The 576716-nt window shown below is 43.1% G+C and overlaps 2 protein-coding genes and 1 long non-coding RNA gene across 24 annotated transcripts in view; 1 reads left to right on the forward strand and 2 right to left on the reverse strand.

Moving 5' to 3' along the window:
* Positions 1-5662: 5662 nt before the first annotated feature.
* On the reverse strand, positions 5663-483185 carry LOC125455166 (1-phosphatidylinositol 4,5-bisphosphate phosphodiesterase beta-4). Of its 20 annotated transcripts, XM_059648334.1 has the most exons (43): positions 482068-482273; positions 474325-474374; positions 359478-359537; positions 335315-335381; positions 275734-275882; positions 219733-219830; positions 204186-204266; positions 201797-201856; positions 197739-197882; positions 189295-189374; positions 187425-187478; positions 186792-186873; positions 181601-181701; positions 176324-176381; positions 172879-172987; positions 167714-167924; positions 164315-164408; positions 160473-160552; positions 160276-160360; positions 159714-159804; positions 157471-157566; positions 157342-157362; positions 154323-154426; positions 151946-151981; positions 144653-144794; positions 139072-139156; positions 130964-131088; positions 128815-128866; positions 122150-122252; positions 119878-120042; positions 117440-117644; positions 114597-114685; positions 111460-111610; positions 102976-103028; positions 100278-100343; positions 77627-77742; positions 67488-67563; positions 63272-63447; positions 50677-50778; positions 49767-49824; positions 47448-47534; positions 44178-44214; positions 5663-8307 (listed from the first exon to the last, which is right to left on the reverse strand). In XM_059648334.1, the coding sequence occupies exons 6-43, from the start codon at positions 219814-219816 to the stop codon at positions 8219-8221; spliced, it is 3648 nt and encodes a 1215-aa protein (XP_059504317.1). In that variant the 5' UTR covers positions 219817-219830; positions 275734-275882; positions 335315-335381; positions 359478-359537; positions 474325-474374; positions 482068-482273; the 3' UTR covers positions 5663-8218. The 20 variants fall into 20 exon arrangements, with proteins under 20 accessions (XP_059504317.1, XP_059504318.1, XP_048392807.1 ...); XM_059648335.1 differs by lacking the exons at positions 275734-275882; positions 482068-482273 and adding an exon at positions 482280-482969; XM_048536850.1 differs by lacking the exon at positions 359478-359537.
* Positions 20452-165034, forward strand: LOC125455167 (uncharacterized). Of its 2 annotated transcripts, XR_007248170.2 has the most exons (5): positions 20452-20563; positions 61351-61478; positions 106262-106327; positions 131194-131269; positions 163055-165034. It is a non-coding gene; the product is annotated as an uncharacterized LOC125455167 (long non-coding RNA). The 2 variants fall into 2 exon arrangements; XR_009446119.1 differs by lacking the exon at positions 106262-106327 and having other exon boundaries at positions 131194-131272.
* A 76907-nt stretch (positions 483186-560092) lies between the features above and the next one.
* LOC125454822 (1-phosphatidylinositol 4,5-bisphosphate phosphodiesterase beta-1) overlaps positions 560093-576716 on the reverse strand; it is a 690999-nt gene continuing 674375 nt past the window's right edge. Inside the window, exon 32 of one of the 2 annotated variants that reach the window (XM_059648337.1) lies at positions 560093-562558. In XM_059648337.1, coding sequence (XP_059504320.1) covers positions 562328-562558 — 231 coding nt within the window. In that variant the 3' untranslated portion in view covers positions 560093-562327. The remainder of the gene's footprint in view (positions 562559-576716) is intronic. The other variant, XM_059648338.1, reaches the window with a different exon arrangement.

Consider the following 576716-nt stretch of genomic DNA (forward strand, 5'->3'; position numbering starts at 1 on the left):
GGTAATATTGTTATAGTGTAGATGGAAGCTGAAAGTTACAACAAGTCACTGACAAGTAAATGGGCACACATGGATTCCCATGTAAACAAATGTAACAAATGACTTTGACCTAAAAAAAATAGAATCAAATATTTTCAAAACAGTGAATGACTAGAAACAGTTGAGGTCCAAAACAGACGCGTTTCCAGGTACAAAATGCAGGAAATGGTCATGGACAGGTACAGAAACTGCTAATGGAACTTGAGCTTTCATAATTAGAGAGCAAAAATACAAAAAAAGTTGAAGTCAGGCTTCAGCTGTACAAGTCCTGGTGACATCACTTAATTTTTGCAACCACAATCTCTGTTTGTGTAATGTGGTACTTCATGATGGCTGAGAATACATTTTAATTTCAGAATCACTGATTGAGTGTAAATACCACAAGTTGCCATAGTGGAAATTGAAACCATTCTTCCCACATGACTTTATCACAATCCTCTAGTGACATTACTATTGCACTATCGACTCCCCATTAAAGTACAGGAACTTGTACAATATTTTAGTGATCATCACCATGACTTGATCATTAATTGTGCTAAAACACATCTAGTTCACTAATCTTCTTTTGTAAAGAAATCTTCTGAACTTACCTGATCTAGCCTAGATATGATTCTAAACCCACACACATCAGGCAGAAACCTTAAGTATCCTCTGAAATAGCCCTAACAAGCCATTCAATTTAGGGGTAATTTGAGATGGGCAACAAGTTCAGGTCTTGCAAGTGACACCATTGTCCAATGATAGGATATTAAAAAAATCCCTACCCCAACAAGAAAGGTTGAAAACTGCTGACAACCCAATGAAAGTAGCATATAACTGTATAACCACTGTGAACAAAGGCTTATAGCCAACGGCACTGCACAAGATGGTGACAGAGTAGATGAAATTCTGTTTTATTGAAACAGATTTCATGAATTTGACTTGGTTTTCTGTACAAGCTGAAATCCAATGGCTCTCACATATAATGCATGGGATTAAGTCATTACATCACAGGAGCCCTGGTCTGAAGTTTGACATAGACATGGCTGATATCCATCTCCAGGAAGTCTGGGACATTAAGACTCACATGAATTGAGTGACTTCTTGTGCTCATGCATTTTATACCTCCCAATATCTGCAGGGAAACCAGCCTTTTACAAGAATGCCTTGACTGACAGCTAAAAAGGACTCAGGGCCACACACACTTCAGGTACTCACCTGTAAAGCCACAGTCCCTAATGGAATCGGCTGTACACCCTCCAAACTGATGAAAGCCCAGCCTCTTGGTGACACATCTTTGTTGACCGCAGACAACACAAACCTCAGCCTGGTAACTATCCTGAGTCCCACGATTTGACCTTCCAAGGAAAATCTGGCCAAGCTCGAGGAGGTCATTCTGGGGAAGATGTGGACCTTCAGTCCCTAATGAATGGAAAAGGTTTCCATGACTACCCAAGTCAGACTGTCATCCACACAATGAGCCCCTACCCTGAGAGAGCCATGCCTGATGGCATCGCTACCTTCCACATTACATTTGCTGAAGCCACTGGATGGATTGTTAACCTCAACGTTGACCTACAAATGCATCACCTGATAAACAGACACATAGTGGGTCATTTACTCTGTATAGTTTTATGTTAACTTTTGTAATTAGGACTTGTTCTGGATTTTGATTCTGTGTATCTGTCAATGTTTTCAGCCATTGTGGCAGTGAAATTGACAGGGACATGTGCAGGAATGTATAGAAATTCAAAAATTGCTGTCAATGATTTTATACTCCATGGGGTCTGATGAAGAGGTTCTCTCAGCGTGAAATCCTAAATAAGCAGCAAATACATCAAAATTGTCACTTCTTCCCAATGACAGATCAATTCCATACAGGTATTTTAGAAGGTTTTAAATATGATTTGTCGTATTTTAACTTACATCTTAATCCAAGTACAGTAATTTATTTTGCTACCTGAAAAATTAGAAGTGAATGATTCAACATTTTTAACCCCTTGCTTTGCCACCTGTGAGAATACTTCCAGGTGACTTCACTGCTGAATGTCCTGAGACCCCTTTGACTCAGCTTTAAGTATTTTAGCAGATTTAAGCATCCTTCTGAAATGGGGTAATTCAAGCGACAGAGATCACTTAAATTTACCAAGCAGCTTTCTTTGAGCTCAGTGGTGAACATCTCAGCTCACAAAATGTAGTCTTTTAAGTGGGCAGATGCCCTGAATTCATTAGGATTTGTTGTGCTGTATTACAATAACCCACTTACTTTAAACTTCTATGCAAGTCCAACCTTAACAATATTTTGTTGGATTAAAAACATCTCAAGGCACAGGTTGTGGCTAACAAAGACAACATTTTAATACTGATGCTCATATTAATTAGAAATGTAAAATGAACACGATTGCATATGTTGTGACAGATTGTTGGATTAGTGCCATTAACAGAGGCATTGGTTGAAAGTTCCACAAGAAAAATATCAAAATGGATATAAATAACTGCTAATTAATTAAATCTGCCTCCATCAACACAGTGGGAGTTATCATTAACCAAAATTTAACATAAAACAATGCAGCAGCTTAAAAGAACAGGTTAAAGGCTGAGAATTGTGCAGAGCAGAACTCACCTCCTGACATCCCAAAACCTGACCACCGTCTACAAGGCCTGGAATACTCCCCACTTGTCTGGATGAGTGCAGCTCCAACAACACTCAAGAAATTCAACCATTCAGAACCAAGCAGCCCACTTTACCGACACCCCATCCACCACCTTCAACATTAATGCTCTCCACTGCAGTCAATGCAGTGTGTACCAAGTATCTGATGTATTTCAGCAATTCACCAAGCCTCCTCATGACCTCCACCACTTAGAAGGATAATGTCAGCAGAATGCATGGAGACACCACCATCTACAGGTTCACCTCCAAGTCACAAACCATCTTTACTAGAATGACATCACCATTCTTTCAGTGGCTAAAATCCTGAAACTCCTTCCCTAACAGTACAATGGGTGTGCCAACACTGTTAGCATGTGGTTGGACTTCGATGATGGCCATTGTTGACTTGGAGCAACCTCAAAATGCCAGCTTAGGATCCAAACCATGATTTAGACATATAGGCTATAAGCTTTAGAATTCTGTGAGTGTTTCTGTGCCTTTAACTCTCTTCCTTTCTTTCAGATGCTGTTTAAAATGAATCTCTTTGACTAATTAAGTTTTTAGCCAACTTTCCCAACATCTCTTGATTTGCTGCCAGGTCTAATCTTGCTTTATAATACTCCTGAGAAGTGCCTTGGATGCTTCAACATCTTGAGGTGGTGATATAAACATAAGTTGTTGTTCAGGGCATAAATACTGTGGACATATTAGGGGGAGAAATTGGAAGGGAGAGAACGAAGGTATAACTGCCAGTTTGAGACAGGTAGCACACATTCGGAGCTACAGGGCCAGCTTCACCCTGCAAACTGAGGAATGCTCACTCTTCCACTTAACCAGTTTGAATGAATTCGCTTTTGATAGCCATTGATCGCACTTTCCATTCTATCTTATGCAGCATTATCATATTCCAGTTGAGAGTACAATTCGTCTTTTAGTTTAAAGGAGCGTAAAATATGAACTTGGGTGGCCCAGTGCTTACAAATGATAAAAGCACCTTAAACTTTTAACCTAGTATTGACTCAAAGAAACACATCAATAATTGGAGTGCTGATTTGTTTTCCTCATTTTGGTCAGGAAAACTTTTTCAAAATTCTTTTAGGGTACGTGGGTATCGCTGGCTGGGCCAGCATGTTAGTACCCATCCCTAATTGCCCTTGAGGAGGTGGTAGCAAACTGGCTTGTTGAACTGTGGTGTAGGTAGACCCACAATGTTGTTGGGGAGGAAGTTCCAGGGTTTTGACCCAGCAGCAGTGAAGGATTGGCGATATATTTCCAAGTCCAGATGGTGTGTGGCTTGGATGGGAACCTGTAGGGGGTGGTGTTCCCATGTATCTGCTGCCCTTGTCTTTCTAGATGGAAATGGTTGTTAGCTTGAAAGGTGCACTCTAAGGGGCCTGAGTGAATTTCTGCAGTGTATCTTGTTAACGGTACACACTGCAGCTACTCAACATTGGTGGAGGGAGTGGACATTTGTGGATATGCAGGCAGTCAAGCAGGCTATATTGTCCAGGATGGTGTCAAGCTTCTTAAGTCTGGTTGGAGCTGCATTCATCTAGACAAGCAGGGTGCATTCCGATTTGTATCTCAACCCCTCCAAGGATGTTGACAGTGGGGGATGCAGTGATGGGGGTAATGCCATTGAATGTCAAGGGGCAATGGTTAGACTCTTTCTTGTTGGAACTGATCATTGCCTGGAACTTATTTGGCATGAATGGTACTTGCCACTTGTCAGCCCAAACCTGGATATTGACCATGTCTTGCTGCATTTGGACATGGACTGGTTCTGTATCTGAGAAGTTGGGAATTATGCTGAACACCGTGAATCATTGGTAAACATCCCTACTTCTGACCTGTGATGAAAATGGTAGGGCCAAGGACGCTACCCCAAGGAACTCTTAGCCTGATTAGGCAGCATTGAATACTTTACAATGGTGTTCCAAACATCTGGCATTTAAATCAGTGAAGTTGGTTACTTTGCCACTTAAAAAATGGATGAAGTATTATTACAGAGACGGCACAATTGACCTGTCACTCATTTTCCATAGAGATTTATAACATTTCACAAAATTATCCTCAGAAAAGTTGAGTCCAACCCTCATTTCTTTCACGGATTAAGTTGTTCAGATACAAAACATGGTATTTCCTAATTTCAAGGGGTGGTGTTTAAGATATAGGAACAGAAGTAGAGCATTTGGCCCGCAGTCTCTATTTCACCATTCAGTGAGATCAAAGTTCAACTGATAATCCTCAACTCCACTTACCTGCCTTTTCGTCATAATTCTTAATTCTCATACTGATTAAAAAATCTATCACAGCGCTGAATATATTTAATGATCAACTTCAACAACCCTCTCATGTGAAGAATTCCACAGAATCACCAGTCTCAGAGAAGAAATTCCTCCTCATCTCTGCCTTAAATGGATGACCCCTTACTTTGAGATTATGGCCTTGGTCCTAGTGTCTCCCATAAGGGGAAATAACCTCTTCACATTTATGCTGTGAAGCCCCTTAAGAATCTCATATGTTTCGATGAACTTGCCTCTCATTCTTCTAAATTCCAATGAGTACAGACCCAAACAATTCAAACTCTTCTCATAAGATAAACCCTCCATATCTGGGCTCAACTGCGTGAATCTTCTTTGGATTTCCTCAAATGCCCTTATATCTTTCACACAAACAGAAAGTGCTAGAGAACCTCAGCGTCTGTGGAGGGGGAAGCGGGCTCTGTTCTGATAAAGGGTCACTGGACTTGAAAAATTAACTCTGCTTCTCTCTCTACAGTTATGACCAGACCTGCTGAGCCTCTCCAGCTCTTCCTGTTTGTGTTTCAGATTTTCCAGCATCCCATAATTCTTTGTTTATTTTCCAGAATGTCTTTCCTTCGAAAATGGGACCAAAACTTTCAAAGTATTCTTGACGCTTTGGCTGCTGAGAAATTATTTTTGTTGCGAGCAGTGTCACAGTGACTTTAATAACACTTGAATCATTAAGTCGCTTCTCAACTTTTATCATTTATTTATAATGGAGTACAGAAACTATAAAATCGTATTAAAGAATTCTGGGAACAGCAATTAAGAGTTCATGATTTTCTACTTTGTAATTGACAGATAATATAAATATAAAACACCTTCACCAAATCTCTTTTCTCTCTATATATATATTTAAACAAAACCAATACATGTTAGTGATACCTGTAAAACAGCCTGCTTTTTCAGCAAACCTACATAGCTAATTATATATAAGCAGTAGGACAGTTACCTGATATAAAACATAACAGCCATTTAAAGACAGTGTCTACCAGCAAACAGAATGGAATTTGTGTACTTTTTTTTAAAAACTATATACCCGAGAATTTAGATAATTCAAATTGTTTCGACATTGCACATCATTTCTTTGTGAAAGCAGCAAGTCCCAGTAACCCACCTGCATCAGTTAGGTATACCAGTGGCACATTAAAAGGACTGTTACAGTAGTACACAATACATTTTAGGAATACCACCTTACATATACAATACCATAATTGCTATGTTGTGAAAGCTTTCTGTTTTAAGTGGGTTAAAAATGGCTTGCTGGAGAAGAGTCCCTCAAAATGGCTGATAACACCAAATTGCATTCTCAGAAACAAATATATTCTTAGCAAGTCTGCAAGTATTACACGATCACACAGCCCTTAAGATAATTGATATGCCTTTAAACACATTTTGGTCTTAAATTGGTCTTAAATGATGTTATAGAATTAAATACATATTTACATACAGTATTTCATCATGGTATATTTCAACATTTCTGCTCTGGCAGACATATGTTCAATTACCTTCTCTTGTGTAATGCTACAAATGCTTTTGGGGAGTTTGTTTGGGTCACAGATGCATGTTATCATCTGGCAAGAACATTTCACATACTTCGTACACACAGATTTGAACCATCCCCCAAGGCCTGAAATAAAATGGTGCACTATTAGCTACATTGAGCTGCAGAAAATCTTTGTTTTGTTTTATGCAGCTTTATTTAAGATGTCCTTTTAGTTTATCGGGTGAAGGCATATTGCCATATAAGATGCAGAATTGCTCAGGACTCTGTGTTGATTTGGACAATATTTTGGTTGCCCATCTTCAAATTTTATTCTAGCAAGAACCAAATGTTTAAAGTAAAACAAATTGGTGAACATCTGCACTTCACTGATGAGTATTTTTGTTTTGTACGTGCTGGTTGGACTACAAGAGTCTTTGCTACAGTAGCTCCAAACCTCAGCAAACATTGTTGAATACTTTGTTATCTGTATTTGATTAGAAAAAGATGTCCCACTTTCTGGCACCAGTGTAATAAAACTTTTTTGTTCACATTATGTGCTTAGAATATTAAATAAATTCCCTGATTCAACATTTGTCATCTGATTTATTTTCTTGTTTTATGATAAAGTACATTAACTTGGTCGGAATCCACTTTGTCTTATAGTGTTCACATATTGCAAAATAAGAAATGCAATGGCTGTGTATGAGTTTTACACATATTCTTTTAAAAACTTGTGTCTATCAACATTCTCAACAAGAATTTTCCCTTACCAACACCCCTGATAAAGATCCATATTTGCATCCTGGACAGTTCCAGGTGCTGGATACAGTGAATTACTTTCAGATTGATTCCTTGGTATCAACTTTGGGAACGCTATCAATGTACATGTCAGCTTCATCCCTTTGTGGACAAAGCTATCAGTATTTCAGGCAGTCTAATATTGAATGGCAGCACGCCAATAACTCCAAGGGAGTAAAAACATGCAGCAGTCCATTGTAAACTAAAAGCTAGTTACTTGTGCAAGACCATGCAAAGAGCTCAACATTTACATGAATGGTTGAAACAATTCACTGATTCGAAATTACCACGTTTAATTTGCTGTGGAAACCCACTTTTGTGATCAATTCTGGTCATTGGGTTAGATGGATCATCAAGACTGGGTTCGGTTGTCCACTTATGAGAAGCAAGATTGAATAGTTGTAACTGTAATTCGTCCCTGGAAAGCTCCAAATTGGAGTGAGATTGCAGGATCACATTCTTGTGACATGACAGGGCTCTGGTAGATCAATCCACACATTTAGGATTCTGAACATTTTTTGGCAATGTATGCAGACCTAATGTAAGATATGTAGATTTCTTGGCAAGCAATAAAATGTGTTCTAGCTAATTTAATATGTTCTTACTGTCTATGACATTTATAATTTTGTGACTTCATCCCCCAACTTTGCTGGAATAGCCATTTTCCAACCTACGGATTTTAATGAAACAAAATGAAATCTTAACCCTACCAGCATTTCTCTGCGGTTTTCCTTTACCAGAAGACGGTGATGCAAATAAAATTATTTGGACACATGTTAAGTAGAATCAACGACCTTTAAAGTGCTTGTGACAACAAAGCCATTGACATTGATGTACGCAGATCCTTTTGATACAGAAAGTTGCTGGCTACAGTAGACTCGTGAGGTAAGAAGAGATGATAAAATTGCTGTTAGTATTGGTAGTTTGGACATTACTATTCCTCGTATGTCATTGGTCTCAATCAGTTTCAGGGGAATTCAGACCACTGTTGCTGGTCTGCGAGCCATCTCGGCTTCCAGCTTCACCATCTGCCGCATCTCTTTTGCCTGGGGAAAGAAAACAGCGTTATTCTAATATACAGCTTTAGAATAGTTGACAAAGAATGAATGTGCTCAGAACCTGTATTGCATGTTTGGATACAGCAACGTCATTACAAGATGCTGTCTGTCCACCAAAGGAGTTTTCTCCCCTCCCTTTTCAAAATTAGGATTAAGCATATAAATCAGTCAGATGCTCAAAATTTGGAAGTTTCATTTGGACAAACGTAATTAGCTGCAGAGGTAGATTAAAGCAATGTAGTAAAGCTTGTAAAATAAACTGCTCCAACCAATTACCATTCAAAAAATTTTTCATTACTACCAATAATTATTATCAGCAAACAGGGGATACCTGATTTACAAATGTCTGATTCATGAACACCCATTGCTTATGAATGCGATCTCATACATTATGAAAAGCTGCTTTCCATTGCTCTGCATTGTGCTTCAAACTGCATACAAATTGACTTACGAATGGAGTCCAGAACGGAACTCATTTGCAACCCAGTGACTCCTTGGAATTACGATCCAGGTGAGGGCTCTTGTGGCACAGTGGTAGTGTCTCCACTCAGGAAGCCTGGGTTCGAGTCTCACCTACTCTAGATGTGTGTAATAACATCTCTGAGCAGGTTGATTAGGAAACATCTAAAATCAGGATGGCTTTGATTGAAATGCAAACGTCACACTTGAAATTGTTGTAAAGTTCATCAGGAAAATTTAAAGAGGAAAATTACAGCCAAAGTATTGAATGACTGCAAATGTTTAAAAAGCATTCTTATTATATACAAGTTTCATGACATAACACTTGAAGCAATTTAAGGATAATCAGGAAGTAAGTGGTAATGTCATTGGACTAGCATTCCAGGATAATGCATCATGATGATGGTGAAGCCTACCTAAATCAACTAATAAACTGGAATAAAGAAGAGATGGCTGACTAGTCATTTACCCACTTCCAAGTATTGGAAAATTCCATCTGGTTCACTAGGGAAGGAAATCTACTCTCCTTACCTGACCTATGCATGAATCCTGTCCAATAGCAATGTGGTCCAGAGGTTTACAAGAATGATCCTGGAAATAAAGGGCTTATCATATCAGGAGCGGTTGAAGACACTGGGTCTGTACTCGATGCAGTCTAGATGGATGAGGGGTTTTCTCATTGAAACTTACACGCTCACATGCTCTCACAATCTGTGGTCACTCAGGTCGTACTGAAACAGTGCAACTAACTGCATCCATGTGCTATCAACTAATGAAACTATTCAGGCTGCAGACATGAGATGCTCGTGCATTTTCTGAATTTTTCTTGTTCATAATCTGTTTGCATTGAAGTTGTGCAACCAATCTGACATTTTACAGAGGCTTGCAAACATATTTTCGTCATCTGACAGAAATGGAAAAGGCCTGGATACAGTGGACGGGGAGAAGATGTTTCCACCAGTAGGAGAGACTAGGACCTGGGGACACAGCCTCGGAGTGGAGAATTGATCCATTAGAACTGAGATGAGGAGGAATTTCTTCAGTCAGAGCGTACTGAATCTGAAGAACTCAATGACAAGAGGGCCATAGAGGCCAGGTCATTGAGTGTATTTAAGACAGAGATAGATAGTTGATCTACTTGATCAATAAGTGGATCAAAGGTTACAGGGAGAAGACAGAAGAGAGAAGCTGAGAAATATATGAACCTTCATTCAATAGTGGAGCAGCCTCAATGGGTGCAATGCCCTAAGTCAGCTCCTGTATCTTGTGCTCTTATGTAAATGTCTCTTCTTCTGAAGAGTTTGCGACGAATCTTTCCCCACCGAATACAGGTAAGCCTGTAGATTAGTTTTACGAGATGGGCTGGGGGTGAAAAAATCTCCCACGGAAGATTTGCACATAATCCAAATTCTACTCAAGTTGCCTTGCTGATGGTGCTAGGGTGCGATGGCAATGTTGAAAAAGGCAAGATGTTCATGAGTGATAGTAGGAACTGCAGATGCTGGAGAATCTGAGATAACAAGGTGTGGAGCTGGATGAACACAGCAGGCCAAGCAGCATCAGAGGAGCAGGAAGGCAGACGTTTCAGATCTGGACCCTTCTTCAGAAAATTGGGACAAGACACAAAACGTCAGCTTTCCTGCTTCTCTAATGCTGCTTAGCCTGCTGTGCCTCATCCAGATCTACACCTTGTTATCCCTGATGTTAGTGTTGTCTCTCCAGACATCAATACACCCTCTTCCTTCAATCATTCTCAACCAGTGACTGCTTACGGATCAGAAAGCACACCAGGCCAGGCTATTTATGATACACAATAGTTATGGTGTCTGCAACTGAAACAAAGGCACTTCATTAATCCAATAGATTCTTCCACACACTTGCACAATCTCAGGTGGTATTGAAATAGTGCACCAAACTGTGCACATTCGTAATTGTGCTTATTAATAATCTGCCTGCATTGAGGTTGTGCATCCAATCTGACATCTTACAAAAAGTTTGCCAATACATTTCATCAGCTGACAGAAATTGGAGATTACCCAGGAATAGGAGTAGGCCATTCAGCCCCTCCATCCTATTGTACCATTTAATGAGATGATGCCTAACTCCATATATCTGCTTTTCATTCATTCCCCTTATTTCTATTGCTTGACAAAAAAAATCTATCTCAGATTTAAAATTACCAACCTATTAAGCATCTCTTGCTTTTTGTGCAAAAGAGTTCCAAACATCCATCACCCGAACACCACTCCTGAATGGTCTGGCCCGAATTCTCAGATTATGCCCCTTATTTCTAGAATCCCCAGCAAGTGGAAATAGATTATCATTATCTACCTTGTCTTTTCTTGTTAATAGCTTGGAGACTTTGATCAGATAATTCCCTAACCTTCTAAAATCTAGAGAAAACAGGCCTGGTTTATACAATCTCTCCCCAAATCTTAACACTTTTAAGTCCAGGTATTTTTCTTACAAATATGAATCATGAGTTACTCGGAAGATCTAAGAAATTGCAGCTGGGGATACACTTTTCAGGGCTTGACGACAAGGAAAATAATGGTGTACAAATTGCCAAACTAAATTAAGGTCTTCAGTATGAAGTTTTGCTGAGTGACCATTGTTCTTGTTAAGTACAGGAACCTGGTCACTGTTTTCTGTTAAGAGACAGGTAAATAGGGGAATTTATGCAGTTTGATTAGATCATTAAGACCAGAAGAAATAGGTACATGAATATGTCATTTGGTCTCTCAAACCTACTCCTCCATTCAATAGGATCGTGGCTGATCCAACATTCCTCACGTCCACTTTCCTGCTCTTTTCCCATAACTCTTGATTCCCTGGCTGATTAAGAATCTACCTATTCCAGCCATTACCGGGGATCATCTTAGCGAACCTTCTCTAAGCTGCCAGCGATGAACTGAAATCTTTCCTCCCATTAGGAGACCATAACTGCTCACAATATTTCAGATGTGGTCTCACCGGCACCTTGCACAGTTGCAGTAAAACTTCCCCACTCTTATGCTCCAACCGTCTTGAAATAAGGGCTAACATTCCAATAGCCTTTCTGGTCGCCTGTGTGCTTGTTTTCTGTGTTTCATGTACAAGTACTCCCAAGCCCATTTCTGTTGCAGCATTCTGCAGTTTTTCTCCATTTAAATAATACTGTTCTTCTGTTCTCTCCTTCAAAGTGAAGAAAATCGCATCTTCCCACATTATGCTCCATTTGCCAACTTCTTCCCCACTCATTTAATCTATCAATATCTCTTTGGAAATTCTTTGTACGCCTCTCACAGCTTACCTTACCACTTATTTTTGTGTTGTCTGCCAAATCTGGCCGCAATGCGCTCACTCACTTCCTCCAAGTCATTAACGTGGCCCCAGCACTGATCCCTGTGGAGACCCACTGGTCCTGGGTCACCAACCTGATAAAGAATCCTTTATCCCTACTTGCTGATTCTTGCCCATGTGCAATTCTCTATCAATGCCCATGACAATCCAGGGAGCTGTGGGGCTTGCGAATCTCTGCAATTTCACAATTGGGACATGACAGTATGGTGCATGGCTTGGAGGGAAACTTGCTGGTCGGAATGTTCTAATTGTCTGCTACCCTTGCTCTTTTAGGCCAAAGCATTTGTTGGTTTGGAAGGTGCTTTCAAGGAGGCTTGGCAAGTCGCTGCAGTGTGTTGTATTTACACTGCATGCTGCTGCCACTATTGTTTTAAAGTGAATGGCAGAAGCTCTCCCCAGGTGGAACACTTTTATTAACTTATAATAAAACGACATAATTCCCCTGTCAATTCCAGTCTCTGCTCAAGCATGTTATGTTCTCTGTAGGACATAAATTAATGGTGTGTATATCTGTGTGTGTGTGTGTTGTATGAAGGACAATGCAAAAGAAAAGCATCAAATTCACAGACCTTTTTAAACACAACAAATATATTCCCAGATAACAAGGTGTAGAGCTGGATGAACGCAGCAGGCCAAGCAGCTCCAGAGGAGTAGGACGGCTGACGTTTCAGGCCTAGACCCTTCTACAGAAATGAAGAAGGGTCTAGGCCCAAAACGTCAGCCTTCCTGCTCCTCTGATGCTGCTTGGCCTGCTGTGTTCATTCAGCTCCACACCTTGTTATCTCAGATTCTCCAGCATCTGCAGTTCCTACTATCTCTGAAACTATATTCAAACATCAACATGATTAAATAAAGAATGGCTCACAATACGTTTTAGGCTTCAACTTGTCATTTGGGGACGTAGGCAGAGTCGCAGATTGTCTTTACTGAGGCAACTACTCAATTTTAATTTTCATTAAACCCATTGTTTCGTTCAGAGGGTGGGAGCTTGAAAATATTTAATTTTGAGATCTGTTACAGATAACAACCAGCTGTGTGTCTCCAATTAGAGTTTAAAAAATGCAGTAACTCACTGACGTCCCTTCAAGAGCAGCTTCAAGTAACTTATTGTTGTCTGTAACTTAGTGGTTGTGTATGACTTAGTTATTGCATGTGCACCTTGTATTTAAGACAGTTTACATTTAATGGCTCCATATGAAGTGTTGTTATAATCCCAGCTGATGGTTCTACTGGACATGTCAGACATGTTAGAGCCCCAGAATGAAATCTGGCTTGTTAGATCAGAGGAGCAAATTATTGAAGATGCCGGAATCTGGACCGAAAACTAAAAGTGCCAGAGATTGCAGCGGGCCAGGCAGCATCCATAGGGAAGAAAGCAGGTTAACGTTTCGAGCCTCTGGATGTGAAATGTTAGCCTGCTCTCTCTCAATGGATGCTGCATGACTCATTGTGATCTCCAGCAATTTTTACTTTCAGTCTTAATAGATCATATGTTTTCTTTTCAGTTGTGGTGGTGATCAGTGAGTGAAACTTAGTCACAGACGCTGCAGGAATTCTTTGATAATAGAAGTGTATGACACAAAAGATGAAAACTATTAAAAACAAACCAAACTATTTAGATACAGAAGTTAGAAAGATCTTAAAACACTCCGCAAACACAGTAACATCCTATTTCTTGACGCTATCCAGTACAGAGACATAAATTTATAACCCCTCATATCAAATCTTCAAGTGCAACTTAACAAATTTTTGCCATTCCTTCCAGCTATTGTGTAACAGAATACTGACCCACCAGTCTCTAGACAGTCAGTAAGCCAAGGATCAAAGATAGAGTGTTTAAAGATTTTCAAACTTGAAGTGTGATGATTTCCATCACCTAGGAGCCAAAAGATGACCAGATGATGTAATTTGTTGCACGTCTGTGGAACTTACTACTGGCAGCTCGTGGCTGGAGTTGAATGCTCCTTTCTCTAACAGAGTCCAAAGGCCCTGATGGTTAAAAGTGGTGGAGGATGAACCCCTTTGAGTTTCAACAACAGGAGGCACTGGTCTTAACACAAAGTTGTACAGTTAACATAAGATAGTTATATTGGACAATTAGCATTATTAAAATGGCTATCGGAAGCCAAAGTCTAATGCCATTTGAATCTCGAACTGGACTCCCAGAGCCTCCATCCAAGACTATAGGACATAATCAGATTAGGTAAAATCTAACAATAACCCCTTCCAAACCATTATGTTTCACACCACAACATGGTGGGAGGCTGTGACTAACCCTAAAATATTTAGATGAATTTAACATTGATTGGTGAAATTGATGCAAATCAGGGCCAGAGAAAGAAAAGCTGAGTATATCATGAAAATAAAAACAGAAAACAGTGTCGAACAGCAAGGCAACGAATACATAGCCAAATTAAACTTGACACTTAGTGATGTCATGGAGACATTTGAGAAGTTTGAACAAAAGTTGTTCTATCAGCCTTTCATTTGCGTTCTTAAACTTCTGTTTTCTGATGTTCAGCTATTTCCTAACAGGCACTAACAATGAAAAGACCATCAGCCAGATCCTCTGTTGGGCAGTAAACCAATAATTATATTTCTTTAGCAGCTGGGACCTCAGTGGAGAAGACAACATTTTTGATGGAGTGAACATCCACCGCCAAACATAACTACCAGATCTACTAGTCTAAATTTCAAGGGTTCAGGCAGGAGTTGGATGAGCCTAATGACAATTGTGTAACAAGACTGAAGAATGTAGCCAGGAACCACAGGTTTAGGGATGTGGATGAAAGGCTTAAAGATCAACTAATATGGGGCCATCACACCCCAAGAAAGCTAATTGGAAAGCATAATCTCACGATATTCAAGACGTAGAATTTACCATTGCACACCAAGCTATGAGCAGACAGTTGAACTAGCCAAACCACAAAGCTTCAGTTAAGCCGAGAGAAATGCAGCAGGGTTGATGCAGTGAAACCTTAACAAAAGAATGTACACCAAACTGGAAGGAAAACAGGCAGAAACCATGGATGACCATGTGAGTTAACAGACAGAAGGAAATGTCCTGCACATGGATCAATCTGCAGAGCAGTTGGGAAGTTCTATCACTGGCAAAGGATGTGCAGAAGGAAGGTGGAAAGCGATAGGGGAGTCACCGAAGTTGGAGACAAAAGGCAAATAGGAATAGGAGACGAAACTGAAATGTCCATAACCTGGGTGCGAGTGAGTTTCAGAAAATGATAAAACTCATGAAACCAAACAACCACGTGAAACATCTTGATGTGAAAGTTCAGAGAGAAAGTAAATTCTCCCAACCATTCAGGTCTGGAAGAGGCTGAGAAATGAACCCACAGCCATAAATCTGAAGGTGAAGATTGATACTGGAATCTAAGAAACATCACATCCATCCTCCACCTGCCCAACCCAAGGCCAACATTGAAGATCTTCACTGAACATCTGGAAGTTGCCATGATCACACCATAAGGGAGCATGAGTTTCGACAGCCAGAAGCAATCTGAATCGGGGGACATACAAAGGAAAAGAGGTTAACTGTACATTCTACCTCAACAAACCAGGCCAAGGCGTTGAGCAAGTGAGAAATGCTGTGGATGATCTCAGTAAACAATGAGGTGAAAGAGGTTGTACTGAGGGCTGAAGACATTGAACCTATTAAAAAGCATCCTTTGAAGAGATGCAAAGATGATTCAGTGCCAATGCATCCAGATACTTTGATGAGACGGTTTGAAGATCCCACGTTTCACATCTCTTTATACCCAACAACAACATCGATGATCCACGTCCCCTATAAAGAATGGGAAGGAAAGCTCGAAAAAGAGCAAAGAGAAGCAGAGTGACAGAACTCACAGTTTGGATAATTTCCATCGTAGTGTAAAAGAGACCATACATACATTTAAGAGTCTTCTTGGATCTGAATCATGTCATAAAATAGGATTGCGACCCCATATTGACATTGGAAGAGATCACACTGGTACTGACAAAGGTGAAAGTTTGCAGTAAGCTCAGTACGAAAAACAGCTACAGCGATGTGAAAGTATAGGTGTCAACTGTCGACAATATTCAACACACCCATCGGACAGTCCAAAATTCCTGAGTCTACCTTTTGGCTTTAAAGTGAGCTAGAATATGCTCCACAAAAACCTAGTGAGATATACGTGGGAATGAAAAGGAGCAGCCAGGAAAACAGATGACATCCAGGGATACGATGAAGGGAGAAAAGATCATGAGAACCTGTAGTGAGGCAGGAAAGCTAGATCAAGTTAAACACAGATAGATATATTGTGAATGTGACGGAAGAATGCCAGTTCCAGAACAGTACAGAAGCAAGCCAGGTTCTGAAAGATTTCTGGTCTTTTTTAGTTTCAAGATCCAGGACAGAAGAGAGAGTTTCACAGTTCCTTGCCTTGACCCTATACATGGGCATTCATAGCCCATAAAACACAGCAAATGTGCGGGAGCTGATGTCGGCAGAAGTGAAGCCCCAATGGTCAGAGACACATAACAAGAGTTTCAATGGACTAAAAACAGAAATATCCTCTCAGGCAACATTGACAAAGAGAAACCTGTCACTCTGCAAGAAGATGCCTCTTCAAAAAGACTGGAAGTAGCACTGGCCTGAGAGGGAAAGTCATCAGCATTTGCATGCAAGATTCTAACACCAGTTGAAAGCAGATGTGCCGTTAAAGAAAGAGCACCTTGAGCAGCCGTACACGAATGTGAGAAGTTCAATGCATATCTAAAATAAAGTTGCTATAGTCTTATCAGACTACTGGGCTGCTGTCTCGTGAGAGAGATATGACTGGTGGTGATTTGGCCTCGGGTCACCACAGCTGAGGTGAGAGGGAAGGTTGAGAAGGAGGGACCATTGTGGAAACTTCAGCCAGTAATGGGAATTTATTCTGCACTATAGGTGGCGTTCCTCCTAATACATATCCATGAGCTACTGGAGGAAGCTCATAGTGGACAGTGATCAACAATCAGTGGCGTAGCTCTAAATGAAAAATACATGTAATGTACCATACTACAGGGTTTATTCTTAAAGTTTCAGAGTTATGCTTTCGCCCTGAAATGCAAGCCAGGAAGTGAAATGGTGCTACCAGTTACCCTGTCTCAGTTATCATCACAAGAGAAACACAGGATCTTGGGTACAAAGGCTCATCACCCAGTGACTCTGGCAGCACTGAAACTGAGTCAGATTAGACATTACATTGACAAAGGTGAAAAATTACGGATGGTTGTATTGTTACGCTGGAAGTACCTAATGGGTTCTTTAATATCTGATCAAAATGACTACAAGAAAACACATGCACTCCGACATATAGCTAATTCATTGGGTTAAAATACTTAGTACGTAAATGAATGAATAATTGGGAACACAGCCCAGGCCATCATGCAAGCAAACGTTCCATCTGTTGACTCCAGCTACATGTCTCAATGCCTCAGAAATGCAGCCAACATTATCAAAGTGCCCTCCCACCCCGGTCATAGTCTCTTCCAATCTCTTCCGTCAGGCAGCAGATACAAAAGCTTAAACACATGTATCAATGGGTTCAAGAACAGCTTCTTCTCCGCTGTTATCAGGTTTCTGAATGGACATTTCGAATTTCAAATTTAATGCTGATCCTGCTTTTTGTGCACTTACTTTTGCAACTTTGTATTCCTCGCTCTGTTCAATCACCCTGCGACCTTTGTATGGTTTGATCTGCCTGTACTACATGCAAAACTTTTCACTGTACTTCGGTACATGTGACAATAATAGATAAAATCAAACCGACTGTTGATTTATACTATTGGTATGTATTCAGATGGTTAGGTTAAACTACTGATATATATTTTAAAGAAGTGAGTCTCACACTGTCTTTTGGCACATCAGGGACTTTGGTGACAGTGGCTTTTGGGGTTCATGTCATATTCCATGGCATAGGTCTTGCAAACTTCACATTGATAGTGAAATTCCAATGAATGGGGCAAAGTCCCTGATGTTAACGCTATTCTGAATCTAATGTTTGTGCTGTGTCACTATTTTGTTCTGCATTCGGTAATTTTCCAGGCATTCCATTGTGCAGAAAACAAGTTGAAAAATACTTCCACGTGGCTCTGCGTTAATTGCACAATATTCCATCTCCCACCCTGCCAAGGTTATGCAGTTATCTCCCATTCAAAACAGGCCTTTTATTTTGCACTAAGTTTGTCATTTTCCACATGTCTTCAACTGCTCATTGTCATGTCTGATTAATCCTTAACAATTAACCTTTAATAGTCTGCTTTGGTGATATCATTGCTCAGCCCAACGCTACAATAATCACTCAGCAACTGATGTGGAGTGTCCTGCAGAGATCCAGCAAACAAAGCCAGGTTTATCAGAAACAATATCTCGTGGAAGATGGTGTTCTGCTGGTCAAATGCAGAACAATCACGTCCAAAACAAGGAAGGACAATTTTCTCCAGCAGATACATCAGGAAACAGAGGTGCGAACTCAGAGCCAGATCAGCAGAGTGTTGGATAGGCAAATACAAAGACATTGAGAATATGGTCTATATGCAATGTATACCAGAAATATGGGAACCTACAGTGGAAACTGTTGATGATAGCAACCGAAGCACTACACAGTTCATGACAAACTGTGAAAGCTGACTTATTCATACACAATCAAGAACAGTAAGTCGTAGATTGTGCAGTTTAGGCCTATATTCTCTTGAGTTTCGAAGAATAGGAGGAGGTCTAACTGAGGTATATAAGATGCTGAAAGGGATCGGCAGAGTTAACACAGAATGAAAGTTTCCCCTTGTGAGACAATCTAGACTGAGAGGTCGTAGTTTTAGAATAAGGGGTCTAAACCAGAGAAGGAATTTATCTCTCATGGGATTGTGAATCTGAAGATGACATGGCACTGAATAAATTTAGGGAGGAGACAGACAAATTTTAAGTTGGTAAAAGTTAGAGGGTCATGGGGTACAGGCAGGAAAATGGAGTTGAGGTTGAGATGAGATCAGCCACGATCATATAGAATGTTGGAGAATGCTCAAACGGCTGAATTGCCTTATTCCTGTTCCTAGTTCTTATAGTCAGAATACTACTCAAAGGTACCTTTAGACCTGAAAGTGAACGGTTAGACAGGTCTAACAGTCAGTTCAGCAGTACAAGTTCTGTTTGTGAGCAAGGGGTTTCTGAAAGAATACTGTGTAACAATGACATCCAGAGAATTTAAGGAGTTCACCAAACAGTTTGAATTCAATATCACTGCCTCATCCCCAACACCCTGGGTAACACTTGCTGGCTGTCAAAAGAACTTCTGCAAAATGTTGATGGATAGAGGAAGATCCAAACTTTGTCTACTGGCACTCTGATCCACACCTCCCAAAGGCTGACATGAAATATACCTGCAGAGCTGTTGAATGGAAGAAAATACAACAGTATTCGGCTAAGCAAAATGCATTCTCCACGTAACTTACTGAAGCACTCAGAGGAGGTCAGCACTTCAACAAACCTGCATTGGCTGTCTCCTTCCTGTTTTTTTTAAAAAAATCCCACTTAGCCACAATTTCCTCATAGCTTCTCCTACTCATTCTACTTTTCACAAGATAAATTTCTGCCCAAACTTCCAGCTTAATTTGCTTTCTCGTGTAGTTATATTCTCTGCTTCCGGAATTCTTTAACTGGCAAATGACCTTGCAATGCCAATTTTCCAGAACCCTGTGCAAAAAAACCTTTTAAGTCTTATTGGTTTAAGTCCTGTGATATACAATCAGCAATATTTTCGGAATTCAGTTTCTGGATTAGTCTGAGTTAACCTTGCAGCCATTTTCATACAGGTGGCCAAACTACAGCAATTAGGTTGAAAAAGTAGCTTTAAATAACTCCTTGATGCTAATTCCTGGCTGGAGATTCAAGTATGTGGGGACATATTCAGCATGCGTGCAATGATTTTAGAGCAAAATGCCATCGTCCACAGCAACAGGAGCCATTTCCATGTAGAGTTGTAATCTCTGTCACTTCTGCCTTACCTTAAACCTTTGCTCCTTAGGTCCCTGAAAACAAGATAGTGCCATTTCAAGCTGCTCCACCTCAGACAGATTTCAGTGTAAAAAATATCTTCCACTATCCATCTAAGCAGCAATAATTACATTTGCAACCATCACATAACTAAGTTTGTATCTAGGTCAGAAAATTTTTTGTAAAAATGTGAAATGGCATATCAAACGAGTATACAAATAAATTACATAATAAGCCATTTGAACAGATTACATAAAAAGATAATGATGTGGATTAGATCTATTGGGTGCTCAAATTATTCCTATTTCCATTATGCTATGATTCATTTTACCCATTTCCTTCCTGAGAATCATTTGAAAATATTCCTGTTACCATGGCATAGTTGAATTATTCTGAGAACGAGGTACCAGACAACAGCGACTATGTTTTAAGGTACGTCTTTTAAATGTGAAAAATGATCCAATCGTACAAATCGTGCTAATGTTGTTCGTGCTATCGGTCGGGATTCCAACAGATCAGAAAATTCTTTTAATATCTTCTGTGTTTTATAATTTAACACACAGTTTATTATTAATGGTAAGCATTCCATTATTTGCATCTGGTGTTGCAATGTGGTGTCTTTCTTCAATGCAGCTTGGAAACTGAGACTCCAGTGCTTCCTGTTGTTAACACAATGGTTGAGGAACCCAAGTGTGGTGCCACTGGAAAAAGGGCTGCAGGCCTGAGTCCTTTGTGCTGTTGAGGTTTTCATCTTGACCAAGAATTCTGTGGGGGACTGTTGAACAGTGGACAGTCCCAGCAGGGAAGGGATGAGGACAATTCGACAAAGGCTTACGTGGGTTCAAGCAACAAAGGGATACAGCGCAGGGGAATTTTTAATGCTTTATTTGAATGAAAGGCCAAATTTGCCTTTGTAAGGAGGGATGGAAATAGCTGCCAGCATTGCATCTGTAGTGATGTAAATCAAGAGGGCTCGACACATCTTTCTGCATGCATATGTCTGCAAATGTCACTGTGAATGTGTCCATTCTCAACAAGCTGCTTTACAAATGCACTGTAATCGAAAATGCAAACCAATGAAGTAAATCTATGCAGTCAACTTTCCAAATGATGTCAGCATGCTGAGAACAACTGCTGAGACAGTTTGAGATGAAACTTCCATGAGGGCTTTCCCATTCTTCTCTTATAAATTCAGTGGAAACCCCTAGTGAGATAAATCAACGGATGTTTCTCTAGGATTTCTGCTGATCTGTTGCCAAATTGTAGAGGAAGATCAAGCAAGGCTATATAACACTAAGTTTCCCTATGTGAGCCCTTCCCTTGCTGGCAATTTATTTTATCTTCATCACACACAAACACTGGTTCCTTATTTAAACAGCGCACCATAAGGAGAGAACTGAATCAGGTTGTGTTGCAGGAATCAATGCACACTGCTTATAAATCGCAGAGGTAATAATCTGAGAGCAATAATAAATTGCTTTGGTGTACAGTATTTAAAAATATGTACGATTTCGGTGAATTTTAATCCATGCTAATCTGCTTGCAAGACTGCAATATAATTAACCCTGCAAAACAAAAGCAGTAAGACAATGCTCTCACATGCACTGTGAAGGGTAGCAGCAGCTCCTGATTTTAAGAAGTGCTCTGTTTTTGTTAAAAGTGATAGATTTTGCCAATGGTCAAAAATGCTGATTCTGACGTGTCAGAGTAAGGTGCTATCTGGTTGACTGCCAGAGGTAAATGTATAAACTGGCTTATAACTGACTGTTCGTGATTTGTAGATACCAAGTGGGTGAACAGCAGGGCGACTTAATGAGCTGATGACTGTGTAGAAGGGAGGGAGTGGGTGGTAGCATCCAAATGTATAATTGCAATGTCTAATTTTCATCTTTATAATGGAAAGCAATCACCACCCCCTTTGGGCTTAACTTGCTTTTATTTGCATGTATAACAATTCCTGCCCTTCCAAATAACTCACTGTATGTGATGCGCTGTGGCACATTTTTAAGAAACGTGATAACAGCACTGTATAACTGAGTGATGTTCATCACTGCTCATTAAGGCCCATTAAGTCCATGTTCAGCCACAGTTAAGTAGGCTTAGGTGGGCATGGCTCATGTCTCTGACCCATTTTATCTAAACTGGGGAGGCAATGGTCCAGTGGAATTATCACTGGAACGTTAATCCAGAGACCCAGGTAATGTTCTGGGGACCTCGGTTTGAATCCCACCATGGCAGATGAATTTGATAAGAACCTGGAATTAAGAGTCCAATGATGACCATGAAATCATCTGTCCATTTTTGGAAAATAGCCATCTGGTTCACTAATGTCCTTTGGGGAAGGAAACTGCCTTCCTTTCCCGGTCTGGCTTACGTGTGACTCCTGACGCATGGCCACGTGGTTGACTCTTGACTGCCCTCTGGGGATGGGCAATAAATGCTGGCCCGGCCAGAGATGCCCTCATCCCATGAGTGAATAAAACAAAAAATCATCTCAGTGCCCTAATTTGTGAGAGCAGAAGCAGTGAGATCCTCCACAGTCAGATTCTATAGTGCAACATGCCAGTGATAAAAGGCTGGCTGCTTCCTGAAGCTGAAGGAAGTGGGTAATAAAAATTGGGATGTGGGAGAGGGCACTTTCATCTCACTGCCGTGAGGTGGGTGCAAAGGTACCAAAAGCCCTTTCCCTCTTCTTTAGAACCCAATCAGTAATAAATATATAGCACAGCACTTTCAGCATACCTCCATTCCAAGTGATGGCATCTCCATGCCCATTCACCATCTTCATTACAGAATCAATGAACACAGAAACAACATTAAGCTGTGAAAAAGCTTTCAAATAAATAATAAGTAAATTGAATAAATAAATTAACTTTCTACTTCTTCAATTTAAAAAAAAAATTATTGGCCTATAAAAGTATCAACCATCCAGTCCCTCTGGGGCTTCAAAATCACGGTCACAAAAACATAGAAAATAGGATCAGATGTAGGCCATTCAGCCCTTCGAGCTTGCAGTGTCATTCAATCATCCAACTCCTGTTTCTGCATCTCCCCATATCCTTTGATCCCTTTAGCCCCAAGAACTATATCTAACTTCTTGAAAAGATTCATTGTTTTGGCCTCAACTGCTTTCTGTGGCAGAGAATTCCACAGGCTTCCCACTCTTTGGGTGAAGATATTTCTCCGCATCCCAAGTCATAAATGGCTTACCCCCTTTCCTTAGACATTGACCCCTGGTTCTGAACTCCCTGGTCAATGGGAACATCCTTCCTGCGTTCACCTGTGTTGGAATTTTAGAGGTTTCTACGACATTCCCCCTCATTCTTGTGAACACGAGTGAATATAATTCTAATTGACTGAGTCTCGCTTCATACCTGGCCCATCAGGTATCTCAAGAATCAGACTGGTAAACTCTTGGTGCACACCCTTCACAGACAGAATATCCTTCCTCGGGTAAAGAGACGAGAAGTGAACATAATACTTCAGGTGTGGTCTCCCCAATGCCCTCTACAATTGCAGCATAACATTGCGGCTCCTGTACTCAGACCCTCTCGCTCTGAAAGCCAACGTATTTGCCTCCTTCATTGCCTGCTGCCCCTGCATGTTTACTATCAATGACTGGTGCACAAGGACACCCAGGTCTCATTGCACCTCCCTCTTGCCTAATCTATCGCAATCAGATAACAATCTGCCTTCTCGTTTTTAACCTCACATTTATCCACATTATGTCTCATCTGCCATAAACTTGGCCACTCATTCAGGTTGTCTAAATCACAAAGAAGCATCTCTGCAGCCTCCTCACAGTTCACCCTCCCTCCCAGCTTTGTGTCATGTGCAAATGTTTAGTTCCCTCATCAATATCATTAAAATATCTTGCAAATAGTTGGGGTTCAAACACTGATCCGGCAGTACCCAACTAATCAAAGGCCGCTCCTTGGAAAAAGAGATAGTAGGAACTGCCGATGCCGGAGTCAGAGATAACACAGTGTGGAGCTGGAGGAATACTGTGGGCCAGGCTCCATCAGAATAGCTGGAAAATTGAGTTTTTCTCAGAAAAAAAGAGATAACACAGGGTCCCGACCCGAAACATTAATTTTCCTGCTCCTCCTTTCCTGTGCTCCTCCAGCTCCACTGTGTTATATTTGGAAAGTGACCTTTTTTCCCTGCTCTTTTTCCTTGAAAAGCTGCTCCGACTCCCTGAAAATGTCAGGGGACTAGTGGCCTATTGTCTGCTATGGAATTGACCAGATCAGGACTGCAGAGTCTGGGCTCACAGCTTGCACCAGCCTGCACCCTCTGGTGAAAACTAGGGGTTCCGGGAGTGGGGTCAGGAATTGCAGAATTGGGTCCAGGCCATCTTTTTGATGCCTTTGTGGAGTTTTCCTGACTCATTGGAAATCTTGCCCAAGGGTCTGGGCTGGGTGCACGGCTGTTTAAAACCTGTAACCTTCATCAACGACGTCACTGTCAAAGTCTTGTCAATTTCACTCTTGTTACCACCCTCCTGCCCAACTTTAGAAGCGTTCTGAGAAAAATAAGCTTAAGATGCCTATTCATTGAAGTGATTTACTTTCCATTATGGTATTCACCCAAAGGTGCCTACAAGTCCAGTCTCCCAAAGGAATAAATGTTGTCCTTGCAGCAGCGAAGGGTACTTGAGCCATGTTTGAAGCTCTCCACATGCTCAGGTAATGGAGGATGCCGAACAGAGATAACCTCAGCTTTCACTCTCTGTCGAGGCAGCACTACGGCCATTGATTTCAGGTCACTGACGCTGAACGCAGGATCAGAGGGGAGTGTCACAATGGACGGAACTGGTTCTGAAGCTCTCATTCTTGTTTTATAATCTCCCCATGGCATCGACACCTGCCCCCCACCCCAAAAAACACCCCACCACTTCACTATTTTCAATGAGGTCCTGGAAGTCTGGCTTAACGAAGGTGTTCAAAGCCGAACCTCATGCATCTACTGATGTAGTGGAAATCAAAGCGTCAGGAGATCCCTAAGATTTAAACCGGAGAATGTTGGAAAGTCTCTGCCTGCATTCCCAAATGAGGGAAAAGACAAAAATTGGATGAGAGTCCTGCAAAAAGCAATGTTCAGAAAATCTGTCTACCGCCGCTTCAAAAATACACAATAGCCTTGTCTCCATCACTTTCTAAACCAGAGGGTTCAAAGCTCACAGATCCTGTAAAAGTAAATAGCCTCCCCTCATCCCTGTCCTAAATAGGGTGATCCATAATTTTAAAACAGTGTCTGCTATTTCTGGATTGACCCACAAGAAAAAACATCCTTTCCATGCCTACCTAGTAATTCAGGATATTATAGACTTTAATCACGTCATCCTCACTTTCCAAATGTCAGTGAAAACTAGTCCAAATTGTTCTTGTGAGAGAACCTGCTCATTCCAGGTATCAATCTAGTAAACCATTTTCGGTGTACTCATATTCTTCCTTAAATAAGGACAGGAAAACTGCACAAAGTAATCGAGATGTCCAATGTCCTGTATAACAGATGCTTAACAGACTCTCTTCATACTCAACTCCTCTCATATTAAAGGATACCAAACCATTAGCCTTTCTCGACAACTACTTTAACAGTTTCCTTACATAGGAGTATAGGATGAAACTGCAGCATTAGGCCACTAGACCCCACCATTCTCCTGCTCTTACACGAAATATGGAATGAAATCATAGCTGATCTGGTCTCAACCCCACATTCACACCCCTCCAATCCCCCAAGTAATTCTCCACTCCATCCTCTATCAAAAACTTAACTCAGTGTTGAATAAATTCTCAACTGCCTTCAAGGAAAAAATAATTCCATAGACTAACAACACTCAAGAGAAAAAAATTACACCTGGACCACATTTTAAAAGGGAGACTACATATTTGTAACTGTGTCTCCTTGTTTGAGTCTCCGCTAAAGAGGAAGGATCCTCCTTGTATACAACTCAACATTGATCCTTCAGGATCTTTTATGTTTCAATATGACCAGCTGTCATCCGTCAAAATACCAATGTCAAGGGCCAACAGCTTGGCTTTGAAAGTCACTACTGCATTAAACATTTATACTCTGCCACTGACTTATGCCAAAATCAGTAGTTAGTGTCAGATGTGGATCGGTTGGCAACACTTTTGTCAGAAGATTCTGGATTAAAGCCAGACTTGAGTGCAGAAATTAAGGGTGATACCTCACTGATATACAGAAGGGGCATTGTTGAAGGTAACGTCCTTTGAATGAAATGTTAAATGCAAAGTCCCTTCTGCTTGTTTGGATTGGTGTCAAAAAGTCCGAATTTCGCAATAAGAGCAGGAGAATAAATTCCTGATGTCCTGGGCAGGGCTTAACCCTGATTACATGGTCATCAACATTCCTAAAAGTTGGTGGAATCTGGATGTTAGGTTGTGATACTAAAGCAACCAAACCAGATACAAAAGAAGGACAATCAACCCGGTGAAGAGAATTCCTTTTCAAGACATTTCTCATTTTCCTTGTGGAAACAAGAAATCTGCACGTTAATTCTTTACCAGGTGGATGGCTCTCCAGGAATGCTGCCCAGTTTATCATGTAACACGCACATCATTCACTGAGCTGCCAAATTTATGCTTCTTTTCTGCTGCCTCCACTCACTCCTCCTTAACTATGCAGGGTGCCTCACTGCTGTTCTCTCCTGGTATTCATTTACAGCATTGTCAGGGTGATGTGAAAAAGCATTAGTTCTTGCAAATGGTGCTGTTCCATTCTAAGTTCAACGATACAATGGAAATGCTGTTTGCATGGGTAAGCTCACTGTTTGCTGCTAGTCTATATTACCATGTAAAGAGTCACTGAGAAAGAGCCTAATACTGAATGGCAACAGGGTAGAATGAAAGGAAATTTTGCATTTATTTAGCATTTATCATGGCCACCAGATGTCACAAAGTGTGTTACAGCCAATGAATTACTTTTTGAAGGGTAGTCACATTTGCAATTAGCTCAGCAACAGTGTGGGTTCAATTCCTGCATTGATTGGGGTTACCATGAATCAGGTTACTTTCTCTTGCCTGAGGTGTGCTGATCCTCAGGATAAACCACCGGGAGTTGTCTGTCTCACTAATGACAAAGCTGCCAACTAATCCTGATAGGACTATGTGGCAACTTTACCTTTACTGTTGCAATGTAGGGAATGCATGAGAGGTGGTTCAAGGTTTTGTTAAGAGATTTAAGGTGCATCCTTCTCCCTGTATCATGTGTGGGTCCTGAGGCCGGGCCTTTCCTGAAATCCTCTGGTGCCTAATATTGACATTGCTATACCCTGTAAAATTCTTCCAGGTCCATCACATCGATATCATCAGACAGGTTCCTGGTAAATAACTGTGCGCTGTCCTCTATCTCTCGGTCAATTTTCACTGTGACCACATCCTGTGGCGACATAACCGTTCATTACTTGATTCACTGATCACCAAGATCTGTATTTCTGTACTTTACTCCAATTGCAGATCTGACGTTGGGGATTGGACAACTTGAGGTAGGGATAAGCATCCTAAGGGGCAAATTCAAACGTTTTACTCAAGCCATTGAGACAGAGAGAATGTGTAAGAGAAGGTTACTAAGAGTTTGAACGACAACATAAATGTGAGTGTATCAGAGAAAATAGGAATTGCAGATGCTGGAGAATCTGAGATAACAAGGTGCGAAGCTGGATGAACACAGCAGGCCAAGCAGCATCTTAGCAGCACAAAAGCTGACGTTTCGGGCCTAGACCCTTCATCAGAAAATTCTGAAGAAAGGTCTAGGCCCGAAACATCAGCTTCCCTGCTCCTCTGATGCTGCTTGGCCTGCTGTGTTCATCCAGCTCCGCACTTTGTTATCTTAAATGTGAGTGTACCCTGACAGTGGAAATGAACAGTACACAAACAAGATGCTCTGTAGACAGTAGGGGTGCACCCATGGTCCTGGTCCTCTTTCTTTCCTAAAGACCTATTCACAAATTGGGCATGAAGATGAGGAAAAGCCAGGGGAAATACAACTTGCTCTAAACCCTACTTTGTTAAGAATTTCACCAAGATGAGTTCAGAGTGAGCATCGTCAGAGATGAAGCTGGTGCCAGCTATATTCAATTCCTTGACTTGTCTCTTCTCCCTTTCCCTGGTGACTGGGTCTGAGCCTGTCTCTTTTAAGCTCCACTTCTTCAGTGAAAATGCAAACGACAGCTCTGCTGTTGTGTAATGTTTAAAAAATTAGTCATTTTTTCTTGCTTTGACATTGATTTTCCTTTTGTTCAGTTAGCGATATATGTTTTCTTCAAAACTTAAATTGCAAACCAAAGCCCAGACAGATTGTTGATGGGTTTATTGCTGAAGGGAAATGACAGAAGTCCAAACCCTTCTCTCAAAGGGTGAACAGAAGGGGTTATTTTTGCTTCAATAGAAATATGAGGCATTAGAAATGCTCTGCACGTTTGTTGGTATCTGCAGAGAGAGGGACAAAGGGCGGTGACTCTTCGTCAAGCACTAGTGCAAGTGGTAGCCCTGACATATTGACTGTCTTTCTGTCTCCATAGATACTGCCTGGCCGACTGTGTATTTCCAACATTTTCGTTTGTAATTCAGATTTCAGATCAGCAGTATTGTATTATCCTTTTATACGTAAGCGTGGTTAGATTCAACACAAAATTAGAAAATATTCATCAATGAAAAATGTGATTTTTCTGTTGAGAAAGCCCACTTGTGTAGATAGAGAGAGCACAGTATTGCAGCCGAATTAGGTGATGTTAATTATTGAATACATTTGCCATTTTTAAATATGAAAGTAAACGAGGAGTCACAGTACCCATGGAATGCCACTGTTAGTTCAAGATAGTCTCATTTGTACGTGTTGCTGTGTTAATACTGCAGAGGGCCTGATTTAAGGAAGCAGTGCTATCTGCATAATATGAACGACCAGGTGGTGTGCAATTGTCTGACTGAGCTGCAGTTGTAATATGCATCACAAGGGAGCCTGAACTTTGCTCTGGTTTCATAAAAAGAAGCACTGGGTACAAAAGCCCGAGAAGTGCTGTAGAACCTTTACAAAACTGTTCAACACCACAGTGGCAATGGTTCCCAATTCTGTAGATCTGAAAAACTGAAGGGATAAGGTTTAAGTTTGGAGGGGGTTGGGATGTAGAAGGGCCCAGCTCAGAAGCAGAAGAAGCATCAAGGTCCATGATAGTATCAGAGATAATGGGAACTGCAGATGCTGGAGAATTCCAAGATAATAAAATGTGAGGCTGGATGAACACAGCAGGCCAAGCAGCATCTCAGGAGCACAAAAGCTGACGTTTCGGGCCTGGACCCTTCATCAGAGAGGGGGATGGGGAGAGGGAACTGGAATAAATAGGGAGAGAGGGGGAGGCGGACTGAAGATGGAGAGTAAAGAAGATAGGTGGAGAGAGTATAGGTGGGGAGGTAGGGAGGGGATATGTCAGTCCAGGGAAGACGGACAGGTCAAGGAGGTGGGATGAGGTTAGTAGGTAGATGGGGGTGCGGCTTGGGGTGGGAGGAAGGGATGGGTGAGAGGAAGAACAGGTTAGGGAGGCAGAGACAGGTTGGACTGGTTAGGGGATGCAGTGGGTGGGGGGGAAGAGCTGGGCTGGTTGTGTGGTGCAGTGGGGGGAGGGGACGAACTGGGCTGGTTTAGGGATGCAGTAGGGGAAGGGGAGATTTTGAAACTGGTGAAGTCCACATTGATACCATTAGGCTGCAGGGTTCCCAGACGGAATATGAGTTGCTGTTCCTGCAACCTTCGGGTGGCATCATTGTGGCAGTGCAGGAGGCCCATGATGGACATGTCATCTAGAGAATGGGAGGGGGAGTGGAAATGGTTTGCGACTGGGAGGTGCAGTTGTTTGTTGCGAACTGAGCGGAGGTGTTCTGCAAAGCGGTCTCCAAGCCTCCGCTTGGTTTCCCCAATGCTGTGTTCATCCAGCCTCACATTTTATTAAGGTCCATGATATCTCTTCCCGGCTCTGATTAATTAAGCTGAAAGATTTTAAACTTCATTACCCGAACGTTCCAAGTTTTAGAATCTGCATGGAGGGCTGTGATCTGGCTGAGTCTGGGGTGTGCTGTGTGCAATTTTGATCTCTTCAGTTGAAAAAAAACATGATTATGTGAGAAACTTCATTACCCGAACGTTCCAAGTTTTAGAATCTGCATGGAGGGCTGTGATCTGGCTGAGTCTGGGGTGTGCTGTGTGCAATTTTGATCTCTTCAGTTGAAAAAAAACATGATTATGTGAGAAACCGTTCAGAGATAGTTCATTTGCTTCATTCCCCGTGTGAAGGGTTTGTGTGCAATGAGCAAAGACTGGACAGGCCAGGCCAATGGAATTTAGAAGAATGAGAGGTTATTGTATTCAAATAGATGAGATCCAGACAGGGAGCTGCAAGTGTGGACAGTGACAAGATGTTTTCTCTTGTGGGGGACATTGGAACAATAGGACACAGATTAAAAATCAGAGGTTTTTTTAAAAATGTCACTCCGCCCACCACCCCCACAGCCAGCATCTCCAGGGGAGACAGTAGCTCCCAGCCCTCTCGAGTATTCACCACCCCTCCAGAACTCCCCCCTTACTGAGGATGAACGGTCCGTCCTCAGTAGAGGGCTCACCTTTGTCCCCTTCCACCCAAACATCGACAAATATTACTCACGTTTGGACACTGAACAGTTTTTCTGCCGCCTTTGCCTTCGCGCTTACTTCTTTAATCGTGAGCCTAACCCTCCCACTACTGACCCCTTCTCCCACCTCCAACCCTGCTCCTGACACCATCCCAAGGCTTCCTACCCTTTCTCGACCTCTTCATCTCCAACTGCTGTCGTGACAGCGATCGTCTCAACCTCTCCACCCCCTCTCACTCACTCCAACCTCTCCCCCGCAGAACGTGCAGCCCTCCGCTCCAATCCCAACCGCACCATCAAACCAGCGGACAAGGGAGGCGCAGTTGTAGTATGGCGCACTGACCTTCACATTGCCGAGCTCAGGCGCCACCTATCTGACACGTCCTCCCACTGCCCCCTTGATCATGACCCCATTCCTGACCACCAAAACAACTTCTCCCAAACCATCCACTACCTCATCACTTCAGGTAACCTCCCACCCACAGCCTCAGACCTCATTGTTCCCCAATCCTGCACCGCCCATTTCTGTCTCCTTCCCAAGATCCACAAACCTGACTACTCTGGTCGACACATTTAGGATCTCGATTGGCGCAGGCTTGGAGGGCCGAAGGGCCTGTTCCTGTGCTGTAATTTTCTTTGTTCTTTTCACCCATTGTCTCCGCCTGCTCCTGACCCACCACACTCATCTCCACTTATCTCGACTCTATTTTTTCCCCCTTGGTCCAGGAGCTACCCACCTACGTCTGTGACACCACCCATGCCCTCCACCTCCTCCAAAACTTCTGATTCCCTGGTTCCCAATACCTCATCTTTACCATGGGCGTCCAGTCCCTATACACCTGCATTCCCCATGCAGATGGCCTAAAGGCTCTCTGCTTCTTCCTGTACCGCAGGCCCTACCAGTCCCCCTCCATTGACACCCTCATCCGCCTAGCTGAACTCGTCCTCCCTTAACAACTTATCCTTCAATTCTTCCTACTTCCTGCAGACAATGGGGGTGGCCATGGGTACCCGCATGGACCCAAACTAGGCCTGCCTCTTTGTAGGTTACGTGAAACAATCTCTCGTCCAAAGCTACACTGGCCCTAAACCCCACCTCATCCTCCGTTACATTGATGACTGTATCGGTGCTGCCTCGTGCTCCCACGAGGAGCTCGAACAGTTCATCCACTTTACTAACACTTTCCATCCCAACCTTAAGTTGACCTGGACCATCTCTGATACCTCTCTCTCTTTCCTGGACCCCTCTGTCTCCATCTCTGGCATCCACCTGGAAACCGATATCCATTTCAAGCCTACCGACTCCCACAGCTACCGAGAATACACCTCCTCTCACCCACCTTCCTGCAAAAAGACCATCCCCTATTCCCAATTCCTTTGCCTCTGCCACATCCTTCCAAGATGAGGCATTCTACTCCCGGACATCCCAGACGTCTTTGTTTTTCAAGGACCGCAACTTCTCCTCCACAGTGGTTGAAAACACCCTCGACCGTGTCTCTCGCATTTCCCGCAACTCATGCCTCACAACTTCTCCCCGCAACAACCAAAACAGAATCCCCCTCAACCTCATGTGCCACGTCCAGACACAACGCATCATCCTCTGACACTTCCGCCATCTACAGTCCGACCCCACCACCAAAGACATTTTTCCCTCCCCATCCTTATCTGCCTTCCGGAGAGATCACTCCCTCCGTGATTCCCTTGTCCGCTCCACATGCCCCACCACCCCTGGCACTTTTCCCTGCAACCGAAGCACCTGCCCCTACACCTCCCCTCTCGCCCCCATCCCAGGCCCCAAGAAGACCTTCCACATCAAACAGATGTTCACCTGCACATCTGCTAATGTGGTATACTGTATCCGCTGTTCCCGTTGTGGCCTCCTCTACATTGGGGAAAGCAAACGGAGGCTTGGGGACCGCATTGCGGAACACCTACGCTCAGTTTGCAACAAACAACTACACCTCCCAGTCGCGAACCATTTCAATGCCCTCTTCCACTCCTTGGACGACATGTCCATCCTGAGCCTCCTGCACTGCCACAATGACGCCACCCGAAACATGCAGGAACACCATCTCATATTTCGCTTGGGAACCCTGCCGCCCAAGGCTATCAATGTGGACTTCACAACATTCAAAATCTCCCCTCCCCCAACCGCAAGCCAGCACCAGCCCAGCTCGTCCCCGCCTCCCTAACCCTTCCTCCCACCTCAAGCCCCACCCCCATCGCCTACCCACTAACCTTATCCCACTTCCTTGACCTGTCTGTCCTCCCTGGACCAACCTATCCCCTCCCTCCCTCCCCACCTACACTCACCTTTACTGGCTTCATCCCCGCCTCTTTAACTTGTCTGTCTCCTCTCCACCTATCTTCTCCTCTATCCATCTTCTATCCGCCTCCCCCTCTCTCCCTGTTTATTTCAGAATCCCCTTCCCCTCCCCCATTTCTGAAGAAGGGTCGAGGCCCGAAACGTCAGCTTTCCTGCTCCTCTGATGCTGCTTGGCCTGCTGTATTCATCCAGCTCTACACCTTGTTATCTCAGATTCTCCAACATTGGCGACTACCTCTTAAAAATCAGAGGTGTCCCTTTCTAAACAGAGATGAGGAGAGTTGTCCTTTCCCTTTAGAAGATGGTTATGTGTGTGAAATTCTCTTTCCCAAAGATTAGCGGAGGCTGTGTTATTGAATTTATTCAAGGCTTAGTTAGGTAGGCTTTTGATAGACGAGGGAGTTAAGGGGGTTATGGGCCAGATCATCCATGATCTTACAGAATAGCACAGCAGGCTTGAAGGGCTGAATGGTCTTATATATTCCTCAGTCCTGTGTTCCTCTGACTGATGATGAAAAGTTGGAGTGTGTTATATTTTCTTAGCCTGGAAGAAAAATGTGGTGATTCATTACAGATTTTTAATTTTTCCACTCATTTTTACGAATAAAGGGCTGAAATGCACCTTGGTTCAGGTTAAGGCAAACTCTCTTTTTATAGTTTCATTGCAAACAAAAGAAGAAAGATTTTGATGTGAAGATCACTTGAAAGAAAAGGATGTTAGAAACAGCACAAGGTGCCTGCTGGAAACTACGCAGCAATTTTAAAAAATATTATCAAAAACTAAGAAACCAAACCAATATTGAAATCCCGATGACTATGATGAAAGTGCTGTTGATAATTATGGTACCATGGCAACTGTGATTCGATTAAATTGTTCAAAATAAATGAGAAATACAATCCTTCTTTCACTGTGTGCGAATAAAAGAACGCTGCAGAAATGTTGGTGTGCATTGAATTTCTGATGCAGTTCAAAGTGAAAGACAGCTGTATGTCAAAATTAACTTTGATGGTTAGCCCAAAGTGTGCTGAATTTGCAAGCTAGCATGATGAGAGGAACTGCAATGAACAGTCCTGCATAAAATGAAAGTATGTTAAACAGTGACATATTTTGCTGGTGTATCGTTACTGATTTCTTATGCAAGTTTAAAAGTGCCAAAGCCTTCCTGTGAGTCAGCACTGACTATTCACCTGCGATGGCTTGCCATTTCTGTCCTAGGAGATAAAGTTGGTCAGATTTTGTATGTATGACTGGGCATTGAGACAAAGCCTGGGGTTTAAAACCATCTTAAGGGACTCCAGGTTGCTGGGAATAAGGACACGCATGAAACAGGATGCCACACTCAATGAGAGTAGGAACTGCAGATGCCGGAGAATCTGAGATAACAAGGTGTACAGCTGGATGAACACAGCAGGCCAAGCAGCATCAGTGGAGTGGGAAAGCTGAATTTCTGAAGAAGGGTTCAGGCCCGAAACGTCAGCCTTCCTGCCCCTCTGATGCTGCTTGGCCTGCTGCGTTCATCTAGCTCTACACCTTGTTATGCCACAATCAATGGCTCCCTTTCACTGCAATTCAGGGGTTTGTGTGCAGCAGACTCAGCCATCACCGAGAGGAAACAACAGTCAGGAACAAGAGACACTGATAAAAATCACCAACATTTTGGTCTTCCTCGTACTCAGCTGCATCAAGAATTTTCTTCAGAAGCTTTGGAATGGCCTCTTTCTCAGCTCAATTGTTTTATGCATGAGGTAATAGCGGATCAAAGAAATGGGACTCGAAGTGGGAATTAAGTTAGCAAGAAGGCCATTTTGTTGAGAGTCTGTTTCGTAAGTGTACTGTGTGCAGCTCATGAAGATTGTTAATGCTTTGGGTGGGTGGGTGGGATTCCTTTGGAAAGGGATAGAGTGGGGGATGGTTGTATGCCTTTTATTACCAGCCAAGTTGGCTCAGTAGAGGATGCCTTCTGTCTCTTCATCCTGATCTATCCCTGGGCTTTAAGAGGGCGTCCTCTAATTTCACCCTTATGTCTCTGTGGCTCAGTACATCTTTCACATTCAAGAGCAGTTCCACAACAAAGCACCAGGTGATCTGCCCAACATCTGAGACGTTGCTTCTGCAGGCACAGAGGTGAAACTCACTCAAAGACAGGGAACCAGTGAGAAACCTGCATCATTCTTCAGGGGTGTGTGGGAGCAAATGGGATGAAATGCCTGTCAGGTCAGCATCCTGCCTTCTCGGGATTGAGCAACCTGCAAGGAACGAAATTCTGAACCCGCTTGCCCTGGGTCAGCTGCTGGTCTTTGCAGGAACCCTCCATCCACCCAGAAATGGTGGCTGCTACCAGTAAAGTGCCGGGGTGGGGGGGGGTCCCAGAACTGCTCTCGGGGACCCAGGCCACGGATGCTGGAGATGGGGTCATGGGTGAAGCTCTCTGCTCATTTTTGAGCCCCTGGGTTAGATACTAAGTGCCTGTTAGGTTTTCCTGTGGCCGTCTGGAGAAATGGGACACTCATGGTGCTGGCTTGCAATCTCACCAATTAAATTCCAGTGGATCACTGATAATTGGAATCGACTGGCACAATTGATGAGCTTAAATGTCTGCTAGCCTGTGAGTGGGCAAGTCCACCCCATGGGCCTGCTCATAACTATCCCCAACTTCATCACAAGAGGCTTTCTCATCGCAGGAGACTGACCATGGGGTGTCTCCTGGCGTGAAGCTGGCTCTGCTGCTGTGTTTCCTACAGCGATGGGCTGCACTGAATCCCGGCCCTACTCCTCAACTAATAGTGCAACGGTGGTTGCGCAAACTAAGCTGTATCTACACTGAGGCTAATAGCTGTGTCAGAGATGGTAAGAAGCCAGGTCCTAGGTCGGGAAAGTCAAATCTCTGAGGCCGCTAACAGATCCTACTTTATTGAATCCTGCTGTTGCGGTAGGTGTTCCCTTAAAAGCCAGTCACGTTGACATTGGGGAGACTAAGGGCAGATTGGGTGACCATTTTGCAGAACACCTCCACTCCATCCGCAAGCCTGGCCCTGAGCTTCTGCTGCCATGTCAATTTGATTCTTTGCCGTGCTCTCACACTGACATTTCTGTCCTCAGCCGACTGCATCCCTCCAGCGTTGCTCAAAGCGAGCTTTATGAGTAGCATTCATTTATGAATAACAGGAAAGAAATTGAGTACTTAGAGGCGTGGTGTAAAGGGAACAATTTGCCCATCGATGTCAGCAAAATGAAGGAGCTGGTCATTGACTTCAGGACGCGGAGTGGTGAGCACGCCTGTGCCTGTGTCAATGGTGCTGAGGTAGAGCTGGTTGAGAGCATCAAGTTCCTGGGAGCGTTGATCACCAATGATCTGTCCTGGTCCACCCATGCTGATGTGGCAGTTGAGAAAGCACAACAGCATCTCTCTTTCCTCACGATGCTAAGGAAATTTGGCATGTCCGTAGAGACGCCTTCCAATATTTATAGATATGCCGTAGAAAGCATCTTATTATGGTGTGGTTCGGCAACGCAAGACTCTGCTAAGTGAGAGAGACAGTTTACTTCAGGGGACAAAGCTTGGGGTGGGAACCACGGGAATGGCCCTACACAGAGGCATGGTCGAAGCAAGGTCAGGTCCAGTGATGTAGAAAGTGTGGCTCGGCATGGTGGTCTTGAACAAGCACAAGGACCGTATGAAAGCTTCAAATTTGCAAGCGGTGCCCGGCTCTCGACAGCCTCTCTGAACGTTCTGCAAACTGTGGGTTCTCCCTCTCTGCCAACTGCTGATGATACCTGGGAATTTGAGATGGACACGGTGGACGTTGCCGCCTCGATGCCTTTGCAGCCTGAAGAACAGAATGAATTTCTTCCGCGATGCATCAGGTGCAAGAGGCGAGCTGCTGCATGCCACACCCTGCCCGTATCTGAGGCAGAGTTGGAGGATCCTGACCCAGGGCTAAAATGCTCCCGAAGGAGTTTCAAGAGAAAACACAAGAACTGGCCAATGTCCTCAAACTCAGAGGGGTAGGGATGTAGTGTTTGTAATGAGGTCAGCCAGGTGGATCTCATAGAATACAAGTTCACTGATGGGACCAGGTTAACAGCCTCAATCAGGGAGCGCCGGCTGACAGATATAAACAGGAGTGTTAGGCATCCTCTTCACTCTGAGAGCTGGTTCTGAGGGAGCTGGGTCAGTGTCAGGGACTTTCCATGTGTAAATGAAGGGTGACTTGGTGATGGGATACCGGTCTATTTGGAGTTATTTTAACCACCGCACCATCTTTGTGGAGACAAAGTCCTGACCACACAGTGAGGATACACTCCCCCCATCACCTTGTTGAATGTGACAGATTTTGAATTGATCTAGCAACTCCAGACTGGGCATCCATAAGGCACTGTCGGCCATCAGCAGCAGCAGAACTGTGCACTAGCACAACCTGCAACCTCATGGCCTGGCATATCTCTATTTTACTGTGACCATCAAGCCAGCGGATCAACTCCTGTCAAAGAGAGCCTGCAGGAGCGCATGTCAGCGGTAGAACCAGTCATATCTAAAAATGAGGTGTAATCCTGCTCAAGCTACAACATGGGGCTACTTGCGTTTTCAGCAGTAAGTGATTACTGGGGCTCAGTGATACCACAACCAACGATCAAAGCTCTGCAGCCCTGTGCACATTTAATTGTGAATGGTGGTGGACAATGAAACAATTCAATAATACCCAGCCAGCATCACCCTCATCCCCTGGATGAATGAAAATCTCGACTCAGGTAAAGAGGGAATCAAACAAAGACACACAGCACAAATAAACACATCAATTAAAATAAACTCCGACAGTGAAATGAAATTCATCTTACTGCTCTGAATATTCCCTGAACTTATTTTAAGAGACAAGCAATGCGACACCGATTGAAATCTGTTGACAATACGTGCTGCCTCATTTGCAAATCCCTCTAGTGCACCTTTGGCACCGACATGATGCAGCAAGGGCCTGGACCAGTCCTGTCTTTTTTAGCTTCAAACTAGTCCGACATGAAGTGGTTACCTTCCACATCAAATAGTTCACTCAGTAAACAGTTTAAATAGCCACACTGGTGTGAATATTTAACAGGGTGATTCCAAGTCCTTCTAAATGTGTATCGACAAAATAGATGAACAAAAGCCTTTTACCAAACCTCTTCTGCTGTAAAGTTTCAGAAAGCATCTACTTGTTTCAAAGGTTATGTTTTCCAGTATCATTCCCTGATCTGAATAAAGTGGATTTTCTTTTGGAGTGCTCTCGGGAACAAAGGAGCAGAAGACTGGCCATTTGGTCCATCGAGCCTGCCCCAACATTCAACCAGATCATGGCTGATTGTATACCTCTGTGCCATTTTCCCAAACAGAGCCTATAACCTTTCGAACCTTTAATATCTAGAAATGTGCCAATCTCTGCCTGGAATATACTCAATGACAGCTCTCTGAGGCAAAGGGTTCCAAAGATTTACCAGCCTCTGTGTGAGAAAATTTCTTCCTCATCTCAATCCTAAATGGCCTGCCTCTTATTCTAAGACTATGTTCTCTGGTTCTGGAACCAACCCCGACCCAAACCCTCCCCCAAGCAGGGGAAGCATCCATCTTCCCCACCCAAGCAGGAGACATAGCCTTCCTGCATCTGCTTGTTGAGCACTGCAAGAATTCTATCTGTTTCAATGCATTCACTCCTTATTTTTCTAAACTGGAAAACTCTTCTAGCTTCATAGGGCAATCCTGTCACCCCAGTTTTCAGCTCACAGTCTCTTCTCTAAACAATATAGCTTTTGTGTCTGGTGGTGGTAAAAGGAGACCAAATCTAGATGCCTTTATGAGCGCCTCCTTAAGGCTGACCAGAACAAATGCAAGAAACACCCTGAAGCCAAAAATAGCAGTTTCAAAGTGACAGAAGAAATCCTAGATGCTGTGCTGAGGGTTGGAGCTGAAATATTCATGTACTTAATAAAAGGAACAAGGTAATGAAGTCCTGCAAGTTAATAAATTAGATGCAAGTTTTTTTTTCGAAGCTTTTTAGGAAACATTTCTAAGCAAACATTCATTTTCAAGAAATTACATGTGATACATTTATCTTTCCTCTCAGTAGACAACAGAACTGAAGACAAACGAAAACTTTCATAGAATATCAGAGAAGTGAAGGTGCTATTTCTCAAAAGTAGCCAATATCTTTATTGAATATTTTACAACAAAATTATTAACTGCAAACCAACACAGAATTGTTTTGCACAATGCGTCTGTTACAACTGCATATCTCTGAATTAATGCTGCCTTATGCTCACTTCACCCAACTGTGTACTTCCTTGGGGTCCATATAACAGGCAGGGCATTGACTTTCAAGTGTAGTTTCTTTCTCCCTGATCTCTTGTAAGTACTGACTGAAGCTAGATTCTAGTTCAATGAGCGTCTCCCCCGTCCTCTGATATTTGACCCTGTTTGAGGAATCTCGACAGACAAGGCCAGCAGACAATTTAATTATGTAATTGTTGTCTGAATTTCTCTAGCACTTTCACTTTCTATTTCAGATCTCTAGCATCCGAAATACTTTGATTTTGCTATCATCTAATAGACTGCCATGACCCCTTTCTATATGAATCTAATGACCTGTCTGATTTACAGTGGTGGATGATGATCCACTATTGGGTCATAACAAGAAGGGGCACTTTGCTGTTTATTTATCTGTGCATGGGGTGTGGCCAAACACAGTCGGGCAGAGGTGCAGCCCTTGAGGAGCAGCATACAAGGCAGGTCAACCTGGAGTAATGGGAGATGTGTACTCAGCGTTGGCATTCCATGAGAAAGTAAACAGTTGTGACGAGAGAATGGAGGGGTTCCTCTGTGACGTGCTTGGGAGAAAAAAAATGTGCATTTTAAAACAGTTCCCATTTGAGCAATTCCCAGACTGCTGTTTAGCTAATTTGAATTGTTCTGAATTTCCACCCTACCTGGAGGTACAGCTAGCTGAGGGGCTGCGGTAGTGAGTGTCATCTCAAGTGTCAAGACCGAATGCTGTCGGTTGAGCCAACACCAAGATAGCTGAAGCTGGCCTAAACCCAATTGCACAAAATGGAAGATAATAAAATGTGAGGCTGGATGAACACAGCAGGCCAAGCAGCATCTCAGGAGCACAAAAGCTGACGTTTCGGGCCTAGACCCTTCATCAGAGAGGGGGATGGGGAGAGGGAACTGGAATAAATAGGGAGAGAGGGGGAGGCGGACCGAAGATGGAGAGTAAAGAAGATAGGTGGAGAGAGTGTAGGTGGGGAGGTAGGGAGGGGATAGGTCAGTCCAGGGAAGACGGACAGGTCAAGGAGGTGGGATGAGGTTAGTAGGTAGCTGGGGGTGCGGCTTGGGGTGGGAGGAAGGGATGGGTGAGAGGAAGAACCGGTTAGGGAGGCAGAGACAGGTTGGACTGGTTTTGGGATGCAGTGGGTGGGGGGGAAGAGCTGGGCTGGTTGTGTGGTGCAGTGGGGGGAGGGGACGAACTGGGCTGGTTTAGGGATGCAGTAGGGGAAGGGGAGATTTTGAAACTGGTGAAGTCCACATTGATACCATATGGCTGCAGGGTTCCCAGGCGGAATATGAGTTGCTGTTCCTGCAACCTTCGGGTGGCATCATTGTGGCACTGCAGGAGGCCCATGATGGACATGTCATCTAGGGAATGGGAGGGGGAGTGGAAATGGTTTGCGACTGGGAGGTGCAGTTGTTTGTTGCGAACTGAGCGGAGGTGTTCTGCAAAGCGGTCCCCGAGCCTCCGCTTGGTTTCCCCAATGTAGAGGAAGCCGCACTGGGTACAGTGGATGCAGTATACCACATTGGCAGATGTGCAGGTGAACCTCTGCTTAATGTGGAATGTCATCTTGGGGCCTGGGATGGGGGTGAGGGAGGAGGTGTGGGGACAAGTGTACCATTTCCTGCGGTTGCAGGGGGAAGGTGCCGGGTGTGGTGGGGTTGGAGGGCAGTGTGGAGCGAACAAGGGAGTCACGGAGAGAGTGGTCTCTCCGGAAAGATGACAGGGGAGGGGATGGAAAAATGTCTTGGGTGGTGGGGTCGGATTGTAAATGGCGGAAGTGTCGGAGGATAATGCGTTGTATCCGGAGGTTGGTAGGGTGGTGTGTGAGAACGAGGGGGATCCTCTTGGGGCGGTTGTGGCGGGGGTGGGGTGTGAGGGATGTGTTGCGGGAAATGCGGGAGACGCGGTCAAGGGCGTTCTCGATCACTGAGGGGGGAAAGTTGCGGTCCTTAAAGAACTTGGACATCTGGGATGTGCGGGAGTGGAATGTCTTATCGTGGGAGCAGATGCGGCGGAGGCGGAGGAATTGGGAATAGGGGATGGAATTTTTGCAGGAGGGTGGGTGGGAGGAGGTGTATTCTAGGTAGCTGTGGGAGTCGGTGTCACTGTCAATGTGGACTTCACCAGTTTCAAAATCTCCCCTTCCCCTACTGCATCCCTAAACCAGCCCAGTTCGTCCCCTCCCCCCACTGCACCACACAACCAGCCCAGCTCTTCCCCCCCACCCACTGCATCCCAAAACCAGTCCAACCTGTCTCTGCCTCCCTAACCTGTTCTTCCTCTCACCCATCCCTTCCTCCCACCCCAAGCTGCACCCCCAGCTACCTACTAACCTCATCCCACCTCCTTGACCTGTCCGTCTTCCCTGGACTGACCTATCCCCTCCCTACCTCCCCACCTACACTCTCTCCACCTATCTTCTTTACTCTCCATCTTCGGTCCGCCTCCCCCTCTCTCCCTATTTATTCCAGTTCCCTCTCCCCATCCCCCTCTCTGATGAAGGGTCTAGGCCCGAAACGTCAGCTTTTGTGCTCCTGAGATGCTGCTGGGCCTGCTGTGTTCATCCAGCCTCACATTTTATTATCTTGGATTCTCCAGCATCTGCAGCTCCCATTATCTCTGCACAAAATGGAACCTGGCTGTTTGACACTGCACCATTTTTAATTTCCCATCCACTTGGAAAGTATTGCCTCGATTTTTCACTCCAAACCAAGCGACACTGAGATGAGGACACAACAGTCTGGAAAGACTTTGGGCTATTATTCTGAAAACTTCAGTGTAAGAAAGAGTGGTATTCGAAATCAGCTGCAGTTAATTCACTTAGGAACAAAGGAACAGGAGTCGGCCATTCAGCTCCTTGAGCCTGTTCCACCATTCAATGAGATCATGGTTGATCTGTGGCCTAACTCCATATACCTGCCCTTATGCCATATCCCTTAACATCTTTGCTTAACAAAAATGTGTCTATCTTAAGATTTAAAACTAACAACTGATCTAGCTAACAGTGAGTGGTTTTATCTGTAATGGGTTTCATATGACACTATAGATCTCAGCTGGCAAACTGAACTTGAATAATCTCTTCTACATTAGCAAGGAATTATAAAGCTGCTTATAAAGGGGATGCTAACAACGTCACTGTAAAACTGCAAATAGTAAATTATCCCTGATCATAACCTGTACATCTATATGTACTTTATACTTGCCATGTTGAAAAGGGCTGGATTTGCCATGCTGCCCCTGACACTCCCCGACCTGAGCGATCAGTCAGTGCCTGAGTTACTCACAATCCTGTTGGTTATGAACCCTCTCCCTTCCATTATCTGATGCTGGCATTGGTGCTAGTTGCTCTGAGCGATGTGGTGCTTCCTATCACAGGAGGGGGTCCCACCTTCGGTGTTGATGGGTGGATGGCATCGGCGCCAGACAGAAGTGACGGGTGTTCCTGGCACTGCAGGTGTTCCTGACCGAGAACAATCCCAGACCTAGAGTCTGGGGTATTGCCAGGGGTCAGGGTGGGCAGCCCTTTGGGGAGAGGTAGGGGAAGTGACTCAAGAGGCCAGGGGAAAAAGATAAAGTGAGGCATTTGACCTCAGGGGGAATGGGCCCTTCAAAAGTATACAAGTTGTCCACATAAGAGGTCTCCTACACCATTTGCCAGGCACCACTCAGCAGAGATGAAGATACCTCCTTCCTTCCTCAGTGGTGGTGTGATGAGGCCCTTAACTGGTCATTCAGTGACTACTTCGAGGTCTTGATAGCCCCAAGGGCATGTAGGCTATGGAATCACAGAATGCCTATGATGTGAAAGTAGGCCATTTGGCCCATTGAGCAATGTCCCTCCGAACAGCATCCCACCCAGACTTGCCACATCTCCCCCATCCCCGTAACCCTGAATTTCCCACGGCTAACCCACTGTACATCCCTGGATGCTACGGGCAATTTACTAAGGCCAGTCCACTCTAACCTTCACTTCTTTGGACTGTGGGAGGAAACCAGAGCACCTAAAGGAAACCCTCACAAACATGGGAAGAACATGCAAACTCTACACACACAGGTGCCTGAGGGTGGAATTGAACCCGGCTCCCTGGCGCTGTGCGGCAGCAGTGCTAACCGCTGAGCCACCGTGCCACCCCCACCCCCTCTGACATTTCAGACAGGTTTGGAGTTTGCCTGGTCGGGTGGGGAGTGGGGTGGAGGGGGTTGGTGTCCAGTGAGCTGCCCAGTGGGTTTTATAAACTCTCCTTGCTTACAAACCCACCAGCAATGGGGTCATGGGGAGTGTTTGTGTGGAGGGATTGTCACGTCTGTACTGACCTGTTTGTGATATGCCATGTTACAATGATAATGATGTGTCTATATGCTTGTTTAGTTAAAAACGAAGGCCAAGCACTCTGATGAAACATGTTGCAAATACAGCTCCATTCCTCTCACCTCCTGCATTCACTCCCCAAAATCTAACTTCGGCACGCCATCTTCCATTCTTACCATCCAAGGCTCATGTAAACACAACCAGCTGATCTGTGATCCTTACCCATTTGTGGCTATCTTTAATTACTTTCGGACTCTGCCCCAGATGAAGCTGGAGTCATTGCTAGCATCTCAAGGCTGGGAAAGTAAAGCTCCACAATGCATTCGATGCACTAAAAGTTTCAGTTTTCACATCAAAGAATGTAACAACTAATATAATCACTGTAACCTCATTATTATTTGGATATGAAGTACTATCAAAATAGAACAACAGATTTGATTGTTGGTTGGTAATTAAGAACAGTCCTACCTTGAATGGCAGACCCTGCATGACATGATTTCAGCAGCTGTTTGTACAAAAATAATAGTCAGTGATTACAAACGAAAAATGTAAATAAAATGAAATGCCAGTGCTTATCAAAACATTTTTTCAAAAATGTGCTTTACATCTGAATTCTAATGGACGAGGGGAAAATTAAACAACAAATTCAACATGATATTTTGGATTATTGCATTTTCTCATTGAATGATCACTAGTGCGAACAACAAAATAACATAAAATGTCTGTTAATTCATGCACATTTTTCAGAAGGGACTGTGAATTGGGGATTGCAGCACAATGAATGGAAGAATGCAGGCAAGCAAACAGAAATTACAGAGATAGAGCGAAAGAAGAGATGCTAAAAATATTTGAATCAGCTGGTGTGCACAAATGAGTTACGCTGATGACTATTAAGCAACATACCTCCACTTAACAATTAGATTGCAGTAGGAAGGCACATACAGCCCACCACCAAGCTGACTGAAGGCATAAGAGATTGCACCTTCAAAACATCTTCAGCAGAAAATGCTCCTCAGGTTTTGTTGAAGGTACTCAAAAAGATTTGAAAAGGTTCACACCATACAAAGAGCAGTGCTGACGGAGAATTTTGGCTTGCAAATGTTACAAAAAGTACAGGAAAAAATGCAAAGCTTTCTGACAATCTATCAACATTTTTGATTATTGTAAATTATGGAGTTGGAAAGAATGTAATGCATTCCTTAAAACTTCCAAACTCATTTCCCCCAAACACCTCCCCACTTCCGTCAGTGAACCCTTCAGACAAATTTATGCATGGTTGTTACCAATTCTGTTTTGGCAAGATACCTTGGGCAAGAGGTGGCATTGATTATTACGGAGTCAAGGGCTGGGGGGTGAAGTGAGGCTATAGGCATTTGAGGCACTCAGTGTCAAAACAAAAATTGGTGATGAATGCAGAACAGGGGTTTATAAAGGGCATGGGGCAGGGTTTTGGTTGTTGTCTGAGTTGGCATTACATCGGCTTGGTGGCTATAATGGGCAATGGTGTTGGGTGGTAAGTATGAACTGGGATGGACGACTTTATGACACCATGGCAGCAGGTGGGAGACATGACTTGGCATGGATAGGGGCACGTAAAATGGGCGGGCGAGGGCTTCTGTGGCGATGGCTAGACGGTCTAATATTTAACAAAATAATTGGAACGGAGTCCTGGAGAACCAAAGTAGGTCTGGACTCAACAGTCCCCGCGGCCACCTCTAATATGCCTCCGGAGGCAGCAGGAATGACCACACCCTGTCCTCAACCCAAATGAAAAGCACACTGTAAGGGGCGCAGTTTCCTGAGGTGAGTGCAATAAGTCAGAAAATCTCTTAACTCGACTTAAGTGCCTCAAAAGTGAAAATCTGGCCCATACTGAGGCAAAGATATGATTTAACATCATCCATGTCTGGACTACAATGAGATCAGTTAACTCAGGCCAGATTGGGAGTGGCATATTTCTGCCCTGTTCAATTCAACTTGGAAGTCTTGTGCAGTGGGTAGTGTCCCTGCCTCTGAGCCAGGTTCAAGTCCCTTTTCAAGACTCAATGACCAAGAAAGGTGAACTCATAACATGGCCAAATTATCAACCTGAAAAGGTTTCCAATGCAATGCTGGGAGATGAGGAGTAATTTCTGGTTAGAGTTCAATGTTCTTTCCACCATGAGCTACAGTTCTAAACTACAATGTGAGTGTAAAAATGCATGTTGCACAGCAACACAGACACCCTTAGTGTCCTCTAACACATCCCCACCAGTTAACTAATGGTTGTCTTCTTGAGGTGATCCATCAAACTAGCCACGAGCCAGATTTTACAATCTTGTCAATATGAATGAGCATTCACTTTAAGGCCGGACGTCAGTTAAGCAGTTAAAGACATCTTATCTTTATGGCCGAGAGAAACTCTAGCAAGTAAAACTTACTGCAGAATAAGCTGCAAACTCAATCAGAGAAACTGATGTCTTCAAGTTGGGAGATTAGACAGTCTACTCATTGCAGTCAAATTGGTCAAAAATGCCATCCCATTGAAACCAATGGGTTCTACCACAGATTACTGCTGAGGTGAGAATGGGAATGTGGTTATGCATGCCTGTGAGAGATGAGTGGCATTACAAAACCATTCAGCAAAGCTCTAAGCTTCTCAGTTGTGCCCTGCCAGTGGAAAACGTTTTCAATTCAGAATGATGAATACCATTATGTAATTACTGAAGCAATTCCTTCCTTGGACCAATGAGGTTAATTATCTAAAGATGATTTTTGAAAATAACTATTAATATCATGACAATTTTCTTAAGGCACAGGCTACAAAATAAGAACTCCTAAGTGTGTTTGACTAAAAGTCTTACATTTTGAACATGGCTAACCTATTCAAGTTATTACTTGAATTTTGAAGTTCTGTACAAAGTGAAATGTTAAAATCCATTTTAAAATTAAGATATTATTCACCCTTGAATCTAATATCTACTTTGTGAATAGCTGGGAGTTTATATTTGGTTTTTCAGGAAGAATTTGAATCGTGCCAACTAGCATTACACTCATTCTTTTTAATGCCAATCCGAGTGGCTGATGCTTGATAGACAGTTTTCAAAAGAAGACAAATTATTTAGCTGCTAATTGTAAAGATTAATAGAATTGTTCGGGAATATTATATTGGTTACCCAAGCTGGTCTGTACTCAAGACAGTTTCTTTTACAGGCAGTAGCTATTAGAATTTAATGTCACGTCAGCCTTAAATGATAATTTGCACTGATTCACTATACAGTGCTAGGGACAACATCACGCTTCAGAATTCATGCTGTGCTCATGCGGCGAATCTTTTGTTCTGTGCATCAAAGAATAAAGGACTCAAATGGTTCAATACATGGGTTCTACAATTAACCAGTAATTAAATCACAATCCTATTCCTTGTATTTGTTCAGGTTTTGTGTTTTTTTACAGAGGAACAAGCGTAAAAAAGACTTGTGGAATAAAATAAAATGCTTTGCGCAGCAATTCCCCTTGTCTGATGCTCTGCATGTTAGCCCGGCATGTGTGATATTTTCATCAGTGAACAACTCATCGTTGTAGACTCTTTAAGCATCAGTAACTGTGATAAAGATGCCTTTCAGTTCATTAAGTCCTCGACTGTAACAAAAGGGAAACCTTGAGGACTAGTTAAGAAAGTAAATAATCCTTTTGCTTTCCACCTCATCAACACAGTGCAACCTAATGTCATATACACGTAATGTCTGGAACTATTACCTGATCATTCTGTCTCTCCAAGCCTTCCAGCTGTTCAAGCTGAGCTTTCTTTAATTGATCCATTTCCTTGGATTGCTTCATTGCAAGCTATGAAACAAAAGCAAACATTGCAGTTACACTGCACAAGCAGTGCAAATTTTTATTGCAGGAATAGTATTTTGCCGACATCTATAAACAGTTTCTTCACATTTACTGCACAAACGTCGTGTACTGGAATGCCCAAAATTGGCAATGGTGTCACATTCATGGTTGAATTTCCGAAAAAAAATTGTGAACAGGAAAAACAAAACACGTATCCCATTATGTAAAAAATAACTAGCAATGATATCTGTAATTAATACATAAGTTTTACATAATCAATACTTCACCACAAAATTAAATAAGAATAATTTTTAATAAAACAAAACTGAGCTTATTATGATAATTCTGATCCTGCTGATTACCTAAAGCAACAACTTGATTAAAACAACAAGTTCCAAAATCTTGAATGACACAAGATAGGCATGATTTCCAGGGACTGTGTTGAATTAAAAGCAGAAATTGTTTTCATAGTGCTGTATGCCACATTGGGCCCAACTAATATTTCTTCCTCTTCAGATCCCAGGATCATAAGAACAGGAGGAGGCCATTCAGCCCCCCAGAGCCTGGTCTGCCGTTCAATGAGATCATGACTGATCCTGTGACTGAACCAACTTTGCACCATATCCCTTGATACCTTGACTGGCAGTAACCTAGTGAACTTATTACTAACAATAGGTCAAACATCAACTGACGCTTGCAGAAAAAACTGCTACCAATTTTTGTGTGACGAAGTGGTTCTCAATTTCATTCGTTAAGAAACAGAAATGCTGAAGAAGCTTGGCAGATCTGGCTGCCTCTGTGGAAGGAGAAAGGGGTGACGTTTTGAATCCAACATGACTTCTCCAGAGCAGATCTGAAGAAGGGTCATACAGGTCTCAAACTCTTAATGCTTTCTTTCTCCATGGATGCTGTCAGATCAGCTAAACTTCTCCAGAACTTTTGTTTCAGATCTCCATGTGATTTTATTACTCACTGCTGAAAGTCTGGCCTGAAGCTTTTGGCTCAAACTGCTGTGTTCTAGACTTGCCTCCAAGTGAAGGTAGTTTCTCTCAATCTACTCCATCTGTCCCCAGCATTCACAAGTTCACTTGTATTTGTTCCAACCTAGTTTGCTGTGTTCAGTGTTCATGGTGCTAAGTCAGATAGGTCAATTGCCTTTCTGAGCACCTCTGTTCTTTGGAAATTACGAACCAGTCAATGCTGTAATCTGCACCATTCTTTGTTCTTCCTCTTTGGGATTCTACAATATTCCAACGAAACTCAAGACAAACTGGAGCAATATCCTCCCGCATCAAAAACTAACAACAACTCTTATTTCTGTAATACTTCAAATCCAGTAATATGCCCTAAAATTGCTTCATAAGGGATTTATTACACAACTGGTGACCTTGAGTTGCGTAAGGATATTTTAGGACAGGTGGCAAATGCCTGGTGAAAGAGGTGCATTTTAAGGAGTAACGGAAAGGAGGATGGAGATCATGAGGTTTAGAGAGAGAACCCTGGTGCCTAGACAACTGGATGGTTGGCTGCCACAGAAAATTGGGATGTGTGGGATACCAGGAATAGAAGACTGCAGGGTTTTTCTTTAAATTTATTAATTCATGGGACATAAGGACTGCTCGTCAGTCACAGCACAGTGGTAGTGCCACTACGTCTAGAGACCAGGGTTCAATACTCCACCTTCTGATCCAGGCATGTGAAATGACATATCTGACTAGGTTGATTAGAAAGTATCTATATCATCCATTCCTTAAGTGCCATTGAGACAGTGAGCTGCTATCTTGAAACCATGCAGTCCATCTTGCAGAAATCTTGCAGTCCATTTGATCAAGGTAGCTATGTGGAGTTTCAGAGTTTTGATCCAGCAATAATGATGAACTGGGCAATATACATCCAAGCCAGGATGGTGTATCACTGGTAAGATATGACAAGAAATCAGCCCGGGCCTCATGATGGAAATCCCTCCAAAAAACCCAATACAACTCGCACTTAACCAAAAACAGACATGCAAATCAGGGGCTTTGATCAGATCATTAGCTTTGTGTGGCGAATCTGAGAGTGGACCTTCCAAGTTTTTCCAACATTTTCAGTTACCGTAGTGTATAGGGAAGCTCAGGACCAAGGACTGGTTAAGTTAGTCCACTTCCTCCAATGAGTCACATAAAAATTACTGCTGAATTATTGCTTTACCACAGAATCAGCTAGATTAAATATGTGCAGAAATATGTTGTGACATACCCTCTTCCTTTCCTCTAGGAATTTTTTAGTGTTGCTGCTGTTCAGCTCCCGGACTCGCCTGGAAATAGAAAACATTAAAACATTTGCCATAACCTCTGTCATTTCTGAAACATAGCATGGAAATACATTCGGTTTCTGATCAGTTGTCTCAACAGCATCATCTAGGCTGTAATATATTTAAAATAAAACATCTTCTGAATTAAATTTCATTAAATTGTCTCATCAATATCAACTGTAGAATTCAAGAAACAAAATGCAAATCTGAAAGCTCTCCTCAGAAGTAAATTAACAATGACAAAAGATAATCAAAAAGAGCAAATTTTTAAAAAATGTCTTGGGTAAGAAAGTAAAATGCAGTTAATATTCTGGCTGCAGATTCTCGACAGATGTAAGTGGTGTTACCATTTAAGGGCTTGAACAAAGGGAGGAGAATTCTATATTTAAGCACTGCTGGACTCAGAGGCAGTGCAGGCCAGTGGATATGGGACAATGAGTGAACAGATTTGATTCAAGTCAGAACAGAGCATAGGCAGCAGAGTTTCAGTTGGACATTGATGGAGGGTGTGAGACTGGTCAGGAAAGCACTGGGTTTATCAACTCTAGAGATAACAAAGTATTGTACAACAAGATATTCTGGAAGACGCACTGTAATAGATGGTACTGTACTGTGAAGCATCATTAATTTTGGAATCTCACAATATGCTCACATGCACGATTAAATGTTAAATAACAATGACCAGAATTAATGTATTCCTATAAATGTGAAAGTACACAGAATGAAATTTTGTTAATTCAAGAACTGTGTAAGGACAGATGAAAGGACACCATCCTGAAAAAGGCTGATCATTTCACATTTCGAAAAATGAGGACTTTTTTTTTACTGATTTTGTTTACGAGGAGGCTGACTTGCCTTTCCCTTTCAGCTTTGTTTTTGATGCTTTTATCCTGGCTTATGGCTTTACTGTTCTCCATGGAGCTCTTCGCCTGGTTAGCTCGCATCTCCTTGCTCAGTCTGCAGCACGAACACAAAAAGACAAATCAATGACATCCAACGTACAAGGCACTGTCTCCTCTACACCAGGGACTCCAAACCCAGAATACACAGCTGCTCTGAACACCTCTCCTCAGCCTGCAAGCGTGGCCGCTGAGATTTCACTCGCTTTCCATTTATATTTTCTAGGAACAGGAGGAGGCCATTCAGTCCCTTGTGCCCGTTCCTGCCACTCAACAGGATCATGGCTGATCTGAGGCCTAACTCTATTTTTTGTTTAAATTGTCACTGGCTAGGCCACATTTGTTGCCCATCCCTAATTGCCCAGAGGGCAGTTTAGAGCCAATTACATTGCTGTGGGTCTGGAGTCACATGGTGGTCAGACCGGGTAAGGATGGCAGTTTCCTTCCCTAGAGAGCAGCATGAGTAAACCGGATGGGTTTTCACAACAATTGACAATGGATTTATAGTCATTATTAGACACTTAACTCCAGGTATTTATTGAATTCAAATTCCAATACCTGCCGTGGCGGGATTTGAACCCAGGTCCCCAGAACATGAGCTGGGTTTCTGGATGAACAGTCCAGAAATAATGCCACTAGGCCAGCGCCTCAAGGCCAAATCCCTTGATACCTTTGCTTAATAAAATTATGTCTATCTCAGATTTAAATTTCACAACTGGACTAGCATCAAATGCATCTATGAGGAAGAAAGTTCCAAACCTCCAATACACTTTACATGTAGAAGTGCTTTCTATTATCTCTCCTCAATGGTCTGGCCCTAATTCTGAAACTATACCCTTGGTTCCAGAATCCCCAACAAGTGGAAACAGCTTGTCTTTATCTACCCGCCTTTCCCTGTTAACACCTGAAATTCTGGACTAAATCACCCTTTAGCCTTCTAAATTCTGAAAAAATCTGCCCCCTTCTCACACTTTCCACTGAGGCTGAATGAAAGCTCAATAGCAAATTCAGGCAATTCACAACTTCCTTTTATCACTGTCCATAACAGAAACATTAAAAAAGGTGCAGAATAGGCCATTTGGCCCTTCAATATGATCATTCAATACAATCAGGGCTCAGTACCTTGTTCCTCATATCTTTTGATCCCTTCAGGCTAACAGCTGTATCTCACTCCTTGAGAACATTCAGTGTTTTAGTCTCAACTGCTTTCTGTGGCAGAGAATTCCAGAGATTCACCAATTTCTGGATGAAGAAACTTCTCTTCATCTCAGTCCTAAATGGCCCACTGCATATTGTCAGACTGTGACCCCTGATTCTAGATTCCTTGGTCATTGAGAACCTCCATCCTGTATTTACCCTGTCTAGTCCTGTTCAACTGTTATAGGCTTCTATGATGTCCCTCATCATTCTTCTAAATTCCAGTGAATACAGTCAGAAGCATTGCAGTTGCTCGTCATCCAACAATCCTGCCATCCCAAGAATCTGTGTAGCAAACCTTTGTTGCAATCCCTCCATAGCTAGAATATCCTTTTGCAGATAAAACAGACCAAAATGGTCCACAATTTGGTGTATTTTCACCAAGATGCTGCATAATTGTAGCAAGATATCCTTGCATATTCACTGGGAGAAATTAAAGGCCACTGCAAAATAGACACATTGAAACAAATCTATGAATTAAAACTGGTTGTATCAAAAAATACTCACCTGAGTCCTTTGCAACAGAGACTGGGAATCAACGTGCTCTTAGCTGAGCTGGCATCAGTGCCATCTCTCCTGTCTGCCCTAGCTAAAGAGAACCTATGGTTGGCATCTTGCCCATGTGCAGGTCTGAGCTACACACAATGTGCTGGCGTCAGGGTCTGAGTTACAAGTGTGGAATTCAGTGACCGTGCTGTGTCACCATTAACACTTCCATGTTGGGACTGACCTACTTCCTGGACTGGTTCCACCTCTCCAGTCTCTGAATGGAGGAGGGGACAAGGGAAAGATGATCAGGGGGCATGGATGGTCACGGAGGAGGAGGCGGCAGTGCAGTAAGGACGAGGTCGATCCAACTGATTGGACACGTTGTGACACACCTCCGCAGCCATCATACCCTGAGTGGGCCTTGAACCCGGAGACCTTCTTGCCTACAGGTAGGCACACTGCCACTGCACCTCAAGACCTCTGCAAAAGACAACAGCAGTCTTTCCCTTGAGCCTTCCTCCATTCAGACACTCGAGAGTGTCCAGGGTGCAGATCGAAGGGATGTAAAGAGGAGGATTAGGGATGATATAAAACTTAAATACCAATAAAAAAGAAGCATGTTGCTGAAGTATTACTGCCAACCCCACAATTAATCAAAGTCATGTATAATTTCCAGTTGCTGGTGTAATACCAGATAAGTAACAAGTTTGTGCCAGCTGATTGGCTGATTGAATCAAACAGTATGTTCCTTTGGTCATTGATATTAAGAGTACAGACCATGCTCAACCAGCCCATGCCTGCAAAATCCTAAAACAGAACTCGAACTATCACACATAATTCTCTGGTTGGGCTGCACATGCTGAACCGTCTTGAGGGTGCTAACAACTTCAGTCAACTTTGGAACACAGTACATTTCCATTTGCTGGGAGTGCTGTGCTTTCATACACCTGGGCTTGTTCTCTCCAAAAAGAAGGAATAATATGAAGTGTTGCATCCTTTCTGAAGTACCAGGGAGTTTAGGGAGCTCATTCTGTCCCATTGCTTCTTCATGGTGATGCTTCACCAATCAAAGTTGATTTGAGAACCAATCATCACCGTTTTATCCAGCAGTATAAATTATTGTGATTGCTTGATTTGGCATTCTAGCGCGTATCCTGATGAGTGCAAGGGAATAAGCTTCAGCAACATGTCCCTCTTCGCAGCAATATTCACAATGACTTTGCACTTTCTCCTTAATATCCAGTAACACTCTTAGTGAGCTGGAGGAATTCTGTTACATGAAAGATGATTTACGAGTATATCCTTCTGATGCTGCCAATGTCTTTAAAGACAATCCTATCAAATAGAAAACCAATTTAATTATTATGAAGCCCACTGTCTATCTCATTAGAAGAAGTCTCAAGGAGACATGAAAACTAATAGAATTTCCGAACTCCATCCAATCTCAACTTATGATGCTTCATCACACCTACTTGTGTGAGGACAGAGCACAGTGGACAAGGCAACGATAGGTTCTGTAACTTTCTAGCCAGATTCATAGATTAAACACACAAATACACTTTCTGTTGTGCTTGTGCTAGCGATATGTAATTCTTTTTTCAAAATTAAAATGGTATCCTCAACGTGATATGAATTACACCATTCTTAAATATAGAATTTTGTTTTTGTTTTAAGAGGGAAATGAAAATTCTTACTTATCCCTTATCTGTTGACAAATCTTATACATGGTTTATACACAGTGATGGTATTGGAACTATATTCTTTTAGTGCATGTGACATTCGATATCAAAATTTGCATCACTCTTTACCGATTCAATGCTTGTCTCAAGGCCTTTTCAGGCAATACAACCATGAAATGTCACTTATATTTAAAATGCACATGTCTACTCTAAATTACCCTGTGAAGTTCTTAGTACTCTGCAGATACATAACTAACACTTCTGTAGCTGCACATTTAACACAATGCTCCTCAAATGTATGCATCTCACTGCCACTCTCAAATTGCATAAATCATGGAGAAAAACTTAGCAGTAGAAACTGCCTTTTCTTCAAAAGAAAGTATTTAATTAATCCAAAATTATTTGAAATATTACACGGAATACATTTAAGAGACCAAAATGCCATCTAATTTTAGAATATCACTACCTCTTGGTCCCCTGAGACTTGAATTGTGCTTTAATAAGCTAAGTAGAGAACAATGCAGCTTTGGGTAAGCACAAATCTTAATTCTAGCACTCTAATGGTCAATTTTATATTGCCAAAATCTGATAGCATTTTCACCATGGACGTCCAGTCCCTATACACCTGTATTCCGCATGCAGATGGCCTCAAGGCCCTCCGCTTTTTCCTGTCCCGCAGGCCCGACCAGTCCCCCTCCACCGACACCCTCATCCGCCTAGCCGAACTCATCCTCACCCTCAACAACTTCTCTTTCGATTCCTCCCACTTCCTACAGACAAAGGGGGTGGCCATGGGCACCCGCATGGGCCCCAGCTATGCCTGCCTCTTTGTAGGTTACGTGGAACAGTCCCTCTTCCGCACCTGCACAGGCCCCAAACCCCACCTCTTCCTCCGTTACATTGATGACTGTATCGGCGCCGTCTCTTGCTCCCCAGAGGAGCTCAAACAGTTCATCCACTTCACCAACACCTTCCACCCCAACCTTCAGTTCACCTGGGCCATCTCCAGCACATCCCTCACCTTCCTGGACCTCTCAGTCTCCATCTCAGGCAACCAGCTTGTAACTGATGTCCATTTCAAGCCCAGCGACTCCCACAGCTACCTAGAATACACCTCCTCCCACCCACCCTCCTGCAAAAATTCCATCCCCTATTCCCAATTCCTCCGCCTCTGCTGCATCTGCTCCCACGATGAGGCATTCCACTCCCGCATATCCCAGATGTCCAAGTTCTTCAAGGACCGCAACTTTCCCCCCTCAGTGATCGAGAACGCCCTTGACCGCGTCTCCCGCATTTCCCGCAACACATCCCTCACACCCCGCCCCCGCCACAACCGCCCAAAAAGGACCCCCCTCGTTCTCACACACCATCCCACCAACTTACGGATACAACGCATCATCCTCTGACACTTCCGCAATCTACAATCCAACCCCACCACCTAAGACATTTTCCATCCCCACCCTTGTCTGCTTTCTGGAGAGACCACTCTCTCCGTGACTCCCTTGTTCTCTCCACACTGCCCTCCAACCCCACCACACCCGGCACCTTCCCCTGCAACCGCAGGAAATGCTACACTTGCTCCCACACCTCCTCCCTCACCCCTATCCCAGGCCTCAAGATGACTTTCCATATTAAGCAGAGGTTCACCTGCACATCTGCCAATGTGATATACTGCATCCACTGTACCCGGTGTGGCTTCCTCTACATTGGGGAAACCAAGCGGAGGCTTGGGGACTGCTTTGCAGAACACCTCCGCTCGGTTCGCAATAAGCAACTGCACCTCCCAGTTGCAAACCATTTCCACTCCCCCTCCCATTCTTTAGATGACATGTCCATCATGGGCCTCCTGCAGTGCCACAATGATGCCACCCGAAGGTTGCAGGAACAGCAACTCATATTCCGCTTGGGAACCCTGCAGCCCAATGGTATCAATGTGGACTTCACCAGCTTCAAAATCTCCCCTTCCCCCAGCGCATCCCAAAAGCAGACCAGTTCGTCCCCTCCCCCCACTGCACCACACAACCAGCCCAGCTCTTCCCCTCCATCCACTGCATCCCAAAACCAGTCCAACCTGTCTCTGCCTCCCTAACCTGTTCTTCCTCTCACCCATCCCTTCCTCCCACCCCAAGCCACACCTCCATCTCCTACCTACTAACCTCATCCCACCTCCTTGACCTGTCCGTCTTCCCTGGACTGACCTATCCCCTCCCTACCTCCCCACCTATACTCTCCTCTCCACCTATCTTCTTTTCTCTCCATCTTCGGTGCGCCTCCCCCTCTCTCCCTATTTATTCCAGTTCCCTCACCCCATCCCCCTCTCTGATGAAGGGTCTAGGCCCGAAACGTCAGCTTTTGTGCTCCTGAGATGCTGCTGGGCCTGCTGTGTTCATCCAGCCTCACATTTTATTATCTCTGATAGCATGTTCTGTTACTTCACGTTGAAAAGCTGGTTTGTATGACATTGGGTTTATGGTGCCTTGTGAAGATGGATTAAGGCACAGTAATCATCAACATTGCTTGGTCAATTATAAGAGGCTCTATTTTAAAAAAAATGAGATCTCGTATCCTAGCAGCACCAAAATAAAGCATATTCAACAACAAAGGTATCAATATTCAGAATTTTAAGTGCTCCTTAACAAATACATACAACCTGACTGTTCCTGCATGTAAATCCAAGTTCACCACCTCTGATTAAAATAAGTTCATAACACAGATCAAAGACACTTTTGTTTAATTGGGCAGATAATGATACCTTTTCTTCTGTCGTGAATATTACAATTCTGGTGAGATTAATGCACTGAAACATCTTTTTAGAAAAAGCATAGGCTTACTGTGGGTGCGAACAGCTGGTTAGAACCTTGCATCACTTGTATCTTAATTGTCACATTTCTGAAAATGCACTGACTATAAATTTAAAAAGAAACAAAAATGTGTCTAGAACAGTTTATTTTGGTCAAGTTTCAGAAGAATCTATCAGTAATTTAAAGAAAAATTATTTTTCAAAATGATTCTATTCAGTCTAATTGAATGTTTCTGTAGGGATTCTTGTCAATAGTGACTTAATTACAAAGACCTCCAATTTTGGTTAATTTAGACTGCAATCAATTAATATTCCTGCGATTGAAGGTAGAATATCTAACGCTTTTTGTGCTATTTACACTGATTTTGTTTGAGGTTTAACTCCACACTCGCAAAATTATGACAACTTTTGAAACTAAATCCTGTAATTAGTGACTCAACAGCAGAGGGATTTTTAAAAATTTACTCATGGGAAGTGGGTGGCTCAGGCTGGCCAGCAATTATTCTCCATCCCTAGCTGCCTTGAACTAAGCGGCTTGCCAGGCCATTTCAGAGGGCTGTTGAGAGTCAATTACATTGATTTGATTTGTCTTATTGTTGTCACATGGACTGATATACAGTGATAAGTATTGTTTTGCATGCTATTCTGGTAGATCATACCATACATAAGTACACCAGGGTGATAGAACAGAATGCAGAATATAGAATTACAGCTATATGGAAGGTTGAAAGAGAGCTCAGTTTTAATATTTGAGGGGTCCGTTCAAAAGTCTGATACCAGCAGGGAGGAAGCTGTTCTTGAATCTTTTTGTACATTCGATCATGGCTGATATATTTCTCAACCTTATTCTACTGCCTTCTCCCCATAACCCTTGATCCCCTTACTAATCAAGAACATCTATCTCTTAAATGCAGTTGAAGACTTGGTCTCATACAGTCCTTTGTGGTAATGTGTTCCACAGATTAACCCCTCTCTGGCTGAAGAAATTCCTTCTCATCTCATTCTAAAGGATCGTCCATTCACTCTGAGGTTATGCTCTTGGGTCATGAATATCTTCTACACGTGGAAACATCTTGGCTTCACATCCACTCTATTTAGGCCACTCAGTATTCTGTAAGATTCCCTTCATCCTTCTAAATTCCACTGAGTACAGACCCAGAGTCCTCAACCACTCCTCATATGATGACACCTTTATCCCCAGGTTCACTCTTGTTAAACTTTTCCAAATCACCTCCAATGCCAGCACATTCTTCATTAGATATGGGACATCCACAATATTGTCTCCACTAGTTAAAATGCTTCCAAGTTTCATATCCTCCACAAATTTGGAAATTAGGCAAGTTGAATTTGTTCTCTTTAGAGTTTATGACAACAAAACAAACAGGGGTATGTAACACCTGGCTGCTGCTCAACCATCAAAGCCCACATCTCAAGACCAAGGAGAAACAAAGAACCCATAACTATCCATCAGTCTCTATGCATAGCACCATGATCAACAACAGCAAGGCTGAAGAATGTGACAACTTAAACATACAATGGCCAGTGCATAAATAAATGCTGAGTACTTACAACAGAGTGTTTTCAAGATTATAAACACAAATTGATATTCCAGGAGCACATGCATCAAACACTCGAGCATTGCACTCTAATTAGCAATGCAATTTATTTTTTTAAGATTGGATTACCTACAGTGTGGAAACAGGCTCTTCGGCCCAACAAGTCCACACTGCCCCTTGAAGCATCCCACCCAGATCCATCCCCCTATAACCCACACACCTCTGAACACTATGGGCAATTTAGCATGACCAATCCACCTAGCCTGCACAGCTTTGGACTGTGGGAGGAAACTGGAGCACCCAGAGGAAACCCACGTAGATACAGGGAGAATGTGCAAACTCCGCACAGACAGTCACCTGAGGGTGGAATCGAACCCAGGTCCCTGGCGCTGTGAGGCTGCAGGACTAACCACTGAGCCACTGTGCTGCCCTAATTTCAATGCTTTGATTATATAACAGGCTTCCGAACATTTATTATCTATTATTCTGATTGTACCAAAACTGTTGAAACTCAAAAAAACTAATTTTAAAGCACTATCACTTTTATAGCCTTGCAACTGAACAAACAAATTTTACAACTGCTTGCTCAAGCAGCTAGTTACGCCTTTATCTCTCTCCTCCCCAACCACAACATCTTCATCTTCAAGCTTTCTCTTGTTTGTACAACTCCCAAACGCTCTGTGCATGTAAATTAATATCATTTCTTGAAAGTTTGGATTTTATAACAGTGGCACATATGAGTTTACTTATTTTTGTTTATGCATTGGTTGAATAATGAAATTGGTTGGACTTTCCAGAGCCATATGTGTTAAGTTAGTATCTGCCTCCTGCAGTGTAATTGGAAGTTTGTTTAAAGTGTGGAATTTTGCCACAGAAAGGACAAAACTAGCTTGTTTTAAGGCTTAGCATATTTAAGGATTGAATTCAGCTTAGAAAAACCTAGAGATGGTTAAGTTCTTTTAGCAGTTTGTACAAGACTCAATTGGGGTCAACTGCAGGAAAAGTTTCTCTATGAAAAAGGGGATTGTTCAGAACAGTTAGGAATAAGTTACCTCAGTGAAGGGGTTTGGTTTGTGAGTTCCAGACCAAGAGAATTGAGTTATAAACCTGCATTTGTTCTTCAAAACTGAGCAAATCGAAGATCTCAGTTGTGAAAATATTCCCGCAAAACTGAACAGAAAAGGACATTTCTCTGGCTTTTGAGTACTGTAAAGTGATGGGGTTGGAAAGTAGCCAGGATTTTGTATTGCTGCATGTTTTGAAATCTTTCCAACGGTGTTTGGCTTAGATAGCTTGGTCTGGTATTTTTTTAAACATTCCTTTGTGCAATAAAATTCTGTTTTATTGTTGAAAACAAATCTGCAGTCTGGAATGTTTATGGTTCAGGGAAAGATCACCTGATTTGATTGCAAAAGAAAACTATCAAGCCAGATTTCATTATGGGAACTGACTTGTCCAATAGTAACAACATCTTGGATCACAAAACTGAGCACAGATTGATCTCCAATCCCTATGCTCTTTGCCTCTTCAGCATATTTGAACCCATATTTGATTCCTGGATCATTGGGATGTGTGTATGTATGGTAGCACTTCCCTTCCTATTCTAATATTTGCTAACCTTCCTCTTCATAGAGAAGGCAATGGCATAGTGGTATTATTGCTGATCTATTAAGCCAGAAACACAGCTAATGTCCTAGAGACTCAGATTCATACCTCGCCACGGCAGATGGTGGAGGGTGAATTCAATTTAAAGAAAATCTGCAATTAAGACTCTGCTGATGACCACAAAAGCATTGTCGAGTTTTGGAAAAAAAGCCCCATCTTGTTCACTAATGTCCTTCAGGGAAAGAAATCTGCCATCATCACCTGGTCTGGTTTATTTGTGCCTCCAGACATATAGCGATGTGGTTGACTCTCAATTAACCACTGAAATGGCGTATCAAGCAATTCAGTTGTAACAATTGTGACAAAGTCTCTTCAAGGCCAACTAGGGATTGCCAATAAATGTTGGCCACCCAGCGAAGCCCACATTCCACGAAAGAATAAAAAAAAGATGAATTTCAACGTCACTGGATTAATTCCAGACAGTAGGAACTCAATAGGGAGTGCAATTTCTCCGAAATGTGGCCTTTGGATGTGTGATTAAATGAGTGCTTTTGGGTGCTAAAACTGATGCAAAAAGATTTAAAGACTTAAAGAGAAACAAGGGTGGGCAGGTGGTGCTTTTAACATAATGGGATTACCATATTAAAAACTGAAAGAACTACGGATGCTGGAAAGCAGAAACAAAAACAGAAGTTTCCGAAAAAGCTCAGCATGTCTGGCAGCAACAGTGGTGAGAAATCAAAGTTAACGTTTTGGATCCAGTGACTCTTCCTCAGAACTGGTAGTAGCTAGGAAGAAGTTGCTTTTTATGCAGAAGATAGGGTATGGGGAGGGTGTAGGGGGTAAATGATAGGTGGAGGAAGAGCCCAAAGAGAGAGAAGAACAGTTGGACAAACAAGAAGAATGGATAACAATCAGCCTGGGAGAATGAGTAGCTTCTAATGGGGACTATTAATGGCTAAGGATGGGTTGTGTGTCATAGCAGACCATGTGACAACAAGGCCTGGTGTGTGGGGATTGGGAAAAGGTGTATCAAGCCCTGAACTTGGTACTGAGTCCAGAAGGCTACAGAATTCTCAAGCGGAAAATGACATGTTGTCCTTTTAACTTGAGCTGAACTTCACTGGAGCACTTCAGCAAGCCTGCAACAGAGATTTTGGCCAGGAATACCATGTTGTTCCACCCATCACTACTTTGGAACATCCCTACTTGCTAACTGACTGCTGTTTTCAGCTGCACAAGGGCAACTGTACTTTAATAACTTGGTGACTAAGAGCTGACCTTTTTGTTTTATTCATTCATAGGACGTGGGCATCGCTAGCTGGACCAGCATTTGATGCCCATCCCTAATTGTCCTGAAAGAGGCGGTGAGCGGCCTACTTGAACGCTGCAGTCCTTGGGAGAAAGGGGCACCCCCAGCGTTTTTTGGGAGGTAAGTTCCAGGATTTTGACTCAGTGACAGTGGAGGAATGGTGATATACTCAGGATGGCGCAAGCCTTGAGGAGAAGCTCGCTGTCAGGGAGTGAGTTTTAGTATGAAGTTTGATCGAGCAACAGTGAAAGAACAGCAATGTAGTCTGAAGTCAGGAAGGTGAGTGGCTTGAAGAGCGAATATGGAGTAGAATAGGTAAAGTGCATATTTAAGTGTTACTTAAATGCAATGAGGATTTCTGCCTTTACCATGATATTCAAGACAGTGAGGTTCATATCCCCAACACACCCGGATGTGAGTATTTCTTCTCAACTCCCCACAGAATAGGAGAAATATGCTTCATTCATTTAACCTTATTTAACAATTTGCGGAAAAGTAAATCTTACGATATATAACATGAGCATTATGGAAATTCCTACATTCGGCATACAACAATGGTAATCTCTAAATATGAGATGGACAAACAAAATTCAGAAAGGATTTTGCAACAAAAGATTCTTTGGGTAAACAGAAGTTCAAGTGAGATGTGTGACATTGCTAATCATCTGTTTACCAAAGTTGGAAGGAGTTGGCCCTTCATAACTAATTGGATTTCGACTTCAATATCAACTCCAGTCTGCTCTCTCCTCTTCTTGACTAACTCTGCAGTGTAGAGGAGAAAACACTCTTTGCCCACCACCAAAAAATCATCCAGAATTGTCAACAAACAGATTACAACAGAGGAAAACCAGTGATAATGGGAACTGCAGATGCTGGAGAATCCAAGATAATGAAATGTGAGGCTGGATGAACACAGCAGGCCCAGCTGATGAAGGGTCTAGGCCCGAAACGTCAGCTTTTGTGCTCCAGAGGAAAACCAGCCTTGTTTTAAATAACCCATCACCAAATCATCCAGTTAATAAATTAAAGCAAACAAGTTAGGGTAGGTGCAACAGTAACAAAAGTAAATGAAGTGTAGGAGGGGAGGGACAGCGCTCAATTAAACTGGAGTTGAAGGGGGAAATAAGGCACTCCAACACCCAAGGTGTTCAAAATAGCACCGATACCAGGTAACTCCTTGCGACCTCCCTGCGGCAGATCTTATTCTAACATTTCTTATAACTATTCTGCACTTTTAAACCTAAATTCGAAGTCCGTAAAAATGATTAATAATGTTCTTTTCAAAGAATGTTGACCTTGCTAATGTTCATCTTGCTTCGCACACCTCCTGTGCAGTGTAACTGGAATACTTCACTCTGTCTCAATGCCCTAGGTGCTCGCGACTACAATAAATCAAACCAAATTTAAATGACTCAAGGGCGTTGGTGCACACTGTGTACTCCCTTGCCACAGACCTTTGGGGGTCAGGTGTAGCTATGAAAGAGGGGCAGGAAAATCTAGTCCTCCTTCTTTTTTATTTGGAATTCTTATCGCACAAAAGTGAATGGCCTTTCTCCCAGCACCAAACTACCTGTGGCATTCTTTGCCTGTGAAGTACTACCAGTAAATCATCTGTGTTATTCAATTGATTAATTACCATGCAAAGATGAGGGGAATGCAAACCATCAAAGCAGAGGGAGAAGTAGGGAGAGAGGAAGGGGAGCTAAATCAAAATGGGATTGGAAGGGGAGATAAAGCTCTCCTCCTGTTGCGGTGCCCACCTCTCTTAACAAGCATTTATAGTTCTAGTGAATACCACACACTCTGTCTCCAAGGACACCTGCGTGCAAACACAGCCGCAGAAGAGGGGATGTCAGGAACTTTGACCTAATTAAAGAAAACCTTCCTTAATAGCAAACATTTGCTTTACACACCTGTCATGAATAAGTTTCAGGTGCTGACTTTGTTGTTCATGCATACTGATGAGCAGTTTCTTCAACAAATCGCACTGCTGGCTCAAATGAAGATCCTTCAGCTCCTGCTCTTCTGCGCAATGTACATTTATCATTTCTGACCATTCCTTAGTTTGCTGGGTAACAATCTCCTTCACCTGTCAAAAGAAAAAATAATGCACATCACACATGACCTGCAATTGAATTTATTGATGGTTGTGCCAGTTAATATGAATACCTGAATTCAAACTACACAGTTTTATCTTGATGTTGGAGATATTTATTCCAGAATTGAAGAATATTAGCAGGGCTATAAATGGACTGAAGTTTGTTTTTAACTTGTTGTTTCATATGAAGATTTCAATAAACAAAGTTTCTGGTGCAAATTATTATCACTGTGGTTGCTCTCAACTAATGAGATTGAAACATTGCGCATAAGCAGAAATTTCAAACTGTACAGCATGTTCTGACAATACCATGACTTTAAGAGGCGCATTTTGTCTGTTTTTTATGAAGAGATCTTGAGACAGAGGTACCAAGCCAATAGTGTAGACAGCTTGGGAGGCCTTATGCCTTCTTTTAAAAGTTTGTAACATTAGAAGCAGCATGAATGGGTGGAGTCAGGTTCCCACAGAACCAGGGTTTTTGTTTAGCTTTCAGTAATTGTTGGGGATTTGAAGCTGCCATACATCTCTCCCTGTTACAGCAAAACAGTTGAGTTCACACTCGCACTTTGCCAGAATTTTCCCTTGATGTTCTTTGCTCCTGGACTGTAGAAACATTGCATGTGAGGCAATCTATTTTACTGAAGTTGCCTTTGCCAAGGGTGTGTTTATGGGATGTTAAAATATTGGAACAATTTTTGTTTAGTAGTTAAATAATCTATTATTCTGTTAAGTTTTTCATTAGAGTTAAAGTTAGATCAATCATTATTTCTTTTGTCTTTTTTTCAACTGTGGATTAGGAATAAAGTGATATTTTTGCTCAAAACCGAGTAGTGTAACTAATTGAATTACAGTTGCCTTTAAATAGGAAAAAGTTAGGGTCTTTGCTATCTCCTTCATATATTTGAAGGAGGTTTTGGTCTGGTCCATAACAATGTGTTAGTACATCTTGTTATCATAAAATAAAGTTTCCAAAAACATTTGAAAAGCCATTTACTGTGTTTGGTGGGATGCTACTAGTCTCCGAATATATCAGGAACCATCCTACAGAATTTCATGCTTCAGTGTGCAATCTCTCAATTTACAACTGTGATAAAGCAGATGCACACTTTGAAAATTTCTAATTTTCTGACATGCTGCTCCTCCCAGTGGGAGAATTATTCTAATACTAGCCACGTTTGTATCCCATGTCTCACAATTAGTGGCCGTGTGCCATCTAGATTCCATGCATTGAAATTTCCTTCTGAAAGCTCATGGCATCTCAAAGAGCAAAGAACAATACAGAACAGCAACAGACCCTCTGCCCTTCAAGCCTGCGCCGACACATTTTGCCCTTCCATTCTAAGACTGTCTTAACTTACAGAATCCATATCCCTCTACTCCCTTCCTAGTCATGTGTTCATTCAGGCGCTTCCTGAGTGCTCCTTTCGTGTCTGCATCCACCACCTCCACCCCTTGTGTGAAAAAACTTGCCTCCACTTCTCTTCCCTCTTTGCAACATCCCTTAGAACCTACCTCTTTGACTGACCATTAGGTCAACAGGCCTAATGTCTCCTCATTTAACTCGGTGTCAGTTTGTCTTTGCTAATGCTCTTGTGAAGCATTTTGTCATTCTTGTGATGAATTACTACGTTAAAGGGGCCGTACTAAAGTTGTTGTTAACTACCAAGATCAGACATTTTGTAATGGGTGTACCAAATTTTGACCAGCGAACTGTTCAGTATTGGAGTATGGGGCTGCCTGTTTGATTCACTTTTCTGACAGAATGTTTTGTGTGTTGATGTAGACAAGGACTGGAGATTACTAAATGGACAGAGTGGTGCTGATCAGTGTCATAGCAGAACAGGGTAAATGCTGAAAGGATGTTTCCCCTCATGGGAGAGTCTAGGACCAGAGGGCATTGTCTCAGAATAAATGCGTGCCAATTTAAAAATGAAATGAGGAGGAATTCCTTCTCTTTGAGGGTCATATGTCTTTGGAACTCCTTGACACTGCCAGCTGTGGGGGTAGAATCCTTCTGCGCATTTAAGGGTGAGATAGACAGATTCTTGATCAATAAGGAAAGCAAAGATTATGAGGAAAACACAGGCAAGTGGGCATGAGGAATGTCGGATCTGCCATGAACCTACTGAATGCTGGAACAGGCTCGAGGGGCCGAACAGCCTACTCCTGTGGACATTTTGTGTCCAGTTATCTTCCTTCAGAAAAAAAAGACAAAATGAAGCAACTTGCACTAACATAGCACCTTGTTATGCTTCACGGAAAAGCCCTGCAGCACTTATGTTGAATGGATTAAATTTTGTAGTTAATATTTTGCAGGTAAACATGTAATTGGATTATTTCTAATTTCATTGTAAAATAAGCAAGATACAATAGCAATAGTACATCCATATGATTTGATGCCATATCTCCCTTTACCAGCAGTCCTACCCATTGGCACAAAGAAAGTGCTTTCACCATGCCAGAAACTGACGTTACGCTTTTGTGACTTCCCCATCCTCTTTTCAGCGATGCAAATAGCTAAAACTTGTTCAAGCCCCTGGAAATTTCTGCATACAATTACTGCAGATAACTATCAGAAGGAGCATCAAATGTAAGGAATTCAACTCTTGAAATACCTTGAATGTATTTCAAACACATCCCTTCCATTCGTGACAGTTCTGAATGCAGTGTTCTGATCTCTAACAAACAAACTTTGTGGTGCATTACCAATCTCAACTGCTTTCTGGAAGGACACGAAGTATAATCTAGAGTTTGCAAATTTCCAGTATTTGCAGTATTTTGCTTTGATTTGAGTGTTTAATTCATTGCCACTTCTCTTACAGGTAAGCCCACCTTGAAGATGTTTTTCTCCTCTCTCTGACAAGATTTCCATTTTAATCTTTCAGCTTCTTCACCTTTATTGCTTTCTACTCTCCCTCCTAGTGTTTGATAAAGTGCTTGCCGAGACGGGGAGGAGTCACATCAGACTCGAAACATTAACTCGATTTCTCTCTCCACAAATGCTGTCAGACCTGCTGAATTTCTTCAATGATTTCTGTTTTTATTTCAGATTTCCAGCATCTGCGGCATTTTGCTTTTATTAGTGTTCGCATGTTGCTGTTTTGTGGTATTAACATCTTGGTATGAAGTTCTTTTGTCTGCCATTCAAGCCACATATTTTCTATTGGAGGCATGGCTGCAGGAGGCCTGGGTTCCGGTCCTCCTAGTGTAGAGATGTGCAATAACATCTCTAAATATGTTGGTTAGAAAATATCCACCTAAAGTCGCATTTACAAGCATATTAAGCCAATAAGTCTTTCAAAAATGATAAGTTTCGCCTTCAGGGAAGAAACAAATGGCAAAGGGAGAAAAACATTCCCAGTTAGCAACAAGTCGTGTTAAATGAATTTGAAAGAAATTATGATTGAATCTCATTCATCTTGTCCATAAATAAGTTTATGATAGTATCAAGAAGACAGCTTTATTTGATGGGTCAAAACAAGCACTTATTGGTAAACTATTGTGATATCATGTTAACTAATGCTTGAATAGCTTATCTTCCTGTCACTAATTTACGTTCCAAGAGACCTTGTTCATTTTAAATACTGCACGAAGTCTTAGCATGCAAATTCATTTGTGGAGCGATCCCTTGTGGTTGCTAATTCAGAAAAATATTGGCTCTCCTTATTTGAACGCTAGTGGAAATAACGGGGAAACTTTCAATGTACAGAATAAGCTCTAGATAGAAATCTTTACTAAACGTAAAACAACAAGGCAAAATAGTGTGTTTGTTGAAGATCTGATTGAGAAATAAGTGCTGGAGAAACTCCACAGGTCAGGCAGCATCTGTGGGGAGAGGAAGAGAGTTAACGTTTTGAGTTTTACCTTTCTTCAGAACTTAGAGTGAACACAGACTTATTTCTGAGTTACTGCCGATATACCTATTCTTGCTCTGTACAAATTCAGTCTAAACAACATTGCTGGTCATTCTACTACATCATGTAGAACAGAATTTAGTTACACAGAAAGGTTAAAACTCAACATCCCAATACCTTTAGCTTGTGATCTGAAGATATTGCTTCTATTTTGACCTCCGTTTCTTTCTTCAAGTCAACACAATTATTTTCTCTGGAAAATAAGAGAAATCAAGTGAACAAGAATAATTTTTCTAACCTCCTTCTCCCAGTCGCTGATCAACAATATACCGGTTTGTCTCAAGTGTGCAGACAGCAAATGTATTCACTTTTTCCCAAATGTTTACTATGTCCAGATAAGGGAGGTTTTTAACCTTAACAATTCTGCATTGGGAATCGTGGCATCACATCCCAGTTCTTGTCACCAAGGACAAGACCAAATGGAGTTCTGGAGCTAACTCTGTGCTCTTAAGTATGATGCTTGGACAGTGCATGTGCTATTATGGCATGCTGCTCACACACTGACGGTGTGTTTGAATATCATTGTGATTTGAGCTTCTCAGATTCCAGATGAGTGTACTGAGATCAAACATATCAGGGGAGAGTGGTTGGAGAGTCGTTTGCATCAGACAAATTCTTCCCAAACATTTCCCCATTGTGACCTAGTTTTGTAATTCAAACTTTATGAGGCCCCAGAGTGAAAGATGCATTGTAGAGGCGAGAGACTTAGATAATGTGGGAGGGGTGTTGAACGTTGGGGATGGTGAAGTTTGTATCTCCAAATCTCAAAGCTACAGTTAGAAAGCTGTTGATTTGGACTGAACTCTTGCGTTCTCCAAAAAGTGGTGCACTGTCACCTCCATCCAGGCATTGATCACCCGTTCTATTTTATCAGCAGTTACACTGAGCACATGGAAGACTGCCTTTAGGTTTAAGATCCTTGAAAAGAAAACTCAACAGGCTCATATTGCTGTTTCTTCCCTTTCTTTGTTGCTCTAGTTTATTTTGGGGTGTAAGATTTCTGCCAGGAGCAGGATTTCCTAAACTGGGGTAGTAAACACCAATCCCTTCCCCAACCCTCATGGGGTCAGGAAATAATTTCGGATCATGATTTCAGGGGCAGCTGAGGAACTTGGACCAATCTGTGCAAATCCTTGTGTTTTTCTCGTGGTTATATGGGGTCTCATGGATATCTCTGGTTGCTTTGGTAAAAAAGAGCCTTTGAACCAAAATGGATGGCTTTCCTTTTGGAGGATCCTCGGCTTTTCGTCAATTATGCTCATGCCCCCATGATCAACTCCTTTACTCCCTCATCTCACTCCCCAACTGATGCCTCCAAACCCCCTCCTCCATGTGCAACATTAATGCAGGAGCAAAAGCAAATGTCTAAGTTGTGCAGTGTTATGGCGAGGCCCCCACTTCCCCACCAGGGTAAGGTTCGGCTCCAGATAGGACAGTCCAAACAGAGGTGAACTAGCTCCCTTCTGTATTCCCTACACCCACAGTAGGTCGCAACAGGGTTAATTCATAAATGGATCCCCCTCTCATGAGAACATTTTACTCCCAGATTCACATATAATCTATGTCTTAAAAGGAGTTGATTTAAACAGGCTTTCTTGAGTTAGCATTGTGGGAGTTAATTCATTACTAGTTGCGAAAATTAGTAACACTGCACATGTCCACACCGACTAGAAATAACAGTCAAAATGGATGACCTTTCTTAAAAAAAAATACAAATTAATCTCTGAATAGTTCGCAAAGAGCTGATGGTGAGTGGTTTGCAGTGGGGATTACCATTAGTACTACTGTTGGTAATTGAACAGTCAACTTTTGCTTTTGGTTTTATTGACTGCATGAAGTTCCTTTGCTCAGGTTCCTTTTGTTTTAACTCTTGTCCTCACGTATTCTTCCAAGGGAAAAATCACATAATGTAGTCACACTCTGCGGCCATCCTTCTCTAAAGGACATTCATGAACCAGGTGGGTGTTTATGACAATCGACATTAGTTACATTAAGCTAAACTAACTGTGACCATGTAATCACAGTCGATTAGCAACTGACAGAATGAACAAACTTAAAATCAAACTGCAACATCTAATAAGCATAGAGGTCTTGCGGCACAGCGGTTGTCTCTTTCTATCTGGATTGGAAGGTTTGGGTTAAAATTGTTCCTGCCCCAGAGGTGTGTCATGTCTGATTCGAAATCACACTGAAATGGTTGAGGGTGTGCTGCTGGAAGTAACTGCTTTGAAATGAACATCATACGTGTCTTTCGAGTGGTGAACACTGGGGCAATATTATCATGCATAAGAGAAGTCAGATTACATGTCACTACTTACTCACATAGCACTCTCTTCAGCACACACGAGGCCAATTAGCCTGAGGTCTCTGTTTCAACTAAGATGGACCACTGCATCTACCCTATACACTACAGGGTCAACTACTGTCTTACCGAGTCTGAGAGGAAATCTTCAATCTACCCAAAAAATTATGGATAAACCTCAAAGCTGGTCAACACTTCTCACTGTCTATGAAGATGTGTTGATATCCAAGTAGATCATATTTCTCAGCCTAATTATATATGACACATGATATGGTAAGAATTTGATACGCTTGTGAGTGTGTGTGTATCTCAGACAGATAGAGAGATGGGGGTCTGCAATCAGTTTGACCAAATTTTCTGGACAAAAATGGGACCAGAGTTTCCTTTTCCTTGATAAATGAAAGACAACAAATTAGGTGGATAGGTCAACATAACAGCCAATTTGCAGGATTTCCGCAGTAGAAATAAGTGATCACAGATTGTTGATCATACACTGTTGGTCGAGGGATGCGTTAGCACCCTTAAGCAAAAAATAGTTAGCGATGGTGTTTTGAGCTCAGACAAGGCCATGAAAGGAGAGGCCATCAGGCAGCCAATATTAGGTCACAGCTGCCCAGCAAGCTCCCCTTGCACTAGACTGAGCGAAGTCAGCAATCGACAGGAATGTGGAGTCCTGTTTTATCCCAGTCCAGAAAAAAAAAGAAACATCTGACTCACCGCTACGTGTGAGGGTGAAGCTACTGAGTGAAACTTCTGCATCCCTTGACTTTATTTGTAAGGGGACCTTTCAACAAATGTTAGACTCCAAATTAACAGGGGCGCTTGGGAGACCAAGAATGGGTACTGCATATTTAGTAGCGATATTGACTACAGGTATCCTAAGAGGAAAACATAGGAACAGGAGTAGGCCATTCAACCCTATGAACCTGTTCTACCATTTAATAAGATCATGGCTGATCTGAGGCCTAACTCCCTCTGTCTGCCTTGGGCCCATATCCCTTGATACCCTTGCTTAAAAAAAGTTGTCTATTTCAGATTTAAATTTAAAAATTTGAACAAGAGGCATCTATATCGCCACCATCTTTCACGCGTGTCCAAATGCTATCTGACATCGCACCTGAATGGTCAGGAGATCTCCTAATCCTCAGACTATGCCCCCAGGTTCCAGAATCTTCAGCCAGTGGAAATAGTTGATCTTTATCTATCCATCTTTCCCTGTTAATATCCTGAAGGCCTTGATTAGATTATTGCTTAACTTTCAAAACTCTGGAGAATAAAGGTCAAACCTGCATTCGCTCTCCTCACACCTCAAGTCCAGGAATATTTTTTGTAAACCTGCACTGAAATCCCTGCAGGTCCATATCATCATTTCTAAGGTGTGGTGCCCAGATCTACTCTCAGTACTCTAAGTAGAGGTCAAACTCAGGTTTTGTATAACTGCATCATAACATCGGCATCCCTATAATGCAGCCCTTTAGAAATGGAGACCAGTATTCCATTAGACTTCTTGACTATTTTCTATACCTGTCCGTGGCATTTTAATAATGCTATGCACCTGAACTCCCAAATCCAATTGGATATCCACTTTATTTAACTTTGTGCCTTCTTTTTTGGCCAGAAATAGCTAACGTCACAGTTGCCGACATTAAAATCCATTTGCCAGAACCTCGTCCATTCACCAAATCTATCAGCATCCTGTTGCAATTTTATGCTGTCGTCAACACTGTCTAAATGCCGCCCAATTTTGTGTCATCAGCAAATTTGGGTATTTGACTTTTTACACTATCATCCAAGTCGTGAATGAACATAATGAATGATTAAGGACAGAACACAGACCCCTGCGGGATACCACCAGTCATGTCCTGCCTATTTAATTACTTACTTATTATTCCAACTCCGTTTCCTGCCACTGAACCAATTTTTTATCCATGTCAGTACTTTTCCCTCAATTCCGTGAACTTCCAACTTGGCTAACAGTCTCTTGTGAGATTTTATTGGAAGTTTTCTGGTCTATAAAAACATCCATTGATATCTGTTCATTATCTTTATCACCTCTTCAAAAAATCCTATGAGGTTTGTAAGTCATAAACTACCCTTCATGAATCCATGCTGACTCTTCCCGATTAACTGAAATGTTTCAAGGCGATCAGTTAGCCCATCCTGGATTAGAGACAACCATTTCCCCACCAGAGGGGTCAGTCTAACTGGTCTGTAATTCCCTGATTTCCTTCTGTCACCCTTCTTAAAGAGTGGAGTGACATGCACAATTTTCCAATCTGGAGGTACATCTCCTGAATGCAGGGATCTCTGAGTGATTATGGTTAGCACATTGACAATGTGCTCTCTTACCTCCTTTTACACTGTGGATGGAAACCATCGGGTCCTGGGCATTTGTCACGCTTCAGTTTCATTAAGTTCCACATTATTGATGATTTACTTCAGCTAATTTTATATAGACCCTGTCCTGATCCTCTGTTAATTTCCTCGGGATTTCCACAAGCTAGCCTCCTGTTTTGTTATGAACACTAAAGCAAAAATATTGTTCGGCATGTCTGCCATTTTCCTATGGTCATTGACAATATCCCCACCGTCAGCTTTCAGTGACAGGTGTTAGTGCTCCTAAGCAGCTGTTTTTCCTTTATATAACTATAAGATCTCTTCTGATTGTGTTTTATGTTCTTTGTTAAGCTTCCTTTCATAATCCTTTTCAGCCATGCTCATAAGCTGCTTTATGGCTCTTTGCTGGTCTTTGTGTTTGTCCCATTCTTTGGGATCTGTACTGTTCTTTGAGATTTTATAAATCCTTTCTTTTTATGTTGTCCCTTACCTCCATGGCTGTCCTTTTCATGAAGTGGAGCTTTTCCTTCTCATGGTACAAACCGTTTCTGATTATGATTATAAATGTTTCTTTGAACACTGTTCACTTTACTCAGTTGCTTTATCTATTAGCAGAGCTTCCTAGTTTATTTTGGACAGTCCCTGCCTCATCCCATTAAAATCTACTTTATTAAATCCACAATTCTAGTATCAAATCTTTGCTTATCTCTTACAAATGCTACATGAAACTCAATCATGTTGTGATCACAATTTGACAAATGTTCATGAACAGCTGGGTCACTGATCAAATCAGGCTCATTATTCATTGGTGGATCCATTATTGCTTGCTCCCTTGTTCCATTTCGATATATTGCCATTGGAAATGATTCCAGACACACCGAGAAATTCACAACCTTTTGGCGGATGCTTGTCTGTCTCTCCCAGTGTATGTTAAGATTGAAATATTCTTTTAATATTACTCTGTTTTTGCTATATAGTTGCCTCATTTTGGTAGTTAAACAATCGAGCACTTCTGTGCTGCTATTAATCGGTCTATATATGACTGGTATGGTATTGTACCTGTTTCACACAGGAAAAATGGGCATAAAAGTATCTTCGAATAGTGCCATTAGATCTTTATTACCACTTGAGGGGCCGTTGGATTCAATATCTCACTCCAAAGATAGCAGCTCTGATAATCCCCACAAACTGAAGTGAAAGCACATTACATGCTGAAGTCAAGAAATAGAATCTGAACCCACAATATTACAAGACACAGAGGAAAGAGACAACTCATGGAGTCAATGCAAATCCTTGTTAATTTAAACAGCATTAATTAATTCCAGTAAACTGCTACCAGAAATTGTTGCACCTTTTTGTTCCAGAAACAGATTTACAACGTGTAGATGTTTGGAATTTTACTGGGAGCATAATTACCACCCAACTTCTTCCAACTCCAACCCTAGACGCAATTGTATCTATGAAACAGTCAGTTAAGGCTTCTGAAAACTGTGCGAGTTGACATTATATATTTTTCGATAGCACTATGCCATGAACAAGGGCATCCTGGAATGCCAATGCAAAAGAGGCTGAGGAGTTTTATGTTGTGCATACAGTTTAAAGTAAGTAAGTTTAAAAATGCTAATTTAAGAATTTAATATGGAAGCCAGAGTATGCCTAATTATGAACATTTTGTGAAATCTGGTTTGCGTTGCCATGAGATTTGTGGCACGGGTTTCGATCCTTCACAAGGCTATCCTCAGGTAGTTTGTGGCTTGTCCCCTCACTGATGAGTGACCCCTACTTGTCTCTAGTCGATTCTTCGCTCTTTTACTTACATTTATGTAGGTGGTACTGCTCTCTGTAGGCACATCTCTCACCAGTACAGAAAACCCCCCCCCAAAAAACACAAAGAACTGCTGATGCCGGAAATCAGAAAGAAAAACAGAAAATGCTTGAAAAAACTCAGCAGGTTTGGCAAGATCTGTGGAGAGAAAGCCGAGTTAATGTTTTGGAGACAGAGATCCTTCTTTAGAACAGAATATTCCATCTTTCCTTCACAGACACCCGTACATGACTGCTGACGCCACAGTTATATCATGAGCTAAATCACCATCTAATTAACATATCTGCAGAGCTGTTGCATATTTTGACTGCATGGTCCATCAGGTTTGTGAGAATGCCTGCCAAGTTCAAAGAGTAATCACACAGTTTGAAGCACTCACGTCCGGCTCGTTTCTCAACTTCTGTTGGGCAAGTAAAACTAGGGATCCAACACAACTGATGTTACTAAATACTCGAGATTGCAGACTGGCACGCAACAAGAATAGTTTGCATTTGGACACAGCATTCAATGTAGAAACATGTCCCAAGGCAAGATACAGAGGTGCTGTGCTCTCACTCTGAGAGGTGGATGACGATGAGTCCGAGCCCACAGTCTCGAGGCTTCAGCACAACAATCTAGGTTGATACTCTCAACAACAATCATTCAGCTCACTAATACGATCATTCTACTCTGAGAGAACGGCTGGGAAAACCTTTGTTCAACTTGGCAGAATAATGAGCTTTAGGCTGAGCATTAAGCCAGGGCCTGCCCTGTACAGCACCCCCACTGGTGAGTTCCCAAGGTTGTGGGTTGACAGTTCCCCACCAGAGAATTGGGCACAAAGCTCTAAGATTGGCACTCAAAAAGTGAAATATTGAGAGGGTTCTGCATTGGTGCCAGAGCTATCATGAATCACGGGGCCCCTTTTTACTCTCTCAGCTGGATATTAAAAAAAAGTGGTAGCACTGTTTCAAAGAAGCAGAGATGTGTCAGAACATGAGAACATTAAGAACTAGGAGCAGGAGTAGGCCATCTGGCCCTTCGAGCCTGCCCCGCCATTTAATAAGATCATGGTTGATCGTCTTGAGACTCAGCTCCACTTACCCGCCCACTCACCATAACCCTTAATTACCTTACTGTTCAAAAAATTATCTTGCCTTGCCCTAAAAACATTGTGAGGTAGCTTCAACCGCTTCACTGGGCAGGGAATTCCACAGATTCACAACCCTTTGGCTGAAGAAGTTTCTCCTGACCTCAGTCCTACACCTGCTTCCCTTTATTTTGAGGCGATGCCCTCGCGTCCTAGTTTCACCTGCTAGTGGAAACAACCTCCCTGCCTCCACCTTATCTATTCCCTTCATAATCTTACATGTTTCTATAAGATCTCCCCTCATTCTTCTGCATTCCAATAAGTATAAGCCCAATCTACTCAGTCTCTCCTCATAATCCAACCCTCTCAACTGTGGAATCAACCAAGTGAATCTCCTCTGCAGCCCCTCCAGTGCTAGTATATCTCTTCTCAAGTAAGAAGACCAAAACTGCACACAGTACTCCAGGTGTGGCCTCACCAGGACCCTATGCAGCTGCAGCATAGCCTCCCTGTTTTTAAACTACATCCCTTGAGCAATGGCAGACAAAATTCCATTTGCCTTTTTAATCATCTGTTGCACCTGCAATCCCACCTTCAGCACGTTATGTGTGTTCTCCTTGGTGTCCCTGTCAAACATACGATGAACTTTACTCATGTCAAACACATCCCTGCCCTGCTGGAAGGTGCATTTCAAGACAGCAGGGAATCTTAAACTTAGCCACTGGACAGGGATAATCTGAGGGGTGTCGTAATTTGGATGACAGGAAGGGCTACTGGAAAGGTGATAAATTGTATCTGGACCCCATTCGTCAGGTAAAGGGGCAGTTTTTGAAGTTTTTTTTCTGCATTCCGCCGAAAATGGCACAAAGTGGTTAAGCCTGAAGTTCAAGCTTAAGTAGTGACGTACAAATTAGATATACTGCTTGTACATTCAGATTGGCAAACTATATCATACCAGGGGCTTGGGTAGGTAAAACCCCGCAGTGGTGGTTGAGATGTTACAACCTCAGAATCCCACCCAATTATAAATCCGCAAGCTGGCTGACTTTCTCAATCTTATTACTAGAACCTTTGTTTCTGTAAATTTGCATTTGTACATATGAATTCTGCCCTGCTGAAGCATACGGCCAAATTCTTGGGCCTAAAATATCCTTTTCTCTTGCCCTTTCCAAGGGTTTATGTTGAGATTTTCCCAAGGGCTACAAATTTTCCTGGAGGGGAGGGCCATTTATGTGATTTGCAGGGTACCTTTTTCCATTCCCACTAATTCCTTTATTAGATGTTTACCTCTGGAGTGTTTGGACATGCACAGAGACAGAATTAGAAGAATTCATCAATATTCTCAATAATCATCATTGCTCCATTGAACTTAAAAATCACAACACACAAGGAAAACATTAATTACCGGAAACCAAAGTATTTAAACCGACACAAGATGGCGGACATGAGTTGCAACAACTTTTTTAAACAAGTAAATGATGCCATTTTATTCACAAAAAGCCATCACTAAAAACATGCTTTCTGTAACAAAGCCACAGCTCCACAAGTAATTCATAGTATGTGCGAGGTTTCGAGATGTGATAACCCACAAATGTAATTTTATATGAAATAAAACAATACAATTATAGTGTTCATCAAAACAGCATCTACTACAGTTTTCCTCCACACAGTACCTTTTGAATTCCTCAGCCTTAAATTGGAGATTCCACATTCATTTGCTCGGAACTTAATGCCTCAATTTTCTTGTTTGGAAAGATTTAGGACTGCTCTCCACTCCTTTGCAGACCCACTCCTCCTTTGGAACCCCTCACTCGGCTTCACAGAGACCCTCCCACTTTTGTTGGGTTTCTCCCACTTCTTGCCCTCACTGCCCCTCTTGGCAGCCTCTTACTCATATCTGCAGTCTCTTGCCCCACCTTTGCATCCCCTCAACTCCATTTAAGCCCCTCATTAACCTTTTTTGCATTCCCTATCCAAATTTCACATCTTCAACCATGCCCTTTTCAGACCCTCCTCCCCCTTCTTAAAGCCTCTTTCTCCTTGCTAATGCAGTCCCTCTCTCCTGCTTTTTAAAGTCCGTCACCTCATTTGAGGCTGAGATTTTTCCTCCTCACAACCACTCTACAGGCCAGTTGCCTCACTGCCCAAAGACTAGCCTTGCAGCCACAGTAGCTTGGTGGAATTAAGTTCAATGAACAAAGTATGGATTCTTAAGCTATTTCTAGCAATGGTCACCCTGACCACGATCATCGATTGTTCTAAAAATCTACCTGGTTCTCTAATATCCTTGAAGAAAGGAACTCAGTATTCCTTACCTAGTCTTGTTTATTAGTGACTCCAGACTCATGGCAATGTGATTGATTCTTAACTGACCTCTAGCAGGCCACTAAATTCAAAGGCTATTAAGGATGGGCCGACAGTGCAAGCCTTGCTCACGTCCCATGCAGGGATTGCAATAAAAAAAGAGGTGGAATAGATTGATAACTGAATAAGAGTGCAGCTCTAGGCTCGGTTGGCATGGCCTAATTTTCTTCCTCGTTATATGCTCTGCTGTCCAAAAGATAAAACAAACACACATCTCAGAATACAACTTAATCGTGGAGTAATTTGTCCTCTGTTCTGAGGGTTCATTGCTTCATCATCCCTTGCAAACATGAAAATGCTTCCTCTTGGTATCCACCAGACAATACATTGCAGTTGCTAAGAAATCAGGAGGTACCTACCCCTTCTTTTTGATTGCTTTTTCTAAAATCTTCTCTTGAGTTAACTTTTCCTTGTCGTGTTGTGCCACCATTTTATCCACTTGCATGCAATGCGATTTCTGAGTGACACCATGTTCCTGGAACAAAAATTAGTCATCAGCAGCAGTGTTTGACAGAGTTGTGGTAGATTTGTTTTACAAAACAATCTTCGGAGCCTCAAGGTACAGGCCATTGATGTTTACTGAGCCAGCACAGGGAGAGTGTACTCGAGAAAAGATTCTATGATATCACTCTAATGCAGTGAGGATTCATCAGATATTGATACATTCTAATTTCAGTAGGTGGTAAATTATTCAAATTCTGAAATAGTCTGTCGAACACAAGCACCTCATTTTTCACATAGTCCAAAAGTGCCAGGTGCCTGTTACCTCTGGCCTCACCACTCGGTATCTTCCCAGGTGCTATCCTATCTCCTCTCTAAAGCCTGTGCCTTCATTCCCATCCTCGATTGAACTCTTTGTCATTCTTGATGTGGTAAGGAGTCATCCTTACATTCCATAATGCTGGTTTAGCCACATTGTCGTTTCCCAGAAACTCTGCTGAACCAGAGTGTGTTTATGCACTTTAACGAACATTTTTTAAAACAAGATTACTTCCCAAACTTGAATAAATGTAAACAAATCTTACAAGATTGATAGGCTGACCACCTTTGGGCCTTTACATTTCCTTTTTCCTTTTCCTTTCATGGGATGTGGGTGTTGTTGGCAAGGCCATTATTGGTTGCCAACTTTAGGGATGTCAGATTTGGTACAGTGTATTCCTGAATGCTCCATCACATGGCTCCACCAGATTGAACCACTGCATTGTCAAATCCTTGCCCTTGGTCTAAACTGAACTGCCTTTCCACAGCCAGTTGGAAAATGAAATGGATCTCTGTTAATTATGTCAACTGTGACTGATAATAAAAGGTTTGGCAATGCTGCATGGGGAAACTAGGGATTTCATTCCTTTTTTAAAGCAGTTCTGGCAAATTGGAATAATATGAGCAGAGCAGGCACGGGGCCTAATCATCAAAAGAAACTCTGAAGGGAATCTCAGAAAAAAGACACTAAAACAAAAGAGACAATACAGTGAGGAGCTGGGAGAACACAGAAGGCCAGGCAGCAGCAGAGAAGCAGGAAAGCTGATGTTTCTTCTCCTCATTAAAAAAAGAAATTGTTGTGGAGCTAAGCTCCTCCTAACCCACATTCATGCCAATTGTAAACCCTCTCCAGCTCCATTATGGACCTTACCGCTGATCCATTTCAGCAAGACATGTGGTCAGGTATGACGGTCCATAAACTGATCACAAGAAATACAAACAGGAAGTGCCATCCTGCCCATTGAGCCTGCCATTCCGTACAATCCTCCCAATTTTGGGCTTCAGCTCCACTTTTCCATCTATTTCCCACGTCCCCTGATTCCCGAAGAAACAAAAAGTCTGTCACAGTCTGTAATATACTCAATGATTGAGCTCTCTGGTGTAGAGAATTCCACAGGTTTGTGACCCTTTGAGTGAAGTAACTATTCCTCATCTCACTCCAAAATGGCTGACCCCTTATCCTGCAACTCTGAGCTCACACTGTAGATTCCATAGGCAGTGGAAACAATCTCTCAGTACTCCCTTCAGAATCTGGTTCATTTCTAAGAGGTTCTCATTTTGCCAAACTCTGGAGAATAATGGCCAAATTTTCTTGGTCTCTCAAAATAGACCAACGCCCTCAAACCAGAGACCCGCTTAGCAAACCTTCACCTTACCCCCTCCAATGAAAATACATGCTTCCTTAAATAAGGAGACAGAAAGTACATACGATATTTGAGTCATGCAAATGACAAACTTGCATCTAAATAACACTGATCAGGTCTGAGGCCAACTGTACAATGCGTTCCTTGTATAGTGCCCTCATTAGGCTTGTAAACTGGTGAAGAATGAAAAATTACACCTGAACTTGTTGTTCACTTGAGAAGGTTAATGTTAAAACATTTATATGTTCCTACCTTGACACATACACTAATTTTAAATTGTTTAGATTAATACAATTTCGATGGAAAAATCAGTCAATGACTACCTCAAAAGAACTACAGCCAAAACAAGACTTTAATTAAATAATTTCAACATCAATTTGCATGAATTAATTTTAATTCCAACGAGCTCTGGATGTAAAATGACAGAAATAACTGGCCACAGTAACAGGTTTGTTGGTATAAAAATACAAACTTACACAGCATTGAACAATGGATATGTTTAAATTCCACAAATCTCAGCAAACTATCTCACATGTCTATTTTAAAAGCTTGACTTGTTTTAAATAAACAAAAACTGCTGTAAATTGAAGTAATAAGCGTTCAAACATGGATACTTTGGCAATAAGTTATTACTGAGTTGAGGCCCATCACAGTACACAGATGTAAAGGATCCCCAATCTAGTCTTTGTTGCATGAAATGCAGGGAGGTGTTTTTGAACTTGTGCAAAACACGTGCTAGGCTTCAACTGGAGTAATGTACACAATTGTGGGTGCCAGATTATAGGAAATATGTGAATACATTGGAGAGAGTGGAGAGTTAAGGGCAGCACGGTGGCTCAGTGGTTAGCACTGCAACCTCACAGCACCAGGGACCCAGGTTCGATTCCAACCTTGGGTAACTATCTGTGTAGAGTTTGCACATTCTCCCTGTGTCTGCATGGGTTTCCTCCGGGTGCTCCAGTTTCTTCCCACAGTCCAAAGATGTGCAGGCTAGGTGGATTGGCCATGCTAAATTGCCTGTGGTGTTCAGGAGTGTGTGGGCTATGGGAGGGATGGGTCTGGGTAGGATGCTCCAAGGAGCTGTGTGGACTTGTTGGGCCAAAGGGCCTGTTTCCACACTGTAGGGAATCTAATCTATAAAAAAGACATACAAGAATGGTTTTCAGGAATGAGAAACCACAATTATGAGGATAGCTTGAAGGAATTGGGACTGTTTTCCTTGGACAGGAGACCTGATGAAGCTTTTTCAAAATTGAGAATGGACTGGTTTGAGTATATAGAGAGAAGCTGCTCCTGCTCAAACTGTGTAAGGAAAAAGAATGAGGGGGCATAGATTTCAAGTGGTATGCAAACAGTTCAAGTTTTCCATGAGACAAAAAAAACCTGAACGTAGAGCAAGAGTCCGGAATCCATTGCCTGGAAATGTGGTGCAGTCAAGTTCAATTGAGGCTGTGAGAGGGCATGAGACGATAATGCGAATAGACATGGTGAGCAGACATGGAGAAAAGGCAGAAGGCATGCATGAGGTAACTGAACCAATATAGGCCCAAAGGGCCGAATAGTCTCCTTCTCTGCTGTAACAGCTCTATGATTCTGTGATAATGGGGCATGTTCATCCAAATGTCATTTGGCAATACACACACTGGTGATAAAAATCATCTCAAAAAACCAACAGCAATTACAACAATTTACATTTCTGTAATAATCTGAACAAAGTAGAGCTGACAGCATGGTGGCTCGGTGGTCAGCACTGCTGCTTTATAGCGACCTGGGTTTGATTCCAACTTCAGGCAACTGTTTGTGTGGAGTTTGCAAGTTCTCCTGGTGTCTGCGTGGGTTTCCTTCGGGTGCTCCGGTTTCCTCCCACAATCCAAAGATGTACAGGATAGGTGGATTGGCCACACTAAATTGTTCATTCTGAGCAGGTTAGATGGATTAGCCATGGGGAATGCAGGGTTACAGGGATGGGACGGGGTGTGTGCCTGAGTGGGATGCCCTTCACAGGGTTGGTGTGGACTTGCTGGGCCGAATGGCCTGTTCGCATATTGTAAGGATTCTATGAAAATTGGATACCGATCCACATAAGGAGGTAATAAGATTGAGCAGTTGGAGGGGAAGGTGTTAAGGAGCAGTTAAAAGAGACTAGCTGTGGGGAGGAAATTCTAGAACTTGGGATCACAGCTACTCATTTTGAAGCGCTGACTACCTCCCATTAAAAAGTAGATAGGAAATGCACATTGAGCCCATCAACCGTTCACTCTATGAACGAGAGGCTGTCAGAAAGTGGGTCATCCAGGTGCTTTCAACAGCGGAGGACAAACGTTGGATACTCCTTGTTAAGTCTCGCTGACATGAACAAAAGATATAGACTACACACAGTTTCGTTGATGAAGGATGGCTCCAAAGCTTCTCTCATCAGATTTTTAGCTGCAGCATCAGTACCAAAAGCCAAGAACACAGCAGCAAAGAAAATGAATGTGAACGTATTTGATACATGGGAAGTTTCAGTACAATTTGGTATATGTAAATGTCAGCACAGTTAATATTTTGTAAAAGGTATGGATGATGATGGAGTATGAGTGGTTCTCTTGTGGGATCTGGGCATTCTGGCTGGGCTAGCATTTACTGTCCTTCCCTAACTACCATTGAGAAGATGATGGTGAGTTTATGTCTTGAACTGAAAGAAGAGACAAGGAAACTTTTTTTCACCCAAAAAGGGTGATAAACCTGTGGAATTCACTCCCACAAAAGGCTGTGGAAGCTGTGACAGAGTATATTCAGGAAAGAGATTGATAGATTTTTGTATATTAGAAGACATCAAGGGTGTGGAGAGAAAGCAGGAACACAGAGTTGAAGTAGAGGATCAGCCATGATAATAGTAAATAGCCGTGCAAACTCAAAATGCCTAATCTTGCTCCTAGTTTCTAGCAGGGATTTTGTAAAGGACTAACTTACCAATTAAAAGTCATAACCTACAGCAAAATAGAAATGGGAAAATAGCCTGGCTACCTTTAGGCTTGAAATGGTTTTGTTTGACAGAGTAAATCACAGCTCCTCACTTCCAAAGATCCGACGGTCTCTACCAAATATTTCACACCTCCTCAACCTGCTTAGCTTCCTGATCGTCAATCACCAGCATGGCTTTGTCATCAATAATTGGTGACTAATTCACAGACCAATCGGCTACTTGCTGCCTGCCAGTGCTCTGTTTGTACACATTCCTTGGCTCCAGTTCATCTGCAAAGTAGGGTTTTGTGACTGCTTGAGCAAGCAGCTGTGTAAACAACACTTACACTGAGTGTCAGGGAATGTTTCCTCTAAGCTGCGCATAGGGTCCACACAGTGTACCAATACCATTTGCAGCATTGACGTCCAGTGCCAGAAGTTGGTCCCGCACACGGACCTTACAGTCCACACAGAAGGAATACAAAATACATGCCGGAGAAAGGTAACAGTCCATGGTAAGCACAGACGGTGTATATAGTGGGAACTGTAATTTTTTTCAGAAAGAAGTGGAGCTTGGTGTAAGGAATCTAGAAGCAATCTACAATAAGCACCAATAACTGATGTGCATGTGAATCAGTTCACTTAAAGCATGGCTACCCAAGTGGAGGTCAAGACCCCAGGTGTGAGCGTGAGCTGAAATTTTAGAGTTGTGAGCGCTGAGGCAGCCATGGAACACTGTGTCATAACAAGCTGTACCTCCATTCTAGTGCCTCTCCCTCTCACAATGGGGGAACTGAGTGAAAAGGAGCAGGAGTAGGCCATTCAGCCCTTTGAGCCTGCTCCACCACTCACTGCGATCATGGCTGTTCATCCAATTCAACAGCCTGTACTTTCCTTTCTCCTGTATCCATGGGTCCAACTCCTTCCTGAAATCACACAAAGTTTTGGCTGAGACTGCTTTCAGTTGTAGTGAATTCCACGGGCTGACTAATCTGTGGGTGATGAAATTCAGTCATGACAATGTTTGAGCCTTGAAACAAAAACATGTGCACAGCCATTTAAGTGCTGCTGGGTGAAACAGAACAATAGAGTAACAAAACCATACATAAAAAGCAAAATGATGGGGGTGGAGATGGGATGAGTTAACTGCCTGAGATTGGTAGCATGGTTGCTCGGTGGTTAGCACTGCTGCCTCACAGTACCAGGAACCCAGGTTCAATTCCACCCTCAGGCGACTGTCTGTGTGGGTTTCCTCCGGGTGTCCAGCTTTCTCCCACAGTCCAAAGATGCGCAGGGTAAGTAGACTGGCCATGCTAAATTGTCAGTAGTGTTCAGGGATGTGCAGGCTGAGTGGATTAGCCGTGGGAAATGCAGGGTTACAGGGACAGGGTAAGGGAGTGGGTCTGGATTTGATTCTCTTCAGAGGGTTGGTGTGGACATGATGGGTTGAATGGACTGATTCTATGATCATTGAAAGAGTGAAAACTCTCCACTGCAAAGATGAGGTGCTACTGCTTGAGACTGTTCCCTCACTTTTGCTTCCTTCTCATGGAACATCTTGGCTCTGCTCTGCTGGGCATTTCCTGGTTTTATTTCAGATTCCCAGCAGTTGCAATGTCTTGTGTCCCTAAGTCTAGGCCAACATCCAACAGAAGATTGCCAGGATGTCTGTATCTGTCAAATCCTCTGTGCACTTAGAACTTCTAAACTGATTGAGTTGGTAGAGAAATTTTATTTCTCTTTATCAAAGAGATATGGAATGAAGTCAGTGTGTGGGATTGAATAAATATAAATATAAATCTATACAATTCTAACAGGATGAATAAATGTCCTCATTATCAGGGAGTCCAGACTCAGGGGTCACTGTCAACTTTTCTAACCAACCTGTTCAGAGATACTATTACGCAGCTCTGGAGAAGATGGGACTCGAACCCACACCTCCTAGTCCGTGAGTAGGGATACTACCACTGTGCCACGAGAGGGCTCAGGAGTCACAATCTAAGGATAAGGGGTAAATTATTTAGTGAGCCTATTGTCAGCCAATGGCTGAAGCCAAAACATTGCATGTATTCAGGGAGGAGTTAGATATCATTTTTACGGCAAAAGAAATCAAAGGATAACGGGACAAAACATGCCCCAGGGTCCTGAGTTGGATGATCAGCCATGGTCATATTGACTGGTGAAGCAGGCCTACTTCTAATCTTAGAAGCACAAGCAAAATAACAGAAATAAAACTATTAGAGAAAATAATCCTAATTCAAATAGCGTATACAATCCCTACTGTTAAAAGTGAAGAGAGTGGAATTATTGGGAAATATTGGCTTTTCTTCCAATGTATTTTAGTTGCATAGACGTATTGAAATTCAGATCACCAATAAGACTGCATTCATGAGCAAGCTACCAAACTGCATAACGGAAAAGTTCCTTACACGCAGAGTACTGAGATAATGTTTGAAAACAGTTAAAAATCCATGATAAAGCTTGATTTGGCTGCTAGGATCCCATCAAAGCAAAGATTCAATTATATTCAGCAAACAACAGGGATACCAGTTAGCCAGAATACCAACAATGACTAGCAGCAGAGTTCATTGTGTGAGTTCAGACTATTAGGTTGAGATAATGTTACTTCTTTTGTATCCTTTTAACTGGGAGGGCTAGATGAGTAGACTTTGGATTTCCTTTCTAAACAACAACAATAACGTGTTCATTTAGCACCATAAATGTCATGACAGTTGCTTCTCATAAGTTTTATCAGTTAAAACTTAAGGCCGAGCCACAAAAGGAGACGTTAGAAAAGAAAACCAAAAATCCGGTCAGACAGCCGGATTGAGGGAGCATCTTAAGGAGAGGCCGAGAGGGAGACAGTTTTAGGATGGGAATTCCATATGCCAAAGCCTTGACTGCTGATACACAACTCCTAATGGTACAGCATTAAAATGTGACAATCTCACTGTGTTACAGAGCAAGAGGAGATGAGAGAGGTAGGATGGAGTGAAGGTCATGCAGGGATTTGAAAAAAGAAATCTTGAATTGAGGTACTACTCAAATGGGAGTCAAGGTCATTCAGTGAACTCAGGCATATGGGGTGTGAGTGATAATGGGAACTGCAGATGCTGGAGAATCCAAGATAACAAAGTGTGAAGCTGGATGAACACAGCAGGCCAAGCAGCATCTCAGGAGCACAAAAGCTGACGTTTCGGGCCTAGACCCTTCATGGGGTGATGGGTCTCGGCATGTGTTTCTCATGTGCTAAATAAAACAGAATGTTTGTCCATGTGTGAGAACTGGGAGGATAGGTAGGCACTGTGATGGCTGCTCTTTTATTCTAAAATAAAAGTAAAACAAATAATTGCCGATGCTGAAGATCTGATACAAAACCAGATACTGCTGGAGAAACTCAGCAGGTCTGGCAGCAGGTATTGAAAGAAAACAGAGTTACCATTTCAGGTCCAGAGTTCTGAAAAAAGGGTCACTGGAACTGAAAGGGCATGTGACAGCTGTACAAGATATCGGGGAAGCCACATTTGAACTACTGCATGCAATTCTGCAATATGATGGACGTTATTAAACAAGGAAGGATGCAAAAAAGATTTACAAAAATGTTCCTGAGACTGGAGGGTTTGAATTATAAGGAGAGGCAGGACTGGCTGCCACTCTTTTCCCCTGGAGAGTAAGAGGCTGAGGGGCGACCTTATAGAGGTTTATAAAACAGTGAGGGGCATGGATCGGGTTCATAGTCAAGGTTTTTTTTTCCAGGCGATGGGTGCCCAAACCAGGCAGCATAGGTTTAAGGTCAGAGGAGCAAGATTTAAAAGGGCCTGAGGGACAACTTTTTTCACACAGAGGGTGGTGCGTGTATGAAATGAGCTGCTAAAGGAAGTGGTGGAGGCTGGTACAATTACAACTTCTAAAAGACAATTGGGCAAGTACATGGATAGGAAAGCTTTTGAGGATATGAGCCAAACACAAGCCAATGGGACGAGTTCATCATAGGAAACACAGTCGACATGGGCAAGGTGGGCTGAAGGGCCTGTTTCCATGCTGTATAATTCTATGATTCTATTTTCTCTCTACAGACGCATCCAGACCTGCTGAGTTTCTCCAGCAATTTCAATTTTTTTGTTCTGTTTTTCTTTTCTGCCATGATTTCTATGGTACATGTCAGCCAGCATAGCTCAGAGCCAGCAAAATTAATTTTTACCAAGATTATTGGGTTTGAATCACAGGGCCTGGCTGATAACCAGAGGATGACAAATTCCTAGAATCTACTGCCTTAATGTGGATACACAGCAATAACTGTTTGGTATGAAATCTGCTCATTGAAACCAAACCTTAATCAAAGCATTGTTAAAAGTCTTATTAACACTGACACTGATGCGCTACAGGAACGCTCCTGTTTAGATGATTCCAGTCTGTAGTAACTGAAAGTTGCAAGGTGTAATTACAACAAACACACAAGATTTACTGCAGCAACTCAGCAACACCTTCCAAACCTGTGACATTTCCCACTTAGAAGGGGAAGGGAATAGTATCATAATGATCATAGAATCCCTACAGTGTGGACATTAGACCTTCGACCTAACATGTCCATACTGACCCTCACAGCATCCCAGCCAGACTCGTTCCTCTATAACCCACCTAGGCTACACATCCCTGAACACTACAGACAATTTAGTGCTGTCAATCCACCTAGGCTATACATCTGGACTGTGGGAGGAAATCCAGAGGAAGCCCACGCAGACACAGGGAGAACGTGCAAACACCACACAAATAGTTGCCTGAGGGTGGATGTGAACCCAGGTCCTTGGCACTGGAAGACAGCAGTGCTAACCACTGAGTCACCGAGCCACCCCAAATTGCTAGAGATCCTTATTGGCTTGGTCACTATCCTTTCAGCCTTGCCTGGTTAAAAAAATCCTGGACCACACTAATAGCACTGTCTGAGTGTCTTACCACCACTTCGGTGGCAGAGATTCAATGAGCTGACACCAGCATCTCAAGAACAAGTACTGATGGGCAACAAGTCGATGTCCTGAATGCATGAACAAAACATATTTTCAACTCTCATGACAACAGAGCTTTCTGGAACAGGCGACTAGTTGCAATATGAATGAAATTATGTTCTCATTTTCAACCCATTACCCAATTCTAAACAATAAAACAAGAAGCTGTTGCAAACTGTTGCATCAATGTCCTTTGTGCTGATTGCATTGAGGCTTCATTTTATTTGTCTTTTGCCAACTATTTTACACCTACTTTTTCAATTGGTAGCTCTCTAATATCTTTGCATTCTGGATGTTGAGGAAGGAAGTCAGGCTGCTTAGGGTAGGAGCAAATTACTGCAGATGCTGGAGTCTGGACTGAATCAAAAACTGCTGGAGATCACAGCAGGTCAGGTAGCATCCATGGGGAGACAGCAAGCTAACATTTCGAGTCTAGATGAAGAGTCATCAAAGTTGACATGAAGTGCAGAGGCGGCATGTATGCAATAGTGGGATGCGGGGGGAAGGTGGTGGAGTGCTAGTGGAGAAAGGATGTTGATAGGTCATATTAAGTGATTGGACTGCTCGGGGGATTGGTGTCAGTGCATGCCTGTTTAAATTGCAGGATATGCAGGTTCCAAACCCATTCCTCCTTTTGCCAGAAAGGTAGTGTCTACAGAGACTTCGGAAGGCTTGTCTGTATGTTATGTTACAAGCTGCAAACAGCTTTAGGATTAGGCTTTAGCAGAGTCGGAATCATCTTTAAATAAGAACCTGGGCACAGAGTTTCAGTTCCAATTTCTGAAAAACGTATTTTTGTGCTGGGAATTCATGCGTAGTATTTGATTCAGGCAGAAGGAAATTTGAACTCAGTGGGGCCATTTGAACCTGGCGCTGATTAGACCTCATTTTGGCTATCATAAGGATCTAAACCTACAATATATGTATCACAAGCTGATGAAGCAGACATAAATATGTTTGGAGGGTGGATTTGATCTGTAAATTGTTACAATCTGTATATTCTTAAATGCCCTGCTCTTTAAACTTACAAGAATAGCTGGTTGTTTTTGACTGGCTTTTGATTTGGTGGGCCAAAGGACCTTTTTCTGTGCTATAGGCCTCTGTGGAGGATGCAGTTGTCACACAGCTAAAACAAATCTTACTGGACTGCTTTAATCAACAGGCCATCTGCTGTAGGTTAGAAAATGTTCCTATATAATGCTTCTATGAAAGGCCATAGATGTTATTATGTGCAAGATGTTTATATAAATTCAATGTTGTAGGAAGTGTCTAACTGTTTCGTCTGAATAAGAGAAAAGAATTAGGACTAAATTGATACTTCCCATACGGTATAACTGGGTTTGGAATAAATTACACCTTTTGTGCTAGTCCTTGGCAGTCTGGCCCAGCTCTCTTTCTAACAACATCCATATATGCCTTTCTCAGGAAAACAGTGCCATCACCTGGTGTTGGCTCCTGCTACATTGTGAGAACAGTGCATACGAGTTAGAAATACAAGTAGGCCAGTCACTGTGTTGACTCTGCTCCACGTTTCAATGAAATCATGCTTGTCTGACAATCCTCAACTCCAGTTTTCTGCCTTTTCCCCATAAAGCCTTGCTTCCCTTAAAAATCTGTCTCAGCCTTGAATACACTTAATATCCTAGCCTCAACAACTCTTTGACTTCCTCAGATACATTGCTATCTAAAAGAAGGAATTCCTCCCAGCATTAACATCAGTCCGAACTTTTACTTTGAGGTTCCGCTTATGAGATTCTCCCATACTACATGTTCTGAACAATCACTGACCTATAGAGTCAAATAAAGTCCTGTCTCATGGTTTTGTGGAACTAATCACCAAGGTATTTAGAGCTGGAACAGATGACATCTCTACTCCAGCACCCCAGCTGTCAATATGCACCATGATCAGCAGCTGCCAGTGGTGCTTCAAAAAAAACTCTTGGAGCTCCTGTTCAGATGACAATGGACCTATTGTACTGTACTGCAGTATTTGCAAATACCTCCTTCTACACCCTGCTATAGATATCCTTCACCTAAACAATAATATGCTGCACATAATCAAATACAGCCCTGGTACCTTCCCTAAAAATAAACTGTCACAGGTAGACAGAGTGGTTAAGAAGTTATTTAGCACACTTGGCTTCACTGCTGAGACCTTTGAGTTTTGGAGTTGGGACATCAGGTTGAGAATGTACAGGACCTCGGTGAGTCCTCTTCTGGAATACCGTGTCCAGTTTTGGACAACCTAGTATAGGTTGGATATTATTAACCTGGAGAAAGTTCAAAAAGACTGGGAATGGAGGGTTTCTGGGGAAGTTCTCAGGAACGGTCACCGGACCTGAAACAGTAACTCTTTTTTCCTTCACAGATGCTGCCAGACCTTTTCCAGCAACTTTTTTTTTTGTTACTGAGAATGGAGCATTTGAGTTATAGGGAGAGCCAGAATAGGCTGGGACGTTCTTCACCGGAGCAGGGGAGGTTGAGGGGTGATCTTTTCAAGGTTTTATAAAATCACAAGGGGAGTTCAAAACCAAAGGGCATATTTTCAAGGTGAGGCGAACAAGATTTAAGGAGGACCTGAGGGGCAACTATTTTATACAAAGAATGGTTGGTGTGTGGAACGAACTGCTAGTCAAAGTGGTGGATGCAGAGACAGTTACAACATTTGAAAGACACTTGGATAAGTGCATGAATAGGAAAGGTGTGATGGGATATGGGCCAAGCACACACAGTTGGGACTAGTTTGTTTGGGAACAACGTGCACATGGACTGGTTGGACCGAAGGGATTGTTTCTATGTTGTGTGACTCTATGATTCTAAATGCTCCTACTTTTTATCCTTGTGTATAAAGGATATGGGTGCTACTGGTAAACTATTGCCGATCTGCCAGTGCCCTTGAGCTGAGCAGCTCTCTTGGCCATTTCAAGGCCCAGTTAAGCATCATCGACATTGCTGTGGGTATGGAGTCACCTGCAAGCCAGACCGAGCAAGGGCAGTAGAATTCCTTCACTGAAGAGCATTGGTTAACCAGATGGGTTTTTAATGACTGGTTAAAAGGTCAGCATTTGACTCACTTTTAATTTTAAACTTCTTCCAGATGAGAGTGACAGTGTCGAGATTTCGGAGTCCTGTCATCTGTTAAAACTTTCTTCTGGCTAATCGGGGCTATTTTGTCTTCAAAAAGTAAGCATGCAGGTCTGTGACATCCAGCAATACATATTTGGCTGTATTTAACACATAGTCATTGTGCTACATTATGCATGATACTCTCGCATGCCACATTAAATTACAATGCTCCCTTCCAAGCATGACAATTGTAAATCTTTCATTGAGTAATTCTTCCAAGGAATGTCCACATTGCCAGTGAGGGCCATTTGTCATCCAGTCCCAAATGTCCTCGAGATGAGTGGCTCATTAGATTGTTTTAGAAGGCAGTTAAGCATCAAATCCATTGCTGCTGGCCTGGAGTCACTTATAGGCCAGACTGGGTGTCCTTATGGATAGAGGATTGGCTGACTGGCAGAAGGCAGAGGGTGGAGAGAATGGGTTTCAGAATGGCAGCCAGTGAGGAGTAGAGTTCTGTAGGGGACGGTGTTGGGACCAAACTATTCATGTTACACATTAATGATCTAGACAACAGAACTGAGAGCATTGTTAGGTTTATATATGATAGATGGAGGTACAGGTAGTGTTGAGGAGGCGGGGAGGCTGCAGAAGGACTTGTACCAGCTAGGAGAGTAGTGAAAGAAGCGGCAGATGGAATACAATGTGGGAAAGATGTGAGGTTAAGAGCTTTGGTCAGAAGAATAGATGCCTAGACTGTTTTCTAAATGGGAAGAGGCTTTGTGCATCCGAAGGACAAGAGGTCTTAGGAATCTCAGGGTTCAGGATTCTCTTAAGATTAACATGCAGGTTCAGTTGGGCCATTAGGAAGACAAATGCAATGTGAGCATTCATTTCAAGGGGCCTGGAGCCGAGATGTACTGCTGAAGCTGCAGACGACTCCAGTTGGACTGCATTTGGAATATTCTGAGCAGTTTTGGGCCCCAAACCTACAGCAGGATGAGTTGACATTGGAAGAGGTCCAGAGGAGGCTTATAAGAATGATTCATGAAATGAAGGGCTTGTAACACGAGGAGCAGTTGTGGATTCTGGGTCTGTACTTGATGGGTTTTAGAAGAATGAAGGGGTATCTCACTGAAACTTTCAGAATACAGAGAGGCCTGGATAGTGTGGACGTGGAGAAGATTTTTCCACTAGTAGGACAGACTAGGACCCAAGGGCACAATCCTTTTGGCCAATCCTTTTGAACTGAGACAAGGAGGAATTTTTTCAGCTAGAAGGTGGTGAATCTGTGGAACTCATTGCCTCAGAGGGCTGTGGAGGTCAAATCATGAGTGTCTTTAAGAGAATAATAGCTAGGTTCTTAACTGGTAAAGAGATCAAGGATTATAGGGAGAAGGCAGGGGAATGGAGTTGAGAAACAAATCAGTCATGATCATATTGCAGAGCATACTCGATGGGCTAAAAGGCTTTATTCTGCTCCTATATCTTACAGTCTTATGGGTAAGGACGGCATATTTCCTAAATGTTATCAGTGAACCAGTTGGGCACTTAGGGCACATGACAAAATTGGTTATGAAAACCATTGATGAGATTAGCTCCATAAGACAGACTTACTAACCTAAGTCCTGGCACCGTTAGGCTGGGTTTCTGCATAGCTAGTCCACTGACATTGCCACTACAGTACTGTCTCCCTGTCTAAGGAACTGATCAATATAAATGATGGGGCAGCTTGAACACTGTAACCGAGTGGACACTTCTTTCTAATGGCAAGATGCACCTCAGTGGTGTTTGTATTTACACTTAGTGCCCTGACCACCTCCTCTTGTTGCTCTGTACAGCTCTCCACTGGGGGCCTGGGTTGCTCCCCCTTCCACTGTATGGCTTCGTCCAGTAGTCTGTCTGTGACTGCTCCAAGGATGTCTGTGCTGTCTCTCTTCCTGTGACCTGACAAGGCATTTCTTGAAAAACAAGTTGGGTCAGTTCGCCAAAAGGCAATGCTGGACCATTCTGCATTACTCAATCTCCAAAGCTGTGGATGGACAGTTATTGAATACATTCACGGCTCTGACTGATTGGCCTTTGGAATCTCAATGTATTTGGAGATCAGCAGAGTTAAGTGAAACTAAAGTTAAGATTGATGAAGATCTTAGTATGTAGCACAGGAGGCCTATTCTTGCTTTTACTCCTCATGTTATCTTCATTACCCTCAAGAAACGTAAAGGTGAGATATGACCCAGCACTAGTGGAACTTACATTTACATAGCCCATTTCAAAACCATAGTGTTTTACAACCAATAAAGTACTTCATTGTGAGAGGATTTGAAGACTGTAATGAGGATGTTCTGCTGCAAATGTACAGGGCCTTGGAGAGGCCACATCTGGAATATTGTGTGCAGTTTTGGCCTCTTATCTGAGGAAGGATGTTCTGGCTATGGCAGGGAGTGCAAAAATTTGCCAGGCAGAGGGACTGGATCAGTTAGGACTGTATTATTTGGAGTTCAGAGAAATGACAGGAGAATTGCATAAAAAGCTGTAAAATTCAAACAGGACTATACAGGGGAAAGACAGAGAGGATATTCCCAATAATCGGCGAGTCCCAAACCAAGGGTCACATCAAAGGATATGGGGTAGGCCATTTAGGACTGAGATAAAGAGAATTTTTGTCACCCAGAGAGTGGTGAGCCTGTGGAATTCACCGCCGCAGAAAGCAGTTGAGGCCAAAACATTGAATGTTTTCAAGAAGGAGTTAGATATCGTTCTTAGAGCTAAAGGGGTCAAAGGATTGGTTGTCCGGCAGAAAGCAGAGGGTGGGGTTAAAGGGTCTTTCTCAGGATGGCAGCTGGTTACAAGTGGTATTCCACAAGGGTCAGTGTTGGGACCACAACTTTTCACTTTGTACATTAATGATCTAGATGAAGGAACTGAGAGCACTCTAGCTAAGTCTGCAGATGATACAAAGACAGGTGGAGGGACAGGTAGTATTGAGGAGGTGGGGAGGCTGCAGAAGGATTTGGACAGGTTAGGAGAATGGGCAAAGAAGTGGCAGATGGAGTACAATGTGGGAAAGTGTGAGATCATGCACTTTGGTGAGAAGAATTGAAACATGGATTATTTTCTAAATAGGGAGAAAATTCAGAACAAGTACAAAGAGACTTGGGAGTTCTAGTCCAGATTGTCTCAAGGTAAACTTGTAGGTTGAGTCAGTAGTTAGGAAGGCAAGTGCAACTTTGGCATTTATTTTGAGATGACTTGAATATAAAAGCAGGGATGTACTTTTGAGGTTCTAAAAGACTCTGGTCAGGCCACATTTGGAGCATTGTGTGCAGCATTGGGCACCATATCTCAGGAAACATGTACTGGCCCTGGAGCAGGTTGAGAGGAGGTTCACAAGAATGGTCCCAGGAATGAAAAGCTTAATATATATGAAACGTTTGAAGACTGTGGGTCTATACTCGATTGAGTTTAGAAGGATGAGGGGGGGATCTAATCGAAACTTACAGAATACTGAATGGCCTGGGCAGAGTGGATGTTGGGAAGATGTTTCCATTGAAAGGAAAGACTAGGTACTGAGGGTACAGCCTTAGAGTAAAGAGAAGGCCTTTTAGAACAGAGATAAGGAACTTCTTCAGCCAGAGAGTGGTGAATCTATGGAATTCACTGCCACAGAAGGCTGTGGAGGCCGGGTCATTGCGTATATTTCCGAAAAAGATAGATAGGTTCTTGATTGTCAAGGGGATCAAGGTTGATGAGAAAATAATGATACTTTGGTTTGTGGGACCTAGTTGGGTACAAATTGGCATTTGTGTTACGGGGAGAAAGCAGGAGAATGGGTTGAGGAACCTATTAGCCACACTGAACGGCAGAGCAGACTCGATGGGCTGAATGGCCTAATTTCTGCTCCTATGTCTTATGGTCTTAAAACAGGAACAGGGGATTGAGTTAGATGATCAGCCATGTTCATATTGAATTTATCCTGCCCCTGTTTCCTCCGGTTTCTATATACATTTGAACGCACTTCAAATTACACCTAACTCATCATCATTTTTGCAATGTAGGAAACATAAATGCCAATTTGTACCACAAACCAATCTATCCCTATTTTCTCATCAACCTGTTCAGAGCTGTTCTGACACACCTGTGGAAGAGCAAAGGTTTAGAACTCAGACCTCCTGGCCCAGAGGTGGGGACTTTACCACTGTGCCAAATGGGCCCCAAACCAATACGTAACTATTTTCTAATCAACCTGTTCAGAGATGATATTACACGCCGCTGGAGCGGGTGGGATTAAACTGAGGCCTCCTGGTTGTCAAAGTAGAATCATTACCACTATGCCACAAGAGCCTCCTAAAAAAATCCAATATGTATTAGGGACCCGATCATCTGCTTCAGCTGTTGTTGAAGGATGAATCTTGGTCAAGGCACCAGGAGAATCCACTCTTCATTGGTGAAGCAGTGTCGTTGGAGATTTCACGTCTGCACTACATAACAAATGGTGCTATTGTCTAACACAACACCTGAATCACATCAACTCTGACAGTGCAGCACTGGCATTTGCACATCAATTAGCACTGCCTTCTCAAATCTCTGGAGTGAGACTTGAACTTTCCAACTAAGAAACGCAATGGGTCTACCCACTAAGCAACAGAAGAAGCTACAAGTTTACATGAGGAGGGAATAGTTAAAACAGCAAAGCGACAAACACGTTGATCCATTTATAGTCATCAGTACAAGTCAGTGACTTTGGTATTTTATGGCTTAGAATTTGCTCGCCTGGTGAAGAACACGCATCCATAAATTAATTTTGTTATTCACCATAAATAAAGACATAACCTGTTGAAATGAAGTTAAGTCCCAATCATAACCTTTTGAAATTCTCAACCATTTCTACTGTCCCGAAATTCGGAAAGTTTTCCAGATATTCAGGGTCGCGTAGGAACAGCAAATATTGGGTGAGTACATGTCTGTAAAGTAATCTGTCCAGCTTTTCTTCCATTCAAATAAGACTGAGGGAAAACTCACCCTGTACGTGGAAAACTTAAAGGGCATTCTGAAGAAGGGTCCTGACCCGAAAAGTCAACTTTCCTGCTCTTCTGATGCTGCCTGGCCTGCTGTGTTCCTCCAACACCACACTGTGTTATCTCTGACTCCAGCATCAGCAGTTCTTACTATCTCTGAGGGCATTCAATAGTCATTTAACCAAAGGTAACCAAATGGACTTAGCACAATACAGAGTGCTCTCTCAATAAAGAGAAACAACTGATGGTGGTTCGACGAGGTCATCTATGTGTGCAGCTAGAAATGGCAAACAGGGAACTCGGGGAAATGAAGACTGATGTCTTGAAAGCAGTTCACATTACAGAAAAAGAGGCACTAAAGGTCTTAAAATACATAAAGGTGGAAAAATCTCCAGTATCTGATCATGTGTATCCCAAGATGTTGTAGGAAGTTACAGAAGAAATTGTAGGACCCCTATCAGAGATATTTGTATTATCTACAGCCATGTGCCAGGTGCCAGAGGACTGGAGGGTGGCTAAAGTCGTGTCTGTATTTAAGAACGGCTGTAAGGAGAAGCTTGGGAGCTACAGACTGGTGAGTCTAACATCAGTGGTGGATAAACTGTTGGAGAGGTTTCTGAGAGATAAGATTTACATGCATTTGGAGAGGCAAGGACTGATCTGGAATAGTCATCATCGCTTTATGCATGGGGAATCGTGTCTCACTAACATGATTGTGCTTTTTGAGAATGTAAAGAAAAACACTGATGAGGTCAGAGCACTAGATGTTGTGTACGTCGACTTTAATAAAGCCTTTGACAAAGTTCCACATGGTAGACTGATCAGTAAAGATTTTCACATGGGATTCAGGGAGAGTTTGCCAAATAGATACAAAATTGGCTCTATGGCAGGAGACAGAGTGTGTTGGTGGAGGGTTGTTTTTTGGGCTCAAGACCTGTGACCAGCGGTGTTCCAGATGGATTGGTGCTGGGTTCACTGTTGTTTGTAATTTATATAAATGAGTTGGATGAGAATTCAGGAGGCATGCTTAGTAAGTTTGCAGGTGACACCAAAGTTGGTGATATAGCGACAGTGAAGAAGGTTATCTAAGAGTACAATGGGATCTTGGTCAATTGGGCCATCAAGTGGAGATGCAGGTAGACAGGGTGGTTAAGGAGGTGCTTAGTGCATTTGCCTTTGTGGTTCAGACTATTTAGGAGAAGAGTTGGGACGTTATTTTGAGGTTGTAAAGGATGTTGGTGAGGCCTCTTCTGGATTACTGTGTACAGTTCTGGTCGCCTTGCTATAGGAAGGATATTATTTCACGAGAGAGTGTTCAGAAAAAATATTTACCAGGATGTAGCCGGGACTGGAGGGTGTGAGTTATAGCGAGAGGCTGGATAGACTGGGACTTTTCTCACAAGACCCTAGGAGGTTGAGGGGTGATCTTATAGAGGTTTGTAAAATCATGAGGGGCATAGATAATGTGAAAGTAAAGGTCTTTTCTCAAGGGTGGGAGAGATCAAAACTTGGGGGCATATTTTTAAGGTGAGAGGAGGAAGACTTAAAGGGACCTGAGAGGCAACATTTTCACACAGAAAGTGGTTTGGATGTGGAATGAACAGCTAGAGGAAGTGCTGGTGCAGGTATAGCTACAACATTTACGAGACATTTAGTTCGGTACATGTATAGGAAATGCTCAGAGGAAAAAGGGCCAAATGCAGACAAGTGGGAGCAGTATAGTTTGGGAAATTTGGTCAGCATAGACGAGTTGGAGTGAAGCATCTGTTTCCATACTGTACGACTCGATAACTTGAGGGTCACCACACCTCAGGCGAGGGGAGTAGGTGAATAACCTTGGAGATTGCAGAAACTGAGCCCATGCTGTTGGCATCACTCTGCATCTCAAACCAGTCGTACAGCTAACTGACCCATTGTGTAGCTAAAAAGTAATCAGTCATCGAGAAAAGGCAAAAATACAGATTCTCCTCTCTAATGGTGAGAGACTCGGAAGTGCTAAACTTCCAAGGTGCCTGACGTCGTTGATTTATGAGTCACTGAATGTTAATGTGCAGGTGCAGACAAGCAATTCAGAAGGCAAGTAGTCTGTTAGCCTCTGTCCTGAGAGGATTTGAATGTAAGAATAGAGATATCTCATTATAATCCATCTAAAGCCTTGGTGAGGTGACACCTGAAGACTGGCTTGCAGTTTTAGTTTTGTGTGCCTCCTCCTTGTAACTCACAATCCCTCTTAGGTATGAGTTATCAGGGCAACATTTCATTTGTTTCCCTGTCCAAAGTCATTTATGCATCTTGTGACTAGCTGGGGCCACAACACTGATTACTGTGACGCATCATGATTTATCATCTGCTGCTTGGAAAAAAGACCTCTTTATTCCCAATCTCTGTATCTGGACTGTCAAACAATTCTCAGTCCACACTGCTGCATTACCCTCAAACCTATTTGCTTTAATTTTTTTCACTATCCTCTTATGTGGGACCTTGTCAAAACTGTTTTTGAAATTGAAACACACACCTGCTGCTTCTCCCTTATCTACTGTCCTAGTGACACCCCAGAAAAACTCCAGTAGATTAGTTAAGCATGATTTCCCTTTCATAAGCCTGTGCTGACTTTTCTAAACCCAATAACTTTTCAAGTGCTCCATTGTCACATATTCTGTAATAGACTGGCAAATTTCCCCAGGACTGACGTCAGGCTACCTAGTCTGTTTTACACTGTTTGCTCTCCTTTCTTTGAATAGTGGTGTTTTAATTGCCTCCCTCCGATCGGTAAGAACTGCACCAGAGTCTATTGCAAGATGACCACCAATACATTAAAAAATGCTGGGGCATTTTCTTTAGTAATCTCGTGCACAGATTATAAGGACCTGGGGACATGGAAGCCTTTAACACATTACTTTCTAATTAATTTCAATTAAAGTTTCTTTAAGATTGCAAACTTTCTAACTTTTAACCTTATTAAAGAGGATAAGTTTTGATGTTAGTGAAAGGCAGAGCAGGACTGAAGGGACGGAGGGCCGACTTCTGTCGTTTTCTCTCTGTTGTTACATCCAACACATCTGCCATGAAACAAAGAGCAACCAAGTGACTCATGGGATGAGGGGATTGTTTCATGAAGAGGGTTTGGTCAGTCTAGACCCTTACGCCTTGGAGTTTAGGAAAATGAGAGGTTAACATGGATGATAGTATAATTTTAGGGTTTGCAGGGTAGTTTCATCTTAGTAGGACAATAGGTTCACGCAGCATTGTGGGCCGAAGGGCCTGTACTGTGCTGTACTGTTTGATGCTCTATGTTCTGACTCATTGGGTTATGCAACATTATTAAGAGGGTTCACAAGGTGGACTTTAACAGGTTGCTCTAGAACATTGGTCACAGTCTCACCATAAGGGTGTCAATCATTTATGACTGAGCTGAGGGGAAATTTCTTTATTCAGAGGGCTGTGGCTCTTTGGAAATCCCTACCACGGAGAGCTTGGACACTCAGCCAGTCAGTATGTGACAGACAGGGATCGACAAAGTCTTGCATTTAGAATTAATTCAGGGGCATGGGGATAAACCAGAAAGGTGGCATGGGCGTAGAAGATCAGCCATGATCTTGTTAACTGGTAGAGCAGGTTTGAGAGGCCAAATGGTCTACTTCAGCTCCTTTTCATGTTCTTATAATCTGCCATTGCTGCACATATGATCTTTGCCCTTCACTTCATTAGTAATGAGCAGAGGTAAGTGCAATGCAGGTCAGATGATAAACCAGAAGTTGAACATTAAAAATAGGTACTTTGTTAGTCTTTGAGCACACAGGCATGGTGGCTCGGTGATCAGCACTGCTACCTCACAGCGCCAGGGACCTGGGTTCAATTCCGCCCCCGGGCAACTGTCTGTGTGGAGTTTGCACATTCTCCCTGTGTCTGCGTGGGTTTGCTCTGGTAGCATCCCACTGTCCAAGGATGTTAGTTGGATTGGCCATGTTAAATTGCCTTGTAGTGTCCAAGGGATGTGCAGGTTAGGTGGACTAGCCATGAGGGTTTCCGGCGATAGGCTGGTTGGCTGGAACTGGGTAGGATGCTTGTTCGAGGGTTAGTGCAGGCTTGATGGGCCAAATGGCCTTGTTCCCCACTGTATGGATTCTATGATGCTATTAGAGGTATTAATAGCCTGCTCAATGTGATTAATTTTGAGTCTTGTTACTCCTTACAAAGGTAAATTTATTCAATTGAGACAATTTCACCATGTGCATCGTGCATCTTGTGCTTTTACTTTTAGGCAATTACATGATTGTTTCACACATTGTATTTTTCAGAACAGGTTCACCTCATTTGTTTCATAAAATCAATTCTTAATCATGCTGAGGATTTGCATTCTCATTATGGAACAGTTAAACTAAACATGAACTATTGCCGGCCTTGACGGGTTACATTATAAGGAGTTAATACACAAATTGGGGTTGTATTCCTTCCAAAGTCAAACATTAAGTATGCGTTATGGTCTAAGTTTTCAACAGATTAAGAGGAGGTAGGCTAGATACAGAGTGCCTGTTTCTGATGCTTAGGAATCAAATACCAGGGAACAGAGTCTAAAAATCATAACTAGATCTTTCAGGAGCAAAATTAGGAAACATTTCGCGCACAAGGGATGGGAGAACTTTGGACCCAATTTCAAAAAGAAGGTAATTATGCTACATTGTTAATTTTGCACCGAATACTGACAAATGTCACTTCTGAAAACAGCTATGGAACAAAGACAGGTAAATGGAGATCAGCCACAGACCGGCAGTGATTCCTTTGAAGTGAGGGTTAGAACAGGTCTGAAGGCCAAATGGCCTCCTCCTGTTCCTAGAAGTGTGACAAGCACATACATACCTTAGCATGCTTTTTCTTTAATGCACTCAGTTCTTTTTGCTGCTTCTTCAACAATTTTAGGTAGGCCTATAATATCAAACAATAAAATGATTTTAATTGTTTGCAAGAAAAGACCATAATTGCAATGGGAGTTCAGAAAATGCCCTGCTTTGTTTTAAAGAGGCCAAATCAATTAGCCCATTGCATCACTGTAACACAGCCCTCTTTCGTACCTTTCCCTTTATTTTCTGGTCCTTATTTCCATTTTAGTTATTACTTGCAAAAAGTTAACAGAATGGGATATATTTTGAGCAACACATATATGAGAATTTTATGTTTCACTGACCTGAAGGACATTGCCTGTCTAATTGTTCTGATATGTTTTTAACTTGCTGTGACATTACAATGAGCAATGTCACAGTTAAATAGCTGATAAAATGTCATGACTTGCTTCATCACTTTAAGACTGATCTGAAGCCAATAAATCAAACACTGGGGATATAACTCCACCTGTACATGCAAAGGCTTGGATCTTATGGGGAGTTTTGATGGCGAAGTGTCAAACATTTGCTGTCACTAACCCTCTAAAACTCACTGCAATCAGCATTCATGTGACTAAACATTTAAGTCCTGAGTTTGCAGTTAGTCATTTATCCCCTTGCCTTGCGTTACACTGTGTGCTACATCCCCATCTCTCCAGAGCTGGCAATGAATGAGACAAGTGATGTTGTTGCTGCTGCTCATGCATTGGTGTTAGAAAATTGATACAGAAGTTAAAATTGTGTTCAATGAATTGTTAGTGGAATTTTAACAGCAAACTGAGTAATAACTAATGTTGAAGAACAGATCTGGCTCTGGGGAAAAAAAAATGTTGTGTGCGGAGTATTGTTGAATGTCCCCATCGTGATTAGTTACTGAATTTTTAGAAGTTACTTTTAAAAAGAGTCTAAATATTTCACCTTTGCCTAATTTCAGTGTACTCTGGTCTTTATTTCACTGTGTAAAATGTTTAACATGTCATTTGATTGTAAATAGTTTTAGTTTCCTGCTAAGTTGCCTGTGAAAATTCTTCAGTTGCATGGTGGGGGAGGTCAGGTTTTTGCCACAGAGATTGAGAGGTCTCCCTGCATTTTTGTTCAAAGCCTCTGCAAGTACCCAAGCTTCACCTCTGGTAGCAAAATTCCAAGCCAAAATTATATTCATGTTATTTCTAGTTGTCTTTAAGAAAAAAGTCTATTCCTCCCCTCTTCCTTATTCCCTGCACTTTTCTTGGTCCTAAATTAAAATTCCACTGTTCTTATTCAAATTTAACTTGATTTCCTGAAACCTCTTTTAAAAAATAAATTTAACGATTTTCTTTTAAAGTTTGCACATTTCCTTTGCCCCATCACCCTTTAATGGACAAACTTTTTACTGGCTGAAACGTGGCTTTTAAGGTCAAGTTTCTGAGGACATTGGCTTGGCTTTGTCCTAAATGTGACAAAGTAAACCTATGGCATAAAATTGAAAAATGCTTAATGTTAATGCTCAGAGACTGCAGTGGTCAAAATACACAAGTATGGAAAGTGGATGTGAGGGAGAGGGGAATAATGAGCTCTGTTGATAGACTAAGATGAGAAAGCATGGGATACACTGCTAGCATGGACAAGTTGGACTGAATGGTCCATTTCTTGTACGCGGTTATTTCTTTCTAATTTTTGGATTGTCCTTGGCAGTGGGCAATTTTCTACTCCATAATGGAAACAACTATTTTCTCCAGATCCTTACAACTTAATCAGTGAGAAGAAGGTTCCATTATTTTTGAATTAACTTAACAGGACGTTACATTGAATAAAACATGTTTTGAAAACTGCTGAAAACTCTAACATGGGAATTAAATAAAGAATAGCAGAGACCAGTAAAGGAATTGCAAAACATTATGCTCACGGGTGATGTCAGGAAATGAGTAAAAAAATAGGCTTAGGCTCTAGACATAGCGCGATGGTTGAACTGTGACATTTTTTATAGTCTACTATGAAATGTGGACATTGCTGGCTATGGTAACATGTATTATCCACCTTCTGTTTCCCTGAAGAAGGAAGAGGTGAGTTGTATTCTTAAACTGTTGCAGTCCATGTGGTGTAGGGACACCTACAGCACTCTTAGGAAGAGGGTTCCAGGATGTTGAGCCAGGAAGAATTTTGAAGGAAGGGCGATGTATTTCCAAGTCAAGAGGGTGAGTGGTTTGGCGGGGAACTTTCAGGTAGTGGTGTTCCCATATTTCTACTGTCCTTCTAGATGTTTGAAGATGAGAGCTTGGGAGGTGCTGCTGAAGGTGACCTGCTCTGCTTCAAAACAAAAACCTAACTGGCTATAAAGCAGCCGAAGGATATGCAAGGCATTATAAAGAAAAAAAAACTTACTGCCATTGCTTCAGCATTCCTGAGCCAAAATTTCCTCTTAATAGTACTACAAGTATATCTACAGCACATGGACTGCAGTGGTTCAAGAAGACAGCTCACTATCGCCCTAAGTTCAATTAGGAATTGCTGGCCCTGCCATTGATATCCATATCTCAGGAAGGACTAATGAGTAATATGTAATAATGAGTAATAAAGTATAAATAATATAATAAATATCAACAATAATAAAATAAATAATAAACTAATAAAATAGTAATGAGTAATCATGAGTAGTAAAGTAACTTCAATGAGCCTTTTAAAATGTTACACAAAATTACCTTCATCTGCTTCAAGTCCTCAATATTCACCTGAGGCACCAGTGTTATATCTGCTAAAAAAAAAGTTCCAGCTATGATTATTCAGCATCACTAAACTCATTCCCAGTTACCTTAAGCATATTAATAGTCCAATAAAACTACTTCATTGTGATATACAAGACATGCTCATAATATTAAAACACTGCAAATACTGCTGTACACAATGAGAAATAAAGGGACAACTTAAACACTTAAAGCCCTGCTACCTAGAGTGAAACGGTAAGATGTTGTGAAGGTTCTAGCTAAATATTTGATAAGTAAAAGGTATTAAGGGATATGGGACAAAGGCAGGTATATGGAGTTAGGCCACATATCGACTGTGACCTCATTGAAGGCTCAGGGTTTGGAATGACCTACTCCTGTGCCAATGATCAATGTTCCTGTGCAAGTGACTTCGGTTTGCACCAAGCAGCATAACTGGAAATAAAAATCTGTATTTGCATATTGCCTTTCACAGCCACAAAGTGCTTTACAGCTAATTAGATACCAAGAACGACATTATTGTAAAGTTGGAAAATGTGGGAGCCAGTTTGCATGGAGTGTGGTCTTGCAAACAACAAGGAATTAATGGCCATACAAATTATTTTTAAGTCAGACACTAGATTTAACTTTCGGCAACTATACAGAAATGATTAGGGATGGGGAAGTGGGAATATCTATGTTTTAGTCATCACTAAAAAGAAAGAAATGCTTGGATTAATACAGTGGCTTTTTTGAGAATGTGACTTCCCATTTCACAACCAATTAGGAATGCTCATTTCCTGCTCAGGTTACACAACCAATTAGGAATGCTCATTTCCTGCTCAGGTTACTAACCTTCTCAACCTCTGCCCACACCTTTGATCTGTTAACCCCCAGGTTAAACACCAGCAGTAAGTTGTCTCTTGCTCGAATGACAGAGTGGCCCAATGGTCCAGTCGGACTATGGTGGCTTTACCTTTCACTCATACGCAAATTAACTCAAATATCAAAACAAAACTATATTAATGCATGATAATAAAGGATTTCTGGGCCATGGTAGATATGTATCAATGTCACAGCCTGTGGAATATGACAATTTCTGCATTGCTGGGTCCATGCAACTGGCAACGTACAAAGCCATATTGATACTTAGAAATCATCACAGAATCCCTACAATGTGGAAGCAGGCCATTCAGCCCATCAAGTCCACACCGTCCCTCTGCACAGCATCCCACACAGACACCCCCTACCGCCAAACCCTATCCCTGTAGCCCTATATTACCTTCGGCTCATCCACCTAGCTTACACATCCCTGGGCACTATGGGCAACTTAGTATGGCGAGTCCACCTAACCTGCATATCCTTGTCCTCTGGGGCAAAACCGGAGCACCCAGAGAAAACACACACAATCACTAGGAGAATATACAAACCCCACACAGTCACCCGAGGGTGGGATCAAACCTGGGTTCCTGGTGCTGTGAGGCAGCAGTGGGATCAAACCTGGGTTCCTGGTGCTGTGAGGCAGCAGTGGGATCAAACCTGGGTTCCTGGTGCTATGAGACAGCAGTGGGATCAAACCTGGGTTCCTGGTGCTGTGAGACAGCAGTGGGATCAAACCTGGGTTCCTGGTGCTGTGAGACAGCAGTGGGATCAAACCTGGGTTCCTGGTGCTATGAGACAGCAGTGGGATCAAACCTGGGTTCCTGGTGCTATGAGACAGCAGTGGGATCAAACCTGGGTTCCTGGTGCTATGAGACAGCAGTGGGATCAAACCTGGGTTCCTGGTGCTGTGAGACAGCAGTGGGATCAAACCTGGGTTCCTGGTGCTGTGAGACAGCAGTGGGATCAAACCTGGGTTCCTGGTGCTATGAGGCAGCAGTGGGATCAAACCTGGGTTCCTGGTGCTATGAGACAGCAGTGGGATCAAACCTGGGTTCCTGGTGCTATGAGACAGCAGTGGGATCAAACCTGGGTTCCTGGTGCTATGAGACAGCAGTGGGATCAAACCTGGGTTCCTGGTGCTGTGAGACAGCAGTGGGATCAAACCTGGGTTCCTGGTGCTGTGAGACAGCAGTGGGATCAAACCTGGGTTCCTGGTGCTATGAGACAGCAGTGGGATCAAACCTGGGTTCCTGGTGCTATGAGACAGCAGTGGGATCAAACCTGGGTTCCTGGTGCTATGAGACAGCAGTGGGATCAAACCTGGGTTCCTGGTGCTATGAGACAGCAGTGGGATCAAACCTGGGTTCCTGGTGCTATGAGGCAGCAGTGGGATCAAACCTGGGTTCCTGGTGCTATGAGACAGCAGTGATAACCACTGAGCCATGTGATAATCATTAGGGAGATAAACAATTTGAAGACTTCACAAAAGCAAATTTAGGCCTCAGAGGTTTATAATTGGCGACAGTAGATATGTACTTGTAGTAGAGTGCTAATTTATTACCTATTCCTTTTTCCACTGCGGGTGTCACTGGCTCGCTCAATGTTTATCGCACAACCTGACTCACCACTGAACAGATTGTTCAACAACATTGTTCTGGGTCTTCATAACAGTCCTGCAGTTTATTAATGAAACAAGCATCTGAGCCACAAACATGCTTGAAAAACTCTTTATTTTTATTTTTACTCCACTGTTAAAATACAGACAAAATAAAAGAAACCAAGACAACAAAGTGTGTGGCTGGATGAACACAGCAGGCCAAGCAGCATCTCAGGAGCACAAAAGCTAACGTTTCGGGCCTATTGTGCTCCTGAGATGCTGCTTGGCCTGCTGTGTTCATCCAGCCCCACACTTTGTTATCTTGGATTCTCCAGCATCTGCAGTTCCCATTATCTCTGATAAAAGAAACCAATTAGCTTAACTACAAAAGAGATTGTCAAACGCTCCATGGAATATGACGATTCCTGCATTTTTTGTCCCATGAAAATGACACTTGAGCACTTTGGAGGGTCACAATTTTAAAACAGAGATCTTGATAAAATCTGCGTAAAATTTCTATCCGATGTTTATGAGCAACACCACCACTAGGTGGAGTATTGCAGCTTGTGAGTAGCGACTGAATGAATATGCTGCGCTGGTGGTCAGTTGTGAGTTAACACAACCTCATCTCTTGGTGTCAATAAAGTGCCGAAAGACAAGTTCTGAAATCAATGCTTAAAAGCATCTCTGAGAATGAATCGCAGTGAATTGGCAGCCAGGCATCAAGACAAAACAGGGTCACCGGTTGCATGGTACTGAAAGGTCATTTATAAAGAATTGCAATATTTTCCGTCTTAAACTTTGCAGGAACCACCTGAATGATAAGTGTGAGAACTGTCGTAAATCGACTGGGAGGAAGCTAAATATAATCAGGTGAGTAAAATTAAGTGAACAAAAGATGCTGGAGATCTGAAACAAAAACTGAAATTGCTGGAGAAACCAAGCAGCGTTGGTAGCAAGCTGTGGAGAGATAGCAGAGTCAAGGTTTTGGGTTCAAGTGAGGTCTGACAGTTGTGTAACCCCAACCTGTCAAGTGACTGTGTAGGGCCGTAATGTTACAGCACAGCTCTGCGTGTACAGATGAGTCGTGAGGTCATTTCTTGGAGTGGGAATGAACACCCTGTTCACGAAACTGACAGAATGTTTGTCACCAGAATGTATATTAAGCGGTTTTAATGGGCCTCAGTAGAAGTAAGATTTTGTGAAGCCAACCTAGTTCTCTGTCCAAATTCCCATAGTCGTTCTTCAGATATAAGACATGGTAACTGGACCGCTGAAAAACGAGGCTGGAGAGCAAAGAAACGGCGGAGGAATGGAATTGGTTCTTTGCATCGGTTTTCATGGTGCAAAGTACCAGTAGCATACTAGAACTTCAACACAGTAAGGGGGCAAAAAAGAGAGGGTACTGGGGAAAGTGGAAAATGGAGAAATCGCCTGGCCCAGATGGACTGTGCCCCTGAGTTCTGAAGGAGATAGCTGAGGTGATTGTGGAAGCATTGATGGTGAATCTTTCAGGAATCACTGGAGTTGGGAAAAATCGGAGGGGGGGGTAAAATGGCTAATTTAGTACACATGTTTAAGAAGAGAGGGAGGTAAAAGACTGGAAACGATAGGCTGGTTAGCCTGACCTTGGTCATCGGTACAATTTTAGAGTTCATCATTAAGGATGAAATTGGGGAGTCCTTGAAAATGTACAGTAAAACATGGCTTCACCAAGGGGTCCTCATGCCTGACAAACGTGTCAGAATTCTTTGAGTAGGTAACAAACAGATTAGACAAAGGATAGCCAGTGAATGTATTTGGATTTCCAGAAGGCCTTTGACAAAATGTTACACAGGAAGCTACTAAATAAATAAGAGCCAATGGTGTTAGGGTCAAGGAACTGGCATGTGTGGAGGATTGGCTAACTGGCCAAAGACGGACAGTGGGAACAAAGAGGTCTCTTTCAAGATAGCAGCCAGTGACTAGTGGAGTTCTACATGTGTCAGTGTTCGGGCTTAGCTATTTACGTTATACAATAACAATCTGGATGAAGGAACTGAGGGCATTGTTGCTCAGTTTGCAGATAGCACAAAGATAGGTGGAGAGACAGACAGTGTTGAGGAAGGGGGGAGACTGCAGAAGGACTCATCTAGGTAGGGGAGTGGGCGGAGAACTGGCAGATGGAATACAATCTGGGAAAGTGTGAGGTTATGCACTTTGGAAGGAAGAGTAGAGGCACAGACTATTTTCTAAACAGGGAAAGGCTTTAGAAATCTCAAACACAAAGCGTCTTCGGAGTCCTACTTCAGGACTGCCTTAAGACTAACATGCAAATTTAGCTGGCAGTAAGGAAGGCAAATGCAACATTAGCATTCATTTCAAAAGGGCTAGAATACAAGAGCAGAGATGTACTGCTGAAGTTGTATAAGGCTCATTTAGGAAATTGTGAGCAGTTTTGGGCCCAAAATGTAAGAAAGGATGTGCTGGCTTTGGAGTGGGTCCAGAAGAGGTTTACAAGAATGATCCTGGGTATGAAGGGCTTGTCATGTGAAGAGTAGCTGAGGACTCTGGGCCTGTACTTGATAGACTTTAGAAGGATGAAGGGGGACATGATTGAAACTTTCATGGAGCTGTTTCAGAGACCTACATGTGAATTTTTACACCTATATTCATTAATTAACAAATTCATTCAGTTTGTTGAAGTCTTTGATAAGCCAAACTGCTTGTCCTTCTTGCAAAAGATCAAAATGCAAGGATAACCTGAGGGTACGTTTTGTTCTTTCACGAGATGTGGTCCACATCAGCATTTGGGGGAACCATTTTTAATTACCCTGGGCTTGTTCAGCCGTTTCACAATACATTTACCGCATTTCTGTAGGTCTGGAGTTATTAGATTCCTACAGTGTGGGAACAGGCCCTTCGGCCCAACAGGTCCACACCGCTCCTTGAAGCATCCCACCCAGACCCATCCCCTGTAACCCACACACCCCTGAACACTACAGGCAATTTAGCTTGGCCAATCCACCTAACGTGCACATCTTTGGACTGTGGGAGGAAACTGGAGCACCCGGAGGAAACCCGCGCAGACATGGGGAGAATGTGCAAACTCCACACAGGCAGTCACCCGAGGCTGGAATCGAACCTGGGTCCCTGGCGCTGTGAGGCTGCAGTGCTAACCACTGAGCCACCGTGCCACTTCAAATTACACATAGGCCAAGCCAGGTAAGGACAGTAGATTTACTTCCATCAATTAAGTCCAGGAAGCAGGTGGGTTTTAACACAAACACAACAACAACAGGTAGTGTTATAGTCACCACTGATGAGACAAGCTTTCAATTCTGGATTTTATTAATGAATTGACTTCAAAGGCCATGAGGTGACATGGTCGGATTTGAACCTGCATCTAATAGGTGTAAGCCTGGATGTGGGGAACTACCAGGCTACTGCATGATCACAGATTACCATCATTCCTGACTCAAACTACCAGCAGCTGAGATTCCGTTGCACCAAGTAGTGAAATCCACTAATGGGTACTGCTGCACAGTGTCTGGGGTGTCCACTCGTGGTTCTTTAATTATCATTTACTGTAATTACAACGTTGGTATGAGTATGGCACCAGGAACAGCTTTCAGCCAACTATGAGTGAGCAGTATGACATACTCCGCTGGTCCGTTTGCACTACTCTGTGTTCAGCAAGGGACAATACCACAGATGACAGACTGCCAGTTAAGTTTGTGATCAAAACGATACGATTCTGAAACAACACTGTTGCCTTGATGCGTGCATATACTAGCATTGTGTATGACTCGATGAGAAAGTCCATTGTAGTTCACTGGGCTGATCCCAGATATGGAGGGACTATCATATGAGGAGAGTTTGAATAAGTTAGGTCTGGATTTCAGATAAATGAGAGGACATCTTTTTGGTATGTGTAAGATTCACAGGGGGCTTGACAGGGTAGGTGCAGAGAAGACGTTTGCACTTGTTGGAGAATCTAGAACCAGAGGGGTAATCTCAGAATTAGGGGTTGCATATTTTAGACAGAGATGAGGAAGAATTTCTTCTCTCAGAGGGCAGTGAATCTGTGAGATTCTTCATTGCAGAGTACTGTTGAAGCTGGATGGTTGAGGCTACGCAAAGCTGAGATTTTTAATCAGTCAGGGAAACAAGGCTAATGGGGAAAAGGCAGGAAAGTGGAGTTGAGGATTATCAGATCAGCCACAATCTCAGTGAATGGTGGAGCAGGTTTGATGGATTAAATGGTCTACACTTCTACTCCTACACCTTATGGTTTTATATAATAATTGTGCAACACATTAAATCTTCTTTATGAGCCACGTAGTGGGTTATCTCAGTTGACTAGGTTGTAGTGTAGAATAAAGCCAACAGCATGGGTTCAATCCTTGTATTGGCTGTGGTAGTTCCTGGAGGACCTACGTCCTCACCTTTATTCCAAGTAAGTGGAGTGTATTTAATGAATTGGAGTAATACCAGGAGCTATCCATCGTCCTTTATGGATGATGGCTCTTTCCCTCACCCTTGTCATCTGGTCCAAATATTAACTTACAACTTCGTACTCAACTTTAGCATTGTGAAAATGGTGAGGTAAGGAGATTAAACCCAGAAAAACCCATTGGCATCTTTCACCTTTACTCTAATTTATTAAACAGTATAACGGTGGTGAGGGCTGAATGAGGCAGTTCAAGGGCCATTAAGACTATAAAATGTAGGAGCAGAAGTAGGCTGTTCAACCTATCAAGTCTATTCTGCCTTTCAATGAGATCATGCCTCATTTGATACCCTCAACTTCACTGTCCAGCATTTTTCCCTAACTCTTGATTTCCTCATAGATTCAAAATCTGTCTATCTCACCCTTGAATATACTTAATGGCCCAGCTTCAAGAGTTTTATGTGGTAAAGAATTCCATTGAATCTCTACCTTTTGAGAGAAAAAAATACTTAAATGTGCAATCTCTCATTCTGAAATTATTACCTCTGGTCCTAGATTCTCCCACAGTGGGAAACACTCTTTACACACTTCCCTCGTCAAGTACTCTTATGAACAGTGTCAATAAGGTCATCTCTCAGTTTTCCGTATTCCAGTGAGTACAGGCTGAACCTAGTCAGTCTCACCTCATAGGACAGTTCCTCCATAACCAGTAACAGCCTAGTGAGCCCTCTTTGGACTGCTTCTGATGCCAATTTATTATTGGGGGATCAGTTATCCCCTAATAACCCACTGTTAGGTAAGGGGCCCAAACCTGTCTACAGTATTCTGACTATGGGAGAGGCTGAAAAGGCTGGGGCTGTTTTCCCTGGAGTGCCAGAGGTTGAAGGGTGACCTTATTAGAGTTTTATAAAATATGAGGGTCATGGATATGGTAAATAACCAGGGTAGGGGAGTCCAAAACTAGAGGGCATTGATTTAAAGTGAGAGGGGCAAGATTTAAAAGGGACCCAAGGAGCAACATTTTCAAGAGAGGGTGGTGCGTGTCTGGAATAAGCTGCCAGAGGAAGTGATGGAGGCTGGTACAATTACAACATTTAAAAGATGTCTGCCTGAGTGCACGAATAGGAAGGGTTTAGAGGGCCAAATACTGGCAAAATGGGACTGGATTAATTTCAGATGTCTGGTCGGCGTGAACGAGTTGGACCGAAGCATCTATTTCCGTGACGGATGACTCTATGGCTAGAGCCCTATATAGTTAAGGGGAGGGTGGATCACCTGATGCTTCCACATACCCCTCCCTTCATAAAACTGGAGACAGATCAGAGGGTGGTCAGATAGTAATCCCCATTCCCCACCTTCCACAACCGCCTTCAAACTGTTTGCCAGGAATCTTAAAATCTAGCCTAACATGGAAATGTTTCCTGAGCTCAACATCAGAGAGAATGTTTTTTGCCCAAGATACCACTCAGTATCTGCAAACTCAAAACAATTTGAGGCTTCCAAACCAATAAGACTAACCCATAGACAACAACCACTGGTTAAAGAAAAATACAATATCATTCTGGATTCTCACCTTTCTTCGCATCGTTTGCAGTGCCTTGTCCAGATGTTGAGTTCTGTCTCAGTTCTGAGCTGCTCTGTGGTGTGACACTTGCTTTCACTGGATTAGATTTCCCTTTCTTATCGTTTTTGGAGGTGTCATTTGGCACATCTGCTATATCGCTCTTGAAGTACAAAGCAAACAAATTGCCATGTGTGAAAAAACAAATCCACCAACTGATGTTCTACATTAAAAATCTCACTCAAACTGACTACCTTAGAAACTGGGACAGAGCTACATAAATTGTAACTCTGCAGGAAATACTCTCAAGCCATAAACCAGTTGTTAAAATTCAGAAATACTGATGTCGCTACTTCCTTATATGTGTAATTTCATTTTTATGATCTCACAGATCATAGCTGGGCATTACAGACACGAACAGCATGTAATCTTCTCCCCGCCTAGTGCTGGAAGTTACAGGTCACCAGAGCTTAAAGGGGTAGAAAGGTCTTCATTTTGGCAGAATGGACTTCCATGAATTAATGCCATTGTTGAGCCTTCCTATTTCCACGTCCATAAAATCACCTGAATCCGATAGTCTCAACTCATCAGTTGTTGAAATTCTCACCTGTGCCTCAGTTAACTTGAGGTCCTATTATTCGGTTATGCAGTCTGGGCAGGACCCCTACATTCAACATTACTTTGCGCAAATGTCACAAATGTGCATCAAGTCCTGACCATCCTTCAACCCAAGTTGGATAAGCAACACTGAGTCTCAGCTAAACAAAGTCCTGCTCTTAAATTTCTCATTGTTGTTTTCAAATCACTTCCTGGTCTCACTTCTCTCTATCTCTGTAATGCCCTACAGCCCCACAATTCTCTGAAGGTGTCAGTACTCATCTCATTCTGTCCTCTTAGGTATCCAGATTGGTCTCTGGTTGCCTGTACCTTAAGCTCTGGAATTCCCTCCTAAAACCTTTCCACCTCTCTTCCCTCCTGAAAGACGTTTCTTCAATCCAACTTCTGTGACCAAACATTATATCTCCTTAAGTAGCTCAATTTCATATTTTCTTTTATATCACTCCTATGGGCTACCTTGGGATATTTGATTATATTGAAGTGTTACAGAAATATGTTATTGCTTTCATAATTCCTCTTGTCACCAATGCATCCAGCAACCCTCTGAATATTTCCATTAATTCTTATCGGTTGTTCTTTTACTTATGAATGTTAAAAGATGTAATCAGCAAGGGAATCAAGGTTTATGTGGATAAGGTAGGAAAGTGGAACTGAGGATTATCAGATCAGCCATGATCTCACTCAGGGACAGAGCAGACTTGATGGACTGAATGGCCGACATCCGCTCCTAGGTTTTAGGATCCAATGGAATGGTAGACATGCTAGCTAACAGTTAACTGCATCTTTGCTTTTGATAGGTTAGTACATAGTCATGCATATGGTGTAGCACGGTTAGAGATTAATGACATTTGCAACTATTATTCTGCTAATGAATTACAACTCAGCCACCAACAGCTGCTTCGTAATTCCTGCAGACACACATTTAAGAATGTGCCTGAACTGGAAGCAAAATAAAGGGATGGTAAATAGAAACTGCTGATTTAGATCAATTGATTTAGGTCTGAAATAATGGTTTGTTTCCTGCAATAATCTTTTTCTTTAATTATGATTTACGATTTATGAATTATGATTTCTGTCGCAGGGAACAACCCTGCAGTAACTTAATCAAGAGTTTGGCATGTGAAAGTTGTTTGCTGTTTGATGTTATCACATTTCAGCCGAATGGAAATATTCCGACCAGCATTCAGCACCTAATCGCATCTATCCAAGGCTGAATCTTCACAGTCGCCCCGAAGATATACTTACAATGTGAACAGGGAGCAAAATGAGAAAATTTTGCTCAAGAGCATCGCCGCAACATGATGCTGACTCCAAGCAATCTTGCCAGAGGTTGGGGTCTGGTTGTATAATAGATTGTTAATTAGTTTCAGCTGAGGGTATACCTGGTCGTACCACTGGGATCCTGCTGATGACCAACCGGCCTGAACACCTCTGTGCTGAGGTTTAAGTTCAGCAGTTGCTTGGACATGATCTCCCAGAAATAGACCTGAGGTCCAGAGAGTTCTTCTTTAAAATTCCGAGCTGCGGCTGCACAAGAGTTCTGGCCTCCAGTCAATACTGAGGAAGGGCTACCTCTCCACACCCATGACCTGCCTGCGACATTTCTTTATTTAGAAACTTCACTGACTCTTCAGAAGCCAATTCCATCTTCAGGTGTCTTTGTGTTTCCCCATCTATCCTGGCAGCACCATCTCTCCTGGTGATTCTGCCAACCTTCCATCACTCCAGGCCCTCTGGTTGGTCCTGTTTGTCCCCTGGTCTGCGAGCTACCTTTAATTGGATGGAATTTCTTAACTGGCCATCTCCAGAAATGTCTTCATCTCCAATGTCCCCACTCGACCACAACCATGCTCCCAACCTGGAAACCCCGCTTGCCTTGGAGTCTGGATGATCTCGATGGTTAAAATCTGATCATTAACCTCCCTTTCACACACATCAAGGACATATTTGTGAATTAAAAACTTGGTTGAATCCACCAGGGATTAAATTTACCATACTGTGTGATCCAAACAGTGCACCAAAGAAAGAATGAAAAATGTGGGCGATTGAAGTTCTTTCAATTTTGAAGCTCGTCAGCTCCTAGGCTTGAAAATAATCTAGCTTCAATTGGAAATCTTAATCGAACAGTGACAAATTATAAAAATGTCTGGATCAAATAATTCTTTGACTCGTTGTACTGACAACCTGCATTATGCATCAACTTAAAATGCAGTGAAACCTCCAACATCTGCATAGCTACAGCACACTGGAAAATAATGTTAGATATTAAAGGAGGCAGAACGAAGGAAGGATCCATTCTTAATAGTTCTTCATTATTAGAAAGATTGCACTCAGAAGCCACGTTTTGACCTCACATACCTCAGCGGATATTTGTATCTGTTGTCTAGCATTAATGAGGGAAAATAAACCATTTGCAACTACTTACTATTTGCAGTGATAAAAGTGCAATTTTTGCGAACTTATTCAGAAGAAATTTATTCAACAATTTGCTATTCAGTGTGAAGTAAGTATTAAAGTATTTTTTAACGTACAGTTTCAATTCCCATTGCCCTCATTTGGTCAGCTCTCTTTTCCGTTACTGACAGAAACTTCTTTGGATCTGATAAAGCGTCAACGATATCTGGCAGAGGAAGAGAAAAGCTTTAAAGAAGGTCTAAAAGAAATATCAGTGAATGCTATAATTTTCAAGGCAAGGATTATGGCAAAAATACACACAAGGTCAGCTGGAATCCAGAGATCAAGATTAGCTCAATACCTCTAATGCTTTACATAAACCAAAAGAACTGCAGATGTTGTAAATCAGGAATAGAAACAAAGTTGCTGGAAAAGCTCAGCTGGTCTGGCAGCATCCGTGCAGGAAAAAACAGAGCTAACGTTTCGTGTCCTCTGAGGAAGGGTCACTGGACCTGAAACGTTAATTCTGTTTTTTCCTTCACAGATGCTGCCAGGCCTGCTGAGCTTTTCCAGCAACTTTGTTTTTGTTCCTCTTAATGCTTTAGTTTGCTGTTTGTAGAGCAGATTAAAATATTGCTAATTAAAAATAATTAAAATAATAAAAGCATTAAAATATTAAAATAATTAATAAATAATAGAATAATAATTAAAAATAAGACATTAAAAATAATGCTAGTAGGTATTCATCGGTCTTATACATGCTTGTGTGAAAGTTGAGCTTTTCAGGCCAAACTTTTAGGAATTGACTTTTATGTAAGTAATACTTTTAAAGGGCAGTAATCCATGCCGGGATTTTGGCACTGCCGATAATGTCACTAGTTACTGGCTGTGGTCCTGAATTCAGTAGGGATTAGGCTGCCCCAGACGAGATGCTAAAATAACAAAGTGTAGAGCTGGATGAACACAGCAGGCCAAGCAGCATCCCAGGAGCACAAAAGCTGATGTTTCGGGCCTCGACCCTTCATCAGAGAGGGGGATGGGGTGAGGGTTCTGAAATAAATAGGGAGAGAGGGGGAGGCGGACCAAAGATGGAGAGAAAAGAAGATAGGTGGAGAGGAGAGTATGGGTGGGGAGGTAGGGAGGGGATAGGTCAGTCTGGGGAGGGCAGACAGGTCAAGGGGGCGAGATGAGGTTAGTAGGTAGGAAATGGAGGTGCGGCTTGAGGTGGGAGGAGGGGATAGGTGAGAGGAAGAACAGGTTAGGCAGGCTGGGACGAGCTGGACTGCTTTTGGGATGCAGTGGCGGGGAGGGGAGATTTTGAAGCTGGTGAAATCCACATTGATACCATTCTTGGCCTGCTGTGTTCATCCAGCTCCACACTTTGTTATCTTGGATTCTCTAGCATCTGCAGTTCCCATTACCTCTACTTACTGGTGATCTGATGTTTAAATGAAAAAAGACTTAAGACCTGGTAAACTGTTCCAACAAGCCTTAGTCCGAAAACTAAAACATGGTATGTGAGAAGAGCACTTTGCCCTTCAAAAGTCCTAAAAGTCGGGGTTGACTATTACATAAGATTGATGGTTACTTGAGCATGTACTATATGTCTTAATGAAGAACAGGAAGGCATAGATGTTTCAGTACTTAGAAAAGAAATTTTGAACTGGAATTCTGTTAAAAGTAGGAGATTAAATTCACCAGAGGGGTTTAAAGTTCAGAAGGAATTTAAGATTTGGGTGTCAGGTTGGGAAGCTTATGTGAGTCACAGTACAGAGTGGGATTAAAGTTAGATAGAATAGGGACCAGGAATTTTGAATAAGTTGATTTGATTTATTGTAGTCACATGTACCTTAGTACAGTGAAAAGTTTTGTTTTGCAAACGGTACGGGCAGATCATAGCAAACGAGGACATAACAATCATAGTGTGCTGAAACAGAGCAAGGCTTACAAGATTATAGCTGCACAGGAGGCACATGAAGCAAGATCAACATCAGCGAAGTGAACGTTATTTGAAGTTAGAGGGGTCAAATCAACAGTCTAATAAAGGCAGGTAAGAACCTATTCTTAAACCTGTTGGTGCGTGTCTTCAAGCTTCTGTATCTTCTGCCTGATGGAAGTGTTGATGGAAAGGAAAGAATAGGAGACAAGCTAGCCTGTTGAACACTAGAATGGCCAAGCCTGGAGGGAACTGAGGCGAAATTGCAGGGTTTCAGCAGTAACTGAGATGAGGTGGAGACAGAAATGATGAATGTTTCTGCAAGTGGAAACAATCAATCTTTGCGATGGATGAACTGAAACCCTAGGCCTTCTCAAACACAACAGGAAATGGAAAATCTGACCTAGAGGCTTCCAAAATTTGTACATGTCACAGAAAATAGGAATGTTATTCAAACCTAAACAAGTTTGAAAATAAACAGCAACAGCATGTAAAATGGTTCAATAGCAAAGGTGACATTCATTTGATATCCATGGAGCATGGGTCCCAGATTCAGTTTCCCCATCCCTGATTATAGCCAGACTATCAGTGCGGATGCCACCATTAATATTAATCAAGTCACTGTCCAACAACCCTCTGAAAAATGAACACACGTTTACTAGTGTGGAGCCCAGCTGCATTACACCCATGGACAGACAGCATGCTGAGAGCCGGGTCCAAACTCAATGATGGGCACTGAGACAATGTGTGGAAGGCCACTCTTAGAGCTCTCAGGAGAGACTGAGTGGACCATCAAAAAGGAAATGTAAATATAACAGTCAAAATTGCTAAAATTACATGATAGAAGCTTCTCATTTGTAAATTATTTCCACGACACATGTACTCAAATGATTTACTTCTGCCACTATCACAGTTGTTATGTACAATGTACAACAGTACAATGTTGCTTTACATTTCAAATGTCATTTTTCACTCAGTGGGCAACCTTCCAAACCATTCCCGTAAGATGATGTATACTGATAGGTAAGAACCTGATGATCTCACCTCCAAATCCATCAGGGACATAGGTTTTGAGTACAATATTACAAAAGACAGTGGGCAACGATAAGGGCTTATTGCCTTCATTTCTGAGGGATATGTGCCGACAGCCAGCTTGCAGACCATCCAAAGGTAGGATTCTCTGGCCAATCAGCTTGTTGTTATCATCATAAACTGCTATTCTCAACACTGCGAGGTCTGGCAGAATGACCTGGAAAATGAAGCAAATTTTGATTTTGTTCTCACTGCTGAGACACAATCAGTTTTATAACCTGAAAGAAAATGATATTATGCAATTACGCTGCATGCTGATGCAACTGAGCCTGTGCATTGTGAGTCATGACTGAAACCGTTAATGCTCTTTCTGAACAGAGCAGATTTTGTGCCAGAAGTTTTATCTTCTTAAGTAAAACTTGTTAACTATTTATTGGGTCTCTGCGGGCACAATGGAATAATTTAATCCTCGTCTTATCTTATCTTCAGTAAGGCGTTTGATAAGGTTCCCCATGGCAGGCCGATGGAGAAAGTGAAGTCACATGGGGCCCAGGGTGTGCTAGCTAGATGGATAAAAAACTGGCTGGGCAACAGGAGACAGAGGGTAGTAGTAGAAGGGAGTTTCTCAAATTGGAGACCTGTAACCAGTGGTGTTCCACAGGGATCTGTGCTGGGACCACTGTTGTTTGTGATATATGTAAATGATCTGGAGGAAGGTGTAGGTGGTCTGATCAGCAAGTTTGCTGATGACACGAAGATTGATGGAGTAGCTGATAGTGAAGGGGACTGTCAGAAATTACAGCAGAATATAGATAGACTGGAGAGTTGGGCAGATAAATGGCAGACGGAGTTCAATCCGGGCAAATGCGAGGTGATGCATTTTGGACGATCAAATTCAAGGGCAAACTAGACAGTAAACGGAAAAGTCCTAGGGAAAATTGATGAACAGAGAGATCTGGGTGTTCAGGTCCATTGTTGCCTGAAGGTGACAACGCAGGTCAATAGGGTGGCCAAAAAGGCATATGGCATGCTTTCGTTCATTGGGCGGGGTATTGAGTACAAGAGTTGGCATGTCATGTTGCAGTTGTATAGGACTTTGGTTCGGCCACATTTGGAGTACTGTGTTCGGTTCTGGTCACCACATTACCAAAAAGATGTGGATGCTTTGGAGAGGGTGCAGAGCAGGTTCACCAGGATGTTGCCTGGTATGGAGGGTGCTAGCTATGAAGAGAGGTTGAATAGATTAGGATTATTTTCATTAGAAAGACGGAGATTGAGGGGTACGTGATTGAGGTCTACAAAATCATGATGGGTATAGACAGGGTGGATAGCAAAAAGCGTTTTCCCAGAGTGGGGGACTCAATTACTAGGGGTCATGAGTTCAAAGTGAGAGGAGGAAAGTTTAAGGGAGATATGCATGGAAAGTTCTTTACACAGAGGGTGATGGGCTCCTGGAACGCGTTGCCAGCGGAGGTGGCAGATGCAGACACGTTGGCGTCTTTTAAGATATATTTGGGCAGGTACATGGATGGGCATGGAGCAAATGGACACAGACCGTTAGAAAATAGATGACAGGTTAGACAGTGGAACTTGATCGGCGCAGACTTGGAGGGCCGAAGGGCCTGTTCCTGTGCTGTAGGTTTCTTTGTTTCTTTGTTTCTTCAACTTCCCACGTGGTGTTGAGAACCCCCAATCCATTCAAAGCAGTTCACTTTCTTTTCCGAACTGACTCCACAAAGCTAATAGTTTTATGGAGTTGTCTTAATTTGGATGGTGACTGGAAGGGAAGGGTTGAACTCAATTTAGCGGTGACCCACAGTCTTTCTCCATTGTCCACACCAATTTCTGGCTCCATGTTCCTGCAAGACTCTCTTTGATCAGACCCCCGACAGTTATCAGGCTAAGCTTACCTGGGGGTCTACACTCTGTCCAGCACTCTACTAAAATGGCAATCAGCATCCTATTTAAATCACAGAACCACACTCACCCAACACCAACACCCCCACTACCCCCACCCCACCTCTCTCCCACACTCAATCATCCTCAAGGAGGTTGACATTACCGTGGGGATAGGCAGCTTAGAGTTCAGCCACTGGTAGCTCGATGCTACCATATGTTTGCACAGGACGTCTCAGAACTGACTCTGCTAATCTAGCAAAATCATGATTCAGGCTCATGAACTGTACAAGCCTCTGCCTCCTACATTGAATGACACAGCAGCTCTTGCTCTCTCCTAACTCTATTAACCCACCCCTCCCCCCCAACAAGTTAGAATAAAGCATGACTCAATGGGTTTCAAAATGAGATCAACCGGACTGTTGTTCCGTGGGCTGCATAACTTCCTTGTGTGCAGCGTGATTCTGTGGTTTACCATTGAGCAGGCAAATATTCCAATCCGAATTCTGTACTTCAGACATAGAACTGATTGAAGCACTGGATCTCCAACTCACCTTTCGAAACACAAACGGTTCCTCATTATATACTGGGTTCAAGCCATTGTTCATCACCATTCGTGTTCGGAACTCCTTTCGAATGGTGTCAGTTGGTAGACCATACATATCTACTTCTACGTATGTGCCAATTTTCTTATCTGACAGAAATTGGCCCGATATTACCTAGAAAAGAGAAAGGCATTTATTGTAATTTTTGCATAACAAATGCAAATATTTTATCATGTAAGCATGTCTTTTAAGTGTTCACAGAATGTGAGCATTGTAAGTGTTGATAGTCCATCCCTTAATAAACTGTTGTTGAGTCACCTTCTGGAACTATTATGCGTGAATGTCTCTCATAGTGGTTATTGATACAATGTAGTGGCTTGCTAGACTATTTCAAAGGGCTGTAACTAGTTAACCATGTTGCTGTGGCTGGAGTCACAAGCAGGCCAGGCCAAGAGGGGATGGCAAATTTCCTTCCCTAAAAGTTATCAGCAAACCAGATGAGCTTTTACAATCCAATATTCTACGATCATTTACAGATTATGAGAATTTGTAAATGAGACGTTTGGATAATTTCTGGGTTATAAAGAATTTACCATGTGGCTTCTTGGCATTCAAAAGACAAAGGATTGTTTACAAAAAGGGACATTGGCATATATGGATGACTGCCAATAGTTCGTCGCTGGGGCACACGGAGTTCTGTGGATTGATAGCATCAATTCCTCACTTTTCCTACTCTAATACTCAGCAGTATTAAATCAGCATCTACTGTGATCATCTTAGGTAAGAGGCAGGCTTCTTCTGCTCCAGTTCTCTGTCTAAAGGTTTGACTCATGACCTCTACGATGGCTAGGACAAAAAAGCAGATCCCAAATCCACTCCATCTGGAATAGGAATTGACTCCATGTTGTTCACATCAGTCTGATCCACACCAGGCATCCTGCCAATTGGATGTGGAACCAATGTGTTTTTGAATTTAATACAGGCTTAATAACTGTCTTGATGTATTAACCGTATCTATGGGGCAAAACTACACTGCTTTGTAAATAAAAAGTTCTTCCCTTAAACTATGCTGGGAATGAATGACCAGAACTAGTTCTCAACTGTCTTGGTATCCATTGGAGTAGTTTTGTATTATTGATAATTGTATTGCTGTAACATTGCTTGTTTAACCACAATCCCCCATATCTAACAGGATTTGTTCACAGTGGAATGAAATTGATGTGCCCAAAAGGTAATAAAGATGGGCAATTATCTGAGTTTTCACAGGAATCTAGTTACGGGGTGGAATATAGATGATCTGCACCTGCAGCTGGTGAAAACAGTTAGTCTGTGCTATCCCTTGAGGGTACCTGTGATGTAGTACTAATGTCCCTTCCCCTGAGCCAGGAGGCCCAGGTTCAAGTCCCACCTGCTACAGAAGTGTGTAAACAAACCTCAGTACAGGTTGACTGGAACACACACAGACTACTTCCCAATAGACAGCAAGAATTAGGGACAAAGTTGAAAACTCAAATGTCTTCATTCAGTTTCACCATCACTTCTTGTGATGTAACTCTAACACAGCTCAATGCTATAACAATTCGGAGACAGAAACAGAACGAAAGGTATTGTTTGTCTTGGTAGTAATCAAGAGAACATTGAGGTATAAAAGACTTTGTTGACTTAATTGCTTTTTGTTAAGAATATATCATACCTTGTATCGTAAATTCTGCTTAGTTCATAAATACCGGTTGTTTGTACTTTGTTAGAATGCCTTGGTTTGAGATTTTTATGTTTCAAAACAGTAAAAGTCACAAGGTTGAAGTCAGGAGCTTTGCTGTCAGGCCAGTGATGAAGAGCTACACTTTACACAGTCAATGATTTAATCCAGGCCACAGTTCTCACTACAGTTTTTCACAATGGTTGGCGCACTTTCTTGGTAGGTTTTGCATGTCTTAAATAAATGGGAGGGTCAATGTTAATCATAATTTTGTCCATCTCATGGAGCATGATGGTGTTGCAGCCAATGGCAGGCGAACAACGTAAGACATTTCCTCAGATTTCCTGACATCAATTTCCATAAACAAATAAACCATTCTGTGACAGAAACTGAGTGAGTAGGTCTTTCCTCTCATTTGCAGTTTTGTGCGCCTTTGCTGTGGATAGTGTACTATTCCATTTCCAACGTGATGACGACAACAAGGCTGCACAAGCTAATTATCATGACTCTGAACTGCTTTTAGGTACAGTAAAATCTAATTTGATGTGAAATAAAGTTAAGTTACTTTATTTGACTTCTTACCTGGACAGAACAGGTCGCTGCAATAACACCGTCCACTGGAGTCTCGGAGAATGGGTCAAATGTCCGATCAGGGCGACGCATAAAGTCAGGCTTAAGTAGAAAACTAACAGGGGTAACAGGAATTCCAAACAAATTAGCATTACAATGCAATTTATTCAAATTTCTAATACGAAGCACAATTTTCTTAAAAATTTAACAGTTTCTGACAAATCTGTACATAAATATCATTAGAAACGATCTGCAAGAGGTTCTTAAAACCATGAGGGGAATAGGTAAGGCGAACAGCGAAATATTTTCCCCAAGGTGGGGGAATTCAAAAGGGTTCAGGAAAGATTTACCAGGATGATGGCAGGGCTGGAGGATTTGTGTTATAGGGAGAGGGTGGACAGGCACGGACTTTTTTCACTGCAGCATACGAGGTTCAGGCATGGCCTTTAAAGAGGTTTATAAAATCATGAGGGATATAGATAAAGTGAATAGCAAAGGTCTTTTCCCTAAGATGGATCAATTCAAAACTCAGGGACATATTTTTGAGGTGAGCGGAGAAATATTTTAAAAAGGGCACGAAGGGCAACTCCTTTTACACAGTGTGGTTCACATGCGGAATGAATTGCCAGAGTAAGTGGTAGATGCAAGGAAAGTGACAATGTTTAAAAGACATTCAGATAAATACATGAATAGGAAAAGTGTGGAGGGTTATCGACTAAATGTAGGTGGGTAGGACTAGTTTAGTTTGGAACATGGTTGGCACAGATTGGTTGGACTGGTTTCGATGTTGTATGACTCCATGATGGAGCTCAGAGAAGGTTCACTAGGATGATCCATGGCATGGAGGGAGTGTCTTATGAGCAAAAGATCAACAGGTTGGGACTCTACCTCACTGGAGTTTAGAAGAATGAGAGGTGATCTCACCGGAGCATTTAGGATTCTTAACGGGCCTGACTGGGTAAATGCTGAGAAGATGTTTCCCCTCATCGGAGAGTTTAGGATCGGAGGGCATAGTCTCAGAGCAAACGGGTACCAATTTAAGACTGAGATGAGGAGGAATTGCTTCTTTCCGAGAATTGTGAATATTTGGAATTGTGGGGCCAGACTCCCGTGTATGTTTAAGGCTGAGATAGATAGATTCTCAATCGGTAGGGGAAATCAAGGCTTACAGGGAAAGGCAGGAAAGTGGCTATGGGGAATGCTGGATCGGCCACGATCCTACTGAATGGTGGAGCCAGCTCAATGGATGGAACTGCCTACTCCCATGTGTAACTTTTATAGTCTTATAGTCTTAAAACTACTGAAAGCCAAAACAACAAAAGCAAGCGTGTTGTAATTACAACTTTGTCAGTGAACTTAGATGTGTACAGATTAGGAATCTTATTTGAGCCTGCCATGGATGTCCAATAACAGGAATGTGCACTGGATAGGAATGTGCAGAACAGCCTAAGTGAACCACATCTCTGCCATGGGCAAATCCTTTGCCTGAATCATAAGGCTACAGCCAACTTTCTGAAATATTTGGAAGTATCCAAAGAAAGACAATCAAACATTTTATGAACTTCTGACATCGCCCTAGGTTCAGTGGTGTCAACTATGTCCTCGATCTGTTTCAGCAAGTTAACGTAGGAGCTGATTCACACAGCAACTTGAATGTGATGTCATGAGGTGCTTCTCAGGAGAATTATAAAACAAAACATGACCTTGAGCCATGGAAGGAAAGGTTGGTCAAAAGCTTGGCAAAGAGGTGGAATTTATGTAATGTCTGAAAGGAAGAAAGCAAGGGAGTGAGGCAGAAGGATGTAGGAATATAGACGGAAATGTAAGGACTTAGATCCCTGGAAGTTCAAGACATGGTCACCCATATTGGAACGAATAAAATTAGGAATGGTCAAGAGGCCCAAATTTGAGGAGAACAGATATCTGAGATGAAGGATGTGTGGGAGATTACAGACATAAGAACGGTTAAGAAGCACTGAAAATAAGGTAGTAAAGTCAATATGTTGTTTCGTTGAGAGCCACCGTAAGTTGGCAAGCACAGGGGATGTTCATAAGGAAAACAGAACCTGGTGTGAACTAAGACACCAAGATAACAAAGTGTGGAACTGGATGAACACAGCAGGCCAAGCAGCACCTCAGGAGCACAAAGGCTGATGTTTCGGGCCTAGACGTCAGCCTTTGTGCTCCTGAGATGCTGCTGGGCCTGCTGTGTTCATCCAGCTCCACACTTTGTTATCTTGGATTCTACAGCATCTGCAGTTCCCATTATCAGTGAACTAAGACACGACCAGTTTTAGCTGTTTTCAAGCTCATGAGGGTGGAGAATAAGGGACGAGTCAGGAGAACACTGTGATTATAAATCGAGAACAATTTCAGCAGCAGAGGAGCTGAGACAGTGCAGAAGTCAGGCAATGTCAAGGAGGTGAAAATCCATCCTTTTAGTAAGGCTCTAATATGAGTTTGGTGTTCATATAGAAATCAGATGTAACACTGAAATTGAGAACAGGCTGGATTAGTCTCAGACTGTTGCGAGCGAGGGGGATGGAGTTGGTAGCTAGGGAACGGAATTTACAGCATGGATTGAAAACGACGGCTACGGTTTTCCCGAAATTTCATTGGTGGAAATTTCTGTCATCTAGTACTGGATGTTGGATAAGCTGTATGTTAATCTAGGAACAGTGGAGGAGTAGAAGTTGATGGTGAGGGGGAGATGAGTGTTGTTAGATTCACAATGATTTGCACAGATTCGTTCAATACCCTAACTCAGGCATGCTATAATCATACTCCAGGCAAAATAGTCATGTTTTTAAAATGAGCATTTTTCAATCTCTGTGAAGGAGGGCTGAATGAATACTTAATAAGATGAGACTTTCTATGGCTCATTGACCTGCTCTTACAGAACATGTTATGTATTAGTTTCATCAACAATTGTCGTCTTTGCATGCTCTCGAATCTTCAAATTGCTTGGCTTGAGATACAGCCTAACTCCCCTCTGTTGTACTCAATCCTTCTCACAGCCGTCAGTTGTTACATTGCTCCCAGCTTCCACAATTCATTCTAATTCCTGTTTTTACAGCTTGGCTCTAGCATCAGCTTTCAATTAAGCTGAATATTCCCGAGAGCTGCAGCCAAAAGCCGAACTTGGCAATGATCCTGGCTGAGTTCAAAGGAGTGAGAGTTGTCAAGTAGCAACGCATGTGAATAATTGCTCCGACATTGAATGATCATTGCCTTCAGGCAATTAGTTCGTGCATCCATGTTGAAATTTAATTCAGATGTCGCCAGCCTTGTTGTCCTTTTAGCTTAATCTCTTGATAGCTTGCTAGCTTTCACTCAACAGAAGCACTTTTAACCTACATTGTACCAAGATGCACCCATCACAACAGAGATTTCAAGATTCTCTGGAAAGTAGCACACATGAGCCTGCATTTATAATGGCTGGAGATCCAGCATTGCTTGGGTGTGGAGCTGGGTGGCATTCCTGCCAGTCCATCTCGATTTTGACACAAGGGCTTGGATTTCGCAGTCAGCAGTGAAGAGGCAGCAATTGCCTCTCACCTTGAAGAAAGCCACCCGCACAGATCGAGTGACCTCCCTGATGTGGCTTTCACCATTCCCAATTTTTGCTGGATTCTTAGGACAGGTTGTGGGGCCCTTCAATAGATTGCATCGGGAATGCATTATCATGCACTGACCGTAGGTTTTACAGAGGATCAAATAAAGTTTGGGACACAAGGCCGCAGCTAAAATATTTTAAACTTGTTCAAGAAAAATTCCATGCTAAAATTTTCTGGAATGTTTGATAATCCACAAATTAGTTTTCCAGGTCTTTCCTGCGCTTTCATTCTCATTCCTTGCCCTCCCTCCAAGACCAACGATGCTGTATCCCTTGTCCTCACTTTCCATCCCAGCACTGGCCACCTTCACAAGATCATTCTCCACCATTTCCCTCATCCCCAGTGTGATGCCACCATTGATCTTATCTCGCCCTCTCCTCCTGTGAGTATTCTGAAGAGATCCCCGCGATACATTGGTCCGTACCTTCATCAGCCTCGACTCCACATCCATCTCATACCCCCGTTCAAAATTGCACCTTCCCATGCAATTGCTGAAGGTATAACACTTCACCTCCTCCTTCCTCACCATCCAAGGCTTCAAACACTTCTTCCAGTTGAAGTAATAATTTACATTGTATTTTCTTTAATCTGGTCTACTTCATCTGGCTCACAATCGGAGATCAAATGCAGACTGAGTGACTGCTTGACAGAATACCCCAAGTGAGTCTGCAAGCATGACCCTGCCTTTTCTGTCACTTGCCACATCAACAAAAAAACCATTCTGGTCTCATGCTCACATTGCTGCCCACAGCCTGTGGCAGTTCTGCAGGGAAGTCCAACGCAAGCTGGAGAAAGGCACATCATTCACAGCCTCTGGACTCGACACAGTTCAATAATAACAGGCCATGAACTGTGCCTGCCCCCACTGACCCTGTTCTCTGATGCCCCTATTGTCTCTATCCTGTTTTTTGAATTACTTTCAATCAGTGCTTACTTTTGTTCTGCCATTGACACCCCCATTCTGCATCTAAGCCCTGTCTTCTCTACAATGATTACCACCTATTTGAACAAAAGACAATGACACCTTTGATCTAATGTCTCCCTTAGCTTTTCCCTGATCTTTGACACTTTTCATGGGGGTTTGTATTCCATGAGGCTGAGCTCGCTTTTTGTGCTACTGTCTCAAAGTCACCTCATTCGTTCTTGCCAGTGCCAGGATGTCCTAGAATCCCTGGCACTATCTATGAACACCAACCATGCATCCAATCATGTGTTGGCAGTCAGAAGTTGCCCCTCATCCTGTATATAGTGGGACATCAACCACAAACCAACACTTTTTGTGGCTGACATTTTACTGCACATAGTCTATAAATTTGTACATTTATCTCAACGTTTACCAAACTACAAATCTTACCTGTCCACATCCCATCTTACAACCCTTCCTAGATCACTGCTGCTTCTTCCCCAATGCCCACAGTATCCCAACTTCTTTTCATTGTTCAATTTGGGACCAGCACATAAAGTTCGGTCTTCAAATATTTTAACATGGTCAATTTTATTCAGCAATAGCACAAGTTAATGGACAATAAACAGAAATAAGATGCATTTGACTCTTAGAAACAAAATATTTGCTTGTCGTGCACCAATAATTTTACATTCAATCAACGACTCGCATCAACTGTGAGTGGGTATCAATTAATTCCTTTCAGGCTCATGGAGCCCTGCACTGCTGCACTCTATCATGCTGAAGGTGATGTTCTGCTTGCCTTCAACATCCTCCTCCTCCTCCTTGGAAGATAGCTCCTGCTCCCCTAGCTCACCAGCCTCCATCACCTTGCATCTTTGCCTGCTCCAGTGGTGCAGAGGACATCGTGTTAGGCTTATGTGGGACACTGTCCAGGCAGATCTGCAGGGCCTGCCCCAGACTGATCCAAGAAAATTCACCTTCAGCAGTGTTATCATCTGCTCAACCATGGCCCCAGTCACAAAATGGTTGACAATGCATTTACACTTGTCCTCCCTCATGTAAGTCAGTGGCCATAGTTGCAGATGGTAGCTCTTGTCTCCCAGTAGCTAGTCTTGGAAGACATCTGGATCCTCAAACTCAGCACGAACATGAGAGTTCTCAAGGATGCAGACATCCTGGTATCTCCCTGGGTACCTGGCACAGGTCTCTAAGATGCGGTACTGCTGATCACAGATGACCTGCACGTTGACAGAATGGAACCTGATGAACTGAGCTGTATTATCACATAGCCCTTTGAGCGTGATGTACGCACAGTCTATCATGCCCTGCATTGGGGAATGGCAGCTTGGGCTGCAGCATTGACTTTGCCAGTGGGCAACAAGCTAAAGCAGTGCGCTTTGGCACAAACTGCATTGGTAACAGCTTTGATACATCTGATCACCAACTGGGAGATCTCACAGTGATACTCAAGAAGCTAGATTCTATTCAGGAAAAACGCAGCCCACTTGATTGGCACCACACCCATGAGCATCCACTCCCTCCACCACTGATGTTCAGTAGCTGCAGTGTGCATTATCTACAAGACACACTGCAAAAATTCACCAAAGATCCTTTGAGTGTATCTTCTAAACCCACGACAACTTCCACCCAAAAGGATAAGGGAAGCAGATACATGGAAACACCACCACCTGCAAATTCCCCAAGCCACTCACTATCCTGACCTGGAAATATATCATCGTTCCTTTACTACTGTTAGACCAAATTCCTGGAACTCCCTCCCTATTGGCATTATGGATCAACCCACAACACAGCAGAACACCACCTTCTCGAGGGCAAGTAAGAATGGGAAATAAATGCTGGCCCGGCCAACAACTTGCACATCCCACGAGCAAATAAAATAAAGTAACAAAGTCTCTTCTCACTTAAATGGCCAACATCAGCATCTGAGGGATTGAATTAAGGAGGCTAAAGAATCATTTAATTTAAGAATCTATTTACTTGAATAAAGTTTTAGTCACTTGATTATACTTAATAGATTATTTAAATACAAACACAAATACTGTGAAAAATACATTCAGTGCTGATACTTGAACATATTTCAGTTCAACTGAAACATAACATTCGCTTGTTAACAGGGGAATCCTATTACTCACCCACATGATCCATTGTACTCAAATTTCCCCTGATTTAATTGCATGGCCAAATCTGTCATACAACATAAAACATTGCAGAATTAGATTAGGCAGGACAGATATCAAAATGTTGATGTTCAAGGAGAATTAACAGGTTCTTTTTAAAAGAATAACTGTTACATCGATATTTTAAGTTTTAACTCAATATTAACAGCGAAAAGAACAAACAGACTTTTAAAATCTTTGCATGCTGCTTATTTTATGTAGGCTTTAATCAGCTTATTTAAAGAGGGCAACTGTTTCCAATAAAGTGATGGGGAAAGATATAATGAGGTGTGATGGTGGACTGGAAAAATACATGGCACATTTAAAACCTGGAACTAAATTTCAAAGCCAACTACAACCAAAAGCTTACATCTTTTTCCATAACATACCATGAGGGAAGGTGATGAGGGGCATAGACAGTGCTGGAATGTTTCCCCTTGGTGGAGAGATCATTGACCAGGGGGCACAGATTTAAGGTGAGAGCCAGGAGGTTTACAGGCGATGTAAGAAAAAGATTTTTTACCCAGAGAGAGATGGGAATCTAGGACTCACTTCCCATAAACATGGTAGAACCAGCAACCCATACAACATTGAAGAAATACTTAGACGGGCACTTGGGATGCCAAGGCACACAAGGTTCTGTGCCAAGTGTTGGTAAATGGAATTATAGAATAGTTAGGTGGCTGTGTTTGATCAGTGCAAACTCGATGGGTTATGTGGCTTACTTCTGTGCTGCAGACCTCGATGACTCTGTATGAAATAAGTAAATATATTAGCAAGGAGCTGACCAGAGGAAATGGTGTGCAATTGGCACACTTTGGGGAAAAACTGGCCCTTGGCAGAGGCCAGGTAAGCAGTAAGAGGACTGATTGTCCACTTTATCTTTTGAACAAGCTAGAATGGAAGGAAAAGAAGTTCAACACAGGTTCTTCCTGCCAGTGCTGTAGCACTGTTCAAAGACAAAGTCACTGCCTTAACCTCTTGCTCCATCTTGCATTCATTTGGAGTCATTCTGTACTGGCCTCTACCAGAACTGGATATTATAGGTCCAGGCGTCTGCAATGTAGGGCATGGAGGAATATCCCCCACCTCTCATGTGCAGTCATAACTTCATTTTGGATTTACATGCCACATATTGAACAAAGAAATAGATTATCCATGAGATCATTGACAGTGCACCACAGAAAATCTTAAGCACCCTGCTTTAACGTTTATACTTAATTGGAATCAGGCTACATCTTGTCAGTTTCATTGTTGGGAACTCTTGGCAGTGAGCAGAGACCCATGACACTATTGGCAAGGCAACAGCAGAGGTGAAGCCTCCTGAGGCATCAGCGATGTCACTGCTGTACCGAGAGTGGGGGATACTTGAGGCAGGGAACAACTTGCAGAGATCTTGCAGAAGTCCCGGAGCCGTGCTTGAGACCCCAATTTGAACAGAAGATGAACTCTTATTTCAGTAATTTCTTTTTACTCTTTCTGCAATTCAAAAAGTCACCAGACTGTAGCGACAAAAACACTTTTCACTGTATGTTCCTAGATATATGTGACAGTAAAATCATTCCTTCGTTCAATCATTGTTGGGATTTACAATTTACCCATTACATAACACAGGAGCAAACCATTGTAAAGCAAAAATCAATTAGTTCTGAGGTTTATTGCCAAAATAAAACATGCTGTAATTTAAATTACGTTCAGTTCTTCTGAAATATTGGGATTTGCATTGGCTTGGTTGGAAGATTCCCAGGCAGAAATCATCAAAATGTTACACGTGCAACTGCTGTGGTGCAGCAATGTGGTCCATTTCATTTTCACAACTGTGTCCTTTGTCACACAAACGAGGGATTATAAACAAAGCTTGCCCACGTACAGATTTTAATCAAAATTCTGTTGGTGGTGGGCAAACTAGTGACCCGCTTTAAATTAATCCCGTGACTTTCAATCTACACAACACCGTGACTTCACTGTGCATTTTTCATGGCTTTTTCGTTACACAGGCAATTTTGTGCTGGGCCATATGTCTGCCGATGGAGATGCCACTGGCAAATGACTGAGCCTCATTGAAGGGGCATCTGTTTGGCAGTTGCTTCTTGATTCTTGCACAGCGAGTCTAAGCAGTCCCTACCTGGGGTCTGGAAGTTCAGTGAGACCATCTGGCAGCCAGCGTTCCAGAAGATTTGAGGCATGTAATTACTGGAATCCACTCGGCCTCCCTTGGGGTAGATACGACTCATTTGTCGTTTGTTATAACTATGAAGCTCATTAAGGAAAATGAACCAGAAACAGCTGCAACGGCATGTATGTACACATTTACAATTCAACACTGTCATTATTCTTTATTCCCTTACTTTGCAGATCCCATTTTGCAGAAGGAAGAAGAGAGATGATTCAATAATTACATAAATATCATGTTTAGAGGATCAAGCTAACGGTTGTGAGTCTGACATTCTATATGATATTTTCGTTATTTTTATTTTGATAGAAGGCTTCTAACAATCATACAGAGAAAGTGATGGTTTTAGCAGGTATGTCATTCCGGTAATTCTTCGCTCAATAGCTGCAATTCTGAAAAATGCAACTAGGAGTGAAAGAACTTTAAGCGAATTAGATTTTCCCATTGCAACTTGTGCAAAAGCTGAAGTTAGGTTCTGGAGGGCACTTCTCATCCGAGAGAAAAAAAACTGAATCATTACACCCAGTAAGTTGAAGTGCATTGCTAAACTCCTACATTCATCGATGAATAAAAACTTCCAAACAAAATAAATTTTGGAAATATTTTCAAAATATGCCAACTCTTTCTACAGGTAGTGTCTCACTCAAATTCCAGACTCTCTTCCACGATCCAAAGTGCAGCTGATTATAGAATCGCAGGATCCCTACAGTGCAGGAAGAGGCCACTTGGACTATCAAGTCTGCACCAACACTTTGAACAGCATCCCAGCCAGACCCATGGACCCACCGCCATCTCCAGAACACCGCATAGGGGTTTCTAACCCTGGCTAACTCACTTAGCCATGATGTTGCACGTGCCTTTTTTGATGCAGTTATGTCTGTTACACAAAAACAATTCAATGCTGAATGAGACAATTTAAAATGGGGCTACATTCTGCTATATCTAGCTTGAAACGTGTGGGGCTGGATTTTGCTGCTAAAGCAACGATGAAACTATCGCACTCAGTTACTTACGCACAAATTAGATACAGTAACTTTTGGAGCTAGAGATAGTGACATGTAACATGGAGGTTGATTTTTGCTCCTCAGAAAAGCAGCAAGAAAAAAGCATCTGGCTGACTGGGTCCTGACTTGATGAGATTACTGGACCCTAGCTAACACAAATGCAAAATATTAAGCATGAATGCCCTTTTAACGGTGTGGTGTTAATTCTTAACTTATTCCCAGAACCTCTCTGGCATAGGAAATTAAACACGTGAAGTCTCATTCCTTCAGATTTTAATTATTGTTGGAGGTTTTTTGATTGCTTCTTTTATCGTTCATTTTATCTCAGTCCAAACTTTCTTTCCCTTCCTCTATTTTGTTATCTGAACCTAGCTTGAAATTGAATTTGCAATTCTTAATAGTTTGGACAGTGTGCAGTGCATTACTGAATCCTTAACTGGAAAGTTTAATGTAATACACAGTTGCTTCCTGGGCAAAGCTTCATGTAATGTCATGGAGGTTTACAGCATAGAAACAGGCCCTTTGGCCCAACTTGTCCATGCTGTCCAGTTTTTACAATTAAACTAGTCCTATTTGCCTGCATTTACTTCTTAACCCTCCATACTTATCCCATCCCTGTACCTGTCCAAATGTTTCTTAAATTGTACTCGCCTCCACCACTAACTCTGGCAGCCCATTCCAGATACGCGCCACACTCTGTGTCAAAGAACTGCCCCTCTGGGCTCTTTTGTATCTCTCCCTTCTCACCTTAAAGCTATGCCCTCCAGTTTTAAACTCCTTTACCATGGGGAAAAGCTGTCAGCTAAGCCTCTCAAGATTTATAGACCTCTATAAAGGTCGCCCCTCAGTCTCCTATGCTCCAGGGAAGCAAGTCCTAGCCTGTCCAATCTCTCCTTAAAGTTTCCTTAAAAAAAAGTATAAGTCTGTGGGCAAGTGAAAGTTTAAGAATTAGCTGCTTTGGACCGTTCACTGTTTACAGAAAACAAAAGGCCCTTAATCTCAGATTTGTATCAACACCGATGAGAATCCAAGTTTTAAAGTAATACCCTTCCATTATTCCACGTTATCAATTAAACGACATGAGAATACCATCTATACATCGATAATTACATATCTGAAAATTAAATTTTAGTTCTGCATTGCTATGTTTTATACATTAGGTATCAATTTTGTTTTATCAATCAGAAACAAAATCTGAAAGAGGAGAAAAAGGATAAACTCATGAATGTAAATTAATTGATTTTTTTTGTGTTCAGGGCTTTTATTGCCACCAGCACATTTGTATTCACTTTCCTCTTGCTACAGCTCATCTTCTGCAGTGGTTGAAAATTACACTATTCGTTCAATTGGCTACAGTTTTTTTAAAAAATCACTCATTATAAATGGCATACGTGTTTGCTTAATGTGAATCTGAGATGTGAACAACATCAACATATTATTGACAAAAATCTGCAAGGCATGAGTCAGGCGTGGAATACTCAGATGGAATACTCCCCACTTGCATGAATGAGTGCAGGTCCAAAAATATTCAAGAAGTCCAACACCATCCAGAATAAAACAGCCCCCGCTTGATTGGCAGTACATCCACAAATTTCCACTCCCTCCACCACCAATGCTCAGTTGCAGCAGCGCGTGCAATCTACATCAACCACAATTCCTTCCATCAGCATCTTCCAAACCCACGATCTCCCCACTTGGAAGGGCAAGGTAGTGTACACTTGGGATTACCACCAATTTCAATTTTTCTTCTGAGCTACACACCATCCTGACTTGGACCTGTATTTCCGTTCCTTCAATGTCACTGGATCAAAATCCGGAAACCACTCTCTGACAACACTATGAGTCCACCTGCATCACATGGACTGGTTCGGGATAGTTAGGGATTGGAAATAAATGCTGGCCTGGCCATTTCTTAAAACTTGAACAAATAAGTGGTGCCTTTCAGAACCACCTGAAGCAATTTACAACCAATTAAGTACATTTTGTTTTGCAGTCACTGTCCTACGGAGGAAACATGGTAGTCAATTTGAATATGGCAAGAATCCATGAACAGCAATTAAATTATGAACAGGTAGTTTGTTTTGCCATGTCGATTGAGGGATTAGTAACGGCCAGGACATTATGGTTGACTTCTGAGATCTTCCTCAAACTAGCAGCACATCCACCTGTGAGGGTAGATAGGAACGTTGGTTGAACTTCTTTCAGTCAATCTGTGGAATCCTTTACTGCTGAGGGTTGCCAAGGCTATATCAGTAAAAATCTCCTTGAATTTTTTCGAGCAGTAAGGGAATCAGGAGTTATGGGGCAATGACAGGAAAGTGGAGTTGAGGATCTCACTGAATAGCAGAGCAGACTCAATGGGCTGAATAGTCTACTTCTGCTCTCGTGTCTTATTAACATTGCATTAGAGATACTGCACCTTCAACTGTGCTGCAGCCCTTAAGTTCTGCAGTCGCAGGCTTAAATTTTCTGATCAAGTCATGGGAGTTGGACGTGAACTCAGCACCTTCGAATTCAGAGGTGAGAGTCCTATCAATGGAACCATAGCTGACAAAGTCACAGATTTCGAAGTTTACAGCCACATCTTCAGGCTCCACCACAAACTTCACATGGGAGAGCAATTCCTATCTGCCTCTTAAACTGCCCTCTAAATTTCAGGCTCTCCGTATTCTACAATAGAGGTCCTTTTGCCTCTGTTACACAGCCGCTGATGCGAAACTTAGAAAATCCTCCCGTTTATTGCAAAGGGATCAAATTCAGATGTGGTGTTTGGACTCTTCAGTTGTACAAACCTTTGGTGCGACCACATCTCTAGTAACACAGTAGTTTTGGCCTCTGAACCTCATGCATGTCCCATCGGCCTTAAATCACAGGGCAGAGAAGAGATTCACCAGAACGATACCAGATCTTAAAGGATTAAACTAATGAGCATGAGTTGCACAATTCACCCTCTTGAACTGAGGATATTTACTGGTGCTCTAAATCATTTTTTTCAGGGCCAGATACGTCACTTGGGAGTTTTGCATTAGCAAAGGAGATTCAGTGTAAAGTCATGACAGGGTCAGGCAACATGATGTCCCAACTCCTATACTCAAAGGACTGAGCAATGAAGGCAAGCATACCAAGTGCCTTTTTAACCACCCTATCACATACAGGCAGGGTGGTTAAACGTTTGGCACACTTTCCTTCATTGCTCAGTCCTTTCAGTGCAGGAGTTGGGACGTTATGTTGAGGTTGTACAGGACATTGGTGAGGCCTCTTCTGGAATACTGTGCCCAGTTCTGTTTGCCAATTTATGGGAACGGTATTATTAAGCTGGAGAGGGTTCAGAAGAGATTTACCAGGATGTTGCCAGGTATGGAAGGTTTGAATTATTAAGAAAGGCTGGATAGATTGGTACTTTATTTTCACTGGAGTGTATGAAGTTGAGAGGTGACCTAATAGAAGTTTATAAAATAATGAGGGGTACAGATAAAGTTAATGGCTGTTGTCTTTTCCCTCGGATGGGAGATTTCAAGATTAGAGAACACATGTTTAAGGTCATAGGGTAGAAATTTAAAAAAGACATGAGAGACAATTTTTTTTTACACAGAGGGTATGGAATAAACTCCCAGAGAAAGTGGTAGATGTGGGTACAATTACAATGTTTACAAGACATTTGGATAAGTACACCAATAGGAAAGGTTTGGAGGTATATGGGTCAGGAGCAGGCAGCTGGGACTAAGTTAATTTGGGATTATGTTTGGCATGGACTGGACCGAAGAGTCTGTTTCGGTGCTGTATGATTCTATGTCAATGCTTAGACTTGTGAGTTCTGATGGTCCTGGGCTGAACAGGGCTGAAGAGTTCGCTCAGCCATAGATTTTCCTTCCATCAATAATCTGGACAGCTATAATTTTCGTAGGAAGTGTAAAAAGTGTGTAAGCGATAAGGCATGTATATTTATTTATTTATTAAAGCTTGGATTTTGAACTAGAGGCATGTGGGTTTTGGTCTGTGTGTATAAGGGGATTCAATTATAAACTGAGCAGGATACTTTTCTAAAGCCAGCGTGATGGAGAGACCTGCTAGGGTTATAATGGGAATGTTTTTGCTTTGGGATAGTCTTATGAATGGACAGAATAAACACTGAGGTCTGCTTTTTACTTAGAAGAATTAGAATTTTTTTTGCTTTGGTAAAGAACCCATACCTGGGAAAACGTATGTTCGTCAGTTTACAGAACTCCTGGTTGAAATTAGATGTATGAAAAGATTTCTCGTAGCAAAAGGAGTTAGTTCAGAGAAGTTATGAAATAGATTACCTCAGTGTATGGATTTTAGTTTACAAGTTCCAGACCAGAAGTGCTTGGTTAGAATCTCAAAAATCTTGTTTGAAGGTGAGGAAAACTAAGTTTGGTTGTGTGATTAATCAAGGAAGAGGCCATGAAACTCCCAAGATCAGGAATTGAAAGCAACAGGTGAGCGCTATAGATAACAAGGTGTAGAGCTGGATGAACACAGCAGGCCAAGCAGCATCAGAGGAGCAAGAAAGCTGACGTTTCGGGCCTAGACCCTTCTTCAGGAGGCCCGAAACATCAGCCTTCCTGCTCCTCTGATGCTGCTTGTCCTGCTGTGTTCATCCAGCTCTACACCTTGTTACCTCAGATTCTCCAGCATCTGCAGTTCCTACTATCTCAGGTGAACTCTACACCTTGGATTAACACAGTGAACCTTCCCTGGACTGCATCCAATGCCAGCATATCTTTTCTTCGATAAAGGGACCAAAATTTTTCACAATTTTCTCGGTCTGGTCTACCTAGTCCCTGTACAGTTCCAGCTAGACCCCTCTATTTTTATACCCTATTCACTTTTAAATAAAGGCCAATATTTCATCTGCCTCCTGCAAAGTGGTCTTTCGCCCCATTAGTTTCCTCAGTACTTTTTTTAATCTCATGATTGTTGTTGTTTTTATTTTATCCCCACTTTGCTCCTTGATTATTTAGTATTTTTGGAATGTTAACAGCGAACATTTCTTGGTTCCCCAGTATTATTTCCCTAGCTTCATTCTCTAAGGGCCTATATTCACTTTGGCCTGCCTCTGCCTTATTAAATATTTAAATAAGTTCTTACTGTCCATGTTTTGTTACTTGCCAGTGTACACACAAAGTTTATCTTCTCCCTCAAATAGATTTTTTTCGACATCTTCTGTTAGGTTTTAAAACTTTCGCAATCATGCCGTTATCTTTGGCACATTTTATATTTTCTTTCAATTTGATACTATCCTTAATTGTTCTTTGGGAAACATGGTTGGTTTATTTCTATCCTGCATTCTTTGTCCCTGACAGGGACATAGTTTTGTTGTAAATCGTGAATTATTTTCTTAAATGCCTGCCATGGTTCATCAACCCTTCTCTTCTGCCAAATCCTTTCCTACTCCATTCCGGCCAACTCTGTCCTCATTCCTTTTTAATTACACTCACTTAAGTTGTTTCCAACCCAGGTTCCTCACTCCCAAACTGAATGCTAAATTCTACCAGGTTATGATTACTGTTTCCTTGGGATCTTTGACTCTGAAATTATTTAGTAAAACCTGTCTCAATATACTTCTCAGATCCAAAATAACTTGTTACCCTTTTCAATCCACAATATACTATTCTTGGAACTGTTGAATACATTTTAGAAGTTCTTCCTTGCGGCTCTCTCTCCAAATTTGATTTCTGCAATCTGCATGAAGATTAAAAGCATGAATGATTAATGTACAGCTTTCCTGGCACAGCATCACTGTCTCCTGATTTATTTGCTGTCAGACAGTACAGTTACTGTTAGTGAGCCAATAGACTACTGTCACTAGTGTCTTTCTCCCACTGACATTTCTTACTTCTACCCACACGTATTCTACGTTTTCAGATCCAAAATCATTTGTTGCTGTCTTACTTATTCAAGCTGATATTCACGAAGATCGCTCCAAACACCCTGTCCAAACTGCCTTTAATTTGTTCTGAATTTGACATACATTTAACAGCAGGTAGTTTTGTCATTTTTTCCCAACTTTGACTGTGTATGCTGGTTTTTTTTTCAAAAAGGTTGGTACACTGTTCCTTCCTTTACCACTTTGGTTATTGTCAACCTAGAATGCTGCGTCAGCCTATGTTCTCCCATTCTGAATGTCTACCCATCCACCCTCCTTTAATTTAAAGCCCTCTCTACACGCTTATTCTACTTGCCAGGACAGTGGTCCCAGGATGATTCTAGTGAAGCCAGTCCCATTGGTGCCAATGACCCATGATCTGAAACCCCATTATTCCACATCAATCTTTGAGCCAGTGTATTAAGACTCACTGAATCTTCTTTAGATCTACATCTGAAGACCGACATGCTGACTGTTTATCAAACCATGACAAAGGGCCATGAGTTTTAGTGATGAGTAGGGCATGATGGCAGATCCTGAGTTTAAGTGAGCCAGAATAATGATCAAAACGCATGCTGTTGGTGTTAATCTGATCCAGAGACTCAATGCTAATTCAACTGAGCTAATGGGCCCTGATATGAGGTTGAAATGGTGACTGTGACAATACCTCTGGTTGGTTAATGTTTCACTCGCACATTTCAATCTCTTTAAGATTCACATCCTCCCAAAACCACAAAAAGTACTTAACCACGAGGATGGGAACACAACTTGATTCAAGATGTCTCTCAATGCACCAATGATGTTATCCAGCGGATATATAGCATGGCCACTTTCTGCCTTCTTCCTTTGTACTCCATCAAATGAAAAAAAAATCACAGTATGGGGAATTGTAAGAGCGTCGCACAGTTGACCTCTTCCAGTGTTAATATCATGCTCCATTAAACCAATGCTTTCATCCACTGAATATTTCATGTGGGAATGTCATTGAAGCTGTTCTCATCCTTTAGATACCATTAAATCAGCTGTAGCAATTACTGTAGTCACTGCAAAGCAGACAGGCAGAGTCAAAACATGAGCTCAGTATGCAGTGTTTGTCGCTGAGCTACTCAGGCAGCTTTGCTGCATCTGTTCAAGATGTGCTGCCTCATTCATACCACCACAAAGGATACTTGACGAACTCTATTGCATGGGTTTTCAGGTACCCGAGTCCGACTGATTCATTGAACGAAGACATGTTGTAGTGAATATTCCGCTCTGCAGAAATATGGATTCACAAAGCTAGGTTAGGAAGCAGATATGCCTGAGGCAGTGAGTACAGGAATGGCTATTTCTTCAAACATGTTTGGTAGTGGTGTTATTGCTGAGGGTCACGCAGTTTCTGCATTTTTCCTCTGACGTTTGGACACTGAATACTTGCAGTGAACCACTGAGTCAGAATTCCCGCTGCTGGATATGGCAGCATGAGCATAATGGCTGTCCTAATTTCGAATGCACTGCCCGTGTAACATTACTTTGCTTAAAAACTTAACCACAAAAGCAATTAGACACAGGAGTTTTGGGGGCTACAGTTGTCCTCTGCGTACCAGTGCAGGTGATAAATATTCCTGAAACAATGTGTATTTAGAAAACGTTTATCTGCGACCTATGTTGCGATGAAAGCGAACGATTACATGGCAGCAGATGTAATAGCAATTTGTTCGCATTGCACAGAAAACAGCAAATGCAAGGGCACTTGTACTGCAGTGGCACTGCCCCTACCTCCAGGCTAGGAGGCCTGGGTTCAAGTCCCACCTGCTCCAGAGGTGTGCGATAACATCTTTGAACAGGCTGATTAAAACATTGACTGTAACTGAAGTCTACTAGGCAGCAAAATGCTGCAGAGATGTTGCGAAAGGATCGAGGAAAAAAAATACACTCTAGACAAAGAAAGGGGTTTATTGCTCCTAATGGACAATGGATGCATTTTCAACATGCCCCGTTCATAGAATTGTTTCCTCCCTACAGTGTGGAAACAGACTATTTGACCCAATAGTCCACACTGTCTCTCCGAACAGCATCCCTCCTGGAACCATCCCCTACCTTTTTCCCTGTATTCCCAGGCTAACTCACCTAACCGACACATCCTTGGACACTATGGGGAATTTAGCATGGCCAATTTACTGGGCATATCTTTGGACTGTGGCGGGGGGGAAACAGCAGCACCCAGCAGAAACCCAGGCAGACATGGGGAGAATGTGCAAACTCCACACAGACAGTCACCTGAGAGTGGAATCAAACCCAGGTCCCTGGCGCTGTGAGGCAGCAGTGCTAATCACTGAGCCAATGTGTCACACAAGTGGTATCTTGTCTCTTCTTACTTACCAGATGCATGTTTAGGGATCACTTAAAAAGTAAAGCGGTGCAATGCTTTTCATAACAGCATTATAAGAAATGAAGGAGAAGCAGGTTCATTAAAAACCAGTGAAGATGGAAGAGCTGAAAATGTTGGAATAAATGAAAAGTCTAATACTGAGATGCTTGCATAATGCGACATGGAGAAAGCAAAGTGTTATCATTGTTGCCATCAAGTGGTGAGCAGACTTCAGTTACATTTAGTAATTATAAATGAGACTATTACAATATTTAAAATATCTGATAATGGATATCCAGGAGTGGTCATAAGCCTCCTTTATTAAGCAACGTTTTTTGTCACTTTTAACCTTGATATCAAAATGTTTTCCACTGCAACATTACACATTGTATTATTTGCTTTATGGTTGCCTTGCTCTCTTGCCTTTGTCTTCTGTATTTAGTGTATCACATCATGCCAAATTTAATTCCCTGCTCCCAAAAGACAACACTTCCTGCAGCACAGTGCCCTCAGTACTGCAGAGAAGAGTGGGCCTTGATTTTTACACTCTGCACGAGAGGAAGGTTAGCGTAGGGCTTATATAATTACTGGTAGGGCCGTGGTAAGACGGGACAGACAGGACAAAATAATGGAGGCTTTGAAGGCTCTGTGGTCCACACTGAGGGCTAGTACTTGAGAGTTTTTAGGGTTAGTATCTGTCTAAAATTTAGTGTTTTGTTAATTATTTGTTAAATATTACTCTTTAGGCTAAGAGAAACTTTATTAGGCCTTAAAACAGGGGTAGAGCAACTCTTTCAGAGCAGCTGCAGCTGCTTAGTAAAGTGGCTGGTTAAAACTGGCTTTAGGGTTCCTGTGGTAGCATCCCTGCCTCTCAGCCAGGAGACCCAGGTTCAAGTGTTGCCTCTTCCAGAAGTGTGTAATAATAACTTGGAACAGGCTGATTCTATAAAAGTATGCATAAAACTGGCTTTCTAAAGCTTGAATTCAGTGTTCTCGGAAGCACAAAAAGAAGACCTCTTCATTGAGAGCTTGGCTGCACTGAAAATTGTTTTGGCACCACAGAGTGCAAAATGGAGGCTTGGCGAAGAGGGAAAGGAAGGGTTCCTTTCTTCAATCTTTTTCCGCCTCCAAGAATTAGTTCTGACATTGGCACGGAAGAAGAAGTTGATCAGTGACGAACCAGTAAATGTTTCCACTTGCCCTAATTGTAATAAATAGCTTTTCCAAGCTATGGTATGGCAGGTCAGCTCAGCCAACTGGAACATACAACTGGCAGCAAGCAGAAAGTTATAGATGCTCCATGTGTTATCTTAAGGAAGCTGCACAAGATTTGAGCCCTGGTTATAAGGAGTCAAGCAATGTGAGACAGAGAGCTGTGTAGCTCATGCATTCAAGGTCACTTGAATCCTCTTGGTCACACTGCCTGTTAGGAACGTACAGGCAGACAGGGATTGGATATTTGCCAGGATGTTTAAGAGAGGCAAGCAGTGCTGGAGTGCTGAGTCAGCCTTGTGTGCTGAGTGATCCATTTTGGACACAGGTGGGGTGATCCTTCTCCTGGTACTGGCCAAGCCTATAGCACCACGGCCAATTCAGCTATACAGGGAGGAGAGGAAGATGACTGGTACAGGAGTAGTGACAAGGGAGTCTATTGTTAGGTCATCTCAGAGGGAAGGGGCTGTCTCATGAGTCAGGCAGAGAGGCAGAGAGACCTGCTCTGCCACTTCCACAGATGGGCCCTGTATCTAGCACTGATAAGGCATCCATAAAGATTGGATGTGAGTTTACTCGTTGAGCTGGAAGGTTAGTTTTCAGACGTTTCGTCACCATTCCAGGTAATATCATCAGTGAGCCTCTGACGAAGCGCTGGTGTTATGTCCCGCTTTCTATTTATCTGGTTAGGTTTCCTTGGGTTGGTGATGTCATTTCCTGCATCGGTGATGTCATTTCCTGTTCTTTTTCTCAGAGGATGGTAGATTGGCTCCAAATCAATGTGTTTGTTGATGGAGTTCCGGTTGGAATGCCATGCTTCTAGGAATTCTCGTGTGTGTCTCTGTTTGGCTTGTCCTAGGATGGATGTGTTGTCCCAATCAAAGTGGTGTCCTTCCTCACCTGTATTTACGGATACTAGTGATAGTGGGACATGTCGTTTTGTGGCTAGTTGATGTTCATGTGTTCTGGTGGCTAGCTTTCCACCAGGATACGTGAACATCAACTAGCCACAAAACGACATGACCCGCTATCACTCGTATCCTTACATACAGATGAGGAAGGACACCACTTTGATTGGGATAACACATCCATCCTAGGACAAGCCAAACAGAGACACGCACGAGAATTCCTAGAAGCATGGCATTCCAACCGGAACGCCATCAACAAACACATTGATTTGGAGCCAATCTACCATCCTCAGAAAAAGAACAGGAAATGACATCACTGATGCAGGAAATGACATCACCAACCCAAGGAAACCTAAACATATAAATAGAAAGTGGGACATAACACCAGCGCTTCGTCGGAGGCTCACTAATGATGTTACCTGGAATGGTGACAAAACGTCTGAAAACTAACCTTCCAGCTCAGCGAGTAAACTCACATCCAGAACCTCAACCTGAGCTACAAATCTTCTCAAAACTCGCTATCCATAAAGGCACCTGAATTGAAGAGTAAGGGAGGAGGTGGTCACTGGAAGTCCCCAGTTAGAACTGACAGCCAATCAGATGCACTTGGCAATGGCAGAGACAATGAAAAGGACCCCAGAAATCCGGAATTACACTGGGCCTTGGGATGAGGTACACAATATTCGTGGAAAAGACATCTTGGGTTGGGGGTTGGGTGGTGTTTACCGAGAGAGGGAGCGAAAAGAGAGTTGGACACCGGTAAACTGCCAGCACAGGTGGACCTGTCGTCATGGTACAGACCTGACTGTAACTGAGTTAATCACAACAGCGACAGGCAGTGGGAACTGAACCCTTCAAGAGGATTGTGGGGCTGGAGGAGACGACACAGATAGAGAGCCCATGAGCCCATAGGGGCATTTAAAAACAGGGATCTATAATCCACGTGATCCAAACGCACCTGTATTTCAGGGTTTTCAAGAGGGAGACTGACATAGCTTTTCAGGCTAAAGGGCTCAGAGATACAGGGAGAGAGCGGGAACAGGGGTCTGAGTTGGATCGAACAAAAACAGACACCGTTGGAGAAAGTCCATGAATGGGCTTGAAAATGTTACAGTTGTGTTTTCTCTCCGTGGATGCTGCATGGCCTACTGAGTCTCTCCAGCAGTTTCTGCTTTTGCTTGTTTCAGCATATTCAGCTCTTTATTTCATATTATTGAGTTGGAAGATCAGCCGTGGTCATATTGAATGCTGCAGCAGGTTTGATGGGCCGAATGGCTCATTCCCATTCCTATTATCCCCATTTCTGTGTAAATTCTCAGAACATTACAACTTTGACACTGCTTACCAACATTTCTCCTTCCACAGGGCAGCTGTGGTGCATGCAATTTATATTAATTTAATGTTACATCAGAGCCTTTTTGCATTTGTAAGAGATATTACAATCCACATTCAAGAGGATTAAACTTTATTTCTGGGCGCTCCCTGCCAATAAATTACCAGCAAGTGCGGGAAAAGAAATAGCCACAGATGCTGAGTGGCTAGCACTGTTGCTTCACAGCACCAGGGACACGGGTTCAATTTCAAACTCAGGCAGTCATCTGTGTGGAGTTTGCACATTCTCCCTGTGTCTGCAGGGATTTCCACCTACAGTCCAAAGGTGTGCAGATTAGATGGCTTGGCCATGCTAAATTGCCCCATAGTGTCCACAAATGTATAGGCTAAGTGGGATAGCCATCAGAAATGCAGGTGTCGGGGATGGGGTAGGGGGTGGAACCTTCTTCAGAGGGTCGGTGTGGATTTGATGGGCTGAATGGTCTGCTTCCTCACTGTAGGCATTCATTGATTCACACATTTCCTTTGGGTAAGATCAGCAAATTTCCTTCCCTAGTCTGGCCAAAGTGTAACTCCAGATCTACAGCAATGTGGCTGACTCTTAACTGCCCTCTGAAATGGCCCTCGTAAGCCACTCAATTCAAGGGCAAATTATGATGGGCAATAAATACTAGCCTTGACAGCGATGCCCACATCCTGTGAAAGAATTAAAAGAGAAAGATAGCTCTTTGGACACACACTGGCTGGAAAAGCCCAAGTTGAGATTTCTGTAATGTTCATTTTGTTTCTATTGGAGGTTGGCATGTTCTATTTAGTATTCTAATTGCTGGCATGAAGTCACATCATTTTATTAGTGAATGAAACGATTGCTATTCTTGTAACCATGTAAAATTCTGCAGACAAAACATACATCAATGCTTGTTCAGAACTTTAATGAAGTTTATATACCTTCTGCTACCTGAAATCCTTGAAATTTCACAGGTTGGGCATAGTTCACCATAGCAGAGAGGTAAGGATGGATATTGGTGGTAGCCCCAACATATGTATAAGACGATACCCAAGCTTGCTCATCTTCAACAGTTATTGTCCCCTGTAAAAATGAAGAGAACATTTTGAACATCAGTTTGTGTTAGAATTCTATTCTGTTTCAGTGAACATAAGAAATAATCTTTCTCCAATGTATGAGCTTACACATTAATAATTGAGGATGGCCAAACAGGATGGTTATGCCACAGGATAAATTAACTGTCGGTGGAAATTTCTGCTAATTGTGGGAATTTGAGGAGGCAGTTGAAATTAAACCTTTTCTTTTGGGTGTTAGAACCATTTTGAAAGCTTTGATGTTTATATTTTCCCCGAAATGTGTACAAGAAACACGCTGTGCATGAAGTGGCACGGCGGCTCAGTGGTTAGCACTGCTCCCTCACGGCTCCAGGGACCTGGGTCTGATTCCAGCCTCGGGTGACTTTCTGTGTGGAGTTTGCACATGCTCCCTGTGTCTGTGTGGGGTTCCTCCCACAGTAAACAGATGTGCAAGCTGGGTAGATTGGCCAGGGGAAATGGAGGAATAGGGTAGGTAGGTAGGTGGGTGGAGTGCTCTTCAGAGGGTTGGAGTGGACTCGATGGGCTGAGTGGCCTGCTTCACACTCTGTAGGGATTCTATGGTTCATAAATTTCCCCTCCCACCCTGGTTATGGATGTGAGATTGCTCGCTGAGCTGGAAGGTTAGTTTTCAGACGTTTCGTCACCATTCTAGGTAACATCATCGGTGAGCCTCCGACGAAGCGCTGGTGTTATGTCCCTGGTTGTTCCTTCTTCAAACTGGCAGAAGATACAAAAGTTTGAAAACATGTATGAACAGCTTCTTCCAACTGTTATGAGGCTTATGAATGGTTCTCATATGTTGCAGTTGATGTCTCTCTGCACCTTCTCTGTAGCTGTAACACTATATTCTGCATTCTCTTCTATTACGCTGATGTACTTATGTCAGGTATGATTTGTCTGGTTAGCATGCCATATAATATTTTTCGTTGTATCTCGGTATGTGACAATAATAAGTTAATTAAAAAAATCTCCAGTGTCTCCCTTTAGAGGAAACATTTTCTCAGAATCTACATTGCCAAGTTACCTCAGGATCTCCTAGGTTTCAATGTGATTATCTCTTATTCTCCTGCACTCCAATTAATACTGGCCCAACCTGTCCAAAATTTCTTCTTAAGTTAACCCCTTTCGTATGTAACTGAAAAGACACAGCTGCAAGGTAAGGTCTGCAGCAAGTCGTGAATGAAAAACATATCTTACCTCATCCTCACCAATCCGCTTACTAAAGGAGCATCTGTTCATGACAGTACAGCTAAGAGTCACCGTCTCACAGAACTTTGTACAGAGTAAATCTGTTCTCACATCGAGGATACCCCCCATTATACTGTGTGTGGAGCTACCACTATGCTAAATGAGGTACATTTCAAACAGATCTGGCAACTCAAGACTGGATGTCCGTGAGGTGCTGTGGTCCAATAACAGCAGCAGAATTATCATTAAATGCAATCTGCTACCTTGTGGTCTGGCATATTCCCCACTTGCCCACGCCCATCAAGCCAGTGGTCGACCCTGGTTCGGTGAAGAGTACAGGAGGACATGCCAGGAACAGCACCAGATGACATATCTCAAAAAAAAGGCGTTAGTCTAGTGAAGCTAATAAATAGGATGATTAGTGTGCCAAACAGCAAAAGCAACAAGTTTTTGACAGAGTTAAGCAATTTTGCAATGAACAGTTCAGATTGAAGCTCTGCAGTCCAGCCACATCCATTTGTACTTGGCAGTAAACATTAAGTAACTCATTAGAGGAGGAGGCTTCACAAATATCCCTGTCCTTAAATAATGGGGAAAGGTGGCACATCAATGCAGGAGACTGAGCAGTTCACAACAATCTTTAGCCAGATGCCAACTAGCTGATTCATCTCCTCCTCCAGAGATTCACAGCATCCCTGATACCATTCTTCACTCGATGTGATTCAACTCCATGCAATGTCAAGAAATGGTTGGGAATACCGGATACAGAATTGAGGGAAATCTCTCCACTGTTTTCAGTCATACCTAGTACAAAAGAAAAGACTTGTGATTATTGGAGATCAGTCAGATTAGCTTCACGTCATCTCCACAGGAGTTCTTCAGGGTAATGTCCTTGACCCAACCATCCTTAGCTGTTTCATCAAAGACTTTTCCTCCACCATAAGATCAGAAGTGGGGATATTCACTGATGATTACACAATGTTAGCACCATTCACAACTCCTCAGATATTGAAACACTTCATGTCCAAATGCAACAACATCCCAACAATATCCAGGTTTAGGCTGACAACTGGTAAGTAACATTGATCCCACACATATGCCAAGCAATGATCATCTCCAAAAGAGAGAATCTAACCATCATCCCTTGATATTCAATGGGGTTACCATCACTGAATCCCCCACTATCAACGTGTTGGGACTTAACGAAAGCCCAAGTTTTGGATTCCCAAATAATAACAGTGGCTACAAGAGCAGGTCAAAGACTAGGCATCCTGCAGTGAATATCTCTAATCCTATCTCCCCAAAAGCCTGTCCATCATCTGCAAGGCACGAGTCAGGAATGTGTTGGAATACTCGCCATTTGCCTGTGCAGCTACAATGATACTCAAGGAGCTTGATATCATCCAAGACAAACTAGCCCACTTAACTGACAGCACAGTGAAAAATATCCACTTCCTCCACCACCAATATAAAGTAGCAGCAGTGTACGCTAGCTATAAGAAGTTCTTCACTAGCTCACCAATTGTCTTTTGGCACTACATTCCATTGCGACTACTGTCTAGAAGGACAAGGGCAGTAGATACATGGGGATAGCACCAACTATCCATTGGGATAGCATGTCCAAGCCATACACCATCTTGACAAAGAAATACATCATCGCTCCTTCAGTGTTACTGGGTCAAAATCCTGGAATTGCCTCCCGAATGGCTTCGCAGTTATACCAACACTACAATGGACTGCAGCAGTTCAAGAAGGCAGCTCACCATCACCTCCTCAAGGGTAACTAGGGACGGGCAATAAATGCTGATCAGCCAATGATATCTGCATGCCCTGAATGAATGAATAAAAAAAAACATATTCAAAGGTAGACACCCTCCATGTAATGGGAACAACATGTTGGATATACAAGAAATGGCTGGGCAGAAAGCAGTAGGCCCACAATAGAGGAAAATTAAGCCCTAGATCTTAACAAGCAATAGCGGCAGATGCATAACACCATCCCTCTGACAGGGTTTGGAAAATACGTTTCTTGTTCTACTCTTTTTGGAGATGGGATGTGAATACCACATGTGCTGTTCATTGCTAATTATGATGGAATCTGAATGGGTTACTAGGCCATTTCTGAAGGCCGTTAAGAACCAACCACATTGCTTTGGGATTGAAGTCAGATGTAGGTCCAACTGGGTAAGGTTGGCAGATTTCCTGCTCTAGAAAGCTATCAGCAAAGCTGCTGGGTTTTCACAACAATCCAGGTCATAGGATCATAGAGATGTACAGCATGGAAACAGACCCTTCAGTTCGACTGATCCACACCATCCAGGCATCCTGAACTGCTCTAGTCCCATATGCCAGCATTTGGCCCATATTCTTCTCAACCCTTCCTATTGACATACACATTCAGATGTCTTTTAAATGCTGTAATTGTACCAGCCTCCACCACTTCCTCTGGCAGTGCATTCCACACACAAACCAGCCTCTGCGTGAAAAAGTTGCCCCTGAGGTCCCTTTTAAAATCTTTTCCCTCTCATCTCAAACCTATGCCCTCTAGTTTTGGATTCCCCCCACCCCAGGGAAATGACTGCCTATTTACCCTATTCATGCCTCTCAGGATTTTATAAACATCTATAACATCACCCCTCAGCCTCTGAGGCTCAGTCTAGCCCCAGTCTATTCAGCCTTTCCCCACAACTCAAACCCTGCAACCCTAACACTTCAACCGTGGTGACATCCTAGTAAATCTTTTCTGAACCCTTTCAAGTTTCACAACATCCTTCCTATAGCATAGAAACAGGAATTGCATGGAGTATTCCAAAAGTGGCCTAACCAATGTCCTGTACAGACCTCCCAACTCCTTTAATCAATGCACTGACCACTAAAGGCAAGCATACCAAATGCCTTCTTCACTATCCTGTCTACTTGCACCTCCATTTTCAAGCAACTATGAGCCTGTATTCCAAGATCCCTTTGTTTGGCAACACTCCTTCCCATTAATATATAAACCCTGCTCTTTTTTGCCTTTCCAAACTGCAGCACCTCACATTTATCTAAATGAAATTGCATCTGCCACTCCTCAGCCCATTGGCCCATCTGATCAAGATCCCGTTGTTCTGTGAGGTAACCCTCGTCGCTGTCCACTACATTCCAATTTTGGTGGCATCTGCAAACTTACTAACTATACCTCCTATGTTCAAATCCAAATCATGTATATAAATAACAAAAAGCAGTGGACCCAGCACCAATCCTTGTGGCACACCGCAGGTCACAGGTCTCCAGTCTGAAAAGCCACTCTCCACGTCCACCCTCTGCCTTCGACCTTTCAGCCTGTTCTGAATCCAAATGGCTAGTTCACCCTGTACTCTGTGTGATTTAACCTTGCCCACCAGTCTACCATGAGGAACCCGGTCAAATGCCTTACTGAAGTCTATGGATCACGCCCACCAGTCTGTCCTCGTCAATCCTCCTTGTAACTTCTTCAAGAGTACTCAAGAGTCATTTCACTATCATTGTTATTGAGAGCAGCATTTTATTCTAGATTTATTAATCAGTTGCATTTTAATTATCTCAGTTGCAGTATACCAAGGTGAGCTTGTTGGCAGGGTAAAAGGCATTTAAGCCAGCAACTGCCTACCTTTCCCCCAATTTAAGCAAGTCTGAGGCGGTCATGTCCACTTCAGAACTTCCTCCCATCACCTCTGGTGTTCACCCAATGGTGGCTGCAGGACATGTTAGCGGGAAGTTCAAAGTAGACTCTGCCCAGCTTACCTGTGGGTTTCTGTGGAACAGGAGTACCCAATCGAGGGGTTTGGCATCAGGACTCAAGATAGACAGGAGGGTGTGGAGAATAGCGCCAAGAGAAAGTAATGAAGGGAAGAAGTCGTGCTTTCCAACTCAGCAAGTTGAAATCTACAACCACTGATCAATGGGATAACCACGGCTCTATTCAAATGGGGTATTTCTGTCATTTCAGTTTCTCATGATGAATAAACTTCGTCACTGGATTGCAAGTTATGCTTTCTCTCATTTTATGCTTCATGCCAATTTTTGGGCACCTGTTCTGCTCCAACAGAACTTGCTGAGGATTCAGATCTCCCCAGATGTTGTTAGACCTGCTGGATTTCGCCAGCAATTTCTGTTTTTGTTTCAGATTCCCAGCACCTTCAGATCTTTGTTCTTCACTTCCTGAGACTTGCTCCCTTTCTATTTGTAACCTCCAGATGGACAATCTCAGCTTCTCATGGGCATTTATGAGGAAGGGACACCGGATCCAAAACATTAATCCTGACTCTTTCTTCACAGATGCTGCCAGGCCTGCTGGGCTTTTCCAGCAACTTTGTTTTTGTTCCTGATTTACAGCATCCACAGATCTTTTAGATTATTTTTCAATTAGGCAGTGGATCCAGTGATGTCCACATCCCATGAATGAATACACAAAAATAACAGTTGACATTAAACATACTATTTATAACTATTTTATTCATGCTTATTATTCTTTTGAAGATTTGCCTCACGTCCCCACTCAATTCTTCCTTCTCCAACAGACCAAGTTTCGCTCCATATGTCTCTCCACATAATTTAGAAGCCTACGTTTTGGGTGCTTTGACCTTCTGTGCAACATTTCCATATGAAACTGTGGATGTCAGTTTGGAGAATAAGTGTAAGTTATCAGGTGGGAGCCAGCTCACCTAATCCTATCATTCACTGCCCTGCAAAGAAGTATATCAACTGCCTGAAATCTGTTGGCATGCTCTTTGAAGAAAGTGCTTCCCATCTCTCTCGATTTGAGACAGAGATATCCACCCACACAGTGAGTTATAGAGAAGAGGAGAGAGTGAGAGACAGAGGGAGAAAGCCAGAGTGAAAATGACAGAGTGAGTGAAAGAGGGATAAGAATATTCATCGAAGGTCCTTGTGTATCCCTGAAGGGTTAGTGACGCAAGTATATTGGTGCAAGGCTTGAAAGGGTCATCATCCTTTTGGCAAGCAATGGTGCATAGATTGTCACGTAAATACCAATAAAAATATACAACAAGAAGGAACATTAGACAGATGCGTGCATCAAACAGAAGTCTTAGAGTTCAATTTGAGGACACAGGGCATATGGGCGATGACATCTTGTTAGACTAAAGAGAACCATATGTACCTCAGATGTCATGTCTCAGAATGTGTACCAGAAAGATCTGTTCCAGCTTATTTAAGTTTAGGTTCCAACAACTCTACAAGGGATCGCAACAGTTTAAGCAGCTTAGAAGCAGCAAAGCCAAACACAGCAGGTCAAGCAGCATCAGAGGAGCAAGGAAGTCGACATTTTGGGTTGAGATCCTGGAGTCCTGATGAAAGGTCCTGTCCTGAAACGTCGATTTCCCTGCTCCTGTGATGTTGCCTGACCTGCTGTGTTCCTCCAGCTCCACACTGTATTGACTGTGACTCCCAGCATCTGCAGTTCTTGATATTTTCTAAGGTATATATTTGAAATTGGACAGGCAATCCTGAACGCATTCAACAAATGTTCATTTACACTTGGCATGCTTTGAAAACAAAAATTTTCAACACCTTGAATAAAAAAGGCCTTCTATCTGCAATTAGATGGTACAATCTTCAGGGTCCGGCAACTGAAAATTCAATTTGACTTTGTTGGCATTTTTCATAGCAAACTGATGTTGACTGATTATACTTCTTGTAAACAGAACTTAGCAGATGTGATGTGTCCATAGACAACTTCACTTTTCCTGCAAATGGCCGTCTGTAAAATGTGTAATTTGTGGAGATAAGCGGATGATATCTTGGCAGTGCAATGGTATTGATAAGGCAGACAAGGCAGAATTGAAAGAGTGTAAATGGTTAATCTGCAATTATATCCTTCCACTTCTGAAAAACAAATTATGACAGTGAACCTGATTTATTGAACAAAGCGCTAAACTTTCTCAAAACAAATGATTAAGCAGAGCCTACCTTTTTGCTATTGTCCTGTTCAGCATCTTCGATTACCTACAAGAGAAAACAGTAGCTGTTTTTCATTCATCCTCTCCTAATGAATAGTTACACATGCATAATTGATTTAGAATGCTCCTAATTCATGACCATTTCTTGACTTCAGCTCTGAAAGGCGAGTGCAGTGAAATTGCAACTGAGAGCAGTTTGGATGTTATAAGGAGTATGGGGTAAAAATGTCAAATAAAATATTTTTAAAAAATCAATATTCTGAGAGGAATAGAATTTAGAAAACCACAGTCAACCCAAATTCGAAGTACAAGTACAACGGGAATAAGTTTTTTTAAAAACTAACTCCTGGTTGTATGTGTAAAACTAAAATCTTGACTTGAACAAAATATTCCATAAAATGTTCATTTACTTTTAAGATTATTCCCATTTTCCTTTTTGATTGATTTTTCTGTTGATTTACAATCTGCTTTTTTGTTCATTATATTGACCTGTAACTGCTGTTAATATTGGGTACTCTGACGAGGGGAGAACATCAGTTTTTGTACATGACAACATGACAATGGCAATACTGCCTCCTCAAAGTCCATGAAAATCAGTGTTAACTCTCTTCAGAGACAAAATTTATCAGTGCACTTTCATTTTAAGCAAATTGGTTAATGAGTCTCTAAAATTGTGTGGGCCCTATCGTGACCTAACGCCGCACTGTTTGAAAGGCCGTGGTGTAAAACCAAGTTCTCTTGCTGGGGGATGGAGCCGTTTCTGGCAACAATTCCATGCCCTATCTGTGTGCGAATACTTCCCAAGATGCTTGGATCACAATATTAAGACGAACAGTAATGGCAGTGAAAGCTCCCAAATCCCATACTTGGTGTTCAAAATTCATCGAAAGCAACACTGTCTTGAAATAAATGGGATGTATCTGTATGCATGTTAATCTGGTGGTAATCTGTCTCCCACATATATTGTTCACAAGACTGCACATGACACAAGTGCAGACCAGCCTCTCCCAGGTGGAAACTAGTACTTATGTACGAGCCCCAGTATTTCCCTAATTACTATCAGTTGCCTTAATCACATCAGACCACGCACATATACACAATCAACTGACACAGCAGAGTCACAGATTCACAGAATTGGTACAGAATTGGCAGAGGAAGGCCACTCAGCCCATTGAGTCTGTATCAATTTTATTCCCTGGTGGCAATCTCCTGCCTCTTCCCATATCCTGCACACTGTTTCTATCTGAATAATCACCCAATGCCCGTTTGCTGTCTCATCTGAAACTAGAATTTGCAACACCAGCAGCAATGATCAGCTGATATGGGTGAAGGGGTTAGGAGCTGAAGTTGGGGAGAAGATCTTATAAAATCCTTCCATTTTGCCTTGCGTCTAGATTGGGCTGGATGTACCTCTGATCACCTGAAGGCTTCTCAAGGCTGTTGCAAAACTCTCTGGGTGTCACACCAGCAAAGAAAGATGGGCAACTATATGATGTCTTTCATGACTTCAAAGCGGTGTCCAGTCAATGAAGTACATTTCTGAAGAGTGTCCACTATTGTGGTGTTAATGGCCATAATACCATCGTACAATGATGTTAAACTTCACCCAAGGTTTGGAATAAGTTATTTGTTTGCACAGTACATGGCTGGGTAGGCTGGAACCTTTTCACTGGAGTTTAGGAGGTTGACAGGCAACCTTACTTAAGTTTATAAAATAGTGAGGAGTGTGCATAGGGTTAATGGTAGTTGTCTTTTCGCTAGGATGGGGGATTTGAAGACTGGAGGCATACTTTTAAGGTGAGAGGAGACAGGTTTAAAAAAGACACGAGGGGCAGTTTGTTTTTTAATACAGAGGGTGGTTTGCACGTGGAATGAACTTTCTGAGGAAGTGGTTGATGTAGGCACAGTTACAACGTTTAAAAGATATTTGGATAAGTACATGAACGGAAAAGGCTTGGAGGGATACGGGTCAGGAACTAGTTTAGTTTGGGATTATGTTTGGCACGGCCTGGTTGGAATGAAGGGTCTGTTTCTGTGCTGTATGACTCTATGGCTCTGTGTCAATCAGTTTGGACCAGTGCAGCATTGAAATCTGACCGGTTCTCATAAATACCGGAACAGCAAAGACCTCAATTTTTCCTGTAACATACCGTTTAACAGTTTACATACAATCACCCCAAGAGCCGTATTAAAGTAATTGATCAGAGAGTTAACAACTGCACTCACATACAATATTGGGATGATTTATACAGGAAAGTCAAATAAGATATGCCAGTAGAAATTAATTCTCTGTGGCTTTCAATAATATGAAAATATTAGAAGTTACAGTAAAAGAGACAATAAAACATTCAATGTTAAACATTCAAACCCAGAAATACAACACACACCTTTTTCACGCTATTTATATGAGCCTCCTTCTCTTGATTAATGTCATCGACAGAAAGTTGGTTATCGAATTTCAGCTCAGGATGAGCTTCCTCGTTTTGGTCAACTACACACGGAACAAACACCATTATTATCCATTTCAAATAAAGTGCAACAGGGTTGTAAGACTAGTAAAGGTGAAAGTAGTTTTAATTTATAACACACCACATCCATAAGAAAACTCAAGGGATTATAATGCCACGGTACAGATGACAAGAATGTTTGTGGTATCCATCAAGTTGCATGTTGCTTTTCCCCAGCCATTTTTAAATAGTGGCCTGGACTGTCTTGGTGAAAATCTTACCACTTCAACACCTTCATAAGTAAATGACTGCTGACCACTTTGCCTACTGGTGACCAAACGTCTTAGTATTAGTAAAATCAGGAACTGTGTAAAGGGATTACTAGAACTGACAGACTAGGGAGTATATTTTCCTCCAATCAAATAACAGAGGGAGGAACAGCCATGACCATATTGAATGGCAGAGCAGTTTTAGGGCCGCAAGGCCTACTCCTAATTTTCCATGTAAATCCCGTTTCCTATGTGGAATTTTCAATCAGTAACATTTCCCCAGGGACTCAGTTTTCAAAGCTCATGATGCCTGATATTACAATTCTGTTGTAAGGGCCAAACAAAAGTCTGGCTGCTCAGTATCCCAGTGATAACAAAGGCTTAATTCTTCCGTGGAATGCCAAAATCTCATCAAAACTTCAGTCTGATTTGAATTGGAGGGAAGTCCAAACTTCATTCAGGACCAAAAATGGAATAATCATTGCTATGATGGAGAAGTGCAAGGCCAAATTTAGTGAGTGGAGGGTAGCCAATTGTAAAAGGCAGGCAACTTACCAGATAAATGTGAAGTTGCCCATGGTCCCAGAGGGCTGCTCTCTCTTGAGAGAGATAAGACTGGTGGTGCATTTTTAATCTGAGGGTCTCCACAGCTCAGGTGAGGTTGAGAAGACAGAATCTTCAGGGTAACCTCAGCTGGTGTGGGGTCTGAACACTATCTCAGAAACCAGCCATCAACTAGCACACCCACTTAGAGGTGTGCAGTGTCAATCACCTGGAAGAGCTAGAAGAGGCAACTCAATTGCAAAATAAATAGCACAAAGGGAAGGCACAGAAAGGATTACTGTAAAGTAACAGCGACAGAAATCCTCAAAGCAGCTCTGCCCACAGTTGCTGGTGACTTTAAATCTTTTCATTTCTTTCCTCGCTAGGTCCGTAGAATCCCTACAGTGTGGAAGCAGGCCACTCAGCCCATCGAATCCACAACGGCCCTCCAATGAGCATCCCACCCTGACCCACTCCATCCATGTAGCCCTGTGTTTCCCATGGCTAATCTACCTAGCTTACACATCCCTGGATACTGTAAGTAATTTAGCACAGCCAATCCACCTAACCCGCACATCTTTGGACTGCTGGAGGAAACTGGAGCTCCAGGAGGAAATCCACACAGACACGGGGAGAATGTGCAAACTCCGCAGGGACTGGCAACTGAGGGTGGAATGAACTTGGGTACCAAATGCTGTGTGTCAGCGGTGCTAACCACTGAGCCACTGTCCTGCACGCTCTTATCAAAAGTTGTCAAAGAAACAGATAAATCATATCCGATGTATCTTCTTTTACATTGATCAACTTAACAGGCCTATCCATCAAAGCCACTTGCATAAAGTAATGAAAGTCAACAAAATCACACTGAATGCAATCATCAGCCAGAATGTAGCTCACTGTGTAAGGAGATGGGAGTTGATGCTGAGCAACTCGCAAGCTGTAAAGGTTGTTGAGGCAGTAAAGAGCACTAAGACATTTTCTTTGAGCTGTTCCTCAATCGTTGATACAGGTTTACAATATACACGGTGAATAGCTGATTTTAGGGTGTGTTATAAAATAGTTACTGTATAGCGCAGAGTTTTAAGATTGAAAGCACCCAAGAAAAAGGCAAAGTGCGGCTACACCAGCAAAATTCGTTGGAGTAGTCTGAACCAATGAGTGAAATTAAACTATTTCTACAAGCATGCAAGTTTTATTTGCCTGTCAAAAGGCTCAGACACCAGCAGTTCTTAAAGAAGTGCATGTTCTCATAAAATGTCGTGTGCATGACTATTTCTCATTCCAACACCTTCTGACATGCCCAGGATTGCTGCAGGTGTTCAGGACTGACAGGCTGTGGTTAATTGAGTGTCATATTATTCAAGTTACTTGAGTTTTTAAAGCAGTTGGTGATTCACTCTTTCTTTTTACCTAAACACATCGTTAATCACAGTGATAGCATCAATATGAAACAGTTGGTTCTATTTCATTTGTATCAAAGAAAAATTATGAATAAATAGGTCTCTCAATTTGGCTGCTCAGTCCAATTACATTGGACCGTAAGTTCTGCTCACACACTGTAGTTTGATACACCAACATCTTTAAATAAAAGTGATTTCAGAAAGGATGGATAATTTTAGTTCTTTATCCATATATTAGAGTTTTGTGCACACATACATATACAGAAAAGTCGGCCTAAATTCTCAATAGGATCCACCACAAGAGTGCTGCATCTCATTTAAGAGTGAAATGGTGCAGTCAGATGACTAAATTAGATTAAGTCAAAGTGTTATGGAGAAAACAAGCCAGAGACAGGGTTTAGAGGTTTAAACAAATTAAGCCGATGTTAAAATGTCAAATAAACATCAAAATTCGGTCCAGTTTTTGTTCTGACCTATTATGTAATTGACGTTGCTTTACATTACTTGATTACGTGAGATTACTTTTGGGAAGATTTCCTTCCTCTGACAGAACTGGCGACATGCTTTCTCCATTAGTCACTGAAATGACTTGCGTGAATTTCAGACTTGAGAAAACTGAGAGAGTTTAAGTGCTCCAAAATGTGTCACTTCCAAAAGATTACTACGGTACCTCCAACACTATTCGAAGATAGGAATAAACCAGTTTTTTATCAGACCCAATTATTTATCCACAGCTACTTTTCTTACCAGAATTCGGAGATAGGTCAGCTAGAAATGTAGGACAAGAAAAAAAATACAACCATTCAAACTAATTGCTGTCATGGACAATAAGTTAAAAAAAAATCAATGCCAACATTTTTAATCACATTTAAATACCATTTTCTGTTTCTTCCTCATTTTCATCTTCAAGCATAGTAGCTGGACTGGTTGCTTCCCCTCCTTCCATTAACCTTCTAAAAGTTTCAAGTTGCTCTAAAAGTAAAATTGATTTATTAAATATTAGACAAGTAGTTAACCGACAGAATTCATCTTTCATTTTTTTTACACTACAGAGGCCTCCTGCAATGTTATGCTAACGGGGGTGGTTATGCTGGAGGTGGGATATCTTTGCTGAATTTCCAAGCTGCAGTTGAGTTTAATTCACACCACTCTCCTGTGCTGCTGTTTGAATTTTCCTAACATTAAAAGAAGTGTGTTGATCAACTTTTTGAAATTGGTTGAAGTCTCAGAGATTTTTGTGTGTGTTTCAGTCAGATCACTCAATTAAAAAAAAAACAAGAGTGAAGATGAAACTGGATTAAATATTAAACTGGAACTCCCTCTCTAATGGTATTGCTGGTCTACCTAAATCACATGGACCACAGTGGCTCAAGAAGGCAGCTCTCCACCACCGTCTCAAGGCCAACCTGGCATGGACAATAAATTGTTATGGAGTCAGTGATGCCCATGTTTCACAAGTAAATATAAACAAAGAAACTAAAACAGAGATTGCTGGAAAAGCTCAGCAGATCTGGCAGCACCTGTGGAGAGAAATTCAACTAAGAAACTGTTCTAAGGGTCACTTGAACTGAAACATGGACTCTGATTTCTCTCCATAGATGCCGCCAGGCTGGCTGAGCTTTTCCAGCAATTTCTGTTTTTGTTTCCGATTTCTAGCACTCACAGTCATTTTGTTTTATTTTTATAAAATGATAAGGCAGATTAAAAGCACAACATAAGATATGCAGCAAAACTGTGACAAAAATTTCTGAAGAAGAGTCTAAGCCTGAAAGGTCAGCCTTCCTGCTCTTATGATACTACTTGGCCTGCTGTGTTCGTCCAGCTCCACACCTTGTTATCTAAGCAAAACTGTGATTAGTTTTGAATTCCATTTGTTAACTGAATTCAGAGTCTGATCTTGCAGGCAGTTTAAGTGTTACATCAGAAGATACATTTGCCTTTGTGTGTGATGCATTTCCTTCCTCACTCCATAGCTAATATATCAAATAGTGGAACTGTAATTTCCTGCTTTTGATTTGATTCATTATTGTCACGTGTACGTAAGAACAGTGAAAAGTTTTGTTTTGCATGCAGTAAAGGCAGATCATGCCAAAGATGATGGAATGTAGCATCACCCAACTATAACCAAGCACACTGTTACAACAACAGGTTCATTTTGCCTCCAACATCACTTGCGCGGTTGGCTGGTCTGTCTTTTATTGCCTGTTGTAGAGCTTGAACCTGGGTCAGCAGAAGATTATCTAGGTCTCTAGATTAACAGTGCAACAATGATAGCACTGGGTCCGGACCTCCCCAGTATATCACTGGAGAAAAAGAAGTTGAGAAGTGACCTTATAGAGGTTTATAAAATAATTAGGGGTACGGATAGGATGAATGACAGGTGTATCGTCCCTATCGTGGGATTTTTCAAGACTAGGGGGACACATTTTTAAAGCGAGAGGAGAAATATTTAAGAAAAGACACAAGGCGCAACTTTTTTTTTAAACACGGAGTGGTTCATGTGTGGAATGAACTCCGAAAGGAAGTGGTGGATGCGGGAACAAGTTAAAACATTTAAAAAACATTTGGATAAGCACATGAATAGAATATGTTTGGAGGGATATGAGCCAAATGCAAGCAGGCAGGACTAACTTAGTTTGGGATTATGCTCGGTGTGGACTGGTTGGAAGGAAGACTCTGTTGCTGTGCCTACAGCTCTATGGCCCAGGAATGAAAGTCAAGGCATAAGTGATCATATATTTCAGTTAAAGTTCATAGACCTACAAAATACAAATTAATTCAATGAGATCTACTACTTCAGACGTATTCATCTATTGTTCCATTTTATCTTACAAGTTGTAAACTCAAGACAACTGGATTCTGCGGGTGTGGAGCTGGATGAACACAGCAGGCCAAGCAGCATCTCAGGAGCACAAAAGCTTTTGTGTTCCTGAGATGCTGCTTGGCCTGCTGTGTTCACCCAGCCTCACACTTTATTATCTTGGATTCTCCAGCATCTGCAGTTCCCGTTATCCCTGAATTCTGCAGGTATTCACCAATACCGACACCTGTTCCAAGCCCCTCTTGTTCAATCATCTAGGGTTAAGAGTTTTTCAGATATTACTCATTACCAAACTTACTTGACTCTACTTCAGGTTTTAATCTTTTATTTTTGATAAGTATTTTCCTTTTCAGATCATTGGGAGATGGCAGAGGTCGGCCAGCTTCAAGCTGTAAAGCAATAGAAAGGCATTGAGTTTATATAGTGCATTTCTCCGCCACAGGATATCCTAAAGTAATGCAGGAAACACAGCTAATTTGGGCTTAGCAAGCTCTCACAAATAGTAATGTGATAATCATCCTTTCTTTTTCGATTGCCGGGACACTGGGGTGGGACTCCCTGCTCTTCATCCAAAACTTCTGAGAAGACAGCTCTTTCGAAAGCCAGCACCCCTGACAGTGCGGCCCACCCTCAGTGTTACGCAGCAGTGTCAGCGCTATTGATTTGTAATGTGCTCAGGTCGCAGAGTTGGGGCTTGAACCAACAATGCTCGCACTTCGGAGTCAAGAGTTACCAGTCACACAACCACAGCAGACATGATGGATGGGTTCACTGCACTGCCTGTCCATCACGGCGCTGTGTAATAAGTCTAATTTCCAGTGGCTCGTAACATTATACGCGCATAAAAATGGTAATCATACTACGTGGAGTTCATGGGCCTGCTTCAGTAAAAGCTCTCCAAAGATTTCTTCACAGTACTTGGCCATCTTGTACTGCTGGGGTTTACTGTAAAATAGGAATAATTTATCACAGTCACATGATTGTGGCTTCGAGTTCAAAAAACACAACTGCATTAACAGCAGGAGCCTATGTTGTTGAGCTTCATATAAAATCTTACCTGCAGTGATTTTCAAAGGACAGGATAACAGGATAATCAGAAGTCACAAATGCAGTTTCTTTGATGGCTTGAATTACATCCTACCAACAAAACAACATTTTCATTACACATTTTAAACAAAGCTGGTATAATCTCTGGCTTGTCAGAAGTCACAATGTCCAAAGCTTCCAGAGTTTTGGTGTGAGAGAGGAATCGCTGTCATTATTGTCAATCAGCCTGTAATAATTACACTGTAATCATCGATAACTTGGTGTGAAAGCCAGAAGATACTCTCAGGATAAATGATTAATTAATTGATCAACATATCTGCAGCCAATAAATCTTTAAGGAATAGGGTTCAGAGGCCACAATCAAAATCAAAAATAGGAGTCTGGAACCTGTATGACATCTTCATTTGACGATATTGTCTAAACCCACCCAGGAGGGAATTCGGAGAGCAGGCACATGGCAAAACTATCATCTGCAATTCACCCTCTAGCTCACACACCACCCTCTTCAGAAAAGCACCCTGCTGATCCCTTAGAGTTCCTGGGGCAAAAACTGGGAAATCCAACAGTTACATTACAAGCACAGATTACACAAATGAAGATTGCATTCCCTGGAATTCAGAAAGTCAAAGAGTGACTTCACTGATGTTTTCAAGACATTAAGAGGAAAAATCTGGAAGTTTGGAAATAAAGGATGAAGGGGCAATTAAACAGTTTGGACACCTTCAGTAAAAGGTGCTGCCTGGATAATCTGCCTGAGAGGGTGGTGGAGAACGTTCAGAAGAGATTTACCGGGATGCTGCCAAGTATGGAAGGTTCAATTACTAACTGTTCAATTACTAACTGTAAAACTGAGATTAACACTAAAGCAGTCAAAGAACTATTAAACTTAGATGGATATACAGGCGCTCCCCTAATTATGAACTACTGACATTTGAATGCTCATACTTATGAACAAGATCCTGTAATAATAATCCTGGGGAAAAGACACCTACCCTTAACCCTATCTATACATGTCATGACTTTACAAGCCACTATCTTTCAAGTCACTTCCTATACTTCAGCAGAAAAAAGTCCCAGCCTATCCAGCCTTTGTTTAGAACTCAAACCTTCCGTGCCCGGAAACTTCCTGGTAAATCTCTTCTGAACCGTCTCCAGCTTGATAATATGCTTCCTACAATAGGGCAACCAGAACAGGACACAGTAGTCCAGAAGAGGTCTGCAAGGTAGTAGATCAGCCATGATCTCAGTGAATGATGGAACAGGCTTGAGAAACTAACTGGCCTCCTCCTGTTCCTATAACTCCCTAACAGTATGTGGGCATATCAACACTAGATGGTTTAAGCAGGTGGGTCACTATCATCTCCTAACCACAATAAATGTGGGCATTAGAGATGGCTACATTGCATGATCCAACAATAAAAAGTGAGCTTGTAATTACGAAGGTTTTTTCTTTTGTTGCAGTTAACAATATCATCTGTTGTCCTTTGTAAGGTTAACACCAAGCAAACATTTCCAGACAATTCCTCATGGTAGACATGTGTTAAAGCCAGAACACACAAGTCTAAATTGAGGAGCAAGTGCCTTAGGAGACATCTGAGTGTTTTTTTCCTCCCAGAGGGTGGTAGATATATAGAACATGCTCTCTGAGAGAGTGGTGGAGAACGTTCAGAACAGATTTACCGGGATGCTGCCGAGTATGGAAGGTTTGGCTTATAAAGAAAGGGCTTTTGTCGCTGGAGCATAGAAGATTGAGAGGTGGCCTGGCAGAAGTTTATAAAATCATGAGGGATATAGATAGAGTCAATGACAGCTGTCTTTTCCCTAGCATGCGGTATTTCATGACGAGCAGCACATTTTTAAAATGAGAGGAGAGAGACTTAAAAATAGCTGAAGGGAAAACTTTTTACACAGAGGGTTGTTCGCCTGTGGAATGAACTTCCTGAGGAAGTGGTGGATGTGGGCACAGTTACAGTGTTTAAAAGACATTTGGAAAAGTACATGAATAGGAAAGGTTTGGAGGGACATGGGCCAGGAGCAGGCAGGTGAGACTACATTAGTTTGGGAGAGAGATAATGGGAACTGCAGATGCTGGAGATTCCAAGATAATAAAGTGTGAAACTGGATGAACACAGCAGGCCAAGCAGCATCTCAGGAGCACAAAAGCTGACGTTTCGGGCCTAGACCCTTCATTAGTTTGGGATTGTGTTTGGAATGGACTGGTTGGACCCAAGTAACTGTTTCTGTGCTGTATGACTCTGCGACCAATCACTTTGCAAAACTGGAATGCAACATTTAGAAAGTCACGCTGTTTTCTGTGGACGCAAATCTAAGCAGTTGAATTTAAGCATTATTCATTTAAGAAATTATCCTGTCATTGTACGGTTTTCCCATTTATCTAAAGTTTGAACAGTTACTGACACAATTTGATTCATAATTAAATGGGAAATCCAGAACAAAACATTCCCGTGGTAAAGTCATAAATTTGTTATGCTCAGTTGTGAGTTATATTATTCTTCACTGAAGCAAGTGCATTTTTCCCTTACAGGCATTTATTTTTGATGCTTCATTTTGATGTTCTCTTCTTGATTTCAGAGAACCAACTTTAAAAAAGAAGACTTCCATTTGTCCAGCATAACAGGGTAGATGCAGGAAGAATACTCCTCAGGACAGGGGCCACGGCCTACGGATATGGGGTATTGCATTTGGGACTGGGATGAGGAAGACTTTCTTCTCCCAAAAAGTGCTGAGCCTATGGAGTTGCTACCACAGAAAGGAGTTGAGGCCAAACACTACGATTTCAAGGAGTTGGATATAGCATTTGAGGCCAAAAGGATCAAAGGGGATCAGGCTATTGAGTTGGATGATCAGCCATGATCACATCGAATGGCATAGCAGGCTTGAAGGGCTGAATGGCCTACTTTTATTTTTTATTTCATGATCTCATTATGTTTCAATTGCAACGATGAGGTACCATTGAAGCATGATCACTGTTGGAACATAAAACATGCAGCAACTAATTTTTGCACAGAATGATTCCTCAAAGAGTGACAAAACAAATGAAAAAGATTTTTTTTAAAAATTTGTTGTTGGGATGAGGGCATCACGAGCTAGGGTTGCATATATTGCCCATCCCTAAATACCCAGAGGTTAGTTAAAAGTTAACTGCATTGCTGTGGGTCTGGAGTCACATGTAGGCCAGTCCAGATAAGAATGGCTGATTCCTTCCCTAAAGGACATTAGTGAACCAGATAGGTTTTTCGTGACAACCGATGATGGGTTCATGGTCTTCATTAGACTTTTCATTCCAGATTTTCTTTCAGTGAAGTTGAATTTTGTCATCTGGCATGGTGGCATTTGAACCCAGGTCCCCAGAACATCACCCAGGTCTCTAGATAAACAGTCCAATGATCACTAAGCCATGGCCTCCTCATGTTGGTTGAGGGATGACCTGATCTCAGCTGAGACAGTGCAGCAATCCCCAAGTAGTGCATCAGAGGGATACAGGCCAAGCGCAAGCAAGTGAGACCGGTTTAGTTTGGGATTATGGCAGGCATGGGTTGGATGGGCCGAAGAGTCTGTTTCTGTGCTGTGTGACTTGAGGAGTGTCAGTCTCATTTATATGCTCAAGATACTGGAACCAAGATTTTGACCTGCATCTGAAATAGCCGATCACCACACTTTTCAACATGTGAACATTTATTGAAATAGCCAGGGTTAACTTTCTGACTCCCTGTGGGCAGGGCTTGTTGGCAAGTCTGCACAGCTGGAAAGTTGACACTCAGAACCCAACTCATGATACTGTAGAAAATCAACACATTGTTCAGTCAAGATTATTCCAAGCAGCAACTTTACCTTAAAAAGAATATCTGTGCACATGGCCTTTCCATGTGTTATTATTGGTTCCTGGTCCTCTCCTTTTCCATCCCAACAATCTAACTCTACACATCTGGTTAAACAAAGGAAAGAAGCTATAATGACATGAAGTTCACTGAACAGCTCTTAAGAAACAACATATGTAATGTTCATTCATAATAAATGTATTTCTGTTCTGAATAAATGCTACCAGAGACACTGCAGAACCGTCACTGCAATTTGTGTCTCAGTTCACCATCAACATATTAATCGGTTAGAATTACATCTTGATAGTATTTATTAAATGTGGGCGAAGAGAACCCCCTGCTAATTATTAATGTACAACCTGCACCTGAATGCACAAAATAGTCTTGATAATAAAACTAAAAATTAATGAGTAAAGGTCAATTTCTGGTTCCCTTAAACCTGACACAGCAATCATTATCCACTGAACAATGTTTTGGCATCTGTTTTACCCCATTCTTCAATTTGCATTTTTTCGGCTTAAAATAGACTAACAAACACGTCGCAATGGAGCAGAAATGAATTTGATAGGAATATGCTAACTTCACGAATTGCAGAGGGCAATTTCAGCTGTGCGTGATCCCAACTGAGTTATCGCAAAAATTTGTGACCAAAGACTGCAATTGAAAAGAGGTTTTATTAAGTAAAATTATTAACAAAAAGCAGTGTAAACTGAAGACAGATTGCCATTTGCTATGGGAGACAATATCTGTTTGTCTAGCTTATGGAAAGCCAAAATTGCACTAATTTTGCATTTATATTGACCACAAACACAAACTGCAATAATTCTTAAAAATACCCTGCCACAATATAGTGCTGGAATGCTCGTGATTCATCTGATGAACATCAAGCAGAGAACCAAAGCCATATCCATTAATCATAATCCTTATCCTTCAAATTTATAGATTTTATCCACAAAACTCTTCTGTTGCAGATTCCTTGCCATGCACATCAAAAGTCCTTGCCCTTAAGCTATGCTACTATTCCCTCAGTGTTTTGTGAATGCATAATTTACAAGGCACAACAGCTGTAGTTCTTTCAAGGGCAATATTTTTCAGGCTGCCATCCATTCAGTGATCAGCACTGATAGGCAAGGTGATTTAGCAGTTTCAGAACATCTGCTAAAATACAATTCACAGCAGCGCCTTCAGTCTGTGGTTCAGTCCACGAGGAATTCCGAAAAAAAAACATGCTCAGAGGGTCAACACGGCTGTACCGTACAGAAAGTGCAGCAGCTAGAGTTCAGCATTGCTGCTTGTGCTGCTGGTGAAACGGTGAGGTTACAGACTCCGACAATACAAACATGTGATACGTGGTCAGCGCATGTCACCATTGTTTGTGGTACGGTCACGTTAAGTGTAATAAGGGAAAAAAACAGCACAATTGCATTGGCTGGATATTTCCAGGTTACTACAACATGAACGTGGATGTAGAAATTATGTAAAAACAGACTGAAAATATTGTCAGCAAACCTTCCAGATATATTAAATATTGTAGTGTTTAAAATGAATAAGGCAAAATTACCACAGTCTTGGCCTGCTCTCTCAGTAAAGAGAGAGACGACTGGTGGTGGGTTATTCTGGGGGTCACCACAGCTCAGGTGAGGGGAGAGGTTGAGGATAGTCCTTCATGGTAACCTCAGCTGGAGCAGGGAGTGAACTCATGCGGTTGGCATCATGCTGCATCACAAACCTGCTGTCCAGCTCACTGACCCCAATCAACACAGCAAAAGCAGATTTAAGTGTTTTACACTTCAGGCACAGCTGACTATACTTCTATTTATTCTGACAAATGAATAACCTTTGAAAAGGTTTGGCTTCTCTCAAACTAGGCCATGCATATAAAGGGAGTTGATCCAACTTATTGCAGAAAGTTAACAGTTTCTCTCGATTTTAAGTTGGATATGGCTTTGGTTCTCTGCTTGATGTTGGTCACATCAGTTATGAAAATTCCAGATCTACAGTAGTGGTAGGGTAGTTTTAAGGGTTGTTATAGTTTGTGCTCATGGTCAATATAAATGCAAAATTATTGCAATTTCAGCTTTCCTTAAATTAGACAAACAAGTATGACCTCCCATAGCAAATGGCAATTTGTCTTAAATGTTCACCGTATTTATGAACAATTTTAATTTTAAGTTGATGGAGAACAAAACAAGAGTAGGTGCAGCAAGTGACTTTTCAGTTACTTGTCTAAACTAAAACAGTTTCTTGTCTTCTCGTCACTTTGAATGAAATGTGAGGGAAATGGCTCAGACCCACTGAGACTGTTGTGGTAGGAGACAAGACGGCTGAGGGGAAATATGGTTGAAAATTCTGTGTTAATACAATATAGACAGGCTCAGTCAGAGCAAATCAGGTTGATAGGAGAGACCACAGTCAAGAGGGTGCAAGCAGAGTTGAGGGAGCGAAATAGAGCAAACATTACAAAGAATGGTCACTGTTTGAAAAATAGCTACCAGGTTGGCTTTAAAACAGGGAGAATAATGAGAGTTGAAAATGCAAGTGCCTGAAGAAAACTAAAGAACCACAGACTAAGCAACAGACTGTCGACATGGAATGTTGATTCCGGGTGTTTGTTTAAACTGCTGATTCTCTTGTAGCTTTTCACTTTCCCTTTCCTACCTCTTTTATTGTTCACTGGCTTCATCCTTATCTTTTACTCTTTCTTCCCTTTCTGTCCCCACCCTGGGGTTCTCTGATGAATGCCCATCCTTGTTCCAGAGGAGTGCCAAGAGAGGTGATGGGGGAGGGGAAAGGGGAGATGAAGTGCAGAATTCTTCAAACTGGAACAGGAACGCAGTCACCCTCTGGGAAGATCAACCAGATAGGCCTACAGCAGCAGATGTTCCAAGTCATTGTGAGCTGCTTTTTGGCATCGCCAACGCCCAGGATACGAGATCTTTTCTGGGGAGAGGGGCTGAGGAGGTGGCAGTGGGGAAGAGTTACAGGGGGTTTGCTGGGAGGGATTGATGGGGATGCTGAGCTCCACAACACCATTTTCACGAGGCAGAAGCATAAACCCAGCACAGAAAAAAAGCCCCAAAGACCTGTGGCATGGTGGAAATCTGAAAGAAAAACAGAAGTTGCTGGAAAAGCTCAGCAGGTTTGGCAGCATCTGTAAAGAAAAAGCAGGGTTAACGTTTCAGGTCCAGTGACCCTTCCTCAGAACTCAGTATCTGGCTTCACCTCCCTGCACAGATTAAACAAATCTAATCTGTGTCCAAAACTCAACAGGACTCTTAGGGGGCAATGGGACAAGGTGGGAGAGTGATGAATGAAAAATTAGACACAGAAGTCACATCATGTCTTTCTTCATCTGTACCTCAAGAACTGATATAGACTGACCGTAATCTTTTCTAAGTATTTTGAGACAAACCTGCAGCCTGACAAAAGGACTTGTCTGTACATCTCGACAGAGGATTTCCCTCCAAACTGCCTGCCTGTGAGATACGTATTGTGTGAAGAACTGATAAAGTAATGGGACAGGGGGTGATCCATCTCTTGGTACAGGTCCAAGCGGTCAAGGAAGACTGGTGCATTTTCATCAGACATCAGGTACCTGCAGAACCCATCGCATGACATACTCGCTGGAAAACAAAATTGGTCAGTTTAATTCAAATTAGAACAGTTGATGGAGAAATCTGTGTCAATGCAATGTTATGCGCTGATACTGCATTTCTAATTAGGTCTGTGCGACCAACCAGAACTGATTAAAGTGCGACATTTGGGCTCTCTATTGAAAATCTAATCCTCACCTTAACAAAAATAACCAATGATATCCGTGTTGCGCAGAAGCTTATTCCTCTGCATTCTGACAAGAATGTGTTGCATTGACAAGGGCGATCCCACGCACCTCAATGCGAAAAGGTACACACTCTATTCTTATTGGAGCAATAAGGTTTAAAACTTTGGTCATGTAAGTGCCACTTGTGATGCTTTCATGTGCAGTTCTTCAATTCTTGAGAAGTGATTGACTATTCACCGATATCAGTAATTTGACACTATCCAGCATGGGAAGATTGAATTTGGAGTGATTTATACCAAGGCTATTCACTTCCTGCTGTTCTTTAAATTCCAAGTTGGGGAACCATTGACTGGTTCCCTCTATGCCCTTCATAGTCTTGTAAAGCTCAATCAGGTCCTTCCCTCGGCTTCTCAGTTCTGAGGGAAACAACCCCAGCATATCTACTCTCTCTTCCTAGTCAAATTGCTCCAGCCCAATGTGACAATGTGGTAGAGCAAAACTCAAAACTGCAGATGTTGAAGATCTGAAACAAAAACAGAAATGGCTGTAGGAGCTCAGCAGGTCTGGCAGCTTCTGTAGAGAGGGAAGCACAGTTAATGTTTCGAGTCTGGTGACCCTTCTTCCTACAGTCATACAGCACAGAAACAGAGCCTTCAGTCCAAGCCGAACATAATGCCAAACTAAACTAGTCCTACCTGCCTGCTAATCTCCTGTGCAATCTCTCAAATCCAATCCCAACTTTCCTACAGTGTGGTGACTAGAGCTGCACATTGTACCCCAGCTGTGGCCGAACCAATGTCCTACATAGCTCCACCTGCCAGCTCTTGTTCATTGTAAAGACTAGTATCCTACATGACTTTGTAACCAGCTGTCCTGTTTCCTTCAAGGATCTATGTGAACGGATACCAAGATCCCACTAACTCTCAATGCTACTCAGGGTCTTAACATTCACGAATTCTTGCCTTGTTACTTCCCACTTGTCACTTCCTTGTCACTTCTCACTTTTCAAGATTAAATTCTATTTTCCTTTCCGGCCACCCAGCCAGCCAGGTCTATATCTTCCTTCGTACAAAGCTTTCATCCTCACTATTTACCACATATAAATTTTTGTGTCTTCTGTGAACTAACTGATTTAACCTCCAATATTCTCACCTGAATCATGAATGTGCACATCAGACAGCAAGGGATCCAGCAACAAATCCTGCATTACACTACTGGTGACAGGCATCCAGCCACAAAAACAATCTTCAACCTGCACTCTGCCTCTGGCTACTAAGCCAATTTTGCACCCAATTTGCCAAACTCCCCAGATCTTAAGGGATAAAAGGTCTGTGATTCTGTGGAACATGCACTGAGTATAAATACGAAAGGGGTGATTCAGTTAGTTTTAATTGTATATCTCCCACAAAAAGAAGATAATGTTTAGTCAGTAGTACTTGTAGTCATTTGTTACAGTAAATGTTTTACATCATGAAATCTTGTCATGTCATTCATTCAGCTATAATCTGTCTCAGCAGTTAATCTAAGGCTACTTCATGCAGGCAGCTGGATGATCGCAATACAAATGAAGCCTGGTTGTTATAGAAGACCGGGCTTCAAGAAGAAAATGATAAGTAGTTTTGACCTTTTCCCAGTATCACTATCACTGTTCAGCTCAGTTAAAATCCACCAGCAATGCAATCTCACACAACCTTACTTTCCTTGCTAGCTGAACCCAACTGTCCAAAACACTTCTGAGTATAGCCTAATATTTCAGGTGTCGTAATGCATGAATCCCAAAAAAGGTTAAAATGCACCTACAGTACTTGGCCAATCTAATATACAGTCCTCGAGTCATACAGCACAGAAACACGCCCTACAGTTCACACTTAGCATAATCCCAAACTAATTTAGTCCCACCCACCTACACTTGGCCCATATCCTTCCAAACATTTCATATCCAAATATCTTTTAAATATTGTAACTGTACCTGCATCCACCACTTGCTCTCAAAGCTTATTCCACACATGGACCACCCTCTGTAAAAAAGATTCCCCCCCTCCGTCTTTTTAGAAACTTCCTCTTCTCACCTTAAAAATATGCCCCCAGTCTTCCCAATCCTAGGGAAAAGACACCTTATGAGTACGCCCCCATGATTTTATAAATCTCTATACGGTCACCCCTCAACGTCCTATGCTCCAGCCTATCCAGCCTCTCCTTGAAGAGAACTGAATACCAAAATGGGGAGATTATGCTCAGTTACGACAGGGAATTCGTGAAGCTACATCTGAGGTGCAGTATGGAGTGTTCACCTTCTTATTTAAGGAAAGTTATAATTGAAAGTAGTTCAGAGAAGGTACACCAAACTATTACCAGTAATTGCCAGGTTGTCTTATGAGAAAAGGTTGGTCAATCCAGGCTTGTCTTCACAAAAGGTTAGATGAGTAAGTGATGACCTGATTGAAGATATAAGAACCTAAGGGGTCCTGAAAGGATGCATGTGAAAGGGTACTTCCTCTTCTGGGGGAATATAAAATGGGGATATCTGTTTAAAAATAAGGGGTCACCCAGTTTAGACTGAGATGGGCAGAGTTTTCTTTTCCTTAGGGAAGATTGTATGTCTTTGGAACAGTCTCCTTGCAACAGCAGGTTCTTGATAAGTAGAGAGGTGAAAGAGTTTCAGCAATAGGTGGAAATATGGAGTATCAGCCATGTTCTTACTGAATATTGGAGCAAGCTCAAAGGCTGAATAGCCAACTTCTGCTCCTCATTTGTCTGTTTGTATATTCTCCACTATATGTTCGCACATCATCAGCTGCTGACCTAATCAGTCTCCTGATCCATCAGAATGTTGCACTTAAAATCCTTGCCTTAGTTTCTAAATCTGTCTGTGACTGGTTTTGTTCCATCAATGCTAACACGTACGCTTCTCGCAGAATAATCTGATTCTTCTGACCGTGTCCTTTTGTCCATTCTGACACACATTACTGGCAGCCACCTCAGAACTACTCGCTTGAACTGCAGCCCCAAAATTCCCCATTTCTCCTTCATCCAAAACTCAGTGGGCTATGTCTTTCCTCATAGCTTAACATCCCTTGCGTTTGCTGACATACGCTAGCTCCCAGTCAGGCAATGCTTCACCAAGCATTTGTTGCTCATTCTCATTGCCCTGAAGAAAGTGGAAGTGAGCTGACATCTACAATTGCTGCATTCCACCTGGGTGTAGGACCATTCACAATGCTGCTGTCATGGAGGGAGATCCAGGATTTTGATCTAGCAACACTGAAGGAACAGCGATATATTCCCAAGTCAGGATGGTGTGTGACTCAAGGGGGAAATTTGAAGATCATGGTGTTCCCATATATCTCTTGCCTTTCTCAGTATTAGAGGTCGCAGGTCTAGAAAGTCCCCCAGTGAGTATTTGCACAACTTTCTGTTACTGAATCAATATTAAACATTGGCTTGAATCAGTGAAACCACTCAATCATAAAAAAATACAGAAATACTTTGTTGCTAGAAGTTAAGGAAATGTTTACAACTATGAAACCGAACTGGCATTTTACTGTTGGTAAAGTTCTACATGTTTGTCACTTCCCCTTTCGTTACTATAGGCTCACTCCCTGTCCTTCAATAAAATGCATCTCAAAATTCACAATGTCAGATACAATCCTCTCTCCAGCCTTTGGGACTCATTCCCCTCAACCAAAGCCCTTTTCTCCTTATATTCTGGTTTTCTGAAGATCATCTCCACCTCCTGTCAATCCACAACCAACTGGTAAAGTATTCAGCGGAGTGAGTTCGTGTTCACTGATCTTTAACTCCTAAACTTTTCTGCCTTGCTTCCTCTCACCTCATTCTTAAAAAAATTCTCAAACTCCCTCTGAATGATTCTCTGAACTCTGCTAACCCGGAAGTTATCCAAGGTGGATCAGGAAAGGGAGAAGCTGGCAGGTTCAGTATTATATGGCTGGAACAATTTTGCACAAACAGGGCAGCAAGAACATTAAGGAACTTAAAATTAAAGATAAAATTTTTTAACTTGCGGAACCGTGGGTGACTGAGGAGTTTGGCGAACTGGTCTTTGATGTGGGCTTGGATGAAGGCAACATTAAATTTGGACAAACTAAGGCGCCTGGAACACAACAGTGGTAGTATTGGTCTGGAGGGGTTAATGGCATCAATGACGGAGATGGGTTGTTGTGGGGCTATGAACAAGCAATGTTACAGAGTTGGTGGTAAGCATCTTTGGCAATGGTGCGGGTCTTGTGCAGAAGAGAATGTCATAAATATTGCGGTTTATGCAGACAATTTAATTTGGTATCCACTAGGTGGCAGCTAGCCTTAAGTTTTCACCTTACGGCTGTATTAATTACAACATGACATTATTTGTGTAGCTTATCTGATACAGTTCCCAATGCAGGTATGCAAAATCACCAAAACATTGGGAAAATGAAATCAAATAAAGTGCTGCTCATCAAAAGAAATGGGCTGGACCTTCTGATTTCCAGGATTGCTTAAAATCACACGTAAAACTGGAGATATGCACTGGGACACTTCGGAAGTCCTGGTGTCTATCCTTATGTGGGAATCGTCCTGAAAGGTTTAAACTTTTGACATATTCTTGGGACCCTCTGCCAATATCATATAAATGATACATATCAGATGCTGTTGTCTCTTATAAGGAACCGAAACAAGTTTAAGCAGAAGCTCAAACATTTGTAGAATTATTCAATAATTTAAGAATAACTGTGCAAGATTCATTCCATGGTCACACAAACCCCCTTTACTGTAGAAAGCCGACATGGGAGGTTGCTTACCTTGTTTCCTCAGCTCTTCGTCTGGTTCATAAGTCTCAAGTATCTGCATTGCTCTCTTTGGGTCGTAGAAGGGGAACAAAATCTCATTTAGCCGAGGATCCCGTTGGCTCTGCAGTCAGTAAGGAAAAGCCCAAATTAAGGAGTTTCCTGTAAGCATCTTACAACTCAAAACAGTGTCAATGATTATGCAAAGAAACTAATAATTGTATAATCTCTACAGTGCGGAAGCAGGTCATTTAGCCCATCACATTCACACCAATTCTCCAAAGCGCATCCCACCCAGACCCACTTCCTTACCCTATTCCCCTAACCTTGCATTTCCCATGCCTAATCCACCTAGCCTGCACATCTTTGGACTGTGGAGGAAACCAGAGCACCTGGAGGAAACCCATGCAGACACTAGTGAAGAGAAAATATTTGCACCCCTCCCCTAGTTGCTTGTGTATCATAATCAAGTATATAGAGAGCTCTTGTGGCACGGTGATAGCGTCCCTACCTCTTAGGTAGCGGCCTGCTCCAGCAGTGTGCAATACTGCCTGAACAGGGTTGATCAGAAAAAGTATCTATAATGTCACAAACTTATTTTTGGAAAATAACTCCTTTTGTTTGAGTTAATTCCTTTGTCTAAAATCAGGCTAAAGCTCAATAAACACTGCTATTTGACCCAAAGGATTTTGTGCATTTTTTTTGAAATAGTGAAGCTTCTGTGTCATGCATGTCAGAGCCTACCATAAAATTAAGTCAAGATTTCTATGTGTAAGATTGTTATTCGAGTTTTCTGATCAAATTCACGCATATCTGTGGGTATGATATACTCAGCTAAAGCATGTTTTAATTTTTTTTCTCGGGATAGTTTTCGATTTAACATTGAGATATTGTTTGGATTTGCAGCTGCTGTTTAATGTTACTTTGTCATCACAGCAAAGGATAGGGAAAAAAGGATTTCATCATTTTTTTTCCAGGAAGTGTACCCAACAGATGTTCAAAAATATGTATTCATCTCCCTGACAACGGAGGCAGCAAATTCACTGTAAAAATGTGATGCTGAATCACACAAACCAGATGATCTCAACTTGATCTCTTCTTTGTGTTCCTGTCACTACTATCGCCTGGGACATCAGTCAGGACATTATCAGGTGGCCTTGTGTGTGCAATTGTGTGTACAGTGCACATGTCTTTCAGCAGTAGCAGGCTCGAGTGTGACACATCCCCTTAATGGATATGTCAACATTCAACATTTTCACTCTTAGTGAAGCAAGGGGCAATGTTACAAAATGAGGTTGACTCGAAACGCTGCCCTGAAAGTCTGATATACTTCTGGAATGAGCACCATTTTTCATAGAATCATAGAATCCCCACATCGTAGAATCTGGCCCTTCAGCCCAACAAGTCCACAACGACCCTCAGTGCATCCCACCCAGACCCATCCCCCTATAATCCACCTAACCTGCACATCCCTGAACACTATGGGGCAATTTACCATGGTCAATCCACCCTAACCTGCACATCTTTGGACTGTGGGAGGAAACCGGAGCACCGGGAGGAAACCCATGCAGGCACGGGGAGAATGTGCAAACTCCGCACGGACAGTTGCCTGAGGGTGGAAGTGAACCTGGGTGTCTGATGCTATGAGGCAGCAGTGCTAACCACTGAGCCACCGTGCCACTCCACCCGTGGACTTTTATCATGTCCAGTTGAGTACAAGTGATGCAGTGATATGTTTCAATAGGGTCACACCACCCAGTTCACAAATTTTCCAAGCCAAAAAGAAAAAAAAGCCAAATTGTTTCCCAAGCAATATAAGTCTTGAATATGTCCTGTCTCTGTACCTCTGGATTATCAAAAAACCACTTCTCGTATTGCTTGAAGTTATGCTCTCTGTATATTTATGGTCTATTCTCTCAAATATAATAGGGTGATAGATTCACAAACATTTTCTGCTCCTTTTAAAGTGGTTTAGGTAATACTGCATTTATTCATCCCATATATACAAAATAATGAGGGAGGATCCAAATTTTTAGTTATATTGCAAGCAAAGACACTCACTGATCACTTTGAAAAGTGCCTTTGCAATGTGTCCAATTACTGAATCACATTAAAGAATTCCCATAGGCATCCCAATTGGGCAATGAGAAACACTAATAACCAAGAAAATTACAAAAAGAGAGCAAACAGGACAGGGAAAATCCATAACTTTATGGAAAATTGCTCCCAAGGGCCCATGAACTAATTCCTACAGACAGTAGACGCTTAAATGAAGCATATAACATGTATCCATAATCTAAAAGAAAAAGGGAACAGATTAGAAAGGGCATGGCAATCAAATCCACTTAATGGCTCATTCTACCCTTTGAACCAATGTTCCACCATCAATACCCTGGCATCAAGATACACAAGCTCTAGGGAGGTCAGACTAAGTTCCCACAAAAATGAGTAAATTATCAACTGGTCCTGTTCAAAGAGGTAACCTGAATACCACAATATGTGAATGACCATTGTTCTGTATGCCTAACTGGAATATTCTACACAATGTAGTCACAGGTAGATTCTACAGAGTATGGATTTTGAAGATATTACTAAAATATACATGGAAGTGAAGAGCCTGATTAGCATAATACAAATAAACTTTTCATATTATTATTATTTATAGCCCCTGAAGCTATTTACTGGGATAATGATGTGCAGATATCTGACACATCTCTTTAAAATATTTTCCATCTTTAGGAGAGGTGATGTAACAATAAACATGTACAATAAATCAATGAATATGATGGTGGTGTACTATGTCCCAGGACAGGCAGTAGATAAAAGAAGTGTACACAAATGCATTTAACTGTTGCATGTGCATATCCCATGCCATAGCATCAGGGCTGTAGAATTAAGATCACAAGATATACATTGTTAAAAACAGAGCATTTGGTTTTGAGAAAAAAGTGCACAATGGTAATTTGAGAAAGAAAGATTCTCTCAAAGGTTATCAGCGTAGAAAGAAATTCACACGTTTCAAACAGCTACAGTTACAGTAAAATCCATTCAACATCCACTGTACAAAAGCAGCATACAGTACCTCTACAGCGAAAGCAGAGTCAATCTCTCAGGAATAATGGGAACTGCAGATGCTGGAGAATCCAAGATAACAAAGTGTGGAGCTGGGTGAACACAGCAGCCAAGCAGCCAGAGCTCTGATGAAGGGTCTAGGCCCGAAACGTCAGCTTTTGTGCTCCTGAGATGCTGCGTGGCCTGCTGTGTTCATCCAGCTCCACACTTTGTTATCTCAATCTCTCAGGAAGTGGGGTTTCATTTTGTGCGCCTGGATGTTGCCAATGCAGCACTCATTAAAAAAAGCAGTGGCAGAATCCATGCAGTGCATGCGCTGAGAAGGCAGGAGTAAAGCAGGTCACTACAAATACATACACAATGCAGTTAATGAATGAAAAAAGCTTACTTCATTCAGAAAGCTGACTAATTGGTCTACAGTTAAGTAATCAGATTTGTCTCCATTGCTGAAAAGGAATTCAGTAAAAAAAGGTATAAGTTGTCGGCATATTTCTACATAATTTATAATTTTCAAAACATAACCTTTGGAATAGTGAAAACTCTTTGCAGTTTCAAAACGTGTACTTCGAAATCTCCAGTATGTGGAGAGATGAACAGGATCACCTAATGTTTCTCTCACTATAAATTATTGCAAAATAGCCTTTTTTAGTTTATTGAGTCCTGCTGGTGACTACAATCCTCGAAAGGATAAACACAGAAGCTGCAAATATTATTCGAACCTTCCAAAATTATAACAATAAGTAGCAATCCATCTGTTTTATGTACTCCATCTTTTTAAAGATCCCTGCTCATGGGTGAAATATTTTGGAGTAAGAGACATAATTTCCTCCTCTGGAAAAAAAGTTTTTTTTTCTCCTCTAACATGATTATCACAATGTTTATAACATAATTAACTAAAATGGCTAACAACAGGGCACGCTGCCTGAACTCTGAGAAACTCAGCTGCCAGGGTTCTGAATAAGGAAGTTGCAAGTTCATATTTCTAGTCAGGGGCTGATGTTTACCTCAGTCCCCCAACAACTCAGGGTGAATGAGCACCTCCTCACCCTCTCCTAAAACATAATGTTGTCGATGTTGGGATGAAAACGGGTGACATCACACCAGTCTTCCGTATTACAGGATGCAACTGGAAACCTGCAGCTCACCTGCCTTTGTAACATTAAACCAAAAAACTGCGGACGCTAGAAATCAGAAACAAATCAATAATTGATTCTTTTGAAGAAAGACCACTCCACCCGAAACTTTTAACCCACTGTCTCTCCACAGGCGCTGTCAGACCTTTCTTTTATCCCAGCAATTTTTGATTTTGTTGCCATTACTGACTCCAAGTCACCCAATTATCAGAACATTGTGACTGCCTGCTCTGCACTTCCTTGGTGCCGGCTATGAAAAGGTCAAAACACTGGCTCAATGAACTAACACATTCTGCTGAGGCAAGGTGGCAATGTTTCTGTCTTTCTTCAAACTCATTTTTGAGCTTTATTTTTAAAGCCACAATACAGAAAAAGAACAAGAGAAGTTCGGGAAGCAGAGGCCTTTTTAATCCATTACCAACTTCCTGGTCACAGTATTATCCCTGCCCTGGGATTTTCCTGGCCTGCTGTCCCATCCCACCCCTCAAACTGGCCTCTTCCCATTGGACAGCCTCTAAATGACCATCTGATTCTTTCTTGTTTGGGCGATCTAAGGTGGCAAGAGTGGAGATGGGAATGAGCAGCCCCCTCAATTTGCATTCTGTTTCACTTGCCTCATCAAAATCCTGGGTTGGGGGTTGGTTTACCATTGACCAGAAATTGAACTGGACCAGCCATACAACAACTGTGCTGAGTGGCTCAGAATGCTGCAGTGAGTAACTCGCTCCCTGGATCCCCTAAGCGTGTCCACCATCTACAAGTTCAGGAGTGTGATGGAACACTCCCCACTTGCCTGGATGGGTACAGCTCCAACAACACTCAAGAGGCTTGGCACCATTCAGGCCCACTTGACTGGGAGCACATCCACATACATTCACTCCCTCCACCATCGACACTCAGTGTGAACCATCTATGAGATGCACTGTTGAATTTCACAGCACCTTCCAAACCCACCACCACTACCATCTAGAAAGACAAGGGGAGCACCAACACCTTCAAATTCCCCTACAAGTCACTCACCATCCTGACTTGGAAATATATCCCCCTTCCTTCACTAGGTCAAAATCCTCAAATGCCTTTCCTAATGTCATTGTAGGTCTCGCTACAGCACATGGACTGCAGTGGTTCGATAAGGAAGCTCACCACCACCTTCTTAAGGGCAACCACTGATGGGCAATAATTGCCAGCTCAGCCAGAGACATCTATTTCCCACAACTCAGTTTTATGTGAGCTCTGCTGGGTGCTATGTCCAGCACTAAAATCCCAAGTACACTCCACAAATATTTAATTGGCTGCAAAATACATTGAGATAGCTGCCTGGTCATGGGCGCTCCTAGACAAATGCGAGACCTTTTATCTTTCAGTAGTAACGTCAAGAAAACCAGCCTGCTGTAAACACGCCTGAACTGCTGCTATGATTATGCATCAGAAGAACCAAAACTGACATTGGAGTGAGATAGAGACGAAGATCATCTTTCAATCCAGTTTTAGAGCAGAAAATTGAGACTGCAAATATCTTGAGGCTCTATAATCAATCGAGTCACAGCCCTTCACCCCTGAGCCAGTCATGGCTGTCTCACCCACTACAACCTCCAGACTCCCAATGAATGCATTTAAAACTGACCTATAATAAACAAACTGCCGCCGTGGAGGTAATGAACTGAAACTGGGAATCTAACCCAAAAGGTCCAACAGCTGGGTGTGTTATGCAATGGATCCTGGAGTCCAAACGCATGGAAATGAATACAACTATGCCATAGATTACTAAAGGAACACCAGGAAATTTAACGCCCCAGAAAAAGCAAGCTTTAGGGAAAATGAACTGTTTCGCAAATTCAAAGACACATACAACATTTTGTCTTGCAAAGTACTGGGGGTGGGGAACAGGAAATAGGAGGAGGGGTGAGCTATAGAGGCCCAGAACACAGCATTTCAAAGTGGGAGCTGACCGAGTAAACATTCAGAGATAGCAAGAGCTGCCGATGCTGGAGTCAGAGACAACAGTGTGGAGCTGGAGGAACACAGCAGGCCGGGCTGCATCAGAGCAGCAGGAAAGTTGACATTTCGGGTTGGGACCCTTCTTGAGAAAACCATTTCTGAAGAAAGGTCCTGACTCAAAACGTCAACTTTCCTGCTCCTCCGATGCTGCCTGGCCTGCTGTGTTCCTCCTAGGTAAACGCCTTGCATTTTGTTCTGTTAAGAGGGAAAGACATTAAGATTTAAAGGTAAACAGGTAAACGTTATTCAATTTAAGTTTGGATACAGAAAAGGGGAATGTCAGGAACTGGGTGACAGAGCTGTTGAGTGACACAGTCAATGTACTCTGCACGTGAAGAATAGTCAATGTCTTCAAGTTAGAACCTCTTGGCCCGGCTCTTGCAACAGGTAAAACATTAAGGGTTTACCTTATTTTAAGCCACATTGAATTCTGCAGATAACCCTTTCCATTCCACACCACACCTCTCACAAACTCCCATCCCCCCAAGGTTTTTGTAAGGGCTGCTCACCACCACCACCCCACCTTCCCAACTCTCATAGGTCACACTGAGGGATGAGGATAATGTAGAAACATAGGAGGTAGGAGCAGGAGGAGGCCATTCATCCCTTCGAGCCTGCTCCACCATTCTTCACGATCATGGCTGATCGTCCAACTCAACAGCCTAATTCTGCTTTCTCCCCACAACCTTTGATCTCAACCGGACATTCCAGTCTTCAAGTGGCATTCCAGTGGGAAAAGGTTTTTTTGAAGTCCCTGCCCTACAGGCTGATTGCCAATCAATAAGATCAGAGTTCAACTTCTATCCAGTTACTACCCTGTTGCTCATTTCTTAAATCCTTCAGAGTCCGATCAGCAATAAACGTGCTCATCCCATGAGCATGTGGTACCCTCTGGAAGTGAGAACTCCCTAGGTTAATACTGCAATACTTCCCATCTGATCCCTAAATGGTATTCACCTGAGAATACAAACCCTGCTTCGAGACTCTATAGCCAGGGGAAAATGAAATCATTAGCAAGCTGACTATTGGCAGAAAACAATTAAGTTTTTCTCTCTCCCAGTTAGCCTGAAATTTACAAGCGCACCAGTTTTCTACTTTAATGAAATAAAGCTCCTTCACATTCCAAGGAAGGTCATAAAGTTAACAGGTCAGCCACAGGTTTATTGAAGTCATGTTTTCAAATCTATTTAATTTTGAATCTGTGTCTTTTCAGCTATTCCATATTCAGAGAGAAGGATCTTATCAGCCAAGTTCACAATGTTCAACATCAAACCCACCACCAGAGGTCAGGCTCAGTAGTGCAGGCTAATATCAGAAACTCGACTAGTGCAAAGGGATGGCAGTGAAAACTGCCCAGTGCAAAGGGATGGCAGTGAAAACAAGTGCCCAGTGCAAAGGGATGGCAGATAAAACGGTGCCCGGTGCAAAGGGCTGGCAGTGAAAACAGTGCGCAGTGCAAAAGGCTAACAGCATAAGAAATGTCCAATGTGGAGGACTTACACTGGATGTGGTGCCCTGCACAGAGGGCTATCACTGGAAGCAATACCCAGTGCAAAAAGCTGACACTGGAAGCGATGCTAAGTGCAGACAGCTGACACTGGAAGAGATACCCAGGGCAAGGGGCTGATGCCGGAAATGATACCCAGTGCAGATAGCTGGCACTGGAAGCGATGTTTGGGGCAGAGGGCTAATACTGGAAGCGATGTTTAGGGCAGGGGACTGACACTGGAAGCGATGTTTAGGGCAGGGGGCTGACGCTGGAAGCGATGTTTGGGGCAGGGGACTGATGCTGGAAGCAATGTTTAGGGCAGGGGGCTGACACTGGAAATGATTGCCAGTGCAACTGGCTGGCACTGGAAGCGATACCCAGTGCAAAGCCCTGACAGTAGGATTAAGGTCAAATGAGAAGGACTGATTGATGCTGGAAGTTAAATGAAGGTGAAATTAGGCAATGATAGTTTTCTGAGCTATCCTTCATAACAGGGCCCCTCTCTGAATAAATGGTTAAAATGCATGTAACATCTTGTGAGTCCCTTTCCTCACATTTCAACCTGTGCATAGCTTCATGTCCAATTGCAGTACATGGTCTATTATCGCTTTTATTCAGCTTGATCAAATTGACAAATTCAGCCCACAGCAAAACATACTCCTAGACTTTTCAAATGTTTACTAATCAAGTTAATGTTCTCTAGAAAGGAGCAGTTTAGATTTCAAACACTATTAGTCCAGCAGATGCAAAATGATTCCAGGAACTCTCTGTGCTATGGTGGTTATAAAGAACATCCCAATTACTTTTCCAAAGGATTCAATTAAGCTACATTTTATGCTAACAATGATGACAGTAAATGGGCTAGCAGTGCAATGCACCATTTAGTTAAAAGAGGTTTCAAAAACAGCGCCGTCCAAATAAATATTGGAAGGTAGTCTGTTATTAACAATGATAGCTTCCATACGGGTCTGCTCTAATTCTTTTGCATAAGCATTGCCTTCAGCTCTGGTTCACGTATGGTCATGCTACCAATTCCTAAACTTACAGTTTCTTGTACAGCTCCTCAATGTCAGTGCGAGGACAAATTTTTTGTGTTAGTGCATAAAATTTATCGAAGGTGAAAATCGCTGGCTCAATTTCATCATTCTGTAAGAGATGAGAGCATGTCATTATAAAAGATCAGTCACGACACATTTCAATGTAAGATCAGTGCCAAACTGCCAATTTATCAGCAATATCAGGAATGTTGTGTCATGGCCTGTTTAAAATCAAGTGAATTTGTCATGTAGTTAAGGAGGGGGATAGAGGCTTACATTGCAAAATGAATGTGGAGATGTGGGGCCTGGAACAATATTTGATAACTGCTGAATTTCCCGACCCAAAGTAAGAAACCACTTATCTGTTTTATGAGGTGCTGAATGATTTATGATTCACGACACACTACTGGCATTTTCTACTTTCATTTCAGATCAGAACAGGTTCTGCATCAGTGCCCAGTGAGTGATATTTGGTTGTCAGCTCGTGCGTGTGGAATAAAAAGTTTATAATGGTTCCATCACAAGCTGGCTGAAATAACAGTTTTTGTGAGCTAACAGCAGTCTTAAAAATAATTCAGACAGATGTGTACTCATTCTCATCAGCTGTAACCATGGGAACTCACCACGACAATCCCTACGCATCTGGAGAACCAGAGTTCAAAGTAAATCTAATGAGACTGATCTGAAAAAAAATGATAGCATACATGACGAATTTCTATGAATGTGGAAATAAATAAAAGTGGTTCATCTCCAAACACCAGACAGGGAAAGATGGGGAACCTAATATCCAGTCATATTTCAGTTTGCAGGGTGTCTCATGAATCCAGCATGAGGAACTGGGATGGTCTCAGAGAGAGTTCCTACTTGCAAATTCCTACAGTAAGTGGAGTGAAAAGGTGGCAACAAAAAAAATGATGTTTCAGAGTCTGACTCAACAAAGTGAATCATTTAGGGGAGACGATGTCCTCATGGTATTATCACTAGACTATTAGCCCAGAAAACCAGGTAACGTCTTTGAGGACTCAGGTTCAAATCCCACTGCGGCAGATGGTGGAATTTGAATTCGATAAAAATCTGGAATTAAGAGTCTAATGATGACCATGAATTCATTGCTGATTGTCTGCGGGAAAATCCCATAATGTCCTTTAGGGGAGGAAATCTGCTGTTCATACCTGCACCGAACTACATGTGACTCCTGACGCACAGCAATGTGGTTGGCTCTCAACTGCCCTCTAGGCAATTAGGGATGGGCAATAAATGCTGGTCGAGGCAGTGATGCCCTCAACCCATGAATGAATAAGAAAAACTGCCACATGGTTCTGCCCTGACACATAAATCACGTGAGCCATTAAAGAGACAGACTGGCCTACCCCCATGTTATCTGCATTCTATCTCCATGCTAAATCTTCTTGTTCAGCTGGCACAGCTGCAAGCAGTTTTCTTTTGGCAAATTCATTAGATGCTATTTTCTTTAGTTCATGTCTTTTCCTGAAACCCTTAAAACAAACAGTTAATTATGACTTAACATGGATTCCTTACACCCAGATCTTCAATAACCTCCCTTGAAGCTTTCTCTCCCTCTGAAGTAAAACTGACATCAGCAAACATCGGAGAAATTGTCTCCATTGGCAGCTTGCTGGACATTTAGTGGGAATCATGTGATTCTTTTTTGAGCTTAAGGTTCAGAATAATTTTCTGACAAAGTCAGATTTTTCATGGGCTGAAGAACCAAGATCACATTTCTCCCATTAGAATCGAGGTAACAAAGTGTGGAGCTGGATGAACAGAGCAGGACAAGCTGCATCTTAGGGGCACAAAAGCTGATGTTTCGGGCCTGTTCTGAAAGACCACAACACAGAATATGAAGGAAAGAAATGGTCAAAATGAACAAAAAAAAATTACAATGAAAACAGGTAAAAGAAAGGCTGTGAAGAATAAAGAGGATAATTTATGAAGATTGAAAATTGATAATGAAAATACTATTACGTAATATAAGGAAATGGCGGGCATGTTAAATAATTACTTTGTGTCAGTATTTAAAGTAGAGGAAGTTCCTGGCATGTCAACTATCTGAAGAGAGCTAATACTGATTCAGAAATAGGGACTCAGGAAGGTTAATGTGAACAAAATAAGAATAAAGACAAAAATAATCATATTAACTACGGACAAATACCCAGAAAGAGAACATCCTTCCCTGGAGTTTAAAGTGAATAGGTGAAAATATTATTCTTTTAGTTTCAAATGTTGTTTTTGTCACTCCACGTTTTAAGCAAGCAGTGACACAGGATTATAGATCAGTTAACCTAAGATTAGCTGTCAGAAAATTACCAGATCAATAAATAATTCATAGAGGGTGAACATCTTAAACTTTCAAGTGATCAGGCAGAGTCAGTTTGGATTTGTAGTGACAGCTGACTCACAGGACTGAATATTTTGAAGAGGCATTTAAAATGGCAGACAGGGGAATATCTATGAATGTTATTTCTGCATATTTCCAGACGGTATAAATTCCTAACAGACAGAAAGCCAAGGTAGAGGTCCATGGGACTGAAGGAACATTTTTTATCTGGTAGGGAATTTGGCAGATTGGAAGGGATAATGGACAGATATGCTGATAGAATGTGACAGTGGTGACACTTAAGGATCTATAGTGTGTTGTCAACTATTCAAAGCTTTTTTAAAGCAACCTAGATGATACGATGGGACAGAAACCCAAGTTTCCCGACAATGGAAAAGTAGAAAATGCTGTAAGCAGTCAATGGAAGCCTAAACGTTACAACATTATATGGAACTAATCTGTGCAAACAGTTTAATGTGAGCATATGTCAGAACATTCATTTTGAATGTGAAAAGTTCTCAATGGTGAGAAGCTAGAATCAGTGAAGGTTGGGGTTCCTATATATATAATATGTGTGTAGAAATAAATCAGATGTTTTACGGAAAGATAGCCTTTCTAGCAGAAGGATTAAAATACAGAAGCATTAGAAATTATGCCTTAGTTAGTCTGGTTAGTCTGTATATGTAATACAGTAAGCAGTTGAGGGCATCACACCCTAGAAAGGATATTCTGGCCTTAGAGGGAGTGCAGAGTGAATTTAACAGAATGATACCTGGTCCACAGGGTTAAAATATGAGAGATTACACAAACTGTAGTTGTATTCCTTGAATTTAAAAAAGTTAAAGGATGAATTGTTCAAAGTTTTCAAGATATTGAGAGCAACTGATAGGACAGAAACTCTGTTTGCTGGTTGGACGGTGTAGGATTGGCCAGAATCTGAAACCTAGGGCCAAGACTTTCAGCAGGGGAGTTTGAAAACACTTCCACATGCACAGAAGTTTGCAACTCTTGTTCTGCGAGTCACAAATGATGCTCAGTCGATTGTTAATACTAAGTCCGAAATTGTTAGGCTTTTGTTCACCAAAGCTATCAAATGACAGCGGCCTAAGTCTGGGATATGGAGTTAGATTGCAGACCTGCTGCCAATAATATGGTCAAACAGGCTCAAGGAACTAATTGACAAGTCCCTGTTACTACGTGAAATGTCTGAGCGTTGAGTTTGACTATGGAATTGGTCCTGAACTAAGTGAAATATTAATATCTTTTGCATGTTTCATTTCTTCAAGATCTGTGAAGAAGGGCAGAGGTATTACAAGGTGATGCAAAATGTGCTTTGAATCATTGAGATCCTTCATTGCACAGTACAGGTGAATGTACAGAACAAAATATCATCATATTGACTTAGCTCAAATTGATAAATTGCACAGTCAGCTAAAATAATGAAAGCACTATGTTGTCATTAATTCTGTGGTCTGTCTCACCTGATTGAAAGACAGGAACACCAATTCCATAACCTTCAGGACAACTGTCTTTGTCTATAGTTCCTCTTGTTTCTGCTGTCAGCTACCTCACCTCACAGACAGAAACCAAAACAATTATAGAATCCTACAATGGGCATCAGGCCATTCTGCCCACAGAGTCCACACCGATGCTCTCAAGAACATCCCACCTACACCCACCTGCCAATCCTATCCCTGCAATCCTGTATGTCCAATGGCTAGCCCATCTAGCCTGCACACCCCTAGACACCTTGGGCAATTTAGCACGGCCAATCCACCTAATCTGTCCATCTATGGACTGTGGGAGTACCTGAAGGAAACCCACGCAGACACGGGGAGAAAGTATCAACTCTGCACAGGCAGTCACCCGAGGGTGAAATCAAACCTGGGTACCTCGCACTGTGAGGCTGCAGCGTTAATCACCAAGCCACTGGGCCACCCCCAACATCTTGGGTAGCTGCTGTTTCTCCATCATAATAAGAAGCTAACAAATCATTTAAGGTTGCTATGCGTCAGTTCCACGGGACATTGGACAGGGCCTCATCTTGAATATTGCATGCAGTTTTGGTCTCCTTATTTAAAGAGGGATGCACGTGCATTGGAAGCCATTAGGTTTACTGAACTGATACCCAGAATGAGTGGGTTATCTTATGAGGAAAAGTTGAGCAAATTGGGCTTGGTTCCACTGGAATTTAGAAGAATGAGGGGGGATTTGATTAAAGTTGATAAGATTCTGGGTGGTCTCAACAAGTTGGAAGCAAAAGGATGGGTGTGAGTCCAGAACTAGGGGGCACCGTTTTAAAATGAGAGGTCACTCCTTCAGGAAAGAAATTGGGGAATTTCTCTCTTGGAGAGTTGCTTTGCTCTGCCTCAGGAAGTGGTGGAAATCAGACATTTTTAAGGTGGAGGTAGATAGGAATGTCAAATTTGGAACAGAAACAGAATAAGCTATGGTCTTACTAAATGGCAGAGCAGAACAGCCTAATTTGCATGTTCTTTTGCAGAAACCAATATGCCACAACATCTGAGCCACTTTTTTAAAGGTCAAAGGAACCAGGAGTACAGTTACTTGAAATATCTGAAAGAAACAATCCCACAACTGTGTCAAATCATCAACTAGGTGAGTGTGCTGTTTTCTAGTAAGATGAGCGGACCTACCATTTTAGACTAGACCGAAGCGTACACTTGCAATTTCTGAAGGGAACCATCAGAGTCCAGACACTTGGAATGTCAACGGTCATGGCAAACGCCCTTTCGTTAACTTCACTGTGGTGTGAATGCCCGCCCACTGGTCATTTTAGTGGACTTATTGAGGGAAGACAGTCAGCTAAAATTGAAAGTCGGAAGTATTCCAAGCCTTACCTTGCCACTGGGAAGACCAAGTTCCTTCAGTACCTGAAATATCACCTTTTCTGTTTTGCCCGAGGCGAAGGTTCTGGTAATACTGGAAGAGATGAGACAGTGAAAGCTGAAGCTCTAGTTCAGCAGCTTAGTTCTACCATGGAGCTGCATCACTCACCAACATGTAACACATGGTGGGACAACGCGGGACAAGTTCCTGCAGCTACTGCCAACACACGAGCTGCTTCTTCCTGAAGCCTCAGCTAGCGGGATTCTGAGGCTTCTAAAAGGCTCTCGCAGTTCTGGTAAATGATTGGGGAACAAACAGTGTGCAGAAACGCAACTCAGGTACATAGCCCAGATGTGATCTGAGGCCTCCCCCAGATATGAACATTCGAGGTACATTCAGGGTTACTGTTTGCAGGAAAGGAGTAATGTACAGATTTCTTTACTGAAAGCCAAGCTGCATTTTCAAAGGCAGCATGCCCCAAGCCACCTACTTAACACAAACCCTCAGTTTTTCTCATTCCTTAAGACCCTGGAGCCCCGACATTCTTGGATTAGCGTTGGTCCAGTTTTGCTTTGGAAAAGGCGCACATCCCCAAAAGCGAGCAATAATGTGCATTTTTCTTAAAAAGCAAAACAGCTTCTCACCTCCTGACTGGAATTTTTCCATTTACGTTTGTAAGAAATGATAACCTCATCCAGCTGAAAGAGAAGGAAAAAATAATTGTGATTAACTATCAAGTGCGAAAAAGAGAAGAGAAAGGTCAGAAATACTCAACTTTATGACAAGCAATGGCCCAGTGGTAGTATTACTAGACTGCTCAACCAGAGACCCAGGTAATGTTCTGGGGACCTGGTTCGAATCCAGCCACAGCAGATGGTGGAATTTGAATTCAATAAATGTCTGGAATTAAGAGTTTAATGATGACCGTGGATCCAAAGAACCCTTCTGGAAACTGCCATCCTTACCTGGTCTGGTCTACTCGTGACTCCAGACCCATAGCAATGTGGTAGAATCATAAATGCCCTCTGGGCAATTAGGGATGGGTGATAAATGCTGGCCTGGCCAGCGACACCCTCATCTCATGAGTGAACAACAGGAAAAAACACTTGAAGCTACAGCCCCAAAAAGATGAGTAGTGAGGTTGACTCTAATGGAAACCTATGTACCATATTTTTGACATACACAGCCCCATTTCAATGTAACTGCTAGTTATAAATGAGAACAGCGACTTAAAATCGGGAGGTATCAAAACAAAGTGAACATTTGGATCTTAGCAAGAAAAAGCGGACTTGACATCAATATAATTAGCACAGGCAGCATGGCTTTGTGTGGGCGAGGTCACGGCTCACAAACTTGATTGAGTTTTTTGAGATGATTGATGAAGGCAGAGCGGTGGATGTTGTCTACATGGGTTTTGGCAAGCCTTGGACAAAGTCTCTCCCGGCAGGCTGACGTCAAAGTTAAGATGGGTACAGGACTGCCTTGGTCACAGAAGACAGAGAGGGAGCAGTGGAAGGGTGTCTTTCTAACTGGAGATCTGTGATCAGTGGTGTTCCACCTCAGTCAGTATTAGGACCTCAGTTGCTTGTGATACAGATAAAATATTTGGAAGAGAATGTAGGCGGCCTGAGTAGTAAGTTTGCAGAGGACGCAAAGACTGGGGGAGCTGCTGGTAGTGAGGAGGATTACCAGAGGGCACACCAGGAGACAGGCTGGAGGCTTGGGCAGAGAAATGGCACATGGAATTTAATCAGGACAAACGTTGGGTGATGTATTACATAAAGCCTAATGCTGGAGGGAAGTATACAGTAAATGGTAGAAGCCTCGTAGCATCAATACAGGGAGGGAGGGTACCAGTTGGTCAGGTCCACAGTTCCTTGAAAGTGGCACCACAAGTAGATAAGGTGGTCAAGAAGGTACATGGCAAGCTTGCTTTCATCGATTGGGGCACAGAACATTAAAAAATGGCACATCATGTCGCAGCTGGACTTCAGGTGGGCCATATTTAGAGTACTGTGCACAGATTTGGTTGCCACACTGTCAGAAGGATATGGAAGCTTTGTCGAGGGGACTGAAATGGTTTACCGGGATGTTTGCCTGGATTGGAGGGTATTAGCTCTGATGAGATATTGGACAATCTTGGTTTGTTTTCACTTGAATGTTGGAGGCTGGCAGGTGACCTGATAGAAGTTTACAAAATCATAGGAGGCACGGATAGGTTGGATTGTCTCTTTTCCAAGGTAGAATTGTCAGTTACTAGAGGACACAGGCTTAACATAAAGGGAGTAAATTAAAAGATGATGCGATAATTCCTCACATGCTTAATTCTGTATTTATTCAACTCGCACTTTTTTTTAAAAAACAAAGTCCTTTTTTTCTTATATATGAATGAGCTGTACACATCACTCAACAAAGCTCTCTGTCAGAATGACAATAAAGCAAAATTGATGATAGACAAATACATTATTTGCTAACACAATTTAATTAAGCAAAATAAGATAGGTGTGACTTAACTGTTTCTTCAGACAGGTCATGGGACAAACATTGTTAGCTTTGACGTTGTGAATGATGGCTCTTAATCCTTCTACCCAAAGCTGAAAGATCAGAAAGACAAATGATTTTCAATGAACCTGCTGTAATATCATTTGACTTTTAATTGTATAGATCTTCAGCACTGTTGAAACAAAAACTGTTAAATTTTTTGACTTGCATTCATCAGGACCATTTGCAAGAACACCAAGGTGAAGGGAAAATAACATTTACACGGAGACTGCTGTTTGGTCAGTGTCAGGTTCATTTTTGGAGACCCTCGTTTGGGCTTGATGCAATAACAAGACACTGACCTGTTTAGAAAAACACAAATCCTTGTATTACAAAGCAAGTACAAGCTGTGGAGGATCACTGTACTTAACCCTGCACAGAGTGCAGAGTCTCGTAAATAATTCTCCCCGAGCAGTGGAGAGTCCCTACTTTTTATACTTTACTAAGTGCAAAATACATAAAACAATTTCACATCTCACAATGACATGATACATGAAACAATTATTACAACAGACAAAGACAGGATACAAAACAATTATTACATCAAGAACATAAAAGACCAGGATATAGTATCGATTGTTCGTGAAGTGACTGCTAATGGCAGGAGGCGATTTCAAGTTGTTAACGAGACAGATTGTAATTTCAAGTTGCCGATGTGTCTGGCTAGAACAAAGTCAGTACCCTGACCCCTTTGTCAGAGACAGAAGTTACATACTTCAGAAGTCTCACACCTTTACAAATGCTCCTCACTTGGCCTTATTTGAGACAGTTTCCACATACCTCCGTGCAGGAAAATAAAGATTTGCACAGTTTAACTCTAATTCTATTCAGACAACAAGCTTAAAGCAGTGTCTGCATGCTGATGTGTAGGAAGATAAGAAATTACAAGTTTTACACCTAATTTTTAGTTGGGCAGGAAGTTTGAAGGCAGGGTCTGCATACTTATGTGTAGGCAGATAAAGGACATTAATTTATAGAAGTATAAAAATCAATGGGATGTTAGCCCAATAGCATCTCAGTCAGCAGCTAATGAACACTCTCTTTCTCATGTAGTATAGAAACATTGTTTTCTCTTTACATTGGTATTTCAGCAAATGATCCTGAGGAGGGCAAGATGAAAAGCTGAGGAACAATGTCCTTTTCTTCCTCCCAGGAACACCTAACTTCTTTTTTTTGGTTTTAACCCAATCCTGTCCAATTCCAGACAATTCCATTTCCCTCACGCTGAAGCACTGTCCTCCCTGAGCGCAAAGCCCTTAAAAAATCCATGATGTAACTGCATGAAATGACAGCACGGTGCATTGTCACAATCTTACAACTACCCCTGCGAACTCAGCAAAATAACATGCTAAAGCACGTGTCTATTGGTTACACTTTTAAGCTGTCACTTTCCAGCAATGACAGGGTGTGTTCACTGATGTCCACTTTCCTCGAACCTTCTGCAGCAGGTATGACAGGCAACACCTATCTATGTGCATCTATCTTCACAGGGTAGAGTCATCAGTCTCCAAAAAGCTGATCTACTCCACAGCTTTACCATTCTTTTCAGCGTCTCTTGATTGCTGCCAGTTGCCCTTGCAAGATACTTGTTGAAGAGAAAAATGCACAGTGACAACCTTAGCAGCCAGAGGTCACTACTCTGTGACCGCCTCACCATTTCACCGATACAACCACTTCAGAAGCTAGAATTCAACATGGAGTCACAAAATGAAAGATTATTTTCAGTCAAAGGTTCCCAAAATATAAGTCAGCGACAGAAGCAGAGCTCTGACAATGTTACTTGCTCTTTCAAGGGGTCACACGCAAACATATTTGGTCACCTTTGTAATGTACAGTGGTAAACATTGGAACTTTAATAACTGTCCATAGCTTGAAAGAAGCAGCATAACTCTATCTGGAATTTGTCATTAAAGGACAAGGACAAACTTATACAAGAACTGAAGACAATTAGCCACATCTGAGAAAAGAAGGAGTCAAACTATACAGTTTTGACATCTGCTTGATAACTGGTTATTTTATGCTGCAAGGACAAATGATTGTCCTGTGGAAGAATTGAAGAAATTATCTGCGTCTTCAAACAGATAGTCAATGCCAAATGTAACAAGGAACAAACAAGCTCCTTTTAATAACAACGTAAGCCACAGGCTTGATGATGTCAGAGGCGTAGCCAATACTTTGGATGAAAGAATCTAAAGAATCATCAATAAAGTCGCACCATTGACCTGAAAGACAAAAGCGTCTACACAAAAACCCAACACCAGAACTATTCAGCAGCAGAGCTTTGAAGAACAACACTGGATCAAACCCTGGACTTTTCCAGAGACAGATGCTGAGGTTGGAATTATAACTAAATTCCCCCATTAATTGGGTATTAGCCAAGTTGGGTTGCAAGACTTAACGTGCTTACTTAGGGGTTCATATTTTGATTGCTACATGCAATAACGTTTAAGTGATTGTTTCAGTATTTGATTGTCTGTGAGACGTCTAAATAAGTAGCTGAACTGAATGTATCTTGTGATTTACCGACAATGGCACAAAAACTATAAGCAATATGTTATCTGTTGTGACCGCACTTAACAATGATACGAGTGTAAAAATCTTTGAATAAACTAAAATCAGTACTAAGTTGTTGGCATAATGTTGGACAGGCAGGTAAATACAAGGCTTCACGCTCCTCTGACTCCCATGTTTGTTGTTGGTACACATTATTTCCCCCAACGGTTGCAATCCAATAATTCATTTGATCATTTGTTCGCAGTCAATACGGACAGCTTTCATGGTGCAGTAAGACGTTTGTACCATTAGGGGGCAGCACAATTCTTAAACTGAAAGAAAGTAAAGCTGGGCCACCTGAAACATTTGAGACAGAGATAATAGGAACTGCAGATGCTGGAGAATCAAAGATAACAAAGTCTGGAGCTGGATGAACACAGATCTGATTCTGATGAAGGGTCTAGGCCGGAAGCGTCAGCTTTTGTGCTCCTAAGGTGCTGCTTGGCCTGCTGTGTTCATCCAGCCCCACACTTTGCCATCTGAAACAATGCTATCCATAGGTGCATCACTTTCTTTGCAGAAGTACCGGTTTGCAATATTCCAGAGCATTCATCAAGGCCAGTAGTGCAGAATGTGAACTTATGATTTAAGCTGCAGCATCTCCTCATTTTGCTTGTGGTCTCAGGGCTACCAACAGGCACACCACTAACAGGCAAAGATACAGGGTGATAGTGCCCTGTAATGCGACCAGAACACTCATTTGGATATTTTAAACGCGTGCCCGTTTGGTCAATTTTGTGGTGGGATAGTGCCGTGTGCTGCAGGAAAACAACTTCCTGGTTTCCCAAAGCCCTGGCCCACTGTCGGCTCATTTACGCATCAGGTTTTGGAGCTTCAGCAGTTGCAGATTCTTCAGTGAACGATGCCCTTTGCTCGCTCCCTCGTCCTCCGTCCCGAAGACAGTTAACCGTCAAGGAAGAGCACAACCAGAAGAGTCTGGATGAATTTAATCAAGTATCTAAACACAATCCTGCCTATTGTTAGATCTTCAACATTGCTGAAAAAAATATAGACTGGCCATCATAGCTTTTCATCTAATGTTCATCAGAATGTGCACAAGAATGTCAAATTTCGAAGGGAGCAACAGTTTATGCTCCCTGGGACAAGACTGATCTGTACGTTTTGCTCATTCAGTATAAACTGTTACTGCCTTTGAAATGTGGCATTCTTGTGCCTGTCCTGATGAATGCAGGATTAAAAGTTTCAACAGGATGTCCTTAAATCAGTGATACATAGTCTTATCTATGGCTAATCTCTGCAAACCGATGTGCTGGACAATATAAGCAGAGTAAAGGCCGTCTTTATTAAAAACCATGTGGACCACGAACAGGAATGCAGCCACAGTGTCAATTACTTATTTCCACAAACACACAGACAAACTTATAACTGCATCTGGAACTCTCGTGTGATTGTATCAAAATGTTACTAAATAAATGCAACATGAACCAAGCACATTTGCAGCACAAGTGGCGACTGTCAATTTGGGAACCTGAGTAACACACACCTTTCACATTCATCTATCCAATAAGCATGTTTTTTGAATGAATCTGCTTGTAGAAGGAAGATATGCATTAAAAAAAAGTTGTGGTTGCATACAGAGCTGGTTGTTACCACGTAGCAATCCTTCACTCATTGTCTGGAGAGAGATGCTGGAGATTATGGCTGTGGAGTTAAGGCAGGGAGTAGCAGGTATGAAGTCCTTGGCTAGTAGCAATGGCTACTTTCTTCTGTCACACATCTTGGTCAACTTCAGTGCAACACAGTGTAACAGTCAGATAGTCAAAGTGATACAGCGCAGGGTACCTTACTGAAAGCTTTGTAAAGTATGTTATGGCCAAGAAGAGATGATGTGCCTAAGATGTCGTCTCAACTTAGCATTCTGCATGAGCCCACATTACCAGTCTCTACACCAGTCAAACACTCATTCCTCATTATGACACAAGTGTCATTTAATTATCCATGGAATGTGCCAAGTTACCCGTTTGGCAATGGTGATAGGAGAGTGTGTGTCCAGGGAGAAGTTTTCAAATGGGAAATCAGGCATTTGCCCAACACTGCAGGAGTGGCTGATCCATCTGAAGCCCAGCATTGATGATGAGACCTTTCTGCAGCCTCTGCTAGTGGAGGTGTATCTATTGATCCAGGTCTGCAATTCAGGCCCAGCCATCATCACGAATGGTCATCTGAGGGAATGCTGAGCTGCACATCAACAACTGTACTGAACCATATCCACATGAAGCAGTCAGCTTGCAGATATGACTGCAGATGTGTTCATGGGCCAGTAGTCCAACAGGTACGAGAGCAATCCCAAGCATTGTGACAGTCACGGATCCAGCCACTGAACCAGCACAATAAAAGCATTACTCTACGACCTTCCAGACTCAATGACAACTTCAACAACTTTAGTATTTGAGCTTCTCCCATGTCCTTAGCCAACCCCAACTCAACAGACCTCGTTATTACATTCTCCGTTATTACAGACGACCCACTGTTAGCCACTAACAGTCCCCATTAATATTTATTCATCCTCCAGGCCTGACTGTTATCCATCCCCTTGAATGTCCAACCGGTCTTGCCTCTCTTTGGACTCTATATCTATTGTTTACTCTTTGCTCCTCCTCCACCCTATCTGCTGCATAAAAAAAATGTTCCTAATCACCATCTGTTCTGAAGAAGGGTCACTGGACCCGAAACGTTAACTCTTATTTTTGTCCACAGATGTTGCCAGACCTGCTGAGCTTTTCCAACAAATTTCTGCTTTTGTTCCTAATTGAAGTGTTTGTCCATTTATAAGTAAGGACACCCAGAAGGCATATATTTCACAGCGCTTGCTAATTGTGTAAATAATCTTTAAAGTGAACACGATACAGATTAGGACAACAGCCTACACTTTCATTCCGACAGCAGGAGCCAAACTTAAAAACATTGAAGACACTTGAAGCATCCAGTGCATGGTTGAGCAAAAGCTGGATTGAGTGAATCTTTGATGTGTCTTGCTAAGTATCACACATAAGGGATAAGCAGTGAATTTCCAGATCTCTGAGTCTGGCTGAATGTGATGGATGAAGGCGAAAAGCATGCAATTATAGGATTATAGCAGTGTAAGCAGGAACATAGCTAGTGCAGTACAGAAATAAACTGAAAGGATCACATGCTATTACAAGGAAGGTTGGAAAATAAGTTAATTCTATTGCATCGCATGGAAAATATGCTACATTCACCCAGTAATTCTATTTTTTTCCCAGCAAAGTGCATCTTCTATTATAAATATTTAAACATATTTGAAGAACTGAGTAAAGTGCTAGGTCCATTTTTGATTACCATTTATCTAAATGATTTAGATGAGAATATAGAAAGCACAGTTAGTAAGTTTGCAGATAACATTAAGATTGGTGGTACAGCAGACAGTGAAAAAGATTTTAAAAAGACACGAGGGGCAATGTTTTACACCGAGAGTGGTTAGTGTGTGGAATGAACTTCCAGAGGAAGGGGTGGATGCAGGTATAGTTACAAAATTTAAAAGACATTTTGATAAGTTTGGGAATGAGAAATGTTTGGAGGGAAATAGGCCAAGTGCAGGCAGGTGGGACTAGTTCAGTTTGGAATTATGGTCAGTATGGACTGGTTGGACCGAAGCGTCTGTTTCCGTGTTGTATAACTCTGTAAGTATTTCTGGCTTTTCAAAGTGCTGAACCCCAAAATCAATTAGGCTACTTAGCTGTGTCTGGGCTGAATGCTCTGCTTCCAATAGAGGAGAGTGTGTTGAAACCATTTCTGGATCCTCTCTCTTATTTTGGCTTACTAGGGGACCTACCTCTCAGATCTTCTCAGTGGTACCCAATCAAGGGGATCTTTGATGCTGCATATTAGAAAAGTGGCAACCTCAGTGTCAGAGTGGACACAGCCCCCAGTCCTCACCCCCAGGATACCTGCTGGGCTTGGGTTTCAGTAAGGGGGGCATACCTGCCACTGTGACGATCCGAGGAGGAACACCCCTAACTCTCTTCCCCCCAGTCAGCCCACAAATGGCCAGCGAACTGTGCAGACCGACTGCCCATCAGCTCTGGGCAGGCAGGTGGTCCCTGCCAGAATGCCCCTGCCTCTACAGAAGTTAGCCAGAGGCGAGAACCTATCAGTCCACTAACCTGACACTCAGAAATACATCCGGTCCCAACTTCAAAAAGGGCCTGACGAGATCGGGAATATTATGCTCCCTTTTTCTCACACAGAGATGGCAATAGGGATTTGTGCTATTACCAACATCTCTCTTTTGCAATTGGTGATATTAACAATGTGGGCCGGTTGTAAAGCAGCTGTACAAGGGAAATGTTTCGCAATACCCTTGCCCTGTAACACCAGGGGCTAAAATATTATCATCATAGCAGTCATCAGACTCTATTTTTGAGGACATCAGCTGAACTCGAAGGGCTCAGTCAGCTGCAATGTAACTTACTGACTTTTAAAACTCCTTGCATAAAGGCTTTTGTGGTGCAATGGTAGTATCCTTGCCCCTGACAATGGAGGCCTTATGTTCAAGTCCCACTGCTCCAGATGTGTGTCAGTAACTTGTCTGAACAGATTCATTACAAATGTCCAAAAATTCATTCATGGTACGTTCACAAGCTTCACAAGCACGGTAAACATCGCTGCCCGTCCCAAGTTGCCTTTGAGAAGGTGGTGGGGAGGTGCCTTCTTGAACCACTACAGGATACTTGCTGTAGGCTGACCCACAATGCAGTTAGGGAGGGAATTCCAGGATTCTCCCCCTGTGACCATGAAGGAATGATGATGTATTTCCAAGTCAGGATGGTGGGTGATTCGGAGGGGAGTGTTCAGGTGATGGTGTTCCCATATACCCACTGGTTTTGTTCTTGTAGATGGTGGGTTTGGAAGTGAGCTGTTGGAGTGTTTCTTGCATGTTGTCCAGTTGCCACAGCATGTTAGTGACGGAGGGGCTAATTGGTGAAACGGGTGCCAATCAAATGAGCTGCTTTGTCCTGGCTGATGTTGAGTTTCTTGAGAGTTGTTGGGGCCAGGTTCATCATGCAAGTGGGGAGTATCCCATTACACTCCTGACTTGTGCCTTGTGGAGAGGAGTCAGGAGGGGAGTCATTCTCAATGGATTCTCCCATTCTTACCCCATCCTTGGATAAAAACCTCTACGTTCACCTGCACTCGACTGCAACTGTGAGACTACGCAGATGTTTCTCTCAAAATAAGATACTATTCTCCCTACCCCCACCACCGCCCCCACACCTCTGCACACCCCGGTACCCAAGCATGCATGACAAATATTGACAGTCCATCTGTACCCAGTCATTTAAAGCAGAACTCTGACCTGTGGCATGGTGCTTCTCATTGCCTGCCACTTCCTCAAAGAAACACAGTCATATTTGGTATTCAGCACCACAGGGATTGAATCTGTGCCCTCCACAGTCTCGGTGTTGTACTTGGATGTTCCAGTGCCCTGGGCTAATATATGGCTGAAACTTTTACTTACAATGGAAAATCACCCTTCCTATTTCCTTTACCAATTTCCCATCAATGAACCAATCCCTGAAACTTGACAGAGCATTCTTATGAGTGAAAACAGAGAATAAAACCAGGAGAAACATAAAGTCACAACAGAGCAGGATATTGTGCCGAAGGACATTCATGTTTAAGGTCTTGCAGGACTATTTACAGTAAGTTGGTAGGTGTCAAAGTCAGAAAAAATAGAAATTCACATATCTTTCAGACACCAAATCTCCCGTGTGATAATGCACATTAGTAGCATTCAGTAGGAAAATAGCAACATGTTCGCTGTGAAAGTATTAGCTTTTACCACATCCGATTTATTTGAAGGACGTGCTAATTATGTGTACCTTAGCTGTTTCCGCGCTGTCAGCCACCAGATACGTAAAGCTGATATTAACCAAGTCAGCATCGCTGCAAACAGAAAAGGTCCTTCCATCCAGATCATGCTCTGCTTTTCCACTTGCCTCGAGTGCAGACAGTATTTTGGGATCCTTGGACATAAGCCAAAGGAAGAGAAAGTAAAGATTTATATAACGGATTAGTTAAAGTTAATAAAATTACATTCAGAAAATATTTACCGGCTTTATTTAGTGGTATCATGCTTCAGTTGGTGGACGCTGAATCTGGTAGAGTGAAACTTACTCAAGTTTTTGAAATATTGTATACATGTAAATAATAGTTGATCCAGCGTAAGAATCGACCCCTGATAGCGACTCTCAAAAATTTTGCTGTTTCATGTATCACAAGTTGACCATGTACATGTACACAAATGTACAAGTTGATCAATGACATGTGGACGAAAAATCCTTCATGTTTCATTTTAGCTTGTGCTAGTGTTTGGGAGCCCAGTTGGTGCCAACAATTTTTTTTTCAATTTGTTCTTTCCTAATGGAAACAGCAGCATTAAACTTTGTTAGCCTGAGACAGCAGTTCCTCACTGAAATCAGAGCCTGAAACCGATGTCAGTTTCATGATCAGCAATTCAGCACCACCAAAGACTCTGTATCAATTTCAATCTCTCCAAGCATTCGTTTGACAGGCAGTCCTTTCCTTAACTTCATGACAATCCATCAGGGGGATTCCTTTCGTTGGGAACTGATTCTTTTCTATGGTCCACTCCACCAGAGTTTGAATTAGTATCGAGAGGCGATATTTCTAATTAAATGGATGTACTTCAGATTGCATGTAACTCAATATCAGAAACAACTCTGCTGGGTTCCTTTAGTAACTAATAAAGGACTTACTTCAGCAACAATATACAGAATATTAACTGCAAGTTTAAAATGTGCAAATATATATAGTTATCACAAATGTATACTGCTTCCAAGTCTGGGAAACAAATATAAAACTCTGCAGATTGTTGTAAGTACTGTGCCTAAGTAACAGTGACATGAACAGGCTGCAGTTGAAGTTATTTTTTTGTCCAAGCATTTGGGTGCTTGTCTGGATCAGTTAAGGTTGGCTGAATTCACTTTTCTGGAGACAGTGGTGTAGATTTCAAATTCTCCTTTGAGAAAGCTAGTGCTTCTATTGGGGAGGTTTCTCAGTGGATTGACAATTCATGAACAATGGTGGTAGGAGTTTAAGAGAAAAGGCAGAGAGAAGGCAGTGGCTGTTACTCCAGGCAAGTTATTGCTCTTGACCCTCGAGATTCAAATCCACTATCTTTCCACCTTCCTCCACTAACAATGCACAGTGGCTCAGTGGTTACCACTGCTGCTTCACAGTGCTAGGGAGCTGGGTTTGATCCTAGCTTCAGGCAACTGTTTGTGTGGAGTTTGCACAGTCTCCCCATGTCTGTACGGGTTTCCTCCCTCAGTCCAAAGATGTGCAGGTTAGGTGGATTGTCCACACTTAATTGCCTGGGGATGTGCAGGATAGGTGGGCTAGTCTTGGGAAATGCTGGGTTACAGGGATGGGGTGGGCCTGGCTGGGATGCTCTTCAGAGGATTAGTTTGGAATCAATGAGCTGAATAGCCTGCTTCCACATCATAGGGATTCTAAAATTAACAATGCTCACTCCCTTGCCCCCACGTGTTGCAGACTTGGTTACTCCATTATAGCAGCTCACTCTTTACAATTTTGTTTGCCTTGTCAAGGGTAACTACCAAAAACTGCATGCGTACGTTCAGTTAATACTGTTATAATTTTGGGTAAAACACCTTCAGAACACTTCAACTTTATTCTGTGGCATCACGACCTTCCTCCAATTTATACGAGGAATGAAATAATTAGTGTGCCACCAGGATCATTTTCCTTTGTTTCTCCAACTGTGCCATCCCACACATTGTCAGGTTTATCACTTACCTCACTGCATGGCTTTTCCAGTGTCCCTGCTGCAGCAGCCTACATAACAAGTCACCTCATTCTGAGAAGCGACTGACATGTTTTCCTCTGATCCATTAAGGAGCTGACTAAATGCAAGGCATTTTTTGACGCTGTCGCTTCAGCAGCCTGAAAGCGTTATGATGGGTGCAATCTGAGATAAGCTGCATTCATTCAGTGTCTTTAAAATAGGGGCAAACATTTGGAGACTGAGTCCAACCTGCTGCAGAGTGACATTCTCCAAAACATTAACAAACATGCCATTTATTTTACAGTGCTGCTGATAATGATAGCTTTGACTTTGCCAGGAACACTAGAAAGTAAACATTTACTTGAAAGGATATCTTGATGGCTTCCCTAGAGATAGGTGTCACTACAGCAGCAGCATCCATCTCAGGGCTGAAGATGTCTAGCAAGTCAGCGGCTTGAGTAGCTCAGGGCAGTGACCCACCCTCTGTCTTTATAATAGCAGCTGATGCATACAGAATGATTTGTCCATTGTGGACAGTTCACAATAGGAAGGAATCCTAAAGGCGCAAACAAAATACAGAAAGTATCAGAAACACATGGTAGTGACCAGATAGGTTGATTTTGTTTAGAATAGAATGCCTACAGTGCAGATAGAGGCCATTCAGCCCATCGAGTTGACACTGACCCTCTAAAAAGTATCCCACTCAAACGCCCAACCAAATCCTGTAACATTCACTACAGCTAATGCACCTAGCCTCCACATCCACGGACACTATTAATCAATTTATCATGGTCAATCCACCTACCCTGCGCATCTTTGGACTGTGGGAGGAAACTGAAGCATCCGGAATAAACCCGCACAGACATGGGGAGAACGTACAAACTCCACACAGACAGCTGGCTAAGAGTGGAATCAAACCCAGGCCCCCGGTGCCGTAACGCAGCAGTGCTAATCACTGAGCCACCCCCAATATCTGAGACAGGCAAACTAGTGAAATTGATAAAGTGGAGTTTGGGGTAAATTCAGTTTGAATTCAGGCCATTGTACACCAACTATTCTAGAAAGTAGAGAGGGCAAGGCAAAATGAGTTCGGAGGTGGAATGTAGACGATGTAACAAGTGCAGTGGGAGATGAGAAGTCTACAGAGCTGTAACAGTCAGACGAAGTGAGGAGCAAAGGAAATGGGGCAGGCCAAATCCATTAGAGGCTCTGTTAACTCTTGATGAAAAAGGGACATTTCAGGAAGTCTGACCCCAAAGGCACAGTCATCATAGCAAATGTGACACAGATATAGAAAGTGTACTGAGGGTGGGAAGCAGATGACTCAACGTACTTGTCAAATAATTCAGAATGAAGAGGTGATCTTCATAATCAACCAGAGAGAGAGGGAGAGAGCAACAAAGTGAGAGACACACATACACAAGGAGGAGGGAATATAGGGGAGAGAGGAGGAGACAAGGAAGTGGGGGGGAGAGAAAGGCGAGAAAAAGAATGGAAGAAAAGGGAGGAGGGATAGAATGGGGACAGAGGTAGAGAGAGATGTGGAATGGGGAGAGAGTTGAGGAGGGATAGCAAATTGCGAAAGAAATGGGGACCAGGGAGAGAGGAGGGGCACGAGGGGAAAGCAGGGGAGAGATAGGGAAAAAGAGTGGAGAGATGGAGAAAGGGGGCAGAGAGATGGGGAGCAGGAGGAGGTGAAAGAGGCATGAGGATACAGGACAGAAACATAGAGATCTACAGAAAGTGAGCACTCAGGAATAAACTAGGAGAAGGAAAGTGATGAGACACCATGGGAAGCCTGGGTAACAAAACATTCAAGATCAAAACTGAAGTGTTTGTGTCTACACACCATTTAAAGTCATAGAAAATACAGACGGGTAGGAAGAGCTCTGTGAAGTATACAAAAATTTTATCTCAAGAGCTCATTCTCCTCACAAGTATCTTGCCAATTTTGTTATCAGTTCTTGACCAGGAAATAATTTCTTCAGAATAATTTCTAAGTAATTTTGTTGAGTCAATCTATTTGTCACGTTGTCTCATATTACTCGCAGCTCTTCCTTCTTGTGTACTAGATTTCCCAGAGATAAGGCACAGGGAACAAGCTCTTACTTTAGGGATAGTTCCATATCGAATACTGTTGACCATCGAACATTCCAGTACTTGTCCTTCCTTAAAAATATACAGGAAAAACATTTGACACAAACTTTTGTATCATATTAGGCATGCCAATATTATTCAACTGCGAAATGTATCGAAAGCAGATGTAGTTCTAAGAATGTTTTTTTTCCAGTTGTCTATAAAGGGAAACGTCTTACAAACACCTTAATCCTGTGTTATGGCATATAGCAGTAATTTAAACAGAATTCATATTTTAAGTAATTTCCCGATGAAGAAGTAAGGCAAAACAGAAACTTATATTGGCTGTTCCAGAGATGAAGCAGTGTGTGCAGTCTCGGGTGTTATGCTCTCAAAGTTTAGATGGACCGAAGGGTCTGTTTGCATGCTGTATGACTCCATTATAGCCATTGGGATCATTCCCTAGGATTGATGTTGAGGACTTGACACACAATTTAGGACAAGAGAATGGAAATACTCCAGTCTTGCAGAACAGGCCAAGGGATTTACTGGATGCACTACAGATTAAACAGGGAAAAAAGACGCCCCTTGGTCAGGCAGCCAATGAAGAAAGGCCTTCCGATTAGACATGGGAGTGACAATTAGGGTTGGAGAATGACTTTATGAACCAAGTGCTGGGGACTGGGAATGTTTTATCATTGGAAACAGTTGCTGAACTTTGATTCTTCTGAAGGGAACATGGATAACTTTGAGAAGGCACGAGATGATTCAGAGTGTGCCAGGCTATAAGAGACACATTCTCAACTGCTCTCTTGAATACACAATGGGTTTAATGACCTTCTCCTTCTGTGCAGCAGACTCTAGGAACAAGGTCAGATGTTTCTGCAATGTACTTCAGGTGTACAGAGATTGAGTATAGGAGCTGCAAAGTCATGTTGAGGTTGTACAGGACATTGGTGAGACCTCTTCTGGAATACTGTATCCAGTTCTGGTCATCCTGTTACAGGAAGGCTATCATTAAGCTAGAGAGGATTCAATTCAGATTTATGAAGATGTTTCTAGGTGTGAAAGGTTTGGGTTATAAAGAAAAGCTCGACAGGTTGAGACTTTTCTCATTGGAGTGTTGGTGGTTGAGCGGTGACCTTATAGAAGTTTATAAGGTCATGAGGCGTATAGATAGCAATGGCTTTTCTCCAGAATGGGGAATGTCAAGACTAGGGGGAGCATTTTTAAGGTGAGAGGAGACATTTAAGAAAGGTATGAGTGGCAATTTTTTTACACCGAGTGGTTCGTGTGTGAAATGAACTTCCACATGATGTGTTGGATGTGGGTACAGTTACAACATTTAAAAGACACTTGGATAAATACATGAACAGGAAAGGTTTGGAGCAATATGGGCTAGGAGCAGGCAGGTGGGACTAATTTAATTTGAGATTACGGTCAACATGGACTGGTTTGGCCCGGTGGGGTTTTGGGGGAGTGGTGCTGTTTCCAAGCTGTATGACTCTATGACTCTAATATCTTCTGTCCGTTCTTCGTAAAACTGAGGAAAAATTTGCACTAAAGTAATTTTGCTGGAGGGCCTATTTTGGTTTCATATTACTGTTACTCAACTCATTGCTAGCAATGGAACTTGCCAACAGCATTCTTGTGCACCAGTCACTGAAGGTAAGCGTACAGATGTATCAGACAGTAAAGAAGGCAGATGGTATGCTGGCCTTCATTGTGAGAGGTTTTGAGGAGAGGAGCAGGCATGTGTTGGAGCAGTTCTCCAGGGCCTTGGTTAGACCACACCTGGAATATTGTGTGCAGTTTTGGTTTCCTTTTCTGAGGAAGGATACTCTTGCTTTTGAGGAATGCAGCGAAGGTTTACCAGGCTGATTCCGGGGGATGCTGGTCTGACGTATGAGGAGAGATTTACTTGGTTAGGGTTATTTTTGCTGGAGTTCAGATGCATGATGGGGAATCTCATAGACACTTATAAAATTCTAACAGGACTAGAGAGGGTAGATGCAGGAAGGATGATCCCAGTGATGGGGGTGTCCAGAACCAGGGGTCACAGTCTGAGGACTTGAGGTAGACCATTTAGGATGGAGATGAGGAGACATTTCTTCACCCAAAGAGTGGTGAGCCTGTGGAATTCAGGAAATAGTTGATGTCAAAACATTGAATGTATTCAAGAGGAGGCTGGATATAGCTCTTGGGGGCGAATAAGTTCAAAGGTTATGGGGAGAAAGCAGGATGAGGCTATTGAGTTAGACTATCAGCCGTTATCGTGATGAATGGTGGAGCAGAGCCGAAGGGCTGAATGGCCTCCTCCTGCTCCTATTTTCTATGTTTTGATGTAATGTGTAAGAAAAATTGACTGAAAAGGTAGTAAGTTCATACTGTGGTCACCGAGTTCAAACACGGGCAAACATACCTTTCCTTCACTTTTCCACGTGAGAAAGAATCCAAACTCGTCCACCTTAAAGACACAGTTGGGTTCCAATACAGATGACTCCTGTTGGAGAGAACAGTTTTCAGTTGTAACTCAGTTAGTGACCACTCTTAATGAGGTCAACCTTTGGCAAAACAGGCCTCAGGTGGAGAGTCTGGAGGAGGTAAATCAAATGGGTCTCTTACCTCTCCTGCACACCTCTTAGTCACTGGTTTAAATGTAGAACACACATGGCGAACACTGGTCCCTTTTGCCCTGACCTCAGAGTTAAGTGGCAGCAAAGGCTAAATGCTAATGCATTTTAACATACCCCACACACCCTCCCAACCCCTGCAGCAAAGTACAGGCATAGGAATGAGAAAATATTGACAGTGACAAAAATTACTCCTCAACTTCTTGCGAAAAACAACTTTGCTCTATTGAGTTTTGAGGATTTACCTTGCATTACCTGTGATAACACAACTTGTCAGCAATGAATATCAGGGCCATATAATCAAAGCTCTGTCTCAGAAACAGTCAAAAGGAATGTAATCACACAAATGAACAGGGAGCCCTCTTAAACTTATAAGACTTTCTCTCCACTCCATTAATGTGCGGTCTTTCTTCAGGCAAATGTCACCGGTTCCTCTCAAAGCAGCATGATAAAAAGCACCTGCCTTGTTGCTCCTAAATATTGATCCGTGTTCCTATTATGTTATTACACAGATGTCACATAGGGGCATCCGATTTCTAAAGCAGCAAGGTATCATCATGACATGTGACGGTCCAGTTCACCATTTTATTCTCTTGTTCAGATAAGTTGTTCAGTCAGCCGGTCAACAATTCAGTCAGTCATCCAGTATGTGGATTCCAGGCGAGAGCAGTGAATGGAGGGCGTTGCCACATCAGTGCCCCAGTGACCCCTTCCCATGACCCCCATTTACCCCAAGTGTAACAGAGTCTGCAGTAGCCGTATCCACCTGTACAGACCCTGTGGACTCACCCTGACAGCGGTTGAGGATCATCCTTGTCTGTGAGGGACTACTAATGAACAAATGAAACTACATAAAAATTAGTTACACAAGTGCAAAACCTGGACAGCACCTGCAAGTCTGAGATTTCGCACTGGTGTGTTTCGCTAATTGTTAGTAAACTACCAGATATCTGTCTCAATTTGAACCTGTAACCTGGGCTAACACGTTGCAAACTAATGACACATTAGTTTCCATACTCTGACATGCATTGTGAAGAATAAAGATGCATTCTTTTGCTGAACTGATCTTTAAATTTTATACTGAGTTAGACACGTTGCTGCAGGAATGGGCACCATGAAATAATGACCAAAAAGGACAATGAGTTTCAAGACAAACTGCCCGAAAGCAGACATTCTGTCTAAGTCGTGCTGTCGTACAGGAATCAGACATGTGCTAGACACAGGAGGTCAAATATCCCACAGCACAAAGAGTGGTGCCAATCTGAAAAAGGGCATGCAATGACATCCATGGTAAAAGGACATCGGAGGGAACCTTGGTAGGGAATGATTTCTGCTGCTCACTATCTCCAGTGTAACACAACAGTAAATTAAACTCCAGCAGGGTTAGGGATGAGTGAGAAAAGTCCATGGTGAAATTCACAGATGTTGGTATTAAATCTGGGCAGGCGAGGATAGCCATGACTTTTGCACTAAACCTTGTCAAATTAGATTAGTCGAGGTCATGAAAAACTGGTTGGCTAATAATGTTATTTCTTCTTTTTTGGACAGGGAAAAGAACCTGAAGCTTCCAGCACATTTACACTATGCATAGGTGACCGATAACTTGCAGTTATATAATTTAATACTGAAAGATGTCCCAAGACACTCATCAATATGAATCCAACCCTCTGTTCCAGAAATAATTACTTAGCTTTATATTTCAATCAGCCTGATGTTTTATAAGCAGTTTATCCTTTCCAGAATATTCATTGCAATGATCAACATAAGAACAATTTTAACATTTCTTTTTTGCAATGTTACAGCGCATACAACGGATACTAATTTATGTCACTCCTTTCACTAAGCATTATAGCCATCTTCTCTGCATTAATCACTACTGACAGTCAATCATACTGCCAACACCTATTTACCGGCTAATAAACAGTGACACCAATGTTGAATATTAATAACGAGTTAAAAATAGCTTTGTCATCAAAAGGAATATTACAAGAGAAAACAGCGGGATGTATTGAAAGCCAACTCTGATTAGTAAAGCATCGCTCTTTGGTGCTGAAGCTCAGAGACGGTGAGGCTGAAGCATAAATCACAAAAAAAAGGCCAGACTGTATCTTTTTAAAATCTACTTAATTCAAGATTGTTTCTTGAGACCAAAATCATTGCAAATGACAAATAGAATCGTTTAACCAAAAGTCAGTGGTTCAGAACTGATATCACCATGAAAGGTCACCCAAGTTTATGTATTTGTTTCTGGTAATTTTGTAACCATGTCATGAGTTGTTAATAAAATATAGACAGAAGTGTACAAAATACTATGAAATATTCTCCCTACATAAGCTGGAAGAATGTCTGTAAATGCTAGGTTTTAACTCAGGGAGAAACAGAATTGATTGCTAATTTAGACAGTTGCATTGCTCTGTGTGCAGTCCAGATTCTCTCTCTGATTAAACTCAAATTTATTTCAAACTGGCATAAGCATAGGAGCATGTGACTGCGGGGAACTCTTGTCAATTATCCCTTAGAAAATGATCTTTTGATAGTGATTCATTTAACTAGTAAATTAATGCACCAAATCTTTTTAAATCACAGGCACAATGTCTGTATACAACCACATTTTCTGAAAAATCAAATGAATATTTTGCAATGGAGTAAAGCCAAACTAATTTCGCTTCTCTTTGAAACATGAACAGAATTCTCTGCCATTGTTTTGCTGCTCAAAAAACTACTCAAACAATGAACAGAAGCAGAAAATATTGGAAATGCACAGCAGGTCAATCAACGTCTGAGAAGGTTATGCAATAGTTAAAATGTTCATCAAATCCCGACTGGATAGCTACCTCATTGTTTTACGAGGTAACGTTCTGCTACCAACTTATGGGTTAGATTTACTGATGCACCATAATAACATTAGTTTCAGAAGCAGCTTCTCAGCTGTTTTAGTTTCTTTCAGTTCATTGATGCATTCTGAGTGAAGCACACCAACTTGTGTCTCAAATGCAAAATCTGAAAGACATTTGGATAAGTTCATAAACAGGAAAAGTTTGGAGGGATATGGGCCTGGAGTGGGCAGGTGGGACTAATTTAGTTTGGGATTATGTTTGGTATGGACTAGTTGGGCCGAAGGGTCTGTTTCTGTGCTGTTTGCCTCTATAAACCAATAGGCATTGCTTAAAGGTTCCAAAAATGCTAAAAGTGCTTTTCTTTTTAACATATCCAGTCAATACCTGGTTAACATTTTGCTGATTTGGCTATCTTTGTAGATGAACAAAATGCCCCCCCTCTCAGGGGCTTGAAGTTTCTGCTTTTGGTGCCAGTGTTCTAGAAAATGAGGGCGAAACAGTCAGTGTCCTCCACTGTAAAACATGTGATACCACATCAACCACCCTCGACTGGCCCCTGTACAATTCAGCATTTCTGCCTATAACCTCACTCTCCTGGGACTTTCTTGAGGTTGGATACGGGCTTAAATGTACTTCATTCTCATGCTCTTCACTCACACCAAGAACAGAGTTTTTCGGAAGAAACTGAGATGGTCCTTGCTGTCCAAACACAAGACTGTTACACAAGACAAGATTACTGGGGCAAGAATACTGTCCTGAAGAGAGCTTGAATAGACAAGGCCTACTCTTTCTGCAGTTCAGAAGAATTAGCAATGATTTTGTTTAAATAGGTAGGATTCTAAGAGAGATTAACAAGGTATATGCAGAAAAATCTGTTTCCCTGGGTTGGAGAGTCAAGAATTGGAGACATAGTCTCAAGGTATGAAGAATAACCTCATAGGAGTGCGATGAGGAGAAATTTCTTCACAGAAGAGGGCCAGAGTTTTCAGAATTCTCTCCCCTAGACAGTCATAGCTGCATCAGTAGATTGACATATTCAAGTCAGAGATTAAAATTTTTTTGGATCCTCAGGGATTCAAGGAAAAGGTGGATCAGGCAGGAGACGAGAATTAAGACAGATCAACCATGATCCTATTTAATAGGGAGCAGACTCAAGGGGCTGAATGGCCGACTCCTGATCCTGTTTAATATGTACATAAGGCCTTAATGATGATCTCAGTTGCCTGTAATAAGTCATTTAAGATACTCAGAGAAAGCAGACGGACCTCCTGCATCAGATAAAAACGCAGGATAGAATTACTGTCGAAAGATAAGGAACAAAAATGCTGTGATCAGTCGGAAATGTGATATGAATCAACATGTGTACAACAAATTATCTGTAAAGTGCTTTCTATTTGAAAACCTAGAATGCATAACAGAGATCTGGACTTGCACATCAAAATATGATCCGTCTGCTGTAAAATCGCAGACAGAGTTCCAAAACCATTTCTAAAAGTTACACTGAATAGCCCTGTGGATGTTAACAATGGGCTGATATGCTAATATTGTTACTGCTAATGGCAGTACAATGTGAGACCAGTCATTAGTGCCAACAGGGAGAGAGTAGTGGAGAGAAGACGGGAAGGACAACAGAGCAAAGAGATGATAAATCAGACATTTGACAGAAGCAGAGGATAACGGCTGTGAGAGGTGTTTCAAAATACATGCATATATTTTGTGCTTTTCACCAACTCAATAATGGCTATTCATTCTATCTTAGCTAAGTCACCTTGCCAAATTTTACATTTGTTTCTTGATGTTGAGATATTTTGACTCAGGACACCTTTCCCTGCCACTTCCCTCGGCCTTGGTATTGAGTGGCAGCACCCAAACCCACAATTCATCCTTCCCATCTGTGAGCCCCAGGTTCCCCTTCACATCTCAGGCATTGGCACATTTACTACTGAATGACTCACTAAAGGGCACTGCTGAAAAATCTCGATCGCATTGAGCTTGCAGGTTTGACACCATCTGTGCTGTTTCATGTCCTAACAGACTTCCACACTGCACACATCTGACACGGTTCATACCTTCTCCCAAGTCTGTAAAGTTGACAGGTCAGCTGTATGTAGGAACTCCCCGCTCTGGTGCTATTTAAAAGGATAACCAACAACTTGCATGTTAGCTAGTGCTCAGTGGGCTTCATAAGCTGGAGAGTTATGAGCCCCATGCCAGGAAGCAAGTACAAAAATCAGAGCAAACATGCAGGTGCAGAATTTAATCCGAAAGGCAAATGGAATCTCGGCATTTATTGCAGAAGGGCTGGATTATAACAGCAAAGAAGCGTAGTTACAGGTATACAAGGTGTTGGTGAGACCACACCTGGAATATTGTGTCCAGTTTTGATTACCTTACTTGGGGAAGGATGTGGTGGCACTGGAGGCAGTTCAGAGGAAGTTCACCAGGTTGATTCCATGTATGAAAGAGCTGTTGTGTGAGGAGTGGTTGAGTACCTTGGGCTTGTACTCATAGGAGTTCGGAAGAATGTGTGGGGGATCTGATTAGAGGTATACAAAATACTAAAGGATAAGCTAAATGTTGAATGTACATTCCCCACCTTGTGAGACAGTCTCAAACAAGAGGTTACAGATGGACAGTGAGAAGATGTAGGTTGAAAACTGATACGAGGAGAAACTACTTCTCTCAGAGGGTTGTGAGTCTGTGGAACTCGCTGCCTCTGAGGCAGAATCAATCAGCAGATTCAAGAAAGAAATGGATATGGCAGATATTCACCTCAATGGATTTTCCTGCCCCAGTCCGATGCTAGCATTGGACACAGGGTGTTTGAGAAAGGCACGAAGAGGAGGATAAAGGGGTAACTTCGAGCCTCAGCAGCTCTCTGCTTTTTGCACCTTCTTCAACGATGTCTCAACAGAGACATCCTCAGTGAGACGCCCAAAGAACAGAACCAGGCAAGCGGGGAAGCCTGAATCGATGACCGCAGATCCTGAAATGTCAGCCATCTCTCAAAGATCAAACAACAGCCTGTTGCAGCCTTACTGAATGGGTTTTACCAGTTTTTGCAGTTGAATAGGTTGAAAGACAGTGGTAGGGATCTGTGGATAGGGTGCAGCAAAACATTGAAACTATGTGTCAGAGTAGATTTGGGACTGTTTTCTAAGTTAAGCCTTTTTATTGAAGAAGCAATTGATCGAGTTTAATTAAAACACTATCGAAGAGTCTGAGAAATATTGCATTTCCTTGATAAAGTGTCCAATAAAATTGTGTTGGACATTCCCCTGACACTTGTCTCCCTTTTCGATCCCAGTGTACAACATGCCTGAGTTGAAAAGCATTACTGAAAACTGGTCAAGGTTAGTCAGGTTACATTTACCCACCTTTCACTTTATATCAGTAAAAGCAAAACCGAGTAATCTGGTCTTTACCACACTGCTGTTGATGGGAGCTCTCTGCATACAAGTTGATTGCTGTGTTTCTCTGACAGTGACTATACACTGAAGAGCTTTCAGCCAGCTATAAAGGAATGCTACCCTCGTATGAACCTGGCCACCCTTTGGCAATGCATCGCTATGACCGAAAACATGACAACATGCAAGCAGCACCAAGTTTGCTTGCTCTCTGCAGTTGAAGGGATGGGTTCAGATAATTGCCAATAATGATCAGGTTTTGTCCGTAACAACTGTACTCTAGTGAAAAAAGACATCAGAATTTCATAATGAATCATCATCTCATTAATTGCTTTCTTGCAGCATTAATACAAGAAATATATGTTCAATATTAGTACTTCTGGCAGAGTGCTCTGTGCCCTGGGAGGTAAAACTGGGAATTCAAGCACACACAGAAACCTCTGAGCCGAGAGCACTGGATGAAACTTCGCGCTGTAATGAATCAGTGCCTCATTAGGGCATTCATTTTTGGTGTGTCACAAGAGTGGGTTTTTCCAACACATTTGCGAAATGCTATCCCAGTACTTCTTTTCAAGTTTTTAAGGCAGTGATTTGTGAAAGCACCTCTCTGGCTTTGTCACATCCTCAATTATTGAACTCTATCTTTTTAACATTACGTTTGAGGGCTGGGTATTATAAATTACATATTTTTTCAACATTTAAAAAAAAATGACTCACGGCGTTTCAGCTATATTTAGCTACTCTTAAAATAGAGCCTCAGTTCCCCAGTCAAACAGGCTAAATTGCTATCACTTCACTGGCAACCTTGCTGCGGAAGCTTCATACTGACCAAGGGGCAACATGAAAATCTTCGTAGTGAGTGGGCGAACCAATTATTTCCGTCTCTTATCCCAAGCACGAGGTCAAGGTGCAGAGGTTGGTGTCACAAACCCTACCCATTAAAGTTTCCCTTTTATGGCTCAGCATATTTGAATAGATACACTCAAGATTGTTGCATTTGAATGTCTGCCAGTTTGTTCAATCTGTCTATTAACCCTCTCTACCTTTTAGATGCCGAAACCAATGCTGTACTTTTGGGGAAAATTAAAATTCTTTAACTTTTGACTTTGTATTTGTTTTAATCCAACTGCGATGATGGCTGGATTTCTTTTCAACACTGATACCCAAAACCTCAGACAGGCAAGGTTCCAGATTTATCTTCCCTCTCAATTACTGCTGCTTTGCATCCAGGGGTTGGACAGCTTTGTCTTTGAGAGCATGACATGCAATTGAGATATGGTTACCTCAGAATTTGCATTCACTGCTAACCACACTGGTCTCCATCCAGAACTGATGATTTATTTAATCCACATCAATTCCCACATAATTGGGTCATTATTGATCCTGTCTAACCCTTTAATGTCCATGTGCATTTCAGGGTCATCGAGTAAATGGGCTTTCAATATCCAGTTTCGCTTACGGCTGGAGGGAGCTAAGTGTTCAGAATGCACTGAGAAACATATATCTAATTGTTCTAAATAATGTCTGTCAAGGTAGCAATCATTAAAGGTGGCAGAGTGTTTATGTAACTGGATTAACAAACCAGAGGCCAGGATTTATAAGACTGTGATCTACCCTACCAAAAAAAATTTGAGTGGGAGTTCAAATCCCACCACAACAGCAGGACGTGCTGTATCGTGGCAATGTTGCCGGATCACAATCCAGTGCGGCAGGCCAATGTTCTGCAGATCTTACGAGGAAAGGCTGAGGGACTTGAGGCTGTTTTCGTTAGAGAGAAGAAGGTTGAGGGGTGACTTAATTGAGACATATAAAATAATCAGAGGGTTAGATAGGGTGGATAGGGAGAGCCTTTTTCCTAGGATGGTGACGGCAAGCACGAGGGGGCACAGCTTTAAATTGGGGGTGAAAGATATAGGACAGATGTCAGAGGTAGTTTCTTTACTCAGAGAGTAGTAAGGGTATGGAACGCTTTGCCTGCAACGGTAGTAGATTCACCAACTTTAAGTACATTTAAGTCGTCATTGGACAAGCATATGGACGTACATGGAATAGTGTACGTTAGATGGGCTTCAGATTGGTATGACAGGTCAGCACAACATCGAGGGCCGAAGGGCTGTACTGTGCTGTAATGTTCTATGTGGGTTTGATTCCCACCAGGGTTGGAAATTTGAATGCAAAGAAACAGAAATTTAGAAATTAAAAAAAATCTAGTCTAATGGCAACCATGTTGATTATTGTAAAGGCTCATGTGATATTGTCTTGGTCTTTTAGGGAAGTTAATCTGCTATCTCTACATCGTCTGGCCTCCATGTGATTCCAGATCCACAGCAATGTAGCACTACTTGTAACTGCCATTACAGATGGGCATTTCAGCGTATTAACAAATGCAAAAAATAACTCATGATTCTAAATTTAGTGAATTAAATAAACCTAGAAAACAAAGCCAAGATCATAAAAGAAACAATTCATTGATGCTTTTCAGGAAGAGAAATCAGCAGCTGTTCCCTGTTCTGGCCTACATGTAACTCCAGACTCTCAGCAACATGGTTAATTGTTCACTACCCTCTGAAGTGGCCAAGCAAGCCATTCCATTGTATCAATAACTGTTTTTAACAAAACAGTCTTAATCCAGTCAAAATGCAGCAATTCATGAAGGAAGCACGCCATCAATATTTTTAAAAAAATTATTCTTTCAGGGAATTGACTCAGTTCTACTTCAATAAAATAGGCGTCATCTCTCCAAATTCGATTGCATTTGAAGATGAGGATTTAACTGTTAATGATACAGGACTCAAGAAATTGTTGACTTACTTGCTGAGCTGGCTTGTTTCTGTTCAGGTGTTTCGTCACCATGCTAGGTAACATCATCAGTGGAGCCTCCAATGAAGCAATGTTATTCTCCTCCACGTGGAATTTATACTATCTGGTTCATTAAGGTGAGTAGTGTCATTTCTGCATCTGTATGTGTTTGCACATGGGGTCCAATTCTATATGTTTGTTGATTGCATTACAGGTGAAGAACTGTGCCTCTAGGAATTCCGACGTAATGCTTGTGGCAGTCGTTGCACGGTGTTTTGTAAACCACGTTGGGAAGGATTAAAGACTCCGTTCCCACAACAGGCAGAGCGAACGTGGTTTACAAAATACCGTGTATCGACTGCCATAAACATGGCATCAGACAGACAGGAAGGAAACTCGCCATCGGAATACACGAACATCAGTTCACAGCAAAATAGCGCGATGAACTCTCCTTAATATCAGCACACTCAGACAATGAAGGCCATCAGTTTAACAGGGACAAGGTAACCATAGTAGCCCAAACCAAACACAAACACACACGGGAATTCTTAGAGGCACGGTTCTCCACCCATAGTGCAATCAATAAACATACAGAGTTGAACCCAATAAACGAACCCAAAACTGGAATTGACAGTACTCACCGTAACGGACCAGACAGTATAAATTCCAAGTGGAGTAGAATAACATCGCTTCATCGGAGGCTCCACTGATGATGTCACCTTGCATAGTGTTGAAACGTCTGAATGAAAACAAACCAGCTCGGTGATCAAGTCAACAACCTCACCCACAACCCGAGCTACAGATCTTTGCCAAAACTTTAAACTCATGAAATTTCTGATACTCTCCAAGAGGCAGGTAGCTAAAGAACAATAGAATTTCCCAAGGAAAAAAGGCATCAAATCATTCAGTACAGAGATAATGGGAACTGCAGATGCTGGAGCATGCAAGATAACAAAGTGTGGGGCTGGATGAACACAGCAGGCCAAGTGGCATCTTAGGAGCACAAAAGCTGATGTTTCGGGCCTAGATCCTTGATCAGAAATCATTCAGTACCTCGTTTTTACTCTTTCCATGAGATGTTATTACTGCTGGCAAAAGGACAACATTTGCTGTCCAATCCTAACTGCTACAAGTAAAATCATTACAGCGCCAATCCTTCATTAGGGAGAGAAATGATTGACATTGACTTAAGCAGAGGATCACCACACCTCAGGCAAAGGTTGAGAAGGTAGTGTCATCACAATGGGCTCAGGCAGTGCAGGGATTAAAATCATGCAATTCGCATCACTCTACACTGTAAACCAGCCACCCAGCCAACTGAGCTAACTGGCCTCCACAACTTAAAAAAAGGGGAACAGCAACACTAAATGCTGTTAAAATATGATTGTCACCAAGAAAGTGATGGCAAATACGTTAAAAAAATTCTTTAGGCTGACCCTAATGGGCTTCACCTGGAAGTCTTAAAAGAAATGGCTAGTGAGATAGTTGATGCATTTGTTTTAATTTTTCGAAGCTCCTTTGATTCAGAAAAGGTCCCAGTAGATTGGAAGATAGTGAATGTAACTCCTTTATTCAAAAAGAGAGAGAGACAGGAAGAGGAAATGACGGGTCAGTCGGCTTAACATGTACAACAGGGAAAATGTTAGAAGCTATGATGAAAGAAGTTATGTCAGGGCACTTGGATAAGTTCAACACAATCAGAGTCACCATTGTTTTTGCAAAATGAAAGTCACATTTAATGAATCTACTGGAATTTTTTGAGAAAGTAACCCATGCTGTCAATAAGGAACAGGTGGATGTACTCAAATTAGATTTCCAGAAGGTATGTGAGAAAGTGACACTTCAGGAGAAAAACCCAATAATTTCTGATGTAGGGAGTAGCTTACTAGCATGGATAGAAGATTGGCTGGTTAACAGGAAGCAGGGAGAATGTGTAAATGGATCTTTTTAAGGTTGAGAAGGTAGAACAACTGGTGCGCCATAGTGATAATGGGAACTGCAGATGCTGGAGAATCCAAGATAACAAAGTGTGGAGCTGGATGAACACAGCAGGCCCAGCAGCATCTCAGGAGCACAAAAGCTGACGTTTCGGGCCTAGACCCTTCATCAGAGAGCCTCTCTGATGAAGGGTCTAGGCCCAAAACGTCAGCTTTTGTGCTCCTGAGATGCTGCTTGGCCTGCTGTGTTCATCCAGCTTCACACTTTGTTATCCTGGTGTGCCATAGAGATTGGTCCTGGGATCTCAACTGCTTATATAAATTACTTGGATGGAAGGATACAAGTTGTGATTGTCCAAGTTGCTGACGTTATTAAGATAGGTGGAAGCATAAGTTGTAAAACAGACATAATGAGGATACAAAACGATGTAGACAGGTTAAGTGAGTGGACAAAGATTCGTTAAATGCATATAAAGTGAGAAAATGTGAAATTGTTTATTTTGGCAGGAAACATAAAAAAACATACTATCTAAATAGTGAGAGATTTGGAAGCTCAGAGATACAGAGGGATCTGGGTGTCCTAGTTCATGGATCATAAAAGATTAGAATGCAGGGACAGCAAGTACTTGGGAAAGCTAACAGAACTTCATAATCTATTTCAAGGGAAAGTGAATACAAAATAGGGAGGTTATATTTCAGTTACACAGCAGATGAGGCAGCACCTAGAGTGCGATGTGCAGTATTGATCACTTTACTGAAGGAAGGATGTAAATGCACTGGAAGCAGTTCACAGCAGGTTTACCAAACTAATACCTGTAACAGGTGGGTTGTCATTTGAGGAAAGTCATAGACAGCCTGCAGTGTGGAAGCAGGACATTTGGCTCATTGATCCATACTGACCCTCTGAAGAGCATCCCACCCACTTACCCTACCCTATTCCTGTAACCCTGCGTTTCCAATGGCTATTCCACCTAACCTGCACATCTCTGGATGGTGGGAGGAAGCCACAGCACCCAGAGAAAACCCATGGGGAAAACACGCCGACTCGTCACAGACAGTCACCTTGGGGGGATATCGAATCTGGGTCCTTGGTGCTGTGAGGCAGCAGTGCTCGCCACTGAGTCACTGTGCAGGCCTGCAGGTCAGGCTTGTACCCAGAGTTTAAAAAACTAAAAGGTGACAACTGAAACTTGCAAGATCCTGAGGAGTCTTGGCAGGGGTTAAGGCTGTTTCCTGTCATGGGAGAATCTCGAACTGGGGCCATGATTTAAATATCGGGAGTTACCTTTTTAAAAATAGTTGAGGTCAAATATGTTCTCAGAGTTACTCCTGAATCTCTTCCTGAAAAGAAAGTAGAAATAGAATCCCCGGGTAGTTTTAATATAGAGAAGGACAGGTTTTTGTTAAGCAATGGAGTGGAGGGAAGAGGATGTGAAAGGATATCAGGTACAGGAAGGAATGTCGATTTGAGGTGAGAGTCAGATCAGCCATGATCTTATTGAAGGGTACAGCAAACTCTAGGGGCCAAATGGCCTACACCTGCTCCTGGTCCATGTGCTTGTACCCAAAGAGTTTGATGAGAATGTAGAACTCCCTACCGCAGACATTGGTTGAAATGAACAGTATAGATCCAATTTCAGGGAAGTGAGGCAAGCCAATGGAGAAGGGAAGGCTTATACTGAGTTAGACAAGAAAGCATGTGAGGAGGCCCCAGCACAATATAGAGTAGTTTGGGCTGATAGCCCTCTTTCTGTGCTGGGGGAGATGGTAGGAACTGCCAATGCTGGAGAATTTGATTTAACAAGGTGTAGTACTGGATGAACACAGCAGGCCAAGCAGGTTTAGACCCAAAACGTCAGCTTTCCTGCTCCTCTGATGCGGCTTGGCCTGTTGTGTTCATCCAACTTTATACCTTGTTATATCTCTTTCTGTGCTGGATACCTGATGTAGCCCTATGAAAACATCCTTTCAAGCATCTCCCATTTATCAAGGGAAAAACAAGCTTGATCTTTGCTCCTTTAAAAGGTCAATTTTCACTCAAAGTCCCTGATTTAGACAGCAGGTTGCATGATGTAAGCGAGTGTCGATATTTTCACCTTTGTAAATTTGTGAAGTAGGATAAAGCAGAATTCACAGCTTTGTAAGGTTTTTGGCTTTCCAGAGGAATGAATTTTAACACGGTGGACAAAAAGTGACAAAGATAGAGCAAACAACAGCTCTTTTACATTCAACTACTGGACTAAAGGGTAATGAAAGATCATCTTTCACTGGTCTGCCTTACATAAGGGTGTTTAGTGGCACAAACATCCAGATCCTTCGAAGGGAACAGAACAGTGTCATTTCACAAACATGTTGGTCTCCAAAGGAATCAAGGGATGGCAGCAGGCCAGAAGGTGGAGTTGAAGCCCAAGATCAGCCATGATCCCAAATATTGGAATGGGGGTAGGTGATGGCCTGGTGGTATTGTTACTAGACTATTAATCCAGAGACCCTGGCGATGTTCTGGGGGTCTGAGTTCAAATCCTACTATGGGAGTTGGTAGAATTTGAATTCCAATCAAAATCTAGAATTAAGAACCTTATGATGACCGTGAAAACCCTGCGGATTGTTGGGTGATGGGAGAGAGGGAAAAAGATCCATCTGGTTCACTAATGTCCTTTAGGGAAGGAAATCTGCCACCCTTACCCAGTCTGGCCATCATGTGACTCCTGACCCACAGCATTGTGGTGGACTCTCCTCTGGACAATTAGGAATGGGCAATAAATGCTGGTTCAGCCATGATTGAATAATCAAAAATAAGAATGACAGCCCAAATGCTTGTATCTTGTTCTTTTGTCAATGAATCCCAAATTATTGGCTGTGATCATGGGACTTACAGATGAAGACTTACGGTCCGGAGTCACATGTGGTCACAGCGGGGTAAGGTTCCCTTTCTTAAATTAGTTTTTACAACAGTTGCCAGATGTTACATAATCACTGTTAGACTAACTTCTTAATTCCAGATTTTTACAGAATTTAAACTTCATCATCTATCACTATGACGTTTGAACCCATGCCCTCAGTACCATGGCCCGGGGTTCTTCATTATTAGTCCAGGGGCATTACAGCCATGTCACCAACAAACAGCGAATTGACAGACACACAGGTAATGTAACCTGAGACATATTTTCCCACACTATACCTCTCCCCCAACCTCAGGCACAGGCCAAAACTTACAACCTCAACCTAGACCTGACTTAACTATATAAATCCAACTCAAAGTCTGACCCATGGTTTTTACGTTCAATAGTGGTATGTCAACGTGAAAAGTTAATTTACACAGCAAAGTGTGCAGTTAATGATTCTTGAGGATAGTGACGGCAATTTTACTTCTGGAGGATGTAAACATCCCAATACGGTTCATTGTCAGAGATCTCAACCTGAGTTGCAGGAGCGGGGAGACCCAGAGCTGTAGCAGTATGGATTATATGCGAATACACCTGCGTTCTCTTTACACCACTGCAACGCGATTTCCACATGAAGAGGAGCTTATTGACAAGCTGCAAACCTCAGCACTGAAAGCTAACACACTCATTCTGAGGCCCTCGTGATCTAGGTAGTCGTGTGGAGGAGCAATGGAAGCTGACCTCACTCATCACGAGTTTCAATCCCTCCAAGAAACTGATTTTCTCATTTACTTGGAATCAGCGCTATTTCACAGCTGCTGACATGAAGGCTGTCTCAGAATCTTTCTAGGTGCTCATCAGTGTCCTTGGCAAAGCAGCAATCATAGGCTCAATGAACATCAGACAGATTAGCTGGTAACCTAGTTCAATTTTGGTTCTGTTTGACTGCTCCAACAAGCACGAGCTCCGGAAATAAATCTCCCAGGCCTGACACGTAATTTAGCATTGCTTCCCATTCCGCCCTTCCTCTGAGTGATGAGCAAAGTAGATTTCCCGGACATCAGAAGATGTGGTTACAAAGAAGGACCAATTTATACACCAAGCAATAGAGGTGGTAATCTCCCCATTTCTGTTTCTTTGCCAGTGCCACAAAGAACTGCAATACCTGGCGCGAGAGCTTAGTTGTGTCTAGCAACTGGGCTGGTAGAACAATGAAGATTCAGCTCTGAGCAAAGCTCAACTCGAAATACAAAAACAGAGCCTCAGCGTTGGCACTGCCTTGATTCCGCATGAGTGTTTACAATGCACTGGCATAAGTGTGGAGAAAATCAGTCAATAGATTTTGTAGTGGCAAACCAATCAGAAGGGAGTTATGCAACTGCTGTTTCAGATGGTTGTCACTGAAAGATGTGGCTTAAATGGGAATCTCATTACGTTCGAAAAAGGCACTTGTTTTGAAGCTGACACTTACCTCCTCATATATTTCAAAAACAGCTCCCTCTTGCATAAAAGCTGGAACAGGCTTCTGCCACAAGAACTCGTATGCTTTAGCCATTATTGTTCAGAAACCTAAACCAAAAAAACAATCAAGAGGACTAATTAATCTTGAAAAGCATTCATTAAATCAAGGCCAACCATCATTCAAAGCAATCACGTCCGACAATTGCTAACACTAATTTTCTGGATAGTTTGTAACTAACCAAGCACAATCAAATAATGCTGACATTGTTGGTTACAGAAGCTATGGCACTATTTCAGTATCTGCCATAACCCTCATAGACCCCTGATCAACCCTCGGGTTGTAACCTGAAAACTGCCTTCTTTTGCTTGCTTGCAAGGCCCGAAATGAATCAATAATAATTTGGGAAGACTCAGTACAATTCTGAGTTGGCTGCCTCACTGCACTGAGCCTGTGGTTGACAAGAGCAAGTTCAAATCCCTCATTCTCTTCGAGGTAATTTTTTTTTCGCTCTAAAAGGAAAATTAATTAAATCCTTTTCCTCCTACTAATAGATTATCTGCCGCTACAGGGAGAAATAAAATAGAAAGCAGAATAATTCATCCCCTAGTGACAATTAAAGAGTAATTTTCAATAAAATCAAGCAAAAGTTCCACCCTGTTCGGATGCACAAAGTGCAGCACACATTTTCATTCAGGATTTAAAAATGGAAGATATGCAAAGTGCTGCTCTGCACTTTGCTAAAAAAAAGTCGTAAACTTTCAACACTTGGATCTCACCTTTATTTTACCAAGGACTGACACAATAGTGGCAAAATAGGGGCTAACGAGTTCAAAGTTCCATCATCTGATTTTAATATCTGAGCCATTTGTGGACGAATATGGTTTTAAAAAAAGGGGAAAAAATAGCACTGACTTAATGTAGCTGCAGTGGTCACTTGACTGGGTGGTGCTGAGCTCATGAAGCCAATGTGAGATGTGCAAACACAATCTGAAACTAGAGTTTCTTCAAACGACGCTGAAACTCTATCAAGAAAATCGTCAAGCCATTTTTTTTGCTTGCACCTTTCTAGAAGGTGTGCATCCCAAGGCAAGCATTGCCTGCAGATTATCCATCTTTCCAGCCCCTGAGCGACATGGGCAACAGCAAGAAAGCTGGGTAATCACATGAGATGACCAGCAAAGGTCTTAACAACAGCAGGGTGGCACGGTGGCTCAGTGGTTAGCACTGTTACCTCGTAGAGCCAGGAACTTGGGTTCAAATTTCACCCTTGGGCAACTATCTGTGTGGAGTTTGCATGTTCTTCCCATGTATGCGTGGGTTTCCTCTGGGTGGTACTTTTTCCTCCCAACAGTCCAGAGACGTGCAGGTTAGGTGGACTCGCCATGCTAAATTGCCCGAAGTGTCCAGGGTTGTGCAGGCTAGGTGAATTAGACTTGGGAAATGCAGGGTTACAGGGATAAGGTAGAGGGGTAGGGTGCTCTTCAAGAGGGTTGGTATGGACTCAACGGGCTGAATGGCTTGTTACCACGCTGTAGGGATTCTATGAATGTCTGGAGCAAACAATCCCATTTTCTAGCCAAGCAGGTTAAACAGCTAGGCAGGAGTGTTGCCAGGATCGAACAGCAAGAGGCCAATTTGCATTTACATCCTCATCATAACGACATCTCAGTTCTTTGATATGCGGTTTCCCATTTTCTACGTTGTGTGCTTCAATACCACACAAGTCAACTTATGAGATGCAATTACTTTACGTCTGTTAGTCATTATCTCAAAATCAAGTGCTTTCAGTCTTCTAACACGGAAAACTTTTAAATCCCAAACTATAAGCTGTATTCCTGAAACATATGCACCATGATATTACTATTTGTAAGAAATTGTTCTTCATTATTCCATCTGTGTGGGGTACCTCTACATTACAATTAATCTTGCTGTCACTGGGTTAAAGACAACAATATTGACACCACTCCTGACTTCTGGCCAGGTGTATGGACATTGAGTGAGGTGGTGCATCTGGCTTAATAACGAAAGTGCTTACAATCAAACAGCTGGCCAGTACTTGACTTGGATGCTCACAGACGAACAATCCTCATTTAACATTGGTATTTCTTGCAAATTGTCCTGATGGGTGCAAAACAAAAATGCCTTGATGAAATGTGCATTTATTTCAGGAAAATTTACGTTTTGTGCTACCAAATGGCTAACCTTCCTATTCTTCTGGCACTGAATCTTGGTAAAATGTAGTAGCATGCATGATGTCTGTTCTCGATGGCCCATCCAATTCCTGCTGTCTCTCTCATCAAATTCCAGGAGAACGGCAATTTCTAATGATATAGCACCTTTACCATTACAAAATGTCCCAACATGATCCATAGGTACATCACTGAGCAAAATTTGACAATAAGCCAGAAAGAGAGCGGTAGGACTGGTGTCTGCAAGTATGGTTAGAGAGGTGCCTTAAAATGATCTTAAAGAGGTACAGGAGAGAGGAACAGAGGAACAAACTTCATACAAAGCTAACCACTGATTGCACTGACAAGCAGCTTGCTTAAAGCTTCTCCTTTTACCGTGACCTGCAGCTGGAATTGTGCAGTGTGGCACATGAAATAGATAACAATATACCTACCCGCCATATTCTTCACCTTTTTGAAGTCTAATAGGAGCAAAGAGTATGAGAACCTGCTAGGTTTTTCTGATCTGATTATCTGGCCTTTCCTAACCCTCAAGGGAACTGTCCCTTCAACAAAGTCATAGAGTCATGGAGATGTACAGCAGACCCTCCAACTTGCCCACACCGACCAGATAGTGTAAATTAATCTAGTCCCATTAGCCAGCATTAGCCCACATCCCTCTAAACCCTTCTTATCTATGTACCCATTCAAATGTCTTTTAAATGTTGTAATTGTACCAGCTTCTACCATTTTCTCTGGCAGCTCATTCCATACACACACCACCCTCTGTGTGAGGTACCTTTATATCTTTCCTCTCTCAGTTTAAACCCATGCCCTTTAGTTTTGGACTCCCCTACCCTGGGGAAATGATCTTGGTTATTCACCCTATCCATGCCCCTCGTGATTTTATAAACCTCCAATAAGGTCACCCCTCAGACACCGACACTTCAGAGAAAATAGCTCCAGCCTTTCAGCCTCTCCCTGTAGCTCAAACCTCGAACCCAGCAACATCCTTGTACACCTTTTCTGAACCCTTTCAAGTTTCACAATATCTTTCCTATAGCAGGGAGATGAGAATTGCACGCAGTATTCCAAAAGTGGCCTCACCAATGCCCTGTACAACTGCAACATGACCTCCCAGCTCCTATACTCCACACAACGATCAATGAAGGCAAGCATGTCAAATACTTTCTTCGCTCACTTTTATTGTCTTTCATTGAATGTACTGATTTAGCTCACTCAGTCTTGGTCGTAGCTTGAGTCAGAAAGCCCACAGGTTCTTGACCAGCTTTTAGACCATAAACCACGCTGACATGTTAGTACAGTATGATGCTCAGCATCTCTTAGTGTTTGCAAAATGACTGCTGAAATTGACAACAGACCAATGCTTTTAACAGCCCCGTGTTACTTTTGACACCTCAAGCGGGAAGGTGATGGAAGAGTACATACTATCGCTAGACTATTAATCCAAAGACTCAGGAAAAGTTCTGGTGACCCGGGTCATGACAGATGATAGAATTTGAAAAAGGCCTAATAATGGCATTGAAACCAGTGTTAATTGCCAGGGAAAAAGCCCATCTGATTCACGAATGTCCTTCAGGATCCTTGGTTGGTCAGGCCTACACATGACTCCGGACAACCGCAATGTGGTTGCCTCGCAACTGCTCTCTGTGAAATTAGGGATGGGCAGTAAATCTTGGCTGAGCCAGTGATGCCCGCATCTCAAGAATGAATAAAAAAATGCTTTGGGATACTCTACAGATACATTAGATTACAAAGTAGATGCTGGTTTGTTCTTTCATTGCAGGGAAAGCATCAGCTGTGGTCTTAAAGGAGCACAACACGGTTAAACTCACATTTATTTTAGCAGTTAAAACTTACAACTGTACTTCAGACTCTTGAGAGGCCAACAAAGAGAACTTTCATCTTATATTGTAATAATGATCATCCACCTGAACCATTTGGGATGCCTTGGGTAGATTCACTGTCACCAACCCTTCTTGCTGACGTTCGTTTAAGCGGCCTTTACCGCAACGGAAAGGATAAGCACTCCAAATCTTCAGCAGAAGATGGGCTCAATCTTGATGAACAGGAACTAGTTTTGTTACGTATAACTTAAAGGCTAGTTACATCAGATCTGAGATACAGGATGGTGTCCGTGAGACACCAGGCCTAACTGAAGAATAAGTTCACATTATAGCCACTGAAACACCCTGTTTTGACATCAGTGTTAATACTGCGTTGGTTAGCTCCTCCTAGGAATAGCTCTTTACATCCTGATTGGGGTGGGGGCCGCCTTGCAATGTGAGTTAACCCTTTCAGGGACTAACTGCCTGATACAACAAAAAGTTATTGGTACTGCAGCTGGTTGTGAGAATGACTTATACATTGAAACACAATAGTGAAGTTACAAAGGACCACCTTCAGCATTGAAATATGAAAAAAACTGACATGTATCTGTTCAGTTTGAGATTATATTCAAATTACTTGTAGATATTCCTAAGCAATGAAACCAATTTGCAGATTTGGTCACCATACGAATTATCCAAAGCCTTTAAATCAAACATCACATTCACAAAGGAGCAGCAAAAACAGTTTGTTCTGAACTTATTTAGGAAACACTCTCTTTTAATGACTGCCCTATCCAGCTATGAAAAAATAGCTGAAGGGAGGATGGATGGCTGCAGCCTAGCACCGAGGGAGTCAGTAACAGCTGGTACACTATCAGCATCTTCATTTCATATCTATTTCAGTGATCACTAACGATATTAGGAAGCAAACACAAAGGTTATCGCCACAGGATACTGTTTGGAGAAATGATTAAAATCTAGAAAGCGATTATCTCATTACTGCGGTTTGGGAAACAATTGCATCGTGTGTGACAGACAAAAGACATCAAACGTAAAGTTTTCACGATACAAGGTATTCCAGGAGAGGGACAATAAAGTGGTAGTGTCACTGACTGCTGCACTCACAACTCCTCAGCTCCCTTCCAGTACTCTTGCAATTGGCCAAACTACTCTCTGCCAAACACTGCACCCCACACGCTCTGGAGGGGAGGAAGAGTGGTCGCACGTCATTCACCTTGAAGTAAAACTTTGCTGGAAAGCAAACACCACGCATGCCCACGCTTAGCTGATAATCTGGATGAACATGAACGATGACAAACTGCAAGCCCCAGCTGAGGAGATGCGAGCGCCTCTCCCATTCCCAGGGTTTGCAGGCAGAAACTTCTCTGTAATCTTTCCTTCTCTCCTGATCTCTTCAGCAGCCTTGTCTTTCAGTACAGCTCAGTAATGAACAGCTCCTTAAGTTTGTGTCCACCAATTCAGATGAGGTGTCTTGTGAAGAATATTCAAAGATTACAATTTCTTTTCACTCTGCATGAAAGCCTACCTGTTTAATGTCGCTGCTTTTCAGCCATTTAGCGGATTCGTGAACATCTGAACATCTGATAACTAGCTGCCCGTTGCTCCTAAAAGATAAACCACACCAAACTACACAAGCAATGTCCAGTCCATTGACTGATTGTATTTTGGTACATGTGACAATAAATCAGTGGAGAGCTTTGTTCACAAACAGTACAGGCAGATCACAGTAAGCAAAAGAATGTACAGATCAAAAAGACTTAGACTGAAGCATACAGGTTACACTGCACAGGGCATGCACGAGGCAAGATCAATATTAGCAAGATCAGCATTATTTGAGGCTACAGAGTCCATTCAACTGTCTGATAATAGGTAGAAAGAAGCTGTTCCTGAACCTGCTTGTGTGTGTGTTCAGGCTTCAGTATCTTCTGAAAGAGTTATAAGAGATCATTATCAGAGTGTGATGGATCTTTGATGATGTTGGTTGCTTTTCAGTGGCAGGGAGCCATGTGAATAGAGTCCATGGATGGAAAGTTGGCTTCTGTGCTGGTCTGGGCTGTGCACACTACCTTCTGTAGTTTCTCACAGTCCTGGGCAGAGCAGTTGCCATAACAGGCCGTTATGCACCTAGACAGTATACTTTCAACAGTGCATCTGTCGAAGTTGGTGAGGGTCCTTTCAGACATGCCAAATTTCCTGAGGTGCCTGAGGAAGGCGTTGTTGTGCCTTCTTGATGGTCACATCTCCATGAGAAGTCCAGGACAGGTCGTCGGTTATCGTCACTCTAAGGAACTCAATGTTGTTCACCCTCTCAATCTCAGTTCCATTGCAGTAGATGGGGGTTGTCCTCCTCCTTTCTTTCTGGAGTTAACGATCAGTTCCTTAGTTTTGCCGACGTTGAGAGAGAGAGATTGTTCTCACTGCACCACGTCACCAAGTCCTCTCTCTCCCTTCTGTATTTTGACTTGTCGTTGTTAGAAATCCATCCCACTATGGTGGTGTCGTCAGTGAACTTGTAGATGTTATTCATTCAGAAGTTGGCCACACAGTCATAGGTGTACAGGGAGTACAGTGGGGGCTGAGGATGCATCCTTCCAAGGCTCCATTATTGAGTGTTATTGTGGAGAGTGTTCAGCAACGTCTACTCACTGTTCATGTCCAAGGTAGTCCTTCAAATCCACTTTTCAGCCCCGTGACAGCAACATTTCAGTCTCAGTGAGCTAAGAAGTGTTCCACAATCACTAATACAACTACTTCTGGTGACAAAAGCTTCAATTTGAAATGGCTGTTTATACAATAAACTTACCCCTGCTGTTCAATGACTTCTGAAACTGTCACTCTATAGGACTCGCATAATCAGTTCCAAATACTGTGAATTTTCTAAAGTGAAATTTTGTTCCGCCAAGCATAATTTCAGCATGAAGGAGTTTTTAAGGTCTATTTAATATCGTATTTTTCTGATATATTAAAGTCATGACAATAAGAAGCGCCCTTTGTTCTCTGACATTGTTGTCAGCATTTTTTATATGCCGTCTGTTGCTTGGTCATTAAAGCATTTTTTAACTCTTATCTCAAACTATATTTAAATTCCAATTCCAGATATTGTGTGTCATTTAATGGCAGCATGCTCCCCTTTTAGGTCATGGGCTTAAATTTCACCCCAGATGTCCGTGTCCAACTACAGAAAGACATCTCAATGTAATACCCTCTTTTGGCAGGAGATACCAAACCAAACTCCTCATGGCAGATCGCCGATCAGCAATCCTTCCCTGATTTGGATGCCTGAAATGGTGGGGTGAATGACAAGTTCGATGCTGATGGCCAACACATGGCCAGCATTCACCCTCCCACTTGGAAGGTCAAAGACCAGGTTGTGCGGAAGGCCAGGCTGACATTACCTCCTGTGAAACCTTAGCCCGGTTTATTGTGAAAGACCAGGAATTAGGATGCAAATTAAGTGCAAAAACGAAAGCTGAAAAGCTCAGCAGGTCTGGTGGCATCTGTGGAGAGAAACCACAGCTGACATTTCAGGTCGAATGACCCTTCCTGAGAATGGCTTTGTTCAGGAATTTCTGTTCTTGATTCTGCTTTACAGCCTCTGGTGCTCTTTTGGTGTCTATTTTCAAATCAAATGTGTTTGCATGGAAATTTTACACATTCCTGTGGGTGTAGCGGTCACCGGCTAGGCCAGAATTCGTTACCCATCTTGCTGGAAATCTGAAGTGAGAATAGAAAGTGCTGAAGAAACTCTGCAAGTCTGACAAAAACCATGGAGACAGAAACAGAATTTCAAATCGACTGTGACTCTTCTTCAGAGCTGAAGGCTTAATGCTGAGGCGGGTGAAAAAGTGAGGCAAGTAAGCGTGGTAAGAAAAGCAGTCATATTATCAGTATCTGTATGCATTATGAAAGCTTCTGAAGACTTGCTATGAATCCAAGAGAAAAATTGAACTTTCACCACCTTTGCACTTCACTTTTGAAAATAGTGAAAGTGTGACTTTCATTTCATCTCAATCTCAGGGACCAAAAAGAAGTCTTCTATTTCAAAGTAATTGGTACCGTCTTAACTCAATCACTTACAAAACAGAACGTGCAACAGAGACGCATGTCATCCTTTCAACCAGCATCTGAAATGAGTGCCCTGGAGAGTGATAAAGATCAAAGTGTCAGCAGCAGGACATCACCCTGGGAATCGGCGCCAATTACAGTCTTATCGTGGGAAAAACAACTTACCTAAGGTCCCTGCATCCCCATCACCCAATCTAATGTCTCACCATCCTTCTTATCTTAACTACAATTATCTCGTAAACAGATCATTACCCTATTAGAATTTGTCATGTGCTGAAGGAAGTTGCAAAAGGACACTGTGATTATATTTAATCCCCATCTGAGTAAACAGCTGAAGACAGCATTACTTCTGCGGCTTACATTTTCTCAGTGCTGTTCCTCTTCGTGCAATGTACTATGCTCCCCACTGTGAAACTGGGCAGGCTGTTCTGCAATGTCCCCAGTGACATTGACCAAGGCAGACAAGCCCTTCTCACACTTTCCCATTCCATCTGCAGCCTTTCACCCAGTTAATCACACCCATGCGTCTCTAATGCATCTCCACAGACATCCAGCTGGGTTGGACCACACTTAGATGGTTCCATTCTTATCGACCTCATCACAGTCACAAAAATATCAGAGATTACTCTTCCCATTCACTTATGGTTCCAATCACATATCACAATCGAGTTTTTGAATCCCTTTGTAACTGCATCCCCTCCCCATCTTTGCCATCTCCTCCAGCCACACACTCTGGCCTCTGTTGCATCCACATTTATAGCTGCTCCAGTTTTGCGGCCAAGCTTACAACTGCCCAGGCCCTAAGCTCTGGATCTCCCTCTAAACCTCTCCCCTCTTTACCTCACTCTCCTCCTCAAAGACAGTCCTTAAATCTTACTTCATCAGTTAAGCTTCTGGTTATTTGACCTAGTGTCTCCTACAGAGGGTCAGTTTGCTGGAGAGCGATGCACAGTGATGCCAAAGCACAACTTCATTTCCTGCACTGGCTAAGGTTACTGTGAATGATTCTCCTTCTCAATCTCTCCATTTATCTGAGGTGTGGTTACCCTCAGGTTAAACCACCATTAGTCATCCCTCTCTGATAAGAGAGTGGCCCTATGGTCCTCTGGGACTACAATGATTTTACTTCATTTCATAGAACCCTTGCAGTGTGGAAGCAGGCCATTCAGCCCATCCTAACCCTCCAAACAGTTCCCACCCAGACCCAATCCTGTCCCTGTAACCCTGCACTTCCCATGGCTAATCCATTTCGAATCTGCACATTCCTGAACACTACGGGCTACTTAGCAAGGCCAATCCACCTAACCCTGCACATCCTCAGACTGTGGGAGGAAACCGTAGCACCCGGAGGAAACCCACGCAGGCATGGGGAGAATGTGCAAACTCTACCCACAGACAAGCACCGGAGGGTGGAATCGAACCTGGGTCCTTGGCTCTGTGAGGCAGCAGTGCTAACCACACAGTGACTAGCTGTAATAAACTTGTTTATAATGCTCCTGTGTATTGCCTTGGAATGTTTGATTCAAGGCAATATAAAAAGAGAAGTTGTTGTTGTTTCGTCTTGTCACTCCTTCCCTTTTCACCTTTTAGGGTCTATCATGGACATCTTGTTTACCCCTTTACATGCTGCCTCTCAATGGCAACATGCCGAAACACAGTTTAACGATCCATTTTGATGACAACACACTCTACCTCTATCATCTCTCTCATCAGCAGTTAATTTTCAAAAGACAAAAGCCATTGCCTATAAATTCCAATTCCTCAATTCTGACTCTAACCCTCTCCTTGCTGTCTGAGACTGAACCATATCTGACCCAGAGATAGTGAGTCAGCCACACACCGAACCCATCACTCAAACTGTTTATCTCCACCTCCATAATGTCGCTGACTGCACCCCGTCTAGTTCTCCCGCTGCCTCTATTTATATCCATGCCTCTGTTGGCTCCAGAGTTAATTTGTTCATGGTCAGCTTCCGAACTTGGGCCCTTCACAAACTTGTAGTCATGCAGTGATTTTCAGTGTCCTAATTTGGAGCAAATTCCACTCACCACCTCCACCGCGCTCAATGGCTGAGCTCAGTTCCTGATTTAGCAGCACCTTAGTTTTAGAATTCTCATCCACGTGTTCAAGCCTCTCCGTGGTCAGGTCTCTCCCTATCTCTGCCATCTCCTCTAACCCTACAATGGTCTGAGTTATCTACACTCAGGGCCATGTTTTCAGTTGTCTCGACTCTGAGATGTGTGGCGTCCTATCTACAGCGCAATTTTCAAGCCTTGATACCTGAAAGAACTCTTCAGAGGCTGCTAGACCTTCAAAAATCACCCTCTATTTACAAATACATAGCCTTTGACTGCAGCACTACCTCTTATTTAGTCAGGTACAAGAGCGTTAGTATCCCTGACATTTATCCTTTTATGTCAGCCAGGGCTCCCTGATTGAACCAGATTAACAGCCCAGATCAGGGAACTCTTATTTGCTGACCTCATTACCATCACTGCATCACGAGGTCAGAGTAATTAAAGGTTTGGAAACCACTGTTATACAGTAAATCACAAACATCAGCGTTAACAAAATCATTTATTTAAACGTTCCCACCTCTCTAGCTTGCTTTCCTCCCTTAAGATGATTCGTAAAACTTGTCTCCTTCACCAATCTTTTGGTGGCAATCAAACATTTCCTTACACGACCAAGTGCTATAATTTGTTTTATAATGGTTGCTTGAAGTGCCTAGGGATGTTTATTATGCTAATAACACTTTTTACTGCTCTGACACCAACTCCACAGTGCGAGCCTTGTGTTTTGGATGCCTGAGTTCTGGCTACCGAAGCAAAATGTTCTTCATCCAGCTCAAGGAAGAGGTCCTTGAACAAGAGGGAGACAAAGGAAGCTTTTCAAAGACTCCATCACTCAAGAAATGTAACATCAATGTCCATGCATGGGATTTTCTTGCTCAGAAGAAACCAACTTGGAGGAGCCTCCTGTACAAACAGACACAACTCTTTGACAATACCCATTGGCAAGGGAAAGTAAGGAAAGGGGAGGCAATGGCCTAATGGCATTATCGCTGGACTATTAATCCAGAGACCCAGACAATGTTCTGGGGGCCCAGGTTCGAATCCTGCCACAGCAGACAGTGGAATTTGGCTCTAGAAGCAGGATCATCGGCTACACAAAGACTCATAGAACCCTTGCCCTGTGGCACAAACTTTCCCAGGTTAACAATCGTACTTGTCAATGAGTGATTGCTGACAATGATGTATTGATGTTATTCTACAGCATGGTTTCTTAAAGTAGGTTTGGGACTTCAAAGGCTGTAATGAGCTGAAATTTTTGGGTGGAGCGCTCAGAAGCAGCAATAGCAGCAAATGCATTATAATAGATACGGCCCAGCACTGACAGGTCCTTGGTTTAACTGAAACCTTATCTTTCTCCCTGTTCTCATTGAGGAGTCGTGGCAAATTTCAAGTTGTAATAATGTGGCCTCAGTGAGTAAAGGTTTGGAGACCACTGCTGTACTGTAAGTTACAATCATTAGCTTTAAGAAAATCTTACTGCATTTATTTGAACATTTCCAAATAGTTGAACACTGAACAAAAACAGTTCTGAGGCATGGTCGCTGGATGCAAAACATTAACTATTTTTTCTCTGCAGATGCTGCCAGACCTGCTGAGTTTTTCAAGCAACTCTTACACTTTGTTCCAGATGTTTGAACATCTACCAGTGACAGCAAGTATACATAACACCTCCAGTAGGGTTTGCTGGATACAATCGTCAATGCCCTCTCACACACACACACAAAGACATCAATAACAATGCGGCAACCTTGTCATCTCAGCCAAAATTGAATAACTACCTTGTCATGTCACCTGAACTAGTGATACTGCGAGTTGTGCCAGAAATGCAGGAGGTGATTAACTGTTAGTGCTGGGGCTAGTTTTCTATTTATTGCACATCAGCACTTTGCAACTGGTAAGAAAAGAAAGGGTATTTAGAAGTAGGCGAGCAAGACTCCAGTGAAGCTCAGTGCAAGCTGACGAAACAGCACCTCATTTTCCACTTGGGGACTTTACAACCTTCCAGATTCAATATCAAGTTCAACAACTTTAGGGCCTGAGGCATCTTCTCTTATGTCCTTACCCCAATCCCCACACATCAGGCCTTGTTATCACATGGGTCTGCTATGATAGGTAACACTTTGTTAACCACTAATAGCCCCAATTAGTGGCTATTCATTCTCCTAAGCTAATCGTCATCTACCTCTGTTGAATTGTTCTTTTCTCTCTTTGGCCTCTATCATTTACTCCTTACCCCGCTCCCCCACAGTGTCTTCTACTTTAAAACAACCTTTTTCCCTAGCTATAATCAGTTCAGGACCTGAAACGTTAACTCTGATTTCTCTCCCCAGTTGCTGCTGGACCTGTAATTTCTGCTTTTGTCACAGAATCGCAGATTTGTCTTGGCTGAAAAGGAAGCTATTCGGTTCATCACGTCAGTACTGCCTCTCTGAACGAGGTATTATGACTGAAGGCCATTGTCCTTTCTTTACTCCAGAATCCTGCACATTATTTCGTTTCAAATAATCACAAAGCACCCTCTTGAATGCCTCAATTGAACTTGCCTCCATCACATTTCCAGCCAGTGATTCAAGAACCCAAACGACTCGCTGCATGTAGATTTTTCTCACAACGCAATTACTTCATTTCCAAATGACATTAAATAAGTGTTCGCGCATTCTTAATCTTTATGAGGGGGAACGGTTTCAACTCATGGAGTTTGAAAACTATTACATCTCCTCTTGGCCTTCCGTCTCCAAGGAAAACAAACCCAAGTTTTCCAAATGACCTTCAAAGCTTAAGTTTCTCATCCCTGAAAACGTTCTTATAAAATAAAGCGAACATGTGGGTCAGATAGAGATTTGGACAGATTGTGCTGATTTGGAACTACAGCTTATTATATTTCTTTATGCATATACAGAGGAAATGTATTGATTGGACTGACTAAAGTGAGAACTAGCATGCTCTACATAGGCCAAATAGCCTCTCAGTGCTGTAATCATTCTACAATTTCATTACTCAGATATACAAGTTCAACACTGCCTCTAGTTCTGTCAGTTTTCCTACTGGGAGGGTGTTAACTTTGTTATCATGCAGCGGAGAGTGAAAGTCAATATTCTATACGATCCTATGGGTTTTCCTCTGGCACGGTAATGTCAAATTGCCTCCATTGTCTTGGTTAGTACCTTCTTTAAGTTGGGTTTGCTATCCTTTTGAGCTCCCATTTAATACCTCTCTAATACAAAATACCAAAATTTAACAAACCGCACTATTTGCATCCATAATCATCGGCCTAACCAAAGAGACAATTCAGGACTTTTCAGGAAGGGAGGCAGCCCACGACACCAATAGCATCAACAAGGGCAGCACCCTGAAACTGCTGGATCTGTGCCTCACAACCCACTTCACCTTCAATCACCATATATTCAAACAAATCAATGGGACTCCAATGGGATCCCCAATACCAGGACTGAATGCAGAAGCAGTAATGCAAAGGTTAGAACGGACAGTGCCTCCCATTATACAACCCAAACTCTGGGTCCGATATGTAGATAACACCTTTGTGACAAGAAGAATGCACAAGAAGAAATCCACCAACACAAACAACATCCTCACTGGAAGGAAATTCACAAAAGAAGAAGAGAACAATAACTAACTACCCTTCCTAGACATAATGGTGGAACGTAAGAACACAGAGAACTCCAGACTAGTGCATACAGAAAGGCCACACATACGAACCAGATACTTAATTACTCCAGCAACCACCTCAGCAGCCATAAACGTTGCTGCATCAGGACATTATTGAAATGAGACACAACACACTGCAGCAATCCTGAATTGTGCAAAGCGGAGCAGGAACACAGACTGAGTTTTCTGACAGGAATGGATACTCAAAAAGCATAATCCGCCATTACATTCATGACAGACCATAGCAAGACAGCACAACACGGCCGGACACACTAGTCACCCTGCTGCACATCAGAGACATATCAGAGAAGGCTGCAAGACTACTCAGACCCCATGTTAGCAGGGCCCGTCACAAACCAACAACCACCCAGCCATAGCTATTGACGATCATAAAGGATCCCATACCCACAAACAATAAAACTGATCTAATATACAAAATACCATGAACAAAAACACAAGTTGCTGGGGAAGCTCAGCAGGTCTGGCAGCAACAGTGAAGAAAAAGTCAGAGTTAACGTTTCGGGTCTGGTGACCCTTCCTCAGGACATCAGTTCTGATGTCACAGTAAAAAGCCTCTGCACTACTCAGACGAAGCCACACAAAACAGCTCTGGAACATCCTCTAGCGTGCCAGAGTTCAAACAAAACAACAGCAACTGCAGTTCTTTCGGTTTTTATACAAAATACCATGCAAGGACTGTGAGAAACGTACATTGGCCAGACCGGAAGAAAATTGACAATATGGATACGTGAACACCAACTAGACACCAAGAAACACGGCCAATTCTCACTTGTCTCACTACAATTGGACAATGAGGGACACGGATTCAACTGGGACAACACATCCATAATAGCACGAGCCAAACAGAGACGTGCCAGGGAATTCCTGGAGGCCTGGCATTCCAACGCATTGAACTGGGTCCGATATACAAACCACTGAGAAACAGAACCGGGAGTAATGCCAACCAAACCCCACCCCCTCGAACAAACTAAAGCATACAAATAAGAAGCAGGATGGAACACTGAAGCTTCACCAGAGGCACACTGACAATGTTATCTGGCTGCGTGATGAAACATCTGCAGTCAAACACTGGCTCAGTGAGCAAGTCTACAACCTCACAAAATGCCTGTCGCAGGCAGTATAGCCACAGTAAAAAGCCTCTGCACTACTCAGATGAAGCCAGACAAAACAGCTCTGGAACATCCTCTAGCCTGCCAGAGTTCAAACAAAATATAGAATTTGCAAGAGATTTTGTTTGGGCGATTCATTATTTCCTTTCCCTCGTCTGTCTACCCACGATATTCAGCTTTTCGAGCTTCTGGCACCCTCCAAGCTTAGCAGGCTGCTCACACTCATTTCCAAGTGATTTGCTTGTACCCTCCAGCCGTTTATGGACAGGCAGTCGAAATCAGGGTGTCACTGTATGCAGTCAGGTAAAGCTACAGGACGAGAGAGATTCAATAGACTGGAATGTCAGAGCTTCCTTCACCACGCAAGTGTCTGCTTATGTTTTGCAGTTAGTAATGCATCATATAACATGAGCTAACCGCATTCTGATCTTCTCAGGAGTTAATCAAAATTGGTGACCACCAAAAGCTACAGTATGAAAATTGCAGGACTTTCGGATATGGCAGGCATTCAGCTAGATGTAAAGGCATTCCGCAAACCAGTGTAATTTCGATCCCACTATACCATCTAGAAAAAAAACCACAGACAGATTGAAATGGAGAAATCAACATTATCGAACGATTTCAAAACTTGAGGACAACAGAATTGGCTCCTGACAGGGAAACTGTGTGCATCATTGTGGGGAGGCCACAGTGGCTCAGTGGTTCGCACTGCTGCCTCACACTACCAGAGACCCAGGCTCAATCCCACCCTCAGGGGACTGTCTGTGTAAAGTTTGCACATTCTTCCTGTGTCTGTGTGGGTTTCCTCTGGATGCTCTCGTTTCCTTCCACAGTCCAAAGATGTGCGGGATAAGTGGATTGCCGTGCTAAATTGTCCACGGTGTGCAGGCTAGGTAGATCAGCCATGGGAAATGCAGGGATGGGGTGAGTCTGGATGCGCTGAATGGACTGTTTCCACACGGTAGGGATTGTATGATGTTAATGCCTTCGCCCTCTGTCCAACAATAGCTCTCAATCTAATGTCTGCAAATCAAGACTTGGTTTGTCATGAGACAATACTATCTGAGACAAGGAACAACTGGTCTGCTTGCTGAAAACTCATCGATTGAATTAATCTAGAGTTCAGCCAGCTCTCCCAGGCTGCAAGGAATGAATGAAAAAGAAGTGAACAGATGGGATGTGGCAGGAAGGTTCAGAATTTTGTTGGAGAGAAACAGGTATACAAATGAGAAAGGGGAACTAAATTATGAGAAACAAACAGTCGAAAATTATGAAAAAAAATTAACAGAAAGGCAAGAAAGAAAATAAGTGGTGGATGAAGCAATAAAGAAATAAATTTAATTCACTAATTAGGAATGAAAACGGAAACCAAATATAAGGAAGAGAAGTGAATTGAATTCCCTCACTAATCCATTAGTACAATGCATTTTGCCCAGTCTTAAATTCACTTTGATAAATTAGTATCTTTGGTTACAAAGAAAAACAATCACAACTCTTTGCAAATATTTGTTTAATCTTTGGGGGAGACGGTGTGTAGTGGTAATGTCACCAGACAAGTGCTCCAGAGGACCAGGTTAATGCTCTGAGGAGATCGTAGGAGCTGCAGATGCAGGAGAATCTGAGATAACAAGGTGTAGATCTGGATGAACACAGCAGGCCAAGCAGCATCAGTAGAGCAGGAAGGCTGACATTTTGGGCCCAGACCCTTCTTCAGAAAATGATGTGGCTTCCAATCCTATGTTGACAGCTGGTGGAAATTAAGTTCAAGTAATAAACCGGAAATGAAATCGATTTTGGTTCCTGGGTTGGGGATTCAGAGGAAGGAAGAATCCACACTATGCACGTTGGATTTTCAGTCAGGGGGAAGGTTGTAGGGGGCAGGCTGGATTGTGAGTCAGTCCTGGAGTTTTCGGAAGAACCTAAGAACCTAGTTCCTGAGGTGGATGGGTGGAATCCCTGCCTGCAGACTTCTTCACTGTGTCTAAAAATAATGGTCAGAACAGAATACTTTGCTCAACTGCAAGGTCCCCTCTGACCCACTCATCATCCCGATTTGGAAATATAATTGCTATTCCTTCAACATCACGGGGTCAGAATCCTGGAATTCCCTCCCTAAGGGCATTGTGTGCCTACCTACAGCACATGGGCTGCAATGAATCGTAGAATCCTGAGAGTGTGGAAGGAGGCCCTTTGGCCCAACAAGTCACTGGCTCTCAGAGCTGCCCACCCAGACCCATCCCACTATAACCCACCTAATCTACACATCCCTCAATACTACAGGCAATTTAGCATGGCCAATTCACCTAGCCTGCACATCTTTGGACTATGGGAGGAAACCCGAGCACCCGCAGGAAATCCACACAGACTCGAGGAGAATGTGAAAAAAACCACACTGACAGTCGCCAGAGGGTGGAATTGAACCTGGGTCCCTCGTGCTGTGAGATAGCAGTGCTAACCACTGTATCACCCTGCTGCCCAGTGGGTCAAGACGACAGCTCACCATCTTCTCAAGGGTAACTAGGGACAGGCAATAAATGCTGGCCCAGACAGCGACACGCTCATCCTGTAAGTGAATAGGAAAACCCCTCTTTCACCATGCCTCATCTATGCCAACTTAAAGCACCTGTACCTACCCCATAACTTCTCATACCTCCAGAGCAATTTACCCATCCCCTGTGGTCTTTAGTCTCCAGTGTGCCACGCTATGTCCATGCACCCATCCATTATACTTCCATATCTACTCATCTTCCATGGCTCCTGTACTCTTTATTTCAATCTATCAATCTTCCATGGACCCTTGTAAGCCATCCACCCCATTTTTCCCTATGGCTCTTTCACAGTCCCTATGCAAAATCTGTGCCAATTCATATTCCTCACCTACCATCATTTGCCTTCCCCTCCCTATACCAAGGCACCTCTCAGCGAGTATGGGCATTAATCAGGAAGCACTCTGATAGAAAATAAAGTTACCCAGTCTGATGAGGGCATAACTATTGAAAAGAAAAGCACACTCTCATCGATACTCAAAAAATTGCTTCAACATACATTTCATTCAACCGCTTAATACAAATGTCAATAAACACCTGCTTCAATGAGCATGTCTATCCAAAACACAGTCCATCAACAGGCACCCAGTGTGAAAATTATAGTTTGGGATATCAGTCATGTAGCACAAATGCTATATTAGTTTTATGTTATCCGGCACTCTAGAAAACCTATCACTTTAAAAAAAATCTCATTTTTATTTGGATAGTTTCTTGACAATTTTGGCAGAGCTAGTTAGTTTATGTAATTTTTATGAACAAACATGCCTTTTCACAATCTCTTTACCAAAGTGTGCCTTACCTTCAGCATATATACTTCATCATTTCAATGGTTAACCATCAAAAAGGAGTCTCTGAGCAATCACCACGCTCCCAAAAGTATATCGGGTGCTCTCACATCCTTAAGGGGTCTCTGAACCACCTAGCCTCAAGGAGTTTTGGAATGATATATACCCACAGGGGTACCTCAGTCCTTCAATGAGATACCTTGGGTTGGCTACAGAAATGCAGAGAGACAGAGGGGGCTTTGACCTGCTCATCTCCAGTTCCAAATCCTATTTCAGCATCGGTGGCTGGTTACTGAATCAGCTAGCTGTCTCCAGGAACTGCACATACACAAACTATGGCTCTGCCCACAACCCTGTCCGCAACAAAAATGAGGTTTGTCAGGATGTGCTGCGGGCCACAGGCTGCTCACACTGAAGTTACCTGAGCCCTTTCTGCTGGTTTTGGGCTAGTCTGAGCAGTGATGGATGACATAATCCTTATTTGGTGGAAGAATAATGAGGTAATCCTGAAGGTGCCTTTAGTAGAAAGGCACCGCTCTCAGGTGAGCTAAGGAGCCAACAAGAACAAGATACCACAATTTGGGAAGTTAAGGAGAAAGGATAAAAATGAAGGATTTCAGTGAAAACTCTGGACAGCAACCTTTGCAAGGTGCAACCGTATGCCTGGGCGTGGAGAAGACGCCCAATCCTGGAAGAGATGCCCAGCCTGCATAATCTTTTATTCTCAGGTATTAATTCTTATTTTGCTGACTGTCCTGGGAATGTCAAGCTGAGTGGGCAGTGATAAAGTGCATGTTTGCTTTTTTCTAGCCAAATGGTGTGAATTGTATCAGAGATAATGGGAACTGCAGATGCTGGAGAATCCGAGATAACAAGGTGTGGAGCTGGATGAACACAGCAGGCCAAGCAGCATCTCAGGAGCACAAAAGCTGACGTTTCGGGCCTAGACCCTGCTTGGCCTGCTGTGTTCATCCAGCTCCACACTTTGTTATCTTAGTCTGAACTGTATGCCTGCTTTAACTAAACTAATAAAGGTGGCGGTTAGCTGACATAGGCTTGACTCTTGCCCTCTTTGTGCCAAGCCAACAACTGTTGTCGAGAGGGGTGTGACTGGGCAACAGTGCCATTCCTGATTTCTTCTGACTTTTTCACCAGGAGAGACACTCTCTGTCCTGGCGGAAGTCCCAGTAACAGTGCCATGAAACTAACATCAATTGTCATTCAAACTCGTCAGGTTCATTAATGGACTTTGGGGAACGAAATCTGCTGTCCTTACCGAGTCCGGCCTACATCTGGCTGTAAACCCACAGCCACTATGAACAGCTGTCTGAAATGGGTGCTTAGCTCAAGGACAATATGTGATGAATCCCACAAGAAAAATACATTTGTTAAAAGCCTGCAGAAAATAAGTCACTGCTTCCTCGCCTACACAGCTGACAATCCTTAACCGATTTCTGAATTGCAGTCATTGAACAGAAATTAGATAAAAGCATCATTCAGAAACTGAACTTCAACTTGTTACATAGTTTGTTTCACTAAACTGTCTGTCAAATGTCAGGAAATGCTACAGAATAGGGCATACTCGTCAACTTGAAGCCTATCTGCTTAATTGGATTTGTTTTCCAAAAAAACAATGCTCCAATATCTTTCTCCCAAAAAGTGTGTGATAACTTGAAAACACACATTTCCTTTCAGTCAAGATAATTACAGAATTCATTCTTCAGAAGGGAGAACATCTTTGTCACATTATTCTGCATAGCTTGAGCTGTAATGGGTCACATTTTACAGCTAAAGTAACAACAAAGTGATTGGTGTCACTGTTATTTATGTGTATTCGAGACTATGTGTAGAAATCCAAATGTTGTTGTTCAGGTTTTGTGGAAAACAGTGTCTCAGTGTCTAGCTTACCAATGAAATGGACTGAAGGTACTATACTGACGCACTTGTAAGCTTAATCACAGAAAGTCTTATCATTTAAAGTCTGAATAAACTTCTGAAAGAGTCATAGAGATATACAGCACAGAGTCAGACCCTTCAGTCCAAGTCGTCCGTACCAACCAAATATCCTACTTAAATCTAGACCCATTTGCCAGCATTCAGCCTAGGTCCTTCTAAAACGTTTGTTTTCATGCACCCATCCAGGTGCCTTTTCAATGTTCTAATTGTACCAACGTCCACCAATGTCTCTGGTAGTTCATTCCATATATGCAACATCTTCTGCGTAAAAAAGTTGTCCCTTAGGTCCCTTTGAAATCTGTCCCCTCTCACCTTAAACCTATGTCCTTAAGTTTTGGGAAAACGACCTTGTTTATTCACCATATCTATACCTCTCATGATTTTATAAACTTCAATGAGGTCACCCCTCAGCCTCCAATGCTCCAGTGAAAATAGACCCAGTCTATTCAGCCTCTCCCTACAGCTCAAACACTCCAACCCTGGCAACATCCTTGTAAATCTTTTCTGAGCCCTTTCTAGTTTTTTAACATCCTTCCTATCGCAAGGAGAGTCGAATTGCTGACAGTATTCCAAAAGTGGCCTAACCAATGTCCTGTACAGTTGTAACATGACCGTCCAACTCCTAAACTCAATACACTGACCAAAAAAGGAAAGCATGTCAAATGTTTTCTTTACTAGGAGATAGTAGGAACTGCTGATGCTGGATTCTGAGATAACAGAGTGTGGAGCTGGAGGAACACAGCAGGCCAGGCAGCATCAGAGGAGCCAGAAAGCTGATGTTTCGGGTGAAGAAGGGTCCCAACCCAAAACATCAACTTTCCTGCTCCTCTGATGCTGCCTGGCCTGCTGTGTTCCTCCAGCTCCACAGTGCGTTTTCTTTACTATCTTGTCTAATTGCGAGACCACTTTCAAGGAGCTATGAACCTGGTGATTTGGTAAATGTTAAGTAGTGCCAGTCAGCCTTTCTGGCACTGAAAATTAACAACTGTAAGAGTGAAGATGCGTTCCTTCAGCTTTTTATCATTGCTGGAGATTTTAAAAATGCAAAATTTTCAATGGCTGTTGTTCATACTTTTCTGTTCTGTCTATTTTCTTCTCTTTCTTTCTTCATTCAATTTTTCATTTCCTCCCACTCTCTTGTTTCTGTACTTGATTGGACACTGAATTCACCCACTCTAACTTACTTGCAACATGTCAATTTCACTATCCTCAATCTGTTTGGCTAATTAGAGACATAGAAACTTACCTGTTCACTACATCCCAGATATCCTGATTCCCACATTGTGACCATTAGTAGCTCACACTTTCAGCAACATTCCATTCTAGTCCATAGAAGCCAAAAATTAGAATGGAAACTCTCAATCGGGTCAAGCGCCGCTGGATGTTCTATTGAAGATACTTACTGCCCACAGCTAACAATAATGTCACACGAGCTCTCAGCTCCATGAAGCAGGGCACTGTGATCTACGGTCTGTTCCCCGGGGCTGAGGCAATCATTGACTGCACCCAGAGGACCATCAACCCAGTGAGAGATGCTCCTCAGTCTGCCCGAAATTTGTTGGTCTTCCAGACCAAGGAGTTGACCCTGGCCGAGTGTTGCAGATTCCATGGTTCGGGACTACGTGCTGAGGGACGCATTAGAGCTTGGGGCAGCTGCTGCCAAGGTGCAATGGGGACAGATGACCATCTCAAATCTTCCTGCTGAAGGTAAATGGGGGTCTGTCGAGTTATCGGACCCTCCCTGTCCCTCAAATGCATGTAAATATAGTCTGGCTCAAGTAAGAGATGTCTTTGGTTTGTTTGGATAGAGTCAAACTCCAATGTTTGTTTGTTTTCTTGGTGTGCTACTGTACAGAACTAAACTACATTTGTGACTATGTATGCACACATATAATGATATTTTTGTGGATAAAGTATATTTTGAAGTAAAAAAATGTCACAAATTTTCTAGGAAGAAATCAGTGCTCAGGCATTATGAGAAGCGGCAAAGAGTCATTATTTAAATGCATTACTTTGGGGTGTGCCAAGTGACATGGAACAAGAACAAAAAGTCCTGGAAATGTGCATCAATGGCGAGAAAAAGAGATGTAACATTTAAAGAACTATTACAAGATCTAACCGTTGTCGGAGATTTTGGACAAAGAGCATCTGCACTGGGGGATGCGGATGTTGTGTCTTACATCAAAGAGGAATCTTCTTCTGAACTATTACAAGCGTGGAGTTTCATTTCTTCAAGTTTTAATTGTTGTTGGAGATTTTGAAAGTAGAGTCATATTTGATTCAAAACATTCACTCAGTTTCAGGTGCTGAAAGACTTGCTGAGTATTTTCAGTGTTTGATTCCAAATATCTAGCAACCGCACGATTTTTGATTTTATAACAGTTGTAGACTTGGGCTGACAACAGGTGCTGGGCAAGGAAAGTTTTGGGGTGGGGTGGGGAAATCTTACTAACACCACATCCCCAGATTTTCAGAGCAAGACGAGGCACCACATCGGAGGAACCCTCAAAAAGGTAGTATCAGGACAAGGGCCGAGACCAGTTACAAAACCATTGAATTGCTCCCATGCAGAAGGAAGCCATTTGGCCCATCGTGCCAGCATTGGTTCTAATACCTGGTGTCAATCTCGTGCCTTTTTCCCAATTCCCCAGCACACTGTTTCTTTCCAAGTCTATCCAATTTCACCCGATGCCCTCTTGAATGTCTCAAGTGAATTTGCCTCCACCACATTTCAGAGTGGTCAGAGAGACACAGGCCAGGCATCTTACATCTCTCCTGCATGGATACTCAGCCTGGAAGTTGTGGAGACTGTTGTTCACCCTCTGGAAGGCAGCCATAGCTTCCAAGGCTCCGAAATGCCTGTGTTCCCACCCCTAAGACCACAGAGCTCAGGCCAGGCGTTATTAGGGTACTGTGTTTCTTCCAGCGCCCATGCAAGACAAGAGTGGGCTGGGTTGGTGCAGCTGTTGAAACATTATATGCTCAACTGGTGAGGCTCAAGTGAGAGGTGCCAAAGACCAATGTAGTTCTGACATTCTGTTATTTACTATAGCCCCAGTGATAGAAGGCCACAGTCAGTGCAATTCATTCACTGTTTTTAAAATGCAATGTCGAAATGCGATCACCTTGAGCAGGCCTGCGCCAGAAATTGAGGCAGTTCCTACTTCAAAGTTGATCAGCGCAGTGTTGAAATCTCAATTACGTGAAAAAAAAACTGCAGTCTGACTAAAACTAGCAATGCGAGCTTCAGAATGGAATCTGAGACGCAGTGTTTGTTCCAGCCTTGCAACCCATCGTGCGCAGACTGTCAAATCCTCCTTTCAAAACTCAATTCCGTGATGAAGCCAGGAGCTGGCACGTCCTGTGAATACGAAGGGTCACTGGACCTGAAACGTGAACTCTGACTTCTCTCCATGGATGCTGCCAGACCTGCTGAAATTTTCCATCAATTTCTGTTTTAGTTTCCGATTTCCGGCAGCTATAGTTTTTTGTCTTGTGAATCGCGGAGTGAAACAGCAGAGAGGCCATTCATCCCACAGTGCCTGTGCTAGCTCAGTGGTCCAATCAAACCTACTTACTCCTCGTGGTTCTGTAGATTTTATTCCTCCCTGCAAGTCTGTCACCTTTTTTTGATGCTACTGCCTCCATCGCTCTTTCAGGTGAAGTTCAGATTGTTGTAATGCAGAGGTGGTGCAGGAATTGAACAATACTGTAACTCAGGTAAATGCTCAAACTCCACCATGGAAGCTAGAGAAACTGCCACCAGTTACTCTGTTTGACTATAAAGTCATTCGCCGTATTGGTGACCTTGCAATGACCATGGCTTGTCCCAACAACCCGAATGATCCACTAATCCAGGATGGAAATCTGACATCTGTACCTGGTGTGATGTACTTCGAGTCAAGGCATCAAAGGGCTGCACAGCACAGAAACAGACCCTTCGATCCAAATCATCCGTGCCAACCAGATATCCTAAATTAATCTAGTCCCATTTGTCAGCATTTGCCCTATATGACTCTAAACCCTTCCTTTTCATGTGCCCATCCAGACGCCTTTTAAATGTTGTAACTGTACCAGCCTCCACCACTTCCTCTGGCAGCTCATTCCATACACACACTATGCTCTGTGTGAAACAGTTGCCCCTGAGATCCATTCTGAATCTGTCCCCTGTCACCTTTAACCCATGCCCTCCAGTTTTGGACTTCCCTACCCTGAGAGAAAGACCTTGACTATTCACCCCATCCTTGACTCTTCACTGTCTTCTGAAATGACAGAGCATGCTGCTCAGTTCAGGGGCATTCAAGGATGGACAACAATTCTCAATCCCATGAAAAGAAGATTTCAAAAAGGTTCATATGTGGTACACCAAAACCTTTAAATTACAAACCAGGTGAGCCATATTTTCCAGGAAACGATGTTCTAATTAAACTCAGAGCAGACGTACCGATTTTCTACCTGGCAAAATATCCCTTGACAGTGCCATTCCAGGGTTGGGGTATCAGAATGTCGAGCATCTTGCTTCGTGTTATGACTGCTGCGCCCAGTGCAACATCCTGTACCATGCCACCAGACTGTGCAGTCAGGTAAAATAATTATGCGGACTGCACTCACAGAAAATGCATCCAGAATGCAAATAGTGCAACATCAAAAGACATCCTTCATCTACAGAGGAATCCAGCCTTAGATCAATCCCATTTAAATGGGGGTTTAAAAATGCCAGAAGAAGTCTCTCTGAAAGAAACACGAGTATTTCGTCTGTTTTCAGCCAAATATGCTTTTCATAGAACATAGAACATAGAACATTACAGGACAGTACAGGCCCTTCGGCCCTCGATGTTGTGCCGGCCTGTCATACCGATCTGAAGCCCATCTAACCTACACTATTCCATATACATCCATATGCTTGTCCAATTTTTCTGGCTCTTTCTTCTTCTGGTTGTTGCTTATTTTTTGTTGTAGGACCAGGTGCTGCATTAAAAATAAATAAAAATAATTTAAGATAAGGATGAAGAGGAATTTCTTTTCACAGAGATTATGAGTCTTCAGCACTCTCTTCCTCAAAAGGTGACAGAGACAGAGACTTTAAAACAGAGGCAGGTAGAATCTTGGCAAGTAGAGGGAGATGAACAGACTTTGGGGAGAGAGTCCAAAACAAAAACAAAGGTGATGGTTAATAAATGGCTACCAGACACAAAAAGCAACAACGATGTATATTTCCATAGCACTGACATGCCATCCTAGGGGTTTCAGGTGCTTCACAAGAGCAGTTTCGACAGTGTCACATGACGGCAGCTTCTCCATCAAAGAGGTAGGTTCTCATCGTGTCTTAGAATCCCTAGTGCAGGAAGAGCTCGTTTGGCCCATTGAGTCTGCACCAACCCTTTGAATAGCATCCCACCTGAACCCATTCCTATCCCTGTAGCCCTGCATTTCCCATGGCTAACCCATCTAGCCTGCACATCCCTGGGCACCATGGGGCAACTTAGCATGGCCAATCTATCCAACCTGCACATCTTTTAACCAAGCAGACACAGGGAGAATGTGCAAACTCCACACAGATGGTTGTCCAAGGCTGGAATTAACCTGAGACCCTGGGCTGTGAGGCAGCCACCATGCCACCCTGTTTTATTTTTGAAGCTGGTTACCACCGTGGTTAGTCACTGAACCTAAATACACGAGAACGCCCATGTTCTTCAACAAAACCAGACTGTTCAGTCACCACTTCACCTGTTTGCTCTTAAATGTCTAAAGCCAATGTGGATGAGGTCATTAGGCTGCTGTCTTCTGTAGTGGGAAGGGAGCTACACTGCACTGTGAATGCCAATGCATTGCCCACATAGTGAGAAGCTAATGAAACTGCCCTCTGAATTTTGAGATGTAGATCAGGAAAGATGGCAAAATGCATCAACAGAAGAGAAAGGAACATATTCCCACCCCTGATGGATCTGAAGAGTCTGAGGAACGCTTTCCTGCTCACTCGCCTATTTCTATTGCTGAAACCGTAAAAGTAAGTACTCCAGGAATTCGTTCTATAAGACACAGGAAACATGCTTGACTGAACTGGTGGTCACATTCAGCGGCAGCATCCTATGTGGGTAAAAGTTATTGAGCTTTTCTGGAGCTAACTTCCAACATTTCTCAATGCTTTTCATGGTACAAGATCGATTCATCGTTTTCTTTGACCAACAGCTGATTGGTAGTCAGACCAGTTTCAACTGCCCATTGGCTGATTGCGCAGCTCTGCTAAACATAGATTCGTGAAGGAGCAGGCCTGTGATTCAACTTATCACAGTCCTAGAGTCTCTCAAAATTACTAACAACCTTCCAACAATTGATATTGTCCCTGTAGCTGTCTAGTACCCCAAGCCACTTAGAATCTAATTGATCTTTTAATTAAACTAAGCTCCACAGCAATGTAGTCCTGCATTTATGTGACACTGATAAATTAGTGATGATGCATCCAACAGAAGCATGAGAAATACTGTGTCCAGCCTGACTAAAGGTTGATTTCCAAAAGTTTGATGACATGGGTTTGCCAAAGAGTTGATTAAAATTGATTTTGTGCAGATTGGGCTGCTGCCCATGTGATCATTGCACATCACAATCCCTACAGCATGGAAGCAGGCCATTCAACCCATCAAGTCCACACCAACCCTATGACAGGCATCCCACCCAAGCCTACCTTACCTCTGCACTTCCTGTGACTAAGCAAGCTAGTGCATCCCTGGTCACTATGAGCAATTTAGAGAGGCCAAGCCACCTAATCTGCACATCTTTGGGCTGTGGGAGGAAGCCAGAGCTCCCGGAGGAAACTCACACAGACACAGGGAGAATGTGTTAACTCCACACAGACAGTTGCCTGAGGGTGGTAGCGAACCCAGGTCCCTGGTGCTGTGAGACAGCAGTGTTAACCACTAAGCCACTGTGCTATCCCAGGATGCTGGGTAGTGGTCAGTGGAAACTAGTTTGATACACAGAAATGTTCATCGGCCTGTGTTGCCAGGTACATTGAAAACACACTCGACTATGTTCCTGGTTTGTTGCTCTGGTTCCAAGAGGTAGGCGGAGGTGCATTCTCACGGATACAAGGCAAAACACTTGTAGTCATCTTGCATCTTTCATGACCTCGGGATGGTCTACAGCAAATGATGGTACCTCTGAAGTCTAGGTTGAAAGGTAGGAAATGTGGCGGCCAATTTGCACACAGCAAACTCCGACTATAAAAGTAATGCTATAACAACAGGACCATCTGTGAGATAACAAGGTGTAGAGCTGGATGAACACAGCAGGCCAAGCAGCATAATAGGAGCAGGACAGCTGATGCTTTGGGTTGGGACCGTTCTTCAGAAATCTCAAATTCTCCAGCATCAGCAGTTCCCACTAGCTCGGGATCATCTGTGATGCTGGATGGGAAATAAATGTTGACAGTGGCGCAGGGGATAATTCTCTTGCTCTTCCTCAGAACTGTGCAGTGGGGCTTTTCAGGGAGCAGGCAGGATCATGGTTCAACATCTCAACTGCAAGGATGGCTCTTTGATTGTGCAGCTGTCCCTCAATAGGAGTGTCAACCTAGAGTTTTGTCCTCAAGCCTCTGAAGCAAAATTGTGCTGTTTGGTTCATGCTGGCCATTTGGTTCTTATTGTTCAATGAGGGCCTGAGCAGATTGATTATTATTGCCCATGAGAAAAATCAATTCCATTGCTGGCTGGGCCTGAGCTGTAGAGTGAATAAAAATAATGGGGCAGCTCCATACAATGTACCGGATTGATTACGGAAAAATCACCTTGAATACTGTAACATATTCTGTCTTCAGTGAACCTTACTGTATGTTATTTTCTCATTATTTCATGAAGATCCTTCCTGTAAACGAACCTAACACAAAATGGGGAAAATGTACAGAGAATTCAAATGTGGCAACATAAACAAGTGGATTTTAAAAGAGTTTGTAACAGTCAAATTGTTTTGATCCTGGCTGATGTTGTGAACGGACAGGTTGGATCACATTTTTGTTTGCCTACATCTGAATAAAATAGTATCTCACTGAAGCATTACCATGCTGTACTGCAGATTTTCCTATAACAACAAAAGCTTATTAACAAAAGAAATGAAGATGAGAAAAACAAACTGTCTGCTCATAACATAAATCCAAAGTCTTGTAAAGAAACAATGGACATATAATCCCATTAATCCCCAAATTTAAAAGTAAAACAACAAAATATTTTGAATACCTAAGGTCAGAAATCGTACTACACCAAATTATAGTCCTACAGGTTTATTTGAAAACCTGTTGGATTATAACCTGGTATCAGAGATAATGGGAACTGCAGATGCTGGAGATTCCAAGATAATAAAATGTGAGGCTGGATGAACACAGCAGGCCAAGCAGCATCTCAGGAGCACAAAAGCTGACGTTTCGGGCCTAGACCCTTCATCAGAGAGGGGGATGGGGGGAGGGAACTGGAATAAATAGGGAGAGAGGGGGAGGCGGACCGAAGATGGAGAGTAAAGAAGATAGGTGGAGAGGGTGTAGGTGGGGAGGTAGGGAGGGGATAGGTCAGTCCAGGGAAGACGGACAGGTCAAGGAGGTGGGATGAGGTTAGTAGGTAGCTGGGGGTGCGGCTTGGGGTGGGAGGAAGGGATGGGTCAGAGGAAGAACCGGTTAGGGAGGCAGAGACAGGTTGGACTGGTTTTGGGATGCAGTGGGTGGGGGGGAAGAGCTGGGCTGGTTGTGTGGTGCAGTGGGGGGAGGGGATGAACTGGGCTGGTTTAGGGATGCAGTGGGGGAAGGGGAGATTTTGAAACTGGTGAAGTCCACATTGATACCATATGGCTGCAGGGTTCCCAGGCGGAATATGAGTTGCTGTTCCTGCAACCTTCGGGTGGCATCATTGTGGCAGTGCAGGAGGCCCATGATGGACATGTCATCAAGAGAATGGGAGGGGGAGTGGAAATGGTTTGCGACTGGGAGGTGCAGTTGTTTGTTGCGAACTGAGCGGAGGTGTTCTGCAAAGCGGTCCCCAAGCCTCCGCTTGGTTTCCCCAATGTAGAGAAAGCCGCACCGGGTACAGTGGATGCAGTATACCACATTGGCAGATGTGCAGGTGAACCTCTGCTTAATGTGGAATGTCATCTTGGGGCCTGGGATGGGGGTGAGGGAGGAGGTGTGGGGACAAGTGTAGCATTTCCTGCGGTTGCAGGGGAAGGTGCCGGGTGTGGTGGGGTTGGAGGGCAGTGTGGAGCGAACAAGGGAGTCACGGAGAGAGTGGTCTCTCCGGAAAGCAGACAGGGGTGGGGATGGAAAAATGTCTTGGGTGGTGGGGTCGGATTGTAAATGGCGGAAGTGTCGGAGGATAATGCGTTGTATCCGGAGGTTGGTAGGGTGGTGTGTGAGAACGAGGGGGATCCTCTTGGGGCGGTTGTGGCGGGGGCGGGGTGTGAGGGATGTGTCGCGGGAAATGCGGGAGACGCGGTCAAGGGCGTTCTCAATCACCGTGGGGGGGAAGTTGCGGTCCTTAAAGAACTTGGACATCTGGGATGTGCGGGAGTGGAATGTCTTATCGTGGGAGCAGATGCGGCGGAGGCGGAGGAATTGGGAATAGGGGATGGAATTTTTGCAGGAGGGTGGGTGGGAGGAGGTGTATTCTAGGTAGCTGTGGGAGTCAGTGGGCTTGAAATGGACATCAGTTACAAGCTGGTTGCCTGAGATGGAGACTGAGAGGTCCAATTGATGACTGTATCGGCGCCGCCTATTGCTCCCCAGAGGAGCTCGAACAGTTCATCCACTTCACCAACACCTTCCACCCCAACCTTCAGTTCACCTGGGCCATCTCCAGCACATCCCTCACCTTCCTGGACCTCTCAGTCTCCATCTCAGGCAACCAGCTTGTAACTGATGTCCATTTCAAGCCCACTGACTCCCACAGCTACCTAGAATACACCTCCTCCCACCCACCCTCCTGCAAAAATTCCATCCCCTATTCCCAATTCCTCCGCCTCCGCCGCATCTGCTCCCACGATAAGACATTCCACTCCCGCACATCCCAGATGTCCAAGTTCTTTAAGGACCGCAACTTCCCCCCCACGGTGATTGAGAACGCCCTTGACCGCGTCTCCCGCATTTCCCGCGACACATCCCTCACACCCCGCCCCCGCCACAACCGCCCCAAGAGGATCCCCCTCGTTCTCACACACCACCCTACCAACCTCCGGATACAACGCATTATCCTCCGACACTTCCGCCATTTACAATCCGACCCCACCACCCAAGACATTTTTCCATCCCCACCCCTGTCTGCTTTCCGGAGAGACCACTCTCTCCGTGACTCCCTTGTTCGCTCCACACTGCCCTCCAACCCCACCACACCCGGCACCTTCCCCTGCAACCGCAGGAAATGCTACACTTGTCCCCACACCTCCTCCCTCACCCCCATCCCAGGCCCCAAGATGACATTCCACATTAAGCAGAGGTTCACCTGCACATCTGCCAATGTGGTATACTGCATCCACTGTACCCGGTGCGGCTTTCTCTACATTGGGGAAACCAAGCGGAGGCTTGGGGACCGCTTTGCAGAACACCTCCGCTCAGTTCGCAACAAACAACTGCACCTCCCAGTCGCAAACCATTTCCACTCCCCCTCCCATTCTCTTGATGACATGTCCATCATGGGCCTCCTGCACTGCCACAATGATGCCACCCGAAGGTTGCAGGAACAGCAACTCATATTCCGCCTGGGAACCCTGCAGCCATATGGTATCAATGTGGACTTCACCAGTTTCAAAATCTCCCCTTCCCCCACTGCATCCCTAAACCAGCCCAGTTCATCCCCTCCCCCCACTGCACCACACAACCAGCCCAGCTCTTCCCCCCCACCCACTGCATCCCAAAACCAGTCCAACCTGTCTCTGCCTCCCTAACCGGTTCTTCCTCTGACCCATCCCTTCCTCCCACCCCAAGCCGCACCCCCAGCTACCTACTAACCTCATCCCACCTCCTTGACCTGTCCGTCTTCCCTGGACTGACCTATCCCCTCCCTACCTCCCCACCTACACCCTCTCCACCTATCTTCTTTACTCTCCATCTTCGGTCCGCCTCCCCCTCTCTCCCTATTTATTCCAGTTCCCTCCCCCCATCCCCCTCTCTGATGAAGGGTCTAGGCCCGAAACGTCAGCTTTTGTGCTCCTGAGATGCTGCTTGGCCTGCTGTGTTCATCCAGCCTCACATTTTATTATCTTGGATTATAACCTGGTGTTGCGTGCTTTCTGACCTTGTCCACCCGAGTCCAACACCAACACCTCCACATCATATAATATCGAAAACACACTCCTGGTACAGTCGCCCAAAACACATCTTGTCTTGTACATCACTTGTACGGTATGACACCAAAGTCCCTGTCTCTCACACTTCATTAGATTTAAGTCACTTGTGACTTTAACTTCTACATTGGAATGCTGATTGCTTGTCCTTGAAGCTGTTGTACACCTTAGTTTAAATCCAGAAAGATAAGTTGAGGCTAAACCTATGTAGCGTGGTTTTAAATAGCAATACGTCAATCATTTGCATTTGTATTTGCAATGAAGTGCTAGCTGAGTCACCTATGCTCTCTGATAAATATTGTGTTTGGTTCTCCTCCAACGACATGGTTAGTGAATGGCAACTTCTGACTGACAGAACATCAGCTAATGTATGATTTGCCTTTAAAAATGATGCCAACTTTTGGATTCCTGGATGTCCTGGCATTCGCGAGTTCTTCTACTTCTACCAAGGGGAAAAACAGGATGCGAGAGGTGCCATAGAGACAAGGTGCGCAGATAATGAGGTGGTTTTCAGAAAATAGCGCAAGAAATGTCACTAGGGACGATGGAGAGAAATCTCTCATGAAACTCATCAGAATTTACACTTGTGCTGGCTCCTACCAACATTCAACCCAAGGTCCCTTTCATCTCAGGAAAGACACAAGAATGTCAAATTTCAAGTTGATTCTGATTGGTTGAGCCACTGCCATGGAGACTGCATCAAGGATATAGTGTTGTCAATGGTTTTGGCAACACCTCAACCAATCAGAGTCACCTTGCCAGCCAATCAGCACCCTTTTCTCATGCAGGATAAATCATTACTCCCTTTGAAATCTGGCATTCATGTGTTAGTCCTGATAATTGCAAGACAAATAACTTCAACAGCATCAGAAATAGTAGGAATTGCTAATGCTGGAGACTGAGACAACAAGGTGTAGAGCTGGATGAACACAGCAGGCCAGGCATGGTCAATGCTTCCCACTTCAGATGAAGGATCCAGACCCAGACAAAACATCAGCTTTCCTGCTCCTCTGACGCTGCCTGGCCTGCTGTGTTCATCCAACTCTCACACCTTGTTATCTCTAACTTCAACAGCATGTGGTTTTTTCAGCAACATTTGAGATATGGATTACATTATTTTCCAGTCTCTGATATTAAGCTGACAGATCAATAGTTCCTTGGACATGTACATGAATAACATAGAAGCAGCAAAAAAAAATTACACTGGGATCAAAGGAATATTTATGATTGATCATTGTAACCTGGTACTGAGCCAATGTCATGCTGGACAAATTTATCACTTTGGCAAGATACCCAAGAAAAAAAGAATTCTATAAACTATACGATTAAGTTTTCAAAAAATACTAGGATTAAAACCAGAATGTAAGGGAGTTGAATGCTGGGAAATGCTTGCTGATTTGTTCCAAGATATTTAGGAATGACTTCATTGATATCCCTTTAGCTGTGCTAAAGGTTTCTTCCAGTTTCTAATTTTGCGGAAGCCATGGAGGGTCAACTGACAAGCCTAGTAGAAATATACAAACTATTCCCAAATTCCTGAATAATATGGCTACAGATAGCAACCCTAGCAAATCACCCATTGATACAATGAATAATGTCCCTCAAGTCTACAACAAATACATCCTGATGGAACTCACGATCAGCATAATGTGTACATCACAAACATTAGAAGTTTTTTTTAAGCGCAGAATATACTTTCACAGGTAACATACATTACACGTGATGAGCAAGATTTTGCTAGTAAAGGCACTAAATTGCCTGGATAAGGTATTGAGGGAAATCTTTTAGGTAGGTTTGTAGTTCCATCTCGGTGATCACAATTTTCTGTCCAACATAAAGTGGCACGATACATTGTGAATTTGCTTGCCATGCAAATGCAATTAAGTCTCATTTAAAATGTTCACAACAGTCTTGCAGCAGTTCAGTAGGCCACATTTTCTCCCTGTGTGAAAAGGTTCCGAGTTCAAATCTCACTCCAGTGTTTTAGGACAAACATTCAGGCTGACATCTTAGTTCAGTGCTACCAGAAGAGTACTGCACTGTGGGAGATTCCATCACTTAGAAAGGGGCACTTTTATTGGTGTATGCAGAAGGCTCATGCCACAATTTCCAAGAAAAGAAGGGAAGCTCTCTGTCCCCTCAATCAATATTACAAAGAAAACTTCTGATATTATTGCATTGCAGTTTGCTGTATTCAAATTTAGCTACTGGGATTCCCACGTGACAACAATGACTACATTTCAAGAGTACTTCATTGGCTGCAAAGTGTTTTAGGACACTCTAAAGTCATTAAAGTCACTGTTTCAACACATGTCTCTTGCTTACATGCAATTTGATGTTTTCATAATCATTACAATAGACACATAATGCACATGATAAGTACAATGTCGCCACACGCAACACACTAAGTACTGGCACAACACTTGCTGTACAGAACAAACCAAATTTTCATATGAACTGCTTACTGTATGTTGACTCATAGAGCAGGTGATTGCATGATAAGTCCTCATAAATTAACACTATATACACACAAATAAATGCAAAATACTGCAGATCCTGAAGACCTGAATTATAAACAGAAGGTGCTAGAGAAACTCAGCAGGTCTGACAGCTCCTGTGAAGATAGCAACAGAATTAACAGTTCAAGTCCTTTGCCTTGAAGAGGTTATATCGGACTCAGAATGTTAACTCTATTGGAGGAAAGATCGCTAAGAACAAGCTGCCCGGTAGATCTATGTGATTTCTTAAAAGAAAGGTCTAATGTTGAGTTCATGGTGAAACCCAATTGTTCTTTTGTAAGAGTGATTGAAGTAACTTCTCAAGATTGCATTTCCTGAGCAACTCTTACTCAAAAGCAAGGCTTTTTTTTTCTATTTGTTTCTGAGATGTGGGCGTTGCTGGCTGGGTCAGCATTTCTTGCCCATCCCTAGTTGCTCCTCAAGAAGATGGTGCTGAGCTGCTTTCTTGAACTGCTGCAGTCCTCCTGCTGTGGGTTGACCCACAATGCCATTAGGGAGGGAATTCCAAGATTTTGACCCAATGACAGTGAAGGAACTACAATATACTTCCAAGTCAGGATGGTGAGTGGCTTAGAGGGGATCTTATAGGTGGTGGTGTTCCCATATATCTGCTGCCCTTGTCCTTCTGGATAGAAGTGTCGTAGGGTTAGAAGGTGCTGTCTGAGGATTTTTGGAGAATTTCTGCAGTGCATCTTGTAGATAGTCCACACTGCTGCTACTGAGCGTCAGTGGTGGAGCGAGTGAATGCTTGTGGATGTGGTCCCAAACAACGGGCTGCTTTGTCCTGGATGGTATCAAGTTTCTTGAGTGTTGTTGGGGCTGCACTCATCCAGACAAGTGAGGAGTATTCCATCACACTCTTGACTTGTGACTTGTAGACAGTGAACAGGCTTTGAGGAATCAGAAGATGAGTTACTTGCTACAGTATTCCTAACTCCAGACCCACAGCAATGTGATTGACTTGTAAACACCCTCTGGGCAATTAGGGAAGGGCAATGAATGCTGCTTGGCTAGCAATGCCCTCATCCCATGAATGAATTAAAAAAAATTCAGACCTGCTCCTGCAGTCACTGTGTTTATTTGGTGAGTCCATTTGAGTTTCTGGTCAATGATCACGCCCAGAATGTCAATAGTGGGGGATTCTGTAATGGTAATATCATTGAATGTTAAGGGACGGTGGTTAGATTGTCTCTTATTGCTGATGGTCACAGCCTGGCATTTGTGTGGCGCGAATGTCACTTGCCACTTGTCAGCCCAAGCCTGGATATTGTCCAGTTCTTGTTGCATTTGAACATGGACTATTTCAATATCTGAGGAGTCACGCATTGTGCTGAACTTTGTGCAATCATCGGCAAACATCCCCACTTCTGACCTTATGATGGAGGGAAGGTCATTGATGAAGCAGCTGAAGATGGTTGGGTCAAGGACACCACCCTGAGGAACTCCTGCAGAGATGTGCTGGAGCCGAGATGACTGACCTCCCAAACTGCAGCCATTTTCCTATGCATCAGGGATGGCTCCAGCCACCAGAGAGTTCTACAACTGTTTTAAGAGTGAAACGACCACGTAAACCAGAACATCAGAGTTAGAACCCGAAACATTCTACGTATTATCTTCTTGATCTCAAAGAAGAGCATAATAACCAAAGAGGTTTTGTTTCAGAAATACAATCCCTGCAGAGAAATCTGCTTGGTTTTCTCTTTTTGTGAAGTGATGGGTCTGTGTTTGAGAGATGTAGGAACAGGAGTAGGCCATTCAGCCCAGTGAGTCTGCAACAGCATTCAATGAGATCATGGTTGATCTGATAACCCATACCTTCAAGTTCCTGCCTTTACCTCATCTGTCTTGATTTACTGATTACAAGAAATGTCCATCTCAACCTTGAATTTACTTAATCCAGCCTTGGCAGCCCTCTGCAGGAAAGAACTCCACAGATACACCACTCTCTGACAGAAGACATTCTTCCTCATCTCTGCCTTAAATCGGTGACCTCTTACTTACAGATGACTCTCCCAGAGGGAGAAAAAAATCTCTCTGCCTCTATGCTGACAAGGCCCCAAAGAAGCTTGCATGCTTCAGTAAGGTGTCCAGTACTTCACTCATTCTTCTGTACTCTAATGAGTACAAATAACCCACTCAACTGCTCCTCATAATAAAACGCCTCCACACTCAGGATCAATCTAGTGGACTGGATTGTTTCGCTTGTCCTCACTATTTCAATTGGTCTTGACATAAAATAAAAAACATTCCCAGTTGTCAAGACAACAAATTAAATATCCGTGGCAGGTTTTACCAATAAGATGTCTCAACTAGATGGACCAGCATTTATATTTCAGTCTTACTCACAATATATTTTCATTTTCATTGAATAAATTTTGCTTTGACAAAGAACTAATACTTGTGTTTCATAAAATAACTTGGAGAAATATTTTAATTTTAAATTGAGGTCCACTGGAGTAGTAGCACTGTAGCATTAACGCACTTTTCCCATCTCAGTTGTAACACTCCCTCACAACTAATGTATCATTCTCTTCCATTTGCTGTATACAGCACATTCCGAAATCTGTAAAAATAATTTGAGCACACAGTTCACTTATATGTATTTCAGGGCAAGCTGCAATGCAAAATGCAATAATCTTACATACAAAAATCCTTCTGAGGCTCAGGTTTCCATATGTGCAGTCACTTGCAATGCAATTTTTGAGACTGGATTAAATTCCAATGTAAAAGAGTGTCAAATAGTTGCAGGCACTGGGGAAACAAAGGCTGTGGAACCTGACAATACCTTCTTATAGTGCTGAAGGCTTGTACTCGAGGACTACCCAAGCTTCGAGCAAGGCTGAAGTTGCTGGAAAAGCTCAGCAGGTCTGGCAGCATCTGTGAAGAAAACGTCAGAGTTAATGTTTCGGGTTCGGTGGCCTTTCCTCAGATTGTTCTTTTTCTTCGCAGATGCTGCCAGAACTGCTGAGCTTCTCCAGCAACTTCTGTTTTTGTTCCTGATTTACAGCGTCCGTGCTCCATTTCGTTCCATTTTTCTAGCAAGGCTGGTCAAGTCCAGCTACAACACTGATATCTACCCAACAATGCGGATAATTGCTATGTCCCGTTCACAAAAATGCAGCACAAATCTAATCAGGTCAATTGCCGGCCCTTCAGACTATTCTTGAACATCAACAAGGTGATGAACAGTGTCACTGTCTCGGCATCTTACTCAGAAATGCACCTTTTACTTGCACAAATTGGGCACCAGTTTCCTGTAGCATTAATTTTTTGCTTCTCTCATTCTGACCTCTAATGACCTAACCCGTTTCTGCTGATCTTAAGTTAAACTGCCAAAGAACTGTCTCCCCGAATTTTCCACCTCTCTATGACCGTCCCCTCCTTCAAGATTCTCCACAAAATCTATTCATTAGACCAAGTTTTGATGCACTCTTGGCACCTTCTGTTATTTTGGGCTTGATCTCAAAAAAAAATCGAGAGGCATTTCAAAGTTAAGGGCTCTGTACAAATGCAAGTCAGTGTTGTTGGCTGATGTTCAGTGGTTTACCAAAAATAAACACTCATCAGACAGCTGTCCCATTGCCAAGAATAACTTAAGCGTTTTTTCTTTATCCCGTCAAACCACAAACCTTATCACACACCCACGGCATTACTGTTCCTGCGAAGGACAGTAGTAAAGTGATAATGGCTCTTCAATGAAATGACAAAATAAAATATAGATAGAAGCTATAGTACAAAAGGTTCCTTTCAGTGTGCACTTATCATTCCCACTTTAGATGGCAAAAAGACAAAATTGGAGTTAGTAGGAATTTCGAAAAGCTCCTTCTTGAGAAATCTTAATATTGTGACATCCTCATAAATGTACATCACAGACATGTATGAAGTGAAATATAAGCAAATGATAATACTCACAATTTGTCTTTGTAAGTAATTTCTTAATACTGCATAATATACACCAGTTATTGATTAGTGACTCAGGTTCGTTAATGGGAACTCATTATTTTATTATTATTGATCATTAAGTACATTAAAAGGTTTGCAAAAAGAACGCACTTCTTGCTCACTTTACATATTTTGCGTGTCAAGATTTTGTGGCATGGTATTTGGATTAAGATTTTTAAACAGGAAATCAAAGGTGAGAATGCCCTCCCCTAGTTAACCTCAGCTCAGGGGATTGCTCCTGAGCCAGGAGATCCAGGCTTTCAGCTCTTATTCTGCTAATGCATAATCTTCCACAAGGGACCTATTTCACCATTTTACAGCCAGGACTGAGAGGCAGCACTGCACTGTCAGAGATGCAAATTTCCACCTAGGCAGTGAACAGTGGGAGAGGTACCCACTGATGTAGCCCCAATCCAGGACGTGCGGGCAGCTTCTTCCAGTACAAAAAGAGAACAGCGCAGAGGCGGAGAATCGCAAATGTAAACAGAAAATGCTGAAAACCCTGAGCACGTCCTGCGGCTCTTGTGGAGAGAGAAGCTGTGCGAACGTTTCAGCTTGACAAACGTCCTTCAAAACATTCAGTGTCCCAGCTCTCACACAACCTTCAACACTATTGATTACCTCATTGCTGCCTGGAGGCAAGAGACTATTTCATTGAATGTACTTTCTAGTGGGGGATGGGGCCCACTGAGGACATCAAGGGTGCCATGTTAATAAATGTTTTTTGTAACTTTTGGTGTCCATTTATCAATTATACCATACTTCACATGAGAGAAATTCAATACGATATTATTCCACATGAACATACAAACAACCGTCTGCAGGTCACTTAGTCCCTCATTCTGCTCCAGCATAAAAGATTGTAACCTTAAATCTGCATTCCCACCTAACCCTGAGAACCTTTCACCCTCTTGCTCACAAAGTATTTATCTACTCCTGCCTTCAAACATTCAAGGGCCCTGCTTCCACCATTTTTCAGGAAAATGTTCCAAAGACTTATTTGCTTCTGAGAGAAAAATATTTCTCTTCATCTGTGAGCTCTCATTCTAGATTGTCCCATAAAATGAAGCTCATGGCCAGTACCAGTACTTGTGAGATTTTCCTGGAGAAGTTACTGAGGACACCAACCTATTGTGATGTAAGGTAAGCGATGTATATCTAAATATATTTAAAAGTTTGGAGTTTGATTTTGGGCTGAGGAGTGGCATTTGGGGAGTAATTCGGATAAATGTGAGGTATTGCATTTGAGTAAAACAAACAAAGGCAGGGCTTATACAATTAATACTAAGATCCTGGGAAACGTTGTTGAGCAGACAGACCGACAGGTTCAGGCACATAATTCTTTGAAATTTGTGCCACAGGAAAACAGGGTGGTTAAGAAGATATTTAGCACACTTGCCTTCATTGCTCAGACCTTTACAGCTTAGGAGTTGGGACATCATGTTGAGATTGTACAGGACTGTGAGATTGTGAGACCTCTTCTGGAGTACTGTGTGCAATTCTGGTTGCCCTATGATAAGCAGGATATTATTAAACTGGAGAGGGTTCAGAAAATATTTACCAGGATGTAGCCAGGAATGGAGGGTCTGAGATATAAAAATAGCCGAGAAAGGCTGGGGCATTTTTTTCACTGGGGAATAGGGGGCTGAGGTTATTTCAACCTTACTGAGGTTTATAAAATCATCAGGGGCATAGATAAGCTGAATAACCAGGACCTTTTCCCTAGGGTGGGAGAGTTCAAAACCAGGGGACATATTTTTAAGGTGGGAGGAGAATGATGTAAAAAAGACGTGAGGGGCAACTTTTTTACACAGAGAGTGGTTAGTGTGTGGAATGAACTTCCAGAAAAAATGACGGATGAGGGTACAGTTACAACATTTAAAACACATTTTGAAAAGTACCGAGTAAGAAACATTTGTAGGAATATGAACCAAGCGCATGCAAATAGGACTAATTCAGTTTGGGAACATGGTTGGCATGGACTGGTTGGACCGAAAGGTCTGTCTCCGTGCTGCGTGATTCTATCATTCTATGAACTAGTGGCATGTGCGCTTTGGACATGTAAGTAAGAGATTTAATAATTAATTTTTCAATGTTTCTCGAGTCATGGATTTACACCAGTATATCTTGAAGAGCAGGTGATTGGGGTTCTCCTGGAATGCTAATGTAAATTTCTTTGTTAGAGCTTGATGATCGAAGAACTAGCATCGAAAGGCATGAGCTTGCTTTTGCTTTAGGGGGATGAAGAATTTATTTCTGTTTAGGAATAACCCACGGACTGGAAAGCTTTTGGTTTCAGTTCGCAGAAGGCTTGGATGGGGTCTGATCAGAAAAACAATTTCTTCCCGGAGAAAGCACAGGAAAGGAATAGACTACACAGTGTAAGGAGGTTAGCGTGAAAATTCCAGACTGGAAGTGATGGGTTAGAAATCTGTAAGGGTTACTTGAAGGTGAGAAAGTTTAAGCTCAGCTGTGTGAATAATCAAGAAAAAGATTATCAAGCTCTCAAGATCGAAGAAAAAAAATCAAAGATGAAAGAAAAACAAACCAAAAGAACTGTGTATGTAAATCAAAAAGCAAAAACAGACATTGCTGGAAAAGCTCAGTAAGCCTCTTAGCATCTGTGGAGAGAAATCAAAATTAATATTTTAGGTTGAGTGACCCTTCCTCAGAACTGTTGCAAAAGAAACTGACAAGTTAACACAACAGATGTGGACAGAGAAGAGAACTCTATCTGATAGTGGAGTGCCATAAAATGATGCTGTTGGGAATAGATGAGAATGTATTTGTTTTTTTTCTGTGCATTTTGAAATCTTTCAAACTGTGTTACGTGCAAACACTGTGACTGGTTCTATTTTATCTTCATTTCATCTTCTGGTATTAAAGCCAAATCTTCACCATTACATCTTTACTCCATGACATAAAAAGAAAACAAAACATGATCTATCAAGCCAGATTTCGGTCGGTGATCTGACATATCCATATCTATGGGTTTGCTCAACAGCCTGCTGAAGGAAGTAAAATAGATGATCCACCACATTTTCCTTCAGTTATGTCTACGCACATCATGTATAAGGAACATGACTGTATCTGGCAACCAGCATTGTTTCAAATTTGGAGTAGGTTAAAATCTGTGATGCAAATTAAGCACAAAGTTCTTTTGGTTCTTCCAGGGAACCTAAAGCAGGTTTTATCTGTCCTGTATTTACATATGCAACTTGCTGACTTTGAGGTAGAAGCCTGTTTATGTAAATATTATGATACCCACACACATGGGCTGCGGAGGCTTCATGCTAAAATTCATTCTTCTCTCACATATTTAAAATGAATAAAATGGTGTGGGAAGGATAATTTGCAACTAGAATTGTCCAGCTCTGTTAACAAACATCACAAACACTTTATAAAAACCAAAAGAACTGCAGATGCTGCAAATCAGGAACAAAAACAAAGTTGCTGGGAAAGCTCAGCAGGTCTGGCAGCATCTGTGAAGGAGAAAACAGTTAACATTTCGGGTCCGGTAACCCTTCCTTAGAACTGATGGTGGCTGGGAAAACATCAGCTTATAAAGGCGTTCTGCTTGCAAAAAAGACCCTGAACTCCCTGTTGTCTGCCCCTTCAATGCACCACCCTGCTCCCTGGCCAACATCTCTGTGTCCAGCTTACTACAGCGTTCCACTGAAGCCCAGTGCAAGCTGGAGGAACAACACCTCATGTTCTGCTTGGGGGCCCTACAGCCCTTCAGACTCAATATTGAGTTCAATAATTTTAAGACCTAAACTCTCCCATGTCCCAGGCCCCCACCCAACACACGAGGCCTTGTTAGCACATAGCCCGCCACTACACACCCCTGTTGATAGTCACTAACAGTCCCCATTAACAACTATTCACCCTCCCAGCCTGATCATTAGCAACTCCTTTGTCTGTCCAACTGTCTTTCTCTCTTTTTGGGCTCTATCCTATCCTTAGCTCCCTACCCCACCCACCTCCTTATTTTTGGCATATAAACTGACGTTTTCCCAGCCACCATCAGTTCTGAGGAAGGGTCACCGAGCCCGAAACGTTAGCTCTGTTTTCTCCTTCACAGATGCTGCCCGGACCAGCTGAGCTTTTCCATCAACTTTGTTTTTGTATCACAAACACTTTTATGATTTGAACCCAGAAATCTCAGCTGATGTGCTAAAGGAATATCTTGGAGGGTCCAATAACTGAATGGACCCCCGTTATACTTGGGCAGAAATGCCTCAGACAGTGGTCTGTCCCAACTTGTCTTGGCAGAAGCTGCCCTAAGCTTGAGTGCATCCCTCAGCATGTAGTCCTGGACCTTGTAATGTGTCAGTCTGCAACATTCAGTCAGGGTCAACTCCTTGCACTGGAAGATCAACATGTTTCAGGCAGGCCAAAGAGTGTCTTTCACCGAGTTGATGGTCCTCCAAGCGCAGCTATGTTTGTCTCAGTGCATGCCCTGGGGAAACAGACTGTGGAGCGCAAAGTCCACAGTTACGGCACTGCTCGGGAAGCACCTCGGCAAAAGCCAGTGCATTTCTCTCAAGACATTCTTTGCAAAGGAACATTCTAGAAGGAGATGTGTGATCATTTCCGGGCCAGCACAGCCATTTTGAGGGCAGCATTCAGTGGCACAGACCGTATGCACAGAACATACATGAAGAATCTCACAGGTCGTGCCCTTCTCACCACTGGCCAAGCAATGCCTTGGGGGTTTGTCAGAAAATTGTGGCGATGAGGCGTTCTGTCAAATATACTTCAAGTGTGCTCATCCATGTCCTTTTTAAAGTTGTGAGGTTACCCTCCCAAGCAGTGCATTCCAGACCCCCAACACATTCTGGATAAAAGAAATATTTTCCCCTCAAGTCCCCTGCTGCCTTTCAGTTTAAAATGACTCTGCTGCCCCACCCAACATGTTCAATTACTGAACTTATCCAGTGGTGAAGTAGAACAACAATGAAGGATTCTCCACTGAGTGAGCAAAGGATGGAAGAGATGCTAACTTTGGGATGCTAATGGCAGGGTTTAAAAGAACTGGGGCAGGAGTTATTAACCTTGGAGGTGAAGTTTGCAAGACATCATCAAGGAGCCACTTTCACAAGAGGTTGGTCAGTGGAGGCTGAAAGAATGTGGGAGGAGGGTCAGGGGAAGAGAAGGCAAGGTCCATAAACATTCTGCTCAATGCAGTGGAGCCACTGTTAACACAAATCACTTTCCACCGAATTGGCACCAACAAAATGTACAGAAATTACGCCTTGTTAGAGGTTCTGTAAGTAGTTCACCAATCTATAGATGCTACGGTGTGTATTAAAATGTGGAATGCATTTTTTAACAATTACACATTCATGGCGGCAAAACGTGTGCATGAATGACACCCAGCTTCATTTGGTGAGACAGATAAACTGAGAATTGATGTCATCTGAAAGCCAAGTGACCAAACTATTTCCATCTATGACGATCTAAAAGCTCACTGGACTTGAACTGTTAATGCTGTTTTCTCTCTTCACAGGTGCTGCCAGGCCTGCTGAGTTTCTTCAGGCATTTCTGTTGTTGTTTGTCTCAGATCTCCAGCAGTTAAAAGGGACCTGAGGGGCAACTCTTTTTTTCACACAGACGGTGGCGCATGTATGGAATGAACTGCCAGAGGAGGCAGTGGTACAATTACAACATTTAAAAGGCATCTGGATGGGTATATGAATAGGAAGTGTTCAGAGGGATATGGGCCAAATGCTGGTAAATGGAGCTAGATTAATTTAGCATACCTGGATCGGCATGGATAGGTCGGACTGAGGTGTCTGTTTATGTACATCTCTTAAGACTCTATCCGCAGTTCTCTGTTTGTTAGAATGCTTTTGAAATGAAGAGGGTCCAAATATCAAGTTGAGCCTGTTGTTAGGTCGTAATTCCGAGCTCTCTCGAATCACAAATCAAACCACTTTCAGTGTGGTTTCTAAGGGTTTTTGACAAATGTTGATGAATATTGAAATTAACCTGCCTGTCAGGCACAAATATGACCTGGCATCATAAGGAAGCATTCAGCAGAGCCAACCATACTGGCTGGTAAATCATGTTTTCGTCAAAAGGTCTTTCTCACACAGCATTAACAGTACTAGCAAATTAGATTATTCAAACACAGAAATAATTTCTGGCAAAGTAGCAGAGATATAGATAAGGTCCCATTAGCATTGTATGGAAGAGACATCATGAAAATATTGGAAAATACAGAGACATACAAAGCAATTTCAGATCGGATAAGAGCACAAAATTATAATAAGAGGAAGAGCGATAAGACACAGACATGTAGGTCTATACTTAGAGCTTTAATGCTAAATACATGTTTACTTGTTTTCCCTAATGACCTCGCTGTGTAATACACAAAGGCGCACCAGAAGTAATCAAAAACAGAGATCGCAGAATGGAGTGAGCTCTAACTCAATTATCTGACTCAAAAAGTTCATCTCCGAGAGGGTTTCCAGTGTCAGTGCTCCTTTGGAGCACACCTTCACAGAGCCTCACACACAATGTCGTGTTGAAAGTATTGTAAAGCCGCTTTCCCATATGGCCTGCCCTCTGGATCTTGGCACAGTGACTTTGCAAAGTGCATCTGGCAAGTGAACATTAACCACTTCAATTTTGTTAAACACAGCCTTCATTTGTAAACTGTGCTCTAATTTGTTTTGGCTGAACAAAGCCACAAGGAGATGTTGTGTAATCGCATGCATACTTAATCGGAGATGGAAATTTGCTTTAAAAGCAATAACCACAGCGCAGTTTGATCTCTCCTCTTCAACCTGAGGGAAACTGGCACAGTGATCTGAGCTTTTCTGCACTATTTGAAAGTACCTGGACAAAAATATCTTTCGTCAAATTACAAAAATGTTGTACCGTAGAGTCAAAGCACACAAAAAGGCCCTCAGGCTCATTAAGTCTGTACCAGTCAAAAGCAACCACCGAACTATTCTAAATAAAACCTGAAAGAACTGCGAATGCTGTAAATCAGAAACATAAATAGAAATTGCTATTCTGAGGAAGGGTCAGTGGACCTGAAACGTTAACTCTGATTTCTCTCCACAGGTGCTGCCAGACCTGCTGAGCTTTTCCGGCAATTTCTGTTTTTGTTCCCAACTATTCTAACTCCATTTTTTCAGCACTTGACCCACAGCCTTCTATGCCTTGCACATCTAAATGCTTCTTAAATGTTACGAGGGCTTCTGCCTCTATTGTCCCCACTGGCAGCAAGATTCACTCTCCAGCCTGCCTTAGGAACCTGGACCAGAAGGAAAGAGCTGAGGGGGGTGAGAAAGGAGGCTTTTAAAATGTAGTTGCTCAAATTTCATCGATAGGCTATATATGTTATTATACACCAGATGGTTTCATGGATAGGGGGCTCACATCCATCAGCTCGATTCACTTTAACACTGGTTTCTTCACTGATGCTTTGCTTTTTTACAAATTAATTTGTGGTATATGAGTGTCGCTGGCTGGCCAGCATTTATTGCCCATCCCCAGTGGAGAAGGTGCTGGTGAGCTGCCTTCTTGAACCGCTGCAGTCCATCAGTTGTGGTGCGGGCCACAGTGCCCTTAGGGAGGGAATTCCAGGATTCTGACTCGGCGTCAGTGAGGGAAGCATGGTGAGTGGCTTAGAGGGAACTCATATGTGGTGGTGTTCCAATGCATCTGCTGCCACTGTTCTTCTATTCCAAAGTGGTCATGGGTTTGAAAGGTGCTTTCTGAGGATCTAGGGTGAATTTCTGCGGTGCACTTTGCAGATAGTACACACTGCTGCTACTGAGTGTTGACGGTGTGGGGCGTGGATGTGGTGTCAATCAAGTGGGGTCTGCTTTGTCCTAATGCTGTTGGAGCTGTACCCTTCCAGGCCAGTGAGTAGCATTCTGTCACATTTCTGGCTTGTGCCTTGTTGATGAAAGACAGGTTTTCGGGAGTCAGGTGGTGAGTCAGTGGCTGCAGTATTCCTAGCTTCTGATCTGCTCTTGTAGCCATTGTGTTTATATGGAGAGTGCTATTCAGTTTCTGGTCAATGGCAACCTTGAGGATGTTGAAAGTGGAGAATTCAGTGATGGTAACGCCACTGAATGTCAAGAGGCGATAGTTAAATTGTTTTTTATTGGTGATGGTCATAGCCTGGCATTTGTGCGACGCAAATGTTACTTGTCACTTGTCAGCCCAAACCTGGATACTGTCCAGATTAGATTAGATTCCCTACAGTGTGGAAACAGGCTTTTCGGCCCAGCAAGTCCACACCGCCCCTTGGAGCATCCCACCCAGACCCATCCCGCTGTAACCCACACACCCCTGAACACTATGGGCAATTTAGCATGGCCAATCCACCAAGCCTGCACATCTTGGACTGTGGGAGGAAACCAGAGCACCTGGAGGAAACCCACGCGGACAAGGGTAGAATGTGCCAACTCCACACAGACAGTCGCCCGAGGCAGGAATCAAACCCGGGTCCCTGGCGCTGTGAGGCTGCAGTGCTAACCACTGAGCCACTGTGCCGCCTCTGTAGAGGTGACTACAGGTGGGGAGGTAGGGATGATAAAACTGATGGCACTACATCGTGGAGGTGGAACTGGTGTGAGCCACTTTGCCCATTTCAAACTTAGGTGTGTGAGTATGGTGCAAGATTGATGAGCATGACGTACCATGGAAGAGGTCCTCCTGGCAGCAAGAGCTCCAAGGAACAGCATCATGTCCATCGCCTTTTAACTGTTGATGGGCATTAACAATTTTTTACTTAAATTGCTGGTCAACATACTCAATGCCAGTGTGAAATGCTGACTGTCAGTGAACATATAGGTCTCATGTATACTTATGCACAGATGCAGTTTGCATCTCGTACAGCAATCTAAAGTGGCTCTGCTTCACTTACAGCCTGGCATTATCACACTTGTCCGCAAATTACACACAATGGGTTCGGAAACATATGCAGATTAGCCATAACAAACCACAAACAGTTAGCATTTGCATAATATGAGAAAGAATCGATGAAAAAGATACTAGCCTGTTGTAGACAGATGGTATGAAGAGGGCATTATAAAAACTAAAGGTATCAAATCAACTTGGACAAACACAACAGACATCTGGGCTGGATGTTAAGACATTAGCCCCAAACAATACAGGACATGGTAACATTATCAACCGCTCTTCAATTAAGCAGATGGCAGAGAGAATCATGAGTATCTATTGAAGAGACTGTTACATGATGAAGATTTGAAAACTGAGCTAGATATTTCTAATGTTAATGCTGTTTGTCCGATTGCCCTTTCTCAGCAACACCGTTAATCTTGTTCATAATGGAGGAATTTCATAAAACATGTTGAAAGATTAATTAATAGTTTGGAACCCCTTTCATCTGCCTTACTGAATTCAAACTTCAGCAATTGCTGTGATGGGATGTGAACTCATGTCACTAAAGCATTATCCTGGGGCTTCTGGATTAACCTCGCACTGTGTCATTACCACAATATCACCAGATTTCCCAAATGAACTGAAACTCAAAATGAGTTAGCTGGTTGCAAAAGCAATTTACTTCAAGTCTTATTTCCAATAATCCTCATTGCATGAGTTTCTCTATGAGCAATCTGACCTAATGAGGTAGCTGCAGATTCCTTACAGCTATGTATTTCATCAACAACATTTTTGTTCAGTTGTTAATAAATGTCAATCCAAAAGAAGTTCTGAAGTAGAGTCACGTTGGACTCAGAGTGTGAACTCTATTTCTCTCTGCAAAGGTGCTGCCAGACCTGCTGAGTTTCTCCAGCATTTTCTGTTGTTATTTCAGATCTCCTGCCTCCAAAGTACTTTGCTTTAACAGATATCAGTCATCCAATTTCAACAAACACTTAGATTTTTCTTCCCCCAAGGGAAATTCAAGGTAAAACTGTGAATATCTTGTCAATTCACCTTTCATAAAATGCCAGGAAACAGCCAAGCTCACTTCTGGTATTTCAGTAATAATATTCACCACAGGTACAGGGTGTAGTATGAAACTGGATTACTAATTATAGTTATCTCTCTTCCTTTGTCATCACACTGAATTGCAATGGAGCTCAAATCATGATGTGAGCTGGCACATTTCAGGAACTTATAAATGGTGAGCTTCTTGATGATGCACATTGCCTGCGGTCAGATGAACAAGGTCAGGGTGTAGCTGGTTGCTTTCGGTATGATGTTTTGCAAAGGCCTCAGGTCCTGGAACATTCATCTCTTGGTAAAGGTCTTACTGTAGCAGATAGAAAATTTACTGCAGTGCACTTTCCATTATGACTTGCCCAACATGATTCAAAAGGCTCTATAAAAAAGCAACTTTTCAATCCAAGAGCAATTGTCCTTAAAACGCATGAAGCTTTCCTGACCTACTACCCGTAGCGATACTCCATTCTTCCACACGCCTCTTTGGCAAGGAAGAATCTCCTGGAAGAAATGCGAGCGCAAACAGAGATGTCAGCCTCCCTCAAAGGGAGTGGAGATTGTAGAATCAACACCACATGTTGTAGCCGAATGCGTGGGTCCAGGTGTCGTTCCCTGCCAGAGGGCTGCATTGCTGAATTTACCCCTTGGTGTGTTATTGAGGCACAGTACCAGTCGGTGTCCTGTTCAAAGCAATTCACGAACATTTCTTCAACAGAAATAGAGATGCTTTGTCAGATGGTATTATCAACAATGGGAGACTGGCCTTCACTAGTAACAGGCATGTGATCTACAACCACAAGGAAGAGATGGCACAGACTAGGCATCTCAGAGGTCCAGGAACACGGGCTCCGCCTTCCACTTTAGGGCAGACTGGAAAGGCACCATGGAGACCTGGGAAACTGCAGAATATATTCTAGAATGCAATTAAGACAAGAAGGGTTTTGGAATGTTGGAGTGTTTCTTGGGATTTGGGATTACCAGAGATAAAGGAAGATAATAAACAGGAGCAGGAGTAGGCTATCTGGCCCCATCGAGCCTGCTGAACCATTCAATAAGATCATGCTGATCTTTTCTTGGACACAGCTCCACTTACCCGCCGTCTTGCCACAATCCTTAATTCCTTTACTGTTCAAAAATCTACATTTACCTTAAAAAACATTCAATGAAGCAGCCTCATCTGCTTCACTGGGCAGGGAATTCCACAGAATCACAATCCCTTGGGGGAAGAAATTGCTCCTCAACTCAGTCCTAAATATGGTCCCCATTACTTTCAAACTATGCCCCCTAGTTCTAGTGACAGCCAACCTTCTGCTTTTCTCAATCTTTCTCAGAAGTAAGCAAGTATTCAGTTAAACCCTCCAAGCTTTGTGCTTGTTTGCAGCTTAAACCAAACTCTACACGTTGCACAACAGCACAGATAGCGCACAGCAAACCAACAGTGAAAGAACCACTAGCAGTGAGGTCCTGGTTTACAAGCTCCAAGCGCTTTCTGTGGCAGATATGATGGTTGCTCCTGGTGCACAGCCCAATGTGGACTCATTTGGAGACAAGCATGCAGGAAAGAGCCCTCAGGTCCAAGCTTCCAGCCTCCTGACTCCTGGACAGAGTCGTAAAAATGTGCGTATGGACGAGGCTGGAGGTCGGTGAGAGGAGGGGAAGAGCAGAAAGGAGATGGAAACAACAAGAATTTGGGTCTGTACCAGCAGCTGCCAGGAAAGTGAGCACACTCCCACCCCAGTTATATTTTCTTCTGTCGGGAAAAGATACAAAGTTTGAAAACATGTACCAACAGATTCAAGAACAGCTTCTTCCCTGCTGTTATTAGACTTTTGAACAGACCATTTACATAGTAGAGTTGATCTTTTCCTGTAACTTCTTCGCAGCTATAACACCATATTCTGTATTCTGTTCTATTACCCAGACGCACTTATGTAAGGTATGATTTGCCAGGATAGCATGCAAAACAATACTTTTCACTGTATCTCGGTACATGCGAACAGGAATAAATCAAATCCAGTCACAGCTGTGCCAGTGGGCACGTTGGTTGAACAACTAGGATCCTAAGGAGATTCACAAGGTCTTGCTTAAAAGGAAGTGCATGGTGCCTGATGTTACAGCTCGGGGGCAGCTCAAAAGTCTTTACAAAGTGTATCTAGTCACTAGAGTTTGTCCAAGAGGTACGCGAGAATCACACAGCGTCAGTCGCCTTAACATGAGCACAAGCTGCGTACTGACTCTTGGAAGTTCCCTTCAGCAGCCTGACAACAGACAGAGGCAAAGGTGGTCACCGGCTGTTTATGACAGATAGTGCCAGGAGAAGACTCAAAACTGTATCACTCTCTCCCTCAGGAAGCACTGCCTCATCTTGTACTACTCCGCAGTTAAAGCTCAGCCTACTCTATCACAGTATGGCCGTGTATGCTGAGAGGGGTCTACATTTTCTATTTCCTCCTGTGTCTGATGTCCTTTCGCCCTCCGGACAGAGTGAGAGTACTGCAGGGATCCTGTTGCCGAAAGAAGTGGCCCCTCATGCAACTGTAAAGCTATTGCACGCACTTAAATTTCTCATACCACTATCAGCAAAACATCTCCTAAAGTGTCGCAATGTTTTACATGATGGCAGGGGAGTGCTCTTTTAACCAAAGGTAAACACTTCCCAACTTGTACCAGCTCCTGCTTGCATCTGGTTGAGGAGGTAGCACTTTTATACGGGTTGATTGGTACAATGATGCCTGTTGGGATCTGGACAACAGCTGGCATGTTTGGACGTCTTTCTGCAAGCCCTCCAACTCCATTCTGGCAGGGTTAATGGTCACGCATGTCGAGATGCACTCAGTGAGTAGAACAAGTCAGCCTCCTGTGTTGCATGGAGTGGGACAGTAGCTCAGTGGTTAGCACTGCTGCCTCACAGCTCCAGGGACCCGGGTTTGATTCCGGCCTCGGGCGACTGTCTGTGTGGAGTTTGCACATTCTCCCTGTGTCTGTGTGGGTTTCCTCCGGGTGCTCCGGTTTCCTCCCACAGTCCTAAGATGTGCGGGTTAGGTGGATTGGCCATGCTAAATTGCCCGTAGTGTCTTGGGTGGAAAATGCAGAGACAGGGTAGGGGGGTGCAACTGGGTGGGATGCCCTTTACAGGGTTGGTATGAGTCTGCTTCCACTCTGTCGGGATTCTCTAAAAAATTTCCATAGCTAGAGTTGTATCACAGAATCCGATTAGTGCAGAAACAGGCCATTTGGCTCACTGAGTCTGTACCGACCCGCCAAAGAACATCCCACCCATTCCTCCATATCCCATCTCACCAGCTCCATAACACTGCATGGGGTTTTTACCACAGCCAATCCACTTAGCCTGCACATCTTTGGGCTGGGGGAGGACATCAGAGCGCCAGGAGGAAACCCACGCAGACATGGGGTAAGCGTCCAAAGTTCACACAGGAAGTCACACGAGGCTGGAATCAAACTCGTGCCCCTGGTGCTATAAGGTAGCAGTGCTAACCACTGAGTTACCTGAGACATGGGACCCAAGGCAGCGAGGCAAAACTGCACTCCCTCTAACCTTCATCTCTCTTTGTGAAGTGAAGCCACATGTCCAAAAAGGCACTTACCACCCAAGCTAGAAACCATTTTAACATCAGGCCTTCTCTGTCATTTCTGATAGGGAAATACATGACGAAAGAAAATGGACAAGGATGTGGTGGAACGTCCTGGGATTAATCGACAACTCTTTGAAAGAGCTGCTACAGTAACAGGCTTCTGAAAGGGGATGTAGCCATATGGTGGGAATTTAATGGAGAGGTGATGGCCTAGCAGTGTTAGCATTAGACTAAGAATCCAGACACTCAGGTAATGTCTTCCCACAGCAGATGGTAGAATCTGAGTCAATACGAGCCTGGCATTAAGAGTTGAATGATGACCATGAAATCACTGCTGCTTCTTGGGATAAACCCATCTGGTTCACTAATGTCCTTTAGGGAAGGAAATCTGCCACCCTTACCTCTTCAATAGGAAGTATTCCAAGAGATATGGGCCAAATGCTGGCAAATGGGACTGGATTAATTTAGGATATCTGGTCGGCATGGATGAGTTGGATCAAAGGGTCAGTTTCCTTGCTGTAGATCTCCATGAGTCTATTCTGGCCTACACGTGACTCCAGGCACACAGCAATGTGGTTAACTCTTGACTGACATCTAGGTACTTAGGAACAGGCAATAAACAATGTCCTGACCAGTGACATCTACTTCCTCTGAAGGAATTAAAACAAAAATATTACTCAACTTGTAAAAAAGGCCCAGACCTAAGCTGTGGTGACATGGGTTCAAATCCCGGCGCAGCAACTGGGGATCTGAAACTCAACTAATTAAGTAAGCTTGTCAATAAAAACAACTGGACTTCTAATGCTTACCATGAAACTGTTGTGATGTAGTAAAACCCGGATGGCCTTTTAGGGAAGGTAATCAAGCATCCTTCCCATGTCTGGCTTGGTCAGTAAATTCTGAGCCAGGGCAACATGGGGAACTCTTTAGGTGGACAGTAAGGCATTTGAGAAAGTGGCTTACCACCACTGCTGAAGGACGATTGGGGTACTTCACCAGTAATGCCAATAACATGTGAATGGAGATAAAAATACACAGCAGAAAGCTAAGCTTTCTGGTAGCTAAGCAATACCATTTAGAATAGAGAATCCCTACAGTGTGGGAGCATGTTATTTGAGTCCACATTGACCCTCTGAAGAACATTCCACCCACACCCTACCCTATTACACTGCCTAGTCCACCTGCCCTGCACAATTTAGCATGGCCAATCCACCTAACCTGTACATCTTTGGATTGCGGGGGGAAACTGAAGCACACAGAGGTAACCCACACAGACACAGGGAGAATGTGCAAACTCCGGTCAGACTGTCACCCAAGGGTGGAATTGAACCCAGGTCTCTGGTATTTTCAGGCAACAGTGCTAAGCACTGAGCCACCTGTTCTGAAATCCCAATATTTGAGTTAATGAACCTTTAGTTGGTGATTCCACTGCGCGCTTATCAAATGCCCCCATTCTATGATATATTTAAGGTGAATGACAGCAGTAGAAAGTGCAAAATGAGAGCGATCAAGAACCAGCGATAACAACTCATACAGTGAAGTTCACACAACAGACCAGCACCAGTCTGGCTTGTTAAAATATCACCCTATGTATTTATAATCTATGGTGTGTACACATTATTTATAGCCGGGTAAGAACTTCCGATTATAGCTACTTCTTCTTTAATGCGATTGTTGCGTTTTTGTGTGACCTTGCGTTATAGAAAATCGCACTATAGGGCAATCACTTTATCTCCACAGCAGGAAGTTGGCACCATCCAAACAGCGTTCACTATTCATCGATCGCATTACAGCCCAATTCGCGTTAACAAAATACGTGTTACCGCAGAATTACCTGTATAAGTTTCTGAGATTAATTTGATGCCCGTCACCTTTGTAAACCACAGTTAACTTTTATGCGTTAGTCAATGTAGTCGAGTTGACAAAATGCACAAGCACACACATTGACGAGGTTCAGCAGCATTCACAGTCAGCCTGTTTTTCTAAGTAAAATTCTCCATTTATGGCAAGGACTAAACAGCGTCTTGAGATAAGATCACAATTCAGATGGTAAACATGACAGTACAGTGATGGAGTGTCCGTCATGCAGTGATCTGTTTGTGGTAATTGCTGCTTTAGTTTGTTATTATTTGCAAAATGTTTGGTCGCCTACTGCTCACAATTGATTCTCATGTAATTACTTTACAATTGTAATGGTTAGAATGAGGTCAGCCAGATGGACCGCGTAGAATATGAGTTCCCTGATTGGGGCTGTTAACCTGGTCCAATCAGGGAGCCCTGACCGCCAGCTATAAACAGGAGTGACAGAGGTTCTGTTCACTCTAACAGCTGGCTCTGAGGGAGCGTGGCCAGTGTCAAGTACTATGCACATGTAAATAACGAATGACTTGGTCACAGGATACCGGTTTCTGTGCAGTTATTTCAACAACTGTTAAGGCAGGACAGCATTTGCCAAAAATATGATCAATCAGTAACTAATTAAAACAAAGCATGTTTCAGCCACATGATGACAACTTTGCCAAATGTTTAGACTGGGTGTTAAATGGGCCCCGCAATGTGTTATTTGAATCAACTGTGAACTTACCTACAGGAGTGATTTTGCCTCCTGGTATCACAGTTTCAGATATTTTTAAGCAGCCTGATTAGATCTATTACTGCGTAACTCTGCAGCAGGTGGGACTTTAAACCCAGGCCTCCTTGCCTAGAGTTAGGGACATTACTATTGCCTGTTAAAAGACAGTTGCCAAGTCAAAAGAAATCTGATGCATAGTGATTAAAAATTCATTCAAATTTCCCCACTGTTGTAACAATTATTCATCATGCATCATACAAGGCAGGATTCTGAATCTTTATCGCACTAATTTTCTTTTAAAATTCATTATTGCAAACAGTTGTTTGAACGAGCTAACAAGAGCGTGTTTAACATCGTTATAAAAGATGGATCACATTCAAACTGGTATTTCTCAAAGTTCAGCCAAGGCTGATTGGAATTCCAGCAATTATTTGCCTGAATGTCCAAGTATGGTTCAAGTTTATTTGCCTTGGAGCGTTCTGTTAGAATGTGCCTTCAAAACCTAAAAATTCTGATGGAACTTTACGTAACACAACAATCCGTGAAGTTAAAGTGAGTTAAATCTTTGATTTCCTCTAGTGAGGACTCATTGGGTAACTGCCTGTGTCACGGGTATGTTTGCAAAAGTGGCGTCTCTCCATGGACCTGCCAGGTCTTCGGCCTCCAAAGCGTTCTCACCCACCCCATCATGTGTCAGAAACCTAAGACAATCACGAGACGTCACTCACTGTGCAAAACAACTCTACCTATCATCAAAAACAAGCAAAACGAGCCAGGGAGTGAACTGGGGAGCCAATTTGCTACATCCCAACTGCATCCTCAAGTTCGACAGGGAGTGGTAGAAATGGCCACTGTAATTGTCCGGCTGCCCTCGAATGGATATCCCCGTGCAGTTTGCCAGTTAGGCCTTCAGAAATGTAATCTGTGACTCTTGGGACAAGGCAAACTCCCAAGGCACAAACCAAGGTTGACAGGGGGCCAAAGACATTTTTTTGTAGAGGCTGGGGGAGCCAGACTTCTGGACCAGCATTGTAGCTGCAGTAATGTTAGAGATGTCAAACGCCTACGCAGGGCACGTCTCCTCCTTATCTTCCCTGGGAAGGGCCTGAGGGCGACTCTAGATTGCTCCAGCACTTCAGTGATCCCTGAGGATGCTCAGTGCTGCCACCAACTTCTCGTTATGCATTGCCCTCCCTCTCCAGAGCAAAGTATTTCTTTACTGCCTGATTGTCCCCATCCACAACACTGCACCTGTTCATCTGAAAAGGGGATGCCTTTCCTGCTGGGTCTATTGCCCCCTACCACCACAATGGACAAAGCTGCTTCAATGAATCCAGGCCAGTCCAGTTTAGCTCCATTGCAAAGTCCTTTCTCGGGGTAGCGGGGGGAGGATTGCTGTCAGTGATGGGCATTTCTACTAAAGTTCTTCACTGAGAGTTGCAGGTTCTCTGCACTCTGACTGCCCATGACAGCTCAAGGGATAGCAGCCCTCCATCATTTCTGAATGATCCTATTAATCAGCATCTGCACGACAAAAGCTGTCAGGGTATGGGCCACAAAAGTTACCAGATGCCCACTCACTGCCCAAGGGTTCGCAGAATCACGGGACATCTGGGAGAGTCAGATTCCGTGGAAGGCACCGGGCTGGCACGCATGGGGCAACAGGATGCCAGCTGAGCGGTCGCTCGGAGTGTGTGATCAGGATGGCATTCCAGAGTCAGGACTTCTGCATTATCCTGTGATAAGAGCTCAACAGTATCCGGACACGTTAGTGCAGGCACAATGCTTTAACAAATTCTGCAGAATGCCTTCTGCAATTCAGAGTGTCAAGTTACAGTCAACGACAACCAAAAAAAAATTGCAGCGAGCTTACCTTCAGCAATCTACATGCGGCTCCGTCAATATCGGAACGGTGTACCTTTCCAGTCCAATGATAAGAACAGTGCGATGAAACTCAAGAGGAATTGCCTGGTTTTGTTACTGGGCTGCAGCGAGAGGCAGCGACTGTATAGTAAACACCACCTGAATGGAAAGCAGCTATGTAAAACAACAGCATTATACAATCCAAGGAATATCCTGTCCCTCTGCATGTGGGTGGATCCAATTAAGTTTTAAAGGAACAGGCTGTGACAAAAAACAAATGTCTGAGTTGAGTCATGTCAGAAAAGTAAACTCTCAAGTCTGCACAGTACTAGTTCACCAACTATTATTTTTAAGGTTGGTTATGCATAATGTTGTACCTACAGGCCGTACATGGCTATTAATATAAAATTTAGCTCACAAACATATCATGGCAGCTCTCCACAGCCAATTTCCTAACCTCATGCTGCCCACTGTAGATACTGGGAAACTGCTGACACGGCACATGTAAGTTTTCTGACATTCAAAACTGACAGGCAAGGCTCCTTGCATGTTTTGGCAAGTTTCTTTTTAGACCTCACAGAGCTTCTATTTGCACCACTTCAAAACCTAGGATCATATACTTACAATTGCTGCACAGTACAATGATAACTGCCACAGACATAATGTAAAGCAGTGCACACAATGCACAGGACCTCTAGCAAAACAGCAAAAAGCAATTTACCTCTTGTAAAAACATATCTATGCTTAAAACATCGGAAAAGCCTAGCTTGTTAAAGTGTAAAGATATGCAGTGGGTGCTCCATTAGCCAATAAACAACAAACAAGATAACTAAACGCCCCTCTTTTTATACCTGACAATCTACAGTCATTTTAACAATTAGGACAATGGCAAACATTCCAAGATATAGCTGTTTCAAAGTCTGCTTTACAAAACTTCCACAGTACTGATTAGACCACAACAGAATACGAACAATGTTGGAAAACATGTTTTTAAAAAGAAACTGCACTGTAGGACTGGATTATGTGATTTGCCTGGGAGATTATCCAAAAGTCAAGAAGCATTTGCAATTCAAACAATAATATATCACAAGGGGTAAATCAACAAGTAATATGTTTCAAGAGAATCATGCAAAGGTAGCCAGTTGTAACATTTCAGCCTCATTTACTTTACTTTGCATGTATATTTATCCAGGTGTATAAATGACTCAGGTTGCGTGAAAACTGGAGAGCAAGCATGTCCAAGCGATTTATACCAAGATGTAAAGATGCATGGGTATATCAAAAGTTTATAAGACTAGGTTTGAGACCACACTTGAAAGCAAAGAAGACTCATCTGTTTTTGCTTCCCAGGAATTTGCTTGTGTGAAGGAATACATACAAATTTGATGATACTTACAATAGAATACCACAAGTGTGCAACCAGAACAAGAACCGAGTCACAAGATGAGAAAATTAGGAACTAACAGACATGGCAGCAGGAGCTCAACAGATGAAGCAACAATACACAAACTGTATAACAGACTGCAAATATTGCCTGAGGATAAATTTCCATCTTACTTTCTGAGTAACAGTTAGTTGTTAGCCATTGGACCGAAGCAAAGCAGAAACCATACAAAACAAGGTGAAGAAAAATCTTCATATACTATTCGGCACAAGGGAGAAGTTTAACCAAAATTTGAAGGCAGGCGAGCCTCCTTATCTAAGACAGAAAAGTTGGCTGAAAAGTAATTTATTGTAGAAATATAACCCACATATCATCAAAGAAAAGGAAAATGAGACAGGAATTGAATTCTGCTACATTCCATATGTATCCTGGGGTTCAACATGCAGATACTGGAATGGCAGAAATGGCAGATGTCATTTTCTGACTGTCTCCAATTGAGCACCTTAAAGTAACTCAATGGTCAGGTCTTTGGAAAGTTGATCAGCGAATCTTGCATGGGAAAAGGAAATTACAAGGGTGCGCGCCAGGGCTGACACAGGCCAAAGGTGGTTTTGTGGAACGAAGTTGCCGAACCTCGTGCTGAACACTCTCATGTTCAAAACACGCTGCCTGAAATTGCGCCGAAATCACCTACCTTGACCCCGATTCCACCAGCCTCACAGTTGGAGGTCACAAACACTGGCTGTCCAAGACAACTGTGCTTTACAAACCACGGCCCCCCCACCCACCCCCCGCCCCCCAGCATCTCACGTCCAAAACTTTAAATCTGAGTTGCCACATCCTTTGTAGCTGAGATGGCTGGACTGACGGTTTGCGGCGCAGAGAGACGTCAACAATGTGGGTTCTGTTCCTGCACTGTCTCAGGATTCCACGAAGGAGTCTCCTTTCAATCTCTCCCCCTACTTGAGGTGTGTAATTGTCAGGCTAAAGTACCACTAGTCAGCTCTTTCAAATGGGAGAGCAGCCCTATGGTATGGCAGGACTATGACGACTTTACCTCACCATGAGGCCCAGCAAAAACCATCATTATCGCCCATTCCAGGTCCTGGCCAGTAGATCCACATCTGCATCCAACAAGTTCAAGGAATGAAACCTGGCACACAGCTGGATTAGTCATTCATTGCCAGGTAGCTTGGTCAACTCAGACCTTCCAGATACATAGGAATTAGAACAAAAAGTAGAAACTAAAACATGAAGAAATGGCGCAGTGAGGAGCACAAAGGATTTTAAAAAAAACTGGTGTGGGAGAGAAACACACACACACAAATATACTCGCACTCCACATGCATTTATCCCCATGGCAAAATGAAACTGAATGTAAAAAAACTGAAAATTTATAGTTATGAGCTCAAAAACCACAGTCCATGCAAACGCTGTCCTTCAGCCTGAAATCATTTGCCTTTCAATATGCATACTTCATTAAAAATAAATTGCTGCCTCTGGAATTATCAGAATTACTTAATTGTTTGGGGAGAAAATAAAATTGGACTCATTGCAGCATTCCACACTTGAAACAACATTAGAAAAGAATGCCTTTTCCTTTAGGCAAGCTGCAAATGAGGAACTTCGTTCAGTAAACATTTTAAGGGAAAAATGTGCTTCAGTGCTCACCTTTGTGTGTGGCATTGTGGATAGCATTTTGTAAAGCCAATTTTGGAAATTTCTGAGTTCCACTGAGATGCAAAATAGGAGCAGAAGTAAGTGACTCGGACCATCAAGTCTGCTACAATTTGTGCTTCAAATTTGAAATTCACACCTCACCACCCCACCAAACTCCACCCTCCCTAATAATCTTTGATTCCCCGGCTTCACAAGAACCTCCAAGGTGCTGCTGTCACTCTAACGTACACTCTCCAGTGGAAGATAGACTTGCCTCTGCTGGAATTTCCAGCAGCAGGAGCAGATTAATTGGCCCCAGCCACAAGCAGTGTGGTGGGAGGGGACTGAAAAAGAAGAGCTTCTGAAGATGCACACTGGGACACAGGCAATGCTTTCTCACTGATAGGAGCTCACGGTCATAAATGCATTGCTTTTTCACAACACCTCATACCTGATCGACCACCTGATCGAACGCCACAGTAACTGTAGCTACAAGAAAGATTCCCTGGATACACAGAATACCTGTCCTTCGTGCCACTCCATGTTAGAATCCTGTGTGAAGGAGCACTTCTGTTTCTTTAATGACCAGGGCAGCATGATGGGGTCCCACTCCACTGACTGCCTTGGAAGGACAGCCCCTATTGATGAGTGAGCAGACCATGGCTGATCTCTGCGCAGGTCCTTGACTGATTTATCACTAAATCCATCGACTGACTGCACTGCAGGGCTTACTGTGGCCCAATCCCTTGACTGTACTGATACAGAATCTCCTTATGTCCCCAAGTACCTGACTAACTGTGCCCAAGCCCCTGGACTGATATCACACAATGTTCTTGGTCAATTGTGCTGATCAATCCTGACTGATGGCCATCCCACTTGCCTTGATTGCGGATTCTACCACCTTAGCCTTTGAGACATGGCCATTTGGTTGAAGCACATTCAGTGCGTCTGCTGAGTAAGCTGCTGGCACAAGATGCAAGTGTGATATTGAAATAAAACAGTGTTATCCAGCAACGTGTCTGCTCCTTTGACAGATCACAGCTGGCAAACACCACAAATTGCTTGGCTTTATGTGTGCACTAAACATTAAGGAAAGACAGAAGTACAGCGAGTCTTTGGTCTCCAAATGATGAGGCATTGCGCCAAAAGGCAAATCAAGGTAAAGTAGAGATGCATGAGCATTCAAAGTAGGTGCAGAATGAGTGAGTGTTAACACAGCCAAGTTCAGAACCTTGAGATACCCGATTCCAATGCCCATCCCTCTGTGCAAAGCAGCCTGGCAGCAGATGGCAATGTAAGGCATTGATGTGCTCTAATGTGCAGTTTTCAACTGGATAACTGTATTGTAAGTGTGTCGAAGACCCCAGGGTGGGAGGGGTGGAGTTGGGTACAAGTCAATGTTGATGGCCAGTACCATGGAACATACCGTGAGACATTGAGGAAAGCCAGGCAGCTACCTGTTCTGAATTCCATGTTGGGATTGTCACTGTTCAGTTTCTCTCTAGTGGGCAGGACATTGCACAACAATGAGACAAGAAGAAGCGATCAGAAAATACAAATCGATAGGTCTCTCGCTGCTCGGTCATGAGATCCTCATATCGGGGACTACATTTTCCCTTGACGTTGTGAATCTCATTTTTTTTTCAATCCTGCCAATGTTTTTCCGACTGACTTGGCATTGTTCATAGCATTCACGGAAATTCCAGTCCTCAGTTTCTGCACTATAATTTATCAAACCTGGGTAGGTAATGTGAAGGATTTACAGAGCAAAACGTACACGCACAATTCAACACAATACTTTGTTAATCTGCATTTGTAATTTGAAACAAGCAGGATAGATAAGGGGGAAGAGATGGATATAATATATTTGGATTTCCAGAAGACATTTGATAAGTGTTCACAGGCCAGGTGTCTTAATAAGAGCTTATGATGTTGAGGGATGTATAGCAGCACAGAGATAAGACTGGCTAGGTTACAGAAAACTGGGAGTTGGAGTAAAGAGGGTATTTTCAGGAAGACAGCAGAGAACTAGTGGTGAGCCACAGGGATCAGTGCTGGGACTGCAATTATTTACAACATATATTAATGACTAGGATGAGAAAAGTGAATGCACCATAGCGAAGTTTGTGGATGCCGCAAAAATAGGTGCGATAGCAAGTGGTGAGGATAGCACAAAGAGTTTGCAGAGGGATGTAGGCAGGCCATGTCACTGGACAAAAACTTGGCAGATAGAAAATAGGGTTATACACTTTGGCAGGAACAATAGACGGGCTAAACATTATCCAGATGCAGAAAGCTATAGGACAGGGGGATTTTTGGAGTCCTCATCCACGAATCACAAAGGGCTAGCATCTAAGTTCAGTAGAGAGTAAGAAAGGCAAATGAAATTTTGGCCCTCATGTCAAAGTATAAAAATAGGAAGTTTTGCTGAAACTATACAAGGGGCCACTGATTTACAAAAACATCCAATATACCAATTCTTGTATATTTACACAAGCAATCCCATACAGGGGTATATGAATAAGCATTTTAAATATCTGGCATCCAAACACTACCTAAACTTACACACTTTTTAAAAATATTTTCCTGTACTGCGCTCTAATTTGCGTGCAATTGACCTCTGAACGGACTCAAGAACTGAGCTCGTTTGCAACTCAGGACCTGCACTAGGCACTAGTCAGACCACAGCTGGAACACTGTGAACAGTTTTGGGCCCCTAATGTAAGGAAAGATAGACTGGCATTGAAAATAGTCCAGAGAAGGTTCATTCGACTGCTACCAGAAATGGAGGACTGTGTTATGAGGACAGTTTCAGTAGGTTGGACTTGTGCTCACTGGAATACAGAAGGAAAAGTGACCTTATTGGCACGTACAAGATTCCTAGTGGACGTGGATGTCCATGTAGATGTGGAGAAGTTGTTTCCCCTTATGAGGGGGTCTAGTCCCACTGGGGTTACCTCAGAATCAGGGGCCGCATACTGAACACAGAACTGAGGAGGAATTTCTTCCCTCAGAGGGTAATGAATCTGAATCTGAATCTCTGCCCTATCAAGTGTACTACAACAACAACTGTGAGCATATCGCAATGTGTTTCTTCTTGAATGTACCAATCACAAGTTCAATGTGTCTTGTTTTGACCCTCCCTGCATTGAGAGAGCAACTGAATGCTTTACTGCAGAGGGCTGATGAAGTCGTGTTAAATACATTCAAGGCAGAGCTAAACAGATATTCTTATTCGTAAGGGAATTAAAGGTGTAAGGAAAAGGCAGGAATGGAGAGTTGAGTCTGAATGGCCTATTTCGGCTCCTATGTCTTATGGAAAGGAATTTTAAAAAATATGATTCCAAAATGGCTCAATTTAGATTAAATCAAATGAAACCATCTAGTTGACTGAAGAAGGGTCAATTCTGTTATAAACATACTCGACAAACAAATATTCCCTACTCAATAACCTACATGTTCTTTTTATCAGATCAGTCAAGTGTGCATTTCTATCAATTTCTTATGAATATTAAACATATTTTTGAGTGCAATAACATATCTTTTAATGCTAATTCAGTGCATTCATACTGTTGGGTTCACTGGCTCCTCAGAGCCTGCAATCCTAGACCTGTTATTACATCAGCACTCAGTATTTGAACAGAAATTTGTTCAAGTCATGAATAATTATTGTTAGGCATTTGCCAGTGCGGTTCTCAATTCTATTGTCCATTGAAGGCTCAGGGCTAAAAGGTCAATTTTGCAAACAAGCCACAACAGCCTGAGTTCCATTAAAAGGTCAATGACCCAGGATGCTATCTCTGCTCTTCCTGTTATAGATGCTGCCGGATATGCCAAAGATTTCTGGCATTTTCTGTTCTTACTGGCCCGGTATCAATATTGACCACCTGATCAATATATTCTGCTGCAACTGAAAATCATCCAATGAAAGAAAAAGATCAACGTACATCAAACAATGTCGATTAATTAAAATGACATATCTAGGTGAGAGGGGAAAGATTTAAAAGGGACCTAAGGGGCAACTTCTTTGCAGAGGGTGGCACATGTATAGAATGAGCTGCCACAGGAAGTTGTGGAGGCTGGTATAATTACAACATTACAAATCTGGCTCAGTGGTCAGCACTGCAGCCTCACAGCACCAGGGACCCAGGTTCAATTCCACCCTCAGGCAACTGTCTGTGTGGAGTTTGCAGAATCTCCCCGTATCTGCGTGGGTTTCCTCCGGGTGCTCCGGTTTCCTCCCACAGTCCAACGATGTGCAGGCTCGGTGGACTGGCCATGCTAAATTGCCCGTAGTGTTCAGGGGTGTGTGGGTTATAGGGGGATGGATCTGGGTGGGATCTTCAAGGGGTGGTGTGGACTTGTTGGGCCGAAGGGCCTGTTTCCACACTGTAGGGAATCTAATCTATAAACACAGCAGGCCAGGCAGCCTGAAGAAGCGTCCCAACCCGAAGCATCAACGTTCCTGCTCCTCTGATGCTGCCTGGCCTGTTGCGTTCCTCCAGCTCTACACTGTGTGTTGTCTATTTTTATTTCTTTGTGCGATTTGGGTGAAGCTAGGTGAGCTGTCATTTGTTGCCTGGTCCTAAGTGCCCCTGAAATGGAATGATTTGCTAGGCACTAGGCCATGCCAGAGGACAGCATAAAATTCCAATCTGAAGAGGTAAGAGAATGTTGAAATTTCTGCAGAAGGCTGTGGACCAAGCTTGAATTTTTATTGTTTTCTCTTCCTCATTCTTTCAGGGATTCACCCCTTATTGCTGTTGGACTGATCAAGTTTCAGGGCCATTTCAGAAGGGCCAACACCATTGGTGTATGTCTGGAGTCACACGTAGGCCAGACCAACTTGGGATGGCAGATTTCCTTCCCTCAAGGATATTAGTGAGCCAGATGGATTTTTTTAACAATCACAGTCACCATCACTGAGACAAGCTTTCAATTCCCAGTTTATCAATACAACACATATTCCACCAGCTGTCACCCTGAGTCTGAACTTGTGTCACCACAACACTATCATGTGTCTGTAGTCTATCAGTCCAATGGCCTGAACACGATATCCAAGAAGGATCAATTCTGTTATACGGATACTCGACACACAAATGCTCCCTACTCAATAACCTACCTGCTTTATTTATTTGGATTTTGTTAAAATGTTGGCCATGATGTGAAGATGTTGATATGAGACTAGGGTGGACAAAGTCACGTGACACCAGGTTGTAGTCCAACAGGCTTTCTTGAAATCACAAACTTTCAGAGCCAAGTCTTACTTTGCACTTCACGGGACAAATGTTAGAATGCCAAATCTCAAGCAATTTACACTAATTTATATGACAGAGGAAAAGGGTGCTGATTGGTTGGTAAGTCACCTCTGATTGACTGAGATATTGCCAAAGAGCAAGTGATTCATAAACAGGGACCCATTTCCTGCAAACAAAAGGAATGTGTTCAAGCTCTACAGGTTGTTTTGAATTAGTTCGGAGCATGGGAACCCTATAGCTCCACAATTCAGAGAGATGATGGCTGATCTGACCGCAATCCAACTAACTCCCTTTCCCTGAAATTATTTAGAGAACAAAATCAAGCAAAATTAACCACATTTCTAACTACTCCTCAAAGAGTTGAATACAACTCAAATGGATTTTTAATAATAAATGTTTTTTGGTCATTCATATAAACTAATTTATTTTACTAAAAGGTTTATTTGGTTGAATTGAGCAGGTCTGACAGCATCAGGTCTATCGAAAGAACTCTATTCTGAAGAGGGGTCACCGGACCTGAAATATGAGCTCTGTTTCTCTCCACAGATGCTGCAAGGGCTGCGGAGTTTCTCCAGCTATTTCTGTTCTCCTTTATGATCCATCATTTGCAGTTAGTTGTTTTATCGTATTTGGTTTAGCTATTTTAGCTCCATATTTAGAGTCACAACATGACAGAAGTAATATAAGTACAAGGTAATATTGCCCCTTAACCTCATTCCTCCTACATTTACACAAATTGAGTAAGAGGTGCTCTGTCTGCAACCACAGATAACTGCTGCCCTCATAGAAAACAAAAGTCGTTTTGAAGTTGTACAGGGTATTTGTGAGGCCCCTTCTGGAGTATTGTGTCAGTTTTGGTTGCACCATTGTATGAAAGACATTATCAAGACAAAGAAGATTCAGAAAAGATTTACCAGGATGTTGGCGGTTTTGGAAGGTTTGAGACGTACAGAAAGCCTGGAATATGCTGTTGAGTATGTTTATAGCAGAATTGACCCTTCTTGGATGTAGTGGTCATGCCAGAGGACTGATAGACTACAGACACATGATAAGTGCTGTGGAGACACAAGTTCAGAATCAGGGCGACAGCTGGTGGAATATGTGTTGTATTGATAAACCGGGAATTGAAAGCTTGTCTCAGTGATGGTGACTGTGATTGTTAAAAAAATCCATCTGGCTCACGAATGTCCTTTAGGGATGGAAATCTGCCATCCCACTGGAGTGTAGGAGGTTGAGGGGGGACCTTATAGGAGTTTACAAAATAATGAGGGGTACAGATAGAGTTAATGGCAGTTGACTTTTCCCTCGGATGGGAGATTTCAAGAGTAGGGAGCATGTTTTATTTAGATGAGAAGACAGAGATTTAAATAAGACATGGGGGACAATGTTTTTTACACAGAGGGTTGTTCATGTGTGGAATGAGCTTTGGAAGAAAGTGATGGATACAATTATAACATTTAAAAGGCGTCTGGGCAAATACATGAACAGTAAAGGTTTGGAGGGATATGGGCCAGGAGCAGGCAGGTGGGACTAGTTTAGTTTGGGATTATGGACAGCATGGACTCGTTGAACCGAAGAACCTGTTTGCATGCTGCATGATTCTATGACTCTATGGCTTGCACCTTTGTGTCTTTGAGGTGGATTGCTTTTACAGAATACACCCTTTCAATGTTTCATATTCAAGGATTTTGAAGCCTTAAAAGCATTGCACTGCTTAAAATAATCCAGCAAGATTATTATGTTATCAGCCTTTGTAATTTAACATCCATGTGAACAAAAGTCAAGGTTCTCAGACTCAGTTTTTTGTGCAGAAGTAGGACGTCTATTTTGGATGATAAACACTTTGGAAGGCTGAAATTCACTCTGCCCCCTCATCGTGCTTCCATAGAATTGTGAGGTCAGGCATCATCATTAAACCAGTTCAGAACCAGACTCTCAATTACCTCACAATTTGAGGCCGTTCCAAATCTAGCTACATAATTGTAATTGGCATTTTTGGATTACTCCATATGACAGAGCTTGCCAGCATAGGGCACTTAAACCAAAAACCCAAATTGGGTTGCAAATGCAACTAAGATAATAAAATGTGAGGCTGGATGAACACAGCAGGCCCAGCAGCATCCCAGGAGCACAAATGCAACTGATGTTTTTCACCGGCTTGTTCAGAGCCAGGAAGTATGTGCTTGGTGGAACACAACAGAAATTCATTAACCAGCCCAGCTCTTCCCCCCCACCCACTGCATCCCAAAACCAGTCCAACCTGTCTCTGCCTCCCTAACCGGTTCTTCCTCTCACCCATCCCTTCCTCCCACCCCCAGCCGCACCCCCAGCTACCTACTAACCTCATCCCACCTCCTTGACCTGTCCGTCTTCCCTGGACTGACCTATCCCCTCCCTACCTCCCCACCTACACCCTCTCCACCTATCTTCTTTGCTCTCCATCTTCGGTCCGCCTCCCCCTCTCTCCCTATTTATTCCAGTTCCCTCCCCCCATCCCCCTCTCTGATGAAGGGTCTAGGCCCGAAACGTCAGCTTTTGTGCTCCTGAGATGCTGCTTGGCCTGCTGTGTTCATCCAGCCTCACATTTTATTACCTTGGAATCTCCAGCATCTGCAGTTCCCATTATCTCAGAAATTCATTAATGTTGTGACCAATATAAATGCAAGGACAACCTATTTGCTTCAGTCTTTTATATATTTACTCCTACACTGCATATTCCAGCATCAGCCCAGTATGACTGGTGCCGCTGGTGTCTCCCAGTTAGAATCATGTCAACTTAACCTTGTTCCAGGAGTTGAATGCATTCACAGCTTTTCCAGGCAGAGGGATTTCCAGCAAAATAATAATGTTTACTTCCATAGAGAACATAAAGCACAGCTCCTTAAGCCTGTCAACAATTCCACTTATAACTTGCAAACTAAATATTTTGTCCCTGAGTTTACGTTTACTACAGTAAATAGCATTGGATCAAATACTCTGCCCTATCAAGTGTACTACAACAACAACTGTGACCATATCGCAAAGTGTTTCTTCTTGAACAGAACACAGAACACTACAGCGCAGTACAGGGCCTTTGGCCCTCCATGTTGCACCGACCTGTGAAACCAATCTGAAGCCCATCTAACCTACACTATTCCATTATCATCCGTATGTTTATCCAATGGCCATTTAAATACCCTTAAAGTTGGTGAGTCTACTACCATTGCAGGCAGGGCATTCCAAGCCCTTACTAATCTCTGAGTCAAGAACCTACCTCTGACATCTGTCCTATGTCTATCATCCCTCAATTTAAAGCTATGTCCCCTCATGCTAGCCATCACTATCCGAGGAAAAAGGATCTCACTGTCCACCCTATCTAGTCCTCTGACCATCTTGTATGTCTCTATTAGGTCACCTCTGAACCTTCTTCTCTCTGACGAAAACAGCCTCAAGTCTCTCAACCTTTCCTCATAAGACCGTCCCTCCATATCAGGCAACATCCTGGTAAATCTCCTCTGCACCCTTCCAATGCTTCCACATCCTTCTTATGATGCGGCAACCAAAACTGTACACAATACTCCAACGGCAGCCGCACCAGAGTTTTGTACAGCTGCAACATGACCTTGTGACTCCGAAACTCAATCCCTCAACCAATAAAACCTAACACACCATACGCCTTCTTAACAACCCTATAAACCTGGATGGCAACTTTCAGGGATCTATGCACATGGACACCAAGATCTCTCTGCTCATCCACACTACCAAGAATCTTACCATTAGCCCAGTACTCTGCATTCCTGTTACTCCTTCCATAGTGAGTCACCTTACACTTTTCCACATTAAAGTCCATTTGCCACCTCGCAGCCCAGCTCTGCAGATTATCTATGTCCCTCTGTAACCCGCAACATCCTTCCACACTATCCACTACTCTACCGGCTTTAGTGTCGTCCGCACTTTACAAACCCATCGTTCTATGCCCTCATCCAGGTCATTCATAAAAATGACAAACAGCAGTGGCCCCAAAACAGATCCTTGCAGTACACCACTAGTAACTGAACTGCAGGATGAACATTTCCCATCAACCACCACCTCTCTTCTTACAGCCAGCCAATTTCTGATCCAAACCGCTAAATCACCCTCAATCCCATGCCTCCATATTTTCTGCAATAGCCTACCATGGGGAACCTAATCAAACGCTTTACTGAAATCCATATACACCACATCAAGCGCTTTACCCCCATCCACCGGTTTGGTCACCTTCTCAAAGAACTCAATAAGGTTTGTGAGGCACGACCTACCCTTCACAAAACTGTGTTGACTATCCCTAATCAAGTTATTCCTTTCTAGATGATTATAAATCCTATTTCATATAATCCTCCCCAACACTTTACCCACAGTTGAAGTGAGGCTCACTGGTCTATACTTACCAGGGTTGTCTCTACTCCCCTTCTTGAAGAAGGGGACAACATTTGCTATCCTCCAGTCTTCTGGCACTATTCCTGTAGACAATGACAACATAAAGATCAAAGCCAAGGGCTCTGCAATCTCCTCCCTAGCTTCCCAGAGAATCCTAGGATAAATCCCATCTGGCCCAGGGGACTTATCTACTAATTATACTAATGTACTAATTACAAGTTCAACATGTCTTGTTTTGACGCTCCCTGCATTGAAACAGCAATTGAATGTCAGTTCCTAACTGGGCAAGGGACAAGCAATCAACTTGTGTTTAAGAAGTAAGTATTTGTCCGGGAAATCGAAAGCTGGGCCTTTTCCGAGACAACCGTTAAACCAAGGTCTCACTGCTTCAGTACCCTTGACATCATTAGTCCCTTCTCAAGACAATAGGGCCCCAAGTGGAAACTCACTCTTAAACTGGTGCTACATTCCCATACAATATTGGGGGAGATAATGGTAATGTTACTGGACTAATAATCCAGAATCCCAGGTTCACGTTCTGTAGCCGGAAGTTCAAATCCCACTATGGCAGATAGTGAAAATTTGAATTCAGTTTTTAAAAAAATCAAGCTACACGGTAATCACCATCACATTTAAAATAAAACTAGTTCACTCATGTCCTTTCAGGAAGGAAATCTGTCATTCTCACCAGTCTGGGCTACACATGGCTGCACAGCAATGTGGGTGACTCTTAACCTCTTCTGGAGCAATTTGGGATGGGCAATAAATGCTGGTCTGAGCTAATGCTCCCCATATCCTGCCAATGAATGCAAAAATAGTGACTGACTGTCTTTCCTCCCTCTTTTCTGAGGACTTTCACACGATTGGTCCAAACTGACAGGGAATCACTGCCTGCAGGAGAGCCGACCAGGAGACACTCTCATTTTTACAGCCTGACGTCAACACTTGATGAATTTTCAGGCTGGTCAGCAATTTGTGGATTGAGCTGCAGATAGCAGTCATAGTGAGAGTGCCACAAGTTACAATCAAGTTTTGACATATTGCAGTGTTGGGACATCACTTTCTGGAGGAAGGCGAACCAGAAAACTCTCTCACCTATACCACTTGTCATCAGGCATGCTCAATTATGATCTGCCAAGTGCAGCTCCTACAGTCAACAAGTCCTGCTGTAGGGCTTAGACTCAATGCTCCTGGCCCAGAGGTAGAGACACTGCCCATGCAACACAAGCGCTCCCATAGCACGATTACATTTTGAAATACAGCATCAGTCGTGGAGACTCTAACGTTGCGAAATTTGTTATACAAATGCAATTTCTTTCTTCCTTCAACAGAGTATTGACTGCTAACACTTTTGAGCCATAGGAAAGGATCTGTGTACACTGTTATTTTTCGGCTCTGCAGACAAGGCAACAATACTCTGCTTAAAAATCATCACAGTCCTGAGCATTTAAACTGCCCATGTTTAAATCAGATAATTACTTAAATTGGCAAGTAAGTGCTAACCGCTTCATTATCATCATTCAGAAAATTGTTATCTAGTGTGCCTTCAGCACTCTGTGGACTTTGGACAGAAACAGGTGCTGATTTACGAATTTGTGCCTCATTAAGCTGCATTTTCCTTCTATACATAATCCTTTTGTGAACCGTGAGCTAAACTCGCAGCTCTATAGTCAAATTCAGTCAGTAAACAATGCCTCTTTAAGGTCAAATATCTCGTGTGCTTAATGCCTTTTAAATGGTGTGGGCTTACAGTTTACAGAACTGACTGCATCACTGTGAGTTTTAAAACAACTACCACAAAAAAACAACTTGTCCTTCCCTCCTGTAAGCAGTCCAAAGGGTGCAATGCCTCTCTTCGATGCCTTAGTCTACTCTTCAATCACCTACTGCCAACGCCTACTCCACCACCCCCACCCCCCATCCTGCGTCCTAACAAACATGGCACGTCTCTGTGCAAACAGTAGAGATATAACACATGGCCCTCAACCACGTCTCTCATCACTGCTGAACCCCAAGTACAGCTTCCAGGTGAAGCATTGGTTTTTGTGCGCTTCCCTTGAACGAGTCTAGTGTGTTCACTGTTCCCAAAGAGGCCTCCTCCCCAATGGGCTGAATGGGTTACTGCTTTGCAGAACACCACAACCCAGGCAGTGAGCAAGCAAGGCTCTGAGCACTCGAGAGCCTGCGACTTTCGCTTCGATCTCATGCTCCCATCTCTGTCCTCGGCCGGCTGCAGTGTTTCAAAGAAGCCCAATGCCAGCCTCAAGGAACAGCATCTTGTCTTCTCATCCAACAATTCACAGACTTGCGGACTCAACTGCAAGTTCAATAATTTCAAACTATTATCTCTGTCTCATCAATTGATCTCCACAATCACAGAGTTCACCCTCTATAGTTGAGGTGCTGACAAACAGCGTCACCTGCAATGAAACAGACCCTTTGATCCAACTTGTCCATGCTGACCAGATTAAACTTGTCCCAGATTAATCTTGTTCCCTTTGCCCGCATTTGGCACATGTCCCTCTAAACCCTTCCTATTCACACACCCATCCAAAATGCCTTTTAAATGTTGCAAATGTACAAGCCTTCTCCACTTCCTCTGGCAGCTCATTCTATACACGCACTATGCTCTGCATGAAGAAGTTGCCCCTTAAGTCCCTTTTATTTCTTTCCATTCTCACTTTAAACTTATGCCCTCTAGTTTTGAATTCCTCTACCTTAAGGAAAAAGACCTTGGCTATTCATCTTATCCATGCACCTCATGATTTTATATAGCTCGATAAGATCATCCTTCAGCTTCTGACACGCCAGGAAAAACATCGCCGTCTATTCACCAGTCTGAAATGATTTTAATGACTGATGTCAGTATTAGTGAACAATATTAGCTTGATGGTGTCCTGAAACGGTTAAAGCCATACTGTAAAGGTGCAGAAACGAAAACAGGAATGGCTGGAAAAGGTCAGCAGGTCTGACGGCATCAGTGACGAGAAATTAGAGTTAACATTTCGGGTCCACTCAGATAAGAGTTCTGAGGAAGGGGTACCGGACCTGAAACATCAACTCTGATTTCTCTTCACAGATGTTGCCAGACCTGCTGAGCATTTCAGCAACTTCCGTTTCTGTTTCTGAATTATAACATCCACAGTTCTTTCAGTTTTTATTTTGAAAAGATGCAGGACAGGTCCAATTGAACCCTACACTGCAGGTATAATAGTGGGCTTGGAAATGATCATAGTCTACATTTAATTCTTAAGGCTACTGTGGAGACAATCTGGAATCGCCCAGCCTCTCATTGGCTGCTTGATATCATTCATTTGAAAAGCATCTCCAGGTTGGTTTGCAAGTGCCCACAAATAAATGTCTAGTCCCTCAGGTTGGGCTCACTCATTGCAAATACTCTGGGCTCTAAACTACCAGTCTCCAGGGCGTCCCATGCCATATGCACTGAAATCCAGGCAATCTGATTCAAAGCCAGACATCTGGCCACCCCATCAGCGTCGGGACTACAAACCTCATTAATGTTTATATGGACGCAAAGGTGGCCTTGCTGACAAAACTGCACCATTTCTATTACAAGCAACCACCGCACACGTTTGTGAATAAAAAAAACTGCAACGTTAACTTGACTGGGAAGCTACCCTCCCAATGCTCTACAGATGAAGAAACCAACCTTGCTGACTGTCTTTAGCAATCAAACTCTTTGTTTATTTTGCAGTGGGGCTTCAGGTACTGGTCTTGCCATTGGGGTAACCAGGGAGGTGTTTTATCACAATGTTCCCACTCTCAATGCTGGTTGCACGTGCTAAATTGTCACCTGCGTCCCTTTGAGATGAAGGCTTTGGTAAAACACTTCAAAGGAAATTTGTTTCCAGTTATGTAATGAGTGAACAACTGTGCAATCCAGTCGTTTGATCAAGTCCTGTCATCAATAGGTGGTGTGTAAGTTGTGAATATCTGGGAACTGTCATACTAAATAAGTAAGAAAGTGTATTGTTGAAATGCTGATACACATTTATCTTGAACCTTCAAACTTGCCCTGCAGAACATGCATTAGTTGAACAGTTCAAAGGCATTTTATTAATGTCAAGAAAATAAGCTATTTATTAGCAACTTTATTATTTTGTCCCAGGGAGTGTTGCCTCCAATGTTGTTCTATCCTGTTCAGGTCAGAAACAAACAAGCAACAATACATCCAGTGGCTTGTTCATTAGTATTTTCTACCCTAATGCCAAGCAATGGGCCTCATTTACACTGAGAAACTGCTCCCACATTTCCATGGGCTAGTTTGCCCCTGCTCCTCTGATGCTGCCTGGCCTGCTCTGTTCCTCCAGCTACACCTCTGACTCCAGCATCCGCAGTTTTTGCTATCTCTGAACATACAGTTTGCAGTATTTCTATACCGTGTTCCCGGCTTCTTAAATTTTTCTTCAAAAGGCTTCTGAAAGCAGCAGGCACCAAGTCTTATTTGCTTACAGTCATTTGTTTTAATGTTTCATACCATGCCTGCTTACAATCATTGAATTTCAAAACAATAAATGATTTCCATTTGATTCTGAACAATTTATCCAGCTTTATGTCACAAACGACTCTGTTTAACATCAAACACAAAACCAAAGCACCTCAGGTTTCGCAACACTGACATCAGTTTAATCTGAAAATATAATTAACTTACTCCATCATTCCCCATGTAATTATGATCGAGCGTGTGTTTTTTTTATCTCTATTTGTACAATACCATCTTTTCCATCTTTAGCCTCATGATCAATGCAACATAAGCAGGATACTCTTGAGGGTGGGCAAGTGAAATAAAAACAGAAAAAAATCCCCAGAAATATCAGCAACTTAGGCAGCATCTATGGGGTAAGTAACAGAGTTCACATTTCAGATCAGTGACCTGGCTGTCTGTAGAATCATAGATTCCCCACAGCATGGAAGCAAGCCATTCAGCCACTCGAGTCCACACCGACCCTCTGAAGAGCATCCCGCCCAGTCCCAAACCCCTCCCTGCAACCGTGCGTCACTCATGGCTAACCCACCTAGCCTGTACACTACTGGTAATTTACAGCATGCCCAATCCACCCTAACCTGCACATCTTTGGACTGTGGGTGGAAACCGGAGCACCCGGAGGAAACTCATGCAAGCATGGGGAGAACATGTAAACCCCACCCAGACTGTCACCCAAAGGTGGAACTGAACCCAACTCCCTGGTGCTGTGAGGCAGCAGCGTCAAACACTGAGCCTGTCATTGAAACTGGAAGGGGTTTGACACTGAGCAATACAGAAATAAATAAGCAGGTCGATAATAACCAGTTCTGAAGAAGGGTCACCGGACTCAAAACACTTTCCCTCCACAAACACAGAGTTGTGCCAGTAATTTCTGTTTTTGTGTGCATCAGTTCAATAATCTCACTCAATTGCAACTTGCAGCTGTGGAAGTTTGCCCCACCGAAGTATATTTCATCATAGCTTCAAGTGACAAGTAATTGCTCCATTTGAATGTGATACTTCTGATCCTTAAACTACTGCAAAAGATCAGAGTCTCAATGCAGGAGAAAGGATGCAGCCATTAATTATTGCCTCAGTGATCCACTTATACACAGGACATGACATCACATTACAGTCAGAAAGACTATTTTAAACACACACTCGTAATGTGACAAGTGAGAACTGGCTGGTGGGTTACGTCTCTTGGTTAATATTGCAGTAAACCTTTTAGGCATTATCATAGAACATAGAACATAGAACAGTACAGCACAGAACAGGCCCTTCAGCCCACAATGTTGTGCCGACCATTGATCCTCATGTATGCACCCTCAAATTTCTGTGACCATATACAAGTCCAGCAGTCTCTTAAATGACCCCAATGACCTTGCTTCCACAACTGCTGCTGGCAACGCATTCCATGCTCTCACAACTCTCTGCGTAAAGAACCTGCCTCTGACATCCCCTCTATACTTTCCACCAACCAGCTTAAAACTATGACCCCTCGTGCTAGCCATTTCTGCCCTGGGAAATAGTCTCTGGCTATCAACTCTATCTATGCCTCTCATTATCTTGTATACCTCAATTAGGTCCCCTCTCCTCCTCCTTTTCTCCAATGAAAAGAGACCGAGCTCAGTCAACCTCTCTTCATAAGATAAGCCCTCCAGTCCAGGCAGCATCCTGGTAAACCTCCTCTGAACCCTCTCCAAAGCATCCACATCTTTCCTATAATAGGGCGCCCAGAACTGGACGCAGTATTCCAAGTGCGGTCTAACCAAAGTTTTATAGAGCTGCAACAAGATCTCACGACTCTTAAACTCAATCCCCCTGTTAATGAAAGCCAAAACACCATATGCTTTCTTAACAACCCTGTCCACTTGGGTGGCCATTTTAAGGGATCTATGTATCTGCACACCAAGATCCCTCTGTTCCTCCACGCTGCCAAGAATCCTATCCTTAATCCTGTACTCAGCTTTCAAATTCGACCTTCCAAAATGCATCACCTCGCATTTATCCAGGTTGAACTCCATCTGCCACCTCTCAGCCCATCTCTGCATCCTGTCAATGTCCCGCTGCAGCCTACAACAGCCCTCTACACTGTCAACAACACCTCCGACCTTTGTGTCGTCTGCAAACTTGCTGACCCATCCTTCAATTCCCTCGTCCAAGTCATTAATAAAAATTACAAACAGTAGAGGCCCAAGGACAGAGCCCTGTGGAACTCCACTCACCACTGACTTCCAGGCAGAATATTTTCCTTCTACTACCACTCGCTGTCTTCTGTTGGCCAGCCAATTCTGTATCCAAGCAGCTAAGTTCCCCTGTATCCCATTCCTCCTGACCTTCTGAATGAGCCTACCATGGGGAACCTTATCAAATGCCTTACTGAAGTCCATATACACCACATCCACAGCTCGACCCTCATCAACTTTTCTAGTCACATCCTCAAAAAACTCGATAAGGTTTGTAAGGCATGACCTACCCCTCACAAAGCCATGTTGACTGTATTTGATCAAGCCATGCTCTTCCAGATGGTCATAAATCTTATCCCTCAGAATCCTTTCTAACACCTTGCAGACGACAGACGTGAGACTTACCGGTCTATAATTGCCGGGGATTTCCCTATTTCCTTTCTTGAAGAGAGGAATTACATTTGCCTCTCTCCAGTCCTCAGGTACGACTCCAGTGGAGAGCGAGGTTGCAAAGATCTTCGCAAGTGGCGAAGCAATTGCATGTCTCGCTTCCCAAAGCAGCCGAGGACAAATCTGATCCGGGCCTGGCGACTTGTCAATCTTAATGTTTGACAAAATTTTCAGCACATCAGCTTCGTCTATCTCTATCCATTCCAGCATGCACACCTGCTCTTCAAAGGTTTCATTCACTACAAAGTTGGTTTATTTCGTAAAGACAGAAGCAAAAAACTCATTTAGGGCTTCCCCTACCTCCTCAGGCTCCACACACAAGTTCCCTATGCTATCCCTGATCGGCCCTACTCTTTCTTTGACCATTCTCTTATTCCTCACGTAAGTGTAAAATGCCTTTGTGTTTTCCCGGATTCCTTCTGCCAAGCCTTTCTCGTGCCCCCTCCTGGCTCTCCTCAGACCATTTTTGAGCTCCTTCCTTGCCTGCATGTAATCCTCTCTAGCTGAACTTGACCCTAGCTTCCTCCACCTTATGTAAGCTACCTTCTTCCTTTTCACTGGAAGCTCCACCGCTCTCGTCATCCAAGGTTCCTTAATCTTACCCCTTCTTGCCTGTCTCAGAGGGACATATTTACTCATCACTCCCAACAACTGTTCCTTAAACCGTCTCCACATGTCTATAGTTCCCTTACCATGGAACAACTGCTCCCAGTCCATGCTTCCTAACTCATGTCTAATCGCATCATAGTTTCCTCTTCCCCAATTAAATATCCTCCCATTCTGCCTAATCCTCTCCTTCTCCATAGCTATGTAGAATGTAAGGCAGTTATGGTCAACCAGTCCATGCTGAGCATAATCCCAAACTAAACTAGTCCCACCTGTCTGCTCCTGGCCCATATACTGTCAAACCCTTCCTATTCATGTCCTTATCGCTATCATTGCATGCGATCTAAGAGAATGTCACATATAGACAGGGTGGTTAGAACACAGAACATAGAACACTACAGCGCAGTACAATGTTGCGCCAACCTGTGAAACCAAACTGAAGCCTATCTAACCTATACTATTAAGAAGGCACTTAGCATGCTTGCCTTCACTGCTCAGTCCTTTGAGTACAGGAGTTGGGACGTCATGTTGAGGTTGTACAGGATGTTGGTGAGGCCTCTTCTGGAGCACTGTGTCCAATTCTAGCCACCCTGTTATGGGAAGGATGTCATTAAGCCACAGAGGGTTCAGAAGTGATTTACCAGCATGTTTAAGTTATAAAGAAAGACTAGATAGGGTGAGAGAAAATAGGAACTGCAGATGCTGGAGAATCCGAGATAACAAGGTGTCGAGCTGGATAAACACAGCAAGCCAAGCAGCATCATAGGAGCAGGAAGGCTGGATAGGGTAAGACTTTTTCACTGGAGTGTGGGAGGTTGAGAGTGACGTCATAGAGGCTTACAAAATCATAAGGGGTATTGATATGTTTAATGGTAGGTGTATTTTCCCTCAGATGGGGAATTTCAAGACCGGGGGCATATTTTTAAGGCAAGAGGTGGGAGATTCAAACAAGACATGAGGGTTAAATTTTTTACACAGAAGATCGTTCGCTTGTGAAATGAACTTCCTGAGGAAGTGGTGGATGTGGGCAGAGTTACAACATTTAAAAGACACTTAGATAAGGACATGAATAGGAAGGGTTTGACAGTATATGGGCCAGGAGCAGACAGGTGGGACTAGTTTAGTTTGGGATTATGCTCAGCATGGACTGGTTGGACCGAAGGATCTGTTTCTGTGCCGTAAGACTCTATACCATTTTACCTGATATCACCTGAAGCAGGAAGTACTACTGGAAGAATACTGGTCAATTTAACTTTATGTTAGACTAGTCACACATGAGATTGTAATGTTTGCACATAATAGCTAGCTGTAATCAACTCTGCTAGATTCTTCAGACTATCAGCTTCTTATGTTACGAGGGTGAACAGAAACATTCTCACAATTGGGAAAAAAATTCTGGCAAAGCCCCATCAGTAATGCCTGGAAGGGTCGGTTCGTAAAAACCACGGCATCCAAAATCTAGGTACGGGGGGATGGCTACTGCCTGAGTGTAACACCAAAGGGAATGACTACTTTCAGAGTGAGGTGTGAGCCAATGGGATAAAATGTTCAAAAATACGGAGCTAGAAAAGTACAGCTCAGACAGCATTCCCAGTCCCGAAGAAGGGTTCTGACCCAAAACGGTGACTTGCTGCTCCTCGGATGCTGTCTGACCTGCTGTGCTTTTCCGGGTCCACATTCTTTGACCCTAGCTTCCAGTATCTGCGGTCCTTTCTGTCTCCAAGATAAAATGTTAAGTCTTTTCATATTGTTCTAGAGCCATTCTCCCAAATGAACCACTTTTCTCTTCCAGTCCTGATCGATATTCCTTCATCATTTGTTCTGGATCTGAGTCTGAAAGCAATGCTCTGATGATGCACGTGGGTGTTTGGTGCCCCTAATCCTGGCGACATTGGCCAAAAACGCAACCACAAAAAATAATGCATGGGAGGCAATGCAGCTTGACATGCAATCATCACGTGAAAATCACCAGAACTATGGGCTCTGGGTTACTAGTCCAATACTACCACTGTGCAATCCCCTCTTCTTCATAAAGTCACCATTGTCTTATCAGACCCTAGGTCTGCTCTGTTACTGGAGAGAGATGACTGGTTGGGCTTTAACTAGAGGGTCCCCACACCTCAGGCAAGGGGAGAGGTTGAGAAGCACCGTTCTTCATGGTAACCTCAGCCGGTACAGGAATTGTACCCTCATCATGAGCATTACTCTGTGCTGTAAACCAAATGCCCAGCCAGCCAACTGAACTAACCAACACCCCTGGCAGATCTTTACCTCTTGTTCGACATGGCATGCAATACATAGTCCCACTCTCCTGCTCTTAATCCCGTAGCCCGACAAAATTGTTTCCATTTCAAACAGGCATCCCAATTCCCTTTTCAAAAGTTGCCACTGATAGGCATAAACATTGAATACAGGAGCAGGAGTAGGCCATTTGGCCCTTTGAGCTTGTTCTGCCATTCAATATGATTATGGCTGATCATGCAACTTTGCAGAACACCTCCGCTCAGTTCGCAACAAACAACTGCACCTCCCAGTCGCAAACCATTTCCACTCCCCCTCCCATTCTCTTGATGACATGTCCATCATGGGCCTCCTGCACTGCCACAATGATGCCACCCGAAGGTTGCAGGAACAGCAACTCATATTCCGCCTGGGAACCCTGCAGCCATATGGTATCAATGTGGACTTCACCAGTTTCAAAATCTCCCCTTCCCCCACTGCATCCCTCAACCAGCCCAGTTCATCCCCTCCCCCCACTGCACCACACAACCAGCCCAGCTCTTCCCCCCCACCCACTGCATCCCAAAACCAGTCCAACCTGTCTCTGCCTCCCTAACCGGTTCTTCCTCTCACCCATCCCTTCCTCCCACCCCAAGCCGCACCCCCAGCTACCTACTAACCTCATCCCACCTCCTTGACCTGTCCGTCTTCCCTGGACTGACCTATCCCCTCCCTACCTCCCCACCTACACCCTCTCCACCTATCTTCTTTACTCTCCATCTTCGGTCCGCCTCCCCCTCTCTCCCTATTTATTCCAGTTCCCTCCCCCCATCCCCCTCTCTGATGAAGGGTCTAGGCCCGAAACGTCAGCTTTTGTGCTCCTGAGATGCTGCTTGGCCTGCTGTGTTCATCCAGCCTCACATTTTATTATCTTCAGTCTCCTGTTCCTGCTTTCTTCTGTTACGCTGTGATCCCTCCAGCCCTAAGAAATATATCTAACTCCTTCTTGAAAATACTCAATGCCTTCTGTGGCTGAGAATTCCAGAGGCTCTTCACTCTCTGGGTGAAGACATTTCTCCTCCATAACTTTAGGCTGTGACCCCAAGGTTCCGGACTCCCCAGTTTTTGGGAACATACTTCATGAGTCTCCCCTGTCTAGGCGTGTTTCTGTGGCTATTAAGTCCGTGGCTGGGACTTGAATCCACATGTCTGGTTCAGAGGTAATGAAGCTATTCACCGCTCTTCAAGGCCTTAACCCTTCCTCAGTACTATCCTTTAAAATATAGCTTCTCAAATGTTTCAGGTTTAATGATCCCTTATCATCATGTACTCCACTTCTAAATTATGAGGTCATTATATGGAAGTGTTGCATGCAAAGACTATTTCAATATAGTTTTATGAAGATACAGGCTCTGCCCTTTGAGTAAGACCTGGGAAGTCACAGAACTATAGGGTAAAGAGCAGGAGGAGGCCATTCAGCCCTTCGAGTATGTGCTGATATTCAATATGATCATGGCTAAGTATCCTACTCTGCCCCCTGCTCCTGTTTGCTGGGGTACAGGATTTCAGAGGCTCGCTATTCCCTGGGTGAGTGAACTTTGAGGTGATTCTTGGAATCTGTTTTCCTCACCCTTTCAGGCAATGCTTTCTGGATCATGACAACTCACTTTGTAAAATGAATAGAGGGACAAGCCTGATACTTTCGCTCATGAAATGCAGTGTCGGGCACAGACTTAAGCTCAACAATCAGAAATTCATGACATTTTAGCAGCATTTTTCCTGCATCTAAGTTGAATCTAAAAGGCGTCTGTTAGCAACTGTTTACTTTCTGCAGTTCTCAGCCGTAATACCTAGATCAGTACAAGATTCAGGTCCTAGATATGGAGCTTTTCATCTTTATATCTGAGATTAGAATCTTTTTACTAATCCAGGCACTTCTTGTAAGAACTTGATGGAGTAACCCATTTACCAACAGATGCCTCAGAATACGGTGGTTAATTGGTTTAATTGTTACTAACAATAAGATCATTTAATCAAAATATCTCCTTAGCTGCAAATAATAATCCACTTCTCAATACTTTAGACATCAAAGCCAGAAAATCATAATAAAGTGTGGAGCTGGAAGAACACAGCAGGCCCAGCAGCATCTACTCCTAAGATGCTGCTTGGCCTGCTGTGTTCATCCAGCTCCACACTTTGTTATCTCTGGTTCTCCAGCATCTGCAGTTCCCATTATCTCAGAAAATCATAATGCCCATTTTAAGCAATTTGTTAAAATTTTGAACGAGACACCGGACTACAAATACAGAAAGACAAATCGAAAGGGTTTATGACAATGAGGGGCTTTGGTTGCATGGGTAGATGGGGGAAACGTGGGCTGCTAACCTTGGAGAACGGAGAGTCTGAGAAAGGGGCTTGATAGATGAGTCCAAAGCTCTGAGAGGTCTTGACAGAGTAGATGGCTAGGAGGATGTTGGTGCAAGGATTAAGAGGCACAGCGTACAGATTTAGAAAGACCAGCAAAAGGAGCAAGGTTTGCATGAGAGGAAAACTTACTTTCATGCAGGAAGTGGCCACAAACTGGACATGGATACCTGAATGGTTGGTGGGAGAAGATTCAGTTGTGGTTTGAAACTGGTAGCTGCATGAGCACATGAAGGCAAGAATTTGCAGGGTGATGGGGGAAAGGACGGGAGGAGTGCGACCAAATCTCTTCTCTCGCAGAAAACTGAACTAACCTCCTTCTGTGCAACAACTAGTGCACAACTCCAAATTACAAAATAAATCTTCCAGTTCTTATTCTACATCCTTATTCTGAGGCAAACTTCCAACAACTTCCAATCATCACGGCTGACACGAAACACCAGTCAAACCAGTTAAATGAGACTGGTAAAGCACAAAAACAAAACATATCAATACCTTTACTCGTGCCACAAATTGATCCACATTCATGCAAAACACAAACTGGAGCACGACTTGTCCTGCAATTTCTCTCCCTCTTGAATTCCCCTAATAGGCTGGTGGTGTTCAGTTTGCTCAAGATGTTCTATTGTGTGTGTATCCTACTCTGGCAGCAATCATTATGCTATGCATGTGCTACCTGGTGACTCCCTGCCAAACGCCAAATAAACAGAAGTGTATTCAAATCTGATTTTGAATACATTTCTTTCTAAATATCATTTCCCCTTTTAATCTCTGCTAAAAAAAATCACATATATCATGCCCTTGTATGAAGTGCGAGTGTGTCTCATATATAGTCCTTAAAAACGAAGACAGATCTCAAAACCTTTCTGCTCAAAAATCATTCAAGGTCATACACGACCATGGATCGATCCATCACAGACATATTTAGCGGCTTACAAATGTCATTTTGGAGCATGGTGACACACGATCTAAGCCAGGCAGAAAAGAAATAGCAGCAGCTCTCGGTTGTTTAATATCAAACACACCAAATATTTTTGGATTAACGAGAGAAAAGCTCAAGAGAAAATTCCATGCAGCGACCAAATGCATGCTTTGTGCATGAGAATTAACAGAATAATAGTAATGGAAACTTGTCACAGGCTTATCTCCCATCAGCACCTTCCATCGATACACAGCCCACATACCGTATTTGGAGGAGGGGGAAGAGTAAAATTCCTTCCATGACATCTGACAGTGATCCACCGCACGCAGATTCCCCTGCTCCTCTTCTCTACTCCCACTGTGTCTCGCATTTATTATTTTTAAAAGCTTTCTTCCTCTATCACCCTATCACCCATGTTTCTAATGAAAATAAACTTACAAGTGCAGTGCACACAATGCCAAAAGTGAGGAAGAGTAGGGACAGCATTTTTCATATTTCCACTACACGCAGACACAGGGTCCAACAATATTTTATTGTTTGATGGCATGTGGATTGTGCTGGCTGGGCCAGTATTTATTGTCCATCCCTAAATGTCCTTAATCTGGTGAGCTGGAGTCAGAGGACTGATGGGAATCAACCACATTGCTGTGTGCCTGAAATCAGACGTGGGGCAGGCCAGAGAAGGAAGGAAGGAAGGAAGGAAGACCTCCCTTTGTTCAAGGACAATGGTTAACCAGATGGGGTTTTAACAACAGTGATTGCAGGGTCACCATTAGGCCAGCTTTTCATTGAATTCAGATTTCACAGTCTGGCCCATCTTGTCATTCGAACCGACCTTCTCAAAACATTAGTCTGGCGTTTGGGATTGCTTGTCCAATGATATTACCATGGCACCACTGTCACCTCTTTATCAATAGGCTAGCCCTCACAGTCTCAGAGGCTGTTAAAGCACAAAACCAACACTACTAACTTATCCATTCTGAAGAAGGGGCCACTGCACCCCTGAAAGGTGAACTCTGATTTCTCTCCACAGGTGCTGCCAGACCTGCTGAATTTTTCCAGCAACTTCTTTTTGTTTCTGCTAACTAATAGTTGGGGGTGTGTTGCCACCAATCCTCCCTCTTGATACTTGGATTTTCCAAAGTGGGATCTTGAGTTGGTTGCAATGGCTGATGACCATTGGCCTTCTCCTCCCTGCTCAGCAAGGGGTCAAGCATCCAAATGGGATCACAGAGGAGAAATGCTTGGGAAGCATTGGTGAGTCTGAACAAGAAGAGGCACTTGCTTTCATGACTAAATGTGGTTTATTGCATTATGGCAACAAGTATAAGGTTCAGTGGCTAGTTAAGCATTGTTACCAGGACTATCAGGAGTCAGAGATGACTCGTCCATGCCCACTGGGATCTCACAGCAGATTCCTCTTTCCTTATTCAAAGTTGTTTGGCATCATCAGATTGGAGCTGAATGCAGTCTCCCACATTAACTCTTTCAGGAAGAATGAGTGAATCTTATAGGGATCGGAGCGATGTGGGCTACAGTGATTAGAGATAATGGGAACTGCAGATGCTGGAGAATCCAAGATAACAAAATGTGAGGCTGGATGAACACAGCAGGCCCAGCAGCATCTCTGATGAAGGGTCCAGGCCCGAAACGTCAGCTTTTGTGCTCCTGAGATGCTGCTGGGCCTGCTGTGTTCATCCAGCCTCACATTTTATTATCTGGGCTACAGTGAGGTTTGTGGCAGGATTGTGCGAGAAGTCCCTGTGACTCCCACCCCAAATTCAGGAGCATCTCTCTGGAACGCTGCTGCACTTTCTGAGCAGCGAGGCGAATTCCTCACGAGGCAGTGGGGAGTCGCTAACCGAATGGGGTTACAGCCTTGTAAACCCTTTGTTCATGCTGCAAACCACCTCGTCAGGCATTCAGCCTCCTATCTTACCAAACGCGTCGACCAGGCTAGGCTTTGAGAAATTGCGCCAGTCAGGTATCTGGTAACTTCATCTCACGACTAACTGCGAGGAGACCCCAGGCGCTCCACAACAAACAGCATCTCAGGGCAGGACCAGGGGCACCAACCAAATGCACCTCCCTGCTCAGCAAGGGGTCAAGCATCCAAATGGGATCACAGAGGGGAAATGCCTGGACCCCTTGCTGACATCTGACACTTGCTGATCTCTCCTGATGACTGTGGCCCCTCTCCGATCCACTTGCAGACCCCCTCAGGAAGCACAGTCCTACGCTGGAGGGTGCCTTGGCAAGTGGCATTGAAAGACTGCAGCAGGAATGGTTTTACACACGCAGACAGGCACCCACGTCATCGATTGGACCAGATGCATCTCAGTGCTACTCGCCTGCTCTACCAGTGGATAGCTGCATATCCTTAGTGACCACGCTTTCTCTTACCATGGCTTGCCTGTTAGCACAGTAAAGCTCTGGATAAAACTCATCGTACTGCTGAACTGTTGTACTCTTGAGAACAAACACCAAGAGACACACATGCATGCACAGGCACAGAGACACACACGTGCAGACAGACAGACTCACACACCCATGCACACATAGGCACACCCACACACACAGACACATGCACACACAGTCACACACATTCCTGTACATAGACATGCAAGTACACACACAGAAACACACACATACATATGTACAGACAGACACACACACACATATACAGACAGACAGACAGACACACACACACAGACACAAACACACACATAGAGGCATACACACACACACACACACACACACACACACACACACACACACAGAGGCATACAAACACACACAGACAGACACACACGTACACACAGACAGACACACACACACAGACACACACTCACCCACACACACGCAGAGACACACACCCACACACACAGACAGACACATACACACACACAGACACACAGCACACACACACAGAGACACACACAGACACACACACACACAAACAAACACACACACAGAAATGCACACACAGACTCACACATACACACAGAGCCATACACACACAGAGACAGACAAGCATACACGAAAACACACACACACACAGACCCCACGTGCACATACACAGAGACACAGACACACACACACACACATGCAGACAGACACACACACATGAATACAGACACACACACACCAGATACACACAAAACACACACACATACATACAGACATACACAGAGACAGACACACACACATACACAGAGAGACAGACGGACAGACACACACGCACACACACACATACATACAGACACACACAAAACACACACACATACATACAGGCATAAAAAGAGAGAGAGACACACACAGACACACACACACACAGACAGACAGACACACACACAGACAGACAGACAGGCGCACACATACACACACACACACACAGAGGCATACACACACATAGACACACACACAGGCGCACATACATACAGACGCACACACAGACACACACACATACATACAGACACACACACAGACAGACATACATACACACACACACACACACAACTAATCGCCTCCGAATTAATCTACATCTACAATCCGACCCCACCACCCAAGACATTTTTCCATCCCCTCCCCTGTCTGCTTTCCGGAGAGACCACTCTCTCCATGACTCCCTTGTTCGCTCCACACTGCCCTCCAACCCCACCACACCCGGCACCTTCCCCTGCAACCACAGGAAGTGCTACACTTGTCCCCACACCTCCTCCCTCACCCCTATCCCAGGCCCCAAGATGACTTTCCACATTAAGCAGAGGTTCACCTTCACATCTGCCAATGTGGTATACTGCATCCACTGTACCCGGTGTGGCTTCCTCTACATTGGGGAAACCAAGCGGAGGCTTGGGGACCGCTTTGCAGAACACCTCTGCTCGGTTCGCAATAAACAACTGCACCTCCCAGTCGCAAACCATTTCCACTCCCCCTCCCATTCTTTAGATGACATGTCCATCATGGGCCTCCTGCAGTGCCACAATGATGCCACCCAAAGGTTGCAGGAACCGCAACTCATATTCCGCTTGGGAACCCTGCAGCCCAATGGTATCAATGTGGGCATGACGAGCTTCAAAATCTCCCCTTCCCCCATCGCATCCCAAAACCAGCCCAGTTCGTCCCCTCCCCCCAATGCACCACACAACCAGCCCAGCTCTTCCCCTCCACCCACTGCATCCCAAAACCAGTCCAGCCTGTCTCTGCCTCCCTAACCTGTTCTTCCTCTCACCCATCCCTTCCTCCCACCCCAAGCCGCACCTCCATCTCCTACCTACTAACCTCATCCCACCTCCTTGGCCTGTCCATCTTCCCTGGATTGACCTATCCCCTCCCTACCTCCCCACCTATACTCTCCTCTCCACCTATCTTCTTTTCTCTTCATCTTCGGTCCGCCTCTCCTTCTCTCCCTATTTATTCCAGAACCCTCACCCCATCCCCCTCTCTGATGAAGGGTCTAGGCCCGAAACGTCAGCTTTTGTGCTCCTGAGATGCTGCTGGGCCTGCTGTGTTCATCCAGCCTCACATTTCATTATCTTGCCTCCAAATTAATCACTGGTTTAGGATTTTGGTCATTAGAGGTGTGAGAAATGTGACCGCCTCTAATGTAATTACAGACTACGACTGTCACAAGCAGCTTTTACTAAACAAAAAGATCATGGTGTAAAACATGGACAGTGGCATTATTGAATGTTTTATTAATATCGCTGAAAAATGTGAAACAATTGGAATTCTTGCCACAAATGTATGTGTCCTGCTTAGGGGCCCAATAATGCATATGGCCCAGCTCTGTTGAAAATTTCAGTGAGGGATTAGGAGCTATGATTACCATGCCTATGAAATGCCCAGGATTAAAACCCTCATCTTGGTGAAGCAGTGATACAACAGCCTTTACTGTCACATGCACTGGAATGAGTGCAGTGAAAAGTTTGTAATGTCACCTCTTGGAACCATCTCAACGTGGGATTTGAACCAGTATCCGCAGTGCGCTAATCTGGGCCTCTGGCTTAATAGTCCAGTGATATCGTTACCTTCACCTTCAGAACTTCAGTAATCTTAATTAATCAGGCTAACAGGTTCCCCGTGTAAAGTACAGAGTCAAGAAATTTCAGAAGTTACTGGACTGAAACATGTACTTTTTCATTTTTCAATTTTTTAGAAGCACCGTGAAAGAGATCAAAATTCATTGCAAACGTCACCCTATCAAGGCGCTCACTCCCTGATTGCAACTTTTCATTTTGCATTAATAAGGCGCCCTGTTGTGTATCCAGCCCTTGCTTTCTGTTTGCTGTTCCAGATATTACTTTGAACAATGGCAGGGACTTTACATTTCTTTAGAATGCTGGAAACATAGAGATGCAAGATTAAATATGCTGTGAACGTGGCACCTTTTTGTTCAATCAATATACAATCAAGTTCGGATGAACATATCCTTGAGGTGCTTAGGCAATAAGTACCGTTCAAATAACAGTCAAGAAACTTGACACCAGAGATAACAGGAACTGCCGATGCTGGAGAATCTGAGATAACAAGGTGTAGAGCTGGATGAACACAGCAGGCCAAGCAGCATCAGAGGAGCAGGAAGGCTGACGTTTCGGGCGTAGACCCTTCATCAGAAAACTTGACACCACCCTGGTTAAAGCAGCACACTTAAGCTGGTGTCCCATCTAAGCCAATTAACATTCATCACCTTCACCACCAGTGAATGCTAGCAGTAGTGTGTAGCACCAACTAGATGCACTGCTGTAACTTACTAAGGCTTTTCCAAAAGCACCTTCGAAACCCTGCAACCTCTACTATCTAGAAGGTCAAAGACAGCCAATGCATGAGTACTACTCCCAACTGAAGGCTCACCTCCAAAACTCCAAAAGGAGACAAGGGCCTAAGACAAGCAGCCAGCACCACCGATACGAGGGCCCTGAGTCAGATTCTCCTCTTCTGTCAGCAAGTGGGGGGGGGGGGGGGGGAGGCGATGGCCTAGTGGTATTATTTCTGGCTTATCAATCCAGATAACAGTCTGGGGACCCAGGCTCAAATCCTGCCATGGTGGATCATGGAATTTGAATTCAATAAAATATCTGGAATTGAGAATCTCATGATAAACATGAATTGATTGTTGGAAAAACCCATTTGATTCATTAATGTCCTTTTAGGGAAGGAAACTGCCATCCTCACCTGGTCTGGCCTGCATGTGACTCCAGACCCACAGCAATGCGGTTGACTCTGGACTCTATATCCCTAGGCCTGTACACATCCCTGGAAAATCTGGACATCAAAGACACTATGTCAGATTGACTTATCGACTGCAGCTCCAACTTCAATTCCATATCCCCTCCAGATTGATCGCAAAACTTTGAGACTCAGGTCTCGGCTCCGCCCTCTGCAACTGCACCCTCAGCTTTCTGATCCACAGACTGCATTCAGTGAGGACAGGTAACTGCACCTCCTCCACAATAACACTCAACACTAGAGCCCCCCGCAAGGATGTGTTCTTAGCATGCTCTCATGGTGCAACGATAACCATTTCTCTCTTATTGCTGGCAAAAACTAAAGGAACTGCTCATTGACTTCAGAAAGAAAGGAGGAGAACAGACGCCCCATCGACACCAACGGAGCACAGTTGAGAGTGTCGAGGGTGTCAATTTCCTCGGAGTGATGAGAAATGGCCACTTGTTCTGGCCTGCTTCTGCAGTGCAGGGGTTCGAAATTTCCGCTCTCCGCCTCAAATTTCCAGCATCCACGGCTCTTTGTTTCATCTGCATTTACACTTCTCTTTAACTACAGTCTCTGTCTCTTTGGTATTATTGAGACAACATTATTGTTACCGCTAAATATCGATTAGTGTTCCTTTACTAGTGATTCTTTATCACCAGGGAAAAAAAACACTCAGCAGGTCTGGTGGGAGGGTTAAAAACAAACATTAGCTCCGAAGAAGAGTCAGTCTGGATTTGAAACGTCATCTTTCTGTTTCTCTCTCAACAAATGCTGCCAGACCTGCTCTGTTGGGTTTTTCCACTGCTTTCCATTGCCACATACAAAACAAAAAGTGGGACTTGGTTTAATATTGATTGCGATGCTGTGCACTCAGCAAGCTGCTTGGTCAAATCAGCAACTTCAGTGTGCAGGCAGCACGAACCACAATGTTGATGGACTGGATTAAATCAGCAGGAGGGTCGGGTCTGTGATAGTGCAACAGCATCAGAAGGTACAACCTCATTAACTTAGCCTGCACCTCTCCGAGGGAATACTCACTGCGGTTGGAGTAGATGCTAGCAGTGGGACAGGGGTGACTCTGGCCTGGAAGAGGATGGATTGTGGCTGGGTGTATGTGTGTGCGCGCATGTGCACAGGTGCAAGTGTGTTTGCATATGTATAGGTGCATGCGTGTGTCTGTGTACTTGTGCATGCATGTGTGTGTGTGCTTGTGTGTGTGGGCATGTGCATGTGTCTGTGTGTGTGTGTGTGTTTGTGTACCTGTGCGTGCATGAATGTATGCATGTGTGTGTGTGTATGCGTGTGCGTGTATACACATGTATGACCAGAAAGGCAGTGTCAAGATTCAAGTTCCAGGGATCTGCAAATGGCACCCCAAGTATAGGAGTTTGAGAGATGGCCTTAGAGAGGTTTATAAAATCCTGAGGGGTAGGGATAAGGTGAAGGGTAGGTGTCATTTCCCCAGATTTCAAAACCAGGAAGCATATTTTTAAGGTGAGAGTAGAAAGGTTTCAATAAGACGTGAGAGGCAATTTTTGTTTTAGACAGAGAGCAGTTTATGTGTGGAATACCAGAAGAAGTGGTAGATACAGGTACAGTTACAATGTTTAAAAAATATTTGGATAAATCCATGAATAGGAAAGGTTTGGAGGGATATGGGCCAGGAGCAGGCAGGTGGGACTAGGTTAGTTTGGGATTATGGTCGGCATGGACTGGTTGGTTCGAAGAGTCTGTGTCCATGCTGTATGGCTCTATTACTCTAAGAAGCTTAATGATCTCGCATGATTAATCAATGTTATTGAATTGTCATATGCCACAATGTCAAGTGCACTGACAGAATCCAGAAAATGAAGGCAAATGGTTTCAGTTTCTCACTCAACCCACCATGGGTTCTCTTGGTACTTTGTGGCTCATAGTAGACTCGCCAACTTTAAGGCCATTTAAATGGTCGTTGGATAAACATATGGATGATAACAGAATAGTGTAGGTTAGATGGACTTCAGATAGGTTTCACAGATCGGCGCAACATCGAGGGCCGAAGGGCCTGTACTGCGCTGTAATGTTCCAAGTTCTATGTTCTATCATGCTTTTGTAATTCAATTATGTTCTATGACAGATTTGTGCAAATGTACGTGTGTGTGTGTTTGTGTGTGTCAGACCATATAAACTCCCACTGACATTTACAATTCAAACATCTTTCGGAATCATTCAAAATCTTTTGCATTCCGATTGCCAGCAAGAATCATTTGAAAAGCCGCCTGCTCTGAATCCAATGAGTAATTTGACACAGACAATGCTATTTGTCACACCGAATGGTCTTTTGCTAAGATTTTTGTTAGGCACGGCAAGGACTGTTTTGCTGAATAACAGCACAATTCATATTTCTTTGCATCTTATCAACAATTATGCTTTGAGGAACAGTCAAGTGCGCAGATAGTTTAGTTAGCAAGCACCAAAAATAGAAATACCATCCTGGTTGTTAGCTTGAGATGCAGTTCCACTGTTCCTCGGTCATGTTTACCTTGGCCACAGCTAGGGTACTGTGTGCAGTTCCAGAATCCACATTGTAGCAGGGATGTAAATGTACTGGAGACGGCGCAGAGGAGATTTACCAGGATGTTGCCTGGGCTGGAGTTCATTTATGGAGGGAGATTGGATCGATTTGGACTGTATTCCTTGGAGCAGAAAAGATTGAGAGGCATAAAATTTTAAAAGGCGTGGATAGGATAGATAAGGAAAGAATCTTTCCCCTTCATGGAGGGGGCATATATTTAAGGTAAGGGTTGGGAAGTTTTAAGGAGATGTGAGGAAAAACTTTTTCACCCAGATGCTGGTAGGAATCTGGAACTCACTGCCAGTAAGGCTGAGTGAGGCCGAAAACCTCATAACATTGAAGAAATATTTAGATGCGCAGTTGTGACTCCAAGGCAAAAAAGGTTATGGTCAAGTGTTGGGATATTGGATTAGAATAATTAGGTGTATGTTTTTGACTGGCCCAGGTTTGATGGGCTCAAGGGCCTTTTTCAGTGCTGGAGACCTCTATCTTATGTATTTACTTTTAAGCAGCTCTACATATTAGGGCTAATTATCAATAAAGGGTTACAACCATGTAGAACAACCGAGTAAATTACAGAAACAAAGTATGGAAAACACTGGAAATTATCACCAAGTCAGTGGGAATATAGATGTTGGAGTTAGAAGCAGATCAGCCATGAATTTAAGTGCTGGAACAGGGTAGAGGAACTGAATAGCCAAGTCCTGTCCCTTTCTCATGTTCATTCACTAGTCAGTATCTGCAGTCAGTGCATGAGTTAATGTGAAAGGGTTTTAGGCCTTGGATTAATATGTAAACGAACACAGACATGTTATCTCTCTCACACTCAGACACACGCACACACTCTCTCTCACACTCAGACACACGCACACACTCTCTCTCACACTCAGACACATGCACACACTCTCTCTCACACTCAGACACACGCACACACTCAGACACAGCCACACACACACATTGTTAGAGAATGGTGAAATATTTACTTCATCATTACAAGACAGGAGACATAATGAGAGGGATTAAAGACATATGTGAGGTACACAGTGTTTGAATAAGAGCATGACAACCAGACAAGGAGACTTCAACTCGTTAGGTGAAGGAGGATAAAACAAAGACATGTGTTTATACAGCTTTTGCATAACCACCATATGTTTTAAAGTGTTTTACAGACAATGACATGCATCTGAAGAGTAGTTGCTGTTTTAAAGCATGAAACACAACTTGCACATGTCCACCTCCCACAAGCATCAACCCGATAATGGCCACACACTGTGTTTTCGAGATGCCAACTGAAGGATGCATATTGGCCAGGGCATGGCCTTGCTCTTCTTTGAAACAGTACCATGGGATCATTAAGTATCTGTATGACTGGACAGATTGCATCTAAAATACAGCACCTCCAACCGTGTAGGACTCATTCAATACTTCATGTTGTTTTAATGCTCAAGTCTTGGGGCGGGATTTGAACTTGAAACCCTAAGATTCAAAAAGTACTCACAATTGAAATATAGTTTTTTGGCTTCGTGCAATTTGTTCGGGGGTGTGGATGTTACTGGCTAGGCCAACATTTACTTCCCAGCCCTACAAAAAGAGTTGCATGTTGAAAAAGATAACAAAGTGTGGAGCTGGATGAACACAGCAGGCCAAGCAGCATCTCAGGAGCACAAAAGCTGACGTTTCGGGCCTAGACCCTTCTCACTGGAAAAGTGGTAGCTGGATCATTTTTCTCATTAATCACGTCTGAGGATCATATGGTTGAAAATAATTTGGCTTGGTATTACTTACAGAGTTTGCTTGACATAATTATCCTCCACTTCCTTCATTTCACAGGAGAAGGCACAATCTTTGGGGGAAGCTTTGAGTCATGAGTCCTGCCTGCTGACTCTGTAAATTGGCACTGTCAATAGTCACTTGCTGCTTGGAAAAGTAAACTGATATTGCTGATGGATAGACTACTCAGCGTGAGTCCTACCACAATCCTCGCTCCATCTTTTACACGTTGGCTGACATCGTGTTAGCAATAAACACTCACGAGGTGCTGAGGGACGCATCTAGCATAGGCACAGGCCTGGCAGCACACCACTCACGTGTGCTCTGCCCACCCACATCAGAAACTGCAGGTTAAGCAGGTCTCAGCATGTCCAGACATGCCAGTGTCACATTATCTTACACATTTGAAATCTTTGCAAAAGACAGTGATGTGTCAGAAAATGATCGATGACTGTCGCCGATTTCACAATTACAGCAACATCTGAAACTTCTAATCATAAAAGGAGAAAAACAGCTCTCCTGAGACATAAGACATACGCTTGAACAGCCTAGTGGACCTTCTCTGGACTGCCTGCAAGTCCAGTGTATCTTTCCTTAGATAAGGCGCCCGAAACTGTCCACAATATTCCAGCTGTGGTCCGAACAACACCTGGTATAGTTTTAGCAAAACCTCCCTGCCTTTATATTCCAATGTCCCAGCCTCCAGTGCTCCCTGGGGAAGAGAGAAAAACTCGTCTCTATTTTAAATGAGACATCTGTTATATTTAGATACTGTCCCCTGGTTCTAGTCTCTCCCACAAGGGGTAACATCAGGATCCACTCTGCCAAGTCCTCTCACAATCTTAATGTTTCAACAAGATCACCTCTCATTCCTCTAAACTTCTATGGATATAGGCCTGACCCTCCCTGGAAAGACAGCCCCTACATTCTGTGCAGGAATCAGTCAAGTGAGGCTTCTCTGAACTGCTTCTAGAGCAACAATCTCCTTTCATAAATAAGGAAACTGAAACTGTAGACGGCACTCCAGATACAGTTTCATCAATGCCTTGTACAACTGCAGAAAAACTTCTACACTTTTATATATCCACTCTCCTCGCAACAAACATCAATATTCCATTTGCTTCCGAATCACTTGCAGCAACTCCACACAAACCATTTTTGTGATTCATAAACACCCAGAACCCTATGTGCTGAAGGGCTCTGAAATCTTTTTATGCTGTTTTTCTATTGTCCTAACAATGTAGACAAATTCACATTTTCCCACCATGTACTCCCTCTGCCTGCTCCCTTAACCATATATTTCATTTGCAGACTCATCCTCTTCACAATTTGTCTTTTGACTCATTATTGCATCAACAGCAAATTCTGCAACCACACAATTTCTTTTAACTTGTGTGTGTGCATGTGTGTCTGAGTGTCTGTCTGTGTTTCTCTGTGTATGTGTCTGTTTACGTGTGTGTGTCTGTTTATCTGTGTGTGTCTGTGTATGCGTGTCTGTGTGTGTGTGCGCATCTGTGTGTGTGTGTGTCTGTGTGTGTGTGTGTCTGTGTGCGCGCGCACGTCTGTGTGTATGTGTGCATATGTCTGTGTGTGTGTACATGTGCATGTGTGTGTCTGTGTGCGCGTGTGTGTATGTGTGTACATGTGCATGTGTGTGTGTGTGCGCCTGTGTCTGCCTCTGTGTATCTGCATATATGTGTGTGTCTGTGTATGTGTATGTATGTATGTATAGGAGCATAGAAAACAGGAGCAGGAGTAGGCCATTTGGCCTTTTGCGCCTGCCCCACCATTCAATAAGATCACGACTGACCATGCAATCTCAGTATCCCATTCCCGCTTTCTCTCCATACTCTTTGATCATTCCAGCCACAAAGGTCCAGCTCCCTCTTGAATGTATCAAACAAACTGGCCCCAGTAACTTCCTGTGGGATAGAATTCCACAGGTTCATAACCCTGAGTGAAGAAATTCTTTCACATCTCAGTCCTGAATGAGTTACTCCTTACTTTTAGCCTGTGCTGGGGGAAGACAGGAACCTCATAGCTGAAGGGGGTATGTGAAGGACTGAAACTATCAGGTAAAGTTAAGACCCTCTCAAAGTGACTGTACTGGCCACATGCACTAATGTCACCATCAAAAGCTCCCTGCAGCATTTAAAACAACTCAAAGTACCCGCTGGCTCTCACCTTTGTGGTCCAGTAGTGTGGGCCGTCCTTACATGACCCCAGCTGTCATAGCCGAACCTACCTAAACATCTGAACGTTCCGAAGCTGAAAGTGGAGCAGATGTAGCTACAAATTCAAAAGAGGCAAGCAACAGAAGGAACGAGGATGGAAGGCAAAATATAGACTGAAGGAGGCTGCAATAAAACTATTTTGAGCTGTTAAGGAAAGTCTGCTGTGTAATTAATGTAATTTGAACATGTGGTACAGGTCTAATTACTATACCTTATTATAATGTTATCTGTAACAGCCTAATAAGTACACCCTCCAAGTTTCATGAAGATAGCTCCCACAGGAGAAAGGAAATGAACCCCAACAGCAATGTGTACTGAAATTATTTCTATTAGCCAGAGAGAGTGGTGGTAAAATTGCTAGGATTATTGAAGAGACACCGCATACTTTCACATTACATTATTACATTGCCAAATTAAACTATTCTTAGGGGGAATATATACTGTTAACAAAGATTAAGATACAAAGAGGAACCTCATTCTATTGTAGAAGCTTCAAGTAGTCAACACCGCCATTAAGCATTTTTAAGTTGGGTCACCTCTGTTCTATTTAGAAGTTAAAAGAGGAATGTTGCTGCTCAATTAGCCCAAATTTTTGACTTGCTGCCAACATTGTAGATTTTCCACAGTTTTATTTTTATAAACACCCCTTTGGTGGCTTATTTCTGTCACTGCAGAGGGAGGTCAGGAGTCTGTCACTATATAACAACAACTGATTGAAATAGCTCCCCAAACACAGCCCAAGGGGCTTGACTGGAATGTGCTGTAGCAATATCTGACAGATGGTCAACAAAAGTGATGCTGGGCCAAGCTTCACCAGAGCTTGGTTCTCAGGGGCAAGGGGAGGTCGTGTTCAGGAGTTGTGTTTAACCTCAGACATTCGCTCTGTTTCTCTCTCCACAGCTGCTTCTGTTTGTCCAGCACCTCTCGTTACTATTTCAGACTTCCAGCTTCCACTTTGCTTTAGCTCAGCATCAAACTATAGTGTCGGATGCGTGCAGCTGCATGTCAGGTCAGACCTTCAAATGAGTGAAAGAGTGAAGTAGGGAGGAGGGGGAAGGAGAGAACAAGGGGCACAGGTACAGAAGGCCTGTGCAGGGGAGGTGGATGTAGGGGAGACGGGAGTAGGGAAGGCATGGGGATAGGAGGGGGGAGGTGATGGCCTTGTTGTATTATCACTAGACTGTTAAACTCAGAGACCCAGGAATGTTGTGAGGACCACACTAGATGGTGGAATTTGAATTCAATAAGAAAAGAATCTGGAAACAAGGGACTAATGACGACTATGAATCCAATATCGATTGTTGGAAAAGCCAATCTGGTTCAGTCATGTCCTTTAGGGAAGGAAACTGACATCCTTACCTGTTCTGACCTACAGGGGACTCCAGACCCACAGCAATGTGGTTGACTCTTAACTGCCCTCTGGGCAATTAGGGATGGGCAATAAATGCTGGCCTAGTCAGTGACATTCTTCTCCTGAAAATGAATTCAGAAAAAAGCTGGTTGGGGAGACATTGACAGGGGAGAGAGGGGCAGGGGAGACTTGGAGGAGGCGCTGAAGGCAGAAGTGGGATAAGGAGGTGGAGGTCGGGGAGATGGCATGGGGAGAAGGAGGGTAGGGGAGAGGTGGTTAAAGGAGTCGGGATTGGGAAGGGGAGTTAGGAGTAGCGGAACAGCTGATATCAGGGAGGCATGGGTTGGGCAATGGGATAGAGGAAGGGAAAGACATCGGGGCGAAAACAATGATGGAATGGGGTGGAGGGAGGAGAAGGGGAGAGAAGCACAAGGGAGCAATTGTGTAGCGTGCAAAAACCAGCACAGAATTGTCATTTAATAAGGTTGAGATATTTTGCATAACACTGCACTGGCGGATCCCGGACAGGCTTTTATAACATTACACTTACTGGGTAATTGGCAGCATCAAAACTTCAGAGCCCTTTAGCAGTTGAATGGATACTGCAAAGTTCAGCTGTATCTGGAAAAACCTGATCAGTGGGTCACTGGAACTGAAATTTATTGAGCAGAAACACCCTGTTTTGGATTGTGCCTGATACAAGAATCAAATAAATGCCCCAGATCTGTGACCCGTTCCTGGAATATTCCCAATGTCAACACAGGGGGTATACTTGACAGCCAGGCAGTCACTACTTGGAGATGGCATTGCCTTAGCAGACCAGGACCATCTGCAACACTGCATACAGAGAAACAACTCAATGTCAACTTTTTCGAATGCCTGCCTAGTGTCAGATGTTTCTGTAGTTTTAACAAGGCCAGGCTGGGAGAGGGGAGGGAAAGGGACCCGAGTGCAGAGGAAGGTTTGAGCCGAGCACAAGTTTGTCCTGCCTGGGGAGTCTCACTCCAGTGGTCACAGCTTCAGGACAAGAGGGTAGGCCATTGACACCTGAAATGAGGCAAAACCAAAGGGCAGCAAACCTGTTGAATTCTCCACTGCACAATGCCTTGGAGGCCAAGTCAGCCAACATATTCAAAGAAGAGGCAGATAAATTTATCGATTTTAAAGGTATCACGGGCCGAAAGCAGGAATACGGCATTGAGATAGAGGATCAACCACGACCATATGAAATGGTGGAACAGCCTCAAAGGGCTGAATGGCCTACTCCTGCTGTTTCTATGTTTACGATCCCAGTCAGATGTCGTGAATGTGAGATCATAAGATGATGGATGAGAAAAGGCCATTCAGCCCATCAAGTCTGCCATTCAATGAGATCATGGCTAACCTGCTAATCCTCAACTCCAGTTTCCTGCTTGGTCCTATAATAACCCTTTGCTTCTTTTGTGGACTAAAAAACTCTGTCTATCTCAGAGCTGAATGTACTTTACTATTCAGCTTCGACAGCTGCCCAAGGTAAAGAATTCCACAGATTCATCTCCATCTCTGCGGGTGAACCCTTACTCTGAAATGATGCACTCTGGTGCTACGTTCTCCCACGACAGGAAACACCTCTCCGAATCTACTCTGAGGAGCCTCTTAAAAATCTTACAAGTTTCAAATACCAAAACATATTTTGTGAACACTGAATTCACTTTCTCGCCAGTGGGAAGTGTAACAAGCCTCGTCATCCAGGGAAACGGGTCAATGCTCAGGGGCCAGAAGGTCCAAAGCTGCCCAGGGCCGAATTTAAATTCAACGAATAAAGGTCTGCAACTGAAAGCTGATCTCCATGATAACATCCACAGCAACAGTTGACATGAGGGTGGCACGACGGCTCAGTGGTTAGCACTGCTGCCTCACAGCGCCAGGGACAGGGGTTCGATTCCACCCTCGGGCAACTGTCTGCATTGAGTTTTCCCCATGTCTTTGTGGGTTTCCTTTGGGCGCTCCGGTTTCCTCGCATGGTCCAAAGATGCGCAGGTTTGGTGGGTTGGCCATGCTAAATTGCCCGAAGTGTCCAGGGATGTGCAGGGGTCAGGTGGATTAACCATGGGAAATGCAGAGTGACAGGGACAGGGTAAGGGAGTGGGTTTGGGTGGGATGCTCTTGAGAGGCTCAGTGTGGACGCGATGGGCCAAATGGCCTGCTTCCACTCTGTAGGGATTCTGCGATTCCAACTCTGGCCTAGGCATGACTCCAGACCCACAGCAACTGCCCTCTGTCCTTTGCATTCTGTTGAACGGCATTCAGAAAGGCTAACAAATGCAGATCTGGCCAGCAATGCCCACATCCTTTCAGAAAAAGCAGCTTCCCGTACTGCACTAAAGAAAGCAACAAGTGGCCTTTCTAATGGGGTTTTTTCCTCCAGGTAAAAGTGAAGTTCAGAATTTAAGGAACGACGCTGTTACAAAAGGGCAAGATACAATACTGGGTGAATCCAAACAATGTGCATCAGCTGCTGTTTGAGACATTGTATATTAACAGGAAATGACCCGGACGATAAGTTATTTCCACTGTTTGGGAGTTCTAGAAATAGGGGTATAGTCTGAGAATTAGGGCCACACCATTCAGGAGAGATTTTAGGAAGCACTTCCACACACAAAGGGTGCGAGGGGTTTGGAACGCACTTGTACAAATGGCAGGGGTGTTGGATACGTTGTTAATTTTAAATCTGAGGTAGATAATTTTTTCCTCAAACAAAGGTGTTCCGGGATATGATCCAAAGCTGGGTATATGGAGTTAGATCACAGATCAGCCATGATCTCAGTAAACTGGGGAACAGGCTCGAGGGACTGAATGGTCAACCCCTGTTCTGGTGAAACTTCAGTATCAAGAACGTTAAGGTTCCAAAGGCATTCACAATGCCTCAATAATGCATTCAAAACAGAGACAGTTCCCAAAGATTAAGACTGAGCTCGGATTACAGAGATAATGATGTGAAATCACAATTTCATCATTGTTAACAAAAGAAATTCCCAGTCAAACATGGATTAAAAATTGCTCAGTCACGTTAGCTAACAAGGTATGAAAGACCAGTAACCCCCACTAAGTGCTGTTATTTATAACTTGACATGCACATTCATCAATAGCTAGTCACAAACTGCTGCCTAATATAGTTTTTTGGACACAATTTTCTACAGTGCTTGCATCAGTGCTGAATGTGACACAGCTAGAACAGTGTCACATGATGACTCTGAGAATATATTTTATTTAGCAACACAATGCACGATTACAGGCTTCCAGATGAGCGTACTATTTCTGATAAAAGGCAGTCAGGGATACACTTATTTTTCTCCCTACAGTTACCAGCATTATCACCATTGAATACTATATAAGTATGTAGTAATTAGAAGCAACTCTTACACCAGCTAATGAGAAATGAAGAGAAATGTACAACGTGCCAACTCAACAAAGCTTGCAATTACAGTATGTGGGAGATCTGATGACCCAGCAGGACCTGCAAATTGCAAACTAATACTCTTCCAACCTCTGTGCTGGGGTAATAATCTTGTTGCTAACAACTTGTGATTGAAGCGGTGTTGAAAAAAAAAGTATATTAAAGCATAATTTTCAGAGTCAAATTAAAGACTTAAAAGGCAGGAGCCAGAGGCTTTTCAACATGGGTGTAGTGTCCTTGCCTCTCAACTAGAAGCTCTAGGTTTGAGTCCCATTCCCAGGACATGACAGCTAAAGGGGAATATGTCCATGACGTGTTGAACATCAATCTGCGCATCCTAGCAACATCTTGGCAGCAGGTGGTAGGTGCAGGGGAATCTCCTGGCCGGCTTAATGCGCAGTGAGGCCCCTCGCTCTACAGCGTCTAGTTTCTGGCTGGCGATCTGCTCCGTTGCGGCGCTGACATAAGCATGTGCTTTGTCCACCTCGACGCAGCAAAGTGTTTAAAAGTCGCAACACCGAACCTCTGCACCACCAGAAATGAGCGAGGGTCATTCCTGATGATAAGCCATTGACCGGAAACGCCAACCCTGTTATTCTCTCCATGGATGCTGCCTGACCTGCAGAGTACTTCCAGCATTCTCTTGTTTTGATTTCAGATTTTCAGTGTTCTGCCTTTTCTTACAAGCTGCTGCTGTGCTTGCGTGCCACTGGCAGTGCTGGACAGACACAGTGCCGCAAAGTAAGCCAACGGGGGGATATAAATATCCACATTATCGCACAGCTCTGGAAAGATAACACATCAAGACCCAGCCCAAGGGCATTAATTGTCCTGTCCAATTTACAAGAAAATGACAGCCCAGCAGAATAAATGCATGCAGCTCCAGATGGGCAGGAAGATTATCTATCCCAGCTATCTTCAAATCTTCAACAGATTGTATGCAAAAGGCTGCAATGAACACTGACAGAGCTCCACGCAACAGCAGCCAAGTTAGAGACAGCAGGACAGGCCAATGGGCTACGTGACTGTCACTCTGGCTCTGCCCATGTGAGGTCTCAGCATATTGAGATAAAGGATAAGGGGGTAGCACAGAGTTCAACGTCTTTTGATCTATGATTTGTAATTTTTCCATGCTTTTTGACTTCCTCTGGCCTTCTATAAATTAGTTTCCTGCAACCATGCTCGCTGAGCAAGAGAAGCCAACAGTCCACTTGGCGCAAATGCCCACAATCATTGGGCAGTCTTTCTGACAGGGTACTGAAGTGAAAGCTCAGTGCCCAGATCTCAATGCTGCTCCGTCAATGTGCAGCACCTTACTCTGTTTACCAGCTGGCGCTTAGGGCAGGGGAGTCTCCTGGCTCACTAGATTTGACGTGGAGCTGACTGCGCCACTGGCAAAAGAGACATAAACTGGGTGCGCGTGAATAAAACTTGCAGGATAGTCTCCTTCTGTAATTCACCACCCAACAATGCTTTAGTAAGTCAACGAGGAACAGTTTTCTGCTCATAAAACTCAACCGGGTCATTCAGGTCATTTTAGTAGCAACAGCTTCCAAAGGATCTCAGCTCCTTCTGCCAGATTTTATTGGCCCTATTTAATGGTTGCTTTGGCCCTCCAAGTTAAATCAGCAGCCAGCTTTCTTACTTTACAATCAAAGGTCTTTATCCAGCTGAAGGTAGTGAAACAAACTAGGAAATTAAGCAGAGCAGTGAACCTGTACATTCCATTTCGCTGACAGCCATTACAATATTTTCAAAGATTTAATCTGTGGATGGCAAAGTAGTTTTGCTCGGTGCTTGCCATCAGCCTCTACATTCTGAAATCAGAGCCAAGCTCCCACTGATATTGATAGAAGTTTTCAAAACTGCTTGTAAAATCCACATCTGAAGTCACACAACTTTTCCCCCCTTTTTTAGTTTGCTCTGCCTTTCACTTTTATTGGCAAAATTGTTGAAGTTTGCAGCTTGCCAGTTTGCCTATTCAAAGCAAGGATGGTCCAATGGAACTGAACCATGGTGCTTGTCAAATGTTAAATGCTCATCTGTTTAAAATGCCCCGAGCCAAATGTCACTCAGTCAATTCAAACACTGATCACGACATTGCAGTAAATGGTTTCAAAGGGCTCTCTGTAAAGCTGACAGAATGGCTGTTTCTTTGCCTGCAATCAAGGCGACATGGCTTCTTCCATGAACAGTATCCAGCAACTGGCTAATGCAACGTAAGTCAACACTGTCCCACTGCCATCAGATGGGACTGGCAGTGAGTTTAACCTGAGGGTCACCACGCTGCAGGCAAGGGGAAAGGTTGAGAAGGAGGGTACTTCATGGTACCCATACCCTGTGCAGCAATTGAGCCAGCTCTGTTGCTGCCAGTCTGCATTGCAAACCAGCCACCCATGCAGTCGCCAAACTCCACGATAATGCAACTGTGGCAGTAGAGACCACATCCAGCATGCATGTTCTGACCTCCGGCTGGGCATTAAATCCCAGCACGTCCCCAGCTTGCAATTCCTTTCCTTGAATCATTGTAATTCCTCGCGACAGAAAGCTGCAGCTACTGCATTTGAAAGTTCGGAAACAAAGGCCAGAAGACGGCAGTTACCAGCCTCTCACACCTTTTAATTCTGGCAAACACAAGGGGCTGGGTGTTTGTGCACTTGTGGCGTGTGGGGCGACCAGCTCACCACCTTCCCAACCACCCCGGCCTGGCCACCATCATATGGGATATTGGGAAGGTGGTGACACGAGGAGATGTGGTGAGATGGGCCGCTGCCATCAGGTCGGCTGCCCTATCCCCAAGATTTAAAGAAAGAACTAAGGGTCACTTCAATTTATAAAGGTTCGACTGACACCGATAATCATGCCCTATCCATGACATTATCACTATGGCAGCTCGTGGAAGGAGGCAGCCTGCTCTTATTTTTGAAACCAATTTTTATAAGGATGAGGAGGAAAGGTTACAAGGCACCAGCCCAAACAAAAAGCACTTCCTCTCCCATGACTCCAACATCCAACTCCTTCCATTTTTATGGGATGCATATCAGGCCAGAATTTGTTGCTTGGCCCAACTGACCAGCTCTGTAGGCCTTTTCAGAGTCATTCCCACTTCTGTGGGTCAGGTGTCATGTGTAGGCTAGAACCGGGTAGGTGACAGCAGATTTCCTTCCCCGAGGGAGCCAGGCAAGTTTTTAACAACAATTGACAACAATCACATGGTCACTATTAAGGCTGGCTTTTCACATCCTCAAATTTTGCTGCACTCAAATTGCAACATCTGCCAGGGTGGGATTCAAACTCACGTCCCACTCGAGCATTAGCCTGGAGCTGTGTATCACGAGGCCAGTTCAAACATCGCTACACCACCTCTGTAAGGCGCTAGCATCCATACCGCTCACATCCCACTGGCCTTGCTGGGGTCCAGGATCCATTGGAGCCTCGTGTGTCCAGTTGCAAGCTCATCACTGGGTGTTTTGCCCACCAGAGTGTAGGGGCAGCAGAAAATGGGTGTCTTCCTGAAGAGGAGTTATAGGAAGGATATTATTAAGCTGGAGAGGGTTCAACAAAGATTTACCAGGATGTTGCCTGGGAATGGAGAGTTTGAGTTATAAGAAGAGGCGGGATAGGCTGGGAACTTTTGTCGTTGGAGCGTAGAAGGTTGAGCAGTGACCTTACAGAGGATTATAAAATCATGATGGTGTAGATAAGGTGAATGGCAGGTTTCTTTTCCCCAGGGTGGGGGATTTCAGGACCACAGGACATATGTTTAAGGTGAGAGGAAAGTGAAAAGGACATGAGAGGCAACATTTTACCTCAAAGGGTGGTCAATGTGAGGGATGAACCTCCAGAGGAAGTGGTGGATATAGGCACAGTTACAACATTTAAAGGACATTTTGATAAGTACATGAATAAGAAATGTTTGGAGGGATATGGGCCCAGTGCAGGCAGCTGGGAGTAGTTTAGTCTAGGATTGTGGTTGGCATGGACATGTTGAACAGAAGGGTCTGTTTCCATGCTGTATGGCTCTATAACGATAACGATAAGTCCTACTCCACCCTTGTTAGCACCAGGTATAGCAGGTTATCCTTGCAGAGCTGATACGCTTTTTCACAGCCAAAACCCAACTGAATTTAAAGGTTTCTTGAGGGGAGATAGAGAATAGACAAGCCACCTCAAACTTCCCTATAAATTTCTGCCCAGAGTAATTGAAATGAAAGGGAAATCCAGTGGCGGTTGTACCTTTTCACACAAATTTCAGATCACTCTGAAGATAATGCCAATCTTCTCCAATGTCAGCAATAAGCAGTTGAAAATGTTCGTCATTTTTTCTACAACTGGGAATTTTTTCATTTAGATTGAGCTCTGACAGTGAATTACCCATCTAGGTCATTACATGGAGCTGTCATTCGGAGTGGGAACATTTAACTTCCCGCATCTTTTGAAGGACAAATGTAAAATATTACAGATGTTTGGAATCTGGGCTGAAAACAGACAATGCTGAAAATACTTCACAGATCAGGCAACATCTGTGGGGTTTTAACAGACATTCAGTGGCCTGAAATGTTAACTCTGCTTCTGTACTATGTCCACAGGTTCCTCCAGAATTACTTGCTGCTTACTTCCAACATTTGCTGCTCCCTTTCGGATGCAAACTTTACAAATTTGCAGGAGGGCCAGAAAAGGGACCAATACTTCTTTAAGGAGTTTAAAACTTTTCCCAAAATACAGTGGTGTCAGTATGGTCTGATGTACTCTTATTTGCCAATTCTGTGACCTTTTCTAATCTAATTCAGTAGCGTACTCTTTGTGGAATTTCCTGTATAACAGCATGGTCAAAATAGGTAATTGCTGATTTCCTCCACAGCAATTTGCCTCCGAGTTTCTGTTTATCGTTTTATTCCTTTCTCACTTCAGGAAGCAGAGAGCTGGGCACACCCCTATCTACATCAATGGAGCTGATGTGGAGATGGTTGAGAGCATTAAGTTCCTAAGAGTGATGATCACTAACAATCTGTCCCGGACCACCCACGCTGACACGAGGGTCAAGAAGGCACAACAATGCCTCTTATTCCTCAGAAGGCTAAGAAAATTCAGCACGTCCATAAGGGCTCTCACCAACTTTTACAGATACACCATAGAAAATATTCTCTATGGATCAATCACAGCTTGATACGGCAACTGCCCCATAAGAAACTACAGAGCTGCGATCACAGCGCAGACCATCACGCAAGCCACCCTTCCACCCATTGCTGTGGGAAGGCTGCCAACATCATCAAGGACTCCTCAAGCCCGATTATAACCTCTTCCATCAGGCTGATGATACAAACGCTTAAACTCACGTACTAACGGGTTCAAGAGCAGCTTCTTCCCGGCTGTTATCAGATTTCTGAATGGACCTCGCAAATTTCAAATCTAATGCTGATCTTGCTTTATGTGCACCTTCTTTGCAGCTGTAACTTTGTATTCCTCGCTCTGTTCAATCACTGTATGATCTTTGCATGGTATGATCTGTCTGTACTGAGCACAAAACTAAACTTCACTCTACCTGGGTATATGTGACAATAATCAAATCAAATCAATCATTTTAACATTTTTCATTCTTTAATCCCTGTCATCACCTCCATTTTTTTCATGTTCTTTATTCACAGACCAGCGAGCCTGACCTCAGTTGTTGGTAAAGTGTTGGAAAAGGTTATAAGGGATAGGATTCATAATCATCTAGGAAAGAATAAATTGATTAGGGATAGTCAGCACGGTTTTGTGAAGGGAAGATCGTGCCTCACGAACCTTAGTGAGTTCTTTGAGAAGGTGACCAAACAGGTAGATGGGAGTAAACCGGTTGATGTGGTGTATATGGATTTCAGCAAGGCGTTCGATAAGGTTCCCCAAAATAGGCTATTGTACAAAATGCGGAGGAATGGGATTGTGGGAGACATAGTAGTTTGGATTGGAAATTGGCTTGCTGAAAGAAAACAGAGGGTGGTGGTTGATGGGATACCGCAAGGGTCGGTGTTGGGTCCACTGCTGTTTGTCATTTTTATAAATGACCTGGATGAGGGCGTAGAAGGATGGGTTAGTAAATTTGCAGATGACACTAAGGTCAGTGGAGTTGTGGATAGTGACGAAGGATGCTGTAGGTTGCAGAGAGACATAGATAAGCTGCAGAGCTGGGCCGAGAGGTGGCAAATGGAGTTTAATGCAGACAAGTGTGAGATGATGTACTTTGGTAGGAGTAACCGGAAGGCAAAGTACAGGGCTAATGGTAAAATTCTTGGTAGTGTAGATGAGCAGAGAGATCTCAGTGTCCATGTACACAGTTCCTTGAAAGTTGCCACCCAGGTTGACAGGGCTGTTAAGAAGGCATATAGTGTTTTAGCTTTTATTAATAGAGGGATCGAGTTCCGGAACCAAGAGGTTATGGTGAAGCTGTACAAAACTCTGGTGCGGCCGCACTTGGAGTATTGTGTACAGTTCTGGTCACTGCATTATAAGAAGGATGTGGAAGCTTTGGAAAGGGTGCAGAGGAGATTTACTAGCATGTTGCCTGGTATGGAGGGAAGGTCTTATGAGGAAAGGCTGAGGGACTTGAGGCTGTTTTCATTAGAGAGAAGAAGGTTGAGAGGTGACTTAATTGAAACATAAAATAATCAGAGGGTTAGATAAGGTGGACAGGGAGAGCCTTTTTCCTAGGATGGTGACGGCGAGCACGAGGGGGCATAGCTTTAAATTGAGGGGTAAAAGATATAGGACAGATGTCAGAGGTAGTTTCTTTACTCAGAGTAGTAAGGGAATGGAACGCTTTGCCTGCAACGGTAGTAGATTCGCCAACTTTGGGTACATTTAAGTCGTCATTGGACAAGCATATGGACATACATGGAATAGTGTAGTTTAGATGGGCTTGAGATCAGTATGACAGGTCGGCACAACATCTAGGGCCGAAGGGCCTGTACTGTGCTGTAACGTTCTATGTTCTATAATTTTCGAACAAACTAGGTTTTAATTGAACTATGATCGTTGCATGTCAAGAAAGAAATAATAATAATTGTTGTGATCTACTGAAAGGGAGTTATAAAAATGGGAGCTAATCCTCCTCCTCACATGCTACTAAAGCACCAGATATGTCAGAAGCACATTATAGTCAATGAGTACTTTTCGAAATGTAGTCATTGCTGTGAAGCACAAAACATGGCAGCCAATTTGAACACAGATAAATCCCCCAGGCAGCAATGTAATAATGACCAGGAAATTGCACTGATGAAGTTGACTGAGGGATAATGTTGGACAGGACACAGGCTGTTCCACAAATTGGTGCCGTAGCATTTTCTACATCTCCCACACAAGGCAAATCTTTTTTTTTAGAATCACTATAGAGTGGAAACAGGCCAGTTGGCCCATTGAGTCCACACTGACGCTGTGAAGAGCGTCCCACCCAGAACCAGTCCCTACCCTACCCCTGCATCTCCCATGGCCAATCAACCAAGCCTGCACATTGCTGGACACTCAGAGCCATTTAGCATGGCCAATCCACCTAACCTACACATCCCTGGACTGTGGGAGAAAACTGGAGCACCGGGAGGAAACCCACACAGACACAGGGAGAAGGGGAGATGATGGCCTGGTGGTATTATCACTGAGCTGTTATTCCAGAAACCTGGGTTTGAATCCTGCCACAGCAGCTGGTGGAATTTGAATTCAATAAATATTTGGAATTAAAAGTCTAATGGTAACATGAATCCATTCCTGGTTCACTAATGCCCTTTAGGGAAGGAAACTGCCATCCTTACATGTGACTCCAGACCCACAGCAATGTGGTTGACTCATAATTGCCCTCTGGATAATTACGGATAGGCAATAAATGCTGGCCCAGCTAATAACACCCACATCCTGTGAATGAACAAAGGGAAAAAATAAAGAAATGTGCAAACTCCACAAATATAGTCAACCAAGGGTGGAATCAAATCTGGGTCCCTGGTGCTGTGAGGCAGCAGTGCTAACCGCTGAGCCACCGTGCCGCGCCCAAAGATGAATTTTGATTGAGCATCATATCCAAAAGAAGGCAATTTCAACAGTGCAACACTCCCTTAGTATTGCATCAGAGTGTTCACCTCAATTTCAGCACTTAGGTCCTGCAGTGGACGTGAATTTGGAATCCTAAGATGCAGAGGCGATAATGCAAACAGCTGAGCTACAGCTGATACAAAAGAGCCAAGCGATTGATTCAAAGTGCTGGAATTATTCTCCAGTTCCTTGTACACTAGTGTTTCTTTAATGCCCTCCTGACCCTGTTCTTTCCCCCAAGCCTTACCCAACTGTGTGCAGTATCCACTTCTGAGCTCCATGGCTTCCTATGGTCTAACAGCCCAGCCTAATCCTCTCCTCATCCTACATCTGCTGACAGCTTTCAGCAGGGGTCACGGGATAATGATCAAAAGCAGAAACCTTGCCTCGCGTGCTCTTTTTCCATCACTGGGTGCAGATCAGTGTTGGCAGGGTTACTGAATCTGCAGTTTCCAAATCCCAATCCCAATCAATGCTGGCTCAAACAAGACTGCGAGTGGGACAAGCAGCCCTGATGACACAACGAAGAAGTTCGGAAAAGGAGAGTTAGCTTTCAACAACGAACACAATTCCACATCTGCATGAAGTTACCAATGTACAGATTAGGAAGGGGAACGTCATGCCAAGGGGGATCCTGGGAATTTTCAGAGTTGGGAGGAGAATCTATTGCTTGTTGACAACTAAATTGGTAAGATAGAATCATAGGGGTGTACAGTACAGAAACAGGCCCTTTGCTCCATCAAAAAGCCCAAGCAATACTACTGAGCTGGCTGTTGAAGGAGGAAAATTGGAGGAACATGAGGTAGTTAGTCATTCTGCAGAACAACTGAATCCATAAGGATAAGAGTAACTGGGGAGGTGGTGGTGTCCTTGGTCTGGTATTCTAAAGGCCGGCGGTCCTGGGTTCAAATTCTACCAAGTACAATTAAAATTCACCTAATAGACAGGGAGTTGAAAGTGTCGATATCGTGTGGAGCTGGAGGGACACAGGAGGTCAGGGAGCCTCAGAGATGCAGGAAGGTTGACGTTACAGGTCGGGACCCTTCATCAGGACTGGAGTTGAAAGCAGGTCTCAGTGATGGCAACCATACCAATTGTCATTAAACCCATCTGGCTCTTATTTTTTAAATTCAATCATGGGATGTGGGCAACACTGATTGGACCATCATTTATTGCCCATCCCTAATTGCCCAGAGGGCAGTTAAGAGTCAACCACATTGCTGTGGGTCTGGATTGACATGTAGGCCAGACCAGGTAAGGATGGTAGTTTCCTTCCCTGAAGGGCATTACTGAACCAGACGTGTTCCTCCTCACCAATGGTCAGAAATGGATCCATGGTCATGATTAGACTCTCCAAGTGCCGTGGCAGGAGTTGAACCCAGGTTCTCAGAACATTACCTGGGTCTCTGGAGTAACAGCCTAGCGATAAAATCATTAAACCATTCCCCTGCCTGCCTACATTCACTCATCTCCTTCAGCAGAATTAAAGATGACCAAGGATATGCAAGTATGTAGATTTGAGATCAAAATCGGATCAGCCATGATCTTATTGAATGATAGAGCAGACTCAATGGATTGAGTGGCCTACTCTCGATCCTTTGTTTAGGGAAGAAAATCTGCTGTCCTTACGCGTCCTGGCGCATACGTGACTTCAGATCCAAAGCAATATGGCTGACTGTGCTAACTGTGCTCTGAAATGGTCCAGTAAGCCACCCAGCAATATGGAATGGACAATAAAATCTGGCCTTGTCAGGCATTCCAACATTCTGTGAAGGCATGAAAAAGCACCACGGACACTTCAAAAGAATCACAGAATCCCTACAGTGTGGAAGCGGGCCATTCAGCCCAACAAATCCACACTGACCCTCTGACACAGCCAGACCAACCTCCTTTACCCTGTCCCTGTGACACTGTGTTTTACAAGGCGAAAACACCCGGTCTACATGTCACTGAGGAATATGAAGCAATTTAGCATGGCCAATCCACTTAACCTGCACATCTCTGCACGTAGGGATTGGCATTTGCGTTTTTTGGTTGACAGTCAGTTTCCAAACCCAGCCAGATGATTAAAGCTGAGATCCACTCACTACTTTTGGGTGGAGAGCAGAATGATTAACGGAGGATAGCGGAGCCTCCTTGACACCCAATGAGCACCCAGCTTGATGCGAAGGACCTTCAGACTGATGTAATACAACAGCAACAGCATGGAGACACTCTAAGCTTTCACTGGGCACTGTGCCATCTCACTGACTGCTCAGGCAGCAAACTCAGGACCGTCTGTGGACCGCTCGGAACACACTCCGAGTGGCTGATCACGGTCGAAAATCAATATTTAGCCGGTGCACAAGCAGAAAAGTCTTCGAATACCCACAATTATGAAAGTTCCTGTTCGTCACCACAGTTACGGTAGCTGTGACACGCATGCAAAAATGCAACAACTGCAAGGCTAAAATAATTGGACAAATTAAACATCAAAGCTGAACTCATCCTGATGTACAATGCACCAACACTCCATTCAATTTTTGACACAGTAACGGTTTCTGTTTCAGTAGAAAACAATCTGACCTTTCTTGTGAAGAGCACACAGATGTTGCAGCACTTGCCTGACATCACTGATTGCCATGGCAACATTCTTAGAGTGACTACTGGTCTGTAATGCATAAGCAGTCCAATCACAGCCCAACAAGGAAAGACCCTGTGATGAAAACCACATGAATCATCCCCACTCCCGCAAATGGTAATCCCCCATTACCTCTCTTGGTAGAAGCCTGTGTCTTATCCAAACCTCCTTGGCCACACAGTTCTGTGATGCATCCAGAGGGATCACAAGGTGAAAGCAATAACACCCACTGTTGTCTATAAATATTCCTGAAAATCCTCAAGACCATAAAACAGATACAACATTCACCGGGAAGCCAACACTGAAATGCTGGGAAGCACGCAGGGAATGAAAAAGGGGAGACAGGAGTAAGAAAGGAATGATTCAAGATACTAGGCAGACCTGTGTGTCACAGTGGTTCAGTGGTTAGCACTGCTGCCTCACAGAGCCAGGGGCCTGGGTTTGATTCCAGCCTCAGGTAACTGTGTGGGCTGTGTCTGCGTGGGTTTCCTCCGGGTGCTCCTATTTCCTCCCACTGTCAAAAGGTATGCACCTTAGGGTGGATTAGCCATGTTAAACTGCCCATAGTGTCCGGGGATGTGTACACTAGGTGGATTAGGAAATGTGGGCCCACAGGCATAGAGTAGGGGTGTGTACCTGGGTGGCATGCCCTTGAAGGGGTGGTGTGGACTCAATGGATTGAATGACTTCTATCCACACTGGAGGGATTCTATGTGTTGAGTGAACTTGAATCAGAGACGGAATTTGTAAATCCCAGAACAGAACAGAACAAAACAATGGAGATGGGAAGTGAGGGAAGGCCTAACTGGTAAAAGTCAGAGAAGCAGTTCTGCAGATTGCTGCCCCCAGAAAGCAGATGACATGACCCTGAGCTCAAATTTCCTGAATGTACTGTAAACATTTAGGTTGGTCTTCAGGATTGGAGTTTCGAGATGGATGTGGAGCTATCGGACTAAATGATTCCAGAGAGGATCCAACTCTCACACAGGACCTCCCCTACGCATTGTGATACTAAACCATGCTGGAATTAAAAGCAGAAAGTGTTGGAGAAAGTCAGCAGATCTGGCAGAGAGAGAGGAACATTTCAAAACCAATTTGACTGCAGTGCTTTTATTTCAGATTTCTGACATCTGCGGTACTTTACTTCGGTTTAACTGACATTATGAGTCAGCAAGCTGTGTCATGCTTTGAGACAAACCGACAGCGATAAAACTTTTACAATAATGGGGCTATAAAGATAGGCTCCGCTTTTATGGGTTTCCATCCACTATGAACACAAAACTCACAATAACCTAACGCCCTGGGGTTTCAATGGCTTATTATTGCTTTTCTCTCATGCCCATGTTCAAGGCCAACAAATTTTCAGAAGCCTACGCTTGATTGTGACTCTTCTCTGTCACTGTTGACGTGTGGGTTTTGGCACATGGGGAGGTAGTGGCCTCATGGTTTTAGACTTTCAGATTCAGATTTTACTGTCACATGTGCTCCATGTAGAAGTACAGGAATTCGAAGGTACCTAGATACAAAAAACTTAGGTACAAAGTAGTAAAAAGACAAAGTTTAAAAATTTAAGCTCTACCTTTGTGAGTAGAATAAGTAGAAAAATAGAGAAGTAAGGTAGAAGAGGTTTACCAAGATGCTGCCCACATTAGGGGGTATCTAAAAGTTCCTTAAACATCCCTATCGTATCTGCCTCCTCCAGCACCCCCGGGCAGCATGTTCCAGACACTTATCACTCTCTGTGCAAAAAAACTTGCCCCTCACATCCCCCTTTCCCCCCTCTCACCTTAAATGCATGCCCCTTGTATTAGACATTTCAACTCTGGGGGAAAAGAAATTCTAACCGTCAACCCTATGCACGCATCTCAATTTTACAGACTTTTCTCAAGTCCTCCCATCTACATGCCTCATTGCCATAGAAAGGCAGCCAACATCAGCAAAGACCCCTCCCACCACAGTTACAATCTCTTCCGTCAGGCAGATGATACAAAAGCTTAAACACAGGTACCAACAGGTTCAAGAACAGCTTCTTCTCTGCTGGATAGACTTTTGAACAGATCTTTCTAATTTCAGTTCTAATGTTCTTCTTGTTTTCGTGCACCCCCTGTGCAGCCATAGCCCTGTATACCTTGCTCTGTCTAAGCACCCTATGATCTGTATGACCTTGTATGTTACGATCTGCCTGTACTACATGCAAAACAAAACTTTTCACTGTACTTAGGTACATGTGACAATAATAAATCAAATCAAATCAAAGAAGGGTATGAGCTATAAGGAGAGGCTAGAAAAGCTCATTTTCTCTGGAGCAGCAGAGGCTGAGGACAGGCTTGATAGAAATCTATAAAATTATGAAATGTATAGATAGAGTTGGTGGTCAGAATATTTTTCTCAGAGTTGTAATGTCTAATACTAGGGGGCATGCATTCAAGGTGAGAGGGAAAAAGTGCAAAGGAGATGGGGCGGGGGGGGCAGGTTTTTTTACACAAAGAGTGGTAGGTCTGGAACATGCTGCCAGGGGTGGTGGTGGAGGCTAATACGATAGGGGCGTTTAAGCGACTTTTAGTAGAACAGAAAAATACGCAAGAAATGGAGAGGTATGGTCTAAGGTCAGGCAGAAGGGCTTTGTGTCATGTGCGGTACAACATCATGGGTCGAGGGGCTTGTTCCTGCGCTGCACAGTGGTACGTTCTGTGAAATTGCCATCCTTACCTGGTCTGGCCTATACATGACTCCAGTACCACAGCAATATGACTGGCTCTCAACTGCCCTCTAGGTAACTGGGGATAGGAAATAAATGCTGGCCAAGCCTGTGCTGCTGTTTCAATAGTTTCCACTTTCATGATGATTTCAGCAAGACTGGTGTTTGTGTCTTGATTTGTCACGGTGGCAACAAAAGATGCTTCTTGCTATTTATGACAGTAGAAGCTGTGCCTGAATATTGACAGGTCAGTACCTTTATTTCATTTTCAAATTGCCACGTTGGAAGAACTTCACAGTAGTTTTTCTTTTACTTGCTTCCTAGACCGAGACCTAGACACTAAAGTTGCAATAATTTACCATAATTTGTCATCATTCTCAAACAATTTTTAAATAGCACAGAACAAAAACAGGATTTTAGTCAGGCTTTCCAAAATCCCGCAGTCAAGTTGTGTGCACTAATTCACGCCGGCTCAAAGTAACCCCTGTGAAACCCAACAGCTGAATGATGACCAGGCAGAACCGCAGTGCAGTTTCCATGCAGTGCCGATGTACCATATGCTGTTGGAAGTTCTCTATAGGGCATGAATCTTGACTGCTCAAAAGATGTCAAATGTAGGACCGCACTTGCTTTTTGTGTTAAATTCATGGACTGTGGGCTTTGCCAACTGCCCATCTGTAATTGCCCTTGAGAAGGTTGGCTAAGCTGCCTTCTTGACTCATTGCAGTCTGTTTCGTTTCGGTGTACACACAATGCCATCAGGGAGGGAGTTTCTTGGCTTTGCCCCAGCGACACTGAGGAAATGGTGATATCTTTCAAACTCAGGACAGTGGGCGCTTTCAAGGGCAACTTGCAGGAGGCATTCCCATGTATCTGCTGCCCTTGTCTCTTTAGGTGGTCGTGGTCATGAATTTGGAAGGTGCGGCCTATAGAGCCTTGGAGACTTTTTGTGGAACATCTCATACATGGCACACTCTGCTGCCAGTGAGTGTCAACGGCGAAGGCAGCGAATGGTAATGGATGTGGTGCCAATGAGGCAGGCTGCTTTGTCCTGGAGGGCATCAAGTTTCTTGAGTATTGTTGGAGCTGTGCTCACCCAGGCAGGTGGGGAGTATTCTATCACACTCTCAACTTGTGCTTTGTACATTGGCAAATAAACTTTAGGAGTAAGGAAGTGAGCTACCTGCTGTAGGATTCCTAGAGTCTGACCTGCTCATGTGTTTCTATGGTTGGTTCAATTCAGTTTCTGGTCAATGAAAGCCTTCAGGATGCTGATAGTGAAGAATTCAATGATGGTAATGCTCTTGAATATCAATTGTTGGAGATGGCCATTGCCTAGGATTTGTGTGGCATGAATGGAACTTGCCACTTGTCAGCTCAAACCAGGATACTTTCCAGGCCCTGTTGCATTTGGATACAGACTGGTTTATTTTCCGATGAGCCACATTCAGTGCTGAACATTGCACAATCACCATTGAACATTTCTACTTTATGAGGGAGGGAAGGTGTTTTATGATGGGCCAAATGCCCACCTTCAGCATCAGAACACTTTGGTGATTCAGTAGCAGTCAGAGATGGTTGGGCCGAGGATACTAGCCTGAGGAACTCCTGCAGAGATGTCCTGGAGCTGAGGAAATTGACCTCCAACATCTACAACCATCTTCCCATGTGCCAGCTTTGACTCCAACCAGCTGAGATTCCCATTCATTCCAGTTTGGTTCGGAATCTTCAAAGTCGCACTCGGTCAAACGTGGCCTTGATGTCAAAGGCTGTCACTCTCACCTCACCTCTTCAGTTCAGCTCTTTTCTCTCTGTTTGAACCACGGCTGTAATGAGGTAGGAGCTGAGTGGTTCTGGCAGACACCAAACTGGGCATCAGAGAGCAGGTTATAGCTGAACAGATTGTTGTTTGATAGCACTGTTAATAAGACATCCCATCACTGTACTGACAACCGAGACTGAACAGGTAAGGCTGTATCTAGTTGGATTTGATTTATCCCATGCCTGATACACAGTACAAACTTGAGTAATTACCCCTTTGTCAAGTAAAATGCCAGTGATATAGCACGAGTAGAACAGCACTGTTACAGGGGGGCAGCATACACTGACAGCACTGTTACAGGGGGGCAGCGTACACTGACAGCACTGTTACGGGGGGGCAGCGTACACTGAGAGCACTGTTACGGGGGGCAGCGTACACTGAGAGCACTGTTACAGGGGGGCAGCGTGCACTGACAGCACTGTTACAGGAGCAGTGTAGACTGCCAGGACTGTTACAGGAGCAGTGCAGACTGACAGCACTGTTACAGGAGCAGTGCAGACTGACAGCACTGTTACAGGAGCAGTGCAGACTGACAGCACTGTTACAGGAGCAGTGCAGACTGCCAGGACTGTTACAGGAGCAGTGTACACTGCCAGGACTGTTACAGGAGCAGTGTACACTGCCAGTACTGTTACAGGAGCAGTGTACACTGACAGCACTGTTACAGGAGCAGTGTACACTAACAGCACTATTACAGGAGCAGTGTCCACTGACAGCACTGTTACAGGAGCAGTACGCCTAAGGTGAAGACATACATGCCATAAGGAATTCTTGCATTCAGTATTGCTCAGCTACTGCTACGTTTTATGATAATCTATTTGGAATAAAAACCAATTGCTTACCAAACAACAACTGTATGCCTGGATTAATGTGTCCTAGTTTGCCGAATGAGTCATCGGTTGTTTTCTTCTGCAAGAGAATAATGATTAAGAGAAAAAGGTTTTGTGACAATCTCCTGTGCAAGGCGGTTTCTTTAATAAACAAAGCACATACGTAATGTCAAATCTTGCATCTAGCAATAGAATACTGCATCAGCAAGTTTAATTGCAAAACTCTTCCCAAGCACGGTATGGTTCTCAAGCAATGAGATATATTTATTTTAATTGAACAGTTATTAGAAGTGACTTAAAAAGTTATTGATGCAGGGCACTGTGGAATGCCTTGAGGATGTGTAAGATGCTGTATAAATTCAAGATTGTTTTAAGGCTTCCTTTACACTACCCACTGACTCCAATATTATTGTTCAATCTGCTCAGGCATCACAGATTAAAGCTGAATTAGACCAAGACAACATTAATCACTCAGTAGATGGGAAAGGCCAGCTACACATGGTCAGGATTCGCAATCAATTCATAAGACGTGTGATGTTCATTCCTCTTTCACACGTTGTGTGTATCGCTAGAAATTGTTGCCTGTCTCATTGGCACTTCAACCGAATGGCTCGCTTGGACATTACAGAGGGTCTTTAACAGGCAATCACATCGCTACGGGTTGGACCAGGTAAGGAGGACAGCTTTTATTCACGAAAGGTTAGGCAGATGAGGTTTTACAATTGGAAACCGGATTTCAATTCGGAATTTATTTTACCGAATTTCATCGGGCATCATGGCATGACTTGAACTCATGTCCTCCCAAAGCATTAGGGTGGGGTTACTAAGCCCAGTCACATTACCACTACACCACCCTCTGCCCTGTTTGATGGGCTAAACTCAGATTGGAAAACTAACTACTGAAAAATCAGTCCAAAAGCTTTGCTCTAAATTTTCACAACTGGAGTCACTTAACATGTCATCTTTGTGAGCTTTCTACATGAAGGCAGTTCTGAATCACAGAACTGAAATCTCCACCATGGGGAGAACAAGAAACTCTGAATCTACACCAAGGGTTCTATTCTCCGGGAATTGAACCCTATACATAGAACATTACAGCACAGTACAGGCCCTTCGGCCCTCGATGTTGTGCCGACCTGTCATACCGATCTCAAGCCCATCTAACCTACACTATTCCATGTACGTCCATATGCTTATCCAATGACGACTTAAATGTACCCAAAGTTGGCAAATCTACTACCGTTGCAGGCAAAGCGTTCCATTCCCTTAAAGAAACTACCTCTGACATCTGTTCTATATCTTTCACCCCTCAATTTAATGCTATGCCCCTTCGTGCTCGCCGTCACCATCCTAGGAAAAAGGCTCTCCCTATCCACTCTATCTAACCCTCTGATTATCTTATATGTCTCAATTAAGTCACCTCTCAGCCTTCTTCTCGCTAACGAAAACAGCCTCAAGTCCCTCAGCCTTTTCTCGTAAGACCTTCCCTCCATACCAGGCAACATCCTAGCAAATCTCCTCTGCACCCTTTCCAAAGCTTCCACATCCTTCTTATAATGCAGTGACCAGAACTGTATGCATGAACAGTTATTAGAAGTGACTTAAAAAGTTATTGATGCAGGGCACTGTCCACACCAACCAAGGACTCTGAGTTGCTAATAGCAATGAACACTTTTTCATGTCTGCTGTAGTCCAGGCCAATGGGTAGTGATGGTGGAGCTGTAATTTCTCTCCAGAACGTGGCTAATCAGGACTCTATCCTGCTCCTTGCACCCGTCATTAGTGCATCAGAAGGATTTCATAGAATCCCTACAGTGTGGAAACAGGCCTTTCAGCCCAACAAGCCCACACCGACCGTCAGAGCATCCCACCCAGACCAATCCCCCTATAACCCACCTAATCTACACATCCCTGAACACTACGCACAATTTAGCATGGCCAATCCATCTAACCTGCACAGCGATGGAGTGTGGGGGAAACTGGAGCACCCTGAGGAAAGCCACATAGACACGGGGAGAACATGCAAACTCCACACAGACAGTCACCCGAGGGTGGAATCAAACCCAGGTCCCTTGTGCTGCGAAGTTGCAGTGCTAACCGCTGAGCCACTGTACCACCCCTACAATACTGACAACCAGGAATCCAACCCAGGTCAAATGCTTGGGAAGTAGCTATGCTCACTACTACACCACTATTTATGAATTGATAACCTGCTTGGGCAAGCTATGAATACCATCTTTCACTTAACACAGAACATTTGAAAATTAAATAATGGAATGAACAAGTTGAATCATACTCAAAAGAGTCAATCCAGTTGGCATCAGCCAACTTCTGAAATTCTGTACCAGTCTGCCCCTACGGTTGGTGCTTCTACTTGTGACTTGGGATAATGAGAAACCTGTAACTTCTACACTCTGAAAAAACTGTGATCACTTGTTGATGTAATAAAAACAAAACAAACAACTTAACCCAACGAGAGGGTTTGTGTGTTATTCTGAAATCCTCGCTGTTGAGATATATCAGGACAGTCTGCAATCCAGTAAAACAACCTAGGGGGCAGTGTTTAGCCTACGAACATAGATTCTGCTTAACTGTGTTCCTTTGGAACTTTCTGCGTTAGAATTTTCTGCGAGGGTTGCTTGGAGTTGTGTTTCTGATGATCTTAAACAAACTATCATTCTTTCTCTGCTCAAGTGAAGCGTTTACTTCTAATTGAAACAAAAAATTCGAACTTTCTTTGTTACAAAGGCTTCCTTTCTGATTTCCCAGCTTCCCGCAGGCCCTAGCCCTGTTTGTAGCAATCATTAACCAGACTAGAATGCAGGGATTCTCCAAGATTAACACACTTTGCATAACCAGTTATGATTGAACCTCTTTTCACACAATACACTGTGCCCAAGAGCAGATACTTAGTTCATTGTCAGCTGCTGCTACATCCTCAGCCACACCCCCTACCACAAAGCAGGCCATCTCGGACTGAGATGAGGAAAAATTTCTTCACCTAGGGAGTGGTAAGCCTGTGGCATTCTCTTCCACGGAAAGAGATTGAGGCCAAAACACTGAATGCTTTCAAGAAGGCGTTGGGTACAGCTTTAAGGGCCAAAAGGATCAAAGAGTATGGGGAGAAAGCCAAGAACTTGATGCTTGGAGATCCACTTGACATGGTTCCAGACTGAAACCAACATCAAGAAAGGGGAAATCTACACCATATGAGATCTTTGGACGACAGTAATTTTCTTTGAAATCAGTGGCAAATGGTAACACTTAGCCACTGACTGCAAAATCCAGGATGATGCAAAAATATTAACAAAGTGACCAAGGAGGCGTTTTGGGGAAGAATGGACGAGGTTAACATCTGAAGGAAATTTTGTAAAACTCTAGATGAACTTTATTAGCAGTATTACAACTATACCTGTTGCCAGGGTTGGAGGGTTCGATCGAAAGTGGGAGGCTGAACAGACTGGTGCTCTTTTCCCTGGGGCATTGGAGACTAAGGGGTGACCTTATACAGATTTATAAAATCATGAGGGACATGGATAGGGTAAATAGACAAGGGTCATTTTCCCCCGGAAGTGGGGGAGTCCAGAACTAGAGGACATGGGTTTAAGGTTAGAGGGGAACGATTTCAAAAGGACCTACGGGATAACGTTTTCATGCAGAGAGTGGTGTGTGTGCAGAATAAGCTGCCAGAGGAAGTGGTGGAGGCTGGTACAATTACATCATTTAAAAGGCATCTGGTTGGGTACATGAATTGGAAGGTTTTAGAGAAATATGGGCCAAACACTGGCAAATGGGACTAGATTAATTTAGGATATCTGGTTAGCTTAAATGAGTTGGACCAAAGGGTCTGTTTCCATGCTGTACAGATCTCTGACTCTATATGGTCTCTATCTTCAGAAGCCATTAATGTTTCATTGATAATGGCATTATGAACTATTTTTCAGTGAATTTGATGTGTAACATTCATGAGAAAAGCACAGCAGAGTTAAGATGGCACCACTTGATTGCGGACATCTTCAAGAGTCACGCTGTAAGTTATAGAATCACAGAATCGCTACAGTTTGGAAACAGGCCACTCAGCCCAACATGTCCATACCGACCCTCTGGACAGCATCTACCCAGACCCACCCCCTACCCTGTGACCCTGAATTTCCCATGGCTAATCGATCTAGCCAACACAGCCCTGGACACTCTGGGCAATTTAACATGGCCAATCCACCCTAACCTGCACATCTTTGGAATGTGGGAGTAAACCGGAGCAGCCGGAGGAAACCTACGCAGACACGGGGAGATTGCCTATGTGGACTTTGCACAGTCGCTTGAGGCTGGAATCGAACCCAGTTTCCTGGCGAGTTCTGCGGTATCTCTGAGTAATTCCGCAGCAATTGTTACTGATAACATTTCTCATCGACCACATGCAAGGCTTGCTTTAGGTGTAAATGACCACAGCCCTTCCCTCTCTCAAGTCTGAGTTATTGCTAACTGCAATGCCCCCACTTTGACAGAGAATTTGTTCATGCTTGCTTAAAACGTAATTGCTCTCCCCATCTCCTTAGAGTCCTCGCTTCCCATTCCACCTACTGCACTAAAACATCAACCTATAACCACATTGACTCCAAAGCTATAGCAACTGATTTCTAATGCACTTTTTAAATTTGGAACAAATTCCTCCACTTTTGGAGTATCCACCAGCAATGCTTTTAATTGAACAAGTAATTAGCAACTGCCAGCACAATCCTAATTCCGGCCGAACTCTCCGATGGCCTCAAACAAAGAAATCAATCAGCATGGAAGGGCCATGGCCACTGGAACTGCTGTGTAAAGTGCAGGATTCAGAGAGCACAGCAAGGAAAAGCTTCATCACAGCCTCCTCTAATGCCTGCGAATGGACTGCAGCCTCACACACAGGGCTATTAAATAGATGAACTATGATGCCTGTCACTTTGGTCAGAGAGAGAGAGCGGTGACACAGTGGGGCTGGTAATGCAGTTTCTTTTGCGGGGGTCTCAGTTATCCCTTGATTCATACCCACTGTACGTCTCCACTGGGTATTCCTTTAACACATTGGTATTCGGTTCTTGGAACAGTTGAAGGGGTTAATCGCTCCAAGGAAAATGGAAGGGCCAGTCAATGGACGCTTGGAATAATTCTAATGTTGAGCCGCATTTGACTAGATTTTGTAGAATTATTGTTATAGGGGACTCTCCTGTCAGGGGCACAGACAGGAGATTCTGTGGCAGTGTGAGTGTAAATTTAGGATGGTTTGTTGCCTTCCTGCTGCTAGGATTAAAGACGTATCTGAACGTTTCATGCATATTGTTAAAAGTAAGATTGAGAAGCCATAAATCGGTGGACACATTGGTCAGAATGACATATTAACAGACTGAATTTAAGAGGTTAGGTAGAAGTTTAAAAAAACCTTACAAGTAGTAATTTCTGGTTTACTCCCAATGCCAAACTCAAACGAGGCAAGGAACTAAAGGTGAAAGGAGATAAATCAATGGTTGAGGAGCTGGGAGTATTGTTCAGGGATTCAGGTAGTTGGACAGTTGGAGTGTCTTTAAAGATAGAGTCGCAGGTACAACAGGCATGTAAGGCGGAAAATGGAATTTTATCCGCCATTGCTAGAGGGATTGAGTTTGAAAGCAAGGAGGTTATGTTACAGCTGTGTAGAGTGCTGGTGAGGCAACACCTACAGTACTATGGACAGTTTTGGTCTCCTTACTTGAGATAGGATGTACTGGCACTGGAGGGGGTGAAGAGGACGTTCACCAGGTTGATTCCAGGGTTGAGATGGTTGGCTTACATGGAGAGGCTGAATAGACTGGGATTATATTCATTAGAATTTAGAAGAGTGAGGGGGAATCTCATAGAAACATACAAAAACATGAAGAGAATAGATAAGATAGAAGCAGGGAGGTTGTTCCCACCGGTGGGTGAGACTAGAACTAGGGGGATAGCATCAAAATAAAGGGGAGCAGATTTAGGACCGAGTTGAGGAGGAACTTCTTCACCCAAAGTGTTGCGAATCTGTGGAATTCCCTGCCCAGTGAAGCTGTTGTGGCTTCCTCATTGGATGTTTTTAAAGCTAAGATAGACAACTTTTGAATAGTAAAGGAAGCAATGGTTATTGTGAGAGGGTTTGGGTAAGTGGAGCTGAGGCAATGAGAAGATCAGCCATGATCAGATTGAATGGTGGAGCTGGCTCGAAGGGCCCAATAGCCAACTCCTGCTCCTGGTTCTTGTGTCCTCGTTCTATTAAGGGAGACTTCACACTGATGGAGAAGGTGAATGGAGGAATTCTAAGCAGCAGTGTAAATGGAAGAATTGATGCGGTAGGTTCTGAATGTGAGAGAACACGTCAATTAGAAAGGATAGACAAGAGAGAGTCGGAGTGCGTCGTAACCCTGAAGAACTAAACTGCATTTATTTCAATGCAAAGGGTCTTACAGATAAGGTTGACGAACTCAGGGCATGTTTAAGAACATGAGACTGGGACGTTATACTTGTTATAGAAACTTGGCTGAGAGATGGACAAGACTGTCAGTTCAATGTCCCAGTTTTGGACCTGAAACGTCGACTTTCCTGCTCATCTGATGTTGCCTGACTGGACAGTTAAAGAGGCATTTAGTACGCTTGCCTTCACTGCTCAGTCCTTTGAGTATAGGAGTTGGGATATTATGTTGAGGCTGTAAAGGACATTGATGGGGCCTCTTCTGAACTACTGTGTCCAGTTCTGGTCACCCAGTTATAAGAAGGTTATTACCAGGCTGGAGAAGGTTCAGAAGAGATTTACGAGGATATTGCCAGGTATGGAAGGTGTGAGTTATAATGAAAGGCTGGAGAGGCCAGGACTTTTTTCTCTGGAGCATAGGAGGTTGACAGGTGACCTGATAGAAGCTTATAAAATAATGAAAGTTACAGATAGTGTTGATGGTAGTTGTCTTTTCTCTCAGAAGGGGAGTTTCAAGACTTGGGTGGAATAGTTTTCAGGTGAGAAGAGAGAGATTTTAAAAAGCCGAAGGGAAAATTTTCCTACACAGAGGGTGGTTCATGTGCGGAATGAACTTCCTGAGGAAGTGATGGATGTGGGTATAGTTACAACATTTAAAAGACATTTGGATGGATACATGAATGGGATAGGCTTTGAGGGATATGTGCCAGGAGCAGGCAGGTGGGACTAGTTTAGTTTGGGGTTATGTTCGGCATGGACCAAACGGTCTGTTTCTGTCCTGCATGACTCCATGACTCTATAATTGAAGGCCAATGAGCAGATCTCTCGTTATGAGGCAAGGCATCTCATACAGTCACACAGCACAGAAACAGATCAGTACGATTCATACATGCCAACCAGGTATCCTGAACTGAACCAGTCCCATGTGCCTTCATTTGGCTCATATTCCTCTAAACCTTTCCTATTCATGTATCCATCTAATATCTTTTATATGTTAGAATTGTACCAGCTTCTACAACATCCTCTGGCAGCTTGTTTCAGACATGCGCCACCCTCAGTGTGAAAAAGTTGCCCCTCAGGTCCCTTTTGTTGGGCATGTCTGTCTGGCATTACATGCATTGCTCGTCATCTGTTGGGGAGCTCACAAAGAAGGGGAGAACTGGGGCAAGGCACAGAATTTAGGGTATTAGCACTCAGTCAAGTGTGTCTTGATGTTCAAGGGGATGAAAGGGGTAGTAGAATGGGCAGGTCCACACGTCCTTATTGAATGGCAGAGCAGGCCCGAGGGCAAGAGTGGCCCACTCCTCCTTCAAATCTGTAGGTTCTTACAAGTTTGCTGCTGGAACCTTAGAAAGCTTTCCCTGGAGGGGAAGCAAACAGTCAGAGTGGAGTGGAGTCCACAGAAACTGCTGCTCTAATTTTCATTGCTCAGGGGACCACCTGCTCCCACAGCTCAAATATGCCAAGCTCTCAGCCACCTGGAGGATCATCAAATCCCTGTCCTCCAGAAGGCACCCACTGTAGCCATATTAGGCCTTTATGTGTCAAGGCAGTGTCAGAAATGAAGTGTACATTAAGGGAAGAGCTGCACATATACAATAATACATTGAGTTAAGGGATTCTAATGGTAGCAAAACTCCGAATTAAGCAGCAAAACACATTGTTCCAACAAGAGATTCTGAGCAGTTCCATCTACACATCTGTAGCACCAACAGCAGAAATAGGAAAGAACTTCAAAGGCATTGATTTAAGAAATTCACAAGCAGAAATGTAGCCAAGAAAATATTCATCTGAGCGCAAAGCCATTCCTTTTATGAAGAAACAGAATGAGGAAATAAGAACAACGAATAAAGAACCTTAATTGCCCTTCCAAAGTATTATGCAACTACATAGCTAAGTGCCAGAATGGATCTTTGCAGGAAATATCAGGACCATTATCCAAAGCAATGCAAAACGCAAATTATGTCCCTGACTATTCACAAACCATCATTCAACTCACTGCTGAAGAATATTAGTGGATTATGGATGGGGTATTAGAGCAAGAAAGTCCTGAGAAGACACAGCAACACCCAACTATTCTGAGTGGTGGAGGAGGTAACTAACATCAAGCAATCCTTGCTGTAGAGACAGGAGCGGCCTTTTCTACAACTAGTGTAACCTAGTTTTTGGAAGAATGCAGGTTTTATTTTTATACCAATGTGAACCCAAGGACAACGCATCCAGTTTACCACTGCTTATCCACTTTGAAAACTGATGCCCTGATATCACGAGAGACTAGAATGAAGGAGTGCGTCTATTCACATCACATTAATCTCACGGTCGCAGGATATGGATAGGTCCCATTGTCTTAGGAGCAGGAGACCTTCATCTTTTCAGCAAGAGCACCTTTCACTCAGCGATCACGCGCAGGGATGGATGTGAAGGCAGCCTTCAGGTAGCGGGCATGATTTCTGTAACATTGCATGCCACGTCAGGTGAGGGGTGGTGGTGATCTGTCCTTTAGAACATGAGCCTGGATCTCTGCATTACCCATCATGTCTGTGCCATCATCTGTTCCTCCCTCCTCCACCCCCAACCTCTCCAGTGTAGGTTCATGTAATAAACCAAGCAAACGCATGGAATCAATGATGCTCTGTTTCATTGGAAAGCTAACTATTTCAAGGCAGACAAGAAGCCTAGATCTGTGTTGTCACTTCCCAGCATTTAAGAGCATAGAGCAGCTACATAGTTTGGCGTTGTTGGCTTCAAGAGGGAAGAATCAGACTGGATACAAAGCCAAGCATTAGAATGACTGCATCTTTTTACATGTTTCTGTACTTTAGGTTCAGGACTGAAAGGGGACAATGACTGGTTAAAAAGCACAGGATTTTTGAAGGCATTGTTGCACTTTACAAAAAGCAAGTTACTCATTCCAAGTGTTGTTCACACAGCTGCTCCTTCAAACATTGGGAAAATTGCAGAGACAATTTGGACCCAAACGGCCATGTGTGAATGGAGATTCGATCAGTGACATGTAGCTGATTGATAACCAGCCACTAATCCACAGACCAATGCCAAAGGCCGTCTGCCTGCCAACATCTATGTGATTGGCTTCCAGATCACTGGACAGCTAGGAGGTCCGAATGTTTGAGTCAGCAGCTATCATAGCTCAGAGGGGACAGAGCTTTTTCTTGCTGGAGTAAACGTCTGAAGGTGGCCAGTTTATGTCCCCTCAACAGTCTTTGTAAGTTGTGACTTTAACAAAGCAGAGACCTTTATGAGTCTGAACCAGTCACCCTGTGTCTCATGCAAACAGGTGAAAGTATCTGGAGAAGGAGGATTGAGAAGCAGTGTTCTGATCAGCAAAATGATCATCTTGGCAAACCCAGTGGACAGGGACCACTGAACTGCCTTCCCAGTCTTTCATAGAACATAGAACAATACAGCACAGCAACAGGCCCTTTGGCCCACGATGTTGTGCCAAACATGACACCAAATGAAACTAGCTGCTTCTGCCTGCCCCGGTCCATATCTCTCCATTCCTTGCATATTCATGCGCTTATCTAAAACTTCCTTAAACACTGCTATCATATCTGCCTCTACCACCACCCAGCAGTTTGTTCCAGACTCCTACCACTCACTGTGTAAAAATCTTGCCCCTCGCAACTCCTTTGAACTTTCCCCTTCTCACCTGAAATGCATGCCCCCGATTTTTAAACATTTCAACTCTGGGACAAAGATTGTGAACACCAACCGTATCCATACATTTCACAATTTTATACATTTCTATCAAGTCTCCGCTCAGCCTCTGCTGCTCCGGAGAAAACAATCCAAGTTTTTCTAGCCTCTCCTAATAGCTCATACCCTCTAATCAAGGCAGCATCTTGGTAAACCTCTTCTGCACCCTCTCCAAAGCCTCCACATCCTTCCTGAAATGTGGCATCCAGAATTGAACATAATACTCTAAGTGCGGCCTAGCCAAAGCTTATAAAGCTGCAATCTGACATCCTGACTCTTGTACTCAATTCTCTGACCAAAAAAGGCAAGCACTGCCATATGCCTTCTTTACCATCCTGTCTAAATGCGTGGCCACTCTCAGGGAGCTCCGGGCTTGAACCCCAAGATCCTTCTGTACATCAATTTCTGTCCAACCACAGCACCCCACATTTTATTTTGCATGTGTGTGTGGGTTTACAGGAAGGGTTTAATAATTGGGTTACAGTTGCAACTAAGTTGTAAGCTAACAGCTCATAATTCTTTATCCAAATTTAGAATCTACTTATGTGTAAGAAATAGCTAATCTTATCATGTACGTAGTTTGTGTCAGTCTGGGTCTAATTCGGGGAATTCTGCATACTTGCTAGAATCTTTAAAAGTTTCCTGATGACTCTAGGAAAATCAAGGCTTGAATTCCAAATAGCTTACTATCCCAGTGAAGTGTCACAGTATCCACAAGGGTCCAACAGTTTTAAATTCAAATTTGTCCCACAAGTCTAAACAGCACCTGATTTATTTCAGTAGCATGCAACAGAGAACTGTTCAATAACGAAACAAACAGGTTTAATTGGTCTTTAAAAACCTGATGCAAGTAATGAGCAATTATTCGCAATTTATTTTAGTGTCACTTGCCACCAGTGATGTTCCATTTCTGTTGGTATTTTCAATCCCAATTTTCACTGTTTTCTGTTGGACTCAGTAAATAATACAGATGGCACCGAGTCAAAAAAAAGGCATCAGAAAATCAAATTCCCAGGTGAACTGCATTTGAAAGGTGGAGAGTACATGCAGGTAACTGATGAAAAAACAACACAAGTAACTAGGATAAGTACTTACTGAAGGAAAATTCTCTCTCTCTCTCTTTCTCGTGCTCAAATCTGCAAATGTTTTCATGAATTCTGCATGCAAATACTTCATAATGGGACCTGGACCAAAATGCATACATGATCACCAGTCCAGAATATTAACCAGATGTCCCCACGTTTTCCTGGATAATAAAGTGAAGTGGAGAATGATTCTTGAGCCCAAAGTTGTCTTGCTGATCTCTTCTACATTGGCCTCCTGTCAAACACAAATCTCAGTGGCTACAAGAAGCACTAAACAAAGCAGCAAAAGACAATGGTTATTTGGTGTAGGATGTGGAGCAGATCTTTGTCTCAAGTGCCTTTTCAGACACACTCACAAGATAAGACACCTGAGACATAGGTGAAAATATAACAAGATGAGCATTAGTTTGATGCCTGTGATGAAAGGATAGACACAGATGGCTTGGGAAAGCTCTGAGAAGGTTAAGTGGAGACTTGAGAATGCTCATCATTATGAAATAGGTGCAGAAGACAAATAGTGTGAACTCATTTCACAGCCAGTGAATTGATAATCAGAAGCTATAAGCTTAAGGTCACCACCAGGAGAAACTTAGAAGTTTTTAAAATTATCCATTCAGGGAATGCAGGCATCGCTGGCCAAGCAGCATTTATTGTCCATCCCTAATTGCCCAGAGGGTAGTTAAGATTCAACCACATTGCTGTGGATCTGGAGTCACAAGAAAGCCAGACCAGGTGAGGATGGCAGGTTTCCTTCCCTAAAGGGCATCAGTGACCCTGATGGGGTTGTTTTTGCAACTACTGGTAGCGGGCACATGGCGACCCTTAGGCTGGCTTTAATTGAATTCAAATTCATAGAGTCATGCAGCACTGAAACAGACCCTTCAGTCCAAGGAGATCACACTGAACATGTTCCCAACCTAAAGCAGTCCCACTTGCTTGCATTCGACCCATATCCCTATTCATGAAGTTATCCAAATGTGTTTTAAATATTGTAACTGTACATGTATCCACCACCACCTCTGTCAGTTCATTCCAAATACAAACGACTTTCTGTGTAAACAAGTTACCCTTCATGTCTTTTTTGAATCCTTCTCGTCTCCCTTAAAAAAAAAGAGTCCCCTAGTTTTGAACGCCCCACCCTAGGGAAAAGACACTTGCTATTCACCTTATCTATGCCTTCAAAATTTTATAAACCTCAAGAAGGTCACCCCTCAACCTCCTCTGCTCCAGGGAAAAAAGTCCCAGCTTGCCTTTATAATTCAAAGCCTCCATTCCTGGCAAAAATCTGGTCAATCTTTTTTGAACCTTCTCCAAATTAATAGTACCATTCCTTTAGCAGGGTGACCAGAAGTGTACACAGTCTTCCAGTAAGAGGCTGCTCCAATGGCCTGCACAACCTCACCATCACCCAAGGTGCAATCCAAACCCAAGTTCCCAAAATATTTTCCTCAGGTAGTCAAGTGATACTCCCACTTATCCGCCAGCATCTCCTTACAACTTAAGGAACAACTAAAATTTGAAAGGCACCAGTTCAGTTATGGAAGAAGACTGAGTATGTACAAAATTCTGAGGTTATTATGGAACGGTGTTTCTTTTTGTGGGGAAGACCGGAACTGAGGGACAAAGTTTAAGAATTTCCCATTTAGTATGGATATGAGAATTCCTCTCCTCAGAGAGCTGGCATTCTCTTCTCCAGACACGAGTGGAGGCAAGATCATGGAATTTACTCAAGGCTGAGTTAGATAGACTTTCAACAGGCGAGGGACTTGAATGTGATGGTGAGGCAGGCAGGAAAGTGAGATCAAGACCACAACAGGATCAGGCCTTATCTCACTGAATGGTGCAGCAGGCATAAGGGAGTTAACAGCTGACTCCAATTCCCATGTCCCCAGTGTTTCTACCACAGACAAGTAAAAGTAATAAAGGCACCAGGAAGTGAGCAGGACAATGATGCTGGAGCACCTAACCATATTCTGAATCCAGCTGAGGATTAAAGACAGTGGGCTCAAAGTGTCCCCTTCTGCACTTAAATTTCTCTGTGATTCCGCCAAAATAATAAAACCAATCAGCACACAGAAGCTTCAAAATTACCTAAAGACTGAGAAATGGATTGAACTCCATTTCTACAACTACAACTCGGCCCTAAAGTACAGGAGATACTCTGCTCAGATGGATAAATGTGGTTTCTGCAAATCTATGGCTCAAGAGGGAGCAGCACCGAGGAAACTCCAGCCATGGACTGAGGAGAGAAAGATCCCACTAGTCCCATGCTCTTGAAGAAGTAATCACCTCCCATGGTGACAGTGGAATTCCCACCTGACTTACTTTCCAAACAGCATTTGACTGAGATCTGTGTGAGAACATATGAGGGCAAGCTTGACCTAACCCGCCCATCGGAAAAGTGAAGGGATGGGGCCAATTGTCTTTTCTGTGCAGGTTATTATAAACTGTCATTGTTCAACGTAATAACAATGGGCATTCAGGGCAAGATCGGTAAAATGGATTAGACTGGAGATAATGAACAAAAATTAGTTATCAAAGGAATTATATGAGGGTGACATTCTCAGCGATCACAGTGTTAAAGGACAGAGGTTGAAGATTGGTTAGACAGAGACCGGGCATATACTTTTCTAGTCTGAGCTTTATTTTAATTTAGATGCTGCAAAACAGCAACAAATGCGTGCGTGTGTGCACGCGCACACACACACACGCGCACGCACACACGCGCACACACACACACACACACACACACACACACACACTCATATGTACATACATGCACACACACATGCACATATGCACATTCGTGCACATACACACACACACATGCACATACACTCATATGTACATACATGCACGCGGACGCACACACACACACACGCATGCACATGTGCACATACATGTGCGCGGACGCACACACACACAGGCGCGCACACACGCTTGCCAAATAAACTGGTACCATCAAAGGATCATACAGTACAGAAGAGATTTTTGGGCCCATCAGATCTGCACCGACAAAACACTGCTTTAAACGTACACTAGTCCCACTGTGCAGCACTTGATTCACAGCTTCGAATGTTATTGCATTTCATGTGCTCATCCAAGTATTTTTTGAAGGTTGTGAGGTTTCTTGCCCTTGCTATCCTCCAAGGCAGTGCATTCCAGATTCCCATCACCCTCTGGGTACAAGAAATTTTCCTGAAATCACTTTTAAACTCCCTGCACTTCACCTTAACATTATATCCCTTTATTAGTGACCCTTCAACTAAAGGAACCAGCTGCATCCTATCCAGCCTGTCCATGCCCCTCACAATCTTATACACAGTTATTCCTTTTTTTGGAGAGAGTAAGAACTGTTGATTGTGGAGTCAGAGAAAACACAGTGTGGAGCTGGAGGAACACAGTAGGCCAGGCAGCATCAGAGAAGCAGGAAAGCTGGTGTTTCGGGGCGGGACCCTCATTCTGAAGAAGTATTGTCCATTCCTAGTTGCCCTTGAGGCGGTGGTAGTGAGCTGCCTTCTTGAACCACTGCAGTCCACCTGCTGTGGGTTGACCCCCAATATCCTTAGGGAGGGCATTCCAGGATTTTGACCCAGCAACACTGAAGGAACAGCAATATATTTCCAAGTCAGGATGGTGAGCGGCTTGGAGGGGAATTTGCAGGTGGTTGTGTTCCTATGTATCTGCTGCCCCTGTCCTTCAAGATGGAAGTGGTCATGGGCTTGGCAGGCGCTGTCTCAGGATCATGGGTGAATTTCTGCAGCAAAGTGTGCTGCTACTGAGCGTTGGTGGTGGAGGGAGTGGATGTTTGTGGGTGTGGTGCCAAACAAGTGGGCTGCTTTGGCCTGGATGGTATCAAGCTCCTTGAGTATTTTTGGAGCTGCACCCATCCCAGCAAATGGGGAGTCTTCCATCCTGACTTGTGCCTTGTAGATGGTGGGACATGCTTTGAGGAGTCAGGAGGTGGGTTACTCGCCACAGTACCTCTGGCTTCTGACCAGCTTTTGTAGTCACTGTGTTTCTGTGGTGAGTCCAGTTGAGTTTCTGGTCAAGGGCAACACCCAGGGCGTTGAAAGTGAAGGATACTTTGATATTGCCGCCATTGAATGTCAAAGTGCGGTGATTTGATTGTGCCTTATTCGTAATGGCCACAGCCTGGCATTTGAGTGGCACACGTTACTTGCTACTCACTGGCCGAAGCCCGGATATTGTCCAGATGTTGTCAGACAGATGGACTGCTTCAGCATCTGAGGAGTCGCGGACGGTGCTGAACATTGCGCAATCATTGGTAAACATCCCCACTTCTGATCTTACGATAGTGGGACAGTCATTGACGAAGTGACTGAAGATAATTGGGCCTAGGACACTACCCTGAGGAACTCCTGCAGAGATGTCCTGGAGCTGAGATGACTGACCTCCAACATCTACAACCATCTTCCTGTGTGTCCGGTATGACTCCATGCAGTGGAGAGTTTGCCCCTGATACCCACGGATTCCCATTTTGCTAGGGTCCTTGATGCTGCAATCAGTTGAAGGCAGCTTTGGTGTTAAGGTCCATCGCTCAGACTTCATGTTCATTCTGTTTGGTCTCAGGCATTCCTGCCAAACCCTGGATGATAACACAGAGTAGGAATCATATATATATCCAATTTATAAGACTTTGATTCGGGAGTGTTGGCCTGTACTCAAAGTAGTGGCTGAGTTTGCGGCAGCAGCTCAGAGTCTAAATTAGAGCTTGGCAAAATATGGAGCTGTCCTTCTAGTGCCATTGATGCCATGCTGGAAAGACTGAGATCACTTCTGCATCAAATAAACCCATACATCAAACTCTTTTGATCATTATTTCCAAATAAATGAGTCACCGCTTTATTTAAATATTCTTAGGATAATTTGCTCGAGCCAAGTTCATCACATTTGAAGCTCTGTGAGTGAGAGGCTTTTCTTTCCAGTTTTGAGATTTGTTTTCCTTGCTGGCAATTTTAGGATATTTCCCTCTTTTTTTTTCTTTTTCCAACAAACTTCAATTCATATCATGTCTTTTGCAACATCGGGTTGTCTTAAGGATTTTATAGCAAATTCAGTACTTTTTAAGTGTACTCTATGATGCCCTGCAGGAAACATAGCAATTTGTACACAGCAAGCTCCCACAAACAGTAATGTGATGACTAAATAAGCTGTTTCTAGTGATGTGATAATGGGAACCGCAGATGCTGGAGAATCCGAGATAACAAAGTGTGGAGCTGGATGAACACAGCAGGCCTAGACCCAAAACGTCAGCTTTTGTGCTCCTGAGATGCTGCTTGGCCTGCTCCACACTTTGTTATCTCTGTTTTTAGTGATGTTGCTCAAAGGATAAAGCACTCAGGATGCTGTTGTTTCCTTTCTTTCAAAGTGTTAGGCATAACTTTTATATTCACCAGGGAGTGGAGACAGGGCTTCAGTTTAATGCCTCATCTGAAGACAATCCCTCCCACAGAGCAGCACTCCCTCAGTCCAGACATTTGTGTTTCAGGACTTCCACTTTTCTGAATCTGGCCATAGTGCCAGCTACTGAATTTAGGCCAACATCACAGGCACAATCATATTGAAAGGCAATGAGGAGATAGATCAGAAATCCAACTGTAACTGAAACATTCAGGAGGCAGACGATAGTGTGGTGGTAATCCTACTGGACCAGTAATTCATAGGTCTCAGCTCGAGCTCCAGGGTCCTGGGTTTAAGTCCAACTCCAGCAACTAGTCGAATTTAAATTCCACAAACTAAAAAGAAACTTTAATATAAAGCATCATAAATATCCAAATTCTTTTTTATTGCTCGAAGCCCTCCTGGTTCACTCTTGCCTTTCGCGGAGATGAAGCCCTGTTGTCCTGAGAAGTCTGATTTGGACGTGACTCCAGGCTCACAGAGTATGGTCAACTCTCTAGTGATCTCTGAAATGGCCTGGCGAGTCACATTGGTCGCAGGGAATTGGGCAACAAATGCCAGTTGGCATCCACATCCCACAAAACAGGGAGAAAAAAAAAGAAAAGGGAGCAGAAGCTGATTAAGGTGGAAGACATGAAAAGCAAGGCTTGCACTATGAATTTCGAAGAGCGCCCAGGGGTTTCCACTAAAGAACCTTGTGGCAATGCCCAAGTTACGCCACAGGAGATGGCTCTGTGGGTGTGACAGTCGGTGTGGTGGGAGATGAAAGATGATGCAGCAGGGAGCGAATGAAGCAGCAAATATAGATTATTCCACCCTGACATGACCCTCGATCTCAGTACACTTTGAGGCCAGATTGAAGTTCTTGGCTGATGCAGGTCAGTTTAGGATCTGCGTTAGTCACAAGAACGTCGTCCTCCAGTAGGCGTCTAAGTGTCTGAGGTAGTACTGCTGCTGACCATTACGGTGAGCACCTCACCCGTTGTTCTCTTCAGGCTAGCCATGGAGATCAAAAACAATAGCAGCTCTCACATGTAGCAGAGAGATGAACAGTGTATACTGTCCCACTGAACAGCGACGCCTATTCAGCACTGAAGAAAGCACTGATGGCAGCCAATCTCAAGCCGATGGTGCGTGTCGGGAAGTGGGTCTTGCAGGTGGAAAGGGTTTAATTTCCAAAAACCCTTTGAAAGTTTAGGTAGGTTGAGGATATCAATGATAAATTACAGCTGGAATGCCTGCCCTCATCCAGCAATGATACTTAACAATCAGCAATGAGTGGTCTTGATGGGAGTCACAGTTAATTTGGAACATATTGAAAGCCATATACCTTTCGGCCATCGATCTCAATGGTTTTCAACCAGTGTGCCTCAGCACACTGCTGTGTTGTGAGAGTTGCCCAAGCATGCCTTGAACTGTTGTCCAAAAACACGGAAACTCTGTTTCCTGAGAAATGACTCATAGCCAAATTAAACCAGAACTCATGAAAATCAGCCATCAAATTCAAAGTGAGGTATTGGTCTCTCGATTCTGAAATGTGGGAACAATTGCAAAGGGGCCACGGGTAAAATTGAGATCCCTGTGGTAGTTTAAATAGGTGAGCAAACAATAGCTTTTGTGCTCTTTTGGTGGAAATGAGATGAAATGGGGAGACCTCATCGATGGAGCAAGATCTGCAGTGGCACTCTCATCAACTCGTCACTGGATCAGAAGCCTCTGTGCACACAGTAGAGACAGGTTTCCCTCAAACCCATTCAACTACAATTGACTCTGCATTTTGCCCTGATCCACTGAATTACAATGATGTTCAATGCAGTGTGTGGAACATATTTGGGTCCATTAGCAGTTAGAAATAGTTGAGTTGAGTTGAGAGGAGCAGATTGTGAAAATGTGCTGTTATGACACGTGAAGCATTCACGCATTTGATTCTTCTTAAGCTCGTCATGTGCACTCGGTTGCAAACCCAAGGCTGTAACCACAGTATCAGAGATAATGGGAACTGCAGATGCTGGAGAATTCCAAGATAATAAAATGTGAGGCTGGATGAACACAGCAGGCCAAGCAGCATCTCAGGAGCACAAAAGCTGACGTTTCGGGCCTAGACGCTTCATCAAAGATGAAGGGTCTAGGCCCGAAACGTCAGCTTTTGTGCTCCTGAGATGCTGCTTGGCCTGCTGTGTTCATCCAGCCTCACATTTTATTATCTTGCTGTAACCACAGTAATATGCTGAGAAAAGTTGATGTGCCATGGAACTGTCTGTCTCATTGAAGTGTGCCACGTTATTGATCCACCTCTTAAATGGCAGTCTTAACACTGAAGCTTCCTTAAGGTTTACCATCACGGTCCAAATCCATGCCCAGGTTGTGCAATTATTGTGCTCAGCACTGACACATTGTACAATGTCAAGTCACTCTCGGAGCACTATACTGGAAGGACCAAAAGAAAAGCAATTTTCCTCACGGCAACAACACCACTGCCACAGTCAAACAGAATGCTTTGCTGCACCCTGTCTCCTGTCTCAATTTATCCTTCCTTTGCATTGCGTTTGTCAGATCTCTCTTCACCACCAACTTTCAGGGAAGGAATTTTAAAAACAAAATTAGAATGGCTTAAATCTTGACTTGAACCCACTGAAGACTGCCCGTATTTGCAAGTTCCAACTACTGTAGGTAGGAAGGGTTGACTTTCAGAAGTCTTGGCTACTTAGTCTAGCACCAAAGAAGAAAAGGCCAAGTTTATTACATCAAAGCTAAGCAACTTGGAGCTTTGGAACAGAAGGTGGAACAAACAAAGGCAGAGTGTTAAATAATAAAACATAGTACGAGTCATCACCATAAAACAACATAAATGTAAAGCTCATGGTGACAAAATACAACAGAAAGAAAAATGGAACTTTTAGATAGATATAACATCTAACAGAAGATAAAATCTATGGGGATCATACTTACAGAAAAGATTTGACAGGACAAAAGGAAAATCTGGCAAGATTGGAACTTGGCATTCCCACTTAACGTAACAGCCGGCTTCCTAATTTTTTTTTGTTCGCTTTGCAACTGACTAAATTGGCAGGCTGAAAACTGGCTGGGAAAGCCACTAGCTTCAGGTTTGTGGTCAGGAGCTAATGAGGAGGCTCACCAACAATTTGAATGAGGTGGGAGCCAAAGTCTGGGGTTTGTTGATTTGTGGATACAGAGGGAGACTTTGCATGAAAGGGCAAGAAATCAGAGCTAGAACAGGGATAATGGGAACCGCAGATGTTGGAGAATCCGAGATAACAAAGTGTGGAGCTGGATGAACACAGCAGGCCAAGCAACATCTTAGGAGCACAAAAGCTCCTAAGTGCTCCTAAGATGCTGCTTGGCCTGCTGTGTTCATCCAGCTCCACACTTGAGCTAGAACAGGGAAAGGTATGGGGGAGGCAGGGTCGAAGTAATTTCTCCTTAACGCTGATAACTCTTCTTCCAGATGTACTCGAGAACTATGTTTTGATTTTTGAAGACCCACACTGGTCTTCGGGGCGCTTTTTCCATTTTTGCTCATTGCTTCTTCAGGAGATGTAGTCACATAGTAATATTCTGTACTTGTGTTGACATATTGGGCATGGAGGCTTGTGCAGAGGAACAACTGGATGAATTCAACAGTATACTCAATTATCACCAGCGGTCAATTAAACAAAGCCTCAAAACACAAGGAAAGCATTAATTTCCCCAACTCCCACTGCATTTTAATTGGCACAAGGCAACTGTCAGAAGTTAGAAACACAAGCAATATTTTTTTTAAAAAGTAACTGACACATACAACCAAACATAAAAAGTCCTCATGATGGACTGGTTGGGCCGTAGATGAATTGTCATCTGTTTGTTTCTAAGACAGCCACTGCATCTTCAATAGTTCACAATTGAAATAGATTGAGCAGTGATAACACGTAAGTACAAATATTGATGAAACTAAATTGCTCAGTATTAAATTATCCACATCAACACTTGAGCATCCACTGCAATTTTCCCTATACAACAGTTCCTGACCTTCACAGGAGCCTTAAGCTGGAAACTCCATATTTATTTGCAAGGAATTCATTATAATAAAAGAGTTCAAGTTTTCTTGGTTCCCAGTTAGTTTAGTATTCTTTCCTTGAAAATATTTACAGGAGGTCTCTCCTCTCTGCAGCTTCACTCCCCAGTTGTCCCCGAACTCCTGGGTCTCGGATAAATCAATCTTCCCTCCTGTCCTCACCCTGCAGCTGACTCTGTGTCCTCCAGCACTGGAAATCGCACAAACTGGCACCACTCGCTTTACGCTGCTCCAATCCAATCACAGGTTGGTGCTTCCAGGTGTTTGCTGCTTCAATTCCTCAGGACTACTCAAGGAACCTTTAAGGAACACAGAGTCCTATAGCATGGAAACAGACCCTTCAGTCTAACCAGCCCATGCCGATCATAAGTCCAAACTAACCTAGTCTCACCGGCCTGCTCCTGACCCATAGCCCTTCAAATCTTTCCTATTCATGAACTTTTCTAAGTGTTTTTTAAATGTTGTAATTGTGCCCACATTCATCACTTCCTCAAGAAGTTCATTCCACAAGCAAACCACCTCCTGTGTAAAAAGTTTGCCCTTCATATCTTTTTTAAAACTCTCCCCACTTACCTTAAAAATATGCCCCCTAGTCTTGAAATCCCCATCCTAGGGAAAAGACATCTACCATTTACCTCATCAGTATCTGTCATGATTTTATAAATCTTCCTATGGTCCTCTCAACCTCCTACTCTCCAGTGAAAACAGTCTCAGTCTGTCCAGCCTTGCTTTTACATTCAAACCTTCCATACCCAGCAGCATCCGGGTACATTTCCTCTGAACCCTCTCCAGCAAATTAATATCCGTCCTCCAACAGCGAAACCAGAATTGGATACAGTACTCTAAAAGATGCCTCACCAAAGTCCTGTACAACCTCAACATGACGTCCCAACTCCTCGACTGAAAGGACTGAGCAATGAAGGAAAGTGTGCTAAATGCCCTTTTAACTCCCCTGTCTGCGTGTGATGCAAACTTCAAAGAATTATGTACTTGAATTTCTAAGCCCCTCTATTCTACAATACTTACCCAAGGCCCTACCATTAATTGTACTGTCTCTGTTTGTTGTACCAAAATGCAATCTGTATTCCCAGGTGGGCACAAAAGATAGCACCTTGCACTTCTCCAAGAACAGGTACGGCAGCTCAGTGGTTAGCGAGGTTGCTGTATGGGGCCTGAGGGGTCATGGTCACGGTTGAATTTTGGGGTTTTTGGCAGCAAAGTTGCCTGCTGCTGCGGTGTGTTTTGATCCTTGGTGAAGGGGCGGTTTCGGCTGGGAGCAGAGGCGTTGATCCAGAAATCGAGAAGTATTCTTGCTATTCTTGGCCCAGAAGGAGAACTGTGAAATACATTTGCCTCCCAAAGCAAGTAAACCCCAACCTCCACTCGCTGGCAGGTTTCCCGTACCAGTGGAAAGCAGACCAGCTACTCCTAAACTGTAATCAGGTTTCCACATGCACTGCAGCAGCCCAATTTAAACATGTTAATGAGGTATTAGTATTTTGGAAGTACATTAAGCTGGCTAATATATTGACCCGTGTCATGACAACATTAGTGAATTTCAACACACATCCTAAATAGGGAAGGTAAAACTGGCACAAGCCATTATGAATTTAGTGAAGAGCTCCACAAGTAATTACAATGCAGAACTTGGATTCACAAAAGCTACTTCAACGTCAGTGGTCAGCTACAACTGTGTGCAATTGTCACATTCTCCGTCATTATCTGCTGCATAACATATGATCAGAACTAACAAGCACTTCCGAGAGAGAGGAGCTGCTAAGCCCAATAAAATCTGCTTCATCCTACTCACTGGCAGTCACGATAACTTCATCATGCATTTTCTCCCTGCTAAATGATCTCCACGTGAATTGAAAAGTTGAAACCAGGTCAACAATTTTTGCACACAGGTCAAATGTCTGCAATAAAATGTCAAGCCTTTCAATCGCTAAGGTCTGTCAGTCTCCCAAAATTAAGCCTTGCCAAGAGATCACATTCCAAACTTATTTTTTTGAACCCATATTGAAGTGACACTGACATATGTATTTCAAAGAAGTAACACTATTCTTGAGTAAGTGTTGGACTAATTTTCTGGTTTCCAAATATACTAAGGAATGTTATAAGGAGTCAGCGTGGGCCTTGTTAATATCAGTCTCTCAGACAGAAGGTTGGCGAGTTAAGTACCACTCAAGAACATAATCTAGCAAATATTTCAGTGCGGTACCACACAGTGATGCATTGTCAAGGAAGACATCTACTGGATGCTCCACCAAGGTCCAATCTGCAGTGACAGGTGGACCCAAAAAGTAGACCACTGCAATTCTCCAAGAAAGGTGCAGCGGCTCAGTGGTTAGAAGTGCTGGCTCACAGCACCGTGAACTTGGGTTCGAGTCCAGCCTCTGACGACTGTCCGTGTGGAGTTTGAATGTTCTCCCTGTGACCCTGGCTGTTCCAGTTTCCTCTCACAGTCCAAAGGTGTGCAGGTTAGGTGGATTGGCCATGCCAAATTGGCCTGTCACATCCAGGCAAGTGCAGGTTAGGTAAATGTCAGGTGAGGGCTGCTGGATCTTGGGGTGCTCTTTGGATGACTGATGGGCTGAATGGCCTATTTAAACAATGTAGGAGTTCTATCGTTTATTGATGACTTTTGCTAAAAATTATCCCTTGACCAGCCACGATTGTACTCAACGCTAGAGCAGACTCAATTGGCTAGTCGGCATGGAAGAGTTGGACCAAAGGGTCTGTTTCTGCACTGTACATCTCAATGTCTCTATTTCTGTCTTAAAAATGTACATCCCCTTATGCTAAAATAATGCCCTCTGGTCCAAGGATATCCCATGAGGAAGCAAAAAGCCTTTCCATATCTATCCTGTCAATTCCTCTAAAAATCTTGCATGTTTCAATAAAGTTGCCTCTCACTCTTCTATATCCCTTGCAGCTACTGGGAATCCATGGGCAATTTAAAAAAAACCCTGTCCCAATACAGGCACACTGCTGCCTTGAAAAGATGGTACTCTGCAACATGCTGCTGCGGACAGCTTGGTTAGCATGGCTAGTTCTGAAGGGAGGACAGAGTAATAATACATAATACAGGAAATTTGACAGTATCAGAGACAGTGTTAACATGAACGGATGATGCCAGGGCTAGCTGTTTTTCTTCACAGAGTATTGATTTCCAATAGAATTGATCGTGGAAAGTCAGTGGACCTGCTGCATTATAACATCAGAATGGCAAGCCGACGTAAAGCATAATGTAATATGCTACCAATACAAGAGAACTATGTTTTACTTGTTTTGTCATTTTAAGGTCACAGTGTTTGACTCCTGTAAGTAAAAGCTATTTCACAGCATAATATATCAAGGTAGAAGGGTGTACAGCCTCTCAAACATTTCCATCACTTAATAAGACCATGGCTGATCATTTACCTTTATTCTATTTACACTAGATCCCCATTTCTCTTGTAAAAACCGAAAGAACTGCAGATGCTGTAAATCAGGAACAAAAACAAAGTTACTGGAAAGTCTGAGCAGGTCAGGCAGCATCTGTGAAAAAAAAGAAGAGTTAACATTTCAGGTCTGGTGACCCTTCCTTCCTCAGAACTCTTGTTCCAAGAAAAGGTCACCAGACCCGTTTTTCTTGTTTCCCCTTGTGCCTGAAAAATCTCAATCCTGAGTAAATTTGACCCAAGGCTATAATTAGGCAGAATCGTATCCACGAATTGGCTGAAGGCCCAAACTCGGCATTCCTGCCGACCGGCACTCCGATGTGGTAAATTCGTGCCTGGTCCAGGACCCCATGCTGCCTGGGCTGACGTTAAGAGACAAGGGTCATCTAAACTCATTTCTCAACCCACCCACCCCCACAGCATCACCAAACAACACCAAACCTTCCCAATAGTACTCCTCCATCCTGGAAGCCCAGGAGAAAGGTGTCCTAGCAGCAGGCCCTGCCTCTATCAAACCTCTGCAGCTCCAGGTGAAAAGACCTTCCCAGTCCAAGAGATCCTGCAGGCTTTCTCACTCTCATTGGTGCAGGTTCCCTTTCTGGAAGCTGTCGCCCCCTTCACGTCTAGAATGGAAATGGGAAAATCTCAGCTTGCGGTTGTGTAAGAAAGATTCGGAAGGTGCTTGTCAACTTATAGTTTCAGTTTGTTTTTAATACAGAGAGAACAAAACAACTTGAAATGATCTGAGGAAGGGTCACTTGACCTGAAACACTAACTCTTATTTCTCTCCACAGATGCTGTTGACCTGCTGAGCTTTTCTAGCAATTTCTGTTTTTGAGCCTGAAATTATTACTTTTTTATTCCAAGATATATCGTTTGGCACTTTGAGAAGGATGGCTTGTAAAACATGGCATCTGAAGTGTGGTGTATGCTCAGTAAACATTTATAGAGAGAAAAATGGCCATTGAGGTAGTCAGGGGATACTTTATGGGGACTGCATTTACCATATGAACTGAGGTGCTAAAGAACAATAACATTTTAAAACTGCCAGTGGAATACGAATTGGGGTCACTGTTAACCAGAGTAGTTATCTCTTTTCTGATGAAGTGTCTAGGCCCAAAATGTCAGCTTTTGTGCATCTAAGACGCTGCTTGGCCTGCTGTGTTCATCCAGCTCCACACTTTGCTATCTCTAGTTACCTCTTGAAGTGTTTTAAACATTATGAACTGGAGAGGAAATTGCTCACTTCATATCTTTGCAAAAAACACATGATGAAACCATAGAAGAATGTTCACAGATGTGGGGTCATTGACAATGGCATCTTTAAAAAATATTCTGTTGAAATTTTGAGCTAGGCCTTGCTGTTCACCTTGAAAAGGGGCCACCAAATGCCAGCGAGAGAGAAGCCAATGATGACTTAATTGATTACCTGGCAGAGAGCTCAAAAATAAATAGAGAGGAGGAGGGTTGCTGAGGAAGGTAGGTGATGATGGGTGAGTGCAGGCAGGGAGCAGTGGGAACTGGTCAGTGAAGTGGGAGGAGCAGAAGGGTGGGAGAGAACATGGAAAGGTTGCGTCAGGTCAAGGAGTCAGGCATGAGTTCATCTTATGATCTTTTCTCAATAAAGTTAGGTTGTCTTTGGAATAGCTCCCATTTTCTGGCTCAGCTCTGGGCCTGGGCCCAGGCTCCACCACCGACAACACTGCGGCAGCTACTCTTCACCACACACTCTGTCCCTCTCCAACTGTACTCTCTCTGGAAACTCAGCTGGGGCAAAGAACACCATCTGTGTTCATTTCTCCACAGGAGGGAGAATATCCCTCCAAAACGTGAACCAGGCTCCTCCAAAGTCATTGTAGAGGCAGGATTCCATGTCGGATATCTGCAGATTTATCCGGACTGCCAGTTCTCACCAAGTACAAGCAGCAACAGTCAGGCAACAGAGAATACAAAACCTGAGCATTAGTGGGTCATTCTGTACAATGCCTGGCACGTGGAAGGCGACAAATATTTGTAGGTTTCGGATCATAATTTGGATTGTTCAACTTTATCCAGAACGGGAATGTTACAAGAACCTTCCAAACCTCCCTTATAGAACAACAGGCCAGGATTTTCCCATTTTCAGACTGATAAAGAGAGCAAAACGGTTTCCGGAAGGGAATTATTCAAGCTTTTTTTCCCAAAATATATCTTCAGAGGGCCAGTGTGGACTCTGGGCTGAATGGCCTGGTTTCAAACTGTAGGTTTTTTTTCCAACATAATTGGTCAGTGAATGAGGATCACATCCAGGATTCTGTGACATATCCTAACCCTAAGCCGACCTGTGTAAATGGTCAATTACTGCAGTTCTCCCTTACAGGGCCTCACAAGTACAGTCCATTCCCTCAGAAATAAAGCAATAATTTACTTCCACGACCTAGTCTGAGCAAGGTGCTGCTGGTAGGCATTTATCATTTCCATTTCACACTTGTGATACAGATGAGAATGGAAGGTGACACACAGCACTTACTGTATGGCTTGCTGAATGGCCTGGAGGGAATACTGAATGGCCTGGACAGAGGGGATGTTGAGATGCTGTTTCCATTGGTAGGAGAGACTAGGACCCGAGGGCACTGCCTTAGAGTAAACTGAAGACCTTTTAAAACAGTCATAAAGAGAAACTTCTTCAGTCAGAGAGTGGTGTATCTATGGAATTCACTACCACAGAGGGCTGTAGAAGCCAGGTCATTGAGTATATTTAAAAAGGAGATAGATAGGTTCTTGATTATCAGGGAGATCGGGCATTATGGGGAGAAAGCAGAAGAATGGGATTGCGGAAACTATCAGCCGTGATGGAACGGTGGAGTAGACTTGATGGGCTGAATGGCCTAACTTCTGCTCCAATCTCTTATGGTCTTATATTCTATTCTATGGGTAAAGCAGAAAATCAATACGTTTAACAAGCTGGTTAAGGCATGATGGGCCAAACAAACTGGCCCTCTCTGTCTCCATCTCAGGCCACCAGCTAAAAACTGATGTCCACTTCAAGCCCCCTGACTCCCACAGCTACCAGAATGCACCTCCTCCCACCCACCCCCTGCAAAAATTCCAGCCCCTATTCCCAATTCCTTTGCCTCCGCCACATCTGCTCCCAGGATGGGCATTCCACTCCCGCACATCCCAGATGTCCAAGTTCTTCAAGGACCACAACTTTCCCCCCCACAGTGATCGAGAACGCCCTTGACCGTGTCTCCCGCATTTCCCGCAACACATCCCTCACACCCCGCCCCTGCAATAACCGCCCTCAGAGAAGCCCCCTCATCCTGACATACCATCCCACCAACCTCTGGATACAAAGCATCATCCTCCAACACTTCCGCCATCTACAATCCGACCCCTCCACATTTTCCCAACCCCACCCTTGTCTGCCTTCCGGAGAGACCACTCTCTCTGTGACTCCCTTGTCTGCTCCACACTCCCCCCCCTCCACCCCAACAAACCCACCACACCCAGCACCTTCCCCTGCAACCGCAGGAAATGCTACACTTGCCCCCACACCTCCTCCCTCACCCCCAACCCAGGCCCCAAGATGGCTTTCCATATTAAGCAGATGTTCACCTGCACATCTGCCAATGTAGTATACTCTACCCACTGTACCCGGTGTGGCTTCCTCTACATTGGGAAAACCAAGCGGAGGCTTGGGGACCACTTTGCAGAACACCTCTGCTCAGTTTCGCAACAAACAACTGCACTTCCCAGTCACGAACCATTTTAACTCCCCCTCCCATTCCTCAGACGACATGTCCATCATGGACTTCCTGCAGTGCCACAATGATGCCACCCGAAGGTTGCAGGAACAGCAACTCATATTCCGCTTGGGAACCCTGCAGCCCAATGGTATCAATGTGGACTTCACAAGCTTCAAAATCTCCCCTTCCCCCACCGCATCACAAAACCAGCCCAGCTCGTCCCCGCCTCCCTAACCTGTTCTTCCTCTCACCTATCCCCTCCTCCCACCTCAAGCCACACCTCCATTTCCCACCTACTAACCTCATCCCGGCTCCTTGACCTGTCCGTCCTCCCCAGACTGACCTATCCCCTTCCTACCTCCCCACCTATACTCTCCTCTCCACCTATCTTCTTTTCTCTCCATCTTCGGTCCGCCTTCCCCTCTCTCCCTATTTATTCCAGAACCCTCTCCCCATCTCCCTCTCTGATGAATGGTCTGGGGCCGAAACATCAGCTTTTGTGCTCCTGAGATGCTGCTTGGCCTGCTGTGTTCATCCAGCTCCACATTTTGTTATCTTCCTGAGCTGTGTCATCTCCTTCTGTGATACTGAAGGTCAGGGTCACAGATTCTCCCTGCCTCCCTCTCTCCTGCCATACATTTGCTTTATGTATAAAATTTTATTTCCAAAAGAATGTGACTGGACTTTGGGGCAGTTGGAGATCCCAAACCAAAAGAGAAAATGACAGTGTGCATCAAATTCTATTCCCTGGAGGTGGGAACCAGGCACCGAGACTATGACTGGATCCCTTGAGTCATTCCCTGAAAGGGACAGCCACTGACTGGAATTTTGACTGGGACACTGTCTCAGTTAGCAAGGTGCTCTGAAAAGATGGAGAGCAGAACCAGAGCCGATGATTCTTGCTTCAAATCAGCGTTGCTGTGCAGTGAAAGGTAAGTGGCTCTTCAATGAGAAAGAACTTTTCGAAAAGTTTAATTGAAAGGTACAAAACACAAACAGGCCACCACAAGAGGTTGGAGTGGGACTGAGGAGGTGGCGTAGGGGGGTGCAACAGAGGGTTCTCCACTGGGAGGCCTTAGACTTCATCTTTACCCAGGGGGGGCAAGAATGATCTGAACAAACACGGATATGACCAGAGAGACTCAACAGGTTCGGCATTGTCTTTGTAGGCAGATACAGTGTTAACATCTTGATTTGAGTCTACATTCTGATGAAGAGTCAAACCAGGCTCGAAATATTTACATTGTGCAGTTATTTCAAGAGCCAGAAGGCAGTATCCCATCACCAAGTCACCCTTTATTTACATGCACACAGTACATGGACTCTGACCAGCCAGCTCAGAACCAGTCCCTAGACGGAGGAGACTCTCTGGATCTCCTGTTTATGTCTGTCAGCCTGGGCTCCCTGATTGGGGCTGTTAACTTTGGCCAATAAGGAATCTCATACTCAGAGATCCACTGGCCCTCATTCCAATCACTAGTCATTCTCTCCACAGATGCTGCCAGACCTGCTGAGCTTCTCCAGCCTTCTGCGTGTTTGTTTCAGACTTCCAGCATTTTGCTATTTATGGTGGAAACATCAGCAACTCAGACCACCTCCCCAAACAGCTGAGCCCTCCCTCCACTCCTCTGCTCCCGGAAACTGGAGACCAACAGGAGAATCCCAGTCAGCCTCCATGACTTCACATGCACATGATTAAGGAACCATGTGCCGATACTGGCTGAGGCTACTGGAAAACCGGAACACTGGCCCACGCTGATATTTCCAGGCCCTGGCGACAAACATTGACATGACCTCTGCGAAGACGAAAATTTTGTTTTAGACCAACCAAAATAAAAGTACACATGGCAGGACACAAATAGAAAAAACTGGGACCAAATTCACATAGCCATGACAACAAATTTACCTGTTATCCAGCAACTGGTCATTCTCATGCAACTGGCAAAAATTAAGAAAGGAAATTTACCATTTTTAACAGGTTTCTTCAAACCAAAAAATCCACTTGAATTTGGCATGCCTCGTTGCAATGCGTGAATGTTTAGCTGCCCAGTGGTAGTTCTCCCAGCTGCCACTAATAATGCTGTCCACTGTCCTCTCTCACGGAGGCACCATTACTGGACGAACACAGTGCAGAGCTGGACGAACACAACAGGCCAGGCAGCATCAGAGGAGCAGGAAAACTGATGTTTCGGGTCAGCTTTCTTGCTTTCCTGTTCCTCTGATGCTGCCTGGCCTGCTATGTTCCTCTAGCTCCACACTGTGTTATCTCTGACTCCGGTATCGGCAGTTCTTACTATCTCACGACTATAGGGCTGGCTGGTTGTGTTACTATGATGTGTTTCCATATGGATACTTCTGATGCAACTGGGCAGATTCATGTAAACACTGCCCTCCCTCCTTGCCCTGTGTATGCCAGATAACTGGGAGTTTCCAAACCATGTTTGGATTAGGCCACATAAAAGTTTCTGTAGTCAATGTTTTATTGTAAAGCAATCGAAAAAAATGGGGTGGGGGGGGAGAATATTAATTTGTTTTAGTTGATTACAGAAGTACTATAAGATCAGTTCCTACTGCTTGCCATTAATAATACATTGATAAACAAATGTGTAACAAGCCAACTTCGAAATTTTCCACTTCAAACGGTGAGGTTAATATGGTGTGCCTCTTTGCAACAATTTGAATTTACAACTTCACCTCGCATACAAAAATGCCCAAGGCACCACCTGAGGACGTAGTCATTGCTGTTTATATACTGGTCGTATTTGCAGTGTTTTCAATTCAAACCGAGAGGCATCCCTCAATATTCCAACGCATAATCCAACCGTGGACACAAATACTGTGCCAATCTGCATTAACCGCCATGCTTTCTGTCACCGGCGTCTGAAGGTTTGCTGTCGGCCTGGTTACTCTGCCAGCCAGCTGCAATGTTTTTATGTCCTTGTGTTTTAATCTTCATTCACCAAATGTGGATATCGCTGTGAAGGCTATCATTCAACGTCCTTTAAAAAAGTGTTGGGAGCTATTTTCTCAAACTGCTGCCTTATATACTCTCAAAGCACTGCCTGGGAGGCACTGTCAGGATCTGACCCGGCGCCCTGAAAGAACGGTGATATTCTTCCGCACAACGATGGGGTGTTACTTGGAGGGGAGCTCTCAGGTGGCGCGATGCCTGCAGCACGTGTCTTTCCAGGGGCCAGACCTTGTAGGTTCGGAAGGTTCAAGGTGGCCATGGCAGGTTGCTGCAACGTGTCTCGCAGACGGTACCCAGTGCTGCCACCACGCATCACTGGTGGAGGGAATGAACGTGAAAGGTGGTGGACAGGGAGCTGCCGTGTCCTGGATGGTACATGTGAACGTACGAATCAGGAACAGGCATAGGCCAATCAACCTCTGTAGCCTGCTCCATCCATCAATAAGATCAGACTGCTGGTTCAAATCCACATTCCCACCTAACCATGAGAAACCTTTCAAACCCTTGTCTGCCAAGAATCGATCTAACTCTGCCTGAAAAATATTCAAGGGCTCTGCTTCCTTTCCAGGAAGAGTTAAAAAACTTGTAATGTTAAGAGAAAACAATTTTACCACAACTCCAGTTCTACAACCTACCATAAAAGGAAACATTCTCCACACATATAACCTGTCAAGACTTTTAAGTTTCAAACAAGGCTCCTTTTATACTTCTAAACTCCAGTGGACACAAGTCTAGCCTGTCCAACCTTTCCTCGTAAGATCTCAGGTATTTGTTTGGTAAACACTCTCTGAACTGCCTCCAACATATTAACATCCTTCCCGAATCAGATAACTAATGCTGTGCGCACTACTCCAGATGCGGTCTCACAGGTGCCCTGTGTAAATGAAAGTATACCCTCCAAACTTGTTGTACACAAAAGAATTACACCACTCTACTCGATTTTCTAATTACTTGCTGTACCTGTATTTTGCAAGCCATGCACAAGGATCCCTCTGCATCTCAGAGCTCTGCAATCTTTCACTCTTTGGAAAACATGCTTCTTTTTTATTCTTCCAGTCAAAATAGACAGTTTTGAACTTTCCTGCATTGTTCGACATTTCTGGCCATCTGTATCTTCTAAGGAGCTCTTTTTGACCTCTTTTTGTGTCAACTCAATTTGTGTCATGAGCAAATTTGGCAGCTACACCTTCCATCCCTTTGTTTAAACCATTTGCATTAATTACAAACAGTCCAGGTCCCAGTACCGATCCCTATGGCACACCAAATGGTGATATCCTGCTTTTCTGAAAAAAATCCACTCACATCTACTCACTGCTTCCTGTCAACCAGCTGATACTCAATCCATGCCAATATGCCACCCCCTTCACCATGATCAATTATTTTCCATCAAAAACAACTTTGGTATGCCACTTTATCAAACATTTTCTGGAAATTGAGGTAAAGTACATCCAATAGTTCCCCTTAATTCACAATATATGTCACCTCTTCAAAGAATGCTAACAGATTGGTCAAACATGATTTCCCTTTCACAAAACCATGTTGACTCTGCCTGATTAAATACCCTCTAACATATTCAAAAGCAGCTTCAAGTATTTTCCCTATTACAAACAATAAGCTAGCTGGTCTATAGTTTCCTGTCTCCCCCTTTTGAATAACTTCCAATCTAAATAGGACTATCCTAGAATCAAGTGAGATTTGGAAAATAAATAAATACCGATGCTTCAACTACCTTACTAGCCAATTCTTTAAGACCCTAGAATGCAATCTATCAGGAGCCAGACACTTGGCAGCACACATCTCCAATAATTTAATCAGTACCACTTTTCTGGCCAGTGTGATTTTCCTGAGTTCCTCCCTTTCACCAGTTTTCTGTTTATTGAAGCTTCTGGGACATCACTTGTATCATCTATAGTGAACAGCTGATGGAAAATAGCTGTTCAATGCTTCTGCAATTTCCTCATTTTCTATAACTACTTCTCCAGTCTTACTTTCTCAGGGTCCAACAATCAGTTTCTTAAGGCTTTTCTTTAAATATTTGCATAATTTCTGAATAACTGTTTTCATAATTCTGGCTAGCTCTGTCTCAAATACTAATTTTTCACTCTTTATAAATTTGTTGCTCATTTTTCATAGTACATAGATTCTGATAAATCTTCCGACCTGCCGTCTATCCGAGTAGAGTCTTAGATTTTTCTTAACTTTTCATACCATCTTTAACATTACAAATTAACTACAGGTGGTAAGTCTGTCCTTGGAAATTTTCTTACTCCTTAGAAACAAAAAAAAACTGGTGCAGTAGACCATTCAGCCTTTCAAATCAGCCACGATCTTATTAAATGGCGAAGCAGACTTAATGGGCTGATTGGCCGACTTCTGCTCTTAAGCTTTATAGTCTTATTGTTTTATTGACATACCCATTAACTTGATTTGGCAATTCACTTTAGGTCTGTTTTCATGCCCTCATAAAATTTAATTAATTTAACTTTTATTTTATAAAGTAGCCTTAGACCCATTCTTCTCTCCCCCATGCTGAATGTAACATTCAATCATTTTATCATCACCCAGGAGCCCTCAATCATCAAGTGATTAATTAATCATTTTACATTGCACAAATCCTGGTCTATAATAGATTGGCACTGAGCTTCTTAAGAGTTGGCAAACCTGCATTCATATAACACACTCGTGGCCTGTGTGTTAGACAAGTAAACAGGCTTTATGGGACTGGACTAAAACTCAGAACAAAGAAAAAAATCCTGCTTATATACGAATCCCTGCAATTTGCAAAGTAATTTACGTACTATAAAATTCCTCCAATTTTCTGCTTCAAAGACAAATACAAATATTATTAAAATAAACATGGGAATCCAATGGCGTAGATTCCAGTGAGGACAAACATATCTTGCCCTGTACCACTTGGGAATAAGATGTGCAATCAGTTCATGTGCAGATGCTGCTCTGACAAACCTAATGAAAGGTTCTGTTCCCTCACAGCAGGAATCACAAAACAGAATTCTACAGCCAGGAATAATCAACTGTTATCTTCAAACTATGGACAAAATGGCAAAAATCAAAAACTTCCTTCAAATATTGCCATTGTAGCAGAAGGTGTAGCTGAGATCTGCTGGATAATGGCAGTGTAAACATCTCTGAGTAATTATCCTTCTATCCAAACTTGGAAGCCCCTAGTATAGGTCAATATGGAAGGTGTTGCTTATTCATGCAATGATTTCTAGTTCAGCCTGTGAATGAAACCGGGCTCTGCAGCTTAAATTCCGCCCATCGACATGGGATCGAGGATTCATCCCATTATCCAGGCTAGGCCTCACTTTTCACGGAATTAGCTGGCCTTCAGACAAAATCATCTATAGATCCAGATCACAGTGAAGAGGTTGGGGCAGGGGGATTCTGAGAGGTGAAAGTAAACAGCAGCACTGAACAAAATCCTCCCCATAACCAGCAGAACGAGATAGCTGCGGCAAATCTGATTGCCGCCTCGTGTGTCCAGTGCTAAACCAAACTACGCTGCAAGCTGGTCCAACTGGCCCATTTATCAGAGCCTTAACACCATAGAACCATTGTAAAAACGGGCACATTTTAATCACACATTCCTGTTAACTGTCAGCCTTCTGCCTCTCATCATACTTCACCCATCCGTATTGAATCGCAAGTACATTTAGCAAAAGAGGGCATAAACAAAAATGGTGAGTCAAATAATTTGCAGCTCATTCTTCATGCAAGTGGCATCTGAGACTCTATGCAAACTGTATTTCTCTCTATTTTTTGATTCACAATAGCAAATGTCTTCTCTGGTCCCTTGCACAATTTCAGAACTGAACCTCGCAGATTCCCAGGTTCAAATTACTATAACTAAATTATAAACCACATTTTACGGTTGTAAAGTCATCACAAATGGCACTACTCCTAGTAACTGTTGTCACTCTGTGAAACTAACAGCAAGAGTAGAAATACAAGGAAAAACAGAAGCAATTCTCTGCTTCTCCACAGGGTGTGCTACTGACGTTCCCAGAAGGAAAGAACTATCAGAAATCAGTGGTTAGCACTGCTGCCTCACAGTGCCAGGGTCTTGAATCCAATCCCATTCTTGGGCAATTGTTTGTGTGGAGTTTACATGTTCTCCCCATGTCTGTGCAGGGCCCTCTGGTGCTCTGGTTTCCTCCAACAATGTGCAAGATGGGTGGATTGACCATGGCAAATGCAGGGTTACAGGAATTGGGTGGGATTGTCTTCTGGAGGGTCAGTGTCAACTTGATGGGCTGAGTGGTCTGCTTTCCTCTTTAAAAAGTTACACTGGGTTAGTGATGCATTATTTGGTTTCTTAACTGTGTCCTATGATATAATTACTTTGGATCAACCCCCCAACCCCAGACCAAAAAGCCTAATTTCACTATCGATGAATTCCCAAAAAAAATCCCCATTCCTTCAAAATTATTGTCAATTCCTGAAATAACAAAGAAGTTACTTTTTTCCCAAGTTTATAATATTTTAATGCTCCCTTAATGTGGATGCCCTAATCTTAACCTGTGCCTTATAATTTTGTATCATGCCTATGAGAAAACACTGTCAAAAAGGAACAGACCACAAATTTATTTTTTTCGGCTTTAACACTAATGAATATAATAGTATGCACGCTGCGACAGATAAAAATGTCAAACAATGACAGCTTACATTAATACACCACCCTGAATGGAATAAAGCATCCAAGATGCTTCCAACAATGATACAAAGCACAGAACGGTGCTGCTTCTTTCGAAAGCCAGGCAGTGTGAAAACACGAGGAAACATAATCCCCAAGTCAACAACTCGCTGGATCTCAATCAGCTACAGTTTTCACAGCCATTTGCTGCAGGATGCAGAGGTGCAGGTCAGCCCTGTCAGTTACTTATGCATCCAACCACTACTCTCCAGATCTTTGCCTCAAAGGGTGAGCGAGGCAAACTATGATTTGGAGTCATAGAGGTTTATAAAATCATGAGGAGAGTGGACAGAGTAAATAGACAAGGTCTCTTCCCTGGCGTGGGGATGTCCAAAACTACAGGGCATAGGTTTAAGGTGAGGGGGCTGGGGGGGTTTAAAAGGGTCCCAAAGGGCAATGTTTTCATGCAGAGTAAATGGAATGAGCTGCAGAGGAAGTGGTGGAGACTGGTACAGTAACAACATTTAAAAGGCATGGATACATGAATAGGAAGGGTTTAGAGGGGACATGGGCCAAATGTTGGCAAATGGGACTAGATTAACTTAGTATATCTGGTTGGCACGGACAAATTGGACTGAAGGGTCTGTTTTCGTGCTGTGCATCTCTATGAACCTAAGTGAAGCCATACGTTTTCCTGCTCCTCCGATGCTGCTTGGCATGCTGTGTTCATCCAGCTCTACACCTTGTTGTCTCAGATTCTCCAGTATCGGCAGTTCCTACTATCTCCGCTTGGTAAAAGTGTTAGGTCTGAAGTGATATTGTAAAACAGCAAAGTAAGAGAAGTGGAATGGTCTGGAGAGGTTGGTCTAGAGTTTGGGACCAATACAATTAAAAGCCATACCCATAAATAGTGCAGCATTAGAAAGATGCAGATATCTTGGAGATTCAATGGGCTGGGAGAAATCACAGAGGTAAGGAGTGATAAAATCTAGAAGGGATTCTCAAGAAAGGAGGAGAATTTTTGAATCAAGCATTGTCTGGTTGGGAATCACTCTTGATAAGTGAGCAGAGGTGTGACAGAGGAACAGGACTTGTTGTGAGTTAACACAGTTTTGGATGACCTTTGATTTACAGAGGATAGACTGTGGGACACCAGACCGGCGCGTGCTGGAATAATCAAAATCAGAGAAACAAAGGCAGGAATGAGCAGCACATAGAATAGAATCTTCAATGTGTGGAAATGGGCCAATCGGCCCAACAATTCCACACCGCCCCCTCCAAACAGCATCCCACCAAGACCGATTCCCCTACCCCTGCATTTCCCAGGTCTAAACTACCTAACCTAAACATCCCTGACCACTGCTGGGCAATTCAGCACGGCCAACCCACCTAGCCTGCACATCTTTGGACCGTTCGAGGAAACCGACGCATTCGGAGGAAACCCATGCAGAAATGGGGAGAATGTGCAAACTCCACACAGACAGTTGCTCAAGGGTGGAATCAAACCCTGGTCCCCGGAGCCGTAAGCCACCGTGCTGCCCACGTGATCTGAGAGAAGACCACAGTTGAGCGATGTTACAATTCTGAGGAAGGGTCACCTATTTTTGTTCTTCACAGATTCTGCCAGACCTGAACTTTTCCAGCACTTTTGTTGTTGTTGTGAGCAATACTATAGATGTGAAAATAGGAAGTCCTGATGATAGGATGAAAGGACATCATCAGATCTTACGGCCATAAGAAATAGGATGGCAAGAGGCCATTCAGTCCCTCGAGCCTGCTACACCATTCAATGCAGGATTGTGGCCGATCCTATACTCCTCATGTCCACTTTCCTGCCCTTTCCCCATAACCCTTGATTCCATAACTGCTCAAGAATCTATCTCAGCATTAAGTATACACAAGGACTCCATCCCCAAGAGTCCTCTGTGGCAAGGAGCTCAAAAGACTCTCAACCCTCAGAGGGAAGGAATTCCTCCTCTTCTTAGTCTTAAATTGCCCATTCCCCCTTCATTCTGGAGACTCTACCCTCTAAATCTAGACTCTCCCTGAGGGAAAACATCCTCTCAGCATTGACCTTATCAAGTCCTGAAGCATCCCATATGGTTCAATGAGATCACCTCTCATTCTTCTAAACTTCAGAGAGTAGAGTCCCAACTTGTTCAGCCTTTCCTCACAACACAATCACTCTGTACCAGGCATTATCCTAGTGAACATAGGATGGTTCCACTTTGGCGCCAAAAACATGAGAGAGTTGCAAATAGACGTAATCTCAAAATTGTTGATTGGTGGTGGAGGTTGGGGAATCAAGTTGATAACCAGGAAGCATAACTTGGAGCTGGTCTGAAATCAATGACTTCAGTCTCCAAAATAATTCATTCTCTGGATAAATGCCAAAAATTATGGTTGGGGACGAGAACAGTCTTGTGCCTTTAAAGCAGTCAGTGCAATACAGCTGTAATGATTCCTTGCAGCATATCTGAAGGAAAGAAATATCACTCTTTCAAAATAAAATCAGCAAATGTTACAAGGGAGGAGAGAAAGTAGTTAAACAAAGTGGAAATCTGCCAATCATTTGAGTAAATGATGCAAAGATTCAATAAAGGAGCTCTGGACAACTTGAAATATGAAATAATTAGATAATTTGATTGGAAATCTGGCATTTGAGGAAATGTTAAGTTGGCTAATATCCAACGACTCTTCCTTACAAATAGTGAGAAGTAGTGTTCCCTACAGTGTCAGACTGCAAGTAGCATTATTGGGAATGGAGAATGGTCTGACCAGACCTTCACACAGGAAACAGTGAAGGTATCAGTGAAAGCACATGTCAACAGAGAGTGCACATGTGGAGTAACTCTGGGTCACCATGGTGTTCCTGCTTTCCCATGGAGTATCATTTGAAGGTGCCAAGGCTACATAATGCCAGGGGCAAGTTTCCTTTGCCTGCTCGTAGTGGTCTAAATAAGCCGACAACTGGCATCTCCTCACGGCTGATATCTCCCATTTGTACGAAAGCAGAGCAACGTGCATCGATGAGGAGCGATTATGTTTTATACACAAGCAGTAATGAATTGTACACAAATGAGGGGCATTAGCTTCACTTTTCATTTCCCTATCAACAAGCTGAGATTGAAAAGTGTGGGTGTTGGGTTAGGAAACATAACGCTTGTGATATTTAAGACTGTAACTAGATGGAAAGATGTAAAGCTTGGATTTTTAGAGCCAAACTTTAGCTGAGCAAAACTCTCCTTTAAATTGGACAGAATGGTCTCTCAGAGACTGCTAATACCCCAACAACAGACTTTAAAAAATGTCAGCTTGGCTCAGCAGTGGCACTTGTACCTTAAGTTAAAAAATTTACATCCAAGCATTCCACCCTCAGACAACTGTCCATATCGAGTTTGCACGTTCTCCCTATGTCTGCGTGGGTTTCCTCTGGGTGCTCCAGTTTCTCTCCCACAGTCCAAAGATGTGCAGGTAAGGGTGCGTTGGCCATGGGGAATTGTCCATGGTGTCCAGAGATGTACAGGTTAGGTGGGTTAGCTGTAGGAAATGGCTATAAACAGAGTGGGGGGCAGGTCTGGGTGGGATGCTCTTTGGAGAGTAGGTGTGGACTCGATGGGCCAAATGGCCTGCTTCCACACTGTAGAGATTCAATGATTCTATGAAGCAGCACTGCAGAACTTGTGTCCACAATCTCAGGATTGTCTCTACAGAGCATTACTGCAGGAAGCTATACTGTGGGCAAGGTCATCTTTCAGGTAAAGTCCGAATCGGTGGCTGTGTTGGCCTTGTAAGTGAATGCAGGACTTTTCAAGGTACAACATGGAGGAGCAGCAGCAGAATAGTTCCCTCAATCAATAACAATGAAGATAAATTGCTCATTCAACTCTTTGCGACGTACTGCTTCGCCCCCTGTGCTTACCTGCAAAACAAGCTACAGCTCTTCAAAAATAATTCACTGGCAGCTGAAAGATTTTCATTGCACACTCGCAAAGTACAAGGGCTGAAGAGCACAATACAAACTGAAGTCCTTCTTTCAACCATGCACTGTTATAAAAGATGGCCACAAGAGAAGCCACGTCCTCCAGTCTATGAGTCAATAAGGTCTCCTCTGAAACCAGCCAGCACCATGGCGAACTGTGTATGGCAGCTCCCGACCTCCAACTATTCATCTCAGACAGGGAGACCATCCTCACCGAGATGGATACATTGCAGTCTCAGTGCACGCGGTGCGCAGACAATTTCTGGTGACTCTTTCATGCAGTTCGAGTCTGATTCTCCAGAACTCCGTTCATTATTCTCAATTACTGCCATCATCAGCGACAAGCAACAGGCAACACTGGAATCCAGACCAGACTTTCATGTTTTTCCCTGCCTCTCCACCACCTCTTCCAGCTATTAACCACGAACTCTGTGCCTCCAGTGTGACTTTTGGTTCTTTAATTTCTCAAAGTGTCCCATGCATTGTTTCACACTGCTGTCATTAGTTAACCATCTCCACTCATCACTGGTACACTTTCTTTTCACGTGTGTGTGTTTGTGTGTGTGTGCGCATGCGCGCATTGAGAGAAAGATAAAATAATTATAGCTGAAGTTGAAGGGCGTCAGGAAGGTTTGAGTTCCACGGAGAGCCTGGGGCTTTTTTTTCACTGAGGGGTGACCTAATAGAGGTTTATACAATCATGAGGGGTGTAGAATGGCAGGCATCTTTTCCCTACAGTGAAGGATTACAACACTAGGGAGCATATTTTTAAGGTGAGGGACGAAAGATTTTGCAAAGCCATGAGGTACAATTTTTCTTTTAACACAGAGCGTGATTCATGTGTGGAATGAACTTCCAGAAGTGGCGGATGCAGCTACAGTTACTACATTTAGAAGACATTTTGATAAGTACATGGATAGAAAAGGTTTGGAGGGATATGTTAGGACTATTTCAGTTCTGGATTATAGTCAGCATGGACTGGTTGGACAAAAGTCTGTTTCTGCGCTGTATGACTCTACCCATGACAAACCATCCACATGGACCACTGGAAATAGCGATCAGAATGGCCACTATGCCAATATAACATTTTAATCTGTTGACATCTCCATTTTAAAGAGTGGCACTATCCCAATAATAAACTGGAATGTGTTGTTCTAATGTCAAGATGGCAGCCAGATGTCTGTGCGTGTTCAGATGGCTGTGACACATCACACCACTCCAAAAGAGGCTTCTGACCACTCCTCTCACCAATAGCCACATCTCTAGATGCCCCACTGGCCAGTGCCCTCCACTACCACCTCCTCACCCCACCTTCTCCACCCACCCCCCCCCCCCGCAACTGCACCCCATTCCCAGCTTGCCGATTGTCGCCTGGCTCATTCCTTCTCTCCGGGAGCGAGGCAATGAGGGAGACATTGGGTGGGGAACCAAAGGCTCTTTCTGAGTGCACCACTGAGTCAGTGGGGTACCAACGGTGCACCAACTCAGGCACCTCTGAATAACGCCACAGATGTCTTAGTAAATTCTGCTACACCATAATGTGCAGTGATTTCAGGGAGTCAGAAGTTTAACTCTCTTCTCTGTAGATGATTATATGAGTAGTTCATAGAAAAAAATCCCACAATCCCTACAGTGTTGGAGCAGGTCATTTGGCCCATTGAGTCCTCACCAACCCTCCAAAGAGCATCATATCCGGAAGCAACCCTCCAGCCCATCCCTGTAACCCTGCATTTCCCATGGCCAATCTACCCAACCTGTACATCCTTGGACTGTGGGAGGATACTGGATCACCCAGAGGAAACCCACGCAGACATGGGAAGAACACACACAGACAGTCATCCAAGGCTGGAATCAAACTTTGGGCCCTGGTGCTGTGAAACACCAGTGCTAACCACTGAGCTACCATGCCACTTTGTGGTCACATGGCATTAAAAAAGCTCCAATTCTGTGCAAGATAACAAAGTGTGGAGCTGGATGAACACAGCAGGCCAAACAGCATCTCAGGAGCACAAAAGCTGACGTTTCGGGCCTAGACCCCTGGACCCGAAAGTCAGCTTTTGTGCTCCTGAGATGCTGCTTGGCCTGCTGTGTTCATCCAGCTCCACACTTTGTTATCTTGGATTCTCCAGCATCTGCAGTTCCCATTATCCCAGTTCTGTGCAAACATGATAACCAAATGATCGAGCAGCAAGTTTGGCAATGAATGCAGCCAGTGTAAATAGCGACTCTGGTTAGCAGGGCATCTGGTACACACTTGTTAACAAACATGTACTGAATTAGTGCTGGGATAACAAGGTGTCGAGCTGGATGAACACAGCTGGATGAAGAAGAGTCCAGACCAGCAACATCAGCTTTCCTGCTCCTCTGATGCTGTCTGGCCTGCTGTGTACATCCAGCTTTACATCTTGTGATCTCAGATTCTCCAGCATTGGCAGTTCCTACTGTCTCTGGATGAATTGGTACTGGTGTCTTCAGCAAACTGCCAAGTTATTTTCCTAGGCCCTTTTTTAAAGACCTTCTATCTTCTCTGCTCCAAAAAGGCTGGAATTTAATCAAACAATAGATATGTTTCAGGGGAAAAATATTGATTTCCTGTTGCTGACATTTTCCAGGTTTGTTGCAGAAGCTTTTTATTGCCTTTCACTTTGCCCCAAATAAGAAGATTCGGTGTTTGAATAAAGTTATTCAAAATGAATTTTCAATTCTTTTAATTGGAAGAGATTATCCATCCTCATTCCCGTGTGGATTACTACTGCTTTTGAAGCTCTTTTGAAGTAGAATTAATTATAAGTTTGGTGCAGTCAACTGACCACACAATGCAGCCCAAAGGCAAATGATAGAAACAAGAAAAGAATCTGCAGTTTTTTTAAAATTCATTCAAGGGATGAGGGCATCACTGGCTAGGCCAACGTTTATCACTCGTCCCTAACTGGCCAGAGGGCAGTTAACCACATTGTTGTGGGTTTGAAGTCAAATATCTCCTAGGCCAAGAATGGATGGTAGTTTCCTTCCCCAAAGGATATTAATAAACCATCCTCTGCGATACATGCGGCCAAGCAGCATCTTAAGAGCACAAAAGCTGATGTTTCGGGCCTAGACCCTTCATCAGAAAAGTGGTGTGGGGAGAGGGTTCTGAAATAAATAGGGAGAGAGGGGGAGGCGGACCGAAGATGGAGAGAGGAGAAGAGAGGTGGAGACAGGAGTATAGGTTCCATTATCTCTGTGATACATCCTCTTGTTCTTACTTTCCACACACATACGAACATTATATATGGAGAGTTAAAGGAAAGTCACCACTGTCTTACCGTAGAGCTGCTCTCTGGTCAGAGAGAGACAACTGGTGGTGGTTTAACCTGAGCACTGTCACACCTCAGGCGATGGGAGAAACTGAGAAGGAGAATCTTCATGGTAACATGAGCAGATGCAGGAATTGAACCCACACTGTTGGCCTCACTAAACATTTCATACCAGCCATCAAAGCGAACCAACCCCCATTATGTTTATACACATGTACACAGTATAAGCCAACACACTGTCCTTCAGTATTTCTGCATAAAAAGACACATTGTATTGAAGCTTTTCACCTTGCACTCATCAGGACAATTTGCAAGAATACCAAAGAACATGGGAACATGGTGCATTACACTGGCGCATTCTCCAATAGCAACACACTTAGGAATAGTCAACCAATCTGCATATTCTTGTCATACTGTTTAGAAATGTTGTTCTCCACTTATTTGATTTGATTTGATTTATTCTTGTCACATGTACCCAAGTACAGTGAAAAGTCTCGCCCTGTCCGTCTTCTCTCCCACCTATCGGCTCCTCTATCCACCTTCTATCACCACCTACCCTCTCTCTATTTATTTCAGAGCCCCCTTCCTCCTTCCCCATTTCTGAAGAAGGGTCCAGACCCGAAACGACAACTTTCCTGCTCCTCTGATGCTGTCTGGTCTGCAGTGCTCATCCAACTCTACACCCTGTTGTATCAGTGAAAAGACTGTGTTGCATGTTATGCACATCATAACATAAAGATCATAGGGTGGTAGACCAGAGTGAGGAGTATAAAGTTACAGCTGCAAATAAGGAGCGCAAAAAGCAAGATCAGCATTAGATTTGAAATTTGAGAGGTCCATTCAGAAGTCTGATAACAGTGGGGAAGAAGGAGTTGGTATAGACGCTTAAGCTTTTATATCTTCTGTCCTAATGAAAGAGGTTGGAAGAGATTACAACCGGGGTGGGAGGGATCTTTAATGATGTTGGCCGCTATTCCATGGTTTCTCGAACTGGAGATGGAGTTAATGGAAGGAAGGTTGGCTTGCATGGTGCACTGGGCCATGTTCACAACTTTCTGTAGTTTCTTACAGTCCTGGGCAGAGCAGTTGCCCTAACTAGCTGTAATGCATCTAAGTAGAATGCTTTCTGTGGTGCATCTCTAAATGTTGGTGAGAGTCTTTACTCGAGTATTCTTGCAAATCATCCTGATGAGTGCAAGACAAAAAGCTTTTGCAAAAACTTCTGTACGCAATACTCAAGTCCCGTCTGGCCAAATGATATTTTCCTTCCACAAATCAACACACAATGATTTCATAAACAAAATGAATAAAATCTGATGTGCAATGTTTCAGCATGCTATATTTCTTTGGTGATTTAACAATCTGAACTAGAGCACATAATAAGAGTCAGGAGGATTAGTTTCCACATGCAATCAAGTCTGCAAGTTCAGCCAGACATGTTTTCGAAAATATTGTAAATAAATCCACAATGACAAATGAATAGCTCAGTTATGAAGTGATGCTACATTCTGCTCAAGCACAGCAGTGGGATGCAACAATCCTGAATGATCAGCTCTGCGGTGAGGAAGATGAGCCTCTTAATTCGCTGATGTAATTTCCTGGCTTGTTAATAGCATTAGTCACAAAAGAAGACAACTGCAGTGTGTTTCATTGGAAGACAGGCATTACTGATGGCTAGAACAGATGTGAAGGTGTGGGTGTTGGATGAGGGTGGACAATGCCAGAAGGCACACGACTCCACATTATAGTCCAAAAGGTTTATTTGAAATCACAAGCTTTCAGAGGTTCACCTGATGAGGGACTATAACCTGGTGTTTTGTGACTTCTGAAAATGGCTACAACAGAGACTGGCCTGTAACTTACTGAGGCCAAAATAATCTTTACTGACAATTTTGAATTCAACCTACACAACTGTAATTTTAAATGATTCATGTGGAGGAAACTTAATTTTATTTCTTCAGTCTTGCTGGGTCATACATGAATGAGGGGCATTATTGGCCTCCAAGCTTCTGTCAAGGCTTTGGTTGAACTGGTCACAAGATTGGAGACAGTAGAGATGATATGCCCTCCTGCAACAACCTTCCCTCTCTTCATAGATTGTGCCAGCATTTATTGCCCATCCCTTGTTGCCTTTGAGAAGGTGCTGGTGAGCTGCTTTCTTGAATCACTGCAGTTCATGACCTGTCAGTAGATCTACAATACCCCCAGGTAAGGAATTTCAGGATTTTGACCCAGCGATAATGAAGAAATAGCAATGTATTTACAAGTCAGGGTGATAACAGCTTTGAGGGGAAATTGCAGATGATGGTGTTCCCATGTGTCTGCTGGTATTGTCCTAGATGGAAGTGGTCAACGGTTTGGAAGGTGCTATATAAGGATCTTTGGTTAATTTCTGCAGTGCATTTTGAAAGTGGTACGCACTGTTGTTACTGAGCGTTGGTGATGGAGGAAGTGGTTGTTTGTGGATAGGGCGCCAACTAAGTGGGTTGCTTTGATCTGGATGGTGTTGAGCTTTGAGTGCACCCATCCAGGCAAGTGCGGAGTATTCCATCACACTCCTGAGTCGTGCCTCTTGGATGGTGGACAGGCTGTGTCAAGAAGGGAGTTACTCAATGTAGAAATCCTAGCCTTTGAGCTGTTTTTGCAGCCATTTGATGTTGCAAGTGCTCATCCACGAACTTATTAAAGACTGTGAGATTTTCCTGCCTCAACCATCCTCCAAAGCAGCAGAGTCAAGATTCCCACCAAACTTCTGGTTGAGAAGAATCTTTCCTCAAAGCCCCTCCAAGCGTCCTGCCTTTCACCTTAAACTGTGGCTCGTTGTTTGTGGCCTCATTCACTTTTTTCTCAAGATTTTTCAAATTTCAAACGGAGGAGACAGGGGAGATAATGACTTGTCAGATAAACACGTTAGATCAGCAAACAAAAAGCAGCAAACATGCACACACAGCAGCAACAAAGATGGTACACATTACCGTTCAACTCTGGATTAATGCATCTGTCGCCATTGCCAACGCTTGGCATTAGGAATTTGATTAAAAAAAATTTCTTCCGACTGATGCCACAGTTACATCTAGGTCAGAGTTTACTCAGTATCAGGCCGCTGCCGTCTGCAAGGTATCAATGATACACAAGGACAGCAGTTAACACTGATCCCAGTTGGCACACAGCTGCTGGCTGTGGGATTCACCAGGGTCAATTCAGAGCAACATGGCTTTCAGGAATATCGGCCCAGAGGGGAAGCAAGTCACATTTACTCTCAAATCTGCTCAGAGGAGCTCCTTCAATTTTAAGGACTAAATCCAATTTGCAACAAAGATGAAATGTTAAAATTACCCTGAGGATAACTGTACCTCTTCTCGTACAGCTTGCAAAATAAATATAGTGGGGCAGTTCAGTTACTCATGCATTGCCTGTGGTTGATTTGAGAGTGGGGTTAGGCCACTACTGTGCTAGACTTTGAACTGGAGAAGAAAAATCAATGCCAGAAGCAGCTCGGGGGCATGGAGAAGCCAATTTAATTTGATGTGAAACTCTCAGCTCGGGTCAGGGATAAAACAGTGAACAATGCATGATTCACAAAATTCTTTTTTGTGTCCAAAACATGACTGTGTCTCAATCCTGGTTCTGCCATGAGTAACAATTGCCTGAAACTGAAACCAACAAACCTTCTGGCTCAGCTAAATGCCAAGCCAGTCATGTTGAAAAGGCACCTGGTCAATGTGTCCATTGATTTTGGGGTTGTTTTATAGGAAGCTTTGTGCATGAGATCACATCAAAGCAGTTCAGAGAGCTAAAACGCAGAGGTCTGTTCTAGTGCCCATCCTTCCCAGTGTTTGTAAATGATACAGAGTGAGGCTTGTTTTTCACAATGTTAATCATGACTGATAACACTGAACTATGAAGCAAGGTGAATAACATAAAGCAATTGTTTGAAAAGTGAACACACTGACTTACATTTACATTGCACTGTAATCCAAATGGTTGCTGTATTTTAAAGAGCTGGGGTCATAGTTGCTAAGTAAATAAATGCAGACTTTTATTGTGTTTTTTGAAGCCATAAGACATCCCAAGAACTTTTACCACTGCTTTGGAAGCATAGCCGCTGTTGTAAGGTTGGAAATAAGGCAACCAATTTGCACACAGCAAGCATTCACAAGTTTCAATGTTACAATGTACAAGCAAAGTAATAATGTTCAGATAATCTGTTTTTATAATATTGACTGAGGCATAAATATTGTCCTGGACAATGTAGTACCTTGCTTTAACATCCCATTCTCAGACAGGCTCCTCAGGCAATGTAGCACTCCCTCAGCACTACAGTGAAAGGACATCAACATGGAACACTAAAACCCTCCCTCCTCTCCACAGATATAACTAGCGCTGCTTAGCACTCAGCATTTCCTGTTCCAATTACTATTGGAGTTGATATTTTGCAGTAGTGCTCAAGTAGGACTTGAGCTTACAACCGTCTCACTCAGGATTTTATTTTTAAAAAAGCAACCTGATGAAGGCCTGCCTTCAAGATCCTCCTACTGCAGAGATAAGGTCACTGCTGCTGCAACATGACTGCTCGTTTCTGGCTCAGGAAATCATACGCCCGAACTCACCCACCTGTGATGCCTGGTTTAAGTTGGTTCAATAATGGGGCACAATGAAGGATTAGAAATTGAAAGCATCTGCTTCCAACTCATTTGCTTATTTGATATATTTTCAACACATGTACCGTGATACAGTGAAAAGTACAGTTTTACATGCTAACCAGACAGATCATACCTTAAATAAGGACATCAGGGTAACAGAGCGGAATGCAAAATTTAGTGTAACTGCTATAGAGAGGTGCAGAGAGAGATCGACTTCAATTTATGAAAAGTCCATTCATAAAACTGATAACAGTAGGGAAGAAGTTGCTCTTACATCTGTTTGTATGTGTTTTCAAACTTTTGTATCTTTTGCCCGATGGAAGAGGACGGAAGAGAATATAACCGGGTGGGTGGGATCTTTGATTATGTTGGTTACTTTCCTGAAGCATTGGGTAGTATAGATGGAATAAATGGGTGGAAGGCTGATTTGTGAGATGGGCTGGGCTATGTTCACACTTCCCTGCAGTTTCTTGTGGTCTTGGGTATAGCATTTGCCGCACCAAGCTGCAATGCATCCGGATTGGATGCTTTCTATGGTGCATCTATAAAAAAACTCCTTCCTTGAGGTAGCTTCTCTGTTCTGCCCATCTTTCCAGAGAATTACTGCAAGGCCTCAGATAAAGTATTCTTGCCAGACAATGAGAAACATATAAAAAACATGGTTTAAGCAAACATTTCCTTCAGTGAGACCACTTTCTCTTCACTTGACTCTTGTGCCCAAAAATCTATTCAGCAGCATTTAGACTTAGCAAGATTAACTATATTTTGAAGAGATCAAAGCGTGAAGATATCCTGTGTATAAACCCTCTGCCATAATAATGCAGAAACAAAATCATTCCAGAGATTTTGTTCCCCTCTTGCTAATGTAAAAGGAGCAGATATTGCATGCTGGAATGATTGCAATAACTAACAGAAGGAACATGCACTCTCATTTAACACATCCATTTTACAAGCAGCTTTTTGCTCATTTCTTCCACACAATCTTATGCTGTCATATATCCGGGCTCAGACCATTAATCACAGAAAACAATGTGCAAGAACACGAAAACTGCCAAACTGAGAATTACTGTGGTATTTTCTGGCAATGAAAAGCATTTGATAACATACAACAAATAATGTCTTTTTTGAACTTTGAGAAGAACTCTCTCCTGGTGAATAAATAAGAAGTCACCATCACACTGGACCTGATTTATAAATAATTCAGTGAATTTTGACCAGCATTAAAGTATAGAGAGCTATTTAACAGATACCATGAAGCAATTCTAAATGAAATCGGTTCAGGAACAGAAATGTGGAATTCAGTGACTATAGAATTACCAATGCACTGTTCATACCCATCTATTTCTATCTTTGTACCAGCACACAATTCCACACTGGCCGCAGCTTATATGCTGCCGAGCCTCTCAGTTGTGCCTTTCTCCCTTCTACCGTTTACCATTCTCTCTCTCCCTCTTAATCGGCTATTTTTCATTCCATGAACTTGAACTCCATGAAAACTGCATTTCTCTTGCAAAAATTGCACTCCACTTTCACTTCTGCTCTGGCTCCCAGTTAAGCAGCGTCTCACCATGAAAAACATTCATTCTTGCTTTCAAATCCAATATGGACCCATGTCTCTCTATCATCTCCTCTATTCCACTGATACCAAGCCTATTGGATATACCTTGTTTTGTGACAACCACCACAACTCCCCCCCCCCCCCACCTCACACACACACACACACACACACACACACACACACACACACACACACACAGGTGACCATGTCTTCACAAATGCTAGGAATTCCCCCAACCTCTCCAACCCTCTCTTTCCTCTTTCAACTGCTCCTTAAAAAGTACCTCTTACCAAGCTGCAAGTTATCTGCTTTTATATCACCGACCATAACTCAGTTTCAAACATTTGTTCTGTAACTTTTTGAGGAAAAACGCTTACTCTGCTTTCTCTTCACAGATGCTCCCAGATCTGCTGCACTTTTCCTGCAGCTTCTGTCTTCCAGCATCCACAGTTCTTTCAGGTTTTCATTTGTTTGATAATGTTTGTCTGATGTCGCCCAAAGATGACATTTTATTGCAGAAAAAGTGAATAGCCAAGGTCTTTTTCCCAGTGTAGGGAAGCCCAAAACTAGAACGCGCAGGTTTAAGGTGAGAGGGGAAAGGGACCGAAGGGACAGCACTTTTCGGCAGGGGGTGGTGCGTGTATGAGATGAGTTGCCAGAGGAAGTGGTAGAGGCAGATACAATTACAACTTTTAAGAGGCATCTGGGTGGTTACATGAATAGGAAGGATTAAGGGGGACATGGGCCAAATACTGGCAAATGGGATTAGATAATTTAGGATACCTGGACGAGTGGGACTGAAAGGCCTGTTTCTATGCCGTACAACTATGACCTTAAAAGGGAATACACAGTGCAAGTTGTTCTTGTAGGTTTTGAAACGCGAAGTGCAGCGCATAGCTCAGAAATCATCTCACTTTGCTGGTCTCCGGTTATCATCAAAGAGTCAGTGACAGTGTATGCAGTTCTACAGTGGCTGCCTAGTAACCAGGATGTCACAGAAAATGTGCCATTTACTTTGAGAAGCTTCCATCAGTCACCCTGCATCCAGCTGGGGTGGAAAGATGATGTTTTCATCCTGTGGATGCAGATCAGTGCGTTAGATGGCACAGCAAGCCAGATATCAAAAGGACTCTGTGCAGACAGCTGTGGGACATTTTCTCTCAGAAAGTGACATGGAAGAAGGCTGGTAACAGATTGATTTATACTTACGACCTTCAAGGAGACACTGCAGAGCGAAAGCAGAATTGCAGCACAACAGCAAAATAATCACTTCATCAACGTACAGTAACCAACCTTCAACTTGTCCAAAAGGTAAAATAGGTCTGAGCAACATTCAAAGAGAATCGTTTCTTTTAATCATTGTGGGTATTGCTGGCCCGGCCAGCAGTTATTCTGCAACCCAACTGCCCTGAGTCAGCCACATTGTTGTGGGTCTGGAGTCACATGTGGGCCCGACCAGGTAAGGACGGCAATTAGAGATAATGGGAACTGCAGATGCTGGAGAATCCAGGATAACAAAGTGTAGAGCTGGATGAACACAGCAGGCCAAGCAGCATCTCAGGAACACAAAAGCTGACGTTTCGGGCCTAGACCCTTCATCAGAAAAGGGAATATCCTTTTTCTGATGAAGGATAGCAATTACCTTCCCTAAATGGCATTGGTACACGAGATAGTTGTTTCCAACACTGGATTCTGTGATCATTATTAGATCCTTAATTTCAGGTTTTTAAATTAATTGATTTCAAATCTTCCAATGGCAGGGTATGAAGCCAGGCCCCCAGAACAATATCAGGATCTACTGGTCTAATGATAGCACCACTAGGCCATCAGCTGCCTGTCCCCAGTTACTACAACAGTTACACTTCTCAAAGCCTACAACTAAAATGATAAATTTGAGTGTTTTATCTCAAAGTAATGGTGAATGGGTTGCTGACCTGACTTTCCTCATCAGGTCTGTTGAAATTGTTGAAGACGTCACGGGCAAGAGGTCAGTGTTTGATGTCTGTGTATCACTGCCCTCGATCTGTGCAGCCGGCGAGGGCCATTTCACAAATGGGCGACATTGCTGTGCGTCTGGAGTCACGTGTAGGCCAGATCAGGTAACGATGGGCAGTTTTCGTCCCTCAAGGGGCATCTGAGAGCCAGATGAGCTTTTACGACAACTGACGATTGCAGTGATCGTGACAGTCACTAAGACGAGCTTTCCATTCAAAGCGCATTTACTGAATTTTAAACTGCACTACCTGCCTCCTCCATCTCTCTCTCTCTCTCCTCCTCCCCCTCTCCCTGTCTCCCTCTCTCTAACCCCCCCCCTCCCACCCCCAACCCCCGCCCCGAGCTGTTACCCAAACAGCTGATTAGAAACACTGAGGGTGAGCTACATGACTCACACAGAGTCTTCTGCTTCTTGCAGGGAAAAGGTCTCGCCCTTGTTGGAGCTCTGTAACGCACACTGCAGGGGCTGCGGGCCACTTCAAGCAGAAGGTAAGGGGCAGGGCAGCGGGGTGGGGGATGGATTTCTGTTCCTCAGGGAGAGAGGTAGTGGTAGTAGTAGGAGGTAAAGTCACCACCGGCCCACAGGACAAGCTCTCAGTGGCCAACAAACACATCTTCATTGACAGCAACCCACCACCCATTCCTTCCTGCCATTTTCAACTTTTGAGCCAAAAGGTTGCCCACACCTTCCCCATTTCCCATGCCAATGGTACTATGGCATCGGCAGGATAGTATTTGACAACATCAAATGAGCTTTATTTATTTACCATATTATGGGGCTGAGTTTAAGAGTGATTTGGAAGATGTCACTCTGGGCACCCTCCCCATATTATGTGACACAGTTTATGTTGAACACCCCAATTATCATTGTACTGTGCAACTGGTGAAGAGGCAGAGGGCTCACTAGACCAACATTTGCTATTGGACAGATGAAGGACATCCAATATTACTGCATTTGGACATTTTCTCTCTTCTTCCATTTTGTACGCAAACATCAAATTCACATAAGTAGCTGACTGAATGTCACTGGGTTCAACAACTTGACATGGTAACACACAAAATTAGCAGCACTGAAACAAATCATTCACCTTACCAGGTCATGATAGGTAGAAGCATCTTCTGACCATCCTCTCACCTTTCTTTATCTCATACCATCAATACATTCTTTTATCTTTTTTCTCACTCTCCCTCATGTGTTTATTTAGTTTCCCCTTAAATGTTTTTAGGTTGTTTACCTTGACCGCTTCTTGTAGTAGACTCATCCTTCATTAAACGAAACAGGCTCACAATTCTGTATTGAGTATTTCACTCCCTAATTCCTCCACTATCTACAAGGCACAAGTCAGGAGTGTGATGGGACACTTGCCTGGATGGGTGCAGCTCTAATAACTCTCCACCATCCAGGACAAAGCAGCCTACTTCACTGGCACGCCATCCACCATCCTCAATGTTGACTTCCTTCACCAGCGACACACAGCGGCCTACTGGCACTATTGATGAACTGTTAATCAAGAGACCCAGATAATGTTCTGGGGGCTTGGGTTCAAATCCCGCCATGGCAAATATTCAATATTTATATGGTCTATATGTGACTCCAGACCTACAGTAACGTGGTTGACTTCTGGGCAATAGGTTCTGCCTAGCCAGTGAGACCCTCATCCTGTAAATGAATAGAAAAAAGTACAAGATGTTCTTCAACAATTCAAGACTCTTTCAGACAGCACCTTCCAAGCCAATGACCAAGACCATTTAGAAGGGCGAGGGCAGCAGATTCACGGAAACACCACCACCTACAGGTTCCCCTCCAAGCCACTCACCATCCGATTTGGAAATATATCGCCATTTCTTCAGTGTCACTGGGTCAAAATCCCGGAGACCCCTCTCTCATGGTACTTTGGGTACACCTACACCACTGCAGCAGTTCAGGAAGACAGCTCATCACCACTTTCGCACAAAGACAAATGGCAATGATGCCCATATCCTGTGAAATAATATTAAGCACTTCTGCAGAACACAATAAGGGTCACTAGACTCAAAACGCTGACTGTGCTTTCCCTCCATAGATGCTGCCAGACCTCAGAGTCATATGACATGGAAACAAACTCTTCAGTCCAACTTGTTCATGCCAACCAGGCATCATAAGCTGAACTAATCCCATCAGCCTGTGTTTGACTCACATCTCTGCTGAGTTTCTCCAGCAATTTCTGTTCTTGATATCTTCATATTGCTGAATTGCACTGTAATTTGCCAGCTTTGAAATTTACTTGCAAAATCTTTCTTAACCAATGCACCTGGAGCTGATAGAAAATGAATTACACTGAGAATCTCTTCGGAGGACTGTAAAGTAAATGGCTTGGAAAATAAGATTTCTCAGCCCTCTGTGTAACCAAAATCATTTGAAATGTCCAGTACGTTGGGTCTTAAGTGGAATCGTTCGAGCTTAATATACCTTATGACACACACACACAACTGGTGGAAGTACAAATGATTACCGCATACAAAATGTAACAGGTCTGTGGGCGGTCTAACTATTAAGGCAGTAACTGCAATTGGTTTCCACAGGTAATGGACATTAGATTGCTAATCCCCAAAGACCCTGCAAGTACACAGGTTCAAATCTCACTGCAGCAACCAGTGAAATTCACGTAAGTGTATATAAAGATTTTTATTGAACAAAGTGTATTTTTGAAATTTATAAGAGAGTTTCTTCCTGGCTAAGGCACAGTTGGGAAAGACCACTGTCTGAGGTCTTCCAGCTGCAGTTAAATGGGGATCTCTTCAATTATCAGACCCTTCTGGTGCCTCAAATGCATGCAAACATAGTATGAGATGCGAGATGAGAGATAATGGGAATTGCAGATGCTGGAGAATCCGAGATAACAAGATGTGGAGCTGGATGAACACAGCAAACCAAGCAGCATCTCAGGAGCACAAAAGCTGATGTTTCGGGCCTAGTCTGATGAAGGGTCTAGGCCCAAAATGTCAGCTTTTGTGCTCCTAAGATGCTGCTTGGCCTGCTGTGTTCATCCAGCTCCACACTTTGTTATTTTATAGTCTGAGATGCCTTCGGTTTGCTTGGATAGAGTCAAAGTCCAATGTTTCCTTGATATGCTACTGTACAGAACTGAACTACATTTGTGGCTATATGTATATGTAAAAATTGATTCTTGTTTGAATAAAGTTAATTTTGAAATTTAAACAAAAGAAATTCACAAAAGGTGTTATGTCACCGGACAGGGCCATTTGTCCTTTGTGTCTGTACTAGCTCTGCAAGTGAGCAGCCTGACTTCGTTCCATACCGCTTCACATTATGTGAAAAAAAATCATCAATGCCCTCGTGAGTGCCTCCACCACACTTCCAGGCAGCACATTTCAGACTCAAACCACGTGTGTTGGGTGGCAAGGTTTGCTGGAGAAACTCAGTATGTCTGGCAGCATCTGATGAGGAGTCGCCGGACTCAATGTTAACTCTGCTTTCTTCCCACAGATGCTGCCAGACCTGCTGAGTTTCTTCAGCAATTTCTGTGTCTGTTTCTGTATTTACAGTTCATTTTTCATTGAAATGCTTCTTTTGCAAATCACTTCAGACCTGTGCCCTCTCATTCTTGATCCCTTTCCCAGCAGGAACAACTTCAAGTGAGAACAATTTCTCACTGTCTGCTTTACTCAGGCCCTTTATGACACTGAACTCAAATTCAATTAATTTAAGTGGAATTGAGAACCAGCATCAGCAACAGTACCATGAAACTTTTAGGGATCGCTCCAAAAATAGCTTCGGCTCACTCGTCCACTTCAGGAAAGGCAATATACTGTCCTTGTCTGGTATTCTGTGACAGATGCTCTCAAAACCCCTGCAAGACTCCTTCCGCAGCACCTTCCAAATCCAGCAATGCAGTTGAATCTTCACTGTCCTCTGAAATGCAGACCACTTAATTCTAGGGCAGTTTGGGACCAGCAACAAAGACCATCTGGCCCATTGAGCCTGTTCCATCGTTCACCAAGATCATGGCTGATCTTTTCGTGGACTCAGCTCCACTTACCCACCCACTCACCCATAACCCTTTAATTTCTTTACTGTTCAGGAATCAATCTTTGCCTTAAAAACATTCAAAGAGTTAGCCTCAACTCCTTCACTGGGCAGGGAATTCCACAGATTCACACCCCTCTGGGTGAAGAAATTCCTCCTAAAATCAGTCCTCAATCTGGTCCCCCTTGTTTTGAGGCTGTGTCCCCAGTTCTAGTGTGACCTGCCAGCAGAAACAACCTCCCTGCTTGTAGCTTATCCATTCCCTTCATAATTTTATATGTTTCTGTAAGAGCCCCCCTCACTCTTCTAAAGTCCAATGTTTATACTCCCAGTCTACTCAATCTCTCCAGGTAGGCAAGCCTTCACTCAGAAATTAATCTAGTGGACCTCTTTTATACATTCTCCAGTGCCAGCACATCCTTTCTCAAGGAAGGAGACCGAAACTGTACACAGTACTACAGGTGTGGCCTCACCAACACCCTGTACAGCTGCGGTGTAACCTCCTTATTTTTAAACTCCATCCCTCTACCAATGGAGGGCTAATATTTTCGAGTATTATTTTACTCTGCTTCTGAGAATTCTGTGTACCTTTAATACGACAAATCTAACCAGGGCAGAAACAAAAAAGTGCTGTCACTTTGAACGCCGCTCAGCTTGCAGTGTACAATTCCTCTCCATCAAGTTGAAAACTTACACGTCAAAATAGACAATGATTATAAAGAGAGAAATAAAGGAAAAAAAAGCGGGGATAACTATATGAGTTTCGCCTTCAGGCAGCTAAACAGGTAAATTAACAGATCGGAGTTTGTGATAAGAAAATGTATAAAAACAAAGACAGCTATTGTTCCATTTGAAAACACAGCCAACTTACTGACACCAGTGATGAGAAGCAGGTATTTACAGCCGTGATTTCTTTGGCAAGTGACATCTTATAGGAGCACAGCAATTATCTGGAAAGCTGCAAGCTTACTTACCTCCAAAAAGATTAAGTACTCCCACTTATCCAGGCCGATATTCTTGGCATACAAAATATATACCTTCGGTAGTTATAATTTAACAAAAATAACAGTTTGGGTAAAATATTTCATAACAGTAGACTCTTTAAAGTCACACTGTTACCATTGTAAGGAGACATTATTTTAACAGTGAACTAAAGAACTCTGGGATGCCTCTTCTGTGAAATAGCTCTCATTATTTCTCCCAAGCCACACCTGACAGATGTGGGCCAACCGTGGGCAAACATGACAACAAGCCAGTGAAACCTGAGCACAGAGCTTCTCAACAGAGAGAACACGGTGTGGGTAATGTTGTCGAGTTAGTGGTCCAGTGGTTCTGCGTAACGCAGTAGGGAAATGGGTTCGAACCCCGTTCAAATAAACAACAAAGAAGATCTATATTTTAAAGCTGGCCTGAGTTTGGGGGACCATGAACAAAACTATCGCCAATTGTCATTAAAATCCTGATTTATTGATGGCCTTTTGAGAAGGAAATCTACTGTCTTTATTGGGTCTGGCCTACACGTGACTCCAGACTGACTACAATGTGACTGACATTTATCTGTCCCCTTGTGAAAGAGTCAGTATAACCCCATTGGGCCTTCTTGTGCTGCCACTGATCTATGATTCTCGCTTTTTTAAAATTTCAAGTATGTATTTGATTCATCAAAAATATTTTATCACCTAGTCACAAATGTGTTTGGTTCTTTGGAGTGGCATATCAAGGAAACAAACAAACAAACAGAGTTTAACTGTATCCAACAAACAAACCCAATGCATTTCTTGTTTCTGCAAGATACCATTTATGAGCATTTGAGTCACCAGGAGGGACCAATAATTCAACAAAGCCCCATTTAACCTCGGCAGGAAGAGCTCAGACGGTGGTCCTTCCCCATTACACCTTGGCAGTAGCTGCCCCAAGCTTTAGTGTGTCCCTCAGCACGTAGTCCAGGGCCTTGGCATGTGCCAGTCTCCAACACTCTGTCAGGGTCAACTCCGTGCTCTGGAAGACCAACAAGTTTCAGGCAAATCAAAGAGCATCTTTCACCGAGTTGACGGTCCTCTAGGCGCAGTCAATGGTTGTCTCTGAATGGCCGAGACAGAGTGGATGTTCAAAAGATGCTTCCATTCATAGGAGAGTCTAGGAACTGACGGCACAGCCTTAGAGTAAAGGGAAGAGCTTTTAGAATGGAAATAAGGAGAAACTTCTTCAGCCAGAGAGAGGTGAATCTATGGAATTCACTGCCATAGAAGGCTGTGGAGGCCGGGTCATTGAGTACATTTAAGACTGAGATAGACAGGCTCTTCATCATCAAGGGGTTCAAGGGTTACAGGGAGAAAACAGGAGAATGGGGTTGAGGAACTTATCAGCCATGACTGAATGGCAGAGCAAACTCAATGGACCGAATGGCCTAATTTCTGCTCCTATGTCTTATAATCTTATGTCTCAGTGCGCATTCCGGGGAACAGACCCTACAGTACAGAGTTTTGCGAAACAGAGCTACTTAGGACGAACCTCAACAAAAACCACTGCATTTTTTTTTTGGGCTTCTAGAAGGATTTGTGTGACAGTCTCAACATCCACACTCACCTTCCTTCCAACCACAGCCACTTTGAGGGCAGCATTCAGTGGCACAGATTGACTGGGCATACAAGAAAGATCTCACAAGGAGTGCCCTTCTCACCACCTGCCATGATTCTAGCTACTAAGAGCAAAGTTGGTTGCCTGGGGTTCGTGATCTTACTATTTGTCCTTTGAGAATACATCATACATTCTTCTCAATGTTCTTTCTTGTCAGTATGTCTGTGACTCAAAATAATACATACAAGGGAAGTGAAAATCTGCGTTTCATATTCTCACACACAAACATTACAATCTGTTTTAGTGTATTGTCTTCATCCCACCCATACTGTTAGACTTCATATTTAACCGCTGCAGGAAATCCTACAATTGAAGACATATCCAACTCCCTTGAGATTATGACAGCGTGGAGAGAAGTCTCAGTCGGGATGCTTTCAGGCGAGTGAGATAAGGCCAGGGTTCTGGATAGGTGGGTGGGCAGAGAAGATTTTGTAGAGCAGGACGGAGTCAGAGGTCAGAGAGTCTCAAACAGACACTGGCTTAGTGGGAGCCAAGGCAAAGCCTTCGACTGCACTTGACCGATGAGCCACGGCATAAAGAGCACTTAGCTCATGGGCTCAGACCTTCTCACCTCACTCCAAATTATAAAGTTTCTCCCTGTGTTCAAGCACTCCCTTCAATCTGTTTCCCCACTTTCCGAATCCTTCCACCCATGGGTACCGTTTTGCCCCCTTAACTCCTCTTGGGGTTGAAAACCTCCACTCAATGTCCTCTTCACTTTATCTTCTCCATGGAAAATAGTCCCAACTTCTCCCATCCACGTAAACAATGTTCTTTTGCCATTCCCGTTCCAAAAGCAAAAGTCAGTACAGACTATATCCTCATTTGTTAAATATAAACATGAATACTACCAAATAATCAGCAACAACTTCATTCAACCTTTAGCTTCTGGCATGTTTTGTTGGCTCATAGTCAGTCAGTGTTTGTGCAGCTGTTGTTCAGGGTTAGGTAGTTCAGTTGGTTGGATGGCATTGCAGGAGTAATGCTAACAGCAAGGAGTTCCATTCCTGCAATGGCTGATGTCACCATGAAGGTCCTACCTTCTCAACACTGCACCCTCGCCTGAGGTGCTGTGACCGTGAGGTTAAACTCACCACCAGTTCTCTCTCTCTCTATGACAGCATGGCCTTCGGTCCGGGACTATAGCTACTTTACCCGGTGTACTTAATGCAAGGGCTGACACCCTTTACTTTTACACAGTAGACATGAAAGGCTTCTCTCTTCCCTGCACCAGCTCCCACTTTAAAATGACCCCACCCACCAAAAAGTATTTGGACACCCAGAAAATGTTCTCATCCCAGCAACACCTTAAGAAGAACCCAAAAGAGCCTTAAGGAGGGCGGCACGGTGGCGAGCACTGCTGCCTCACGGCACCATGGACCTTGGTTCAATTCCCCCCACAGGTGACTGTCAGAGTGAAGTTTGCACATTCTCCCTGCGTCTGCGTGGCTCCTGCCGGTGCTCCGGTTTCCTCCCACAGTCCAAAGACGTGCAGGTTAGCTGGGTTGGCCATGCTAAAGTGTCCAGGGATGGGCAGATTAAGTGGGTTATCGGGGGATGGCTCTGGGTGGAATGTTCTGGGGACTAGTGCGGGCTTGGTGGGCCAAAGGGCCTGCTTCCACACTGATAGGATTCTATGATTCAAATAAGAAAATCTCACAAATGTTCATACTCTTCCTCCCTCTCATTAATGTCATTGAACCATCACATTCTTGTAATTGTTTCCTCGACAACACAATTTGCAAGTTCATTACAAGATTTCCATAATGCGGCCATTTGACAGCATGAGGCATACACATTTGATATTGCTCAGGAAATATCGGTACTTCTGAAATAAAACAACTGAAAGCATCCCAGTCTTGAAAATGTCAAGTACCAGCGATCCAGTAGACAAGGTGGATGGTCTTACAAAACCAAACTCAAGTGTGCATCGACTACAAACTCTGAAACAAAGCTTACCATAAGTTAATTAAGTCACAATGAGACAGCAAATTCAGGGGATATTGAGAGATGAAACAGTACAATAAAGAAGACAAGTTCACAATCTAAACATCATCTTCAGAACGCACAGCACTCATTTTTCTCATCAGTATCATGCAAAACATATCGAGAAACCACTTCACACATAAAAATCAAGGCTAGAATTTCTGTGACACTTCTCTTAAATAGGAATGCAAAATATAAATAATTTACCCCAATGGCGTTCTGAGCTCTGGATGTGAGTTTCCAGCTGGTACCCTGCAACGCAAACAGAGCTCGTTCCAACACAGTACAGTACAACTTACAAGCTGAATTTGCAGATCCCAAGGTTCATATTGACAAGCAGGAGAAAACCATTTGCACCTTCCGCTGTGACAGGAGGGGTTGCAAAGGAAATTCACCAGGATGTTGCCTGCGATGGAGAGCTTAAGTTAGGAGAAGAGGTTGGATAAGCTTGGGTTGTTTTCTTTGTAGCAGAGAAGGCTGAGGGGAGATTTCACACAGATATATAAGATTATGAGGGGCATGAACAGGATGAATAGAAAATACTGTTCTGCCCTTTAGTCAAAGGGTCTAAACAAGGGGAGATAACTTTAAAATGAAAGGCAGCAGGTTTAGAGAGGATGCAAGGAAAACCTTCTTCACCCAGAGGATGGCATGGATCTGGAATGTAATCTGGTTAACCTTTGCTCATAGAACAATCTCTCCATACCAAGGATATTCTGAGTAAATCTTCTCTGAACTAGTTGAGCCGGTTAGGCCTGTACTCATTGGGGTTGAGAATAATGAGACCTTATTGAAACACACAAGATTATTAGGAGGCATTACAGAGTAGATGTGCAGAGGTTTTTACTGGGAGGATAATTCAGGCAGAAAACCTCAAACCTTTAACAAGTGCTTGGATGAGCACTCCAAGTGTCATAACATTCAGGCTACAGGCCTGATGTGGGAAAGTGGGACTAGTACAGACAGTGGCTTATTTTTGGCAGTAGAGACTTGATGTACTGTATGATTCTATGATTTGGAAAATTTGGAAACATTTTGCTCCTTGGAGAATGGTCGCATAATGCAGCTGTTTCATTCTCAGAAGAAGCCCAATAAATGACGCAGTCCTCCAACTTTCAGATCCTTGTTTAAACACCAGTCACTGCCTGCCACACTACACAGTGCTGAGATCAAACTAACTTAGTTTCCAGTCCCTGCTACCTATCAGAAACCAGGCATTCAGGTCAAACCACGGGACACTGAGCCATCTCAAATGCTCCAAATAACCATGCTTCGTGTGTTCAACCTCTGAGTGAGGTGCACCAATTTTGTGTGACTTTAGTGGCTACTGAGGCCAGGTCTGAGGCTTGTTGCCAAGTGGAATCAGTGCATAGGGACTTGGTCATATGAAAATCACATGCACGAGACCCTAGATGATACTTATTAAAACTATACAAGGCGCGAGTAGGACAATGGCTGGAATACTGTGAACAGCTCTGGGACCCTTATCTGGGGGAAGTTAGACTGGCATTGGAGGCAATCCAGACAAGGCAGATGTTGGGACTGTTATGGGCACAGACCATAAGAAATTGCAACAGGAGTGGGTCATTGTGCCTCGCGAGCCTGCTCTGCCATTCAATGTGATCATGGCTGGTCCAACATTCCTCAATCCACTTTCCTGTCCTTTCCCCATAACTTTTGACTCCCCGACTGATCAAGAATCTAACTACCTCAGCCTTAAATACTCACAAGGACGAGTGGCTAAGAGTTCCAAACACACTCAACCCTCAGAGAGAAGAAATTTCTCGTTATCTTAAATCGGCACCCCTTCGTTCTGAAACTATGGCATCTGGTCCAAGACTCTCTAAGAGGGGAAACATCCTCTCAGCATTTCCCCTGTCAGACCCCTTAAGAATCTGATATGTTTCAACAAGATCACCTCTCATTCTTCTCAACTCCAGTGAGTAGCGGCCCTGCTTGTTGAACCTTTGCTCATGAGACAGCAGCCTCACCATCAACAGCACCCCGACCAGCAATAGCTTAGTTATTTCAGTTGTACAGGTAGACTGAAGACTGAGAGCATGTCTGACTGTAGTACTTAAAATCATGAGGGGTCTGAACAGACAGGAATGGGGAGAAAATGTTCTGGCCCATGAATGGATGGAGAACAAGGGGGCGCAGGCAAAGTAATTCAGAGAAGAAGCAAAAATGTCACGAGGAATATCTTTTTCGGCGCAGCGAGTGGAATGCTCTGCCTGAGCGTATGGTGGAGGCAGGTCCAATTGAGAAGAAACTTGGATGGTTATTTGAAAAGGAACGATGAGCAGTGAGAAAAGGCAGGAGAACAACACTGACCGAGGCACTCATCCAGAGAGACACTGCAAAGATTTGAATCACCTCCCTCTCCATGATAACAGTTCGACAATTCACTACATGGCATTATGACAGATGGTTTCAGAGACCAATACACAGAGATCTTTTGTCGTTCTGTGGTGCAGTTATCATTTCTACATCTTCGTAAGGGCAATCCCAGTTAGTGCAAAGACTAGCAGCAAGTCTCACCGCAGTGACTGCTTTAGCACATAGGGTCACTGGGCCAGACAGCATGGAAATGGACCCTTCAGTCCCAACCAAAATCCCAAATTAACCTGGTCCCACCTGCCTGCGCAAGGTCCACGTCCCTCCAAACCTTTCTGGTTCATGTACATTTTTCAAATGTCTTTTTAACAGCATCCACCACTTCCTCAGGAAGTTCGTTCCACCCACGAACCACCCTTCGTGTAAATAAAAAGTTTGCCCTTCAAGTCCCTTTCTCCTCTTTAGGGCGGCACGGTGGCTCAGTGGTTAGCACTGCAGCCTCACAGCACCAGGGACCCGGGTTCAATTCCAGCCTCGGGTGACTGTCTGTGTGGAGTTGACACATTCTCCCTGTGTCTACGTGGGTTTCCTCCGGGCGCTCCGGTTTCCTCCCACAGTCCAAAGATGTGCAGGCTAGGTGGATCGCCATGCTAAATTGACCATAGAGTTCAGGGGTGTGTGGGTTATAGGGGGATGGGTCTGGGTGGGATGCTTCAAGGGGCGGTGTGGACTTGTTGGGCCAAAGGGCCTGTTTCGACACTGTAGGGAATCTAATCTAATCTAGTTAAAAATATGCCTCGCCAACTTGAAATTCCTGACATGCCATTCAGTTATCTATACCACTCATGATTTTATAAATCTTTATAAGGGCACTACAAAGAAAAAGTCTTAGTCTATCCAATCATTCCTTATTGCTCAAACCCTTCATTTGCAGCCACATCCCCGTAAATATTTTCTGAACCCTCTTCAGATTAATAACATTCTATAGCAGGGTGGCCAGAACTGCACACGGTACTCCAGAAGAGGTCTCACCAATGTCCTGTACAATCTCAGCATCCCAACTCCAGCACTCAAAACCGAAAGAACTGCGAATGCTGTAAATCAGGAACAAAAACAGAAGTTGCTAGAAAAGCTCAGCAGGTCTGACAGCGCCTGTGAAGGAAAAAAAAACTCAGGCATAATTTCGGGTCCGGTGACCCTTCCTCAAGGTCTGAGCAATAAAGGCAAGCATGCTAAATGCCTTCTTATCCACTCTGTCAACATGTCCGATGCACTGGAGATTCATGAAGTTAGTAATTGCTTGGTGGTACAGAATGTAAACACTGGAAAAAGGAGACACATGATCATAGTTTTCATCTTCTACTGACTGGTCTGGGATGTAAGGAGCCAATCAGAGACTACTTGCCTGGTCAGAGTTTACTCAGCTAACTAAGGCTGGCAGCTAAAATCTTCATGGCAAGCAATGGTGCAATCTATCAGTCCTTTCTTTCTGTGAAGTATTCTGACAGATACAATTTTCTCAGAAGGAAACGAGAAAAAATAATACAGCCTAATACAACGGCACAAATGGTGAATCGAAAGAAAGCATACTGGCAATGATTTCATTAATTTTTGAAGGTTAGTACTTGAGTTCTTGTGGCGCAGTGATGGACCGTCACCTCTGGACCAGGAAACGGTGGCTCAGCGGTTGGCGCTGCTGCCTCATAGAACCGAGGACCCGGGTTCAATCCCATCCTCGGGTTACTGCCTGTGTGGACTTTGCACATTCTCCCTGTGTCTGCATGGGTTTCCTCTGGGGGCTCTGGTTTCCTCCCACAGCCCAAAGATGCGCAGGCTAGGTGGACTGACCATGGTAAATTGCCCACAGTGTTCAGGGATGTGTGGATTAGGTGTGTTAAGCATGGAAAATTCATGATTACAGGGAAAGGGCAGAGGACAGGGTCTGGGTGGGATGCTCTTTGGAGGTTCAGTGTGGATTTGATGGACCAAATGGTCTGTTTCCATGCTGTAGGGATTCTATGAAACCTAGGAATAGGATCAAATCCCACCTGCTTTAGGGGAGTGATGTAACATCTCGGAGTAGGTTGGTTTTAAAATATCTAGTCTCGAGTCTTCTTGATAAGAAGCTAGCAATCAATTCAGTCAGTGGGAAAGTCTTGTACTTCATCCAGAAGGTCGATTTCAATTCTAAACTCCATGGGAGCACCCATGACAGGGGCAATGAATCGATCTGGATCCAAAAAGAATGAGATAACGTTCGTCATAGTCATCCACCCTCCTCAATGTCTTCATCAGTAATGCTGCTGTCAGGTACAGTCTCAGAGCGCCTGTTTGTGATGTACCCTTAAAAAAGGAAACTGTAACCAGCCCTCCCAACCCCAGGGATTTCACCCGGATTTAGCACGTTCCACACACCATCTTGACAGTCACACACAATGACAGTGTTATGCAATGCTCTGCTCAAGAAGTGGGACATAGCTGAGCAATTTGTCACAGCCGTCAATTTCCATCGGTCTCCAGGGACACTGGCGAAGCATCCTTCAGCAGCATTCCAAGAGAACAAGAGATGCCAGGCACCTCAACGACCACACAGTCCCAATTAAGATTAACATCCTGGCATATCAGGTCATTTTCAAGCATTTTCCTGGAACTCTCTACCTGCATGCAAGATACTAACACACACCACAGATTTACACTGATGCATTATTCAGCCACAATATCTTTGCAGGGAAGTGTGCTGAGCTCACTGCCTCCTGCTAATGCATCAAGAGTCAACTCTTTACTCAATCATGGTTCCTTCAAGATGCGCATGCTGTTAGCAAGGCTGGCATTTATTGCCAATCCCGAGTTCAACAGCTGCAGCTCATGCAGAGAGAGTACTCCCAAAACTGCTGTTGTGTGCAGGTTCTGTAATTTTGCCCCAGCGATCAGGGGGTTGTCTAAGTCACACTGGAATGTAGCAGGGAAAGGAGCTTGGCAAGTGATAACATTCTCCTCGGCACCCGATGCCTTTGTCATGTCTGGGTTTGCAAGAAGCGTGAAAGCAACTGTGTCCATGCAGTTGGAAGAAATTAATTCCACTGTCTTGTTGCAGGGTGATGGAGGAAATATCGTGCAATCCAGGTAGTGTCCTGCAGGTAGATTAGAGAGAGCATGCCACCTAAGAAATGTTTTCAAACACTGAAGGTACAACCACAAACTCTTGCCTCTTTGTCACTGATATTGGGTGATCTTTACTGATCAAATAACACAGTAGAGCAGTTCCATTTCAATATTCATATTTGCAAACCGTTCACGGGAAATCAGGGCAACCTGATGTCCTTTAACAGTTAACCATTCAGATGACACTCCTTTGCAAAGATGCAAAGTACATCACTGGGATGCTAATTCTGCCCCAATATCGGATATCAATTGAAAACAATATTCTTGCCAAAGGATGGAATACAAACAGCAAAATGCGGGGGCAAGAGGAGAGGCAACTGAACCCCTCTTGGATCAAACTGATTGTCTGCACTTTGCTGTGAGAGAAAGCCAGAACAGGATCCCCGAATGTAAGACAGAGGGAGAAATGGGTGAATTCATATTATCGAGCTCAGGGAAGACAAAGCCAAAAGGAGGCACACTGCACAATGTCTTAGAAACAAAAGAAAGGATGACAGAGAATTAAAGAAGGAAGGGACAGATGCTTGCAGGGGAGAAACATCAGAGAGGGGTAAAGAACAAAGGTACTTTTAACAAATAAATTAAGGCTCCATTTGCTCTGTTGACTTTTTCTTGCAAGAACAGTGAGTGCAGATGGTGCAAGTTGGTTCAGGAGCACAGTCAGAACGCTCTGCCAAAGCTGTCAGGCCTTTGTGGCTACATTGCGATGAATTGGCTCAGGGCTGCACTAATCCCACTGTCACAAGCTGGGCAGAGAGCCTGGCTTGGGTACAGTAAAGTGGCTTATCTCCCTGTTCTGTCAGGATCGGGAGAAGCAGCGAGGAAACCCTGCCTCGCATCTCAGTTGGCCGGTAAACCAGCTCCGCGCGCAGCTTGGGATTCAGTTGGCTCCAGTTTAGCCTGCCCCGGTGTTCAGTGAAAAGGGGTGAAATGTTGAAGAGGCTGGGAACATCCAAAATAATAACAGAAGGCGGCTGGCAAAACCCAGCAGAGGTCTGGCAACCTCTGTGCACAGAGAGATGACATTTCAGAGCAAAGAGTTTCAAATGACCCGAAGAGAAACAGAGGTGTCCGAGCTGTTAAGCCATTGGAAGGAGGGACTCTGTCTCATTTGGACACAACCTTTGTTTCTTCACTACATCCATTATCACTCACGAGCTGTCGCACCATAAAATCATCTGTTGTTTAATTTCCCCTAACCTCCAGAATATCTCCTTCACTTTTCATGTTTCCCCATCCCTTCCACTAGCTGCTTCTCTTCAGTTCCAACAATGGGGTCGCTGACCTGAAACGTTCATTCTGTTTCACACCATGGATGCTGCTGGACCTGCTGAGTCTTCCCAGCCTTTCCTTGTCACTGCCATTGCTACGCTAATAAACAACAGAGTTTGAAGCATGCAGCCTTGCAGACAAAGAGGGAATGGCATCAGCGATCATTCTTTGCAACTTCTGGGACTTCTAAGGAGATCGCGGCAAAATAAGTCTGGCAGATACATTCGACAATTGCAAAGGAAACCAATTTTATCGGGGAGGGGTCAAAGCCGTAAGCCTATATGGGCGATCACGATGTAACAGTTACCTGGCTACATTTGCTAAGTCCGTGCCATTTCGCGGAGAAGTCATTTCACTGACCAGCTGACAGTGCGGCCACATTTGCAGTCACAGTGGTAAGAGTACAGGCTGAGCATTTCTGAAAGATCTGCAGAAAGACCTGTCTCATTGTAATTTGTGCAGTGGAGTTCAGCAACTGCTGGTATGCTGCCAGGCACTAGCGCTTATCTGCAACTGTACTGCTTAATTGCTTAGCCGCAATTGGTTAGCGAGCTACCTGACTAACAGAGCCAAGACCGTGCACCCAATGGATTTAATTGATTTAAGTGTAAGGTTCATTATTCCACTGCACTTGGGAGGATATAAAATTAGGCACTTCTTGCTGCCAGGCATCACAGTTGACAACGCACTACACTTATCCGAAGCACAATAGTGTGGGAGGGACACACACAACGATTTTAGCAGATAGTCCTCTTCGGCTGAGAAACCTTACAAGTTCGTGCATGAGCTAATTGATTGTTAGAATTCTACTGTGACTTCCAGATAATGAGGGCATTGAGTGTCCCCTCATTCTTCAGTCTATCATGGCCTCCTATGTCAGTCAGAACCACTACAGGAAGCGTGTATACACACACACACACGCACGCACGCAGTCCCCAAACATTCTACAGTAGCCCGCTTCATATGGAGCTGAATGCAGCAACCATTTTTTGTATGGAATTCCAGAAATTAAATCAATAATACCTATGGATTTTTGTTTCTTTTTAAGAGTACTAGATCTTCTTCAAATAAAGCTACAAGATGTCAATGTCAACATGTCCATAAACCATCGATTTGCAAGCCAGCAACTCCAACAGCACGACACTCCGTGCAATACTGAAGTATCATATTACACTGTGCTCCGTACTGAGACCCGCAATCTTCCAAGTCAGAAACAGGGAGGCTGTCCACTGAGAAAGGATATCATTGGGACGTGTCACTTTGCTGAGCATTTTCAAAAACATTGCACTGAATTTAGCCTCTATTCCCACTCCTGGAGCACCAATCACAGTTTAAAACGGGAGCCCTGTGAGCAGTGGTATTGTCTCAGGTGAGTAACTTTTGCAAACATACATGGAGTCCGATGATAAGTTGTCTATTGGGAATACCCAGAATGGGTTCATGAAGGGTAGGTCATGTTTAACTAATTTGGTGGCATTCTTTGAAGACATTGCTTGCATGGTGGACAATGGGGAACCTGTGGACGTGGTGTATCTGGATTTCCAGAAGACATTTGACACAGTGTCACACCCGAGGCTGCTACATAAGATAAAGTTGCACGGTACTACAGGTAATGTATTGGCATGGATTGAGGATTGGTTGACCAGTAGAAAGCAAAGAGTAGGGGTAAATGAGTGTTTTTCTGGTTGGCAATCAGTGGCTAGTGGTGTGCCTCAGGGATCAATGTTGGGACCGCAATTGTTTACAATTTACATAGATGATTTGGAGTTGGGGGCTGAGTATGGTGTGTCAAAATTTACAGATGACACTAAGACAAGGGGTGGGGAAAGTGTGCAGAAAACACCGAAATACTGCAGACGGATATAGATAGTCTAAGTGAGTGGGCAAAGGCCTGGTAGGTGGAGTACAATGTTGATAAGTGCGAGGTCATCCGTTTAGGTAGGAATAACTGCAAAATGGACCTTGTTTAAAATGGTGCAAAATTGCAGCATGCTGCTGTGCATCGGGGCTTGGGTGTCCTTGTGCATGAATTGCTAAAAGTAGGATTGCAGGTGCAGCAGGTGATTAAAAAGGCAAATGGAATTTTGTCTGTCACTGCTAGAGGGATGGAGTTTAAAAACAGGGAGGCTATGCTGCAGCTGTATAGGGTCCTTGTGAGACCACACCTGGAGTACGGTGTGCAGTTTTGGTCTCCTTACCTGAGAAGAGATATACTAGCACTGGAGGGGGTACAGAGGAGATTCACTCTGTTGATTCCAGAGTTGAGAGGGTTGGATTATGAGGAGAGATGAGTAGACTGGACTTATACTCATTGGAATTCAGAAGAATATGGGGAGATCTTATAGAAACATATAAAATTATGAAGGGAATAAATAGGGTGGGGGCAGGGAGGTTGTTTCCACTAGAAGGTGAAACTAGGACTAGAAGGCATTGCCTCAAAATAAAGGGAAGCAGATGTAGGACTGAGGTCAGGAGGAACTTCTTCACCAAAAGGGTTGTGAACCTGTGGAATTCCCTGCCCAGTGAAGCGGTTGAAGCTACCTCACTGAATGTTTTTAAGGCAAGGCTAGAAAAATGTTTGAACAGTAAAGGAATTAAGGGTTATGGTGAGTGGGCGGGTAAGTGGAGCAGCGACTCAGAAAGATCAGCCATGATCTTATTAAATGGCTGGGCGGGTTTGAGGAGCCAAATGGCCTACTCCTGCTCCTAGTTCTTGTGATCTTACACACATTAGCTGCAGCATTTTCCAGGTACCACTGGGTAGGAATGTGCAAACCCATTTGGTGCAAATCCTCAGTGGTTGAACCAGTGGTTTTTAAATGCACTCCTTGGGTAAACTCACTCTATCTCCATAATCGCACCATTTGGTCTTTCCCGGCCATCACGTGAATGTAACTCTGCTTATTGTTTAGACTCTGCTACAATTTTGATTCCTTGTTTACAAGTGTGTCAATTGTGTCATTCATTGGTTAGCCTCTTACCTCTTCAAAATGCCCCTGCAGTGGGAGGTACCTAGAAATAGGCCTTTTACCTCCTTCTGCTGGGAAACACAAGAAGAGCTAAAAGCACTTCATCCCCCAGCATGGTCTGCCCACAACTGCATGAGCTGCCATTCTCTGAAGAAAACAGCTGGCTATATAATCACCCTGAGACACAAATGCTCCTTCGTCCACCTCTCTTTCTGTTCCTAGATACCCCTCACTGATAGGCTCATGGGGACAGATGGTTGGACAACGTTAAGGAGTGTCAAGATCACTCTCATGATCTTCCTAGGATCTTCGTCAATGATAATGCCTCCAGCAAGTCGGGCCCAAGGTTTTCCAAAAGCAGTGCTCAGCGTTAACCAGCGATACTGCATCGGTGTGTCTGATGTCCCTCTTCCATTGAGGAAATGGGTCTCTCCGGAGATGTCCATGGGATGTACCAGTCAGTTCAAGGCACTCAATAAGTTTTGCTATCTCAGATCCACAGCACAGGTGTGAAATAATACCTCTGAACAGGTTGATTAAAACATTTTTCCTAAAAAAAAGCTTGGTTCGAGGGAGACGGTGGTGCAGTGGCCTGGGTTCGAGCCTCGCCTGTTGCAGAGGTGTGTAGTAACATCCCTGAGCAGGGTGATTGGAAAAGATCACTGGCACATTTCAATCAAGAAGGTGTCTGTAAAAAGGTAAAGAGCTGGGCTCCTGGTTTAGAGCGAGGTCTTCGCCTCAGTGGATGGGGTGCAATAATTCCCTTCCCAACTCACTTTGCCTTAGTCCCCTCCTCCTTTTCAGAGGCTTCCTTTTTCTTACTGCTGTGCTTCCTCTGGTGGGAAGTACTTGTAATTTATAAACTGTTTAATTTGAGATATGGATGATTTGGTGGTGAGTGTTGAAATCTGGAAGAGAACTGGGCTCTTGGGCTACCGTAGTGTCCTTTGTAGGTTCAAATCCTACCTGCTCGGTAACACAGAGTTACAGTTATACATTAGAACGTATCTACAATTGGAGGCAGTTGGAAGGGACAGTCAATTCTAAAGAGGTGCATTTCGAGTGCGTACAGCATTAATAGACAAACCTTCACTCATTCCTCTATAAGGCTCTTGTGTTGCAGCGGTAGTGGCCCTACCACTGAACCAGCAGACCTAGATTCCAGTCCCATGTGCTCTAGAAGAGTGTCTGGACAGCTGAATGATTGAAAAGAATGTTTAGACTGGCATTGCCCAAGTTCAGTGGACGTGACAGCACTGGACAAAAGGAAGGCATTGGAAGATAGAAATGAATGTCTGTGCTAAAGTATCACTGAAAATAAAACACTTACAAACCCCACCTACCCTTCTAACAGCCCCACCCCTGCTCCCTCGCACTTCCTTGACCTGACATAACCTATCCATCTTCTCTGCCACCAATCCACCCCACTCTTTCTACTGGCCAATCCCCACTACCCCCCACCTGCATTCACCTACCTACCTTGCCCGAGCTCCACCCCCTTCCCTCTATCTATTTCCCAGCTCCCTTCCCCATCCCCCATTCTAAAGAAGGGTCCTGACCCGAAACGTGAGCTTTCCTGCTCCTCTGATGCTGCCTGGCCTGCTGTGTTCCTCCAGCGCCATGCTGTGTTATGAGTGATTCCAGCATGGCAGTCCTTGCTATCCTCAGGAGATGTGAAACAGTGGAGAGGGGTCTGGGTCAGGGACCTCAGCAGGTATTCACAGAAGGTGGTGGCTATTCATTTACTGTGGGAGTGCTCTGTAAAAAGGGAAAGGAACAGTTGTCAGCACTGAGTATGGGAAGGGGGTGTGTGGTAAGGGTATGTACATACTGCATGCAGAGAAGCAAGGATAACACTGCAGCAGCTGCTACTGAATCGATAACTTCAACAATCTGCTTGCACTTGACTATACAAAGAGAACACAGAGTTCTGTAGCTCAAGAAGGCAGCTCACCACCATCTTCTCACGGACAACTCGGGACGGGTAATGAATGCCAGCCCAGCCAGCGGTGTCTACATTCCATTAGTGAATAGAGTCATACAGCATGCAAACAGACCTGTGGTCCAACTCAGCTGCAGCAACCAGATTTGCCCAACTAAACTCGTCCTACTTTCGTGCATTTGGCCTGTATCCCTCTAAACCTTTCCTATTTACATACCTGTCCAAATGTCTTTTAACGCATTGAAACTATACCTGCATCTACCACTTCCTCTGGCAGCTCATTCCACACACACACCACTCTCTGGACAAAGTTGGTCCTCAGGTCCTTTTTAAATCTTTCCCCTCTCACCGTAAATCTATGCCCTCCAGTTTGGACTCCCCTACCCTTGGGAAAAGACCTTTGCTATTCACCTTATCTCTGCCCCTCATGATTTTATAAACCTCTAGAAGGTCACCCCTCAAACTGCTACACTCCAGAGGAAAAGGTCCCAGCCTATCCAACCTCTCCTTATAACTCAAACCCTTAATAAAAAAAATTAAAGAACTGCAGATGCTGTAAAGCAGGAACAAAAACAAAGTTGCTGGAAAAGCTCATGAAAAACTTCTGAGGAAGGGTCACCGGACCCGAAACATTAACTCTGTTTTCTCCTCCACAGATGCTGCCCAGACCTGCTGGTAATATTCTTGTCAATTTTTTCTGCCCTTTCCAATTTAATAATGTCCTTCTTGTAGCACGGCGACCAGAATTGTACACTGTATGTGAAAAGTGGCGTCACCAATGTCCTGTACAGCTACACCATGACGTCCCAACTCCGCTACTCACTGCTGTGACCATTGGCACGGTGGCTCAGTGCTTAGCACTGCTCCCTCACAGCGCCAGGGGCCTGGGTTCAATTCCAGCCTCGGGTGACTATCTGTGTGGAGTTTGCACATTCTCCCCGTGTCTGTGTGGGTTTCCTCTGGGTGCTCCGGTGTCCTCCCACAGTCTAAAGATGTGCAGGTTAGGGTGGAAATGCAGGGTTAGAGGAATAGGGTGTCGTAGTGCGTCTGGACAGGATGGTCTCTGAAGGGTCAGTATGGGCTGAATGGCCTGCTTCCAAACTGTCGGAATTGTATGATGGCAAATGTGCCCAACAGCTTCTTCATTACTCTGTCCACCTACAACTCCACTTTCAAGGAACTATGTACACCAAGGTCTCGTGGCTAGACAACACCCCTGCTCACATTGCAAGTTCCTTCCTCATCCAGAGCCTGCACATGTAGGAGGACAAGCCTCTTGCACAGCTGAAGCAGTGGAGTTTGGCTGGGATTGAGTGCACAGATCTCCACATTCTTCTGGTAGGAGGGAGCAGCAGCAGCTGTTTCGACTTGCTGGGAATAACAGTGTGCACTGGAAGTATATCCAGGAACGCTGGCTCACAATCTAAGCAGCTCGCTAATCACCACAGCTGGTACATTAATGAGCAATTTATCTTTTGAAAGTACAGTTTTGTGAAAACAAAGTGCAGGAAAATGTGCCAAACGTGTTTAAAGACAACTTACAGGAGGTGTACTTTAACCATAAGTAGATGGCTGAATTGTTTGATTTATCAGGACATGTTATCCAACCTTTCTGCGTTCAGAGCATGTTGTCCATTCCTGATTAACCCCTGGGAAAATGGTGTCAATTTTCTCTAACTTGTTGCAGCTTCTACGTCATCAGAACACCCGCAGAAGGGAGTTCCAGGATGTTGACCCCGTGACACTGAAGGAATAGCTCCACGTCAGGAATGGTGTGTGTAGAATAGGACCCCTACTGTGTGGAAGCAGGCCATTTGGCCCATCAAGTCCACACTGGCCCTCCAAAGAGCTTCCTACACAGACACACCCCACCCTATGCCCATAATCCCACATTTCCCATGGCTAACCCACCTAACCTGCATACCCTTGGATATTATGGGCAATTTAGCATGGTCAATCCACTCTAACCTCCCCATCTTTGGACTGTGGGAGGAAACAGGAGCACCCAGAGGAAACCCACACAGATACGGAGAGAACGTGCAAACTCCATACAGACAGTCACCTGAGGGTGGGATCGAACCCAGGTCCCTAGCACTGTGAGGCAGCAGTGCTAACCACTGAGTCACTGTGCCGCTCATGCCTGGGATGGCAACTTGTAGGCAGTGGTGTCCGCTTGCATCCGCTGTCTTTATCCTTCTAGGTTAGAGTCAATCTGGATTTGGAAGATGGGGAAGCTTTGAAGAGTCATTGTGGTGCATCTTCTACATGGTACACACAGTTGCCACTCTGGGTTGAAGATGAAGGTAGTAAGTGTTGAAGATGTTGGACAGTCATTGGCTTCAGGAAGCAGAGCAGAGGACATGCCCCTGTCTGCATCAATGGTGCAGGGTTGAGCATGGTTGAGATCGTCAAGTTCCTCGGAGTGAAGATCACCAACAATCTGTCCTGATCCACCCAAATTTGATGAAACGGTCAAGAAAGCACAACAATGTCTCTACTTCTGCAGGAAGCTCAGGAAAATCGGCATGTCCTCAGTGACTCTCAACAATTTTTACAGGTGCACCACAGAAAGCATTCCATCCAGATGCATCACAACACGGTACGACAACTGCTCTGCCTAAGACCGGAATTGCAGACATTTGTGAACACAGCCCAGTCCATCAGGAAAACCATTCACTGCGTCTATGCTTCCCACTCCCTCAAGGAAGCAACCAACATAATCAAAGACGTCACTCACCCTGGTTATACTCTCTTCCACCTTTTTCCGTCAGGCAGAAGGTACAAATGTTTGCCAACATGGGGTGGCACGGTGGGTCAATGGTTAGCACTGCAGCCTCACAGTGCCAGGGACCCGGGTTCAACTCCAGCCTCGGGTGACTGCCTGTGTGGAGTTTGCACATTCTACCCCTGTCTGCGTGGGTTTCCTCTGGGTGCTCCAGTTTCCCCCACACTCCTCAGATGTGCAGGCTAGGTGGATCGGCCATGCTAAATTGCCCGTAGGGATCAAGGGGGTGTGGATTAGATGGGTTGTAGGCGGATGGGTCTGAGTGGGATGCTCTGAGGTTCAGTGTCGACTTGGGCCCAAGGGCTTATTTCCACACTGTAGGGATTCTATGATTCGAACACATACCAACAGCTTTAAGAACAGCTTCTTCCTTGCTGCTATCAGACTTATGAACGGAACCTCATCTGTTAGAGCTGATCCTTCTCTGCACCTTCTCTGTCACTGTAACACCAAATTTGGCATTCTGTTCTGTGACCCTGATGTACTTATGTCAGGCATGATTTGTCTGGTTAGCAACAAAACAATACGTTTCACTGTATCTCAGTACATGTGGTAAAAAAAGCAAGTCAAATCAATGGGGAGCCAGTCAGGCTGCTGTAATAGCAAGCCTCTTGAATGCGGTCAGGGCTGCACGCATCCAGGCAAGAGGGGAGATTTCATCACACTCTTGATTTGTGGTCAGGCTTTGGTGAGTTATTTACAGCAGAATTCCCAGCCTCTGATTTGTTCTCGATGTCTTAGTATTTACATGCTTAGTCCAGGGCAAGGCAGAAATGTTGGAGATAAAACAGGCACATAAAGGATTTTTTTCACAGTGATGAAAAGCAAATTCACATATAAAAGACAAGCAGAGTAAATCAACATCACACCAGATTGGAACAAAGTTGTCACAGTATGCAACGAGAATGAATGCTATTAAACTCATCTGCCAGAAGTCAATAATTATCAAAGACAATGACAGATATCAGGTGGATTTGCTGCAGCATCTTAACAGATTTACCCCTAAATGAACTCAGAGATGCAAAAGGGAATGAATAAACACAACTCAAGCAGGAACTAAAAAGGAAGAACCTAGAACGATGAAGCCAAGAAAGATTGACATGGTAATTGTATGCTGTATAAAATGTGATTATAATGCGCTCAGGGAGCTATCAAACACTCTCGCAAACTCTTTTATGTCCAGGAAACCAATGAATCAGACCCTTACAATTTCCTATGTGCCTGGTAACAACATGTTTAAATGTGTACAGTGACTTCTCCAGCCCTTGCATCTTCATCACCGATATGTCACAAACCAACAGAGGAGCTAGCATTTCCAGCACCCAGTGTCTTCAGCCAAACAGAGACACTGTGGAGGGGCTGACTCTGTTCAGGGTGAAGTGACCTTGCACCAGTACATGAGCAGGAGGCACAGAGGCTAAAGGCTGGCTGCTACTGAACATTTCTCTCTTGAACTGATTTGTGACTCCAACATATAAACTCACGATGCCACTCTAGTACATCTCCTGACAGGCAATTCCACAGAGTGGTTTCATATCATGAGCACTGTGCGATATCAGCAGAGAAATATCAGGTCTGCAGGCAGTACAAAATGCCTCCACTGATAATAACATTGACGTCTACGTTGCATGTAGTGACAACACAGTCAGTGTGAACGGATTCTAGGAAATAACTGCTGAGAAATAGAGAGATCTCACAACATGACAATGATCTGTGCTCAGACAGCACAGTGATTGACATGAAGAATCACCATCTGCACAGCTTTTGATGCGAGGCATGGGAACAAATGGACAGCATACACCGGAAGACAGAAGACTCTGAGACAAACTACACACTGGGTAGAGGACAGGGTTCCTGGTTCTGACTGTCACCATGGTACACATTCAGCTAATAATAAGCGGGCCAGGTAATGTCCCAGGAAGCTGAAAACCCTGCTTCTTCTGGCATTACGTCAGCTAAAGGAATCTTGGAACATTTACTCGCACCACATTAGACACAATAAATTGTCAATGAGTACCTGATGAGGGTTGGAGAGAAATTTGGTCTGAGAATGTCACGTTTCTGACTTTCTTTCATTAGAATTCCCTCTCGATCAACACAGTGGTCCACCAACAGCAGGGGGACTGCGGCAGTCCAAGAAGGTAGTTCACCACAGAGGCAACTTGGGATGGGCAATAAATGCTGGCTGGCCAGAGACGTCCACGTCCCACAAATGAATAAAATAGAGATTATATCTGAAACAGTATCATAATATGCAAATAGTATCAGGGATAATTGATGACGCAGACAAATGTGGGAAACAGGTTGGATCAGCACATTTAATACCTGTTTTGGTCACAATCTTCCATTTCTGAATTATGCAAAAGGCTCTACAATCGAAGGTGATATGTCTTCATCAATTAGGTGCTGACTGCTGCATTACAACAGAGATTAGGCACCAGATGTAGTGACTGAAACGAGGTCAGCCAGGTGAATGTCACAGAATATGAGTTCCCTGATTGGACCAGATTAACAGCCCCAATCAGGGAGTCCTGGCAAACAGATATAAACCAGAAGTGTCAGAGGTTCTGTCCTCTCAGAGAGGGTCCAAGCTAACTGGATCAGTGACATGTACTATGTACATGTAAATAAAGGGTGACTTGGAAGTGTAGCATTGTAAATAGCCTGTGTTACAAATAAACTCCAAGATATCTTACTCAAAATGAGCCCAGTCTTCCTGGTATGTGTTAGACAAGCTAACATGTGGGAAATCACAAGCTCACAGCAGAACAAAATCTGTTGCACTCTTCTCACTAAAATCTTACAGGAATGAACACTTTGTTTTTTTTAAATAAAGTACAAAATTACAATTTGCAAAGAAAAACTGAGGCAGCGTGTTACATATTCAACGCTTACTACCCAAGACCAGAGAGCAATTCTCACATGTTCAGTAATTATCCTCCTCTTTGGAAGGACCTAATCAGTTTATGAATGTCACTTACATTAGCTTGAAATATTCATTCATTTGCAATTAAAATTTTGTAGACCATTCAATTTTCTGTGAATATAAGTTCATAGCATTAAACTCCTGGCCCATTTACTGGTGGTTTTAATTTGAAAATTAATGAAATAAAGTGTGCAAAATATAGAAACAGTCCAACTGGTACAGGAGAGCTGAACATCTGATATTGCATAATGTTTTGAGTAATTCAGATTGGGGTCCATTGTGTTAATTCTGCCCAAAGCTACCGATGATGCGATCACAAAATGCAAAGTAAATATTTCACAACTCCATTAGCGCCATTCACGAATAAACATTGCATTCTCTTCTGGAGTACTGTTTGCAGTTCTGCTCACCCTATTATGGGAAGGATTTTAGTAAACAGGAGAGGTTGCAGAAAGGATTTAGCAGGATGTTGCTGGGAATGGAGGGTTTGAGATATAAAAACAGACTGTAAAGGCTGGGACTTTTCACTGGAGCACAGGTGGTTGAGACGTGACCTTGTTGAGGTTTATAGAATCACGAGGGGCATAGATAAAGTGAATAGCAAGGCCCCTAGGCTGGGGCGAGTTCAAAACTAGGGGGCACAATTTTAAAGTGAGAGGAGAAAGATTTAAAAAGGACATGGTGGGGGGGGGAGGGCAACGTTTTCAGATAGAGTGGTTTGTGTGTGGGATGACCTGCCTGAGGAAGTGGTGGATTCAACTACAGTCACAATGTTTCAAAGACATTTGGATAATTGGAAATTTGGCTTGGACGGATATGGGCCAAGCACAGGCAGGTGGGATTAGTTTAGTTTGGGAACATGGTCAACATGGTCTGGTTGGGCCGAAGGGTCTGTTTCCGAGCTGCATGAGTCTATGGCTCATAGTAACAAAAACCTTTAGATATCTTCTGCCTTTAAGAATGATTGAGCTGCCAGAGTTACAACGGTGCTATCTTTTACTGGATATCACAGAATAATCTCACCATTTTGTATTTTTCTTGTCCCTCACCTGTATGGGCAATTAATCCAACAGCTCTTTGATCTTTTCAGTTGTTTGAAAGGAGTTGCTTCCAAAGTAAATGTCCTGAAGAAAAGTTCCAAAGCCTCAGCGGCAGATCTGGCAATGCTGTTGATTTTATTCAATTACTTGCTTTGTATGTAACCCTTTAGAACAGTGCCAAAGATATTAACATTTTTGCAAAGGTTTTAACCACCTTGGGAACTTTTATTACGAGAAAGGAACTACACAGAAATAAACTGATGCTTGCTTTTAAATTTCTGTTTTTTTTCCTCCCTCCTTTTCTAATCAAATTCTTTCAAATGTTATTTAAGTGAGTAATTCAAATAAATGTATGATGAACAAAGCTAATTTGAACCCACTCCAATTTATCCACACGCCTGATCTCTGGGCTTACAGTCATTCACGTTCTCCTCCCCACTCCCTACTCCCCGCTCTGCCCTTGGCCTCTGACGCTGTCGCACCTCATCTTTCGAACTATCACTTCACAGCTTGCTCGATTCTGTTTGCCCACTGAGTAGCTCTCGCACTCAATTCTTGTCAGCATTTGTGGAATAGCGGGGGAGAGTTGGAAGGATCAGCAGGCTGATGATCCAACTGCATCATAAACTGCAACTTCTGACACTGACAATTCCTGGAGTTAGCCTTGAACCCAGAGATTCCAGGCGCAAACAGGAACAGTAGCTGCGAAACCATAAGATCTCAGTGAGAAACAGATCAGCTCAGTGGGCTCAGAACAGGCGAGAAGAATGGGTCGACAAGGTAGGTCCTTGTTGGTTGATCTCTGGAAGGAGGTAGAAGCATGCTGTGAAGGATTGAGATTTATGAGCATCAAGGCCAAGGTGAGGAAAGATGTAATCCTATAACGTTGTTAGAAAAAATGTTGGAGTTTGAAGGAGGCATGAGAGAGTTGGCATACTGCCTCTGCAACGAATGTCGGTGAATGTCAATAATTTATATCTGTACAGCACCTTTTATGCAATGAAACACCTCAATATGCTTCACAGAAACCTCACAGCGCTGAAAGAGACTATTCAGCCCATCAAGGCTGCACCGAACCTCTGAACAGTATCCCACCGCACATACCTCCCCCAACCTTGTAATCACACCTTTGCAGTGGCCAATCCACCTTGCCTGCACATCTGTGGGAGGAAACCCCCAAAGGCTGAAGGAGAACGTGCAAACTGCACACAGACAGTTGTCAGAGGGTGGAACTGAACCCGAGTCTCTCACCCTATGAGGCAGCACCACTAGCTACTAACCACCGTGCTGTCCATACCTTAGCCAGAGCGTGGTGAGCCTGTGGAATTCTCACCGCAGAAAGCAGTTGAGGACAAAGCATTTAAGTAGGCAATAGATATAGTTCATCGGGCTAAAGGGATTAAAGGATACAGAGGAGGAAGTGGGAAACAGAGGACTCAGTTAAACAATCACAGTGAATACAGCAGCAGGTACAACTGGTCAAATAGCTTACATCTGCTCCTATTTCCTACATTTTAGATATGCGTCTCCTATTTCCGCAACCGCATTTCTGTTGTTTCTCACGTTTGCTTCTCCCCGTTGCTGAAAATCAGCTTCATTTTGTTCTGAAGGTTTATCTCTCTCTCTTTCTCACACCCCAAAACAGTAGATTTCACTCTCACCAGGTTACCATGCGCATTACCAGTTTCTTAGCCAATGCCTGAGCAACACAATTTTGTTCTCAAATGGGTTGCGTCCTTCATGACAAGAGCCCTCACTTGAGACTATGTAGCCTAGGGCCAACAATTACCCTATTTAACAACAACATGCAGGGGAACTCGTAATATTCTCATGTCATCTTCCTCAATCCAAAAGACACAGAAAATGCTAATCAGAACCTGACTGGTACTGATAGAAACAAAATTAAATTCTTTACCCTTGAACAAACTAGATGACTGCGGCGGACTATGATATGTTTACGGGGGAGGGATTGAACTTAATGTGCAGTTTTCAAGTCAACCTCAGGTAAGATGAAAAGTCCACCACGACATTACGAACTTTCTCAAAACAGAACTGCAGATGTTGCAAATCAGGAACAAAAGCAGAAGTTGCTGGAAAAGTTCAGCAGGTCTGGCAGCATCTGTGAAAAGAATCAGAGTTAACTTTTCAGGTCCGGTGACACTTCTTCAGAATCCAGTTGCTTTTTCAGCAACTTCTGTTGTTGGTTATGGACTTTCTGCCTCTTATATATTACTGTCATAATGAACTGCTCCCAGTGGCTACGTCAGCCACATTTAGGTCAAGAATCCCTCAAGAGGCTTTTCCCCCAGCTGCTGAATTTTATGGCTTTTAAAATTATTCTTTCATGGGATGTGGTCAATGCTGGGTAAGGGAGGCACTTGTTGAACTGCCTGGCCTGCCCTTGAACAGTGTGCGTAACCTGGATATTTCTACAGGACAGTTAAAATTCAGCAGCATTGCATTTGGAGTCACAGATGGGCCAGACCAGGGAATGATAGGAGATTGCTTTCTCTAAAAGGACACTAGTGAACCAGATGGGCTTTTAGGACAATCAACAGCAATTTCACTATCACCAACACAGAGCTTCATTTTAAGTTTCGGACTATTTCAAACATTTTGATTGAAGAAGTTTTTGCAGGACTTGTACCCACATCTCCAATGAATTATCCTGAACCTCTGGATAACTAGTCCAGTCAGTATACGGAAAAGGGAACTTGAGGAGATGGAGCAGTTTCTAAGTGTATGGCTCAAAGATCAAACGATAAAGCAATCTGGGACCGCCCTTCTCACCATAAAAGAGAAAGCTTCAGCAACTTATGACGATCTAACCAAAAAAAAACTGGAAATCCTGCAGGTGTGCCTGGCTTTAGTGCCAGCAGTAGTTGGTTTGTTGGTCTTAATAACGTAACGTTATATGGTGAAGATGCCAGCGCAGACTAGGAGCATGCAATGGCATTTCCTCCCACAGTAAAAAAAAATTGACGAAGAAGGCTACAAACCTAGGTCAAATTTTCAATTTGGGTGAGATAGGTTTACACTGGAAGTGAATGCCATCAAGAACCTACACTTCTATGGATGAAGCACACACTCCAGGCTTTAAGGTGGCAGAGGATCATATGACTGTGCTGCTGGGTACCAATGCCAGCACAGGCTTCAACCTGCGGTGTGTACCACTCTGTAAACCCACGAGCCTTGAAAGGTGGCCTTACATCGACTTGAGGTCCAGCAAAAAAAAGATGGATGATGGGTCAAATTTTTTCTGATCTTATTATTGCAGTTTTGGAAGATGTTTCTAGGAAGTATTACAAGAAAAAGAAAATTCTGGATTTCAAGACTGTCTTCATCCTGGATAATGCACCAAGCCATCCTCCCGCCATCAATGAGCTTTCTGAAAACATCAAAGTGCTATTTCTATCCCCAAACACAACCTCTCTCCTTCAACCCATGGACCAGGGTACAACAGCAGCTTTTATAGCTTATTATTTCAGGCACATATTTAACAGGCTCATTGCAGCCACTGAGGGGCTTAACAGCAGGGTTCTTCAGTTTTGGAAGAGCTTTAACATCAAGAATGCAATCGACATTATCATGGAGGCCAGGGGTGATGTCTGGAAGGACTGCCTGAATGCAGTTTGGCACATGTTTCTCACAGATATTTTTCAAGATTTTAAAACCTTTGATCCATCGGAGGAGCTCCCAAGAATCAAATAACATTGTGTTGATCTTGCAAAGTAAATTGGATTTAAACAAGTGGAAAGTGGCGATGTTGAAGAGCTGCTTGAGTCCCACTGTGAAGACCCCTCACAACGTGTCGCTGAGGAAGAAGTGGAAGCTGGAGATGAAGAAGATGGAGTCTAGGAGGCAGCACCACGAGAACTTTCCGTTTCTGTTTTGTTTTCTATCCTGGGGGAAATTGAGAAGCAGTTACAGCTCTTAGAGAACAACGATTACAATGCTGAATGCAGCAGGGTAGCAGTTCGTGGAATAAGATCTACTGAGGCACCCTCTGGACAGTTTCTTCGTGAAAGGAGATAAAGGGCAAAGCAGCAAAAACTAAATGTCATTTTGCACCAACCCCCAACAAACAGTCAGAAGGCAACAAACCACTGCCACTCACTTCTAGATAAACTATTTTTCACCCTAACCCTGCAATCACAAGTGTACCTGGAGGTGATGATGAAGATGATGATGATGACCCTCAGACCCTGCATTAACAACACAGTAACCTCAAAACCTTTTCCCCTGTCAAGTCCTCATGATATTTTTTCAAGGTGAAGTGTTTTTTTCCATTATAGATATGAACTAAACATATTTTCAAACTGTCCTATCCTTTGTGTTAAGCTTTTAGGTGATTTTTGAGCAATTTTGAGCGGTATTTTTTGGTGGTCTGCCCCTAACCTCGCTTCTCCCATGAGCCCCATTACTTCCACAGCCTGACTTTCTAGAATGCAACTATCGTGTTATCGCAGAGATCCCTGTACTGCCTCCCCTCGCCATGTTAAAATGCAAGGCTTCCCAAAACAAAAATGTCCACCAATGTTCTCGCTAAGCCATATAGCCATTCCCAGCACAGACTGCCCATTCCGTAAGTCACTGCTCCATGCAGACCTTGGAAAACCATGAGGAAGAAAACCAAATTAGAGGGAACACACAATTCCTCTCTAGGTCCCAAAATAAAAAACAATATCTCCAGTTCTGTATTGCTGTTATTGAGCACTGTTACCCCTCACTGCAATGGTGCACTGGGAATCAAGCCCCTATTCCTGGAGTTAAAGTTCCCCAAAATTTGTCAGCTTCCCTACCTGTTTGGACTCGTGTAAACAGAAAGCATGGACAAGATTTCTGAACTTAACAACAATCACCATTTATCACAAATAAATAGATTTTAGCTACAGGTATAGCACGGTGGCTCAGTGATTAGCACTGCTGCCTCACAGCACCAGGGATCTGAGCTGAATCCCACCTTTGGGGAGCTGCCTGTGCGGAATTTGCACATTCTCCCCATGTCTGTGTGGGCTTCCTCCCACAGTCCAAAGATGAGCACGGTAGTTGGATTGGCCATGCTAAACTGCCTATAGTGTCCAGGGATGTGTAGGCTTGGTAGGTTAGCCATGGGAAATGCAGGGGTAGGGAAATGGGGTGGTCTGGGTGGGATGCTCTTTTGAGGGTTGGTGTGGACTGAATGGCCTGCTGCCACACTGTGGGGATTCTACTGGCTCAAGCAACAGGTATAGACAAACTGGAAAGGCAAATTACTGACATGTAACTTTGCTCATTATAACTCGAACTTCTCGATAAAATTCCCCCTAAATACACATACAGATGAAAAATAAAATTGGTGTTGTGGGCAGAGGGAAAAACTAGGAGAATCAATTCAATGGTCTTGGTCCACAGGGGTTTAGTGGGATGACACATTCGCTAGCTAGGTCTTGTTTTCTCTTTGGCTGCGTTTCACAACTTTGCAACAGGTTCGGCGCATTGCTCACAAATGATAAAATTCTCTGACTTATTGATCAGAAACAACAAATACTGATGAGTGAAAAAAATGGCTTTCTTCACAGTTCACTTATTTTCCATGGCAGAGACTCACCATTTCCCCTTCCAGAGATCCAAAGGCTTCCGCCAGTATTGTTCACACCCACAAGCTGTTCAGTTACTTGGAAGCCAAGCTCAGATTTTGGCGGGGTGATTGCTTATGTCATTGGGTTGTGGAGTGGTGCCGAAGTGAAAATCAGCTCCATGTTACTAGACACATCTCAATTTCACACATACCCCTTGGGAGAGCTCATCAGCAACCAGCTTCTCCCACCTCCTTGAGCAAAGGAGCAATGGAAACTCCTCTTCAAATAACTTTCAGAGACCTACTTTTTTAAAATGTGGCTATTTCTTCCAAAATCCATTTAAAACATTCCTTTACTCATTTCAGTCCACAATTGAAGATACGGATTTTTTGAATACACAATCTTCTACAGCATCAGTGTGAACTATTACCCAGAAGACACTTTCCCCAATGCTGAATTGCCTAATACTAAGGGGCATGCATTTACGGTAAGAGGGGGAAAGTTCAGAGGAGATGTGAGGGGCAAGTTTTCTTATACAGAGAATGGTAAGTGTCTGGAACATGCTGCCAGGGGTGGTGGTGAACGTAGATACAACAGGGGTAATTTAAGGAACTTTTAGATAAGCACACAAACATCCAAGGAATGGAGCGATATAGACCCAGGGCAGCCAGAAGGGATTACTTTAATTTGCGTCATGTTCAGCACAACATTGTGGGCCAAAGGGCCTGTTCCTGCGCTGTATTGTTCTATGTTCAATGGCATTTGAGGCTGATTTGACTGCAAATGCAAAACAATCAATATCAGAGAAGTTTGGCAGTCAAATAGACGAGAATGCAAAATCCTTGAAGACAAGAATATTATTGTCCTCTCTACAATTGACATTGTGCACAGTGGATTTTTTTCTCTCTACCACCGAGTCTGAGACACAAGTTTCTCCTTGCTTTAGAGTACATAGAGTACATAGAACATAACAGCACAGTACAGGCCCTTTCTCACGGCAGCTCTCTTCTCGCTATTCTCCCAGTTTCTCAGACACAGGGATGCAGATGTAACGGGAAGAGATCTTTTAAATGAAAAACTCCAGCACATTCCGCTTTTCTGCACTTCCTTCTCCTCAACATGTCAAGGGAAGAACAAACTTCAAGCGACTGTGCACAGCAGTAGGATCACACATCAGATCATCTGGTTTTATTGTTTGGGTAGTACTGATTGAAGGATAAATAGAGTCATAGAGGTCTAGATCATGGAAACATGCCATTTGGACCAACTTTGCCACTCCGCCCAATTTTAACAACTAAACCAGTCCCATCTGCCTGCATTTGGTCCACATCCCTCCATACCTATCCCAGCCATGTACCTGTCTAAATGCTTCTTAAATGACAAAATTGTACTCATTTCTACTGCTACCTCTGGCAGACAATTCCAGACATGCACCACGCTCTGTATGAAACATATTATCCCTCTAGACCCTCAGCTCAAACCTATGCCTTCTAGTTTTAGGCACCCTGGTACAGGGAGACGCTGTTGGCTATCTACCTTATTGACGCTTCTTATGACTTTATAGACCTCTATAATGTTAACCCTCAGTGTCCTATGCTCCGGGGGGAAAAAGCTCCAGTCAATCTAACCTCTCCTTATAACTCAAAGTTTAATAATATCCTTTCGATGGTAGGGCAGGCAGAACTCCTCACAGTGCTCCAAATGTAGCCTCACCAACGTTTTATACAGCTGCAACAAGACATCTCATTGCCTATACTGAATGCTCTGACCATTGAAAGCTAGCATGCTGAAAGCCTTCCTCACCACCCTGTCTATCCCATAATTTCACTCTCGGGGAGCTATGAACCTGTACCCTTATGTTAACCAAACCTGGAGACCACCATGTTCTTCCCCCAACAGTACAACGGGATAGTTTACAATCACCAGTGGAGACTTCAAGTGAACATTTCACCTGGAGGACAGCAATTCTGACAACACAGCACTTGAGCAGCACAGGGACTCGAACCCACATCCCTGTGACTCAGGAAGGCAGTCAGTGAACCATGGTCTCTGCTTTTCATTTTGCTCCTCCCACATCCCCCTGTCACTTTCTTTTGATTTTCAGTTTTTTTGCCTCTTTCTGATCTTGCAACAAAGCCCCACACACAATTCCTTTTCACTGACACCAGGGAGAAAGGCAAGTAGACTAATCGGGGAGCAAAAGCACGGTTATAATTTAACTGAATCGAGCAAGCACCTGCTAAACAAATGTGGCTGATCAACAATGGAAGATGCAGTATATGGAAAAAGAGGAGAGAACTGAAGGGCCAAAACTGCAGGAGAGGGGGAGGGAGGCAAGAAGATGTGGAAAGACTATGCAAGGGTCAAGAAAGGGAGGGCCTGGAGGTGTAAGAAAGGGGGCAGGGTGACAGAGTGTGATGGGGTAAGAGAGGTTTGGGGGGGATGAGAGTGAAGAACAAGAAGCAGGGAGCCAAGAAATGACGAGAGTGAGACAGAGAGAGAGAAAGAAGAAGGGTGCTGTATTATGGGATAGATTTCAGACCAGATAGGCATGTCCCTTTACAACACTTTAATGTCATCGTGTTATGTGATGTTCTGATAAGAATCACAGAATCCCTATACCTTAAGACACTCTTGGGTGTAACTGAGTCAGTATGCTACGTTACTCAATTACATATGTAATATACAGTAACATCAGTCAGCAAAGCACCCAGACTGTGCAACTCTGTGATATTATGACCATGTATAAATAGTCTTGTGAATACGATTCAAGGCATCTTTGCAACAAGAACCCCACATATGTACTAAACATGACACAGACGGACATATGGAATATCACTTGCAAATGCATGGCAAAATACGGCTGAGTTTGCATGGCTTTGTCAGGGGGACATCATGCTTGACAAATCTGTTAGAATTCTTTGAGGATGAAACGAGCAAGTTAGACAAAGGAGAGCCAGTGGACGTGATCTGTTTGGATTTCCAGGCAGCCTTTGACAAGGTGTTGCACAGAAGGCTGCGAAATAAGATAGCAGCCCCTGGTGTTCAGGGCAAGGTACTGGATAGAGGATTTGGCTGATTGGCAGAAAGCAGAGAGTAGGGATAAAGCAGTCTCAGGATGGCAGCCAATGGCTAGTAGAGCTCTGTCACTGTCAGTGTTGGGACCAAAACGATTCACATTATAAATTAACGAGCTGGACAAGGGAACTGAGGGCATCGTTGCTATATTTGCAAATGATACTAAGATAGGTGGAGGGACAGGTCGTGTTGAGGATGCGGGGAGGCTCCAAACGGATATGGATGGGCTAGGTGAGTGGATAAAGAAGTGGCGGATGGGATACAGTGTGGGAAAGTTTGAGGTTATTCACTTTGATAGGAAGAGTACAGAGATAGACTATTTTCTAAATAGGGAAAAGCTTCCGAAATTTGAAGCACAAAGGGACTTGGGAGTCCGAGTTCAGGACTCTCTTAAGGTTAACATGCAGGTTCAGTTGGCAGTTAGGAAGGCAAATGCAATGTTCGCTTTCATTTTGACAGAACTAGAATAGAAGGGCAGAGATGTACTGCTGAGGATGTATAAGACTCTGGTCAGACTGCATTTGGAATAATGAGAACAGTTTTGGGCCCCATATCTAGGGAAGGATGTGCTGGCGTGAGAGGGAGTCCAGAGGAGGTTTCGAAGAATGATCCCAGATGAAGAGCTTGTCAGATGAGAGGGAGTTGAGGAATCTGCATGTGTACTCAATCGAGTTTATAAGGATAACGGTGGATCTGACAGAAACTTACAGAATACTGAGAGGCTGGATACAGCGGACATGGGTATTTCCAAAGACTCACCTATTTACCGTCATCAGTTGGGTTATGATTTTGTCAGAAATGGCACAAAGGCAAAGACAAACAGAAAAGGCACATGTGATATCATCAGTGCTTCATTTTAGGTACAAATGCCACGTATATTCCAATTTTAAAGCGGCAGGAACATGTTGCCAATGCAAGAGAGAATTCAGAAAATAAAAAGCAGGAAAAACATTAAACTGGAAGACAGATTCTTATAATGGCATTGGAAAGACTACAAAACTACACAGAAAGCAAACATCTAACCATGGAATGGCGATCTATTGATGTTCTGTCAAAACTTCAGTTATTTAAAGAGAGCATCAAATTTTACTTGATGGATCAGCTGACAAAGCATGCAAAGCAAATAAACTTTCATCTCCCTTTGGGCACTGAAGGGTTAAGAAGAATAAAATCTTATTGCATTTCTGCTGCTAACTAAAGGTCTTGAGAAAATGTTTCAGATTTTAAGGTCAATATAAAGTTCAAATCAATTTCAGGATACATAAGCTCGAGTTCATGACATAGCAGTAAGAGCCATGTGAAAAGTTTTACCATTTCTATCTCAATGCAAAGTTACAGAATGTGATTTCACCAAAGTTCACACAGCTGAAAAGCTTATGGGACTGTTCAATACCTCCGCCCACATTAAATCCTTTAGAAAAGCACTTCTGGGTGAGCCCAAAGAAATACTATTGGTGCTTTGGTCGAAAATTAATGTAGGTTTGAAGCAACAGTAACAGGCCAGCAGCATCTACAAGTGCTTGACTTTGGAACAAATATTGGAGGCATCACTAGGTTCAACAGTACATCAAACCTTGTATGGTTTGTCTCATCCACCAACCAGACATGCACCACGCTCTGTATGAAAAATATTATCCCTCTGGACCCTCAGCTGAAACCTATGCCTTCTAGTTTTAGGTACCCTGGTACAGGGAGACACTGTTGGCTATCTACCTTATTGATGCTTCTTGTGACTTTATAGACCTCTATAATGTTATCCCTCAGTGTCTTATGCAAAAGACATTGTGCTAAAATGTGGAGGAAAACCAAAGATATGCAAAGTGTCACACCATGCTCAGCAGCAGCATGTGAAGAGAAGCCAAACAAAGAACAATGCCAAAGATCTGTCCAAGGCGCACTAACATGTCAACAAATTTCAAGACGTAACCACAACATAACAGCTTGCAGACACCAGTTAGACAGAATGTGAGTTAATGTTGACATACCATATGGACAATGTCAGAAAGGCTGAAGTCCTTACGTCTGTCCAAGTGATACACTTCATTAGGAACTGATCATGTGTACTATATGATTGACATTGCTGTTAGTGCAATCATCCTTTCATATGTCTTATACAAGATACACTCAGAAGTTAGCACAGCATGGCGTGGCACACACGAGATTTTATCATCACATGTATTCAAGTACGGAAGTACAGGAGTATAGTGAAAAGTGTATTATGTAGCCAAACATGGTGGCACCTTAGCTACCAAAGTACCTAGGTACAAAGAATTTAGAGAGAATGAGAGTTGGAAAGTTTATCATTATTTCATAGAATAGTAGAAAAATAATTAAATCGGTTATCATTTACATTCAGGCATTTTGCACTTTAAACTACGGAAATAAAGGAATAAGTTAAAAGTTCAAATGTCTTTGAAGAAAACTATATTACAGGTCATGTTAATTACAATGAGTCAGACATCCCATGCATTGGACGTTATCCATTTTAAATGTAAATACAGATCCTTGGCATGGACACCAGGTACCTTTTAAAATAATTGAGAACAGATGGAGCCCGTACTATTGCTCTGTCTGTATGCACATATTTGCATGTTATTATAATATTCAAAGTAACAAACTGGTCAGTTGCAACTCCAGAAATTCCAGACTTCTCTGTCACTCTCAGACATAATGGCCACAGCCAAGCCAGGCAGATATAGTAAGCTGTGTCAGATACAACAACTCAAACAAATCCTTTTTAATGGATGACTTGGAACGTTAACTCTGTTTCCCTCTCGACACATGCAGCTAGACTTGAGTTTCTCCAGCATTTTCTGTTTGTTACCTAGAAAATTGCAATCCTGGACATCGAGCCAAAAGGCCTAACTCTGCTCCTATATCTGATGACCAGACAAACAAATTCTCAACATGTTCCTGCAAGTGCGATGGATGGCCAGGAGAGAAATGACTATTTGGGGGGGAAACCTCTGCTAAGGTTGGTATCCTCCAACACATTCCAAACAAACCTGGAGAGATACAATTTGGGATGAAGAAGATTATTTGACAGTTCAACCAGCAGAGCACAAAGACTATGGAACCTTGCCCAATGTGCGCAAGGTAAATCAGAAATTAATTAACAAAATAGGAGATGCAATTTTAAAATGCCAAATGCACGTAAATATAGTGGGGAAGCTGAAAACAATTTTGCAGAGTCAGCTAGGGTGCATTTTAGGAGTTTTGCAGAGGACATAGCTATCCTTATTCATGCTAACATGAACTGTATTTTCAATCAAGAAGCAATGTATTCAGTTCTGTAAAAACACCACACATATATGCATCAACCTTCACAAGGACAAACATCAAATGCAGAAAATCCCACAGAGTTAGCTCATTTCATTGAAAAATTATGAAAACAAGGTCATTTCCACAATGAAGGCTATTAATCTGTGCGTGAATATTACAGCATATCTGTAAAAGGCAAAACATTCTATAACTGATAGTTATCTGTACCAGTGTGGTATATGTTTACACAGTGTTTTCATTACTTATCAGTTGTCAAACTGCTGTTAAACAGCAATTTGTAATTTAGGAAAGAGCTAAAATAGGACAAATAAATAAAACAAAACTAACAGTCCCTTCAATAAATATATGGATTATGCCAAATTTAACACACAGAATTTTAAATTACTTTCCATAAATGAGTGAAACAAAAACACAGCTACACAAAGGACATTGTAAATAGGTAGTTTACTAATGCCCTGGCAAAGTAATTGCAAAGGAGTTACATCGCTGGCTTCAAATCAGAACATAGCCTACTTATTTTGCTACAGAAAAATTCTAGTGACTGATCTCACTTGGGAACATTAGAAAATTTTACAAATAGCCACAATAAAGGTACAGCACAAAAGGCACTTTCAATCATCATGGAAATAAAGTGCAATACTTTTGCCCGGGATTTGCAGGTACACGTGAGCTCTCTCACATGATGGAAACAACCAAGAGATTCAACCATGTGAATAAACTCACTGAAGTAGAGCAGAAGTTGTCCTCACAACGACACTATTAAATTACACTATACATGTTCAAGGGGGAAGCATTACACACAAAAGTTACACAGTTGTACAGCACGGAAATGGCCCTTCTACCCAACTCATCCCCGTCAACCAGCTTTCCTAAAATGAACTAGGTCCATTTGCCTGTGTTTGACCATGGTCACACTATATCTTACCTATCCACATACCAGCCTAAATATCTTTTAAATGTTGTAATTGCACCTGGCCCGAACACTTCCTCTGGCAGCTCATTTCATATACGCACAACCCCCTGTGTGAAAAACTGCCCCTCAGATCTATTTTAAATCCTCCCCTCTCAACCTAAACTCTCAAACTTTGCACCACCCCCCCACCCTGGGGAAAAGACCTTGCCTATTCACCTTATCTATGTCCATCCCTCGTGATATTATAAACCTCTACACAGTCACCCCTCAGTCTCCCATGCTCCAGTGGAAAAAAAAATCCCAGCCCATCCAGCCTCTCATTGTAACTCAAACCTCCCAGTCTCAGTAACATCCCTGTAAATCTTTATTGCACCCTTCCTAATTTAATAACATCCTTCCTATTGCAGGGTGAACAAAACTGTATGCAGTACTCCAAATGCGGCTTTACCAGTATCTTGTATCGCTGTAACTTAGCAGCAGTAACAAGGCATCTCAACTTCTGCACTCAATGTTCCGATCAATGAAGGCAAGTACGCCAAACGCCTACTTCACCACCCTGCCCGCCTGTGATGCCACTTTCAAGGAACTATGTAGCTGCACCCTTGGTCTCTCTGTTCGAATTGAAGTTTGTTCCTTATTTCAGTCTGTGCTTTTCTGGTCAACACTTACAGCTTCGAGAGTCGACTGCCAGCAAAGCATGTTAAAAGGGTCTAGAAGAAACTCCTTCTTTCAAATGGGTATGATTTGCTTGCGGTGCATCAACACATGACAAAAACCAACTAAATAACGGTTTCTCATGGAGTCAGACCAACACTGGGGAACTTTAAAAATGGCAGGGAGTGGCCCGATCTGGGATTCCAGCCGCACATACCCCCACCCACCTCCTGCAACCCACCAGCCCTTCCAGCACACTTTTAATTGCGAGATAAAGATGGGGATTAACAGCCTGCTCTCCACTGCCCCTACACTCCAATCAGCATCACACACATCCCCCATCCCTACTGCAACCTCTCTCCCACCATTTAAAATTGACATTGCTCCTGTAGACCTTCACAATGGCTCATCCCAGAGACTTATAGAGTTTTTCCAGATCAGAAAGAGGCTCCTTGGCCCATTATGTCCATGATATGTCCATGAAGTCAACAAAACTTCATCTATTCCAATCCTGTCTTCCAGCAACTGGCCCACAGCCGTGTACACTATTGCGTTTCAAATGCTCATCGAAACAGTTCTTAAATGAGGGTTCCTACCTCTAACACCCTTTTGGGCTAGTATGTCTTGTGGTAGCAGTGCAATTGCCACTTGATACGAGTGAAGAATGCTTTCCTCACATCACCTCAAAACCTGCTAACCCATTCAATCTCTGACCATATCCTGTCTGAAAGGAAGGAGTCAGTCCTTGCACATGACTTCAATCTTGACGCTCCTTCATTTCACATAAGCATGAAGAGATGTTTGCCGACTCAAACTCTTCTACACCCAGCTATCCCAAAACAATCAAGAGTCAGTGAACCCTTGAGGGAGTTCTGAGATGATTTAGTGCAGATATATTGCGAGACTGGAAGCAATGTTTTTGATTTAACCAAGCATGTCTGGCAGTGTTGCGGTACATCAGGGCCAATGAAGTCCTAAAGATCAGTACACCCAGCCAACGAATACAATAGAGACAGTAAAACTGCCGATGCTGGAGTCTGAGATAACACAGTGCAGAGCTGGAAGAACACAGCAGGCCAGCAGCATCAGAGGAGCAGGAAAGCTGATGTTTCAGGTCGGGTCCCTTCTTCGCTTTCCTGCTCCTCTGGTGTTGCCTGGCCTGCTGTGTTCTTCCAGCTCCACACTGTGTTACATAAGCAAATGCAATAGCCAAGTTTAACCAGTGTTACTACATCAACAAAATGCAAGCCATTCTTAATGGCCAGTCCACATGTGCATCTTATTACAGAATAGAATTCTTACAGTGTGGAAACAGACCATTCAGCCCATCATATCCACATCAGCTCTCATAAGAGTGTCCCACACATACCCAACCTCCTTTTCCCTGTAATGCTGCACTTTCCACTTAGCCTGCACATCATGGGGCAATTTAGCCTGGCCAATCCATCCAAGCTACACAGCTTTGGACTGTGGGAGGAAATGCACACAGACACGGGGAGGACGTGCAAACTCTGCACAGACAGTCACCCAGAGGTAGAATTGAACCCAGGCCCCCGAGGTTGTGAGGCAGCAGCACGAACCACTGAGACACCATGTCGTCCTTTAATCCTTTGTATTTGCTGCTCAGGATGGCCAGTTAGCAGGTTCAGTCACTACGTATTGCCGCATTCTCCACGGTAATACGTTTATGCACTCTCGTCAACTTCCTGACTGATCGGCATGTTCTCTTCATACAGTATACACTTAAGTTGGTATTCTCACAGGTTCTCCTGATGAGTGTGATGACGACAAGCTCCAATATGTCCTTTCTTCAAAAAAGTAAACTTTTGCTGTTTTTTTCTATTGTTACCAACAAAGGCATTCAATACAAAAAAAAATGCAGTCAGGGGACATAATTAATACAGCAATATGCCACAATTAACAATTCTGACTCAATCTCACCAGCTAAATTGAGAATTGATAAAGGTGATTATCAGGAAAAGCACGCAACCTGAAGGTATTGACTCTCCACTGAAAAGCAAAGTTAGTAGGTGAGTCAGAAAATTCTCTTTCAAAACACATTCTCCACTCTAAGCTAACTGCTGTGCTAGTATGTCTTGTGGTAGCAGTACAATTGAGGTTTAATTCTTTAACTGTTTAATTGGCCACTGAGAACACAGTAACTGCCAGTTCTGTTGCTGCTATTTTACACTGAGTTTACAGTCCGAGTTTTCACCTTGACCAAAATGCCAGTTCACCTTCTGTGGCAATCATCTGGCCACTGATGCTCAGCACTACTCAAACCCCCAGAAAGGAAAACTGAACAGGGGCTTGTCTATTGGGTGAGGGATCGCACACCTTCCAGTTACCGACCACGCACAAAATTAATCCATGAGTCTGGCACACTCTAATCCCCTAAGTATCTCTATGCTTCTCAGTGTCAAGTATTGTCCTCCATGTTGCTGGGGTTGGAGGTTTTGCGCTATAGGGAGAGGCTGAATAGGCCGGGGCTACTTTCCCTGGAGCGTCAGAGGCTATGGGTTGACCTTATAGAGGGTTATAACATCATGAGGGACATGGAGACAGTGAATAGCCGAGGTCTTTTCCCCCAGGGTAGAGGAGTCCAGAACTAGAGGGCACAGGTTTAAGGTGAAAGGGGAAAGATATAAAAGAGACCCGAGGGGCGGCTTTTTCACGCAGAGGTTGGTGCGTGTATGGAATGAGCTACCAGAGGTGCAGCAGGCTGGTACAATTACGACATTTAAAGGCATCTGGATGGGTATATGAATAGCAATGGTTTAGAAGGATTTTGGCCAAATACTGGCAAATGGGACTAGGATATTAATCGAGGATATCTGGTCGGTCTGGACGAGTTGGACCAAAAGTTCTGTTTCAATGTTGCACATGCTCCATAATCCTATGTCGGTAAAGGAAAGTCAATTGTGGGAAAGGTTATCTGGTCAGCAAAAGAAATCCACTCGGACTCTCCAAATCGGGAGAGATTTATACTTCCGCGAGAACCCCACTTCGACAAAAAGAGTCTGTCGTTTTCACTCCAATTTTCACAAACTCGGGATGTTCGGATTCAACACTGGAAGTGCCTTTGGAGTATGCTCATTGTTGTACATGCAGGAGAGATGCAGCAACCAATTTACACACAACACACTGGCCTAAGCCGCTTCAGTGAATTTGATGGGTGAGGTGACCAGGAAAGAACTGCCCTGCTCTTCCTCAAATAGTATGCTCTGGCTAGGGAGCGGTGGCAAAAAAGAGGAGGAAAAAAGCCTTCCTCAAAAGTTGTCACCTCTGACAGGGCAACGCTCCTTCAGCACTACGCTGGAGTACCCGCATACATAATGTACGCAAGTCCCTGGAGCGAAAGGTGAAGGCACAATCTTCTGATCCAGGGCCAACACTCGGCAGTTCCTTTCCTTGAAAGGCTACAGAGAATCTCATTAATAATCTCGCCTCGTTCATGATAATGGATGGGCCAGAAATTTCGGGCTGTGAGGGAGATAACTAAAATGAGCTTTGAATAGCATTGACACTAGCAGGTTCTCCTCCTGCTACCACAGCTTAGGGCAACGATGCGATTTTGGCTAGACAAGGGATTGAGCAGAAGATCTCATTTGATTTCAAACAGAGGGGTACTGGATCATTAATTCTGTTTCTGCACTTGTAGAGGTGCCAATGATGACAGCCTCACTGAGTTGAACAGTGCTGTTTCAAGAGCTCCAATAGCCCCCTCCTGCCTCTCATTCAGAAGACTATACATTCCATTTCTTGCGTCCAGTCAACTCTGTCATTGTCATTTGACCAACTCACAAGCTCAACCATAGATTCTTCTGCTGAGCTGTGCAGAAATGCCTCTTCAGCATCAGTTAGTGTACGTCACATGGAAACACAGAAAATAGGAGTACACCATTCAGCTCTTCAAGCCTGCCCTGCCATTCAATATGATGATGGCTGATCATCCAACTCAGTCCCAAATTCCTGCTTTTTCCCCCATACCCTTTGAGCCCTTTAGCCATATGTCCAACTTGTTCTTCAAACCATTCACATCAATTGTTTTTGTGGGAGAAAAGTGCAGAGGCTCACCAATGACTGGTGAAAATGTTTCTCTTTATCTCAATCCGAAATGGTCTGTCCTTGTTTCCTTCAACAGTGAACCCTGGTTCTAGAATGTCTGGCAATTGAGAACATCCACCTTGCAGTTATCCCGTCTAGTCCTGTTGGAATTTTATAGGTGTCTATGAGATCCCAACTGATTATTTGAAACTCCTGTGTGTACAGTCCTAACTGACCCAGTCTCCCTTCATATATCAAGGCCCTAAAGTACTAACCAAGGCTTCCGTACCCTCACTTCGAAACCAAGTCAATTTATATCTACGTCATTATTTTCTTCAAATTAAATGCTGAGTCGACGTAAATTTTGATCCGACACTGAACTTCAAGCCAACTCACCCAACAGACATGTTAAACAATCAATGGAGGCTTTGGTCAGGCAAACTAAATTAGGGAGGTAGAATGGCAAATGTATTTATTTTCCGCTCTATGCTGGTTCGTCCAGATGGACCCATTATGAATGCTTGGATAGGCTCCAAACCTCACATATAGAATCAGTTTAGCCAGGGTTCTGTTTATACAGGCTGAAGTTGAGTACTGGATTTAACCGACATATCTGAGGTTACGGTCAGCAATTCTCTTTCAGTGGCATGGTATCCTTTGGCTAAAAGGGACATGCAATGGAACCATATGTTGCAGGAATTCCAGGAGATCAACGTCTCCATCACACCTTTATCTGGAGTTCTGCGACAGGGATTGACTGCCAACTTGTTTCCCAAGAAACTCATTTTCAGCACGGCAAAGTGACGATCACACTTGCTAAAGCTGCCCTGTGCAGGTACCACAAAGCTGTTCTCAATAGAACGAGGTTAACACTTTAGTTCAATTTTCCACCCTGCAAAAGCACACCCTTCATTTGGTCAACATCAAGCGCCAGAAATTTAATCACATTTCCGCTGAACAGTTGAAAGCGTAAATGCGCTCAGGGGAAAGTAATGACATTTATCATTTCCAATCCACCCAATACTGCGCGAGAGTCAAAACGTACTGACAAAGGAAGAAAACGGAGTGCTATCAAAGGGTCGGCTTTGTTAGGCAGGGTTCAAAGCTGCAACATATCTTCACAGTATTAATGCTGAGGCCTGAATAATTTTAACGAAAGGTAAACCCCAATTATAATTGGGACCAACAATGGTTACAGATTGGCTTGATGCTTACATCAGGAGCACACAGTCTGTCCACCAGCTTTAGATATACTAGCTGAAGCCCTAAACCAATATATTTAAAGGATAAACAAAAATATTGATAGAAGAGATGTTGTATTCATCTGCCTTGAACACTCACACCTGAACACAATAGGCTCTGTTGTTTCATTCACTTGGCTGGTATAAAAGGAAGAGGTTACTGCACCCCACTTTACACCCCTGCCCCTTCAAGAATTCACTGAGTTGTTACAGCGCACAAAGAGGCCATTTGGCCCATCTTGATTGCACCAGCACTCCAAACGATCATCTCACCTTCAGCTATTCTCCTGACTCCTTGCTATAACCCTGCTGGTTTTCAAAGACCCCTTTGATTCACTTTGGAAGGTCTGCAATGAACCTGCCAACACCAGGCGCGCTCTGGACCCTAAACACTCGCTGCATGGAAACATTTTTACTCATATGGCTTTTGGTCCGATCACAAGTTATTTTAAGTCTGTGTTCTCAAGCCGTTCACAAGTGGATTCACTATGACCAGGCCTCCCTGAGATTTCCTGATTCCTCTGTAGATGGGTCAATGTCCAAACAACAGAAGGTATGTCCGTTGCTTAACAGATGGGAAGGGTCTTGTCGCACGGTGGTAGTGTCCCTACCTCTAAACCAACAGGCCCAAGTTCAAGTCTCACCTGCTGTAGAAGCGCATCATGCCATCTTTGAATAGGTTGAGGAGGACAATGTAAAAAAGTTTGAGAAATTAGGCACCCAAAAGCAGGGAAACAGCCTGGCTCAAAGCACTGAACCAGATCAACAAAATTATAAACTCCTCCCACCCCAGTTATACCCTCTTCCCTCTGGCAGAAGATGCGTGTTTTCATACTTTAGTATCAACAGATTCAAGATCAGCTTCTTCCCTGCAGTTATCAGACTTATACACGGGCCTCTTATATATTGGAGCTGATCCCTCTCTGCACCTTCTCTGCAGCTGTAACGCTATATTCTGCATTCTGTTCTATTACCGTGATGTAATTATGTCAGGTAAGATTTGTCTAGTTAGCACTCAGAACAATACTTTTCACTGTATCTCGGCACATATGGCAATAACCAAGTCAAGTCAAATCAAATCAAAATGAACATTGCAGCTGCGGACATGATTAAGTTGCTCTCCATATCAGGGGAAGGGGAAAAAGGGATTGGGGCACAGTCCTTGCAAACTAAAAGGGGATCCTTGTGAAGAAGGTCAGCAAGGAATCTACAGCAACCACTAACATCACATTGTAACTAAATCTGTAATCATTTAAAAAATAATCCTGGCCTTTTGCTCCTTTTCTCTCTGCATTCCTCCTTATCTCTCGCACATTCCTCTCCAGGATAACTTAATATTGCTTTCAGTCTTTGCCTGTTAACTGCTTTCTCTTACTCATGCCACCTTTATGCATTTACTTCTTCTGAGCATTGGACAAACTTAAACCTTAGCTTGCTTCTGGGAGTAAATTATGTCGACAAATTTCCGTCCTCGCCAATGGACAAAGCACAGTTGTGTGTGGAGCAATGAGAAATGTTGCTGTTAATTCACTGCAATTCTGCTTGTGAGCTCCTGTCTGCATCAGAAATACAAGGTTGTAGACTTGGCAGAATGTCACAGGCAGCAGTCTAGCCACTTCTGAGTAGATGCTATTAAGTCCAGGAAAATGCAAGTTTCTGCCAGTCTCAGCAAGAGCTATTTGTCTGCACAGCACTATGTCGACCCTTTTGTCGACCTCAGTTGTAATTTGCTCGAGAGATGAGAGGGGAGCAACTCATCATGAGAAGACCAGGTCTTGCCAAGTGGCTGTAGCCAAACAGAGGATTCAGTACACCCAGCGACATATTACTAGAAAGTAGCAAGTGTACTACTCTTTGGTAAGGAGGTGCTTGCAGCCTTAGATTGCATTAAGGTGGATAAATCCCCTGGGCCTGAACAAGTCCATCCTCAGACGTTATGGGAGTCTAGGGAAGAAATTGTAAAGGTCCTTACAGAGATCTTTGCTTTATCTCCAGCCCCTGATGAAGTTCCAGAAGACTGGAGGGTGGCTAATGTTGCTCCACTGTTTAGGAAACGTAGCATAGACAATCCAGGGAACTACAGGCTAGTGAGCCTGACATCAGTGGTAGGCAGGTTATTGGAGAGGATACCGAGGGACAGGATCAAACAACATTTGGATGGCGAATGTCTGATTAGGGGGTGTCAGCTTGGATTAGCGCACGGAAAGTCACATCTGACAAACCTCTTAGGGTTTTCCGAAGAGGTAACCAAGACAATAGATGAAGTTGGGGAAGAGGATGGCATGCATATGGACCTTAGTAAATCCTCTGACAAGGTCCTGCAGGGCAGGCTAGTCCTGAAGGTTAGGTCGCATGGGATCCAGGGACAGCTAGCGAATTGGATTCAAAATTGGCTCGACGGTAGGAAGCAGAGGGTGATGGTTGAAGGTTGTTTCTTGGACTGGAGGCCTTTGACCAGAGGTATGCAACAGGGGTCAGTGCTGGGACCTTTGTTGTTTACAGAAATGATCTGGATGTGAATGTACAAGACATGCTTAGTAATTTTGCGGATGATACAAATTTCGGAGGTATGGTTGATAGCAAAGAAGGTTATCAAAAATTACAGAGGGATCTTGATCACATGGGGAAGTGGGCTGAGGATTGGCAAATGCAATTCAATACAGATGAGGTTTTGCACTTTGGAAAGTCAAATCAAAGGTGGACTTATGCAGTAAACGGTAAGTTCCTGAGGAGTGTTGTGGAACAGAGGGACCGAGGAGTGCAAGTACATAGTTCATTGAAAGCTATATCACAAGTAGACTGGGTGGTGAAGAAGGCATTTAGCACGTTGGTCTTCATTGGTTGAGGCTTTGAGTATCGGAGTTGGGACATAATGTTACAGTCATAAAAATCATTGGTGAGGCCGCAGTTGGAGTACTGTGTACAGTTTGGTCACACTTACAGGAAAGACAATTGAACTGGAAAGTGTGCAAAGAAGATTTACAAGGAGATTGGAAGGACTAGTAGGCCTGAGTTTATAGGGAGAGGTTGGCCAGGATAGGACTTTATTCTTTGGAACGTAGAGGATTGAGGGATGACCTCATTGAGGTGTATAAAATTGCGAGAGGCATAGATAGGATGAATACAATCACAGGAATAGGGAAGTGAAAACTAAAGGGGCTAGATTTAAGGTTGGAGGGGGAAGATTTAAAAAGGACATGAAGGGCAAAGTCTTCACACAGACAGTGATGTGTCTCCATGGAATGGGCTGCCAGAGAATGTGGTTGAGGCAGATACAATCGCAACATTTAGAAGATATTTGAATAGGTACATGGATGAGAAGGGTTTAGAGGGCTATGGACCAAATGCAGACCATTGGAACTAGCTGAGTGGGTTCCATGGTCAGCATGGACTAGTTTGGGCTGAAGGGCCTGTTTGCATACTGTACTACTCTATGGCTCTAATAAGTACAGGTGTCCATCAACGTTGGCTGCATTCCTCTCAACAACTGAGAAGCGAGGTGGTTCCAAACCAAACCACATGGAAATTCATCAAATTGTGCAGCTGATATCAAGTGTGATCTGTTACTGCACCCCACACTGGGAGCACAGCACTCTTATTGCCACCCAGGGAGGGCAGGCACAGCCTCCGTCCACGTATGAACAACAGTTTCCAAAGTGAATGAGGTGGCAGGCTCTGGTGGCAGAATCTACCATCTATGTTTGATGGGATACCTTCAGCTCTTTACCGGCACACATGGCAACGCCAAGCCCTCCTGCACCAGGCCATCTCAGCTTCCAGTGAGGATGCCCAAATCTTTGGGCTGAGACACCAGGTTAAAGATGGTCAGATGTGACAGCCCTTGGACCCGAGTTCTTCATTGATCTGACTACATCCATGTGTGTTATACTGCCCTGAGCAGGAATGGCCAAGCCATTCATAAGAATAACAAGAACTGGGAACAGGAGTAGACCATTCATCTCCTTGAGCCTGCCCCACCATTTAATACAATCATGGCTAATCTCATCACTGCCCTTCAACCCATTACTAATTAAAAATCTGTCTATCTCCTCAAATTTACTCATTGACAACTGCACTCTGTGCAGGTGAATTCTACAGATTCATGATCTTTCAAGAGAAGTAATTCCTCCTCATCTCTGTTTTGAATCTGCCGCCCCGTAATGCTAAAACTAAGACCTCTCCTTCTACATTCCCCCAAAAGAGGAAATATCATCTCTATGTCTACATTGTCAATTCCCATTAGCGTCTTATATAACTCAGTTAGTTCTCCACTCATTCTTCTGAACTCTTTAGTCTTCATCTGCTCAATCCCTCTTCATAAGAAAAACTCCTCATTTCTGGAATTAATCTAAGGAATCTCCACTGAACCGTCTCCAATGCAACTACGTCCCTCCTCAAGAAAGCAGACCAAAAAAGAGATCGCGCGCTTAGCAGCAAGGTGTATACACAACAATCTCTCCATCAAGGTCAGAAAACTGAAGGAGCTGATCATTGACTTCAGGAAGCAAAGCGGAGGGCATGCCCCTGTCGGCATCAATGGTGCTGGAGTGGAGATGGTCGAGTTCCTGGGAGTGATGATCACCAACAATCCATCCTGGTCCAATCATATCGATGTGATGGTCAAGAAAGCACAACACCACCTCTACAACCTCAGAAGGCTGAGGGAATTTGGCGGAGCTATTTTTACTGATGCACCATAGAAAGCATCCTGTCTGGATGCTTCACAGCTTGGTTTGGCAATTGCTGTTCCCAAGACCACAAGAAACTACAGAGAGTCGGGAACATAGCTCAATTCGGCAAACCAGCCTTCCGTCCACTGGCTCCATCTATACTTCCCACTGCCTGCAGAAAGAAACCAACATAATCAAAGACGCTTCCCACCCCAGTTATACTCTCTTCCACCCTCTTCCATGCCAATTTTAATTGAATAATACAGGTCTTTAGTCAGAGGCTTTTGCATTGACCGAAATAAGACACTGAAAAATAAAGAGTAAAGCATCAAATCTTTCTTGAATAAAATATACTGCAATCAGGACTTCAATTACTTGTAGGGCATTTTCTAAACCTTTGATTCCACGTCTTCTCGATACAAAGGCAACCAACCCATTAGCATTTGTAGTTGTTTCTTACCGAGGTGCGAGATGTGTTAAAAGCCTGTCCTTTAGGAAAGGAAACTGTCATCCTTGCTTGGTCTGGCCTACATGTGACTCCAGAGCCACAGTGACGTTGTTGACTCATTACTGCTCGCTGGGTAGTTAGGGATGGGCAATGAATGCTGGTCTAGCCAGTGACACTTTCATCCCATACATGAATGAAAAAAAAACTGACATGACCGCTCAGGTCTCTTTGGGTCTCCAATGCTCCTGGTTTTCCATCATTTGGTAAGTACTCAGAGCTATCATTAAAGACCCAAACAGGATGACAGAAGATTCTGTATCGTAAACATAATGTGTCAGGAAAGGCTGGAAAGCAAGCGCTTTAAATATCCACCTCCTCCAACATTACAGCAGACTGGCTCAGGAGTGCACCATCTATCAAACACAGAGTTGCAGAACACCAAGGCTTCTACACCATATTTCTGGCCAACCCAAGAGCTTCACGAAACAGAAGCACGAAAGGTAGCGAATGCATGGAGCACTGACAAGCTCTCTTCCCCACTCAGGAACCTAACGCCATTCTGCCATCACTGTCCCTTCAAAATCCTGGCAATCCCTCTGGATTGTATGGAGTCCAGTGGTTCAGGAAGATGGGCCACTATAATTTTGCCCAAGGGCAATTAGTGACAAGTTCCCCAGCAATGCCCTCATCCAAGAACAGATTTCAAAGTGTTGAACTTTTGGGAAGTGGCAAGAGACAGAACAGGCTACTGGGGGTAAGTATCAGTCAATCTAAGCCAATTTCCTTAATGTGCTTCTGAAAGTGCTTGTGCTCCACAGGAGATATGGACAGCTTGAGGGTTAACAAAAGTAAAAAGAATACGCAATGACAAGATAGTTGTGACAACTGGGGAGAATAGTCAACCCAACCCAACCTAATGTAAACTGTGAAAATCCAAACGGTTTTGAGTCAAAGTTGGTAAGTGCAATGCAGGACTGGAGTCATGGCTTGGTGTGTCAAGGAAACCCATGAGAGACAAACATCAAATTGAGGTGGCTTTCTCAAAATTATCCTGATAATGTGAAAGAAACAAGAATCATAGCTTTCCGTTGGGATAGTTTGAAGAATGGAACCGAGGCCAGTTGGATCACATTGATTATGGGATCCTCGAATGGGCTGTTCACCTGGGCCAATCAGGGAGCCCTGGCTGGTAGATATTGAGAAGGTCTGTGCAGCGTAGGGACTGGCTCTGAGCTGGCTAGTCACAGCCTATGTACTGTGCACATGTCAATAAAGGGTGATTTGGTGACTGGATACATGCCTCTGTGCACTTATTTCAGATAGTGACCACAGCAGAAACACAGAAATGTCAAAAGTATGAAGAGGTACAGGCTATTTAGCCCTATGAGCCTGCAATGCCATTCATTATGATCATGGCTGATCATCCAACTCCATCTCCTCCCATATTCTCCTTCTATCCTTTGATCCCTTTAGCCCTAAGAGCAGCTTGATCAAGTATGGCCTAGCACAATCCAGTTTAAATAACTGAACAATTAATCCACATTCCAGGATAAGTAACCAAACAAAAAAAATCACACGTTCAAATCTCACTGGCCCTTTGACAATTTGATTTTGGTTTAACCAGTAATTAAAAAGCTGTTTTTTATTTAATGACCATGCTGCAATAATCCTGGCGTAAATAGATCAATCTGATTCACCGATCCAGGAATGTTAACTTTCCCAAAGTAAGACATGGAGAACGGATAATGGGAACAGCAGGCTACGTCCCAATAAAAGGAGCAATGCGCGGCTCAAAATTTTGGCAGAAATGGAATAAGATGACCAAGGAAGAAACCAATCAATCCCCTGGCAGGACCAAGTACAAACTCATTCATTTTACTTCGATTCCACTCAAAAATCATGAAATTGGTTAGCAGGAGTAACACTGAGAATTGTCTGTGCAATAGCTCAGCCAACATTGCTTACTGCTTCAGATGCAGAAGGTCCTGCCCAACCAATAAATCTCCTTAATTTCTCCAAGAATCTGCCTAAACCCTCTTGCAAAAGTCCCCAAAAATATCCGATGAAGTTTCACGCAGAAGACAGTATAGGTTTAAGTCCCACTTGAACACAAAGCAGATTGATAATTCAAAGAACCAATCACATCCTGATTTGGAAATGCACATCGCTGTTCCTTCAGTGTTGCTCAGTCAAAATCCTGCAACTCTCTCCCAACTGCACTCTAGATAAATCCACTCAAAATGGAAATCAACGGGTCATGAAGGCAGCTCACCCATCCCTTATCAAGGGCAGCTAGGGGTGGACCCCACCAGCAAAGCCCACATCCAATGATCGAACAATAATTAAAATAAACATTCACCGATTCTTGACTGAGACACTATAAATCCACTGCCTAATATTTCTATATCCATCTACATCTCAAAGTAATTTCACATACATCACTGGTGCTGGTGGGATCTTACAATGCACAAACTGACTGTCATCTACGTCTCTACCACAGTAGAGTACACATTTTAAAATACCTAATTGGTTGCAAGTTTCTTTGGAGTCTCCTGGAGGGGTGAAAGGTGCTATGTAGGAAATGCAAATGCTTGAGAGACATATGGTCACGCAGTAAGTCGAATATATTTCAACACAAGGCATTGTTACTCTGACTAGTACAGCCATAGAGAATGCACCCGTTGATGCTGACTGACAGTTCACAGCCATGTTTTGTCCAAATGCTATGCCTGATATTTCCAAGTCAGCTCTGAGGAAATGAACCAGCAAATGGCGTACCAACAGCTCTAACAATCAGAATCAATCTCGCTTCATGCAGAATAAATGATAGCTGCCCCCTTTGATTGAGTATCCCTTGCAAAATGTCCTGACGAAAGCAGTAAAACCGCGTCAAAATGATGTCTTTTTACAACTAAATACAAGTTCTGTGCAAGAAACACAGAATACTACGGATGCTGAAAATCTGAAAAAGAACAAAGTCTCAGTGGATTATGGCAGCACCTGAGTGGGGCCTGAAACAGAGTTACAGTTTCAGCTCTGTGACCCTTCATCAAAAATGGAAACAAATTAAACATGTAATGGATTTGGAATGAAGAGGCAGGGGAAGGATAAAGGAAGGTCTCTGACAAGGTGGGTGACAGGGAAGATGGAATGACGCGAGCATAAAGCCTCGAGGACAAAGGAAAATGAAGATGGAGCAAGACAAGAAACAGAAGATGTGTCAAGAGCAGGTGGATGTTAAAAAAAGGGAATAAAATGGGGACAGAGTTTACGTTCTGAAATTATTGAACTCAGTGTTGAGTTCCGAAGGCTGCAATGTGCCTAAGTGAAAGATGTGATGCTGTTCCTGAAGCTCACGTTAACCCTCACTGGAACAGTGCAGTCAGGTGAGGACAGAAGCGTCAGCATGAGAGCAAGGCAGAGAATTAAACTGCTGTGACACTGAAAATCTGGTGTCAGACTCACAGACAGAGTGCAACTGATCTGCAAAGTGGTCACCCAACCTATGTTTGGCCCCTTCAACACAGAGGAAGCCGCATTGTGAGCGGTGAGCACAGTTGGCTAAATTAAGAAAATGCTACTCGCTTTTGCACTGTGCGATTATTTCGTACGATCACCAGACTAAGATTTTTTTTAAATTCCAAAGAGCAAATTGGACCTTTTTTTTAAAATGTGGGATGGGTCACTGCAAATAATTTATAATATGATGCAAGTGACTAGATAGATTTGACTGTGTCTACACTGTCTGAGTGGAGTTTGCACATTTTCCCTTTGTCTGTAGGTTCTCCGGTTTCCTCCCACAGTCCAAAGAAGTGCAGGCTAGGTGGACTGGCCATGCTAAAGCGCCTGCAGTGTTCAGGGATACGCAGGCTGGATGGATCAGTCACGGTAAATGTGGAGTTACAGGAGTAGAGCAGGGAGGTGTCTGAGTGGATTTGGGTGGGACACTGTTTGGAGAGTCGAGGCAGACTGGATGGACCAAATGGCCTCTTTCTGCAGTGTGAGGATTCTATGACACATTCAGATAAATAAGGCCAATGTTATGTTTTAATTAGTTCTTTGCATTTGATACCACCGTTACAAAACCTTTTACACCCAATCTCTGGTTTACCCGATGTACAATTTATTTTAAAATCTTTCTCCCCCAAGGGTTTGTCAATTTATATAAAATTTGTACATATTAATAGTAACATTTCTGCAATGGTCCTATAGCATATCAGAAAGAATTTCTGCAACAAATCCTTGAGGAGAGGCATTGAAGGTTAGGATCAGTAGGGTAATTGGAAACATTACCTTACGTTACTTCAGCAAACTTTTAATAGTTCTCAGCTGTGAGCAATGAAAGACAATTATGAAACCAGAGGCTGAAGATGACTGAAGGAATAATCAGTTTAGTTTCCCCAAGGGAAAGTTCTGGTCGATAAAATTAAGGTAACACTACATCTTTTAGCTTAGATTGAATTCAATCCAAAAATGCGGCTAAATCAACAACGGGTTTTCAATAGACTGTCAATAATACGAGCCCAGTGCAAAACCGTGCCCAGGGTACTTAAATATTTATTCAGACTTTGCTAGAAATTAAGCTGCACAAGTCAGTAAGCCATTAGTAATGCAGATGAAATGTAGTTGTACTCAAAAGTCCTGACGATAGGCAACATGAGTGAAAAGGTTTGCATGCATCACAACACCATCTGTCTGGAGAATGAGAAGGGATTATCTTGCATGACAGTGTTTGTAACTCTTGTAGTGGAGCAGGGACCTCAGAAAGACTGGCCCCTCATTATTTCCATTGTTCTACGTTTTCTGAATACCACAAAAGTCACACAAAACATTGGGGGGGACCCATAATGTCAGATCATCCGCAGCAATGTCTAGTAATTGTGTGGATAGCTCTCCCTGTGGCAGCTTTGCACATTCCATCAGCTGAAATCTGATTGAGAAATGTCCAAACATCGGTGGAGTGATTGAGATGAGCTTTTAACCCATCCCTTAGACGCCCTCACATAACCTGGTAACAATGCTGAAGGAATCCCAACATCTAGTCAAACATCCAATTGCTGGTTGCCTCTATTCTAGCGAAATTGGCATCAGGGTCAGCTTCTGCATGGCACAGGTCTCCTTTAAAATTTGAGCAACTTTTTCATTCATAGGGTGGTGCATATATGGAATATGCTGCCAGAGGTGGTGGTGGAGGCTGGTACAATTACAACATTTAAAAGCCATCTGGATGGGTACATGACCAGGAAGGGTTTTAAGGGACATGGGCCAAATGCTGGCAAATGGGACTAAATTAATTTAGAATACCTGGTTGGCATGGACACATTGGGCTAAAGGGTGTCTGTTTACACGCTGTATATCTCTAAGTAAAAATCAGCCAGGAAGGCACAGCCTCTATCCTTAGCACCAGCACAATATGAGCAATTTAAGTTGTGTACTGCTTTCACAATCCGGCGCTCATGCCCTCCCACTTGATCACTAAGCCCAGCACAGGGTGGTGCAAATTATGAATAAAAACAAAACTGCTGGAAAAGCTCAGCAGGTCTGGCAGCATCTGTGGAGGAGAAAACAGAGTTAACGTTTCGGGTCCGGTTCTGAGGCAGGGTCACCAGACCCAGAACGGTAAGTCTGTTTTCTCCTCCACAGATGCTGCCAGAGCTTTTCCAGCAACTTTGTTTTTGTTCCTGAATTACAGCATCCGCAGTTTTTTTTGGGTTTTTATGCGGTGCAAATTATGTCCACTGCAAGACCGACCATGTCACACCATAAATATTCTCACAATGCTGGTGACGGGCAGCACCAAACACAGAACGCTTCCTCAGTGTTGATTAGAATTGGCACTGACTTCCTTAGACTCTGGGTTCAGGAGGATTCTTTTCCACCCACACCAGTTTGATGGGTTCCAACATGACGATCCAGTCGAGCTGTTAGTCTGGATTGAGCCACCTCGTCTGTCAAGGTCGAGGCACTGACCAGCTCAAGGACAACACTTTGACAGAATGATGAAAGTGGTTGGCCCTTCAAAGGCAAATTCCACCACTCCCCTCCACCTAAATATGTTGGTGTTGACCAGAGAGGCAGCATTGTTGGCTTGGTCATATCCACAGAATAGAAGGTGGGCCTATGCCTGCAAACGCTCTGCATAGAGACCAGAGTCAGTCTGACCAGTGAGACCCATAAAGCTCTGGCACCGGAATGCTTAACAGATGGACACGAAAGCCCTCAACATCCGAGTTTCACATTTTTCAGATGCAAGCCAATGCCACAGGGCAGCAGTGAGAGCACCTCTCAGATGGTGTGATCATAGCAGTGGCAACTCAGCAACGGGCACCACTGCTGAAAACACTGACCCACAATGACACCTGATAACCACTTTGTATCTATTGGAAGGTCTATAGCAGCATATGCATGCCTACAACATTTCCTCTCTGAGCCACAACAAACACACGCACAGAGCGGGGTCAAAAATCTTGGAATTCCCTCCCAGACAGTACTGTGAGCACACCTATCCTCTTGCCCCATCACAGCTAAAGGACTGCAGTCAACCGACAAGGCAACAAACCAATATATACTGCAGGGCGTTTAGGGATGGGCAATAAACACAGTAAAATCCACATCCCCTGAACAGTACTTTTTAAATTTAAAATGCTGCCCTTGCACCAAATCTACCTCTCATGGATTGGTCTCTTTGGCCATGCGCAATTGTGCACTGTCTGAAGCTAACCCATCGCCATGGTTTGCTGCACATTTATGTAGGCACAAGGATGTCAACGATGGCATTAACTGAATGCAGTGTGTCGAATTAGCATGGCTGGAACCTTGCCCTACTAATCTACATAGTTTTGAAAAATGCAGGAAATCTACAGCGACCATCATTGTGAACCCAAAATATAAAGGGATCACAGATTTGGGGAAAGAAGCCATTCAGCCCACCATGTCTGCAACCGCTCCCCAAATGAGCATCATGCTTTTGAGCCATTCCTCTATCTTTCCCCTACCCCTCAAGCTTGTTTGAATCAAAACACGGTCATCCAATGTCCTCTTGAATGCCTCACCTGAGCTTGACATCACTAAATTTCTAGGCAGTGTATTCTAGATCCTAACTACTCACTGCATGAAAAAGTGTTTTCTCATGTCACATTTGCTTTTTTACCAAACTATGTTGAATGCTTGTCCCCTCATTGCTTAAAATTTCACAGGTGGGCCTGTTTCTATCTACTTTAATCAGCTCCTTCATGATTTAAAAACTTCACAATCACATCTCCTCTTAGAATTCCTGCAGTGTGGAAGCAGGTCATTCAACCCAATGACCCTCCATAGGGCATCCCGCTCAGACCCTCTACTCTGCAATTCCCGTGGCTAATTCACCTGAAGTGCATATCCATGGGCACTACGACTTAGCACGGCCAATCCACCTAACCTGCACAGGTTCGGACTGCGGGAGGAAACCGGAGCAACCGGAGGAAACGCACACAGACATGGGGAGAATGTGCAAACTCCACAGAGCTGATCGCCTGAAGGTGGAATCAAACCCAGGTCCCTAGCACTATGAGACAGCACTATGAGTTAGCACTGAGCCACCAGGACACCCCAGTTAGCTGACAAGAATTGTATACATGACTGTGTGCAACCACAGCAGGGAGTGAACCGTTCAATTGTGTCTTCCACTCAGACACTTTAACAAACATTGGGCGTAACATTCTAACTTAAACCCGTATCGATTTAATATGTTGGAACCTCCTCAATCTGGCCTGTGACACACTTGGACTCAAATCAATGCCAATCTCACCCACAGCAGTTGAGCGCAGTTTTCCAAAACAGAGCAGCAGTTGTAGTACAAATCTCGATATAAAGCAGCATCAAATGCTGGGGCCTGGGAAATTGCGGTTCTGAAGTTTTCAAATTTCTTCATGTCAATTAGATGTTATTAATATTTATACATAGTATGCATAAGTGACCCAGATAATTGTGGCAAACAAAGTGCTCATTTCACTCCTCCCCTCAGCCCCGTTAAACTAGAATCCTGTAATAAAGCCAAACAAACTAATGAAGCTCCTATTTATTATGACTAGTCAGCTGCCAGGGGAAGCCTGAACTTTGCATTCAACTGATCCTTGCATTCAGTTTCACCCATTTGCTATTATAAAGTGTGGTGCTTATGGAGAATCTTGGCTAACAAATCCACGGCAACAAATTTGCAAGTGCTATGGAGTGGAAATCAGAATCCCAATGATCTCCAGAACTACTTATGCTCACACAATACATGAAACATTAAATTCAGATTTAGGTTTTATTGTCACATGTACTCAAGCATGGGGGTACAATAGTGCAGTGAAAAGTGTACAATGTTGCTGCGCACGGGGCCATATTAGGTACAAAATCTTAGCCACGGAAATAGAAAATTAAAGAAATAAGTTAAAAAGTTCGGCACTACAGTCTTCTTAGCACAAACATAGATAAAATAAAGAAATAAAGGTAAAACGGCAAACATTACTGTCTTTTCTCGGGCCATTAATCTGATGACATTAACTTTTTATTAATTAATTAACCTCTCATCTGGTCCCCATAAAGCTGCTGTAATTTCTCAGACTGTGTCATTGTTTGAATGTTCACAAGACCTCATGCCCTGAATTAAGATGATGTCCTCTGATCACAACGTGACCACAAAACTGGGGAAGGCCATTCATCCTCGAGCTAACGTATCAAAAGGAGTCACAATGCTCTCTCTTCACAGAATACCAGGACTAACACAAATGTCAAAATGGGGCGAAGAGAATTGTACTGAAAAGTAATTTTGTATAAATGGGGTCTGGTCAGCTGGGTGTGAAGTTCAGAATATCGCTAAAAATGTGGATGGATGCCAGTTCCAGCTGAGGGAGACTGTGGGACTTGACCCTGAGAGAGCAGGGCATTGGCAAACCACTGCTTAAAATTGCTCAGTAGAAAGAGTCAACAAACAACAAGCCTTCATAGAATCCCTATGCTGTAGATAGAGACCATTCATCTCATTGAGTCTACAGTGACCCTCCAAAGGACATCCCACCCAGAGACACATCACCAACCCACCCACAATTACCATGGCTGACCCACCTCACCTGTATGCTCTGGCCACCTAACCTTAAAATTTCTGGACTGTGGGTGGAAACTCACGCAGACACAGGGAGATTGTGCAAACTCCACACAGACAGTCACTCAAGGGCAGAATCGAGCCCAGGTCCCTGGCACTGTGAGGCTGCAGTGCTAACCACTGAGCCACCATGCTATCCCTGATGTGCATAGGTACTGCACAGCTATATGCAGTTACGTCTCCACCCAACATGAGCAGGCAGTTAGGAAAGGAGAAATACAATCATTCCAAAACGTTAACCCTTATTGGCCTGTCAGTTGGTCAATTCCTACTGGGACAGTTTTGTCCCTTGTTGCCAAGCAATGTTCAGCATTCAATTGTGCAAATGGGACCAAGAAGTGATCCAACAAACATAACTGGGGGAGGGTAGTCCAGGTGGAAAGGCACTGATGGAAGGCTGTCTCAAAGATTGCGCAGAAGTTGGAGGAGGGCAAGGCAAGGTGACACACCAACGTCTCAAGTACACTATCAGCCACTCTGATTGGGGGTGTTTCATGCTGCAGAAAGGGAGGGAAGCTGACTGGAGATATTCAAACATGACTGTGCAGGAAAGACGGCAGCTTGCTAAACGAACAGGAAGGTGAGGAGAGGTTATCCTTTCTCAATGACAGGCTTGTGTAGTTTATTAGGTAAGGGGGAAGTCAATGGTAAATTTTAAGCAAGAAAGGAGTGTATCCAAGGAAAGATGTGGTCATTGTAGTAATGACACAGGGGACAGTAATTCAGAGGCCTAGGCTTATACTGTCGGGGGTGGGTTCAAATCAGTTCATAAATCTCAAACATACCTGAGCTTTGCTGACCACGCTGATTGTTGCAATAAACCTATCTGGTTCACTAATATGAAAGGAAATCTGCTGTCCTTACCTGGTTTCAGAGCCACACCAATAGGCTGAATCTCAACTATCCTCTGAAATGGCCTTAGCAAGTCATTCGCTTTCAGGGCAATTGGGGATGGGTAATAAATGCTGATCATTGCCAGAGACACACACACCCCACAAATGCACGAGGAAATGAAATTACAATGTCAGCCAGCGATGCGGGGGGTGGTGGTTGGCTAAGAATTGTAAGGGGGTCACATGTACTCCATTCTATATCCATCGGGCTAAAAGAAATGAAGATGGGACCACACCGAGAACGATCAGCATGGCAGTAACAGTATGTCTGGGAAAAGGTATCAAAAGACCAGCGTGGACATAGAATGACAAACAGAGCTTGGTCAATTTATGTTCCAGGAAGGTGGACTAGTAACTTGATGCACGCGGAAAGAATTTGCCTTAAGTAACCATGGCAACCCCAAATTCCCACTTAATAACAATACATCAAATTGAATCATTTATTCTCACGTGTATTCAGTATAAAATACAGTGAAAGGTGTGTACCATCGCCATGTATAGGCTCCATTCACATTAACGTGAAACAAAATAAAGAAAGCTAACTTAAACACAATCCAACTTTTCCTTCTCTCCTGCTGCAGTCCCATTCCAGGCTTCGCCAGCCATCACCAAAGTCCCATTGTGGGCTGCGCCAGCCCACCCCATGCCACCTCCAGGGGCCCAGTCCACACGGAAGCAATCATGTACCCACAACTGAGGGGTGAGGAAAAACAAAATACACTCTAACTTAAAGCATCTTGATTCTGAGCAGCCATCACCCTCTAGTTTTTGATACACTGCCAACCACTGAACCTTGGCTGAACAGAAAAAGGATGAAGACCATTTCTAAATCATTATCCCAGAAACGGTCTGAGGCCATAAGAATATTCATTGTTGCAGATGTGGTCATGTTTGTGGATACGTAGGTTTTGAATAGTTAATAAGTCTTTGAAACTCTTGACAATCACTCAATCAGACCAACAAAACCTACATTCTGGTTGGGAATCCTGCAGCCCAATGGTATCAAGATAACAAAAGTGTGGAGCTGGATGAACACAGCAGGCCAAGCAACATCTCAGGAGCACAAAAGCTGACGTTTCGGGCCTAGACCCTTCATTATCCACCCCAATGGTATCAATGTGGATTTCACCAGCTTCAAAATCTCCCATCACCCTCCACATCCCAAAACCAGCCTAGCTTGTCACTGCCTCCCTAACCTGATCTTCCTCTCACCTATCCCCTCCTCCCACCTCAAGCCGCACCCCCATTTCCTACCTACTAACTTCATCCCGCCCCCTTGACCTGTCCGTCCTCCCTGGACTGACCTATCTCCTTCCTACCTCCCCACCTACACTCACCTTTACTGGCTCCATCCCTGCCTCTTTAACTTGTCTGTCTCCTCTCCACCTATCTTCTCCTCTATCCATCTTCGATCCGCCTCCCTCTCTCTCCCCCTATTTATTTCAGAGCCCTCTCCCCATCCCCCTTTTCTGATGGAGGGCCTAGGCCCGAAACGTCGGCTTTTGTGCTCCTGAGATGCTGCTTGGCCTGCTGTGTTCATCCAGCTCCACTCTTTGTTATCTCAGATTCTCCAGCATCTGCAGTTCCCGTTATCTCTGCCAGCGAGACCAAAGTGTTTAGGTAACTGAAGTGTACATTTCCCAGTATAATGCTGTGCTCCTAGATGCTTTCAGTGCAGTTTTTAGCCAAATATTATTTTCCAGTACTTCTGCTTGACTGACTAAAATTACTAACCGCGTGCCCAGCAAACCTTGTGAGATTATGGCAGTGGTTTTATCCTTTCACAAAATTCGTGCCCATGTTTGGTGCAAAAACGTCTTCACAGTCACGGGAAAAGATATGAGCAAATACACAAACTGGAATTTCAAAATAAGGCTTGGGTGAATTTTAAAGACTAAATTGCACATTCCAGAGCAAGGTACATTCACAGAGTTCAGATCAGGCAAATACTGAAGGCAAGGCGCATTAAATAGCTCCATCCCCACCAAGAGTTTTGACTCATTGCCCCTTTTGCTCGCTGCATTCCCTCCCCCAGATCACTGCTCCAAATCAAAACTGAGAAAAGAACAAAATTAAATAATGAATAAATCAGCAAGGGTTCGAACGTCATTTCTTGAATAGATTTCATTGCAGCACAGTGCATCATTAAACTGTTAATCCAGAGACTGGAGTCATATAAAAACCAAAAGAACTGCAGATGCTGTGGGCTCGACATGACATTGAACTCTTCTTCTGTTGTCTTCGCCTCCCTACCCACTCCTTTGGGCAAGATTCCTTTCCCCGTCCCACAGGTCCCTTCACAGAGTTCCAGCACTCTCCTTCCATATGGACCCTCCCTGTGTCCTTTCACCTGCACTCGATCTGTTCAATGAAAACTGTCAACGTGACACTGGTCGCCTCAATTTCTCTGCCCTCCCCTCACCCAATCCAAACTCTCTCTCTCTCTCTGAGCTGACTGCACTCCATTCGTTTAGATCCAACCCTACATTGTCATTAAGCCTGCCGATAAGGGTGGTCATGGTGTAGTCTGGTGTACTGACCTCTACATTGCAGAGGCTGAGCACCAGCTCTCAGATACATCCTACCTTCCCCTGGACTGTGACCCCACCATTGCACATCAAGCTGTTGTATCAACTGCGGTCACTAACATTATTTCATCTGGTGATCTCTCTCTTACTGCCTCCAAGCTGATAGTCCCTGCCGCCTGCACAGCTTGCTTCTACCTCCTTCTGAAAATCTACAACCAAGACTGCCCCGGTAGACACATTGTTTCAGCCTGCTCCTGACCTACATCTCTTCCTGCATGACTCGGTCTTTTCTCCCCCAGTCCAGTCCCTGCCCACCTATATCCGCAATTTCTCTGACACTTTACGCCAGCTTCGGAATTTCCAGTTTGCAGGCTCCACCCACCTTCTCTTTACCATGGACGTGCAATCCTTTTACACATCCATTCCCCATATGGATGGTCCCTTCCCCTCACTCATATCTTGTTCCTTGTAGCGCCTAAGTTACAACACAGGACTCATGTGATGCAGTGGCAGTGTCCTCACCTACAGACCAGAGGGTCTGGGTTTAAGGGCCATCTGTCCCAGCCATGTCCATGTGCCTGAACAGTTTCGTTAAAAACATTTAGAAGTCACAGTGGAAGAAAAAGAATGATTTTAATCAAACCAACAGGAAAATGCAGATTTTCAGAAAATACAGAAGATACCACCGCCTCCGAGCTGCTATTTCAGCCTGATGGACCCAGCGGAGAAGATGCCAAGATAACCCAGCAGCAGGAACCTTCAATTCTGTTGGACCCCGGGTCCCAACTGGCACACACACTTCTCTCTTCCAAACCCTGCCGGCATACCAAACCAAACACATTTTTGTTTCTCCTGATGCCAGGCACTGGCCTTCTTGAGACTCACTTCTGCCCCTGACAGCTGGCCAGCTCTTTACCAGGGCTACGCAAACAAGGCCCAGCAGATGGTGAAGGGGGATGACATGGGAAACACCGAGAAGGCGATTCTTTGAGTGGGGTATCTAGAACCGGGGCCCTGAATTTCAAAATGTGGCATTTCAGACAGAAGTGAGGAAGAATTTCTTCCCTCTGAGCATCACTGAGATTTGGGTTCTCTTCCACAGAAAGCAAAGGAGGTTGTAACATTGAAGATATTCGGGGCTGAGTTAGAGTTTAGATTGAGGAAGGAGTCAAGTGTTACAGACAGACAGACAAAAAAGTGTTGTCACACGACAATCAAATCAGCTGTAATCTGATTGAATTGTGCAGCAAACTCCAGGAATGAAATGCTTTGCTCCCTCCTCTACTTATTATCATCGCAGGAGTTGAGGTTCACTGATGTTAAGGTCAGGGGACATTCACTTCATCTTGCCAGTTCCCACTCAAGGTTAAAAATCAGAGCTGCTACTTCATTTTAACCAACAATAACATGGACACACAGGGACAAACAAACCCAGACACACACGTGCACACACACACACACACACACACACACACACACACAAAGTTACAAGAAATAGGAGCAGGAATGGGTCTTTCAGCTCCTCAAGCTGAGTATATCATTTCTTAGATACTAACAGCTCATCAGATTGGTAGTCTCAGCTCCTCTTTCCCCTTATACCCTCTAACTCCCTTGTCACTCAAGTATCTAACTCAGCTGTAAAAATATATCCCGGCTCTACGGGGAAGAAAATTCTGCAGACTGGTAACCCACAGAGGAAAGGAAAAATTGTCATTAAACCAGAGATCCCCTATTTTTAAACCATGGCACATAGCTCTACACTCTCGTACAAAAGGGGGCATTCCCTCAGCATTTGCCCTGGCAATTCCCGTCAGGACTTTACAAATTTCAATCAGCTTTGACTCCTCAAAACACCAAATGATGCACATCCAATGTGCCCATTTTTCCTCATAAAATAACCCCCAATCCCAAGAATCAGTTGAGAGGAACTTCACTGAATTACTCCAAGTGCTATCACATCCTTACTTGTGTAAGGTGACCAAAACTGCACAACACCTCTCCTGTCCATCAAATGAACACAAAATTAACGCACGCCACTTTTTTAAAAACATGGTAGCACAGCACAGTTCCAGGAAGTACTAATTCAGCCAAAACAAAGTTGGAACATGTTCCAGCAAAACTCTTTCTGATAGTCTTCAACAACTGAACAGATAGCTGCAGCTGACAGAAAGTACCAAATCAAACAATTCGTGCAATCTGGGCCCACATGGTCAAGTCTGTATTTATTCTCCCCAAACACAAATGAAGTGCTGCTGCCACAGAGCAAGTGAGCTAGAATGCTTGGCGGCCATACATTCAAAATTGGTAAAACCTGTCAAATGGGTTTACATAAACACAACAAACAACATGATCAAGGAAGAGTGAAGCATTTGAAATTAAAAAAGTAGAGGAAGCTGTTTTCTCACATTGTATAATCATTACTAATTTCTTAGAATCATACAGTCACTACAGTGTGGGAACAGGCCATTTGGCCCACTGCATCCATACCAACCCTCCAAAGAGTACGCCACACAGACCCACCCCCACCCTACCCTATCCAAATCCCCATGGCCAATCCACCTAACCTGCACACCTTTGGATTGCGAAAGGAAACTGCAGCAAAACCACACAGAGATGGGGAGAATGTGCAACCTCCCCAGTCACCGGAGGCCAGAATCAAACCCAGGTCCCTAGCACTGTGAGGCATCAGTACTAACCACTGAGCCACCATGCCTCCCCAAGCCACTATTGAACTTTATGTGAAACATCTACAATATTTCCCGAGGGCTAACAATAGGTTTACTTCTGTTTGGTCTATTGTCACAATAAAGGATTGGACGGAACATGGAGGAGTTAGAAAAGAGGAGAAACAGGAACTGAGGAGCCAGTTAGGCCATTCAGAGCCTGGAGACTGCTCCACCATTCTAGATCACGGCTGATCATTTACCTCAACACGATTTTACCACCCTATCCCTAGGACCCTTGATGAAAATAGTATTTAGAAATCTATCGATCTCTGTCTCAAGCATACTTCCCATCTCCTCAAAGGCAGAGGAGGAGAAGGGGTAGTCTTGGAACAGTGCGATGGTCTTGTTCTGCCATGACAGCACTGCTCTGGCGTGGAGGTCTCATCCCCGAGGGGAGTTCTTCTTCATCTTTGGCTTCCAGGTATTCCAGCAGCCTTGCAGGCGGTCTCGTCCAGGAGTGGCAATCTCATCTGGTTGCATCTTCTGATTAATTCATCATGCCTTAAGTCAGCTTCCCCGAACCCAGGAGTCAAACTCTGTCTGAATTTAACATTTTTAATGATTATGCATGAGATCTGGCATTGATGTAGGCACAGTGGTGAGGCAGCTTATAAAACTTTTCACTGTATTTTTCATGTAAAAACACACAGGACAATAAATTTCTGTTGTATTCTTTATTAACACGTAGAAAGTCCTTGACACTGATCCAGCTCCCTCAGAGCCAGCTCTCAGAGTGAACAGAATCTCTGACTCTCCGGTTTGTATCTGTCAGCCAGGGCTCCCCGATTGAGGCCATTAATCTGGTCCAATCAGGGAACTCATATTCTATGAGGTCCACCTGGCTGACCTCATTTCAATCACTACACGTCCCACCATGGGAGGCAAATATAATTTAACACATGCCTCTCCCAAGTACTTCCCTGCAGCTGAAACAACTGTGGCATTAGCAGAATCCAGAAACTATACTCATGGCCCTGCTCTCAGTCAAACAACAGCACAAGACAATTCACTGACAGGCAGGAATATTATTAATTTGAAAAACAGTAGGCCTGGAAACCGACAGGCCCATTTGTAAACTGACAAATAGTCTTCAGAAACACATTTCATCATTTCAAAAGTATGCTTTTGAGTCGAGAATCCAAATCAGCCAAAAACAAATCTTACTGAGGAACCGATAATGGCAAGATTCACAAGACATATTTGACTATGATCCGAGGATTCTTGAAAACCATTCAAAGAAGTCAAGCCAGTCACATAGCTAACAAAATGATGTGCCTTCATCCATACTTTCTAGCTTTTGCTTTTAATCCTGGGCATACATTGACTTTGACAAATAATGGTTGACGTAATGAAATCAATTAACTGTTAAAATATTTGTCAGGCAGTAATTTAGTGCTGTATTTTATGTTATTTATCAAGCTTTGACTAATCACTAAAGGCATTCCATTTATAATCAGCAGTGTCACACTCTGATCCAGTGAATGTTTCCTTTCAGTCTAAATCATCCGTGTGCTAAGTTTGTATTTGTGCAGAAAGAATGATCAAACAAGAAAGCCACTTAAGATTTCGCTTTTGTTTTAAGAACCACAAGATTAATTTGCCACTTTTTGTGTGTACTTTTACACTCATATTCATGAGTTTGGGCTAATTGAGGGAAAGCAAGGTCAAGAAATGTCTCTAGGCTTGGCTTTTTTTATGACACTATTGATTGTACATTAAGACTAAATATTACTACACATTATCAGAGATACAGGAGGCTCTACTCTTACCTTTAAATTATTGAAACATTACTCTGTAAACTCTCCCATCTACTCCACATATTTCTCTCTGCGTGTTTCTCTAACATTCACATGGCTACAATTCAGATTTCTGTCTGGCTCTCTGTATGTTTCCCTCCTAATCTCCTTAGCTCTGCCTACACCATGCTACTTATGTCTGGTGAGGAGCAGTTCTGTGACACCATTACCAGGTCGCTCCAGGTTCCTGAAGACCTTACATAACAGACCCAAAACATGGAACCACACCCAGAACTGATGTTTGGGTGGGAACAGACACAAACGAGTAAAACAAAATCATGGCTCAAGAGTCTATTTTCAGAATTCTTACCTCAATGTGAGGATTAATTAAATTGGTATTATTGAAGCATCAGATATAAAGTAAACTGTTCCCCTCTGAAAATGAATCTGTAAAGTCTAATGAGAGGAAGCCATTCACAGAAAGATCAGTGCAGTTCAAATGAAGCATTATTAATTAAAGTGACATTTAGCGCTGTCAGGCAAATGTACAGACCTTTGGAGCCAGACACATGCTCTCTGAAATGAAAGCAAAAGCTTCCTGTCAAGGAATGAATACATTAAGGGGAGGAGAGAAGCTCCCCAGGCAAGTGCAATTAAAATTGAATGAAAATAAAACCCTGTTGAGATTGCTAATCAGTTCCAGAGAACGGTGCTTGTATCGAAGAGTCAGAATGACATGTCCATTTGAAGGGAACTTGTCGCTTCCCACACAGACACCCCTCTCATCATTTAACAACTACCCTATCCTGATTCCTCTCTGTGAATGATGAGCACCGGAGAAATGTAAGTTGCTGTAAGCCAGGCTCAAAAGCGTAAGATAACTCAAGAAATAATGATGCAACCAATTGATTTAATAATGTGCAAACAAGGCTTAACAAAACATATTAAGCAATAAAAATTCCACACTGACTTGCTTGAAAGCAATGCTCATTTTCACATAAACCACCTGTGTAACTGTTTATCAATATGTATACTGAATAACGACACCCCAGTACAAATATCAGCTGTACTTCAATACAACTTTTCTATTCATTTGTAGGACGTGCATGTCACTGACTGGGCCATCACTTATTGCCTGTTCCTCATTTAGCTCATTCGCGGCCGCTGTACGAACTACTTACAAGTATAAATATCCTCCATTTGCCACTCACAACCCAATGACTTCTGTCAATCTTCTGCGAAAACCTTGCATAGCTTGGTGCGAGCCTAATTTTTGCAGTGCTGCTGGTAAAGCCATCTGGCAATTATTCTGACTGGCAGTGTGTGAATTTGACCGTACACAAACTCACAAGCTCCACACAGCAGCATTGAGCAAAGGGCAATTATTAACGTTTGGGATATGATATAAAACCAAGCCAAATAGTCAGAACAAAGTTAAACAATATCAAGAGAGGCTCACGGCACAGCAATCCTGCCTCGGATTTAGAATATTGTGTGTTCCGGTCTCACTCCAAAAATCAAAGCTGACTCCCTGATGCAATGCTGAGCAAGAGATGGTGACTTTCAAATGAAATGTGAAATGGACGCTCTTCATCTCTCTTGTTGGACAGTCATTCCATGGCCCTTCATCGGTCTAGGCCCGAAACATCAGCTTTTGTGCTCCTAAGATGCTGCTTGGCCTGCTGCGTTCATCCAGCTCCACACTTTGTTATCTCTGGTCAATCTTTGTGTTGTATGCAAACTTTCATATGTCCTTCCCTCATTGTCCAAGCTATATATGATAAACCTTTCCCCCAGATAGAACCAATGTGAAGGCGGTGATCATAGAATCCCGACAGTGTGGAAACAGGCCCTTTGGCCCAACAATTCCACACCAAACCTCAGCGCACCACACCCAGACCTGCTCCCTTGTAACCCACCTAATCCTCACACCCCGAACATACCGCCTATAATTATGTTACAATAATGGTACATAATTAATTCTTTGGTTTTTTTTAAAAATCTACTTGATAGATTCCAAACATGGGAAGTAAAACTTTTCTCTTCATCTTTTTCACACTGAACATCAGTTTCTGAGATGAGTACTTTTAAATCATAAAATGAGTTATTATTCTGTACTATTTTTGTGAAATTAAGTCTGTGCCTTGCATTGTATTAATGAGGACTAAGTGTTGTGCACCATTAAACATTCTTTCTCCAACTTCCAATACTTCGGAGTTTCTAGCAGTTTAATACAACCGAGTGGTTGGCTCGGCCATTTTAGAGTTGATGACAATGCCGGGGGTCTGGAGTCACAGGCTGACCAGACAAGAAACAGATTTCCTTCCAAAAAGTGCACAAGTGAATAAAATGGGTTTTCACAATCATTGATTGGATGGATTCATGGATCACTGGAATCCTTTACTGGATTCACGGACACCATTGTAGTAGCTAGCATTCCAGGTTCACTAACTGAATTCAAATTTCACCATCTGCTATGATAGGATTCCAACATCATGACCTCAGAGTATTAGCTTGGGTCTCTGGATCACTAGACCGATAAACTTGACTAGAACACCAGTACAACACTCACCCACGCTGTTTTGACAACACCTTCCAAAGACACAACCCTTACCACCCAGAAGAACAACGGTCACAGATGCATGGGAACATCATGGACTGGCACGGTGGCTCAGTGGTTAGCACTGCAGCCTCACAGCACCAGGGATCCAGGTTCGATTCTAGCCTCAGGCGACTGTCTGCGTGGAGTTTGCACGTTCTCCCCGTGTCTGTGTGGGTTTCTTCAGGGTGTTCCGGTTTCCTCCACAGTCCGAAGACGTGCAGGCTAGGTGGATTGGCATTGCTAAATTGCCCGTAGTGTTCGGGGTGTGAGGATTAGGTGGGTTACAAGGGAGCAGGTCTGGGTGTGGTGCGCTGAGGTTTGGTGAGGAATTGTTGGGCCAAAGGGCCTGTTTCCACACTGTCGGGATTCTATGATCACCGCCTATCTACATTTCCCTTCCAAGCCCACACCACCAGGTCTTGGAACAGTATCACCATTCCTTCAGTGTCTCTGGGTCAAACTTGCGCAACTCTCTTCCTAACAATACTGTGCATGTATCTATGCCATAGGGACAACAGCGGCTCACCAACATCTTTCTCAAGGGCAAACAGGAATGGGCAATAAATGGTGATTTAGCCACAAACGTAGAGATTCCAGGAACAGATTTAAAAATATACAACTGGCATTGACACTGCACTCAGATTAGTAACACACATGCATACGCAGACACCATGAAGGTGAAATTGGTCATCAGTGATGCCGTCCACTTTGCATCCAACCCACTAAAGTCACTGAAGATCAATTTTACCTCCAACAGGCGCACTGCTAACTCTGCAAGTTTTAACACGAAGCTGGATCGTCAGAGTTACTGCATCCACACAAGCAAGCTTACCTTATGCATTATTAGATTTAACATTAGTCATTTGAACTGTCACTGCTGAATAAATCAGCAAGTCATGATGGGCATTGTAACAGCTAATCCCTTTCACTGAAACGGAACCACCATGAACTAATGCAACACCCTGCCTAAGTCAACAACTAGAATAGGTAAATCAACAGTTGAATTAGAATGTCACAAGAATTTGTAGCACAGGAATATGCTATTCAACTTAACAGGTTTGTGTTGCTGTTTAATGTTCCACCGGAGTCCTCTCCCACTTCTTTCAACCAAGCCAATCAATATTCCGAGGCATCTATTTCTGGGCCAGAAAATCTGAGTTCAAGTCCTATTTACCCCAGAGGTGGGTTTCAACAGCGTGATTGCAAACATCTTTTCCACTTCTTTCTCCTTCACATTTTGGTCAAATTTCCCTTAAATACATTTGGTTTCATTCCAGCGATGTGGAAATCACTGACGAGGCCAGCATTTATCATCCATCCCTAATTGCCCAGAGGGCATTGAGAGTCAACCACATTGCTGTGGGTCTGGAGTCACATGTAGGCTACACTGCATAAGGAAAGCAGATTTTCCTCCTTAAAAGCAATGAGCAAACAGATGTTTGTGGACAACAATTAACAATGCACACAATCACTTGTCAGCGAGCTTTGAACTCCAGATTTTATTTCTACTGAATTAAAGCATTACCACATGTCATGGTGGGACTTGAACCCATGGTCCTAGAGAACTTCCAGTGCTTCCAGGATTACTCAGCAGTAGCATTACCACTATACCACTGAGTGTTGATGTCCACAAAAATATGGATGTGTTTATACAAGCAAACATTCAGGTACACTACATAATCCTCATGGTATCAATTTCTACATTCTAATCACTCTGGCAAAATAGTTTATCCTTATTGGATCTATTCATAGTCAGAGGTCACACAACACCAGGCTACAGTCCAATAGGTTTACGTGAAATTGCAAGCTTTTGAAGTGCTACTCTTTTGTCACGTGAGGTGAAGAGAAACACCTAGGCACAGAATTTATAGGCAGAGCGATGAAAAGATCATACATATGGTGTGAGTGGAGAGTTGAATAATAAGTCTCTGCAGGTGATCAAAAGTGTCAGACGGTGTGAGTAAAGTGTCAACAGCTAAATAGCAAGTGAAAGGATGACCTACTATCAGATTAACTGAGGCAGAGAGAATTACAATAAATTAAAAATAAGGTGGTGCTGGAGACAAACCAAATGACTGGAATAACATGCTAGGTGTGAGAGTCTAACCAAAGTAACAAGCAATCCAAAACAACAAACTAATTTAGGTACAGAGATCATAAATTATCAAGGAGAGTGTCAAAACAGGGCAGTAAGGAAGATTTTACATACACAGAACAGTGTGGTGGGATTAGGTGTAGCATAACATGAACCCAAGATCACATTTGAGGCCGTCTTCATGGGTACGGAACTTGGCTATCAGTTTCTGCTTTTGTACCTCAAAGGCAGCCTTGGAAGATGCTTACCCGAAGACTGCAGGCTGAATGTCCTTGACCGCTGAAGTGGTCCCTGACTGGGAGGGAACATTCCTGTCTGGCGACTGTTGCATCGTCCATTTATTCTTGACTGTCTTCTATCTGTGACCATTATTCTGGTCTTTCTTGCAAGCAGAAACATCAACACCTCTACATTTACCTTATCACATCCTTTCAGTGTCTTGGAGATATCTCATTCCCCCTCTGTCTCTTCCAACACAAGCCTGCTTGATCTACTTTGGTTGGTTCTACCTCTCAGATTCAGGACCTTTCAAGTAAATCAATTTTTATCACTTCCATATACTTTTCACAAGGTGGAGACCAGAACCGATTCACAGTATCCCAAGCGTCATTTCACCAGGCTTCTGTGCAAGGTTAGCACAATGTCTGGGTTAATTTTAGCACCACACTCACGAGAACAATCTTTATTGTGGTGCTGAAGTACAAGTGAGAATTGAAGTTAGAGGCAGAGTGAAGAGCTCATCAAGCCGTTTAATCTTAACTTTAAGAGCAGCAATAGTGAATGGTGATATTTTTGCTTCTCAATTGTAGCCATTTCTGTGTCAGCAAGTAATTAAAAATGAGAAAACCATTTGACACATCTTAGCTCCTGGGTTATGAATACAGTGCATTAGTTACTGAAACATGATGATCTGTGTCCCTTGATCACTAATCTGGCATTGTCCAAATTCAATCTGAATAGAAACCTATCGGGAGACTTTATCCCAACAATCAGACCAAGCCTGAAAAACAAGGTTAGAAAAATTCATTGCTTCATGGGGTTCCTCATCCAGCATCAAGATTAACAGTTAAAGCAGCTCAATTTATCATGACATTTAAATCATGTTGACAACTAGGATCATTCTTTCTATACTCCTTATTTGATTCAGCATAGGTCTTAAATCCGTAAGCAGAACATCATGGGCTCTTCACTCTGCCTTTAAATCTTAATTCATTTGAACTTAAGAGCTGCATTCAACCAGAGACAGAGCAGAACTGAAAAACTGTAGACACATCCCATGAAATTAAGAAAAGGGGACAGGAACAGATCTAACAGCCTGCTGCGCCATTCAGTGCAAACTTTGGTCGTAGCTCCATTTTCCCACCCACTGTCCATTTCCCTGATTCCATGAAGGGCCAGAAATCTGTCACTCTCAGCCTTGTATATACTCAATGCCAACAGATCCACAACTCTGGGTCAAGAGTTTGCGAGTTTCAGAGACTTCTCATCCCTGTCCCAAACAGGTAGCCCCTTCATCCTGAGACTGGGCCCTTAGGTTCCTGACTCCTAAGTCAGGGGAAACATTCTCTCTCAATACTCTTCAAGCCTCTTCAGAATCTTCTAAGTTTCAGTGAGATCACCCGTTCTACCGTGCAGAGAGTATGGGCACAATTTTCTCAGCCTGTCATCGCAGGGACAAATCTAGTAAATGTTTCTTGCAGCGTTTCCATTGCAAGTCTATCCGCCTTTAGAGATGAGCAACAAAACTAAGATACAAGTATTCCAGACATGGTCTCATCAAAAACCTTTACAATAGTAGCAAAACCCGCTTGTTCCTGCAGTCCAACTTCATTGCAAATCAAATGCTTTATGTGCCTTCCTAACTGGTTACTGTACCTCAATGTTTGCTTGTATAAACACACCTATATTTTCCAAGACATCAGCACTTAGTGATTATGGTGGTAATAGACCTAGAACTACAGGCAAATGCTTTAGAAACATGGGTTCAAATCCCACCATGGTAGATGGTGAAGTTTTAATTGCAGACAAAATCTGGAATTCAAAGCTTGCCAACAGGTAACTGTGTAGCCATTGTCAATTAGAGATAGCAAGAACTGCCAATGCTGGAGTCAGTCAGAGATAACACAGCGTGGCGCTGGAGGAACACAGCAGGCCAGGCAGCATCAGAGGAGCAGGAAAGCTAACGTTTCGGGTCAGGACCCTTCTACAGTCAGGTCAGCTTTCCTGCTCCTCCTGTGCTGCCCAGCCTGCTGTGTTCCTCCAGCTCCACACTGTGTTAACTATAATCACTGTCAATTGTTGTCCAATGTCATGACCAGTGCACCACTGCAACAATTCACCCATGATTTTTGACAGCGCCAAAATCATAAGCCTTTTGAAAAAAATTTCTGCTTTGGTTCTTACTGCCAAAATGAATAGTGTCACATTTCCCCACCAGCATCTGCCACGTTTTTGCCCAGTCACTAAATTCGGCTTCGTCTGCTGGCAGCTTCGGTGTCCTCACAGTTTACATTCCCACCGAGCTTTGTGCTGTCAGCAAACTCAGATGCACTACTCTCAGAAATTGCTGGAAAAGCTCAGCAGGTGTGGCAGCGTCTGCAGGGAGAAATCAGAGCTAACATTCTGGGTCCAGTGGCCCTTCCTCGGAAAATTGCTTTTCCAGAAATTCTTGCTTTTGTTTCTGATTTGCAGCCTCCGCAGTTCCGGCAGTTTTTACATTACTCTCAGGCTCTCTGTCCATGTCACTCAAATAGAATGCAAATAGCTGAGGACTCATTTTGATGCTTGTCACAGCTTGCCAACTTAAAAAATGTCCCATTTTTGGCTATTCCTTGCTTCCTGACCGTCAACCAATGCTCTGTCCATTCGAAAATAGTTCATAGTCTGCTCTCAATGCAGTTTTAAAAAAAGCTGCAGTATGAAAGCAGAGAAAGTAGGACATTAAAGTGTCTTTTTTCAGTGCAATTCTTCAAATTCTGTGAGATAGTAATGTCATCTCTCTTATTTACAGACTCATTATGGATGCCTTCCCGATTTCCAACAACACTATCTTAAAATAAACTTTCCTACTTAAGTTTCCCTTATGGACAGAATCAGTACAGCTTAAGATTTACCTTTTTCCACTCTTGAACATTTTGACATATAGGAAAGTAAGATTGATACTTCTGGCTGGAATATGGAGCATTGCTTAGAGGTGTCATAAATTTGTCTTTCTACAAGTTCAAACTATATCCATTCAAATGATCTGCTGAGGTCAGCGTAGCAGCTGCCAGTCACCAAGACCCGATGGCTTTGAGATGTGCCTGATACAGTCAAGGCTACCCTGCTTTTCTATCCTTCATTGGTGAAGAGAGGCATTTTAGAGTGATGTTCCTGAATTGGAAATTCTCCAATTTTGACTCCCAACAACTGCCATTAACTTCCCGCTCAAGTTCATATGTTAGGAGATATTGTCGTTAGGCAGTAATGCCAATCTGTCAACCATCCTTCAGAATTTGGAATGACTTGGGTGGCCCGGATGACAGAGGAACCCAATTCTGGATCCAAAAGACTTTTCCCCACAGTGGAAACATGCTGTTATGGGGGAAAATGTGGGTTGGCTTTCTTCTCCTTCCTCTGCCGCCTCGGGGCTAAGTTCAGATGTGACTTGCTCCTCGATGGGTCAGAGGTGCTACGTCAAACAGTGGGCAGCATTTATCATCCAGTCAGTCGTGTCAATGCCTCTGTGCTTTCCGGTGACCTTGAGGGTATCGTTATACCGATTACTTTGGCTGCCCTTTGAGTTTTGGCCAACGGGGAGCTGAGAGAGGAGGATGGCTTTCAGGCATCCAGATGCAATGGCCAATCCATCAAATTTTGTTCTTCAGGAGCAGGGTTTCAACATAAGGCAGACGTTTCCCGCATTTCCCGCAACTCATCCCTCACACCCCCTGTCTGTAATAATAACCAAAACAGAATTCCCTCGTCCTCACGTACCACCCGAACAACCTCCAAATCCAATGCACCATCCTCCGACATTTCCACCATCTGCAATCTGGCCCCACTACCAAAGACATGTTTCCCTCCCCACCCTTATGTGCTTTCCAGAGAGACCACTCTCACCGTGACTCCCTCGCCCGCTCCAAACTCCCCATCAGCCTCACCACCCTCGGCACTTTTCCCTGCAACCGAAGCAAGTGTAACACTTAGCACTATTCCTCCCCGCTCACCGCCATCCCAGGCCCTAAGAAGACCTCCCACATCAAACAGATGTTCACCTGCACATCTGTTAATGTGCATACTGTATCCACTGTTCCCGTTGTGGCCTCCTCTACACTGGAGAAACCAAGTGGAGGCTTGGGGGTTGACTTGTGGAACACCCACGCTCAATTCGTAACAAACAACTGCACCTGCCAGTCACGAACCATTTAAACTCCGCTCCTCCCCACTCCTCGGATGACATGTCCATCCTGGGCCTCCTATATTGCCACAATGACACCACCAAAAGATGCGGGAACAGCATCTCATATTTCGTTTGGGAACCCTGCAGCCCAAGGGTATCAATGTGGGCCTCACAAGCTTCAGAATCTCCCCTCCCCCGACTACATCCCAAAACCAGCCCAGCTAGTCGCCGCCTCCCTAACCATTCCTTCCACCTCAAGCCCCACCCCAATCTACCCACCAACCTCATCCTGCCTCCTTGTCCTGTCCATCCTCCCTGGGCCGGCTTATCCCCTCCCTAACTCCCCACCTACATTCACCTTCACTGGCTCTAACCCCACCTCTTTGACCTGTGTCTCCTCTCCACCAACCATCTTCTATCCGCCTCTCCTCTCTCCCTATTTATTTCAGAATCCCCTTCCCCTCCCCCACTTCTGAAGAAGGGTCTCGACCGGAAACATCAGCCTTCCTGCTCGGCCTGTTGTGTTCATCCGGCTCGACACCCTGTTATCTCAGATTCTCCAGCATCGGCTGTTCCTACTATCGCTATTGGAATAGCGGCTCATTTCTATGCTGTAAATTGTATGTGAATGCATTTTCCTCGCTACCATCAGTTCTGAGGCAGGGTCAGCCAACCCAAAACATTAACTCTGATTTTTCTTCACAGATGCTGCTGAGCTTTTCCAGCAACTTCTGTTTTTGCTCATGAGTCTACGAAGCCTATTGTGAATGGGTAGAAAGGACGCTTCATGTACAAGTTAGCTCTTAAACTGTAAAACACCTAGACTTGTTTTGCCATGTGCAGTACCTTTGGCAATATTTCTGATCACGTGAATAAAAATCTGTGGCACTCTTTTTCAAGGCCAATCAATTATACACATTACAGGAAGTCTGCATTGAAATTTCCACTCAATATTGTTTGCTTCGTCAGCTCCAAGACCTGAAACTAAAGCATTGATGGGCCCTCAGCTGTACAAGAGTAAGATTTTTTAAAAAGTTCCATTTATTAACTTCCAAACCATTTCAAAGTCAGCAGTGACTTCCAAGTGCCAAGTGGCACCACAGGCAGTAAGTGACAGCCATGATTAAAATGGAGGTTGGCTTTGGATGCTGACGAATACTTGGATGGTCAAAAGCATACAAAGTACAACAGGGAATATTAGACTCCAGAACCACATTGGGTGTGCCTGCCTTACAGCCAATAAGCACACCTAGAATCACACAATCCCCACAGGCCATGCAGCCCACACTGACTGCCTGAAGAGCATCCACCCAAATGCACCCTATAACCCTGCATTCCCCATGGCTAACCCACCCAACCTGCACATCCCTGGACACGATGGAGCAATTTAGCATGGCCAAACCACCCTAATCCTGCACATCTTTGGACTGTGGGAGAAAACCGGAGGGAACCAGAGCACCCAGCGGAAACCCACGCAGACACAGGGAGCATGCACAAACTCCACACAGACTGTCAGATGAGGGTGGAATCAAACCCTGGGTCCTCAGCACTGGAAGGCAACAGTGCTAACCACTGAGTCACTGTGCGGCCCTTGGCTGACCTTGGTGCTCCAAGTTGCCCAGATTAGGGTGGGCACGCACTCTGGACGGAAAGGCAGCATGTTGCATGTACACTGCACGCTGACCTCTTGGAGAAGGAGCCCTCAAGTGCTGCGGTAACATCTCACCTTGTGTACATTACAGGGCTGGCTCTCCCAACCAAGGGCAGGCTGCAAGGAGCACTGAACCACTTGGCTGGAAAGTCTACTTCATTTCTCCACAATTGGTTTCTCTTACTTTGTTCACACACGTCTATTCTTCCAATCTTGAACATATCACCAATGCGTGCGGACGCACGGTGAACATTTCCAAAGGCAAAATGTCTTTAAGCAGCAATGTTCTTCTAAATATTCTGCACTTTGTGACTTCCTGCATTCCACCCCCTCCTCATTAAGTTCAGCCCTCAGTGGAGGGAGATTAGGAAAATAAAGTGCTGCGGAAAAATTCCAAGCGGTCAGATCTTTTGTTTCAATTCACACAACTCAGCCCTCCTGGACTGAGTTGCTCCAGGACCCAGCACAAAGCCCCAGCTTGTTCTATTTACCTTGATGTGTTACCGAAAGATGAGAACTTTCAGGCTTTCCATTCTAGCTTTGGACAAAAGGCTATTGAGTTTTTCCCCAAAAAACCATCTAGCTGTGAATTAAAAAGTAGATTTCCAAACAGTTTCCAATTGGCAACTGAAGCTTTAAATGATTTTTAAAAAACTGCATTTCTGTCAATGTCTCCTGTATCTTACAACAGTCAGCATAGATCAAAGACGGAGGAACAAGAGAGAGGAACATGAGAACAATCGAGTCAGAAAGATGGGGAGTGAGAAAGAGGAGACGAAAAGAGAGAGGCAAAGAGAAAGAGAGACAGATAGAGATAGAAAGAGCTAGTGACAAGGGAGAGAGTGGGGCAAGGGAGAGAGAGAGAGAAAGAGAAGCAGACAACTGAGACAGGAAGATGCAGAAATACAGAGACACAGGAGACAGATGGGGGTCGAAAAGGAGGGAGAGGGAAAGGTGAGAGAAACAGACAGAAAACCAGGAGAAAGAGAGAGAGAGAGAGAGAGAGAGGCAGGAGAGAAAGATCGATGACAGACTGACCAGGAGATTGAGATTGAGGACGGAAGAGAGGGAGATGGGGTGTGGGGGGGAAGAGAGGGGGAGAGAGAGAGAGAGAGAGAGAGAGAGAGAGAGAGAGAGAGAACATAAACTGACAGCAAGAGAGGCAGAGAGAGGGCATCGAAACAAGGAAGAGATGGAGACAAGGGAGAGAGACAGACAGGAGCTAAAGAGACAGAGAAAGACAATAAAAGAGAGATGGAGAGAGAGAGAGAGAGAGAGAGAGAGAGAGAGAGAGAAGGGGGGATGGAGAGAAAGCAAGGGACAAAGAGGCAGAGATAGGAGAGAAAGTGTAAGAAGGAAACAGTGGGTAACATGATAATCTGATCCCCATCACTGTGGAATTAGGTCACATTGCAGACACAACTCATTCTGCAATCTGGTCCCTGTGACTGCGGAAGCAGATCTGCTGGAGTAGCGGGTGCAGTAAGGGGTGGTCAGAGATGAACACATCTTTGAATCATCTCTCATTAATCCCCGGTCACACTTTAGGCTACAATTCCTTAGATGTTAACAGTTCATCCTATATGGAAGAAGGCAAATTCCTCTCTGAAACTGAATATTCAAATATGCTCAGGCACTTTGGTTAGTTTAATTTCAATACACATCTCTAATTTTTGCTGACCAACACTTTTACACTTGCTAGCATCCTTCTAACATGAAACAAATGCACACCTCGGACATTTGGCTAACAGAAACACCAGGCTGAGATCGCACGCACCTGACTAACAGTAAGTGAAATGGAAACCCCTTTTCTGCTGACACTGTGCCTTTAAGAAACCTGTTCTGCCCTGGTTCTCTTGCAGAGGGGTTTTGCAACAGTGGTGTTGAGGTGTGTCCTCCCAGCAGGCAGTTTGTAAACAGCTCTGGATTTCTCCCTGGGTGTTTTTTTTAAGACTAAGACAAAAGAATCACGAGTGGACACAGTCAGGGCTCACACAGACCCTGAGGACTCTGATTTTGCACTCAACTGTTATTTTCTGTTGGTCAGCTGCCAGAGTGGAGTGGAGCACTCTCTGCTGCTAGATTCAACACTTTGAGATTTCTTCTTGGAAATCAAAAGGGGAAGGTTGTTTCTTTCAATGCCTCTTCCTATTGGACTAGAGAGAGACAGCGCTTGAGACTGCTAACTATTGTGATGGATTGCAATTTACCAAAGGGTGTGTTCATGGAATGCTGCCTATATTAGAACAGTTGATGAATAATAGTTAGATAATACAATGTCTTAAGTGTGTCAATAGCATAAAGTTAAACAAACTTTTCGTTTTGTTACATTTTAATTGAATTGTAAGAATAAAGTGTCTTTTCATGAAAGCTTGGTGATGGACCAATCAAATCATGTCCAGAACACATTTACCTCTAAAATAAAATAAAAGTTGGAGTCTGGGCTATCTCCCCAATATATTCTGAGGGAGGCTGGTCTGGTTCCTAGCATTTTGCATGACAGAACAATTGTATTGCCTGGGCACTCGTGGCATCTCCTCAGAAGCCAACAATGCCTGGCACATGACAGTGGCCAGGATGAACTATGCAAACACAGGACATAAGGAGGTGGAAGCCATTCGGCCCTTCAAGTCTGTTCTGCAATTCAATACTTGCAGGATCTGGGAACAGGTGCACAAGAAGGCAGTACGCTTCAAAGAAAAAACAGGAACCATAACGCCATCCGAATGTCCTTGTGTGAGGCAAGGGGAGGTGGGCATCTGTTTCCTAATCAACATCTCCTGGTGCTCAGACTTGGTGACCCTGGAGAGTTACTGCTCCCCAGACCTAGAATATCTTACGGTGAAATGCCCTTTCCTATTAGCTGGCCAGGCAAGTTCACCGCCACCATCCTGATAGCTGTCAACATTAGGCTACATGCAGAAGTGAGGAATGATCTGGATGAAATTTACACTGCTACAAATGCCCTGTCGGTGAAACTCTCCAAGCCTCATTCATCGCGGCCGGTGACTTCGACGAGGCAAACTTCAAGAGGATCCTGCCAAAACATCATCAACATGTCTTCTGCCCCAGAGGACTGAACATTCTCGACCACTGCTACACAACCAAAGATGTCTACTGCTCCACAGTCCATCCACACATTGGAAAATCAGATCTCAATGCTTTGTCCCTTCTCCCGGCTCACAAGCAGAAGTTGAGATGTGAGGACCCAGCATGCAAAGTAGAACAATGCTAGTCTGTGGCAGTGGAACAGCAACTCTGGGACAGCTTGAAATGGACCACATTCAAGAATTCAGTGGACAACCTAGATGAGTATGTCACCACCCTCATGGACTTCATTAGCAACTACATGCCGAAACAGTCAGTCAGCTGCACATTCCCTAACCAGAAACTTTGGATGAACTGGAAAATCCATTGTCTATTGAAGGCCAGGCATGTGGCCTTCAAGTCAGACGACCCAGACCTGTACAGAAATTCCTGTTAAGACCTCCGCAATGCCACTAGAGATGTCAAGAGGCAGTCCCAGGCCAAATTGAAGGCCCAGCCCAACCAAATGGGCACCTGCCGTCTGTGGCGAGGCCCACACGACATAACGGGATACGAAACAAAGCAGAAGAGAATAGCAGACAAAAACACAACTGTCCCTGACACGCTCGACACTTTCTGTGCTCAGTTCGAACGGAATGCCAGTGGTATGGTGTCACCAGCCCCAACAGCTCTGGGTGCCTCTCTCCCTCCATAGAATATCGAATCGGTCTTCCTGGGAGACAGCCCAGAGAAAGCGACGAGCACGGATAAAATCTCCGGCCAAGCACTCAGATCCTGCGTGGACCAGCTGGTGGGAGTGGTCACTGACAACTTTAATCTTTCTTTGCTACAATCTGAAGCCACTGCCTGCTTCATCATGCTGGTACCAAAGAAAAACCATGCAGCCTACCTCGATGACTACCACCCAGTGGCTCTGACCACCATAATTATGAAGTGCTTTGAGAAGTTAGTCATGGCCCACATCAACTCTAGCCTCCCAGCCAGCCTCGATTCCTTGCAATTTCCCCACCGTTGCAACAGGTCCATGGTAGATGTTATTTCCTTAGCCGGGCACTCATCCCTGGACCATCCAGATAAGAAGGATACCTAAGCCAGGTTTCGACTTACCAACAACAGCTCCACCTTCAACACTATAAATCCAAACAAACTAATCTCAAAACTCCAAGGCCTGGGTCTCAGCTCTGCCCTCTGCAACTCAGCTTCCTGTCCCACAGACTGTAATCAGTGAAGTAGGACAAAATCATCTCCTCCATGATAACCCTCAGCACCAGTGCCCTCTGAGGATGTGTATTCAGACCCCTAATGTACTCCCCATATACTCACGACTATGTGGCCAAATTTCATCCGAACACCATTGACAGAATGCAAACTATCTGCTTTTTGCTCCATTATTTTGTCTAATATGACTTCTCTCATGATGGTGACAGTACTTAATTCCTCCCGCACATTCCTTAGTATAAATGAAGTGTTTGAAGTTCTTTCACCATAAAGACTGATGCAAAATATCTGTTTAATTCCTCTGCCATTTCCTTGCTCCTTAAACCAGCTCATGCTCATTTTCTAACGGGTCTACATCCACTTTGACCTCTTTCTTTTTAGGTGTTTAAAGCAGCTGATATTGTCAGATGTTAATATTCCTCGCTAATTTTCTCTCGTAGTTTATTTTCTGTATTTATCACCTTTTGAGTCCTCCGTTGCTGGTTTCTGTGTTTATACCACTGTCCACGGTTTTCACTGACTTTGACCTCATTATGCGTTTTCTCTTTTAATACTTTCCTTAATTTACATGGTTAGCCATTGCTGGTTTATCCTTCTCTTAGATTCGTCCCTCCTTAGTGCAATTTGTTTGCTGAGAGACACAATTTATCTCCTTAAATGTCTGTCACTGCTTAATCTGTCAATCCTGCTGATCTATCCGCCCATTTCAGTTTAGCTAATTCTATCCTTATTTCACTTTAATCCCCTTTATTTAAGTTAATCACAGTTTCTCACTCTCAAGCTTAATACTAAATTTGCTATCATGTTATGATCACTACTTCTTAGGGGATCTTTAACTCAGAGGTCATTTATTAGACCTGCCTCATTTCCCATTACCAGATCCAAGATAAGCCTGGTCCCTGGTTGACCCCATGATATACTGCTCTCAGAAATTATCCTTATTGCAATCTATGAATTCTTGCAGGCATGAAAAGTATGACAAAAATGCAATTCATTATTTCTCTGTTTCTCACAACAATTTCCAATCACTAGTGTAATAAGTGCATAGCTCAACAAAGGCAGGGACATGAACTTGATGAGGGAACACCAGGCCAGACAAGACTATCCTGGAGAGCTTCAACTGTTGCTAGCGGTCCTTTGTACTTGGAGGAATGAAACAGCATGGTAACACTGGGCACTGATGCTGGGGTTCCTGGTGCTGATGTGTGGAGAAAGCGTCATAAGATGCACATCAGACAATGTGCTAGCTACCTACTTCATATGCATGAGTTGTACATGAACAAAAACACCTGAGATCAGAACAAGCTACGGGGATATAGTTTCCGATTGGCCACAAAGTTGCCCTGCAGTGACAATGTTAGCTCCATGCTGCAATTCTAGTACACAAGTATTTAAAACAAAAGACAAATTTCCCTGAGTTTTGGTAACTAAGTGTGCTCAAACCTGAAAAATACAGTTTGTGACCGAATGATAATGGGCCACAATTCTGTTTTTGAAAAGTGTTGATCAATCCTTACTATTGCCATTTAAAGACTGGGGGCCATTTTCATTTACCAATAGTAAGGTATTAGAAATGAGCTTCACAAGGAAGACGTATTAGAAATGAGGTTCACAAGGAAGACGTATTAGAAATGAGGTTCACAAGGAAGAGGTATTCGAAATCCTACAGAGGGTGAAGATAGATAAGTCCCCTGGGCCAGATGGGATTTATCCTGGAATCCTCCGGGAAGCCAGGGAGGAGATTGCCGAGCCTTTGGCATTGATCTTTAACTCGTCGTTGTCTACAGGAATAGTGCCAGACGACTGGAGGATAGCAAATGTGGTTCCCTTGTTCAAGAAGGGGAGTAGAGACAACACTGGTAATTACAGACCAGTGGGCCTTACCTCAGTTGTTGGTAAAGTGCTGGAAAAGGTTATAAGGGATAGGATTCATAATCATCTAGAAAAGAATAAATTGATTAGGGATAGTCAGCACGGTCTTGTGAAGGGAAGGTTGTGCCTCACAAACCTTATTGAGTTCTTTGAGAAAGTGACCAAACAGGTGGATGAGAGTAAACCGGTTGATGTGGTGTATATGGATTTCAGCAAGGCGTTCGATAAGGTTCCCCACAGTAGGCTATTGTACAAAATGCGGAGGAATGGGATTGTGGGAGATATAGCAGTTTGGATCGGAAATTGGCTTGCTGAAAGAAGACAGAGGGTAGTGGTTGATGGGAAATGTTCATCCTGGAGACCAGTTACTAGCGGTGTACTGCAAGGGTCAGTGTTGGGTCCACTGTTGTTTGTCATTTTTATAAATGACCTGGATAAGGGCATAGAAGGATGGATTAGTGAATTTGCAGACAACACTAAGGTTGGTGGAGTTGTGGATAGTGATGAAGGATGCTTTAGGTTGCAGAGAGACATTGATAAGCTGCAAAGCTGGGTTGAGAGGTGGCAAATGGAGTTTAATGCAGACAAGTGTGAGGTGATGCACTTTGGTAGGAGTAACCGGAAGGCAAAGTACTGGGCTAATGGTAAGATTCTTGGTAGTGTAGATGAGCAGAGAGATCTCGGTGTCCATGTACACAGATCCTTGAAAGTTGCCACCCAGGTTGACAGGGCTGTTAAGAAGGCAGACAGTGTTTTAGCTTTTATTAATAGAGGGATCGAGTTCTGGAACCAAGAGGTTATGGTGAAGCTGTACAAAACTCTGGTGCAGCTGCACTTGGAGTATTGTGTACAGTTCTGGTCACCGCATTATAAGAAGGATGTGGAAGCTTTGGAAAGGGTGCAGAGGAGATTTACTAGGATGTTGCCTGGTATGGAGGGAAGGTCTTACGAGGAAAGGCTGAGGGACTTGAGGCTGTTTTCATTAGAGAGAAGAAGGTTGAGAGGTGACTTAATTGAAACATATAAGATAATCAGAGAGTTAGATAGGGTGGATAGGGAGAGCCTTTTTCCTAGGATGGTGACAGCGAGGACAAGGGGGCATAGCTTTAAATTGAGGGATGAAAGATATAGGACAGATGCCAGAGGTGGTTTCATCACTCAAAGAGTAGTAAGGGAATGGAACCCTTTGCCTGCAACGGTAGTAGATTCGCCAACTTTAGGTACATTTAAGTCGTCATTGGATAAGCATATGGACGTACATGGAATAGTGTAGGTTGGATGGGCTTGAGATCGGTATGACAGGTCGGCACAACATCGAGGGCCTGTACTGAGCTGTAATGTTCTATGTTCTACGTTCTATAAACGTACCTTCTGATGTAAAGTGATGTCTTCCAAAGAAGGGTCACTTTCAATCTGAAAAGTTAACCCTGTTTCTGCCTTCAAAGGGGTAGACAAACCTGTGCATTCCTCCAGCATTTTATGTTTTTATTTCAGATCTACCTTCTTCACCTTTTCCCTCCTTCAAATCAACCACATAATGGACATTTACTTGATTGGCTAACCACCATGGTACATGAAGCTTTCTCCTCACCAGCTCCTCAAGCTCATTTCAATAATTAAAGACACTCTCTTTGGAGATCCTGGAAATGCTTCACATGCTGTCAGCATTTGAGTGACCTAATGATAATGAGCCACAATTCTGTTTTTGAAAAGTGTTGATCAATCCTTATTATTGGTAAATGAAAATGGCCCCCAGTCTTTAAATGGCATTAAAAATAAATAGCAAAATATAGCAAATAACTAATTAAATATTGTCTTCAAAACATACGAATGAAACAAGGTGCGGTACGGGAGGAAGTTCTGTACAAATCATTTGTTCTTCGCCTCCTGCGCATGGAACTTCATTTAAGCCCATTGAAACAGTCTGAGTGCAGGAGTTGAGGGATGCCATTCGGGTGGTCCAAGAACGGCTCTAGAGTTCATCAAAAAAGATCCCAGCAATGAACCTTCACAGCAGACTGACTGTCAAGTTACAAGCACTTCTCCATGACTCTATGGTCAGGAAAACCGTACAATTCCAGCAAAGAATACAAAAGTCATATCAGGACAATCTTCATCTATTTTACATGTAACCTTGTGCAGAATGTACAGCATAAATATTATATGTCAATATTTTCAAGGCAGAGGTAGATAAATCCTTGATTACCAAGGGGATGAATGTTAGCATGGCTAACATCAAGTCCACACTGACCTGCCATACAGCATCCTACCCAGACCCACCCCACTACCCTGACCCTGCATTACCCACGGCTAATCCACCTAGCCTGTACATCCCTGGATACTATGGGCAACTTATAGTTATAGAGATGTGCTGCATGGAGAGGACCTTTTGGTCCAACACACCCATGCCAACCACGTATCCAAAATTAATCTGGTCCTATTTACCAGTAATTGGCCCAAATCCGTCTAAACTCTTCCTATTCATGTACCCATCCTGTCCACCTAACTTGCACATCTATGGACTGTGGGAGGAAAACAGAGCACCCAGAGGAAATGCATGCAGACACAGGGAGAATGTGTAAACTCCACACAGACAGCTGCACAAGACTGGGATCAAACCCAGGTCCCTGTGAGGCAGCACTTCTAACCACTGTGTCACCATGCTGTGCCATGGATGGGAAGAAAAGCAGATCTACAGGGGACAAATACGGAATATACATAAATGCACTTCCAAGCTGCAAACTATTTCCTAAAGCAAACAGTTCAGCAAGTCAGAACGTACCCTTAAAGCATCATTTGATTTACATTGAAGCAATGTAACTGCTTCTGCAACAACTGCTACAGTTGAACCTGTTAATTCAAAACATGTTAAAAATCTGGAATGAATCACTTTATTTAAAGACCTGTTTAGACTTAAGCTTGGGGCAGATGATAAACTTGTCGGACAGGCAGAATCTCTCATTTTTCAAACTGCACTGGGATTGGAAATCTACACCTGCCTAGTTCTAGAGAAAGGACAATTCACCACAGTTGAGCTATGTCCTTTATGCTACATGTTTAGAAAGTTTTAATGGCTGAAGTGGTGCAGGAGATGGAAGCAATAGCACATTCACAAACATAGATCTAACGCAAAATGGCTGATAACTTACCAGTTCCAAATTACTTTTTCATTCTCGTTGCAAAGAAATGTCTTCTTTCCCTGGGAGTAAGGAAAGCAATGCTTTTAGCTATGAAAACACAAAGTCATCCCATCAAATCAACCGCTTCCAAAAAATCTCACACAAATAAAGGATGCCAGATTTGACAGAAACTAAGACAACGTAGTTTCCTTCTATCCCTGTAAGAGCTCCTGCCAACCAAAACACAGATCCCAAATTCCACAGAATGTGCCTTTCCAATGACAACATGACCCGAGTCACCTCTGCAGTAAGATAAAACATTTATTAAAGACTTGCTATGCATTGTTGCCCGCACACTGAAGCTTCACTTTCAGATTCTGTATTAAACTTGCAGAAATGAACACACTTCTGGGACGGGGCAGGACTTTTAGTGGGGACCTGAAGAGCAACTTTCGCAGATGACTGGGACTCGCGGCCTGAAATTGTGATAAAGGCTGGAATCATTGCAACATTTCAGAAATATTCCAATGAAATGCCACAGCACACAAGGGTATGGCCCAAGTGCCAAGAAATGGGATTACAGCAGATGCTGCTTGATGATCAGTGCACATTCAATGGGCTGAAGGATCTCTCTCCATGCTTTAAAACCCTATGACTCTATCAAGCATTGACTAAATACTTATCCTGGCTTGTTCTCCACACACTGGAGCTTCACTGACAGATAAAAATGTACAGTCATACAAATATATAGCACGGAAACAGACCCTTCAGTCCAAATCGCCCATGCCAACCAGATATCTGAAATTAACTTAAGCCCATTTGCCAGCATTTGGACCCTATCCCTCTAAGCCCTTCCTATTCATATACCCATCCAGATACCTTTTAAGTGTTACAATTGTACCAGCCTCCACACTTCCTCTGGCCATTCATTCCATATATGTCCCAAGTGAAAAAAGTTACCCCTTAGATCTCTTTTAAGTCTTTCCCCTCTCAACTTAAACCTATTTTCTTTTGGTTTGTATTCCTCTATTCTGGGGAAAAAAGATGATCTTGGCTGTTCACCCTATCCAAGCCCCTCATGATTTTATAAACTTCTATAAGGTCACCCCTCAGTCTCTGATGCTCTAGCAAAACTAGCTCCCATCTATTCAGCCTCTCCCTAAAGCTCAAACCCAACATCCCCAAACCCTGGTAACATCCTTATAAATCTTCTCGCACCCTTTCAAGTTTAACATCTCTCCTATAGCAGGGAAACCAGAATTGAATAGTATTCCAAAAGTGGCTGAACCAACATCCTGTACAGTCACAGCGTCAACTCCCAGCTTCTATACTGAATACACTGACCAATGAAGGCAAGCATACCAAAGGCCTTCTTCATTCCCCTATCTACCGCAGCTCTAATTTCAAGAAACTATGAACCTGCACCTGTACCCAAAGGTCCCTGTATTGATAGATTTCTGATGCGGGGAAGGCAGGGTTAAAGGCAGTCAATCTTTGATCGGTGGTGATCAGAGTGAGTAGCCGGGAAATATCGATGGGCTGATTGGTCGACAGCTGTTCCTAAGCTCCTTCCAAAACAGTTGGTCCTATAGCTAGAAGGGCCCTTGAAAGTTTCATTTTGAAGCTGAATTGCAATAAAAGGATTGGAATGGGGGGGGGGTGGCAGTGGGGGTGACTGAAACTGGAACATCTAAAACCAGGCACTCATTGCAATTACACAACAGCGCTATTTATCAAATCAGAAAGTATACATCAAGATATGGACACCTGGTACCTTCTGGCTGTCAAGTGATACACTGCAAGTGAAAGGATCATGCCTCAGTTTACCAATGCAGATTTTAAACAATCCCTTGAAAAATGCTGAATATACAGTGACAGCATTATTAGCACCGGTTTCAATCAGGAACACCTTCACTTGCAGTGATTACAAAATTCTAAAATAGCATTTCCGACCGTCACTATAAAACCAAGAAACAATCTCAGCCAAAAATACCTTCTGCAAGTGAAATTACAAAAGTAAATGACGCAAGTAATTTTAATGCATTGAATTTTTATGTCAGCTATTAACGGAAAGAAAAGCCAGCAAGTGGAGTACTTAAAACAAATATTGGAGCAGATTGCGGTTTGTAAACAAGCAAGCTTCCCTTTCATGCTATTTTTTCCCAGTGTTATCTGGACGCAGTTTCTTTGAAGGCCGATTTGCTTAATTTGATTATGAATACATTGTTTCAACTATAATGTAATTGACTATAAATAAGCAAAGTTGCAGATGTAGAGTCCGATAGGTACCAATAATAATGTCACAAGTTGAAAACATAGTGATTAGTCTGCCCTTTTATTCATTGCAGACAGGTTTGAAGGATACAGCAAAAGATTTAGACAAATGAACATGGGATTCAATGCGATCTATTTGTGGTGTGAACCCTCCTTTCCTGCCTGCTTTCTGCACAATCCTGAATTCCCTGGGTCTATCAAAATTCTACCTAATTAGATGACACAGCTTCTGTTACTTTCTGGGGAGTTCCACTGGACTAATGACCCTCTTCAATGGTGTGACCGTTTGATCTTAATATACATTGTGCCTGATATTACCTCTCTCACTGACACCTGTAGGAGTAAGACTCTGAAAGCACGTGTTTTCAAATAAACGGTTAAACCTGGTGTCGTGTGACTTCTGCCTCCGAGGCTAGACTGTGCCTAAAAACCGTGTCCAAAAACAGAGAGGCATCTAATTCTTAAACCGCGCCGCCCCGACTCAGGTTTCCCCCGCAACAGGAAACGACAAGGATAGGCAAAAAAAATCATAACGGCGTTCCCTCTTATTGGGTAAGTCTGTTTCAGCAATTACACTCCCAATGTAGCAATCACAATAAAAACGGAAAGAACCGCCGATGCTGCAAATCAGGAACACAAAACTGAAATTGCTGGAAAAGCTCAGCAGGTCTGGCAGCATCTGTGAAGGCAAAAAAAAAATCAGTTAACGTCTCGGGTCCGGTGACCCTTCCTCAGCACTTCTGTTCTTGTTCCTGACAATTACATTTCACACTGCACAAGGAAGCAGCATCCTCGAAAGGGGACTCAACTCTGAACAGTTGCTTTCCAGGTCAATGGACAGCGGGTTAGAACAACATTCCACCCACCCCAACCCACCCACAGATGCGTTACAAAGGATTGTGGATTCCTCAATTTGGCGTCGCTGGGGGGAAGAAAAGGCAAGAGGCAGGCAGAGAGGGGCAGCAGATGAGGGACGGGGGAGACGTGTGCGGAGAACGGGAGAGAAAGGAGAGTATGCAGCAGAAAGGGGGAGCACAAGCCCAGCTGGAGGACGGGGGGGGGGGGGGGGCGTATGAGGAGGGGGAGTGGGGACCAGTGCGTGCAGGAGGAGGCAGTGTGCATAAGAGATACTGGGAGAGGATTTCGGAGGAGACCCCCCTCGGGGGAAGATCTAAAGGACAGTGGGGGCATGCAGCCACAGCCGCACAGCAGATGCGGGGCGAGACATGCATCCGACACAGAAAGCGAGACATAGCGGGAGGGAGTGATGAACGGGGGTGGAGGAGAGAGGGAGTGAGTAATGCCGGGGCTGAGAGTGCAAGGAGAGAGGGAGACAGGAATGGTGAGGGGGGACAGAGGGAGCGAGGAATGAGGGGGGAGAGGGCATGAGGAATGGGTGAGAGAGGGTTTGAGGAATGGGGGAGAGAGGGCTTGAGGGAGTGCGGAATGGGGGAAGATGGGGGAGTGAGGAATTGGGGGAGGGGGAGTGAGGAATAAGGGAGACACAGCAATTAAAGAGCAGCGGGAAAAGATAGGATGAGTAATAAGCTGAGGGGTGAGGGAGATTGGAGAGAGACAGCAATAGAGAATGTTGTGTGTCAAGTTTAAATTTATCTAAATGAATTACAATAAACAGCAATAAACTTAGAATAAATGCTGTTATAATTGGGTGCTGTTCCCTAAAACATGCCACAAATATTACTATCAGAGGGCTTCATGGCATTTACATTGTCACACAGACTTTTTTTGTCATGAGGAAATACAGCATGTGAGGTTCACAGAACTTTATGTTTTTTTTTAAACTCCAACATTCATATTTGACTTAAATAGTTCCAAAATAATCTGCATGCACATTCAGTCCATTCAGAGGCATGGCACATTGTAACTAGCTGACTGCAATCTTTAACTATGAATGGATCTTCCCTTAAATTTAGGCCCAAAATTTGCAGGTTGAAATTGATTTTTCAAAATAAAATTTCCATCGGGGATGAGCTTGGTAATATTTACATAATTGTGTTTACTTGCTTCATTGTTAACAGTTTTGTCTCACGTGGAGTGTTGACTCGAATGAAAACTTCAAAATATTTTCTCAAATTATTAGAGTTGCCAGCTGTTTCGATTAGCTCTTGAAAATTATAAATAGTTCACACAAAAGAAAATAAAACATAACAGACATTATTACAGTGTCTCGTCCCAATAAGAAGAGTACAGCCTTCACTGTGCTAGGTTCATTTTCAGTCAGAAACTCCATTTTGCTGCATGTTTAGAAGGTAATGCCTGAAAATGAAAGGGTGATATGACCAAAATTCAGTAACTTGAGACACTTTCAATTATTAGGAAAGGTTTTCCCATTTAATAAATCCATCTTTTTTTTTAAGGTGCTTATTCCAGGACTCCTTTAAGTCACGGAGGAGAACTAGAATACAGAAAATGAAACTTCATTGTGGACAATCCTAGCCTATCTTGAACATGAACAATTGCTTCTTGAAAATTGAACAGTTACAAAAACAGCTCTGCATCAACGTTGGCCTAAAAATGTAACCACTATACTGACTGAACAATGAGAACCCTTGCTTTCAATGGAAGCGACACTGGAAATACAATCAGTTACAGAAACACCTAAGAAAAGAAATGAGCAATGAGGAATTCAAATTCAGCAAAGACATACAAACATTTAGAATAGGAGCAAAAGCAGACCATTCAGCCCATGAAGTCTGATTCACCATTCCAAAAAATCACAGCTGATCTGTTTGTGTTTTGAATTCCATATTTCACCAGAATCAATTTCTGCCTTGAAAATATTCAACGATTCCACTTCTGAGGCAGAGATCCGAACCCACCACCATTTCATGTCCACATAATGGAGACCATTCAGGACCGTTTACACTTCAAGTCACATCTCACTTGTCTAAACTGTACTGGATCCAAGCCCAGTCTATCCAACCCATCCTCATAAGACTATCCATACATTCCGGGTATTAATCTGGAAATAGTCTTCCACTGGAGGCAGGTCAGAGAAAGTTCAGTAAAAGATGATCACCAGTAGAAAGGGTTATCTTAGGAGCAAAGGTTAAACATGTTGGGACTTTACTCATTGCAATTTAGAAGAATTAGAAGTGATCCCTTTGAAAGTGTGACACAACACCTGAGGAAGGAGCTGAGCCCCGAAAGCTTAGTTTTTTCGCATAAAGCTGGTGTCATGTGGTTTTTGACCTTATCTCATTGAAGAATAGAGAGTTCTGAAGGGTTTGACAGGTTAAATGCAGAGAGGATGGTTCCCCTCATGGAAGAGTCCAGGACCAGAGGGTATAGTTTCAGAATTAAAGGATGCTAATTTAAGATTGAGATGGGGAAGAGTTTCTTTTGAGTTTTGCGAGTCTTTTGGAACTCCTTGCCACACAGCTGGGGGGCAGAGTCCTTGTGACTCTTGATCAGATGGGAAATCAAGTATTATGGGGAAGACCATAAGAAATAGGAGCAAAATTAGACCATGTGACCCATCAAACCAGCTCTTCCATTCAGTCATGGTTGATTATATGTCTCAACCTCATTCTCTTGCTTTCTCCCCATAACCTTTGATCTTCTTACCAATTAAGAACTTATATGAGTCTGAAAGACATTCAATGACTTGGCTTCCATAGCCTTCAGAGGCAATGGGTTTCACAGATTGGGTGAAGAAATGGCTGAAGAAATTCCTCCTCATCTCAATTCGAAAGGATCGTCCCTTCACTCTGAGGCTGTGCCCTCAGGTCCTAGACTCTCCTACTCATGAAATATCTTCTCCATGTCCACTCTATCTAGACCTCTCAGTATTCTGTAAGTTTCAATCAGACTCCCCCTCAACTCCACTGAGTACAGACCCAGGGTCCTCAGCCGTTCCTTACATGATTAGATTCCCTACAGTGTGGAAACAGGCCCTTTGGCCCAACAAGTCCACACCGCCCTTTGAAGCATCCCCCTTAAACCCACACACCCCTTAATACTATGGGTAATTTAGCATACTCAATCCACCTAGCCTGCACATCTTTAGACTGTAGGAAGAAACTGGAGCACCCGGAGGAAACCCACGCAGACACAGGGAGAACATGCAAAATGCACAGACAGTTGCCCGAGGCTGGAATCAAACCTGGGTCCCTGGTGCTGTGAGGCTGCAGTGCTAATCACTGAGCCACTGTGCTGCCCCGACAAGCCCTTCATCCCCAAGATCTTTCTTGCAAACCTCAACTCCCTCCAACGCCAGCACATCCTTCCTCAAATACAGTGCCCAAAACTGCTCAATATTCCAAATGCCATCTACCCAGATGTATTCTAGCACTCGTGAAATTAACGCTAACATTGCATTTGGTTTTCTAACTGCCAGCTGAGCCTGCATGTTAACCTTGAGGGAATCCAGCACTAAGACTTCCAAAGCTTTTCCCCATTTAGAAAATACTCTACACCTCGATCCTTCCAATATTTTGATACATTGTATCCGATCTGCCACTTCTTTGCCCACTTTCTCAGCCTGTCCAAGTACTTCTGCATCCCCCCTGCTTCTTCAACACCAAGACAGTGGATGCAATCAGCCAAGATGCTACTGAATGGTGGAGGAAATCAAGGGACCCAATGGCCTACTTCTCTCCATATTTCTTATGGTGTTAAAACCTCATCTGAACTGTCTCCGATGCATTTACATCACTCATTAAATAATAAAACTGTTTCTAAAGAGTCCTGAACTGAATGCTATCGTGTTTACAACAAGCAGCATGCATCTCTCAAACGCTGCATTGCACTTTAAATACTAATTCTTGCAGTTCACTATTCAGGTGAACTTGTCACAGTCGGTTTTTTTGTTTTGAGAACGTCAACTCATTACAAAACAAAAAGACGTTACAACTAATTGCTAACTCTGACTGGACAGTTAAATATTGGCGGTTACATAATGCATTTTATACAATAACTGTAGTGGGAAGCCACTGGCTGGGGAAGGTTGCTGTTGAAGCAGGAAGAGAATCAGAGCAGTATCCTTTGTCAACACACAGTACTAAAGTGTGGGTTTTACACGGGCGCGGGGCTCACAAGCCAGAATACTGACGGCGCAGCAAACTTGGTGGTGTTTCCCCGTCTGAAACTCATTGGCAAGCCGGCTCCTGCTTAACCCACGATGCCAAGCAGTCATCAACCATTTTGCAGCAACTTCGCTCCATTATCTCTCAACACAGCTCCCTCTCTGGCACTTTTAGTGGGGTTACTAATCGTTGCAAAATAAAAAAAATCTCATTGCAACTGCACTGAAACAGTAAGTAAAAATATAGGAACAGGGTACTGATTTGTCTGTCTGTGCAAACTCTGTTGTACAGCATATGCACTTTTCACTGTCCTCGACCACGGAAGCAGCGACACCAGCACTGCGCTGAGTTACAGTTTGCAAAATAGAGAGGGGGGGGTGGTTGATTTGGTCGCTAGTTGCTGCCTAGATCAGTGAAGCTGGGGGAAAGGAAGGGAGAGACGCTTGCCTACCTGTCAGCCACACCGCGCTGGGTCCGTCCTGCTTTGCATTCGGCAAAATCCCACCCAAGAAACAAGCAGCCGCCGCGCACACCCAGCAGACTGGTCTGGTCTTGAAAAAAAAGCTTCAAATGACACCGCGTCAGGAAGGCGATAGGTATTCGTATATAAACATAGGCGTGCATTACAAAGAGAGTGAGCGTAAAACAAAACTAATTTCTTACATCAAACAGACATGGAGAGGAGATGTGGGCGTACGCTAGCGGTGCCGGTTGCTGTGGCGATGGAGGGCTGTTGCCCAGTCACACTGTGTCCTCAGTCACTCTCTCACATTGGGGAAGCGGACTTTCCCCTCCACGCAATCCCCTCCCCCCAATTCAAAAAAAATCTTACAGCAGAAGTAAGGAGGGAGAGAATGATGAAGGAAAACATGCACTTTCCCCGCTACCGGAAAAAAAAGTATCAAGGTTTGCAAAATAGACAGAGAAGCGCCCGTTGCCGATTCACTTCGCCCCGTCACGTTCCATTCTCGGGCTAAGATTCTAATTTCCCGGGCCAACGTTCTATTAGCCTGGGCGAACGTTCTAATTTCCCGGGCCAACGTTCTATTAGCCTGGGCGAACGTTCTATTATCCTCGATTAAGATTCTATTTTTCCGTCCAAGATTATATCATCCCGGGCTAAGGTTCCAACCGCCCGAGCCCTATCTGGGTGCCCGGGTTCCAAGCTTCCCTTTGTTTTTTTACGGGACCAGAGAAGGGGCAGGAGGAAGGATTTGGGGTTGTTATTAAGCATGCATCAAGGTTGGATGGGAATGCAACGCTAGAGCAGCTGGGTGCAGGCAGCACTTGTACGGCCAAGGTTAATGAAATTCTCACTGTAAATCCTCCAGTCGGTGGGAACTCTGCAGTCGGCAGAGGAAATCCAATTGGACCGTCCCCCTTTCCCTTTCAAACGACATGTGACCACTATTACTGGGAAATACATACGTCATTGCCTTACACGAGTTGATATTTTCGGGATATATAAAGAGAATTCAGTACCGTATTGTGCATTTAGGACCGTCATCTGCACAATGTGTGTCTTATTCTTGTCTGTCGTGTGGCAATGAAATGCTGCATCATATTACCAACCTCGAGTAATTAACGTCCTGTGATTTAACTTGCTAATCTAATATTGAAAGAAATTGCATTTTTTCTTTCAATCTTATTACCAGTTTAAGAACGCGGCTAAGATTGCTGTCCACATTTTTGCAAATAAAGGAATAGCAAAGGTTTGCTTTTCTAAAACGATGCTACGTCGCTGTGCAAACGGGTAAATCTTCCTGGTGTTACCGTGCGCGAGAGACCAACAGCATTCAGACCGTGAGCCTGTTTCCAGCTCCTTTGCTGTTTTCAGATGTCCTTGACGTTACCATTATTGAACAGAAATTTCATTGTATTCTGTGTTTGCAAACAGTGGCCTTTTGGTTTTGTTTTGAAATCCCTGTGCAGAATTTGTTCATGATGTTTGCAAACGCAGATCGATTTGTCTCAGAAAAGAACGATAGAAAGGAAGGTGCAATTCAGAAAGCAACCGACAACTTAAAATCAATTCTAGTATAGAGGCTGTTACCGGAACAATTACAATGTGGTTACTGAATAACCAAAGTTCCGGTTTCATTAAATGAGATTCCAGTGTTGTTGCTGGCACCGGCAATTCAAGGCAGCCTTACAACGCAGAGGGAGACTGTTGAGCCCATCATGTCTGCACTGGCTCTCCCAAGAGAGCCAACCGTCCAGTACCAATCCCCCACCTTCCCTGCGTTAACCTGGGCATTCTGTCAACTGATCAGGGGCCTCTGGTGGCACAGTGGTAGTGTCCCTACCTCTGAGCTGGGAGACCCAGGTTCAAGTCCCAACTGCTCTACAGGAGTGCATTAACATCTCTGAACAGTTCAATTGAGGAAATTATTTCCCCGCTTGGTCAGCGACGCTGGTGTAATGACCATGTCACTCAGTTTGTAATCCAGAGGCTTGAGCTCATAGGGACAGAGCTTCCACAAGAAGAATCATGATACACTCAAAACATTAACTCTGTCTCTCCACAGATGCTGCCAAGCATGCTGAGTTTCTCCAGCATCCAGTGTTTAGTTTAACTTATTATTGTGACATGTACCTAAATACAGAGAAAAGCTTTGTTTTGTGCGCCATGCAGACAGATCATGCCATACAAAGATCATAGGGTGATAGAATAGAGTGACAAGTACAAAGTTACAGCTGCAAAAAGGTGCACAAGAAGTGAGATCAACATTAGATTTGAGAGGTCCATTCAGCATTCTAATAACAGTGCTGCTCGTGAGCCCATTGGCACGTGTGCTTAAGCTTTTGTATCATTTGCCTGATGGAAGAGGTTGGAAGATTATAACTGGGTTGGGAGAGGTCTTTGCTGATGGTGGCTGCCTTTCTTACGCAGCGAGGGGTGCAGACAGAGTCAGTGGATGAAAGGTTGGCTTGCATGATGGACAGGGCTGTGTTCACAACTCTCTGTAGTTTCTTATGCATTGATATGCTGAAAAGATTTGATGAATAGGCTTGGAAGCAGGCATATATGAAACCATAAACCAGTTGGCTTGAATGGCCATTTTCTTGCTGAAGACTTTAATCCGTAGGATTCATTTTTGTTTACGAACCAGCGCAATAGCCTGGATAGCTGCATCCTCCAGGAGGTCTTATTTTCGCATTTTGATGCCGTGGAAGGTTGCATACTCTTTTCAGTTTGAAAACACCAAATGAATTTATGAAGCAAAAGGCAAACATTTAACTATTTTGTACCATCTACCTGTGGTAGGTGCCCAGGGTTTGGAGAATAAGACACAAGGCTGGCACCACAGTACCACACTGAAGGAATGCCACATTGTCCAAAGTTCTGTCTTTCAGATGAAAGATTAAACAGGGGTTCCATATGCCTGGTTAACTGAATGTGAAGAAACCCATGATACTTTTTTTCTAAAAGCACAGGGAATTATCCAGCTGACCTGGTCAATACTTTCCCTCAATCAACAATGTCAGTTAACGGATTTTCTGATTGTTATCACTTTGCTACTTGTGACATCTTGCTGTGTTCAAACTAATGTTTTCCACGCAGCAACGCTTTGACATGTGATCCATTGTCCAGAAAGCATTCTGAGATTTTTTTGTTCTGTCTCTGTATCTTTTTAAAAGAATGTTCACTTTCACTTCAATGATCATCCAGTCGACAAAATAATAAAACATCCTCATCTCTATGTTCGTCAGATCTAAAGAACTATTAGATGACATTGTTTTGTTTCCCACAATTTGTTATCACAAATTAATTCAAAATATTCCTTGGAATTTCTCAGCAATTCAGTTTGGCCACTTTTAAAAACTGACTCTTTTCAGTGGATCAGGGCATCTCTTTCATATTCCAGTGGAGAGTTATTGGCAATTTCTATATTACCATACCCCTCATATTTAAAAAGGAACTGCAAGTCATGTGCCAACTGAAACAATCACACAGTGTTCTTCACATTAGAAGAATTCTTCTTCCTAGCCTGTAACTTGTGTATTGACACTTGTAACATTATAATAGAATCTAAACCAGAGTTTCTTAAACTGTTTACCCCAATGTGCACCCTTGCCTGCATTTAAAGAGATGACCAACAATCAAAATGAAACAGTTCAATGAAAATATAACATTGTGGATGCTGGAAATCTGAAATAAAAGCAGTTAGTGATGGAGGGACACAGCAGGTCTGGCAGCATCTGTGGAGAAAGAAACTGAGTTAATTCTCCTTGTTCAGTATAACTTTTTTGGAGTCTGCTCTGAAGAAGAGTCAGACTGGACTCAAAACTTTAACTCTCTCCAAAATAGAACCATGTCCACTTTGGTCATAAGAACCTTGGTGTGAAAAAAAAATTGGCTGCCACATTTGCTTTCATGAGATCTGCCACGTACTTTCAATTCTATTCAAGTACCCAGCATGAGACACGTCTATGATTTCAAAGGCCACACTTTTTCCTGGCAGAGAACAACCCTCAAGAAACAAGCACATTCAGCGTAAATGCTGGTTATTGATATTTTGCTGTTTGATGTTCAATACGCTACTTTAATACTAATCCATGCCACTTACAATGTCTGATGTTACCAGCATGACTGAGGCATACTCTAATAACACAAGGCTTATGTTGTGTTTTCTGGTTGCCTCAAAGTGTCTTGCACACTGAAATCTCTCCTACCGATACCCCAAATCCTTCCTTTCCATTTTATTTTGTTTGCTCTTCAAGTTTTATGCTTAGTTTTGTCCTTCTTAGTTTTACTTTCAGACAATAGCTGTTCATTATCCTGGCATTCACACCTCCTCCTATTTCTTGTCTCATTGCCACTGTCTTTGATGTTAGCACCAACTCTTTCTTCGTCTATAGACTCCTCTGTGACAGCACTATGATAGCCCTTCCTTTCTTTGATTTTCTTCTCCAGCCTCCCGAATAATTCACTTCCTTGAAATACAGTACATCTCTAAAGTTGTTTCAGAGATAGCTGGAACTACAGATGCTGGAGAATCTGAGATAACAAGGTGGAGAGCTGGATGAACACAGCAGGCCAAGCAGCATCAGAGGAGCAGGAAGGCTGACGTTTTGGCCTAGACCCTTCTTCTGACTGTCTAGGCCCGAAATGTCATCCTTCCTGCCCTTATGGTGCTGCTTGGCCTGCTATGTTCATCCAGCTCTACACCTTGTGTACAGGTGTACACAATCTGTACAGTAGGTGGACCTTGAGTTGGATTGAGTCATGTCTCCACCTCTGAGCCAGTTGTTCTGCGTTCGAGCCCCAGATCAGAATTTGTTGATCTTTAAGTGCATTCATCACGTGACCAACAGGTTTATTATCAATCTATAAATCCCTTTCAAAACCATCTCACGGCAGGTGATAAAAACAGGAAGGTTGTTGGTCAGCCACACCACAGAAGGCAATGTCAAACGTCTGCACTACTTTGGCCACAGACACGGACGGCAAATCATAGAATCGTATAGCTTGGAAACAGACCCTTCAGTCCAACCAGTCCATGCCAAACTAATCTAGTCTCACCTGCCAGCTCCTGACCCATATCCCTCCAAACCTTTCCTATTCATGTACTTATCTAAGTATCTTTTAAACATTGTAACTGTGCCCCCATCCACCACTTTCTCATGACGCCTATTCCACACAAGAACCATCTTTTGTGTAAAAAAATTGCTGCTTGTGTCTTTTTTAAGTGCCTCTCCTCTCACCTTAAAAATATGCCCCCTCGTCCTGAAATCTTCCATCCTGGGAAAAAGATACCTGCCATTAACTTTGTCTGTACTCCACATGATTTTATAAACCTCTATAGGGTCACCTCGGAACCTCCTACGCTTCAGTGGAAAAGAAGTCACAGCGTCTTTAGCCTTGCTTTGTAATTCAAACCTTCCAAAACCGACATTATCCTGGTAAATCTCTTCTGAATCCTCTCTAGCTTACTAATATTCTCCCTACAACAGGGCAACCAGAACCAGATACAATACTCCAGAAGAGGCTTCACCAGTGTCCTGTACAACAATGCCCAACGCTGAGATACAAAGGCCAGGATGAAAGTCCGATAGATAACAATAACACGGTGTGGAGCTGGACGAACACAGCAGGCCAAGCAGCATCAGAGGAGCAGGAAGGCTGACTTTTCGGGTCTGGAACCTTCATCAGACATGGGGGAGGGGAAGGGGATTCTGAAATAAATGGGGGGGGTGCTGCGGATGGAAGATGGATAAAGGAGCAGATAGGCGGAGAGGAGACAGACAGGTCAAGAAGGCGGGGTTGGAGCCAGTAAAGAATGAGTGTACGTGGGGAGTAAGGATGAGGCTTGGTCAGTCAAGAGAAGACGGACAGGTCAAGGAGACGGGATGAGGCTGGTAGGTAGGAGGTGGGGTGGGGGTTGAGGTGAGAGGACCAGATAGATGGGAGAAAAGACAGTGAGGTCAAGGAGGTGGGGACGAGCTGGCCTGGCTTTGGGATGAGGTCAGTGGGTGGGAAGATTTTGAAGCTTGTGAGGACTGGGTGAACTGGGTAGTTAGCTGTGCCTGGTGTACATGGAGGCACATAAGGATGCAATGGAGCATGTGATCCAGGGGTAACTGCCAATAGATGGGGGCAGTGGAGGCACGTTGGGAGGGGAACATTCTGTGGAGGAAAGGAAGCAGTAAAAGGTAAGAGTGGAGCCCAACGAAGTTGCCATGGCTGGAAAGATCACTTCCATGAGGGAAAAGTTTGATGAGCAGGGTAGGGTTGGAATGGGAGGGTTGGGCATGACATGAAAAGGAGGAGACAATGGGAAGAATTTAGAGTAAAGGGATGAATGCCTGAAGTCTAGATAGCACTGATGGCAATGTAGTGAGGATTGCAGAGTCACTTGATTAAAAAGAGCAGGCTGTAGGGGAACAACTGATCTAACTTCGTGTGAAGGGAATGCATGTATGGATCAAGCTGTTCATAAAAAGTTCCAGCAACAACACTATGGGAGACAAGGAAGTGAGAATACAAACATAATAACACAAAGGGTATAAGAGATGATGGAATTTATTTAATATGACAAATTTGCAGCGGCAATGAATTAATGTAGTTCATTAAGCTAAATATACTCTTTGGGTTAAAACTTAAAATTCACTAGATTTTAATGAAAACAATTTAGAAAAGACAGGTGGATTAAAAAATTGAAAAATTAGAAAGAAAATTTTGCATTTATACAGCACCTTCCGCAGCTACTGGTCAACCCAAAACATTTTACAGCCAATGACTTTTGCAACAGAGTTACTACTGGAATACAGAAAATGGCTACAATTTGCATACAGCAAACTCCCAGAATCCGTAATAACCAAAAAATCTATTGTTTCAGCAATGTTGATCGAGGAATAAATTTTGAGCAGGTCAATTGGAAAAATAGGTCAGCATTGGGATGGTAACACTTTATTCCCTCCAGCGTTTCCACACGATTGAATTGCAATAGACATGTTACCACACAGAAAGCTTCAAGAAAAGAGCAGTTGTAATTTTCCTGCAAAACTTGAATCCTGAACAAGGACTTTGCCGCAAAAATATTGACATTAAGAAATGTTTTTCTTTGTTAATAGATACATAATTAATAACAGGGGGATTTCAAGGCAACTGTTTTTGTTCTTCAAATAATATTGAGACTATCAAATATAAAGATACCATTTTGACTCAGGGAAAAACAGTTCTCAATTAGACTTTCAGATTTGATGACTATAAACAAGACAAATGCCTGGATCTCCATAAAATTTGCATTTATATTTCTGGGCTTGCTTTTACACATGGTCACCATTCAATAGTTGCTTCCAGAGTGACAAGGTTTGACTCTGTTGGCCTCTTTGATGTATGTGATGAAAATATGCCAACATACTAGACGTTCTGTTTTTCAGGTTGTACTTACATTTTCCTCTAATTTTGTGCCATGTTCCTGCATTTTTTCTGTTCTCAACCAATCAGAACCTGAAAGGGTTTACTGACAAGACAAGCTTTGTTCGTCAAGAGGGGTGGGAGAATGGGGTGGGGTGGAAGTTAGCCAGCTTTGTTTTAATTCACTCTGGGGTTTAGGCATCACTGGCTGGCCAGCATTTATTGTCCATCTCATGTTGCCATTGAGAAGGTAGTGAGCTGCCATCTTGAACTACACCAGATAATGTGTTGCAGGTAGATCCATAGTATGCCATAGGAAGGGAATTTGGGAATCTGACCCAACACCAACAAAGGAACAGAAGTATATTTTCAAGTCAGGATGATGAGTGGCTGAGAAGGGAATTTGCAAGGGGTGGTGTTCTCATGTTTATGCTGCCCTTGTCCTTCCAGGTGGCAGTGCTCATGCATTTGGATTGTGCTATCTAATGAAATAAATTTCTACCATTTATCTTGTAGATGATACAAACTGCTGCTGTTGAATGTTGGTGGTGGAAGGACTGAATTCTTGTTGATGTGGTGCCACATTGGGCTGCTTTGTCTTGGATGGTGTTGAGTTTCTTGAGTATTGTTAGGGATGCACTCATCTGGACAAGTAGAGAGTATTCCATCATACTCCTGACATGTGCCTTCCAGATGGTGGACAGGCTTTGGGGAGTCAGGTAGTGAGATACTCGCTGCAGTAATCCTAGCCTCTAACCTCCTGTTGTTTCTTACCAGTAGTTCCAAGTGCTAAATTCTATGTAGATAAACTATAATTTGTATTTACTCTTAAACCTAGCCTGATGTTTCACAAGGACCATCACTTAACTGAAATGTAGCATTATTAGCTATTAAGTACTATGTAATAAACTAATTTTGTTCCACAAGACTAAGCTCCCCTTCTGATTTATGTGAGCATCCTGCCCCACTTGATATCAGTAACTCAGACTAATACCGATAAGAAAGATAAATGGTACTGATGGGCACAACCATAACATATTCCACTTTCCAAATAAACAGAAAACATGAAGACAGAAAGTGCTGGAAAAACTCAGTAGGTGTAGCTGCTTCTGGCAGAGGGAGAAAAAGAGAATAACATTTCAAGTCCAATACGACTCTTCGATGGAACTCAAATTCGTCTCGAAATGTTAACTATGGTCGCCCTGCATAGATGTTGCCAGAACTATTCAGTTTCTCCAACACTCTGTTTTTGGACCAGGTTTCCAACATTCACAGTATTTTGTGTTTTGTTTTTGATCTGAACAGAATTTGTCCTGCAACTCAGAGTTCACAAAGAAGCACAGTCAAATGCAGCATCTGGGACATACACAGGCAAACATGAGAATGTGAAGAAACAAATGAAGAAACATTCTCTCTCGAAATTTGGTGTGAAACAGAAAGAGTAAAGAAACGAAAAAAAAAATTACAGGGAAAAACAAGGGTTTACAAACTTTTTGGGGCATTGCATTATCCTTGCGAAGCCTGAAAGGTCCCTACACAAAGCACATTTAACGATTTCAATATTGGGGCTGCATCCACAACATAAAATTGCTCTCCATTTGGCAAAATCACTCGAACAAGTTGAAAGGAAAGGAAGCAAGATTTGCATTCATATCACACCTCGCTCTGCACATCTCAAAGTACATCACTGCCAGTTAAGCCCTTCTGAAGGGTCGTCACAGTTGAAATGTAGGAAACATGGCAGCCAATTTACACACAGCAAGCTTCCTCAAACCACAATGTAATAATGGCCACTTAATCTTGCTTGGTCATTTTTGGAGATGTTTCTTTTAGAATAAATGTTAGGACATCGCTTTGAAATAGTGCCATAGCATTTTAATCATTAACAAGGTGCATGTCTTGTAGGCAGGTCCAGCATTTGCTTCCCATCCATAACTTCCCCTGGACTGAGTGGCTTTCTGGACTGTTACAGAGGACAGTTGGGAGTCATTAACATCGTTGCAGGTCTGAAGTCGCATGGAGTCCAGACTGGTTAAGGTGGCAGATTTTCTTTCTTTGAAGCAGAGAATAAGATGGGTTGTCACAGCACGCTTAGGGTCAGCATCTCCAAAAGCATAGCACTTCTTTAGATCAGCGCTGATTTTTATCCTCACTGCGGCACTTAAATCCACAACCTTCAAACTCAGAGGCAAGGACGTTCCCAGCTGAGCGACCTTTAGGTAAAAACACTAATAATCAAGACTTCAGGAGAAAAAAGGAAAATGGTTCTGTCTGTGTTCAATGATTCCACATACAGCACATAGTAATGGAATGTCTAGAGTTTAGTCTGATTCTGCTGATTTAGTTAACTTCAGCCACAGTAGTGATGGAGCGGCAAACAACTGGCTTCATTGTTCCAAGAATAGGCCTACGAAACTTATCCAGTGTTCTAAATTGTGATTTGACATTAGTCACAAAACTATAACCTGCCAATGTTCACTATCTAGATCATGGAAAACAACTGCTGATGGCCGTGGAGCTTGAGGCTTCAGAGAAAGGGCGTTGACCTGTTATTGCTGGACTGTTAATCCAGAGACCCTGAAAATATTCTGGGAACCTGGGTTAAAATCCCACCACAGCAAATGGTAGAATTTGAATTTAATAAAATACCTCGTATTAAGGATCTAATGATGACCATGAAACCATTGTGGATTGTCAGGAAAACCCATTTGGTTCACTAATGTCCTCTCGGGAAGGAAACTTATCTGATCTGGCCAACATGTGACTCGAGACCCACAGCATTGTGGTTGACTCTAAACTGTCCTGTGGGCAATTGGGGATTGGCAATAAATGCTGCTTGTCAGCGATGCCCTCATCCTGTGAATGAATAAAGAAAAGAAAAGTAGAAAAGAAAATAACATAATCACTTAAAAATTGTTTTTCATTTCTTTCTTTATCTGTTTGTTGTGGTCACCTTTTCTTCTCTGAATTCCAGAACAGTTTGACAAGTGCAATCTAACTGGAGATTTTATACTAAGCCCTTCCTGTAAAAAACAGAATTGTGTAAACATTCTCATATGTCCCATTATTCGATTTCATTATATAAAGTCAAATGCTGAATTCAATCAGCATTGTGACAAAATCAGAAATTGCTGGCGAAACTCAACAGGTCTGGCAGCATTTGTGGAGAAAAAGCAGAGTTAACGACTGGACCCGAAATGTTAACTCTGCTTTCTGTCCAAAGGTGTTGCCAGACTTGCTGAGTTTTTCCAGAAAATTTCAATTTTGTTTCTGATTTCCAGCCTCTGCTGTTGTTCTTTCTTTTTCAAATCAATATTGAATTTGGAAAGGCAATCTCATCTAGTTTTGAACCAGAAAGTTTAGCTTTTATAAGGTCTCTTAGGAAATATTTATAATACTACAGTGTCAACATGTCTCAGACAAAAAAGTTTTAAGTTGTGAGTTTGTGACATTATATTCTCAAGGTCAGAGTTTAGCACACTTGCTTTCACTGCTCACACCTCTGAGCATAGAGATTGGGACATCATGTTCAGGTTATACAGGATGTTAATGAGGCCTCTTCTAGAGTACTGTGTGCAGTTCTGGTTGCCCTGATATTGGATGGATATTATTAAACTGGAGGTGGTTCAGAAAAGATTTACCAATGATGTTGCCAGGAATGGAGGGTTTGAGTTTTAAAAATAAGCTTCACTGAAACATAGGAGGTTGAGGGATGCCCTAATAGCAGTTTCCAAAATCATGAGGGCCATAGATAAGATGAATAGCAAAGATCTATTCCCCGAGGCGGAGGAGTTGAAAACTAGAGGGTGTAGATTTAAGGTGAGAGGAGAAAAATCTAAAAAGGACGTGAGGGACAACTTTTTTACACAGAGAGCAGTTGGTGCGTGGAATGAACTGCCTGAGGAAGTGGTGGATGTGGGTACAATCACACTGTTTAAAAAGACGTTTGGATAAGTATGTGAATAGGAAAGGTTTGGAAGGATATGGGCCAGGAGCAGGCAGGTGGGACTGGACTAATTTGGGATTATGTTTGGCACGGACTAGTCGGACCGAAGGGTCAATTTCCATGCTGTATGACTCCATAACTCCACATTAATATATCCACGGAATGCCTTGGGAATAATCACAATTTCAGATCTGTTTTTCCAGAAATTTCCTCTTGACTAAAGATTTCATCAGATATCAGAATCAGAACATCCTTTACTGTCACATTTACTCCATTGCAGAAGTACATTGAAAAACTTTTACAACGTCTGGCTCTTGCGCTGCCATCTTAGGTACAAACGTTGCTGTGACCTTTCTGTGTCAGTCGTTATTGGGATGTGACACTCACTGGCAAGGGCAGCGTTTATTGAGAAGGTGGTGGCAGGTGCCTTTTTGAACCACTGGAGTCCATGTGGTGCAGGTACTCCTGCAGTGCTGTTATGGAGGGAACGCCAATATTATGTTTCAGTGACAGAGTAGGAACAGTGAATTAACTCTACATTGGAATAATGCGCTTTTCAAAGGAGAATGTGCAGACGATGGTGTTCCCGTACACGTGCTGCACTTATCCAGCTAGAGGGGTAGACTTCACAAGTTTGGAAGATGTAGTCAAGAGAGTCTTGGTGAGTTCCTGCTGTACATATGCAGTTGGTACGCATTGTAGTTTGTTCAGAACAGCTGTGCTTCATAGTTCTTAAACACCAAGTTTGGAGTTATTTTTACTTTCCAAAGTTGCTCATCATTTCGCGTCTGTACGTGGAGCAGGTCTGGTTATGGATTACTGGAAGCAATTTGCTTTGTTTAGTTTTCAGTTCTGATTACTTATGCTTGTCATTAACACAGAAGAATTGTTTTTGTGACCAAATTGTCCAAAAACATTCTGTTAAACAATAACAAAGTAATACAGGACAGACCTTGGAGTTAATTGCTACAATGTGCTTACTCCCAGCAAGCGAAAAAGTCAGTTTGCTATGGTGAGGAGCCACAGCCCATAAAAAAAATGCCATTTATAGGATGAGAATTATCACTCCACAAACATAGGGTAGTTATGGAGTCAGGACCTCTTTTAACAATTACTGGTGGTACAGGAATTGAACCTCCTTTATTCCATACCACACTCTGTTCACCTAGACAACTGAGTGAATCAACTTTCTCCACCAGCACCCCATCTCGGTGCGCCCCCTCCCACACTACCACCACCTCCCCCCACTAAGTTACCTAGGCAGCATGGATATCACATTCAACGCTCCCCCCACTTCCACATTCCGCCCCTGTCCTCGGAGTGACAAAGTGAACATCATCTCCAGTAACGAGCACAGATAACAACTGAAAAAAATCCTCAAAGAAATTCAGCAACTGCAAATGTGACTTATTAAAAGTAAAAACCTTCGTCTGGTACTGTGCAAGAAAGATGGATGATGCGACATCAGAACCATAATTAACATTCAATAGCAATTCTATTGCTGAATACCCCAAAATCAACTTCTCAGTGGTAACCATTGACCCGAAACTGAACTGGACCCTCTGTATGAACCCTGTGACTATAAGACCAGGTCAATGGCTGGGAACTCCGGAGGAGCACACCTCTTGACACCTCAAACCCTACCTGCTATCTGCAAGGCACAAGTCAGGAGTGTGATGGAATGCCCTCTATGAACCTATTACTATTACGAGGGGGCATAATTTTAAGGTGATTGGAGGAAGATACAGGGGATATGTCCGAGGTAGGTTCCTCACACAGAGAGTGGTGGCCTTGTGGAATGCACTGCCAACAGTGGTAGTGGAGTCAGATACTTTAGAGACTTTTAAGTGACTCTTGAATAGGCACATGGAGGATAGTAAAATGTAGGGTATACAGGGTAGATTGATCTCAGCAGGATATTAGGCCGGCACAACATCATGGGCCAAAGGGCCTGTAGTGAGCTGTACTGTTCTATGTAAACCTACTTGAGGGCCACTGCAACAGCTCTGTCAAGGAGCATTCTCCTCGTGAAATCAACTCCCTCAAGCAGCACCCTATTCACTTTCACAACGACTGTCATTTGTATGTCCCATCTGTAAGCTGATCTGCATCAAGCACTGTTAAGTGAGTCTTAAATTTGCAGATTACTGTTGTGCTTTTAACCTTGTAAATAGTTTGGAGAAGGGCCTGAGGTACATTCGAATAACACCTTCCACAGATTGCTCTCCAAGTAGTACACTATCCTGACTTGGAGTTAAATGGCCATTTCTTCTCGGGAGTTGGATCAGAATTGTGGAAATCTCACAATAACAGCATTGCTGGTGTAGCTACACCCCGTGAGCTGCATGCCTCAGGGACATGACTCACTATCATCCTCTCAAAAGCTATTAAGACAGTTAATAAAAGTTATCTTGGCAGTGATGCTCGCATCTCAAAAACTAATAAATAACTGGAAGAAGAATTGAAAAATAATACAGTACACAAGTCCAAACATTCTGGAGGTTTGCTTAATACCTGTGAATATCTTTGAGCAGGTTGACATTAAGTAAACTGGGATTAATATCAGGCATAGCAGCTGCTAACTTTTCAGGTCTGGCATCAATACTGCTTTAGTTCTTTGCTGAAGCATTCATACAGAATCAACATCCCAGGACACAGTTGGCTTGATTCATAAGGAATTGACAAAATATCTGAAACTTTCTGACCACTGATCCAACCATTTTTACAGACATAGGAAGAAGGGCTTCTAGGTGAACCCAATTTGTCAATAGATCATTGGTGAGTTGCCAACAAAATCATGATCTGCTTTGGCTCTATCACCCTGAAAAGCCTTGCTTAAGAAAAACGCTACCAATTTCAAATTTGAAGTGCGCTATCCTCACTTTGTTTGGAGGAGATTAGTTGGACCATAAGATGTAGGAGCAGAAGTGGACCATTCAGCCCATCAAATCTGTTCTGCCATTCAATGAAATCATGACTGATCTGATAATCCTCAGCTCCATTTCTCTGCCTCTACCCCACAGCTCTGATTCCTTTAAATCCCTTACTGACTAAAAATATATCTATCTTACACTTGAATATACTGTAATGACCTAACCTTAACAGCTCTCTGTGGTGAAGAATTCTGGAAATTCACTACTTTCTGAGAGATGTTCCAGAGTTGCATTCCCCCTTGTGACGAGGTGTGTATCCTGACCTCACCACTGAGAGATCTAGCTCAAATTTAAGACTTCCTTCAGCCACACCTTTCAATCAGAAATATCATTTCTATCTACCTTGTTCATTTAATCAAGACCATTGGAGGGGTTCGGTTGGAAAATTGGAGTTCACATCTAAGGCTCTTTTAAATGGAGAAGAAAACCTCAGGGGACAAAGGGGTCATTGCTCATCTTATTTCTGATGATCTTATATTAACTCTTTTAATCATATTATTCTTCTTCATTAGTTGCCATATTTTGTGACATCAGCGTTCATAACTGTCCAAATTTCAGGGCATTGATAATGGCCAAGCCTTGGTGTTGTTCTTGTGATAAAGGTCAATACATTGATGTTGTTGTCATTGGCTTGTACCCATTCTGCTTCTTCATTTGTCTCCTTCTTGGTTTTCTCCCCTTAAGTTCACCAGTCACTGCCAGATATTCTAGCTTTACTCTTCTAATTATTCATCCAAAGAATTGTTGTTGGTTATCATCTGCAAACATTTCTTTGTTATTGTTGATGTCAGGTTGTCGTCATTAATTGTATGTCTGCTGACCAACTAATCCACATCATGTGGTAGTCTATTACAGAAACACAAGCATGCCTTGCTGCAGATTTAGGCCGAACAATAAAACAGAAGCTTATTACACAAAAGGAATTAAGATTAAATAGAACTAACCAAGCTACTTAAGTGTAATAGAATTCAATTTTTTTCAAAACATGGCAGAGTAAAATCTCATCCATCCCAAAACTGTCATTTTACAGTAAACACCTACCTGTGAAAGTTCCCTTTTCTCTAATGCATCTCTGTTAGACTTAGTAATATCTTTCAATTCCCAAACTTGAGAGCTGATAGCTCTTTCCTTGATTAGTCATACAATTGAACTTAAACTTTCTCAGTTTCAAATAACAAACACTTTTGTTCTTTAATTTTCTAACTAATGCACCTATTTCCTCACTGTTCTGAGTTTTCATTCGTGCAGACTGATCTCTCTAGTATCCCAGTATTATCTTATATTCAGGAGAAGCTATTTTTACATCTAACCTCAACCAATCTTCTGTGAACTGAAACCAAAGCCTTTCCATTTCTTTAAGCAAAGGAAATCCTGATTCTTCCAAACCAAAAGCAAATTGATGCTTTCAGCATTTACTCGCTTCCATTCTAAAACTCTTACAATGCAAATAAATTCCCATGATCACTCCAGTAGCTATTCTATCTCACTTTTGGTTTAAAAACTATGGCACCAGAAAGACTGACAAGCTCATTATTAGCCCAATCAATGCAAATGGACCAATGCCCACTTGCCACAAGGATTATGTACTTGAATTCCTAGATCTCTCTGTTCTACAATACTACCCAAGACGCTACAATTAATTGTATAATTAATACAAAATGCAATACTTCGCATTTATCCAAATTAAACTCCATCTGCCACGCTTCAGTTCATTGACCTAATTGATCAAGATCCCTTTGTAATCTTAGGTAAACATTTTTACTGTTCATATACCCCAAATTTTGGTGTCATCCGCAAACTTACTAACCGTGCTTCTTACATTTTCATCAATAAACCACTTGGAGAAGTTAAAGATATTGTTCACATTTTACATCACATGTGTAGGACCATAGTGTAGGGCCATCTGAGTAACCAGTTGGTTTCCAGTTGTTCCTTTTCACAGTCTAAGTATGTACAAAACTAACCCAAGTGTGAGAATTATGTGGAGGACCTAGAAAATAGCACCATGCACGTACCTAATGACATTTGATTTTCTGCACTTACGTGCTGCTGTGTTAAAATCCCTGAAGAAAAATATATTCATAACTCCATTGTGAGTTGCCTGACGCTTCCTCAGTCACACAGTGTCCAGGTGTTCCATTGTGAACTATTGTCTGCACCTTAGTCATCTATCACAGTACATCAGCCAGCATTTGCAAACAGAAAACAAAACAAGTTTGCATTGTGGGTTTAATCTTTTATCAGCATCAAAAAAGGTGACGGGCCTGAAATGTTAGCTTTCCTGCTCCTATGATGCTGCTTGGCCTTCTGTGTTCATCCAGCTGTACACCTTGTTATCTCTACTATACTGACCTGTTTTCATTCATGCAGACTGATCTCTCTAGTATCCCAGTATTATCTTATGTTTATTTCAAATCCAGAAAAGACTACAAAGCACTCAGAGAAAACATTTACTACAGTCATGCATGGTCAGGTTAATACTCACAACAGTGTATAATATATGTATATCTCCGGTAGATACAGAGTCTTAACATTTGATAGTGATCATGTCCTTTACATCTTATAGTTTGATATTTTTCAGTGATGTTCCTCTGAAGATTCTAAGCTATGTTAAACTTTTTATTGCAGGTAGAATGTGCATGCTCCCTTACTGTGTCCAATCAGAATGATTGTATGGAATGAGGCATGTCTTTTCAACAGCCAAACCCAATGTGGTGCAGAACTGAGGGTAAATAACATTATGTGGAGACCTCTCTTGGGGCAAATTCCACAGTGTGGGGACCCTCTGCTGGGGTAAATCCCACTGTGTGGGTACCTCATTCCTGGGGAAAATCAGACAACATGCCCCCCTTAACACCCAAACCCTTATAGATCTTCAGCTTTTCCTTCAATTCCACAAATGAAGGTCTCTGAGTCTGCAGGTTTAATTTTGCTATAATTACCATTCACCACAGTCTCTAATATAGACTAATGGTATCCCACAGGGTTCTGTGTCGGGACCTCAGTTAATCACAATATTCATTCATGACTTGGATAATGACATAAAAGTCAAATATCCAAATTTGTTGACGACATGACATCGGGCAGCATTGTAGACAGCCTTGATGACAACGTAAAATTACAACAGGATATTGATGGATTTAGTGAATAGATAAAGCCGTGCAGTTAGATTTCAATACATGCAAGTGTGAAATTACCCATTTCAGACTGAAAAATGATAGGTTGGGGTATCTTTAGAAGTCTTAAAGTTAAATACAGTAGATGTCCAATGGGAATTCCAGTGCAGAGTTCTGTAAAATGCCACGAATAGGTGCAGAAAATAGTCAATAAGGTGAATGGAATGCCGGCTTTCACATCTAAAGGGCTGGAGTTTAGGGATGCAGGTTTTATGATGCAATCATACAAAACCCAAGTTACAGTATTGCCAGCAGATCTGGGCACCACACCTTAGGAAGGATGTTCTGGGCCTGAAGGGAGTTCGGTGCGGGTTTACAAGATCGATACCTGGACTTGAGAAGTTAAGATTTGAGTAGATGTAATGCAAATTAGGCCTTTTTTTCTAGAATTTAGAAGGCTAAGGGATGATTTAATCAAGGTCTTCGTGATATTAACAGGGAAATACAGGACAGAAAGATAAACTATTTCTACTGGTTGGGGATTCTAGAATCTGGACCATAGTCTGAGAATTAGGGTCAGACCATTCAGGTGAGATGTCAGAAAGCACTTCGACACGCAAAGATCAGTGGCAGTTTGGAACTCCCCTCCTCAAATGGCAGTCATTGCTTCATCAATTGTTAAATTTAAGTCTGAGATAGGCAATTTTGTTTATTAAGCAAATGTGTTAAGGGATATGGGCCCAAGGCAGGCAAATGGAGTTAGGCCACAGATCAGCCATTATTTTATTGAATGATGGAGCTGAATGGCCTACTCTTGTTCCTATGTTACTATGTTCCTTCTTATAATGAAGTTTAAATAACTTTAAGTAAAAACTCACCAGTCATGATGACTGTCGTGTTGCCTTCACTCTGAAATTCACCTTTCTGTACTTCCTCCCAGGTGTCTAAGATCCCAGTATGGGGCCCTCCCAAAAAGCACAGGATCCGCAGGGGCATTCGTCCCGAATTTCCCTTCCCTTTAGATGGCACTGGTCTTTCCTTACCTTAGAGTGTGTATTCCCCTTATCTTATTCAGTGCAAACCTTTGTGGGTTTAAAGACTAAAGACAGTTATTTATTCCTATGCTCGCCCGGAATTAATGCAAAATGGTACATATTCGATCTTATGTATGCAAGTGAGATAAGACACAGATAATGAGAATGTACTTCTGCAGATTGCATTTAATTCAACCTGTTTTACAATCTCCAGCTTCCCAAGCAGGGAGGCCTGTGGTTTTTAGAATGGATTAGATGTTTTGACTTTGCAATGAGTATCTTGTGGAAGCTACCTATAAGTTGAGGTGGGGATCGAGTGATCCCTGGCTTTAAGACCAAAATCAGTGATGCCATGTAGCTATGAGGATGCACTTAGAGATTTTTTTTAATGGGTTAAGCATTGGAGAAGGAGATTTCCTGGCAACAATAGTGGGAGCAGAGGCATTCTGTGAGCTGTTCATTACAGCTTACTGACAACGAAAGTGAAAGCATTGGAAGATTTAACAAGACCTTTGCTGTCCAGAGTTGATACTGGAATTGAAGATCTGAATGCAAATATAGCTAGGACTTAATGTAAGAACAGAAATGTTCCTAGAACTTCTTATAATGATGGTTCCCAGCGTTGCCAACCTATTCTAGGATATTATATAAAATCCTATATTATGGTAATTGCTGGCACCAATCTTTTGCATTGACATTAGTTGAGCTACTGATACGAAGAGGGGAAGAATGCCCATGATACCAGCATTCAGCAGATGAAAGGCTCAGCCTTGAATACACAGTAACGATTTATTGCCAACTACTTGATAGCTTGCGGCATTAAATCGATAATATATGATTTTCCCTCGCGAGACATCAGATTGAAGTTAAGAATAAGCACACATTACCACTTTAGCTACATGCTGTTAACACAAAGAGCAATTACTGAAGAGCTGATCAGGACTCACTGCACAACTCTGCAGAACATGTGGAGAACACTCCATAGCAAGGGCCTGAAGCTTTGTCACCCTGTCCCAGGAATTGATCCTTATACCCTAATAAAGGACAGCATACCTTATGACATAAGTTCAACCATTTTGGGTCCTCTATTATGTACAGGAATAACCACTTGCAATCAGACTAGGCCTAAATTCAGGAGCAGATATGTTTCTTGGACTGATGCTGGAAGGAGCAGCACATACCAGGCTTGACATTACCGTATAATTAATATTCTCGATTTTAGGAGAATGCTCAGTCGGAAAGTGCACCAAAACCAGTGACAGACTTTGCCTGAAATTTGCAGAAGTGAATTTGAGGCATTGGAAAGAACGTACAAATCTCTAAACCCGACTCTTCGCAGTCCCTTTTGAAGCAGTGTTTGCAGGTTGCACACCAGACTTATCAGCCATTTCACAATCTATCGAATCATCACAGGAGCAAGTCTTCCTCAATCCCAAGTGACTGCACATGGAAGGATGACAAACTGATAAACTACCAACTTTATAAATGCCTGAAGTTTTGTTTTTTTTCAAACACCTTGAAATATAATTTCTTAAGATGAAAAAAAATCATGTTTATAGTGTTCTTATTCAAATGACAAACATTTCCATAGGTTAAAATGTGAGCAATATTTTTTGCTTCTCCAAATGATTTATCGATGAAAATGTAAGAGGCATGGTTAGTGAGTTTGCGGGTGTCACCAAATTTGGTGGTATATGAGCAATAAAAAGGTTATCTAAGATTACAAGGGGATCTTGATCAATTGGGCCAATGGGTTGAAGAATGGCAAATGGAGCTTAATTTGGATAAATGTGAGATATTGCATTTTGGCAAAATAAACAAGGGCAGGACTTATACAATTAATTGTTTGGCTTTGTATTGTATAACAGAGAGACCTACCCACGTACATAATTCTTTGAAATTTGCAACACAGAGAGACAGGATGGTTAAGAAGATGTTTAGCATGCTTGCCTTCTTGCCTAGACCTTTGATTATAGGGATTGAGATGTCATGTTGAGGTTGTACAGGATGTCGGTGAGGCCTCTTCTGGAATACCGTGTGCAGTTCTGGTTGTCCTCTAAACTAGAAAGGATTCAGGAAAAAATTACAGAAAAAATTCTGAAAAAATGTGGCCTGGAATGGAAGGTTTGAGTTACAAAATTAGTCTGGGACTATTTTCACTGGAGCATAGGAGGTTTAGGGCTGACCGAAAAGGTTTATAAAATCGTGAGGGACATAGAAAAGCTGAATAGTGAAGGTATTTGCGCTTGGGTGGGGGAGTCCAAAACTTTTTAAGGTGAGAAGGGAAAGATTTAAAAAGGACATGACTTTTTTTCACAGAGGGTGGTTAGTGGTGCGGAGTGAGCTTTCAGAGGAAGTGTGGATGCAGGTACAGTTGCAACTTCTAAAAGACATTTAGATAAGTTCATGTATAGGAAATGTTTGGGGGAATATGGGCCAAATGTAGGCAATTGGGGCTAATTCAGTTGTGGAATACGGTCGGCAAGGGCTAGTTGATCTGAGGGTCTGTTTGCATTCTGTATGACTCTGGTTCTATTACTAAACATCACTAAACACCAAGCAGGCAGCAGCAAATGTGCATATTGTCTTTTCATAGTTTCGGAGTACACAAGTGGTGCCACTACCCAATAGAGGGAGCTGCGTGCAGCAGCTTATATAACATTTAGGATTGCTTTTGAGTCCATGGCTAATGTGTTGAAATTAATAACAAATGAAAATTGGGTATTACATCCTATGGTGTTGCATTTTCTTTGTGTACAATTTTGGGAAGCGAGGAATTCAATCACTGATTTTTATGGAAAATGCCAGAGTTTTAGCATTACATAGTTAGCCACAAAGAAAAATGATAATCTCAGAAATCATATGGAGTAAATTTAATCTAACTTGCTCAGTGAAAAATTGATCTGTTTACTCACTGGGCGGATCAGCTTCAAAATTACCTTTGTATTCCCCCCCAATTTCCTTAAAGAGTGATTAATTGCAGGGAGAAATAGGCATTGTGTTGCATTACTTACATCTTCTCTTTTGGTTAATGTGTAGCCATGGAGGAAAATAGTCAAAGCAAAACTTGTCACTTGGGAGATTGGGTCATCCATCATCTGCTCCGCAAATGAGCTTGTATTGAAATTACAAAGAGCTACAAAGAATCTGCAGCAGAGAAACAGGACACTGGACTGGACTGACCTATGCAACTGATGCTAAACACAAGCCTCCTCCCACTCAGCTTCTTCAAGCCTTATTATTTCTGCATTGCAACTGCAATTTTGTCGGAAAGAACAAGTGCAATACATTCTTCACCTGGTACAGATGTTTCCACCATTGGTGTTACTTTTATGCTTCAAATTGCAATATTCCTTCAAATTTTATGGGATGCCAAATGTTTGAAATCTATGTTAGGTAGCTGCGATACTGTACAACTCAGAAAGGAATTTCTGAATAGACGACACCCTTAGATTTTGTGTGGCCTGCACAGGATTCAGTTCAGACTAGTGCTCATCAGCATTAAAAGTGAATAGCCTAGAATTGATCTCTTCCATCATGACAGTATAATATGTACTGAATGGCATAAGAGAGGCAAATCAGGGATGCTGGCCACAGACGCAAGCATTTTCACTGCATATGATATTTAAATATGATGGAATAATCAACCCTGATGTGACAAAATTCATCTGCTGCTGACAGAAATATTTTTTAACTTGTGGTTTAAGGTAATTAATGTAAGTGGAATACATTGCTTCCCAGTATTTCCAACAAAATCTATATTGCAGAGGTCAACAATGCAAAATAGTGGAGCACTGAGGCACAAAACTCGACATATTCTGAGGAATCTTGCACTTAATTACTTCCTTACAAAGATGTGAAGGCATTGTCACTTGGAATATTTCTATGGAAAGTTTAATTAAACAGTAACTACATTTCACAGAAGCTTCAATGTTTAAATTCAGATATTTAGTTTTGTATCTCATAGAAGCACTGAAATACTATTTTGAAGAGTATGATGAATCAATAGTAGGATAATTGATAACCACTCACCTCACGTACACACACAGATCTGTATGATTTATTTCATGGAAATATCTTGCAAACACCAAGAGATTACAGAAAACGTTATGAGCCCAACTCCATTACTGGATAAGGGAGATGTTACATTATTAGGGGATAACTATCAAGGGAGATGAAATTTTGAGTGCTTTTAAATCTGCACTTAAACAGAGTCGGAGACTACCCCGGATTAAAATGTGAATGCTGAACAAAGTAAAATTTAAAAGGTTTAATGATAATAAAGGCAAAATACTGCAGAAGTTGGAAATTTGAAATTTAAAAAAAGTGGTGAATACTGAAGAAACTCAGCAGGTTTGCTAGTATCTGTGGAGAGAGAAACAGAGGTAACGTTTTGAGTCCAAAGTTCTGAAGTGTCATTGGACTCAAAACGTTAACTCTGTTTCTGTGCTGCCAGGCCTGCTGAGTTTCTCCAGCATTTTACATTTTTATTTCGTTTAATGATAACAGCGGCAGACAAACTAACCCGAAGAAGAAGTAAGACATAAGGAAAACAATTTTCCAGAGAATAAAGAAGGTGTCAGTTTCAGTTAAAGAAAACTGAATAGAATGGGCAGATGAAGAATTGGAAGGTATACTACAGCTAGGTGTGTACATGTTAATAATGACTTTAACAGTGAGTAATAATCGTGGATTTTGAGAATCTGTAGGACCTAGTTTGGTGGATTCCCTATGATGCTGCTGAGAGGTCCAATATATTGCACACATGACCCATATACTTTTTTTTCTGGTTCCTACCATTGAAATTGCAAAATCCACTATCAGGATAGGCACTCACATATAAGTGACCTCTCTCAGGCCAACATCCTCAATAATGAGCCACTGATTATGGTCAATCAGCCACTTTGGGTGAGCTAATGAACTTTCCACTTAGAGCTCCATTGCTATAAGCGGTTACTAAGAGGGCAGAAAAAAATACTTTAAGAACGCCCCCAAAACCTTCCTGAAAATATATTTAACACACCCACCGACTCTTGAGAATCTCTAGCCCAGGGCCACCCATTCACAAAGGAGACAACCATTTCCATTGTCTCTGACAGGCCAAGTCACCCACTACCGCCACCTGTAGCAGGCAGCTCAGGACCCACAATTCCAGAGTGGGAGAAAGACACTTTCGATCCAGAGGGGATTTCCTGAATAAACGAGATAGCAAAGTGTGGGGCTGGATGAACACAGCAGGCCAAGCAGCATCTCAGGAGCACAAAAGCTGACGTTTCGGGCCGAGGCCCTTCATCAGAAATCAGGGATTTCTTGAGTAGGTGACTATTGATGACTCCATGCCACGAGTAGTAAAAGCTAATGATGGTGTCCACATTTATCATTGCAGAAATAATTGCAAGCAGAATATTTTCTTTTTGACTCGGTCTTGGAATGTAAGTGTTGCTGGTAAAACTTAGGAAATTTGCAGATGGTGATTGTTCAAGTGATATTGTGAATGGATATTTTGAAAACTCCTTCAATGAAGTGCCGCACTAAGGTTGCACTCCATAAGATTTGTCAAGCAAAGTTTAAGATGAATACTGAATTAGTTGCTTTGCTTTGGAAGTAAGTCACAGTTGAAACCCAGCATAGGGTCTAATTCCTCTTAAAATCTCGCCAGGATCCAGTTTGACAAAATTGCTGTTTGCTTTACTATTCATGAATTGATTGAAGGCATTGAGGGAACAGCATCAAATTTAATGATGGAACAAAGTTATGTGTAAGTTTTGCTTTTAGCTTGAAAATATAAGACCGCAGGGTAAACAAGATGCACTGGATGACTGATGTTCATAGAATCATAGAGTCCCTACAGTGTGGAAGCAGGCCATTAAGTCCACACCGACACTACAAAGAGCAATTCACCTAGATTCACCGCAGCCTTTGTAATCTGGAATCTCCCATGGCTAAACCACCTTGCCTGCGCATCCCTGGACACTATGGGCAGTTTAGCATGGCCAATCCACCTAACCTGGACATCTTTGGACTGTGGGAGCAAAGCGGAGTGCCCGGAGGAAATCCACACAGACATGGGGAGAACGTGCAGACTCCACACAGACCGTTACCTGAGGGTGGAATCGGACGCAGCTCACCGGTGCTGTGAGGCAACAGTGCTAACTACTAAGCCACCGCTCTCCAATATGGATAAATACAAGGTGATGCATTTGGGCTGGATAATTCCAGAGCCATGTACAACACGGATGACACTTCATTTAAGGCTCTGGAGCAGAGAAGGAGCCTAGAAGCAGTTGTTCATAAAATATTAAATGTCTATTCCCAGTTACAGGGTATTAGAATAGGCTGCTTGGCTGAGGACAAATGTAAAACTAGAGACGGCAATTGCAATAATGGTGAGAGAATTACATTTAAGTTGCTGTTTTTGCAAGATTAAAAAAAATAAATCATTCATAGGTTGTGGATGTCACTTGCTGGACCTGCATGTATAGCTCAGACCTAATTGCACTTGAGAAGGTGGTGGTGAGCTTCCTTCTTGAACTGCTGCAGTTCATTTGGTGAATATGCACCCATAATGCTGTTAGGGAGGCTGTTCCAAGATGTTTACTCAGTGACACTGAAGAAATGACAATATGTTTCTCAGTCAGGATGGTGAGTGGCTCGGAGGGGAACTCACAGATTACGGTGTTCCCATGTATCTGTTGCCCTTGCCCTTCTAGATGGAAATAGTCACGGGTTTGGAAGGTGCTGTTTGAGAAGACTTGGTGAATTTCCACATGGTATCCTGTTGATGACACATTTGCAGGGACTGAGCATCGGTGGTAGGGGTGGGGGTAGATGTTTGTGGATGTGGTACCAATGAAGCGGGCTGTTTTGTCCTGGATGGTGCCAGACGTTGCGTGTTGCTGCACCCATCCATGCTTGGGAGCTTTGAGATAATGAAAAGTACCCAGAAGAAGCCCACCAGGATAACACTCGGGCCCTCATTTTCGTGTCCAGGTTGTGAACACAGAGTGAGGACAGCTCCTGGCTCCACAAGCACAACCTGAGAAAACATGGTGGGATTTCTTGGGAGTTTGGCTGGAGATTGCTACCTGTAGCTGTCAGAAATGTCGAAGCTCTTCCTTCCTTCATCAGCATCTACTGCAGTTTAATGACTGAAAAAGTCTCTTCAGTGGCTCCCCAACGCCATGTGCTCCATTTACCTCAGTTGTTCCACAACATGCCCTCCACAACACCCAATGACTCTACCCGTCTGCTCGGGCTCTTCACAAACCCTATCTCAGTCTGTATCCTTGTATTCATCACCCTGACTCTTTGTAACCTCTATGCCAACATAGCACCAAATCATGCCAACCTGTGCCCCTCCATCCACCACCATCTCCTTCCCACCTCCATTCCAACTCACTGATGATGTAATGAAGCTTCAATAGGCATACCAACATAAAATAATGTCATGTGTCTGTTGATGAAATTACTGTGTAAAAACACACCAGTTTAAGAAAGAAATAACACATCGATCTTGATTCTTATTGAAAAAGATGCATTTTGTTAAAACTTTTCATTTTATAATTTTCAAAAGAAAAGTGTGTTTGCAAATCATCCTGATGAGTGCTATATGAATGGTTCTGGAAAAAAAGTTTACCTTTTTCCAGCAACTCTCAAGTACTAAATGACTAGTTATGTTGATATTTCTTCAATTAATTTCTTAGGAAAATAAATAGTTGCACTCTAAGTTCATTGACAGTTTTGACAGTTATTTGACAAATTGGCAGTACTTTGAAAGCTATGAGCGATCCAAAGGGTTTATGCACCATTGAGGCAAAGTCAGGAATACATTTAACAATCCCACAAAATTCCCACCAAACCCAGCCCCGGGCATCCAACACCATTTCTCATCCTCAGAAAAAGTTGGTCTGGGGCCATATTACAGAATTCTTGCATGCATGGGATGCCATTTAGCCAATGGCGCACCAGCACATCCATAGAGGTACATCAGCTTTTCAAAGGAGTTTTCTGGTTTTCCATAGTAAATTGATTGAATCAGAACTGCCGTCAATCGGTATATTGTGCACGTTCTGTATCCTGGGCAGCAGTGATGTGGGATTTAATTCGGCACTGCAGCTGTCTCCGTGAGGCACATGTGCATGAAGCCCACATATAAAATCAGAAATGGCATGTTTGGGAACCTGGGAAGCTGGACGTCATGGGGCTTTGATGACAGTCTTTGGAATAATAAAGGGAAATCAATACTATTTGGATGCCCTAATAGAAAGTACAATTTGGATTCTGGTCCTGAAGCAAGCATATTCAGTTTGAAATGTTAATGCTCCACAGATGCTGCCAGATCTGCTGAGTTTCTGCAGAAATTTCTGTTTTCATTTCAGATTTTACGTGCGATTGTCCTATAATAGTGTCAGCAAGGAACCACCAATGGCTTCCCCACCCATCAAACCTTCATTGTCCCAACAATCCACAAAGATATTTCCTGCATTTCAAATTCATTTTCTTTAGTCTTTCATGGGATGTGGATGTCGCTGGAAAGGCTGGTATTCATGGCCATTGAGCTGAGTGCCTGACAAGGTCATTTTGGAGGACAGTTAAGAAGCAACCACATTGGTGAGAGTGTGGTAAGAGATAATGGGAGCTGCGGATGCTGGAGAATCCAAGATAACAAAGTGTGGGACTAGATGAACACAGCAGGCCAAGGAGCATCTTAGGAGCAAGGGTCTAGCCCCGAAACATCAGCTTTTGTGCTCCTAACATGCTGCTTGGCCTGCTATGTTCAACCAGCCCCGCACTTTGTTATCTTGGTGAGAGTGTGAGCCCATTTTTAAGCTGACATGCGAATGGTTTAGTGAAGGAGTATCGTAAAGTCAGCAATAATGTCCTTCGGACAAGAAGTAAATAGAGTCCTTTTCCATCCATTACAGTATTTGCTGCTGGACATTAACAATCCTCTGATATAATTCAGAGAGGAAAAGGGAGCTTTCTCAATGTCCTGGCCCACAGTCATGACTCATGCAATTATACCAAAGCAAATTAACTGGTCGCTCATCTGTAATCTTTAGTGAATTGCATCTGTTACCAATGCACAATTCTTTCCTCCCATATCTGTTTGCACCCTGTTAGATCATATTGCAGAGAATGCTTAGAATGCAGATGAATATGATGAAGTGAATAAAAATGATATGAAGATGCCAGACAGACGAGAAGTATTTTTCTATTGGTAAGTGCTACAATTCCTGAGTTCCATAAAACTGTTTTACTCACAGTTATTTCATGGCAGTGTCAGCCTTTCACCTAGAAATCAAATTTTAATCCTGCCCACCCAATGTCATAGGTGTGGTTAACATCCAAGGCATTTCTGCATTTGAGAAGCAAAACATACACTCTTGTAAATGTTGTAGTCTTATGAATTGAATGTTGCTTTTTGTTACCCGTTATTGCTATCGGTGGTCTGAAAGTGCTTTATCGAGTAGTGGAATACATATTTAGAGGGCAACATTTTTTGTTAAATCGGTCCTTCGACAAGAAAAAAATGTGCATGTTTATTGGCCAAAATATGTATATGATAAATGTTGGTATTTGTATGGGAATACATGTTTCAGTCTGGTACACTGCAGTTAGATAATATGCAACCAAGAGTTAATCTTTGCCAAATATGTGGTTTATATTTCACTTATTTAAATGACCCACCTATCTATTTCAATTCAACTGACCCACAGGAGTTTCAGGTTTACTATAATGCATTTTTTTTTGTGCTTGATTGTTGCATGGCAACCTTTCTGTGTAATTTTTTTTAAGAAAGCTGATCAGTTCCTGTTTTTGTTTGGATTGTAGTAGTCTAAATGGCTGTCATGACTCAGAGCTCTGAAAACAGAGACAAGATTTATTTTATTCATTCATGGGATGTGGATCTCATTGGCAAGGCTAGCATTTATTGTCCTTGAGAAGGTGACAGGAGCTGTCCTCTTGAAATTCTGCAGTCCATGTTGTGCAGATACCACAGCAGTGCTGTTATGCAGGAAGCTCTAGAATATAGACCCAGCAGCATTGAAGAAACAATGACATATTTCCAAGTCAAGATGCCTCCTGTCATAAGCCTACTGTTCTTGTCCTTCTAAATGGTGGAAGTTGCAGTTTTGGAATCACAAAGGATTTTCTGTGGTGCCTCTTGTAGACATACACATTGTGCTCCATTATTTGCGATGGATTGAGCTGCTTTGTCATGGGTAATGTCAAGCTTTTTGAGCATTGTCAGACCTCCAGTCATTGAGATAAATGGAGAGTATTCTATCAAACTCCTGATTTCTCCTTTGTAGATGGTGGATAGGCTTTGGGGAATCAGGAGGAGAGCCACTCCTTGCAAAAAACTGAGCCTTGGACCTGAGATAACAAGATGTAGAGCTGGGCGAACACAACAGCCCAAGCAGCATCAGAGGAGCAGGAAAGCCGATGTTTCAGGTCTAGCTTCTTCTTCAGAAATGGGGGACGGGAAGGGGATTCTGAAATAAATAGGGAAAGAGGGGAGGCAGATAGAAGATGGATAAAGGAGAAGATAAGTGGGGAGAACACAGACAGGTTAAAGAGGCGGGGATGGAATCAGTAAAGGTGAGTTTAGATGGGGAGGTAGGGAGGAGAAAGGTCAGTCCAGAGAGGACGGACAGCTCAAGGAGGCGGGATGAAGCTAGTAGGTAGGAGATGGGCATGCGGCTTGAGGTGGGAGGAGGAGATAGGTGGGAGAAAGGACAGGTTAGGGAGGCAGAGACGAGCTGGGCTGGTTTTGGCATGCGATCGGGGGAGGGGAGATTTTGAAGCTTGTAAAAGTCCACATTGATACCATTGGGCTGCAGGGTTCCCAAGCGGAATATGAGTTGCTGTTCCTGCAACCTTCGGGTGGCATCATTGTGGCACTGCAGGAGGCCCATGATGGACATGTCATCTGAGGAGTGGGAGGGGGAGTTGAAATAGTTCACGACTGGGAAGTGCAGTTGTTTGTTGCGAACCAAGTGTAGGTGTTCTGCAAAGCGGTCCCCAAGCCTCCACTTGGTTTCCCCGATGTAGAGGAGGCCACAACGGGTACAGCGGATGCAGTATACCACATGAGCAGATGTACAGGTGAACATCTGTTTGATGTGGAAGGTCTTCTTGGGGCCTGGGATGGGGGTGAGGGGTGAGGTGTAGGGGCAGGCTTCCTGCGGTTGCAAGGAAAAGTGCTGGATGTGGTAGGGCTGGTGGGGAGTGTGGAATGGACAAGGGTGTCCCAGGGAGAGTGGTCCCTCTGGAAAGCAAGAAGGGTGGAGAGGGAAAAATGTGTTTTGTAGTCGAGTCAGATTGCAGATGGTGGAAGTGTCGGAGGATAACGCGTTGGATCCCAAGGTTGATGGGGTGGTATGTGAGGACGAGGAGAATTCTGTTTTGGTTGTTATTGCGGGGAGGAAGGTGTGAGGGATGAGTTGCGGGAAATGCGAGAGACACAATTGAGGGCGTTTTTGACCACTGTGGAGGGGAAGTTGTGGCCCTTGGAAAACGAGGACATCTGGGATGTCCAGGAGTGGAATGCCTTCTCTCGGGAGCAGATGCCGCAGAGGCAAAGGAATAGGGAATAGGGAATTGCATTTTTGCAGGAAGGTGGGTGCGAGGAGGTGTATTCTAGGTAACTGTGGGAGCTGATTGGCTTAAAATGGATATCATTTCCAGGTGGTTGCCAGAGATAGAAACAGAGAGGTCCAGGAAGGAGAGAGACGTATTGGAGATGGTCCAGGTGAACTTAAGGTTGAGGTGGAAGGTGTTAGGTCCACATTGATTCCATTGGGCTGCAGGGTTCCCAAGCGAAATATGAGGTGCTTCACAAGCTTCAAAATCGCCCGACCACATCCCAAAACCAGCCCAGCTGATCCCGCCTCCCTAACCTGTCCTTCCTCCCACCTATCCCCTCCTCCCACCTATTTACTCATCCCACCTCAAGCCCCACCCCCAGCTCCTATCTACCAGCCTCATCCTGCCTCCTTGACCTGCCTGTCCTCCCTGGGCTGACCTATCCCCTCCCTACCTCCCCATCTAAACTCACCTTTACTGGCTCCATCCCCGCCTCTTTGACCTGTCTGTGTCCACTCCACCTATCTTCTCCTTTATCCGTCTTCTATCCACCTCCTCCCTCTCCCTATTTATTTCAGAATCCCCTTCCCCTCCCCCATTTCTGAAGAAGAATTCAGACCCGAAATGTCAGCCTTCCAGCTCCTCTGATGCTGCTTGGCCTGCTGTGTTCGTCCAGCTCTACACCTTGTTATCTCAGATTCTCCAGCATCAGCAGTTCCCACTATCTTTGAGCCTTGAACCTACAGTTTTTGTAGCTGGTACAATTAAGTTTCCAGTTTTTCCCTCAAGATGTTGTTGGCCAGAAGTTCAATGGTCTTAGTGGTGTTGAATGTTTATGTAACAAATTTAAATTTTCTTTCGTAGAGGTGGTCATTTAATGACACTTGTGTGGTCCATATGTTCATTGGTTCTATTTCTTCCATGGACAATGTTGTTTCTGCTTTTAGCAAATTTAGACCTATATCTGCCCAAATTTCTAGTCAATCTACAGTCCAGATGAGAATTATGTTCAATGCATATTTGACCCATTACCACTTGAAAGGTGAGCAACCATTTTAAGGTGCAATTTTACATTGAGTGATGGCAGATTGTGAGGATTAGGCACTTAAAAAATTACTGTGAATGACCTATTGCACTGATTGTTATTTGTTTGCTTGCTATATTATAAATGTTATATTTTAAATGCATTACAACCTGTCCTAATTGTATTCTTTATTCATCGATGGGATGAGGGCATCACTGACTAGGCCAGCATTTATTGCCCATTCCTAATTGCCCAGAAGGTAATTAAGAGACAATCACATTGCTGTGGGTCTGGAGTCACATGTAGGCCAGATCAGGTAAGTTTCCTTCCCTAAAGGACATTAGTTAACCAGGTGGGCTTTTCCGACAATCGACAATGGATTCATGACTTAATTCCAGATATTTTTATTGAATTCACTCATGAAAGGTGCAGAGGGTCATCTTGTAACGTGTTACATTCTAAGCTGGAGCTCACTGAGCAAGAATTCTATGTTCATTTCGGGTATATTTTACCTAAATAATGTATAGTTAATGGCATGTACTCAGTTCATAAAGCGTACAAGAACTCTTTGTGGAAAATAGTTGGTGATGCTAAACCTGAGTGGAGCATAAGACTCACAAAGTATACAACTACTTTACCAGATGTTAGAAGTATTGTCGAATTTTGTGAGCAATGACTTCCTGTATGACTGGTGAGCATGAGAGAACTAAAATTGCGTAGACACTGTCATACACTGAAAACTGATATTTACAAATAACAGGGGCACAATATCATAGGACTTCCCAAATTTTTGTCATCATGCCCAGTGGGGTTGTGAGATGAGATTTTGGAGTCAGGGTGATCACTATGGAACTCAAATTCCATGCAAACAGCTCTGTGTTATTGCATATAGTGGACCTGGCCTAATGAATTGATTATTGTGGCTTTACTGGGGCTATAAAAAAAGCCTGTGAAAAAGTAGGTGTCTTTAAAAAAGACCCTACAGTTTAAATATTTGTTGATGATGCTTGGCCTCACCCAACTCTTTCTCCCAAAAAGCTACCCCCCACAATGACTCTTATACCCCTCTTGAGTTTGGGGCAGTAGAATGGGGTCACACAAAGACAAGATTTTGGAAACACAGCAATACAAGATTAAAAACAACTGTTTAACAATATAGAATGGAAGTTTTACTGAAAATCAATATATTTTATGAAAGATTTTCACCTTGCAGTATCAGGAAAGTTTGAAAGTCAATGATTTAAAAGGAAAAGCCAACATTTATACTACATGAGAAGAGAGTGCTGATTGGTTGGCCACTGGACTCTGATTGGTAGAGGTGTTGCTGTGAGGAATGCTCCAGTTACTATTTCCCCTTGATTTGACATTCTAGTGAATTGTCCTGACAAGTGCAAGATAAAAACCTTTGTCAAAATGTGTCTTTGTTTCAATGTCACGGCAGGATTTGTTAAAAATGGAGAAAAGAATTAATCTGGAGCAGTATATTCAGATGAGATCTTTCTTATATGTGGTTAGAGAACTTATGAAGAAAATTTATAAGAAAAGAAAATTGCAAAATTAGGTCAATGATGTAGACAATGATGTAGTGTGTCACATGAACTAATGGGCAAGACACCAAAATAGCAGATACCAAAAGGACGATGTTGGAAACTGTAAGAAAGGAGCCAAAACAATGTTGAAATAGATAAATCAGAAATGCAGAAATGCAAATGAGAGTTCCAGTGGGACAATGAAGTTATGGAATGAAGATGCTGGAGAAACATATATGAGGAATCGATTGTGAATGAAGGCTTCTGAATGAATTGGAAGGCTATTCCTTTAGCTATAGAACTAAAGTTAAGTTCTGTTAATGGAAACCAAATCCTCACTTTCACTTCAGTTTTCCGTTGGAGCAGATTGATTAAAGCTTTTGTGGAATTTGAGAAAAGATCCAATCAGCGAAGGAATTAATATTGACTATGCGCAGAGACGTCTACATGGTTAACTCTTTCAATGATCAAATCTTGCTAACTGTACCCTTATTTCCTCTCTGGTATTCCCGATTCAGCTGTCCCTCTGGATTGTCAATGGTAACTATGTTGTATTGTCTTTTGGGCGTGAGATCATGTGACTGTAAATGTTTCTATGACACGACTTTGCAGAAGAACATTAAAATTCTGACCAGAGTCCTGGCCAATATTTATCCCTCAGACTTTGCAAACATATTATCTGAGACATTGTAACATCAATCACATTTCTCTGTTGACCATAAAACATTTTGAAATGTCCACTGGTTGTGAAAGGCACTATATAAATGCAAATGTTTACTTTCTTTTAACCAGGTTATGAGCAAGCAAACAGAAATCTTAGTTTACTCCACGTATTATGTTAAACAAACCTTTTCTTTTGTGGTAAAAATCAATGAAGCTAATAACCCTGGGTCTATTTAAGAAAACAAAGCACTTAAGGCACAGTTTTTCAGGTTGCTATTAAGGATGCCACTATTTGTAGATTTAATCACCTGGATACCATATGTTGCAACATATTTTCTCGGAAGCCAATCTGTGAGGCAAACAGTACCTGTAGGGTGTAACAGTCTGGTAGTTAAGGATGAATAATTTGGCATCCAAACCAAACTGTTTCAAAATACAACATCAGAAACTGCAAGAAAAGTGACTTAATTAACCCAAGTGCTAAATTTATATAACTTGGCCTTGATGCATCTGTTTCCTGCAATGGGTCAGCAATAAAGTGACACAATGACTTATTTGTTACCATTATTCAAACTAGTGTTCAGCATCACACTGACCAGTTAAACATAATACACCATTCATTAACTTTGTTTGTCCTGGACAATGCTAACATTTTACTTTTACAAATGTTTCCTCAGATTGTTTGCCAGTTTACAAAACAATGTAAGATAATGAAAGATGTTTATGTTAGTGCATCTTGAAATTTACAACCATTTCAGGAATTACAAAAGAGTGTCTCACGTGGATATTTTCTGGGCTGTTGTTTAAGTTGTTAATATCACTTTTTTTTTCCGGTTTGTTTCACTATCCTTTTGAAATCACACATTTCTGCTGCTGCGTCCAATCTTTCCTCACTTTGGCATCACTGCTAACTTTGGAAATTTGGCCAGTTTGAAATTACATCTGACAATGACAGTTTCACGATTCTCAGCAGCTGCTTCAGTGCTAAGTCCATTATGTGCGATATTAACTCACTGCAGACAAGTGAGGTCATTCACAACGGAGCCAAAGGAAACACTGGGGAGGGAGTGCAATCTCAAAAACATAGGAAACACAGGGGCGGGCGAGGACTATTTATCTCCTCGAGCCTGTTTCACCATTGAAAGAGACCATGGCTGATCTGTGGCCTGATGCCATATGCGTACCCTTGGCCTATATAACCTTAATACCTTTGCTTAACAAAAATTCATCCATCTCAGATTTAAAGCTAACAACTGATCTAGCATCAACTAACATCTGTGTAAAAGAGTTCCAAACATCTACCACACTTTGTATGTAGGTGTACTTCTTAACATGTCTCCTGAATAGTCAGGCCCTAATTCTCAGCCTATTCACCCAATTTCTAGAATTGTCAACAATGGAAACAGTTTATCCTTGCCCACCGTCTCTTTTCCTGTGTACATCTTGAAGACTTGATCAGAACATCCCTTAATCGTCTAATTTCGAGAGAAGATGAGTTTGTCATATATGATCGCTCCTCATAACTTAAGTCTGCAGTCATCATACAATCATAGAGCCTCACAGTATTGAAACAGGCCATTTGGCACAACAAGTCCACACTCACCCTCTGAAGGGTATCCTACCGGGACCTGTCCCCCGAAATCTGCAGTTCAGGTGCCATTCGTGTAAACCCATGCTATAGTCCCTTGAAGGCTAACATATCCTTCCTAAGATGTAGTGCCCAGATCTATTCTCAGTACTCCAAGGGGGGCCCGGCTGGGCTTTTACTTAACTGCAGAATAATTTCTGTGTCCTTATTCTCCAGCCTGCAAGCTATAAAGACCAGCATTTCATGAGCTTTCTCGATTACATTCTGTCCCTGTTCACAGCATTTTAAAGATCTATGCACCTGATACCCCCAAATTTCTTTGGACATCCATATTTAACTTCATACTATCAAGAAAGTACTCTGATCTATCCTTTCTCAGGAAACTCCATGAAGGTCTGCACTATTAACACAAACATTTGGGAAGAAGATGCCTCATGGTGACCAAAATGACAATTCAACACCCAGAATGGTGTCAAGACTTTGCAATCAACAAGTGCTACCACGGAGAGATGTGCAGACTACAGTGGGTTGGCCAATGCTAAACTTCCCATAGTGTCCAACGATGCGCAGGTTAAGTGGGTTAGCCATGGGAAATGTAGGGTAACAACAATTGGATGGGGCAGTGGGTCTGGGTGGGATGTTCTTCGGAGAGTTGGTGTGCACTCGATGGGCCGAATGGACTGCTTCCACACTGTACGATTTTTATGAGAGAGAACAGCAGGAAGCATCAGAAAGAAGGTGGCCATTCAAGCTATCAATCCACCAACAGTCCACAGTCCTCACTGAGGGAAAGTGTGCAGGCTAAGATATGGCTTTATATGTCATCTGTGAACCTACAGGAAACTCTGTCACCTTACCTCCACTCATCTATCCGTCAGAAATAAGCATCCTTGACTGAGGAATTACCAACAATGAGCTGCGGACAGAGTAAATTTACCCTTGTTATATTTCAGCTAAACAGTTCCTCATGTATGCATCCCCCTTCAAACAAGGAATTGCAATCCTTTAACGAGAAGCACTGTTTTTTTGGTTTAAAGGACATCAACATCGCCCAAAGCACCAGCTCACCGGGTAGATAGATGGTCCATTTTGCTTTCATATTACATTACAATGTTAGATTTTTTCAAGTAAATTATTTTACAGAGCCAAGTATTGCAAACTTGAATTTGGATGAGTTAGACAAATATATATTTAGGATTAGAATTTAGAAGTAATTCATTGTCAAGTACAGAAGTACAGGAGGAGCGTGAAAAGTGCACAATGTGATGATTTTAGGTACAAAGTATCTCGGTACAGAATCTTAGGTACTAAAATAGATCAGGCACAAAAATAGAGAAATCAAGAAAAAAGCCAGAAGTTCTACATTAAGTATAAATGAGGAAAATAAAGAAATACAGTTAAAAGGTAGACATTACAATTTGCTGTAGCTTGTAGTCTCTCTTGAATTTACTCAGGTCGTCTCACTCTCCAGTGCTGGGCTGACCCCAAAAGTGTTTGTCAGCTGTTGACTACCATCACTGACGCACGAAAGCACCGAGCTCCAGTCCACCAACTGCTTATATTATATATACAGTGACACATGTGGAGAGGGAATGATTGTGGGAAGGTATAGTTCTGCTGAAGTTATCTGCTGGAAAGGAAGCTGCATCAGGGCATGATTACAAGACCATAAGGCCATAAGACATTGGAGCAGAAATTAGGCCATTGGGCCCATCGAGTCTGCTCCACCATTCAATCATGGCTGATAAGTTCCTCAACCCCACTCTCCCACTTTCTCGCCGTAACCCTTGATCCCCTTAACAATCAAGAGCCTATCTATCTCTGTCTTAAATGTACTCAATGACTGGGCCTCCACAGCCTTCTGTGGCAGTGAATTCCATAGATTCACCACACTCTGGCTGAAGAAGTTTCTCCTTATTTCCGTTCTAAAAGGTCTTCCCTTTACTCTCGTAAGGCTGTGCACTTGGGTCCTCGTCTCTCCTACCAATAGAAGCATCTTCCCAACATCCACTCTATCGCAGGCCATTCGGTATTCTGTAAGTTTCAATTAGATGCCCCCTCATCCTTCTAAACTCCAAGGAGTATAGCCCCAGAGTCCTCAAACGTTCCTCATATGTTAAGCTTTTCATCCCTGAGACCATTCTTGTGAACCTCCTCTGAACCCCCTCCAGGGTCGGCACATCTTTCCTGAGACATGAGGCCCAGAAGTGCACACAACAAGCAAGATGAAAATTGGGGCAGAATCCATTTACTCCAGGTCCCTGGTTTTCTCTTGGTGAGTGCACATTTCCGGCAGTGCAGGACCTTGCTGCAGGAGCCCCCTTTAGTAGCTTATATCACTGAACAATGTGCGGGGTGTGGTGAGGTGATGAGAACCGCTGGAAACTCAAAGTAGTTGGAGAGAGCCACTGGATGGCAAAGGGATGGTCCAAAATACTTCAGAAGGGCACTCATTTCGTGGCAGTCAGTTGCATAATGTTTGAGCTCCCTCAGAAAAATATTTTTCACTGGCAAATCTATGGTCAGACTGGCTGACACTTGTATGCATTAACCAACCAGCTCAATTGTTTCCTCCAAAAAAAATCGGGCAAGACAGCTCGGTTGTGCATATGCTAGCCTAGGCGTTTACCTTGTTCAGCTTGTTTCACCTGAAGAATCTGGATGGGCCAAGGTCCAACAGCTAACAGCCTCCCTCTGCTCTGGATACAGTGATGGACCAGGTTCAAGGGTGTTTGAGTCCAACTGTTGCAAATTTGCCATTTGTCAGAGGCAAGGCTGCTTTCTCTTTTACTATTTTCAATTGAGCAAATGATCAAATTAAATCAAATCTGAGGTTGACAGCCCCAAGGGGCATTGTAACAGATCCAAAATTTTGAAGCATGTTTACAAATGTTAAATTGAAGTGTAATCTTGGGACGGTATTAATGTACCCAATACCTGTGGTCTCTGAAGACCTGTAGCACACCAGTAGATATCACATTCTCCAGCATCAAGGACTCTATGCTGTAGATGCTCTGTACTTGCAATCCCTTTGCTGATGGCCGAAAAGCCCTCCTTCCAGCATCCGCAGTTCCTACTATCTCTATGGTGTGGATTTATTTACAAAAGAGATGCGAGCAGTTGGGTGCAATGACCCTCTCCAGGGCTCTGTTAACTGAATTTGTTCATGAGCATCCTTGGCCAAGCAGGAAAAAATAAAACAAAGAACTGCGGTTGCCATGAAACAGAAATTTCTGAAGAAATCCAGCAGGCTTAGCAGCCTCTGTGGAGCGAAAAACAATGGTTAGTGTTTGACGTCCAGTGACCCTTCTTCATAACTGCTAGTAACTAGGTAAAGGTGGTATATACACTGAAGGCAGGGGTTGGGTGGGGAGAAATCCAAATGGATCTGACCTAATAAACTCCCTAATAATTCATAGAAGATCATAGAATCCCTCCAGAGTGGAAACAGGCCTTTTGGCCCAACAAGACCACACTGACCCTTGGAGCATCCTACCCAGATCCATATATAGCCTACCTAATCTACACATCCCTGAATATTGTGGTCAATTTAGCATGGCCAATCCACCTAGCCTGCACATCTTTGGATAGCACCCGGAGGAAACCCACGCAGATGTGGGGAGAATGTGCAAATTCCACACAGATGGTTGCCTGAGGCTGGAATTGAACCCAGGGCCCTGGTGCTGTGAGGCTGCAGTGCTAACCACTGAGCCACCGTGCCATGCTAAATTCTAATAATAATTCCAATATTTCTAATAATCCTAGTAATTTCTCTGGGTAATACTGCACTTACTGCTTATTTGCACAGTAAAAATAACCACTTCTTGAGAATTAAGTGAGAAGTTGGCTAAAGAAAATGCAGCCTCCAGATCAACTGAAGTTATGAGTAAAGCTTCCCCCAGAGCTACATCTGGAAAAAGTCTCATCTGAACGATGGCTGAGGACTGAGGTGAGAAAAATGATGAACAAAAACAAGATCTGCAGTTGCAAAAATTGTTTTCTGAACTCTTGAGAATTTCGGAAACTTCAAACCAAAATTGACTGAAGCTGACAGTGTTGCACTTTATAAATCTCTGCAGTAATGATGCAGAGTGTGTTAGCGAGGTAAAAACCAGGGAAGACGGACCTCATTTTGCCAAATGCAAATTGGGCTCAACAGGCAGATGAGTTTTCATTACAGAGATCACAGGGGCAATGACTTGAAATCAGTTTCATAGCTGATTGCAACTCGTGCATCACCTATGCACAGCTAATGTCCTGAAATAGTTGGATGAGTGCACCTCCTTATTGTATTCATCATCATTAGAAGTGGTGAAGAATGTGAGCCCTGAGCACTTATCCTTGAGGCCCCCAAGGTGCATGCTGCAAGAGAGGGAAGAGTAAGCATAGCTGGAAAAATACCTGTTGTGTTGAGATAGTTAGGGATCGAATAATACAATGGCAGCTGGAGAGGTCTTGAAAGAGGTTGATATGGCACTGCACTGAGGAAGGTGAGGAGTGGAAGAAACACTATTGATAATGCTAATTGTGATAGCTATCTGGCTGTGGTACAGAATGCTCCAAGAGTCTGAACTACAGAGGTACTGTGTACTTTTATGCCTGTTGTAAGACCATCTCAAGCTGTATTGTTTCAGATTCTCCAGCATCAGCAGTTCCTATTTTCTCTCAATCTATAGATAACAATGATAGAGACCCCAATTTATGCCAGACTATGATGTGGAAGTGCCGGTGTTGAACTGGGCTGGACAAGGTCAGAAATCACACAACACCAGGTTATAGTACCACAGGTTTATTTGAAAACACAAACTTTTGAAGCACTGCTCCTTTGACAGGTGAAGTGAGAAAGATGCAGACAGAACACAGAATTTATAAGTTAAAGATCAACTGATGAGGATGTATTAAACAAACATAAGTTGCTGTCAAAACTTTAATCATTTAGAAGGTTTTAATTGATTAATGTGTGTGTGTAAATCCTTTAATTTCTTTCAAGTCACTGCCCTGCAAGAACTGAAGGGTTTATCACTGTAAAGAGGTGACATTTTAGGTCAGACAATGCATGTTAAATGTAAGGCTTTGGCAAGAATCTGTTTGCATTTTGGTTTGGAGCCAGACTGGCTTTATTTCTAAAGTAGGAATTTATAAAATGCCACGTTGACTGATTGACTATAAATCATGTGCTTTTTGAACAAAATAGAATGTATCTGCAAATACAAATTCATCCTGCAGATGTATGTGTGTGTGTATTTGTGGGGGAGAGAGTGTGTATGTGTGGGGGAAAGAGAGAGAGAGAAAGAGTGCTTTTGAGGGGGAGAGACAATGTGTGTGTACATGTTTGTGACTGTGTGTGTGTGAGCATGTGTTTGATTGCACGCACGAGTGTGTGTGTGTCTGTGCGTGTGAGCATGTGTGAGAGTGCGTGTGTGTATGCGCTGTGTGTGTGCATGTGTGTGTGAAAGCGTGTGTGTTTGTGAGCGTGTGCAAACGTGTGTGCGTGTGTTTGTGCGTATATGTGAGCGTGTGTGTGTATGTGTGAGCATGTGTGTGTGTGTGTCTGTGTGTGAGTGTGTGTGTCTGTGTGTGTGTGAGCATGTGTGTGAGAGTGCGTGTGTGTGTGTGTAAGCGTGTGTGTGAGCATGTGTGTGTGTGTGTGAGCGTGTGTGTGTGTATGTGTTGGGGGGGGGGGCGTGGTGCGGGGGGATGGTAGTCAGGTTGGTACTGGGGTTTGGGGATGAAGAGAGAGAGAGAGAAAGACCCAGACCCGGAATCTGTCCCACTGTTCCACCTGCAATATAAGGAGCTACAGGTTGCTACTTAACCTGTTAACACACTCTCCTTGACCATCAAATCCTGGAGTGTGAATCAAACTTGGAGCTGCTGATACTGAGGCATCCCCAGACCGAGAGCATTTTAGATGCTGTGTGAAACGTTGAATGCTGATGCCAAGAACTTTTTAAAATTTGCATATAAAGCCAACAATCGCAATAATTTCCTTTGAATTTTATATAAATGCACATTGACAATCATCATGATTATATCAGGAAATTGTGTTAAAAGACACTGAAACGAGCATGCATAAGAATACAGATTGCAAATGAACACTGATACAAATCAAAACTTCCAGTTATCTGTAGTGTTTTGAAGATAATAAGGAACAACAGCATATGTTCACATTGATGAGTTGCTGGTAAGAGGCAGGCTAACAGTGGTGAAGCTAATCCTCTCTGGGACCTGAAGCCAACCAGGCATAGAAATTGAGAGATGTTGTTCTGTTTGCTCCATAGGAATGAGCCGTGCTGCTTGAAGTTATTTTTCCTGTTAGCTCACCAGTTGAGGAAAGCATTATTCTGTGCAGAGCCTCAGCTAGCGCAGCCACTGTTTTATAATTAGGACAGGTGAGATGCTTTCTCGGCCACCTACTATTGAAGACGCAGTGAGATGCTGATCAACACTCAGCCCACGACCAACAGCTTGCAAACAAAACTCAGATCAGAAATTGCTGGAAATTCCATCAGGTTTGGCAGCATCTTCATGGAGAGACAAACAGAGTTAATGTTTCAGGTTGATGACCTCTCACTAGAACTGTAAAACTCACAGTCAGACCTGTTCTTTTGCATTTATCCATTTCAGTGGGAAATGAGTGTCAGTGGCTAGGCCAGAATTTATTTTTTTGTTCCCCCTGACCTTAGGAGGTTACTGTCAGATGCTTTCCTGATTCACTGCACTCGGTGAGGTGTGGGGTTATCAATGGCGCCATTAAGGAGGGGAGTTCTGGGATTGTGACCCAACAATAGTGAGGCAATGGTGATATAGTTCCAAGTCAGGATGGTTGGTGGTGTGGAGGAGAATTTGCTCCCATGTATCTGGTGTCCATGCCTTTCTAGGTGGTAGAGGTTGCAGGCTTGGAATGTACTATCGAAGGAGGCTGGATGAGTTGATATATTGCATCTTGTAGATGGTGCAAACGACTGCGATGAAGCTTTGTTGGTGAAGTGAGTGCATAATGAAAATGGTTGATGGCATGCCAATCACAAAAGCTGCTTTGTCTTGGACAATGTTGAGTTTCTTAAATGCTGTTAGAGTTGAGCCGTTCCAGGCAAGAGAGGGGTATTGCATCAGGGCAGTTTAAAAGTCAGAAATGAACCTGTTCAATTCTACCGGCCGTATGGTCTCATAGAGTCATAAAGGTGTACAGCATGGAAATGGACCCTTCAGTCCAATTTGTCCACGTCAACCAGATATCCTAAATTTACCTAGTCCCATTTGCCTGGATTCGGCCCGCATCTTTCTAAACCCTTCCTATTCACATACCCATCCAGATGCCTTTTAAATGTTGTAATTGTACCAGCCTCCACCACTTCCTCTGGCATTTCATTCCATACTTGCACCATCCTCTGTGTGAAAAAACTGTCCTGTTGGCCCCTTTTATACCTTTCCTCTCTCACCTTAACCTATGCCTTCTAGTTTTGGACTCCCCCACCCTGGGGAAAAGACCTTGACTGTTTACTCTGTCCATGCCCTTCATGATTTAACGTTATCCCTCAGCCTCCAATGCTCCAGGGAAAATAACCCCAGCCTATTCAGCCTCTACCAACAGCTCAAACCTCCCAACCCTGGGAACATCCCTAGGTCAGTTATTTTGAGCTAATCTTCCTTTCATTAGAACAGTAACAATATAGTGCCTGGAGATCACAGAATTGTGTTGACGCAAACAGGCTTTTCGGCCTACTGTACCTGCACTGATTCTGTTACCTAGTACCAACTTGCTTTGTTTTCACCATCTCCCTGCACACTATTTCTATCCAAATAATCATCCAATGCCCTCTTAGATGCTTCAATTGAAAGTGCCTTCACTGCATTTCCCAGTAAGTGCTTTCCAGACCCTAATTACTTGCAGTGTGAAGAAGCTTTTTTTAACATCACCCTTGCGTTGATTTCATATCACTTTAAGAAGTGATCTGATTGAAACAGAGCGTCAGTAAGGAGCTTGCCAAGATGCTGACAAAGTAGCTCCTCTGGCTGGAGAATCTAGAATAAGGGGTCAGTTATTTGGGATTGAGATGAGAAAGAATCCCCTCATTTGAAGCAATGTGAATCTTTGGAATGCTTTGCTGTAGAAAGCAGTGAGAGCTCAGTTGTTGATTCTGATCAAGGTAAGGATTGATCAATTTGGGGTACCAGGGGGAATAAGGGATGGATGATTAGTGCTGGAATTATTGAGGAAGCTGGTGAATTATGATCTTTTTAAATTGAGCAAGTGGCCAATTCTAACTCCTATTTTCAGATGTTCTTGCGTAACTTTAGACTTTAATGTAACCTATTAGCTCTCGACTGGGGTAGTTTTAGGCTGAACTCAATCCATTTCACGTCTAACTGCATTCTCACAGCAGGTTTGTTGCAAAACTTCTGCTCATAATAATCTGGGCATGACCCCCTTCTCATCCTTTTTACTTTGTTCCTGACAACTCTGCTTTATATTAATTTATTTGCCTGCAATTTTATCTGCATTACTGACTGACAATCAAGCTGATCATTCCTTCCACCAGCTTCAATTATGAGGTATTGTAATTCTATCTCTCTCAGTGAGGACTTCTGCATCTCTGTCTGCAAATGGCACTCACAATCAAGCCTTTCATTTGTCTTCCTTACAGCAATTCTGGAATCCTTAAACAAGCCAGGGAAATGTTCAGTCATGTGATTTATACAACAAAGGAAAGATACTAGCTTGGCACAGCTGGTGCCCATGCTAATTCTGCTTAATGTCGGTGTCCTTAGATTTATGAAAGGGACTTTGTATGCATTCAGTGTACTATGTCCTTGATTTTTTTAAATAGTTTTCCATTCTGCTTTTCCTCTTTTGTATGTGCTTGAAGGTCAAATGTCTGGTACTTGCACAGATTCATGGTTATGAGTGCTTGAGAGAAACATATAAAAAGTTAATGTGTTGAACACAACAGTGAGATGTTATTTTACAATCCATGTTGATAAACAAACCATGCAGCATACAAAAATAGTCAGAAAACAGCCTGCAGAGAAGGTATTGAAGAAAGAAAGACCTTGCAACTATAAATTGGCCCTCATAGCCTCACAGTGTCATAGAGATGCACAACACAGAAACAGACCCTTCGGTCCAACTTGTCCATACCAACCAGATATCCTAAATTAATCCAGTCCCATTTGCCAGCATTTGGCCCATATCCTTCTAAACCCTTCCAGTTCAAATACCCAACCAGATGCCTTTTAAATGTTGGCATTGTACCAGCCTCCACCATTTCCTCTGGCAGCTCATTCCATACACGCACCACCCTCTGTGTGAAAAAAAACTGTCCCGTAGGTCCCTTTTACACCTTCCCCCTCTCACCTTCAACATACGCCCTCTGGTTTTGGACTCCCCCACCCTGGGGAAAAGACTATACACCCTATCCATGCCCTTCATGATTTTATAAACTTTTAAATGCTTCCCAACCAAATTAAGCACTTGGGAATTAGCAGCAAAATTATAAATTAGGAGCAGGTCATTCAGCCTCTTGAGCCTGTTCCACCTGGAGATAAGATCTGGCTGGGCTAATCATGACCTAAATGCCACCTTCCCTCGTTCCCCCCCCAACCTCAACCTTCAACTTTCTCATCAGTCACCAATCTATCTACGTCAGTCTCAAAAACATTCAACAGCCCTTCCACCACCGCTGCCTGAGCATTCAGCTCCACAGACTTCACTTTATCTTCTTCTTAAATGGGAGCCTCCTGATATTCATCTCCTCCCTGGTTCTGGTTTCTCGTCAAGAGAAGAAACATTTTCTCAGCATCCACCCTGCCAAGTCGCTTCTTAAGTATTTCAAACAGATCACTCTTCAATCTTCTAAACTCGAATTGATACAGACCCAACTCGTCCAATGTAAGAAACTACAGAAGGCAGTGTGCACATCCCAGACCTTTATGGAAGCCAACCATCCATCTATGGACTCCACTTTACACAGCTTGCTGCTGCAGAAAGGCTGGTAACATTATCAAAGACCCATTGCACACTGGTAATGGTCTCCTGTAACTTCTTCTCTCAGGCAGAAGAGTCAGAAGTTTGAATCTGAAGCACTAGCAGGTTCAGGAATAGTTTCTTCCTGGTTGTTATTAGACTGATGAATGGATTCTCTAACTTCAAATAATACTGATCTTGCTAATGATGATCTTCCTTAGTGCACACCTCATGTGACATAAACTATATGCCTCTGTCTAAGGGTTTTCACCCTGTGACCTGTATGTCCTTGCTTACTATGGACTGCCTGTACTGCTCATCTACAAAGCTTTTCACTGTGTTTAGGTACACCTGACAACAAATAAATTAAATTAAATCAAATCAAATGTAAAATAACCCACTCAAGTTTGGAAACAGTTGAGTGAACCTTCTCTGAATGGTTTCTATCATAACTATACCCTGTTCTTAAATAAGGAGGCCAGAACTGTATGCAAACATACAAAGGACGTTTTTTAAGCATCCAGCAGAGATTCACACGGCCGATCCCTGGAATGGTAGGTTTAACGTATGATGAACAGCTAGGGATCCTGGGATTGTACTCATTAGAGTTTAGAAGGTTGAGGGGAGATCTAATAGAAACTTACAAGATAATGTATGGTTTAGAAGAGGTGGATGCTAGGAAGTTGTTTCCCTTAGGCGGGGAGACTAGGACCCGTGGGCACAGCCTTAAAATTAGAGGGGGTAAATTTAAAACTGAAATGAGACGACATTTCTTCAGCCAGAGAGTGGTGGGCTTGTGGAATTCATTGCCGCAGAGTGCAGTGGAGGTTGGGACATTGGATGCCTTCAAGGCAGAGATCGACAAATTCTTGATCTCAAAAGGAATCAAGGGCTACGGGGAGAGTGCAGGGAAGTGGTGTTGAAATGCCCATCAGCCATGGTTTAAATGGCGGAGTCGACTTGATGGGCTGAATGGCCTTACTTCCACTCCTATATCTTATGGTCTTATGGTCTAAAACTCTAGATTTGGTCACACCAATGCCTTGTATGTCTTTGGCAAAATATCCCTGCTTTTACATTCAGACCCTTTGTAATAAATGTCATGTAGGAAATATTGTCAAAGTGAAAAACATAAGTCACTGATGTGCAGAACTTGATGGCTCGGGTTCCCTGGTCTTAGCCCAGGGGTGGTTACTCATTTATGATAGGATTCTGATTGCAAACAGTAAGTAGGAAATCAGCAGCAACCAACAGGAATATTCAAGACTGCTGCTTCCATACACTGAAAAGGAGATTATGAAAGGAGACGGCAATTAAGTCTCTTCAGGAAATTCTGAAGAATGCACACACAAAGTGCTTTTACTGCCCTCCAGGATGTCTCCTGCCATGAGTTCCAAATGGGAGCATGAGTTGCTTTGGGAATCCGGAGACAGATGTATGAATGATATGTCCCATGGAGGGAGATGGTTTTGAGTAATTAACACCTTGATGGCAAGGTATAATCAATGAGGGAAGCCACCTTTCACTGAAGGAATGCATAAATGGTGAAATTCATCATCGCCTCCAAGGTACCAGCTCAGCCTTTGAGCTACAATGGAGAAGAGCATTCGCCAGCTGTGACTGTCACATTGTGCTTGTGAAGTTTGGACGGTGGTTACTTAAAAAGCAAGTAATATAGAACCATGAGCATGTGTACCCTCAGAAAATTGATTCCAGAAAGTCAGGTGACATTGACTATTTTGTACAGGAGTGATTTCATTTGAAACTGCCAGCCTTCATTTGTCTTTCGCCTCTGAGTCAATGTGTTCAGATATGTTATTACACAACTCTGGACCAGGTAGGACTTGAGCCTAGGCCTCCTGGTTCAGGGCAGGGACAATACCACTGCCCCACAAGAGGGCCCATTTTGTTGTTGAGGAAACAACAGGGAATCATTCGGATCTGCCATTGTTTTTCAATCTCCATCTGAAGGACGAGTTAAAACAGTGACTTGTTTCTTGTGAGGTGGTGATGGCCTTGTGGTGTCATTGCTTGCGGTTAATCCAGAGACCCAGATAATACTGTAGGGATCATGTTCCAAATCCTGCCACAGCAGATGGTGGAATTTGAAATCTATAAATATTTGGAGTATAGAGCCTAATGATGACTCTGAATCCATTGCTGATTGTTGGGGAAAGACCATTTGGTTTGCTACTGTCCTTTAGGGAACGAAACTGCGGTCTCTAACTGGTCTGGCCTACATGGGACTTCAGACCCACAGCAATGTGGTTGACTCTTAACTGCCCTCTGGGCAATTCGGGATGGGCAGTAAATGCCAGCCTGGCCAGTGATGTCCACATCCCATAAATGAATTGGAAGAAACATTGGTGGCAAACTAAGTGCAGGCCACATCTTTATAAATCTCATTTTTGTTATTTGTGTGTGTCTCCCTGTTTGGAGATTGGGGTGTTTGTGGCATACCGTTAGGCTGCTATGAAAGTAAATGCCCATCCTTCCTTTTGGTTTAAACTTACGTGAAAGCTTGTTCTTAAAATCACAGCTTTGATTTGGGCGAGAACACTTTTGCTCAAAAAAGGAAAATTATTTCATACTCCTTTCCCTGTCCATGACTGGACAAGGATCTTACAAGCAAGATGGCTGCACTACCAAATGCTTTGGAGACTTGGCAGTGTCAGCTGGTACCGCAAAGCTCTGGTGAAGTACCACAGCATCCCTTACCAAGCAACCTGCATAGCATCAAGATACTACTCACTCAAATCCGCTTTGAATATAAAGCTGGGGCGATTTGCCCAGTGGATTGTTTAACCATCACTGATGAACTGTTGTACCCCAGGAAGCTTGGCAACATCTGAGATCGAAAGAAACCTGTTAATCTCTTGACTGATGATATTGAAATGGTTCATGTTACTCGGCTGGAGGCAGTTTGGACTGTATTCTGTAGTTGTAGGTTCAAACCCCATCACAGCATTTAAATTTGGTCAATAAATCTGAAATCAAGCTAGTTTCAGCCAAGACAACAATCAACAATGGTTACAAAATTCCATTTGGTACGCACATATCCTACAAAGTCAGAAGTCACACAACACCAGGTTATAGTCCAACAGGTTTATTTGAAATCAAAAGCTTTCAGAGCGCTGCTCCTTCATCAGGTGAAGTGGAGGGAAGGACACAGGCACAGCATTTATATGCAGAGAGATAATGGCAAGATAATTCAAGTAATTAAGAGTGTCAAAAGATAAATACATATTTGTGTGAGGTCTGACTGTCCACCGTGGTCCAACACACGCACTTCCACATCATATTCTTCAGGGAAGGAATTCTGTCATCCTTTTCCAGTATGATTCCCACCCATGTGCCTCCAGAACCACACAGTGTGGCTAACTGCGCTGTGGAATGACCCAGCAAGCCATTTGGTTCAAGGGCAATCTAGGGCTGGGCAACAAATGCCAGAAATAGGCATCTCTTAAAAGAACAAAGACAAACTTGTTCTCTCATCCTTCAACAATCGTTTAGTGTTGCTGCAAATTCATTGTCATGGAGGTTGGATTTCAGTAAACCCTGGCTTTATTGCCTTTATTTTCTTGTGATTCACATAACTACATTTATTCATACAATATACAAAGTCCAGACTTCCAGTTGACAATGCATCCACAAGAGCTGTCAGCTCCAGAAGGTTCATTCTCTGTGAATCTGATTGTATGCTGTAAGCTAATTCAGGAAATTTTGATAGACAAACCAATTTTAATGATAAATGTGATGTTTTAAAAACACAGCATGACTGAGATGTTGTCATTTGTCAAAGTAGGTCCCTTCAACATATTTCTCTCATGATATAGCGATTCAAAATACACAACAAAATAACATGTGAATCAATGACTGACAAAAAGATTGTTATACCAGGTTTGCCTCATCATTGATGGTAATTTTTCAAAACTTTCTTATCATTTTTCATCGCATGTCAAATTTAAAATCTTCTCTTCTCTGTTAAGTGGTTTTGTGGCACAATGATAGTGTCCCTTCCTGTAGCTCAGCAGCAGTGTGTTTGAATCCGATACCTGGACTTGTTCTCCATGGAAAGTGAACTTGCCCAGCATGTTAATTGGCAGCCTGTCATCATTCTGGTACACCTCTGTACAAATGAAAAGTGCAGGAGAATTTCTCGGTCAGTCACCCTGAAGGAGGCATTGACAGATCACTGCAGTACAATCCCAATATGGATCCAGTGGAGGTGTTTGGCCCTCAGAAATGAGGATAAAAGACAGGATCCCTGCTAAATTGAAAACTTTCCATTTTATGCTGCAATTTAACTCTGGTGCAAAATGCCAGTTTATTCCATAGCCCCCACTGAGGTTTAATTCACTGCCACTGTTAATGATAGCAGTTTGCTTTAAATGATATTTCTTCAATCTTTCAACATTAACAAACTGCCTGCTAACTTTTGCTTGTAATTGAACATTATCTGTGACTAATTGGGTAGAAAGCACTTTAGCACCAAGTCTGGTGCTGAAAGTTTTATTTTAGGTGCCCAATAACCAATTCAGCAACAACTGAGAGGAAATGAGCAAATTTGCTCAGAATTTACTTCCTGCACACATCACATCCATTTCCCGCAAGTGAAGTTGCACCAACTGACTGAATGAATCTGTAGACTGACATCTTACTGCCTTTATTTCTAAGTGAGAGTTGAGACCATTTCCACATCTCAACCTGACAGTTTCTAAGGTTGTGATTTTACTGGAGGTGAGCAATTCATAGGTACATGCAAAATTCTGCCCAATCAGGACTGGAGAGCAGCGACCTCTTCTGTAGGATATCCTACAACTTCAATGGTGATCTTTCAATGAAGCTTGGGAAGGACAAGGTAAATCTTGGTTGATTTCATCTGTGGGATGTAGGGGTCACTGGCAAGGCTGGCACATTTTGCTCAACCCCAATTGCCAACTCAGATGGTAGTGAAAAGTCAACCACATTGTTTGGCATCTGGAGTCAGGTTTAGGCCAAAACAGGCTTTTCTGATGTAATTCATAGTTCCATAGAATCATGCAGAAAAGGCCCTTCGGCCCAACGTGTTTGAACCCGACATAAGTGCGACTAAAGTTGCGCTACTCCTAATTTCCTGCACTTGTCCCGTTTCCTTGAAATGTTATATTTGAAGTGCTCATCCAACATTTTTTAAAGGTTGTAAGATTTCCGGCCTCCACTGCCTTTCCAGGCAGTGCATTCCGGATTCCCAACACCCGCTGAGTGAAAAAAGTTTTCTCCAAATCCAAGTTTCTGAATCTCCTGCCCCTTCCCCTAAAAATACGTCCTCTCACGATTGACGCCTCAACCAAAGGGAACAGCTCTCTCTATTCACCTTGTCCATGCCCCTCACAATCTTGCACACCTCAACCATGTCCCCTGTATCAGTCATCTCTGCTCGAAAGAAAACTATCCAATCTCTCTTTATAGCTCAATTTCTACATCCCAGGCAACATCCTGGTGAACCTCGTCTGTAACCCCTCCAGTGCTATCACATTTCTCCTGTGCTGAGGCAATGAGAACTGCACACTATACTCCAGCAGCAGCCTGTCCAATGCTCTGTACAACTCCAACATTGCCTCCTTGCCATTAACCTCTATTCCTTGGCCGATGAAAGCAAGTTTCCCATATGCCTTCCAAATGGGTTTCAAGGATCAGGGGCAAAATAAAAATCAGCCGCAGATCTCTCCTGATTGGTTTACAGCGATTTTGACCAATTTCCAGTGTGTAATTGTGAGCGTGCGGACAGGGCAGAATCAGTGCCTGCTGAAACTCAATACTTGGAGCTCCTATGTAAGAAGCAATTATTTGGAATAGGGTGCCAAGCGTTTATGAGCACCACTCGCAAAAATATTTTAGCACAGAGCAACAGCTCTCGCACAGAAAGCATTGGCAGAGGAGAAGTTGTATAAACTTTGCTTGAATTGCAAAGGCAACTTAATGTGAAGGATGTCTGAGAAAGTGGAATTTGGGAGTTGAGATTCCTGCACTGTAGCAGTGTAGATAAAGTTAGATACACTATTTCATCTTGCTATTGTTGCCAGGGAGTCTTGCATTTTTTAAAAAATCGCTGTTGGCAACAGGCTATGGAATTATGTTGCAATGCAATGCAGTTACAAACTGTCTTTTTACCAGACCCTCTAAATGTCTTCACTTATCTTTATCTTGCAAACTGCCAGGAAATTATAGTCTTGAAGTTAAATTCATGTTTTGCAGCTTCACTGATACTTCAAAGACTGTTTCATTCTGATGGCTCTTGAAATGCCAGATCTGAACACCTTACTGAATACAAATGGCTGGATGAGTAATGGGACTTAATGCTTTTGAGGAACAGAGGCCCAGAGAGCAAAGTCAACTTTTGATGCTGCTTAACAATAATCATAAGCATTACCACAAAAATTCAAACTAAATTAAACCATGCATTCAGTTCAAATTAAGCTTTGTTGAAAGTCTCCAGGATTTAGCTTCAGTATTGCTTCTTGTGACACAGTGGTAATGTCCATACCTCTGAGCCAGGAGGCCCAGGTTCAAGTCCCATCTGCTCCGCCGGAGCATAACAACATCGCTGCACGGGTTGATTTGAACATATGAAAAAGGAAATTGGTCTGCCTGACTTGAACTTCACTATTTCTTGGTTGCAGTGAATGGGTGGGACGACATCATCGCAAACGAGACAGAGGACAGAATAAAGGCAGTGCGCAAAATTGTGTTGTGGCAATGTGTGATAAAATAATAGGCACATTTGGTCACTGTTGTTGAAAACTTATGGAAAATCATGTACACTTAACTGCCAGCGCTTTGTATTTAGAGCCACAGAGTGGAAACAGACACTTTGGTCCGGCTCATCTATGCCAACCAAGTTTCCCAAACTAAACTAGTAAAGATGTAGGAAGTATGAAATGGTGAAAGGCAGGCAAGGACAGAATCGAGAAACTAGCATGGTGCTAATCAGCTCTTAGGATGTTATACAAAAGAGGTGGGGTAGCTACGGGGCAGGGGTAAGCAGGAAAGGTAATTATGTGTGACTTGCAAATTGCTGCTGATGGCTTGCATTGAATGCAGACCTGCACAAGGCAAGAAACTGAAAAGGAGCAGAGGCATTAGCGCTCTCACCAACCCTCAAGTGCAGCAATCTGTCTTCTAGATGAAAGTCCTCAGCACTTTAAGCAGCTGCAGCATGCAAACTGAGGAGAAGAATATAGTGGGACATCCTGGCAGGGTAATACATCACAAACACATTTCTGTTTGTGACATTTAAATTAATCTTTTCACCCTAAATTTTTCTACGCATGTTAAGATCCTAATTATGGAGGATTTGACAGAACCATATCTCAGTGCACTGAGCCTCTGTTAAAATGGGTGCCCGACTTTGGTATTTTGACATTGAGCTGCAGCAGAGATTGAAACAGTATAGGTTCTTTCATGATGATAATTTATGGGACACAATTTGGTCCTTTAAGCTACAGTATTCCTTCGAAAAATGGAAAAGAAGCTCTCAACGTGTTGACAATAAAAGGCATGCTGATAATAAGATTTACGATGAGCATCTTCCAGTTTAATATGTTGGGAGTCGGAGCATGTGGCATTTCAACATCTACAGGTCTCTTTGAAGAAACAGGCTTGATGCTTAGCTCAGTTGGCTCGGTAGTTTCATGATGTGGAGTGACATGACCAATCAGGGTTCAAGTCCTTTGCTGGCTCAGGTTACCAAGTGGGATACATTTTTTTTTATCTCTCATTTCTCCTCAGGTGAAAGAAACCACCACCAGTTGTATCTCCCTCGCAACAGGGAGAACATCCCTGTGGTCTAGCAAGACTCTTCTGATTTTACCCTTTAATGATGGGCATCAAGAATTCCTGGTAGATCCAGTAAGCAGTAGAAATCCTCTATGATCCATCAAGTTTAATGTCACCAAGGGAATGGAAATGCCATTGGGCCGCTTTCAATTAACTGCAACTCAGATGATAAACTGAATGAACCATAGAGACGTTGAACAGGATGAGTTATATTGGCTCCCTGGGAGGCTGTGCAAAGAATAGATTAAATATATATAAAAATTAAAATAATTGAATTTGTACACGTCCACATGTGGCCAGGATGGGGACGGGATATTTTTGTGATGATTTACGGGGTCCCAACACTTTCTAAACACAGGGATGAAATACACTATGATAAAATACAGTGCAATTTTAAAATACTTGCTTAAGTTACGTCCTGCCTCTACTTTCTGTGTGAATCCAGTGAGATATTCACAGACACATTTTATGGAGCATATTTGGTAAGCTGCAGTTGAGCTGCAATGTCACAGTGTTAATCAAAAGGAAACCACTCCAGAATGGAGCTGGAACATTATGTTGAGGAGGTACAGGACATTGGTGAGGCTTCTTCTGGACTACTGTGTCCAGTTCTGGTCACCAGATCATTAGGCTGGAGAGGGTTCAGAAGAGATTTACCAGGATGTTGCCAGGTATGGTGGGTTTGAGTTATAAGAAGAGGCTGGATAGGCTGGGACCTTTTTCACTGAAGCATAGGAGGTTGAGATGCCACCTTATAGAAGTTTGTAAAATCATGAGGCACATAGATAGAGTTAATGGTAAGTAAGTGCCTTTTCTCTAGGATTGGGGATTTCAAGACTAGGGGCAAATTTTTAAGGTGAGAGGAAAGTGATTTAAAAAAAGACACGGGGGCAAGTCTTTTATACAGATTCTGATTTACATGTGGATTGAGTTTCCTGAGGAAGTGGTGGGTGTGGGTACAGTTACAAAGTTTAAAAGACTTTTGGATAAGTACATGAATAGGAAGGGTTTGGAGGGATATGAGCGAGGAGAAGGCAGGTAGGATTGGTTTAATTTGGGATTATGTTAGCTATGGACTGGTTGGACCAAAGGATCTGTTTCCATGCTGTGTGACTCTATAACTAGAACTTCTCTAAAGGATATTTCTGCAGTGCTGCCTTCCCATTTCCTTCCAATTTCAACACTGTTGTGTCAAGCATTAATGCAATAATATCACAGATTACAATAGTGCACAACCTGAACAGAATCTTGGCAACTACATTTATTATCTGGTGTATGTGAGTCAAAAATGTAAAACTTACACTAAATTAATTGTAATTTGCTCCAGGATCAAGAAGTACAGCGAAAATATTTTTTAAAAAAAGTAAAATAAAGTAATAACTGCTTTCAAAAAAGCAAGACAATATTCTGACAGGAAGCCCAGTTTGAACTTTAGTCTTGCAATGTTGCGGTGCTCATTGGGTTTAAGAAAAGATGGATTAATGGTCTTTGAATTGAGTGGAGTTGAACTGTAACTTCCTAATACATCATAATTACAGAGATGCTGTAGACTTGAATAAAACAAAGGTTTTTTAATATATAGTAATGACTCGGACCTGGATGTACAAAGCATGATTTCAAAGGCCGCAGATGGCAGTAACCTGGCAAATGTCTCCAGTAATTGGAGTGGGCAGTTACCGATTCCATCAGGACACCGATAGACCTGTGAAACTAGATTGATATATAACGTAATGCAGAGCAGTGTAAAAAGCTTCATTTTGGTGGAATCTTTGGCAACATTGTACTGAATGGTACAATCTTAAAGTGGGGGTGAGGGGAATTGCAAGAACAGAGATACCTGAGGGGGTAACAAAGTGTGGAGCTGGATGAACACAGCAGGCCAAGCAGTATCTCAGGAGCACAAAAGCTGATGTTTCAGGCCTAGACCCTTCATCAACTCTCTGATGAAGGGTCTAGGCCCGAAACGTCAGCTTTTGTGCTCCTGAGATGCTGCTTGGCCTGCTGTGTTCATCCAGCTCCACACTTTGTTATCTTGGATTCTCCAGCATCTGCAGTTCCCATTATCACTATTACCTGAGAGGGTATCCTTGTGCAAATCTTTAAAGATGATAGCACATGTTCAGAGGCTATTGAAAATAGCTCAGAACAGAAGTTCAGTAAAGCTTGAACTAAATTGCCTATTTCCAAGATGGAGGTTGAGGGGCATCGTTGTCCTGGTAGGCTAGCAGGAAGTGACAAAAAGGACTGGTACTATTACCAATAGTATCAGTTTTATAAATAAATGCATATGGCGTCAACAGAAGAAAGCTTTTTTAAACAAATGCAGAATGTCAGAGAAACTCAACAGGGCTGGCAGCATCAGTGAAGAGTGAAAGGAAGTTAACATTTTGAGTAAATATGATTCTTCTTTAGAATTGGGATTATGTTCGTTAGTTATTCAGATAGAATTCAATTATTTGAAAACTCTCGAAAACAGTGGTTAGGTCCAAACTGAATATTGCAACCTATTTTTAACTATTTAATGGGGAACCGGGCATTATTTGCATTGCCAGAATTAGCAGTTAGATGGTCAAGATAGTGGCAAGCCAGGTGCTTGAACCGAGGAACCACACTTGGTCATTTCAAAGTGCTCCATCGCTGTGGGCTTGGAGTCAAGCAAAGGTCAGAGCAGGCAGGGATAGCAGATTTGTTTCAGTGACAATACATTAATTTCTCCCATGATTATGACAAGTTTCTAATTCCTGACTTATTTGAACATCACCAGCTACCACGATAGCCTAGTGATTTTACTGCTGCACTATCACTTCACCTTTCAAGTAGCCACAGTTTAGCAAGAGTGTCAATGCCTTAGACAGTGTGCAGAACAGATTTAACAGAAGGCTATTAGGGATGAAAGACCTCAATTATTGTGGAGAGGTCAGAACATTGGATCTGTTCTATTACCTGACTGCATCACCTTATAAATATGCTTGTCAGAAGGGAGTAAAAACAAAAATCCCCAAAATGCAAAAGGGAAGCTCCAAAGTAATTTAAAAATGTAACTTTTGAGAAAATCTCAAGACGAGTCCATGGGGGGAAAAACAATACTACTCTGACTCTTATAATAGGCTGTAAGTTCCAATGACTGGTGGATCACATCTAGCAGAGTGTACTCAGTGTACTCAACCAGACTGTGCTGGAAAAAGTCAGAACGCCATGTCCAACATTATTTGTGATTCCATGATTGGATCGCAGTTACGTAACAATCCCATGTGTGCTAAGAATTAATGCTGATGACAAATTTGTCAGTCACGGTTGCAGAGTGACTTGCATGTATTTGCTTGTGGTTTACACTTGTATAGAGTCATGAAATCGTACTGCATGGACTCAGACCCTTCGGTTCAACCTGTCCATGCTGACAAAGTCTCCCAAACTAAAAGAGTCCTACTTGCCTACATTTGGCCCTTGTCCCTCTAAACCTTTCGTATTTGTGTGCCTATCCAGATGTCTTTTAAGTGTTGTAACTGTACCTGCATCTACCACTTCCTCTGGCAGTTCATTCCACATATGGACCACCCTCTATGTGAAAACGTTGCCTCACACGTCCCTTTAAAATATCTTTCCTCTCACCTGAAAAATATGCTCCCTTGTTTTGAACTCACTCGTCGTAGGGAAAAAATCTTTAGAATATGTCCAAAAATTTCAAATTTTTCAATTAAACAAAAACAATGGGGATAACTATCCCCCATGCCTTCCCCACAGCAATCTCTTGACCAGTTAGCTTAGCCTTTTTTTTTGTATTTAAGGAGAACCTTGTGGGAAAACTGTTCTCTGATGCATTCTCAATAACAATGTCTCAACCAATTAAGAGGGTCCACTTGTTAAACGATCAGTATCCTTCTCTCATGGACCATTCATCGGTGCGCTCTTTGAAATGTGGCATTCCCGTGTATGTTCTGATGAGTGCAAGATAGAAAGCATCAATACTTAGGTTTTGACAGGGAGCCAGGGGAAATCTTGAAGAACTGATTAATTGTGGAGAATGTGCATTTCTGTGGATTTGTCCTCACATTATGTTCCTTTTGCTAAGTATACAATCTCTTCACGCCCACCTTGGTATGTCAGAGAAAATAGAGGGCAGAATTTTAATGGCCCACCTGCAGGCAGGTAGGCAAATAGGCCAGTGGGCACCCAAGTTTGACAGCATGCCATTAAAAGTTTACCCGCTGCTGGTCTACCTGTCCACGCCCTCTGGCATGATGTGGCAGGGGAGGTAATGGGTGGATCACTCACCTGCAGCCCAAATGAGGTCCTTCAGTGTGTAATTAATGTCCAATTAAGGTGTTATTCTATCACTGCTCCGGGGGACCTTGAAGGATTCAGAGAGAGTTTGGCAATGCTGGTCCTGGGGTGCATTATGCCCGTCTCTAACTTCATTTTGATTTGGTCCCTGCCTCTTCCCCTACCCCTACCCTTGTGTAAATGGTTAATGAGATGAACTCTTAAGGAGCAGCTCAAAGGGGAGGGAGAAGTGGCGTTATTCAGCAGGTAATGCCAGAGCTCAGGATTTAGGTACCTGTAGGTATGGCCACCAATGGGAGAGTAAATAAAATGAAGCCTGTTCGAGGGTCTGGAATTAAATGAGGAAAACTATCGCCAGAGGTTGTGTGGCAGGAGGTGATGGCAGGGATAGGCAATGGTCATGATTTGAGAATGAGACTGAGAATGGTAAAGTCTTGCCCTTTAATAGGGACGGCATAGCTGGCATGAAGAGTAGTACTAATTACACTTTTGCACTCCTGCCCCTGAGTCATAAGGGTCACATTCCACTCTAGGATGTGTGCACTAAGGTCAGGGCTGATGCCCCTCTGCAGCACTGAAAGGGAATTGCACTTCTGAAGGTACTTTATTTTCAGATGATTTGTGAATTAGAACAAGGGAGTTAGTCTTGGTCACCCTGGACAATATTTATCCTTCAATGTACATCACAAAAACAGTTTATCTGGTCCCTATATCATTACTCTTTGTCAGAGCTTGCTAAGCATAAATTGGCTGCCATGTTCACTACATAACAACAGCGAATAAATTTCAAAATTTATTTAATTGACGTAAAGCACGTTGAGATATCTGGGTCCAATGGATGTTAAAAGTGCTATATAAATGCACATCTTTCTACATCTGTGTGAATGTTATTGATTTGCCAACGGGATCTGTGAATCTGTGTGGTTGACATGCTCACTCTAAGGGAAACACAGTCTCGTCAGTACAGCTTTGAAAAATCTGAAGATAATCCTCATTTAAAATTCTTACTTTGCTTGTAACACTGCATTTGTATGATGTGTCATGTCTAATTGCACTTATTATGGTCCTCAAATAAGACTGGCATTTGAGTTTTGAAATCAAATTACTTGATGTGTACAGCTACGCATCTAGCTGTTTCACATACAATTATTATTCATTGGCACATAATTGTTTTCAAATTTTTATTTGAAATGGAAATTAAAGATAAATTAATTTCATAGTTCTCTGCAGTATAAGTGTATCAGTTGTAATTTAGAGGTCACCTCCAAGAATTTTGCTTCAATAAAGATATTTGTCTTTGTCAGGAGTGGCAGGCTGAGGTACCAGATATTGAATCATGGAATCCCTATCGTATGGAAAGAGGCCATTCGGCCCATCGAATCTGCACTCAACCTTTGAAAAGCATCCTACCCAGACCTAACCCCAGCCCCCGACCCTATCACCATAACTCTAAATTTACCATGACTTAACCCATCTACCTAGACATTGCCAGTCAATTTAGCATGGCCAGTCCATCTAACCTGCATACCTTTGGACTGTTTGGAGGAAACCCCTTGCGGACACAGGTAGAATGCACAAACTCCACACAGACAGTTATTTAAGGTGGGAATTGAACCCAGATTACTGGTGCTGTGAGGCATCAGTACTAACCACTGAGCCACTGTGCTTATCAGTGACAAAATGTCAATATTAACTTCCCCCAGTCTGACAAAGGCAGGTTGAGAGCTATTAACATGGAACAGGAGGCTTGCCTCCTACTTTCCTCTCTTCCTGCCCATTTCCCATAAGTCTGATCAATGATAGTTTTAAGTTGCAGGCAATAAGGACAAGGCCTCCTCTGAAATGGCTGGGGTCTTCTTATAATTTTGTAGGCTAAGCTCTGACTTAGAAGTCCCTCTGCTACTTCAATCTGAGGCCTGAACTTGGATTAGTGATAGCTTCCTTTGCTAGGTCAAACCAACTAGAGGTCTGGCGCAATTAAGTTTGTAACTGGAAGTTATCAACTTTAAGGGAGCTTGGCCGAGAACCCAGACTTCCATCAAGGCTTTCTTTATTGAAACAGGTGCACAGAGGGTTGAATCTTGCTCAGTTAATACTTTACTGGCTTTTTATTTCTTTGTCTATCTTGTCATAGTCTCCTGCTTATTTATGCATGTTAAAGAGGTATTGGGTGCTTATAGTTTCCGCTACAAGTACTTTAAAGAGCTGGTTAATTGACACTTATACAGGGTTGCTTTTATAGCAGTTCAAAACGTTTATCAATTTTTTTTCCAGAAGTACTTCTGCACATGACATTGTTACAAATAGTTCTTACAGAATGTGCTCTGAGTTATTGGGCATGGACATGTTTGGTGTTGGCATGGATGATATGACAGATCATTAGGCATGACTGGGGCAAATGTTGGCATGGATGGCATGAGGAGCTTTTACAAACGGATTGGTGGCATGTTTTAACATGAGGTGGCATACAGAGTGTGTGAAGGAGTGAGAGTATGTGAGGAGTGAGACTTGACGAGCCTAGTATTGAAAATAAATAACTGGGAGGAAGTCCCAGACAACTAATGTGGTCCTTTCAAATAATCCACCTCAGCACTTGGTGATCCCTGTTGCCCCCCTGTATCCCAAAACGGTGAGATGCCTGGTTCTCTCCAGCCCCGTCTTCCCTTCCTTGAGTGAAAACCACTTCCCGAGATGGGTTTACCAAAGAGGAGCATTTCTCATTTTCAATGGTGAAAATCCAGCCCTCTAACTCTGTCACACTCCCTAGACACTGCTTCATCTGCTGGGCATTTCCAACATGTCTGTTTTTGTTTTTGAGTTTTGGCCTCTGCAGTGTTCTGCTTTTTGGATTTGTAATTTCTTTTCGCGGTCTTGTGGTGAAAGAAGAGCAAAGAGCACATCCTCAGAGGGCCACACTTCCCCGTCTCATGCTTCCTTCAGTCTTTCTCAACCAGACCCATCAACCAGTATCCAACCAATTTTTGTCCTGCACAGTGTCAAGCTTCTTCAGTGTTTTTGGACCTCAATCTATCAGACTCCTGACTTGTGCCTTGCAGATGATGGACAGGCTTTGGGGAGTCAGAGTGAGTTACTCGCCACAGTATTCCAAGCCTCAAACCTGCTCTTCAAGCCATAGCATTTACCAAGTGAGTCTAGTTGAGTTTCTAGTCAATAGTAACACTAAAGATGTTGATAAGACTGACTGAGCTCCCCCAGCTCAATAACAATGGGCCATTATAGGGACTCAATGGCCAGCCAATCAATTCCCATACACTTTGCTTAAGTGAATCTTAATGAGACCTGGCCATTAAAATTACCCAAACATCTTTACTACCATTCCTAGATGGGCCAACAACTTGGTCTGCCAAGCTAAAGTGGATCCCCAAATGCTTTACAACATTATAAAGCTCCTCCTCTTGCAATAACGTACATATTGTAGTGGTCCATATCCCTCCAAATCTTTCCCATCCGTGTATCTATTTAAATGTCGTAGATCACAAAATCTCTACAGTGTGGAAACAGGCCCTTTGGCCCAACAAGTCCACACAGACTCTCAGACCATCCCACCCGGACCCATCCCCCTATAACCCACCCAATCTACACACCCCTGAACACTATGGGCAATTTAGCATGGCCAATCCTCCTAGCCTGCACATCTTTGGACTGTGGGATAAAACCGGAGCACCCGGAGGAAACCCACGCACTCACGGGGATAATGTGCAAACTCCACACAGACAGTGCCCGAGGGTGGAATCGAACCCGGGTCCCTGGTGCTGTGAGGCAGCAGTGTTAACCACTGAGCCACTGTACCGCCCTATAACTGTAACCGTACCTAAATCTACCACTTCCTCTGGCAGTTCACTCCACGTATGAACCACCCTCTCTGTGAAAACACTGCCCCTCAGGTCCCTTTCAAATCTTTCCTCTACTCACCTTAAAAATATGCCCTATAGTTCTGAACTCACCCAACCTAGGGAAAAGACCTTTGCTATTCACCTTAACTATACCCCTCATGACTTTATAAACCTCTGTAAGTTCATCCCTCAACCTCCTATTCTCAAGTGAAGAATGTCCCAGCCTATCCTTATTACTCAAACCGTTCAGTTCCAGCAACATCCTGGTAATTTTTTTCCTGAACCCTTTCCAATTTAATAACATCATTTCTACAGCAGAGTGACCAGAACTGTACAGATCACTCCAAAACTGACCTCACCAATGTCCTGTACAATCTCAACATAACTTCCTAATTCTTATACTCAAAGATTAGAGCAATGAAGGCAAGCATGCTAAACAACTTTTTAACCACCCTGCCTACCTGTGACACAAATTTCAAAGAATTATGTCCCTGACTTATGTCTCTCTGTTTGACAACACTAACCAGGTCCTTACGAATAACTGTATAAATCCTGCCCTGTTTTGTTATACCAAAATGCAGTACCACACATATATCCAAATTAAACTCTATCTGCCACTCCGTAGCCCAATGGCCCAACTGATCAAGATCCCTTTGTAATCTTAGATAACCTTCTTCACTGTCGACTATAGCACCAATCTTGGTATCATCTACAAATTTACTAACCATGCCTCCTGAATTCTCATCCGAATCATTTACATAAATGACAAACAAAAGTGAGCGTAGCACCGATTATTGTTGAATACCTATGGTCACAGGCCTCCACTCCGAAAAACAACTCTCCACCACTACCCTCTGTCTCCTACCATCATTCCAGTTTTGAATCCAATTGGCAATTTCTCCCTGAATCCCATGCGATCTAACTTTATTGATTAAGCTACCATGTGGAAGCTTGCCAAAGGCTTTATTAAAGCCCATGCAGATAACATCTACTGCTCTGCCCTCAACATTTTTGTTTACATCTGCAATAAACTCAATCAAGTTACTGAGATATGATTTCCCACGCACAAAGCCATGTTGATGACCCCTAATCTGTGCTTGCCTCTCCAAATGCTTGAAAATCCTCTCTCTCAGAATACCCTTCCACAACTTACCCACCACCAATGTCAGACTCACAGGTCTATAGTTCCCAGGCTTCTCCTTACAGCATTTCTTCAGTAAGGGCACAGTGTTAGCTGCACTCCAGTTTTCTGGCACATCACCTGTGACTGTAGATAATAAATATCTCTGCTAGTGGCCCCACAATTTCTTGCCTAACTTCCCACAATGCCCTGAGATACACTTGGTGAGGTCCCAGAGACTTATACGCCATTATGTTTTTTGAGACTGCTGTGATTGGTTTGCTCATGGAGCTGGTTTGTTAGTTCACATCACGAACCAACTCGGTGAGCGAACCAACTGCATCATTTCCCTCGTTCCCTCGTCTCCATTTCTTTCTTCACAGAAAAATTGATGTGAAATATTCGCTTAGTATCTCTCCAATCTCCTTTAGTTACGTACACAGAGAAGAGATCAATGAGGTCATCTCCTAGTTGCTCTTTTGCCCTAAATATACATGTAGAATCTCTTTGGATAATCCTTAAACTTACCTGCCATGGCTATCTCATATCCCGCTTTTGTCCTCTGATTTCCCTCTTAATGCTGCTACATCCCTTACATTTTTCAAGACATTCACGTGATCCGAGTCGTCTTCACCTAACATATTCCCGTTTTTTGGCTGGAGCCTCAGTATCTTTATGCATCCACAGTTCTGTATGCTTACAAGCCTTACCCTTCACTCTAACGGGAACATAATGCTTCTGAACTCTTGTTATCTCACATTTGAAAGCTTCCAACTCACCAGTCGTCCCTTTACCTGTGAACAGTCTAATCCAATAAACTCTTGGAAGTTCCTGTCTCATGCCATCAAAATTTTCCTTACACTAATTGAGAACTTTAACTTTTATACCAGGCTTATCCTTTTCCATTAGTATTTTACAGCCGATAGAATTATAATCGCTAGTTCCAAAGTGTTTCCCTACGAATTTTGCAATCACTTGCCCTGCCTTATTTCCCAAGAGAAGGTCAAGTTTTGCTCCTTCTCTAGCAGGTACATCTACATATTCATAAAGAAGGTTTTCTTGAACATATTTAACAAATTCCTCACAATCTGAGCTCTTAACACTCTGGCAATCTCAGTCAATGTTTGGAAAGTTAAAATCCCCAAATATAACAACCCTATTATTCTTACATACAATTGAGATCCCTCAATGTATTTGCTCTTCAGTTTCCCATTGACTACTGGGGGCATTCACTTGTATAATCCCATCAAGGTGGTCACCCCCTTCTTTTTTCTAAGTTCCACCCACATAGCTTCACTGGACAATCCCTCAGAAATATGCTCTCCAGGTGCAACTCTGATGTTTTCCTGAATCAAAAACAAAACTCTCCTTCCCCTCTTACCTTCCTTTCTGTCCTTTTTTAAAGCATCTCAACTCCGGGACATTTAGCTGCAAGCCCTAATCCTCTCTGAGCCATGTTTATGTTATAGCTATGATATCCCAGTCCCACGTTCCTATACATGCCCTGAGCTTATCTGTGTAACATGTTAGACCCCTTGCCTTGAAATAAATGCTGTTTAATTCTTCAGATTTACCTTATTCTTTAATTTGTCTTGCCTTCCTTTTCTAGGTAACTCCCTCTTTTTAAATTCAGAGCCATCCACCTCAGTCTTTCTATTGTCACCACAACATAGATTCCAACCCCCTACCCCAAACCCCACTACTAGTCTACTAGTCAAAGTCTCCCGAATAGCACTAGCAAGTCTCCCCACCATCATATTTGTCCCCATCCAGTTCACATGGAACCCATCCCTTTTGAACAGGTCTCTTCTGCTGTAGATGATCTGAATCCTCGCCCACTGCACCATCTCCTCAGCCATTGATTGATCTGTCCTGTCTTCTTATTCCTTTTCTCACTAGCACGTGGCATCAGGAGTAATCCAGAAATTACTATCTTGTGATGTTCTGCTTTTTAACCTTCTATCTAACTTCCTACATTCACTCAGCAAGGCCTCAAACCTTCCTCTAACGATGTTGTTCTTACCAATGTGTACAACTTCCGGCTTCTCAAGCTCCCCTTTGACAATACGCTACAACTGTTTTGAGATGTTCTTAACACTGGCACCAGGGAGACAACATACCATTCTGAATTCATGCTTCCACCTGTCGAATCTCCTTTATGTGTCCCTGAAAGTAGAGTACCCTATAACAATAACTCTTTTGAATCTAGACAAACCCCACACAATGTAAGATTCATTCTCAGTGCCCAAGATCTGGGTACCACTTCTAATTTCCTCTGAGAGACCATTCGTCTCAACATTCGATGTATTTCCTGCATTAGGCCCATAGCTTTGAACAGTATGACACCTCAAATGTTCATTCCAAGTGCTTTTTAAAGGTAGTCAATTTTCATGTCTGAACTACCTTTCAGGCAACGCATTCCAAAGCTCCATTGTCCTCTGGCTGAAAAATTATTTCCTCAAGTCCCCTCTATACCTATTGCCAAACACATTAAAAGTGTACCCCCTTGTTATTGGCTGTTCAACTAAGGGGAACAATTGTTTTCTATCCATCCTGTCCATGGTCCTCATAATCCTGTACATCTCGAACAGGTTGCCCTTCAACTTTCGCTGCTCCAGGGAAAACTACCTGAGCTTATGCAGCCTCTCGTCATAGCCAAGATGTTCCATCTCAGGCAACATTCTAGTGAACCTCCTCTGAGCTCTCTCCAGTGCAATGACTTTTTATAGAAAGCATCCTATCCGGATGCATCGCAGCGTGATATGGCACTGTTCTGCCTAAAACCACAAGAAACTACAGAGTTGTAAATGTAGCCCAGTCTGTCATGAAATTGATTCTGTCTTCACTTCCCGCTGCCTCAAGAAAGCAACCCATGTAATCAAAGACCTCTTGCACCCCAGTTATACACTCTTTCAACAGCAAAAACAAAGTTGCTGAAAAGCTCAGCAGGTCTGGCAGTGAAGGAAAAAAAGAGTTAGCACTTCAGGTCCAGTGACCCTTCCTAGATTCTGATGATCCAAAACATTAACTCTGTTCTTTCCTTCGCAGATGCTGCCAGACCTACTGGGCTTTTCCAGCAACTTTGTTTTTTGCTCCTGATTTACAGCATCTGCAGTTCTTTCAGGTTTCGTATTCTCTTTCACCGTTTTCCATAGGGCAGAAGATACAAAAGTCTGAAAACATGTCCCAACAGATTCAAGAATGGCTTCTTCCCTACTGTTATTGGACTTACGAATAGATCTCTCATATATTAGAGCTGATCTTCCTCTGCACTTTTTCTATAGCTGTAACACTACCTTCTGCATTCTGTTCTCCTAATCATGATGTACTGATGTAACGTATGATTTGTCTGGTTAGCATGCAAACCAATGTGGCGCTAATAAATCAAAACAAAAATCCTTACTATGGTGTGGTGACCAGAACTGAACACTATACCCCACCTCTGGGCTAACCAAAGTTCTGCACAGCTCCCAAATGACCTCCCTGCTCTTATAATCTAAACCTTGACTAACAAATGCAAGTGTACCAATATGCCTCCTAACTACTCCATTCACCAGCCTGGCCACTTTCAAGGATTTGTGGATGAGCACCTCAAGATTCCTGTGTTGATCTGCCTCTGTGTTCTGCCCTTCGTTGAATACTTCCTGGTCTTGTTACTGCTTCTGAAGCAGATCGTCTCACATTGATTAAGGTTAAATTCTGACTGCCCTTGGGACCAATATTAATGAACCAATGTCCTCCCCATTGTTTACAATTCTTCCAAGTTTTGTATCATCTGCAAACCTTGAACTTGTCCCTAGCTCTCCAAGATCTAGATACTTATATAATTTGTGGGTCTGAATAGCAACACGTGTGGAACTCCATTACAAAACTTTATTCTAACCCCAAAAAAACCCATTTACTTCACTCTCTGTTTCTTATTCCCCCCATTCAAATTTTGTAATCATTTTGTGACCAAAATCCACATTTTTCCATGTGACTATTAATTCTACAATGATTAATTGTTTCTCTTGACACACGAACCTGGGTGATAAATGGAAATTGACGAGTTTACTTTCTGGTAATTGCTGATTCATTTAAACAAGTCCTTACCAGGGACCTTTTCTTTAAAATCAGTGTTGAGCAATGGATTAGAAGTTGTCACCAAATTGGAAAGAACAACAGAATTAAAGCTGATTTCCCCAGTGAGAAAGAAAGTGTGACTTCAATATTTTGCATCACAAGTTGGTTCAAGATTCACATTTTGTGCTGTCAGAAACTGAAACAGCAGCATTCTAAAATTTGCATCAAAATAACTGAAAATTATATTCAGCTCATACTTAATCCAATCACTTGCTGCTAATTTACATTAAAATACATCTTATAAGATCAGCAAATTATACAAAAACAAGTTATCATCCCTCAACATGTGCAATGATTTAAAATAATGGATTCACAGGCAGAGACTTGAAATGTTCAAATCAATGAAGCTGTATGTCAGACTCAAAATTTTTAAAAAACTAACATCTAAATCTCATAACGAGGCAATCCAGAGCTCCATCCAGAATTAAACAGACAAAAGTAAAGCACTGCAGATATTGGAAATCTGAAACAAAAACAGAAAGTGCTGGAAAAGCTCAGCAGGTCTGACAGCACCAGTAAAGAGAGAAATGGAGTTAACATTTTGAGTCAAGTACAATTCTTCTTCAGAACTCTTTAAGTGGTTATGAAGAAGTCATAGCACACTGAATGTGAAATAACTCCACAGAGGCCAGTATCCCATCACCAAATCACGCATGCATTGTACGTGATACTGACCCAGCTAGCTCAGAGCTAACTCGTACAGTGAGCAGAACCTCTGACACACCTGTTAATATCTGTCAGCCAGTGCTCTCTGATTGGACCAGGCTAACAGCCCCCATTGGGGAACTCATATTCTAAGGTGTCTACCTGGCTGACTTCATTCTGATCACTACAGGAAGCATTGACTGTTTCTCCCTCTTCACAGGCGCTGCCAGAGCTGTTGAGTTTCTATAGCACTTTCTGTTTTGGATTATAGTTGAACAGGTATGCATTTTGTACATGTCTTCAAAATATTAATATGACTGCAAATTCACACTAAAATCTGGAAACAATGTTACGTCACTGTGGTGGTCAACTTTATGCTCAACATGACAAGAATGTTACTATGAAGGAACAGGGCATTTTGTAGTTTAGGTTACAATGCTGCAATCATCTTTGAAAGCATTCCACTTTATTTAATGTAAAATTGGTGCTATTTGGAAGGAAAGCTCAATTTCGATGATTAATTTGTATTGCCACTAGTCTGTAGCTAGGAATTCAATTCTACACGATGGACACTACTAGGTTTCTGCAAACTTTTCTACTTATACTTTTCTACCGTTCTCTGTTATCTCTCACTAAGATAGAACACTTAATCCTCTCTTCATAGGCTCTTACACATGATTGTCACCATCACTGTTTCACTGTAATATTCAGCCCCTTCCTATTGTTCCCATTTTCATTATATTTCAGCAGTTGGGATTCCATAGATTCTTTGCTAAACTTATCACAGTTTCTTTGGAACAACCCCATGTAAATTTCTGATGGCCGTGTCAGTGCTAAATCGTATAATGTGTAGTTCGTGGGCTATGGGAGGACAAAGGAATTGATTGAGAAAAAGGAAATTAGTGTACGAGAGTAGAATTGAGGGGAACATAAAAAACTAACTGCAAAATTTATAGGCACGTGAAGAGAAAAAGATTGGTGAAGACAACTTGCAGGTCCTTTATAGCCAGAAGTGGGGCAATTTATAATGGGAAACAAGGAAATGGCTGACCAATGAAAAACATTCCCTTCCCTTGTTCTCTGTCCGCAAAGGAGGACACGCATATCACACAGAAATGTTGGGGAACACAGGAGCTAGTGAAAGGGAGGAACTGCGGTAATCAGTATTAGTAGGGAAATGATGTTGGCAAAATTGATGAGGTCGAAGATTGATAAATCCCCAGAGCATGAAATTCTATATGCCAGTGTACTTAAGGAAATGGCCATAGAAATGCATTGGTGGTCACGTTCCAAGATTCCATAGACCCTGGAACAATTCCTCCAGACTGAAGATTGCTAATGCTATCCCTCTACTTAAAAATGGAGGCAGAGATAAAACTAGGTATTATAAACCATTTTGCTTAACATTGGTAGTGAGGAAAATGCTAGAGTCTATCATAAAATATTTAATAGCCGATCACTTGAAGAAACAATGGCAGGATCAGATAGTGTCAGCTATGGTGCTCCAGCAGGGAAAGTCTCTGTTTTGGACATTTGCCTGGAAATCTGCCTCAAAGGGAAGTCAGCCACTTTTAGCTTCATCTCAGTTTGACTGAAATGGTAAGAATTGAGCCATTATGAACAGCACCTTTGAAACTGATTCCAATGATGTTGCCAAATGGCTGGGACTACAGGCATCATATAGGCAGCCACATGGACAATAAGCTTGGATCATCTCAGTGCCTGGGGCTTGCTGCCAGAGAAGGTGGTGGAACTGAGGACAGTCACTGATTGTGAGAAGTAAATGGACAGATACTTGAAGGAAGTAGAGCTGTGGGATGACATTGAGAGAGGACACATTGCATTATGACTCCCTGATGAAGGGTCCAGGCCCAAAATGTCAGCTTTTGTGCTCCTGAGATGCTCCTTGGCCTGCTGTGTTCATCCAGCTCCACACTTTGTTATCTTGGATTCTCCAGCATCTGCAGTTCCCATTATCACTGCATGATGACTGACTGGTTTATTGCACTGAGAACTGGAATAGACTTGAGAGGGTAAGTGGACTGCTTCTGCGCTGAAAGTACTCTACTGTGTTTGACAAGCAGAAACATTGCTTCCAAGGCTGAAGATAATTAAAGCAATACCTTTTACCATATGTCATATAGCAATTAGTTTCCTCCTAAGTATTCTTCTTTAATTAAAGAAATGAGCTTGATGTAAGCTGATATTGAATCTTATAGTTGCTTTGTTGAGTGTAAGTAAAGAGGGTCTGTGTTCTATGCATCGGTCAGCTTGATGTCTATAGTCTGCAATCATGTCTCAGTATAAGACAGAAGTTGATCACAAACAATTCTTCTACTCAGTGATTATTGTTCCTCATTTGAAACCTACTTTCTTGACTGTCAAGCCACTTCCGGAGCTATACATATGGAAAATTGTGGGAATATCACAGTGTTTCTGATGTGTCTTTTCTCCTCAGCTAAAGATTCCCTTTCATTCTGGTTGTGTTCATCCCAATGCCCCACTTCTTGTCTTTTCTCCCCTACTCAATAACATCCCCTTCAGTCCCATTAGCTTTGTATTCAATAAGTCATCCTCTGTCAAACCAGTCACCTCCAGAGTGATGCCACCACCAAATACATCTTCCCTTTCAGCATTCCTAACGCACTATCTTCACTTGATACCCTGGCCCAATGAATAGTATCCATTTCTAACCTGAATCAGACAATAATCATACAGTCGTCATCACAGAGTTATACAGCTAGGAAACAAACCCTTCAGTCCAACTTGTCCATGCTGATCTGATACCTTAAATTAATCTAGTTCCATTTGTCAGAATTGGGCCCGTATCTCACTAAACCCATCCTATTCATATATCTATCCAGATGCCTTTTGATGTCACAATTGGACCAGCTTCCACCACTTTCTATGACAGCTCATTCCATACAGATATATACCACTCTCTGTGTGAAAAAAGTTATCCCTTAGGTCCCTTTAAAATTTTTCCCCTTTCACCTTAAACCTATGCCCCCTGGTTCTGGGCTCATCTATTTTGGGAAAAAGACCATAGCAATTCACCCTATCTATGCTCTTCATGATTTTGTAAACCTCTGTAAGGTCACCTCAGCCTCCAATGCTCTAGGAAAACTAGACATAGCATAGTCAGCCTCTCCCCATAGCTCAAACTTTTTAACCCTGGCAACGTCCTTGTAAATCCCTTCTGCACCCTTTCAAGTTTGACAACATTCTTAGCAGAGCAGGAAGACCAGAATTGAGCACAGTATTCCAAAAACAGCCTAACCAATGTCCAACATGACATCCTAATTCCTACACTCAATACACTGACTAACAAAGGCAAGTGTACCAAATGCCTTCTTCACTATCCTGTCTACATACAACTCCACCTTCAAGGAACAACGAACCTGCACCCTAAGGTCTCCTTGTCGGGAACACTCCCCAGAACCTTACCAGTAAGTGTACATGTCCTGCCCTGATTTGCCTCTGCAAAGTGCAGCACCTCACATTTAATTAAACTTCATCTGCCGCTCCTTGGCCCATTGGCCCATCTAACCTCTGTGTTTTCTCTATGTTTTTCTTCTGGTCAAGCAAATGTTTGGTGTGTTGCAGTTTGATAGGAATTGCTAAGCTGCTTTATCTCATGCAAATTTATTATCTAGTTCATTCATTTCAATCACTATGAATTGTCTTAATGCAAAGATAAGATACATAGCATGCTCTGCTTTCCTACATCAGATGATCATTGCATTAAACTGACATTAAATAATGCATCTGCATTCATACCAGGACCAATGTTCTACACCATCTCTCCTGGCAAAAAAAGGCAGAAAGCACAGCAAATGCCTTGCTGAAAACACACATGGTATGCCCCCCATTAGAGTAAGATTGTTTCATATTCCTGCAATTTCAAACTGCTTAAAAAGGCAGAAGAACGGATACCAAATATCCCAGCATAAACTGGAAGGTTACAGATTTTCGACCTGAGGTAAAGTATTTTAATCACAGAATACAGATATCCTTCATTGATAGTGGATAAGTAAGTAGTGATTGGAAATAAGGGGTTATAGAATAACCATTTTAGCCCAATCCAAAGATGGACATGCTTGGGAATTCCACGAGGCATGGTTCTCCACACATACTTCAATCCATAAACATAGAATTGGACCCCATATATAAACCTATATAAATCAAAACCAGAAATGACAGTACTCACCATAACGGACTGAACAGTATAAATTCCAAGTGGATTAAAATAACATTGCTTCATTGGAGATTCCACTGATGATATCACCTAGCATGGTGACAAAACAGTTCACAGGTCAGCGCAACATCGAGGGCCGAAAGGCCTGTTCTGCGCTGTATTGTTCTATGTTCTATGACCAGAAAAACCCTGCAAAAATATGGAATGTACTCGAAGATCAGTTTCATGTAAGGATAAATTTTAGAATTCATTACCTAGAATTGATGTCCAACCCTGGAGGCAGCAGTTTCTCTCAGGTCTCTCTGGCTCAGTGGAATGTTGACTTGTCTTCCTCCCTCTGATGGTCCTCCTGTCCCAACTCAGAATCCTAACCCTCATCTCCTTCCTCAGAGGCTTCCTGTCACCCCTACATCCATTCTTCATTCAACATATCCTCCTTTGGTGACTGAGACAATCGAGAGCTCTGTACGACGTGAGAATTTGGGAACACCCTGTCTGGGGAACACCACATGGCACTGCCAGACTGGTCCAGAAATTGGGACCTCATCTTCAAGAATTCCATGGTCTATTCTACAATGATGCTGGTTGAAGCAATGGGGAGCATCGTAGGTCTCCTCCTGTAGCACACTTGTCACCCAGCCCCCACCCTGAATGGGTTGAAAGACAATGTCACCGTATGTTGTCCAGGATGTTTGAGTCACATCAGCTTCCTAGATATCCAGCACAGGCCTCCAACACCTGGCCACTGTGGTCACAAATGATTGGACATTAAAGGAGGGGAATCCTTTCCTGTTCATGAAAACACTTGGTGGGTGATTGGGTGCTCAGGTTGCTATGTCGGGGTAAATGCCTGGTGGGTGATGAGGTGTTCTGATTGCTCTGTGGAGTGCTCCTTGAACCTGTGAGAAACTAGCGATGGCTCAGAATCTGAGTGTGCCCACTGCCTGACTCTCTGCAGCATGAAGGAAAGAGTTGAATGGGCGTGTTCTTGTGAAGACCGCATCAGTGACATTCTGGATGTGCTTATGCGTGGAAGAGCATCAAGGTAACACCCTGAAATGTTGGATTGGCAAAGGGCAACTGTAACCTTTAAGTTTACCCTGAGGGTATTGCCACGCTGTCTATGTGATTGCAAGTCCTCATCCAGCAGTTGGCATAGGTGTAACATGATGGCACAGGACATTTTGAGTCATCTTTTGACACTGGGTCTTATTCTTAAGCAGAAGCTACACCTAAGCCTGTAGATTGTGTAATGAACAAGAGTCTCATTCCATGTGATAATGGGAACTGCAGATGCTGGAGAATCCAAGATAATAAAACGTGAGGCTGGATGAACACAGCAGGCCCAGCAGCATCTCAGGAGCACAAAAATGTGATGAAGGGTCTCGGCCCGAAACGTCAGCTTTTGTGCTCCTGAGATGCAGCTGGGCCTGCTGTGTTCATCCAGCCTCACATTTTATTGTCTCATTCAATGTGATGGTTCTTGTCTGACTGCTCTGCCCCCTACTGGTTGAACATCTTCTAATGCAGCTGATATTGTTTCCGTCCTCTTCTGTACTGGTCCCTACACAGTGGTCGGATTGCAAGAGGAGTTGCTGGGTACATCACTAGCATAGTCCTTTCACTTTCCTTTCACAGGAAAACTGAGAACAGCAAGTGAAAGTAAACATTCTCAGTAAAGGGCTTCACCCCTGGCAGCTTAATCTCACCCTGGCCAATGCCCCAATAACACACACTCCATGTGAATCTGCACTGCTGTGTAACCTGAGATGGCAGCGCTTTGCCATCAACATCACAGCAGTTTGTCTCTTACTACTGTTGCATTACCTTTTAACTTGATGTAACCCACCTTATGAAGAATAGACATCCTGCCCTCATGTCACATAGTCCCAGGAAGTGTCCACATAGCCTTGGCATGAAGCAGTTTCCAGGAGTGGACAACCGCAAACTCACCACAGTAGCAGAATGAGAAACCATCATCATCTGTATATTCCCCTCCAAGCCATTCGCCATCCTGACATGGAAATATCTCCCATTCTTTCATTGTCAAAGAGTCAAGATCCTGGAATTCCTTGCCCAAGGGAATTGTGGGTCTACCTACAGCATATGGGCTGTACTGATTCCAGAAGACAGCTCCCCATTACCTTCTCAAGGGCAACTAGAGATGGTCAATAATTGTTGGCACAGCCAATGACGCCCACATCTGAGAGCATATAAAAATAAAGCTCTATCCATGGAACCATTACTGGTGTTTGAGAATATAGCAGCTGTAATGGGATAGCATGTAATCCTAATCAATGTGTACCAATGTGAATGGAGAAGACAAGACTTTTAGCTAATGCACCTTATTCCGTTGACCCTTGTTGACCTGAGTGATCATAAGATGCCAACCATTTCTGAGGCCACAGCCTTGTGGTATTCTTGCAGGACTGTTAATCCAGAAACCCAGGTAATGTTCCAGGGACCCTGCATTCAAATCCTGCCATGACAGATGGTGGAATTTGAATTCAGTAAAACCAAATCTTGAATTAAGAGTCTAATCCTGACCATGAATCCGTTGTCGGTTGTCAGGAAAAACACATCTGGTTCACTAATGTCCTTTGGGGAAGGAAACTGCCATTGTCACCTGGTCGGGTCTACATGTGACTCCAGACTCACAGCAACGTGGTTGACACTCAACTGCCCTCAGGCCAATTAGCGATGTGCAATATATGCTGGTCTAGCCAGTGACACTCACATGCTGTGAACAAATAAATAAAATTCAGGCCCACATACATTCTCAGTCATTACTTTGAGAGATCAGGTCAAAATAGGATATCAAGAGATGATTTTTCCAAATCAGTTGAAACAGACCTAAGATAACAAGGTGTACACCTGGAGGAACACAGCAGGCCAGGCTGCATCAGAGGAGCAGGAAAGCTGACATTTTGGGTCTGGACCCTTCTTCAGAAATGGGGGAGGGCAAGGGGCTTCTGAAATAAATAGAGAGGGGGGGGTGCAGTGATAGAAGGTGGGTAGTGGAGCAGATAGGTGGAAAGAAGACGGACAGGTCAAGGATGTGGGGATGAAGCCAGTAAAGGTGAGTGTAGGTAAATAGTTGGGATGGGGGTTGGTCAGTGAGGTGGGAGGAGTAGATAAGTGGGAGAGAAGACAGGCAGTTCTTTGAGGGGGATTAGAGGGGTGGCCTGTTCTTGGCATGTGTTTGGGCGGTGGGGAGATTTTGAAGCTTGTAATGTTCCACATTGAGACCATTGGGTTGTAGCATTCCAAGGCGGAATATGAGGTGCTGTTCCTCCAGTTTTCGAGTGGCATCGTTGTGACACTGGAGGAGGCCCAGGGTGGACATGTTGTCCAGGGAGTGGGAGGGGGAGGTGAAGTGGTTCTCAATTGGGAGGTGTTGTCATTTGTCTCAAACCAAGCATAGGTGTTCCACCAAGTGGTCTCCAAGCCTCTGTTTAGTCTCCCCGATGTAGAGGAGGCCACATCGGGAACAGCAGATGCAATAGACCAGATTAGCGGAAGTGCAGGTGAAAGATTTTCTTGGGGCCTGGGATGGGGGTGAGGGGGGAGGTGTCGCAGTAGATGTAGCACTTCCAGCGATTGCAGGGAAAAGTACCTGGGATGGTGATGCTAGTGGGGAATGTGGAGTGGATGAGGGAGTCACGGAGAGAGTGGTCCCTCCGGAAGGCAGATAAAGGTGGGGAGGGAAATATACCCTTGGTAGTGGGGTCAGGTGGCAGTTGGCGGAAGTGGCGGACAATGATGTGTTGAATCTGGAGGTTAATGGGGTGATACATGAGGACAAGGGGAATTGTGTCTTTGTTTATATTGCAGGAAGTGGGTGTGAGAGCTGAGGTGCGGGAAACACGAGAGATGCGGTAGAGGGCATTTTCAACCACTATTGGTGGGGAAATTGATGTCCTTGAAAAATAAGGACATCTGGGATGTCCTGGAGTGGAACGCCTCATCTTGGGAGCAGATGTGGCGGAGGCAGAGGAATTGGGAATAGGGGATTGCATTCTTGCAGGAAGGTGGGTGAGAGGTGGTGTATTCGAGGTAGCTGTGGGAGTTGGTGGGCAAACAGACCTAGATCTCATTGAATTAAAGGGCAACAATCCCTTCACGTGCACTCTCACAAAAATCAAATGTTCAAGTGAAACTTCAATTAAAATGTTATCCTGTTGGAGGTTATGTAACCCTTGTGCTGCCCACCAGCCATGAAACATATCATTCACATTTGATGACCACTCACTGCCTGGATCTGGGTAGGGTCACTTTGACCAGGAGTACAGTCATGAGGAGTGTGCCAAAGTTTTCCCTCCACATTCCTCCTCCCAACCCCAGAATCAGCTAGCCAAAGATCGGGAGTGTGCGGTTGAATGAGAAATAAAACTGGAGTAGCAGCTTCCTCAAAGTGGGGCAGCAGCTATCGTCTCAAAAATCGCACAACAGTGCAGAAGGCAAGGTTGTAGCCTGTGGCTGTAGGAGATGGTGAAGTGTCAATGTGAAAGGGTGGCTACATTCACACAAAGCTGCAACGACTTCAAAGATTGTGCACATACCTCCAAGATGCCCGGCAAACACGGTGAGCAACTATCAAGATGATGTTGCAATCCTTCAGGATGTTGCAGATTTTAAAACTTTAAATCCCATTTTCTTAATTTTGCTTTTCTTCTTTCGCTCTTTCATAACCCAATCATTCTTCCCCCCTCGTTATTTCTCTTTCTGGAACTGATTAACATCTCCTTTAATTTGGCTTCTTTCTCAGTCTGTGGCCTTCCATCTCATTGTTGAACAAGATACCAAATGCCCTGTTACCCTCACTGTAACATGATCGGATCTGGACTCTTGTGGCACAGTTGTAGCATCCCTGTGTCTGGATCAGGAGGCCCGGGTTCAAGTCCCACTTGTTCAGAGGTGTGTAATAATATCTCTGAACAGGTTGGTGAGAAAATATCTATACTTAACAAGTGATGCTAAACCTCAACAAGCCTAGCAGCACCCACCAAAAGAAGTCTGGTTCCTGCAAACTTCATCATGTGACATTGTGAGTTTGCACATGTCCAAAGAGAACAAACAGTAAGGAAATGACAAAACGAGGAAAGGAACAAAGGTTGTCTGCTGTGGTTCTGGAGTTCTTGACCATTGCATTCATGTCAATGATTTCTCCTTTGAAGGAACTGAAAAGTCTTTGCATTACAAGGTTTTTGGACCACAATAAGGAACTCTGACCAGATGCTTCCTCCCATTAGCTGCATTGTGTTCAGCATACAGTGTCAAAAAGTTGGGAGTAGTCATCCTTCAGCTGACAGATTAGAGTATTTACGTATATCAGTACATACGTACACCCTGCAGCTGGATTCTGTTTCTAATATTTTGGGGTTGAAACTCTTAAGGTATATCAGCATTAAGATTTACAGCCATTGTTTGTTGTTGTAAAACACAGTCTTACATAGTTACATAGATCACAGAGTGGAGCTGGAGGAACACAGCAGGCAAGGCAGCATCAGAGGAGCAGGAAAGTTGACGTTTTGGGTCAGGACCCTTTGCATGACAAGATTCAAGAGGATTCTTAAGTACGCTGAATGGGAGGCCAAGACATGTATATATTTGCCAACCTATGTTAGACAAACATAGGGAATAGATCGACTTGGCTGATTTGTTCATGCCTCTAAACTTCTTCCTTAATTGCAGCCTGGTCCTTTGTGATGAGACAAGCCATATGACGTGGGCTCCTACATCTTCAATAAAATGTGTATGACTCCCTGTGCGCAAGGTAATTAGTACTGCCAAGCAGTCCCATTTACCTTAACACAGTGTGGAGCTGAAGGAACACAGCAGGCCAGGCAGCATCAGGGGAACGGGAAAGTTGACGTTTCGGGTCTGGACCCTTCTTCAGATTTTTGAGGAAGGGTCCCAACCTGAAACATCAACTTTCCCGCTCCCCTGATGCTGCCTGGCCTGCTGTGTTCCTCGAACTCCACACTGTGTTATCTCTGGCTCCAGCATTGGCAGTTTTTGCTGTGTCTGAGTCCGTTTTATCTTTCTTGGACTTTGTTCCATCGGCAACTTTGATAATAGATTGGAAGACTTCAGTGCTCTAATTGGTAATGACTGATAAAACTTTTATCCACCTTCTCCTATTTCAAAGGCCACTGCAGACATATAAAATCCCTTCAGCAGTGCTAGATGCCTTACCCTGATCACTTGTGGCACCAAAACCAGGCAACTCTTTGAGAGCTGACTACAGCAGATCTTATTCTCATATTTCTTATAATTGTTCTGCACTTTTAAATCTAAATTCTAAGTCTTTCTGTCTGAGCAGTCTGTGATCTGTTCATCCTTGTTTGCTATGATCTGCTTGTACTGTTCACAAAACAAAGCTTTGCACTATACTCAGGTACATATGACTGCAATAAATCAAATCAAATCAAAACCCTCGTGACATGTTTATTACGTATTAAATTCCTGAATGGAAATATGTAACTCACTACTTTTGGAGTATTCCGTTGGATTCTGAAATGCTGGATGGTCAGTGTCCTTGGTTTGTGCTTAATTTGTAAATTAATTGCAAATCATTGGGGAGGCAATATTCCAATGGTATTATCGCTCGACTATTAATCCAGAAACTCAGCTAATATTCTGGGGATCCGGGTTCAACTCCCGCCATGGTAGATGGTGCAATTTGAATTCAATAAAGAATCTGGAATTAAGAGTCTAATGATAACCATGAAAACATTGTCGATTGTCGTGAAAATCCCATCTGGCTCAATAATCCGTTAGGGAAGGAAACTGTAATCCTTACATGGGATAATCTACATGTGACTCCTGACCCACAGCATTGTGATTGACTCTTAAACTGCCCTCTGGGTAATTAGGGATTGGCACAAAATTCTGGTTAGCCAGAGATGCCCACATCCGGTGAGAGAAGAAAAAAAAGTTCCAAAGAAGTCTGTGAAAGGGAAGTAACTATGCTATTAAATCTGGCACAGTTCTACCAGAGTACCAAAGGCCTCCATTTCTGAATGCCACACTTTGTGAAATAGTTGTACGTGATCTCCCACAATTCACAGCGTTGTACACATGCTATTCATTAATATCCTTCTAGTCCAATTTCTTAAAACAAATGGCAATGTTTTCAGAAAAAAAAATACAGAGAGGAGATGTGGTGGCAATGGTAACACAGAGAAACCCATGTTCAAAGAAGTTTTATTTTTCCATTATAACTGATGAATGCACATAAAATTACTAGTGGAAGAAACATCATGCCAGAAAATTGCATAGAATTCATACAAAATTTGAATAAGCTTCTCGGAACAAATTATCATTGTTAAAGACAATATTATTTACACCCTTATCACGTGAAGTGCTCTCTTTGCTTACTTTGTTATTCTACAGTTAACTTAATGTCAAAACATTTGAGCAATATTAGGGCACTGACCATCCACTTCATATGATCAGTGAGATAAACAGAATTATGCTTCACTCACTATTACCACAGATTTCATTATTTGTCTGGCCCAAAGCTTAAGTTTGTGAAACATTGTTAAATGTCCTAATCCAAGAATGACCCGCATTTAATGCTGAACACAAGCTGTAGTGTTTGCAGTTGTTAAATGAAGTGCACATAAAGTCTAGTTCAGTACAGAACAGCCCATAAATACAGATTTCCACAGTAAGTACTTTGAATATTCCACTTAGACAGATACAGAACAAGGCAAATACTTTAAAGGCACAAGACTCTCACATCATATAGACCCCTTCTGTTAGATTCAACAAATCTAATCCAAGTAACATTAAACAACAAATATGGTGTGTGTATGTATGTGTATGTTTCATATATATCTGTACATATATATATATATATATATGTGTACATATATAGACACACATACTTCAGTTATAACCGTTGAAGACTATAGGGGTGACAAAGACAGAATAAAACCATGATTTTCTGTTTTTGTGATAATTTGTCACAGTTAAAATGAAGTTTAGAAAAAGACACCTCATCATTAATGCTGAGCATTTAAAAAGCCAGACTCTTGGTAATGGGGATTTCATTACAGTAACACATTAAATCGTATAAAAATAAAGAGAACATTTTGCTGAAACACCATTATTAGACAAATACTGCACCAAATGATGGCAATGAAATGTTTTCACTCAGAATAATTACACATACCGAATGTAGCAGAAATACAGATCCATGTATTTCATAGTTTGAGCAGCCAAAATGACATTGAAATATTTTTACAATAATATAGTCCCTTAAATCTAAAACTACTGTTCCTGTCCATTTAACGGCTGCAAAACCTGTATTAGTTGTGTGTTTCATGTTTGGCAGAGAGTGAATCGTGCCAAAGATCAAAGAATTCAGGTTGCACAAAATGTTTCAGTGACTATCCTGCAGAGTTACCAGTGATGACTAATCGTCAGTTTTATCGCATTATTCAGTGTTTAATTTTGAAATTAAAATTTCATTCAGAAAGTGCATTCAAACACATTAATACAATGACTTGCCTGCATCTTTTTTTTTGTTCCCGTTCATTTCAGGATATTTACAACCACTGGTATTGTACAAAACAAATTTTACAAATGATGCAGATGTAAGCAAGTTACAATATTTTGATTGTGCAGACAGATATAAGGACTTTCCATGATGTCACCCACATTAACTTGTAATGACAATCCTGGTTTAGAAAATCTGTGATATCAATGTAACTCTACTTTGTACACACAAGTCAAAGACATTTTTCTATTTTACCCTGTAAAGCTACGTTGAAGTACATCACAGCACAAACTCCACAACAAAACTGTCTCCAAACAGTTACATTTTAAGGTATCCACAGTGATAACCATAATACTTCCATCATGCATGCATCCCTGAAACGTATTTACCTTTATATATACTGGACAAAGCTATACAGAAAGTTTTAGAATCGCACAACTGAAACTCCCATTATAATAAGCAACATTCTTAACTCAGCAAAAAAGTAAGTAGCAATGTACAATTTGTTTGGCAAGTGTACTGATGTATAAAGCAAAGACAATGGCAAACCTGAGCTTGTGACTGAAGCAAAGGTTTCTTACAACATGATGCAAACATGCAATGTTATGGATATGTGGGTTGTCAAGGTTGGCTAATTTGCATTACAGGTCATTAGTGCCTCTGATCTTTTTTTAAATGTAATGTGTGGCATTGTACAATTAGCTTTGCACTGGCACTTGAACAGAATGTGCGCGCGCGCGCACACACACACACACACACACACACACACAAACACACACACACACACACCTGACACTGCACCGAATACCAGACGTATTCAAGCAGTTATTCACCTGCCCACATACCTCACTGCCTCCTCCACCTGCAAACAAAAAAGTCATGGGATTACACTGTTTAAAAAGACCACATCAAAGCGAAGTATCGAAGACTTTATCCGATTTATCATCTTCTAAGTCGTCTTCGTTGGAATATGTCTTGTGATTCGATTTCCCATTATCTGGAATGAGGGAGGGAGGTGGAGCACTGTGATCTCCATCGTCAGTGAACTTCCCCTTCAATGTGTCCTGTACAAATTCTTGGATTTCCAGTGGCAGCCTCTTAAACTTGTCCTGGTATTCTTGATCGAGATCACTCTGCAGCTGCAAACAAGAGGAAGACTGTAATGCTGCAGATTCTCCAGGACAAACATTCAATGGTGGGGTAGGAACTTTGTTCGTTATTTTTAAAAAATTGATACATGAAATTGACCATAATTTATGGACCATTCCCAACTGTCACAGAGGAGGTGATGGTGAGCAGTCCTTGAAGTGTAAGTACACTTACAACAGAACCCTCTTTCTCCTAATACAAAGCACATTCCAATATAAAGAGTGGATTGTATTTCCAAGTGACTTCTACCAAGGGTTTGTGGTGAATTTCAGTCACTGGATTGCATAGGCCAATGATTGGTTTCTGTTTTATGGGGCTGTGTGTAGAATGAAATTGAGACACCAAAATGTATTTTCCTGGCCAATTTTCTACCTATGTTTCTGAAGAAGGGTCCAGACCCAAAACGTCAGTTTTCCTGCTCCTCTGATGCTGCCTGGCCTGCTGTGTTTATCCAGCTCCACACCTTGTCATCTCACATTCTAATTTCTGTCAGTGTTCAAATGTCAATCTTCAAAGCTGAGACTTTTTGACCCTGAGGGGGTCCACACCCACCCACACAGTGATGTGTGGGAAACAGGCATGATTTTCCCCTCCAGACTCAACTTGTTGCTAAGTCTAACTATAGCATTAAAGTAGCTGCACGGGCTGAGCTTCCACTTGAATATATGAACAATGAGTAAAATTCGGCCATTTGGCCCCTCAAACCTGCCCCCTCATTACGATCATGGCTGATCTGATCAAACTCCTAATCTTGACATCCCCTTCCTTAACAAGAATTTATCAACCTGTGTCTTAAGAAAAATGATTAGCACTGCTGCCTCACAGCGCCACGGACCTGGGCTTGATTCCACCCTCAGGCGACTGTCTGAGTGGAGTAGAAAATAATTGTCCCCCATGTCTTTTTTAAATCTCCTTAAAAATATGCCCTCTAGTTTGAAATCCCCCATCCTAGAGCAAAGACAACTGCCATTAACCCGATCTATATCCCTCATTATTTTATTAACTCTGATAAGGCCACATGTCAACCTCCTACACTCCAGTGAAAGAAGCCTCAGCCTATCCAGCCTATGTTTACAGCTCAATCATTCCAAACGGGTCAATCTCTTCTGAACTCTCTCCATCTTAATAACACCCATCCTGCAACAGGGCGACCAGAACTGGACACAGTATTCTTCTGATGTGTTCAATTCTAAAGTGACAAAAAAAGAGTTGCTCTGCATTAGCTAACGCTCCTTGATCCTGGCTTCACTCCTCCTCCACTGCTACTTTGTTGAACTGTTCCAGCAAGCTCTTTATCAATGGTATCAGTGACCTGATCAACACCTGCTTGCAGTTAAAATCATTGACCGTGTAAGGGAAAACTGACAATCCCGCCTCCACATTGTCCTGTGATAAACCGTGCGGAAAACTTGTGCAGTGGAATAAAAGAGAACGACTAAGGAGGGATAAAGTAAAGCAGTTTTGCAGCAATATTCTTTTCAGTGGCGATATGTCAAGATTGGACCTATTTTAGTTGTTTATTGCGCGGGAGAGAGCCATAAGCTGCCTGTCCCTTTCTTTTTAAAAACGAGGGAACATTGAAAAGCAAATTCTTGACAACCAAAAATCTCGAAACATATAGTTGATACAGTTTGGAGCTGGAGGAACACATCGGGTCAGGTGGCATCGGAGGAGCAAGAGTTAGACCCTTCATCAGGAATCCCTTTCTTTCGTAACATATCAGCTGCGGCACAGCAACGCATGCATTTAAAAGTTCCTCGGGCAGCAAGATCACAATTTAGTCGAGTGCTTCCCACAGCTTTTTCCTACTGTGAGCCCATTTTGAGGCCTGAACATTGTCGGGAGCCTTTAGTAAACAGTGGGCTAGGAGGACAAGACCAACAAAAGCAGGATTGGTCTTTGGCGCCAACGAACTGGCGACGCCAAAATGTCAAATAGTGACCCAGTCTGCAGTCATGATCACCCCCTTTTGGGAAGCACTGATTTAGAAAACACAAAGGTCAATCTACAGGATGGATTCTTTGGTGGATGAATAATTTTATTTTTTGAGGGTAACGCTTCCTGTCTTGCTCCTTAATTTCTGAGAGTTGGCCTCAAACTCACGCTCGGGAAAGATTAGAGAGCGGTGGCAGTCCGCCAGGGCTTCTCTTTCTTGTTATGACCACCAATAGTAACGGACGCTGTGTGCTGGCCTCGGTCTGGGAAGGGTCCAGGTTGACTATCTCGATTCTCATGGCCACTACTAAATCTCATACATCAGGCAAAGTACTGAAAAGAGACTGATGGTTATAAAACCATAGTAAGGCTTGTGCGCTATTTTGGTCTCGTAATCCGGGGAAGGATGTTCTAGTTGTGTTGGGAGTCCAATGGAGCTTTATCAGTCTCATTCCTGGGGTTATACTGCTGATATAGAAAGAGGGACCGGATCAGTTAGAATGATATTCAGTGGTTGGGGGAGGGGATTTCATAGAAACCCATAATATTTTAACAGGACTGGACAAGCTAAATGCAGGAAGGAGGCTCCTGATGACCAGAAGAATCTAGAACCAGGAGTCACAGTTGAAGGACGCAGGGTAGACTGAGATGAGGAGAAATTTCTTTACGTAGAGAATGGTGAGCCAATACAATTCTCTGTTACAGAAGATAGTTGAAGCCAAAACATTGAATGTTTTCAAGAAGGAGTTACATATAGCTCTTAGGGCTAAAGGGATCATTGGGTATGGGGAGATAGCAGGAACAGGGAACTGAGAGAGATGATCAGCCAACCACATATCATAACTTCATGTGGTCCCATTTGCCAGCACATGGCCCATATCCCTCTAAACACTTCCTGTCCATATACCCATCCAGATACATTTTAAATGTTGTAATTGTACCAGCCTCCACCAGTTCCTCTGGCAGCTGATTCCAAACCCTCTGTGTGAAAAAGTTGCCCCTTAGCTCCCTTTTAAATCTTTCCCAACTCACCTTAAACTTACGCTCCACCCCGGGGAAAAGACCTCGGATATTCATCCTATCCATGCCCCTCATGATTTTATAAACATTTCTAAGGTCACCCCTCAGCCTCTGACACTCCAGGGAAAATACCTCCAGCCTGTTCAGTCTCTCCCTGTAGCTCAAACCCTCCAACCTGGCAACATTCTAGTAAATCTTTTCTGGACCCTTTCAAATTTCACAACATCTTTTCTCTCGCAGTGAGATCAATCTATCTTTTACTTTGTTATGGAGAATTCAAGGAGATCTTTAAGTATTTAATAACTGACACTCTTGGGACACCCCTCAATTCAACTTAAAGAGATAGTTGGTTCACTTGCACCTTGGATTATTTGCTTTCTTTCAAACACTGATGTTCAGAGCACAATTCTCTAGCAGCTATGGTTTAAAACTTGGAGGAAGGAGTTGCATTTTACAAGGAAATTTGTCCAACAAGATAGCTACCCATTAACAGTAGCTTTTAAATGCACTTAATCAGAATGCGTGTAATATCTGATGCTAAAAAAAATTGCTAATCTGAGCATTAATTTGGCCTTTCCTTTAACTTCTGACAACATTCCATACAAGTAATTAAGACTCCTGTTGCACTCAGTGAATGACGCAAACAGTACTGAAGCTTGTGTTGTGATGGTAGTGTCCTTACCCCTAGCCCAAAAGACCCAGGGTTCAAGTCCAACCTGCTCCAGAGGTGTGTCATTGCATCTCTGAGCAGGTTGATTAAAAATACCTAATAGTGACCGTCTGCTCATTATAGAAGAGGTAGAAGTCTCATAAACTACTATTTGAGGATGTTCTTGTGGTATCTGGGTAGTTTCCCCACCTCTGGACCTATGAAGGCCCAAGATCAATCCCTGAGGTGCGCAATAACATCTCCGAACATAAGAGCTAGCAACAGGTGTAGGCCATTCAGCCCTTCAAGCCTGCTCTTGCATTTGATATATTCATGGCCTCAACTCCATTTGCCTGCCATTTCTCCATCAACCCATTACTAATTAAAAACCTATCTCCTAATTAAATTTACTCAATGTCACAGCATTCCCCGCATGCTGGGCTAGTGATCTCCACAGATTCACAAGCCTTTGAGAGGAGTAATTTCTTTTTATTGGTATTTTAAAGCTACCTTCTGGAAGCCCAGACATACCCCATCTGCGGGGTCCCCAGACTGATGAGAAAATATCTAAATCATTAATTGCAAGAGGAACTTGGTTTAATTTAGAATGGCTGCACGGTCCTGCACTTTGTAAATCAGTTGTTCAATCAGGCCCTCCTTTTCTCCCAGCTCACTGGCACTTTGTTCTTAATGTTCTTAATGGTCCTACATTGTTTTTGATGCCTCCCTATTTTGAAGTTTCTGTTGGTTTTATGTCAGTATCTAAATGAAAAACGATTAGTCGCAATGTGCCTATAATATTGAATGTATTAAAACTTTTCAAACGACGAGTCAACAAGATCTTTTTCACAGGGTAGGGGGCGCTCAAAGGTTTAAGGCGAGAGGGGAAAGATTTAAAAGGGACCTACTGGGCAACAGTTTCACACAGAGGGTAGTGTGTGCATGGAACAAACTCCAAGAGGAAACGGTGGAGGCTGGCACAATTACAACATTTTAAAGGCATCTGGATGGGTACATTAAATGGAAGGGTTTAAAGGGATATGGGCCAGATGCTGACAAATGGGGAACTAGATCAGTTTAGGATATCTGGTCGGCTTGGAACAAAGGGTCTGTTTTCATGCTGTATCCTTAGAGTGTAGAACATAGAGCTGTACAACACGGGACAGGCCTTCGGCCCACAATGTGCCAACCTATTATCCTACTAAGATCAAACCAGCCTGCGCACCCTACATTATACTATCAAACTATCCTGCATACCCACATTATACTATCATTCAAACTACCCTGCATTCCCTACATTATACTATCATACTTCTGCCTACTACTTCTATGATTCTATGACTCTAAATCAATTCATCACTTGTTTAGACAAAAGTCCTTCCAAATGTACAACACCTGCAACAAATGGTTAAGCGTAAAATGGGAAATGTTTCTTTTCCACTTTCGCTCATTCATGGCATGTAAGTGTCCCCGGCTGGGCTGGTATTCACTGCCCATGCCTAATTTCCCTTGAGAAGATGGCTCTGAGTTGCATTCTTAAACCACTGCATGCTATTTGGTGTAGATACACCCACAGCGCCATTAGGGAGGGAGTTCCAGGATTTTGAACCAATGACACTGAAGAAAGGGTGATATATTTTCATGTCTGGATCGTGAGCCACAATTGGACCAATGCTGAAAGGCAGAGTCGGCTCAAAAGGTAGAAGGCTATTCTCTTATTCCGAGGCTCAAATTACTTAATGACATCCAACAGGAATGGGGAACCTGAGGAGCTGCTGGTATAATGGTAATGTCTCTGGATGAGAAATTCAGAGAAATACTATCGGGAACATGGGTTCAAATACCATCCCACTAGCTGGTGGAATTTAAATTCGATGAAGAACTCTGAAATTGAAGTAACAATGATCATGAACCCATTGTTTAACGCTGTTAAAACCCACCAGAATTACTGTTGTCCTTACCTGGTCTGGCCTACATGCTTAAATGGCTGACCAAGCCAAAGGCACTTCAGGATGAGCAACAAGTACAAGCTTGCTAGGGATGCACACTTCTCACAAAACAATAAAAGATTCAGGGTATCTTTAGAGGTCAAACAAAATGCCATTTTGGTTCATAGATAATGGGAACTGCAGATGCTGGAGAATCCAAGATAACAAAGTGTGGAGCTGGATGAACACAGCAGGCCAAGCAGCATCTCAGAAAAGCTGATGCTGAAGGGTCTGATGAAGGGTCTGGGCCCAAAACGTCAGCATTTGTGCTCCTGAGGTGCTGCTTGGCCTGCTGTGTTTGTCCATCTTCACACTTTGTTATCTTGCTATTTTGGTTCATGACAACATATTAGGTCTTGGCCTAATGTTTGGCCATGTGCCCCTGCTAACCCAAGAATGACTGCAGGGCAGAAGGGTCCCACATCCATCTGCACTACAATCTCCTACTGAGCAGGACATGATACACTTCAGTCAACTAAAGTTTGGTGGTTTTGTAGTGACAACATCTTTCATAAATGTAGGAGGAAGCATTTGCAAGGACTTTTGTCTAAGCTAGCAATGAATTGGTTTAGACTCAGAGAGTCATAGTAGTACACAAACATCAACAGAGCAAATCAAGAATACCATTTTTCCAATAATTTCTCACTTATTAAACATATAACATATGAGGAGCAGTTGAGGATTCTGGGTGTGTACTTTATGGAGTTGAGACAGATAGGGGAGTGGGTGATCTGATTGAAACTTATGCAATACTAAGAGGCCTGGCTAGAGTGGGCGTTTCCACGAGAGGGAGAGACGAAGACCTGAGGGCACAGCCTCAGAATGAAAAGACGGTGTTCTAGATCTGAGAAATTTTTCCAGTTAGAGGGTGGTTATGATCTGTCAAACTCATTGCTGTAGAGGGCTGTGGAGGCCAAGTCATTGAGTGTTTTCAAGGCAGAAATTGATGGGTTCTTGATTGGTAAGAGGACAGAGGGTCACAGGGAGACAGCAGGAGAATGGGGTTGAGAAACATGTCAGCCATAATTGAATGGAGGAACATACTTGATGGGCTGAGTAGCCTAATGCTGCTCCTACATCATATGGGCTATAGTAGAAGCTAGTTATGGAATTCTGGTCTGATTATGTATGACTGTAAAAAAGATTATCAACTACCTTTCCAGGAGTAAAAGTTAGCACTCATTTGTACTGCAGCTATTTTGTTTTACTTTATTTGTTTGTGGGATGTGGGTGTCATTGGCTGAGGGGCATTTATTGCCCATCCTTTGTTGCCTTTGAGAAGATGGTGGTGAACTGCCTTCTTGAACCTCTGCAGTTCTATGCAATGGTGAACGTTCCTTATATACTTTTAGCCAATTGGCACAAGCTCACAGTTATCAATGATACCTCAGCTTTTGCGGGCCTTCACTCTCTGGACACCAGCTGGAGGCATTGGTTGCTCTAGTGTGGCATGGAGCTGCTGTTACTATGTTTTGTGTTTAACAAGTGAGCAATCATTGGGGAAATGATATCGTTCTGTGGATGTTTGATACGTCAGCCTCCTCCTACATTACTTCAGTTGACTAGAGTGTGTCATGTCCTGCTCAGTGGTACATTGTTGTGTGGATGGATATGAGGATAAAAGGTTCCTTCTGCTCTGCAGTCATTCTGTAACCACAGCTTCACTCAACATGTTAGCTGATGGAGTGGAAGTAACTGTGAGGAACCTAATGCTTGCTACCTGCTCTGTGCCCTGTTTGGAGGGACTTGCTGTTTGGCAACCTGCGCTCAGGGGAGGAATGGGAGGAGTACAGAAGGGAGCCAATGTTGGAGGGGGGGAGGGGCAGTGTTTCCAATGTGCAAGCTTCATCCGATTACAAAAGATAGAATCACTGTAAAAAATGATTACAGCACCAAAGGGCTTGTTGACTCTCTACATGAATAATTTAGCTGGTTCTGTTGTCCTTGGCTTTCACTGTAACTCCAGCAATTTGTATTTTCCCGCTACGTAATTATCGAATCCTCCCTTTGAAGGCCATTATTTTGGGTCATGGATTCCAGTTTATCATCACTCGCTGCATGGTAAATTATTTACTCAGGTAATCTTTGGCTTTTATGTGAGCACCTTATGAATTAGTGTCCTCTCGACTCTTCCGCCAATTGTCTGTTTTTACTCCACTCGGGATGCCAGTGATCTGGAATAACTCCATCAAATCTCACCTCAACCATCTCTTCTCCGAGAAGAACCACCTCAGGGTCAACAACCTACCCACACAGTGGGATTCACTGAAGTCTGAAGGTGTTAAAGAGAACGAGGTCCCCAAGAAGGTTAGCAATGCATTTAGCACCTGGCACCAGGAGCAAGAGGAGTCTTTCACTTTCTCTCTGCAGCTTTTACAAAGGTGAATGCTGTCACATCCATATGCCACTCCCCACCTTGCCCTCGAACTAACCTATCCGCCCCGGAGACCTATGGAGTGTGTGTGTGTGTGTGCGTGCGTGCGTGCGTGCGTGCGGGTTGCCCAATATCATCCCTGTGTGAAGTCAGCAAACTGCTGAGAGGTTCCTGTGCTCGCTGTTTATTCACTTAATAGGACTCTTCCCTCAAAATGGACCTGGCTTCCTGCTAGCACAATGACACAGCCAAATGGGGGCCACAGCTGATCCATTTAACGTCTTTTACACTTTTAAAAGACTCTGTTTGTTCTGTGTTCACCTGAGTCTTTGGGCATGTTGCTCTTTTGACTGTCCTGCCTGCAGCTGTTTTCCACGCTCTTCCTGCTGCTGTTGTTTTCCTATACCAGCTGGTTCTGTCACCTTTGGTCCCCTTTTTGACAAGTGTATGAAACAATACAGTCCAGGTGACCACCTTGTCTTCTCTGACTGCTACAATTGTCTATTAAGGCTGCCACCCCTTGGGGATTGCTGTCAAAACATTCTCCCCTTGACATCACCTTGTGCTTCCTGCTACCAATCGACTAGCTAAATCGTTTTCTTTCTGAGAACTGAAATACCGTGTACATAGTCACCTGTACAAAATTATTCAAAAGTAATCTCACACTGTGGGAGAAAGTCTGGATCAGTGATAGATTTTTGAAGCTACTTCTCTAGGACCTAGGGACATACAACACGGAAACAGAGCCTTCGGTCCAACGAGTCCATGTCAACCAAGTTTCCCAAACTAAACTAGTCCCATTGGCCTGCCTTTAGCCCTTGTCCCTCTAAACCTTTCCTATCCAAATTTCTTTGAAAAGTTGCAATTGTACCTACATTTATCACTTCCTCTGGCAATTCCTTCCATATACGAACCACTCCCTGCGAGAAAAAGTTGCCACTCAGGTCCTTTTTTCTCCTCTCACCTTAAAATTATGACCTTGAGTTTTAAACTCCATATGCCTGTGGAAAAGAGCATTGATATTCATCTTATCTATGCCCCTCATGGTTTTATAAACCTCTCTAAGCCCACCCCACAACCTCCTATATTCCAGAGAAAAAGACTCCAGCTTATCCAGCCTCTCCTCGTAACTAAAACCCTTCAGCCTCAGTAACATCTTTTAAAATCTTTTCTGAAGCCTTTCCAAATTAATAATATCCTTCCTATACTGTATACTCCCTTTGGACTTTGCTGCCAGGGATAGAGGAACCATGAATTTATGCTAACATCCACTAAACAGCCCTCATCTGCTAATTTAGTTACATGCTGAAAGAATCCCATTAGATCATTAAGCTGAAACTGGCTACTAATATCTATGTTGCCTGGTCCTTTAAATGAGCACCGATAGCACATTCCACATGGTCATGTGTACTTTCTCTCATGAGAGACGATGGACTATCTGCTGCATGATTGACAGATTTACGAGCCTTTTATCTGGATTACTGATAACATTCATTATTCTCAATTTCCCCAGGAAAAGCACATGGAAGTTGGAATCTTCCACTGGTGCTGTGGAGTTGGAAAGAGACCAATGCTTCATCTTCTAAGGATTGTGCGGAGAAGGGGATGGGGAGCTTAGGGTCAGAAGGAAGGGTATGGTTGTGGCTCTTGGAGGATGTCCATGATTTTGATCAGTTGCTGAGTGCCTTTGGTTGAACCCTCATAAGCCCATATTTTTAGGCAACTCACACTTTTCTTGCTTACGGACAAGGTAATTCCAGCAGAGGCGGGAACAGGCCCAAATGTTGTCTTAATATGTCACTTAAGGGTCTTACATGGTGAAGAGATAGGAAGTTCAACCAGTGTCCTTGCTGCCCCAATCTTAATTCCAAGGGTAGGGGGTGGTAAAAAGGCTGTGGTGTTCAGGTAGCTAACACTCCACCCCAACTTATGATATCCCATTCTTGCCTTCTACCTCACCACCCCGGGATCAAAAATTCCACCCATTTGTTGTGGGGTTGCTGAACAACACAAATTTGTCTAGCTACGTTCCTATCTGCTTAAGCCATTGAGGGTTTACCTTTTAAAGTGTCCTTCAGCTATTATACATCTCAACATAACTACTAAGGCAAATGTTGTATTGTAATCTGTATACATAATGTTCCTGGGACATGTAATTTAAGAAAATTTACTATTAATTATAATGATAATAACATACTCTTGTGATGTTTAAAGTTACGGTCTATAGTTTACTGAGTGTGTTTCATGACTAAAGCTAGGGTTATGTTTTCCACTTCTGAATTCTTCAGAATCCCTGCATAATTTCATCAGGGCCATTGAAAGTAAGATGATCTTTTGATTTAATTTATTGTTGTCACATGTTACTAAGTACAATGAAAAGTTTTGTTGTGGATGCGCTATAGGCAGATCATGACATACAAGAGCATACAGATCGTAGGGTGATTATGATTTGGAGGAGCCAGTGTTGGACTGGGGGAGACAAAGTCAGAAGTCAAGTGACACCTGGTTGTAGTCCTAACAGGTTTAATTGAAATTACAAGCTTTCAGAGTGCAGCCCCTTCATCAGGTGCAGGGAGAGTATGATTTCAAATAAATCTGCTGGAATATAACTAGGTGTCGTTTGTCTTCTTACATTGGGTGATTGAACAGAGCCAGGCACAGAAATTTATGACTGCATAGGAAATGTACAAAAGAAAGTTTAGTGCTTAACACTTTAATACTCGGGGCTTTTTCTCCCCTACTGCGACTTATAATAACATCAAACCTTTATGAACATCTAAATATTTTTGGAAATTAAAAAATGCTTAATTGTTGCTTTGGGTGAACCTTGTAACCTGACTCTCACTGTTTTTCTGGACTTCTCTGGTTGCCTGCGTTCTGCAGGGGTAATGGTCCTCAAAGAGTTAACATTGAAGTTGCATTAGCTCCACTCAATAAAAGTTCTATATGAGCCATTGTCAGAAGCATACACCTCCTGAGAGCCCTTGGTAATTATGCCTAACCAGTACTGTCATTAAATTTAACTCAGTTTGACAATACATCATCTTAAGCATTGAAATATACAAAATAGGTGCAGGAGTAAGCTATTTGGCCCTTCCTGCTTGCTCTGCCATTCAATATGAGCCATGACTGACTCAGTGTCCTGTCCCCCTTTTCCTCTCCACAATCTTTGACCCCTTTAGCCCTCCGAACTGTACAAGCAATCCCTGGGTTCCATTCTAGTGTCCATTTGCAAGTCCATCTGTACACAAGCTAAATGACAATGCAGCACAATATAAAATACCATTAAGATTCTACAGTCCACCAATCATTTGATAGGATCCACACACAGTCTAGACAAAGGAGGACTGGTGGCTGTGAACTACCTCAAACAGCTTTCACCCAATGCCACACAATGGCAGAGGGACCATGAGGTGCCAACAATGGTAGCTGAGGAAGATACCACAACCTGCCCTCACATAACATATATATTTTTGTTTTATATATATAAATCCCCCATCCGTAGATTCTTAGGGTGTTTTCAAAGCCTTCTGCTTATCTCTAATGCTGCCTTCACATCTCTACATAGCAACTATAGCTAGTATTTCCTTTTAATTTGTAGCAAGCTGCATTTTTCAAAGACCCATTGTCATTCACAAAACTAAAATAAAGGCTTCAGAAAAGTACTTTTAATTAAGAGCAGTTCTATGCTGTTTTATGATGTGTGGATTTGATGATTCACTCTTGTACAAGTGCAATTAAAATTAACATACAAAAAATTCTTTCACACATCTTTGTCAGATGTGATATTTTCTAAATGCAAGTTTCCCTTTCCAAGTGATTAATTTAAGCGTGACATAACTGCCTTGGCAGGTTAGGGTAGGATATAATTTATGACATTGGATTTCTGAGTGCAACGCGGTTGCCTTAAGTAAGACAGGAGCTGAATGGATTTAATCATACAATACCTGACGTGTACCGTGTTCCCAGAATTCTCTTTAAAATATACCTGCAGAGGCAGATAAAGCTCTTGTGGTCTAAGCTCACTGGACCAGCACACTTCTCAAGGTCACCTTCTTGGAGATATTTTCATCTGTCTGACATTGATTCATGCTACCAGATGGCTGAGGACAAAGCAAGATTGCTCAACACAATGTGCGACCTACTTACAAAGCTAACAATCTGCTTGCTTAGTTCCCTGTAAAGCTCACGGAGCCTTTGAATAATATTTTAATTTTGCTGCATAGTTGGTGTGCTGAGTCTGGATGCCTGACCCAGCTGCTCCTGGCACAGCACAGCAGCAGGATCTCTTCACTAGAAAGAGGTGGTCAGTCGCAGCAGTCAGCTGAAAATGACGGGTCTTCAGTAAATAACTGGAAACCACACCTTATTACTAATCTTGTGTTGACTGAAATTTTACAACAGGACACGCAATGTTCATCCTTTAGAAAATAGCACCAGGGGTCTGATTTCACAAATGGGAATCATGAGCCTCTGGGACCACACTAGGGATGAGCTCCTCATGTTTTTCTGTTCAATGGCAGAGACAATTGAAGGCAGGATTCCTGTAATTTTCCAAATGCCTTCTCAGTGGGAGAAACGACCCACTGGGAGCGCAGTACAGCAAAACCAGCTTCATTCTGCTCAGATTCAGCTGCACAGCAAGAACTAAGTGAGAAACATTGACCAGCCATTTTAACGGGGCTTAATGTTGGCCTTTGGACCATAACAAGTTGTTGTAAGCTCAGCAATATATTTTATGGTGTGTCTAAGTGGCTGCACAGAAATAGTGCAATGCTTATCAGACTGTATGTAATCCATGCACCGTGACACTGCTTTAAGATTCATAAACGGACTGCAGAAGCTCTCAAGGGGAATGAGAGATGGGCAACAATACCGGCCCTGCCAGTGACACCCACATTTCAGAGATGAATACAACAAAGGGAAGATTGCAGAATACAGTGTGATTTGTTGGAATAATTACTCATTTTAAAATAATTGATTATGGATATTTAAGTATCAGTTTTGGTTTTTTTTTGTACTGCATATCCAAGAAACTGGTTTATCTTTATCTTGTACTGGCCTAGAAATTCTGGAAGGAATTCCAAACAAAAACTGTGGCAAACTGTATCGGCTCTGATTGCCTGCTCACTGCACAACTTATTATTGTTTTCAAAGAAGTATTTGAGGACACACTTGAAACAAGTTGATTTGTTCGCTAATCACACTGTCAATAGACAGTTAATAATTAGCTAACGTGTTGTGTTAAACTAGCTGTCTGGCATACTTTTAAGAAGCAGTCAGTAATGTGAAATAGAACTGCTAAAGCCTGTGAAATAAGTGACAGGTTGGGATGACGGACATTAATTACCTTCTTTAAAATGGCAATCAATGACAAACATTGGCACCTTGCCACAAACAGCGACAACAGGACAAATGAACAAAAACCTGTAGGTCAAAGAATTTGACTGCAAAAAACGTTTCAAAAGAAGCAGAGAAATTAGAGAACTAGGAGCAGGAATATGCCACTCAAAACCCTGTTCCATCATTCAATAAGATGGCGGCTGATCTGATTATTCCATTTTCCCATCTACTTTTAGCCTCCTGCCTATCGAGAATCCCACTAGCCCTGCATTAACAATACTAACAGATTCTGCTTCCATCGTCTTTGGAGGAAGAGAGTTTCAAAGACTCACGAAACTCTGTGAGGAAAGAAAATTCTCCCTATCTCTGCCTTAAGTGGGTCGCTCCTCATTTTCAAACAGTGAACCCTTGTTACGGATCTTCCTGCAAATGGAACTATTCTTTCCACCTACCTTGTAAAGATCTGCCCCGGATTTTCTAAGTTTCAATCAGCTTTCCACTTATTCTTCCAAAGTCCAGCGGATACAAGCCAAGCCTGTGCAACCTTCCATAGACAACATGCACATTTCAGGAGGTCTGAGGAAGGGTCACTGGGCCTGAAAAGCTAGCTCTGATTTTTTTCTTTATGGATGCTGCCAGATCTACTGAGCTTTTCCAGCAACTTCTGGACAGGTGACAAGTGATAGGGCAGGGTTATTGTGGGAATTTTTAAATTTGAGGCATTTCCAGGCCAGGAGCCAATTTATGTCTGTGATTGCAAGGGTATTGACTTGGTGCAGATTAAGAAACAGGCAACAGAATTTCGATGGAGGAATAGCTACGGGTTAGAAGGGCTGTGA

Source organism: Stegostoma tigrinum, chromosome 9 (assembly GCF_030684315.1).
Source record: "Stegostoma tigrinum isolate sSteTig4 chromosome 9, sSteTig4.hap1, whole genome shotgun sequence".
Lineage (NCBI taxonomy): Eukaryota > Metazoa > Chordata > Chondrichthyes > Orectolobiformes > Stegostomatidae > Stegostoma > Stegostoma tigrinum.

Coding starts and splice junctions, on each gene's coding strand:
- LOC125455166 (XM_048536853.2), bottom strand. CDS start 219,816: ATGGCTAAAGCATACGAGTTCTTGTGGCAGAAGCCTGTTCCAGCTTTT. Junction 131,089..139,071: donor CATGCAATAGAGTTCGTCAA/GTATCCTTTGTG, acceptor TGAGCTTCATAG/TTATAACAAACGACAAATGA. Junction 63,448..67,487: donor CTTCAGATCACAAGCTAAAG/GTATTGGGATGT, acceptor TTCTTTTGACAG/GTGAAGGAGATTGTTACCCA.